Source organism: Bacillus rossius, chromosome 1, assembly GCF_032445375.1.
Source record: "Bacillus rossius redtenbacheri isolate Brsri chromosome 1, Brsri_v3, whole genome shotgun sequence".
Lineage (NCBI taxonomy): Eukaryota > Metazoa > Arthropoda > Insecta > Phasmatodea > Bacillidae > Bacillus > Bacillus rossius.
This window is the reverse complement of record NC_086330.1, coordinates 327247877-327824592: the sequence shown is the minus strand read 5'-3', so window position 1 is coordinate 327824592 and position 576716 is coordinate 327247877. Positions and strand designations below refer to the sequence as shown.

Genomic DNA, 576716 nt, shown 5'->3' with positions numbered 1-576716 from the left:
GGCTCTATGCGGCCGATCCTCCTGTTGCTCCTTGGCACGCTTTACATATTGACATATTTGGGCCTCTTACCCGGTCCAAAAAGGGAAATATCTGTTTACTAGTGGTTCTGGACATTTTTTCGAAATTTGTCATTCTCCTTCCTCTCAAAAACATGAAGGCTGCTACGATCGTTAGGGTTCTTAGAGAACAGGTGTTTAAATTATTTGGTCCCCTTTGTATCATGGTTTCTGACAATGCTCCTTATTTCAGATCTTCTGTTTACAGTGATTTTCTTTTTGAATGGGCTGTGAAACCCATCTATAGCTCTGCTTACTTTCCTCAGGGTAACATGGTCGAACGAGTAAATAAGGTTTTGAAGAGCATCCTTATATCCTTCTATCGTTCTGACCAAACTCTTTGGGATTCCGATTTGGATTATATTAACGTGGGTTTGAACTCTGCTACCCATTCCTCCTCTGGATTTCCTCCCTCTCTTTCCTTCCTTGGGCGTGAGCTCACTCATCCCTTACTTAACCAGTGGGGCCTTCCCCCTCTCGACTCCGCCCTCGATGCCTCGGGCCTTGACAGTGTGCTCGACTCGGTAGCTTGCAATTTACGTAAAGCCCGTCAGGCTGTCGCTGAATCTTATAACAAATCCAGATCCTCTCATGGTTACAAAGTCGGAGACCTTGTTCTCTGTCGCAGCATCACCCTCCCTTCTTTGGCCAGTAAATTAAATGTGAAACTTTTGCCTCCCTATGAAGGACCTTATAGTGTGCATAGGATTTTGGCCGCTAATACCTTGTTACTTAAGTCATGTAAGTTTAAACATAAGTATAAGAAGGCTCATGTGAGTCAAGTCAAGGCCTTTGTGAGTTAAAGTATTTTGCTATTGTTACTTGAGAGTGTTTATTAGGCTTGCGTTTAGATAACTGTTTTATTATTAAGTTTCAGTGTTGTTTGTTTGTTGTGTTTGCTGTTGCGGCTCTCCTTTTTTTTCCCTTTTTAGTTTGGCGCGCCATCCTCTTCTCCCCTGCCCTCGCTCTGCTGGCCCCGCATCTCTACGATCTTCGCCAGCCTGCTTCTTCGCCTCGAGGAGAGACGTCTTTTCGGGGCGTCGTCGTCGTCTTCGCCTCCCCCCGCCGGGACGTGTCCCCCTGAGAGCAATCTTCGCTTCGACATCTTGCCTGATGGCATGGCTCCTTCGCGGCGCCCGAATGCAGGCCCCCTGTTGAGGTGCCCTGTTGAGCGCCGGCAGTCTCCAGTTTGAACGCCTTCGCGCTCCTGTGAGCGCTCGGATGCTCCAGAGCCCATCAGAGGTGATCCCTCATCTACGATGATTGCCGCTCTGGATTGCCTGCCTCGGCACTTCGGTCTACGGCGGGTTCCGCTGGAGTCCCACCTAGGCCTGGGTGGTTGAGACTCGCGGATTCCCTGCACCAAGCGACACTGATGGCGTCTTCTGCCCCGCTTCTGGACTCGTCAACGTTTCGGCTCGAGCTGCGAGCCGCTAAAGATTTCTTCATGCTGGCGTTCCAGCATCCATGTTTTTGCAGCTTGCGTGGCTTCGCATTGTTCTTCGACTTCGTGATCTTATGCTCTCAGGGTAGGGCCACTTAAGGGGGGGGGGGGTTGCAGCAGTTGCCGCCTCCCGGGCTAGCAGAGCGCTCCCTTCCCCTCCCTCCTTTCCCCCTCTCCACCTTGCCCCAGCCTTCCCCTCCGCACTTCCCCTCCTTTCCCGAGGCTTCCCGTCTTCCCTTCTCCTCGTTTCTCGAACCTTCCCCTCCGCCGCTTTTCTCTATTGTTCTCGAAAGACAGTTCGCCTGTATATAAGGCCGCGAGTTTGCTTAGGCCGGCACTGTCTTCAGTCACTCTCGCTCGTAGGCAGTCCGCTGGGAGGAGGCCGCGCTACTTATACTCATGGTTGATTAGTTATGTTAGAAGCTTCGCTTTAAATCCACTATGGATCTCTGCCTTGTAATTTCCGCGTGCATTAATGGTCTGTTTACTTCTTTCTTACGAGCCTTCTGCTCTTGATTGAGTGGTCTAGATGGGTCTTGTACCTAATTTTGTTGGATGTTCCATTTATCTCCGACCTTAATTTACATGAGTGTTTGCTTGATTATTTGTTTTGCGCATTGGGCTTCCTCCCTGTCGTAATATTTTTGTCTTTTAGCTGGGGTTCGCGATTCCCATTTAAATTTGCCATGAAAGCTTATGTTGCAAGTAAACTTAATGCATAATTTAAAGCCTTAATATTTATACTTAATTGTTTGATAACGTTTGATAGCGTGAGACTTTTATATGACTTTTGTCTGCCTGCTAAGGTCTTTTTAATGTACATTAATTAAGAGAACTTTCCTTATGCACAGTACTTATATACGTGTTACTTCAGGCGCATTTTCATTGCGCAAACTGTTCATGATGCTTTCTTTTCAAGCATCTGTTTATACTCATGTTTGTAAAAACCATAACGATTAATGGGTGTGGCCTGCACATTTGTTATATCTATTTGTACCTTAATATATTATCATTTTTGTTTAATGAATAAAATATATTTTTTCCTACTTTCATTTATTTTCTAATATAACAACATTTTTACAACTGCTGTTGTATCATACTGGAATGGTACACCATTGGTTCCCATTTAACTAGTTGAAGTTACTTCGATCCCACTTCCACCTAGCTTCAACGTCTGCGCTACTCTGCTTCGGCAGTTGTTACTTTGTTGTTTGTTCTCTGTTACCATGAGCCGTCCTGGAGTCACATGGATCTATCAGCTGCACCGGGATGAACTTGTCCGGTACTGTGAAGAAAATCAACTGCCTGCCGAGTCGGGCGACACTGTCACGACCTTGCGTGCCCGACTCGTTCGGTTTATGCGTGACAGCAGTGACGTCACACCTGTAAGGGGCGAGGTGGAAGCCTCACTGGAAGTAAGTCCTACTCCCACTCATTCCTTTTCTCAAAAGCTGTTCTTTTCCTCTTTGAAGTGTATGCCCGCTCTTGACAGCAGTGAGCCTAAGCGTGTTCTTGAATTTTTTCATGAGGCTGAGCACCTCATTAAGCTGGACCTGGTTCCTTCTAAAGGCGTTTATGAAGGCGCTCTTAACTAAGTGTTCTGGTATATTTGTGAATAGGCTAACTGAGGCTATTGTGCAAAAGTCGGATTTTCACACATTTAAGTTATCCGTGCTGAGGGGAGTTTGCCCCCCCCCCCCCCCCCCCCCGGGTGTTGGACGCCTGCAAGAGAGACTTAGTCTTTCGCTTTCAGCGCCCCGATGAGTCGGTGACTCAGTACATTGATTCGGTACTTTTGTACGCGGATGTGTTGGAACTTGATACCCCCGAGGCGGAATTAGTTCAGCTTGTCTTAGGTAACTTTGCCCCTCGTGTTCTCAGTTTTGCTAGCATGTTAACTCCTCCTTCCACCCTTGATTCTTTACGAGCCTGGGGTAGTGAAATAGAGGCCCGTTTGTTAGCCGTCTCTAAATACGAGACGGAATTTCCATCGCGTCGTGACACTGATAGTAAGTGGCAACCTCGCGACTGTAAGTGCGAGGTTCGCTCGTTACCCACATTTCGCTCAGAGGCAAATGATAAGGCATGTCATTCTTATCGCCCCTCAAATCCTAGTCGGGGTGCATTCCGGCAACACACTCAGTCACACAACACTGAACGCATTAGCGCGCCGGCAGCGGGCGCATTCTCTTCGCCTCGTGTAAGTGCTCCCGCCCACCTTGCTGCCGCCTCCGCTCTTAAAGCCACAGGTCATGTACAGTGCGATCAAAGAAATGTACGCACTCGCTGTGCAAACTGTTGCATATTTGGACATATTTCTAAAGACTGCGGTCAGCCATTCATACCGCACAATGACCGGAAATGTTTTTCCTGTAAGGGAACAGGGCATTACCGGGCTAAGTGTCCGGGAAACTCCGTCTGACGGGACGTAAGAGAGGTCGTTTCTGTCGGTTTATTAAAAAATCCTCTGTGCCAGTCTATTTGCATTTTCTTCCAATTCATATTCAGGAGCATTCTTTTCCGGCTCTAGTTGACACTGGCGCCACCCATTCGGTTATTAGCGAAGGTTTTTTGCAGAATTTAATTAAAATGTTTCCTAGTATTGCTTCACATGTGTATTTCAATGATCCAGTTAATATTTGTGTTGCAAATGGTGAATGCATTCGATCTAACAAGTCAGTCACCTTACATTTAAAGATTAAACATTTTTCCTGGAACTGGAAATTCGCTGTCATTTCTGATTTACACCCTGAATTTATTTTGGGTTTAGATTTTTTGGGCAAGACTAAAGCAGTTTTAAATTTTGGTCTTCATGAGCTTTCTTTTGGATTCGCACCTACTGTCAAAATCCCTTTAACTTTCGACTCTTCTAAGCCTGTCATTTTTGAATGTCGTGATAGTAACGACTCTCTACAGAAGCAAGCCGTTGCCAACCTTGTGCATAGATTTTCCGATGTCATTTCTCCTAAAATCGGACGCTGCGACATTTTGCCCTACAAGTTTTACTTGAAGGATGAATCTCCGGTTCGCAGTAAATATCACAAGGTTTCCCCTCCTAAACTTCAGGCCATGCATGATATCGTAGATAAGCTCTTGTCTGCTGGCGTTATTTCTCCTTCCACTTCTGATTTTAGCACTCCCACCTTCCTAGTGCGTAAGAAGGACGGGGTTAATTGGCGAATGGTTCACAACTACATTCCCTTGAATCGTAAAATAGCCATGGAGGATGTTTATCCCCTCCCTACTGTAGAAAGTGCCTTGCAGCACTTAGGCAAGGCCAAGGTGTTTTCAATTATTGATTTAAATCAAAGCTTCCATCAATGCCTCCTGGATCCTTCTTGTCGTAAATATACCGCCTTTTCCACCCCGTTTGGCCATTTTGAATTTAATCGCATACCCATGGGGGTTAATTTTGGCAGTCAGGCCATGAGTCGTGTTTTGGACTATGTACTAAAGGACCTTAAGTATAAATTTGTGTTTAATTATGTCGATGATATTATTGTGTATAGCGATACTCTTGACGATCACATTGCCCACTTAACAGAAGTTCTTACTCGTTTACGAGCTGCTCATCTGACTGTTAAGTCTAATAAGGTCATTTTGGCAAAGACGTCAGTAAAATTCCTTGGCTATGTCATTTCTCAGGGAACCCTCCTCATGGATCCAGATAAAATTGCACCCATTGTACAGTTTCCTAAGCCTATCAACATTAAGGGAGTTCAGCGTTTTTTAGGCATGCTGGGTTACTTTTCCAGATTTATTCATAATTTTGCTTCTCTAAGTGCTCCTTTAAATCACCTTCGAAAAAAGAATGTAGCTTTTGAGTGGGGTCCTGAACAAGAAAAATATTTCCAGGCCTTGAAGACTTGTATGGCCTCTCCTCCAGTTCTTATTTTACCCGATTTCAGTAGACGCTTCGCAGTTCAGGTTGACGCCTCTTCTATCGCCCTTGGAGCAGTTTTAGGTCATTTGGAAGAGGGTAAGATCAGACCCATCGCCTTTGCAAGCCGTTCTCTTTCGGAATCCGAGCAGTGCCTGGGTGTGTACGAGAAGGAGGCCCTTGGGTGCCTCTTTGCTCTTGAAAAATTCGAAAATTATTTGGATGCTAACGAGTTTGACCTATTTACCGACAACCAAGCCCTTAGTTGGCTATTTAACCACCCACACCAGCTGGGTAAGTTGGGTCGCTGGATCCTTCGGTTGTCGCGGTTCCGATTTTCCATTCATCACATACCAGGTAGAGAAAACATTATTGCTGATTCTCTTTCCCGTATGTTTTGTACTGATGAGTTTGAGCCTGTTGATGAGGACTATTCTGAGAGAACTGAATTCCTCTCTGTTTGTAAAATTTTTCCAGAGTCATACTTAAATATTAGAGAATGTCAGAGCAATGACCCTTTTTGCCAGGAGATTCGTAGAGATCTTCATCACAAAAGGCCTGTGCCTTATATTGAAGAACAGGGTTTACTTTACTTTACTGGAACTTCAGGTAGAGCTCGCAAGGCAGTCGTTCCAGCCGCCTTAAGGGCCATGGTATTGGCTTATTTTCATTCTTCACTTCTCGGTGGCCATTTGGGTATTGAGAAAACCCAGCGCAGGATTTCCGCGCATTTATTCTGGCCCGAGTTACTGAGCGATGTTCGTAGCTATGTTCGCTCTTGTGTAGACTGTCAAGTATCAAAGCCCCCTCACAACTCCAAGGTAGGGCTCTATGCGGCCGATCCTCCTGTTGCTCCTTGGCACGCTTTACATATTGACATATTTGGGCCTCTTACCCGGTCCAAAAAGGGAAATATCTGTTTACTAGTGGTTCTGGACATTTTTTCGAAATTTGTCATTCTCCTTCCTCTCAAAAACATGAAGGCTGCTACGATCGTTAGGGTTCTTAGAGAACAGGTGTTTAAATTATTTGGTCCCCTTTGTATCATGGTTTCTGACAATGCTCCTTATTTCAGATCTTCTGTTTACAGTGATTTTCTTTTTGAATGGGCTGTGAAACCCATCTATAGCTCTGCTTACTTTCCTCAGGGTAACATGGTCGAACGAGTAAATAAGGTTTTGAAGAGCATCCTTATATCCTTCTATCGTTCTGACCAAACTCTTTGGGATTCCGATTTGGATTATATTAACGTGGGTTTGAACTCTGCTACCCATTCCTCCTCTGGATTTCCTCCCTCTCTTTCCTTCCTTGGGCGTGAGCTCACTCATCCCTTACTTAACCAGTGGGGCCTTCCCCCTCTCGACTCCGCCCTCGATGCCTCGGGCCTTGACAGTGTGCTCGACTCGGTAGCTTGCAATTTACGTAAAGCCCGTCAGGCTGTCGCTGAATCTTATAACAAATCCAGATCCTCTCATGGTTACAAAGTCGGAGACCTTGTTCTCTGTCGCAGCATCACCCTCCCTTCTTTGGCCAGTAAATTAAATGTGAAACTTTTGCCTCCCTATGAAGGACCTTATAGTGTGCATAGGATTTTGGCCGCTAATACCTTGTTACTTAAGTCATGTAAGTTTAAACATAAGTATAAGAAGGCTCATGTGAGTCAAGTCAAGGCCTTTGTGAGTTAAAGTATTTTGCTATTGTTACTTGAGAGTGTTTATTAGGCTTGCGTTTAGATAACTGTTTTATTATTAAGTTTCAGTGTTGTTTGTTTGTTGTGTTTGCTGTTGCGGCTCTCCTTTTTTTTCCCTTTTTAGTTTGGCGCGCCATCCTCTTCTCCCCTGCCCTCGCTCTGCTGGCCCCGCATCTCTACGATCTTCGCCAGCCTGCTTCTTCGCCTCGAGGAGAGACGTCTTTTCGGGGCGTCGTCGTCGTCTTCGCCTCCCCCCGCCGGGACGTGTCCCCCTGAGAGCAATCTTCGCTTCGACATCTTGCCTGATGGCATGGCTCCTTCGCGGCGCCCGAATGCAGGCCCCCTGTTGAGGTGCCCTGTTGAGCGCCGGCAGTCTCCAGTTTGAACGCCTTCGCGCTCCTGTGAGCGCTCGGATGCTCCAGAGCCCATCAGAGGTGATCCCTCATCTACGATGATTGCCGCTCTGGATTGCCTGCCTCGGCACTTCGGTCTACGGCGGGTTCCGCTGGAGTCCCACCTAGGCCTGGGTGGTTGAGACTCGCGGATTCCCTGCACCAAGCGACACTGATGGCGTCTTCTGCCCCGCTTCTGGACTCGTCAACGTTTCGGCTCGAGCTGCGAGCCGCTAAAGATTTCTTCATGCTGGCGTTCCAGCATCCATGTTTTTGCAGCTTGCGTGGCTTCGCATTGTTCTTCGACTTCGTGATCTTATGCTCTCAGGGTAGGGCCACTTAAGGGGGGGGGGGGGGGGTTGCAGCAGTTGCCGCCTCCCGGGCTAGCAGAGCGCTCCCTTCCCCTCCCTCCTTTCCCCCTCTCCACCTTGCCCCAGCCTTCCCCTCCGCACTTCCCCTCCTTTCCCGAGGCTTCCCGTCTTCCCTTCTCCTCGTTTCTCGAACCTTCCCCTCCGCCGCTTTTCTCTATTGTTCTCGAAAGACAGTTCGCCTGTATATAAGGCCGCGAGTTTGCTTAGGCCGGCACTGTCTTCAGTCACTCTCGCTCGTAGGCAGTCCGCTGAGAGGAGGCCGCGCTACTTATACTCATGGTTGATTAGTTATGTTAGAAGCTTCGCTTTAAATCCACTATGGATCTCTGCCTTGTAATTTCCGCGTGCATTAATGGTCTGTTTACTTCTTTCTTACGAGCCTTCTGCTCTTGATTGAGTGGTCTAGATGGGTCTTGTACCTAATTTTGTTGGATGTTCCATTTATCACCGACCTTAATTTACATGAGTGTTTGCTTGATTATTTGTTTTGCGCATTGGGCTTCCTCCCTGTCGTAATATTTTTGTCTTTTAGCTGGGGTTCGCGATTCCCATTTAAATTTGCCATGAAAGCTTATGTTGCAAGTAAACTTAATGCATAATTTAAAGCCTTAATATTTATACTTAATTGTTTGATAACGTTTGATAGCGTGAGACTTTTATATGACTTTTGTCTGCCTGCTAAGGTCTTTTAAATGTACATTAATTAAGAGAACTTTCCTTATGCGCAGTACTTATATACGTGTTACTTCAGGCGCATTTTCATTGCGCAAACTGTTCATGATGCTTTCTTTTCAAGCATCTGTTTATACTCATGTTTGTAAAAACCATAACGATTAATGGGTGTGGCCTGCACATTTGTTATATCTATTTGTACCTTAATATATTATCATTTTTGTTTAATGAATAAAATATATTTTTTCCTACTTTCATTTATTTTCTAATATAACAACATTTTTACAACTGCTGTTGTATCATACTGGAATGGTACACCATTGGTTCCCATTTAACTAGTTGAAGTTACTTCGATCCCACTTCCACCTAGCTTCAAACTTATTGTTATCTGACAGGCTTGATTGTGAAAAACAAACAAAAAATAATACAATGTATTTATATTCCATTAAATTAAATAATATTTTATTAAACAAGTGACATTTGTAAATTGAACAAATTAATTGCGTAGGTTAGCAAATACTAAGGAGAACTATTTTACAATCAGCTATGGCAATATACCGTTATCATTGGTATTACATATTTTCTCTTATATGGAATTCGTTAAAAATATATTAAAACACATTCTTATGTCGGTGTACAGAATAAATTAAAAAAAACTCATGTGTACATTATTGGAAGTGGCCAAACAATAACTGTCAAATGGAAGTTAATGCAGGTAACTCGGTAAACATAATTGGGTAGTTTTGGCATTATTACAGAATAAATTATTATTTTTAAATATTATTTATAAAATGTTAAAATTTTAAAATTTAAATAAATAAAAGTCTCTTTAAATTATTTTCATTCAATTATTTATTGGTATTTTATAGTGAACATGCTGCATGTGAAACTGCAGAACTGTACAAATTGCAGTTTTGGCTCTCCTAGGAAGCCACACGTTCCTGTGCAGCTCTCGCCCCATTTCCAACTCGCCGAGTTCTGTGCTTCACCCGACGCAGTACCAACTCGCCGAGTGATGCCACCCATTCTTCTGCAGCACCCGACGCTGGCCCCGCTGGTGATGACTGCACTCCAGTGACGCTGGTTACACCTGTGGTCATATTAATCAAAATGATAAACTTCCTAAAATACTTTTAATTCTTTACATTCAGGACTAAATTTTGCTAGTTGGTGTTACATTAATAAATGCTATGAAATATGTTCCAAAAGTTTACTTAATTAACTAAGATAAATATTAAATCTTCTTAAACACTGTGAGTTATAAGTTTCATATTTGATTAAATCACAATTTTGGAACGTATTGTTTTTTAATTAATTGTGTCCGCAAATTTAAGCAAAATGATATGGTTTCTACCTTATCCAAAGAATCTGAAATTTGTAAAGACCTATTTTTTTAGAAAATATAATTAAGTAAGCGTAATGTGTTCAAAGTCTTCAAAATGTTTCAAACACGTACTACGTGCAGTGAAACTTTACAGGGAGTTTTAACAAACCACAGTGTGTGACATATAGCATTCATGTTGATGATAAGCCTGATTTCATTGTTAGTGAAATAACTCGCTCACTGATATGACACTGGAATAAAATTTCGTTGAACCTCGAGATTACACCCAGCAGACAATCTTGTTTTTCGTTTCCTTTTCCCTAAATCACTCGAGGACTTAATATCACTTTAACTTTTCGTTATTAGGTTCCGAACTAAGTTGAAGTTAACACTATCTGCCGGCTCTATCCGACCGCTTGGAACAAATAGCTTAGAAAAACAACAGCCTATGTCATTACACGCAACTTTGGCAGTTCCCACCCGAGTTTTAATTTTTTTTTAAATTACTTAACGATGGTTATCCAATATAAGAATTACTTAGCATGCTTCATACATGTGTGTACTATCGATAAAAATTAAATTGATAGTGCGAGCCATCGCCCTACCTCCTCCTCGTCGCTGGAGTAGTCGGGCAGCACGTGGATGGTCGGCGCCACGACGGCGACCCTCGCGGGCCCGCGCACCGCCGCCAGCCAGTACTTGTTGACGAGTACCGGCTTGCCGGCGCGCGGGCGGTCGCAGGTCGGGCCCTGGGCCTCCGTCACCAGCGGCACCACCGGGTCCCGCTGCCACCGGGCCCAGGCGCGCAGCTCGGCCGATCTGTCCACCGCGGCGGCCAGCGGCCTGGCTCGCTCCCAGCCGGCTTCCCCGTCCCGCCGCTTGGCTGGCTCCTGCTGTCCCGGGCCGCTGGCCTTCCTCTTCCGCCCGGAGACAGGCAGCTGGCCCGCGCTGCGACACAACCCACACTCCTGACTCCTGTCGCACAGCACTGCACCTGTGCTCTGTTTGTGTTTGATAGGCTTCTGTATTTCTTTATGATGATTTACATTTAGTTTGATCTTACAAAGTATATATAATTATTTAATGATTTCCTGTATCAGTTTTCACCAGTAAGTGTAATTTTTTTGACGTGACGTATAATAAATCGATGAACGCCAGCTGCACGCACAAAAAAGTGTCCCGTTACGCACATTGTTCCGTTACGCTGTGTCCTCTTACGCTCATTGTTCCGTTACGCTGTGTCCCGTTACGCTCATTGTTCCGTTATGCTGTGTTCCGATGCGCTGTCGGAAAGTGCAGTAATAATAGGTTATGTTACAATTGACTAAAAAATTATGGTTATTCATATAATTGATGATAGATATTTGATCACATTTTATTTATATGAAAACTTGTTCATTATTGTATTAAAACTTTTCAGCTAAAAGCCAGTTTTTAAAATTAATTACAAGTCATCTACACGTGAACTGTTTCGTCGACTGTTTATAAAGTGAAGTGAAAAGTTAATGTGGTTTTCATTGCTTATTACAGCAACAATTTCGGCAATAAAGGTTAATTATTCATGCTTTTTTATAATCTGATTACTAGAATAATTTAAAGTATTTATTCTTTTATTATTAAAATAAAAATGATTCAAGTTTATTCATAAAAGTATGCATTCATTTCATCAATGTTATGTTATGACGTCATGTTAAACTATCGTCCGTAAACTGACTTTACAGACAACCATTTTTTTTTTACCTTATACAAGTGCAGACTGTCCTGATTCTGGCTCCAGGGTCACTGAGTTGGAACCAGAGTAGTTCGTAAGGACTATGACTCGGGAGTTTCTTTAGCAAATGGATAAAATGTATTTTTATAACAATGAGGCATTTGGCTATTGTAAATACTTTTCCAACTTTGTGTCCTGCTAGGTTTACATTCAATTTATTAAACAGATTTTTCATAGAAGATGTGAATAAAATGTGTAATTATTTATTTATTTGTGCTAAACAACGACTTTTTTCGTAAATAAAAAAAAGATAGTGATTATGTACTGGCGTAAAGAAGATTTTATTTTACACTAATAAAGTTAATGTGAATTTAAAATAGGAAAATGTAATACCCTTAAAAAATTATCATATGCGTGTTACATTTACGTTGTTGTAATTTCCCCAGCATGAGAATAAAAATTTTTTAACTTTATGTTGCCTTTCCAAAACTAAAGTGTTCGAGTTGTCAGATCACTCGCCTGCTACCGACACGATACATGGTGTATGAGACCGGACGAAGAAAAATGATACTCCTTTCATCAATCCATCTGTAGAGACCTGAAAAATTCGCGGGTTCATTTCGTAATAGGCTAGAATCCAAATGCATTTGCCTTCCCTGCTGCTTCAGCGATTGGGCCACAGTTTAACTGAATGACTCTGGACCAATGGAAAACATACGACAGAAGAAGTATCGAATCACAAGCTTCCCAGTTAACACATGTCACGAGTTAGTAGCCAATCAGCAGGTGTAATCTGCACAAGTACATAGAGGATCATGGAGTCTATCCTAGAGGTCATTGAAAACGCGAATTTTTCCGGTCCCTATCCATCTGGCAATACTTCAATTGCTTTCCATCACATCGCAGTGTCTCTAAGGAACTATATATTACGAGACATTACTGCTTGTGGAGTGTAAGTAAATGGTTATCATAAAATTGCTGGTTTAGTTGATGTCCCAAGTTACATACTTGTAGTCACTGTACACTATCAGGACACAAGTTATTATATTAGGACAAGTCAACATACACAGCGTTGTCCTCGTCCTTGCTGGGGCGTCCTTCCGTCCTGGCGGCGTCATCAGTTCCACCTCTTTGGCCAGACTTCCGCCCCGGGCCTCTCCTCTTCATGCCCATGCCTGGAAGTAAATGCATATAGGTTTGTTTAGTTTTCAGGTTCACGGTTCCTTTCTATACGTGCATAACTCATAATTTAAATAGCAGTTAATTAAAAAAAAAACACTATGAAATTTGTGTTTTTGCCATAGAATGGACTCGGGTTTGATCTACTGTACATCTGTAAAGTCGCAATGAAACTAGGTTCTTCGTAGTTCCAGTTTAACTGTATGTACATAGGAACTACCGCGGATTCCTAGTTCCTGTTTCTGTGCTGTAATAGACGCGTGGTAGTCATTCACGTGGAAGAAATATAGGGCGTTTTAACTATAGACTTAATATTTCAAACAAGTTTAATGTATAGAACTTTAAAATCAAAACTATAAACTGTTTTTAAGTTCCAAATAAGTACATTTGTAAATCTACAAAGATCCCTGTTTTCTGTAAATAGTTTACTTTGTAATTATTTATGAAATATTAACAGTGTAGTGGCCTAATTACAGTCATGAATAACTTCAAGTTCTTTTCGGGCAAAATACCTAAATATAAATAATACTTAGAAACTATTTTAAGGTTTAAATATCTTTAAGATATCTCTATAGGTGACTTTCATCTTTATGTTAAAAAACTTGTTAAATATGTTTAACATTATAGCTATGTCTAACTGTGCATATAAAGAACGAATTTAAGCATTGAAAGTTACTTGAAGAAAATATTTTGTGACAGAACATACCTTCAGGTTTTGAACGACTCGTGGGGTTTTATCTGACCTAAAATTAACTGAATTCTTCCTCAAACCTAAGAAAAAACTCACTTTGTCAACTCAATCACCTTATAACACTCGTTAAACTTAATTATCGCTCGTAATAACACACAAAATTGCAATCCGCTTCTATTCTCCCAAAAACATTTCATCAAGTATCCCTAGAAACCAAAAACCATTATTGTTTCGCAAAGAGCCCTACCCTTTACATTGTTTAAATAACGGCAAAGATTATAAATGCTTTTTGACGGTAAAACAATGTACGATATTATTTAGTTAAATTTTAAGCAAGTAATGAAATATTAACAGTTAAACTCTATCACAATTCATGTCACATCACAGCTTTTGGATTCAAAATTTATAAGTTAGCTGTGAACATATATACAATTGTAGGTTGGTATTTAAAAAATGTGGAAATTTAACTGAATTTATCAATAAAATATTATTTATATTTATTTATGTAAAACTTTATAAAGTGTTTTAAGTTATTGGTATGGGAATTAGTGGTTCAGAATACTATATTTTAATTTGATATACCAAATTAAAATGTATGATAAATAATGCATATTGTACTTTTTAACAGATAAATTGACTGTGTGTTTAACAATATTAAGACCGTCCGTGTCGGAAGAGTTAAAGTCCAACTGTTACAGACATATACGTTCTGAAAAACACACATGCGCAATATTTAAAGAATTTACATTTTGAAGTCACAAATTTATAGCATGAATCAGCTTAATTATATATAAGTATGTCATTTAATTATTCTTCACTTGTATTTATTTTTAATATATCAATATTTCGGTTTTTTTCTTTAAAGTATAATTATAGTTTGTGGAACTACCAATTTCTCAACCCGAAAGCGTTGCACTGTATTATTTTGATTTTCGGAGAAAGGTTTTAAATAAAATAAAAAATTACAGTAATTTCATGGTTTTAATTATAATAAAAGTTACGAAGTAGTAAGAGATGTTTATGTATATAGATTAAAATTGGGTTTGAGTGCGTGAGGATTTGGGTTGTGAAGATTTTGTATGCCATATGTGGTTCTTAAATAACTTTATGCATAATCTTAATCGTTTTCGCAGTGGTGATGAAAATATGTTTATTGTAGACTCTACGGTACTTGGAGGGCGTAATAGTTATCAAAGTAGTAATCATGTGGCGAGGAGCATGTATTCGATCCCAGTCAAATCTTAAACTTAAGAGCTCCGAGTTACTAATTAAATGTTTGCAGGCCATTTTAGTCTTGGGGCTCAAATAATTTTAAATTTTTTTAGATGAATTTTGCAAAATAAATATGCCTCTTTATGTACTTAAATACGTGGGGCCTCTCACACAATAATATAATGTACCTATATAGTTTAATGATTGGTGGATAATTGTAATCCGATTTTTCTGTTAAGACTTTTTTGTGCTATCAGGAATCAGGAGAGATGTTTACTGCGAAAGGAGCTTACTGATACACCTATTATCAAATTCTGAACTATTATAAATCCAGCCCAATTAATACTGTATTCATATTGGCCACCTTACAGCAGCAATATTATTTAATATCATCACCCATACATAAACTGCTGTACAAACCATTGCATTAGATTATACTGTGACAGCAATACCAAGTAGTTTTCATTTCTTCGTGTGATTTCAATTTTCTAATACATAAATTGTTTGACTGACGATGGTATGACAAAAATGTAGATATTGGATTAATGGCGGCATCTGTCGCAGACATTATGTCTAGCCTACACTATATTTGAGCTATGTGTGCTCTTTTCATTACACAGCAAGACTTAGGAATCTTATTGCTTGATAAGTCTAACTTGGAACAAACAAAAGCAAAGACTGAGTGGCTCTCTGGCTGAAACTGTTAAGTAATATTTCCAGTATCATTGAATCATTATGATGGGGCCATTATCACTATATTGAAAACGCTTACGGCACAGATAAAGGTCTTTTTTTTCTTTTTTTTTCACATTATTAAAATCAGTTAACTCAACTTTTGTATGTTTTATTAAAGAGCATGTATATATATATATATATATATGTATGTGTGTGTGTGTGTGTGTGTGTGTGAGGAGTAAATACAATTACTACTATCAAATAATTGTTTGCAAATTGAGTCATTATAAACGAGATTTCCAAATGTGCACGATAATTTAAAAAATTAAATAAATATTTTGTTATTAGGAGAAACTAGTTTTCTGGCTTTGAGAAAACACGACTATGTTGTGCTTTATGAGGTAATAAGTAATAAGTACCAAGGAGTGTTACAGTTGGTACTCTCGACTCCAAGCTCTCCACAGTTGTGCAACTGTAATGATGTGGATGTGTCAGCCATCACAAAACTGCAGTTTGCTGAGGAGATGTGTTTTGATGATTTGCAAGAAATTAAAATGGGAAACTTGATCAATCTGAATGAAGATTTATATATTGCCAAATTGTAAATAAATTAAGAAATAGTTGATACTATATTTTCTGTTTCTTGAAAGTTATACTTTCATGAAGATTTGTGTTTGTTTCGGGTCATTTTGAGCTATAAACTAGCTTAAATCCCCTGCTATTTTTTTAATTTATCTCGACTTTTATTTATTATTACTTATTATTATATAATAATACACATATATATAATTCAGTAAGAAATCATTTTTACTCTTATTTTTCAGAAAATTAATTTATGAATTAGATATTTCTATATAAACAGCGATTTAATACATATTTCTGTAAATTTTTAATTTTTTTATAATACTTTACTTTTATTTATCACCATAAGTAAAAAACTAATACTCTTTTTATATTTTATGACTACAAAACATATAGAAATAAGATATGTCACACTATTTGTAGCCTTTTTGTTAAAAATAGATAGAATGCGAGTAATTTTTGCTCGGGGCTCCTAACAAGGAGTAGTAGCTCTACCATATAATGACAAATTAGATAAGTATTTAATGATTTCAATCATTTATTTCTGCAAAATAATGGGATTAATTTCTGCGTAAAATTATTTGCATTTAATTTTAAAAGTAAACAAAGTTACATGTAAAATAGGCCTATATATGTAACTATAACGTCATTGGTAGATAAATTTAAATACTTGAAATATTATTATAATAATATTAAAAAAATTATAATTTATATTCCTTGCTTTGGTCATAAAATTATAGGTTGTAGGCCGTAGCGTCATTTAAAAAATGTGATCATTTTGTTACTTGATCGCAATTATATCACTTCTTATTTACAGGAAAATCACAGTCATGTACTGTAATTATCTTTGAAAGTTTTGTGCAATGTGAGTGCGTGACTTGATGTAAGCTTTAGGACATACACCATTGCTTAGCACATGTATGTCTGTAGAAGAAAACTACAAAAAACACAAGTCTCACCTGTGTTTCCGTACCATGTGCGTCTCTGCCTGAGGACGGGACCAGATAGCAGTTCCCGAAACGTCGCTTGTTTCTGTTTTAGAAAACTGTTGTGTTTGTTTCGTCTTTTCGTTTGGTCGTGTTTTTGTCTCGTTTTGACTGTTGCGCTGAATTTTTTTGGGATCAATATTTTTGTTCTGTCATCATTTGTGGTTTTTTTTTAGTTACTTTTTTTTGTTTTTGGAAAACTATTGTGTTTTGTATCGTATTTTCGTTTTGCTTTGTTTTTGTCTCGTTTCAACTGTTGTACTGAATTTTTTGGGTTCGGTATTTTTGTGCTGTCATCATTTGTGGGGGTATTTTCGTTCTTTTAGTCCATTTTCTATTGTTTTTCTTTGTTTGTTGACCATATTCCTGTTGTGGAGTATTGTGTGGCGTTAAATCCTGACAACAGAAATTTTTTGCTTAATTTGTGTTTTTTGTCATTTGTGCGTTTTTTTTTAGTTTTTTTCTACAGACATACATGTGCTAAGCAATGGCGTATCTCCAAAAGCTTACATCAAGTCAGTAATGTACTGTGATTTACTTAACCTTATTTGTTCAGTAAGTTAATCGAGGCATTGCCAACTTTTGCCAATAATAACTGAAATTATTTTTGTATAATATAAGCTACATATACTAATATAAAATTACTATTGAAGGTGAAATATAAATTCAGTAAAATGTAATGAAGTCTATCTTATACTTTAAGGGCTCCGCCTACCCGGGCGCACATACAGTCCGAAGAGCTTCAGGAAAAACAACGCGATTTCAAAATTACTCGAGACATCCGGGTGGTTTCTGCTTACGAAAAGCATTTAAGAGTTCACTGAGGGCCGAAAAGTACTTTTGATTTCGGATTAAGTTTTTAAACTGTATTTTTAGAAGAGTTAAAATGGCCTAAACGCATGTTTTCAGAGTAATTTTTAGGCGTAAAACAACCGGTAAAGATTCTTGAAAGCACTTAAGGGATTTGCATTACACCATTATCTTCCTTTCTCCGCCGTAGAATGTTACACTCACCGCTTAAATTTAACAGCTATCCTGTGACGACGAGCAGACTGCACGACAGTTCAGAGACTTGCGCTTAGAGGCGATACGGCGCTGGAAATACCAGCGAGCGTCGCGCTTATCATCCCTCCTCACTAACACACATGCACCCCTGACGAGGCGGGCCCCTTAAGGCGGGACCACACACACTATGTTGAATATTCTGTGTATTAATTTTTTATGTATAACTTAATTCGAAATCTGACTGTAGAAGTACAGTTACCTGTATTACTCAGCTGCATAAAATTAATAATATGAACTGATAGTAACAGACCATGTCAAAACAAGTGAAACGGAAAGATTTTTTTTATAATTACTTGCCTGATTTTATATTTACTGATATTTTGTCGGTATGTGTCTAAGGACGGAAACATATCTCAGTTTCCGAAACGCCACAACTGTTTTAATAAGAAGTCTACTGTTATGTCCCGAATCTATGTTTGTCACATATCTAAGTTGCCTGTGCGTCTTTTTGTAGTCATTGTTTTCCACTTTTGTCTTTGTTTTTTTCCAAAGTCTTGTTTGTTTTTAATTACGGATCTTGTTGCAACTGTGTTATCGTTGTTAGCTCACTTCGTCCGTCACCGGCAGAGTTTATTTTTCTTTTTTTCTGTGTTTTTGCAAATTCGTGATATTTTATTTATACATTATTGAGGTTTCTAATGACGCAAGGTGTAACCAGCATTGGCGTATGCTCAAAAGAACCTCAATTAATCTTTCACATTGCAAGTCATTCAAAGAATGTTATATGTTATTATAGTCACCCATTGGTAGGAATCGATATGAAAATTATTTTTTTTTACGAAAACATCATAGCTCGATGAGTACAAGCTCTAAGAAATTGTTTCCGTTTAAACCAATAAAAAATTGTAACATAAATTTGCATTTTCATAACAGGTGCTTGAATGAAAAATTTAGGAAAGTTTTTCATAGTTATAACATAATGCTGTGTAATCCGTCAATGAATAGTGGACTTTCCTAATGGTTGCCAATCGTTATAATGCTTTCGTCTCCAATTACTCTGTAGTTAACTAAGGTTAAAGTCATATTTACTTATTATCAAGGAACAGTCAGCGTGTAAGAAGTAAAAAAACTACTTTAACTTCGGTATGAAGCCAACAAAATATATATTTTATAATATCCCGAAACTTCAGAAAAACATTAATTGAAGAAAGAAAAAATGATACAAATTTACCCCTTGTATAAGTGTATTATTGTTGCGTGTATTGATAATTTCAAGAAAACTATATAAATATATAAGTCAATAATGTAATACGAAAGTATGCTTGTGAAAAAGGCTTAATGTCGCTTCCTGAAGAAAGTTGTCTGGGCCACAAGTAAGTCGTTAAGTTAAAAATATCACAAATATTTTCAAAATGAATAAGATTAAGAGGCATGCAAGAACAGTGTTTAACAAACAATCCTTTTTGGAAAGTTAGAAGTGTTCTGAACTATTATCATTTCTTATTATTGTGAACTTTTCAAATAGTTAATAATGTAATCTGTAGATTGAGTTTATGAAAAATAATGTGATATAATTGCAATGAGCATTATGTATTGTCTACATTTATATTTTAAGAGGCCTATGTTAAAAAAAATTCTGCATCAGCTTAATGATATTTCAAGAAAAATTGTCAATAAAGGAGATTTAAGTAATGTTGTTTAACGTTTATATTTAACAGTTGTTGTATACTATACAGTTGTTGGCTAATAATTCAGCATGTCTCTTATGCTACCCAATATAAGCAAATCAGTTTTTATACTTGCTGATAGTGATTTTCCTGCATCACCCCCGATGTTTTCCTCGTGGCAATCCAATGATGCAGCGCACGTAAACACGCATAACACCTACTGTCGGGATCCAGAGGAGGCGAGACTGAAACTGCAAAATACCGATAATATGCCTGAAACTTACCACTCCGTTAATGTAAGTTTAAAAGATTTATAAATAAATTGCTCTACAAGTTAAAGTTTAACCAAAATAATTATACCTGAAAAGTGAAATCAATGTATTAAATGCCTCATTTCTTTATATTCTGCTAACAAGCTATCAATTCCATCCACAGAGTGTGCTGAATAGTAACCGATGATAGGTTTATGTTTGGCATCAATGTACCTTATTCATATTTTGCACGAATTGGTTTCCATGACGTCTAACTTAATTTTTTTCTTAATTTTTACTTCAGAGTTCTTTTAACCAATCCAATGTTGAAAAGTAACTAAAATTGTTTTTTAGTATTAATTTATTTAAATTAATTAAGGTAAATTTTTTAACTATCAATGTAAAATAAAGTATTGATACACAGTAAAACTAAGATATGACTTAGCTTTAGACCAAATATGTACAATTGCATTATCTTAACTTTAATGCCATTAAAGTAGATATTTTCCATAAGTTTAACTGTATAATCAATGGATATTAGGTCATAGTGAACATGATTTATATATTTATATATGGTAGTTATTGTTTGTGTTTCTTCAGCTTGTAAATTCGCACAATTGAATTTCTACGAGTCAATTTTATTAATGTTTTCATAAGTTGTCCTAAATATGCGAAAAGTTAAAATTGAAAAATGGACATTAAAACCTGGCTTAAAATATTGATAAAGAGACTTTGAAGCAAAGACTTACATTAAATTAAAATATTGTTTTAAGATAATCTGTAATATTTTTCGAAATAAAAAATTAATTTTTATTTTCTGGTTTGTGAAAAACTAAGTAATATTTTGTTAAGTTTATCTGATTTTTACTTTTGGTGTATAGTTTCCCCCAAAGAGACAATGATTTAAAATTATTTTAAAGGCCAACAAGCAAGCAGAATAACACTTAGGTTTGCAACGGTATTATTAAAATAAAAACGCTTTTTAATTCCTTATATTTGTTTATTATATTTTTTTATATTTTATGCAAACAAAATATCCATATTCGCTCTTTTTTAAATGGAAGCTATTGTTCTTATTTTATTAATGGGAATTACACTGTAACAATAATCTATTTTACACATGTACTTATACTAGCTGTAATTCACACGCTTCGTTGAAGAAATGGAAGTGTCAATTGTTTTCAGACTATTCAACTGTAATAAGCACTATATTGCATTATTTAATACAACATGCGGGTCGATTTAACGGTTCTTGGCGTTACCCCAGAAACACCACTCCAATCTTAATTGAATTAATTTCACAGAATAATTTATCACTTCAATACTCTCTAATTGAAATACATTCCTAATACTGCATCTGTAAAGTTTTGTTTAAATGTGCCTTAAAAATAAAATATTTTATTTAACTAATCATATTTGTAGTATCAGAATTAAATATTCACAATATGCGGATTTAATTCTGTGTCAATAACGACATAAACACACACGTTGTGTTTCTCACAATTATTAATAATATTCATCCAATGTCCGAATTTTTTATATGTGCATTTGATTTTTTTTTTTACTAAATCATACTGAACTTGCACAATGTAATTAATGCCTACACGTTAGTGCTTTCAATCGCGGAATAAATGAAATAGCCATCTGCCGTTAGATCGAGTGGTTGGATAGCTTTATCTGTGCTGTAAATTGTCAGTGATTATATCAGTTAGACAGGTTGCCCTTTCACGGCAGTACCTCGATAATACTATACCAAAATAGATCAAGTATAAAAATCTTACACTAAGTTAATCAAAACATTATATTATTTTGATAAACGTAAGGTTTGCTGTGCCAGTCTCGCAGCGTAGAGCTGGTCTCTGTAGAGCGTCCAGGTGGCGTGAATCCAATAGCGTCTCACTCGTCTCCTTGCGGCCATATACGTCTTCCTCGACCCAGTCGCATTCTGCAAGACGAGAGATTGTAAAGGCGATGAGTTTAGTACACATCCAACAATTGTCTCGTATTATATCTTAAATGCATGTGGATTCCACATTAACTCAATACAACCATTTATTGCGTGTAAACGCCTCATTAAGGTGATGACAGAGAATTGTTACGATTGGCCAGGAGAGATGAACAAACGGAGGGATAAATTGTCTCTAGAGTGAGATGTGAAGGGTCAGTGGAGCAAGTAACGAGAGGTTTGGGAAAGGTAATTAAAGCAGGTATGCCATTGGTGTTTTCTATGAAAGCTGGATATGATAGAACAATATTTACGTACTTGTGAGTCCAAAAAACATTTGGACGTGTAACAAAAGGAAAAAAATGTAATGAAGAAGCACTGGTTATATGATATTACAACAGTCTTGCTTATCAGCAGTTCAAAACATAAAACGCATAAACAGCTATATGTTGTATTTTTTCCTAAAAAATATCTTTCTCGCTCTGTCCCCATCCCCCACTTTCTCAATCTTAATATGTATATTTCATTATGTTCGACTTCATTGAAAGTTTGCAAATGCTCGTCACTGCAGATGAGCGAAAATCGACATATGAATAAATAAATGTTTATTTATTATATCTACTATAAATAAATCGGTAAAAATTATTTGATACATGAACGTTACACAACAGAAGGCAAGCTTAATATAGAGAAGTTTATAAATTTAAACAAATATCATTCAATACATATTTTCAGTAATTACTATAACAAATACATTTGACTTCCTGTTCTACTGACATTACAAAAAAATTTTGACTAAATAAGTTAATATTTTTATTTAAATAAATAAACATCCGAAGAAATAATTCTTAAAAATATATCAACATAATGAGCAGGGAAATGTTTTTTACGTAAAATAGTTAACACACATCACCACCAACGCTAGTAAAATACAAGCAAGAGCACCCGAAGTTACTGTTTGCACTTTTGTATATCAATATTAGATATAATTTGAACTAAAAAGGGGCTAGCACATTAGTCATACTGAATAATAAATATCCAAAATAAATGTATAAAATTATATAAACAGAGCAGGAAAAATGAATCACTGGAAAATTAAGTGCAATAAATTTTAATAAATAAAATTGAAATAGATAATTTATAACAGTATTAACTTAATAAAACCAGAAATTTGAACCGTGAAAATAACACAATAATAAAATAGATTATCATAACTAAGTTTAAAGTTAAAACTATTAAAAATTTCTTAAAATGCGTGTTATCCTCACTCGTACAGCGCCATGCAGAGCAGGAAGTAGCCGCGATGGTCGCTGCTGTGTAGGAGGTCCTGGTCTGGAGGCGGGCAGCAGGATGTCCTTGGCCGCCGGTCCTGTGAGGGGCGTCCTGCAGTCTCCTAGCAGACAGACGTCCATGCCTACGTGCAGGCACGCGGCTCTCGTACAGAGGAATGTGGCGAACACGTGCCTGTGACATAGGAGAGACTTTGCACAACATCATTTGACGTAGGTAAAATATTTTGTAACATAAACGTAAAACTTTATGTGTTGTCTAGTGTGGGTGATAAATACGTGTAAAATTGTATTCTGTCTACTCTTCCGTGTAATTGAAGCCTTCAAATTTCTTTCGAATCTGAGAGCATGTGCACACGATTATTGTTTTATAATTTTGTGTAAGTTTTATTATATTTTATAGGCTACGTATATCAAAACAGTATCTTTTGATTGCCTCTTAGAATATTTTTTTTGAGTTCACAAAACATGACCTCTTTTGTTCTTTTTTATTACTTTAATATCCAGTCTTGTTCTAAATAAAACTAAAAGTAAAAAAAAAAATAATGTTTGAATACTTGGTTTTAAAGACTTGTAAATCCTTGTAATATAGCTGATATAAAAAACATTAGATACGAAACAGATGAAGAAACTAAAATTGAGCATTGACTGAAAGAGTAGAGGGACACGGCAGTATCTTGAGATATCACACCGGGTCTCAGCCCCGCACCCATATTTCCCACCTGCCAAAATCATGGTTTTATCACGCCGGGTCTCCTTCTTGACCTTGAATGTTAATTGTATTAATATCTTCATTTTATATGCTGGCTGTTTTAGGTCCCACTTTAGTAACATAAAGCTTAATACCGTGAGCTATATTTATATCTCACATTATTGTATTATTTTATTCACAAAACCCCCTAAACTTTTCATTGGTTGTCATTTATCACGTCTCCTTGAAATAGTAGACGTGTGTTTGGGCAGCCTGCCTAAGGAAACCGAAATGACGACGAAGGTGGAAAATAACTTGGTGGCTCTAACAACTGAAGTATCACTTTCACGTGGCGACGTTCATGGATTATGTAGAGATTTAACCTTTGTTTGTGTAGTCAGCACTGGAAGTTGTTGGTTTTGTTGTAGCAACGAGTCAAGGAAATGGCGGATATAAATGTGGTTATATTGTGATACTAGGATGTTTTATTTAACCATTAATAATAAGTTTAACAGGTTATGGGCCCAGTAAATCAGTGAAACAGATAAACAGTCAGCCTTTTAATGTTGAAGTCGTGGCCGGTATTGTAAGCCGTAGTTGAGAAACAGTTTCGAGTGTGTACGAGCCTGAAAGCATGGCAACTAATATCAGTACAACTTCATATCCACAGTTAACAGACACAAATTTTAAAAACTGGAAATACCGTGTTCTGTGCCTATTGGACGAAAAGGGAATAAAGTGGATTGTGAATCAAGAAGGGGATAGATGTACGGCTGATTCGACCAAGAAAGAAGAGGCTGAAGCTGTAAACAGGCGAGCTAAGAATATCATTATAAACTGTGTGAGTGATCGTCATATTGATTATGTTCGGGACTGTGAAACTGCCCGGGGTATGTTGACCGCCCTCAGTAACGTCTTCGAAAGAAAAAGCACTATTTCAAAGTTGCTTGTGCGGAAAAAGTTGTTAAGCCTAAAATGTACGACTTCTCTTCAGGATCATTTTAATATGTTTGACAACTTAGTCAGGGACCTGGAAGGGATGGGCTCAAAGCTCGAGCAAGATGATATTGTGTGCCATTTGTTATTAACATTACCTGAGAAATATGAGAAAGTAATTACGGTTCTGGAAACGATAGACACAGATTTGACTTTGGATTTTGTGAAATCGAGGTTGTTGGATGCTGAATTGAAATTGAACCATATGCAGACAAGTGAGGTAGGTGAGAGCTCATTTATTACACGATTTAACAATAGGTCTAAACCTAAGAGGTGTTTTGAGTGTGGTGAAACAGGACACTTTATAGCAGATTGTCCAAGACGCTATAAGGTTAATTATAAATCATCTGGGGGAAATCTTAACATCTCGCGGGACCGAGGTTATGGAAGACACCCGAGTCGTGGGCATGAAAATAGAGATGGCTACGCAAGTAGAAGTAACTATCTATGCTACGATGATGGAGAAGGTCAAACCAAAGAAGTTTCGTTTGTGGCAACTAGTGAAGAGACTGTGTTGTGTAGTGAAGAAACGCACGAAATTCAGTTTGTTCTAGACTTGGGATGTACAGATCATCTTGTTGGTATGCACGTGAAAAATCATATGTCTAAGGTTAAGGAACTCAAGCAGCCGGTAAATATCAGAGTTGCAAATGGCGAAGAGTTGATGGCGACACAGGTAGGAACCCTTGGGCTTCACAAGAATGGGTTAGTCATAAAAATAGAAGCACTTATTGTCCCTAACCTGACAATGAATCTACTATCTGTTGTGAAGATTGTAAAGTCTGTAAAAAGGGTGATCTTTCATGAAAATGTGGCAGAAATAATAGATGATAGTGATCTGAAAATTCCTTGTGAGTTGGCTGGGAAACTGTATGTCATAAGTTTCTCACTTAGGGAAGCTGAAAAGTGTACCCTGGCAGAAGTAGAGGACCTGTGGCACCGGAGGCTCGGACATTTAAACCGCAAGAGCTTGACGTCAATGGGCCTGCCAACTTCAAACAAAGTGTGTGACTCATGTCGCCAAGGAAAAGCGGAGAGACAACCATTTCCTCACGTCAAGGTACCAAGGTCTCAGAGAATTTGAGAACTTCTGCATACTGATGTGGGGGGGCCAGTAAATCCTCCAACAAAGGACGGCGAGAGGTACTATCAAACTATTATTGACGATTATTCACATTTTGTTGTTGTGTACTTGCTTGCAAACAAATCGGAGGCAGGAGAAAATTTGATAAAGTATATCAACCAGTTGAATTCTCAGCTTGGGAGAGGTTCTGTCAGTCGTGTGCGATGTGACAATGGGGGTGAGTTCACATCCAATGAACTAAAATCCTTTTGTTCAGACAAAGGTGTGAGATTAGAGTACACTGCCTCGTATAGTCCACAGAGCAATGGAGTAAGTGAGAGGATGAACAAGACTCTACTTAACAAAGTTAGAAGCATGTTCGTCGAGACTAACTTGCCAAAATTTCTGTGGGGCGAAGCAATCAGAACAGCTGCATACCAGATTAATCGGTCACCTACAACAGTGCTGAGTGGGGGGATTCCAGCTGGTGTGTATTATGGAAGGATTGATCTGTCTAAGTTAAGAATTTTTGGTGCAAAGGCCTGGGCTGTCAAGTTGCCACAGACAGGAAAATTGGAATCAAGAGCAACACCTGTGAGGATGGTCGGATATAGTCCAAATGGATTCCGGCTGTGGGACCCAGTAACAAATTGTGTAGGAGTGTCACGAGATGTTACATTTGATGAGACAGATGTGGTTTTTCAGGAAGTAACTGTCGATCCTAACCTAATAGTTAGTATGGAAGAAACTGATGGATGTGAGGAAAATGTGGACCTGGATGAAAATGAAGATTTTAGAGGTTTTGACAACAATTCACAGAGAACGACTATGAGCAACCTACCAGAAAGACAAAGGAGGACCACGTCACTACCAAGAAGACTGGGTGAATATGGTTTGTATAGTGCGTATTGCTTGATGACTGGTGACCCAACTACATTCTCTGAAGCAGTTGAAACAGGAAATGGCTGGTAAAAAGCAGTAGAAGTCGAGCTTGATGCTCACAATAAATTCCATACCTGGGAACCTGCCAAGTTACCAGAGGGAGTTAAACCTATTGACACAAAATGGATATTCCAGACAAAACAAAATGGACTCAAAAAGGCAAGATTGGTGGCACGTGGTTTTCAAGAAAATTGTGACTACGATGTGTATTCTCCAGTAGCAAAGATGACAACGATCAGGGCATTGTTATCATTTGCACTGCAAAAGAACTTTGAACTGAGGCAATTGGATATTCCCACTGCCTTCCTCAATGGAGAACTAAATCAAGACATTTACATTAAGAAACCAGAAGGGGTTGTATGTGATGCTGAAGTATTAAAACTGAAGAGAGCACTGTATGGTCTTAAAGGATCTCCAAGATGTTGGAATCAGAGGTTTCACATATTTGCGACTAAGTCAGGATTGGAATGTTCTGCTAGTGATGCCTGTTTTTATCTCAAGAAAGACTTGCATTTAATTGTGTTTGTAGATGATATTTTACTTGTTGGTACCATTGAAGAAATAGAGAAATCTGTATGTCACCTGAAAGATGAATTTAATGCCAAAGATTTGGGAAAATTACATTCATTTTTGGGCATGGAAATTGTAAATGATGGGACAAAAATCACGATATCTCAAAGACATCTGATTGCAAATATACTTCAGAAATTCAACATGGAAAAATGCAAGGGGATGCAAACACCAATGTCACATGATGCAATCCCACGCCCAATGGGAGAGAATGTGAATGTACCCTACAGGCAGCTTATTGGATGTTTAATGTATGTGTGTATAGTGAGTAGGCCGGATATTATGTTTGCAGCATCATTTCTAAGCAGATTTCTTGACAGACCAACCAACTGTATATGGAACGCAGCGAAGCGAATACTACGGTACCTGAGTATCACCAAAGACTATGGTTTAGTGTTTAAGAGAAATCAGCACGAGAATCTGGTGGCATACACGGATGCTGATTGGGCAGGAGATAAGCAAGACCGAAAGAGTACCAGTGGATCAGCAGTGTTCTTCGCAGGAAACCTCGTGTCTTGGCAGTCTACAAAACAGCAGACTGTAGCACTGTCGACCGCAGAGGCAGAGTATGTTGCAGCAGCTCAGACAACATGTGAAATTCTTCATCTTGATGGTCTACTGAAAAACATCTCATCTAGTGACTCTGTGCCTGTGTTATATTGTGATAATCAAAGTGCTATACATATGATAAACAATCATGAAAACTCAAAAAGGTCGAAACACATTGACATTAGAGTAAATTTTATTAAAGATGTTGTGTCAAAGAATCAACTTGTTTTGGAGTATGTGAGATCGGAGGATAATGTCGCAGATATGCTCACAAAGGCATTGTCTGTTCAAAAATTCATAATGTTTAGAAATATGCTATCTGTTGTGCCCATTGATTGAAAGTTGTACTGTACTTCCTTCCTGTTTACTTAGGGGCAATTTAAAGTTATCTAAAATGTAAAAACAAAATAACTTAAAATTGAAGGGGGATGTAGAGATTTAACCTTTGTTTGTGTAGTCAGCACTGGAAGTTGTTGGTTTTGTTGTAGCAACGAGTCAAGGAAATGGCGGATATAAATGTGGTTATATTGTGATACTAGGATGTTTTATTTAACCATTAATAATAAGTTTAACAGATTATAACCTGAATCCCACCGCATGGCTTGAATTTATATGCACTGAGACCTTACTAGAGTGGTCATATTTGGAGGTCTGTTGGACATATGCCTCTTTTTATATCTGTGTGGTGTAAAATACAATGATTTATTTACCTTAAGAAATTCTTGCTTAAATACAGGGGCGCTACAACAGGGGAGGGGGCAAGGGTACTTTGCCCCCCCCCCCCCTCTGAAACCTTGAAGTGGGGGCAAACGGGGGCAAAGAAAGTGCTGTGTTATCAATTTTTATATAATAAAACTGCTTAAATAGCACCATTTTCCACCTTGAAATACAAATAGTCCCGGGGGAGGACTATCGGACCCCCCGCTCCAATAGAGGGGATCGGTGATTCTTTATAAAAAGGTATATTGCCCCACCTTTGGAAATGTAGTTGTTGCGCCCCTGCCTAAATACATTACAGTATTAAAAATTATCCATAGTTTTCTATTTATAATATTTTTAGCATTATGGCATGACAAACTAAATGGTCTAATTTTAACACTTGCTATGTCAATATTCATAAGCTAGTGTAAATTTATGGTCATCTGCAGTCGTCTTCCACAAGAGAGATATCGTTTATTTTCTTGAAGACAACATGTACAAGACTTTTAATAATAACTACGCCATAATAAGAAAAATTCACTTACAATCATCATTATTTATGTATTATCAGTCTAATATTTTGGGTACATGGTTTAAAATAGAAAGTATAGCAAACTTTTTATAGTATAGCAGGTGCGGTGTAAAAGATATTGTTACAAAAAAATGAAATTAAATATATAATAAAATATTCTTCTTAGCATTCAACTCAAGTTATATCATGCAACGGCAGTAAATTAAAAATAATTTATTTAAACATAAAATTTAGCATATCACAATATCTTACTAATATTCTCACTAAGATTACCTGTTCAAGGTACCACTACAGTAGCAAATATAAGACTTTATAATAGATTTCATGTCTTAGTTATTTTATTACTATTATCAATCGGTTATGCAAAGCATTGTTCCCTCCATCTTTGCCTCTAAACAAAATTTTCCATAGGAAAAATAATTATATTTTATATAATAGCCTTCACTGAGCTTCTTTAAAAATGCACAGAGGAAGTTTATACTCTGTGGCATAGATAAATTTAAAAAAGAATGAAAATAATAGCTTAGTAAGAAAGAAACGTTAATACGTATATGCTTAACTATTACGATGAAACCCTATATGTAGACATAAAAAACTGAATCTCGGCTAGACTCTTGTAATTGTTGGAGTACGTCGTTTTCATACTCTGCTTCGGAGAATATTTTCTGTGCAAAATGTTGCATACAGTCTTCCTACAAACCATCAACGAGTATAATTATATTTTACCTGTGCAAGAGTACAAGTGATGTTACCTTTAAAAGGACCACATCATGGTGTGATAAAAAGAAACTCCTCAGTCTCCAAATACCCAACAAATCCTAATGCGGATATAAGACAAATTTTACAGAAGTTAATTATGAGTGATTCCATTTCGTTTATTTTGCTCTGATTTCATTAAGGAGAAAAAAACTCAAGCAAACCCCCCCCCCCCCCCCCCCAAAAAAAAAAATCCAACAGAACAAAGGACGTCGTGGTGAAGCAGTTGTCCGGGTATTCTTATTGGTCCTTTGCGCCTGGGCTTAAAACACAGCAACTGATTTTTGTTTTTGCTTCAATCAATTGAATGTTTCCCAAAATCGAAATACCAAAAGGAATATAATTTATGTTGCTAAATTCACAGTAAATTTTAAGGTGATTAACAATAATAATACACGTGTTAAAACACAAGTAATGAATTTACATATTATGTAATTTCAGCAATGCATGTTTTAGTGGTAATTAAAAAGAATAAAATGACTATAACTTATATACAGATTTTTGAAAAGTCTATTTTTAAAAAAATTATAATGAAAATGTTTGCAAATGAATTATCACCTCAGTTCTTGATTTTGGCGGTTAGAACACTATTGCTTATCGCTGTCAAATTTTCTGTTCCCTAAAAACTAAATTTTATAAACGTTATGATTGAAACAGTAAACGTATTTATACATCACAAGGAATTTAAACATCCTGGTTAGCCTTCATACAACAGCGTTGCAGGTAGCAAGGACTACACAAGGATAATCTAGAAACATTCTCATACTGTGAAGCAATCTCGCCGGAAACTTACGAGTGTGCTATTTTATTGTAGCTGCAGATAAAACAAAATAGACTGTGCCTTAAATTTTCCATGTACCTAAGTAAAAACTTTTATTAAGATATACAGCCAACATTTTTTTTGCATCAAAATTGCAAATCATTACCGTACTTTGAATTTTAACACTGATTCCCATTGTTATGTATTGCAATATTTTTGTTTATCTATATTAGTTTCATGATGATACATTCACAATGCTTGCAAAAGAATATCTTAAATGTTATTAAACAGCTTATAGCATTTTTCCTTATACAGCTACCAATTGTTTTGCAAACCAATTGCTAACATGGCTGATAGAACTTACCCTTGGGCAGAGAGTTGGGAAGGGGGGAGTATACATCCAGGGTCGGCTTCCATGGTATCTTGGAGTATTTTTGTTTATTTCAGGGTTTATAAATAAATATGTCTGAAGTGTGACTGAAATACTGAAGTAGTGTGTATTACTCGAATGTGAAAATCCTTACGAGTTTTTTTTTACATTAAGTAACTATGATTGTTTTAGCCAAAATTTCTGTATGAATACTTTTATGACTTGTATGAAATGTATCGTGAATATATAAAAGCGCAAAAATTAAAAACAAAATACTGTGTCATGTTTGTATAGAGAAACATACGTGGTTAATGCAGATATAGTTTTAAACCATAATATACTGCGAATAAATTTGTCGCAAAGTTTCTTTGACGTGCCTAATTGTGCATGTTCCTACTCCTCTGTCGGGGCATGATCAGAGACGACACCGGCACCCAACAGCCATTTTGGGGGAAACATATACGCCATTTCATGTGCTTGGTAATCATCTATGCGATATGCTGAAGGAAACCAACCCATAATCGACATAATCAGTCTCCCCCTCCCTTTTTCCCACATATTCTCTTAGCTAACCTACAGGTGGCTTTAGTGATACCCCAAACCTGGACACTTTATTGGCGCTTACCGAAATTTTTCATTCTCACCCTCGGACCCCTCAACCACCCGGAATACTCGTGATCAGAAGAGGACCTACCATCCTCTGGTGGCTGTCCCGGCTAGTATCCGAGCTGTTGCCTTGTTTACCGCGTTCCCTTTCGTAGGGTTGGTGGTCCCTTAGACCGTTCACCCTGAGAGAGTGCCTGTATATGCTTAACACTCGTGCGTAAACATTACGAAACCCAATATCTTTGCATAACCGATTCCGATTTAAAAAAATCTAATTCCCGTGAAATTTTTTTCCAAGAATGCAGATAATATACTCAGACTAAAATGATGTTTAAAAAACAGTCTTTAACATTATAGTTAAAAAAATACTTGAACGAGACAAAATGTTCATTACATACCTGAACTTATAAAAAAATTACTTGTCTCCTGCAGTTTATTATATTAAAAAAGGAGACGTATGTTAAGCAAATTTAAAAATTGAATTTTTTAATTGCATAATTTATTTTAAATTACACATTTACTACAGTAAACCCTGACATTTATACAACGACTACATTTACCAGTCCATTCTACATAAATTTATCTTTTTAAAAAGTTTTTGTGTGTTTGTTTTTATAATGAAAAGATATAAGTAATTCATTCAGATCAAGATAAAACCGTTCAGGAAATTTACATCTCAGCCCTAAGGTGCTGATGTTAGAACCCTAACTTAACAAATTTTATAATGTTTTTTCAAGTAAAATTTAAGTGTAAACTGTTCAAAGCAATTTTCACACAGAAATTTTACATGATGAAAATTGTTTCTACAGATATGATTTTCATGGGTTCGTGTACTTCATTGACATTCACACACACACCTACACACACACACACACCAGCCAATCAGCTCTAGTGACTCGCCTCACCAGGGTGAACCTCCGCGGGTGATTGGACGGTTCCTATCACTAGGACTGCGATCGGCAACCGCTAGCTTCCGTACGAGTGCAAGCATCATCTGCGTCCCGCCACCATTCACTGATGACGTGCACACAGCGAGTATTGACTTTTGCCCACGAGATTAACTTTGGCTCGCTTCCTGCCAGTGTGTGTTTCGAGCTAATCTGATGTAAACAATGATGTTTAAATTCCTACATTAATAGTGCACGGATGCATATGTTTTGTTTTGAGTTATTTTACTCAAATTCTTATTTAACGCTGAACATAACTAAATGTTCAGGTTATAAAATATTAATATATTACTACATTGAAAATTTACCAAACCAAGTGCTTTGAAAGTTTATAAAATCAAAAACGTGCCAATTTCCGCCATGAGAAATTTTTACATATTTTTTAACCATTGTGTAAATATAGAGAAACATCACATGCATAGCTGTGCTAGACAACGTTTTCTGACCAAAATCTAGCTTGCCTTCGAACACTTCATGTTCGCATTTAAATATGTATGTCGAAAAAGATTGGCTACACTTTAGCTTTTTACTAAATCTCTCTTAAAATTTAATAGTTATTTTTTTTTCTTGCATTGCCAGAATATATATCTATGACCTCCCGACAATAAATATAAACTAGTTTCACAAACAAAGGAAACACCTTAATATCTCATACATATACTCGGAATTCGCTGCCAGATTTGTTCGTATTCCCTGAACAGTGCAAATGTTTTTTTTTTCTGTGCACTGTTCACCCATACAAGCTCAGTATATATTCTACATATGTACGGTTTTGAATGTTGTATTGGTAATGAGCTGTTCTAGGTTATTACCGCAAATTTTACACAACGCAGCTTGTTCACGCAATTCTTATCAATCTTTAGGCTTGTGATTGCGATTGGAAATCCAGACAGCTATAGAGGCGATACTAGGTAGTGTGGAACAAGAAGCGTCGCCCTTGATCGCTCCGTTGGATCACGTGCCTCTTGTGGACGGTTGAGCACCCTGTTCTGGAGATGACGCTGCTGTTCGCCCGCGCGCAGGGCTTGTCTGCTGCTGTTCTGGTCTCGCGCGGGCCTCGTTGTTCGACTGGCTGGGCCGGCTTCAGGCAGCGCGCGCGGTGAAGTGCTGCTTGCAACTCTTCTGCACTCCTCGTCCAAGCTGCTTTCACCCACACAATCGGTTCCCCGACCTCAGCTGAGTTTATTCCCCAGGCCACACTCGCCAAGGACTGGGGTCGCCTGACTCCAGTTCTGCCAGTAGCTAGTACATTTAAGTGTCAGTCTGGCGCAGTCATTCTTTAAACAGTTTTAAAAAAAACTCCAAACATTTCTCCCTATATTTACCAACACATTTTATTGAACATTTTGTAAAACCATATAGGAAGGATATAGAATGGATTGCGAATATAGTCATGTTAACATTCAGGTTATCGAATACATTGATGAGTTATTACATAAAAATTTGAGAAGTAAAGGGGGAAAAAAAAACTAGGTGGGAATGCAGAAGCACTCCGAGAAAACCCTCCGGACGCACAGCAACTTCAGCCTCGTTTCCCGTTTGCAAAATTATTCCACCCAGTACAGATCTGACTCGGGTCGCCTTGGTGGTAGTTGAGTGTACTGATTTTACAAATATCGTGGTCCCGTGGAAGAGATAGTCCATCGGGCAAAAATTTCAATGAATTATCAGCATTACAAATTAAAAATTCCACGTTCTTCTATAAAAAAAGCATAATTCTGTCTTGTAGCATTTGTTTACTGTTGCAAGTATGTTAATAATGAAAATGTAAAATTATATTTTCCCAACAACTAACACCTAGAACTTTAAACAACTACACTACAAATTCGCCACACTCATGTAATTCATTTTAAAATTAGGCACTACATACAAAAACGACTCGTTCTATATTTTAGTATTTTATACTAAAATTTTCTCCAAATTAATCATATAAATTAATTACTAAAAAAATACTTTAATGAAAGTACAAATTCCAACATATATAAATATATATATATATATATATATATATATATAAATTAGTCTGATTTACTATTGCCGGTTTGGCACACTTAACTATAATTCGTACACAAATCTATTCTAGTTAGTGGTAAGCGATGTAGCGCAAATCCAAACATTGTTCCAACATTATTATGAACCTAGTTTCTAATTGCTTGGTCAGAAGTCCTGATTTAGGTTTTATATAGCTCCTTACAACAGACCATGACCAAGTCCTTTTTTAAGTCCCTTTCTTTTTTTTTTGTATAATAACATCTCTGATGACCTTTGCTTTCAACGCAAAGTAATATATTAAAATGATTGAGGAAAAAAAAGTAAACGAATCTTTCAGTACTCGCCAGATATCTTGTTGGAAATAGGATTATAAAACAAAACTCGGACACAAAATGTAAAGCATATTTTTTTAAATAAATGACGAAAGTGATAAATATACGCAGATTGTGTTTTCAACAATATTTCTGGACGCTAATCACACATAGTATTCGCAACTGCCACCAGAATTCGAAGCCAGAACATTTATGTGAACTATTGAATTATTCGATTTGCACAGCGAAATTGTAACTATATAATGACACGACTCTGATAAATACGAAAATGTCTTGGAAAAATACTTAACCCCGGCTTTTCACCTGGTGTTTGACAGTAAATTTCTTTCAAATATTACCTATCTTTTCAATTCACTAACAGTTAATATTAAATCGTACTTTGTCTGTGTGAACTTTGTTTCGCTCAATCCTTCACATAAGACAGTACAGTGATTACATATTTCCGTTCCATTCACGAAATTATTCCTACTAAATGCCGTATACAGAGATAAATGGTGCACATCAAAAAATTGAAAAGGTGGTTCTGATTATGGTTGGATCTTTCTTATTCGGAAGTTGCTTGGATTCTGGTTTGTAGCCGTTTCCAAGGCTTCAAACTGACGTTTTGGTTGACGTTGCAGTCGCCATCATCAGGGTAGAGTGCAACTTCAGACAACGACCACGAAAGCCTAAGATCTTTATCTTTATTATTCACCAACGAATCATAAACCAATTTCATTCCGCTTACTCTTGTTTACTCCAATCATGATTGAACATCCACCTCTCTCTTGCTCTCTATCTTTCTCTCTCTCTCTCGCATCTCGTAACACACGCTACTCATCAAGATGCTAACTTTACATCGTCTGCTTCAATTCATATACATACTCTGAAATTTTTCCAGAATAAATTTAATATATAAGTGGGTGGAAAAAGCGAATGTATCCCTTCCTTTGCTTTCGATGTATTTTTAGCTACACTGTGGTAGTAAAAGTTATGTAATTTAGTGAAAGTGAAGGTGGATTTCTGGGGTGTTAATTCAAAGTTACCAACCATGATTCAACAGAAAGATATCAGGCATTGTAAAACGTCAATTTAATTTCATACAGCAGTGTAACAGCTGTCACACGATCGTTGTCTCCGGAGACGTATCATGCAGTTCATTTCCCTGGCGGGTGTTGGAGCGCCTGCAAACCGAGGAGATACTGGCCTCTGATCCTGTTGAGCACTCCAGTACTGCGGGTTACCGGTAAGAATCTTCAGGGGCACCCACAATGAGAGTGACCTACCAGAGCACACACTTATTTCACCATTACATGCAAAATACCCCTGCCTTCTTTTTATTTCATATGTACGTCTAATAATGATACAGCTACTGACCTGGACATTCAATAATGTTGCGGTAGAAACTAAGTGTTGTATTAAGCTTATGTGATTTTTAATGTCATCATTGATTTTTGAAGTACTGTTTATGTTACGATATAGATATTAAAATAGCTGTTATAACAAAAATATAACATAATTAATGACTGCATTTTATAAGAAAAGAAGAAACATTTTGGTGTTCACTCATTAGAAATGAATGTATTTGATTCTGTTTTTTACCTAATGAATGTGCCCAAAATAAATATTCAGCCTTAAATGCATGTCTTATTACAAACACAAAGCCGTTATATCAGTTATGTTGTAAGCCATGCAGTTGTGATTTTTAAGCCATCTTGCTGCATAGAACATATTGAAAGTGTGACATGGTTAAGGATCCGTTTTTGATATTATTTTAACGTAATTAATATTTTTTTCCTGTACTTGGTTCACAAACTACGTGCACCTTTTCTTAATGTTATTTATTCCAGAGCTGAAATGAAATACATTTCAACGGAAAAATATTTTTTTTTCTGTGAGCACCTATTAATAATAGACAAGCACTGGCTCAGGAACGTACAGTATGAAAAATTAATGCTTTATGAGATGGTGTTTTACTATACTGATGACAAAACATGCCAGGAATAATATCAAAAATGTTATACATCTACCTTTGAAATATAAAAAACAGAGTTATAGGCCGATATCCATCCCAGTGGTATAAATATTGCAAACTATAATACAGCGCAGTAATTCATACGTTACTATTAGAAGAGTGTATATTATTTTTCTCACCTGAGATCTACAAAACAAACTTTCTTCATTAAAGGTTTTTATCATCTGATTAGAATTTCTAAATACTCGCCAGTCCTTCTTTTATTAATAAAATTTCGGCATGCCAAGGCTTCAAGTCTCAATATTTTGTAACATACATAATTTAATATCTTTCTCGTGTTTCTCTCTTCCAAGCCACTGATGGCCTTTCATGAACCAACCGAGACGACTGGCGTTTTTAATACCACGTTAGAAACAACGGAGCGAATCGTTGAAGGAGGATAACGTCTTCAAACAATTTCGAAGGAATAAATTATGCGACACTAATATATTTTTAACTAATAATTTCTTATTTACAATTACAGAGCACTCATTTCATTTTATTCATATAGGAACAAAAAATCGAAATAATTATAAAAAACCATAAATAAATATTTACTGTCTAACCTTAAAGTAATAGCGTTAAGAACATTTTATATTTAATACCTACATTACTAATTTTTTTAAGAATAAAGAAAGTCCCATAGTAAAACACTTTCAGTCTAGATGAACTTTCTAAAAAAAATTCACGTTATTACTTTTCACTATTCAAATTAGCAATCAAAATTAATCTGTTTTTGTATGGACAAGACATATTGAAACTAAACCGGTGTGCATTGGTGAATCTATCTCTTTCTCTGTCTTACAATTTGTGACGTCACTTTGGAGTTAGTTTGTTTATTTGGTACAAGTAAATGTACGTAAAACTGTGTTTACATATTTTGAAACGGCGATTATCAACAAAAGTTGAAGTTTATGGCAGCAATATTCCCTTTAACCTAATTTAGAAGAGACATTTGATACCAGTTATTAGTTTAATAGTTCCATTTATGTTTAATTAAGTTTGCTCAAATAAAGCTATACATTTGTAGCATAGACTCCATGACGACCATGACGAGTGCCTACCTATGATGAATACAGACGTAAAAATCGTTTATATAAATACAAAATCTGTCTATAGTAAGAAACAATTGCGCGTAAAAATAGAGTGGTAATTTTAAATGCTGGACAAAAATTATTTCGTTGCTTGGTTTGCCATCTTCCGAAAAAGCCACTTCCTTCAAAAGCCAAGGTCAAAAATAAATACTGTGTCATCCTCACTATATAAAACCTTAAAATTATGTTTCTTTTTTATTTATAATTTCACAAATCTTAAATATTTATTTTTTAAATCATTCAAAAATTCTGCCATTTTCTTTTTCTGCAGTTTTAACTGCAAATTTGATCGACCCCCGCCCCCAGCATCGCTGAACTTACTTGACACACCTTAAACATCTTTCCTGTAGCTTGTTTCCCTATTAAAAATTATGTATTGTCCTGAGAGAAGATGCTCCGTTAAAAAAAAAATAATCCAAAAAATAAATTTTTGTAGTACTACGCGTTGTGATTAACCTAACCTACCTAACCTTTACATCAATTGATTGTCATTTTAGTGCAGAGAGCATAAAATAACCAAACGTTAACAACATTTTACAGTGTTTTAAATAAATATCGCCTAATCCAACCAGCCATTTATAAGATCTAACATTATTATAAATGCAGCTAACCAAACCAACCTAACCATTCAAATGATTTTACAGTATTGTAGCTAAGCTAATGTTACCCAAAATCTAATTAAATGGTAACTAACGATAATTACTTGAATTATCTACACGCCAAATTATAAATTTAATTCACGAAAAGAACTAAAAAAAAAATATTTTTAGATCTTTGTTTTAATATTTCAAAAAATTACCATAGTTAATTATTTAAACAATAAAGTAAAACCTACTCTGAAGCATGAAGAAAAGCATTACAATATAATTATGTACCAATATTTTTTGTAATTGCTATCAATAGAACATCACAGAAACTTATAAAATTGCTTTGTATTTTAGCATATCGTTGACCTAATTACTTTTTAATAATTTAGTAACCTTTGTTTTTGTTTCATCGAATTTTAAATTTGATGGAATTGTTTCGTCTCATTGATGGCCAGTTTCAGCCGTTTATGTGACGTGCGTAGCTGAATTTTGAGATCAAACGAAGTTTTTTTCTTCTGGGTGCTTGATGAATTGTGGCATCATAATGGTTGCGATGTTACAGATGATTTAATAATGGCTTAGCGTGTTTTAGACAAATGAGTCACTGAGATTATGGTGAGGTATGATGAGTATTAAAGGAGAGTTGGCAATGCAAGTGACTCAAGAACTGCACCTATTCACGACAACATGAGTTGCATATCGCGCAATCCAGGTTCTTCCTCGCTTAGACTCGAACCAGTGTCTCCTAACCGGGGCGAGTGATACTACAACTTTGCTTTCGTGGCCTTTCGCCGTACTGTTGGAGAATTTGAAATCCAAATCATATGTATGTATTTCTTAAAGAATAGTCAGTTGGATGCCCACAAATTTCCCCTTCTTGTCATTTAATACGTTTCCAAAGAAACAAATGTTTTGTTAGAAATAACATAGATATTTGCGATATTATCTTCAAGATCCGTTTATTACATATTTAAAGATCTATCTAGAATTTAAGTATTAAAGACAAAGTCTAAATTTGAAAAATTCCTTAAACTCTTGTCAGTTGAAAATGCGTTTATTAATCTCCATCATTTCAAACCAATTTTCAGTCACAGTGGTTAAGATACGACCAGTTAAAACTTGAAAGTCATTCTCTTGGGATCAAGGCTGCTATAGTGTGGCAAACACATGGACCAGTTGCTCGCCATCGTTAATCTATGATGACAACTTTTCTTAGTTCCAGCCCATTAATTTGGAACGCAACAATAATATTTTTCGTTACTAGTGACACAGTTCGTTTTCACCTGTAAATTTGGTTTGTGTGAACATTTATCCCCCATTTTTGTCATGTATATGTTTAAAGGATGCCATATGTGTAAAAGTACATTTCTTTTTAAAACATTTTTTTGGTCACAATAACTTAAATAGAAAAGAACAATGGTGTTTCCAAAAAAAGGAAATCACATTTTATAAACTTTAGCATAAAAACAACTTTTGGTTTGGATTAATCTATATTTAAAATGGTAAATAAGAGGTTAAAGTATAAAAAATAACTTCGTTTGAAACATTTTTTTTTCAAATAAAAACAGTCAAAAAAACTGGCCTGAAACATTTCTAAATATTTACGGTAGAGGATGACCAAAATGATTATGAAAGAAAAATGTTCTGACATTATTAATAGACGAAAATTCTACTTTTTCAAAAAACTACGAATTATTATGTTAGAAAGTCATTTTTACTATAAGACTTTTGTAGTAATTGAAAACCATATAAAGTGAGACATTAAATTTTATTTGGCTTATATTAATTTGGTAAATAGTTAGTAGAATTTTCATTGGTGTGTTCTAACAACACAACACAGACCAGGCCAATGTCATTCTCACGCCATGTCATTCTCGCCCAAAATATATATTTTATTCCTGCAAAAGTTCTTAGAAGCAACGATTTGAAAACTTTCAAATTATTTTGTCTAAACGAATTATGCAAAGTATTTGATTACTCTTTCTTCTAATATTCTAAACAATTTTTGGTGCTCAGTAAATACTTTTTTTAATAATTAAAATATTTCTAATATAGGAAAATGTTTCGTCAAGTTTTAAACGAAACATGAAATTACGTAGTTAAGCTTTAATTAAGTACGTTATTTCAATTATTTTTATTAAAAAACCTTAAATACTCTTCCTATTGGCATACATAATTTACTTTTGTCACCACCAGTCTTGATGATTGAATGCTTAGGGTTGAGAATGTTCGTATCCAGAGTGGTTCCAGGATGAGAAAGGTAGGAAACCCCAACTGCCTGGCTACGCTTTCCATGCTCACTTTCTAAATTATCTGAATAACATCCTTTATAATGTATGATGACAAACATCTAAAACGTAGTCATAAAGCTATATTCTGTAAGGAAGTATAAGATTAAATAGTAGCGTTGATGTGGCTAATTTTATCAATAAGCAAGCAACTGAGTGAGCTGCAAAGTATACAAATTTGTGCAAATATTATTTTGTTAAGAATAACAATTAGAGTATAGAAATCCCTAAAGTATCTCTGAAAACATTGAGAAATTAAATGTGAGAATGTGTTCACCGTAGATTTTAAATAAATACATTTTACCTTTATTATGATTGATTAATTCTTTGGCAATGATGTCGTTCCGTAAATAATGCCGAAGGTTTTTATTTGCATTTCTAATTATGAATGTTTTTAAGTGAGTATAATATGTAGTATTATCATTATAATGTGAATGACGGCAATTATAACAAAAAATATGTATATGAATACTAGGCAGCTAATTAATATTTAACATGATTTAACTTTGATTTTGAGTGATTGTTAAGGTTTTAACAATTTCACCCTAAACATGAAAAAAACTAAAATATTTTATCTTAGTTTTATTATTTTGTCTTATAAGTTTTAGTTCTAAATATTAAATGTTTACATAAACTTTAATTCATTACATTATATTATTTCTTAAAAATAGTACCTACTATTAAACCTGTAAACATAATGATGCATTCAATTTATATTTGATTTAAAAATATACTTTAATAATTTTAAAGCTAAATTCGTTTACACAAATAGAAGTTCTTCGTAGAATGAGGTAATCATAAATAGGCTAGATGTTGTAATTAATCTAAATTAAATAAAAGTATAAAATGTGCTACAATACAAAATTATATAAAATAATTAGTTTTTTTAATTATTAAATTATCTTCCAAAATTGTGATTAAAGTTATTTTTTTATAACGTGCATACTAATGTAGTCTAGTCAGTATTAAAAAATACATTCGTTCTTGCCTAGAGTGGATCAGAAAAACACACACTCTGGAAAGCTTAACGCAAAATCTGTTAAAACACTACAAGGTTAGCAATATAAATATACATTGAATTTCAAGTACAAATTATTCATAATATAACATAAGGAGCGACAGTTTTGAAAGCAAATACACTTTGTAATATAAAAATAGGTTTGAAAAATAAATTGTTTGATAGAGTTTGGTTAAATTTTATGAATGTAGATATTAAATTACAATATCTTAATTACTTAGAACAAGTTAAACTTATATGTAAACATTATGAATGCAAAAAGTGTTCAATAAATACAAGTTCCTTATTCCATTGTAGTTTTGAATCAATATTGTTTTTAACTGTATAATATTAAACTCAGTAAAACACCCACGGCCATATATTTAATATATATATGTGAATTGGACAAAATAATAAAATAATTAAAGTGATTACCTTTTTGTGACCCAAATTATGCTTTTTTTATGTTAGGAACATTTATATTGCTGTATGGTTGGATGCAAGATGGTCTCCGGGAAAGGTATTCAAGGTTAGAGTAGTACTATGTAGGATATTTTTTACATTCATAATTTCTATATACTTTTTTACAACACTTTCCACGTGCAAAAAAACTGTCAGAACGAAAATAAGCTTTGTCAAAAATTAGTTATTGGTAAACTGGTTAGCTCGTTGGTAAAGAAAACTAAATAACAAACTAAGTATTCTGTTAAACATTAAAAAAAAGAATAAAAGACAGAATTTCAATCATTAAGTCTTTGGTTTACTACGTCACCAGTAATATCTATGGAATGACAGGTTTCCTTGGCCTTCATTAGTAATATAAAAAAAATTAAAACTTATTGTTATCTGACATTCTTGATGTGAAAAAGAAAATAAAAAAACATTATATCTGCTTATATTTTATTTAAATAAAAAAAATATATATTTACTTAACAACTGACAGTTCTAAAGAAAACAAATTGATTCCGTATGTTTGAAATACTATGAATAAAAATTCCAAAATCAGCTATGGCAAATTACCATCATGATTAGTATTACATATTTTCTCTCATATATAAATTATGTTAAACATGCATTAAAAACATACCTATGTACGTTTACAAAATAAATTAAAAAACTTTTAAGTGAATATTTGGAAGTGACATTATTACAACTATTTAAACTGGAAATAAACAGTGCAGGTAATTGAGTAAACATAATTGTGTAGTTCTCGCATAATAACTGGAAAATTACATTACTTTTAAATATTAGTTACACATTGTGAAGTATGAAAAATTTAATTAAATAAAGTTTTCTTAAATTATATTCATCCAATAGTTTATTGGTATTTCTGATCACATGCTACATGAAACTGCAGCACTGCAGATTGCAGTTCCGGCTCGCCTAGGAAGCCACACTTTCATCTGCAGCACCCGACGCAGGCTCCACTGTTGACGACTGCACTCCAGTGACTGGTTACACCTGTGGTCATAAAATTTAAAATGATAAACTTCTAGAACAAAAAAAACTTATGGTTTTACATTCAGCACTAAAATTTGCTAGTTGTTGCATTTAGCAATGCTATAAAATTTGTTATATTTACGTAATTAAATATGAAAAATATTACATCTTCGTAAACATTTTGGGTAAAATTCTTAATTGATTAAATCGCCATTTTGAATTTTTTTTAAATAACTGTGATAGCAAACTGAAACACAATCATATGGCTTAAACCATAACCAAAGAACCTGACAATTGGTAAAAACCTATTGTTTCTAGAAAATATAGTTAAGAAAACTTAATGTGTTCAAAGTTTTCAAAATACGTGTAGTGAAACTTTACAGGGAAGTTTTAACAAATCAGAGTGTGAGACATATAGCATTAATGTTGATAATAAGCCTGTTTTCATTGCTATTGCAATAATTAGCTTAGTGATAGGACACTGAAATAACATTCCGTTGAACTTAGATTTGACACCCAGCAGACAATCTTGTTTTACGTTACTTATCCCTAAATCACTCGAGGACTCAATATCACTTAATGTCTTCGATATGAGGTTCCGAACTGAGCTGCAGTTAGCACTATCTGCCGGCTCTATCACGCCACCCAAAAAAAACTTGGAACAACAACAGCCTAAGTCATTACACGCAAATACAGCAATTTACAACCAAGTTTTTATATTTAAACCCACTTTACGTACTTTATCCAATAAAGCAGGTACATAAAATCCTTCAAAATTGTGTGTACAATAAATAAAAATTAAATTGATAGTGCGAGCCATCGCCCTACCTCCTCCTCGTCGCTGGAGTAGTCGGGCAGCACGTGGATGGTCGGCGCCACGACGGCGACCCTCGCGGGCCCGCGCACCGCCGCCAGCCAGTACTTGTTGAAGAGTACCGGCTTGCCGGCGCGCGGGCGGTCGCAGGTCGGGCCCTGGGCCTCCGTCACCAGCGGCACCACCGGGTCCCGCTGCCACCGGGCCCAGGCGCGCAGCTCGGCCGATCTGTCCACCGCGGCGGCCAGCGGCCTGGCTCGCTCCCAGCCGGCTTCCCCGTCCCGCCGCTTGGCTGGCTCCTGCTGTCCCGGGCCGCTGGCCTTCCTCTTCCGCCCGGAGACAGGCAGCTGGCCCGCGCTGCGACACAACCCACACTCTCCTCACTCCCTGTCGCACCACACTGCACCTGTGCTCTGTTTGTGTTTGATAGACTTCTGTATTTCTTTATGATGATTTGCATTTAGTTTGATCAGTTCTTTAACAAAGTGTATTCATATTATTAATGATTTCCTCTTTCATTTTTCACTGGTAAGTGTATTTTTTTTACCTCATACAAGTGCAGACTGTCCTGATTATTAATTTGATTATTCATAGAAGATGTGAATAAAATGTGTAATTATTTAGTTGTTTGTGCTAAACGACGACTTTTTTCGTAAATAAAATAGTGTACTGGCGTAAAGACGATTTTATTTTACACTAATTAAATTAATGTGAATTTAAAATAGGAGAACGTAATACCATTACAAAATTAACATATGCGTGTTACATTTACGTTGTTGTAATTTCCCCAGCATGATAATTAAAAGAAAATTTTAACCTTATACACGGATACTGCTGTTGTGACTTCAAGTAGATAAATGGCGTTATTGTGAAACAACTTATTCATACAAAATTTTTTGTTAAGTTTTTTACTACAGCTGTTATATAAAAAATTGACTTATGCTACGGATTGTATAACAAAATGACACCAACCAACAATAACTCATGGTTTCTTACAACTTCCATTTAATAGTAAGACATATTTTAATTTTCTCCCTCTATTAATTTTGGAAATCCAAAACTAATTCTGGTGTATTCTTGTTGTCTTTCCAAAACTAATGTGTTTGAGTTGTCAGATCACTCGCCTGCTACCGACACGATACGTGGTGTATGAGACCGGACGAAGCAAGATTTACACCTTTCATCAATCCATCTGGCAATACTCCAATTGCTTTCCATTACGTCACAGTGTCTCTAAGGACCTATATATTACGAGACATTACTGCTTGTGCAGTGTAAGTAAATGGTTATCATAAAATTGCTGGTTAAGTTGATGTCCCCAAGTTAGATACGTGTAGTCACTGTACACTATCAGGACACAAGTTATTATATTAGGACAAGTCAACATACACAGCGTTGTCCTCGTCCTTGCTGGGGCGTCCTTCCGTCCTGGCGGCGCCATCAGTTCCACCGCTTTGGCCAGACTTCCGCCCCGGGCCTCTCCTCTTCCTGCCCATGCCTGGAAGTAAATGCATAGATATAGTTGTGTTTAGTTTGCTGGTTCACGGTTCCTTTCTACACGTGCGTAACTCATAATTAAAAGAGCAGTAACTTAAAAAAAACACGTTGAAATTGGTGTTTTTGCCATGCAAAGGACTCGGGTTTGACCTCCTGTACATCTGTGAGGTCGCAATAGACCTAGGTTCTTCGTAGTTCCAGTTTAACTGTATGTACATAGGAACTATCGCGGATTCCTATTTCCTGTTTCTGTGTTGAAATAGAAGCGTGTTAGTCATGCACGTGGAATAAATAAAGGATGTTTTAACTGTAGACTTAATATTCCAAGAAGTTTAATGTATAGCATTTTAAAATCAAAACTATATACGGTTTTTAAGTTCCAAATATGTACTTATGTAAATCTACAAAGATCCCTGTGTTCTGTAGCTATTTTAATTTGTATTTTTTTTATGAAATATTAACAATGTAGTGACCTAATTACAGTCATGAATAACTTCCAGTTATTTTCGGGCAAAATATAAATATATAAATAATACTTAGAAACTATACTATGCTTTAAATATCTTCTAAGATATCTCTTTAGGTAACTTTAATCTTTACGTTAAAAAACTTGTTAAATATGTTTTACATTATAGCTATGTCTAACTATGCATATAAAGAACGAATTTAAGCATTGAAAGTTACTTGAAGAAAATATTTTTGACAGAACATACCTTCAGGTGTTAACCGACTCGTGGGGTTTTTATCTGACCCAAAATTAACTGAATTATTCCTCAAACCTAAGAAAAACTCACTTTGTCAACACAATCACCTTATAACACTCGTTAAACTTAATTATCGCTCGTAATAGCACACAAAATTGCAATCCGCTTCTATTCTCCCAAAAACATTCGATAAAGTATCCCTAGAAACCAAAAACCATTATTGTTTAGCATAGAGCCCTACTCTTTTCATTGTTTAAATGACGGCAAAGATTATTAATGCTTCTTGACTGTAAAACTATGTACGATATTATTGAGTTAAATTTTAAGCAAGTAATTAAATATTAACAGCTAAACTCTATTACAATTCATGTCACATCACAGCTTTTTGATTCAAAATTTATAAGTTAGCTGTAAACATTGTTACAATCTGTAGGTTGTTTCATTAAAAAATGTAGAAATTTAACCGATTTTCTCAATAAAATAATATTAATTTTTATTTTTGCAAAAATTTATATAGCGTTTTAATTTCTTGGTATGGGAATTAGTTGTTCAGAATACTATATTTTTATTCGATATAGCAAATTTAAAAATTATGATAATAAATGTCAACTTTACACTTTAACAGTCAATTTGACAGTGTATTTAACAATCTTAAGACATTCAGAGTCGGAAGAGTGTAAGTCCAAATGTTACAGACATATACGTTCAGAAAAACACACATGCGCAACATTTAAAGTATTTGCGTTTTCAATTCACAAATTAATAGCATATGTCAGCTTAATTATATATAAGAATGTCAATTAATTATTCATTACTTGTATTTATTTTTAAAATATCAATATTTCGCTTAATTTTTTTTTCGTTTAATTATAATTATAGTTTGTGGATCTACAAACTTATCTACCTAAAAAGTTGCACTGTAATATTTTTTAATTTGGAGAAAGGTATTAAATAAAATAAAAAAAACAGTAGGATAATGGTTTTCAATATAATAAAAGTTACGAAGCAGTAAGAGATGTTTATGTACATAGATTAAAATTCGGTTTGAGTACGTGAGGATTTGGGTTGTGTAGATTCTGTATGTCAATATGTGGTTCTTAAATAATTTTACACATAATCTTAATCGTTTTAGCAGTTGTGATAAAAATAAATTTATTGTAGAATCTACGGTACTCAGAGGGCGTAATAGTTAGCAAAGTAGTGATCATGTGGCGAGGATCGTGTATTCTATCCCAGTCATGAATTAAACTTAAGAGCTCCGAGTCACTACTTAAATGTTTGAAGGCCATTTTAGTCTGGTGTCAAATCATTTTAAAATGTTTTAGACGACTTTGGCAAAATAACTATGCCTATATATGTACTTAAATAAGTAGGGCCTCTCACACAATGTTATAATGTAATATATACCTAGTTTAAGGATTGGTGGATACTTGGAATCCGATTTTTCCTTTAAGAATTTTTTGTGCTATCAGGATACAGGAGATACGTTTACTTCAATAGGAGCTTATTGATGCACATATTCTCAAGATCTCAGCTATAAGAAATTTAGCCCAATTAATTGTGTATATTGGCCACCTTAAAGCTGCAATGTTATTTAATATAATTACCCATACATAAACTGCTGTACAAACTGTTGCTTTAGATTATACTGTGACAGCAATGCCAAACAGTTTTCATTTCTTTGTGTAATTTCTTGTTCCTAATACATCAATTGTTTAACTGACGATGGCTTGACTAAAATGTGGATATTGTTTTAATGACGGCATCTGTCAAAAGATATGTCTGGCCTATTCTATATTTTAATTATGTGTGGTCTTTTTATTACACAGCAAGACTTAGGAATCTTATTGCTTGATAAGTCTAACTTGGAACAAACATAAGCAAAGACTGAGTGGCTATCTGGCTGGAACTGTTAAATAATTTTTCCAGTATCATTAAATCATTATGATGGGGCCATTATCACTTTATTGAAAACACTTACGGCACAGATAATTTTTTTTCTTCACATTTTTGAAATCAGTTAACTCATATTTTGTATGTTTTATTAAAGAGCGTGGGTACATATATATTTGTAAAGAGTAAATACAATTACTACTTACAAATATTTTTTTGCAAATTGAGTTATTATAAACGAGATTCCCAAATGTGCCCAATAATTTTAAAAAATAAATAAGTATTTTGTTATTAGGAGAAACTAGTTTTCTGGTTTTGAGAAAACACGAGTATGTAGTACTTAATGAGGTAATAGGTACCAAGGATTGGTACAGTTGGTACTCTCGACTCCAAGCTCTCCACAGTTGTCCAACTGTAATGATGTGAAAGTGTCAGCCATCACAACACTGCAGTTTGCTGAGGAGATGTGTTTTGGTGATTTGCAAGAAATTAAAATGGGTAACTTGAGCAATCTGAATGAAGATTTATCTATTGCCAACTTGTAAATAAACCAAGAATTAGTTGATTCAAGCACACACGAGCAGGTGATCACGCCCTCTAAGGGCCAGCAGGCAAAGAGGTAGGTCTCTTGTCGTCTACCATCTCCACAAAAACCCATCTCCTCTCCAGCGCACTCGTCGACAACCTCGTCACAGCTTCTGATATCAATGAACATTGAACAGTTGTTAGAAGCGATAGTATTCTTTCTCTCGTCCACGTTATCACCAGCAGAATGGAGGATGACAGAGGGTTCGTCGCTGGCGGCGATGGTTTAGGGAAGAGGGTGACGAGTGAATGGGGACGATTAGGGTAGTGATGGCGATCTGAACGGGTCTGATGTCTGCAATAGCAAATGGTTACAATGTGGGTGGTCTACCTCCTGGATTTCGTCAACGAGGAAATCACAACCACACGTTGCTGCTGGTCCGAGTACCGTGGCACCGAGGACCTGGACCGGCTCAGGCTGGACATGCTGGAGTGTCGGCGGTGCTCTGGAGCTGGAAGATGGACCCCGGCAGTGCTCGGTCTGCCCGCCAGGAGCAGCAGTTGCTCGTGAGTCACAGCGGCTGCGACACGAACCAAGCAGCTGTGAGTCACGTCTCTCGCCGAGCTGACCAACCACACAGCACTCTATAGTGTATACATATGTACTCCTAGTTTTGTCATGTATATAACTAGATAACACACATTTTTCGATATTTATTTCTCATCCCAGAAATAATAGATGTCACACCTTCTGTGCAGTTAACAGAAAATCTGGTAGTGAATTTTGTATCTCATAATCATATTTTTTCTAATGATGTTTAATCTGTAAATTCAAAAAAGAAATTAAACACTATGATGTGGTATATATATTCAGCGTGAAATAAATTGAGAACTAAACTCTAGATGTTAACTAGCCATTTTTAAATTTCTCAATATTTGTTTAATTAAGGTGGTAAGAATACATACTATAAATGCTTTTTTTAGCTTATTCTATAAAAAGGTTTTTTTGCGCTTATAATTAGACTGCTTAATAATAAGTCGATACCCTTTCATTATATTTGGCTAAGACCCATTTCATTAAACAAACGTACAAGCTGTAGGAACTGTTTACTGTTTATGTTTTAATAGATACAATTATTTAGAATTTATTTAAGCCTTAAGAACGTAATTTATGTTCATTTTCTTTCTTAAATTACAAACGCACCTTGGTTACAGCCTATAAATTTAATATATGTGTAAATAAAATGTCCAGTTCTAGTGACATAATTACGGGTTTATATTATTTTTTTATTTCATGTATGAGTTTTGCTAAACAAGCAGACTTCTTCGAACTAAATTATACTTTTTTAATAGTGAAAACTTTAATTTCTGTCACAAAGTGTAATCTCCAGCAAAAACCACTGTTAAAATTAACAGAAATCAGCAAGTGATTGCAATTATCAGTGCACATTCTTTGGCTATGATGTAGTTCCATAAATAATATAGAAGGATTATTTTATATGCATTTCCTAATTGTGAATATTTTTAATTGCGTGTAATATCTCGTATTATCATTAGAATGTGAAATAGGGTAACTATAACAAAAATTTGTTTATGAATACTAGACAGTTAACTATTATTTAACATTTTAAAGCTTTGATTTTATGTTATTGTTGAGGTTTTAACATTTTCACGTTTAACCTGAAAACAATTATAATATTTAATCATATTTTTATAATAAGTTCTTATAAATTATATTTATAATGTTTCTTAAAAAAAATTAATTACTAACAAACCTGTAAACATAATAATGCATTCAATTTATATTTGGTTAGATATACTTTAATTATTTGAAAACTAAATTAATTTATTAAAATAGAAGTTATTCGTAAAATGAGGTAATCATAAATCGGCTATATGTTATAATTCTTTATATTAAAAAAAATTAAAAATTATATAAAATAGTTATATTTTTAGCAATAATTGCAATTTTATTTCTTATCTAAATATTCTAATAAAGTGATTAAAATTTATTTTTATATCGTACAAACTAATGTAGTTTTGTTAGTATTAAAAGAAAAAATCCTTCCTGCCTACAGTGGAACGGGAAAGCACACTCTCTGGAAAGCAGGGGAAAGCTTAAGGCAAAATCTGTTAATACACTACAAGGTTAGCAGTATAAAAATAAGTAAAATTTTAAATATAAATTTTTCGTAATTTGAAATATATAGCGAAATTTTTTAAAACAAATTTATTTTGTAATATAAAACATAGGTTTGGAAAATAATTTGTATTGGTAGATTTTGGTTTAAAATTTTTAATGAATGTAGATATTAAATTACAATAGCTTAATTTCTTAGAACAAGTTAAAATTATATGTAAAATTATGCATGTAAAAAGTGTTCAATAAAATCAAGTTCATTAATTCATAGTAGTTTTGAATCACTATTGATATTTTTAACTTTATAATATCTGGCTTAGTAAATCACCAATTGCCGTGTATTTGAAAAACACATATGTACATTGGCCAAAAATCCAATAAAAAAGATTAACATGCTTACATTTTGTGTGACCTTAATTGTACTAATTATTTATAGAAACATTTAAATGGCTGTAAGGATTGGATGCAAGCTGGTCTCCGGACAAAGATATTCTTAGTTAGAGTACTGTGTAGGATATAATTTATTCTCAACTTTATAAATACTTTTTCAACACATTCCACATGCAATAAATCTGTCAAAATGCAAATAAACTTTGTCAATAATTAGTTATTGGTAAACTGGTTAGCTCGTTGATAATAGAAGCTATAAAAACTAACTAATTATTCTGTTTAACATTTTGTAAATGTTTAAGAGCAGATGTCAGAATGGCAATCATTAAGTCGTTGGTTTACTACTTCACCAGTTATATCTATGGAATGAGAGGTTTTCTTAGCCTTCAGTAACAATATAAAAAAAAGTTAAACCTGACTATTGTTTATTGTGAAAAACAAAAATATAATACAATGTAAATAAATACATATTGCCTGTTAAATGCCTCTTAAATTAAATAAATATTTAATAAACAAAAAGCAGTTGTAAATATAACAAATTAATTGCGTAGGTTAGAAGTACTATGGAGACTAATTCCGCAATCAGCTATGGCAAATTACCATCATCATTTGTATTTCATATTTTCTCTCATATATAATTTATTAAAACCCACACCTATGTGCGTGTAAAAAAAAAAACCTTATATGTCATTTTTCGGAAGAGATATTCCAATAACTGTCTGAACTAGAAGAAAACATAGTATGTAATTGAATAAACATAATTGTGTAGTTCTCGCATAATTACAGGAAAATTTTGATTATTTTTAAACATAAGTAATAATTTGTAATAATTCGAAAATTTAAAAAAATTTAAGTCTCAATAGAATATTTCATTTGTTTACTGGTATTATATGCTGTACATGCTACATGTAAAACTGCAGCACTGTGCCAAGAGCAGTTCCGGCTCGCCTAGGAAGCCACCTGTTCCTCCGCAGCACCGACGCAGGCTCCGCTGGTGACGACTGCGCTCCAGTGACTGGTTACACCTGCGGTCATAAAAGTCAAAATGATAAATTTCTTAAACAAAATACATTTTTTTTTACATTCGCTACTTAATTTTGCTAGTTGGTGTAGCATTAATTATTTGTTACTAATTTTTACGTAATTAACTGAGATAAATACTACATTATCTTAAACATTGTGAGTGATGTTAATTTTCATATTTGACTTAAACACCTTTTTGAAGGAATTGTTTATTTAATTAATTGAGATAGCAAATTGAAACACCATAATTTGGCTTCAACCATATCCAAAAAACCTGACAATTTGTAAAAACCTATTGTTTCTAGAAAATATAGTTAAGTAAGCTTAATGTGTTCAAAGTTTTCAAAATACGTGTAGTGAAACTTTACAGGGGAGTTTTAACAAATCATAGTGTGAGACATATAGCATTCATGTTGATATTAAGCCTGTTTTCATTGCTATTGAAATATTTAGCTCAGTGATAGGACACTGAAATAACATTCCGTTGAACTTAGGTTTGACTCCCAGCAGTCAATCTTGTTTTTCGTTTCCTTTTCCCTAAATTACTCGAGGACTCAATAACTTATCACTTTAACTTTTCGTTATGAGGTTCCTAACTGAGCTGAAGTTAGCACTATCCGCCGGCTCTATCCGGACGCCAGGAACAGAGAGCTTACAACAATAACAGCCCAAGTCATTACACGCAACTACGGTAAATTTACCCGATTTTTTTTTTCAAACCCAATCAACGATGTTTCTCCAATATAAAATGTACATAGCATCATTCATGCAAGTGTGTACTATCGATAAAAATTAAACTGATAGTGCGAGCCATCGCACAGGTGTAACTAGTCGTCGCCCTACCTCCTCCTCGTCGCTGGAGTAGTCGGGCAGCACGTGGATGGTCGGCGCCACGACGGCGACCCTCGCGGGCCCGCGCACCGCCGCCAGCCAGTACTTGTTGAAGAGTACCGGCTTGCCGGCGCGCGGGCGGTCGCAGGTCGGGCCCTGGGCCTCCGTCACCAGCGGCACCACCGGGTCCCGCTGCCACCGGGCCCAGGCGCGCAGCTCGGCCGATCTGTCCACCGCGGCGGCCAGCGGCCTGGCTCGCTCCCAGCCGGCTTCCCCGTCCCGCCGCTTGGCTGGCTCCTGCTGTCCCGGGCCGCTGGCCTTCCTCTTCCGCCCGGAGACAGGCAGCTGGCCCGCGCTGCGACACAAGCCACACTCCTGACTCCTGTCGCACAGCACTGCACCTGTGCTCTGTTTGTGTTTGATAGGCTTCTGTATTTCCTTATGATGATTTGCATTTACTTTGATCAAATCCTTAAAAAAGTATATTCAAATTATTATTTTATGATTTCCTCTTACAGTTTTCACCAGTAAGTGTAATTGTTTTACAACATAAAAGTGCCGGACTGTCCTGATTCTGTCTCCAGGGTCACTGAGTTGGAACCATAGTAGTTCGTAAGAACTATGAATCGGGATATTGTTTAGCAAATGGGATAAATGTATTTTTATAACATTGAGGCCTTTGGCTATTGTAAAAACTTTTCCAATTTTGTGTCCTGCTTAGTTTACATTCAATTTATTAATTTAATTTTTCATAGAGGATGTGAATCAAATGTGTAATTTTTTAGTTGTTTGTTCTAAATGACGACTTATTTCGTAAATAAAATAAAATAAAGTGATATGTACTGGCGTGAAGAAGATTATACACTAACAAAATTAATGTGAATTTAAAATAGGAGAATGTAATGCCCTTACAAAATTAACATAATTATGCGTTATACACTAATAAAATAATGTGAATTTAAAATAGGAGAATGTAATACCTTACAAAATTAACATATACGTGTTACATTTACGTTGTTGTAATTTCCCCAGCATGACAATTAAAAGAAAAATTTAACTTTATACACGGATACTGCTGGTGTGACTTGAAGTAGATAATTGGTGTTATTGTGAAACAACTTAATCATATAATATTTTTTATGTTTTTATTACAGCTGTTATATAAGGAATTGACTTACGCTACGCATTGTATAACCTAATAACACCAACCAACACGAACTCATGGTTTCTAACAACTTCTATTTAATAGTATGACCCATTTAAAATATTAGCCCTCTATTAATTTTGGAAATCCAAAACTATTTCTGGTGTATTCTTGTTGCCTTTCCAAAACTAATATGTTTGCGTTGTCAGATCACTCGCCTGCTACCGACACGATACGTGGTGTATGGGACCAGACGAATCAATATGTTACTCTTTTCATCAATCCATCTGGCAATACTCCAATTGCTTTCCATCACATTGAAGTGTCTCTAAGGACCTATATATTACGAGACATTACTGCTTGTGCAGTGTAAGTAAACGGTTATCATAAAATTGCTGGATTAGTTTATGTCCCAAGTTAGATACGTGTAGTTAATGTCCACTATCAGGATACAAGTTATTATATTAGGACAAGTCAACATACACAGCGTTGTCATCGTCCTTGCTGGGGCGTCCTTGCGTCCTGGCGGCGTCATCACTTCCACCGCTTTGGCCAGACTTCCGCCCCGGGCCATTCCTCTTCCTGCCCATGCCTGGAAGTAAATGCAAATAGTTTTGTTTAGTTTGCAGGTTCACGGTTCCTTTCTACAAGTGCGTAATTCATAATTAAAATAGCAGTTAACTTTTAAATACACGTTGAAATTGGTGTTTTTGCCATACAATGGACTCGGGTTTGACTTTCTGTACATCTGTGAGTTCGCAATGAACCTAGGTTCTTCATAGTTCCAGTTTAACTGTATGTACATAGGAACTACCGCGGATTCCTAGTTCCTGTTTCTGTGTTGAAATAGAAGCGTGGTAGCCATGCACGTGGAAGAAATAAAGGGTGTTTTAACTGTAGACTTAATATTCCAACAAGTTTAATTTATAGCATTTTAAAATTAAAACTATAAACGGTTTTTAAGTTCCATATATGTACATTTGTAAATCTTAAAAGATCCATGTATGCTTTAGCTAGTTTAATTTGTATTTTTTATGATATATTAACAGTGTAGTGGCCTAATTACAATCATGAATAACTTCCAGTTCTTTTCGGGCAAAATATCTAAATATAAATAATACTTAAAAACTATTTTAAGCTTTAAATAACTTCTAAGATATCTCTTTAGGTGACTCTCATCTTTACGTAAATAAACTTGTCAAATATGTTTCACATTATAGCTAAGTCGAACTATGCATATAAAGAACGAATTTAAGCATTGAAATTTACTTGAAGGAAAATGTTTTGTGACAGAACATACCTTCAGGAGTTGACCGACTCGTGGGGTTTTTATCTGACCAAAAATTAACTGAATTCTTCCTCAAAACTAAGAAAAAACTCACTTTGTCAACTCAATCAACTTATAACACTCGTTAAACTTAACTATCGCTCGTAATAACACACAAAATTGCAATCCGCTTCTATTCTCCCAAAAACATTCCATAAAGTATCCCTAGAAACCAAAAACCATTATTGTTTTGCAAAGAGCCCTACTCTTTACATTGTTTAAATGACGGCAAAGATTATTAATGCTTTTTGACTATAAAACTATGCACGATATTATTGAGTTAAATTTTAAGCAAGTAATGAAATATTAGCAGTTAAACTCTATCAAAATTCATTTCACATCACAGCTTTTGGATTCAAAATATATATGTTAGCTGTGAACATTGATACAATTTGTAGGTTTTTTCATTAAAAAATGTGGAAATTCAACCAAATTTCTGAATAAAATATTATTAATTGTTATTTATGTAAAACTTTATAAAGTGTTTTAAGTTATTGGTATGGGAATTAGTGGTTCAGAATACTACATTTTTATTCGATTTAGCTAATTAAAAACTTTCATAAATAATGTTAATTGTACTGTTTAACAGTCAATTTGACTGTGTATTTAACAATCTTAAGACATTTAGAGTCGGATGAGTGAAAGTCCAAATGTTACAGATATATACGTTCTGAAAAACACACATGCGCAACATTTAAAGTATTTAAGATTTCAATTCACAAATTTATAGCATGTATCAGATTAATTATTTATAAGTATGTCAATTAATTATTCTTAACTTGTATTTATTTTTTAAATATCAAAATTTGGTTCAATATTTTTTAAGTATAATAATAGTTTGTGGATATACAAATTTCTCTACCTGAAAGCGTTGCACTGTAATATTTTTTTACAGTAGGATCATGGTTTTAATTATAATAAAAGTTACGAAGTAGTAAGAGATGTTTATGTATATAGATTAAAATCTGGTATGAGTGCGTGAGGATTTGGGTTGTGAAGATTCTGTATGCCAATATGTGGTTCTTAAATAACATTACACATAATCTTAATCGTTTAAGCAGTGGTGATAAAAATAAATTTATTGTAGACTCTACAGTACTCGGAGGGCGTAATAGTTAGCCAAGAAGTGATAATGTCGCGAGGAGCGTGTGTTCTATCCCAGTCATGTCTTAAACTTAAGAGCTCCGGGTCTCTACTTAAATGTTTGAAGGCCATTTTAGTCTTGGGGGTCAAATTATTTTTAATTTTTGTAGATGACTTTGGCAAAATAAATATGCCTCTTTATGTACTTAAATAGATGGGGCCTCTCACACAATGTTATAATGTAATATATAGTTGAAGTAATGGTGCATATTTGGAATCCGATTTTTCCGTTAAGAATTTTTTGTGCTATCAGGAATCAGGAGAGATGTTTACTGCGATATGAGCTTATTGATGCACCTATTCTCAAATTCTGAACTATAAGAAATCTAGCCAAATTAATACTGTATTTATACTGACCCCTTAAAGCAGCAATGTTATTTCATATAATTACCTATACATAAACTGCTGTACAAACCGTTGCTTTAGATTATACTGTGACAGCAATATCAAATATCCCTCATTTCTTCGTGTGATTTCTAGTTTCTTATACATAAATTGTTTGACTGACGATGGCTTGACAAAAATGTGAATATTGGATTAATGACGGCATCTGTCGCAGACTTTATGTCTGGCCTGCTCTATATTTGAGTTTGTGTGATCTTTTCATTACACAGCAAGACTTAGGAATCTTATTGCTTGATAAGTCTAACTTGGAACAAACATAAGCAAAGACTGAGTGGCACTCTGGCTGGAACTGTTAAATAATATTTCCAGTATCATTGATTCATTATGATGGGGACATTATCACTTTATTGAAAACGCTTACGGCACAGATATTTTTTTTTTGTTTCACATTTTTGAAATCATTTAACTCAGCTTTTGTATGTTTTATAAAAGAGCGTGTGAACAATATATATTTGTAAAGAGTAAATACAATTACTACTTACAAATATTTTTTTGCAAATTGAGACATTACAAACGAGATTCCCAAATGTGCACAAAAATTTCAAAAAATAAATAAATATTTTTTTATAGGAGAAAGAAGTTTTCTGGCTGTCAGAAAACACGACTATGTAGTACTTTATGAGGTAATAAGTACCAAAGAGTGGTAGTGTTAGTACTCTCGACTCCAAGCTCTCCACAGTTGTGCAACTGTAATGATGTGAATGTGTCAGGCAACACAACACTGCAGTTTGCTGAGGAGATGTGTTTTGATGATTTGCAAGAAATTAAAATGGGTAACTTGAGAATTCTGAATGAAGAAATATTTATTGCCAACTTGTAAATAAACCAAGAAATAGTTGATACTATATTTTCTGCTTCTAGAAAATTATTTTTTTCATGAAGATTTGTGTTTGTTTCGGGTCATGTTTGAGCTAGAAACTAGCTTCAATCCCTAGCCTTTTTTTTTTCAACTTATCTCGGCTTTTATTTATTACTTTTTATTATATAATAAAATACATATATATAATGCAGTTTCAAATCATTTATACTGTTTTTGTTTAGAAAAATAATTTATGAATTTGATATTTCTATATAAAGAGCTATTTAATATATACTGCTGTACATTTTTAAATTATACTTTTATAATATTTTACTTTTATTTACCACCATGAGTAAATAACTAACACTCTTTTTATATTTTATGACTAAAAAAATAAATAATAAAGATATGTCACAACATTTTGAAGACTTTTTTAAAAAATAGATAGAATGCGAGTAATTTTTGCTCGGGACCCTTACAAGGTATAGTAGCTCTACCATATAATGACAAATTAGATAAGTATTAAATAATATCAATAATTTATTTATTCAAAATAATGGGATTAATTTCTGCGCAAAATAAATTGCATGTAATTTAAAAGTAAACAAAGTTACTTGTAAAATATATATGTAACTATAAAGTCATTGGTAGATAAATTTAAAAACTTTAAATATTATTAATATTATATTTTAAAAATATATAATTTATATTGCTTGCTCTTGGTCATAAAATCATAGGTTGTAGGCCGTAGCATCATTTAAAAAATATGATCATTATGTTACTTTCTCGCAATTATATCACATCTTATTTACAGGAACATTACAGTCATGTACTGTGATATAGGTACTTAACATTATTTGTTCAGTAAGTTAATCGAGGCATTGCCAACTTCTGCCAGTAATAACTGAAATTATAATTTTATAAAATAAGCTACATATAGTAAAATAAAATTATTATTGAATGTTAAATTTAAATTCAGTAAAATGTAATGAAGTCTATCTGACACTTTAAGGAGGGATCACACACACTATGTTGAATATTCTGTATATTAATTTTTTATGTAAATCATAATTCTATATCTAGACTGTAGAAGTACAGTTACCTGCATTACTCAGCTGCATAAAATTAATATTATGAACTGATAGCAACAGACCATGACAAAACAAGTGAAACGGAAAGATTTTTTATCATTATTACTAGCCTGATTTTATACTTGCTGATTTTTTGTCGGTTTGTGTCTAAGGACGGAAACATATCTCAGTTCCCGAAACGCCACAACTGTTTAAATAATATGTCTACTGTTATGTCCCAAATGTATGTTTATCACATATCTAGGTTGCCTGTGCGTCTTTGTGTAGTCAATATGTTTCCACGTTTCTCTTTGTTTTTTTCCAAAGTCTTGTTTGTCTTTAATTACGGATCTTGTTGCAACTGTCTTATCGATGTTAGCTCACTGCGTCCGTCACTGGCAAAGTTTTTTTTCTGTATTTCTGTGTTTTTGCAAATTCGTGATCTTTTATTTATACATTATTGAGGTTTCTAATGAAACAAGGTGTAACCAGCAGTGGCGTATGCTCAAAATATCCTCAATTATCTTTCCCATCGCAAGTCATTCAAAGAACGTTAAATGATGCTATAGTCAACCATTGGTAGGAATCTATCTGAAAATTATTATTTTTTTTTACGAAAATATTATAGCTCGAAGAGTACAAGCTTTAAGAAATTGTTTCCGTCAAAACCAATACAAAAATTGCAACAGAAATTAGCAGTTTCATAAAAGGTGCGTGAATGAAAAATTTAGGAAAGTTTTTCATAGTGTTATAACATAATGCTGTATAATCCGTAAATGAATAATGGATTTTCCTAACGTTAAATTCATATTGACATATTATCAAGGAACAGTCAGCGTGTATGAAGTAAAAAACTGTTTAATCTTCGTTATGAAGCCAATAAAATATATATATTTTATAATATCCCGAAACTTCAGAAAAACATTAAATGAACAAAGTGAAAAAATGAAACAAATCTACTCCTTCTATAAGTGTATTATAGTAGCGTGTGTTGATGATTTCAAGAAAACTATATAAATATATAAGTCAAGAATGTAAAACGAAAGTTTTCCTGTGAAAAAACCTTAATGTCGCTTCCTGAAGAAAGTTGTCTGGGCCACAAGTAAGTCGTTAATCTACAAAATATCACAAATATTTGCAAAATGAATAAGATTAAGAGACATGTAAGAAGAGTATTTAACAAACAATCATTGTTGGAAAGTTAGAACTGTTCTAAGCTATTATCATTTTTTATTATTGTGGATTTTTCAAATGGTTAATAATGTAATCTGTAGATTGATTTTATGAAAACTAATCTGATCTAATTGCAATGAACATTATGTATTGTCGACATTTCTATTTTAAGATGCTTATGATAAAAAAAATGTCTGCATCTGCTTTATGTTATTTCAGGAGAAATTGTCAATAAATGATACGTTAGTGAGGTTGTTTATCCTTTATATCTAACATGTAAAGTGACTGGCTAATATTTCAGGCAAGTCTGTTACGCAGCCAACAAATCAGTTTTGATACTTGCTGATAGTGATGCATGTGAAGCTGTTGGATGTTCCGGCATCAATACCCGATGTTTTCTTCGTGGCAATCCAGTGATGCGGCGCACGTAACCAAGCATCACACCAACTGTCGGGATCCAGAAGAGGCGAGACTGAAACTGCAAAATACTAATAGTGGGCCTGAATCTCACCACTACGTTCATGTAAGTTTACAAGATTTATAAATAAATTGCTCTACAAGTTAAAGTTTAACCAAAATAATTATACCTGAAAACTTAAATCATTGCATTAAATGCATAATTTCTTTCTATTCTGCTAACAAGCTATCAATTCCATCCACATAGTGTGCTTTATAGTAACCTATGAAAGGTTTATGTTTGGTATCAATGTACCTTACTCATATTTAGCACGAATTTGGTTCCATGACGTCTTACTTAATTTTTTTCTTAATTTTTACTTCAGAGGTGTTTCACACCAAGCCAATGCTGAAAATAAACTAAAATTGTCAGTTTTCCTAGTAGTAACTTATTTCAAAGTAATTATCGTAAATTTTTAACTTTCAATGGAAATTGATTTTTTAATAACTAATTTATGACTTATCTTTAGACCAAATTTGTACAAGTGCTTTATCATAACTTCAATGGCACTTAAAGAGATATTTTCCATAAGTTTCACTGTATCATCAATGGATATTAGGTCAATGTGAACATGATTTATATATTTATGTATAGCAGTTAATGTTTGTGTTTCTACAGCTTGTAAATTCGTACAACTGAACTTCACGAGTAAATTTAAAAATATTTTCATAAATTGTCGTAAATATGCGAAAAGCTAAAATTAAAAACGGAGGATAAAACCTGGCTTAAAATATTGATAAAGAGACTTTGAAGCAAAGACCTACATTAAATAAAAACATTGTTTGAAGATAATCTATAATTTTTTTGAAAAAAAATTAATATCTTGCTTGTGCAAAAATTAAGTAATATTTATGTTAAGTTTATCTGCTTTTTGCTTTTGTTTGTATAGTTTCTCAAAAGATACAATTATTAAAAATGGTATTGAACGTCCAACAAGCAAGCATAATAACAAATTGGTTTACAATGGTACTATTAAAATATAAACACTTTTAATTATTTATAATTTTATATCATATTTTTTATATATATTATGCAAAAACTATCTGTTTTCACTCTTTTTTTACGGAACTTAATGTTCTTATTTTATTAATGAGATTTACACTGCAACAATGTATTTATACTAGCTGTAATTCATACGCTTCGTTGAAGAAGTGGAAGTGTCAAGTGTTTTCAGACTATTCAACTGCAATAAGCACTATATTGCATTATTTTATACAATAGCGGGTCTATTTAACGGTTATTGTCATTACCCCAGAAACACCACGATGTGTTGACCGCAATCCATTCTTAATTGATTTTATTTCACAGAATAATTGATCACTTGCATACTCGCTCATTGAAATACATTTTTAATACTGCATCTGTAAAGTTTTGCTAAAATGTGCCTTGAAAATAAAATATTTCAATTAACCAAAACAAATTTATAATATCAGAATTAAATATTCACCATATGCGAATAAAAATTCTGTGTCACATTGACGACATAGACACACACGTTGTGTTTCTCACAATTATTAATAATATCCATCCAATGTACGAATATTTTTTTAAAATATGAATTTTTTTTACTAAAACATAATGAACTATCGCAATGTAATTAATGCCTACACGTTAGTGCTTCCAACCGCGGAAGAAAGGAAATGGCCATCTGCCGTTAGATCGAGTGGTTGGATAGCTTTATCTGTGCTGTTATTTGACAATGATTATTTCAGTTAGACAGGTTGCCCTTTCACGGTTTTACCTCGATAATACTATCTCGAAATAGATCTAGTACAAAAATCTTACACTAAGATAATCAAAACATTATATTATTTGGATAAACGTAAGGTTTGCTATAAACCAGTTGCAGGAAATGACTAAGAAACTATTAATATATAAAAATTAATATATTTAATTATATATATTTATGCACAAAATGACTGTGATTAAAAAGGAGTTCTTATGGTTCCATTGCTCGTGCGGTGAACAAATGTGGCAGGTGTTTCTGGCACGGAGCAGAGGCTGTGCCAGTCTCGCAGCGTAGAGCTGGTCTCTGTAGAGCGTCCAGGTGGCGTGAATCCAATAGCGTCTCACTCGTCTCCTTGCGGCCATATACGTCTTCTTCGACCCAGTCGCATTCTGCAAGACGAGAGATTTATAAGGCGAGGAGTCAAGTACACATCCATCTATTGTCTCGAATTATATCTTAAATCCATGTGGATTTCACATTAACTCAATACAACCATTTATTGCGTTTAAACGCCCCATTAAGGTGATGACAGAGAAGTGATATGATTGGCCAGGAGAGGTAAAAGAACGGGAGGGATAAATCGTCTTCGGAGTGAGATGTGAAGGGTCAGTGGAGCAGGTGACGAGAGGTTTGGGAAAGGTAATTATAGCAGGTATGCCATTGGTGTTTTCTATAAATGCTGGATATGATAGACAAAATTTACCTACTTGTGAATCCAAAAAACAATAGGACGTGTAACACAAGGTAAAAAAAAGGAATTAAAAAGCACTGATAGTATAAAATTACAACCGGCTTGCTTATCAGAAGTTTAAACACATAAGACAGCTATATGTTTTATTTTTTCCTAAAAAATTTCTTTTTCGCTCTGTCCCCATCTCCCCCTTTCTCAATCTTAAAATGTGTGTTTCAGTATGTTAGACTTCATTAAAAGATTGCAAATGCTCGTCACTGCAGATGAGTGAAAATCGACATGTAAACAAATTAATGTTCATTTATAATATATACTATAAATAAATCTGTAAACGTTATTAAATAAATTAACGTGACAACACAGAAGGCAACCTAAATACAGAGAAATTTATAAATTTTAACAAATATGATTGAATACATATTTTCAGTAATTACTATCACAAAAGCATTTGACTTCCCATACTACTGACCATACAAAAAAAATTGACTATATACTCAATATTTTTTATTTAAAAAATAAACACCCTTAGAAATAATTCTTAAAAATTTATCAAAATAATGAGCATGGAAATGGTTTTTACGTAAAATAGTTAACACACATCCCCACCAACGCCAGTAAAATACAAGCAAGAGCACCCGAAGTTGCTGTTTGCACTTTTGTATAACAATATATAGATATAAGTTGAACTAAAAAGGGGCTAGCACCATAGTCATACTGAATATTAAATATCCATGATTAATGTATAAAATTATATAAACAGAGCAGGTAAAATGAATTACTGGAAAATTTAGTGCAATAAATATTATTTAATAAAATTGAAATAAAAAATTTATAACAATACTAAATTAAATAAACCAGAAATTTTAACCGAGAAAATAACACAATAATAATATAAATTTTCATTATTAAGCTACAAGTAAACACTTTTTAAAATTTCTTTAAATGCGGGTTATCCTCACACGTACAGCGCCGTGCAGAGCAGGAAGTACCCGCGACGGTCGCTGCTGTGGAGGAGGTCCTGGTCTGGAGGCGGGCAGCAGGATGTCCTTGGCCGCCGGTCCTGCGAGGGGCGTCCTGCAGTCTCCTAGCAGACAGACGTCCATGCCTCCGTGCAGGCACGCGGCTCTCGTACAGCGCCGTGCAGAGCAGGAAGTAGCCGCGATGGTCGCTGCTGTGGAGGAGGTCCTGGTCTGGAGGCGGGCAGCAGGATGTCCTTGGCCGCCGGTCCTGTGAGGGGCGTCCTGCTGTCTCCTAGCAGACAGACGTCCATGCCTCCGTGCAGGCACGCGGCTCTCACACAGCTCCATGCAGAGCAGGAAGTAGCCGCGATGGTCGCTGCTGTGGAGGAGGTCCTGGTCTGGAGGCGGGCAGCAGGATGTCCTTGGCCGCCGGTCCTGCGAGGGGCGTCCTGCAGTCTCCTAGCAGACAGACGTCCATGCCTCCGTGCAGGCACGCGGCTCTCGTACAGCGCCGTGCAGAGCAGGAAGTAGCCGCGATGGTTGCTGCTGTGGAGAAGGTCCTTGTCTGGAGGCGGGCAGCAGGATGTCCTTGGCCGCCGGTCCTGTGAGGGGCGTCCTGCAGTCTCCTAGCAGACAGACGTCCATGCCTCCGTGCAGGCACGCGGCTCTCGTACAGCGCCGTGCAGAGCAGGAAGTAGCCGCGATGGTCGCTGCTGTGGAGGAGGTCCTGGTCTGGAGGCGGGCAGCAGGATGTCCTTGGCCGCCGGTCCTGTGAGGGGCGTCCTGCTGTCTCCTAGCAGACAGACGTCCATGCCTCCGTGCAGGCACGCGGCTCTCACACAGCTCCATGCAGAGCAGGAAGTAGCCGCGATGGTCGCTGCTGTGGAGGAGGTCCTGGTCTGGAGGCGGGCAGCAGGATGTCCTTGGCCGCCGGTCCTGCGAGGGGCGTCCTGCAGTCTCCTAGCAGACAGACGTCCATGCCTCCGTGCAGGCACGCGGCTCTCGTACAGCGCCGTGCAGAGCAGGAAGTAGCCGCGATGGTCGCTGCTGTGGAGGAGGTCCTGGTCTGGAGGCGGGCAGCAGGATGTCCTTGGCCGCCGGTCCTGTGAGGGGCGTCCTGCTGTCTCCTAGCAAACAGACGTCCATGCCTCCGTGCAGGCACGCGGCTTTCGTACAGCTTCGTGCAGAGCAGGAAGTAGCCGAGATGGTCGCTGCTGTGGAGGAGGTCCTGGTCTGGAGGCGGGCAGCAGGATGTCCTTGGCCGCCGCTCCTGTGAGGGGCGTCCTGCTGTCTCCTAGCAGACAGACGTCCATGCCCCCGTGCAGGCACGCGGCTCTCGTGCAGCGCCGTGCAGAGCAGGAAGTAGCCGCGACGGTCGCTGCTGTGGAGAAGATCCTGGTCTGGAGGCGGGCAGCAGGATGTCCTTGGCCGCCGCTCCTGTGAGGGGCATCCTGCTGTCTCCTAGCAGACAGACGTCCATGCCTCCGTGCAGGCACGCGGCTCTCACACAGCTCCATGCAGAGCAGGAAGTAGCCGCGATGGTCGCTGCTATGGAGGAGGTCCTGGTCTGGAGGCGGGCAGCAGGATGTCCTTGGCCGCCGGTCCTGTGAGGGGCGTCCTGCAGTCTCCTAGCAGACAGACGTCCATGCCTCCGTGCAGGCACGCGGCGCTCGTACAGCGCCGTGCAGAGCAGGAAGTAGCTGCGATGGTCGCTGCTGTGGAGGAGGTCCTGGTCTGTAGGCGGGCAGCAGGATGTCCTTGGCCGCCGGTCCTGTGAGGGGCGTCCTGCAGTCTCCTAGCAGACAGACGTCCATGCCTCCGTGCAGGCACGTGGCTCTCGTACAGCGCCGTGCAGAGCAGGAAGTAGCCGAGATGGTCGCTGCTGTGGAGGAGGTCGTGGTCTGGAGGCGGGCAGCAGGATGTCCTTGGCCGCCGGTCCTGTGAGGGGCGTCCCGCAGTCTCCTAGCAGACAGACGTCCATGCCTCCGTGCAGGCACGCGGCTCTCGTGCAGAGGAATGTGGCGGACACGTGCCTGTGACATAGCAGAGACTTTACACAACATCAATTGACGTAGGTAACATGTTTTGTAACATATACTTAAAACTTTATGTGTTATCTAGTGTGAGTGATAAATACGGGAAAATTGTATTCTGTCTACTCTTCCATGTAATTCAAGCTTTAAAATTCCTTTCGAATAAGAGAGCATGTGCACACGACAATTGTTCTAAATTTTGTGTAAGTTTTATTATATGTTATAGGGTTATAGCCTACGTATAACAAAACAGTATCATTTAATTGCCTCTTGGAATATTTTTTTTTCAGTTCAGTAAACTTGACTTATGTTTATCTTTTTTATTATTATTTTAATAGCCAGTCTAGTCCTAAATAAAACTAAAAGTAAAAAAAATTAATGTATGAATACTTGGACTTAAAAGACTTGGAAATCCCTGTCGTAATATAACTGATATCACAAACATTATACACGAAACAGATGAAAAATCTAAAATGAAGTGTTGACTGAAAGAGTAGAGGGACACGCTAGTATCTTGAGACATCACACCGGGTCACAGCACCGCACCCACATTTCCCACCTGCCAAAATCATGGTTTTATCACGCCGGGTCTCCTTCTTGACCTTGAATGTTAATTTTATTATTATCTACATTTTATATGCTGGCTGTTTTAGGTCCCACTTTAGTAACATAAAGATTGATACCGTGAGCTATATTTATGTCTCACATTATTGTATTATTTTACTCACAAAACCCTCCAATATTTTCATTGGTTGTCATTTATCACGTCTCCTTGAAATGGTAAACGTGTGTTTGGGCAGCCTGCCTAAGAAAACTGAAATGGCGACGAAGGTGGAAAATGACTTGGTGGCTCTAACAACTGAAGTATCACTTTCAAGTGGCGACGTTCATGGATTAAAACCTGACTCCCTCAGCATGGCTTGAATTTATATGCACTGACACCTTACTAGAGTGGTCATATTTGGAGGTATGTTGGCCATATGCCTCTTTTTATATCTGTGTGGTGTAAAATACTATGATTTATTTACCTTAAGAAATTCTTGCTTAAATACATTACAGTATTAAAATATTATCCATAGTGTTCTATTTATAACATTTTTAGAATTATGGCATGACAAACTAAATGATCTAATTTTAACACTTGCTATGTCAATATTCATAAGCTAGTGTAACTCTATGGTCATCTGCAGTCGTCTTCCACATGAGAGATATCGTTTATTTTCTTGAAGACAACATGTACAAGATTTTTAATAATAGCTACGTCATAATAAGGAAAATTCACTTACAATCATCATTATAAATGTATTATCGGTCTAATATTTTGGGTCCATTGTTTAAAATAGAAAGTATAGCAAACTTTTTATAGTATAGCAGGTGCGGTGTAAAATATATTGTTGCAAAAAAAATAAAATTAAATTTATAATAAAATTTTCTTCTTAGCATTCAACTCAAGTTATATCATGCAACGGCAGTTATATAAAAATAATTTATTTAGACATAAATTTAGCATGTCACAATATCTAACTAATATTCTCTCTAAGATTACCTGTTCAAGGTACCACTACAGTAGCAAATATAACACTTTATAATAGATTTCATGTCTTAGTTATTTTATTACTATTATCAACCGGTAATGCAAAGCATTGTTTCCTCCATCTTTGCCTCTAGTCAAAATTTTCCATAGGAACATTATTATATTGTATAGAATAGCCTTCACTGAGCTTCTTTAAAAATGCACAGAGGAAGTTTATACTCTGTGGCCTAGATAAATTTCAAAAAGAATGAAAATAATATCTGTGTAAGAAAGAAACATTAATACGTATATATGCTTAACTATTAAGATAAAACCTTATATGTAGACATAAAAAACTGGAATCTCGGCTAGACTCTTGTAATTGTTGGAGTGCGTCGTTTTCATACTCTGCTTCGGAGAATTTTTTCTGTGCAAAATTTTGCATACAGTCTTCCTACAAACCATCAACGAGTATAATAATATTTTACCTGTACAAGTGATGTTACCTTTAAAAGGACCACATCATGGTGTGATAAAAAGAAACTCCTCAGTCCCCAAATACCCAACATATCCTCATGCGGAGATAGACAAATTTTACACATGTTAATTATGAGTGATTCCATTTCGTTTATTTTGCTCTGATTTCATTAAGGAGCAAAACACTCAATCTCATTCCCCCCCCCCCCCCCCCCTAATCCTACAGAACAAAGGACGGCGTGGTGAAGCAGTTGTCCGGGTATTCTTACTGGTCCCTTGCGCCTGGGCTTAAAACATAGCAATTGATTTTTATTTTTGCTTCAATCAATTGAATGTTTTCAAAATCGAAATACCACAAAGAATATAAGTTATGTTGCTCAAATTCACAGCAAATTTTAAAGCGATTAACAATAATAATACATGTGTTAAAACACAAGTATTGCATTTATATCTTTATGTAATTTCAGCAATGCGTGGTTTAGTGGTAACTAAAAAGAATAAAAAGACTATAACATACAGATTTTTGAAAAGATTATTTTTAAAAAAAATTATAATGAATGTGTTGCAATTTAATTATCACCTCAGTTCTTGATTTCGGCGGTTGGAACACTATTGGTTATTGCTGTCAAATTTTCTGTTCCCTAAAAACGAAATTTTATCAAACGTTATGATTGAAACAGTAAACGTATTTATACATTACAAGGAATTTAAACATCCTGGTTAGTCTTCATACAACAGCGTCGCAGGTAGCATGGACTACACAAGGATAATCTAGAAACATTCTCATATTGTGAAGCAATCTCGCCGGAACTTCACGAGTGTGCTATTTTATTGTAGCTGCAGATCAAGAAAATAGACTGTGCAATAAATTTTCCATGTAATTAAAAAATTTTAATTGAGATATACAGCCAAATTACCGTACTATGAATTTTAACACTGATTCCCATTATTATGTATTGTTAATATTTTTGTTTATCTATATTAGTTTTATGATGACACTTTCACAATGCTTCTAAGAGAATTCCTTAAATGTTATTAAACAGCTTCTAGCATTTTTTTTTATGCAGCTACCAATTGTTTTGCAAACGAATTTCTAACATGGCTGATAGAAGTTCCCCTTTTCATGGGAGGAGGGAAGGGGGAGTATACATCCAGGGTCGGCTTCCATGGTATCTTGGATTATTTTGGTTTATTTCAGGTTTTTATAAATAAGTATGTCTGAAGTGTGACTGAAATACTGAAGTAGTGTGCATTACTTGGATGTGAAAACCCTTACGAATTTTTTTTTATTAAGTAACTATTATTGTTTTAGCCAAAATTTCAGTATTAATACATGTATGACTTGTATGACATTTATCGTGTAAATATAAAAGCGCAAAAATAAAAAACAAAATACTGTATCATGTTTGTATAGAGAAGCATACGTGGTTATTGCAGATATAGTTTTAAACCATAATACCTACTGCGAATTAACTTGTCGCAAAGTTTCTTTGACGTGCCTAATTGCGCATGTACTCCTTTGTCGGGGCATGATCAGAGACGACACCGGCACCCAAGAGCCATTTTGGGGGGAACAGATACGGAATTTCAGTCGGTTGGTAATCAGCTATGCCGATATGCAGAGGGAACCCGTCTGAGAATCGATATTATCAGTCTCTCCCTCCCTTTTTCCCACTACTTATCCTCTTAGCTAACCTACAGGTGGCTTTGGTGATACCCAAAAACCTGAATATTTTATTGCCGCTTACCGAAATTTTTCATTCTCACCCTCGGACCCCTCAACCACCCGGACTACCCGTGATCAGAAGAGGACCTACCATCCTCTGGTGGCTGTCCCGGCTAGTACCCGATCTGCTTCCTTGCTCAACGCGTCCTGTCTTCGTAGGGTTGGTGGTCCCTCAGACCGTTCACACAGAGATAGTGCCTGTGCGAGCACTTTACCAGCTTCATCACACACTCACACAGAGCATATGCTTAACACTCATGCGTAAACAATAATTTTTTTTTTGTGTACCTGTACACAGCTAATTTCACACAGTAATTTTACATGGTCAAGATTGTATCTACAGACATGATTTTCATGCGTTCATGAACTTCGTCGTAGTTCACAAACACGCACACACACAACACATACACACACGCACTGAAAGCACAACCTGTTAGGAGTCTTGAATGCCGTTTTTGGCCAGTCTTCTGGTTTTACTGATATTTTTCATTACCCTGCTCTCAAATCAAAGGGGTTACACACCCTGGCGAATTCTAACCCTGTCAGAGCATCAATAATGATGAACGTGGAGAGAGGATGGGTGCGGAAAATCTTGACATCATTTATGGGTTAAAAGTATGTAGAACCGATATGAGCCACCTCTTTCCAAGCGATGACGATGCGTAATTCTAAAAGACTCTGGTGCAGATCTATGATGCCATTCCTCAACATTTATGGAACTTGCTCCCGGATTTCCTGCTTGTATCAGTGTCGGAATCCAAGAGGTGTCTCATACAACAGTAGGAATCGCATGCTCAGCCATGGTGATATAATGAAACTTATATGCCACTGCAAAATCCAGTGGTTCTTGCTGCAACACTGCCTTTATCCATGCCTGCTCCTTTAGTGGGACATCATGTTTGATCTGGGACAATGACACTCTGATTTCGGGTACTGGTGGTTGTGGAGATCCCAGGTAGTACTCTGTGCACCATCCATTAGTGCCTAGGTACACTTTTCCTCCTCGAACTTCGAACATGGCATCTTTCTGGATAAGCTATGGCAGTCAGATTATCAGGTCGTCAGACAGCAAAAGAACAACAAGGGCAGTGGTACTACTTACTACATCCCTAATTTGGATTGTGAGGTCCACAGAAAATCAGTGTGGTGCTGAATTCGTCCCTTGGTGGCAGCTGACGAATGAGTGGCTGGCTGCTGTGTCAATTAACACAGCCCTCCGAGCAGCAGTATAATAAGGATCAGGTTCTCCGACTCGGGACTCATGCGACAGAGGCTCACAAAAAAGGGCTCAGTGGCTGCCACCCAACCAGGGTTCAATGTGGGATGTGGAGCTGCCACCACAGACAGCCATCCTGGATTGTCGTTGGCTGTCCCGATGCTTCCCGGGCACCAGGTAGCAATCTGCTTTCTTCTTCTGCAGGTTCCTGGTAAATCGTAGTATTTTAACTCAATGAAAAATGTCACTAATGTTTCACATGTTACCCTCGAATTAGGCATATAAATATTTGTCTTTTATTTTGAGAAACTACTCGATGCCCTCCTTGTGTGCTTGTCTGCGACAGTACAACTGAGTGTGTCATTGAATCCGCGAATTTAATCATATTTCTGCATTAAACTGTGAGCAAAGGTTTCCAGTCCATATCTGTTAACTATCAAAAGTTATCTATATTAAGTTTACCTTTAAACTTTAAGCACTCATCCTAGGTTCTTTGTGCACTACCCTAAAACCTTAACCAGTAGTCATTACAAACATATGTGTTTCCTAACAAAGCATCGAATTACACATTTTCTGAAAACTTAATTTTATTACTTATTTTACACTTGGCCTCCATGGCAGAGTTAACCTTAACAAATTAACAGTTCGAGGCAGTGGCTACATGGCCTGGATGCCTGAAGTCGTGTGTGTGTGCATTGAGAGAGAGGTATATTGGCACCTGCTCCTCATCGTCTATGAAGTTAGATGGCTACCCATCTGACGTCACAGCACTCGAGGATGTCCAGTCTTGTTGAAAAATGTTCAACGGTAAGGTAACACACTTAGCCGACCTTCTTTCCCCCTTGCTCAGGCATGATGTCACTAATACATTAAAAAAAAGAGTTGTAAGCCTCTCCCTGTCTCTAAATCACGCATGGCTGCATTCAGACGATGGGAAGATAGGCGAAGGGGAAAGTGTATCAGATATGACCAAACGGCTCTACATATAGTGTCATCATAAAACGGCGAAGGCTGCAAGATGAGCTCGAACCTCACGGTGTTGTATTATGGCCGTACCTATCTCGTCGTTTAATTATATCTTAGCTGCCGTGCCGCGCAGACACTCTTAATGGGATACTCGTGTATGGAACCTGAGTTGTTTCATCCGCACGTCAAGCCAGCCTGTCGAACAATTAATTATAAAAGTGTATGTGCTTCCTGCAATCTCCCTATCACTGTAGCATCTGAAAAATTCTGTAATATTCTGCAGACCTGTTAGGCCCACTTTGTGTGCTTTAAAACGATGCCCCATTTTGGGTGCCATATTATAAAGTTCAACCATTTTGGAAAGAAGGAAGTTATTTTTGGTATGAGGGTTAAAGGTGGGTTGAGCACCAGACAAAGTAATAAAACATTTTACTAACTGTTCACAGACTCACGGGTGTAAGAGTTTGAGAATTCTCAGGGTGAAAACAAGTCTCACCTACGATGCTGTAATGATGTATTGTATACTTAGCAATAACAGACCTAACCTCGGCTGTAGACCTGAAAGATGTCTCTCATTGAATAATAAGTCCTTCCGAAACTTAGCACTTGTGTTATTCAAAAACCAAGTACTCAACCTGCACCTCGATACTGTCCATCGTGATCGCAAATGCTACTGAACATTTATATTAAGTGTGTTACTTTATTTTATTTTTTAAAGTTCCTAAAGCTAAGTTAATATTTACAGGACAGCAGCTGGACAATAATATACAACTGACTGTGCTCCAGTACACGGTTGGGACACGAAACTACTCAGGGTCAGTGGTTCGACACCTAAAGCCAAGTTAGAGTGTTCAGAAGGTACGATGCACGATGGGTTAACTCCGGCTGTTCTGGCCATCGGAATGCCACACTGACAATTAACACACACGCAGAGACTCTGAAACACTTATATTACTACCGATCTCACTATCAAAATTACAACTATTTGTAAGAGTACCAAGTGACTGCCCGTTCTTAACATTGCTACTTCAGTTCAAATGTCTGCATCTGAAAACAGGTTAGCTACACTGTAGAGCTGAAGTCCAACCCAATTCGCAACCTCACCACTCCAGTGTCGAGCTCCAATCACAGGGCACCAAGGTCAGCTGTCGACTGCCTCGTCACCACTACTCTGCTCCTCTACACCATGCCACCACCGATCGCGCACGAATGATGCCGATACCTACCTCGGGCAGTGCACTCTCTCTGTATACAATACAACTAATCTTCATAATAAAAATGAATTTATAAATGTACAGACACCCTTATGAACGTACAAATATACAGTCACACTTTTAAATACTATAGTCTGTGTTCCTTTTATCCTATTACAAAAATATACATTGGGTGGCGATGCTACATGGGATCTCAAATGTGAGGAGGGTAACAGCATCATAAATAATATAACTCCCCCCCCCCCTCCCCCCCAACCCGAAGACCACTATGGAGCATCTACCACCCAAAAATACCAGTTGACAGTTATTGAGGGCCTGTATTTCACCACACTCACGTGCTGCTGAGAGTTCCAATGTCTGGACCACGCTGTTAAGTTAGTTGCAGTGGGATGTAAACTGAGGAACCATGCTAAACCTCAAGCAGGTCAATGAAGTGCTGCAGTGTTTATAATGGTTTTCAGGCCCTCGCCCAAATCCGAGAGCAGGGAATTTTCTCTTTCGGTAGCTCTGCCACCCACCTTCTTTCGGGAAATGTATGCCATGACGTGGCCCAAAACATAGTCCTCTAGCCTCTTCGGTAGGCGTCTTGTATGGCTCTGCCTCGCTGGTGAGGGGTTTATATCCCCTCCTGTCTCCAGGTGAGTTCGAGTTCTCTACCTGTCGGGCGGGATGACTATATATTGACCCCCATCAAGTGTGTCGTCACTCGGATCGGGAACCTGGACTACACTGTCAATCTTTTCACAACAGAAACGGACTGAAATACGCCTTCTGTTGCACCAGTGACAGAGAGGAAGACTTCATTTTCCGCTTTATTTTACTCTACACTGTCACTGACCTAGGGTTCCTCTTAATATTAGAATTCGAAATGAGAACATCCCCCATCCCTATTTCCTATTTGCATAGTAAAACAGTTTTTGGTTATAGTGAATCTTGCAGATATGTTGGTATTATGTTTGTTTAGCAATAATCACTACATGATGGTATCTTTACGATTCTTTCTAGCGATTTATTTTTAATCTATTAAGAAAGTTATAGCATTTTAGTATTTATACATCTTCGATTTGTTGTGCTATCCAATTGCTAATCAGTTGATTTTATCAATATAGTACAATATTGCCTAAACTTTAGATACCCAATTCATAGACTAACTCCTCCATGATTTAAGATTCTTTGAAGGTGAAACTCGTTTACCTGCTGCCTTCTGCCACTGGTAGCTTTCCAACTAGCGATTAATGCGAGTTCTGTGTGATAGTTACAGGTAGAGCATGAACACATTCAGGGTGTGACATCGCCACGTGGCCGGCAAACAGCGGGTGTTACCCGACAGAAATACCCTCCCATTAAGAATTCTATGCAAATTGTGGACTAGTTAGTTTCGGAATTAGAATATTGTCGTTCTGATAATACTGTCTTTATTATGCATTCTTTCCGCGTACATGAGCTACTCAATACTTGGCCTGGTACTGCAGGAGTTGTAACTTGACATGGTACACTTGGTATGGTCACTAGCTTGAGACTACATGTGCTGGTTTATGCATTCAGTGGTGACTTTTTATCTACTGGCCATTTCTGGCTCTTGGACAAAAGTTATTGGGACAGGCATCATCGATGTACTACCTTGAATTAAAATAGGCATGCTTGTATATTTGGTGCATTTCTGATAGGCTGATTAAACATGACAAAATAACGAATACAAGTAGCGACCATCCCCCAATGTAAGCAAAAAATAACTACAAAACACTAAAATACTAATTATAATACCTAATAACCTTTTGACACATTGCTGATTATTAAATATTAAGATTAGTTGACTAACATAACACAAGGCATGCAGGTACCCAAAGTTCTCGGGCCATATTAAATTAAAAGACTTGTTGGCATGTTTCGCTGAACCGGCGGCTCTGCACGGGCGATGCAGGGCATGTCTTGTCGACTAGATTGTAATAAATGAGGTCTGGGCTGCGACTCGCACAGTAGTGTGCAAATGTATTTACTGGCCCTGGCTTCTGGCTGTGGAGCCGAGAGCCGAGCCACATCTTGGATTGTGACATCACGGCGGCCATATTGGATTAAGTAACGAGACACAGCGTAATGGGACAAGTAGATCACGTCGGCCATCTTGGATGACCGTGACCTTGACCTTGTCCTTAACCTTTGAACTTGACCTTGACCCCGGCAGCCATATTGGAACCGACATATTAGATCTGTCATCTTGATAACGAATGCCCCACTCATTATGATGAAATTTTCGTCTCTGTCGCCATATTGATTTTTCTTTTCCACTGGAGGCTGCCATCTTGAATACCGACGACTTTGTTTCTGCTGTTTGTTCCTAGAAGAGTGCCAGCTTCGCTCTTGATTTTTTTCTGTTCCACTGGAGGCCGCCATCTTGGATACCGTCGACTTTGTTTCTGTTGTTTGTTCCTAGATAGCACCAGCGTCGCTCTTGAATATTTTCCGTTCCACTGGAGGCCGCCATCTTGGATACCATCAACTTTGTTTCCGCTATTTGTTCCTAGAGAGCACCAGTATCGCTCAAGATTTTTTTCTGTTCCAATGGAGGCCGCCATCTTGGATACCGTCGACTTTGTTTCTGTTGTTTGTTCCTAGAGTGTGACAGCGTCGCTCAGTCTCATCACATCAGGCCGATGTTCCATTACCTACCATAGTTATTATGGTTCTAATCGACATATTACATTTAATTTTTATGCAAAATACATTGGATGCACTGTGATTCGAACCATCGCAGCTCTGATCTCTAGGTTGGAAAACATAAGCCTATAACCGCACGGCCATCGAGACTGAGAATTAAATAAGGTATATATAAAGATAACATGCATATTCGGACATGTAATTTTTTTATAATTTTTAAGTAGTAATGGCACTACCTGTTCTAGACAGAACCACCATCTTGTATTAAGACATAACTGTTGCAATTTCCGATACGGTTACCTTCTTGTAAATCCGTAATTGTTATGTTAGAAATTCGGGAAATTTTAAAAATCATTAAAAAATCATTTAATCGAATTAATCAATAAAATATTACTTAAAAACCACTGTTTCATTTATCGTTACGGACGCCATCTTGGATTATATCAATGTTGCATGTTTCGATACGTCCCGCCATCTTGGTTGAGTACTATGTCATCGCTACACTTTTCGTTACGACCGCCATATTGGATCCTATTAATGTTGCATGTTTCGTTACATCCGCTATTTTTAAAATCTTTATTTATTATCAGATTTTAATAAAAAAAATTCAAAATTCATTAAAAATTAACTTATTAGAGTTCTGTTTTATTATATCGATTTCCGTCCTTGGTTCAAATCCGCTAAGAGCAAAAAAAATCAACAGATCCTTCCTCCACAGAAGCCACGTATAGACTGACTTACCACCAATACCAAAGTATATACGAGTATAATGTCAACTGATATGACGTCATGTCGACCATCTTGTCTTCGTCCGCTGGAGGCCACCAATATTTTTCGCCTGCTAGAGTGTGTTGTTAGTATATTTTTCTGTTCACCATACCTGTAACCTCAAATTTTGACATTGAACTTTGACCTTATATTGAACTTTGACCTTGACCTTGAAATTTGACCTTGACCTTGATCTTTGACTTTGACCTTGACGACCACAATGGATCCGACTTTTTATGTTCAGTACATGCTACCAGGAGCTACCGCCTGATAGTGGTCATTGCCACCATCTATTTTCGTCTGCTGGAGGACACCATCTTGTGTGTACTTGTCTTGCCATCATGCTAGTTTTATTCTAACCTGCTACAGTGCAGTTATCATCATTACTGAGGTGCCAGCCATCTTGAAATTTGGGCACCATCTTGATATCATGTAATTATTTAGCTATAAATGCGGGAAAATTCCAAAATTCACCGATAAAATCAATTATTAATATACAAATTTAATCGATGCATTCCTGTCCTCGGTTCGATTCTTAACCAGTAACAGGTGTAACTTAAAATTAAATAAATTTTAAATTCTGTTTTCCATTACCTTTCGCAGAGTTATTTAAGCATTCACTCTACGAAAAACAAATCAAGACAATATACCTGACCAACGAATTAGATACAGTGCCGCTATGCCTTACATGAAAGTCTAATTTTTCAATAATTTGAATAACCTATCAGCCGTTCATGTACAAATCCATCCATACATATAGACCAATTGTCTCCGGACCATGAGACCGAGTCATGTCAATATCAGACTTATAGGGTAGTCATTACAGGACCGCATGACCTTCTTCGCCGTTAGCTTATTACATTTAATTAGTCCATCGTGACATTTCTTTCCTCATAATAAAGGACCAAGTGACCTTGTAAAATATTTAAGTAACACCAAAAGGTTTTGAACTAGGAAAAAAACAGTCACTACATTTTGTACTACGCGCAATCAACAAAAAGAAAGCACCGTCAACGAAAAGACTGCACATTTGGAAGCACCGTCAAGAAATAGGGAACACAATTTGGAAGAACCGTCCACGAAAAGGCAACACATTTGGAACCACCACCATCGAAAAGGCAGCTCATTTAGAAGTACCATCAACGAAAAGGGATCATATTTTGGAAGCACGATCAAAAAAGGGCAGCAAGTTTTGGAAGCACAATCAAAAAAAGACAGCACATTATGGAAGCACAATCAAAAAAGGCATCACATTTTGGAAGCACCATCAACAAAAAGGAAGCACATTCGGAGGGACCATCAACGAAAAGGCAGCACATATGGAAGCACCATCAACAAAAGGCAGCACATTTTAGAAATACCATCAACAAAAATGATGCACATTCGGAAGAACCATCAACGAAAAGGCAGCACATTTTGGAAGCACAATCAAAAAAGGCAGCACATTTTGGAAGCACAATTAAAAAAGGGCAGCACATTTTAGAAGCACAATCAAAAAAGGCAGCACATTTTGGAAGCACCATCAACAAAATAGAAGCACATTTTGGAAGCACCATCAACGAAAAGGCAGCACATTTGGAATTACAATAAAAAAGGCTATACATTTTGGAAGCACCTGCAACAAAAAGGAAGCACATTAGGAAGTACCATCAACGAAAAGGCAGCAAAATATCGAAGCACAATCAAAAAAGGCAGCACATTTTGGAATGACCATCAACAAAATGGAAGCACATTTTGGAAGCACCATCAACGAAAATACAGCACATTTTGGAAACACAATCAAAAAAGGCAGCACATTTTGGAAGCACCATCAACAAAAAGGAAGCACATTCGGAAGCACCATTTACGAAAATTCAGCACATTTGGAAGCACAATAAAAAAGGCTACACATTTTGGAAGCACCATCAACAAAAAGGAAGCACATTCGGAAGTACCATCAACGAAAAGGCAGCAAAATATGGAAGCACAAAAAAAGGCAGCACATTTTGGAAGCACCATCAACAAAAAGGAAGCACATTCGGAAGCACCATCTACGAAAAGGCAGCACATTAAGGAAGCACAATCATAAAAGGCAGCACATTTTGGAAGCACCATCAACAAAAAGGAAGCACATTCGGAAGCACCATAAATGAAAAGGCATCACATTTGGAAGTACCATCAACGAAAAGGCAGCACATTTGGAAGCACCATCAACAAAAAGGAATCATATTTTGGAAGCATCATCAACGAAAAGGCAGAACATTTGGAAGCACAATACTAAAAGGCAGCACATTTGAAAGCACCATCAACAAAAAGGACGCACATTCGGAAGCACCATCAACGAAAAGGCAGCACATTTGGAAGCACCATCAACGAAAAGGCAGTACATTTGGAAGCTCCATCAACTAAAAGGCAGCACATTTTGGAAGCTCCATCAACGAAAAGGCATCACATTTGGAAGCACCATCAACTAAAAGGCAGCACATTTTGGAAGCAACATCAAAAAAAGGCAGCACATTTGGAAGCACCATCAACAAAAAGGTCGCACATTTTGAAGCAAAAGTTACGAGAACTAAGTCTTAGTTAAAAATCAGAATACAAGAAAGAAAAAAAACATTAAATTTTTTCTTAAATATTTAATTTATTTCTCATCATTATACTAATGCAAGTATAACAAGCCATATTGTATGTAGCCAGCTTTCCTCAGTTCTTTGAGTATAAAGGATATTTCTTTAATGCACGTATAGTTTTCTGCACAAAGCGAGCCAATTAGAAGTCTTAGCCGGTCAACCAATATGTTTGAATCTTTCCGTGAGGTGTAATCAATCTCTTCTACCACCATCTTACTTGCTTGTTCATTATAAATATTTTTAATATCACATTCTTCCCAGTGATCAGAATAAGCTTTATCTGATTTATATATTATAACACATCGTTTCCATCGTTTCGTTCTCAGGAAACTACCACATCCTTCGATCTTGTCAGCTTTAGGTGCTTCATCACAGACTTTTGCCTTTGTCATCAGCCTCAGAGTCACTGTAGCAATCACCATAGAAGGCTTCGTCTTCACCCAGATTACCGTCGGAATTCGATATCGATGATGTCGAAGTGTCTTCATCGTCTTCATGCTTCCTTTTTAGGAGTCCATCTTTTTTACAAAGTAGGAAAGATCTACTTGAATTCGGCTGGAATGTATTCTCACTTTTCACGTTAAGGATTCTTCCATTGTCTTTATTCTTCCATAAATCATCAACGTCCTTCAATTGAAGTTCTTTGTCGAGATCGGAAGAGCCACGAACATAATCTCTCCCAAGACAAGGAAAAATATTGTCGTAATGCAGATCACTCTTCCATGGCGTTACTAGTTCTGTCATGCCTTTTTAAACTCTCTCTCCGCGTATACGACTTGCTACATCGATCACAACTTATCATATTGCGTAGTGGATTTTTAACACAGTCATTCTTCTCGTGTTGTCTTCCATTCTTTATTAAGATAAATTCTTTGCTACAATACTTACACCTGTGTCCTTTCGATACATCAGACTCCGAATCAGGATTTATCTTAGTTACTGAGACATAATGCCAGATGCAAAACTGAGTGTTTTCAATTAGATCCGTTACTTAAATAGATTTTTTTTTAATATTTCATCAGCGAGAATTAAGTTACCTCATATAAAATAACTTGTTTCAAGTAGTTCCGATTATTAGCACGAGATGTCGCCACGTGTTGTATTGAGTCATTATTTATTTAGTTCTTTTATGTGGAATGCGAAATGCTCACTAACGATCGTAAAAGAAGGGTGGCTTTGCTAGACACCAAGGAGAAGGAATTTCATCTTGTACATTAAAGCTTCACAGAAGTCTCATGGTATATTATTTGACCGAGTAATAATTTTTTTTTATTTAAACCTGATAAAATCCTTCATGCACAGATAAATTTCTCATCTGTCTGTGATGAAGCACCTAAAGCTGACAAGATTGAAGGATGTGGTAGTTTCCTGAGAACGAAACGATGGAACGACGTGTTATAATATATAAATCAGATAAAGCTTATTCTGCTCACTGGGACGAATGTGATATTAAAAGTATTTATAATAAACCAACAAGTAAGATGGTGGTAGAAGAGATTGATTACACCTCACGGAAAGATTCAAACATATTGGTTGACCGGCTAAGACTTCTAATTGGCTCGCTTTGTGCAGAAAACTATTCGTGCATTAAAGAAATATCCTTCATACTCAAAGAACTGAGGAAAGCTGGCTACATGCAATAATGGCTTGTTTTACTTGCATTTGTATAATGATGAGAAATAAATTAAACATTGAAAGTAAAAATTTAATGTTTTTTTTTTTCTTGTATTCTGATTTCTAACTAAGACTTAGTTCTCGTAACTTGAGCTTCCAAATGTGTGGCCTTTTAGTTGATGGTGCTTCCAAAATGTGCTGCTTTTTCGTTGTTGGTGCTTCCGTATGTGCTTCCATTTTGTTGATGGGACTTCCAAAATGTTCTGCTTTTTTGTTGTTGGTGCTTCCGTATGTGCTTCCATTTTGTTGATGGGACTTCCAAAATGTGTAGCCTTTTTTTATTGTGCTTCCAAATGTGCTGCCTTTTCGTTGATGGTGCTTCCAAATGTGCTGCCTATTCGTTGATGGAGCTTCCGAATGTGCTTCCTTTTTGTTGATGGTGCTTCCAAAATGTGCTGCCTTTTCGTTGATGGTGCTTCCAAATGTGCAGCCTTTTTGTTCAAGGTGCTTTCTTTTTGTTGATTGTGCGTAGCTAGTACAAAATGTAGTGACTGAATATTTACTAGTTCAAAACCTCTTGGTGTTACTTAAATATTTTACAAGGTCACTTGGTTCTTTAGTATGAATAAAAAATGTCACCATGGACTAATTTAATATAATTAGCTAACGACTAAGAAGGTAATGCGGTCCTGAAATGACTACCCTATAAGTCTGATATTGACATGACTCGGTCTCATGGTCCGGAGACACTTAGTCTATATGTATGGATGGATTTGTACATGAACGGCTTATAAGTTATTTAGATTATTGAAAAATTAGACTTTCATGTAAGGCATAGCGGCACTGTATCTAATTCGTTGGTCAGGTATATTGTCTTGATTTGATTTTCGTAGAGTGAATGCTTAATTAACTCCGCCAAAGGTAATGGAAAACAGAATCTAAACTTTATTTAATATTTAGTTACACCTGTCACTGGTTAAGAATCGAACCGAGGACAGGAATGCATTGATTCATTTTGTATATTAATAATTGATTTTTTCAGAGACTTTTGGAATTTTCCCGCATTTCTAGCTAAATAATTACATGATATCAAGATGGAGCCCAAATTTCAAGATTGCTGGCACCTCAATAATGATGATAACTGCACTCTAGAAGGTTAGAATAAAACTAGCATGATGGTAAGACGAGTACACACAAGATGGTGTCCTCCAGCAGACGAAAATTAATGGTGGCAATGACCACTATCAGGCGGTAGCTCCTGGTAGCATGTACTGAACATAAAATGTCGGATCCATTATGGTCGTCAAGGTCAAAGTCAAAGATCAAGGTCTAGGTCAAATTACAAGGTCAAGGTCAATGTTCAAGGTCAATGTCAAAGTTTAATGTCAAAATTTGAGGTTACAGGTATGGTGAACAGAAAATTATACTAATAACGCACCAGCACACTCTAGCAGGCGAAAACAATTGGTGGCCTCCAGCGGACGAAGACAAGATAGTGGATATGACATCATACCAGTTGATGTTATATATACTTTGGTATTGGTGGTAGGTCAGTCTGTAGGTGGCTTATGTGGAGGAAGGATCTGTTGATTTTTTTTGCACTTAGAGGATTCGAACCAAGGACATAAATTTATCTAATAAAACAGATTTCTAATAAGTTAATTTTTTGATGGATTTTGGAATTTTTTTCATTAAAATCTGTAAATAAATAAAAAATTTAAAGATGGCGGACATAACGAAACATGCAACATTAATAGGATCCAATATGGCGGTCGTAACGAAAAGTGTAACGATGACATAGTACTCAACCAAGATGGCGGGACGTTTCGAAACATGCAATATTGATATAATCCAAGATGACGACCGTAACACTAAATACAACAGTGGTTTTTAAGTAATATTTTATTAATCAATTCGTTTAAATGATATTTTTAATGATTTTTAAATTTTTTCCCTTTTTCTAACATAAAAATTACGGATTTACAAGATGGGGACCGTATCGGAAATTACAACAGTTATGCCTTAATACAAGATGGCGGTTGTGTCTCAAACCTGTAGTGCTATTATTACTTAAAATTATAAAAATTTACATGTCCGAATATGCATGTTATTTTTATATATACCTTATTTAATATTCAGTCTCAATGGCCGTGTGGTTATAGGCTTATGTTTTCCAACCTAGAGATCAGAGCTGCGATAGTTCGAATCACAGTGCATCCAATGTATTTTGCATAAAAATTAAATGTAATATGTCGATTAGAACAATAATAGCTATGTTAGGTAATGGAACATCGGCCTTATGTGATGAGACAGAGCGACGCTGTCACTCTCTAGGAACAAACAGCAGAAACAAAGTTGACGGTATCCAAGATGGAGGCCTCCAGTGGAACAGAAAAAAATCAAGAGCGATGCTGGCGTTATCTAGGAACAAACAACAGAAACAAAGTCGACGGTATCCAAGATGGCGACCTCCAGTGGGACAGAAAAAAATCAAGAGCGATGCTGGTTATATCTAGGAACAAACAACGGAAACAAAGTCGATGGTATCCAAGATGGCGGCCTCCAGTGGAACAGAAAAAAATCAAGAGCGAAGCTGGCACTCTCTAGGAACAAACAGCAGAAACAAAGTCGACGGTTTCCAAGATGGTGGCCTCCAGTGGAATAGAAAAATCAATATGGCTACAGAAACGAAAATTTCATCATAATGAGTGGGATGTGCAATATCAAGATGACGGATCCAATATGTCGGTTCCAATATGGCTGCCGGGGTCAAGGACAAGTTCAAAGGTCAAGGACAAAGGTCAAGGTCACTGTGTTCCAAGATGGCTGTTGTGATCTACCTGTCCTGTTATGCTGTGTCCATTACATTCATCCAAGATGGCCGCCGTGATGTCACAATCCAAGATGTGGCATGGGTCTCGGCTCCACAGCCAGAAGCCAGGGCCAATAAATACATTTGCACACTACTTCGCACTCAGACTAAAAACATGAACTTATGTGTAATATATGAACGTCCCATCTGTGAACACTTATATTTAAATAACACAACCAGAGAATTCAATTCGACCACACGGACTATCCATCAAACCTGAAGCAGATTTCGGTAACTTTGGCTATTGTAGTAATGAATTCGATCAAAGTTAACAAATTCCGTGGGCAATACACACCTGGTCTGCTTGACGAACTGGCCGAGGCAGCGGGGTTCATGCGAAAGTGTGCATGGTAAAAAAGAATAATGCAAGCCATTGATATCCCTCGGCCTATGGTCCCTAATTTCCTGTTTGCGAAAATGTCCTATTTTGCCCATGTAGCTCTCGTCGGTGAGGAAGTGAGTTCAGGCCAACGTGGCCGGGACCGGAAAATACGGGACCTGGAGGGAACGTTACGTAGGTAGGAGGAACGGTAGGTAGTTCAAAGGATAATGCGATGATGTCCGTTTTCACGAGCCCCATTTTATTTCTGTATAGCAATCCTGCCGCAGCCTGGCCGACATGTCGTGGAACGAGCGTCCTCCCCGCCGCGACCCTGACTCCCGGAAATAAGTCTCGTCCTTAGGATGCGACCCGAAACGAACAGAGAAGGTAACCCCGTAGCTAATTGTACCAGTTACGAAAGTTCCGTATAGATACACAGCGTGTACGCGGCCCGTCATGTGAGCGGACAGGGTCCAGTAAATACTCGTACTGATTGAGAAGTTCGGCGGTTCGAAGAGGCACTTACACGGCCTGTGACGTATGCAGTTAAAGTCCCGATAGACACGTAAAGCTGAGAAAGTCCAGCGGAATAACGAATGCTAAAGAAGAACAGCTCGGCTGCAGAGACAGTCCCGTGACGTTTCACTGACTACAAACTCAGAGCTAAGAAAACGCGTCTCTCGAGCGGAGCGGAGCGCACGACTGCTCGCTCTCGCGTCTGGTTCACCACTGCACTCCTCCGCCCGCTGGCAGGCCGAGGCCCGCGGGCCGCGGAGGAGGAGAGGGGAAATCGGCCGGCGTGGGAGAGGCCCACCTCGTGGTGTGCCAGGCTGCAGTTACATGGCTGACATAACACTTGTATGAAATCTTAGAACTATTATAACGATATAAAAAGTAGTCAGTTAATAAAATATAAACACAAATGACTCAGTTAATAAATTACAGAATAAAGATGAAGTATTTACATAACTTTCACATACACTAATCCAGACGTAAGTTATATATTTGCGGAGGCTTGTGGTTATTTAAATGCATTAATAGAACATAGTTATTTACAACACTCCTGGCGTATCAGGGCCCACGCGGGTGCGTCCCTGCTCGCCGCACTTCACAGTCGGTGCACTGGGGGGAAACATATCTTCCTTAGGTCCACGTCGGTGGACAGGTACGGCCTCTGCATCTGGGAGGGTACGACGACTGTCGTCACCATGTATTAAGCCAAGTCGTGCTAAGATACAATTTGTTATCTAGTAATTATAGTCTTTTCCTGTAAAAAAATGTTTAGTAATTACTTCATTAAAATTTTAACAGTATTAATGAGGGGCAACAAAACTGTCACCCAAGTAACAATCCATATGCTGGTGGGGGCTAGCTATCGAGCATTGCCTTCGCTGGCTCTGCTCTGCACTGGTGCGTGTTCTGTTCGCACATTTTCTGATCGCACATGATCGGGCGAGGCGGTAGTAGTGACCTATGCGAATTGGAATAGCACCGATGGTTGGAAACAAACTGCTTAGACAATACCTTATATCATGCCATGAATGATGACAGCCTAATCAAATTATGTTTGCCATCACTCAGGTTTTTGTGGTCGCAACCCGGGGAGGACCTAGTTTTTAGTGAGTTATTTCTATGCCGAATTTACCAGGTGGGAGCCAGGCTAGCCCGTGTGTCTAGCCGTTGTTGAAGACATGGGGTGGTAGAGCAGGGTGTGGTTCGTTAGCCCCAGCGTGTTAACTAGGTCCGTAGGCTTTGAGTTGGCTTGCAACACACCATATGCGGAGGGTCGGTTGAGGTGATTACTGGTTTGAGTGAAATAATTGACGGCAAGGTTCGATTGGTGGATTTTATTATGCTCTGTGCGCTTCACTTAACACTGTTTACAAAGTACACAATTATATTCGACACGTTGCACTAACACTTTACACTGACACGTTAATTCAAACAAAGTACAAGGCAGAGCACCTACTCTGCTTACGCTAATTGCTCACGTTCCCTAGTGGCAGTTATACGTTGTGTCTCGGCTGGAGTCGGCCAGCCCCGTAAATTATAATTAAGTTGACACTTCACATGTTTGCTAATTACTAAATTTTGTGACCGGCAGGCGTTTGCGCGGTTGTCTTAGCAAAGGTTCTGTGGTCTGGAGTCGGCCAGGTCCGTTATGCTGTTACTCGCGTGGCGACATGAACGCATCACGGGAGTTAAATGAAAAGCGGCTGGGTGAAGCCCTGCACCGTACTTGGTCTAGGGACTCGCAGAGGGTGACTAAAAAGGGTTTTGAAGAATTAAATAAATACCAGTATGACGATCAGTGAGACAAAGGTGATGACACTCCGCGGGACGAACACATCCGCCCTAGGCCGCGAGCCGCGAAGAACTGCCGGGAGAACTGGCGCCGGGGAGGGAGTCATTGTTCCCTCGCGCCAAAATCTCGAATTTACCATTATACAATATAAACTGGAAAACTTACGTGCTAATTACATGTCACTCTTGTTTTAATTATATTTAAGGCTACTCTCAACTGGTTCTGTGTCTATTGAATTTGTGGCCACACAATTAGCCGATAAAACATTCAAAAGTGGGGCTCAAGTTCGCAACTGTTCGCTTATTATTCAAACACTCCCATCGCTGCACATTTTATAATTAATTACGACTATGATGCACTTAAGCGGTTTTCCGCTTTAATTAAGGCCCCAGGCCACACAGGAAAGAATTTGCGTTAGCGAATTGGGATGCCCTTAGGGCCATCACACACACACTGAGACACACCATTCTCGGCACTTAACTTTGGGTAATTATACCTGATGAGTTTAATGGGGCTTAATTTTCTAGCGTCCTTGCTAGGGGAGTATGTTTGATTAAGTTACAGGGCGCTAGGGCTACTTGCTAGAGGGTGCTTCCTTTGACTCGTGTTGGCTTGGCAAAGGATGCGTTCCACCAGCAGGGGCCAATACTGGTGGGTGGAGGCCGGGCTTTGTGACCTTCGGTAGTACGACGTCATGTTGTATGTGTTTTAACATATGGTCGTCAATATTAATATACTCCACATAATTTGTATTAAAAACATTTTAACAAAATACATTGTTCAACATATCATGGGATATTAATATAGGTACAAGGTTTTCTTTACTCAAAGTCTCATTTTGACCTTTTAAATTTTGGGGCATCCTTCAGCATTTTACTTGCTAGAAATAGTACAGTTGATGGCCGTTTTACTCGAGAGAGCAATATGCTTTCAGGTCTCTCAGGCCATGCCCTCTTATGCTCCTCTCGAGAAAGAGTTGCGAGGGGAAGTCTTCTGTTGGTTATTTCAATGCGATCGTTTACTTCTGTGCTATTCGTAATGTTCAGTGTATTGTGATTTTTAAGGAACATAATTTAATTATGTATGATGTTACAAATGACAATGATGTTTACATATTTATATATCATGATATTTTGATTAAAGTATTTTTTAACATGTTTTTATTTCGCTCTCATCATTTGTGACACAATAGTAGGTATTGCCTAAAAAATTTCATTTTCAGAGGTATTTTGGTTCGCAATTATATTTTTCAAAATGACTTCTATTGTGCCATGTAACAAATAAATGAACCCCAAGTCGTTCTCTTCGCATATATGAGAGTTACAAACTCTTTTTGACCTATGTTCATTTTCTCCCAACTCTAACAAGTCCTAGGGAACAAAAGAGATGGCGAGTAAAACTAACCTACCATCAGTGTAATTTTTAACATAATATATCAGTTATTCATTCTCTATAAAATCCAAATATAATGACCATTACAAACAACACAGAAGTAGATAATCGCGCTGAAACAATCAGAAAACGTCATTCCCTCTCAACTCTTCCCCAAGTGGAGAAGCATCGGGGGCATGACCTGAGTGACCTGTAGCTTTCTTGCTCCCTAAAGTAAAACGACTGTTTGCCATACTGATTTGGCAAGTAAAACGTGCAAAGGTTCCCCGAGAGTTAAAAGGTCAAAAAGAGGCTTCGCCTAAAACAAACCTTCTGTCTTCTGATTTGCTGATCAGCACTGGCTTTTCTGAACAAAAACTATTTTTGTCAGTTAATTCGCTGTAGCATTTTTCAAGAGTCTGCTTTTGTGCCAAGTAAAAAATAATAATAACAACAATAAGCATCATCATCACCACCACCACCCTCTAATCGTTCTCTTCGCCTACACGAGAGTGACTTCAGTTTAACTGCTAAGGAGCAAAGAGATGGAGAGTAAAACGAACGAAGACCGTTGGTCGCTCTGTGGATGCTTGTATGCTCGTTGCTCTGTTGGTTGCTTAGTGATGTGCATTGTTTTTGTTTACAAATTTTGGGTAGTTTCTTGCGAAAGAATTATGAGTAAAAATATTAAAGAAGATGAAATTCCTCTTACATTTTCATCGCCTGCTCTTAGCGAAACGAAAGCTAAATTCGATTCTCTTCTACGGGTTGCGATAGAAAAGTATCCTAAAGAAAAGAAAAAGTCTAAGGTACTTAGAACGTAAATTTTGTGAAATTTAGGAATGTTTAATAAGTACTGGAGATTAGCGACTTTAAAAATTTAATACTATTTAGTTAATTAGCCAAAGTAGACGTTCATACGAAAATAAATAAAATTATGAAAATATTTTTTTTTCTCATTCTTGATGATTCTGGGAAACGGCATTGCGGTATTTCAAGTAGTCGACTGTCAACGTGCCGACATCTGTAGCGTAGTCGGATGTACACCGGCGTATGGTGAGAGGGGCCCTGGGTTCGAGTCCCAGGTATAACACAAACGTGCTGATATTTATGATGTGATAACAATGTTTTAACGGGCTGCTGGCGTAAGCTGTAGACCACATTGCAAAAAAAAATATGTTTTAGCTGTCAGTTATGGTAACTTCATTTAATTTACTGTGTAATAGTTTGAATTGCTGGTTAGGTTAGCTACATATAAAATACTCTAGAAAATATCTAGAATAGCGGCTTTACCGTAAAATAAAAAATTATATAAAATACAGAAAATGGTGAGTTATTGGTACAATGTCCAAGAACTTTTGTAGTACTTAATTAAAACAGCAAGCATCATGTACCAAGTGTCACGGGTATCACTAAAGGAACAGGAAACCCTGACAAGGCAGGAAAGAACGGATGTGAGTTTGTCAGAAAATTAGGTGCCCAGTAGAATTCATAAATACAACAATTTATTAACAGGAATATTATCACAAACAAATATCTCATCTCATTCTCGAACTGACATTGATTGTTATGAAGCTGTACCCCTTGCATGGTGGGGTTGAACACTCGTTACGGGTCAACTATAACAAAAATACAAAAAATTAACAATCTAATAAAAATATCAATGCAGCACCCTTAATCAAGTTTGTGCCAGCCTCAGCTCAACCTACTGTGTATACACTGTCAATCACAACTGTGGTTGGCCATAAATTTACTGGGTGACTTTTACAAAAAATATAAACACTTAAACAAATTCTCAATGAACTATTTGCAACCCAGTACTTACATATATAGAATTTACCTAAAAGGGATATAAAAATATATTTATACAATCAATAACAAGTACTGCCTGTGGTTAAAATTAATTACTACCAAAATAAATACAAAATAAAATTGACTGAAATGGTATCTGTAGAAGTTGGCTAAAGTTTCTATTATGTCGACAAAAATGTCTCGCTGTCAGCCAAATCACTTGTATTCCAGTAGTTATTCTTATGCACATTGTGCCGTGTGTTAATACTGAAAATAGCTGCGGCGAATTCTCTTGTGAGCGTGGTGTTACGTTTGTGAGTGCTCGTTATGTACGGTGTGGGCAGTCAACGTCAGTATTTGCCTTCATGTATAGGTAGTGTTCTGTTCATGTTTTCTGAAGCCCCACTCTCTCACCCTCATGGAAGTTGCCTTATGCTCGCCAATTATGACTTCTTATTAGAGCTTGAATTCAGTTTCTAACTGCTTTCAGAGTTTTATGCTTGTAAAGTGACACAATCTTCTTTAACTTGTCTCTATCAACGTTTATGACATGAAATAGTCTCACCAAAACAAAGTTTTACAGCGTAGGGCGGCGAGCGGTGTCGGAGCAGGGAGGAGGCCTGCCTCGGTGAAGTCCCAGCTGATCTGCTCCCTGTTGACTCGAAGCATTGCCCTTTTATAGGTACTCGCAGAACTCCTTACCAGGCTAGAACAGAATGGTCTCGTACGTTTGGGGGATTAAGGGCCGGCTTCCTTTTCCGGCGAATTGGCGCGCAACCGATGACGCCCGACCGCTTCCGAAGAAGCCTGACCACCAGCCACAGCGTTCAAATTCCCCGCGCTCTTGTGTTGCGCAGGCGTCATCCACAGACATGTTAATGGCAATGACGATTCTGAGTGTGTACGAAGGTACAAACGTTACACAAGAATCAATATATTCAGAATCATTCCATCAGGATCAAAGTATTGACTTGGATACAGGATAAGGATTTATTACAGAGGTTAAAAATTAATAAAAAATATTTAGGATTTTTATTGTGCTCTTTGGGGATGATAAGTTGTACCATCAGCACCCACAAACCACAAGTTTATGAACTTGAAAAAAATTTCCAGAATAATTGTTTTAATTACTTTAGAGGTAATTCTACATCATGGATAATGATGTAGAAGTATAAACTTAAAATTATATTTTATCCCAAAACATTTTTTTTTCTCTCATTAACTTATAGACATATGTTCAAACTGTGCAGTAAAACATTTGTAGCTCCAACTTTGAACTGTGTTTAATCAATAGAACTGTAAAAAAAATTTTTATAGCACATTCAGTTTGCATTTTGTTGTGGTTATTAATATTGTTATAGCATAGCACTTTGTGATTCAAATCATCAATTATACTCATAAAGTCGTCATGATTTAAGTGCATAACATTAAAAGTTGTTTTTTGAAAAATGTAATTTTTAACACGATATTGATTTGATGATGAATTATTCAAATTTCTTTATAAACAATTACTTTATAAGTTGTGTCGTCAACTCCCGTGCATCTCACACCATAGACCAATTTAAGGGATCTTCAAGCATACAGTGAGAGCTACCAGAATTGAGTTTGAAGTGTGTAAGCGGGCTATTTTTTTTTTCATTATGATGGCTTTCAATGATATAATTAACTTTCATAATTTAACTATGTTAAGAATATCCTTTCTGTGTTTTTCTTTGAAAGTTAAGCAGTAGATTAATTAGTCCTGTCAATGAATGTTAAAAAATGGGGTATAGAGGGAAATGGAAAAAACACATTTTTTGACTTTAGGACTTTGTTTGGACTTGTTAGGAGGTAAACATACTGAAAGACCTCACTCCTAGAAAGTGAGCAGGGGGCAGGGTGGCACAGAAAAGGTCCCTTTTATTGGTTTTTAGCTTTTATCTTGAAAAATATGCATCCTAGTGAAAATACCATTCTATACAAAATTAAAGCTGACAAAATGTTCCATAACATTTGTTCTATTCGCTTTATGACTATCTCACATAGTGTCCGTGATATCTGTGCTCGAAAGACACTAATTTTGAAAAAAATATATATTATTCGCTAGGATGCATAGTTTTCAAGATAAAAGCTAAAAACCGATAAAAGGGACTTCCTCTGTGCCCCTGCTCCCCGCTCACCTTCTAGGAGTGATGACTTTCAGTATGTTTACCTCCTAACAAGTCCAAACAAAGTCCCAAAGTCAAAAATTGTGTTTATTCTATTTCCCTCTAATCCTTTCGTTGACTGGACTGTTAAACCCATAAATTAAAAATATTAAACATATCATTAAATAATTATTTCAACTGATAGTTCATATTAATAATATGTAACATTTACTTTTATTTTTTTGGTTTTTTTACAGTTTAAATTGTATGTACTTTACTCTGCTTTAGTAACTTTTAATTCTCGAATTTCGTTTAACTTGCTGCCGGAAATGATACAATGAATACATGCTTATGTGTATTTCAGGGGGTTGAAGAGAGAAGGAAACCCAAGCAAAAGCCCAAAATAGTGCACAGCTCATTACCCAAACCTGAGGCATCCGAGGGTTACTCTCTAACTTACGGTTCGTCATCCCAATTGCTACCACACGATGCTGAGTTCTCAAGCAGTAGAGAAGAAGAAGAAGCAGTGGAGAATCCCTCGAAGGCAAACAGACATTCACAAAACCAGAATGTGGACGTTTCTGAGTTGATTGCAATGCCAGAGAACCACAAGCAGAGAAATAACGAAGGCGGTGCTGACGGGAGGACAGACGTAAGGAAGTGGAGCAGCGATGCGTCACCGCGTCATAAGAAGCGCGATGCAGATGTACCGGAGGAAAGTTTCGAGGGCGAGAACAGCAGTGGTTCGGTCGATAATAGAAGTTCAATCAAGAGGCCCGTGCCTCTGCCGAGAACCAGAACCAGAGTGTGCGCTGGAGCACTCGTTAGCAACAGTGTTACTAGTTACAAGTCAGAGGATGAGTCTGGTACCGACACTCACAAGTCCTTGGTCGTGGAAGCGCTAGTGAGCGCGGCCGATGGCGCGCCGCTCTTCACCACCGACCGCGGGTCGCCGGGGACACGGAACGCAGGCGGGAGACTAGAGCCGCAAAGTTACGAGGAGATCCAGATGGCAGAATTGAACTCACCGAAAGAGAAACCACCCGGACACAAAGTTTCACACAAGATCAGCAAGAAGGGAAAAAGAACTAGAAAAAAACATTACGATTCTGAAGAGGAAGAAATTGTAACGGATGATGTAGCACGTGTCTGTGACCCAATCATAGATTCACTACAGATGGAAAATACTGATGAACCTTCAGAGTGTACAGGTACGAGGAATGAACCTGCCCCTTCAACGTACAGTTATGAAAAAATTGTTGGTGTGTTCGTACACAACAGTGATTGCTTGCAGCCAGACCTGCTGGTTCGACACCCTCTCGTAAAAGTGCACTTGATCTGCGCTGATACGGGGCAGTACCTCAAGAAGAGCAGCGTGGACCGCTCGGTTTCTTTCTTCTACGAGAACGAGACTGTCGACTACATCTTGCCACTGATGACTGAAAGTTATGACTTTCGTCAGAGAAGGTAACAAAGCCATTGAGTTTTTTTTTTTTTTTGTCTTTTAAAAGTAGCAGCTTTTGACTAGATTTGATTTGTTGTTGCTCTGAGAAAAGTACAGAAGTAAACGACCATTGATAAGCTTTTTGTATTGACTCTTGAATTAATAACTCATACCATCTTCATTTATTTATACAGTATTTAACTGACAACTATACTGTCAGTTTTTCTACTATTTTTCTACATTGCTTTAGATAATTTGTTTACTTATAAATATTTAAAGAAATGTATGGTAAAATTGATCAGCAAACCATGAACTCTATATTGAGTCAAACTGATTTGTTCATGGTCAGATAGAAAGTGAGGGCCTGTGGGAAATAATTTTTCCGTGCTACCTTCCCTTTATTTAATGTACCAATTTTCAAAACCCATAATTTAAAAAAAATCTAAAGACAAACCTAATCAGTCTTAACTGTAAGTGCAATTTGCACGTATGGTATAACTTTTGAGGTTTCCATTGAATTCTGTTAGCAATAGACTTGTAAGTTTAATCGTATCAGTGTACACTACAGCATAAAAAAGTCTCGAAACTCAACTGGGCCTCCTAGTGCCTGGGCCCTGGGTATGTTGCCCCTTTTGTCCAGCCCTCTCATTGGCCCTTACCGTAGTACCCAAGTGACTGTCACTCCTCAGTTGTGCAATAATTTTGAGTAATTTTACTAAAATTTAACTATCGGTAGGCCTGGTACGGTAGTTTTTCTCTAACATCTAAGTGTGTTGGTCAGAAAGGCAAATTACTACTCATCCTGCCAAACACATCCCCTTTAACTTCTTTGTCCAACTAAGAAGATCACAGAGAGAATAATGTTACTTACCCTTCCTATCTAATACAAAGCTAAATTACATATTGTCTTATCACACAATTCTACAATGAGTTTTCAGTATAAATGATGGGGGAACAAAATGATAAAGTCTCTTGTTGTTGGTGTTTACGATGACCAACTCTGTTTTCTCTGCCTTGTGACGGAGGTTACTGGATCAAGTTGTGTTAACGACTTAGTTTCGAAACTTTGTTACAATTCTGAAACTTCAGAGGTTCACGAACGAGAAAAAAAGTTTAAATGTTGCATCTTTTAAAATTCAAGAATAGATAGTTGAATTTTAAGGGAATATTTGAAGAAATTAATTTTCAACACCTATATTGTATTCAAAACCATAAGTTAACAATCAGTTTTCATTTTTGTCACAAATGAGAAACCTTTTATTACGTACATATTTTTGTCAGCTGATTGATTTTATTTTGGCTCTGCATTCTGTAATCAATATTTTCTATGATCTCAACAAATAAATAAACAACTTCTACATGAAGTACTTTTATATTTGTTTAAGTTGTATCCTGATCTTATGTGTTTATGTTCTGCTTTACTCAATTTACCCTACAATCATGGAGGGCTAAACTTGAGGTGATGGAGTAAAGAATCAAGTGAATCGAATCCAGATTGGGAATGTAAGTAAATTACACAGTGTTAAACTTTTAAATTCTGATAAGAGTTAACCTGGTAAGGTTTGTTCGTAAGCGCCTCTTTGTTCCTGTTGTGACAGAATGAAGATTGGTTCACAATAATTAATAAGTTGCCTTTCTAAAATTATAGAGCTAAGTAAATTTTTGATTAATAAATGCTTTAGTCTCCCTTTGATATTCATATTTCTAGGAGACTTTATTACAAAGTTAACAGGGTATGAACATATTTTTAATAATTTCAGGTATACTATTTAGCAAGGTAAGAAACTTGTAATGCTTATTTTAGTTGCGTAAATATTTTTGTTGTTCAGTATGTTCTATGTACTGAAGTTAAATAATTTATGTTTATTTTTGTTTGTGTTGTAGCTAAGTATGTTAATATTTTCAGTTGTTTGTCAGTAATGTAGAACATTTAATATCATTTCAGGTCCATCTTACCATCTTGGGAAGAACTACTTGTGTTCAATGAAGATATTGAATACATTTTAAACCCTGACCTGTCAGTGGTCATCATGTTTGAGATTTTGGACTTTGTAAGCTTCTCTTTAGCAAGTGCTAGATACAAGAAACTAGGTAGTATATTGTGGTAATATTCAGTTGTGTGTTTTTTCTCAACCTCAGACTAATCATGTCTACTAGAGATGTGAGAGGGGAAATTTTCCATGGAAAGTTTTTATTTGGTCTATTATCTGGAAAAATGTAACCACATAATTTTCTGTAAAATAATTTTTTCCATTACTCACATTGATTAACATAATTTAAGGTAGTTTTATAAACATTATACAATATTTTTTTTCTTCTGAAAATGAAAGCTACTTACTGTTTGAAAATTTTTTTTTTTGTTTGAGCTGGTATAGATTGTCTCACTCTTAGATTGCAGTACATGGCATATGGTGCGCGCTGTTGCCAAATCTCTAACACATTACGAATATCAGGAGATGTGTTTCTTTGTAATTTTGCGCAAGAAGCAGTTAAACAACTCATATTGTTATCTATAATATTTTATACTATCACGCTTATAAATTTATAAGCATGATAGTATAAAAGCTCTTTAATCTGGCATGTTAAAACCATGGCTGGCTGGATTGGCTTACAACAAGAAACCGTTCACATACTCAAGAATCATATGATGCAAGATACAAATAGTCCCAAGTCATGGAATGCCCTCATTTAGTTCCTATGCCAGACTAATTCACTCATTTTGTGCAAGTAGGAAATTTTTGTTAGCAAGTTTCTCTTTGCAGGGATGGCTTCACCAAAATATGATCCATCCAAAAGCAGTCGACCTAGTGTTGCTGCTGGTGTTTTGTAATTTTTTTGAGTCCAATTGTCTAAAATTTTCACACTGCACGTGCATTGAAAACTACTTTTAATATGCACTTTAAGAGTTTCACCAGCTGTCTAGTTTCAGTAGGGTTCTCGCTTCTAACAGGACCGTTGAGAAGGTAGAGCGGTAGAGGAAGGTTGGAGGGGGGGGGGGGGGGGAATCTTTGGTGCCTGGGCACCAGTTTCAATATTTTTTTTTTTAATTTTGGGTCTACCCAAGTGCTTTGTTTATAGAACTCATTGGGAATTTTTGAATTGCGAGGTACATACAGCTTACATTTGCAGTTATGGCCATATAGAGTTAACATAGGGTGGAGACCCACAAAATTCTCTCGATAGCCCTGGCTTCAAAACTGAATACTGTATACATTCTACCATTATGTTGGGTAGTCACATGGCCGAGATAGGAGTACCAATAGGATCACTTGTTCTTTTCAAGAGATGTGGCTTTGCAGTAAACTATGGCACGTGTCCTATCACCTCAGAATCTCTCTTGAGAGCTTTCGTGAGCATTTGGCAGTCTTCAAATTGCATTGTTTTATTTATGCATTATAGCAATTCTGCAATTTTTGTTCATAGTGCAGTGAGCGGCAATAATTAATATGTTATTGGAATTCACATCCGTTTCCAGTTTGATTTTCGGTGTGTAATATCTAATAAAATTTATTGTCCATAAATAATGACATTCCTTGAATTTCAAACATTAAAAGATTACTTTGAATAAAGTTTTGGTTAAATGTTACTTAATTTTATGATATAACTTCCTTTTCAGTGCTATATGGTGTATTAATTTGCATTTGAGTTTTATACTGTGTTTTGACATACTTTTCGGTGTTATCGCAATCCACCGTATAATCTTGTCCCTATACAATAGTTAATTTATCTTTATTTTGAACTGTCCAACTAAGACAGTACAAATTCTGGGTGCAGGTTGCAATGACGCCTAACTTTTTCCTGCTGGCAACAGAATACTGCCAAGATATCAAAATATAACTATTACAGTTGTTTAGAAACATCAGCCAATGTTGTTGTTACAAAATCTTGTTTTACAGAAATGACTGGTCCAGAGAAACTGGAATAGTATTTAAATTGCAATAATAACTCTAATTACTGGTATAATACCAAGTTGCTATACATGTACCGTTTAGTTACTTTAATGTTAAATAAAATCTAAAAGTAGAACTGCTCACGAAAATATGTATTTTTATCGCTGACTCCTAGATTTTGTACCTGGCTCCTAAACTTTCTGAGATTTTGTAGAGGCCTGCTGTAGGTGTGTGTGTAAATATATATATATATATTTATATAAATATAAATATATATATATTTATATAAATATAAATATATATATTTATATAAATATAAATATATATATATATAATTTTTCTTTTCTGCTGAACACACAATCGACAGTGAGATCAGAAGACACAGATTATCAGGGTTAAAAAAACCAATTTTTTTTGAAAAATCCCAACCCATGAGTTTTTTTATTGAATCTCTTGTTTTTATTTTGACATTACCTGTTTTATTTGTCTTACAAATGTCTGCATTAAATTGGGTTTTCTGAAAATATTTTTTTAATCAGTAAACTGGTTAATATAAAGCTCATCGAAAACCTTCTGTTAAGTTGTCTCCTTTTTTAGGTTTTCTAAATGAAATATTATTTATCTATTACTTATGTGAATTTCTATGTGGTCAGTGTTAGGAAGCTGAATTAACCTTGTGTTTTGTACTTTTGTGGGTATATGTAAATTGTGTTCTTGCTTTGAATGTGTTATTTACGTTAAATTGTAATAAAACAAGATCAATTTTATTAATACATATTAGTATTCTAAAGGAACACAAGTGGGTCATTGACTGGCTTTCTTCAACTAGGTTTTATTAAAAAAACCTAACCGAAAACCCATGGGTTGGGTACATAGCTGCCAACCTTGAAGATTATACACAACAATGTAGTTCAAGGAAGTTGAGAAAGACATTGTACACGACCGATTGCAAGTAACTATCTCTGCATTTGCCTGAGTGGTTCCAGGAAGCCATGGGAATCCTGTATCAAGGGTATGGTCTAACCGGGATTCCAACCCAGGTCTAGTGGTGTGTTGAGTACACTGCCTTGCCACTGCACCACATTGTTCCACCTGCATGTATATGTAGGCTATGTACACACAGGGACGTAACTAGACTAGTTTCCACCCGGGGTAAGAACACATCTTGGTGCCCCCCCCCCCCCCCCCCCCTCCTTCTCTTTATTGTTCATACAAACCAAACCATAATCTTTCCCTACAATACCTGATACTTTTTTGTGTGTTCTAACACTCCAATATTCAAATAAATGTCTACAGTAAAAATTAGTCTGCCAGTTAACTTCCCCCCCCCCCCCTTCCCCTCCAGGCAAATGCGGGACCCGGGACACAAGTCCGCCTCCCTCTGGTTACATCCTTTAGTACAAACACTCCCTAGTGATGTGGACACTGCCCCTTCCCTTCCTCCCCTTAAGGCTCTGTGTTATTTAATGTGTACCTTAATTTCTTAAAACCAGTCTGTATTTCAATCAAAAATTTAAGTGTTGTTGGGAACCCATTTTTTTTTTTAAATGTTAATAAACTTAAAAGAAACAATCAATGAATCAACTGAGTATTGATATAACGTTTTGAGGCATGATCAAATGTCTTTAGTAGTTCACATGGTCCCAATCAGTAATTTAATTTTTAAAAGTTTTTCTCAAATATGCAGACTGGTCTCATTGGTTGTAAGCATTGATGGAAATGATACCAGTGCAAATTTTGAATAATACAGTAAAATATTTTTTGGTCAGTTTGATATGTTATTTATATTTTAAATGTTAAAAATATTTATTTTAATCTCATGTCTGTTCTCAGGCTCATTCCATTTTTGGGCTTCTTCCGTTACCCCACTGTCAATCCTACAGTGGTGCGACCGTTAGCTGAGTTTTAAATTTCCTGGCGTTGTTCCCACTTTTTTCCCTGGGCTGTACTGTGCTCTAGTTACAGTAAAGTTTTAGTCTCAGATAAGCTTATATCAAGGATCTGTGTTCTGACTTAGTACTAATCTTTGGATTCATATTTTTTTTAACAGTAAACATCTGTGCAAGCATTTGTTACTAGGCAAGTATTCGAAATGTGGAATTTGAAATTTATGTTTGATATGTAATGTATGTATGTATTTGTTGTTTTTTCTAGGCACCGAGGGTGGGTGGTATAAAATAGCGTGGGCTTTCCTTAAGCCAGTTGGAAAGAACGGGGTCCTCAACATTGATAAGAAACTACGCCTGCAGCTGTACAAGCCACAGTCCAGCCAGTCTTTCTCTTGCGACGCCTGCGAGGTGAGTTGTGATTGCAGACTTCGGTATTGAAGTTTGTCTGCTGTAACTGGGTATAGTTACGGGGTTTATCTACATGCTGTCAAATAAGTACACCATATATAGTTACTAAAACATTTTGTCAAGATATTATGTAATTATTCAACATGTAAATGTTCACAAAATATCTTTCAGATCAATATTATTTTATTTCTTCTCTTCTGAAGAAATAGAACATAAAAAATCTGAGTTATTTTTGGTGTTTTTTACATCTTTGTTTTTTTTAGTCTCTAAATTAATTATCTGCTTCTGCTGACATCCATAAAATTATGTGTACCGTATATAATTTTATAATCATCAATGTAATGCAAAAAAGATCCCTTTTGACACAGCTTACAGGCATAGGTAGATTTCGAAGTACATATTTATTCTGAAAATATTTGGCAACTTCTATAAACTTCTGAAAAATTAAAGAATTTAATGTACATAATATATTTATGTTCACCAATTTTACAAAATGATCTATTAAATATTTGCTTATTTTATGCAGCGAAAATATTATGAATATTTTTAACTCAGTGTATTTAGCATTAGAACAAATTTCATATTAGTTGCCAAATAAGGTAATTATTTAATTATTTTGACCTTCAAACACTATTTTTCATCCCTTGCACTAATAACGTGGTCATATAATACAGCAAATTTTCTGTTTTTCAAAAAAAACTTTCCCATTTCTACCAGTTTGGTCCAATATTGCCCATTAACGAACTCGACCAAGATTTACCATGTTTATATTTTATGTATCAGTTTGGAAGTGTTTTATGAAAAATTACGGCAGTTTTTGTGTCCACAAAATTGTGATTGATATATCTTATATCTTTAAACGAGCAATTCTTGTATGTATAAATATATATAATCTGAATCTCGGAAACGGTTCAAACGATTTTCATGAAATTTAGTATGCAGGGGGTTTCGGGGGCAATAAATCGATCTAGCAAGGATTCATTTTTAGAAAATGTCATTTTATCCATGTTTTCAATAATCAACTTTATCAATAATCAACTTAAACATAAATGACTCTTCCTGACATCTATTGGTGAGTAATAATACAATTTTTTTTTAAATTGGGAGCAACTAACTGCTTACATACCTGGATGATCAAGCTTTGCTCGGTATTTTTTTTTTGTAAATTGTGTTTTTTAGAAATTATATTTAAATACGAATTACATACTGATGAAATGATGAAATATGAATAATATTTTTCAATTTTACCGACATAATAATAAAAAAAAATGAACTGGTTATTTAAAAAAAATTACGAGTGTAATTAGTTTAATTCATTTGAAAATTTTGGTTGCGCCATTAAAATTCATCCATGCAAACAACATTCACCAAAAGAATTTCTATTTAATTATACGATTAGAAATGCGTTCCTCAGGGAAATGCAATGCACCACAATGGATATGGATACACAAAATTTAAAATGGTCCTAAGGCGTGACTGCAGTAACGGCACATTTATAAGTCGGTAAATAATTATTAAGTTCTAAAGCCCTACGACGTCTTCCGTTTCGACATCTTTGTTCTTCTAATCGGTATTCTCGTTCGTCATTTTCATTAGCTACACGTTGTGCCGCATGCTGCCACAAATCTTGCAGACGTTGCTCTCGTTGTTCATCATTTTCAGCGGCCACACGTTGTGACGCAATTTCAAAATTGAAACAGTGATGACAAATATATATATACTTACGTAGTTTATTGATAAACTGTAAAAAATTAAGTATTTGTTTCTAATAAAATATTAAACTAATTGCACTTGTGATTTTTTATTTAAATAACTTATATATATATATGTGTGTGTGTATATGTATGTATATATGTATATATAAACTTTTGAGTTGATGATGGTTTTGGGGTCTATGAACCATAAAAGGAAAAACTATATGTATAAACATTTTTTGGAAGTCGCACCATGGTAACGGCTATAATAGGTAGTATTTCTTGTCCTGTGATAAATGATTTTATGTGTTTTTAATTTCCTGTCTACCACAATACTTACCTGTTATAATCAGGTTCATAGATTATTTTGTTTCATGGTGGTACTGATGGTAAAATTATGCCAATATAGCATTGCTTTTGCTGCTTGTTTAATGGCCTCCATTGTCTGCATTTCTGTCAGTAGCAAGAAAATTGTATTGCGGCACCATGTTTTTAACCCGTTGAACTTCTATTTTGAACCAGGTTTGCCTACTTATTTTTTTTACAGTTGTAGCTATCCAATTTCTTGAATCATGTGACTTTGTTCTATGCAATGTGATTCAAAGGGACTGGAGAGCCATATTCACATGGGATTGGAACAAGAAATTAAGTATGGCGAACCTGGCTTGACAAAGGTGTTCAATGCAGCCAGCCAATGAGATTTGTGTTCTCTAAAGCTCAGAATTTGGCTTTGGCACACCAAATTTTCCAAATTGTTTTATCTGTACCTTTTGCCATTAACTAAGAAAGCATGTAGGTTGGCTAAGGGTGGCTTTGTGGTTATTATTTGCATAAAGAATCAGCCCATCATAAAAAAATTAACACAAGATGGGCTTTCTCATGCTATATTTATAGTACTTCATGTGCGATGTGCATGTGGGTTGATTGGGTAGAGCACTTGCCTCCCAACCAGGCCTTGCAGGGTTGATTCTAGGTGGGGTTGTGTCGGGTGTTTTCCCTGATTGCACCCGGTTACTAATACTAACCCGGTCCTTCCTCAGTGCTCCATTTTCATCTCATCACCCCTCATAGTCTGTCATTACCTTGATGTTGACGAGATAAAGGCCCCATCTACCTGGGTACACATACGGTGGGTAGAGATTCAGAAAAAAAAATGCAATTTAAAAACTGTTCAAATAACCAAGTGGAGTCTCTTTATTGAAAAAAAAATTAAGAATGCGCAGAGTGTGGATCAGTAGTTCGGTTTCCGTTTAGCATTTCTAAACCGTATTTTTATAAGATTGAAAATGGCTAAAATGCCTATTTTTTAGAATTATTTTTTGACTTGGAACAGATTCTTGAACGCACTCAAGGGACTTGCATTATACCTTTACCTTAATTTCTCTGCCATGTAATGTTATGGCTACCGCTCAAATCTCATAGATGCCCAGCGTGTCCACAGTCTGGAAATTCAGGGAATTTACTTTAAAACCTGGAAAACTCTTAGAAATTCCTCAGAAAATTACAAAATAGAAAAATTATTTCAAAAAATTTGTCAGGGAAATTTTTAAATTCAGTTGTGGCAAAGCAAGGTAAAATTTTTCTACAGATTTGTGTGGACACCCTTGTTGCCATATGCACGACAAGAAGACTGTGCACCATTTCAGAATCTTGCACATAGAGGTGATACCGTGCCAGAAGCACCAACGAGCATCAACCTAATCATCCCACCTCGCTAAAACAATACACCCCTGACTAGGCGGGCCCCTTAAGAGGCCACTCCAGTGTTTCAGGGGCACTACGCAACCCGCATTAACCGCATAAGATTCAATGCTATTTTCATTTTGCTTGTAACTTATTAACTAATATAGATTTCGAAATGATGCTTGCTTGATATGTAAGACAACGATGCTCTTATCAAAGCCCCTTTCTTCAAAAACGTGCATAAATTATGGTTTTATACTAATCTTTACTAATATGCATAAGTGTATTGTCTAGGTTTGAACCATAATTTATGCACGTTTTTGAAGAAAGGGGCTTTGATAAGAGCATTGTTGTCTTACATATCAAGCAAGCATCATTTCGAAATCTATATTAGTTAATAAGTTACAAGCAAAATGAAAATAGCATTGAATCTTATGAGGTTAACGCAGGTTGCGTAGTGCCCCTGAAACACTGGAGTGGCCTCTTAAGCTGTACTTATAAATTTTTTTTTTACATGTGAGTGTGGATCTGCTGTTCCGTCGGCAGCCGTACCTGTGGTGGAGCTCGGGCCAGTGGAGCCGCTACCCGGGCAGCCTGTACGTGACGGTGAAGGGGATCCACCCGCCGGGCGACCTTCCACCCGCGTTGCGCTCGCGCAGTGCCCTGCAGGGCGAGCGCGGCTCGTGTCGCATCGTCATCGAGCCAGACGGAGACGGGCTCGAGCAGACGTCCTCGCCTGCAGCGACCCCGTCGGCCGCCGTGAGTCCGCCCGAGGGCTGTGGGAACATTCTCAACATCGTCAGAGCGATGCAGAACTCTGCCACAAATATGGGATATCTGTGTGATCTTTTGGGTTGTTTATTTTGTACATCGCGTGGTTGCACACAGCCTTAGAGCTCTGTCTCACATGCTATGTTGGATTTTTTTTTTTTTTTTGTTTTCTCTCCATTCTTTTTTGCTTTTAGGGTTTTTTTAAAATGTTAATTGAATACCTCCCTTGCATTTGTTCTGCCACATATATTTTCAACAGATATTCACGTCGTGTAACATCATGGGTGTAAAAAGGTGTGCAATAAATAACTTGCAAGTCTTAATACAATTATGATATTACGTTAAGTGAATATCTGTCGAAAATATTTGTGGCAGAAAAGCAAACGCAAAAAAGGTATCAAGTTTTAATTTATAAAACAACCCTTGAATATAACTGCTAACGAAAAAAACCAAGAAAAATAATCAACATTATGTGTGAGACTGAGCCTTAGGCGACACTTCGAACCACTTGGGTACTGACTCAGTGCTCATGAAATTAAGTTATTCTCATTATGGTTTGTTGGGATCCAACTCACGACCCTTGTTACATGAGTGTGATGCAGTAGTGATCACCACCATCAAGGACACATGGTGTTTTGGGTGTTGGATGCACCACTCTCAGCTTGGCTGTTGTGTGCAAAAATTGGTGTGTTTTTCTTTTTTAATTTTTATTTAAGTTTTATTAAATTTTTTCTGCCCAATTTGCATACATATTTGGGTTGGAATGGCAGCTGTCAGTTTTAAGTAGAGTTTTACAGTGAAACCGCATTAATCAAAACCCTGTTAATACAAAACACTTATTAATACAAAGATATTTTCACAGTCCCTAGAAATTATATAGGATTTAATACAAAATCACAAAAATTTTGTTATTATGTAATACAAATGGTTATTGTGCCAAGGAACAAAGTAAAAGATTGTTAATACAAATATCCCAGAATAATGTAAAAAAAAGAAAAATGAAGTTCAACTAAAACAATACTGATTCCATTGCATTGGTTCAGTGTAGGTAGCAGAAGAAAAACTTACATATTCATATTCCTTCAAATTATGGCATCTTATGTTCACTTTCTAATAAACAGATATGGGATATACAAGGATTTGATGTGCCACAAACAAACAAACAAATTTTTAGCTTTCATTAAACATATGGAATACTCGTGCGTTGTGAACTTGCTTCACTAAACTGATGACTTCACAATGTCGTCCTTCACTATTCATCAGTAGTGAACACAAAATTTGGGCATGAACAATATGCATTAAAAAGGTCTACGACACCTATACAATAGACACACTTTATAAAACACTTAACTGTGGGGCTTAAATTTCCTACTTGGCATTTCAGTACATGCTTTAGTGCAAATTAAGTTTTATCAATATGTTGCCGTAATCAATTAAAATATTGATGGCAAGCACAACGTTACTCTCTAGTAAAATGTATGAAACTGACTATTTACGACTCAGCATAAAAAAAAGTTCAGAAACCTTCTTGAAATAACTGGTATTTAAATTATTGACCACTGTCTTTATTCTTTAACTCAGATGCTACAGTAAACACCACAGAGTATGTGGTCACTGTTGCTGTTGCTACTGGCCTCGTTTCGTGATAGTACGCCAGCTCGGTGGCACATATGACTTTTCCAAGGGGCAAGGAACTTGCTCTCGTCGCTCGACACAGTTCCAAGGAGAGGTGTAGTCGCTGATCTCCACATCTCGTTAGCACCAGAAAGACTCATCGTCTTCCTCCCAGCCGAATGGCCTCAGTTAGTTGCACTGCGACTTGAACCAGCCGTAAATTCGGATCACGTTGGCGTCGCTGATGTATTACACTTGCTGCTCCCAGGGCGAGTGAGTGTCATTAGCTGTTGGCACGCTGTAACATCTTGCCCTCTGTCCTCAGCCCCTTTGCCGACTTGTCTGCTTGCTCCTACTCGTTGGGTTAATTGTACTCGTGGGGTGAGTGTGGCTTGCTCGTCTGTGTACCCAAACCAGTCACATAAGTCATCAGATGTTTCTCCTGTCTGGTAGTCCATTCGTCTGCTGGGTACTGCTTGTTTGACTCTAGGCCCTTGCAGAACGAGTGTACCTCATTCGTGTGGGACTTAAGCCAGGCACTTAAATCCTCCTGCCACGCCCCTGCCACCACTTTATTCTAGCTCGTTGTTTACCAGTTCTTTCAATGTTTATTTACTCGTTACTCATCAAGCGAGTCTACTCTTGGCCTTAGGATTTGAGCAAAGGAGCCTCGGTTCTGGTGATGTCAGCCTCAGTTGTGGTTCCTAGTGACAGGGCTTACCCCAAAGAGTGTTCTTCGGTCGGCGTGGCGGGTGGGCAGAGCTTCACTTGGTCTCTCGTAGTGGCGATGTGGTATCTTGGAGCGTCAGTGCTATCTTTCTTTTCGCTAAAAAATCTGGGGTTTATGCATCCCTCCAGGTGTATCAGTCATTATGAATCAGAATATTCTTTAATCCACTCGCCAAAGCTGTGCAGAAAGCATAAGCACCAGAAGGAACCTCCAATGCCACATAACAGTCAAATGTACAAGAAACTTTGTATTTAACCTCGCTCAAGCTTCGCAGTTTGCCTAACCCACAGACAAGCTGAGTTGCCCTCACACTGGGAAGTGAAGTGGGTTGCATCCTTTCAGGGATGCGACGAAACACACCTCGTACGTCGCTGTGAAAAAGTGTAACAGGTTGAAAGATAACATCCTTCACAGTCTTTTTGTAGGTAATTTCTAAAACTTTTCTTTTTTTTTCTGCCTTAAATCCTTTAAAAAGTAGTACAATAAAAATATTTGTTTTGAGCCACTAGTGTAGTCATCCTAAAATTAAATTATACAATCCCTTATAAAAAGTGTATGTGGTGCTGTTTAATATTGTGTGTGAGTTTTCTTGAAGCATATAATATTTTTTTTAGGTTTATTATGCATGTACTACATGAAAAAAAATATTTGTAACATTATTTGAATTTCATTTAGAAATTATATAAATGTTAAGATTATATTTAGTAATGGTTTGGTTAATACAAACTTTGATATTGCAAAATAACGAAATTAAGGTCCCTTCAGGTTTGTATTATTGATGTTTTACTGAACTCTGTAACATGAAAAAGAAAAATAATTGTCCAATCACCTTTCTACGAATAAATGAAACTACTTACAATAAGTTAGTAAGTAACTTTCCAGCTACTCTGAACTTTTTGGAACCAGATTCTGAGTCACTCCTGTCAGAAACTATACAATAATAGCATATCATGTCTTTTCCTACTCCAACTGAAATTTATTGGTTAATTAATATATTTATTTATTCATTTATTTATTGATGTATTCATTTATTGAATTATTCAATTGTTTTAATCATTCATTCATTCATTTGTATTTGTATTATGAACACCAACAGTTTATGCAACTTTAGTGGTGTGCATATAACAATTATTTTTATAGTTAAAGGGGCAGAGATAGGAACTAAATGAGGAGTTTCAAATATTTTTATGCCATAACCCATTTTTATGTTTTATTATTAAAATTTTGCCTTCGCTAAGGCAGATGTCACACATTAAAAGATTTAAAGAGACTATAAACTGGGGTTTATAGACAGTATCATTACAGTTGTAGTTAGAGTCATGCGAGTATAGGCTTTTTAGGTTGAGTCGAGTTCGAGCGAGTATTCAAGAAATGTTTCGATTTCGAGTTAAATTCGAGTCGAGTAGTAAAATCCATAAATATCCATTATTTATGTAGGCTATAACTGTCATGTTTAAAGACCAGCAAATATCAAGGCCCTATACAAATCTCGGGTGTGAGGATTCTCATTGCTGCAAATATTTTCATGGTCTTTAATAATTTTGTTTCTTTTGAAAATGCAGAGTATTATTAAAATTTACTTGTTAACCAAAAAAAAAAGTATAAAGGCATTTTTTAATCACCGACACAGAGCAAAATTTTATTCAAAACCATAGCATAAGTGCAAAAGTATTTGTCAACATTCTTACCAGTCACCTAGCTGCAGGGTATATTAAGGATTTCCACTATTTAAGGAAATTTTTGTAGCTATACAATGAATATCAACTTTTTTTTAGAATAGTTATACTGTATATATTTTAATATACATGCCTAAGCCTGAACATAACTCAATATTTAAAAAAAAAAGAAAAAAAGACAGCAATATTTTACGATAGAAATGATCATAATCAACATTTTTGTAAAAGTCTTTCATGGAGAAACACCAGCTGTTCAATGTGCTCTGGAGCAAGGTTTTCTCGGCGTGTGGATACAGTAGAATCTCGTTATAAAGTACATCAATAAAGCCTCATTTTTATACTTAGTAATGAAAGTACTTTATTCTGAAAGTTACCTTTAATACGTAGTATTTTTGAATTTTTAAAAATAAAGTAGTAGGGGATCAAATGTTACATTAGCTTGGAAGCAAATATTTGTAAAATGTAAAACAACAAGTATTTTAAAAAAAATTACTGAACTTAATACAGTAGACTAAATTCTAAGCCTACATATACAAAATTTATTTCTGTCGAACACAAAATGACAAATGGTTTAAACTATTTTGCAGATATGTACATTTATTGGGATAGAATTCCCTCATCATCTTCTAGGCGAAGTCTCTGGTGACCAGCAGATAAAGATGACTGCTCATACAGTTTAATAATTTTTTCGCGATCTTTTATTATTGTTGACAGTGTAGTGGGCACCAAACCAAACAACCGTTCCACATCTGCATTTTTCCTGCCTTTTTCAACATCTTTTAAAATTTCCACTTTTTCCTTCAAAGTAAACTACTTGCGTTTCTTTTTATCTTTTTGGCCATCCATCCTGATTAAAATATTCATATTCAATCAACAATATTGTTTGCCTCGTGCCACGTCCAACGTAAACCTCTCATCTGTAGATAACCATAGCTCCGCACTAGTAGCGCGCGTCGCGAGCATGGCTGTGCCAGGCAACATTCCGACCTTCATGGCAAAACAATTAAAGCGTGTCGGCCATGTTGTGACACCTAGCAGTTCAAAAATTAACCTGCATAAATTAACATTTTTGGATTTTCTATTTTGTATATAAGTTAAAATATAATTTTTATTTAACGTTTGTATCTGCGGTAATTGAAACTTTTAAAACGTGCTCTATAAATAACCAAAAGATGGCGCAGCTAAAACAATTGTCTTGAAGAGGGGCAAGAGAGCAATCGATTGTTTAGATCGTCTCGTGCACTAAAGTGTGTGTTCCATGGAGGAGGACGAATGGCACGTTATACTGTGTTTGTTTACGTTTTATACTTGTTAAAAATTCTTGAAAATGATAAAAATTAATTATAATGTACATTTATATTAAAGAACCCCTGCGCAAACACAGTAACTATTATGTAAAATTTCCCTGATAGCTGGAAAGGAATGGTCGTTGTATTGGGTTTCTTTTATTTACAAGCGCAAACAAGGTTAGTTAACATGTAATTTTAAGTATTTTTATACTTAGGCCTAACCAAAAAAGTCTGAAAAGACATCATTAAACTCGAACTTGACTCGTGAGTCATGAACGTCCGTGCCGAGTCCGAGCACTAATTAAAAATTCAACCCGAACTCGAAATTCGAGTACTCGCAGGTCTTTAGTTGTAGTTATTCCCAAAAATGAATGCATTACTAAACGCCAAATACTTCACAGAAGAAACTATTTGTAGCTGTAAACTTCAAGAATTCCTCTATGATGTAAGCCATATTTTGAAAAACAAATGATAGAAAATTGTTGTGGCATAAACTCTGTCAAAACCAATATTTTTCCTTTAATCTCTTAAAACCATCTTGACCAAATGAATTTGGAATGAGTGAATTCAAAAGTTTTAACTATAGCTGGAACGCACTACGTATGTATGAAATTAATTTTAAGTGCCACTAATTTTAAAATCCTAAAAAATTTGTATTGAATGAATGTTGTGTTTTAAATGTATCTCATACAAAATTCTTCTGTAAACAGGATGTCTTCATGTCGAGAAACTCATGAAAAAGTAACAGAGCTAGGATCGGTCACAAAAGTGACCAAAAAGTCACAAAATAAACAGTACCGTGTTTTATCACATAATCGTCGCACATTTTATACTAAAATCAAGTTTCAATAGTAGGGGTGCCACGTTTATGTGAGAAAGGCATTTTTTGTTAGGTAAAATTATTCATTAAAACAAAACCTATTCAGAATAAGTATGTTCATTTAAAAAGTAGAGTATACAAAAGCACGCCAAACAATTTAAATTAATAAGTCATGCAACAAAAACATTTTGTGCAACTTTAAATAGAAAAAAAAACTGTGACGCGAACGTGAGTCGGAGTGTATAACTATCGTCATAGTACAGGCCATGAGAAAGCGTGGCCTATCAAATGTAGTTAACTCGACACTAGACAGAGCGCGCGCTGCATGCAATCAATGAGCTATCTGTATCAATATTCGACTACTCTATATGGGAATCAACATAACAACCAAACATGAATGATGCCAACTAGCGCTGGCTACATTTTTGTAAGCTGTACACAGCGGCGATGAAGACAAAAACATAAAGGTTATAAGTTATAACGTTTGAAAATGTCTTTAAAAAAAAATTTACACATCAGACAACTTCGTATTTCTTTTAATTAAATAATTAAGCGTTAATATCCTAATGAATATTAGTTTTCAACTGTAAAATACATTGTTTATACGGGAAAACTACCTACACAAAGCGCTCAGAATCTAAATAATCATGCGACATTTATGCAATATAAATTTTTCTCCAAATTTTGATTTCCTAAAAAATGGTGCGACGATTATGCGCGTACGACGATTATGCGATAAAACACGGTAACTGTGCTGGAAGTTACTAAATTTTAGTTCCGAGCAGCCTTTTGCTAGCTTGAAATTTTTTTTTTTTTTTACACCTTGTAGTTGCATATTGAGACCGCCCACTAAAATCAAATGTAAATTCTCTGAAAACATTTTGGCTTTGTTACAAAAATCTAGCCTTTTTTGTGAATAGTAGATCTTTTTCATAAAATGTTGTTTAATATTGCTTATTATAAATAAAACTGACCCTGTGATATAAAGAAGATGTAGAAAAGGTTTTTAATAAAAGGTCCTGAAATAGTCCTAAAATGGGTTCACCAAGCATTTATAGACACCTTGTGAAAGCTCCTGAAATATTTGTGAAATTGGTTCACCAGTTATTTTTTACAGGTTGTCTACATTCTGGAATCATGGAACAGTTAGGGGAGCTGGGATTAGTCAGAGAGTTAGGGAATTTACTTGAAATCACAGAAAAGTCGTGAAAAATTTTAGAGGTAGTAATTTGAGGTAAAAATTTTACCGTCCATTCTGCCAACTCAGACTGTGAAAGCATTTGGTTTCAGATGATGTTTAGTGCGGTCATACACACTATAAAATGGCATATGCTAGGTTCTGTGTGAATTATTTTGTTATATAATTCTGTGCCAGATCTGTGGGAGGCTGTATTTTATTTCTTTCTTTCAGGAGATTGTAACATAAATAAATTATATTAAAAAAAATTATGAGATTTGAAATTTTAGTTATGGAAAGTCAGGAATATTTTATTGCAGACTAGTTAATGCCTCATAAAAAGCATCTCTCCCTAATTCTTTCTCAATATCACTATCTCTCTCTATATCTCTATATCTATATACATACATACCCCTCAGTATATATCTCTCTCCTATGTATACCTAAGTATATATCTCTATATATGTCATACTCTAGCAATGAAAATATAAAAAAAAAATATATGTTTTCACCTATCTATATTTTTATCTATCTTTTTACTTAACACAGGTGTGACATAGGTATATAAAATATATATGTACTCAATTGCAACTATGTGTCAAAAATTCCAAAGCAAACGCGGAAGAACTTTCATGGTTTTAAGATTTTGAACGAACGAACATTTACATTTTTGTTTAGTAGGCTGTATAGATTTGTGTGTTGATCCAGTGTATAACTGAAAGCACCTGTGCTTCACAGGACGCCGTGCCAGACTCGCTGCGCCCGAACTGGTCCAGGCTGCCCTCCCAGTCGTGCAGGGTCCCAAACAGACGGGCCCTCACCTTGGACACGCCCCCGCGGGGGTGCTTCGCAGTCAGTTTCAGTTCCTCTGGCCTCTTCTTGGCGTGTGCCCTCGCGTCGCAGGACACCTTCGCCATTGCTGTCTACACGGTGAGTCCCGAGTGTGAGATGAGCAGGACACAGCTCACCTGTGGTCGGAATCTTAACATAATCATTCCATAGAGTGAACAAATTATAGATTTTCATCTTTCATTTTTCTATTTGAAAACTTTTTTATTGTAAATTTAGTTTAAGTTTTTATTTTTGTCCACACAAAATTATGAACTGACACTTTGGTAAGAAATTTTTTAAAAATCATTTTCATTAATATTTTTATCATTTTATGTAGTTATGGCGATGTGCAGATCCAAAATTTAGTGGGTTTATAAAAAAAAATAATTTTTTTCATTAAAAAAATGCAATTTCACCTTTATTGTCATAAAAAATCAAAACACGTGTAATACCCTCTTTTATCGCATAATCGTCGCACCCATATTTTAGGGCGTCAACATTTGGATAAAAAAGCTCTTGCATAAAGACGCATGATGTTTTTGGTCCTGCTATTAGATTCCGAGCACTTTGTGTAGGCATCCTTTTTGTATAAAACAATGTATTTTAAAGTAGAAATCTAATATTTATTCGGACATTACCACTTATTTAAATAACGGAAATACTAAGTTGTCTGGCGTGTAAATTTTCTTTTAAAGACTTTTTAAAAGTTATAACCTTTATCTGTTCGTCTGTGTCACAGCGGTGTACTGCTTATAAAATAGTAGCCAGCGCTGGTTGGCATTATCCATGTTTGGTTATGTTAGTTCACGTATAGAGTGCGCACAAGTAGTCGAATATCGATATCTCGTCGATTCATGCAACGCGCGCTCTTTGTCAAGTGCCGAGTTAACTACATTTGATAGCCCGTACTCTTTCGTGGGAAGTGTGTACTACGATGATAGTTAAGCATTAGTTCACGTCACAGATTCAAGTGGCTTGCGTTCGGGTCACAGATTTTGTTTTTCTATTTAAATTTGAATAAAGGTTTTTTGTTGCATGACTTATTATTATAAATTGTTTGGCGTGCTCTTGTACACTCCACTTTTTTTTAATAAACGTACTTTCTATGAACGGGTTTTGTTTTTATGAATAACTTTACCTAACAAAAAAATTTTTTTTCTGCATAAACGTTGTACCCCTACTTTTCAAACTTAATTTTAGTATAAAATGTGCGATTATGCGAGAAACACGGTAATAAATACTTCAATCAATTGACTCAATATTTGGTAGTAAGACACTTAAAATGTGTTCATAAACAATTCTACACATATGGATTGGAGTAAGTTATTTATAGATACAAAAATTAAAAGTATAGCTTAACATTTTGTTTGAATGTATTGTGATATTTACAGCCATATTTTTATGGTTTGGTATTTTGACAAGTTTTTTTTATATGGGTTTCTGTTTTAAAGTATTGTGTAATCAGTAATACGTATGTAAAATCACTCAAATATCAAAACAAGAAATGGCATTAGTGGAACTAGTTAACCTACATAACTTTTTTAAACGTTGATAATAATATTTGAATGATTGTATGGTTTAAGTTTATTTCTGGGGCGAACATACCGTAATCACTCGGTAATGTCCGCAGTAATTTGACCACTTTTTTGGCCAAAAAAATGGGGTGCGGACATTATGCGAGGAAAAACAAAAATACAAAATTTTGTGTCATAATTATTATTAAAAAGACACAAAACGTATCTAAAATCAATTTGGATTTAACTAGCTACGTATTTTAAAAGAATATTTCTGCGGGATCGCTTGCAAACAACCCGGCTTAGACCATGTTTACTTTGCTGTAATTGCCACCGGTAACTGTCTCGCACCCGCCGGAACATTAAAAAAAAATTACGCGCTACACTGAAATAATTGTGGTTACGTGTGCCTTATTAATGTGATTTATATGTGATGGATTAAAACAGCTATTAACGGCACGGCTGCAATATTTTAGCCGTACCATATCTTTACGTGCGGCGCGTAGGGAACCAGCGAGCTGGCAACAGCGCAGTGACTCACCAGTTCCACATCTGCTGTGCACTGTACTCCCCCCTCTCCCGGCAACTGATGGCCTTCGTGACGTAGAGGAAGGGAAAGGAAACATTTAGAGCGTGAGAATGGCCAAGGGAGGGATTCCAACCAAATGTAAACAAAGAGGGGTTCTGTTCTGTTCTGACACGTAAAACAGGGTACACACTAATTAAAGTTGACATTTCTTTTACGCTGCGCTGCGTGTCTTACCTCAACAGAAAACAAGACTGATCCATGTCAGCAAATGTGATGTTAATTTTTTTTCCCGCGCCTTTACTTGAACTATTTCATTCGAAACAGCACAGGCATTACTTCTTAATTCACGTATATAGTCTAAAACTTTAACTTCAAGTTCTGGGAACTTCCCAGCCTTGGGTCCGCGAAACGCACGCCGTGTTGCATTTGTTGACTGCAACTGTTCTTTTATTTTCCGCCACTGACGAACACTTTTTTCGTGCACTTCAAACTCCCTTTTAGCAGCCCTGTTCCCATGCTCTTCAGCATAACGAACAACTCTTAATTTAAACCGCGCAGTGAAGGATTTATATTTACCCATTCTGTACTCTACACTACAAAACTCGACGCGAAACTCATGCCTTGAACTTGCATGCGTGATGGTCAGCTGTGTTTACCGTTACCGTGCTTTGTTCAGTTCAACGAATTTCCCCACCCTTTCAGGACAGGAGAGAAAGGACAGCTGAAGGTCACGGCTTTGTTTACAGAGCCGTCAACTTTCCATTCGTACTACGTCCTTTAGGGGTGGCCAAAGTTGTGTTGCCCGCCGTAGACGACTGGTGCGGACATTATGCGAATTTTTAATATTTTCTTTTAAGGATATATAAATAAAGGGTGCGGACATTATGCGAGGGCGGACATTACGCGAGTGAATACGGTAATATCAAATTTAAATTTTTGTATTAATGTTGTATAAATTTAGTTTTATTAATATGAATCAAAAAATTAGTGTACAATGTTTTTTCCCATAATCATTATACTTGTACATTTTCTTGTGATGTTTCTCTGTAGGCCTTAAGCCATGTCTGTATGGTATCAGCTATAAACTGCTTTTATCTGCTTCAGTTTGAAAATCTTACATTGAAGCTAAATTAGTTTTTTACTTATTTCATAAAATTTTAGTGTATAAACAAAAGCCTAAAGCAAAGATTTAAGAAATCAAATTTATATTTTAATTTAAAAAAATTATATTGAAGGTAATTTTGCTGCATTTTGTTGTTTTGCTGGCATTTCAATGTTATGCGTGTATTCACTTACATTTCTGTGTTTGACAGTGTATTAACTTCAGTTTTGTTTTTGTTTCAGTTTTATTACCATTTATCATATTAGTTTGCAGTAGTTCAAACTACTATACTGTAACTTTCAGCTCTTCTTCAAAACAAACTTCTAACTCGGGCCGTACACACTATTAAAGGCCAACGCTTTGCCTTCAAAGTTCTTGTAGAGTAGCCCTTGGCACGCCCTGCGTGCCAGACGTAAATGCATCGCCTTGATGCCTTCCTTCCGTGCCGTGGGCACTTCCGTGTCGCCTGTCCATCCTCGGGTTGCAAAGTTCCGCGCACTGACGTAGTGACTCGTGGGCACGTGACCGGCCTCAATGACAGTCGGCGACGCAGCCCTCGCTTCGGCCGCTGTGGGTCGTGTGACGTCAGACTGGTGATCCTGGTGCCCCAGTAGCCAGCCAACGTAGAACACAATCAATTCGGCGAGGATTTATTAAATAAAAGTTTAAGTATAAACTAACTAAAATAAAATTTACAAAAATTAGTAACAAATGAACATAAAAATATGCAAACAGTTAATGCAAAATGTTTCTAAACAGATTTTAAAAATTACCAAAATCTTTAAAGTAAAAAGCTATTCTGACACTCAAGAGTCACCAACTATTGAGTTACTAATGTGGCCAAGTGACATGTGTTAAATGTGAGACATGTTACGTGAGACAGACTGTATATTTTTGGAATTAAAATTTTAGTTTTTTTACACCAAATTAATATAAAATTAATTGTGTTATTGTTGTGAATACACAGTTATCTCTGAAAGATACCTTGATGATGGATGATTATTAATTATTATTTATCTTACTTCAAGAATAACACTTTAATGTTATTTTTTTCCAATATGAGGAAATGCTAGTGAGGTACGTAATATATGTTTGTATGTTAAATAACTGTTGATAATAAATACAGACCACAAACAAGCATGCACAAAACACAATAAAAACAACATAAACACTCAAATTTTCAGAGACATTGTTACTCATAACTCAAAACATGTTTATGTTGCATTATTACAGTGCAATATAGCCAATATGAACACTGAATACTTGCAAAGTGTTTTATTCAGTCATTAGGGCATCAAACCATCAAACTACTTGTTATATGTAGGTATGTTGCCAGTTACAGATGTAAGACTGGATAAAATTAAGTTTAATTTTGGAGATAATGGCAGGAATGGCTGTCAGATATTGATTACAAAATATTCATTTGAGCTGTAATGTGTTCTTATATGTATTTATTTACTTTATTGTACCATTTGGTCTTCACTTCTTTGAGTGCTCTTTCAAACCCACTGTATTGGTTATTTCATTTTATTTTTGTTACTATTATTGCAAATTTTTTGCTGTAAATTTACTGTGCTTACCTAATATGTTTTGTTCTCAAATCTCAAATCTAATAGCAGGAAAATGTGAACACAAATGTTCATTATCACTATCACTTACGTGACCCTTTATAGCTCAAAATTAATGCTTTGTACCCAAATATCTAGAGAAAATTTATGATACAACAAAAAATGCACGCGAGCTATCAGAATAAATTGACAGGAAAATTCCTAAATAAGAGTAATATAAAAATTATAGAGCCATAAATTTTTGTTTCATATTGTTTAATACCTTTTGTTAAAGTACGTGTGTTACGTAAAAATATTAGTGTCTGCAGACAAAGGCTCAGATTTCTCTAACATGTACAAATCATTGAGTATAAATAAGCTCTGTTTTTTTTTTCTTTCCAAAAAATTAATTTATATCATTGTGAAAGTTGGCCATGTGCAGAGACTGGGGAAAAGAGAGGCTGCCTAGGAAATATGGACTTGCACAGAAAGAAGAACCCAAGAATGACCAAGGAGGAGGGCGGGAATAGCAGATAGTTAAAGGAGTGCAGGAGAGAGGAGAAGACTGGAACAGGGTGAAGGATGAGGAATGGTGGAGTGACAAGAGGGAGATTGAGGCAGTATTTATCGTTGCTGACCCGGCCGCGGGCTGGAAGCAGTCGAGGGTGGTGGTGATCAGTGGCGTAGCCAGGATTTGTGTATGGGGGGTGTTAAGAAGTATGCCCCCGCCCCCCCCCTCCGTATTAAAGCAGGGGGTCCGGGGGTCCTCCCCCGGGAAAATTAGGTTTTTAAGGTGTAAAATAGTGCTATTTTAGCAGTTTTCGGTACTTAAATTTAAATATTGTAATGGTAAATTTTTTTTTAAATTTTAATATGAAATTTGTTTGAGTGATGAATAAGAAATTAATTAAAGATTTGGTGCTAAGGGGGGGGGGGTTAACCCCTAAACCCCCAAACCCCCCTCCCCCTGGCTACGCCCCTGGTGGTGATTGTCGTGGCGTGCCTAGATCCCGGAGGGCATGGAGTACGTAAGGCTGCCCGCCCACCAGGGGCTGGTGTACGACCTGCGTTGGTCCCACGACGATGCAGCGCTGCTGAGTGCGTCGGCCGACTGCACTGCTTGCGTCTGGGACGTGCCCGGCAAGAGGAGGCAGCCCTCGCACGTGAGCACCTCCGTCGGCCACCGGGGGGGGGGGGGGGGGGGGGGGAGGTTTCAGCCGGTCGCTAAATGCAGTAAAACCCCACTAATACAAAACCCTGTTAGTACAGAACTCTCATTAAAGTATATAGTGTGTTTTTCACAGTCCCTACAAATTACATAAAGAGTTATGGTGCTAAGTAATTTGTTTAATACAAAAGTATGGTTATTATGGAGTACAAAGTGTTTTTGTTCCAAGGGTAAGTTAAATTATAGTAGTGAAGGATGGTTAATATAAATATCTAGGCCTGTGCTATAATTTGAATTTTCGAATACGAATATAAACTATTAATATTTGATTCAACCTCTAATACTAACACTTCGCGAATATTTGTTTGCTTACGAATACTTGACATAGCATGTCTCGTGAGTTTGTCATTTTTATTTGCTACTGTCTTGTCAAACATTAATGGAAAAAATCACAGTTCAAAACATGGCATATTTGTCATTTAAAACCTGAAAACTAAATATAATTTGTATTCTTTTCGTCACACGTGCCAGAAGTTACAAAGAAAATTTGACGCGTGCCCGCCCTCCCTATATTAAATATCACGTTACGTTACGTGATAATTAAATCCAAAACAAGTTTTAATAAGTTCAGAAGCAATTCAGGGAAAAATATTTCGGCAATAGGCCTACTCACGTAATATGCGGCGACGAATCTGTGCGACGTCGTAGGTTATAAACAAAGCGACAAACAATAGAATAATTCATTAAAGCAACCAACCATCTTTGCCCTTTATTTTTTTACATCGCTATAACCACACATATTAATGCACTGCAGTATATAATAGTAAATATGGACGAGTTGTGTAAACAAATGTATATTTTTCTCTTGCCACAGCTAAACATGTACATTGTGACGCCATCTTGTGAACGGCGATCTACCAACTGTATTTATATTTTATAAAAGTATAAATTTAACTAATTAAGTTGTGAAAGAAAGTTTAAATACTTTTTAATACATAGGATTGAATATTAATGTAGGTACATATAATTATTTATGCCACGTTTATCTTTTCATTTTAATTATTAATATCTAGTTTATACTTCCACCACCAGGGCAGGGAAATTTCAGCGAGATTCATGCGCGCGCATCTCATCCCTTCCAAAGAGGAGTTAGTTCGCCCCTCCCTTCATTTCTTCGTTCCCGCGCATTTCTCCCTATATAAAGGCGAGGTCATCCACCTGAAAGTCAGTTGATCGGCCCGACGGCCAGTGAGGCTGGATTCCGCCCACTGGCCATAGGACGATCATAGGGGGAGCAGCAGAACAACTGGCTATCCGTCTTCTGCTGCTCGCACCCCTCCTTCGCGAGTTAGGCCATCCGAGGACCTATCTCGGCCTAGGGAATTTGTCTCCCTTCCCCCCCCCCCCCCCCCCCTTTCTGGACGATAGGGTGTACCGTGTGTTTCAATTCAGTGTATGTTGTAAAAGCCGATGCAGGCAACAAATTGAACTGTTTTCGACAATTCAGGTCAATAAAGTTCCGTGAAAATACCGACATTATTTTCAATCAATAGTTTAGTCCCTATCTCTCACCCCACTAGCTATTCGCCTGCATACCAGCCGAGTGTGAAACCTGCCGCAAGACCAGCAGCTTGGACCTTCTCTCACCCAAGAGAGACATCGGTGAAAGAAGAGAAAGGAGACGGAACATCATCTCCGTCATCACCACAAAAGTTTGGCGCCCAACGTGGGGCCAGACCAGCAGCTTGGACCTCCTCCACCCCTGCTGGCTCTCTGTCAAGAGGGTTCGGTGCGAGAGGGGTGCAAGAAGAGAGGAGACATCAGCACATCATCAAGTTTGGCGCCCAACGTGGGGCCAGACCAGCAGCTTGGACCTCCTCCACCCCTGCTGGCTCTCTGTCAAGAGGGTTCGGTGCGAGAGGGGTGCAAGAAGAGAGGAGACATCAGCACATCATCAAGTTTGGCGCACCAACGCGGGGCCCGTTGATTGTTCTACAATACCCGTGAAGACCCATTGCAAGCTCTACCAGACGGACTAGTCAGCAACCACCATGGCCCACACCGGGAACTGCAGCAAGCAGTCAAGTGCTCCTGACCTTCCTACCACCAGGGATTCCCGAGAAGTGGACCCAGACATCGGAGGGGAACAGCCTCCCCTCCTGGCGCCCAACAGCTGTCCTACCTGTACATACCCAACGACGGCGGACGCAGTCCATCAACTCTGCGCTGTAGAAGACTGCCCTGGAACCGGAATCCACCAGATCAGCTGTGCTCACTGTGGACTCCTGTTCCATCACTCTTGTCTGGGATGGCCAGACGAGCCCCGAGATCATGCCGGACTGGAGTATCGATGCCCCGCATGCCAGCAGAGACAATCCTGCTGCAGCCTGGACCAATGCCCTGGGCAAGGCCGCTACCGAATTCAGTGTGATTACTGCCAACGGCTGTTCCACAACTTATGTTTGGGGTGGCCAGACACCATCCACAGCCTGGAAGGTATGACCTATCGCTGCCCTCCATGCCGAATGGTCCACGCAGCCTCTCGCCAGGATCACAGACCCCCAGAACCATCACGGGCACAATGGGGTGGACCTGAACATCTCGCACTTCCGGAGTTTCATGGGAAACCGCATGAAGATCCACAAATATTCCTGGCCGAATGTGAGAACGAATTTCAAGCAAATCACTTACCACCAGGACACTGGACACAGAAAGCTCGGCGACAACTCCATGGACCAGCCAGCCAATGGTGGGACAAGTATGGAGAATTCATCACTACCTGGCAGCAATTCAGGACACGACTTCAGAGGCAGTTCTCTGGACCTGATGTGGTAACCCAGCTTACCCAGGACCTATACAGTATCCGCCAGACCCCAGACATAGATGTCGAAACATTCATCAGAAGGAAGGCTCAAATATACAAAAGAGTGTTTCCACATGGGACGGAAGAAGCCTGTATCAGCACTATCCTAGGACTTATGGATGCCCCAATACGATCATTCCTTCGGATACCCAAGGCACAGAACCTAGAGGAGCTCATCGAAAGAGCTAAGGAGATCGAAAACGATCACAAGGCTACCCATCGCAACCATGGCAATCGAGGACCCTGTTATACAGAAGGCAAACCCAGGGAATCTAAGCCAGCAATCCCACCCAATAAAACTGAACTGCCCCAATGCTGGTACTGCCCCAAACGCCACCTACATCGAGACTGCCCTATTTATCACCAGAGAATCAACGCCAAGACAGCGCCACAACAATGGCCGCGACCAGAAACCACCGAGTTTGCTAAACTACAGGGAAACAGGAGCGACGGGAAGTTCAACGGGCCGCCACCCCCGGCACAAAACCTCAGGCCCTCAGTTTAAAGGAAGAACAGGTAGAAAACCTAGCCTACTATCCACCACGAATATTAGTTCAAGTAGGAACCCACGAAGCTATGGCCACATTGGATACAGCTGCGACAGCAAATTTCATCAACCCAACCTTACTACCAACTGATATTCAGCAGATCTACTCACCACCACAAGGACGGGTAGGCCTAGCACGAAAAGGCACATATCTACCAATCCAAGGAGTAGTCCAGATACCACTTACCACAGCAGCTGGGACCAGTGAAGTGAAATTCTTCCTAGCCAGAGACCTTGAAGAACCCATCATCCTAGGACAACCCTGGCTACTGGAACAACATTGCATCCTGGACTATCTTGAAAGGAGAATCTACCTTGGGAACACAAAGAGATATGCCATCAACTGGGAAACACCGCAAGACCCAGCACCCCTCCAACCCCTGACAGAGGGCGAAGTAACACACCAGTTAAAACCAGACCAAGTACCTCAACTCTTGAGTCTCATCAACACTCACATTAAGGTATTCAAAGTCAGAGAGCGGCTCCAGCAAACAACCTCAACAGAACATCAGATTCACCTCAACAGCCCAACACCAGTTTATGATCGGCCAAGCCTACCATCGGTACAGAAACAGCAAATCATACGAGAGCAAGTCGAGGAGATGAAGAGGCAAGGAATAATTGAACCCACCAACTCTGCCTACAACTCTCGAATCGTGCTGGTTCCTAAGAAAGGCGGGGAGCTGCGATTTTGTGTAGACTACTCTCGCCTCAATAAAATCACCCAGATGGTCGCGCCTCCAACCATTCACGTCCAGCATACCCTTAAAGATCTAGGACAAGCAAAAATCTTCTCTACCCTCGACATGCAAAGCGGTTACTGGCAGATTCCAGTTCATGAAGACGCCAGGCACCTCACCGCCTTCACCACGCCTGACGGAGAACAGTTGCAATTTCGTGTCATGCCCTTTGGGTTGAAAAATGCACCGGCAACCTACCAAAGAATGATGAACACCACTATCCTTGCTGGATACATAGGTAAATTCTGCATAGCCTACCTCGATGATATCATCATATACTCTCGCGATTGGGAAGAACACCAAAGGCACCTACATCTGGTACTGGAACGCCTGGCAATCCATAGACTTACCGCCCGCTTACCGAAATGTCGCTTTGGGCAAGAAACTATCGAGTACCTGGGACACCTTATCACACCTCAGGGAAATCAAGCACGACCAGAACAAATCCAGGCAATTCAAGAAGCACCCGTACCTGGAAACCGGAAGCAGCTTCGACGCTTCCTAGGCCTATGCAACTGGTATAGGGAATACATCCCCAATGTAGCTCCCAACATGGGAACTCTGACCACTCTGCTCTCCAAAAACCAGCGCTGGAAGTGGACGCCCCAACACCAGGAGGCATTCCAGCAGCTGAAATTAAAGTTCAAGCAACCAACCCAGCTACACCGGCCAACACCGGAAACACCTCTAATACTTCAAACAGATGCCAGCCAGAGGGGACTTGGAGCAGTCCTTTACCAAGAAGGACCCCAGAAACAAAAAAGAATCATCAGTTAGTCCAGTACCTTGATGACCAAAGCTGAACAGAAATATAACATCTATGAGCAAGAATGCTTGGGAATTGTTTGGGCTGTACGCAAATACAGGTACTACTTGGAAGACCGCCCTTTTGTACTGAGGACAGACAACCAAGCCCTTACCTGGTTAAACTCTGCCAAGGACAAGAAAACCAAACTGTCCCGATGGGCGCTACTACTGCAAGAGTTCCAATTCACTATAGAGCATTGTCCGGGACGAGAAAATGATCTACCCGATGCACTGTCCCGACAACCCGCTCATAAATATGAGACAGTCCCACTGCACAATTGGGAGGAGACTTTGCCTCCATCACCTTCACCACTGCGCCGACCACCTCACCACCATCTCCAAATTATCAAGCATGATAATAGTTTGGAGAGACTAATGGCTGAGCAACAGAAGGACCCCGAGGTTCATCAATTAATAGAATCTTGCCCATCCACCTGGAAAGAGGACCAAGGGATAATATGGTACCACCCCAACCAAAACACCGAATGGAAAATATGGGTACCACGATCCCTACGAATATCCATCTGCCAACATTTCCATGATCACCCATTGGCAGGACACCCTGGCACCCACGAAACGATTCGAGAAATCCAGAGAAGATACTCCTGGAGAGGAATGACCCGGGACATACGAGAACATGTCCGCCAATGCCACATGTGTGCAGCAACCAAAGCAAGTGCTACAAAACACCCTACAGGAACACCGAGGTGCCCAACAACACCATGGAACCAATTAGCCCTAGACCTGATGGGACCTTACCCCAGAAGCACGACTGGTAAGTGCTTCCTTCTCGTCGTCACAGACCTTTTCTCACGATGGGTCGAAGCCTTTCCCCTCGCTAAAGCTGATTCATCTTCTATCTTAAAGAAACTCCAAGATGAAGTGTTCCCTCGATGGGGATACCCCAAAAGCATACTTACGGACAATGGGGTGCAATTCACTAGCAAACTATGGGCCAACACTTGCGCCAAATGGGAGATAGAAACCTGGGCCACTCCAGTTTACCATCCCCAGGCAAACCCTACTGAGCGCCGTAATCAGGAACTGAAGAAAGGGCTCAGGTTGCGTACCGCGGGCAATCATCGCCACTGGGATCGCTACCTGGGAGAAATCCTCTTCACACTGCGGCGTAGACACAATGAAGCAATCGGAACCAGCCCCAGCGAATTAAACTTGGGACAACAGATCCAGCGACCTGGAGAATGGAAATGGAGTTCCAACCCCACATACCGCCCTTCAGCCGAAGAGATCCGTCTACGAGCTGCCACCAGAGTAGATGCCGCCCGAAAGGCTCAACTAGGGTACCTAGCCCGCAAGTATCCTACACCGAAGAATCCGCCCAACCACCAGATTGCTGAAGGACAAATGGTACTAGCCAAGACCCATCCACTCAGCAATAAACCTAACCACTTCTGCGCCGGATTCGCACCAAAGTGGGAAGGACCCTACCAAGTCCTCCAGCGACAAGGAAATGCCTACTGGATAGAGGACCCACATGGGAAAATACGGAAAATATCTCGTGACCAGCTCAAGCCAGCACCATCAACTACTATACCGAGAGAGGCTCCCAGTCCTCCTCCCACACAAGTAAGAAGAAGAGGCATCCTCACCCCAGCAATGGAAAATCAGGAAGATGAAGGTTGTCCGAGCTCAGTAGCTGACAATAGAAACCGGCAAGTCACCACGGGAAAAGCAAGTAATCAACCCATCATCTTGCCCTCTGTAACCAAGGGAACTTATCCTCCCAGGGCTTTCCAGCCAGAAGGTGCGATGCCAACCACGAACCCATGGAAAGCACAAGAGACCCCGACCAGAATCCCGCTCCCAACCACTCCAAAGGAGGTTCAACCAACCCAGTTCCAGGATAACCAGGGCTGGACCAACCACTCCAAGGGCAAGGATCCAGAACATCTTCCAGGGAAAAGACAACCAACCGCTCCAGAGCAACCGTGTGCCTCAAGGCAGCCCCTGAACTCCGAGCAATTCAACACAGGTCAACACCCAAAACCAACGGAGCTCATACAGCAGAGGCCAGTCAAACCCCAACTAGGTCTCTACCAGCCTCCACAGCGTCGCCAGATGCCATGGCGGAGCTGCAAAGGAGACCCCAAGGACCTACCAGGACGCTACCGAGAGACAGTTTGGCGGCCACCAAACCAACGGCCTTACCAATGGCCGAATCCTACAACCACCGGCAGCAGTCCCAATAGGCGTTCCCAGGAGACCACCGGCAGCTGTCCCAATAGGCGTTCCCAGGAGACCACCGGCAGCTGTCCCCAATCAGGACTTCCAGAAAGCTGAAGAAGTAATATCCGAAGTGATAACCCAGAGACTCGTACACTACAGAGACTGACAGTTATCTATGTGTAAAGTGTTCCTCCAAGATGTCCTAGCTTCTTCTGCCGTAAAGTAACGCTCGCCACTAGGGGGGAAATTGACGCGTGCCCGCCCTCCCTATATTAAATATCACGTTACTTTACGTGATAATTAAATCCAAAACAAGTTTTAATAAGTTCAGAAGCAATTCAGGGAAAAATGTTTCGGCAATAGGCCTACTCACGTAATATGCGGCGACGAATCTGTGCGACGTCGTAGGTTATAAACAAAGCGACAAACAATAGAATAATTCATTAAAGCAACCAACCATCTTTGCCCTTTATTTTTTTACATCGCTATAACCACACATATTAATGCACTGCAGTATATAATAGTAAATATGGACGAGTTGTGTAAACAAATGTATATTTTTCTCTTGCCACAGCTAAACATGTACATTGTGACGCCATCTTGTGAACGGCGATCTACCAACTGTATTTATATTTTATAAAAGTATAAATTTAACTAATTAAGTTGTGAAAGAAAGTTTAAATACTTTTTAATACATAGGATTGAATATTAATGTAGGTACATATAATTATTTATGCCACGTTTATCTTTTCATTTTAATTATTAATATCTAGTTTATACTTCCACCACCAGGGCAGGGAAATTTCAGCGAGATTCATGCGCGCGCATCTCATCCCTTCCAAAGAGGAGTTAGTTCGCCCCTCCCTTCATTTCTTCGTTCCCGTGCATTTCTCCCTATATAAAGGCGAGGTCATCCACCTGAAAGTCAGTTGATCGGCCCGACGGCCAGTGAGGCTGGATTCCGCCCACTGGCCATAGGACGATCATAGGGGGAGCAGCAGAACAACTGGCTATCCGTCTTCTGCTGCTCGCACCCCTCCTTCGCGAGTTAGGCCATCCGAGGACCTATCTCGGCCTAGGGAATTTGTCTCCCTTCCCCCCCCCCTTTCTGGACGATAGGGTGTACCGTGTGTTTCAATTCAGTGTATGTTGTAAAAGCCGATGCAGGCAACAAATTGAACTGTTTTCGACAATTCAGGTCAATAAAGTTCCGTGAAAATACCGACATTATTTTCAATCAATAGTTTAGTCCCTATCTCTCACCCCACTAGCTATTCGCCTGCATACCAGCCGAGTGTGAAACCTGCCGCAAGACCAGCAGCTTGGACCTTCTCTCACCCAAGAGAGACATCGGTGAAAGAAGAGAAAGGAGACGGAACATCATCTCCGTCATCACCACAAAAGTTTGGCGCCCAACGTGGGGCCAGACCAGCAGCTTGGACCTCCTCCACCCCTGCTGGCTCTCTGTCAAGAGGGTTCGGTGCGAGAGGGGTGCAAGAAGAGAGGAGACATCAGCACATCATCAATTTTTTTTAATTAAGTCAACATCCATGGACTACAACACTACAAAACACAAACACTCCATTGGGATGGACATTAAAAGAAGTAATTGACATAGTTTCAGTGGTGTGTAAGTGGTTAGTCACAATCGCTCTAACACCATGTGATAAAGTAGTAGCATAATTGCTGTATACTTCTATGACGAAACAGATGTTTTGACTCAAAAATATATTTAAAAAAACATTAATAATGGTTTAGGATTCCAGATGAAATTAGCAAAAATTTAATTTTTATAATATTGCTGAACTAAAAGTAAATTTACCTGGCTAAAATCAACAACGAAAAATCACGAATAAGGTTTAAATATGTAAATATGAGCTCATTCAATCATTAATTGGGAATACAGCATTTGAAAAAAGATTAATGTTTTTCGTAAAATAGATTGCAATGGATTTCACAGTATTTTGCGGATTCACAAATATTTTCTGGATCATTATGTGGAGTAGGTTCTGGATAATAAGGTGAATATGAACTGAAATGAAAGATTGGTTGGTTAGGTTATGTAAAGTTAAGTAAGGTTAGCTGCATAATTAAAAAAAAAAAAAATTATTTCATAATTAAAATATTTCAACGAACATTTTCCATATAAATTTGTTGTAGCTGACTTAACCTAACCAACCTTTCACTTTAGTATTATTTGTCTAGTTTTCTAGAAGTTGTTATATGACATGAAAAAAATTTTTAGTGGGATTCTAACTCTCACTCTTACTTTTCAAGTTCAATAATCGTATTCGCGAATAATTTAATATTCATATTCATATATGATTCAAACTAAAACATTGATATTCGCATAGGCCTACAAATATCCCATAATAATGTAAAGAATCAATGTGAACTATCAACTAAAATAATACTGATTCCATTGTTTGATTCAGTGTAGGTTGGTGGGAAAAGCTGATAATTTGCATATTCTTCCAATGTATGGTATGTCTTTTTGTATACCCACTATTAAATCTGTTCTTATTTATTGTAAAACCTTACAAGTATTATCTGGAACTTTCATATGAAATATTTTTTACACCCAACCATAATTGCAAGGGGTTTTAGAAACAGGGGGTGGAGGGTCAAAAGAATTCATAACTTTCTTATTGGGCACACTATTAAATCCCTTCAAATTGTTTGTAAACCTTATAATTTTATTATTTTATAAGACTTTTGTCTGAAACAATTTTTGATACAATCAATTGTTTCAGATGCTTCCCCACCCCTCGTTCGTGTACTGTGCTCAGTTCCACCCAACCAACAGCTCGAGTCTCGTCACCGGCTGCTGCGACTCGGTGGCGCGTGTGTGGACCAGGTCTAGGAGAAGCAGACAGTACGAGGCAGGTACCATTCTCAGTGTTTTGTCTCTGGAAGTTTAGATTCAATATAGATTCTAATATTCAACAGATAATGTGCTTTTACAATGGTTAACTGAATGCAGTAAAACCATTACATGACATTACTGAAAGAACTGAATATTTTGTAGTAAAGTAGAACCGAATTCTTAGGACCCCTCATAGAGGAGGGGTCGTTATAAACATTTTTGGCCGATTTACCCACCAAAAAATGCTGTATGTCAAAATTGACAAGTTTTCAAAATTGGGTATGAATTAATTTTATTAGCAGACGTGTTCTGAAAAGAAAATATACCCAAGAAAAGGAATCATTTTTTTTTAATCACTGGATTCAACATGTAGAATTTCTGAGTCAAGTTCACCACAGAAACTGCAGGGAATTTGTTATTGGAAGCAGTTCCTAAAATTATGATATTTTAAACAATTTTCCATTCGTGTTTTAGACCTACTAAATTTCCTAATCATGAAAATGTGTTAGCAACCAGAGACAGTTGTTGAAAAAAATGTTTGTACTAAGAAAGTTAAGAAAACTAAACTTCAAAAAAATTTTTTATTTGAGAATTAAAGCAGAGATGTACATCTGTAACCAAAAAACCTTGAAGAATGATAAAGTTATGTACTGGTAATATATTTTGCCAATGTTAGTCACCCATATATCTATGTTTGTGGCACAATTTTTTGCATTTTTTTCAAATATGTTTTGTGAATATTGGGATTAAAAAAGTTCTCATTTCTTTTGTTTTTTGAATATTTAAAACAGGGCTGTACAATAATCATATTTTGGTTAAAGTTCAAAGTAAATTAAATTTGTACAATATTTGGGGACATAAAATTATTGGTGTAAATATTTTAGAACTTAGATTATATACTTTTATAAATCTAATTACATGACTGGTCCAACTGTGTCCACTTACCATATTGATTGATGAAGGCTGTTATTTCATTGAGAATTGTGAGATTATTATACAATTTTATTTGTTTCTTTAACCAGCTTATCTTGATTAATATTTGTACATGACAAAATAAAATGTACATATTTGGTGTTTGGGTGGCCTTGTAAGCTCTCTTTAATTTTTTTTCCTTTAGGAAATTATATTTGGCGGAATTGATGCAACAAATTGGGTTTTTATTAAAGATTGACTAGTCAGATCCTCATGTAGCATGAAATCTTTAATATTTGAAAGAGAAAAACCATTAGAAGAAATATATTTAAGGAAATGTGGTACATACATTAAAAACTTACAATTGACAACTCTGAAGTCATATTACTATTCCCCAATACAGTTAAATTTTGTTAAGAAGTTTCTCAAGGTACTTATAAATTTATACTTATTATATGTCACAGGAAAACTTATTAAAAGAAAAAAAAGTGTATTTATTTCTGTCTGTATTTAGTCTGTATTTGCAGGAAATTTTCTTGAGTGGGATTTCCTTGAAAGAGTTTTACTTTATATTTGTTACTTTGAGTATATAATTATAAATTTGTTGATCAAAGTCATGTTCAAATCACACAAATTCCGGAGGACCACACGCAAGTACAATCGCTACGTGTTGGCCATCTTGATACACTGATCATACAATACATATTGTATGTAACTTTATATTTGTTTGAGACTTTTTGAGTTTTTGTTTATGGTAGGGATTTTTGTTACAAACAAAAAAAATGTGTGTGGTCATATCAGCCGGAAGTAGGAAACAATTATTGTTAATTATTGTTTCCTACTTCCGGCTGATGTGACCACACACATTGTTTTTGTTTGTAACAAAAATCCCCACCATAAACATAAACTAAAAAAGTCTCAAACAAATATAAAGTTACTTACAATATGTATTGTTTCTAACAACAAACATTTAAAAGGTTGAATATTTCAACACCATTGTTAATATCTTTTATGTTGTGTACATTGTTGTTATTTTAGATCCTTGATGATTGAGATTTGTATTTAATGGTTAGTGTCCATGTACTCTTTGTGGTTTGAATTCAAGATTTTAATTTGAGAAAATTGGTCTGTGACCCATTACCAGTTTTTATAAATGCACTGTTGGGGTTATCAGAAACATCACAGCAACATTATAGCACCACCTATCTGTGCACTGTGTTTAAAGAAACATTAGAAGTTATTGCATGCCGTCGTGCTGTCAACTCTGTTCTTGTGTTGCAGCTATCGCAGGAGCTGGAAAGACACGTTGGGTTCGTAAACACCCTGTGTTTCGACAGGCACTGCAGGCTGTTCACGGGTGACAGCGAGGGGAAGATATGTGTGTGGCATGCTGCCCAAACAAGACAGAAGCATCGCCCGCCAGACTGGGAGCTAGAAAGGTGTGATGTGTTATTGCTAATCAAGTAACTTATCACACACTGGTGGATCCAGAGTTGGGCCATAGCGGTATAGCCCCTTCCCTTTCCCCCTGAACTCTGAATAATATTCATAATTTGTCCTAATTCCTTGTCATAGTTTACCAAACTTACTAAAGAGTTATTTAGGCATGTGTGAGTTTTCAGATTTTCAGATACGAATACGAATAATAAGCTATTCATATTTGATTCAACTTCAAATACTAACTATTAAAAATAATGAATATTCATTTCCTAATGAATATTAGACATTGCATACCTCGTGAATTTGTCTTATACCAATGTTCACTGTTGAGGTTAAGTAATTTTTGCAATAATTTCCTTTTTTGATGTTTAGTGGGACTTCATAATCAAAAACATGAACAATAAGTGACATTTTTTTAATGTAAAACAGGTATTCAAAGTTTTTTCTTCACAACTGTCTTGCTAAACAGTAATGGAAAATTGTGTGGAATTTTAACACATGGCACATTTGACATTTCAAACTTGAAAACAAAATATTACTTGTAGTTATTCATTTTGTCACAGAACCAGAAATGGGGAAAAAATAAACATACAGCGAAACCCCTTATTTACGTTAAGGCCGGGATACATTGGCAATAGCACGCAAACAGCACACAGATAGCACACACGCACAGAGATAGCACAGAGCTTGATGCTACATTCACGCACAACACAACACAAAATAATACCGGAAGCATTCAAAAAAGTTTTTTAAACGTAAAACTCCCGTTCACAATTTTGGTCACTGAAGTTGGCATACGTGACGTTTGTTTAGATTCGTGTGTTGTTATTGTGGTACGGTTTTCGTTAAACCCAGAAATATTTTAAATATTTCAAAGTTTACGTACAAAACACAATGAGCATTCAAAAATATATATCACTGTTTATTTCAAATCCGGCTTCTTTAACACATTCAGACACAGACTTCCAAGCATTTAATTTAGCTTCTTCATTTTTGTATCCTGCGGATCCCCTGTCATACAAAATATTTTTACTTTCTATTACAGCTATCAAAAAGCTATCAAATGTGCCTTCCATTTTTATGTTATCGCGTGTTTGAAAACAATAACAAACTACTCAAGTCAAGAGCACCAATACTTTCGTGACAATTGTTCTTTTAAAAGCCCACTCGAGTAGTACTTAAACTGTTTGCTGATTGGCTACCACCATGGTCGAGCACAGAAAATAACCTAAAAGTTAAAAGTTAATGAACTTTCTGTGCGCCGATTCTGTGCTATTTTTCTGTGCGCGTGCTATTTGCCAATGTGGCAGCTCATATCTAATAGTGTATGTTGAACTTCTGTGCGTCTGTGCTATTTGCGTGCTATTGCGAATGTAGCCCGGGCTTTACCGTTATTTACGTTTTCCCGTTATTTGCACTATATTCTTCAGGTCCCGTTTGGTTCCCATATAGTCCAATACAATACTTTCCCGCGAATTACGTCTCAAAAATCGAATCAATCCCGCTATTTACGTCACGAACAACCATAAACAACCAGAAAATACCGTGGAGCTAGTAGGCAATGAACATTTTAAATAGCAAAATATACATATTTTATAACATGAAAAGTTGCTTTTATTTCTAAACATGTAATAATTTAAGCCTAGGCGTGTAAAAGTACGAGTAATTATAGCAGGAGACAATCTAAAATGCACGAGGGAAAAACGTAAACTCATGAATGTACAAACATGGCTGCTTGTAAGTTCTGATACTGTATTTATGTCACAACTTAGCCGAAATACTGGTACGAGACATAAACTTCACAAGATAAAATGAGCGATTTTTTAATTTTTATTCCTAACCTAACTAAAAACTAAGTGTGTTTGGGAGGGGTCCGGGTTAGGAGGGACTTAAGTGCGTCTCAGGCCGAAGCCTATACGCTCTACTCATGCAGGGAGTACCATGCAGACAAGGGAGCATGCATATTGTGCTAAGGAGGGGATTGGCCAGCCATGGCTGCGATTGGCGCCATGACTAACTCCCCTCACTTGACTATTCTAGACTAATACTAGAGATAAGTTGGGCCCAGGTAAAACCTCCATAGACAGAGGGAAAACCCTGGGCACTCACATGCGGGATGCAAATTTCATGCATTAATAGCAAGCAGGTTGGCTACGGGAACAGAGGGATGGTTCAGGAAGAAGAGTTGGACAGAGTAGAAAGTCACTACTTAGCAAGTTTGGGAGGGAACTTGGACTTTTTGTCCGCATTATGCTTTATTTGGTTGGGTACTGGTCTTTAGGGGGCGACTTCGTCGTTTCCCACCTGGCTGCCAGCTAGCTTGGTGTTTGAGAAGGGGAAAAATTTGTGTTATGTATATATATATATATATACACGCTCAGGCATATATACATACATATACACAAACATACATATGGTTGGTATGCATGTTGTGTGTGTGCGATGTCACACTAGTTGCAATGGTAGCTGGTATTCAAAATCTCATGCCATCAGAAACACGACCGGCACTGGAGGTGAGGCCTGCCAGGCGAGCCATGCCCATCAGGCATAAAGAGTCAGCCCTAACAACACAGGCAGTGAACCCTGAAGCAGGTTAGAACATACACCTGCGTGCTTCGGACCATTTTGAATAAGCATCATGTTTGGTTATCACATGTATTACAGCCATCTGTGTGTTTATTTAGGTGTAATTCAAAATCTCATGCCATCAGAAACACGACCGGCGCTGGAGGTGAGGCCTGCCAGGCGGGCCATGCCCATCAGGCATAAAGAGTCAGCCCTAACAACGCAGGCAGTGAACCCTGAAGCAGGTTAGAACATACACCTGCGTGCTTCGGACCATTTTGAATTATTATAATCATGTTTGGTTATTACATAATCACATAATTAATTGTCATGTATGATAATTAGGGCGCAAATGTTCTTAATTTACTTAACTTATACTAAGGGGGTGAAACCTTAAATTTATATTAATTTAACGTTTACTTATTATTTAAGAGCTGCCAGCACACATGTGTATTGTGCGCGAGTGTAAAACTGCGCGATTCTTAAGCAGAATTTTCTCGCCAGTCCGCAACCACAGAGTTGGGGTCGGGCCTCGGCTGAGCGCAGGTGCGCTGTGATTGGCCGGAGCCTCCAGCCAATCACGGGCCACTACGGTGGTCGATGCGCCAGGATGGATTTCGGGCGTTTGTATTTTTGTGTTTCGTCGGGATCATAATTTCCGAGTGAGGAAATATGCGGATTTAAACTATTTACGCATTTATCGTAAAAAGTTTGTGTTGTACGAGTGTAAAAGTCTTGCAAAGTCTCTGACTCGGTTTCACGATGCAATGCTTCTACAGGGCAGTATCGTGGGGCGTCTGTGGCGATTCGAATGCACCTATTCTGAATCCTCTGCAGTTTTATTAGGTGTGAGGGGGCAGCTGTTGCCCAGACTGAGGCTGCATATGTAATTATTGGCCGTATTAGAGCATTGTACAGCAGTAGGCCGGTTTTAACCTTGCTGCCGCATCGTCTACTCATTACTGGGTATAGTGCACTGATCCTAGCCTGCGCTTGCGCTCGCCTAGTGTCAATGTGATTGCGCCAGAGTAATTTTCTATCCATGTGAACACCTAGATATTTCACTACCTCCTTATGCGGTATTTGTTCGTCAAACAAACGTATTTGCGGCCTGCGTTCTACAGGCGGGAGATTTTTACGAGTAAATACAATGGCCTCTGATTTCGTTGTATTTACTTTTATACGCCAAGTCGTGCACCATTGTTCGAACTCAGTGAGCGCGACTTGCAGTCTGTTGGTAGCTAGCTGGAGGTTGTGGGACCTGCTATACAGCACTGTGTCATCTGCATAGCAGCCCAGCTTTACTAGTCGGTGTGCGGGGCGTGGCATGTCACTGACATATATATTAAAGAGTACAGGGCCTAAGATGCTTCCCTGTGGTACACCTGCTCTTATTTGTTTTATGTCTGACAGAGCTCCTTCAGTAGATACTCTAAAGGTTCTGTCTGCTAAATAGGACGCGACTAGTTTAATATAACAGTCTGGAAATCCTGTTTGGTATAGTTTGTAGATTAGCCCCGCATGAAATACTCTGTCGAAGGCTTTCTCTACATCTATAAACGTAGCGACTACATAATCCTGTACATTAAATGCGCTTGTGATTTCTTCTGTCAGGCGCACGAGCTGATGTACTGTCGAGTGCGTACTGCGAAAGCCGAACTGTTCATCCGGCAGTATGTTATTCTCGTGTATGTGTACATTAAGTCTGTGTAGTATAATACTCTCCACGACTTTAGACACAGTACTTAGCAGACTGATAGGTCTGTAATTCTGTGGCAGTGTTTTATTTTTACCTGGCTTGTGAAAGACTATAACTCTAGCCTCTTTCCACTGTGAGGGGAAAATATTTAACCGAAACATTGCATTTATGCACTCAGCTAGATATTCGAGTGTTTCGTTCGGGAGTTGTTTGAGGACAACAGCCTGTATGCCGTCATTCCCGGGAGCTTTTCGCGGCTTCATTTTCTTGATAGCACGCTTTATTTCTTGCGCCTGTGTAAGTAAAGGCTCAGAGGTTGTGGGCAGTCGCAATTTAACACGTAGTTCGCGGTAAATTTGCGCCGTGAATATCCTATCGCAGGGCTGCATGTTGGGCTGGAAAGCTGCTTCTAGTGTGTCAGCGAAAGCTTGTGCCTTATCACAGGGCTGAAAAACTACACCATTGTTTGTTTCAAGGGGCGGGATTTTTTCCGATTTATTTAAAATCCGCTTCGTCATTGTCCAGGCACTTCCGTCCTGGGTGTCGAGTCGCGCGATTTTAGTTTCCCACTGGCTGCCTCGCCAGAGTGAGATTTCGTCTGAAATGATTGTTTGTAGTTCATTTATTCGGCGTTTCGTCTCTTGTGTACGACGCCGTGTGTATTCACGCCGCAGTCGATTTTTTTGTGAAATCAAGCTGCGGATGTATGCTGGCAGCTCGTCGTGTGCTAACCTAACCTCCTTTTCTGGAATGCACTGGCTAATACCATCCTGGATTTTTTCTGTTAGGTCTAATATCGCGGAATTTAAATTGTCGCTGTTTTCAATAGTTATTTCGGCCGCGTCGATAAAATGAGCGGTGTCTTGGTAACTGTTTTATACGTCTTTTATAATTTGGGAAGTATTGTACAGTTGACGCCATATTTTTTAAACTAACCATTTATTTCTGGGGATCGTAAATAATTAATTATTGGTATCAAGACATCATGATAAACGTAAACTTGAACATGTCACGGCAGCGAGAAAACTGGTGCGTATACCAATAAACTGGTATTAGAACTGGATAAAATTGGTACACGGGAGGTGGAGCTTATATTTTTTTCCGCTAAGCTCGCATCTATTGGTTGGCGGCTGATGGCGTCATGAGTCTGGGCGGAGCATAGAGTGCGCATGCGCCGCCGCGTCGTTACAGCAGCTGACCGAGTACAATGACCTTTCTCCGCGTTTGGCGCGCTATTGACGGTAAATATTCATCAATTTGCGGCCTTTTCTTAAAAAATTTTTTACTGTGAGCAATGTGTATGTAGCCCGTATTTGTTATAAACCCTGCCGGTTGCAACTGTATTTATAATTTGGAGAGGCAAATAATCTCCTTGAACAGCCAAAAAAGCAAGCAGAAGAAAATTTCAAATTTATTTTTTAGGAAGTAATCAGAAAAACATTTTGGCTTTCATTCTTTTTTTATTTTTGTCAAATGTGGTAAATTAATAATTGATTAAATACTAAAGTAAAATTTGTTGTTAGTGTGTTTGTACCTGCATTGTAGTATGTGCTATTAAACAAAAGGAAAAAAATTCTAAATAAGGTAAACTGTACTCCTTTTTATACTTTTCCCTTTATTTACACTTTCCCGCTTTTTACACTTTTTTACTTTGTCCCCATGAAAAGTGCAAATAAGGGGTTTTGCTGTATGTCAACAACCATGGGCTACAACATCACAAAACATGGACACCCCATTGAGGTGGAGAGGATTATGAAGAGAATGGAAGAAAGGTTCAGAAAAAAAAGAGATAAAGACCATGCTATTTGCTGATGATTTGAAAAAAAAGGGAGGGGGGGGGGGGGTAAAAGGAAGGTGTGATGCAAGAGCAACTAACGGCATGGACTGAGAAAATGTGGTATGAGATTCAGCTCTAAAAAGAGTGAAGTGATGGTCAAAACAAGGAACAAAAATGGAGTAAGGAAATGCTTGAATTAGATGGTGTTGAGTTGAAACAGATAGAAACCTTCAAGTATCTAGGTAGTATATAAGAGGGAGGGGGCTAAACAAGGACATCACTGGCGATTACGATTACATACCAATTACTGAAAGACTTGCTTACATTTTTTTATGTGGCCTGACTTTTAAGGTAGAGTTTGTATAGTGTTATGAAATTAGTATTTGCTTAACTTTTTGCGTATTCATGATTTGAAAAGGCTTTGACAGGTTTCAGATCCATATTTTGAGTTTCAATACGTAAAAATTCTTGATTGCCTATTACATATTTTCCTCAATATAAATACCTTTATTATAAAATAAACCCTGCATTTACATCTTTGGCCTACAAGCTAGGTAAATCATAGGCCTGTAAAATTACTCAAAATTGCAAACATCAAAGCACAATAATATATAATTTTTATTGGATTTACTTTAAGTACTTACTCTTTGAAATAACATTCAATAATATTCAAAGTATAGTGAAACTGTTTTTTATCACCTCATTTGGTAATCAAAATTATGATTAAGAGTCATTGTTGTACAAGATAAGTGTGCACATCCCAGTTTAAATACAGTTAATCCCTGTTAAGAAGTTTCTCAAGGTACTTAAATAATTTATACCAAGGTCATGAAAAAGTCATAAATAATTATTAATGATGGTGGAAGTTACAAAACATTTTGCAATTCTGCTTTTGTTTTTTGATACTTACTTCTCTTCTGTTTATAATGGCACATTAAATGTAAAGAATTGGAGACTGTCACTTAAATCATATGAAAATTAATTTTGAAAACATTTGAGCTTTCTAACCTAAAAATCTGCATGTTCCTGCAAATTATAGTTCAATTTTGACAACATTACTCCAATCTATATAAATAATACTAAAAAATCACCAAGTGATGAAAAACTTTTGTAAAGGGTTAATTTAAACGTCCTGAAATAGTATTGAATGTGGTTCACCAGATATTTGTAGACAACCTATTATCCTATTAACAGTGATAACTGTGTGATGTAAAACTCTTAACCTTAGTTTATCAGTTAATGATTGGTAGAGACATTTTTTAGGTCAGTTTAGTTTTCAAAACACAAGTTTTCTGTGCTTTAGTTTTTATTTGAAATTTTTAGACATTGTCTTTATTCATAAATATATGTATTATTTAACAAATAATATGGAACTAAAACTTTTATTAATACTTACTTTTTAAAATAGTCTCTTTTAGACTAATGCATGATAAATATTTACAGTAAAATAATTTGAAATAAGCAATTTTTGGGCAGAACTACTTAGAAAAAAATAATAGATCATTAGATGAGTAATTTTTTGTGATTGAAAAATGTACCAAACATTCTAATAAAAGATACAAGATCAGATCAGACATATCAAAATGTATTTTCTATAATTTATTTAATTCATAAAATTGGTACAAACTTCATGCAAAATAAATTAAATTTTTGAATTTACTATAGTAAAAAAAAAGTTGCTTTTTACTAATTTGAGTTATGTTTAGTCAACATGCTGGTTAATTTATTGATTTTAGTTCCATATTGATGTTATATGGTGTATAGACATGCTTTGTGGTGTTATTGTGTTTTTATTGCAATTCGCCATAAAATCTTGTCCCAAATAATTAGGGATAAGATTTAATGGTTTTATTTTTTAAGTCAATTTCATTTTTAAAACAGGATATTATGGTGTTATTCTTTTTTTTATATAGATTATGTTTATTCATAAAAATTGTGTATTATTAAACAAATAATAAACAAAAATAATTTGTAATAAGCATGTCTCAAAAAGAAATACTCAGAAAAATAAAAATAAATTGTCATATTTTTGATTGTTTGAAAAATGTACCATTGTGTTTAATGAAAAATATTTTACTTATAAGAGATGCAAGATCAAGCAACAATATATTAATTAATTTTCTCTGATTTATTTAGTTTTCTACTTTTTGGATCAAATTTATGCTAAACAATTACATTTAATAAATTTACAATAATAAAATATGGCATTAGTGTAGTGTGAGTTAAGTTTTGTCAAATTGCTGGTTGATTTCCTTTTTTTCAGTTACACATTGGTGCTGAAAGGTGTATTAAATTGCATTTTGGTGTTACGTGTTGCGTTGAAATGCTCTGCGGTGTTATTTTGGTTTTGTCGCACTTCATCATATCTTGTCCCTACTAATAATTGGTCTTTGAAGCTAACTAACATTGGAAATGTTTTGCACTACAAACAATATCGATGGTGTTGAACTGCAACTTCGTATGTCAAAAATGTTAATTTTACAGGGCAGTCAAAAAACACTTTTAAATTACTATATTTACTAAACATTGACTGTTCATACATGTTTAAAATCAAAGTAATCTCTTTAAAATTATGTAACCATAATTTTTCATTCAATCCATTTTTCTCAAAGTGACATACAAGTATGCTGTATGTAAATATTGGTGGAATGTTGACATACGAGGTTGCAGTTTATTCTACCTTCAGCGTTGACAGGCGAGCGATTATGAATGATTCCACTCTATGCCGAGAGGTTAGCGAGACGCGGCTCGTGTGAACGCTGGTTTCGATGTTCAGGGAGATCTGCGTCTGGGAGCTGAGGGGCACCGTGATCAACAAGCTCGTCGCTCACCCGGGGGGCCAGCGCCTGCTGGTCCACGCCCGGGACAGCCTCCTGAGGATGCTGGACGTCGGCACCGGCAGCGTGGTGCAGTGGTTCAGCGGAGCCCTCAACCACAGGTTCGCTTGTGGTCCGTCACCTAGTCCTGTCGATGTCTCTTAGCTGTCTAGCTGATGCCTGGCATGAATTGCTATGCCTCTTTCAGTTTTTTTTTTTTTATAATTTTTTGAAGCAGGTACACGTATACAAAGCATCTCTCTCTATCTCTCTATATATGTCACTCTTTAAATCTCACTATATTTCTCTATACATAAAAAACTGTCAATATCTCTATTCATATCTCTCCATATCATTTTATCTCTCTATATTTTTAAGTATAAATGTTTATATCTATATATTAATCTATCTCCCTATCTATAGCCCTGTATATCTTTATTACTCTATACATACACTACAGTCCCGTTATAGCGAGGTGTCACGGTTCCGGGTTTGATCCTCGCTATAACCGTGTTCTCGTTATAACCGAATTGGACAGATTTTGGCCCCCAAAAAATAAAAATTAACCGAAAATAGCATGAAAATTGTGTTTGAACCTGTATAATTGGAAAATAACAGGTTTTATTAACGAAATCTAAATTTCTGTGAGCAGATGTGTGATACCCCACAAGTACGGATGCGATCACCGGTTTCGTCAAAATAACCAGAATACCCTACCACGCCACGTAAGTATAGCATCTCATCCCGCAATTGATTACTCGGCTTTGCCCGCGGCCGACGCAGCATTGTCCTGGGGGATTATTCTAAGTTTCCAGCGTTTTCTATCGGAACATTTTGATATCGATTCCGACATATAGCTCTTTGGCCGATCGGCAACACACGGTTACGAACTATCGTAATCGAAAGGTACTGAAATTGCTATTCTAAACACGGTATCGTTACGAGGACTAACTATCTCGGCAAAGTTCGGGTTACGATTTCCCCCTCTACAATTTTTCTGGCAGTGAAGATGAGATTTGAAAACTGCAACATAACAACAAAAAACACTTCATATTTCTAACAAATTTATAAATAAAAACACAGAGTTTATAAGACAATATACTTTCCAGATGTTTCAATGTTGATAAAAGTATTTATAAAAATCTTAAGTAATTTTAAAAGTGCTCGAGCAAGCGAAAACATGTTTATTTCTTAAATTATTTGTACGGGATATTTGGTGTGAAATGTTTAGAGTTGTTTGCACGTGGTCGGTCATTGTATTATTGAAATAATGGCTGCTCGGCGATCTCGTGTGAGTGAGAGGCAAATTAAAATGTTGGTTTATTTTATGGAGGAGCACCCCGAATTCTTGCAGAGAAAATTTTCATAGAATTTCACGACTGCAACAAAATACACACGCTGAGTTATTGTTGAAACTTTTGATATCTGAAACAGGCGAATAAATTATGAATATGCATTTTGGAAGTTGGGTTATTTTTCAGTTTACTTGCATAAAATCTTCGTTATAATATTGTTATTATAGAAAGAACATCTTTACATTCCTACTTAGTTATTATGTATCTGGAGCACTACTTACATTACGTAATTATTGTAACTTAAAGCGGTAACCATGGTAAGGACTCATCCGAAAAAAGGCAAAACTAAAAAAAACGGAATGCATTTCTTTTACTTATATACATCATATCAAATCATTCTATAAAACGGCATTGTGATATGTATTTATATGGTTAGAAGTAGCTTCCATATGAAGAAATACTTTCGTGACTTTGGGGCGTATTCAAGTAGTTAGCCTAACAGTTACTAGATGGCAGGGATTGCGGAAGTGCGAGGCAGTAGCGCGCAGCGGCCGTTAGGACTACTGCAACACTTTATCGGAATTAAGTTTCGCGTCCATTACCGTTTCCTGAGTGGTAACAGTAATTACTGAAGATATTTGTACATGTATTATGGATCAATATTTTATACATAATAAATGTACAAATATCTTCAGTAATTACTATTACCACTTGGGAAACGGTAATGGACGCGAAACTTATTTCCGATTAAGTGTTTTAGTAGTCCTATTCGCCGCAGCGCGCGCTACTGCCTCACACACCCGCAAGCCCTGCTGCCCTCTCGTGACTGTTAGGTCAACTACTTGAATAGGACCCCAAAAACATACATGTTCAATGCTACTGGGAAAAAATTTCCTTTTACAAAATATTAAACACAATTGACTCCTACGCAAAATATCGTAAATATAGATCACGCCCAAAAATGTACTATTTTCGACCATGTATAACTATTTGTGTACACATAAATCGTGCATCCGCCATGATTTCAACTGGCTGCTAATTCCCGATCGGCAAAGGCTTTTCGACAGCAATTGTATACTCGAAACATACCGATCGTTGGCTTCCGAGAATCGAAAGGTTCCGAGTTGATGAAAGTAACTTAGAATACCATATTGTAGAAAGCTTCCGATAATCGTGGAATCACGATCGGGAACGCTTTTCCGAGAAACTTAGAATAAACCCCCTGCTATCTATTGTCGATGTGGGCTGTCTGCGGCCATGTTGGTTCGGGATGTTGCTAACAGGTGGCGCTAGTGTAGCGCGACGATTTAATTCCTTACAAAAAAGCAGGAGTGCGGCAACGCACGTACGCCTCAAACGAAATAGTCGCTGGAAAACTATACTTTTTTCATTTAAAGAAACCTGTAAACTTTTTTTGAAAATAAATTTGGGATTAAACTCAAACCATCACTACCCCCTTCCCGGACAGATACCCCAACAACTGACCGAAACAAAAGTTACAAGAAAACTGTCCTAGCGATTTGGAAATAAATACGGTAGTGCCTACTATTTGTCAGATAGTAAATTAAATAACGTGACGTGTTTGTAAACGTGTCACGACAAATAATTCCAAACAAGTTTATAAATATTTATGTATTATTAACGCGATCAATTAGCAACAAGTATAAAGACGGCTCTGACTTTTCTGCTCTAACATCGTTATAAACAATGTTATTTTTCGTTAATGAAAATGTCCCAACAAATTAATTAAGAGCATTTATATTTTTAAAAAAAAGTGCGCATTGTTATGTTTAATGGCGGGATTTTCTAAATAATAAGAAATGCGTACAAGTATATGTATATTCAAAGGCTTGGTTTATTCGAGTCGAGCATACCTTGGCCTTGAAGCCAAGCGGAAGTTTGATAAAAGAAAGAAAGGAAGGGATTCTATTTTTAAAGCCACGCACTTAGGTGGCGACTACAAGGCTGAAGAATGTGACAGGTGTCAACGGCAAGATGTCTAGTGGCGAGCGAGAGGGGTGAAGATATAGCAGACAAATAACCAAGGCGAACTTCGCGCGATCATGCCGTAAATTCCTCAAAAAGACCTTGTTATAGCCGTGTTCTCACTATTACCGTGCTCGCTATAACGGGATTCTCCTGTACTTCTCTAACTCTCTATGTTTGTATCTTCCTTTATATATCTTTAGCATTTAATTTTAAAGTATAACATGTATTAAGCAAAGAAATTTTATTTACATTTGAATTTGTTTTCTGCAACATAGTTCATAAATAAGTTTATATGTTTTATTGTTTCTAACAAATGATCTCTGATAATGATAAAAAAATTACTAAAATACTCTAATTTTATGTAAGTAAGCACTTATATTAACTAAAATGTTTTCTAATTAAAAATTGTATTATTAGTTGGTAAAATATGTTTTCAGGTATTTAATTTTCATTTTACACCACACTATTATGGTTTCATATAAATGTAAGATTTTTCCAGTACATATGTATCTTTCTTTTATTTTACTGTGCTTTGCATCAATTTTTTTTTGGACTCCTTAAATGTGCAAAAAAAAATTTTGGATTGAATTTTAACATTTTATTCAAAATATATTAATTATTCATGAATAATTTGATATTCAATTCAATAGAAAAGAATGCTTTTATATAGTAACTGGAAAAAATGTTTATAACTTTATATGAATTTTCTTTAAAAATTACATAAAATTTGCTATTTAACGAATTTTTGCAATAGTTTGGTTAATACAAACACTATTAGCTATTACAAAATTCCAAATTTATTGTCCCTTCAGAACTGTATTACCTAATTAATAAGATTTGGCTGTATCGGGAATGGAATCACCTGTACCCACTAGCGTAACTGTCCTGCGGTTCAGCATAACTTTTGCTCCTTCACTCTCATTTGTGCACAGCTGAAATGCTGACTGGCATATACGACAATTCCTGTTACCAGCTTCCTACGAGCCAACAAGGTTGCTGTTACCGTCGAAACTAGGCGTCTGCGAGCAGAAGATTTTCACTTCGAGTCTAGCTCGAGCGAGTTTGCTATAATACTCGCGAGTATCGAGTCGAGTTCGAGTTTTTTTTTTTTTAAGTTTATTGCACATAAATTTACTGTGATGGAGTAATAAAATGTGAGAACTTTTGAGAAAAATATGGAAATAAAAAAAGAAACCATTATCATTGTTTGCCTACTAAATAGATAGACCTACATTAGAGGTCTGCGAGCCTAAGAATTTTACTTTGAGCCAAGCTCGAGCGAGCCTACTTGAAAGTTCTCGAAGCTTGAGCTTTTGTGATACAGTTACACTTTTGGGAAATTATTTTTACCTTAAACTTAGTAGGTATAATGTTTGAATAAAGTATTAAAATGAAGTGGGCTTATTAATTTTGGGTAACTATTTACAGAGTGCTTTTATAATTTGCACTGCTAGGAAAAAAAACATGTTTTCCATTGAATCTAACCTGTTTCCATTGGTTCATTAGTAACTGATATCATCCAACTAACATAACCACAGTTTACAAGTATGTATATGTTTGTGTAAATGTAACATATACATATTTGGAATAATTTCATCCTTGTCAATTTTTCTGGAGTCCTTACTGAGCTTCAACTAACTGAGCACCAAAAATCATGTTGTTTGAAAAGTACATTCACATTGTTTCAACATTTCCACTTTTCGGCACAAAAATTCTGAGAGAGATTGTCATAGAGTATTAAATTCTGTTCTTCAATCTATCATGCAGAAAAATAATTTGTTCTGCACGTTCAGGAGTTAAATTAGCTCTACGATTGGAGATGGTGTTTACAGCAGAAGAGAAGCGTCTCTCGCTGGCAACCTGTGTGGCTGGAATTCTTTAGTAAAATTCTTGGTAAATATGTAGAGTCGCGGTATAAGCGGAAAAAAAATGCTAAAATTCCAAAAATACTTTTATTCTATGCTCTTTCACTTCCTCTTTTCAAATCAACCGGCGGAGATAAGAAATTCCAAATACTTTAGGAATATCGAACTTTTAAATTTTCATCACAATACCTGGGTATTCATGCGGCAATCAACATTGTTTCTGGTTTACGAGTATCTATTATGTTTCTTATTGGACAATTTTGTCACGTGACAGTTCCGTGATTGGCCAGTATTCAAATGAACCAATACGTGATTATTTATTTATTTATTAATGTTCCGTCGGAGGTATCGCGACGTAGGTGAACGACTACATCATTTCCTTCTAATGGCAAAGGAAATGTACCCGCCTCCAACTTAGGTGGGTTTTTAACGTTTCTAATTTTAAAGTCTTATTTATTTGGATATTGTTGCGCAAGTAATAAGTAACAAAAATATTTTACGTGAGTTGTTAATGTTAATCATTTGTCCGGGTTTGTTAGGTCAGGTCAGTTACATTATAAATACTTTAAAACTAAAGAACCATTGAAATTAATTCACATTATTTTTTATGTCCGCTTAGTTTGAAAGTATTAATAATGTAACTGACCTGACCTAATCGACCATTTTATTTATTACACATTCACGAACACACAGCAAAATAACAAAAATGGCGTCGGTCTAATGGTTGTACAGGTGTTGTATTGCAAAATTAAAAAATTCTATAGCTCCTAAAGTATTTCGAATTTCTTATCTCCGCCGGTTTTAATGAAAAGAGGAAGTGAAAGAGCATATAATAAAAGTAATTTCGGATTTTTAGAATTTTTTTTTCGCAAATACCGCTACTCTACATGTTCAAAATTAAAAAATTGTATATCTCCTAAAGTATTTGGAATTTCTTATCTCCGCCGGTTGATTTGAAAATAGGAAGTGAAAGAGCATAGAATAAAAGTATTTTCGGATTTTTAGCATTTTTTTCCGCATATACCGTTACTCTACATATTTACCAAATTGTTTAACCTCAAAATTAGTGTCAAATATCTGTAACTTGTCATTAAGTTTAATCAATTTAAAGTAATAAAAATAGAAGCATTTTACTTAATTCAATTTACACATGCAAAAAAAAACTTACGCACAATAAACCTACATGGAAATTAAAGTCTTTTTCAATGTCCTGTAGTCTGAAATATGTTTACTCATGTCATCAAATGTAGAGCTGTACTGAAGAAGCCGATTTTGCCAATATTTAGTTGAATCAGCATTTCTGCCAACTTCCAATACTCTTGTTAATTTTCGGCCGATATTACTGAAAAACGAAAGAGACTGCCATAACCTAAAAATCCACGAGTACCCTTTTCACTTTTCGTAGTAGTACTGCATTCTTTCAGATCACATTATTTCTTAGCAACATGTGCCAACCGTACATATCAATATTTAACATCCTTTTTTTTTTCAATAATGTTCTGACGCCGTCCCCGCTACCTCTGAGTATTTAGACGTGATTTTGTTCAGTTCGTGATCTCAGGGAAGGTTCGGCCTTGTGGCTAGAGGTAGGGGTCAACGCAGTAGGGCCCCCCGAGCTGTTGAGGCCACTCGGGACGCCTGAATAATAACACAAAACCTCTTCAGATAGTTGGTGAATTTAATACAGCACAGCCCAATACATGGTGCTGCCCGTTCTGGCCGTAACGGTTTGCCCGACGCGACTAGTCACACGCGCAGCTCACTTCCTCAGTGGCGGCTCACGATTCTTATGCGCGTGAGGGGCAGACTCGTATACGTGACGCGAAAGTTACAAAAGACACTCTGACATGGCACACGATATTTTGAAGCACAATACACTACACTAATACCTAGCTCTGGATAAACTGGGCTAGCAACACGTAGGCCCGTGTCTCCGGCGACTCTACGTGGTGTCTAGGTGTGTCCCAGGGACTGAATCGTTATTAAGTTGGATGGCACGTGTCGCCTGCTGGCTGCCCCGTGCGGGCCAAAACTAAGTAGCCTGTAGGCTAGGTTGGGCGTGAAGCGCCGACGTAAAAACACATACTCTCCCCACAGTATTTACGTATGACGTAAACACTCATCTCGGAGCACTGATTGAATTAAGTTAAGTACCTCATGGTAAATTTAGGCCGACCGCGGAACTGTACAAAAGGTTGAAAAGAAATTACACTATGGAAAACTACATGTCGGTGAATGCAAAGGTTGAAGGTTCCGCGTTGCGCGCAGGCTGCCGGTCTGGTTGAGCTCTCGAAGGACACTCGCGGTGTCGCCGCGCGCGACCCCCCTCCCCCGCCAGCCCTCCCGCGGAAACGTGTGAATTTCGCGGGAAACTGAACCGGCCAGGTTCGGGACAAATCGCACATTGAAACATGATTTTGCAAAGACTTAATTATTAATTAATAAAAAATAATGTTTAATAAAATCCTGTGGAAAAACATAATTATAACAATTTGTTGTAGTGCGGCGGAAGGATATGCCACACCCGGCCGGATCCTTGCGCCGGTGTAGCACTCGTTGTATGGCGTTCGCCTCGTCGCACGAACTGCACTTTGCTGCGCGCACGGGCGCGTTCGGTGCACACGCTTTTGCGAGACGTTGATGAGGCATAGCGGTCTATGCGACAGAGGAGCATTGGCGGTCGGCGTCAAATGCCCCCCCTTCTCTGAGACCGCTATGTGCATCAACGCCTCGCTTCACACGCTGAGCACTTCACTGACGTTCGCCGCACTGCGAGCCCTACACTACGCGGCGGAGTGGTGGTGTGTTGTGATGTAAACATTCTGCCCTGAATACCTCTCCCACTCAATGAATGATAAGGGGTTACGCCCTGACCCGTGTCCTTTCCCCCCCTGGGACTGGGCAGCGACGTGCGCCTCTTCTAGCTCAATATGGTGACAAGTGGGTGGGGGGGTCAGTGTGGTCGGGGTGTGGCAGGGTGGTGGAATGGATGACGTGGGCGGGGGAAATGATAGGGGTCCGGCCACGAGTGTTGGCACACCTGGATCGCCCCTTACGGGCCGCGCCCGGGTGGAGTAGCTCGACGGGGACCTGGACCACTCGTAATCCGCCAGGTAGGCCGGGGGTCGGCGGGCCCTCTGTGGTCGTGTGGTGGGGACTGTGCTGGTAGGGGTCTCCACTGTGCAGAGTGTGGTAGGTCCCCTCGTGTCCGGTTGGGTGGTCGGGCAGCTCGCCTCCACGGCGGGGACAGGAGCGAACTCTACCGGCTCGCTGTCGTCCGCGCAGTACGTCCTGACCGGGGCCCGACGTCTGCGGGTGGGGCGCCTATCCCTACTGTCCGGCTCCTCCTCCCCCTCCTCGGGCTCGTCCACGGATACCCGGAACGTGGCGTCCGCCAGGCTGAGGTCCAGCGGCCACAGTGGCTCGACGTCCTCCTCCTCACAGACCTCCTCCCCCTCCTCGTCAGGAAACCAGACCAACGGATTCCCCACCTCCTCGGGGACGTGCGGAACTGTGGCCAGCGGCACCGGGGACCTGCTCGGGGTGTCCCGGAGGTCGGGTTGGTTGCACTCATGTGCCTGATCAGGGCTACCCACGTCTGTGTCGCCCGTGTGCATGTCCCCCCGGGTGGTGGGTTCAGGTGCTGCTCCTTCCCGCGGCGTATCTGTGGCTTCCTGGAGTGTGGGGGATGGTGAAGAGGGGGTCGTTGGGCCAACTCTGACCCCGTGCGCGACTACGCGCAGGTCGTCCCGGTGCACTTTAGCGGGCCGTCCCCTTGGCGTCCGGACCGCATAGGATGAGGGGCCCGTCCTCCACAGGACCTCCCGCGGCTCCGACCATCGAGGCGCCAACCCCGCACAAAAGTTACGCGCCCCGGACGACAAGTGGTGCTGCCTGACATATACCAGCTGACCTGGCTGGATGGGGGGTGGGGGGTGACTAGTCATGGGCGTGTGGGCCGCCAGGAATTGGGCCTGCCGTTGTCTGGCGTGCTCCCTCCCCTCCTCATGATTGGGGCGCGCCACCGTGCCCATGGCAACATCGGCCACCCTGCTTTCCCCGGGCAAAGCCAAGTTCTTCCCGTACAGAAGCTCGGCAGGGGAATGACCGGTGACAGCGTTGGTGCGGCTCCGGAGGCAATACAACAGCTTCGGCAGGTGGACGTCCCATTTGGAGTGGTCGTCCCCCAACCTCAGCCGCAGCTGCGCCTTGACCTCCTGGTTCCGCCTCTCAGTGGGGTTGGCCTGGGGATGGTAAATAGGGGTGGTGTGGTGGTCGAGACCCCAACGGCGACAGTCAGCTCTCCAGCGCCTCCCGCTGAACTGACAGCCGTTGTCCGTCAACAGCACGCGCGCGAAACCATACCGCGGGAATATCTCGTGGTCCAGCAGGGCGGCTATGGTTCCGGCGCGCACGTTGGACACCGGGAAGGCCTCGACCCACCGGGTGAAAATGTCTGTGATGACGACCAAGAACCTCCTTCCCCGGGTGGTCCGCGGGTAGGGCCCCATTATGTCCAGGGCCAGGGTGTGAAACGGGTCGCGGGGCCGTCGGGGGCGCTGCTGCTCCACCCCGTCAGACCGCCTCGTCTTCCTCTGCTGGCACTGCTGGCAGCGCCGCACCAGGTCCCGTACGTCCCGCGTCACCCCCGGCCAATGGAAGGTCTTACGGATGTCTAACTGGGTTTGGTGCGCACCTGGGTGTCCCGCCAGCTCGTGCGTGTGGTGGAAGCCCATGACCTGCTCGCGGGCACCGAGCGGCACATGAAGGCGCCAGGCGTCCATGTCCCCTGGTACCCGGGTCTCCAACACCCCGTCCACGCACCTGTGGTAGGGGTGAACCTGCTCCCCACATGACCGCACCTCGGCCTGTGTGGGGTCGTCTGTCCGCTGGGCCTGTTTCACGAATTCCACTAATCCGCTCAGGGTCTCCACAGGCAAGACGGCGGGATAATCGGGGGCCCTTGGGATGTGGAATAAAGTTGCGGGCGCCTCCCCTGGAGTGACCGGCGGCGCGACTCCCCCTGGCGGCAACAGCCCCTCCCAGTCCTGGTCATCCTGAAACGTGTTGTGTGGGTCGGGATGGCGCGACAACTCGTCGGCGAACTGGTTGTCCCGTCCAGGGACGTGCTCGACCGCGAAGTCGAAGTTCTGGAGCATCAACGCCCACCTCGTGAACTTCGACTTGCGGCCCTGGGCGGAGTCCAGCCAGCGGAGACACTGGCTGTCCGTCCGCAGCGTGAACCGGCGGCCCTCCAGGTGGTGGCGGTAGCGGCGCATAGCCCAAACGACGGCCATGCACTCCTGCTCGTTCACATGGTACCGCCGTTCGGGCTGGCCGAACTTGGCGCTGGCGTACTCCACCACCCGGCGCACGCCTTTGTCCCCCACCTGGTATAGGACGGCCCCCATCCCCTCCTGACTGGCGTCTGTCTGAAGGAACAGGGGAAGGTCAGGCTGCAGACGGGCGAGCTGGTGGCACTCGCGGAACTGCCGTTTCACCGCATCCAGGGCGGCGTCCGCTTCGCTGGTCCACTGAAACCGGAGCTTGGGTGACAGCAAGTCCGTCATCGGGGCGGTGACGCTGGCAAAATGCGGAATGAACGAGCACAGCCAGTTGAGAAGGCCCATCAACTTCTGCAGCTGCTTGCGGGTTCGAGGGGCGGGTTTGGACTCAATAAGGTTCAGGTGCTTTGGCAGAGGGCGGCAACCCTCCGCGTCCACCATGTGCCCTAGGTACTCCAGTTCAGCCGCGCCCACGTGGCATTTCTGGGGGGCACACGTGAGGCCGTGTCTGGCCAGCCGCTCAAGGACCAGGCCGAGGTGCCGGGCGTAGTCCTCCCACGACCGTGACCAGATGATGACGTCATCCAGGTACGCGGCGGCGAACTCGCCCGCGTACCCGTCTAACACACGCACCATCATGGCCTGGAAGGTCGCGGGGGCGTCCATCAGCCCGAACGGCATGGCACAGAACTGGAAACGCCGGCCGTCAGGGGCAGTGAACGCGGTCTTCGGGCGGTCCTCTGGACGTACCGGCACCTGCCAGTACCCGGACTTGAGGTCCAGGGACGTGAAGATGCGGGCGTCGCCCAGCCCCGCCAAAGCGTCTGTTATGTTGATGAGCGGTGGTGGGGCGGGTATGGTTACTGAATTGACTGGTTTGAAATTCACACAAAAACGCATGGAGCCATCTTTCTTGTTCGCCATGACAATCTGGCAGTTGTATGGCGACTCACTGGGTTCGATGACTCCATCGCGTAACATTTCCGTGATCTGGGTCTGGATGACGTGCCTTTCAGTGGGTCCGAACCCGTATGGTTTTACGAACTGGGGTTGGTGAGGTCGGGTGGGGATGGTGTGTTCCGTGGTTGTGGTACGGCGGAGCATATCTGTGGCCGCAAACACCTGTGGCTGTTGAGACAAGACATTGTTTATGAGCTCTACATGGGCAGCGGGCACACCGTTCCTCAAGTCCGCGAGCGTGATGGGTGTCCCCTGCTCGGCGGGTGGCCGATAGCCCAGGCTGTAAACTGTGCGCCGCTCGTGGTGGCCAACGTGCAACCTCCCCTCCCTGACTTCCACAGTGGCGTCCTCCTGCGCCAGCCAAGGCAGACCTAGGATCAGCATCTCCCGTAGTCCCTCTACTACTAGTGCTGTTGTGTGACTAACATGGTCCCTGATGGAGAGGGTGATGTTCGAGCGGCCAACAATACGCGCTGTCGCCCCCTGCGTCGCTAACTGTACCTCCTCCACATCTGAGACAATGTCCCGTACGCTCGAGCATTGAGCCGACACATACGTGTGGCTGGCGGCCGTGTCGACAAGAGCATGCACCGGCTGTCCATCCATCCTGACGGGAATCCGGAGTAAATGCCCCGCCCCAGGTCCCAACTGCCCTAATTGGAACGACTCACCACACTGCTCCCGGGGCGCTGCCGCTGCCGTCAGGCGGTCCGCAGGTGCTGCCGGTGTCGCCGGGGTCACCTGGTGTCCGGTACTGCTCGCCGACGACCCGGTGCAGGCCGCTGACGAGTCGGGTGCGCCGCGCCCGTCCGTCCTGACGGGGCGTGCCGGTGTGTCAGCGGACACCGCAGGTGCTGCCGGTGTCGCCGGGGCCACCTGGTGTCCGGTGCGGCTCGCCGACGACCCGGTGCAGGCCGCTGACGAGTCGGGTGCGCCGCGCCCGTCCGTCCTGACGGGGCGTGCCGGTGTGTCAGCGGACACCGCAGGTGCTGCCGGTGTCGCCGGGGCCACCTGGTGTCCGGTGCGGCTCGCCGACGACCCGGTGCAGGCCGCTGACGAGTCGGGTGCGCCGCGCCCGTCCGTCCTGACGGGGCGTGCCGGTGTGTCAGCGGACACCGCAGGTGCTGCCGGTGTCGCCGGGGCCACCGGGTGTCCGGTGCGGCTCGCCGACGACCTGGTGCAGGCCGCTGACGAGTCGGGTGCGCCGCGCCCGTCCGTCCTGACGGGGCGTGCCGGTGTGTCAGCGGACACCGCAGGTGCTGCCGGTGTCGCCGGGGCCACCTGGTGTCCGGTGCGGCTCGCCGACGACCCGGTGCAGGCCGCTGACGAGTCGGGTGCGCCGCGCCCGTCCGTCCTGACGGGGCGTGCCGGTGTGTCAGCGGACACCGCAGGTGCTGCCGGTGTCGCCGGGGCCACCTGGTGTCCGGTGCGGCTCGCCGACGACCCGGTGCAGGCCGCTGACGAGTCGGGTGCGCCGCGCCCGTCCGTCCTGACGGGGCGTGCCGGTGTGTCAGCGGACACCGCAGGTGCTGCCGGTGTCGCCGGGGCCACCTGGTGTCCGGTGCGGCTCGCCGACGACCCGGTGCAGGCCGCTGACGAGTCGGGTGCGCCGCGCCCGTCCGTCCTGACGGGGCGTGCCGGTGTGTCAGCGGACACCGCAGGTGCTGCCGGTGTCGCCGGGGCCACCTGGTGTCCGGTGCGGCTCGCCGACGACCTGGTGCAGGCCGCTGACGAGTCGGGTGCGCCGCGCCCGTCCGTCCTGACGGGGCGTGCCGGTGTGTCAGCGGACACCGCAGGTGCTGCCGGTGTCGCCGGGGCCACCTGGTGTCCGGTGCGGCTCGCCGACGACCCGGTGCAGGCCGCTGACGAGTCGGGTGCACCGCGCCCGTCCGTCCTGACGGGGCGTGCCGGTGTGTCAGCGGACACCGCAGGTGCTGCCGGTGTCGCCGGGGCCACCTGGTGTCCGGTGCGGCTCGCCGACGACCCGGTGCAGGCCGCTGACGAGTCGGGTGCGCCGCGCCCGTCCGTCCTGACGGGGCGTGCCGGTGTGTCCGCGGACACCGCAGGTGCTGCCGGTGTCGCCGGGGCCACCTGGTGTCCGTTGCGGCTCGCCGACGACCCGGTGCAGGCCGCTGACGAGTCGAGTGCGCCGCGCCCGTCCGTCCTGACGGGGCGCGCCGGGGTGACAGTGGAGGCCGGGCTAGGGTTCCAGGGACAGTGGCCAGCCATGGCACTACCCCCTAGCGGGCGTTTCCCGACGTAAGGCCGCCCGCCCCACGGGCTTGCCAGACAGCTGCCCGCGTGGGACAGACGTCGTGCCAGTGGTACCGCTCCTCACGGCAGTACTTGCAGCGCGGAGCCCCCTGGTTTGGTGCCCCGGTGTTCTCCCTGGGTGCGGTACGTCGGGACGGCTGCTCCCCCTGTTGCCTCGGCACTGGCTCCACGTACGGTACCAGAGCCCTGGAGACCTCGGGGGCCGCCAACATCGGTGGCGACGCACCTGGCCGTCGGGTGGGCGGCTCGCGGCTGCGACGGACAGCTTGCACGTCGCGCTCCACCTCGTTCGCCAACCGCACGAACGTCTCCAGTCCCTTGTCGGTGGCGGCCCTAAGGAATGGCCGCAGTTCGGGCAGCATCAGCTGGACGACTACCCCTAGCATGCTGCTGTCGTCCTCCCCTTCCGCCAGCCGTCGGTGGAGCCGCGCCTTAGACCTGATGAAGGCCTCCGCGCTCTCCCCCGCCTCCTGAGGCCGGCAGAACAGTGACTGTTGACACCGGGCCCGGGCACGGGCGTCGTTGAAACGCTCCTCCAGTCCGTTGGCGAAGTCACCCCACTCCATGCCGTATTCTCCGGCTGTGGTCCACCAGTCAAGGGCACACCCCCTCAGCTGATCGCACGCCTTCTCCGTCCACTCATCTGTAGGCACCGCGTATCGTGCCAGCCTGTCTCGGCATGTCCGCAGGAACTTTGCGGGGTCCTCGTGCTCCTGCCCTCCGAACTCCGGCAGCTTGAGGGTGCCGCCGGGGCGCGGTGCGACAGGGGCCGCCGGCGTCGCTGACGGTCTGTCCAGCGCGAGCTCGCACGCGCGGCACATGAATAGCCCATTCCGGAAGTTAAGGAACTCCCGGGCCTCGGTGCACGAGCGGTGCCTCACGGTGCCGCACTGGTGGCAGAACGCCACCTCATCGGGCCGCCGATGACATCCCCTCGCGCCGCACTGAATTGTAGACGTCGGCCCTGATTTTCTGTCGTCAAAGTCTGTTTTGTGCTTCCTATCTGTGTCGCAGGTACAGGTGGCGAAAACCCCTGCCGCGGCATGATTTATTGGCAACCCTGGCAGAAGGCATGCGTGGCATACCCCTTCCATGTCTATCTTTACCGCTCCGTCACGGCTCATGTTCGTGCTCCTGTTCGGCGCGTAGCAGCTGCGCAGCTGCGCCACCTGATCCGTGTGCGAGGCGCGCGGACTTCCGCTCCCACAGCCGTTATCTCGCCTGACGCGTAACTTGATGCGCGTCTGGCGTGTAACTTGACGCGCGCCTATCGCCAGGTGCCCGCTCCTTTGGCTGTCTGCGCGTCGCGTCCGTTTCCGCGCGATTCCCGACTTCCTACGCGAGCCCTTACTGGTACACTAATTTGAAGTATAAAATTTGAAAAATTTGAGAAAAAATTTGAAAAATTTGAAACAAAATTTGGAAATTAATTTTTAGAAAATTAAAGCCACACTAGTCGGGCGCCAATTTGACGCCGTCCCCGCTACCTCTGAGTATTTAGACGTGATTTTGTTCAGTTCGTGATCTCAGGGAAGGTTCGGCCTTGTGGCTAGAGGTAGGGGTCAACGCAGTAGGGCCCCCCGAGCTGTTGAGGCCACTCGGGACGCCTGAATAATAACACAAAACCTCTTCAGATAGTTGGTGAATTTAATACAGCACAGCCCAATACATGGTGCTGCCCGTTCTGGCCGTAACGGTTTGCCCGACGCGACTAGTCACACGCGCAGCTCACTTCCTCAGTGGCGGCTCACGATTCTTATGCGCGTGAGGGGCAGACTCGTATACGTGACGCGAAAGTTACAAAAGACACTCTGACATGGCACACGATATTTTGAAGCACAATACACTACACTAATACCTAGCTCTGGATAAACTGGGCTAGCAACACGTAGGCCCGTGTCTCCGGCGACTCTACGTGGTGACTAGGTGTGTCCCAGGGACTGAATCGTTATTAAGTTGGATGGCACGTGTCGCCTGCTGGCTGCCCCGTGCGGGCCAAAACTAAGTAGCCTGTAGGCTAGGTTGGGCGTGAAGCGCCGACGTAAAAACACATACTCTCCCCACAGTATTTACGTATGACGTAAACACTCATCTCGGAGCACTGATTGAATTAAGTTAAGTACCTCATGGTAAATTTAGGCCGACCGCGGAACTGTACAAAAGGTTGAAAAGAAATTACACTATGGAAAACTACATGTCGGTGAATGCAAAGGTTGAAGGTTCCGCGTTGCGCGCAGGCTGCCGGCCTGGTTGAGCTCTCGAAGGACACTCGCGGTGTCGCCGCGCGCGACCCCCCTCCCCCGCCAGCCCTCCCGCGGAAACGTGTGAATTTCGCGGGAAACTGAACCGGCCAGGTTCGGGACAAATCGCACATTGAAACATGATTTTGCAAAGACTTAATTATTAATTAATAAAAAATAATGTTTAATAAAATCCTGTGGAAAAACATAATTATAACAATTTGTTGTAGTGCGGCGGAAGGATATGCCACACCCGGCCGGATCCTTGCGCCGGTGTAGCACTCGTTGTATGGCGTTCGCCTCGTCGCACGAACTGCACTTTGCTGCGCGCACGGGCGCGTTCGGTGCACACGCTTTTGCGAGACGTTGATGAGGCATAGCGGTCTATGCGACAGAGGAGCATTGGCGGTCGGCGTCAGTTCTTTAATTTTAATATGTCCTAAATAAATACATTACCATCACGGTAAATACACATCTCGGTTATTACGGCAACTATAGTGCAAATGTGGTAACTATCATGCTTCTGCAGTAGTTATGGTATCTACAAAGAATCTTTAGTTCTTTTTATGGTAATTATCTTAAGATAACTATTGGAATTGTACTGTAGTTATGGTACATCATCCATATTTCTTCGTAAGTTGTTGTTCATTTGTCTTTTCTTCATATTTATATTTACGTGCGCAATTACTGGCAGGAACTTTCATAAAAATTTTAAACGGGACTTTATATCACACATTTAATGGCGTAAATGATGAGACCCCGGACAATTTAAACGCTTTTTACAGTAAAATGCGGGAAATGTTTCCGCATAAAGCGGGAAATACTTCCGCATAAAGCAGTAAAGTGATACATTAATGCTATGCGGAAAATTAAAGAAGTAAAAAAAATTAATCACGGAAATTCGTAAATCCCGGGTACGTAAAAATGATGTGTTCATGTAAATGGTCGATCATGTTACATTATAAAGTAAAGGATAATAGTGTTGTAAGACTTTTATTCCGATATAATGAGAGTTTTTTTTTTATAGGCACAGTGCAAGAAAAGCTCGCTCGAATTTCGAGTTGTTGAAAAGACACGAGCTCGAGTTCGAGTATTACTAAAAAACTCGACTCGAAACTCGAATTTCGAGTACTCGCAGGTGTCTAGTCGAAACCCATGATAGCTGAGTGAACAAGTCTGTCAACTTACACATCAATCTAACAAAACTAATTTAAACCTCGAAAAATCACTTTGTAACAGAATTATGTTCAATAAATAACTATTAAAAAATTTCTCAATGTACCTAAAGGGAAAACTTATTAAAAGGGTGAAATTGTATATATTAATAGGTTGAGTGCAAAATATTTAAACCTGCTAAACAGGAAAATTTATTAAGTAGGATTTTCCTAAGAGGGTTTTCCTATTTTAAATTTTCTATAAAAATTAAAACTGAGTTAAGTACGAGGTATGCAATGTTGTTAAAACCAGTAGTAAGGTTGGAGTTGACGAGTTATGATATTGTGACTTTCTTTTTAAGTTTGTCGTTAGAGTGTTAAGAGGCTTGTGAGTTAGAGTAACGAATATGTGTGTGTGTGTGTGTGTTGCTCAAGGCTGCAAACCTCTGCGTGCGTGACACCGTGCGGGAGCCTGGTGTGGGCAGCCAGTGAGGATGGCACCGTGTGGGCCTGGCACGCAGACACGGGTGAGCGGGCGGCCACGTACACCGCCCTCGGCTTCCACTCGGCGTGCACCGGCGTCGACTATCACCCCCGGGAGCACATGGTCGCGTTCTGCTCGCACGGAAGCGCGGGCCCCGTGGTCGTCTGCGACTACGACAGGGGATCCTCCGGTCGGGAGCTGGGGCTGCGGGCTCGCGACGACGGCCGGCCGGAACGGCCTGCTCTCCCGCCACTGGCTCGGCCTCCTCCGAGGAGAAGCCACGGGAGTGGCGACCCCAACTCCACGCCGCTCTCCGCTCCGCCGAGCGAGAGTGCCGATTCGGAGAGGTTTGCCTCAGGTGCTGAAAGCTTCAGAAGTGAGAAAAGACTGGCCACCATCCTCGAGAAAATAGACGAGGTTCTGTCGTTGCCATCTGCTCGCTGTGCACCAGCAGTTAATAGTGGCAGTTTGGTGGCAAAGTAGCAATAAGCTGTGCTATTTATTTATTTATTTATTTATTTATTTATTTTTTGCAGAGAGTCCGTTTTCATACATACAACTACCTCAATGCCAATTTTTATTTTTTTTTCTGCAATATGAATTGATATCAAGACAAAAAAAATTTTAATAGGTGATGTGTAATTGAAGCCTTAAAACTCCATGCTACTGTCTCAAGCCAAATTCATAAACTGTCAAATAAGTGAAAAATGTGTTGAAGTCAACAAGTGTGTGATGCTTGTCTTTCTTTTGTATTGTTTTCAATGAGGAAAATAAATAGTACAAAGTATGCTAGTTGGTCATCATTTATACATAGTCTTTTAAATGAGTTAACACACCTTAAGATTCAAACATGTTTCCTTTTTTACTTACATGAAATATTTCTGGATTAGGGTTCATTCAGCATCCAAACAGATGTGACAGTGTGTACTGAGAGGGTGCCGAAAGTAGTCAGGAGGCCCATTTACATCTTGCAAGTCCCACCCTGTACACCTTTCTTTTAATACCTTCTTAAGATGAATCTGCACATTTTTTTTTACTCAGTAACTTGCTTAGGTTTATCTTCGCCATGTGTTGTGGAGATTGTGCATTTTTTAAGTCATTTTCCTCACAAGGAACCTATCCAAAGAGTTTCAGATTACTTTAGTGGTATTTTGCATACACATCAAGGTTACAAGCGAACACTTTTTTTAAATGTAATAAAACACTTGTATGTTCAAAAATTTATTTAATGAACCATATATTTTCAGCAACATTCAACAAATAACAGTTTTTACGTTACAATTAAGCGAGACAAACCATTTAAAATGGAGTTTCAACTGCTTTAAATGTACAATATTTTTATGAACATGAATATATCAGTAACAGCAGAGTTTTTTTTTATACATTTTCCTTGTAGTTTTAAACAAGCAATTTCTTTTATATTAAACATTAAAATTTTTAAATTGAAAAACAGTTTATATTTATTATTTCTATGATATACTTTTTTTTACATTGTTTTTTTTTTTCATCATATTTTTAAAGTCTTATGAACATTTTCCAACATTTTATCATTTGGCAGGATCTGTTGGCATGTACAAACAACTCAACTATTTCTATAAAGAATAAGTAGCATTAAGTTAAAGATACAGTTTATTCAGAACCAAGCAAGTGCTGAATGATTTTTGTTAACACTTGCTAGTCTGTAATACTTTGTACGTACATATATTTCTTTGTAAATGTGTATTGTCTCATAAAATACATGCATGTAAGGATTTGAACGTCAAGTTTCTGAAAAACTAACTTAGAATTACCAAATTAATGCTTTACTTCTGTTTTACGGTTCTGAAGAATCTTTACACTGATTTTAAAACAGACACTAAATAAACAATGAGTGTATCAAGGCATTTTTTAATACTGTTTTGCTAAGAGAAACAATTTTTTTTTTACACTATTTTTTTTTGTAGATGTACGTAAACACAACATAATGAATGTACTGAAAATGTGGTCTCACTGCAGACCAAGTACTAATTCATTTGCTTCCATTCCTGCATCATACCTCGCAAACTGTTTCCTCAGCGAAACTCATCTATGCACTGTGCATCTGTTTTTTTCCTGCATATAAAGTGATCACAGACATGCTTAATACAAGTATTTTGAAGAGAATTGTGAAGTAGATTGGTAGCCACATTAAAATAACTTAATATTTCACTAGAATCACTGCTATAACAACAAACAACTCTACATTTTTTGTGCTTTAAGTAAGTTTTCGTAGTAAATTTTTTTCGATAAGTCCATTCAAAATATAAATATAGTCTACCATTAATTTGTGCATCAACATGGGTTTTAATGGTAATAGTTAAATTAAAGTGTAAAATATTTAAATAAAATATATTAATTTTATAGTTAGGAAGTAACAAATTGAAGGGTCAACATACTATGTAACTATTTTTTTATATGAAAATAATGAAATCTAACTGTATGGTTTATAAATTTTTGTTACATTTACTGATATATTTGTACAACATGAATAAGAGGGGGTCTCAAGTAATCAATATTTATGAAGCAGCATAAATGTAATCAATTTATAAATCCATCAATTTAATAATTATAGCTGTGTTTTTTTTTTGTATTTTTAGTGTATACTATACCACATTCCTGTACAATACAATTTGACATTATCAATTTATATACATACAGTACCTGCAAACTACTTTTTTTTTGTAAGTACTTAATATTCTAAAATATTTAATATTTCCCTTTCAATTTAGTAGGTAAACGTAATAATATAGCTTGTGAATAATTTTTTTGTTGTATAACATACAAAGTACAATGTTTCAGTATTATAATTTAGTTTTATAAAACATTTCCATTGAAATGTTAAATTATAAAGTACAAACAGTTGTGAAGAAATAATTTAAGGGCCAAAGCAACTAATTTACCTAATTATTAATTTTAACCATATGTATATACATAGTTGTGTGGTTTTTATTTGTAATGTGTAATTAGTTCCAAATATTAAATAATCATTATTTAATTATCATTATTTTTTTTATTGGTTCTAAATGCAGATTACATCCATAACAATGTAAAAATATTTTAGAAATTGATATTTGATTTACTTGGCTGTGCTTACTACCTTAATTTAAAATTATGATTCAGTAAATGATGTATCAAATGTATAGTATTTTGTATTCATACTTCTTTATAATTTCACATTTCCAATTTTCATGTTTTCTAATGAAGTTGAAATCCTACACATGTATATTATTATCAAAAACAATGTAATCAGAATACTCTCTTACATTTTTTTACAGATACATTTAAGTTCTTCAAATTTGCAGTAAGTTATATGAATATTCAGGATCATTATCATTTTTGTAATAACTGGAGCATTCATTTTTATTCCAATAAGAAATTATGTTTTCAAATGTCATAATTAAATTAATATTAGACATATATTTTTGAGTGCCAAACTAAAGAGCATTCAGTTTTTAAATGGTTATAAATAAAAACCATTCTTATCGAATATTTAGAATTGAAGCAATAACATTTTAAAATATTAATTAAAATTTTTAAATGTTGTATTTATTCAAAACTGTAACTAAAGGTGTGTTTTTATTATTTTTTTAGTTTTGTATTCTAAAATAACAAGAAACTTTTTCATAGTGTTGTAACATTTTTTTGTTAAAAAAAATGTCCCATATTGAAGAATTTTCATTCTTTTTTATTCCTACAAAAATTGAATGATTATTGTTTCATATTTGTTCCTTTAAGAAATGACACATCCAACATCCCTTATGCTCCACTTGTTCACTTTCTTGTGTAAGCACAGCCAGTGACTCCTGATCAGTTTACTTTGCTGAGTTGTAACTGTACCTGCTGTGATGATTTTCTTTCGTGACGAACTTTACCACACTCTTTGGCACTTTCTTTTGAATCCATTTACTCTTTTGATTGTATTTTGTTTGCATGGAAAATATTATTTTTGAAACAAACATGTTTTTCTGCATAACTATTTCTGGTGTGTTTATTTTATTTGAATTTATGTTATTTAAACAAGTTATTTGGGAGGGCATGTACCCTGCAGATCTCCATAACATATTCAATTTCTTATGACTGTATTCTACTTTAGTTTTGCAGACAAATCTAGCTAAGCAGTATTTCTTTCTTTATGGGTTGCTATTAGAGTTAATGTAATAATCTAAGTTTATTATTATTATCTTTATTGTTTATAGTAGATATGTACATGTTACAATACCTTTTTTTATTTTTTTACAGAACATTTGGAGTTATAGGAGAAGTTATTCATGCATAAAGTTTAGTATTTTTAATCTTGACTTATTTTAAAAGTAGCTGGAGATTTAAGTATTTTCATATTACTAAGTAAATTAATTTGTGCAGTTACCATTATTTGAAGCAGAAACAGCAAAGTGGTTACCTATTTCTGCTAAGATTTCAGTTTTCCATTTTGTTATACAGTACACTCCCAATAATCAAAACTATTCAAGATGAAAACATATTTGGGCAGTAAAAAATATTCTAGATCCATTATAGTCCTATGTGGGTTCATACAAAACATATTGCAATTGTTTTACAATTTATATTTTATAGATGAACTAATCAAAGAAGCGGAAATCTGAAATTCAAACACTGCCTGTATGTTTTTCAAGGACTACATTATTATCTCTATCAAAGAAGCTTTCAAAGAAATTTTTGTTTTTGCCACTAGCTTCATCGCTCTCAAAATATGTATGGCAAAAATTTAACTGTTTATATCCTTAACAGGTATTTATGTTTTTTTTTTTATTATTTTAGAGAAGAAATTTAATGTTTTAAATGATTTTCAAAACATAAATTTGTGTGTTTTGCTCCTTCTTTATTTTATTCATTACTCTTTGAGATCTATATTTATTTGGATTTGAGTCTCCCTTTAAATAATCAAATTCAGGACTTGGATTTGAGAAAAAAGTTAATTCCACCTATCTCTAATTTTTTTTTTTTATTATTACAAATCCATGTTTCTTCCACACAAGAAGTAGTTAATGTATACTTTGTGGCTTATAATTAATAATAGTAATACATGAAATAATGTGTACCTTTTAAAATCTAATATCTTAATTAGTGAATGATTGAACTTTCTATAATCTGAATATTGAATTTTAATCCCAAATATTATTTGACTCTACCCCTTGAATCAAAATGTAGGTGTGAATGGTAAATAAAATAATGTCCAAAAATAAAATACATTAATTATTAACTATAGTGTTGAATCAGTTAATCTTCTAAAGGTCACAAATTTTTTATAATCAATCCATATTGCATTTTATTTATATAAATACATATCAAATGTAAAATATTTGTGGGAGTGGTAGTAGGATAGAAATGAAGAAGATTAAGAAGAAGAAGAAGAAGAAGAAGAACTAGAACTAGTAACCTTCAGACTTGTCAGTGATTAAATTTTTGATCTACTCCATTTTACCCAGTTTTTTCCTTAAATTATTTTTCCTAAAATCTGAAATCTTTCAAATACTATGGATTCGAGGGTCCGAGGATTTTACCAGGTATACCCCTAATACGTACATACAAATTCGGGATTTTAAGCAATTTCTTTGTGTGTCAAAAATGTTCCTTGAAGTGCTAAACAAACATCCTCAGAACATTGTAACTGGTGGTAGACAACCATTTCTTTGAAAATCTTTCTGAAATATTCTTGGAATTTTTTCCCCTCGAATATTGAATATTTTAAATAGTGAGGATTTCATTATCTGATTGGCCAGTCCACAATCTTAATACATTCCTACATTTCTTCAGCAATTGCTGACACTAAAGAATGTTCTAGGTTTTCTAAACACACTGAACACTCACACAATTCTACTTAAACCAAACCTTGCCTGCACCAGCTACAGTTGATAACTTATATGTGACAAGTTATTTTTTTTAATATTTTTACCCCCTCACTTGATCAAAAGTGGTATTTAAGAGTGCTCCAATTTTCTTGAATTCTCCATAGTTCCTTCTATTATATGCTGCTGTAAGGCAACAGTCTGGCAAATGATAACGTGGCCATGTTTACATAATTTAAGAAGTTTTTTTATTTTTGTTTTAATAATATTTTTCTTTCAATATATTAGTACAAAAATAACTAACTGCATGTAAATTTTGCAAAAAAATTTTAAAATGTGTGTTTAAAAGATGGGGAAAGATGTTGCGTTTTTTCCCATAATGGAATTAAATATTAAACATTTATTGTAAGAAGAAAACCATTTAAGTTCTCATAGTTAGTCCATAGTACAGTATACTTCTGATAATCAGGAATCCAATGGTCCGGAAAGCCTGATGGTCCAGCACCAACCTAGGAATATCCTGACTTAATACAACTTGGTGAACTTTAGGTAAAAACCTATAATTATTTTAGCTAAGGTCTAAAACCTCTTTTTTTTTTAAAAATTATGGAGTGATTTCATTGTGATTCCCAGTTACATGTATGCTGTTCCACAGTTAGGTCTAATACATTTTTATTGGCGGCAAATAATTTTTATTAGTGGCAAATTACAATTTGAGTAGTATTCAGAAATAAAAGTCTATCTAATATGTATTTTATTCTTAATTTGGCTGAAAAACATACCTATGTATTTGTATTGCATACTTGCATCACATATCAAATTCAGAATCCAACTACTACTATATCATGTGTACGTTTACTATCAACAATCATTTTCATTAAGTAAAATTTTTTTTTTATTTACACTAATTGAGTATGTTGGTGTATGTAACTCATTTTATAAATTAGCACCATTTTTTTGTGTAAAATTGCAGCAATAACCTGTTAGCTTTTAGTGTATACTAACAATGAACATTGCAGTTTAAATTTTGTCTAATATTTGAAGACCAGCAATGTCTATACCAAGAAAGTACATAAATTGATTCTCATAAAATGAAAGTACACTTGTGCAGTTCTCAGTTTTTTAAAATAAGTCTGTCATTACTTGTAAAAAAAAATTTGCAGTTACACTGTAGACACCATAGAAACAAGAACTTATGTATTTTATGTGCAGCATGACACTTTTAAGGTAGAATTAAAGCATAAATGTAACAGTGATTACTGATTATTCTTATCATTAAGTACATGTTTTAATATCACACTGTACAATTTTAGGATTGGTCTGCCTGGAGCACCAAAATCTATGCGTAATTCTCTTCCAAGATGCAACTATGTATACAATGTACAATATTTTATGGAAAGTATGTCGTCAGAGCAAGTCAGCCATGCAGTGTAAAATATAGGATGCAATGTTAATTTCAATTTTTGCAAAAATGTGTTTTAAATTATTGTGGTTTAGATAGTTAAGATTACTGGGAGTATATTATATATACATTTTATTTTACAAAAAGTTATACTAAAATATTTTTTTACCCTAAAACTTTTTTTTTAAATTGCTATAGTAAATAGTTAATAAATTACAATAAAATTTGAATTCTTTTCTTTAAATATTTGTTAACATTTAATAAATTTAAAGTATTTATATATATGAGAAATGGGTTAAATATTAAAAATATTAAAAATATTCATAGATTTGGTAAACTAAAATTTCCTTCTTTACTATCTATATCAAATACTAGCTAGATGATATAAGTCTGGAAATAGTTAAGTTAAGCATCAATACGTTGTACAAAAATTTAACAAAGATAAAGTGCATTTCATGTTAAGTATTCATTTTTATTTACAACCATTTAACCAACAAGTAGTATGCAAAAATTTAAACAGGTAAATTATCCCAATTTCAAAAGTATTGTGTTGCTTGTATGTTAGGTTGGGAATAAGTAAAAAAAAACATTTTGTCAAGTATTTAAATTCAGACTTTGTAACCTTGATAATAATTACATTTCTGGTGTCATTTGAATTAAATTTAAATAAAATAAACTAATATAATTTATTCTAAAACATATAAATATGACAAAACTGAAAGTAAATAATTCAGCGGAGTATGTTTAAATGGTGTTTATGTGAAATGTGTGTATGTATATTTTAAATTTTTTAACTGGAAAAGTGACCATTGGCAAGAGAAAGGAAGGTAGGAACATTCTCAGGCAGGACTCATACCTGTTCACAAATTTTTGGCTTAACTGTAGTGGAGTAAATGCACAACACTTGTAAATTAATATTACATGCAATACACTACCTGCAAAATATTATAATCCTAAACCTATTGTAATGAATAGTTGGTGTAGCACACTTAGATACAGCTCAATGAATTAGGCATAAGAGTTGAAATATTTGCAGACATAGCAAGTTTGTAAAGTTCATGGCTTTAAATAGCAATGAGAAGTGTGCACAACATTTTATTATCAATTTGCAACCAAAATACTATTTAGAATTTTAGTTCAAGTTAGGTACGATATATATGTCATATACAAATAATTGTTAGCTGCTGGCATTTAACTACATTTTATGTAAAATTAGGTTTTTTAAAGATCACTTTGAATGATTTAGTTAATTTGGATGCCTAAATTAATTATTCATCGTGCCAAATGAGCCATGGTGTAGAATGTTCTCCACAAATCAACTACAACACTATGGCAGTGTAAAGTTTATTTATACGAATAAAAATTTTTAAACATATATATATATATATATATATATATATATATATATATATATATATATATATATATATATATATATATAATGTTGAAAATTTTGTGAATAAATTTTTTTATTCACTTATCTTTGCTAGTATGTACCTAGTATCACAAAGCAAGATCTTTTGTGGGATAATTATAAGTCAGCATTAAACTCGACATTGCTTAGGTCTGGTGTGGTGTTGGTGAAGTCGAGAGGCACACCAATTTATTTTACAAACATTGATTTTATTGATAAGTTACCTGTGGCTAAAGAAGACAGATGTTGTTGGTATTTCTTTTGGGCACGATGGAAAAGTAAGAATTTACATGAAATGCACTTTGCAGTACAAAACAAAATTTTCAAGGTAAAGCACAAAAACAATTTTTTTTAATTAGGCCAGCTGTAGAGCATATACGTAATACTTTTCATTTATGTACTACATGACTATGAATACTACATTTTCAAACTTAGGGAAAGGACACTCTTTTTAAATTAAAGTTTTGGTGTTTATGTTTACACAATCATTATTTTGACATAAAATGGTAATCATCTTGTACCTCTAATGTCTTGTAGATTAATTTTGATATAATTTTCTTATATCAAGCAAGTTATGCAGCATATGATTAAAGTAGTAAGAATTAAATACAGTATCATAAATATTTTCAAAGACGTTTGCTTCTGGGAGCAAATTTTATCATGCACATAATTCAGAGCATTACTCTTGGTAGTTAATACAATTCTATGGATTTTTACAGCCAGCCAGTTTGGCAAAATGTGTGCTTATGTAATATTCATGCAAAGCTAAATATGTAAAATAAAAAAATATTTATATAATCTTAGTTGATGCACTGAGAAAGCAAGTAATTATAAATCCTTTTTACTTTGCAAATTTTATATGAAACATTTTGCTTTTAGTAACGTAGACTGATAAAATTAAAACCTGTTAACAGGTAAATGTAGCATGTATTGCAACAGAGCTTTTGAAAACCAATTTTATTAACGTTATATTGACAAAATTTAGCAAGTATTTGACAATGTTTTAAGATGATGTTTTGAGTATATTACGTTTGTTTTAATACAGTAAAAATGTCCAATGCTAGTACAACATATTGAAGCAAGATAAATGCATTGTCAATTAATCATTTAATACACTGAAGCATTTTCAGTGTATCTGTAAAAAGTGACATCTATAAAGTACATTTCAGTGTGTTCATTTATTTTTCTACTTTAACACACATAAAGTTAATCATCAGTCACTTGGGATCAGCACGTACACAGTGAACGGTAACTTGACGCTAGTTTGGGACCTGGAGTCTCTCTATGGAACGATTATTCACAGTAATCTCAAATACACAAATTTTAGAAATGTGGATTAATACTGCTTCGTTAAACTGTGTTACTGGTTGGAATTGTATGGAAGAAATGTTTTCAAAAGTAATTAGCAGATTTCGTTCACCCTCTTCGCTCGAAGTGTGAAATAGCAACACTTGAAATTTTCTCTGATAAAAATAACTGCCACTAATGATATTGTGAAAGTCTTAAGTGCTCGATGCTTCTTCTTCTTGATTGTGTTTTGCGAGTGCCAAGAGGATCATGGTGAGTTCTTTCTTGTTTATCTTGCCATCCTGATTGTAATCCACTCCTCTGAGTATAGTTTCTTCAAATTCCTGGAGATCCTGTGCATCATAGTCCTAAAAATTCACAGAACACACAGGTGTTATTTTTCTAATAACATTCCCCACCCAGTTATCGGAAAACTGTTAGGAGTAATTACTGCTCTCAGTATTTGCTTTGCATTTAACAAACACTGGCTGGTAGGGTCATGAATCAATTTTTAAATAATTCCATAATCTCAATTTTTTTTTTACTTACCTCAATTGATTGCTTTTGAAGGAAGCAGTTATTTAATGTAAAAAAAAATATATTGTTTTTGAAAATTTTTATTAGAATTTTGCATCTCTGAGAACATAGATCTCATACTAAACAAAACTCAAATCAGTGTCTTAAGATCATACAAGTTAGTATGTTAAATGAACACATTTGTGTTAACAGTAGTCTGCCAATATAACAAAAAATATATATAATATTGAATCATTTTCCACTGATTTCTGGTTACACAAGTATTCTTCCCAACAAAATTATTACAAATTAATGCACGTTACACATTAAAATAATCGTTAATAGTTTTTATAAAAAAAATGGCAACTATTGTTTAGAATAAATATCTTGGGGCAGTGCAAAAATACAAATTTATAAAACTAAATTAATACAAATTTTAAAAAAAACTATCCGACATGTGGTGTGTGTTGATATTGTTGGGAAGTTAACTAAGAATGAAAGTAGACAGAGTGAAGTCATCAAGTGAAAACAAACAAAACTGATCGGAAGTTGGGCACTTCAGAATGAATTCTGAACAAGGAGTGAAATATAATGACCTCGGGAATTGGCAAATTGCTGTAGGCCAACTTATTTCACCTCACCCGCTTTGCTTATCAGAGTTCTAAATTAAACACTTATTAAAGTGGTACATGATATTGATATTCCTTAGTAAAATTGTGTAAAAAAAAATTGAGATTTATTGGCAAAATATATGTATATTCTAGAAACCATTAGGTTTTTTTTTACTTCTGAGTTCTGACTTTTAATTGACAATCTTACTAATGGGCATATGAAATAATTAGCATAGGAAATTAATTTGAAATTTTTATTATCTTCAAGAGAGTAATATAAAAATTATAAAACTTAAGAAAACCTCAAATTTAACACAAGCTGGGATCTCTTTATGTATGATTGATGTTCAGTTAATAAACAGCAGAAATTACCTCTAACCTTTTGATAAAATAAAGTTCTAATAAGAATTTCCTCCACAATATTAAACCCTCCGAAAATAATTTGTGAAGAGATTTTGTGATTTAAAACAAGCAGAAATACAAATTGCATTTTGTGAATTTTGCCTTAGTTGTGGAAAATATTTAGACGAAAACATTGCGGTGCATGTCTTTACTGTTATGTGAAATATGAAATAAGGTGTTTGTTCAGTTGCAAAACAGAATTTGTAAATGATAACAAAATTTTTAGGATATGCAAAAGAAAAAATAATTACTAATAAATGGTTGCTGCTGTTGTGGCATCTCATCATCAGGAGCTTTTTTTTATTTTCATAAAAAAATATTGAGCTTGTTTTGTTGCAACGTTTGCACAAAGTTGATAGTACATAATTATTAAGTTTTGCAGTTGTAGTTCCTGAAAGTTAATCTTCTACACAGTGGATAAAATTATTTAAAATTTCACACATTTTCAAGATAAACATTAATTATCAAAAGAAGCCAACGGAATAAATTTGTTTTTGACTGTTTTATAATTTCTTGTTGTAGAGTTTGTAATGTGTTTTGACTTTTGTGCTTTATAAACGACAGTGATTTTTGTGTGTTGGTTGCATTGTACATCATTGAGTTCCTTGCATGGTTTATAAACCCTGCCTTAAGGTTCTGACCGGCTTGTTAATGTTAAGGCTGTCATCTGGCTGGAGTTTGTGTGTGTGTATATAAATCTAATGAAACAATGACATACCATGACAAAAGTATTTCTGTATTTTTCTGAGAATAGAATAATCTCATAACACTATCTGCAGACAACTTATTCTACCTCATATATGCAAACATAGATGTCTAATACAAAACAGTTTATTTGATAATTTTTGTTGGTTGAATGATTTGTTGGCCGAACATTACAAAACAATGTTACAGGCCGGATGCGGCTCGCGAGCAACCAGTTGGTCTTCACCACTCTAAACAGTCATGATTTTGAAACCAAAAAACCAAACGGAAACACAGTCCAGTAAGTCAGATTGGCTTTAATCCTAGAGGGGTCAAATTGGAAATTTTCAGTAGTGGGAAGTTTATTGGATGTTGCTTTGAGCTGGTGGGTTTTAATTGGGAAAATCCTGTTTGTCCCATCCATTCATTCCATCACTCCTCCTTTCTCATCTCATCACATCTCACCGTCCCTAGTGACCCTGATGTTAGTGGGATGTCAAGCTCTGGTCCAGTCATTCATTCATTCATTGAAACATGTTGTGATAAAACTAGCATTTAGACATGAAATGCTCATTGAGTGCCTTTCTTAAAACAACGCAGGTCTGAGATTCAGATAGTTAACTGATGGTAAGTGGTCCTCAGAAGCTCTGCCCGCTCTTTGGCCGTATAAGCAGCTCCGAATAACTCCTCCAACTGTGTCGTGTGCAGAGAGGTGACAGAGCATTAAAGGGATGTGCTCAGTGTCAGATACAGGAATTCATTTCATTCGGGAATTTAAAAAATTAAATAAATAAATATATAAAGAGTTAAAATAACATTTGTATTAAAAAAAATTAACGTCATTAATAAGGGGCTTAGACAGTAACATTATCATTCTCATCACGCATCACTTAATGTGTGGTTTGTGGTTCCAGGTGTTGTATCAGCTCACCTTGCATCACACAAAAATAACCTACTTCCTTCACTGAGATCTTATATAATTTTTTTTTTTTTTTTTTTCATTACTTCAGAGGCTTTACATCCTATTACCCATCCTCCAGTGGCAGATAAAGAATTTTTTTTTTCGAGGAAGTTCAGTTGGGGGTGGGGATTGGAGAATTTTGAAATAAAAATTTAAAAAAAAAACTTACCTATATTACTATTGACAATAACACACTGACAAAGTGGCTTCTCACACACTACCATACTGTCTTCACTGATATTTTAAAATTTTTCATAACTTCAGGAAGGGGGATATATCCCCTTATTCCCACCTCCTCCCCTCAGTGACCAGCACTGAATTTGCTGGTTTTATCTCTGGCCAGGGCCGTCGAGAGGGAATGGCAAAAAAAGGGGAGGATACATGGGGCCCGGTTACATTTCAAGACTTTTTAATGCATGGATTCACCTTAACAGCAGGATAAAAGTTACAAATCTGGAAACCTAAGTTACGCGATATGCTCATATGACGTTTACAGTCCTAGCCATGGTAACTTTGTGTAAGAAAATCGGCCTTGAAGAAAGTCATAACAGACTACAAGGATAGACAAAATATATCTATAAGATATTCTGTTTCATTTTAGATGAGGAGGTTTGGTCATGGGTGAAAATCTGTATGATTCCAGGGGTAGGGGAGGGGGGATAACATTTATCATTTATGTTTCACAGTTACGATTTTGTAAGTGCAAGCGGGCACCCTCAAATAAGGGCTTTTTGATTGCAAGGGGGGCTCGGGCACCTTTGGTCACCTCGAGATCTACATCCATGGGCTTGGTTATCGCTTGGCGGCAGAATGTTAAAAAACCTGATAAAGCGATGGAAAATCTGCCAGCCATGACAGGTGGATGTTGCTTAAGGAAGATGTTATTTCGAGAGCAGGATAGCTTCTGCAGCAAATAACTCATCTATTTACGCTCCTTGATTTGTCTACCGTCTTCATTCCGTTTTAGTGTGATAGAATGGGCACAGCACACACATACAGTAGTAGGTGAAGCATAATCATGTTCTATATGTTTGTGTGTATTTTTTCTCTCGATCCAGTTGTCTCCAGTTTGCTTTGAATGTTAATAAAATGGTTATTACTAAGATCCAAAATATCTCTAAGAAATAGTGGTGTGTATCGCTGAGAATGAAGATAATAAAAAGGGTAGCTTAAAAAAATATTTGTTTGATGACATTCTAAATATACATTGAGTCTAATTTCGTTCGTAGCTAGACATACGAGAGCAGCTTTCTTAAACTCATCGATATGTGCCATATTTTAATTTTTTTTATTTATTAAAAAATTTATTTCTGAATGTGTGTGTTGCGTGCACATATTCTGCTTACTTTCTGTTTCTGTTGCTCAAGCAGGAAGATCTTTCAGTGTGCTTAGCACTGTTAAAAATTGCCTGAGGTCAACAATAGGTCAAAAAATTCTTACTGATATAGGAACTTTATGCTTTGAATCAAGACATACACAGATATTAAATATTTTTTCTATTATTGAAACATTCACTACCTACGTAATATGAAAGCATGAAATACTAGTTTTATTGATTATTGACTTTCATTTTATTAGTTTTAAAGTATATAATATTTTAAGTTATTTAGTATTACATTAATTAAGTTTTAAAAAAAGATTGTAATATTTTTTAATTGGTATAAAAGAATGAAAATTATGTTTTATAAAGAAAACAATTGAAAAGTTTTCTTAAAATGCTTTTAAAAATCACTTAATGTTGTCAATTAGCACACACTGTGAATACATATTAAACTAATAATATCTCAAGCTAAAAAAAAATATTTACCTCTCTCTATATATATATATATATATATATATATATATATATATATATATATATATATATATATATATATATATATATATATATATATATATATATATATATATATATATATATATATATATATATATATATATATATATATATATATATATATATATATATATATATATATATATATATATATATATATATATATATATATATATATATATATATATATATATATATATATATATATATATATATATAAAAATAGGATGTTGGTATGTATGTATGAAATTGATAAACTCAAACACTGTTTGACCGGCTGTCATGAAAGTTGGCACATAAAAGTTTTTTTTTTTTTATGGAGAAGATTTTTATGATACCCATTTTTTGTAACTGGGTTAAATGGCGCTGCAGCGCATCAACTTCTCAACCGTTCACTGATTGCCATGATACCATACGGAGAAAATTTTCACATTATCAGTTTTGCTATAACTCGTCAGTGGATGGTGCTGCATTGCAACTTCTTAACCATTCAATCGATCAACAGAAATTCATAGGTCATAGTCTTAGGAACAGCAACTGTGTGTCATTTATTTATGGCATTGTCATTATAGTGCTATCCAATTTGTTTCAACTCACGGATAATATAATATATTATATCACACTGTGTTCAGCCCGGGCAGCGCCGGAATATATAATTAGGTAAAAAGTTCACTTACCCGACGGGATTTGAACTTACAGAAATGATATTAACTCAAATCTTCCTAACACACATCCCATTGATCTAATGTGAACTCAGAGTGTAAGAATATTTATATTGGAATATATATCCAATCATTTTTTTTATATACGCATTATTGTTTTATTACAGAAAATAAATAAAATGTTTGAACTATAACGCTAGCGTATTGTGAAAATTTGCAGTCGATACCTTTTAAAGTTCTTTTCAGTTAAATCCAAAACTCATAGTTATGCAACTGTCGATTAGTAGGCAACGGTCGATCTCAACAAGTAACTCCATCTAATTTCTAAAATTTATACTAGGTCGTGGGTATGAAAAGAAGTTGCAAAAAATTATAGGTAGCGCTGTTGTTACTGTGCTTCAGTCAGAGGGGCTTTTTCGATTATGTTATTAGCTTACGCAGGGCGCGAAGTCGTACATTTATTTACTAATATGTTTACAGTGATATGTTGGGCCATCGTTTTAATCAGCTCGTGTTTCTGATACTTTCACGAACTTCAGTATGAATTTTAAATGAATAATCTACAGGAACTTTTATTCTGATTTGACTATTAGAACGCAGGATAAATTTGCCATGTTCAAAAGCAATAATGTGTTAATTATAATAAGACGATTTCTAAAAATTTTGTTTTATGCAACCTACCTAATTTTAAAATTTCACATAAGTATCCGACGGGATTTGAACATACAAATACCGGTAACTAAGGTAAAAAGCTTTGGATTGTCAAACCCATTTTTTTATTTATTTTATTTATTTATTACATTTAGTTAGATGTAATGCATACAAAACAAATGTAAAAATAAAGTTAACTGCATGTTTGTCTTCATTATACAACATGCTTTTCCTGTGTTCAAAAAAAATAATGATTGTTGAAACAAGTTAAAAACAAATACATCAAAAATTTAAATACTTTCAGACCTATAATTTATACAAAGTCTAAAAAAAAAAATTAATGGCAATTCATCTGAGTTCCTTATTAAAAAATTAAATATAAAAAAGTGAAATAGATTCACAGAAATATATAAATCCTCTTTTATTTTTCAGTTCAAAATGTAGTCAAGCCAGATATAACTGTGTCGTTTCAAAACGAAAATAAGAATGTTCCAAACCATGTTCGGAGCGTGCCCCGGCGGGCCATGTTCCATCGCTTCTGTCGCAGGGCTTGCATTTAAGTCTCGCAGAGTCACCGGCACCGTGACGTCCTTCAGGAAGTGGACAGCTTGCAGGATGAACCAAGCCGCTGCTCTTCTCTTTACTGACGGGAACACGAAGAAGTCGTAGTGTATTAGACACTCGTCGCTGATGTCACCTTGACCATCGTTGATTAGTCGTTGCACTCATGTGCGACACCAGTGCCATATCGGCACCGCATACCAGCAGTCACTTATTCTGTGCAAGGCTGTATCAATACTACCACATAGCACACATGTAGGGTCTCCTGTTAGATGAATTCTGTACTTTCGCATTGCAGTAGCTGTGAGATTATTGTAGAAACTGTACGCTACCGATCATAAATCTGTAGAAATATTGATGTCCGCAATAATTCTCCAAGTCCGCATTCAGTGGATACTTGATGTACGACTTACTAAAGCTGGCACTGCCGCTCGGGATTGTACAGTTCCGAGGTACAGATTTTTGACAGGCAGTTGAATCTTCAGGCATGGCTTACACAACAGTAGCGAGCGCCGCTTGGGCTCTTCGATATATATGGGCGGTAGTCGCCCTGTTTCCGCCCAGACTGTTTTTTGGAGATACGCTTACATGTCCGTCTGTCGTAATACAGTGGCGATAGCTGTTTGGTGATAAATTGCTTCGCTTGTTGCGTCATGATCAACAAGTCCCAGTCCCCCATGGTTTGTAGGTAGGTAGAGTTGTGGCCTGGATAATTTAAAGATATACGATTTACACAGAAGATGCCCGATGTACGATAGAACACGGGCATGATATTCTCTTGGTAGAGGAAAAATATGTGATACATACCACATCGTTGCAAGTAAAAAAGTATTTATTAGCGACACCCTTTGCAGTATGTTCGTACGGCGATAGCTCATGCTTATTTTACTAGTGCGCAATTTATTTGTGACTACGTCCCAGTTATGTTGCACAGTACGAGCTATATCTGCCTGAAAATACACACCTAGTATTTTAATCTTATCCATGGACCGAAAAGGGCGTACATCTTCAAAATTTTCATCTGTGCCACCCAGCTGCAACGCCATCGTTTTTGTAGAATTTACCCTCAAATATGATACACGACGACAAAGTTCTAGACAATTCGCATCTGTTTTGATTTCATCTTCTGATCTAATGATGCATGCGATATCGTTGGCATATACATTTAGTTTAAACGTCATGTGGTTTATAGGAAAGCCTTGTAATTGGGTTTCTAACTTTCGACATAAAGGTTCGATAGCAATTGTAAATAAAACCAAATACAACCTTGTCTTACAGAGGCACTCAATTGGTATAGGGTGCGTAAGAAATCCATTTACAATCAGCCGAGAGGATATTCCGGTGCATACTATTTTTACCCAAGTTATTGTAGTGTCTGGGAATCCAAAGTGGGTCATTATGTGAAATAAATAATTGTCGTCAACCCGGTCGAAAGCCTTCTCCATGTCGATGCTTAACAATGCAGTTGTATTCTGATCTAAGGATGAAAGTAGTAGCACATCATGCAATGCAAGTACTCCCTGTATAATGGATCTTCCTGGAACCGTACATGTCTGGCGAGGACCAATTACATCACTCAGCCCTAACTTTAAACAGTGTGCGCATATCCGTGTTATTATTTTATAGTTCGTACAAAGAAGTGTTATTGGCCTATAGTCTGTTGACTTCACTGCATGTTGCTTTTTCTTTATGGGACTTGCAGAGCTCCCCTCGTGCAAGAATGACACGCACGACCTCACTGAAGTCGGGGCCAATAATCTCTCACAGGACCATTTAGAACTTATAGGGTATCCCATCAATGCCTGGCGACCTTTTTGTTGGAAATTGCTGTATTATTTTAATAATTTCCGCGTCCAAACATGTAGCTTCCATTACTTCCTTAACATCATCACTGACTTTATTTTCACACTCCCGCAGCACTTCCGGAATCAAATCTGGTTCTGTCTCTTGTTTCTTGTACAGCTGTGAAAAGTATTGTCTTAGTACACTCATTATCTCGGGTTGGTCGTGCATTGTTATACCATCGTCGTTCAGGATTCTACTAATGGCTTTATGACGTACTTGCTGTTGCTCTTTAATCATGGAAAATAATCTGATCTTTTCATCGTCAAAAAGGCTCCTATTTTGCAATAGAATGTGGTGTTTTTGCATTTTTTGAGTGTATAAACATAACAGTTTTTGTTTGGTGGCTCATATATTGTTCATTACATTTTCCCCTCTGTTTACGTGTTGCTGTAATTTGTGTAGCATGGTTTCGTAAAAGTTGTAAGTCCCCCGTCGTTCCTCTGCCAGGCGATATGCATGCCGTTTGAAAAGCCTCATGACGTTCGGTTTTACAAACTGCTCCCACCAAATGGCTACCGATGGAAACTGCTGTTTCCATCCTCGCCATCGTTGCCATTGTTCTGTGAAGTCAGTCGTCACTTCTGAATTTTGTAACAGTTCCGTGTAGGACGCCACGTGCTCGCCCATATCGTGTAACTTCAGCAAATTTTTCATACATGAATATCACTGCACAATGGTCACTGATTGCTACTGGTAGTACCTAGTATTGATGAACTTTATTTAAATGCTATGTTTGGATGTAAAATCGGTCAACCCGTGATTGGGCATGAGACGTAAAAAACGTAAATTGTCTGTTTATCCTGCCGGCAGTTATAGCGCTCATTTCCAGGTGAATTATCAATGTTGAGAGAGCTGCGTTTGATTTAGTTTTTCAGCAACTATTTGCTGAAGCAGCAGATCTTGCACGAGAGTTGGATGTGGAACTGAAAACACCACGTATTGTTTCACGGCAGATATGTCGTGAGAATTATTTTTCTCAACCAAATGTAGCTCAATCCCCTGAGGAATACTATCGAAGAGTAGTTTATATTCCCTTGTTGGACAATATCATAATTGATTTGAAGAAGAGGCTCAGTCCTGATGTCATGGATATCTTCAGTCTGGGAATACTCTTGCCTCGCACAACCTACACTGAGGAAGATCTGGAAGTTGTGCGAAAAGTAGCAGAGATGTTTAAGCAGCTCCTAAATGTGCCTGTCTCCACAGTCCTGGAGGAGTTCAAACTTTGGGTCGCCAAATGGAAGCGCGAATCTGGGGGTGTTATTGAAATTCCAAGTGCTCTACCTCATATCATTGACTTGTGCGACACAGTAATGTACCCTTCTATCAACAAACTTCTTAAAATCCTAGCTATGCTACCTGTTTCTGTAGCAACAGCAGAGCTTTCATTCTCAACCCTTCGTCGCCTCAAAACATGGCTCAGATCAACAATGGGGGAAGAAAGACTTACTGGTCTCGCATTGCTGCACATCCACAAAGACATTCAGCTAGACATTGAAGCAATAATTACAAAATTTGCAAAGAACAGCAAAAGGCGTCTTGAGTTTATCCTGTAAATATATACATATCAAACCAACATGGCAATCATGTCATAATTATTTATTTACAACCAAATGTTCCAAACTAATTCAGATTGACATCACAACACAACTGTAGTGCAGTGTGCTGTGTCCTGTGTAGTTGGTTTCATTATGCATGCTGGACAATTCGTTCTTTGGACATAAGAAACCTTGATAGATATCATTGGTAGTGAATATCAACTTAAAGAATGTTAATATTTCTACCAGCAGTTTATTCAATGTTAAGATACGAAAGCTTCTTAAATTGCACCATTTTGCTCCTTCAAATCCACTTTTTTCCGGGGAAGGACCCCCGGACGAGCGCTTCAGTTTTGGGGTTTGGTGATAAATTAGACGGTGGTGACCCCCCCCCCCCCCCCCCAAAAAAAAAAAAAAAGTCTAGATCCGCCCCTGGTCGTCAGGGGTACCACAAGAAAGTGTCCTGGAATTGCTGTTATTTGTTATGATGATGATTGACGTAGGGGGTGATTATGCGCATGAATGTGTGCTGTGCGAATAAATAACAGCATAGAAAAATATTTCTATACTTTTACAAAAAAAAAAAATCTTTGAAATCAGTGTGAGGATACACAGCTATTAGGGTGTGTAAAAATGGCCCCACGTTGGGCGCCAGATAAATATGTGAGGATACACACCAGTTAGTGTGTGTATAAATGGCCCCACTTTGGGTTAGATAGTTTTATATGTAGGGATACCTCCTAGCTCCTACCTAGACTTTCTCTATGTAAAAGTTTTGTTTAGATAACATCAATTTGAGTACTGAGTATTGTTATTACTACTAGGCCACAGTTAGGAAGTTGCTTGAAATACATAGGTATGGATACAGCTGTGATGGGTAAATTATAATAACATAGGAAACACACTAGTAACTTCAATTATTTATTAATGAAAATATCTCAGGTTTATTTTAATAATCATGAAACTATTTATTACTTTCATAATTTCCTAACCATTTGTTGGTACTGCAGAACACACATAAATATTAAATGACTGGAGTGACGATGCGCACATTCCTTTACTAAACAAATGTCTCTTGGGTTCGGGTTGGAAAATCTCTCACACAGGAACAGTTTATACTTAGGGTTCAATATAAGTTTTTACCTCGGATAGATAAAATGACTTAGGTCGGTAGAGCTCTGATGCTCTCTCTCATCAGACCACTGGGTGATGACAGTTGTGTGTAAAATTAAACTATCAAATTATAATCTCGTCGTTAAAATTTACAATATTTCAGTTCATTAATGTTTATTTTGGTAACCGCAAAAATAACGATGTGTAGATGAAGTACGTGATTTCTAGCGAAATGGAGTAACTGAATCTAACATTTCTTACTCACGTATACATTTCACTCCTATTAGCTTTATCTTTTTAGATAAAGCCCTATTAATACTTACTTACGTCCTGACAATACAATTCTATCATCCTTTAGTGCGGATGCCTGGCTTTTCTAGCTATATTTCAGGATTTATATTCGTCGACGTCTTGTAGGAGTTCATTCATAAGCAGGCCATTTCATTCTCTCTAATCCTTCTTAAATTAAGTCATCTTAACAATGCGTGACAGATTTTAAACTACGGCTCCTGATTGGCCGAGAATTAAAGACAGTTACATTAATTAAAGTCAAACACATTAAATCCGCGCGCAACAATAGCGCGGAACACAAAATCTTTCACTAAATTCAAATAAATAATTATCAGAATTACATTTTTCATTAAATAAAAACGGCGTCAAACTAACCATCTACCGTTAAAAGTCAATAGCTCCTTAGAGGGGTCTTTGCAATTGTTCGTTTCAAACGTTCATTTATGTCCATAGAGTACCAATTACATAGATATAAACATTAAAAATAAACAGTTTTTAAGTAATAAAATTAATTACATAGAGTAAACACATGTCAATTAAAATAAATAATTACTTAATCTGGGCGGGAAACATATAATGTTACAGTACATCAGTTTTCAAAAAATAGTTTCAAGAAGTATATTTTAACTTTGTAAAGCACAGGGCTATGGTTATTTTTGCGTACATGAAACCTGTTTTTCGAAACAAACTGCGTATCTCTTACGAAAATTGGTGCATAATTTTATATTGTAATTAATGTTTCATTCAGGCATAACGTTTCTTAAACCATAGAAAAGATAATCAGATATTCAAATACTAGACTTGAATTTTGTTTTATTATACTTATTAATTTGCGCAGTTAATACTGGAAAGGTATTAAGCGAACGTTTACAAATAAATTTAACTGTGGGAGGTACAGGATCAATTTCCGGGTAAGAATCCGAACCACGTATTTCTGTGAAGGCTATTTTGTAGCGATATAGTTGTTTTCATGTAAATGTACAAACATACAGTTATCTGTAATTTTACATGAAGTGAGTAGTGGGCAAGGTAGTGAAAAAAGGAAGCAATGGCATTGGGTTTGTTGAGGAGGGCGCTAGAGTGTGTGGGCGGGGTGTAAAAGCCAAGACTTGTAACACAAAGATCAGCCGATACTGGAACATGATACTGCGACTTCAGACCCCTTCTGGCGGGAGTGCAACTGGGGATTGTGAGATGGGCGCACATCGCTTGTTCTTGAAGTTAAAACTCAGCATTGTGCACGCAATTGTGTGATAATAAATTAAGTGATTTCATAGGGTTTTTTTTCAAATGAGGAAAACAATATTAAATGTGTCTAAATGACAATAGCATTTTTTGTAGGTACGTCTTTCAAGGATTTGTTACCACAACGTCAAATTGCGACTTCTAAAGTTCATCCGAATTTTCGTCTTGAGTTTTTCGTTTCTGGCAGAGGACCCAAATGTAAGTAAGTGCCTTTATTGTAAAACCTTTGAAAATTCTGAGAATTTATGAGATTTAGTAAATACTTAGTAAACAACTGATGACGTACCTTCTTAACCAGTTCCAGCAAATCTTTAAGGAATCCTCGTAGTTCTTCATTTTCTATTGTGCCATTATTGTCCTGAAAAATAATGAAGATTTTAATCAGGCCATATTTTAGAGTTAGAAAATTAAGAATACCTGTATAAAAAAAAGCATACTTTTACGTTTGTTAATGAGTGTGGCTAACAATTTACACGTTTGAACTTTCTGTGAACAAAGTGACCTTCTATGTTTGTATAAAAAAATCCAGTGTTGGACACGTTCACATGCAATTCTTTAAAAAAAAAAAATTCATTACTATTAGGCTAGGCCATCAGTAATGATTGTGTATTTTGTATGTATCGAATGAATGACAGAAAACTTATAAATTGCCGATAATTCAACATTTTTTTATAACCCATTTGTCGCTGGATGATATAAACTATTTCTTGAGAAAATGTTAATGATCAACATGATTTGTATGTGTATGGACAGTTACAGCATTACTACATTTGACAGATAGACAAAAAAACTCCTTTAAATACCCATGAAATAGCTTAAATTTTTAAAATTATATTATTGCATGTTATTAAAAATCATAAATTACCCTATAACTGTTTAATCATTGATAGATAGATACTTACCCTGTCATAAAGTGAAAATACCCTCTCTATGTCATCCTTTGTCAGTTTTGTGGCTCCCTATAAACATAAATTAGTTATTAGAAGGTGCCATTGCATAGTTAAGTACAGGAAGTTTAAAAAAAAAACAGTATTTTAGGTGGTTCACAAAGAATACTGATGTTGACAATTGCAAATGCAACAATCTACTCCAACAGTAAGTAGAAGATCAAGGTCATGGTTCATGCAATTCTTCTATCCTAATATGCATGCTTGAACTATACTACTTTTATATTTATGAGAAATAATGTGTTTCACTTTTTTTACTTCAAACAAAATCAGACCAATCGTTTGTAACCTGATTTTCCTTACATTTAATCTAAAATTCGAACACGATAAAAAATTCTTCTACTCCATATTATACATTATCTTAAATACTTTACGCGACATAACATCTACCAGAAATTATGAGAAAATTATTTGAATGGATTTCAACTAAAGCTCTGTAAATCACCGTTATGCAGATTCTTTGATCATGTAGCCTGTAAACAACCCCCCCTCCGCCCGGGCTAAGAACACTCCTTGACTATATTTACAGCAATTCAGCATGTTTGATTCTCATTTGCAAGTGCACATAGTTTTTTTCCCAGCATTACTTTCTCAACACTGTAACTGCTGACGGTGAAGTCATCTTCTTACTTGCTTCCACATAATATTTCATCCTATTAGCTGCCGATACTGAAGTTATCTTCTTTCATGCTTCCACAGAGTTTCTTCATCTCTGTAGCTGCTAATAGTTAAGTAATAATTTTTCATGTTACTATAGACCTTATTTATCCTGGTTAGCTGCCGATACTGAAGTTATAAGTATTCGTGCATGCTTATTATGCTTATTATGCTTATTATCTGCCGAAAGTAAATTCATATTCTTGCATGCTTCCAAAGACTTTTCGGTTCAGGTTTTTTTCTTAATGATAGCAGTTTACGATGAACTACAAGGCGATGTTTGCGTACAGAAGTTCAAATTTTGCGTCATAATTTGGCAAACTTTTGACATTTCATTTATCTTTCTTACTGGATCACGAGTTATTTGAAATACCATGATGCACGAAAGCCAATTAAAATGTTACAGACAACGCAGTAGCTACTCGTGCTACTAGAACAAAATGTTTAATATGGCAGCATCCACACAGCGAATGAAACCGTCCCGATTACATACACAGATGTGGAGTCTAGCCTGGAGCGAATTTCGCAAGACTACAGTGTTCACTAATTGGCCTGTAAAATTTGCGAGAGTAGTATTTGGTTCGCTGGAGTGAACAAAACTTTTAGAATGTTCGCTGTTCATGTTTGTTGTTAATAAATATTACACTCTTAATGCAAAACAATTTAACTTATCCTAAACAAAATCTTGAAAATAAACTTAACATATAAAAGGTGCAGTACAGTAGCCTAAATAATAACTGGGACTGTGTCAAGGGTAAAGTTGCGAGATGACATTGGAAAAAAATGTTTGATGCTGCATGGTTACTTACTCTGTAACGGACGCAAATATTTCCCTCCGTATGTTAGTCTGACACGTATCACAAGAACATTGCTGGGAAACACGTACATGTAGGTTTCATGGCCCAATCCATGGATAAACTTAAGATAATCACACTTCAGAATGCTACGTTTCTTTAATAAACTGTAATAAAAACAAAATGATGATATGAACAAAAATAAAGTTTATGGAATTTTTTGTGGGCTGGAATAAAATTTTCTCCTCATACATTCTACGAACGAACTTGAAATAATTTAAAATAGAAGTAATTTTTTTTTAAATTCAGTGAGGGTTTCCTCTTTTATACACAAATAGTTGTGGTGTTCACCTTTTGATTAAATATTTTTGGAAGCCTCGCTTTAAATGTTCTCTTAGTATCTTCGCCAAATGGCTAATCAAACACGGTCATTGGTCCTTGTTTGTATGCCCCATCATGTAAAAACTGTCAAATTTTCACTAATATTAATACGTTACTTTCCCCAAAATCTTACTTCAATATTCGTTCATGGAAATAAACATACTTCATTGGCCAGTTATGTTAATGATGTACTTTCCACAAGATATTTAGTCGTAGAATTACATTTTTCTTACTGTTAGGCCTATACTATTCTTTTAAACTGCATTTACTGACTGTATTTAGCATTTATACCCAAGGCGACATGTTTTAATGCAAAATAGGAATTATTTATAAAACAAAACATGCAATATTTTCTCGTGAGTTCTCATTATTATTTAATTAAGCTATTTTCCATTACAAATATGACGTAATTTTTTTTTCAAAGTTTACCAATAAAGTGTGCTGCGATACCTACAGTACTATGAAAAGGAAGCCATGATAATACAATTCCACCCTCAACCAGAATATATTAACATACTATTTTATACTAATGCTCCAATGACATTGTCAGACAACAAAAACGTTTGTGTGATTTTTACTTTAACGTGTGTGTCTACCAAAGGATTGGGAAGCATTACTTCTTAATGAAATCAAGTTCATTGTACGAATTCAAATTATTCTCATTCTTCTGGGCGACTTGACGAATAAACTGGATGGAACGTTAGCAAATACAGACATTGGAAATGAAAGAAGATAGTAACAGATATTGTCACTGTAAAGTTTTATACAAATGTGAGTTAAGAAGAATTATTTCTAAACATTACAGTGCAACATAAATTTAAATAGCCACTTTAGTTAACGTGTCATTTATGCAAGTATTTTGATTATTTGGCAGACTTTGTCAGAAATTATATAATCAAAAACGTTTTTCAAAACAAAGATCGAATAAAGTTTCCTTTATGAAGCAAAAATATGTTTAATTGAGAGTAAAAAATACAAATTTCACAAAAAGTGGTTTAAGGTCAAGTATGAATCATGATTCTACAATAAGCTTTGTAATATAATCGGAAATTTTATTTTTAACATCATTAATGATAACCCATTTATTTTTTACGTTCAAATTTCAAGCCTCAATGTGATAGCATTTCCAAAGCGAATTAAAAACAGAGTTTAGAACTAATCTAATATTTAGTCAATATTGTCTTTTTCTCTTGGAAAAATATAAGTTAGCTATGCAAAATATAACTTAAATATTTAAATTTAAAATAAAAACCTAGCAACAAATATTGGTATCCATAGTTATATCAACAAAGCTACTCCATTCGTGTGCATTTCATTCCATAAATGTTGTAGCAGTCTATTGACTTTGCTGAACTAATGCTTTTTTATGTACATCCCATAGGTAAAGTATTCATGCTGGTTTTATCATGCGGTGGAAATTGGCATTAGTAACAAACATGACTTATGTAGGAATCACAGCTTTACAAACATTCAGGGGAATTACAACGCCGTTTGTACACAATAGTGCAGAGTAAACGGAAAGGCTTTACGTGGTTACTGATATAAAAATTAATGTTCGATAAAAAAGGCACTGAATTCTGCAATATATTTGTTAGTAGGAAGTAAATAAAACGAAGAGAAAACATTAAAAAATATTTTCATTAAATTTAGTTGTTTTTACATCCCAAGAAAATTTTTAAATACTGCTATATTATTAAATAATGTTTCTGTGACAATGTACGCAGCGCGTAGCTTATTCAAAGGAAAACCTATATATAGTATATCAACTTCAATTAGGCTATGTATTAAATATTTGGCATGAGTGATTTATGTGCTTAATTCTTTCAAAAATTATTAAAATATAGGTGTGTTAGATTTTTAAAACATCATCCACAGCTCGAAGTACATATTAATAAATTTTTAATGGGTAATTGAAACAAAGGATTTCGATGCTTGTTGAAGTTAACATTAATTAGCATTATAGTTTGACTATTAGCTCAGTCTGGATGTAAAAAAAAAAAACAAAGGCCTGAATGTACACAAACTCCCCTCTATTTAAAATTCTTTTAAACCATTAGGGGTGCCAGTGATATTGTAAATTCAAAATGGCGAACATATTCTGCCTTTGCATTGAATTTAGGGAGAATGATTTTTGTTCAATAACTCTGTGATTTTCAACTTTTGAATGAAAATGATAATGTATAAAGATGTAAGAAATATAATTCTCTAGAACTTTAGTCATATCAGTATTTACTCTAAAATCGATATTTTTTTTAATTAAACCTGAAAAAAAAAGCGGCTTAGTAAATAGTTGCATCATATATTTTACTGTTAACTTTAGGGCATAAACGAACGTAAATAAATTTGTAAGGGATTAAGATATTGACAATTGTGGTTCTAACCTTTTAACGTGGGAAAGAACCGATAACTACCACCGCTGCTCGAGACGATTTCCTGCAAATGTTAAACAACTTGCAGAAAAATGTGCGGATGTCATAAAACAGGACTGAAATGTTCTGTCGTATGCCAAAACTGCGTCAGAGAAACCTGCGAGGATGTTACAGAAATTCGTGAGCTATTATTTTATGATGACGGTGATATGGACAATTTTGCACAATCAAGAAATAACACTGACATTCCTGAAAACGAACATTTCGATGTTTGCGAATATGAAACTGACGATGTTGATTTGGCAGGACAAACACCGGAAAAAAAAATGAAAGTCAAATAGTTTTGATTCTAATATCACGCAACAAAATAATTCTGATTTCAAAACCTTTTAAGACAGAAAACGGGAGAAAAAATAAAAATAATAAGTCACTTAGATTCTAAACACTTGCAAGAAAAAAAAACAGGATTGAAATTCTAAAATCTTTTGCGGAAGAAAACGTCAGCAAACGAAACGAACTTGTAAGTAGTGATACGTGGCTTAACCACACCTAGAAAAAAAACGCACGTGTGGGTGAGGAAAAACATTCTTTTTTAAATAAAAAAATAGTTAGAACATCATTTCTCACAAAGACATGCATTTCTAGAATTGTTAGTGAAATAAAATCACCTAACTTCACTTTTCCTCCATCACAGATTAATATTGATTTTAGGTAAAAAAAGGTGGAAATCAAAATTGTCAAGATTTAATACCCTAAAGGTTTGTTTGGGTTCGTTTGCGCAACCACAGAAAACGAGATAATCCAATAATTATTATACTTCACACATTTTTTTCAGGATTAATTCGAAAAAATATCAGTCGTAGATTATAAACACCGTTATGACCAAAGTCGTAGATGATTAATTTTCTACTTTTTTTGCCATTAGCATTTTTGGCCACAAGTTGAAAAAGACTGAGTTATTTAACGAAAACTATTCCCCCTTATATTATCAAACGTAAAAATAGAATACAGTCGCCATTTTGCATTTATATTACCACTGGCATCCCCTAAAGGTTAATAAATATACATAAAAAAAGTGGAACTGGGATTTTGTACATTGAAAGTACGTCCGGACTGTTCTACATTACGTTATTTGCAGGCGCCACGGAATAAATGATCAGTTATATACGCCTGAAGGCTACATGCTGGATGTTGTTACTTAATACCAGACAATAACAACGTAGAACAAGCTAGAAAATATATTACTAATGTCTTTTCATGCTAAATGTCTAGATGAATAATTAATTATAGAAATACCAGAGAAAATGTTGTATCCCAAAATAGCAAGGACAAATTCCCCCTACATATCTCAATGTCGCACATACAATATAAATAAAACCATAACTTCGATGTTTGTAGCCTTTATTTACTTTCCATCATGGATATTCTTCTTATGCATTTATTTGAAGTAAGCCTTTGCAGTAAATATTAATTCATGATTTTTTTTCCATTATGATGAATTTTACTATGTTCAACATAACATAATATGAAAACACCAATATTATAATTGCGAGAACTCATAAATTAAATAGATTAACCAGAAATATATAAAATCTATTTTAGAGAGGGCTTTTACCAATGTAAAGATTATGGCATGTTTTTTTTTAAATATTCTGTGCCATGATATCAATTCAATTAAGCTTACAATTTACTAAAGTTTTTTTAGTGTATTTTAAAAATCCTTTCATAGGCTACTAGCATAATTGATTAGAATGCTGAATACATAAAATAAAATTCTGTAAAAAATTTAAAAAACTTGTTTAATGATATTTTTATCTTTGCGTACTTCATTTACTCCTGAATCTATCATAAATTGAGCACGTATAGGTGCAAATCATACTTTTTGATACAAATTAAATTCCTTCTTTACGTATCGTTACATGCGGTTTTTAAAATTTTCCCACGGAAGTATTCCAAGTGTGATTTACGAATTTTGCAACCAGAATTTAGATTTCGCTTAGTTAGTCATGTGCTACAAAAGCTTGCTTGCTTACTATTTAAGGCTTTAAACAGCCACTAAACTGAGCATTTTGACAGCCATAGTACCAATGCAAAAATGTAAACATTGCCTCAAGTATTGCTGCTTCACTAGGGAATTTTTCACATTACAATACACTTTAAACAAAACAAAATTTAAAAAATACAAGAAAAACAATACTAAAGAGACATGAAGAATTTGCTTTTATAGAAAATATGAGAAATAAATAACATTAGTTAATATTAGTTACTTGCATATGATTTATCATATGTTTTTGAAAATTAATAAGTAAATTTTGGCTTTTACATGATTTGTTCTTTGAATGGTTCTTGCAATGAGAAAAATTGTCTTAAAATATTTTTGGACATACACCATATTTGGTTATACTTTATGTCATAATAAACCTCAATAACGACAAAAAATATGAAAATTCAAACACAGAAAACTAGCCAAAATCAACAGACGTCAAAAATTAATTTAAAATATAGACAGCACAGAAAATTCTGTGGAAGTAATTAATCAAAAAATATTACAGCACAGACAGACAAAATGGGCTAAGAAGACGAGAAATTAGCTACGAGAACAGCAAATAGAAATACAAAAATGACCCTTAAGAACACACCGACAGATAACAGTTATTTGTACTTGTCTTAGGAAACCTACTGTGTTCGTTTGTGCTGTCGTCTTGCGGTGTTCAGGATATTTGTTTTTTTACATCGCTGTGTGTCTCTATGTTGCCGATGTGTTGTGCACATTATCTGTTTAGTATCATCGTTGATTTATTTTTTATCGCGTGTTGCCAAGATTTTTTTTTTTGTTCTTGTTGCTAATAATGCGTCGTTTTTGGCCTACTGTGTCCGTTAAAGCTGTAATATTTTTTTGACTAAGTCCTTCCACGGAATTTTCTGTGCTGTCTTTATTTTAAATTATTATATTTTGAATTCGACTGATTTAGGCTGGTTTTCTGTGTATTTGCATTGTTACTTTTTTTTAAATCCTTTATTAGGTTTCTTATGACACACAGTGTAACCAACAATTATGTATGTCTAAAAATTCATAAATCAATTTACACGATTTGATTTACTGTCAGCTCGTTGATAAGTAATTCAATTACGAAACTTTTAAAATGTGGACTGAAAAGAACCATTTTGGCTAAATGTACGTGAGGCAATGCCATATGCTCCTCCACCCGAGTTTGCAAAGTTGCCACCTTGCTGAACATGCCATTCACATATCACTGGAGAACATTCAAAGTCCACACAACACACATGGTACTTACTTCGATACCTTCCTGCAGAACATGTGGGGTGTAAACAAGTGTAAGAAGAGTGAGTGAGTTAGAGAAGAGATGTAATTTGTTAATGCCAGTTGAATTAAGACAATATTTTTAGCTTAAGGTTCAAATAGCTGTCATCGTCTTTCACTCCACACAAAAACAATGTTCATTGCTTCGAATACCATAGGTATTAGAGGTAGAAAAATTTACAAGAACTTAACGAAATGTAACATATTATTATGCAATTACTGAAAAATAAACACTTTAAGATATTTAATGAAAATATTTCGTAAATTAAAACACAATAAATTGATATTGTTCAATTAATGATTTATTACGTCTAAAGAAAAAGTGCTGATTTTCTTAGAATATTTAGCAATTCAATTTTATAAGCTTTTATAAGAATAAGATTAAGAAATGGACATAATTTAAATTTTATTAAAGGTTAGGGTGAGATAGTAAATTTTTTAATACGTAAAATTATTCTGATCCCAATTGCCATGTTTACGAGGAGGCCGAAACAGTATTAATAATTTCTCAGGGGCTAAAATATTTGAATAAGACACGATGACGTTTTTATCGTGACTGTCTCTTGTATCATTGCAACTGAAGATTTATCTGTGTATTTACAAACAGCAGATGTGATGAAGTTTGATAACACGGAATTAAAAAAAAAAATCATACATATGAGATTTGCTATTTGATATTAAAGCACCAGGAAAATGTTTCTCGGATACATTCTCAAAACCTTCACCGAGATTCCCTAATTTTACGTTAGTTTTCACCTCTTATTCTTTTCATAAGCACGCATGCCTACATTTCAATCGCAATATAGCCTAGTTGGACTAAGAAACAAAATTCTTTCTTCTGTGGGTTTGCAACAGTTGGCACAAGCACACTCAAGGTAACAGAAGGTATGGAGAGCACCACTTGTTAACGCGCCGTTTAAGACCCACTCGAGATTTATTAAACGTGTCTGATCACGAATTACATTTAAGAGCCACTGCATGCTTCTATGCAAATTTTTTTCTTTGGTTTCCGCGTATAACCTGTAGTTTTTAGACACTGAAAAATGATAAAAAAAGGTATGTACACGAGCATATTTTGTTAAAAAAATTCACGCATAGAATTGTAAGTGGTATAGGGACGTGTAGAGGGCCATTATCTTTAACATTCTATCATAAAATGATTAGGGTCACCGCTGCAAGTCCCATAGAGGCGTGTTAACGGTGCGAAGACTGCATATCAGTTCTGTGCCTGGTGACGTAGAGGCTATGAGGCGTGTATTGCGAGAGCCAGTGTCGCCCTTAGTGCCCCCGCACTTTTAGAGCTCGTGTGCCTGACCAGGCGGCCACCTTAAACGTGTTAAGTATGGTAGAATGAAACATCGATTAAAATTTTAAATTATGCGCCAATTTTCGTAATAAATACTCAATATTAGGTATCCAGAAAAAAAAAACGTATTTCATATATGCAAAAATGATCATAGCCATGTGTCGTACAAAGTTACAATATCTGTCTTGTAGCATTAAAAACTATTTTTTGGCAACTGGTATCCAAAGGAGACTTTTGTAAATTTACAAAACATTTTTCCTGCACTACGTGCAAATGCTGGGATGGTTTCTTGCCAGGATGCAAAAGGTCTTTTATTCCCAGTGGCGGATGAAGAAATATTTTCAGGGAGGATTTAAAATAATAATTGTAAAAAAATTAAGATCGGTGTATTAAAAAAAACTTACTTGAACAAAAGTGGGATTTGAACAGTTTCATTGTCTGTTTCAACATGAGTCACTTCCCGTGTAGCTTGTTGTTCCATCTTGTTGTTCACAGAAAATAACAAACCGCCTCTACTGAAATATCACCAACTAATTTTTCATAACTCCCGTGTCAATGTGGTCATATCTTACAAATCCCCCTCCCCAGCATGCATGAACAACTGATTACGTCCCTAATTAACTTGAAGTGCATTGCTGTTTGCATCTCCTTCGAATGATCATATTGTTGTAGACTATATACGCAAAAAAACAAAAAAAGAATCATTCTCAATAGGTATACGATGACGTCGAGGTTATAAACAAGCTCCTGAGAAGGCGTTTTGGGTTCGATTCTCTGCAAGTCCTCTCCGAAGCTGTTGCAAATGGAGAACTTGGTAGACCTGCCAGTATGTTTTCTCGTTTTCAAATAAATACAACGTAATGTTTTTTGTAAATTTACCAGTGTAATAAGTAGAAACTTTAGTTGCCAACGATATCACTAATAAATTGCATGACATTTCAGTTTTACAAGTTATATAGTTGGCAATTGAGTTACCAAGGATTTTCCTTGTTGAAAGTACTAAAAAAAATTTACAGTTTACATTCCGCTTCTAGTTTTATATACATTTGTTACCGCTTCGAGCAGGGAATGCAACTTAAATGATATCAAGTACTTTTGAGGCAGTACATGTTTATTATTTTGAATAAAACTAAACACGAAAGTTCATTCACTTCTTTGTTTATTCTGAACTAACACCTGTTGGGACTATCATTCGAAAGTTTATTTATTTAATTAAGGCATTAAAGTGATTATTTTTTGTAAAGCTGACACTGTGAGCAAGATTTGGCCACCTTAAAAAAGTTCTGACTCAACCGTTCCGCGAGTTCAATGTTTGTTCAAAAATAAAATGGTAAAATGAATAATTGTGATAATTATATAAGAGATAAAAATAAAATCATATTTTTAAAACCTTAAATTGATCTAGTAGGTGTTGAAATAATTCTCCTAAGAAAATTTAACTTATACTATACTTCAAATTCCAATTTTAAACTTGCATATTCCAAGAAAATCAGTTATGGACTCCCTACAAATGCTAGCTGACTTTAGAGTATACAATAATAAAAAGACTATAACAGCATTTGAAATGATTAAAACATTTTAAGTAAACACGATGTTATTGATCAACTTAATTCTCGTCTTATAGATTTTTACTCAATATTATGACTGTTTTAGCAAAACAAATTTGAAAATAATAAAATTTATTGTAGTTAAATAGCATTGTTACCATATTAAAATATTAAAAGTGGTTTTTAAATGAGTGTTAGGTAATGTGGCATATATTGATAAGTTAAAGTTACATTGAAAATTCAGTAAAACTGCATATTTTAAAAATTTTGGGTTGTTAAATGGCTTGATAAAATTACTTGATTGAACACCTTGAAATTTTAAATATATTGTTATAAAATAATAGATTTAAAGTAATTGAAATTCTACCATATTATAACTGGTGAAATCTAGGGTATAAGATTTGTTGGTTACGAAAAAATTTCAAACTCGTTTTGGATGTAACTTGATCTTCTTATTAATTACTATTAATAATTTCATGGAAGCCTTTAACAAAACTGTGCATTTCGGTGAGTAATGTGCAAATTTTGTTATAATACTTAGTGAAAATTCCACTGTTTTGATAGGTGAGAGAGAGGAAGTTGTGATGTTAGGTGAGGCAAGTGCCAGTTTTTATTCAAGAGTGTACCGGATACAAAGTTTGTGCATCAAGGAGAACTACACGAATATTTACTATGCACTTTATGCAACAGAGTCAGTAAATTTACTAGGCCATTACAGTACGATAAGTGATGGGAAAGTGTCATTTATTGGAGAAAAAAGCATACACGTTAAAAAGTAGAGGTGCTTAACGAAATAATGGTAATTTACTAGTGTTAATTATTGGACTCTGTACAACGTTCGGTAAGTGATATATTAACGAAATTTAAGTAATACAGGTACATATTATTCTACGAAATAAGATTTACATAGTATTCGTTTGCTTTAGATTTAATACACCTGAAAACATCTAGTTGGACACATCTTATTTGAGTATTCTCTTTAACAGAGTTGTCAGTATGAAAGTACCTATAATTTAAATTTTCAATTGTAGCTGTGTTGATATACATAACTCTTTTTAAATTACTCAACCATTTTTACTGGATTACTCAAGTTTATAATAAAACAACTAATTTTAGCAATAGTTATGTCTAACTGACTTATTTTCAGATTAGGCAACATTCATCAATGCGTCAATCATCACATTATAGCAGTAGTTAAGTTTAGAGTATGAAAGAACTCGAAAATAATAAAAATTAAATAATATTTCGTAAATTAAAATCAAGTATTTCGGTAAAATAGTAAAAAAAAGGAAATTGCATTGGTTAAATAGATTGGACAGCTAAAAATCAGTGAAGTTAAGTTGCGCCAACCACTAGAGAAAAAAATATTTATTAATCGTTATTGATATAGTGGTTTAAAAAATATTTTAAATATTTATAACTTTAAGTTTGAAAAAGAAAAGTGGTGAAAGACACTTATTTCATCAAAGATGAGAATGACAATGAACAAAGTCCAATAAACAAGAGGTGTGTTGAAGAGCCGATAGTGTTTTGTTTGACGGACACCGTACGGAAAATAACACCGTAGTTGGATTTACGCGCATTACCTCACTTACCTTGAAGATCTGCCGACACAAGAAATTTTCCCGTACTGGCAGGAGTCTGAGAACACATCAGATGTGCAGTGAGACTTAAAAACTTAAGCGCTAAGCACATGGCATCATATTGTTTCTTTCTATCATTAAGGTTTTAAATCTATATCATCACGAAAAAAAATTCTCTTTTATTATTAATTAAAAAATGATGACTTTGAATTTGCACTGTTTGATATCTTAATTACTTCTTGTGGTGGTTTTATTAGAATTGACTTACAACTAAGTATTATTTAAAAAAAATATATAAAAAGATTTGTTTGGTTGAAATTGCAAAATCGTGTTTTTATTCACTAAACATTTACTTTTGCCAACAAAACCCACAATGTTAAGTGATTAGCTCTGAATTCATAACAAATGAAATTATATTATAAACATTATTTTTTTAAGAAACTGGAGACACTCACAGTTTGCACCATTCGTAAGTTCGGTACAGGCGTTGAAACAAGGCTGTAAGTAAACTATCCAACACTCCATGCAATCTTTATAAAACAGTTTTATAAAACTGAGTTTTTTTCAAGTTGCTAGCTATACGGCCCTTGAAGTGCAAGCAATGCGAAGTGAGAACTACATTACGAACAAGAATACTGTGCACTACGCTTTGCATAACTTCATAAATAAATCTTACGCGAAATTGTATTTAGTTCGGCGTGAGTATAAAATATAAAGAATTACCGATGACATGAAGAGTAATATGTAAAAGATAAATGTAGGAAATTTATAACACTTTTTGCTATAAAGATGACAGTCAAAATTAAAATATAAAAAATAATAATGGAAACATACTTTGCCATCTCTGACAGCTGTAGCCTGCCGTCTTTGTTTGCATCGAACACTTGCAGCTGTGGAAGAAAACACGAATTTCATTATTAGTGTAACTATGAATATAATACATAAATAAAATACCCATAATCAACACATTTGAATACACACATACGTATTTATTGGTAGAGTAACTTATAATAAATGAAAACTAGAGCTTATTTCACAAAATCAAAGGACAATTTTGAAAATAAATACAAGCTATTTAGTCTTGTGGATAATAGACACACCTAGAAAAATGGCTCCAAGGTACCACGTCTTTTCCCAGCCAGGTCAAGGGATCGCGTAACTACGTGAAGTTATCGGTACAGGCTCAAGACCACCATTTTGTTATTTCCGTCCCCCCTTCCGGGTACCTTACGCTCTAAATATTCTGCTTAAACCAACTCTGGAGCACCGCAAGCAGTTACTCTACTCCGTGCTGCGTAAACCCTACAGTACCCTTTTTCCCCCCTCTGAACATCATATGGTTTTACTCAAACACGTATGAGCAGAACCCAGATTTATATGAGTTTATATTTTTTACCAATTTATTTGTGAAAAAAAAAAAAATAAGATTTCGTTGTTTTCTAGGTTATTTGAATGAACATGAATATTGCACATTATGTCACTAGTATCACGCACAAACAAAAAACTAAAGTCGTGGCAAATATAGCATTTTACGCATCAAAACAAGTACTCATGGGGTTGGAATTACTTTATTACCAAAATAATATTATTGTGAATAAAAGTATTAAAGTTTGACGATTGTTTTGATAGCTATGATATCTTAAGAAATGTTGATATTATTTCGTGATAAATTATCTTTGGGTCAGTTTCATAAATGCTTACGATCCAATCCCGGTGGAATCGCGGAATTATACGTAGCAGTAAAAATTGGTTTAATACGAAATCATAAATTGAAATTTTAATTGACCACCATTTTAATTTATATGCTAATAAGATTCCAGTTTTCCTTTTCCCTCACGAATGTCCATATTTTAAAAACAGCACTAGACAAACAAGTAAAATAGAAATGAAAAAATACGACGCAGGGCCCCGGGCGATTATCCTGTTTGCCCCCCCCCCCCCCCTCCACTCTCCCCACGACCCAGCTCCCTGGAGTTGGCCCAGACGGTACGTATGTGGGCGTCCATAAATAACGTGAGGCGTTTAGGGGGAGGGAGGGGTTCGAACTGAATCTCACCCGATCTTACATCCTGTAAATATTTTCCCGCAAGAAACAGTGTAAAATTGAGAGCAAACATGATTAAATCAGGTAAAACATGTTTTCCCACTAAAATATGGCTAAATCCTACACAACAATATCTATCGCGGTTATGCTAACGCCACTAAGTCACTCTTGAGACCGCACATGAGTCCCCGTGGACTGAGTTAGAATTAATATTCTTTTACGAATTCTCAGTAGTTCCTATTTAAGTATTTTATTGCTCGATTTTCTCACTGTGATTATAGACTACGTTCTGTCTTAAATACTAATCTTAAGTAGTCTTAAATAGAAAGAATTAAGCAAATTATTTTTTTTAAAGATAAATCTAACGCAATCAAGCACAGATTAACGTATTACCACTAAAATACGCATTTTGAAAAATCTCCCGACACGGCGACACCTCAACAAGTGGTGAAGGGAGGGGGGGGGGAGGGGGTAAAAAAATCGCCTCACGTAATTAATAGACGCCCCTATCGAGTCCCCAATATCCAAGACGACAAACACATTTCTCTCGCACGACGAGGTCGTGTCATCGACCCTAAAGTCTCGGAATGCTTGGAATTTATTAGCATCGATTCAATATCCTAGTGGTTTACAGCCCACTCTAATAATAAATATCCAGTTACCTGAAGCTTTGATGCATAACCGTGCGATGTAATACAGTATAATATAAAATCAAATCAGAGGTATTATAATAAGCTTAATTACGTGGTATAAAGTATTGAACATTTAAATAATGTATTTAGTGAATTCGCTAAGTTCAAATTGTATACGATAGTTTTATTTTAATTTACTACTCTAGGCATGATAAAATGTACTACATTACCAACCATGCAGGTTCGAGCAATGTTTGATTGTGGGTAGGTAAAAGATAATCAATAAATGGGAACGAAAGAATAGTCATCAACAGTGTAATTTTTTTTATGAAACAAAAATATTCATGTAAAATTACAGATGTTTGTAAATTTGTACATTTACATAAAAAAAATATCTGTCTCTACAAAATAGTATTCGCAGTAATTCTGGGTTCAGATTCTTACACGGGCATATATGCTTTGTGCTGTTCAAGTACTACAATAGATAAAGTTATTTGTAAACCTGTTCCCTGAATAACTTTCCAGCATTTACTACACATAAAAAAACAAAATAAAGTTAAATGATCTTTTTCATAGTTTAAAAGAATTATACTCGAATGAAAAATAAATTTAAAATTTAAAAAATGCACCAATTTTCGTAAGAAATATTCAGTACTATCACGAAAAACGTGTTTCACATACGCAAAAATAACCTTAGTAATGTTTTGTACAAATTTACAATTTCTTTAAATTAGCTTGGCTTCTGGGTTGTAACGCGTCCTTGGTGAATAATTCACCGAAGTTTCGGTCGACATTGCAGTCGCCATCATCAGGGAGCAGTTAGTAGTGTAGGTAATTGCTCCCTGACGATGGCGACTGCAATGTCGACCGAAATGTCGGTGAATTATTCGCCAAGGACGCGGCTACAACCCAGAATCCAAGCTACTTCAGACAATGGCCGTGAAAGCCTATACGAACATTATTACAATATATTTGTTGGCAACTGATTTCGAAAAGGAATCTTTTGTAATAGCACAGAAAAAAATGTTTTCTGTGGACGATATCGTTCCAGTTTTAAAGTTAACAAGGACGAACGGAAACAGCGTGGACGTGAAAACGTATCATTCTCCTCACCATGGTGTCCGTGTACTCGATCAGCTTGTCCTCCGACACGTCGTTGATCTTCTTGGCCTCCTTCAGCAGATCCCTGAGGAAGTTCTGGGGGAGAGCGACATCACACATTACTACCACTCCAACGGCTGTTTAGAAAATTAAAAGACTAAGGATATTTACAAAAAAAAAACGAGATTTATCAGTTGAAATACATTAAAACGTAATATTAGTTGAAAATATTTCACATAAAGTTATTTGGAAGAATACCAGAGAAAAGGTATCTAATGAATGGACCTTTAGCCACACGCAAGTAAGTAAGTAGTTTATTGACACAGAAAACATACATAAAACGGCGCCTAGTATGTGAGGCTACCCTTAATACTATGTGAATCATCACAAGTTCCAACCTTACCGGCTCTTTCATGTAACACATAAGAAAATGAGACTGTTAAAAAAATAAGAAAAATAACTCGCTTATTATGAAAATAATCATGGGTCGACTGCAAATGAGAAGAGGCCTATCACTGAAGGAATTGAAATGACTTGGTGGCTGGGTCACAACAGCCTAGCATTTGCGCGCATCTCCAAGCAGAAAGGTGTCTTCGAGAAAGGTTTTACTACGAATTGGAGTCCGTAACTTTTCCTTGCAAAACCAATTTCGTGAATCGGAGCCGAAGGCCTACTACTTCGAAGATTTGGACCACGGAAGTAAGAGGGTAGGGGGAGGAACTATTTCAAGGTCACCGCCACCAGGGTGAGTGAGACGGTGACAACACAGCAACAATAAAGCTCTTTACGTTCTCTGTTTCAGCAAGTGCGAGTCAACGTAATTTCCGTCGACGTTATAACAGTCAACTTCCTGTACCACTTTTAGCAGTTTGAAGGGACTGGTTGTTTTGTGAAGAATAATTGAAAAAAAACTTTGTATTGTTCTATGTATGTTAAAATTCACCCGAAGCTTATGTATTTACTCATGTCAATATTAAGATGACGATGAGTAGTTTCAGCCATCACCGGGTGTCGCGAGCACACAGGCGACGTCACGGTGACAACAGCCGCGATGTCAAGACAGGGTGATACCACGGCAGTTCACCATTGCCTTCCGCGGGATGAAGGCGACAGGAACTTCATAAACACCCGGTCCTGAGCCCCGGGGAGAAGGTTTGAACAATCTCCCTCCTCGGCACCCCGCCACACACGCTAGCCACTAGACAAAGTGGGCTTTTTAAATAGGATTTATAATTTTGAAACACCTTATATTAAATGCAGCGCACAGTCAAATGTACTTTCCATCAGCATCAATACCTTTTTGCTTTCAAACTTCTTCGGGTAAAGAGTGCTATTAGAATTTCATAATATGAAAAATGTTCTCTGTAAATACTCCGTGTCACATCATGGCTTTGCAAGTGGTGGTAGAAAAAAAAAAAGGGCGAACGGGTCTTTTATTACTCGTCAGAGATGTGTAATATCTAACCTCGGTAAGGAGAAAATTCATGTGTCGTAATGTTGCAAATACACTTATAATACGAAACTCGGACACGAAATTTAACGTAGGCTATAGTTCTTCAAAACAATGGCGAGCGTAACAAATATACGCAAATGGCGTGTTCAACTACATTCTTGACGCGAATCCCAAGTAGTTTCCGCATCCACCAATAGAGTTAGCTGCCAGAGCAGCTACGTCTACTAATGAATCACTTGATTAGCAGGCCAAAATTTTTAAACTACATATATAATGAAAAAGGCTTTGATTAAAGCGAACAAGACTAAAGAAAATACTAAGCCCCAGCTTTAAACCTGATTTTCGACAACGGATTTTCTTTATTAAAATACTGCTTAGCTTGATAAAATTCATCAAACACATAATACCTACTATAAAGTCTTCCTTTGGCTTCGTGAACTTTAGTTCGTGCCATCCACTTGAAATGGAAGCACCGTGGTCACACATTTTCCGTTCCATGCGACTTTCGACGCATTAACGAAATTACTCCTACCAAACTTCACGTACCGAGAGCTGAGATGTTACACATAAAAAAAAAATAAAAAAATCCCGGTCAGTGATGGGACAGAAAAGTATTTTACTGTGCAGTTAACCCGCGCCATTTACTCAGCTCCCCGTTTATGGTCTCCATCGATGCGCTGGCACAAACAACAGAACAGTGATTCACACCCAGCGCGTGTGTCTAGGTTCGGAAGGGGAGAGCGGAGTGGCATAAAGGACGCAGATAGATAAACTCCCCCCCCCCCCCTCGCCGACAGTAATTTACCTCGACACTCCGACCGGGGGCAGACGCACACGTACCACTTCGGACCGCGGCCATAGATCGCAGAGAGACACGTCCCGAAACTCGGGAAGCCATCAAGTTGTCGCGCGCGGTCGATTTCAGGTTGTGAACACATCGGAGGTTCCAGTTCAATCGCATCCATAGCGATAGCCACCATTATTTCGTGGATTAATTTTTTTATTACACGTCTGGCTGGACTCAACTAGCATACACACAATCAAGCCATTTTTTTTAGAGAGGTCATTGGTAGATAGCAAGTTGACATTCTTTGGTGGGTTACATGTGATTGGGTCTGGTCTCCGTGTTTCTTCTCCTTGTTTATAATTGGTTCAGGATCGTCAGGGGCGTGTCAAGAGCACTGTAGCCGAATCATCAGCTTGAAGCAGATATGTGCTTGAAGTATGCTTTGCTGCCTAGTGAATCTGCGAAATTCTCGCGCCCCTCACTTAGTGGATTAAAGATAATCTGAACTTTTTGTTGATAACTTCGGACAGTCATTCTCTTCAACAAACAACATTTTGCTTAAACGTAGGCTGTCTTAAACCTGTCTTGAAACCGACAAGACATAGGGGCAGGTGATTTCATGGCTTATCGCTTTCTCCACAAAAAAAATTACACTTAAAAATACTTCAAAAGTTTTAGGATTAGTTCAAAATCCCTGCACGTTGCTTCGATAAAAAAAAAGAAATAAACACGGTGCAGTCAATGTGAACTGATTTGATATAATACGGCATGTTTCAAATAAAAAATGCAGTGACTGACAGTATACTATTGTCTTCATGCCATATGTTCGCATGCACACGTGCATAGAGACACACAGGACCGTAGAGAGTTTTTTAAGTGGGAAGGTGGTTCCACACTGTTAGACATCACAGTAAATCTACGGGCTTTTTAACTAAGAACTTACCTGAAATAAAGGAATAGTTCTTCGTAATCTTATAAAACCGGATGTTCGGATATACTACGACTGTTTCCGACTTTCGAGTTTAATGTTTCATTGTAAACAAGGTAAACACAAGGCGAGGAAGAAAAAAAAAGGTTTTTCGCCGTATATCCAACAAGATTTTTAATGTATTGTTAATATAATAAGTTTATAATTTTGATTTATATTCAAAATAAGTTAACTAGGTACCGTACGTTTTGGGAAATAAATTGCGATTTCGCGAAGATCCCTGAAAAATATGTAACCAGCATTTTCGTAAATTTAAAGTGAAAATGTTTACCTTTGCATGGGGAGAGAGCTACATTCGTTGGAAGGGGGAGGGGCGGTAGTGTTTCGAGGGTTATTGTTCCTAATTGCGTGTACAATTGTATTTTAACAACTATATATTAAAATAGAGAAAGGAATTGGTCGTGTTTGTGATACAGCGCTGTAGAATTACCAGAATATATTTAATTAAAAAAAGTATAAAATTTTGAGGAACATTGTTTCCGAGAGTAAATGTTGTGTGTAACATATCCAATTGTATTTTAACGTAAGATATTCTAACACAGTAGGCAGTTGAATGTGTTGGTGATTTAAAACTGTGCAATTACCAACATATTTTTAATTTTGGAGGTATACATACGTATTAAAACTTTTATATAAACTGTATATGCGATCGCGAACATTGTCCTCGGTAGGAGTTGTTCCGTGAAACGTATCCAATTGAATTTTAACTTAAAATATTTAAAAAAAAGTAAGCAGTTGAATGTGTTTGTGATGAAAAACTGAACTTTAACACACACACACATATTTGAAAATATCAACATTAAAACTATGATACAAATTGGATACGAAATAAGGAAAACTTACCGTTCAGAGATTTAATTTTTAATGCGTGAATTGACCCTGATTGCAGGACGACATTGACACGTCCATTGCTATCGGAATTTATTAGAAACCTTGGATACAAGTTATGCGATTCGTGCGGATAGAATTTACAGTTGTAACTGGTAACATTTGCAGTCTTTAGATTTGTTTTTAAATGGTGGGATTTTGCAAAGATGTACATGTTGTAACACCCCTCGTGCCTCAAAATAGAATTATTTGGAATTAATTAAAAAAGAGCCTTGGAAACATGCTGGATAAAAAAAATAAGTTAAATAAATTGATTTACCAGAGGCGACACGAGGTGGGGAACAAACAAAATTTAGGAACTTCCTGTAACAAGCAAGGAGGAAGTTGGGGGATCGTTAAAATCAATAAATAAAAACTACACGATTAATTTGATCTATAGTTTCCCTGTTTTATTTGCCCTGATGAATTATCTTGTTTCCATTATTTTACATACAAAAGGTTTTAACAATTTTCAAAGATTAACAAAAAGAAAAACGAAAATGGGCCGGCCCGCGCTTACTTAAAGCAATTTACATTCTTAGTTTGAAATATAAACATTTGCATTATGAGTTTCACACCCAAAGTTGGATGGATCCGATGATTACATTGATAATTAGTTCTATTCGTTCTACATTTTCTTGAGAAAAACACTGGTCGCTGGTGGGTTGGTCATCCGCTTAAGATAGTTCGTAGCTAGGTAAGGGGGAAATGTTGAATTTACATTACCACCCGGGGTCTTCAAAACGATCACGTCGGGTAGTAGAAATGTTTCTTCTAATGTGACCTACGGAACAGGAAAGGGGGGGGGGCCACGAGATGGGAGCATCAGTCTCTCCCTGTCATCGACCCTGTCTGCAACAGTCCAAATCAAACCTGATTAGAACTTGTATACAGGCAGTCTATGGGGCAGAAAATGCCCAAAAAAAAATTTAAAGGAAAAAAAAAGGGGGGGTCGCGAATTATCACTCACCAAAACAGGGGAGTTGCCCAGCACGCTGCAGTCGTGGAGTCAGCCAGGATCTGGAGCTCGCGAATTGCGCGGCAGGACGCGGATGATTTCTTCATAATAACAATTAAAAGAGAAAAAAAAAATTTTGAAGGCAAATAATTAAACTATGCAGACAGACTAATCTACAAGGATTGACTTGAGGGATAGCATCCCTTATACAAAGCGACTACATAGTCGTTAGCGGTCGGATGAAGTCTTGCCGATTCGCCGATACTCGATGGAGATCTGTCTGCAGACGCGACGCGAGTAGATCTGTGTCGCGGCAAACCGCGTCTCGTAATTAAAAGTGCCCGCCGGCTCTTACAGGGGGAGGGAGGTCTGGGCCGCCGAAAGATTCCGAACTTGCCCGAATGCGGGCGAGAAAAAAACTTTAGCAGGAGTCTTGAAGTTGGCATCACTGGGCGACAGTAGAGAACTCTGTCGGAGGGGTCTGAGTTGAAAACAATCGACTCGCGCCTGGCGTCCATATAACTCAAGGGAAAGCAGGTGCTGCTCTCTGGCGCCCTAGAGGGTAGGTTAGCGGAGAAGTTCGCGACTTGGTCGCTAGGTAGTGCTTGTGATCAGTTTTGGCACACTCGCTTTTGCGAGAAGACCTTGAGAACGGTCACTGTTGCCCAGGGGGTTACGACCGGTCATTGGTCTTACTTGGAACTGAGAAGGGGGGGGGGGGGTAAAATGCAACGCTGATGGGAATCTACGTCCCGTCGTGGCTGCAGAGGAGCGAACATAACACTAACACGTGATGAAAAAAGCCAATCTCAGCTCGTCTCTGCGAACTGGTCGCCTGCAAGCTACAGGCTTGCCTATGCAGTTAGGGTCACGAAGAGAAATGATATTACAGGCTTGAGGCGTGACTGAAGGCGGGGGAAATGGTAAGCTGTCTGCCAGTCAGGGATTAGGCCAGCAAAATATTCGATACGCCGATGGGAAAGGGGCTTCAGAGCACTGAGACAAAGTTTAACTCAGAGGAGTACACCAGACTAACAAATAAAAATCACACTCTAGTAGAGCAAATAAAATTTCCCACACAAAAAAAATTTAAAATCATAGTACAAAAATTTAAAAAAGATGACGAAATGCCTAATTTCCGGCACAATGTACAAAAGGGGGAGGGGTAGAAAAAAAGGGGAGGAGGGAAAAAGGAGGGGGGAGGGCTCGACAAAATCATTTGGCTCCGGTCTTTAGTTTCCCTTGAAGGCCCTGTGCTCGCACATAAGTGACATTGACTGACGAGAGGTCTTTGAAGCTGGTCGTTGTTGCTCGAGAATGCACGGGCCCGATACTCGCTGTTTGCGTGAGTGCTGGTGGTGAACTGGCGCGTCGCTGCCTGCAGCCGCCTCTGTCTGTGTTCACTGCCGTGGTCGCAGGGTACAGGGTGGGAAAGAAATAGTGGATCAACCTGCAGATTCTGATAATCTGCCACAATAATCAAGATGAACGTAGGTGCCAACACGTTATCTCGAATATTATAAACTTACTGGCATTATTAAACTGGAGGTACAAATTATTTGTTTAGAATAAACTAAAAAAAAACTTTTCAGATAATTGTCTATTTGGGTTATAATGGTAAGGGAAGTGTGTGTGTCAACTTTGCCACTTTAATAATTGAAGTCAAAAAGAGAACGACCCCCACTCTTTTTCCCATCTGAAAAGCAACAGGATTTTTTTTTGTGTTATAATAAAGTTTAATTTTAATTCCTCGCTTATGCACATCTTTGTTCAACAGTACACAATTTACGATGGTTTCTTCCCCCTTGATTTTTAGAATTATTCCAAATGAGTTATTTCCAAGCAATTAAACAAACTTCTTGAATGAGCTTTGTACAGCTACGGTTTGTTCTGCCAACCGATTGCTGAAAAGAAACCCACTCCATGAATTAATAATTTCATGGATGATTTAACCTCTGTATTATGTTTACTTTCATTTAGAAACAATCTTTGAGATCAACCCAACTATGTAATAGCTTCTAACCGCTCAGTTTGATCTGTATATGCGTTTCAAAGAAAGATTTTATTACGATTTCATGAATGATTATTCACCTTTTTTTACAGTTGTGACAGAAATGTGTTTGGGTGAAGCACTCAGCATAATATGTATTTTGACTGCATATTGCATACAATTACGTAAAGCAAAAAAAAAAAGTAAGATTTATTAAGAATAGTTGGGATAACGCAAGAGGAAGAAGACAGAATATTATATATATAAATAAATATATATAGGCCTATATAAATAATTTGACAAAGCGAAACAAACCTGAGCTTGTTTGGCTTATGGGTTCTACGCTGTTAGAAATTACGGTAAAATTTACGGATTTTTCAACGAAGAAACACCTCAAACAAGCGAAGAGTTATTCTCAATTTGAAGCAAACAAACCTTTGAAAAAACAAAGGGGGATTTCTATTTTCCAAGAACGCGCTGAGAAAAAAAAAATCAGTTCATAAATGACAAGAAGTTCTATTCTTACCGTTCCTTAAAATGATTCTTTTAGTGGGAAGTTTGATTCAAGACAATTTCATGGGCACACGTTATCACTGGTTTGCACTGGCTGTTATAAAAAAAATCGAATGTGGAAAAAATAGATGAAAACGTAAACACGAGGAGAAAAAGCCAAAATCAACTGTGTCAAATGTTACGTGCCTGGAAAGCACAAAGAATTGGAAGTCAGGTCTATCGTCATTGTGTTGTTTATATTAACTGTTAAATGTAATTGCAAACAAGGTAAACAGACACGTGAAATAATGAGGATGGTTTTTGCTGAAGACTTAACAAATTTTGAAACAATTTTTTAATATATATATATTTTTTAAAAGAATTATGTCTAAAGAAAATTGATTCAGTACCCGCAAATGTACGACGATACCTTGATAATTTATTTGCAGCGTTTTTCGTAAATGTAAAATGAACAATTTTAACACTGTAGACGCTACCAACGTTTCGCTGGACATCGCAGTCACCGCATTCAGGAATAGACGCAGCTGGAAATCACAAACTAGGCAATGATGGACAATGTCCGCGAAAGCTTGCAATTCTTATGAGTAAAAAAAAATAATTTGGTTTATTTTTAAGGGCACGGAGAGTTGGGTGAGCGACGCTTCTAGCGTTGACCTTTGACGTGAATACTTCACCGGGTGAATCGCGCTAATGGTCAGTGCTTGCAGATGAATGTCGAGTCCGGAGAACAAGGGTGGAATAATTTACACTTCTTCCTCTAACCCTGTTAGGGCACATCGAGGAGGGTTGTCGACGTTTTAAGTGATGGAGTCGTGCGGGGGAGGACGATTGCAGGAAATAGCTGCCCAATTTCCAACTATTGTTCACAGAGCGCAACTGTTCGCCTAACTAGAGTCATTATAATTGTGATTAGGACAGATGTTCAGAGGTGCTAAGGGATACGTGCACCCACACATCAAGTGACATAATCGCCTCTACGCACACGGCAGCGAGCAGGCTTGCAGTCTTCTCGTCGCCCTGTGTGGAAAGTTATTGACAAAGTTCAAAGATAATCTTTGAGATATTTCCGTAGATGTTCGGTTGGGAAGTCTCAAAATACAGCAGTTTAGAAATTCCATGCCAATATTTTCCTGTGTTAAAGGCTTTCGAATGAAAGACACAAAACTTATTGAATCTAGGCATACGACAAAGCCAGAAGTTACTTTTCTTTTATTTCGATAATACGTTGTGAATACTTAAAGGAATTCATGTAAAACCCAGTGTGTCCACGTTTCTGTGTCAGGAAGGCACATTGCTTGTTCCTTGACGGATATTGACGCAAATACCTGGTCTTCGTAGCCTCAAGCCTCACAAGACGATATTCCGCTTGAACTAGCCACAAGACACTGACTAAATCTGCGAGTAAAGAATGGATATATGTTTATATTACTGTCAAAAAAATGGTAACAAACATAATTAGGTACAAATATTTTTCCGTTAACATAGAGACAAATCTGTACTTGACAAATTAGTAATGTTTGAAACGCCTATGAGAAATATGTTCTGCCTGACTTCTCCTAGGCTCAGGTACAACAAAACACAAGATTTCGCGAAACCGAACTTAATTAACTTCACGAAATAACTCCACGACATGGTCACAACATTGTACGGCTTGCTGCCCAATTCGACTGTTAAAAACACGAGTGTCACATCGGAAGTAGTAGTCGAATTGTTAATGTTATAAAATATCGTAGTCGTATTCTTCAGAGTTTCAAATGCTGCGAGTGCTTAGTATCTCTTATCAGCAAGGAATTAGCTCTTAACTTCATTATAAGAAGAAAAAGAAATGTGAACGAGTCTTTCAGTACTTGCCAGAGATGTGTAACAGCTAACCGCGGGAACAAATAAATTGATGTGTTCTTATGTTGCAAACACACTTATAATATGAAATTGTATACGAAATTTATAGTAAAATTATTTAAAATAAAGTCAAATGTGATAAAGATACGCAAATTGTGTTTCAAAATACATTTTCACAAACGCCGGTAGAATTCGCTGCCGGAGCAACTACGTCGACTATTTATTCATTTGATTATTATACATAAATTTTAAACTATATAACGAAACGACTTCGATAAAAGCGAGAAAGACTAGAAAAAATACTGAAACCCGGCTTTGGACCTGATTATCGACAAGGAATTTTATTGAATTACTGCCAATCTTGTTAAAAATCACTAAACAGTCAATATTATAAAGTTTTCCTTTGGCTCTGTGAACACTGGTTCGCGCCATCCGCCACGGGTGGCACCCCTGTGGTTACTCATTTTCGTTCCCTGCGACTTCCGTTCCACTCACGACATTACTCCTACCAAATGCCGTACACCGAGAGCTAAGATCAAGACGTTCTGCTATGCTGGTTTGGAAAGGGGAAAAAAAAAGGGGGGGGGGGGGGCATGGCCGAGGGTCGTTCTCATTTTGACTTTAATTATTAACATGGAAAAATTAATCACACCCAGTTTTTAACTTCTTACGTCCACACTCATCACAGCTATTGATGCTTAAGTTTCTTTCGTATCAGGTGGCATTTTACTTATCTGTGTGACGGTCTTAATGACCACAAAACTTTAATGCACCTTCCTGTTGTGATAGCTTCTTGCCAGTGAGCATATTTGGCAGGGACGCGGGCTTGGGACGATCCAGTATTGACGGGGGTAAGACTGCTAAAGGCATGACAGAAACAGTGTTTGCCAAGGAATGACTATTACTGGTTTTTTTTCTTTCGAATCCGAGTTTTTTTCCGTACTCGTTAACATGAACAATCAAGGCTCGACTCAATTTAGTTCTCAAAGCTCCCATTTCAGCTGACTTGAAGGTCCAATAAAAACATCCTTTGTCATGCTATCTGTTGCATATCAGTGTGTCCAAGTAAACATTTCTTCCATGTATCGATTCAAAAAGTGAATAGCCTAGTTAGTAATGCAAATGTGTACATTTTTATTACCACTAAGACACAAATATAAACTTTGCTACTTTTTGTTTTAAAATTCTTATATCCACAGCATACTAAATTTGCGTTGAAGCAGGGTAGAAGTGGGTTCACCGATTGTTTTTGGCGATAAAGAAGCATGGAAATGAATGTCATCACTTCAGCTACGCAGTCAAACACTGAGAACTGACTTGGAGTTAGATGTAACAAGGCTTATAATGTCAAGAGACAATTTTGGCTAGTTCATTTGGCTCTATAGAGTCCAGATCACCGGACAATGATGAATTGGTGTGTTGCAACATTAATCTGACTATGGTAGTAACAGGCTAAGAACATTGGTTAAACCATATCTTTGTAATTTAAAAAATATTTCCTAAACTTTATGCATATTGACAGAGTTATATCCGGGAAAGAGATCTATCTAATATTTAAGTATGGTTTTCTTTATTCTGGTAGCATACGTACATACTTTTTTATTTGATCGTGTTTTTAAATTCGATTTTTTTTTGAATCAGTGAAATACTATATTTATAACCCGAGGATTATTATTTATTTAGAAAAAAATTGTATTCAAATAATAAAAGTTTTTATGTTATTGTTTGGTGTTTGCATTTCTTGTGTGTTTTTATTTTTTTTGTAATTTTTATTTTTTATCATATGGATAACGTAGTTCAAAATACATCATGTAGCATGAAGATACTATTAGTACTCATGTAAAAATAACCTGCTTTTGTGATTTTAAAATTTCCTGTAACCTTAGTGCTATTGTGTAATTATATATATATGTTTCAAGTGAATCATTTAAGAGATTCTTGAGAAAACTCAAGTTCCAGGGCAGTTCAGTTCGTAGTTAAGATATATTTTTGACCATGTATATTAGTTAACACTGTAGTACCACATGGAAATATTTAATTTATTAAGTTTATTAGAAGTTCTAAGAAAATATTCCATCGTTACTTGTAAATGTTGCACGGTATAATGCAGTAATTTTTATTTTACAATACATAGTAAGAGTTAGTGATGACACAATTGATTATGCTCTGCTGGTTAAGATATGAAGCAATCAGAGATATAGTTGTCTGTATCAGGGTGTCCACCTAAATCTGTTAATAGAAATTTCCCTGAGATTTCACGACCAAAGTGCAAATTTCCCAGACGTTAAATAACTTCCCTTTATTGATATTTTCTGATATATATAAATATATACATATATATATATAGTGTTAGGAAGTGAGCGGAGATGTTCGAGGAGGTTGGCTCGAAAGGGCGCGCAGACAAGCGCAGCCCCCCGGCTGCCGCCTGCTCTCACCTTGAGCTCGTCCGCCTCGATGTAGCCGCTTCCGTCCAGGTCGTACTCCCGCCAGATCTGCAACAGCGAAGCGCGACCGTCGCAGTCGGCGAAACCCCTCGCCCGGCGGAGACCTCCTTCCTGCCCGTTGCTAATGCCCAGGGGCGTTACTTTTTCCGCGAAAAAGATTTCGAGATAAGCTGAGAGTACTAACACTGCACCATCGTCTGTTTATCGTTATTGGTAGAGACCCGCAAAATTCGCGGGTTCATTTCGTGTTATGCTAAAATTCAAATGATTATACCTTAGTGCTACTTCTGCCATTGGTTCACTGTTAATCTGGAGGACTGAGGGCCAATTAGAGACCCTCACTCATAGAAGTGTCGAATCACAGGCCACCCAGTCGGGACGACTCACAAGTCAGCAGCCAATGAACAGTTGGCATTTGCCCGAGTGTGTAGAGGATATTGGAGTCTATCCTGGAGGTCATTAAAACGCGCGAATTTTCCGGGTCTCTAGTTATTGGTAGGGACCGGAAAAATTCGCGGGTTCAACGACCTCCAGGATGAACTCCATAGTTCTACGTACACCCGGTCAAATGCCACCCACTCATTGGCTGTTGTCTTGTGAAAAGTCCCAACGTAGCAGCCTGTGATTCGATAAAGCTTCGGTTGGGTGTTTCTCTCATTGGCCCAGAGTCATCCAGGTGAGTTGTGAGTCAATAACAGAGGCCGCACTGAGGTATAACTATTTGTATTTTAGCCTATCGCGAAATGAATTCGCGAATTTTTCCGGTCTCTAGTTATTTGGTGAATTTATTTCAGGTACATGTGTACTGTCAGAACACCAGTCACAGTCAGTAACTCAGTGCGGAAGCAAACGCATCCTGACTGGCGGCTCGGTCAAATAAGGCAACGTCTTCTCTTGCAGACGGTCGCCAATTTAAAGGCGCAGGCATATCATTTTGCAGTCAAACGGGTGTTCAAATCTTTTCGCGAACAATGCCTGACCCTACTAATGTCGCTCCAAACCCCGAGCCATCGTTACAAGCGAGCGTGCTACTTCGGCAAATAACCTAGCGGCAGATACCGGAAATAAAAACACTCGCACATTAATTTCACGATGGGCTTAAAATTCAAATGGTTGTACCCCAATACTGCTTTTAACTTTGGCTCGCAGCTAATGAGAAAAAAAACTAATTCTGTAGCGAATCACACGCCAATTACGTTGGAACATCTTGACAAGACAGCAACCAATGAGTATATGACATATGCTACAGTATACGTAGAACAGTGGAGTCCATCCTAGCGGTCACTGAAACGCAAATTTTTTCGGTCCCTAATCTGGCAAAAAAATGTGACACTACAGTATATCTTTTCTCTCTAAAAAAACTAGTTAACAGTTAAATAACACATTTCGTTATCTGGCGACAACCATTTTTCCACAAATAAATTCACTCATTGCGTAGGAACAGGCATTTTTCGCAAAAAAAAAAAATTCTGAGCGCCCATTAGACTGCAATAGGTTTTGCCTGCAAAAACAGTAACTCCTTTTTGATTGGCGGCCATCTGCAAGAGAAGCCATCGCCTTATTTGACCGAGACACCTAGTAGGCGCAGAATTACAGTGATTGGTATTCTGAAAGAAGACGTGTACCTGCAAGAAACTCACCCAATCACTTAACACAGACCAAACTACAGTGTTTTAACTCCCAGCTTGTCTCGAAATTTTATTTCGCAAAAATTACACGCCATGGTTATATGTTCTCGGTTCACCTTACACAGTTCGGATTCTTACCAGGGGATTTATGCTTTGTGTTATTCCAGTACTTCCGATTGTTAAACAGTCCCCTTTATAGTTTTCTTGTATAACTGCGCACATTAATAAGCATTATACAAGAAAATAAAGTCCCAATTCTTTATATTCTCATATCTTTTCCACAGTTAAAAAATATATATACTTGAATGAAACAAGAATTAAAATATGAATTATGCACCAATTTTCGTAAGAAGTACTCAGTATTATCCACAAAAAAAATATTTAAAATATGCAAAGTAACCATATCCATGTGTTGTACAAAGTCACAATATCTTTCTTGCAGTATTACAAACTATTTCTTGGCAACTGGTTTCCAAACGAATCTATTGTAGAACTACAGAAAGTACACTACTTACCTCGCCACCACCACATAGCAAAATCCCAAAACATTGCAGAAATTGTGCTTGACCACGCCCGATGTCACATTAAAATTTGCGGCGCTTTGATGAAATACGGTACGTATTTCGGAACTGTTAACTCCACGAGGTGAAACACCGCACTTCACTCGGCAAGTGTGCTGCAAGCACGGCGTATGACCATCGGCTGGAGGAAAAGCGGCTCCTCGCGGTGTCCATGCAGTAATGCTTGCTTTGGCCATCCCTTGAACTGGCCGGCACCTGCACTCGATAAGGCCAGCGCGACGAAGCAAGCCCACGACTGGACCAATCACCTCGAGTTCCGGCGGCGTTGTGCGATCCCAGGACCACTTGGAAGATCTGCGCGCGGTGTCGCGAGGCGCGTACCCACGAATAGCCCCTCTCGTTAGTGAGGCGGGATTATAAGCACGACGCTTGCTGGTATTTGTAGCGCGGTATCGCCTCTAAGCGCAAGGTTCTGAATTGGCACGCAGTCTTCTCTTCTTCACAGGGTACCTGTAACGTTTAAGCGGTGACCGTAACTATTTATGGCCGAGAAATGAGGGTAAAGGTGTATTAAAAGTCCCTTAAGTGCTTTCAAGAATCTTAACTGTTTTTTTATGCACAAAAATTACTCTGAAAACATGCGTTTTAGCAATTTTAATTCTTCTAAAAATACACAAAAGTACTTCTTGGCCCTCAGCGAACTCTTAAACGCTTTTCGTAAGCAGACCCCACTCGGATATCTTGAGTGGTTTTGAAATCGCGCAGTTTTTCCTGAAGCTATGCACACCGCATGTGTGTCCGAATACGCGAAGCCCTTAACGCACAAACGCCGCCGGAACTCGAGGTCATTGGTCCAGTCGTGGGCTTGCTTCGTCGCGCTGGCCTTATCGAGTGCAGGTGCCGGTCAGTTCAAGGGCTGGCCAAAGCAAGCATTACTGCATGGACACCGCGAGGAGCCGCTTTTCCTACAGCCGATGGTCATACGCCGTGCTTGCGGCACACTTGCCGAGTGAAGTGCGGTGTTTCACCTCGTGGAGTAAACAGTTCCGAAATACGTACCGTATTTCAGGTAGCTAGCACTCGGGGCAGAGAGTCTTTATCCACCCCCCTTCCTTTCCCAGTTCACAAATCCAAGGATTTTTTATCACCAGTTTTAAAACAGCACATTATGAAACTAAATTCTAAGTATTTTTTTCAAAGACATAAGCTGTTTGTCTTTTTCTTATTTAAATTTTAGTGAATGGTAGTTGCAGTTTTATATAGATTTTCTAACTACTACCTTAATAAAGGATGCTGTATATTGTTAAACAAGTTTTAAATATTTTTCTAAAGTATTTGGTTTAAGGCTTACATATTTTAAACGCTCTGCAATAGTTAGTATAAATTAACATTTCCCCCTGACTCTGTCCATGGCAGTACTCCTATGGCAAGAAATTACATTTTTTTTGCAGACACTGCAAGTAAAACATGAATGTTGATTTGAATCAAATTTGAGATTTGTTAAGAGTTATAAAGAGTTATTCGCGAAAATCTGCAAGTTATCACTGAAAATATTTCAGGACCATTTAAGACCCTGAAACGTCATTTGGGAAACCGTACATGAAACAGCAATCCTTTACTTTTACAAAACCGATTATTTTTTTTAATTTCTTTAACTTATTTTTCCAGTCCTTCAAATGTTTGTGTAGGTACTCAAATTGTCCCGCCGACCAAGAACTGGCGCTCCGGGCAAAGTGCCCGGCTATGGCCCTGTTGTGCGCGGGGCAGCGAACTGACCTTCATGAACTCGACGCTGGACTCCAGAGGGTTGTCGAACCGGAACAGCAGCAGGAAGTTCTCCTCCATGGGCAGCAGCTGGGCTAGCTGCAACAGGACGCCTCTGTCTGTCTCCCGCGCGCACACGGGAACAAAACCACCACATTTCCTTTTCTTGACTTCCGTCGCATTCAAGAAAATTATTCCCACCAAATGCCGTATACCGAGAGCAAAGACGTTACATTTCAATATAAAATTGCTTTTACGTAAAATATCCTGACCATCACTTAACGCACAAAATATACGAAAGTCACAAATGTTTAGAGATATTCTTCTTTCTAATCGAAATGTCCGAGGGAAATACATTTAATTCCAAATTAACAATCAAAAAATCGTTAAGGCTAAACACATTTCAAGAAATTTCAAAAAAAATTTTTTGTAAAGAAACCCTTTAAAAAAATACGCGAATTATAGTGATAGTTTTAATAATGCACCAGTATCGTCTCTTTTGAAAACAATATTTTGACCCTCAGTCCAACAACCTCACCCGCGCAACGCAAAGAGGAAACCCTTCCACCCCTCCTAACCGTTAATTCTGTCACGCTCACGAATTTTGTCGCGTTGACGTCACATACCGTATATGCCAGATGTGATAGGTCGTCGCGCCCATTGCGGTATTGAAATCGTGCAAACTGCTCCCAAACAGACGAATGAATGAATGAATGAAATGTGGCGTGACGTCTCTGGACATCGCGGGGTTACTAGAGAGACAATGCGGAGGCGATGGGATGAAAGTGGAGGCATTGACGGAATGCACGATTGAAGGGAACAGGAGCACAAAGAGAAAACTTCCACCAGGCCATGGCAACGTCCGCCACGTTTCCCTAATTCTCGAACCTGGACTGCCAGGGTGGGAGGACGTTTTACGCAACGACTCAACCCATGTTGCCCCATGATTCAGAGAAATTTGATTGCAAATAAGTTGAAACTGCTCATTCAGTGAACTGTCACTAATTATTTCAATGCAATGTTCGAAAAATTAAAAGTATAAAACTTGGGTAGGTGTTGGCTAAACATTCTCCAGAAACTACCGTAGAACAAAATAAAATTTTTCATGATTTCGCGAAACTTTCAATTTATATATATATATATATATATATATATATATATATATATATATATAGTGATTTAGAAAATAGAATTTCGAAAAAAAGTTTTTTTTTTTCGTGAAATGGAATTTTTTAAAAATAACTGAGATTAAATGTTTTGAAGTTGTTCGTAATCTAAATGTAACCAGAAATTTACCGGTCGATTATTCTGATTATTACCTACCCACCGAATCTCGTGTTGACCCGAGTAATAAAGGAAAAGGATGTTTTTTTTTTTTGGGGGGGGGGGGGGGAAGGGCGAATGTCGCAAAGAACTCAAGAAAAGCTTAAATTTTGTAATTTTTAGAACAATGTCAGAAATGTAGCACATTCTCGCAAACGTCTGTGCCTCTATACACATGCCCCCCACCCCCCCCCCCCGGCCATCCCACACATACTCTTAAACTTGGTGATTGCAGCATCTATCTTAAGCTGTTTCCTTAAGTAACATTCCTAGAGAGATAAACTTGGTAATTGCAGCACCTATCTTCAACTGTATTTCCGTATATAACCTTCCTGGAGAGATAAATAAAAAGTCAAAGATTTTTTTTACCAGATAATTTAAACGAATGTGTTGTTTAAAATTTTCACAACATCAATAGTTTGGCCATAATTCTGGGAAATAAGTGCAAAACATGTGTTATTGTGTGCCTTTGAATGATTTTCGATCCGTAGTCTCAAGGAAAGTAATCCCGCAGTGATATTGCTCAAGAAAAGGGTTCAGTATGCTTCAAAGTCTTTACAATGATACCCATTTTTTCATCAGTCGACCAATAAATTTTCTGTCCAAATGACAGTAGAGAAGGACGGGCGAACCTACGTGAATGAATTATGCACTGCGGTAGACTGCCGCAAATGAATTTTTCATGTCGAGATGAATTTTGAAAAGACTGAGTTTTACTCAGTCGTTAGACCACTGTTAGAGGATTATAAAGTTATCGACCTTCTACTCTGTGCCTCTCCCTCCACCCCCTTAATTTCGAGAACTGTAGCATCTCCTATTTTAAGCTGTATCTCTGCAACTTACGCAGATTAACACTTTTGTATCGTGTTGATTATAAAACCCTTGAAAAAAATGTTATCTTCATTTTCGATAACGCTAATTTTTAGGCCACCATTCAAACAAATCAGTGCAAAACTGTGGTTATTTTTGAGTATTATAAAGGTTTTCTATCTGTAGTTTTGAGGAACCATCTTGATTCAGTGATAAATTTAAGATAAAAGAGGTAATTGGTTGTAATATATTTAAAAAAGTATTAATTTTTTTAATTCCTCAACCGTTGACTCACTGGCCAGGCGGTAAAGAGATGTACAACAAACATGATTGAACTCTTTATTACATACACTTCTAAGCGCAATAGACCAAGAACTAAAAACCCTACGACGTCAGCATGTATGCAGCAAGTGAAGTTTCAACTTGTTTCTTGTGTCTAAATTTTATAAATTTTATTGCTCCAAACAGATAAAAAATATTTCATAATTATACTTTTAAAGCGGTTTATAACCTATGTTTTATGACCTATAAATTTTCTTGATAGTGGTGATCTTTTAAATGTTTAGTTTCACTCACGTAAGAAATCATTGTGATTAATTGACATGGGGAAATAAACACTGTAGCTGCAGCAGCATAATCAATTCACCAATTTTTCTGGTGAACCCGTCTCTTCATCGTCTGGATTTGTAGCTGAAGACTAGGTTAACTGTGATCAAACCTTTGAAAAATTGGCTGTAGCAATGGAAAAAAAGGAAAATAATAAATTTGGAGGAGGTTAAACTACATATGCAAAACACATAAACACATATCATGTTAAAAAAAAAAAAAATTCGTTCCAAGTTGGTTTCTATAAACTCTTCAATACGTTCTTCAGTTTTTAACTGCATAGTATGTTTAAGCTGCAGCTTAAAAAACTAAAATCGTACTGGAATATAAATTCACTTCTCATCCTCCGTATTTGAAGCAGTTTCTTTTCAGAAAGGAACACAATCTTATTTCATAAACATTTTTGAGGATGTTATTGAAGATAAACCTAAACCTAAAGGATGCTACAGTTATCTTGGATGGAGTATTTGTGCTAGATATGCCAATAAACTGTTCGTATGTAGACATTATCCAGAGTTATGTCACATAAATACTCACAAAGTACGGGGAAAATACGACCATTATATTTTATGATTTTATGGCTACCCTGAAACATGCCAGATGAAATATAAAAGAGCATTTTCTGATTTCATTGGTATAGAAACACTTTGGGTGCCTTCAGCAATGTTCGCCCATCAACTGCCGAAGCGATAAGTTCCGTATCTTAGATTACGGAGATTAGATCTGGTTTCGTACACTGCAAACCAGGTTTCCCATGAATTCACGGCAATTTGTCGTAAATTTACGGGAATTCATAACTGCGTTACATAAATGCACTGTAAAGTTGTTTGCTATGATTTTGACATTGAGTTTTACTGATATTGTAATTAATTTCACAAATGAAATTACTGATTTAACTGATTTGTCATTCAGAATATCCTTACCAACCGATCTTTAGATGAAATGCATTTCACAGTATGAAATCAATTATTCTTACTAAGATTGTAAAGAACTATTTGCACTCTAGAAAATAATCTTTGGGGCATAGTTTCCCAAACATGTTTTGCAACACTTCAAATGATCAGAGTGGTTATACACAATGTTACTGTTAAATATTCAAACCTAAATCATAATGCATAATCTGAGCAAGAATGTAATATTGTTTTTGTATTTATAACTAAAAACAATTTGCAATACAGTATGTATCTTTTACTAATGGGATAGTTTGCACAGAACTGTGTAAAAAACTTACAACAATTTTTTTATGTGATGCTGCTATAATCATGTAGACATAATTCGTAGTTAATTAAATACATCAATCTTTTAACCTCTATAAAATATCTACTTTGGCGGTCAAAATCTACTGGCGTCTAATACATGCTACAGCAAATATATGCACATAAATTTTTTATGCAAAGACAAAACCTGTAAAAGTAAGGAGAGATAACAGGTATGTACTTAAGTTGTTTCGGAAAACACCTCGAGATTTTTTATAAATGCCTTTAAAACAGTTTCAAAGATGTATGATGATATGATAAGTGACAGTAAACATTCGCAGGCGTGTTTAATACACCAGGAAAAATGATTTGATTAAGTTATTCATTTACTCGAATGTCTCCCATAATGTATGTGATATAATATTAATATTATTAGCTTGTTGAACATTTTAATTAACTGGGAGTAAACATTAAATCTGTAGGTGGTAGCAGAATTGTTCAATGTGTAGAAGTATTTGGTCGGATCAACTTCATTAAGCGCGTGTTCGTTTTCGAGTAAAGCTGGAGTCACAAAGCCACGACCAACACGACACGACAAATCCGATTGGGCGTCGTACATCGCTCCAGCACGACAGAGTTAATACCATAGGATCGCAATACCATGACGAACTCTAATATGGCTGTGGGAAAATCATTCCAAACCAAATGAGTCCATTAAATGCAGTATATAATGCGCCATAGGCCCTATGTGAATCTGTAGTGTGCTTCCATGTATCATAAATGAAAATTATCTCAATTTATGCAATAGACGACTAAATGTTATATTGTTATGCACTTAAGCCATTAGGTTCATTTTTTTTATACAAGGAAACAAGGTACAGATATGAAGATAAAGGACAGAAATTAATTCTGCTCTTATCTATGCTAAAAATTAAAAATAAACGCAATAAACAGTTGAAGTCACACTACAATAATATGAAAGCGTATCCAAAAGGAAAACGAAATTTGGTTTTTAAACGTAAAGATTAACCAATTGGGTAAATATTTTTTAAATTTAGTTCTGCAAGGTTTCCGATTTGCTTTCCGTCGTGCGGCACGACACAACGAAATAATAAATATTAAATTTTACTTCTTGCGGGCCGTCGGGGCGCGTATTTTGTCATGCTGACGTCACGGTGACCTTGTGTTTCATTGGCTGCTGAGCGTGTCGGGATTGTCATGTCGTGCCCGTCGTGACATTGTTACTCCAACTTGACTGTTTATTCATCACTAAATTTTCTGACGTTTGGAACTCACCTCCCTAATGTCTATCTTTCCGTCTTGATTATCGTCGTAGGCTTCCATGAAGCATTGCTTCAGCTCCACTAACATGGAGTCCGACACCGCCTGCAACAAACACACCCGCTCTCAACTCTCCGAGGGCGATTCCCGCCCACGGCATGAGCGCAGGAACTCTTGTTCTCTTCGAGCAGCTGTTTTCCTTTGTCGCAAATACCTCTGCTGGCATTGCATTAGATTGCCAACTGTTCTGAGGCGTACTTTATGATGTATGACTGAAAGGGAGAATGCTGGCAGTTACCAGGCGAGACAGGATCATGAAGGAGAGGGTGCAAGCAAGAGCAGGTGAACAGAACTTGAATGAGATTATCGGGAAAAGTAAGGATGAGATGACATGGCCATGCGCAGAGAATGGGGAAAGAGAGACCGCCTAGGAAAATTATGGAGTTGAAGGACACAGGAAGAAGATCTCACGGAAGACGAAGGAAGAGGTGGGATGAGCAGGTAGTTAAAGGAGTACAGGGGAGAGGAGAACACGGGAATAAAGTGAAGGATGAGGAATGGTGGAGGGAAAAAGGATGATGGAGGCATTTTACTTAGATAATCCCCGCCATAGGCTAGAAGCAGTTAATGATGATTGAAAATAAAATAAAAAATTATAAATGTAACAATGTAAAGTACTAATAAAAAATAAAAACAAATTGACAAAAAATGAAATGAGAAAAATGCAAGGTAAAATTTTTAATCTGGCACGCTGAACACCGCATAATTTACTAGTCTCAGCGTGATAAAATTGATAGACAAGTATTTTTTAGCATTTTTTTTAAAAAAGGTAGTTAAGGATAAAGTGGTTTATTTAAACATCACATATTGTTTAAATCGTTTGACACCTAGCAGCTTAAAATTTAATCAAATATATTGCTATAATTGTAAACTTTTTAGTAATTGCATCTTGATGATATTTAAACATCTAAATCAGTCGTATATTGATTGTACGACTTACTGTCAAATACCCATATTTAAATTTTGACTGTAAATATATAACAAAATCAAAACATCAAAATTGAAAGTTGATACTTTTAGTTACTTCGTGACGTGATTTAAATTTCTGTAACATAAGATCTTATAACTTTATTTTGGGGTTAAATTCTTGAAACATTTGAGACTATTGACACCTCAATATAGGTGGATAAATTTGTGTGTGATAAGTAAAAAATACGTTATTGAATACTGTAAAAATTTAAATCTGCAGTCCGGTTTTTTATTAAAAAAAACTTTAAATATAAGGTTTTCATAGCTTATTACGCGAAAGGATGTTTTAAAATGAAATATTATTTCAAGAAAATATTGCCTCTCAAAAAACTTACAAGTGGATAAATGTTTTACTTAAATGTTGAATAATAAGCTAGCTGCTAGGAGCTCTAGTCTGAAATCCACCGCAGCCGAAACTGGTTGAATAAATTCTCTTTATGTGATTATATTTAGTAAAATTATATAAGGATAGAGGATTATAGACAGAAAGAGCAAAATCATGGCCCAAGGATAACAACAGGAAGAATAAGTTTAATTCCAAGTATTCCATAGTAATTCTGTTTTGGTTTTAAAGATTTAATTTTAATTATTAATATGATATTTTTGACATTGAAAAATTAAAATTTATTTGAACTTAATTGTACAAATCAAAACAGCATATTAAATTTACAGAAACAGACAAAACGTAAACAAAATATCTTTTATTTGTTCATTCATGACCGGAGAAATAATTTCACGAGCTTGTTTGAAAGGCGGTTATCAAAAGTTGGTACGTGTGTTGTAAGAAAGAACGTATGTTATTTACAGCCGAGTATCCCAATGGAAATATTCAAATACTCACGACGCAGTATACACATCAGGCACTCGTCTGCATAGTTTTATTTAGAGACACCAGCAAGGTACGATACGGGCAACACCAGAACGCACATAACGTGACTTATCGCCTCTATACACAAAAACTGAATTAAGCACACCGGTTTTCAGTCATTGGTGGAAAGTCTGTCCCATAGCCTTTTTACGACTCTGCAGTGCAATTGAAGCAACAGTCAAGTGAGAATTATAAAAGCATCAGTCGTGTTTAGTCTCCTTTTTTTAATTATTCATATCTTAATGTCACATTGATAAATTAAAAAAAGTTACATATCTACATGGTTTAACCCATATTACCCTCTGTGGTCGCCTGAGTAGACAGCAACTTAACTTTCTTCATTTTTCACCTCTGCTCCAGTTCCCGTTTGTTCGCGAAGAGAAAGAAAGCAGCTGACTTGCATCCCTGGAGTGATCAATAGCCCCGCGTTGGAACTCAAACTGCCGGTGTCGGGTAAAGAAAGAGGAAGATCACTCGTTACACTGTAGAAAGCGCCTAAAAACCATCCCGACTATAGATAAAAAGAGGGTCAGGTTTGTTTTGACTAATGAAAAGCAAACGACAACACTGCAGCAGCCAATTGGGAAGAGAATAAAATCAACAGTATTCGTGCTGTAATCAGCTTGGGGCACTTTGACAATTAAATTACATTTAAAATTTACTTTCACTGAAACTTAATTAGGCCTACTAACAGCAATGAAGGTGCTTCGTCACGATTGTAGGCAATGTTGCGGTGATTAAAAATGTTGCGTCCCAGATTTTTAAGACTGAATTAGTTTTGGGAACTTGTGTCACATTTCATGAACCCTCAAAGAATATATTTGCGCACCAAATGATTATTTAGAATTTAAACTGAGAATTAACATCCAATCTTACTGGTCTGACATTGTTAAAATTTTCGCCTCTAAATATCGAAGAACAATGGTTACAAATTATCCAGGGAACTTCGTAAATTTACGGACCCAGAGTTTACTTACTTTGAACATGAATCCGAAAGAATATTCTTGGTATACTAGAAAAACTTTCAAAAACTGGTTAAGTCTACATTAGGAACACTCTTATTTTGTCCACGTGCGTGTTTAACTTTGTTAAGAACGAAAAATTCAACTGGAAGTCAAAATTTGGTAGTAGTTTCGACGAAGATTCAGTTATTTCAAATTAAGATCTCTTGGTTGGAGTAAAATCTTCGTTGAAGAGTCCGTAGATTTCTAACAGTGTGATTCAAGGGGGAAAGTCATTATGGTTAACGTTTATGAAAAAATCTTATAAAATAAACGTAGGTTTATAGGCCTACCAACGTAAATTAACGTCTATTTCTGGACAGGACGACTGCCATAAATGTTTTTACCCTGAATGGACACGTTGGAGCGAAAGTGGCCCCACTGTTGGGTTTGTTCACTAAGACTAATGTGGAGATGGACAAAAAAACATTTCTGTAATAATGCAAACAACAGAATGATTCTTTTACTCAAAATTATAAGTATTAGTTTGCAAGAGCTTCATGTGTTGCGGGAATAGTTATATGGTACCTAAAACCAAGTTTATGGTTTCCTTTATATTTGGGGAAAGAACTTTGGTCATTAAACCCATATAGTGTGATCAGTGTGTAACATCAGTTAAATAAGTATTTTCGTAAACCAGAAACGTCGGCGTCAGAGAGTCACAAAAGTACGTATGCAGCACTAGCGCAGACAAGCACAAATATTGCCTACTTTTCTCACTGACGTTACGAAGAAAGCAGGAACCACAACCCACCCAGGGAATGATGTTAAATTGTAATGCGCTGGACGCGTCTGCTGTGTCAGTAGCCATCATTTTGGGTGAGAGGCGAATGGCTTCCCTCATCACAGGGCTCTGAGGCCAGTTGTTTATCTACGGTATAAGACACAAGAGCACGATAGTTAAACTATATCGCCTTTAGTCGTGCGTTTGTTGAGATCTTTGTGAGCCTTGTATAGACTTATTAGATGATATAGAAAAAATTCGTGATTCCATTTCGCGAGAGGATAAAATTAAAATAGTTATACCCCAAATATGATTTTGATATTGGCTCACAACTCCTCTGGAGAATTCTGGGCCAGTGAGATAAACAGAACCAAATCTGTAACGAATCACATGATACTACGTTGGGACGTCTCTCAAGACAGCATCCAGTGAGTGTATGCCATCCTAGCGGTCACTGAACCCGCAAATTTTGCTGGTCCCTACATATTAGAGGTTATATCAGAAGATACTATCTAAGAACATGAGTTAAAAGTAAAATCTTTCCGAAAACACTCTCACTTTCATACATTTTGGTAATGTTCCTAAACATGAAATATAAGTTATTAGACTATAAAATACATGGGAAATTTGCCATGCAATAAGTTAAATTTCCTATAGATTTGATTTTTCACATAAATAAGTTAAATTTTTTTATGCACTTGGCATTTTTCCAAACTAATTTAGGAGATATACGATGGATTCATGGAACACTTCCCCCCCCCCCCCCCCCAATTTTTTTAGTTTTGTAACTTACATTAAATGGTTAGCAAAGTGACCAAAGTTCTTTCAAAGTGTAAAGCATAAAATTTTCTCGCTAAGCCACGATAATTTAAGTCTACGTTTAGCAGTTCCCTTCGTTAACATTTACGTGGATTTTCATGGTAGGTCATATTGCCTGCATTTATGCTATTTTTATCAATGTTTTTAAGAACTTTTAGGAATTATTTATTTTATTTGTTAAAGAGTACGGCTAGAAACCTGAAAGATTTTTCCGGTCTTGAGATATCACGTAAAAAGCAAAGCTACACCAACAAACACATTGTTTTCGCTGATGCAACACGCAAACTTTTTTTCCTAGGTAACAGAGTTAAAAACGAGATTTGTCTTTTTGACTTGTGTGCTGACTACTAACAAAAATTTGAGAGGGAAGTTAAGAATACATTTTTCCCTGGAATGACTTTATAATATTTGCTTTTACGGAGTTTAGTATTAAATTGTATTTAATTAATTCAAGCCCTGGGGTTAGTTTGACTGCAACCAGAAGCGACCTGTGGAAACATACCGATCCCGGAAATCTGATGTAAATAATTGCGTTTGAATAAGTAATGTTCATCTCATGCAGGAGATCCCTGTAGTTGCCTTGAGATGGCTTTCAGAGCTACTGTGTTCCCCCAAGTTGAGTTAATAGAAGACTATGGAAGTTACCTGAGAAATTCTAAGTTACGCGTTATTTGTATGATTTAATTTAAACCGTACTACATTGTGAACAGAGTTTCCTTAAAAAGATTTAAAAAATAAAAAATTTCCTTTACCAGCCTTCTCAGGACCTTTCTGTAAAGGGAGATTTGCTGTAGGTGGCACATCCCAGTATTGTCTTATAAAAATAAGGTTTATTTTTTGGCCAAGCGAATGCAATTAATATTATACCCTTTCTACAGATGCTGTGTTAGTCTGAGTTAACTCGTTGTTCCCCCAAGTTTATAGAAAGCTGATAAAATTATTGAAGACTACCTTATTGACAATTGAATTTAGTTATATTTCCCCTCCGTTACTTATTTGAGATTTTTATTACATACTTAATTTACAACTATATGAGACCACGCGTTGTGTAATGTTATTACATTACACATGACAAAAAATTCTGTATTTTCGCAAAATTTTAAATTGGAAACCAGTTGACAATATATAGTTTGTAATACTACAAGAAAGATATTACGTAATTTGTACAACACATGGCTATGGTTATTTTTGCGTGTATGATATACGTTTTACGAGATAATACTGGGTATTTCTTACAAAAATTGGTCACATAATTTTATATTTTATTGATCTTTCATTCAAGCATAATATTTTTAAACCATGGAAAAGATAATAGAATATTTAATAATGTGACTTAATTTTTTGTTATGCTCATTAATGTGTACAGTTAATACTGTAAACGTTTTCAAGGAACGATTTACAAATAACTTTAACTACTGGAGGTACTTGGACAACACAAAGCATAAATGCCCGGATAAGAATACAAACCCATTATTTCTCAGAACACCTTTTTTTTTAGTAATACGGTTGTTTTCGTGTTAATAATGTATAAATTTACAAATATCTTTAATTCTTCAAGAAAATTGATGACTCATTTACGAAAAAAATTATAGTGAATCCAACTAGGTGCTACAATTGCAATTCATACCAGGAGTTGTGAACAAGATTATTCGGTTTGGAAACCCAGTCCGGTAATTATGATTTTGGTTTTTTCGTAATGTTCTGAAATTACTGAAAGAAATTCTATTTCCAGCCTAATGATGTAAATTTTCTGAATGAATAATCAAATATATATATATATATATATATATATATATATATATATATACTAGCTGCCCGACCCGGCTTCGCACGGCTATACTAATGGAAATAATTAAGCCACATCTCCCATTTACAGTAATGGTAAATAAAAAAAAAATTCCCGACTCGTGCACGCAACGTACAACTGATGTACCCGTACTTCGCTACGGCAGTCTACAGGCAGATCACTCTTGCGCCGCTCATTATACATGCCCCTCCTTGTGGGTACGCCACTGCCGCGCGATACCCGTTGCCATGGAGACGCAGAAGGCATGAACTGTTGCCTGGTTTTAACCACCCATGGGATCTAATTTTCGGAAAATGTCATCCTGCGTAACATAAGGAACATTACTGTGAAGTTTCAAGTCTGTAAAATATATATACTTGAAAAAAAAGGGCAATTTTTGATATTTAAAGTACCCGCAAAATTTCAACGGTGATGAGGACTGCACTATCAATGAAATAGTCGTTGCCATAGAAACGAATGAAGCATCAACAAAGCAACAGCCGTTGCCATGGTGATTTCCTACCAAAAATAGAAATTAAAAATTTTGTCTAAAAAATAAAAAAAAAATTTAGTGCAACATTTAGGGGGATGAAAAATAGATGTTGGCCGATTCTCATAGATACCGGATAAGCACAAAAAATTTCATCAAAATCGGTCAAGCCGTTTCGGAGGAGTATGGCAACGAAAACTGTGACACGAGAATTTTATATATAAGATATATATATATGGGTCATTCATATGAAATTTTAAAACCGAAAAACACTTGAATTTATTAATTTTTACCTTTATGTAAATATATTTTTAAAAAGCATATTTTAAATAATAAGACATCTCAATTATTTTTTTTTTCAATTATTTTTATCCTGACAAATTATTTAACGTGATTTTATTAGAAGAGCATTTTTTTACGTGCAAGTAGAAGTATTAAGTTTCTGGAACCTGGTTCAAGGCTAAAGCACTATTAACTATCGGTCGCTCCAACATGGTAGTTTCAATACCCGCATGATTAAAACCAAGGTTAAAAATCAAATTAATTAAATAATGCATCAATTTTGGCATGTGTTTTCTGAAACGGTGAGGTAACCACAAGTTTGTGATTACGCGACTCATGCCGTTTTTGCTGTGATCCACAGGCACTAGTGAAATATATCTCCGAAAATACTTCTTTTCAGAAACATTTTCAATCGCCCAGTCATGTCCTACCCCCCCCCCCTCCACCCCCGTTAACGATTGAAATCCGTCGTTCCCTGGCCTCCCCTCTTACACAATATACCCCCTTCCTTTTATGGAAGCCGAATCCCCAGAGCCCCTCCTCAGCCGCAGAGAACACCTCATCGACAGCCAATCAGGCTCCCTGGATCAACAGCTCAGCGGGGCGGCGACCAATCAGGTCGTGCCTCCCAGCCACATACACACACACACACACACCCACGGGAAGGATGTGTCTTCAGAGATCAAGGAAAACAGAAATTTTTTTTGGTACTTTTTCAAAAGTTTCCTTCGGAAACCAGTTGCCAAGAAACAAATTATAAAACTGGAATTTAAAAAAAAATTAATTTTGTACAACACACTGCTATGGTTATTTTTGCATTTATGTATAAGCACAAGAAATTTTTTGCATCATTTTAAATTTTGATTTATGTTTTGTACAAACATTATTATTTTTTAATCGTGAAAATGATGATACATTTTAAACAATTAGCCTTTATTTGGTTTTATCATTTTCACTATGTGCGTAGCCGGAAAGCTATTCAGAGACTAGTTCAGATATAACTTGAACTAACAAGGAACTGGGACAACATAAAACATAAAATTCCCAGGCAAGACTTGTAGCAAGAACTACTATTACAGCGAACAATTTTTTGTATAACTCTTTGTTACTTTCATTTAAATGTACAAATATCTGTAATTTTACATTATTATTTCAGTTCTTTCTCTCTCTCTCTCACTCTATATATATATATATATATGTATGAGCATTGTGTTTTTTTTTGTTTTGTAGCATTTTGTCGTCAGCTATATGCTACATGTTATTCAATATTTGGACATTTGTATGTATATATATATATATATATATATATATATATATATTTATATATATATATATATATATATATATATATATATATCTTCGCTGCCGACAAGACGTAAAAACAAATATATATAACGAAGCTATAACACAGAACTTAACTCACACCAGGCATATTGCGTAAGAAATCAGTGATAACCGACGGCAAGGAAGCAACTTATATTGTAATATTTTTTTTTTGTAAATGGAACATAAATATAAATTTACATATATTTGTTAATTTGTACATTTACTTGAAAACAACTGTATCAATACAAAATAGTGTTCGTAGTCATACTGGGTTAGTATTATTTACCTGGGCATTAATACTTCGTGTTATCCCAGTACCTTCAATAGTTAAAACCGTTTCCTGAATAGCTTTCCAATATTAACTGCGCATTTAAATGAGCACGGTTAAACAAAATAAAGTATACTAGCTAAATATTCGATTATCTTTTTCATAGTTTAACAAATATTGTTATTGAATTTAACATCAACTAAAATTATGCCTCAATATTCGTAAGAAATATTCAATATTACCTCGAAATTTTTTTTATACATGCAAAAATAACCACAGCGACGTGTCGTAAAAAATAACAATATCTTTAAGGTTTTAGAAACAATTTTGGCAATTTTTTTGTAAAGGTATCTTTTGTAAAAGTACAGAAAATATTTTTTTGTGTATTATTCACCTACATAATAATTACAAGTGCCCGCCGCATAACGTAGTCAAAACTACATACTTCAAGGAAATTAAAATTTTCAATGCAAAATTTCATTTTGTTTACGGCTGTGTCGAATGCGTACCGACATTGTATCGTTTTAAGTATCTTGATCTCACTGTTTTTAGTTGATCCGTTCACTTTACGTTCCTGGGTGCGGTGACACTTGCTTGACCCTAATTTCACACCACAGACGCCTAGTTATCTCATACCTTCGGCGCTGTAACCCTCCAAGTGTACTACCGAATACCAACCGATAATATTCATGTTATGTTTCAAGAACGATTTGTGTCTCAATGAATTTAACAAAATTTCTACCAACTTACGTCGAGCCTGCCGGGTTCTAACTGGGTCTCGACAGTCGATAGGTCGAGAGTTCTCAACTTTATCTCAACGAGGCGAACGTGTAGCGGTCGATAAGGAGCAAGTCGAACCGCGAAGGCACGCGACTGAAGTTTCCAAACGCGCAAAGGCCTCCGAGGCTCAAGACCTCAAGGATGGTGCCGTGTCAATAGCGAGAAATCGACAAGATCGATGGCAGGACTCGGACAACCTGAAGTATCGGATGTAACGGGGTTAAGGACAGTCACGCGATGACAATTCGTGGAGGAGGGCTCATGAGAGGAAAGGCCAATGAACAGCTCGTGAAATATGAACGCTAAATGCTGCCCGCGGTGTTCCACCCAGCGAAGAATTTACGTACATTTTACAAACAAACTGTATGAAAAGTAGTTACCATGTATTTGTAACTAGCTAATGCCCGGCATGCGTTGCTATCCCTCTTTCATGTTTCTGTAATTTGTTTGTTCTATCTCTATCTCTAAATCTCTTTATACTTATATGTCTTTCTATAAATCTCACTATATTTATATATAAAATATCTCTACATCTCTCTATACTGATCTATACATCTCTATTCATATCTCTCAATATCACTTTATCTATATATCTTTATGTATCGATATCAATATATCTTCCTATATATATCTACATTAATATATATAGCTCTATCTCTCTATATCTCTCTATATCTGTAAATTTCCCTCTCTTTCTCTCTCTATGTCAATATCTTCCTACCTATATCATTATCTTTACAAAACAGTAGATGAACACACATTCATATATACATTTTTACCTATCTAAATTTTTATTTTTATTTTTACCTGTCACACGTATAACACAAGTATACAAAACACGCACATGTTGAAATGAAATAATGTGTCAAAATTTAAATCAATTGGTGAAGAACTTCCGGAGATTTAAGATTTTGAACGAACGAACATTAAATTTGTTATTTATATAGATGCTAAAAGCAAAATATTGGAATTTTTTTTAAATACTATGCTGAAATTTACTAAACATTTACAGTTGTAATTAACAATGGCTAATTTACCGTCCGAAATTCGTACACACATTTCTTATTTTAATTTTCCCTAAACAAATTTTGGAGGGATACCACTGATTTACGTTAAATTTCCCACAGAATTGTATAGTGTATTTCAAATACATGTTTTGTAAAATTCATACTGTTTTAATAGTAGCGCTGTCAAATATTTTCAAATATTTTTCTAAATAATGCATTTTATGTTTTACAATGTCATGGCTCTTGGTTTGAAATGTCTAGTGGTATGAAGGTTGGCATGATTAAAACGCTGGAGGTAAAATTAAGGTTTTGCATTACACAGCTACAGGATTACTGGGTAGCGAGAAATAAAGTTGGCTCCAAACTTTGCGTACACCCGGTGCTCATAAGACCCGATCCACAATGACACGAAAACGAAGACGGATCACATAAACGGAGACGGATCTCACATGAAACGGACTCGTACGGATTAAGTCGGCAATGCCCAGCTCTTCCGTTCACACTGCTCCGTGCAACCAATAATAGAAGTCGAGTATTTAGTCGCAGTGGCAGCTATGTTTGTTTACCTTACGTTCAAAACTTTTTCAGGGACAATAGCTTATAGTGTTCTAACATTTCATTATGGTTATTTCTATTATATATGAGAATGCCGACGGTTTTATTTTCTTGCTTTGCAAAATTGTTTAAATTAGTTTTTCGTAAACTGTATGTACTGTCTTGGTTGCCATTTAATACATTCCCGTGCTCTGTGGAAGCGGAAGGTGGATAGTGAAACGTAAATATCTCGCGGCTCCGTGAACCATTTCCGTTTAAACAGCCCATAAGTCCCCGCGTCATTGAGGGATTTGAATACAGAGTGGGAATAGTGACTGAACCACCAGGACTCGCCTCGTCACATGGAAATAGCCTACGGTTCACAGGGCTGAAAGCAAACAACCACAACACAGTTCCGAAGTTTACCTAAGTAAAATGTTAGGTTAGGTTTGGGTAAAGGAATAAAAAATAATATTTTTTTTCCGGGACGATAGGTTACGTAACTAAAAGGAAAGGTTGGTTATTTAAGGTTGTTTTTTCACGAGCGATCATCAAACTTTGGAGAACTTCAGAACTGTTTGGGAGTGTCTCTGATCCCTGTGAAGTGTAGACTTCCCTGCCACATGGAAGTGCCACAGACACCGAGGTCACCAGAGAGAATCAGTGTTACAAATATCAAGTGAAGTTCGACTTCACACTGTAAGTAGTATTGCATTTTCAATTATTTTTTTCCTGTAAAAATTTTCACGATTGTTTTGTTGTATTTGCAGCACAAATGACTATTTGTAGTTGATTTTTGCGTTAAGATATATTTCACACGATGTGTAATATGTGTATAAGGTCAGACAAATAGTCATAAATAATATATTGCCTGACTAATTGTCTTGTGGTCACTCACTACAGGTAAATTTTCTGTGTTTCTACAACTGATTAATGCAAACAATTACAATTTTCAATGCCATTTTCTAAATATAACTACATAAATATCTGTAAAGGATAAAAACCAAAAAAACACACATTTACGTGTGAGACCAACATGTTCAAAACTATGTCGGCACAAGACTAGGTCTCAAGATGGGCCTCACAAATCGAAACATCGAAAAGTATTATTTTAATCATTATTTTAGACTTAACACCATTACTAGTGTACACTGTGAGTCATAAAGTAAACTTGAAGAACGGACAAAGACGAATACACAAGCACTCGTGAGAACAAGCCAAAACCAGCTGATGTCAAATATCTGTGCATAGACAGCACAGCACATCTGACATGGCTGAAACTGACTTTTAGATGTGTAACATCTCATCTCTTGGATTACTGCATTTGGTAGGAGTAATTTCGGAATGGAACGGAAGTCACATGAAATGGAAATGTATAACCACGGTGTTGCCATCTGTGGCTGATGGCAAGAATCAAAGTTCACAAAGCCATAAAAAAGTGTATAGTATTAATTGCTTGAAAAACATTTACTAGAGGGACAGTATTTTAATAAAATTACTTGTTGAAAATCATGTTCAAAGTCGGGTTTTCGTATTTTTTTTTTTTTTTTAAGTTTTGTTTTCGCTTTTTTAGGAGCCGTTTCATTGTATACATAGTATAAAATTTCGGTCTGCAAATGGAATGATTCAACAGTCGACATAGCTGTTCCCGTATCGAATTCTAGCGGCGGATGTGGAAACTTCTTGTGATTTGCATGCAGAAATGTAGTTGTTAACACAATTTGCGTATATTTATGACGCTTGACATTTTTTAAAAAGACTTCTTCGGTAAATTTAGTGTCCGAGTTTCGTATTGTAGGTGTATTTGCTACATGAGAACACATGAATTTGCCTGTTACCGAGGTTAGATGTTACACATCACTGGCGAGTACTAAAAGACTCGCTCACATCTTTTTTTTTCTGTATGTTTATGAATTCATCTTAGTTTTTTTTTATTTTTAAGGTTTTCTCTAATACACACAGTGTAAAATAGCGATTTCATGAGTCAAAAATAATGCTTTCAATCAATCTTCCCCAATGCAATAAAAATTCAAAGAACGTCAATGTAGTGTTATTTTAAGATAGAATTCTGAGTAGAAGTCATAAATAATAGATTTGGAAAAAATCAAGGAAATATATCGACTTGAATAAACAAATTCTACTAAGACAATGTGAACTTTTTCGGTACTTACAAAATCAATTTTTTCGTATTAGTATCACCTAGTAATTATTTATTAGTCCCACAAAATTACCTAAAAGTTTTCAGCTCTCACATCTCGAATTATGAGTTCCATATTAATTTCAGTGAACCTGACATGGTTTTAGACCTGAAACACCCACCCGCCTCATTCTGAAGATTAAATAACCTTTCACCTTTTTTTTTTTTGAAACATGGTAGGAGTCTTTCAACTCCCTCTCTAAAAATTGAGAACGTCTCTTTGAACGGGGGCGACTAGCAGCGAGGCTGAAGCCATTCTTCCAGCTCGCCTATTTCCGTCGTTATGTGCGCCACGGGCGAAAAAAAAAAGTCGTAGAGGCCTTCAAAAGGGACCATATAAAGCAGAGCTCGAAAAACTGCGATGGTAGATGAGAAGATGTGAAGGCTGCTGCGACGCTATTCATAGCGACACAAAGAGGATCAAGCTGGTTGAACTGGAGTTGTGAAACGCAACGAATTTCTGGTGCGCGTCTCCGAGTCGTTATGTTCGCATGGCGTAACAGATTTCTTTTACACAATTTCATTCAAGATTCAACACATCCTTCTCTTGTAGCAAGTTCACGTGACACAACTAGGTTAGTTCTAGTTAGTATTTTTTATAAGTATATAGCCATGTTAATAAACTTTTACTGGACTGAGAAAAAAACGTTATTGTTAGGCTAATCGCGAATCGATTGTTTTTATCTTAAATCGATTGCAATGTTTATGTTTACGTTTTGGTTTGAACTAGAGGCTGGATATTTAACTGTATGTTTAAGCTATCATAGCCAAAATTATTCAGTACTGCCATTCGCTTGGACAAAATTAATCGGTAAGTAAACTTTATTTACCTGTTGAGTTGCTTGCTGCTACTATACTCGCTTTCGGACATCCTATTAGCCATGTCAGTCACAAACAAGCGTAGAATATACTTGTGTTGTTCAGACAAATACTGCTTAGTGTGAAAAATGAATAAACCCGATCGAAACACGTTCAGAATGCATGCAACTAGTTGCTTAGTTAAACATTTTCCAACGAAGTCGTTAAAAGTGCTGTGAATAACCATCATGTATTTTGAATTCTGAAACTTTTAGCTATTTGGCTCGAAGAAATGCACATTATTCCCGATAAAACTTACGTTTGCACTTTTATAGTCATATGTTGTCATGTTTTGTTTGAATGTACACGATTGTTCTTGCTGTTCTCCTTTAATAGTGACTGTGTGATAAATTTTGTGTTTTTATTTCTAGATGACAATGGACAATAATATTTTATACATCAGCTTGCACTAACATTTGCAGCTTAACCGACGATTTTGAGGAAACGGAGATGTCAATCAATTTTGACAAAAATATTTGCTAAGTTCATTTGGCTGATGACTATTCCGCACTGTAGGTTATTTCATTTTCTTGCAATTATCTTTAATTAATTATGTTTCCTATAGATTAGATCTAGACACATTTATTTCATTTGGTGTATGGTCAAACATTTATTCACCAGAACTTTACTAAAGATATTTTCGAAATGTAATAGGTCACACAATCGATCGTAATTATGATATGCTAATTTATAATATTTAGTATGTATCTTAGTGCGAATAGTCGCAAGGTGATTTATTTTTTCTTTAAAACCACAAGTTATAAAATGCTTCAAAGCCATATAAGCGTTTCAAAAATTCTTGTGATCGTCAGACAGTGTTTTAATTTCTTTCGCGAAAAAAAACAACCTTTAATGTACAATTTTTAGGATTTCCCAAACTGTATTTCACTAGTCATTGAAATATATCTAGAAAATAGCTTTTTGTTTTGTGACGACAGCCAGAGGAATTACTCTTCATATATATATATATTTAATTTTGAGTTGTATTGAACTATTTAACATGTTTTATTGATAATTATTTTACAAAAAATATTAACATACGTAATTTAAGAAAATGCAGCGTATTATCTCTTTTCACACGTGTGTAATGAATGCAGAACAATTATAATTATAGAAGTTTAACATAAATTATAAATTATTCACGTTATTCACGTTAATTTTGTAAGTGAAGACGTTAGATAGTGATTACTTTTCAAACAGAATTTATTTAGGAGAATTATTTAATTGAAAGTAATTCCTGCTCTACTTATTATACTTTGTGTCGTTTAACATTGGAACAAAAATCCAGATGACATCTTTCGTGAACTGTTTTATAACAATGTTCGTACAGATGTGTGCCACGCGCTGGAATAACATGGTGAGGCGTCATCCTGCTGTTTCATGTAGGAAAAAAAGTTTATCATCAATCGTGAACTAGTTATTGATTGTGAGAGAATAAATAAATTAGATCGTGCACGAGGTAAATAGCAGTATTGGTAGAAGTGGACGCTGGTATAAATGAGAGCTCGCCTTATATTGGTTGCACTTGTTTGTAAAAAATATTTGGTTTTATTATTTTCTTTCCGGCTTTCGTCATAGTATTGAGATAAAAATTTACCCGTTTTTAATTATAAATAAAAGCTTTTAAACAAAAAAAGTTTAATCAAAATCTGTCCAGTAGTTTTTGCGCGATACTCGAACAAACAAATACACAAACACACAAATATTAATTAATAATATGGAAATTCAATAAAAATATAATTCAATAATAAAATTTTTCAAAATATTTTATACTCAATAATAAAAAGCTGATCTATATAATTATACCAAATTTATATGTATTAAAAGTGTAGTTTTTGCTAAAAATAAATAAATAAATACCTTTGAGTTCTTACTGTATTAATATATATGTGATGATGATTTAGTAAATATCTTTTGAGAACATTTGAGAAAAAACATGATAAATTTATCTATCGTAATAAATTTACAGGCAAATATTTCAAATAAAATACGGAGCATCAAAGATTGGATTACTTTCAGTGACGTTTCAAAATCACCCAAGGATGAAACCGCAAAATAATATTTCGGCAGCAGGAACAAATTAAATGCTTGACAAATGACCAATTTTTCCCTTGACAGGTAAGAGATGAATTGAGTGACGGGGCACTAGAAATATGCAAGAGGTTGATTATTCATTACTGTTAGTGTGTAAGACATCGGAAAGATTGCCTTTAAAAACCGAAAAAAAAAAAGATATAAATAGAAAATCCCCCCCCCCCCTTTTCTTTGTTGATACCAAATTGAACTGAACATGTCCAAGGAAATGGAAAATAAAGTATTTTTTGGGAGTAAATGAAAATTTAAAAAAAGCTTGAGTTCATTCGATCTGTGATCTGAGTAGGCTACTGAATACCTTGCAGAAATTTCTCAAGGTAATTCGTCCGCACCTCAGTTACAATTATGCAAATATATATCTTGGTATGTAAACGTTTCTTCAGATATGAGATAACTACTGTATAGAAAACACGTTTTATTTGTGAGTATGGCTGCCGAAAGAACATCATGATGAAATTTAATTTTTTTCGAAAAAGGTTTAAATAAACAGGTTGGTCATCAATTATTATTTTCTCCTTGCTTACAGGGCTGCGCTACTGTTAAATTGTGATTTATTCATGAATTGCTACAAACTTTTGAAATAGAAGGAAAATTACCAGTTTATTTATAATTTTAGTACGTGTACATAATATATTTTTTATATAATAACCTCTCCTCGGTTGGTTTATGATCAGCTTGTTCTGAGTGTTTCAGTGAGCCGACAGTGTTTATGAACTGCTTTTTTAAGCGACGCAAAATCTTTGCACCACAAGTATGAGTAATTCGTCTCCGATATATATATATATAAATATATATATTTATATAAAGTATTTGTTGGGTAATCATGAGATGCGATTAGTCCAAATATGGCGTTGACTTCAAGAAAATACATGGCTAATGAAAATAGCGAAGTGTTTGTGGAGTCCTTGGCAGAGTGATCAGGCGGTGTCTTTTATTTGTTGTTACTCTAAACAGCATGATGGTGAAAGTATCACCAGTCCTTAAGTCTTGAAAGTAAATTTACCACTCATGAAAAATATTTTATCTATTATCTAATTTGATGTTAAAATACTATACCTTCGGTCTACCAGCCTGGTATCCCTACTACCCTGTTTAGTAGACATGTTGAGTTGGATATTAAGGCATCGTGGTTAAGCAGGGTTTAACTTCAAAACAATAAAACCAAATAAATTCGATAAATATGATTTTAAACAAAATCTTTATGTTACTATAGTTGATTGGTTGCACAAGGTTTTATTGACTGAAAAATTATTTATTTGGTAATTTTTGAAATCTTAAATGATTATTTATATTTAAATCTGCGTAAAACTCTTTAAATATAAGCCATTTATAAATGATAAAAATATATTTTCCCCCAATAATTGAAAAATTGAATTTTTCAGCATTTTCGGAAAACCAAAAATGTATTGTTGTTGATATGAAATCCTAAACAATAAATATAGTTTAAAAAACTAAAGAAACATGCTTTTAAAGATTATCAAACTAAAAAGTAAAAAATAATTTTAAAATTTAATTTATGACAATAGTATATAAGCAATACTAGTATAAATGAGAAAAAAAACTTGAGGCGCTTTGTGCCATATTTTTTGTATATTAAGCGCCCCATGCTTTTTTCTCATTTATACTAGTATTGCTTATATACTATTGTCATAAATTAAATTTTAAAATTATTTTTTACTTTTTAGTTTGATAATCTTTAAAAGCATGTTTCTTTAGTTTTTTAAACTATATTTATTTTTAACTTTTTAGTTTGATATTCTTTAAAAGCATGTTTTTTTTAGTTTTTTTAAACTATATTTATTTTTAACTTTTTAGTTTGATATTCTTTAAAAGCATGTTTTTTTTTAGTTTTTTAAACTATATTTATGTATAATTATCATAGGGAAATGAGTTACCGACACTACCTATTACCATCTGAGATAACTATTTGGAGTTGCAACGTCACAAAGAAATGGTAAAGTCTCTCCGAATCATTTACAGTTAGATATATGGATATAATCTTATAATTTACCGGGAAAACAAAATTTATTCGGCGTGGCCGGGAGCAGAACCCACTACCGCTGAATCCGAAAGCTTACGTCATTGAAGTCGCGCGCCTTAGACCGCCCGGCTAACGAACGTAATGTAATTGGTGGGACATTTTACAGTGATAAGCCACTCACTCTTAGTCGAAAGAGTTACAGACGGACAACAAAACATACAGGTGAAGCTAATATAAAGCATGTAATAATAAAAATAGTTAAGCAAGCTGAAAGGCTAGCACAGAGGAAGGAACAATTGAAACTGGTAAAAGTATGTGCTTTGCAAGAAAAGAAAACTTAGTCGAAAGAGTTACAGACGGACAGACAGAGTTACAGACGGCGGACAAACATACAGGTGAAGCTAATATAAAGCATGTAAAAATGAGTTTTGTTGACAAAGATTACATATTAACAGTTAATTCAAAACTGTATACACCACGACAACTTGTTGATGGTTCATTCTACGCTATAAATGTAAATTGGTATTTAGTTTATAGAACATATTAAAACACGTTTATTTATCAATAAACGTTTCATAAATAATAAAATATGGTTATTTATCTTGTCGTTACGGCAAGATATGGACCACATTAATCCAACTGTTTCTTTCCTCGGGCTTTAACATTTGCTCAGTACTACCGCGTTTATTCTCTATGCTATTGCTTCCTTTCTTGAGTCAATGTCTGGCCTGTTTCAAGCTTAGGCTTTTTTTTTTTTTTTTTTTTTTTTTGGAAACTCAGGTACGATTTAAGTTCCATTTTAAAGGGTTCACGCTCTCGAATATCATCACGTGCGATCCCCACTTCTTGTAAATCTCTTTCCACCTCAGTGAATCAGGTCCCCTTGGTTTACTTTTCTAGAAAATATGGTAAAGATCCTATTTGTCAATCTCGTTGGGCCCATTCATGCTACGTGATCATAAAATACAATCCCACTCCTCCTCATCATAGTATCAATTATTTTTTCCACGAGTGTGTAGCGTTTATGGTGGCCTTTTGTACTCGCCGTTTTCTTTCACCGAGCAGCGTATAAGGCCTCCGGTAGGAAGATTGCGTAGTAGTGTCTCAGCTAGGCATTTAGAGATACTGATCTATTGTTGTAGATGCACTTAATTATCTCATATGCCATTTACATTTTTCTGATCTGTAGGGACCGTAAAAATCCACATATTCATTTAGCGATATGCAAAAATTCAAATTCCTGTACCTTTGGGCTGATTCGGCTACTGGCTCACAATTTAACTAGAGGACTCTAGGCCAATGAGAGTCCATTAACCAAAGAAACATCGAATCACAAGGCAACCCAGTTGGGACGTATCACAAGTCAGTAGCCAATGAACATGTAGTGTTTGCCCGAGTAAGAAGAGAACTACGGAAGATAACCTAGATATAATTGAACCCGTGAATTTTTACATGTCTGGAGTTGGTTGATCTGCTTTGTTGTTGTATTTAGGGAATCTGAAAAAAAAAATAATGGAGAGACCATCTGCAAACTCTAAACATTCAACTGTCAGTTTCATGTTTTTAAAGCATAATCTGACCCCGTTTTCGACACATTAGTTGCTCATTTCTTTGCGCCATTCACGGATGACTTTCTCAAGTGCATCCATCTCCCTGCCTTACCCGGTCTTGACTTAAATGCATCTGAAATCTCTCTCCTGAATTTCACTTTGGAGGTAGTGTTGATTAGGGTCTGATGAATTATTTCTCTTGTTTTTGTTGCCCAAACCCAGTTATTTCAGGATTTTGATTCGGTTGAATCAAATCGAGTAGTATTCCTTCTTGTTTCTAAGCTTGAGTTATGAAAGGGTGGATTTAAGATTCATAATTTGTTCGGCACATGAGCGTCCTTTCCTGCACCCTACTTGGCATTCTCCCAATGGTAAATACAGTTATTGTTGCTGTTCTGCTCTAGCTTGAGGAGCTTCCAACAGGATCTTGTTGGTTACTATGAAGCGAGGGATGCCACGGTAGTTGTACACATCTCTTCTGTCGCCTTTCTTATAAAGAGGGTGAGCAAAAACAAGAAATTATAAAAGCGAAATTATTTTAGATACTACTCCCTTGATGGAACACACAGCACTCAGAAGTAAACTTGGCACTGTAGAAAATACAATGTTATTAATTTATAAAAATTGTAATTTATTTTTGATATTAGATCATAACATCTAAATTCATTAATTTTGCTGTCTAAAATTCTTGAATAATTGAAACCGTAGCAAATTCATATAAATTTTTTTTCAAAAAATGTAAGTAAAAACTGTAGGTCCGAATAGTAAAGAAAAAATGCTTGACAGAAATCCAAACGCGACCAAAAATTGACTACAAAAGTAATCCGGAAAATGGGTATATTCGGACGCTACAAATTTCATTGATCACAGCATGATTTCACTATGAGACGTGATATTGTACGAAATTTACTTTGAGATTCAGAAAATTGAAAATTAGTTTTATAAACGTAAATAGAACTTAACAAATTTTAAGTCATCTAGTGAAGGATTTTTCCTGAAAATAAAAACATTTTCAAAATATTTTTTTTGAATAGTTTGATAGTAATTTTGCGCCACTTTCAATATCATAATTGCATACTATTATTTCACTGACCGTGGAAATCATGAGATTTGAAAAGATTTAACTCAGTGTCTTGACTCATTTTTTAAACCATCAAACATTATGTACCAGTATGAATAGTAATTATTATTTAAACAATTCTTTTCTTAACAATAACATAAGATATATAAATGATTTTGATTTATATACGTCCTATTTTTAATATTAATTGGAGGAATAATAGCATGATTCCATTCTATACCAATATTTTCATAAAAATATAATACTTAATTCATCAATAGGAAGACCACTTGTAATACTAACTACGATTGTTAATATCGTATTTATAATCACAATGGAAATTATATTTATTAATGAATCTATGAATCAATCCATGAATTGACAGTAAAAATTATATTTATCCTTTTTGAATGACAGTACAATAATTTTGTCTATATCTCACCTCTGGACTGACGTCAGTAGCATTCGCACTGGCGACGAACTCTCTCAGGAAGCCATCCAGCTCCGTGCCTTCTATGTACCCATTGCCTGCAAAAAACGACACAGATGATGTATCATTATAAGTTGTAAGAATGAGCAGGTTTATTTTTAACGTGTAGAGACAGAAAACGAAATGCATCATAGTAGTATATATTGGTATTTCCTGCGGCAGGGTTCAGGGTGTAGTGACGGTGGAGTATGCCGCCATCTTGGATTGTGACGTCACGGCGGCCATCGTGGTGTCAAATTTCCTCAAAATTCCTTATAAATGACTCAAAAGTCCTAAAAATTTCCCTAGTTTGGGAGGAAAATTCCCGTTTTTTAGGGGAAGTTTCCCATTTTTTTCTCAAAAAAAATTCGGAGACGTACTTTTCCTCAGAGTGGGCAGTTCTTCTGAGTGGGGAAATTTTTCTCAAAAGCCCCAGCAGAGAATGTGACCTTAACCTTGACCGTAAATTTGAAAATCTTTAATTTTCCACTAACAAATTCCGAAAAAAACTAAAAAAAAATATATAAAAAATTGCTTACTTTAAATGTTTAGTTACTTAATCTATTTCGGTCCTCATTTAGATTCCCGGCGAGAATAAACATGTCATTTATTAATAAAAAATCTTAATTAAAATTGAAATAAAATTTTAATGAAAAATCTTGCTTACTTCACACTGCCATCTGAAATTCTAGAAACGTTGCACTTTTCGTTACCTGTGCCATCTTTAAAATGCGTAAATATTAAGCTAGAAAATCGGTAAAATGTTTAAAATCAATAAAAATAATTTACCTAATAAAATTTTAATAAAAAGAACTTCTAGGATTTAAAAAATGGACCGCCATCTAAATAATCCATAATTTCCATGCTATAAAATTGGGAAAAAATTACAAAATTAATAAAAAGTTAATTAATAACATTTTTTATAAAAAAACTAACTTGCAAAATTGAGTCTTCGGTTCGAACCCCGGTGAGGTCAATTGTTTAAAAATGGTGACAAACCATTCCTCTATGGAAGCAACCGGCATACTGACATCTCACCACTAGTTCCAAGGAATATATTACGTCAGCCAGTATGATGTAATGACGGCCATATTGTTTTCGTCTGCTGGAGGCTGCAAATTTGGATCCGAAATATTGTTTTAGTCTGCAAGAGGATGCTGCCTTCATATCAGTTTATTTTTTTACCCGCTATAGTACAAAACTATTTATTAATAGGCAATGAACGGATTCTGACCCGGGCATTTATGCTTTGTGTTGTCCCAGTAACTCCAATAGTTAAAGTTATTTGTAAACCGTTCCCTGAATAGCGTTCCAGTTATTAATAAGCAAGGTGAAACAAAATAAAGCCAAATTTTTTAATATTCTATTATTTTTGTTATAGGTTAAAAATGTTATCCTAAAAAGAAAAATCAATTTATATATAAAATGTTAGGCCAATTTTCGTCAGAAATACTAAGTATCATCTTGTTAATCGTATTTAATATTTGCAAAAATAAACTAACCCAAGTGTTGCACAAAGTAACAATATATTTCTTGTAGTATTACCAACTATTTATTGGCAATTGGTTTCCAAAGGAATCTTTTGTAAAAAATACAAAGATTTTCTTTTCTGTGTAAGGGCTTTTTTTTTCAAAAAAAAAGAGAATAGTTGAAAGTTAAAACATTGGTTGTATTAGTTGCTTTCAGGTACCTACATGCCTACTTTTAGAACACCCATCAAAGAATTCTTTGAAATCCAATGGCCAAGAAATACTATGCAATTTTATAAGAAAGACGTATGAAATACGTTTTTCAAGATGAAACTGATTTTTTTTACGAAAATTGGCGTACAATTTTTTACAATTTAACTGATATTTAATTGAAGCAAAACCATTTTAACTTAAAAGAAAAGACAATCGAATATTCGAAAATTTTACAATTTTTCTGTGTTACATTATGCTTATTAATGAGCGCGTCAATACTTGGGAAGCTATTAAGGGAATGGTTTACAAATAACTTTATCATAGCACGAATGCCCGTGAAAGAATCAACGCGAACACCATTTTTCTAATGATGCTATTTTTTTTATGTAAGTGTGGCAAATTTACAAATAACCGTGATTTTTTGATGAATAAGTCTGTTCCATTTACAAAAAGGAAAAAAAAAAAAAATCGGAGACGTAGCGGTAGGCCGTGACGGTAGGTACTGACCGCGCGCAACGGCCCTGGCTCGATACGGCTCGCGGGGGATCGCGTCACGCCAAGCTCTGCACGGAGGAGACTCGTGAATATTTGACGCCGGCCGCGGCCTTAGCTGCGGCACACGGGGAGCGCCTGCTGTGTCCCGCCCGGCCGGGAGACCGCGCGCCCTGATTCCACCCGAGGCGCTCGCCCGCGTCGGCGGCGACAGCTCTGTTGAGGGGTGGAAGGGGGGGGGGGAGCCGAGACCTGATCACTAGAGACCCGGAAAATTCGCGGGTTCAATGACCTCCAGGATACACTCCAACATTCTCTACAGACTCGGGCAAATGCCAACTGTTCATTGGCTGCTGACTTGTTGAGTAGTCTCGACTGGGTGGCCTGTGATTCGACACTTCTATGAGTGAGGATCTCTAATTGGCCCTCAGTCCTCCAGATTAACAGTGAAGCAATGACAGAAGCAGCACTAAGGTATAATTATTTGAATTTTAACATAACACGAAATGAACCAGCGAATTTTCCGGGTCTCTACTGATCACGCGGACGGAGACGGACCAGTGCCGATCAGCTCGGGAATGCACGTCGCTCCGAGCGACCAATAGGAGCCCGAGTACTTAGCTGCGGTGGTAGCCATGTATGTTTTTATTGATACGACCTATGTGGGAAGAACTGGGTTCCAAAGGGATTGCACAATTCAGTTTCCCAATTACGTTTTATTAATTACTAATATTTACATTACTAATAAATACTTGTAATTAAAAAAAAATATGTCCGATCACCAATCAACTGGCACTTAAAAAATGTTTATTCGCAAGTAACTCAGTGTCTGTCAAGTTGCACGGTTCGCACTCCTCGCTGGAGCTAGGCTCGACAGTGGTTCGCCCCTTACCCTTGCGCCCGTTCACTCACACACAGCCTCGCGCCACTCAGTCGCACTCTCTCGATCTCGTCACTCCGCGTCGCGCCACTCTCGAGGAGGGTCGCACTTTACTTCACTCGCGGAACTCGCCCGGAACTTCTTCCGCGAAGGCCAGCGTCGCCCTTTTATACTAGTGGGTCGTCTTGCCAGAACTGACGAGAGCGACTGTGACGAGTCGTGTTATCCCGGGTCCACCCGACGCCCTAAAAGTCCAGAAGGGTTGGCGCCCATTAGCGCCACTTCACGTGGTGGCCCTCTGAATTACCCAAGGCCGCTCAGCGATAGATAACATCGCCGATGGAGAACGTTTAGTGGGGAGCGCAGATGGAGGGGGTAATATGGCCAGGCACGCGTGGCATGCCTTATGACACGGCGCGTGTCTCCAGTGGCCGTGCAAGGCCGCCAGCCAGATCAGAACCTGGCGAGTGTCGCGGCCCTGTCTTAGTTCGTAACACTATTACAAATATATTAAGAACTTATTAAAAAGTTATAGTTAAAAAACTAAAAAAAAACTTTTATCTTAGAATAAACCAAAAATTAAAACAAAAATTATATTAAAATTGAAGTTTTTTGTCCAGCAGCCAAATAATTAACCATAACTCAGTACAACTAAAAGTGTGGGGTGCTCTCTTCTTTCATTTTCGTTATGACTGTATCATAAAATTAGTGATAGAAAATTTAAATCATATTTAGTACTTCATTACTAATTTTAAGTTGATTATTGTTATTAGGTTAATATTGTTATTTTCGTAATGACTATATCCTAAAAGTTTCGTTAATGTTTATATCCTAAAATTAGTAACAGAAAAGTTAACACAAATTATATCGAGTACCCCATTACTTTTTTTAAGTTCATACACTTTATTACGCCGATAGAGTGGCCAGATAATTTCAGATATAGTACCTATATTGGTATTAACGAACCCTGGGCACATTTTCCCCCATAACCCGACCTTATGGATCGAAACACTCCAAATCGAAAAAGCATTGATTTTAAAATTTTCATATTTTGGGTCTTTAACAACCCCCCCCCCCCCCCCCCCCCAGGGGCCACAGTCGACCTCGGGGAAAATTTCCACCATGCCCCGAACTCACGGATACAAAAAAAAAACATGTTTATAACCCACAGCTCGAATTACGTGGTTTTGACCCCTGAGCTCTCTCACTCCCCCTTAACTCTAAGGTCTTAAGTTATCAAAATATTATATTATCAGAGGTTCTTTATATGTATGCAAAATTTCAACACACTTGGACTTCTAAAAGGGGGTAAAAATGGAATGAAAAGATTTTATTACATAGTACATTCACATATAAAAGTCAAGCTAACAAAAGCTTGGTAAAACCAACAATACCTAGTGTTCCATTATTACTTTGAAGCTTATTTTTATTATGCATGTAAATTCTGCCAGTTCTATAATCTCGAAGCATAGTATTTTTTTTAAATTTAAATTCATATTTATTAACCTTGAAATGTATTCTCATTGGCTGCAATTTGCTGTTTCCGTGCCATTGTAGAACGGGCCTAAGGGCCATGCTGAGAAACAGCGGGCTGTCTTCTCGTCGTGCGCAAGGCAACTATGAAATTAGATGGCGGAGAAATGGAGATAAAGGTGTGATGCAATCCCTGTAGCGTTTTCAAGAAACTGTACCAGAAGCTTCATGCCTAAAAAAAAAAAAAAATTATGATAACACGTGTTTTAGCCATTTTCACTCATCTAAATATACAGTTCAGAAAAAACAGAACTACTCATCCGCCCTCAGCCTATGGTTAAATGATTTTCTAAAACGGACAAAATTCAGATATTTTAAATAGCTTTAAAATCACGTGGTATTTTTCAGAAGCTCTGCAAACCGTATGTGGGCCCAGATGAACGGAGCACTTAAATACTTATGGTGTGTTTACACGGAACGCCGAACTTCTTCAGGTGAACCGGTAAACATGTTTACAAAAAGCGAAAGTTTATGGTTACAATGCAGTTGGTATTAAGTGTGTTCAACCCCAAAACAGATTGTCTATTGTCATCGAATGAATGTGTTGTGTATCCCTTTTAATTTTGTATCTAGAAAAACCTGTATTGGTTGTACGGTAATGTAAGCAGAGATGGGGGAAAATCTGCATTTTAAATTTTAATTATATTAGTAACTTGGCAAGGCAGAAACAACTGACGAATTAGTTAACAAGACGTCGTCAGCAAAATAAGGGGTAAAATACTACACGAACTTGAGCCAGAAACTTTATCCATCTTGAATTTTGTCAAACAACTATTTACGCTCTCAACACTCAAAAGCCAATCAGAGGCCCATGCAGAAGAAATGTCGTTTGGAACTACTTTGCCAACCTGTTAGGGTTGAATAAGGAGTCGCACTGAACGAAACATGTCCAGACTGTGAGTAACCGCACGCAATAGTTGAACATGTTTTCCTGAAGCAATTCAGAGTCACGTGTAGCAAGAAGAACTCTTTTAGTTTATTTGCATTAAACACGTGGCTCTGCTCCAACTTGGGAATGAATCACTTTATATCGTAAATCGTATTACGTGTTTTCAATCTTTTTTTTTTTTTTTTTTTTTTGTGATTAAACCTGCAGCCGACGTTCCTCGGATGAATTACAGACGAAACCGGGTTTTATTTGAATGAAAAGCGTATAGCAGATTTTGTTCAGCAGTAAAAAAACAACGCAACACGGAGAACGCATCTGGCACGCGGAAACCACACATGCTATCCGTATCGGGTGTTTCTTCTAAGGGATGCGTCACAGGTGTGAAAAGTTTTTTTTTCCTTCCACGCGCAGCCGACGCGCGCATGAAAACGCAATTTCCGGATGTCGCTCTTGAAACGAGATCGGAACGAGTTCCAATTTATTACGGACCTGCTGCATGGGAAAGAAGGAGATAAAAAAAAAATATATAAGTATATATATCGACATCTGTACAGGACTCGCTTCCAAGTTGCTACATACGTCTTGGTTGCGGAAAAGTATCACAAATTCTATTCCGGTATCGTTTGGCACCTCAGTCTAAACACACTCTATCTCGCTATGTTACTTGCGTACTTCAGTCATTGAACACTAACTCTAATGTATATTGATTGGTACAGACCGAACGCATTAGAAACTGATCTGATTGTCCTGCACAGGTTTCATACACTGTAATCTGTTTTGTAAATGTAACAGAAACATTCATGTAAAATTACAGATATTTGTAAATTTGTACATTTATGTACACGAAAATAATTGTATCACTACTAAATAGTGTTCGCAGTAATACTGGGTTCAGATTCTTACCCGGGAATTTATGCTTTGTGTTGTCCCAGTACCTCCAATTGTTAAAGTTATTAGTAAACTGTTGTCTTAATATTTTTCCAGCAAATATTTCGCTCATTAATAAGCATAACAAAACCAAATAATCTTCAATTATTAATATTCTTTTATCTTTTCCAGGGGATAAAATATTATGAATGAATAAAAAATTGATTAAATTAGAAAATTATATGCCTATTTTTATAATAAATACTTAGTATTATTTTGAAAAACTAATTTCATATTTTCAAAAATAACCATTGCCATGTGTTGTACAAAGTTTCTTGTAGTACAGAATGTACATAAAATAATTTTATAGTTTCAATGGTAGATTATAACAGTTTAATTTAGAATATTTATAACAAATCATACATCAAATTTTAAATAAACTAATCTAGTTTTTCTTACAAATGTTCAATATGTGCACCCTTAGCTATACGGCACACATACAACCTAAAGTCTTATTCTTTCCACAATTTGGTTAACAAGTCCGGAGTAATGGAAGCAATAAAATGATCAATTCTGTTTCTTAGATCTGGAAAATCACTAGGCAAAGAAAACTAATTTGCATGGCGTTATATCAGGTGAACTTGGAGGCACGCGAAAAAACCTCTGTGGTGTCGGCCATTACGACCAATCCTACAGTCAGGGACTTAGACGTTCGACCGCTCTCCTATAAAGAGATTCCAATGGGGAGACCTGAAATTACAGATTCACTCTTAGCAAATTGCAGACACAAAATGCTTAACGCTCAGGAGTCGCCATTTTACGTAGGCGGGACTGCAATGCGATAAAACAACAAAGCTGTACTCGCGCATGCATTTATCTAAACCTGTTTGAGTTTCTCTTTAATTGTGACATTGAACCAAAACTCTACGATGCTTACAATTGATACTATTAAAATTTATGACTGGGACAAATTTTTTATTAAAAACTTTTGCTGGGCAACTGGTTTCTAAATTAATCGTTTGTAAAAGTACAGAACAATTTTTTTTCTGTATTATACATAGCGGATGAAAAAGCACTGAGTGAAGGTTAGCCACACATATTTTTTATTTAATTAAAAAAGATTTTTTTGAAGTCCGTAATTTAAAGTTTTCAAATCATGAACTGCTTCTTAGTTTCAGGATCGCGATCTCATTAGTGTATATGATGATGTGTCGACATGCTTTGTTACAGCTTTCTTCAAGGGCGATAAACTACATTGCAAATAAATTTGTTGTTACCATAATCATAAACTAAGCTGACTCATTCATGGACTCCAATCATGGACACCCACAACGACCAATCACAGCTAAGCTGTGAATGACCTAAAATAAATTTTAAAAATTCGACAGAACACCAAGAGGCAGTTGACAACTGTAACTTGACAGTAAAATGAAAGATTGTCGGGTTAAGTACTGGGTTCAAACCTTGACTTACATTACAAGCAACAAATTTTGAGAGCCAACAGCCAATGTGATTGCCTTATTTGTGTCACCTTCGTAGAATTTCATTGGCCAGTGTTCGTGATAGGTTTAAGCTGCTGCTGCTGGAGTCATTCCTTCATTTAAATAAATTGAAAATATTCCTTCGATTTTTCACTCCTTAAAAAAAAGTTGTACGTCTCAGCTACTTGCACCCTGAGTGAATGGCTAAAAGCAAACTTGGAACATTTATTACGAAATATGAAATGTAAACTTATGACACCCCGAAACCTAAACCCGAGAAAAAGAAAAGAATAAAGTGTTTGCATGCTCTTGTTTGACAAGCTTTTGTAGAAATTTTTGTTTAAAACCTTTACTTGCAACCTTTCAATATTGCCTTATTATGTAATAAACTCAGAAAAACTTGTTTTATGAAATTAGAACCTGCTAAGATAAAAATAAATTTTTTTTCTCAAGAAAAAAAATTACACATTTATTAGACACGTTAACTGAAATATAAAGACGGAGAGATTAAATTACGATTTTGCATAACAAAGCCTACACTTCAACACAAATATATATCTGCACCCGTATGTAATAAATTTTTGGAATATAATTAAAACTTTATGTCAATGAATGCAGTGCAGTTCATTCCTTTTGTTGTCCATTGAGGTAAGTCTAACTTCCAGAGTTGAGAGTGATGACAAATTTACCTTTTCCGAAAAACATACCTTACTGTATTCTGAAATGTTATCACAAAAAACCAATTTGTTTTAGTAACGTCTTAGAATTTCTTCACTTAAAAATACCATTTTTCACTCCTAACTATCTTTGTCGCATTTAGTTATGTAAGTCCGAAAAAAAAAAACACTATGACCTTCACTGTTCACTTCTTTGTCAATAATTTCTAATTTTACAATGTCAGAGCTTTCTGAAATTATCTTTTCTATGTCTATTTCAGAACCAGCAGCAGTACTCATCGCACGCCCTCGCCTGTATGTTAAAAACTATTTTTTTTTCAAGCCGACATTGCAATAGTGCCCTAACGCCACGTCATGACGGAGACTTTCTTTCCTTCCACCCCCCCCCCCCCCCCCCAGATAAATCAACAGCATTTCCAAGGCCACGACACCCTCCTCCTACACGGTCACCCGAGCCGCCACCCCCCCTCCTCCTCGACCAGTTGAGCCGCGACCAATCCCAGCGCACTTCGAGGGCGCGTCGGCGAGTCGATCTAGGGAAATGAAATGCGCAACCCGGGCACACACTAGAGGTGGGTTGTTACAGCAATTTTCGGTATCTGTTCCAACCTGAAACTGATACAGTAATGTACCTAGTTACAAGTATCTGATACTTTTGTATCAGAACAGTAGCGGTCCCATGAAGCGACAAGGTATCAGCATTCTCATTACAGGGTACACATCCTCCGTGCCGTCATCACCAGCGTAAAAAGGTATCGGTGTCTCTGATACATTATTTATCACGCCCGGTATTTCTCTACCTCTGTTACTCTCATGCCCGCCTGATACAGCCAATATCAATCAGTTAAACATTCACTGCAGTTCGTCCTGACCGTGTATTAATTACCACCATGTACATTGTTGCGGGCTGTCATGCTTTGTAGTTAGTATCTTTATAGTGAAATAAGGAATGGATAAGTGCAGGAAAAAGACTTCATTTGTGTGGAATTTTTTTTACGGAAAATAATGAGTTTGCTAATTGTAATTTGTGTAAACAAAAACTGAGTTATAAATCATCATCGACTAATCTGAAGATACATTTGAAACGTAAACATTGATATAGTATGCTCACTAATGTACGTATCTTTTTTATTTTTTATTTTTGATAAAATCGTAATCTTTTAATGTATGAAAACACTAGTAACGAATTGTTTTCGAAAAAAAAGTCCTAATGTTGATTACATCTGTTATTAGTGTCAACTGAGAATTTATTTGCATTTTCATAGCTGTTAGGTGCACAAATATAAATATTATACCTTGTATTAATGTACTTTTTAATATTAAAATTTAATTAGTTTTATTATTGAACGAGACAGTGCACGCACTGCGCACTGAGCGTACTATGATGTGGGACAATAACCAAACGACTCGTAACAATTTCGCTTTGCGCCTCTCCTTCAACGCCTTCCCCTGCGCTTCCTCCCCTACATTATTTCCCTTCTTTATCCCTTATTCGTCGTTCATGCTCCCTCCCCTTTCACAAGCTCCGCCCAAGTGACCGTCATCTGCGATCGGGTTCTGCGCACATTGGCCGTGGTGTTGTTCCAGGCGAATTATGAACTGATACTAAAGTACTTGATACGTTTCAAGTGTACTCGTTTGCCGTTCCTGATACAGGCGCGTATCAGTGCCTAAGTATCAGGTTGATACTTTTCGACCCACCTCTAGCACACACACGGTGAGCAGAGCTTCAGAAGAAACCACGCAATTCGAAAACTACTCGAGATATCAGAGTAGTGTGTGTTTACAGAAAAAAAAAACATTTAAGAATTCGTTGAGGGTGGATAAATAGTTTTGTTTTAGAATTAAGTTTCAAAAAACTGTATTTTTTTAGGAGAGTGAAACGCGTGTTTTCAGAATAATATTTAGACATGAAACTCCCGGTGAAGATTCTGGAAAGCACCTTAGAGCCTTGTATTACAACTTTATCTTTTATTTCTCTGTCATATAATGTTACGGTTAATGATAAAAATTTGTGTGGGCTTTACGCACGACGAGAAGACTGCGCGCCAGTTCAGAGCCTTAAGTTTAGAGGCGACACTGCGCTATAAGCACCAGCGAGCGTCGCGCTTATCACCCCGTCTCGCTAACACACACACACCCCTGACTTGGGCGGGCGCCTTGAAGTTACGGAGGGATGAAGGACCGCTGAGCAAGTAGGGGCAGAACCACCGTCGGAAATCCCGCGCGCCGCGACACCTCGCAGACTAATTGGCCAGGCGCAGGCGTCGCAATTACTGCCGCCACGCGCCGGGCGGCAATAATGAGCCTTCTAATTAGTCCGGCGCGAGCCAACTGACCCCGTGCCGCCGCCGATGGACTAACGACCAGGCACCAGCGAGATTCGCGTCATTAAGTGGCGACGGTCTGGGATGCAAATGTTTGTACACGCTTGAGTGACGACTCGTCGTTTTAATCGCGGTATACTTGTGCAAGCCCAGAACGACTAGGAGCCAACAAGATAATTGATTCCTCTTCGCATATCAAGTTTATTAAATTTTTTTTCACGTTAAATTACGATTGTTATACTTTTCACTGAACAATTTCTCCTTGGGCCAATGTTCTTTATCGCGTATCCAGTTCATATAAAAGCTATAAAATGCAAACATTCAAAATTAAAATATATATATATATATATATATATATATATATTGGTAATTGTAGAATACAGTTTAAAATCACAAACAAATTCAACCACATAATTTGTTTCAATTTGTTTACCTTAAAATACAACACGAACTGTTACATTAAACAATTGTCCCTGGAAGAATGTTCCGCAAAATTTTAGACATATTTTTCCAATAAAATATATTTTGGTAATTCTACAAATTTGGATTACAAACATGACATTACAAAAAAAAATACGCTTGGATCAAACTTGATCTAATCTCTTTTAAAACACTCTCCTTGGCTAGCGATGCACACTAAACCCAAAGTTGGTTCCATGATTGGAGGCATTTCGATTAGAGATACGGAAATTTCGCGCATACATTAAGTAGCAAGTTATGCAAACTTTCACACTCTCGAACTGTGTTCATGATTGGACCGCAGTTATTTGGACACGCCCTTCAACGACCGTGAGGCAATGATGTCCACTTATGAGAGAAGTAAGCAAATCACTAAATTTTTAAACCATGGAAATGATTATTGAATATTCAACAATTTGAATTTATTTTGTTGTATCAGTTAATACTGCAAAGCTATTTAGTGAACGGTTTACAAATAACTTTAACTATTGGAAGTACTGGGACAAGGCAAGGCTTAGATGAACGGGTAAGAATCTGAAACCAGTATAACTGCAAACACTATTTAAATGTACAAATTTACAAATGTCTGTAATTTTATATGACTATTTATGTTCCATTTACAAGTTAAAAAAAATAGCTCACACATATAAGAGCTACACTAAGATCAGAAGTTAATTTAGTGATATGATATACTTAATAGACTGGATAGTTAAAGTCCAAATGTACTAGAAATATTTTTTCTTTGAAAGATTTGTGCAATGGGAGTGCATGACTTGATGTAAGCTTTTGGACATACGACATTACTAAGCACATGTATGTCTGTAGAAGAAAACTACAAAAAACACAAAAGACAAAAACGCAAATTAAGCAAAAAATTTCTTTTATCAACAGGATATAAACACCACATAATATCCCCTAACAGGAATATGGCCAACAAACAAAGAATAACAAAGAAAAATGTATTAACAGAATTAAAAAAAAAACACGAATGATGACAGTACAAAAATATTGAACCCAAAATAATCCATCCCAAGAGTTAAAACGAGACAAAAACACGACAAAACGAAAAGACGAAAAAAACACAATAGTTTTCTAAAACAGAAACAAGCGACGTTTCGGGAACTGCTCTCTGCTCCCGTCCTCAGGCAGAGACGCACATCGTACGAAAACACAGGTGAAACACATAGTTTCACCAAATACTTGTGTATATAATCACATTTATGGTTAGTTCAATATGAAATTATGAAATTATGAAATATTGTTCAATTATAAAATATTTTATAAGCTTCTACTAATATTCATATTTATATAGCATTTATCAAACGTTTAAATAAAAAGGGAAAGAATATAAATTGTTGTGAGATATGCTGGTCCCTCTTACTAGAATTATACGAGTGCTATTTGTAGAATAAGCTCCGTTTGTTCATTAAAATGAATTAACTCGCGAGAAAAAGATTTTAATAACAGTTTTAGTTTAATTCAGGCCTACTTTACATTTTAACTTAAGCACCATTTAGTACAAAGCACTTTTCACAATTCTGCACCAGATTCTTTAATCTGTCTCTTTCTTTAATCTAGCGTGGGAATTAAACATCACAATTTTGTACATTTTGCCTTAACTGTTGACACATGAGTAGTATATAATAGTTCCTCCTGCGGCAGGATTCAGGTTGTGGAGCCTGTGGAGCCGACCGCCATCTTGGATTGTGACGTCACGGCGGCCATCTTTGACTCAAAATTCCTCAAAATTCCTCAAAATTGACTCAAAATGACTCAAAATTTCCCGTTTTCGAGGGAAAATTTCCCGTTTTCGAGGGAAAAATTCCCGTTTCGAGGGAAAATTAGGATTTCGAAAAACCACAAAAGTCGTTTTGCATTAAAAACCACGAAATTCCTGATAGAGGCTTAAGCATCCTTAACTCAAGCCTCAGTTAAGCCTCTTTTAGGATTATGACGTCACCATTGCTATTTTCGTTACGCCCGCCAATTCAAAAAAGGAAAAAAATTACCAAAATACATAAATAGATTCTGCTAGCTTGTGAACTTCTCATTGTGTAACAAAGATAGAGTTCTAGTACAAGCCAGAATTTTATGTATTTTGGTAATTTTTTCCTTTTTTGATTATTTTTAATTTATTTTTAAAAAAAATTTTCCCTGTAATTTTATGATATTAAAGAAAACGTGTGGTGGTTTTCTCCGAGTGCATCTGATTATCCATGTCAATATTATGATGGTTTTCTCCGTGTGCTCCTGATTATTCCTGCTTTCAATTTAATTTTTTTCAATTTAAATTTTTTTATTAATTTATTTTATCATTAAATATTTTTTCTGTATTTATATGATAACAAAGAAACGTGAGATGGTTTTCTCCGTGTGCTCTCTATTATTTTTGTCAATATTATGATGGATTTCTCCATGTACTCCTGATTATTCCTGTGGTTTCTTCAAGTGCTTCTGTCTATTATGAGAAACCGCTCTCTGCATGACGGATTTTTTACCTAATGAGTCATGACGTGTTATTTAGAGTTACATTTAAATCGAGAATATCTGTTACTAAATCAGCACTTGTAATTTTTTTTTACCAGGTGGAAATAAAAATAAAGCAACCATTACTCAGTCAAATAATATGTCATGAGACATCCGTGGAGCACTAACATATAAGACGAACTTCCTTCTCCTTGATGTCTAGCGAAGCTAACCTTGTTTTGCGATCGTTAGTGAGCTTCCCACATACCACATAAAACAACTAAATAAATTATGACTCAACACAACACGTGGCGACATCACATGCTAATAATCGAGACCACATGTAACAATTTCTTTTGTATGATGTAACTTAATTCTTGCAGATGAAATATTAAAAATTATATTTAAGTAATGTATCTAATTTAATTAATTCAGTTTGCATCTGACCATAGTCTCAGTAACTAATATGAATCCTGATTCGGTGACTGTTGCTGTAACGAAAGGACACAGGTGTAAGTTTTGCAGTAAAGAATTTATCTTGAGAAAGAATGGAAGACAACACGAGAAGAATGACTGTGATAAAAATCCACTACGTAATATGATAAGTTGTGTTCGATGTAGCAAGTCGTTTACGCGGAGAGAGAGCTTAAAAAGACATGACAGAACTTGTAACGCCAAGCCTGTGTACAAGCTAGAGGACAACGATGGCTCTACTAGACTAAGGAAGAGTGATCTGCATTACGACAATAATTTTCCTTGTCTTGAGAGAGATTATGATCGCGGTTCTTCCGATCTCGACAAAGAACTTAAATTGAAGGACGATTATGATTTATGGAAGAATGAAGACAATGGAAGAATCTTTAACGTAAAAAGTGAGAATACATTCCAGCCGAATTCAAGTAGATCTTTCCTACTTTGTAAAAATGATGGACTCCTAAAAAGGAAGCATGAAGACGATGAAGACGCTTCGACATCATCGACATCGAATTCTTACGGTAATCTGGGTGAAGATGATGCCTTCTACGGTGATTGCTACAGCGACTCTGCGGCTGTTGACAAAGGTATAGACTGTGATGAAGCAACTAAAGCAGGCAAGATCGAAGACTGTGGTGGTATCCTGAGACCGAAACGATGGAAACATCGTGATATATTAAATAAATCGGATCAAGCTTGTGATGATCATTGTCTCGATAATGAAAGTTACCCTGAGGATGGTGTTAAAACGGAAGACACCAGAGAAAATAATATTTATAATAAACAAGCAAGTAAGATGGTGGTAGAAGAGATTGATTACACATCATGGAAAGATCCAAACATATTGGTTGACCGGCTAAGACTTCTACATGACTCGCTTTGTGCAGGAAACTATTCGTGCATCAAAGAAATATCCTTCATACTCAAAGAACTGAGGAAAGCTGGCTACATATAATAATGGCTTGTTTTACTTGTATTTGTATAATGTAAAGAAATAAATAATTGCAATTATAAAAATTTAATGTTTTTTTTCTTGTATTCAGATTTCTAACTAAGACTAAGTTCTCGTAACTTGTGCTTCCAAATGTGCTTCCTTTTCGTTGATGGTGCGGCCTTTTCGTTGATGGTGCTTCCTTTTCGATGTCGGTGCTTCCAAATGTGCTGCATTTTCGTTGACGGTGCTGCCTTTTCTTTGTCGGTGCTTTCAAATGTGCTGCCTTTTCGTTGTCGGTGCTTCCAAATGAGGTGCCTTTTTCGATGCTGGTGCTGCCTTTTCGTTGGCGGTGCTGCCTTTTCGTTGGCGGTGCTTCCAAATGTGCTGTCTTTTCGTCGGCGGTGCTGCCTTTTCGTTGTCGGTGCTTCCAAATGTGCTTCCTTTTCGATGCCGGTGCTGCCTTTTCGTTGTCAGTGCTTCCAAATGTGCTGCCTTTTCGTTGTCGGTGCTGCAATTTCTTTGACGGTGCTTCCAAATGTGCTTCCTTTTCGTTGGCGGTGCTGTCTTTTCTTTTTCGGTGCTTCCAAATGTGCTTCCTTTTCGTTGGCGGTGCTGCTTTTTTGATGATGGTGCTTCCAAATGTTCTGTCATTTTGTTGGCGGTGCTGTCTTTTCGTTGGCGGTGCTGCCTTTTCGTTGTCGGTGCTTCCAAATGAGATGCCTTTTCGTTGGCGGTGCTGCCTTTTCTTTGTCGGTGCTTCCTTTTTTGTTGATTGTGCGTAGTACAAAATGTAGTGATTGAATATTTACTAGTTTAAAACCTCTTGGTGTTACTAAAATATTTTTCAAGGTCACTTGGTCCTTTAGTAAGTATAAAAAATGACACGACGGATTAATTGAATATAATTAGCTAACGAAGAAGGTCATGCGGACCTGAAATGTCTAGCCTATACGTCTGATAATGGCATGACTCGGTCTCATGGACTGAAGGCAATTAATTGGTCTATACCTATGTGTGGTTTTGTACATGAACGGCTTATAGGTTATTCAGATTATTGAAAAATTAGACTTTCATAATAGACAAATCGGTAATGTATTAATTCGTTGGTCAGGTATATTGACTTGAGTTTTTTTTTTCGTAGAGTGAATGATTAATTAACTCCGCGAAAGGTAATGGAAAACAGAATCTAAAATTTATTTAATAATTAGTTACAACTGTCACTGGTCAGGAATCGAACCGTGGATAGGAATCCTTCGATTCAATTTGAAAATTAATAATTGATTTTTTCGGTTACTTTTGGAATTTTCCCCGCATTTCTAACTAAATAATTACATGATTTCAAGATGGCGGCCGAATTTCAAGATGTCGGGCACCTCAGTAATAAATGATTACTGCACTGTAGCAGGTTATAATAAAACTAGCATGATGGTAAGACGAGTACACACAAGATGGTGTCCTCCAGCAGATGAAAACATGATGTTGGTAATGATCGCTAGCATGTGGTAGCTCCTGGTAGCATGTACTGAACATACAATGACGGATCCATGATGTTCATGAAGGTTAAAAGTCAAAGATCAAGGTCACGGTAAAATTTTAAGGTCAAGGTCAAATTTCAAGGTCAAAGTTCAAGGACAGTTCAAAGTTCAAGGTCAAGGTCAAATTTCAGGGTCAAGGTCAAAGTTTAAGGTCAAAGTTCAAGGTCAAGGTCAAAGTTCAGGGTCAATGACAAAGTTTAATGCTAACAGTTGAGGACAATGGTATGGTGCCCAGAAAATTATACTAACATGGTATCGGCACACTCTAACGGACGAAAACAGGTTGGTGGTCTCCAGCGGATGAAGACAAGATGACGGACATGACGTCATACCAGCTGATGGTAAATACCTTGTTATTGGTGGAGGTAGGTCAGTCTGTAGGTGGCTTCTGTGTTTTTTTTGTTTTTTTGCTCTTAGCAGTTTCGAACCAAGGATGAGAATCGATATAATCAGAATTCTATTAAGTTAATTTTTTGATGAATTTTGAACTTTTTTTCATTAAAATCAGATAATAAATAAAGATTTCCACGAATGCATCTAAATTTCAAGATGGCGACCATAACGATAATTGCAACATTAATAGGATCCAATATGGTGGTCGTAACGTAAAGTGTAAGAATGACATGGTACTCAACCAAGATGGTAAGTGTAACGAAATATGCAACATTTAAATAATCCAAGATGGCGACCGTAACGATAACTGCAACAGTGGTTTTTAAGATTTTTATTATTTATTCGATTAAATAATTTTTTTAATGATTTTTAACATTTTTCCCGATTTTCTAACATAAAAATTGCAGATTTTCAAGATGGCGGGCGTAACGAAAATTGCAACATTTATATAATCCAAGATGGCGTCCGTAACGATAAGTCCAACAGTGGTTTTTAAGATTTTTATTTAATTCGATTATTTAATTTTTTAATGATTTTTTAAATTTTCCCGATTTTCTAACATAAAAATTGCGGATTTTCAAGATGGCGGGCGTAACGAAAATAGCAATGGTGACGTCATAATCCTAAAAGAGGCTTAACTGAGGCTTGAGTTAAGGATGCTTAAGCCTCTATCAGGAATTTCGTGGTTTTTAATGCAAAACGACTTTTGTGGTTTTTCGAAATCCTAATTTTCCCTCGAAACGGGAATTCTTCCCTCGAAAACGGGAAATTTTCCCTCGAAAACGGGAAATTTTGAGTCATTTTGAGTCAATTTTGAGGAATTTTGAGGAATTTTGAGTCAAAGATGGCCGCCGTGACGTCACAATCCAAGATGGCGGTCGGCTCCACAGGCTCCACAACCTGAATCCTGCCGCAGGAGGAACTATTATATACTACTCACATGATTCATTAAATCAACGAAAATGACGACCTTTTCGTCAAAAAAAAAAAATAGTTGCCATTATTTTTCGATTCGAGTACGGAGATTGCTTAAATGTTTCCCGGAGATGTTTACTTAGTGATTGTACTTAGGCTACACGCATTGCGATTTCGAAGTGGCCAACGCTACCGTTCAATTCCCAGGCGGCGAACTTTTATGCAGAGTGGTTACAGTAACTAGTACAGCTTTACGAAAAGTGCTTGGAACTGAATGACGATTATTTGAAAAAATGAAGCAGATATATGGTAAACTAAAACTGTCAATGAAAACTTCCTCTCGTGAGTTTTATTTAATGACCAAACGGAGCTTTCTTGACGAATAGTCCTCGTATCAAAACTGCGGATGTACCTGCACAGTGCCAAGATGGGTTCTTTAAAAATGGTCCTATTATAGTTATCATAATCGCAACAAATCCATTTAGATTGATTACTAAACATTTTATGTGTCGTTAAAAAAATAATTTTAATCTAATTTTCAAACTAAATTTAAAAATCAAACATTGATAATGCCTTGCAGCTAACCAAAATATCGGACACTAATGTTTCTTATAATGGTGGTAAATGTCATTATTTAATAAAGGGGGGTATACTTTTTTGCATGTACATTTTTAAATATATAAAATAAAATTTTACTAATAAAGAGTTATAATGTTATGGACTATTTATTCACAGGTGTAAGATCTCTGTTATAAGAAACATTATTTGCAGATTTTTCGCATAGCTGCAAGTAGTTTCTAATATTAAGAAAACGTTATTAAATTAAAATTCTTATGGCGCATGGTAACTAATTCAAGGTAAAATTCGTTACTATGCTTTAATCTTATTTAATTCTTGTAATAACCTCTTTTTTTTTTTTACCTGCCGGTCTTTCTCGGTATTGTTCAGAAGCATCGTGTGTGTATAAGTGTACATATGCATACGTACAAATATGAAGCAGTGTAAAGCAAGGGAACCGAGCGTAAGCTTCAGGCTGTCGTGAATAGAGCGGTTCAATGGCCAGCGGCCATTTAGGATTTCTGTGACCTCACCTCGACCGTCGATACACACCTAGAACTTTAACCTTAAAATACAAAAACTTCACCTGAAATAGGACTCTTCGAGTGAAATATGATAAACCGGTTATGTTTAAAAAAAACACGGAGGAATTATATCTATAAAAAAAACGTGAGTTAGTCTTTCAGGACGCGCAAGTGATATCCAACATCTAACCTCGATAAAAAAAAATGCGAATATGTTCTCATGTTGAAAATACATTGATACCAAACTCGGAACTCGGACACAAAATTTAACGCAGAATTCTTTACAATAATGCTGAGCATGATAAATATACGAAAACTGTGTTTTTAACTATATTTCTGGACGCGAATCACAAGTAGTTTCTGGACCCACCACTAGAATTAGCTGCCGTATCAGCTACATCGACTATCGAATCATTATATTTCCACAGCGACATTTTAAACTCTATAATGAAACGGCTCCGATAAAAGTGAAAAGCTCTTGAAAAAAATACTAAACACCTGTTTGGAACATGATTTTTGACAAGGAATTTTATTAAAATATTGCTTATCTGTTTAAAATTCACTAAACCGTTAATACTGTTACGAACGTGAGCAGGGCCGCGGCGCGTGCAGGTTCGGAGCTGGCTGGCGGCCTCGCACGGCCACTGACGTCACGTGGCCGCCGCAACGTGAGGCGTTCCGCGCGCGCCTGGTAGATTACAAGGGTCGTCGCTTCACCCCCCCCCCCCTCCTTCCCATAGGCTCCGCTAGCGACGCTCTGCCTTTGACATGTTAACCTGACAACTGACACCTGGCAGCTGGGGAGTTCCGCGCGCCGCCATGCGAGTTGCCGATGCCTTTCTAGAGAATTCAGCCGCCGGGTCGGAGCGGAATGACGCGACAGGCCCCAGCCGCGCTCGTCACTTCTAGGAGTGGCGCCTGGGCCTATATAAACCCGGGACGCCGGCCTCCGAGGGAGTTCAGTTCCGGGGCGAGTGTCTGGGCAATAGTGCCGCGGGTGCGGCGGAGTTCCTCGGCGAGTGAGTTTCTCGGCGATAGTTGGGTGGCGAGAGTGCCGCGGGTACGGCGAGAGTTCCGAGCGAAGCGTCGAGCGGATCCTCGGCGAAGGGATGTGCGACGGCGGCGGCGGAGTGCGGCGACGGAGTCCCGCGGCGGAGGTCCACGAGGGGTGCTGCGGCGAGAGTTGAGCCAGAGGTGCGGCCCAGCGAGGTGTGCGGTGTGTAAAAACCGAGTGACTGAGGATTAAACATTTTTAAGTGTAATTGATTATTAGTAGAGTCCTGGAAATTTCGCGGATTCCTCTGGCCTCAGGATAGAATTCAAAGTTATAGGTGTGCTCGACCCATGTTTACTTTCCCATTGGTTGATTTCTTAGCGAGAACATTTTTATCCTTGTTATTTGGCACTACCTGATTCGCTTACTTCTCTCCTAGCTGGACATCGTTGGCTCACGGTCGTAGAGGGGCGTGTACAGATAACTGCGGTCCAATCATGAACACAGTGCGACAGTGTGGAGGTTTGCATTCTAGCTTGCGACTAAATGAATCCGCGAAAATTCTGTGGCGAAAATTATTAGGCATTTTTAGAATATTATTTGTTAGTGATGTAAATATTGGCATCCAATAAAACTGTGTAGTAAAATCTTTAATTGGGCTATCCGTTTATGAAACCCAGTAGTTTTATTATGACGGTTATTGTTTTAATAATCGTAATAATACTATAAGGTTTCCATTATTTTTGTGATCTCGGTTCACGCCATCCGCCACAGATGGCAGCACCGTGCTTGTTACACATTTCCGTTCCTTGACTCTGTCGCATTCACAAAATTACTCCCACCAAATACAGCTGTTATATTACACATACAAAAATATGCGAGTAAAGTTTCAACACTGGAGGGAGGAAGAGGGGGGTCAGGTCTTCCTTCGACCCCGGTAAGTAAACTTAATCCTATTAAAATTTTTTTCAAAAATATCAAAACTTTTAAACCCCCCAAATAAAATCATAATATTTATACTTATATGACATTAATACAATATTAACCCGAAAAAAATAAATTTATAACACTAAAAATAAGTATATGTTTGTATATTTGTATTTGCTTAAACTACGGAAACCAGTCTGTAAATACTTACTACAAACAAACCTTAACCTTACTGAGCTCATTCAACATGTAAGCTTTAACAGTAAAAATTCATAAAAAAATTATTTTAATTTTAATGGCGTAGAATATTATATGTAGGCTAACAGTTTGTTGTATCTTTACAGTATGATTAACGCTAACTATTCTAGATTTCAATGTTAACTAAGGGTTTTTTAAAATTGTAATGCCAGGTTTCTGACGTATTTTTAAGTACTCATTTCTTTACATGACTATAAATTTAACATAAAGTATTAAATATTAATTGTACTATTATAAAAATTTACTTAAAAATTTATTGTAAATTCTCGATGTTGAAGAAAGTAAACACACACATACATACATACACGGAAGAAACACGTGGGTCCGCCATATTTTAAAATTTTTGAGACTTTCTGATATGGCACCCACATATTTCAGTTCCAATCGACTTGCATTCAATTCACGAAATCACTCATACAAAATGCCATATAAGTACCGAGAGCTGGGATGTTACTCATGAAAAAAAAAAAAAAAATTCAAAAGTAAAACTGTCGTCCACTGTTCGTGTCTCAAACCAAATTAAACATTTTCTTTTTTCAAAAATAAAAATTGGGGAAAAATCTATTTGTTTATCTTTTTCAAACAACGTTAGGAAACTACGAGGGAACCGTTGGTTTATTCGTGATTCGTCCAGGGTACGAAAGTTCGTAATTTTGCTGTATTTTCCAGCAGCGTTCACACATTTCCCAGTTGGAGGGAGGGATTCGGCCCTCGAGCGTCCAGCGCGGTTAATAACCCCAGGGCTGCCAACTGCCAACCTGTTACGCATAAAACACGGGATTACGCGTCTCGGACAGCGCCCGAACACTTTTAAGCCCCGTGCCTCGGTTTTTGCCTCATCGCTCGCGCTCATGAAATATTCATGGACCCCGCGTGCAGGGCAGTGCTCAACTCGTTCACCCCCACCCCCTGGCACTCATACCATCAGTGTAGTTAAGAACGCACTTGATAGCCTGGGAGGTAACGGGAATAAACTGTGCTCTCACACACGCGATCGTTTTTAAAAGGATAATGGATGTAACCTAAAAATATTTAAAATTTTACAAAAATTCTTAATGACCTAATTTGAAATCTCCATCAAAGAAGACTTATTATTTTTCACCCTTAAATATTAAAGGAAATACTCAAGTAATTGACGTTTCACATTAACTTTTGTTGGGCGATCAAAAACATACGCATAAATTCATATTAAAGAAATAACTTTTAGAAATACAGTACAACCTTGATTATCCGTGACCCGATTAACAGGGCATTTTGTTAACCGAGTTCTCAGTCAAAAATTACAATTTTAGTTTTTTTTAGGGGGGGGGGGGGGAAGGAAGGGGAAACCAAGCCCTCGAAATGTCATTCATTAGGGAATTGACAAGAAAGGAGTAAACCTAAAATTTAATTACTTAAAATTATAAACGAACAAATAATTTGATTCATACATATTTAAAATAAATAATTAGTGTCAGTAATACTTGTACATTTATTTTGTATAAATCACTTACGAAATTTTGCTGTATTGTATAACCTAAATAAATTTGAATTCGATTATCTGTGCTGACCTTCCCCCCATTATTCCGGTTAGTAAAGGTTCTACTGTATAACTAACTATTCGCATGCATGTCTGCTTGTAATGGTTTATTTTACATTCTATATAGAAAATGTGAGGATAGTTTTGGCAAACAATTCCGAACACATATAGGTAACTACAAGTAGAACTACTCCAAAACCTTGCAATCGTTTGGACTAAAAACTTTAAATAAATTTAACGCTTATAGAAATAAATATAAAAAATAACGTTTGCAGAAATAACATTTTTCTGTTCTTTCACAAAAAATTCCTTTGAAAACCATTTGCCAAGAAATAATTTGTAAAACAACAAGAAAAATATTGTAACTTTGTACAACACATGGCTAAGGTTATTTTTGCATATATATGAAATACGTTTTTCGAGATAACACTGAGTATTTCTTACAGAAATGGTCGTATAAGTAAATATTTAAATAAATATTTTATTCAAGCATAATTTGTTTAACCATGGAAAATAAATCTAAATTCATAAATTTGACGTTATTTGGTTTTATTATGCTTATTAATGTGAGCAGTTAATACTGGTAAGCTACTCAGGAAACGGTTTACAAATAACTTTTATTAATGTCCGGGTGAGAATCCGAACCCAGTTTTACTGCGAACACTATTTTGTAGTGATACCTACACTTGTTTTCACGTTAATGTACAAGTTACAAATATCTGTTAGTTAACGTGAATATTTATATTCCATATACAAAAAGAATTACAGTGTTCAAAAAAGATACTCAAGTTACTGAAATTTTCGAGAAATATCAATGGCTTCCCAGGAAAACCAACATGCAACTAGGCACTATGTATACTGGTCCGAGGACAGGGCTTTGTTCTCGGACTTTATCTATTCTCCTTGCACATAAATTAACCACTTAATTCGGTTAAACATACTCAATACCACCTTTTTCCTATGATATCTTAATTATATTCCTCGTTCTCTTTTTCAAACAGTATATCCAATTCGATAAATTCGTTACTTCATTCCGTCCCCACATAATTCCTGGAAATAATTTTAGATAATGTATAAATAAAATTTAAGCGAATGAATAACATAGTTAATCCTACCCTTTAAACAGCACATTGAACATGATCGAGTTTTTGTCAAATATAAACAAAAAAATAAGAATACTCTTATGCGTTTCAAAAATTTACTTTCTAGGAGTATTTGGTGCACATTTTTCTATGTTTGGATCACTGTAACCTTACTAATTAACAAGCAAACAAAATGCAGATAATTTTTATTTATATTTTCAGAACACGAGACTACGTTTCTCCTTATTGCGAACAACTTTCATGGCTAAAGCTAGAGGAAAGACGAAAACTACATAGCCTCCCTACTTCGGTTACAAAATATAATTGTTTGAAAATACCAATAATAGTTGGCAAAAATATGTAACTCCCTAAATTTAAATCACGACATATATACTGACGTGTGGCCTTTCAAAGACTGAAATCATCCTATTTAAAAAAAAAAAATTGGTTTTCTGTAAAGTCAGTTTACGGACGATAGTTTAACGTGACGTCATAACAAAACATTGATGAAATGATTGATCCAGAAGAAAAGGAAATATCATATTCGGCCTGAGACTGAGCCGTAATAGGTTTTTGCAACCAAACCATTTAGGCATTAAAAATATTATATTCTTTGAGGAAGAATTTTTTTTTTTAATCTTTCTATCTTTTGTATGATAAAATCTACCTCTGCATACTTTTATGAATAAAATTAAATAATTTTTATTGAATTATCACTATTTTGTATGGATACAAAGGAGTGAAATGAAATGTACAATTTAATTAATAAATTTACTTTTATTTGCATTCATTAATTCAAATATATTTATTACTTTTTGAAATGTCGCGTGAGCCGTATTTATTTTTACAAGTACAAAAATTTTTTTCGCAGCGGCCGGGATTCGAACCGTCAACCATTGGATTGGAAGGTAGCGATGCTAACCGCACGGCCACGAGACCATACTTGATAGATATATGTTTCAGAGGTTGTATATATATATTAATAAAAATTTTGTTCACGGTACGGGAATAATATTATTTCGTTTTTATAACACGATTTTATAACAAATACGCATCCCAAATACACCAAACTTATTTATAATGTGTTACAATATTTTTTAAAACATTGTGCAAAAGATCCCGGGTGTAATATGAATTATTATGTGTAACTGTAAAATACCATTGTTGGTTCAAAACGTATTTGAATATTCAACATTACTTTTAAATAACCGTATCGATTGTGCTGAAAATCGGTGGACGATCGTTAAATTACATAATATTAATAATTTAAACGACGAAAATATGATTGAAAAGTAAAATCGATGGTTGTTCCAATCGAGTGGAAGAGAGATGCCACGCATGCGTACAATGAGCATGAAGAGAGATGCCACGCATGCGTACAATGAGCAAACAGGACACATCCGTAGTGGGACATCCGTAGTGGGACACTTTTTCGTGCGTGCAGCCGGCGTTCATCGATTTATTAGACGTTGTCACGTCAAAAAAACAATATAAGATTTATTTTCATTAATTCAAGTGTTTTGCAAGCAAGCGCTGCAACTACAGAGAATGATTTCGGATAAGCGCTCGAACGATATTAGTATAGATTATATATTTTCCTGTTCAAAAATTAGATACCTTTGCAAAGTCTTACTTAAATGTCAGTCCCCGGTCTGCAAGAAATTATTTAACTCAAAAAATTCTGATTTTTATAACTTGTAACACACATAGATAGTAACCCCAGGATTATTAAGTCTTTATTTTGTTGTAATATTTTAACGTTTGCGCTGACGAGATTATATTTGTATTCCGATATATTTATTTTATCAGAGCATTATAACGCGGAATTATGGCTGTACTGAATTTTTTTTAATATGTGTGTATGTTCAGAAATATAGATATATTAGTCTTTGTACCTCAATTCTAACAAAAGCAAAATTATATAAAAGAGCTGGTGATCCTAAAATAGATAAACAGATTTTTATCAGTCAGAGATAAGAATTAAAGAATCTAAAAATTTAAAAGAATTAAAAAATAATAATCATAATCTTGATTAAACCAGCCTTCAAATAATGACAAAAACCAGATTGAAATCGGTTCATCCGTTGGGGAGCTACGACTCCACAGAAAGACAGGTTTAAAACTTATAACACCCTTCTTTTTATGTCGGGAATAAAAAGGCAAGGATAAAATAATAATTTTTCTCATTTTAAAAACCTAATGCACAAAAGTCAAGTCGGGTACTAAACTGTTGTGTTTTTCTCATTCGAGAAAAATACTCAAGGGGAAGTTTGCACAAGTATCTTTAAAAATAAAAAGATAAATTAATATTAATTCCTATGCTTTATAGATGAACACATTAAGATTAATTGAACCATTAATGCCTAATGATCTTAAATATATTTTTAAGATTGTTAATTTTATTTTTAACTTGACAAAGTTATGGATTTCAGTAAAAAATAAAAATAAAAACATTTTATTCCCACAGAAAGTAACAATTTTTTTTCCTCCAGTGAAACCTAGAAGCACTAACGGCCAATGGGTTGGACGAAGAATTTATTATCATCATCTTAAAGTTTTAATGTCAATGAATACTTTTCTTAAGGGAGTTTCAAAGTGTTTTTATAAATTCCATCAAGAGAGGTTGAATTATTGATACTTTAATCTTCTTCCTTAAGTAAATATTAACAAGCAACATTCCAAGCAACGTGGGATGTCTTTACAGACTTCTGCATTTATCATTAAATATTTACAAGACCACCACAATAAAACACAGGTATAGTACGTTCAGGGTGGATGGAAAATTACAGGTCACCTTTAATAATAGGACTATTAACGCCATGACTCCCGTAACAGAAGTTGAACAAAAAATTCACCATAACGCGTCACCAACGACAGGATAGTTGATGAAAGAACTATCGCAAGTGCGATGAACGGTTAACGAGACTCCGGCTGGTTCTGAACACTTTTGATGGTTGAATTGACAACGATTAGTGATTATGTGTGCAGTGGTTTGACGTCAAATATAATTAGGGAAAATAGTATAAGTGGTTTGGCGATAAAACAGAACTAACACAGAAATGCACGTTATTACACAATATTGCACCAAAATATAATTTTTAACCACGAAATTAAGCAATATTTAAACAAATATCTAATGAAATAAAAGAACAGTGTTTTAGTATACAAATTCAAAGAATACAATTATTTTAGAAATTAAATTTGTGCGAAAGGCACAAACCAAATGGATTAGAAACATTAATTTTACTTTTGTGTTTGTGAGACTATGATAAATGATTTTCTTCTGTTACTGATGTTTGTAAATTTTTAAATGTAAGTATATTATCAATCTTTTTAATGCGAATATGTTCTAGATATACTTATTAACAATAATTTCATTCTAATAATGTAGAAAGCATGGGTCAGAATTTCGCTATGGTGATGAAATACGTAAAAAAAAAAAAAAAAAATACCGCTCTTCCTATTAAAAAAAATTAACTCTCCATCAATAAACAAAACTAAAAATAAAATATATACAACTTAAAAAACAAAATAAAAAACCACCGATCTCCTGTGTTACTTTAATCCGGTCGACCATATGCTTGGTTTCTTCGGCCTTGTTGAGTTTTGAAATTGAATGTAATATAATATGTTTTAAAAAAATTCTTTGAGTTTTATAATGTTGTTACCGTAATAAAACACCAGATGCTGGCTGTCTACTGGGCGTGTGAGAGACGTGACGTCATAGACGTTCGCTTGGCCGCGCGCCGCGCAGCGCCGGCTGTCTTTGAGGTCTCCTCCTGTCTCTGGCGATACCTCCCGCCAGCCCCCGCTAGCTTCCGCCAGCCCCCGCCAGCCCCCGCCAGCCCCCGCTAACTCCCGCCAGCCTCCGCCAGCCCCCGCCAGCCCCCGCTAGCTCCCGCCAGCCCCCGCTAGCCCCCGCTAGCCCCCGCCAGCCCCCGCCAGCCTCCGCCAGCACCCGCTAGCTCTCACCAGCCCCCGCCAGCCCCCGCTAGCTCCCGACAGCCCCCGCCAGCCCCCGCTAGCTCCCGCCAGCCCCCGCTAGCCACCGCCAGTCCCCGCTAGCTCCCGCCAGCCCCCGCCAGCCCCCGCCAGCCCCCGCCAGCCCCCGCCAGCCCCCGCTAGCTCCCGCCAGCCCCCGCCAGCCCCCGCCAGCCCCCGCCAGCTCCCGCCAGCCCCCGCCAGCCCCCGCTAGATCCCACCAGCCCCCGCCAGCCACGGCCAGCTCCCGCCAGCCCCCGCCAGCCCCCGCTAGCTCTCGCCAGCCACCGCCAGACCCCGCCAGCCCCCGCCAGCCTCCGCCAGCCCCCGCTAGCTCCCACAAGCCCCCGCCAGCCCCCGCTAGCTCCCGCCAGCCCCCGCCAGCCCCCGCTAGCTCCCGCCAGCCCCCGTTAGCTCCCGCCAGCCCCCGCCAGCCCCCGCCAGCCCCCGCTAGCTCCCGCCAGCCTTTGCCAGCCCCCGCTAGACCCCGCCAGCCCCCGCCAGCCCCCGTGTCCAGACCTCACATCTCGGGGTTCAACAACTAGAGAGAGCAATTATCGAGTCGTGCTGCAGGGACATGCACACACAGCGGAATAACGTCACTCAGCTAACAACACCGCGAAATCAACATTTCACAAACTTTACATGAGATTTTTTAAAAAAAACTGCATATATTATAGTGCGTATAGTATATATTCAATCTAATATTATTTCATTTTAAAACAACAATTTATAAACTTTTTTAAAATATAAATCAAGGGTAACCGACCTACTAAACTCGTCCTTTTATGTCAACATGAAGCTTACTGCAGTTATTAAATGTGCTTTGTGTATTAAGGCAGTTACAGTTTTTGTGCCATGGTACTGCTTAGGTACGTATAGTATATATTCAATGTAATGCTATTTTTATTTTAAAACAACAATTTATAAAACTTTTTAAAAATATGAAGCAAGGGTAACCAACCTACTAAACTCCTCCTATTACCTGAACCTGAAGCATACTACAGTTAGTAAATGTGCTTTGAGTATTAAGGCAGTTCCATTTTTTGTGCCATGGTGCTGCTATATCTAGAATTTTTTCCGTAAAAATGTATCGGTTGATGCGAAACGTCCGCTAGGATTTTTCTAAAACTGTCAGGCGGTATTTTATGTATCAGGTTAGCATTCCAATTTTGAGTCGAGATAAAATAAGTAGTTGAGCAAGGTAGCAAAGAAGTCTTGTGTAAATATTAGTGAATTAATATACGTAGATTAAAAACAACCTCTTTCGGCACAGCCTACAGGCGTAGGTAGATTTCTAAGAACCTAGTTCTTGTGGAAATGTTCTGAAATCTTCTATAAACTTCTGAAACATTTTAAAAACTTAATGTATATGACATACTGTATGTTCTCCAATATTCCAAGATGATCGATAACATTGTCTCATATTCCATGCAGCGAAAATTTTTCGAATGTGTATAAATCAAAGCATTCATAATTGAATAGTTTGGAACTAATTTCTTATTATGTCTACTTAGGTAGTTATGAATTTTTTGACATTCAATTACTATTTTCATCTCTTGCGCTTAATAATAACCGTATAAAAATTCGCCTTACATCAAATATTAAAAAAAATTGTAAGAACACACACACACCTTTTAACATACTGTTGATGAAATGTTTTTGCATGTTATCTGATATTTGTGAATTCATGTAATCATTCATGAAAAATTGTTTGGCTAACTACGTATAGTTACAGAATTAAAATTAATTTGACACGTTACCACAAATCAGTAATGCATTCCTATGATCTTCTATAATGATTATTTGGAAATATTTCTTTGAACAAAGCTAAAGTAATCAAAGGACGAGAAAAAAGACCAACATAGCGTATAAGACCAAGACCTTAGTTTTTCTGCACATATAGTACTACAATACATTTCGCTCAGGAATCTTGAAGAGTAGCAACTGGAACAGTCCGAGAACAAAAGCGAGGGGCTTCATTGTAAATTTTCTTGTACATGGAACAGAAATATTCATGTAAAATTACACATATTTGTAAATTTATACATTTAAAAGAAAACAACGATATCACTGCAAAATATTGTTCGCAGTAATATTGGTTTCGGATTCTTACCCAGGCATTTAAGCTTTGTGTTGTCTCAGTACCTCCAATAGTTAAAGTTACTTGTAAACCGATCTATGAATAAATTTCCAGGATTAACTGCACACGTAATAATCATGATAAAACAAAACATGTTCGAAAAATTTAATATAGGATTATATTTTCCATTGTTGAAAACATTATGCTTGAATAAAACGTCATTTAAAATATACAAACATTTGCCAATTTTAGTAAGAAAAACTTATTTCATAAATGCAGATATAACCATAGAAATGTGTTGAAAAAATTTACTAGATTGTTGTTATATTATTGCAAACCATTTCTTGATAACAGGTTTCTAAAGGAATCTGTTGTAAAAGAGCTTAAGAATTTTTTTCTGTGTAGATTTTGTTTCTAAAATTACCCATTTTTAAATGTTTGAAATGTTTTCCAAGCAGCAATTGTCTTTATTTGCTTACGTTCAAATAAACTGTTTTAGTTACACCGTCATCTCAGTGTGACCGAGTGAGGTGGAGCAGTGTGAACGAGTGAAGCGAATCAGTGTGAACGAGTGAGGTTGAGCTGTGTGAACTAGTTATGTGGAACAGTGTGACCGAGTGAGGTGGCTCAGTGGGAATAAAATGACATTGGATTCGCACCGGAAGTATCCGGATTAAACTTCGGTTCGGTAATCCTAATTTAAGTTTACAACGGTTTCTACACACAATGCCAAGAAAATAATGGGATAATTGTTTACCTCATACCTGAAAAATAAGTGTTATTATTTTGAGACAGTCTAAAATAGTTTCAATTGTTCATTCGAAAATCATATTATTAATCATGGGTACTCAAAGTGCCCTGTAAACCGAGAACCAATAAAAAAAAAAAAACTAAATTCCATATGATCCAACCACATGCAATACGGAAGAAGCTTGGATGTGGCAACAACCAATGAATGGATTACATTTATTTTTTTATGTGTAACATCTTAGTTCTCAGTATACAGCATTTGGTAGCCTTGATTTCGTGCACGGGAAAGAATTCGCGTGGAACGGAAATGTCTAACCACGGTGCGGCCATTTATGGTGGTTGGCGCAAACCAAAGTTCACAAAGTCAAATGGAATCTTGATAGTATTAACTGTTTGATGAATTTGGATAGTATGGGCAGTATTTTAATAAAATTTCTTGTACAAAATCAGGTGCAAATCCAGGGTTTAGTATTTTATTAAGTATTTTTCGCTTTTATCGGAGTCGTTTCATTATATACTTTAAAATTTCGCTCTGCAAATAGAATGATTCGATATTCGATGTAGCTGCTCCGGCAGTGAATTCGAGCGGCAGGTGCAGAAATTACGTGTAATTCGCGTCAAAATGTAATTGAAAACACAATTTGCGTATATATTTATTACGCTCAGCATTATTTTAAGTAATTTACGTTGAATTTCGAGCCTGAGTTTCGTATCGCAAGAGTATTTACAACATCATAACACATGAGTTTGTTAATTACTGAGGTTGATAGTACTCGGAGACTTTCTCACATTTTTTTGTTCAATTTCCTCGTATTTAGTTCTGTCTCTAACAATTTCGATGTTTACGAAACGTAAAAAATAAAAGTCAACTATTTCACCATTTGAAATGATAAACTCCATCGTGCATCGGTAACGACCACTACGTTCGCCCAGACGCAATAATGCGGCCGCAGTGGAAGGCAACCTAGGGCGATAATCCCCTTTTCAGAGCTGCGACGCATCCCGCTCTGCGGTTTTGCGGTTCAGGTAGTCTACGTAGACAGGGGCGATACTCTCACAAAGGACCCGTATGCTTCGAATTACTTTTAGAGCCACAATTATCTAATGAATACATTTCAGCCCTTGCTCGATTCAACAAGCCTATTAAGAGTGTTCGTGTGTCGATATCAGGGTCAAATGTTTTAACGGTTACACGTAATTGCATGGGTATGCATTATTCGCGAAAAAATATATTTATGATCACTCGTTAGTCTGCAATAAGATGCCCGCTCTAGCGATTTTTCCCCTTGTGTTTGGCGGCCTTCTGAAAGAGATGCCATTGTCCTAATATGTCGGGCCATTCGGAACTCGCTTGCTTCCGTACTAGGTTGCTAAGATCGGCGTGCTGATAGTAGACTTGTGCCTGGAATAAACCCAGCCGAACACAAAACACAGGGAAAGTTGCAAATTCGTGGAAGCCATCGAAAAAGAGCTCTGTCGTCTCGACCCTTACGACCAATCCAACGGTCAGAGAGTTCGACGTCCAACCACCCTCGTGCAAAGAGAATCCAATGAAGTGTGGCTCCATACTGTTGCCGAATAAAGTATACAGGTTCACCCTCTACTAGTTACGCTCAGAAGTCACCATTTTGCGTAGGTGGCGCTGCAAGTGAGAAAACAACAACAAAGCAGTACTCGCGCATGAGCTTATCTAAAACTGTTTGAGTTACTCTTTATTGTGATTCTGAAATCTACTACGCTTACAGTCTATACTGTTAAAATTTATAACTGGGACATTCATTTATGGACATGCTGTATTTGTAGCAGTCCGTCATATTAATAACAAGGCATTCGATAAAACTATGTGCTTTTCTCAAAATAACAGAAAATTTTTATTTTAATTTACATAAAAAATAAAATAAAAATATTTGAAAGCATGTTGGCGTCTTTTTTTTATTACCATGATGCTCTTAATGAAAAACAACAGAGAAACGAATTTCCGAAATTCCCATTCCAAATTTTACTTAACAAAATACTTTGTTTCAAAAAAATTTTTAAAAATTTTCATTGTATTAATTTTTTTGTCTAAAACGTTTTTCATCAATGGTGTATGTAGATTTGGCAACAGACCACAACGAAAAAAAGACAGAGCGCTAATTGAAGAAATTGGTCATTAGAAAGAGAAAGTAAATGGACATTTAAATGCACAATGCAATCTAAGGGTGAGATGCACTATAGGGGAAATCATTTGTCACGAAAAAATAATCGAACGCACATTAGACTGCAAAAGTGAATGTCTGCACCTATGGTTTTTCCTTTGCAATTGGCGGCCGTCTTCAAGAGAAAGCCACATCACCTTATTTGAGTGAACCACTCAGGACGCTTCCGTTTAATTCTGCTTTGCACTACTATGATTGGCGTTATAACAAGATGCGTTTACGGAAAAGAAACTCAATTTCTAAACGCAGACGATGATACAGTGTTTTAACTCTTAGCGTTATCGAAATGGTTTCAAGAAATATATTTGCCCCTAATGATCACTCAACTATTTACCCGTTATAATTTTACAATAGAGGATTTATATCAAAACACAAAAACTTCAATCTTATCGAAAGTAAATTAATCGACATTATCTGAAGCTTGCTTCATTTTTGTTGTGGAAGAAGATTTCAAAAACATTCAGTTTTTTAATATAAGAACAGGAATTTCAGAAGCTGGTGTTCAATTTCATGGCCGTTTTACAAAAACTCTTAGCAGATTTTTTCAATGTCATGTAAAATAATCAATTTAACATTTTAAAGCAATTAAACTCAAACATTATGTTGGATGATTTTTTTATTTATTTTTTGTTTTATAATACTGTCAAGATTAAACAGTTATATACATATATATATTTAGATGTATTAATATAAGTGTTTCTACACACCATTATTGTTTTTTTTTTTTTTTTTTTTTAAATGACTACCCTGTCAGACAATTTCGATCAAAATTATGAAAAATGTATATTCTGCTCTTTAATGCTTCGCAAAGCATGGGTATGAACATCAAAACTTCAAGATAAAACGGTGCTTGCGTGGTAGCTGGTTTGACGATCTCAATATTTTAAAATGAGTTGACATAGATTGTTTAAAATACTTAGTTCGATATACGAGCCTCTTTTAACCTTAGGGGAGCTTCCCGAACTGAGTGCGACGGTAAATTAAGACACAGCGTGCCCACGTAGTTCTTCCGAACGTCTTTTCCCGAACGATCCGCGGAGGAGTAACTGTCCACTTACCGCGGGTCGCGTTTCGGGAAAAAAATAAAGAAACTAAAGGAATTACATCGGTTCTCTGGCGGCAGGAAGTTTGGGAGGATCCGATAACTCGATTCACCGTCCTGACCCGTACAATCGGAGGTGGCGGTACAAAAAAAAATGGTCTGAAGAAGGAATTTATCTCCGACGTCGCGGAAAGAACAGGAAGGCTTCTGGGGAATGGTGGTTGTGGTGGTGGTATCTCTCAGGCGCGGGTTTCTATAACCGCGTACTTGTCCCGCTGTGTTAGTGCGTAAGAGGGCACGATATGAAGGTGGGAGGCAGTGCAGCGACTCCAAAGAAGAGATCACGAACAAGGCCCGGAACAGGAATGCAATTCCTCCGCATGATTTTAAGAGATTTTCCAGAGGACTCTGCATTCTTCAGAGACCCCACTTGCACTGGTGTCACAAGAATTTACAAACTAAATGGCTTTATTTTTTTTTAGAAAAGGTAATTTAACCGATGGGACTCCGCCTCTCTTTGTTGCCAGGAAAATGAGTTTCTTCGTCTCCGGAGTCCATCGTACCGTCTCCCTTCCTCCTAATCTTTTCTCCTCAGGATGATATTACGAGAAATAGAGAGAGGGAGAGAGAGAGAGAGAGCAGAGTAATTACTTACTTCGATGGATTTTCTTTTTTTTGCGAAACCTGTAAAAGTTTTTATCGAAAGGATAATCCTTTTGGTGAGGCAAGTTAGAGGAGATACTCGAAAATTAAAATAGTGGAATGGATTATGAAACACACGATGAGTTTTGAGAAAACAAATTAGCGCAGGTAATGGTTTTTCAGATCGAAGATATTTGTTTTCAAACAATTTAATCTATACTTCGACTTTGATCAACCGAAATTCGCCTGAAGGTGGTTAAAACTACCAATGTAATAAACAGTGCGGTTATGAAGTTATTTTTAATGTTTTGAATGGTTACTTACTGTAACAAAATTATTTTATAAGATCAAATTCATAAAAAAAAGATCCATCGTCTAAAAATGGGCTACATAAAAAATTGTTCCTTTAATGGTAATTAATTATTTTACTCGCTAGACTACACATGCTTTTAGATATAATGGTGTAAGAAACTGGACTGTGTAATAGTAAGATGAAACTTGTCTTTAAATAAAGGTGCTAATTGAGTAAAAATGCATCCACAGCACATTTTAAATCCCATCTTTGTTTTAGTTGCTTCGATGTATTCATCTAGTTGCCATTTTGTAATTGCATTAATTTTGTAATAACTTTTTATCATATATGTATGAACATTTTCAGTTGGTAATTCACAGGACACTGATAAATAGATTTTCGTGGAATGTTACAAAAGCACGGTTGATTACAGTCATGATAGTACTTAAAAGTGTGTGTTATAACCATGATATTTTAAACGAGAGCTATTTACAGCAGATAAAAACTATTTCAATCCAGAATTTTATAATGTAACATACAATTGCAAAATGAAGATAAAATTTAATAGTTAATTATAAAAAAATTGCTGAATAAAATGTTGAACATAAGAAGGTGTACATTGTTTACAAAACTTCTACTTAAAGTGTACGAACCTAACTTATTATGCTTCTATGTGAATTCATGATTTTGCTCATGATTTAAAAAAAAGTGATTGAAAGAATAAAACTGTAATTGGTAGTGGTTAAATAAAGGTTTTATAAATTAGGCACGTGTTTATATATTTGTTCCGATAAAATTAACCACCAAATTTTTATTTCAATACTAGCATAAAAAAGGAACTATACCTAATCGTATTGAATAGAAGTTTTATTTAAACGTTTGTTTGTGGCCTTTTTTCGTTAACATCTTATTTTGAGGATAGAAGTCGTAAATAAACAAAGATTTGGTTTTCCAAAAAGCCGTACGCTCAACTTGTGCGAAGACTAAAATGTGAACTGGCCTTTAAGGTTCACTAAAAAATTGAACAACATAATTTTTGTTTTAAAAGTTTTTTTATATTGTTTGATTTTCAAAACTTTGGCTCGTCAAAGCATAGTATCTATATAATTAAAAATAAATCAGTGAATTTAAAAGTGAAGTCATTGGCGTTTAGTAATTAATTAAATTTGGTTATGACAACTGTAAAGTAACGGTAAATGGACAACAGGTTGTGGTTTTTATAATCAGAGTGTGATATATGCTTTAAGGAAGGCAAGTTTTGAAATAATATCGATGTGGAAGATTTTAACGGTATGGAAACTGTTGAAACCAACATGGACGTGTTTCGATGTGATGGCCGGCGTCACCAGCTTGCCAGCCCGCTCACAGGTCTGCCGTCGGCAGAGTGCTCGAACCTTGCGCGAGTAAGCCCCACTACACAGCCTCGTCTCCCGCACCGGGGAGAGCGCGGCGGCTATCGACCACCCCCGGGTGACGTCCTTTTGTCGCTCGAGTGCCCCGTTCGACGAGGCCCTCGGAGACCCCCCCCCCCCCCTTCCATCACGGGCCCGCGCGTGCTCTCCTGACGGGCCGTCGTCCTCGGGAGGATGGCTCCTTCCCGCGATCGGGACTTCTTCCGAGGAGAAAGGTTTCTTCCTAGGAGAAAGACTTCTTCCGAGGAGAAATACTTCTTCCGAGGAGAAAGGCTTCTTCCGAGGAGAAACACTTCTTACGAGGATAAAGACTTCTTCCAAGGAGAAACACTTCTTACGAGGAGAGATAGCCTACTCCACACCTTTGGATCTAGCATGCAAGGAAGAGACGGAATAAATTGAAGCAGTAAAATGGTGTGGGAGGGGGGGGGGGGGTGAAGAACGTGAGCGAGTCTTTCAGTAGTGTCCAGTGATTTGCAAACATCTAACCTCGGTACAGACGAGCGAATACAAACACAATACGAAACTCGGACACGAAATTCAACGTAGAATTCTTTAAAAATAATGCCGATCGCAAATTTTGTTTTAAAATACATTCCTCAGCGCGAAATATACGTATTTTCTGCACTCACCACTAGAATTATATGACGGAGCTGCATATCGAAATTTCAAACTATGTATATAATGAAACGGCTCCAATAAAAACAAACAAAAAAAATATTACACCGCGGCCTTGGAATTGATTTTTGACAAGGAATTTTATTAAAATAATACCCATCATGTGAAAATTCATTCAATAGTTAAAACTATAAAGTTTCCCTTTGGATTTGTGAACTTTGGTTCGCACCGTCCGCCATATATAGCAAGCACAGTTCGTTACAAATTTCCGTCCCTGTACTTCCGTCGCATTCACGAAATTACTCCAACCAAAGGCCATCTACTGAGAGATAAGATGTTACACATCAAAAACCCGTAATCAGAGAGGAACGATAACTAGATGGGAAAGCGAACCATCCTACCGTGAAACGGATACTCAAGTAGTACCGACAATTATGAAAAAATAAAATAAAATTCTTACATTCTAAACGACCGGTCTCAATAACCATACAGAGTCTTCACTTATGATACTAAATTTTTTACGAAGTAATATTTTAAAACTGTTATAATAGTTTATTTTTGAAAAATGGACATATGGACATGTGGACATGTGGACATGTGGAATTTAAGCAATCCACTGACATAATGTGTGAGTTTTATTTATTCCACTGATATAATTCTAGTGATAGTTAAGGTTTCTTGTTTTGAGACAAAAAATGAGATTTTTGTCTTGCTCTCATAATCCACGTAATTTACAATTTCAATGGAATTATATATTTCTTAAAAAAAAAGTAAGAAGTACCATTGTGCACTATCTTGATAGTACGTACTGTTTTCAACCTCACTTTTCAGACTGGGTGTTTGAGAAGTCGGCCAAGACCGCCTTACTCCGGTGATGAGGTCTTTTACTGGTAGACACTAGGAAGGCACATCGAGGACTGATGTGCTAACATTTTCAAGATTTCTTTCGGGGAGGTGAAATTCAATTTTACTTTATTCAAGGAAAGAAAATTTTTTTGAAGTGAAAATTCTCTGGGAACAACGGGAATAAAATTTCACGGCCGAAATTTAATACGTTTTCGTGAAACATTGTGAAACGATTTCTGACACTAATAGGTTGCGAACGGTGCAAAAAAAACTTGTCGAACCCTGTTCTCTTGAGCGGGCTCCATGTGGCGGCGTGCGGCTCAGGTTGAAACCTGCCATGCTGCAGGAATAGGCGGGTTGCGGTGGTAGGGACCCGCCTGCGCCTGACACCACCCCGACTTGCTGGCATCTAGTAAAGGAGTATTTGGGCAGAGGGCAACACAGCGGAGTTTGAGCTTATTGTTGTGCACCGCGCCACGGACCATATTCGAAAGAAAATGGTGTTCTTTCAAGTACGTATTATTTTAATTACTTGTGTAAATAAATATTGTTAAACAGTGTAATATGAGTATTGTTTTAGCTGTGTGACTAAATATATTTTTTGCTGGTATAATGCTTTTCACGCTTTAGTTTGAAAGGGTAATTATTTGTCACGTATTAATATTTGATTAACTATATCACACACCGTATTATAATTATGAGCCCACGAGCGTGTAAATATGTTAAGCCCAACTAAGAATGTGCTAGTTAAAAATTAAGTTCAAATAAATCCCGTGCGTGGAATATTAATTGTTTTAATTTTAACATTGGGCAAATATGGTTATACTGTAAAGAATTACCGTGAGATAGGTCCGTGCCGTTTATTTTTCGCGTCGCGGAGCGACTAAATATTCATTTATTCGACGGCAGAACATTATCAATGCCTATGAATGCATTGCAGTATGTCTTTGAAGACTATTGGAAAAATGTGTTCACTTTAACTCAATAATAAAATAATATTTGCAGAACTACGAAATCAGTCTAGAAAAATGCTCTATCACATCTAATCTAAACATAATATAAAATTAAATTAAAAAACCATTTATTATAATCTATCCTTGCTTTGATATTTACTAAAAATTTATTTTATGGTTTGAGTATTTCAACAGTGAGAAAAATTTATTGTTAATTAATCAATATTGATTGATAAATAATTATTGATATCCTAACCTGTTATTTTGAAGTGAGTAATAATTTTGTAATTCATGTTCATTTATTTTTTTATATTTGAAACAAATTAAAAATAATTATAAATACGTTAGGGTTCTTAAATGCTTGAAAAATAAAATAAATCCAAAATTCCTGCACTGTTATTTTGTCATTAAATTGTATAAATGATTTGCTGAGTAATACTAAGTAATATTATAAATGTGGTTGATAATAAAATTAATCGAAGTTGATTTACTTTTTAAAACGTGTATAAATTGTAGTTAGTATTGTTTTCATGCTATAGTTAGGGTCCTGAAATTCTTTCTATATCGTTTTAAGGTGTGGTTATTTTTAAGTGAGTAATAATTTTGTTACTTCATGATTATTTAGAAAATCTTCTTTTTTTTCTCTCTTTCAATCTCTGCCGTTTTACCCTTTACGATATACTTACGAGTCGAGGTTTATATTCGAGCTTTTTTTTCTTCTTCTAAGTCTCTTGAATTTGCTGATGTGCTTAGTTTAACATCTTTCTAGTCTTTCTAGTTCTGCAAAAACCCTAAACACTAAACGCTAGTTTATCATAATCGTCAGACTATATAAAATGGGACAGAGATGAGCGTCGGCTGAATTTCGGTAATTACATATAATGTTTGGAAAAAAAAAATATTGCAGCTTTCTTGAATAAGCGTATGTTTTGGCAACGAATCTGCGAAAAATCAAGCACAAACTAAGAATTACTTGACGTATGGGCAGGATACAAAAATCATGATGTCAGGCTAATTGGTTTCTGAATTTCTTAATAATTACAAGTTTACTTTCTTTATAGCAGTCAAAATATAACTATTTAGCTTACGTATGGGGTTTGCTTTACTGAGTAGTTTTCATTAGTGGGCCAAATCACAATTTTTTCGAATTCGATTCCAAAAAAGGATCTAGAATATACCCATCTAATCCGAATATAGTTCTCAAGGGTCCAAAATAATATAATTCAAATGAAATAAAAATTTTCTTGAAATATCCAACCCTCTAAATACTTGTTTCAAAAACAATGTCTCCATAATCAAAACATATTAAAATTTTATTTATATTATTTCATGTTAAAATACAATATTTTGGGAAATGGTAACAGATTTAGATGAATAAACAAATTTACCTAGTAAACTTGAGAGGTAAACAGTGTGGAATTTTTCAATTTACTTTATTTCCTGTAATATTTTTCTTCGAATCTTTTCCCTCGAATACTGAGGTTTTATGGTTTTTGAGGTTTCGATTGGCCCACCCTTAGTTTTTATGCTTATCTTTGAATTAATTAAGATGTGATTTCCTGTAGGGATTGCCATTGAAAGAATATTTTTCCCAGCAGTGCTAGCCAAGGGTTGGTTCTCAGTATATATATATATTTTTTTTTTGCAGGAACCCTTACGTTATTTTATCATTCGTTTTTCCGCCTTCATCAGAACTAAGTAACTCCTTAGCGTGGAGCGACGCGAGAAGACGACGGTGGTTTAATAAAGCCGAAGAGCTCGGTAGAGAACCGCAGGGTCAGACGGCTGATCCAATCTGTCTCCGATCTGGTTCTGCCGATAAGCGACAAAAAAAAATGTGAGCCAGTCTTTCAGTACTCGCCAGAGATGTGTAATATCTAACCTCGGTAACAGGCAAATTCATGGGTTCTCATGTTGCAAATATACTTATAATACGAAACTTGGATCAAAATTTAACGTATAAATGTTTAAAATAACGACGAGCGTGATAAATACACGCAAATTGTGTTTTCGACTACATTTTTTACGTGAATCACACGTAGTTTCCTTACCTGACGATATAATTTTCTGCTGGATAAACTACATCGACTATTTTTCAGAGAAAAAGGTTAAACTATATAATGAAACAGCTACAAAATAATAAGAAAAAAAACATGAAAAAAATACTAAACCCCGTCTTTGGACCTGATTTTCAACATGTAATTTTGACTGAATTACTGTCCATCTTATTAAAATTAATTAAAGAGTTAATACTACAAAGTTTCCCTTTGTATTCGTGAACTTTGGTTCACGCCATCCGTCACAGATGGCAGCACTATGTTTGTTACACATTTCCGTTCCATGCGACTTCCATTACATTCACGAAATTACTCCTACCAAATGCTGTTTACAGAAAGCTGAGATGTTAAAACGTCAAAACTATCATTAGACCTGAATGTTGAGGGTCGTTAATCTACAAAGCTTGGTGACCGAATTTTTGTTATCCAACGCACTCGAAGCGGGGCAACGATTCCTTCAGAAACGCGTGGCCATTATTAGACCCAATGTGTGTTCCTTTAGATTTATTTACTAGCTGTAGTTAATGTCGTCTAGTTAGATGAGTTAGATGTTCGTAGTGTTAGATAGTTGTGTTCATCACTGAGTCAAGATGTGTTTATTTTTATTGTTGTCTCTTAGAAAAATAAACGATAACCGGCAGAAGGACATTTCTGTTTAAAATGAGATAAAGCTTAGTTTTTCTAATTTTCTTTATGTTTAACGTCTCGTCTAAAGTCAGGAATTCAGAGAAGGTGAGACTCGAAGACATGACCAGGAAGATGGGGGAAGAAATTTTAAATGGGGACCTAGAGAAAAAAAAATATTTTAACATTTCCCTAGTGTAATTCTGGGAATAAAATGCGTCTGGAGTTCGTAATTGTCGTAAGGGTTCACTTTTGCATACTAAGGTGTACATTGGCAATGCTATAAAGTTGGCATGCAGGTTTTTTTCTTCCCACCAAGATTCCTGCAGATTTTAAACTTCAAGCGGCGACCCTGTAATTGTTTGGAAAGCACGAGTCTTGTTCGATTATGTAAATGTCTTTATTATGTAACTTGTCAAAACAATTTTTAGTTTTCAAAATTAGTAAAATTTTACCGTATCATTCAGCTGCTGTTTTTCCGTATTCTGAGTTCGTGAACAACTTCATGTGCTTTGCTAGCGATCGTTGGGAAATAGTTACCGCTTACCAAACTTTTGAAAACTGTTAAATTTTAAACAAGTTAGAGATGTATACAGATATTGTAAACATTAATTTTGCATAACTAAATGTATCAACGTGAAAAATGGATATATATATAAATAATTATATACATGAGCTATTTCAGGTTATTGAAAAAGTTTACCAAATGCAAAATTTCTTGAATGCTTTTTCTCCGAATTATATGAAGTTTGCATTATTTTCGTGGGGAAAACAGTGTAAATTCGTTTAGACGTATAGAGTAAAAAGCATGCATTGCCAACTCACCAAAATCATACATTGCCAACACACTAAAAACATGCATTGCCAACACACTAAAAACATGCATTGCCAAAACCAAAATCACACATTGTCAACACACTAAAAACATACATTGCCAACACACCAAAAGCATACATTGCCAACACACTAAAAGCGTACATAGCCAACACACCAAAAGCATGCATTGCCAACACACCAAAAGCATGTATTGCCAACACACCAAACACGTACATTGCCAACACACCAAAAGCATGCATTGCCAACACACCAAAAACATGTATTGCCAACACACCAAAAGCATGCATTGCCAACACACAAAAAAAATGGGAGCGCCCTTTGAGCTCGTTCAAAAAACGCTGTGTTTCTGTGGCGCTCATTACTCGCACCTCACGTAGGCTTGCGGGGATTGCGAGAGAGCTCAAACGGTGCTCAGAACTCGTTGCCAAGGCAACGCCTCGGGAGCTTGTTTTGCCCTCGAGAAGGAAGACGCAAGGGGAATTGTAATTTCGCACCCGTCAGCCTTACCGTTCCGAAACGCCTCGGATTGGATTTGCATGAATTCGAAGCATCTCAGAATTTGTGCGCTTGAATTACGATTTAAATCCTGAATCGTCATCTAGACAGACTCGAAAGATTCTATCCGTTGAGTGGTTCACTCTAAATATCTTACTAAGCACTTTAAAAATCTGAATTTCTCTAAGCTAGGTATAGTGAAATGGTAATAACATTTCTGGGCGTTAAAAATAATATAGCTCTATCTATGGCAGCTTATTAAAATGTAACAACGATTGGCTATCTCAAAATTATTTAAATTGTTGCAAGCATAGCACAAAAATTCTGTAAGTTGTGTCAAACACTCTTCTTGTTCTAAGGAAATTTCTGTAATAAACTTAAGGGATCTGTTTTGGCCTTTCTTGAATGTAAAATGCTAATATAAATGAATGGATGAACTAATGTGTACATTGCTTAATCAAGTCAGTTAAAGTTGTATGAGTTCTTAACGCATTAAAAAAGTAACGTTGTTTGAAAACGCTACAAATAATAATTGAAAGGTCAGAATCCGTGACCATTAATGTCAGTTATTTAAACTAAATACATTCGATTGAGAATTTTTTCCTTAGTCTCAAATTTTTAGGACCGATGCGTAGGTGCAGGTAATCAGGTTCATTATGTTATTTATTTTTAATAGGTTCAACTTAGGGCTTAAATAGCGACCGTTAAAGTGCTAAGTTAAACGAAAACCAACTACAGAATTTAGTCTAAAAATAATAATTCATTCAGTGTATTTTTACTTATTTTTACTTATTATTATTTCTGGAGCTCGTTCACTCCTCATTTGTAACTGCGAAAAAACTACCTAAAATTAATTAAATTTGACTGTGAACGTCAAAGCACACACACACATATATATATATATATATATATATATATATATATATACAAACACGTCAAAGAAAACTATAAATATCTCCTTTTATACAATTGAAAATGTAAATCAAACATCGCACTCTCGCTAAGTAGAAGTGCGAGTCTTGATTTAAGTTTGTTTCACATGTGGTATACATAATTTTTTTTCTATTTAGAACTCAAATCTATGAGCCCTAATGGTTTACAATAATAAGTATGTATAAAAAGCCTATGTATTATAATAAACTGAAAATGGTTACACAAAAGTAATTTTCATGCCAAATTAGAAAAAAGTGTAAATGATTACAAAAATATATATTTTTACTCATTTTATGAGAGTCAGAAAATATTTTGAATCATATTTACTCCTTGTATAGTAGTTAATGTGAACAAACCGCAAATTTTCATTAATGAAAGCTACGGTTATGATTATTTTTTTGTTCCACACGAATTCAACGATGTTCGTGAGTTTGAAGAACGTGAAATGTGTAGAGCCAGTAAGCTAAGTTTGTTGTTTTGATGTGTTGACGTAGCTGCTAACCGATCTTCAGCATTTCTTACAATCTCAGTGCCCCGAAACATTAATACAGATAAAGTTTTTCGCAGCTCAGCATATTCTACACGTCTCGCAGAACCTATGCTGTAGAAAACATGATTGTAAGTTTTACAATATTTTTTTTGTGCCGAATTATGTTACTGGTGTGCTGCAAGTAAAATAATTTAAATTTCGTAACAAATTTCTATGGATATTACAAAATTAATCTGTAACTCTATGTTTTCCAAAATTTGGGAAACTACAATACTTACCTATTTAGATACATGTATTTTTCACATGAATGTATTATGCAATTTACACTGTTTTACCTGTAGGCTTAAAAGATAGCAATTTGAAAATTAATTTCCAAAACCTTTTTAGATAAAAAAAAACAAACAAATGTGAGCGAGTATCTCAGTACTCTTAATGATGTGTAACATCTAACCTTGGTAACGAGCAAATTCATGTGTTCTCATGTTGCAAATACATTTATAATAAGTACAAAACTCGGACACGACAATTAACGTAAAATTCTTTTAAAGAATCCCGAGCGTGATAAACATACGGAAATTGTGTTTTAAATAAATTTCTAGACGTGAATTACCGGTAGTTTCCGCACCCGCCACCAGGATTCGCTGATGGAGCAGCTACATCGACTATCAAATCATTCGATTTGCAGAGCGAAAGATTAAAACTAAATAATATAACTTCTCCAATAAAAGCGGAAAACATTGGGGAAAAAAATACTAAAACCGAACTTTGGTACTGATTTTTGACAAGCAATTTTATGGAAGTACTGTCTATCTCGCTAAAATTCACTAAATGGTTAATACCATAAAATTTCCATTAGGCTTTGTGAACTTTGGTTCGCGTCATCAGCAATAGATTGCAGAGACTTCTGTTGCAATCACGAAATTTCTTCTATTAAATGCCGTATACCAAAAGCTAAAATGTTTCATTAAAAAAAAAATACATTTTAACCTTCCTAGGGATCCCCGGTGGCGGTAATCTCTACGCGTCGCTCTCTTGTAGTGAGGGTCGTGGGTTCGATATCAAAATAACGGCATGTATCGAATTTATGAGAACTGAGTAGGTGTCTAAGTAGTTCGGGACCAACTACAGTTTTGGATGTCCCACCACCTTAAGACTCTGAAAAGAAAAAAAAAGTATTGAAAAGTGTTATAGGCATTGTTCAAACGTGTTAAAACTCCCACTGAGCACGAAATTATAAATTATTGAGACAACAATTTTTTTATGCAATCACTGACAACCCGAATATTGATAAAAAATTAAAATAATTAATGGTAAAAAAAGATATTTTTGTGAAAAATATTTTTTTTTTAGCAATTTATGTGACAAAAGTATTTAATCGGGAAACTTTTAACTATTCATGCTACACAATTTCTTTTCTATGCTAGCTAAAATAGTTAGTTGCTTGAATGAGCCATATTTTAAAATGACTTGCTAAGTATGCATAGTATTTTTTCTACAGTATGAACAGTCAAAGTTACCCAATTAAAAACTTTTGGCTCATAAGTCGTTCAAATAATGTTTTTTTCCTCAAAAGTATAGTATGTTAAATATTATTTTGGAAAGTTATCAATGGTGGCTTATTAATGATTGCATTACCAAAATAGTAGTCACAGATTTGGACAATTTGTTGCAGGTAGATGATTTTAAAACTTTTTGAAATATTCCTAAAAATGAAAAACTATGACACTAGTTAAATTTTGGTTTCTAAAATTCAGAACTGTAATTAATTGGCCTACCGACTGTTCTCGGCTTTACAAGATAGAGCATTAAAACTGTCCTTCATAAACTGGTTTTGTGACGTGAAAAACCTATTAAAAACAAGCTTAGCCTTCTGCGAAGACAAGCACAGCTCTATCCGTCGTCAAGGTAATTAGAGGGTGGGCATGCGAGTGCGTTGCTTACCAAAGGGGAACAGGAGATGTAAAATATGGCCCAGCACGCCAAACTAACCACATCACATCCCCTTCAAGTCGTAGGCTAAGGAAGATGAAAGCATTGCGCGAACAAGCTAATTGCAGCCTGCTCGCAGCAATTAGACCTCATGCACGAAGCCAGAGACGTTGTTCAACGAGACTAATTACTTTATTTTAAATTTTCACGTTGTTGGGCGTGAGGCGAAACCTGCTAGCTCTCAAACAGTGGCGAAAACACCATGATGCGCAGTCAGTGCGTCATACGAAGGAAACCTGTTCAGAAATTGTACTGATGTAATGAAAACATTCAAGATGTTATTTTGGACATACGCCATTGCTGGTTAAACTGTATGCTAAAAGAAACCTCAAATATATTGTCAAAAAGTATAAATATAAAGAATATAAAATCATCATAATTCACAAAATTAAAAAAAAAAAACAACACAGAAAATTCCGGGGAAAGAAATTAGAAAAAAAATCATTACAGCACAGACAGAGATAATGGTGTTAAAACTACGAGACAGTTGTAGCAACGAGGACAGTATATAAAGACAAAAAACTTCCTTGGATAGCAGCGACAAACAGACACACCCAACGAAGATAGTAAACAGATAATGTGGAAAACCCTTCGACAACACAGAGACGCACAGACAGACCAAGCGATGTGACAAAACAGATGTTCTGGACTCCACAACGACGACAGCAAAGACGAACACAGCAGATGTCCTAAGACAACAGTTTTTACTGTTACATTTTTTTTTGTAATAGGAAGCGGCAGTGGCAAGCAAACAACCTAGCCATCGAGCCACTAAGCCAACATTTATCCGAGAACCCGTCTCTGATAGCTTTATTTCTTCTGTAGATTATTGTAGTGTGTTTTTTACGCTGGTCCTTCGAATACAGCTAAATTAGCTTCACTGCCGTGCTCGGGCGTGATTTCGCTCCACAACACGAGTTTCGCGCGTGAAACCAAAACTTTTATACAATGGCGTGTTAACAAAAGTTCATTTACAGAAACCCTACATTAACGGTTTATGGTCCCAAACATAAAAGCGATACGGAGAAACGGCGACATTTTTACGGTGATCGTAAAAAAATAGCTGTGATGAAACCTGCAGCAAAATCGCCAATAACTGTTCTGCGTTAAAAAAAATTAATTACTCTGCCAACAGACTTTGATTGTGGATTGTCCTAAACCATCGCGCGCAGAGCAAACTCACGCTTCAAGGGCTGTTCTGAAACTGCACAGTTATTTCGCCACGAACGGTCTCGGAGAGAAACATTTACACACGTTGAGGGAGGTGGAAAACACATAGAAAACAGCAATATCGACCGAAAATATGAATGAAAATAAGAGAAATTTTATTAAGTTCCAAGAAAACACCATTTTCATCCATCCAAATAAAACAGTAAACGTTATGAACTATTTAATGAATGTTTTTGACGCAACATTACATAACTTGCGTTCAATTTCACTTGTTTGTATTTCGAAAGGTTGTGGTTGTCACTTTTTTTGTTTGTTTCTGTTTCAATAAATTCGTTTAACCAGCAGTTCACACCAAATTAAAACCATAATTTTTATTTATAAAAGGTATGGTAGTGTAATTATGAAGCAAAATGATTAAATACAGGGCTTTTATTATGTTCAGTTCCAAAATCAAATTTACTTCAGGGCCCTATTTCACTAAGGTACAAGTCTTGTTACAAAGAATTGAAAAAAAAAAGTACTTGTAATCTCAAGTTGTTAAGAACAGGCGTTTCACATTTTTTTTTTCAAATGTTGCCACTTACAAGTAAAAGTTTCAGTTTTGTGTGGCAGAAGTGTAATTGACACACTTGTTACAAACAAGATTTTTAAAATAACCACACTAATGTAACCAAAAAAATTTGGCAACATAACCACCCTTGAAACCAACAATATTAGTTGAAGCAATCACACTTTGAAGTAATAAAATTTCGCAACAAATCTTTGTCTCATAACTGTACGGGTAAAATTTATTATTGTTTTCTTGCAGCATACATTTTTTAAAGATTTAAACTTTGAGAAGTGTGAAATAAGTGTCAGCTGCAAGTCTGTAAGCCACAATTGTCAATAAATGGAGTTTGTTTTTTATTAAAGCTACAAGTAATTCAATTTTAAACTCGTAAGTATTCAGTTGTTGTTACACGATTACAGGAGTGCTTTCGTGGGAACACATGTAATCGGATATTTTTCAAAAAAACTTGTAAAATTTTGTTAGTTATTAACAAATAATTGTTCTTTGTGAAATGAGCTTCGGCTTCACTCAGAGTTTACTCTGCATTTCTTCACCATTACCTTACACTTACAGGGGCCGCGGTGGGGGAGACGTCAGATCGTTCGCCTTCCACCACGGCTGTTCGGGTTCAACTCTAGTCTGTGGGGGGAGGAGGGGGGGACATTCCGTGAGCCAGCGCGGTTTCCTTCGGGTACTCCCGACCACTTACTGTGTTGACCTCACCGTAAACAATTTTTTTTTGTCAATGGAACAAAAAAAAATTTCACGTAAAATTACAGATATTTTAAATTTGTACATTAACCTGAAAACAGTTGTTTTACAACAAAATGGTGTTCGCAGTAATACTAGGTTTGGTTTCTTACCTGGGAATGTATGCTTTGTGTTGTCCCAGTGCCGCCAATTGATAAAGTTATTTGTAAACCGTTCTCTTAATAGCTTTCCAGTACTAACTGCGCACATAATAAACTTGATACAACATTAATTCGAATTCATTAAATATTTTCTTATGTTTTCCATGGTAAAAAAAATAGGCTTGAATGAAATATCAATTAAAATATAAAATTATAAGTCAATTAAAAAAAACTCAGAATTATCTCGAAAAACGTGTTTTATATGTGCAAAAATAATCATATGCATATGTTGTACAAATTTAAATTAAATTTCTTATACTATTACAAATTATTTTTGGCAACTGGTTTCCAAAGGAATTTTTTGAAGAAGTACAGAATTTTTTTTTTCTGTACAAGTTAGAATTTCCTCCTGTATCTCGATCCTTATATCGATGTTCGGAGACGAAGCCCGGGTGGTTTCCGAGCGAGAGCAGAACTCCAATGGCGTTCCCTCGCGGTACACGCCGTGTCACCACGTGCCACGTGATGGCGCCCTGGGCCTTGTGGTTTTAATTACGTTTTCCCCATTAATTAACGGTGACTCTGCGGCGAGCAAGCAGCCCCCTTCCCACAATCCCCGCCTGGCAAGCTCGCGCGGAGCACGAAGGCCGCCATCTTGATTACAATCCTGCCACAGCGAACCAATCGCCCTGAGTATCGCACGATCCGTGTTCGTGCATCTTCGTTCTTTTCCCGCCGTCGTCATGCCGACTATGAAATGGTTCATGCCAATACGTGATTAAAATACGTGTAATGCTTGTCCAGAGTAATTTATGATGTTTAACGTTTTTGCTCTCGGTATACAGCATTTGGTAGGAGTAATTTTGTGAATGCGATGAAAATCGTATGGAACGGAAATGTGTAACCTCTGTGATGGCATCTATGGCAGGTGGCGCGAAAAAAAAATCACAAAGCCAAAGGGAAACATTGTAGTATTAACCGTTTAAAAGTTCCTAGTCGAAAATAATTTCCAAAGCCCAGGTTTGGTAATTTTTTTTCAATTATTTTGACGTGACAACGTCTAATAAATCAATGAATGCCGGTTGGAAGCACGAAAAAGTGTCCCTTTACGCACATTGTCCCGTTACGCTGTGTCCCGTTACGCTAATTGTACGTTGCACCGCATCTATCTCTCTTCCACTCGATTGGAACCACCATCGATTTGTCTTTTTCGAGGCACATTAAACTTGAAACACTCCCATTCCTTTTCCTACTTTTCCTATCATCATCCTATCCTTAACAGAATAACACAGATTGGAAGAAGTTAAAAAGCAAACACGTATAAAAGTTATAGTTAAAATAATCTCTTCGTTAAAGTAATACCTAAACATATTTGAATTAATGAGTGCAAATAAAAGTAAATTTATCAATTAAATTGTAGATTTTATTTTACTCCTTCTTTGAATCCATACAAAATAGTGATAATTCAATAAAAATGATTCAATTTTATTCATAAAAGTATGTAACCATTTCATCAATGTTTTTTATGACGTCACGTTAAACTATCGTCCGTAAACAGACTTTACAGACAACCAATTTTTTTTGTGATCTTCAAAAGTTACTCGCAGTTGGTGTAACATAGGGATTTTTTCAGTACTACACACACACACACACACACACACCTACACACACACACACACACACACACACAAATATAGCGTTTAATATGCGGCCCAGCTTTGTACATTTGATCAAATGTTTCTACTGTAAAATAACGAGCAACTCCAGTTACTCCGATTTAAGTAATAATGAAGCGAAATGTGCGAATGAATCAGGTTCAAGTCCTGTCATCATTGAGCCCGTTAGGAACGGGTGAGAGACGACACTATGCGAATGGGACAACGGAATGCAACGTTCGCCACGTTTGCTACCCGTGAATAATTCGGGCTTGATTCCATTGGGAATTAGAATCCGGATCGGCAACATTATAAATATTTTGAAATTGACCGTTAAAGTGCTTCCCAAGGTTATCTTTGAATATGGGGCTAAATAAATATTTTTTTTTGCTTCCTTAGCATAGTTCATTTCTGAGTCCTGTTCTTCAAGTCCTTGGTCTGTGCCTCACTGAGTTTTACAATAGCCTCTTCTCCGACGAAACATTAAGTTCGTAAAAAAAAATCACCATTGTCCTTGCCAACGGTTGCCTGCACTCTTGTCTGCTACATTTTCTGTCCGATAAAAGTTTGTGTTCCTCCCCCTCTCCCCTTACCAAAACCCAGATGTGGTGCGAAATGACTGTGACGTCAGTAGAGCACTTAACCTCTCCCGAGCCATTAATGTTGCACCTAACAAGTCCTGCGGGTAAGTGGCTCCGGAAGCTGCTTCCCGCTAGTTTTGTTTTGTTTCTTTCGGCGTCACGTCTTTTCTAGTGTGGCGTCGTCAAGAGACGGTGATCGCACAGAACAAAACAACTCAGGGACACTGCGACAGCGGTCCGTGGCGACGCACTGTTACAGAATTTGCCCAGTTGTGGTTCCGAGAAACGAGAGGCGAATCGAAATCCGAATGGCTGGGTTAGGAATCGAACACGGGTAACATTCCATTGTCCGGTCACTGAGCCACCTTTCTCGGTCCAGAAGTTGCAGTGATCTGGTAATCGTAGATAACATTGCCAAAGTTTTTGCACCTTGTATTTACGAACAACTCTGGCCGCAGATAACCCGGTAATTTACGTTATGTACGGAAGTCTACGAAAAATTTGCGAGTTTTTTTTTATCAAACTACTCTACGTTTATAAATTTTATTGCCTCCAAATTCGAGAGGTTAAACAGACTTTTGCGCACCGAGATGTGGCGTCAGTTCACGGCTTAAAAATTTAAAAGTGGTTTGATGTCATGCCTAAACCAATAAGGAAATACAGGTTTCACTGCGAATTGGAGTCTGACTTTTCCATGTGACCCATGATCGCGAATTAGAGCCTAGAACCTACTACCTTATGGATTCGGACCACATTCCGACTAGCGGTGACTTCTACGTCGAATAAATTCAGCCCACGTTGTACGACAACACTTATAGAAGATTCTTAAACGAATAAATGGATGATCCTACGTAAAGTAAAGATGCGGAAATCGAGAAATGCTAGAAGACTTTAATGATTTGCTTGTTTGTATTTGTAGTAGTGTAGAATTTATGTAATAAATTATATTTATAAAATGTGTTGTTGTATTTATTTAACTCATACTAAAAAGTTAAATTGAGATTATATTTTATTAAATGAAAATTTGAAAGCAAATATAACCTTAAATTTGCCTCGAAAAAGGATCGAATCAAGGGCAGAAATCATTCGAATATTATTATATTAATAGGTAACTTTTAAAATAATTTTTTGATTTTTTTCTGAATTTTTGGTTAATAATGAGAGATTTTCAATATGGTGGCTAAAATGCGCGAAAATATGGTGGTTGCTAAGAAAGCTGACAATCTGGAAATTTACACTACTGCACTCTACCGGGTAAATACTAAACCAATAAGGTGGATCCAAGAGGACAATAATTGTGTCAAACAAATGACGTCATATGGTATGGGGGGTGGGGTGATTCTGGTGTTAGCCTCCATGGAGGAAGGACCCTTAACCATTTTTGTTGTTTAGAGATAAGAACCGAGAACTCAAAGATAAATAAGTATGTGCTTTCTTTATTAAAATTTTATTAAAGTGGTTTTGAAATAATTTTTTTAATTTTATTTCTTTTTATTTTTCTTATAATAATCATACAATCTCAATATGCCGTGGAAATGAAGTTTTATTTCAAAATAGCGGAATCCGAAATGTCGAAATGTTCTAAAAAAATGGCGGATGTGACAACATAATTCAAAATGGTGGAAAGAACTAGAAAACAAAATGACAGAACGTTCTTAAATCCATGATGGCAGGAACAAAAAGGCGGAAAATTCTCGAAAAATGGCGGATGTGACATCATAATTCAAAATGGCGCATTCAAAGATGGCAGCGGTCAAGGGTAAAGGTTAAGGTCATCCAAGATGGTGGCCACGATGTATCAATCCAAGATGGTGGACTCCGGTTGTCAGCTCCACATACGGATCCCGGGGCTCGGACTGGCCAACCTTTATTAGATTTTTTATCTTTTTTTAAATTCTTTATTGATGTTTCTTATTATATACAGTATAACCAGCAATGTCATATTTATAAAAAAAAATCTTAGTTCTATCTTCCCTGTTGCAAAGGTGAATTATATATTTTTTGAATGATCAAAGAGAGTCATTGAACTTCAAGACACCAAGCCTGACTTCAATCCCACGCCATCTGCCATTTTTCCGGTTTTCAATCCTGACAGCTCAATATCAAAAACCACTTCAAACTGCAACGGGTCCAAACACCAACATCACTCAAATTTTTAAGTTCAAACATCTCAGCTAACGAAAAAATAACCTTGAATTAAAAGGTGATAGGGGTTCAATGAAGGAAACTACTAAAAGACATGACATTCCAACAGCCAATTCTTGGGCCTACAGTTTGACGAAATTTGGAGAGGAAGTCAGCCGCAACTCGTGTGAGGCTTGTTCGGTAAAAGCCTCTTCGTCTAAACCAGGATGAAATGCTGGCTACCTGCATCGCAGTAATGTTAAACGCGCAGCATACCCTGCCAGTCCAAGGCGCACACAAACACAGGGATCTTCTCTTGCACCATCCATCCCTGGAGTCGCACTTGTGAGGGAAAAAAATGTGTGCGTGACGTCCATGCGCAACAGAAGTGAAACTTCTTGCTTAGTACATTATTAGGTATAATGAATATAATTCTCTTTGGATGAGGTCCTAGATAAAAAATATAAGTATGCAAATGTAAAGTGTGCAAGTTTGCAAGTATGCAAGTCTACAAGAATGCAAGTGTGCAACCATACAATTGTGAAAATCTGCAAGTTTGCCAGTATGCAATTGTGCCAATGTGAAAGTATGCAAGTATGTGAGAATGTAAGTGCGCAAATATTTGAGTGTGCAATTATACTGCGTCATTTATACCTCTCCCTGCCGTCTCCGCCTGTAACGGTTCCCCCACCACGTACCTAACTATTCCCCTCATGCGATCGGAATTTTAGTAACGCTCGAAAATTGTTGCCCCCTCAGCAAAGAAGTTTCACTTCATTATTGGCACCTATATGAAAGTTACATTTAAAATATACATACTGTTTCAAAATTGGTCGTGCATAAGTTAGGGGAGTGATGAACGCAACTAACAGTCACAAGTCACCAAAAAATGTATGCTCTAAACTTAACCGGTGAAGCGCTAGAGGGCGGTTACCAGTGAACGATATGAACTGTCATTAAGGGCCAATGCCACAACCATCAACACGAGAAGCTAACATGTACATTAGGTTCACACCTCAAATAATCATCGATACTCCCCCAGGCCTGTAATCCCGCTAGGGCGTGGTCCTGGTTAGGAGAAAGATGGGTCTTTTACATGCCAGAAACTGTTACCAGTGTCTAACATGGGTTCCAAGAACCGGGAAATAGATTCGCCATTTACAATTGCGGCATGTTACTGGAGAGCGCACGGCTAGGTCGAGAGGTTCAGGAGACACGAGGAGCTAACAGTAAGAGCCACGCAAAAGTGTCTGTCGCAAGAGCAGCCGGCGACGGGGAACCAGGTGACGACGGGTGCTACCATCCCTGGACGTCGAGACGAGGAGCGGCGAGCCTCGCCGACGCCCGGGCGCCTAGAGCGTCGGGACGCTGGGCGCCGCCGAGCGCCGAGCCCTGGCCGAGACGTGTCTTCGCCGCAGCTGTCCACGACGGTGTGTGTTGGGCGGGACTCAACGAGGTTCACATGATACTTACAAATCCTTGCTGCTTCCTCTCTGTTATTATATATACATATATAAAATAGGATGTTGGTATGTGTGACGTTGATAAACTCCGACACCGTTTGACAGATCGCCATGAAAGTTGGCACATCCAAGTGTTTTTTTTTTCATGGAGAAGGTTTTTATGATATAGATATTTTTTTCTGTAACTCGCCGCTGGGTGGCGCTGCAGGGCATCAACTTCTAAACCGTTCAACCGATCGCCATGGGTAAACAGAACATAATGGATCATATACATAAATAACAGCAATTGTGTGCCATTTCTCTATGTCCATCACACTGTCATGTAGCGCTGTCCATTTTGCTTTAACTCGCGGACGCCGGGTACTGCAGCTAGTATATATATATATACATATATATCGTAAAATATATTGTGATGATACGCACAAAGGAAGGCCGAAATGTCTCACACACACGGGCTTACTGACGAAAATGCGAGGGAAGCACAGAGATGTACCGAGAACGTTTCCCAAAAAGATGCGTGTGAAGCCTGCGTCACTGTTGGTGGCAGCAAATTTCGAGCAGTTGTTGAGACATGCGATATGTGTAGTTGGAATTTTTTTTAAAAAAAGTCAATTTCTATTAAATTTAATATCATTCCGTCTATTTCTGTCTTTTTTTTAATCATTCCATAACACAGCACGTACCACTCTCTAGCGCTCTAGGTCAGAGCATATATTGTGTAAAGATTTGTACTTTTCTACTTATATTCAACCATGCTGTATAATGTTAAGCTTCGTTAGCATAGTGGTTCCAACCAATAAGTTCCACACAAATAAATCCAAAATTGGTTTACGTTGTTTGACATGTAAGCACAGTTGTTGAGCAGGTAAGAAATATTTATGTAAGGTAACAAACATTTCCACACAAACACCCTTTCAGACATAAAACCCTTCGTTTTTTATCGACTATAGACTGGCTACGGCTGTAGCAGCAGGCCGAGAAGAACTAAGGTATAAGACTTCTGCTGCAAGAACGCCCCAATCATTAATGCACCGGGGTTCAGGGGGTGCTTCGTTCTCGACGCTCTCGCAGGACTTGTCCCTTAAAGCAGTCTTGAACTCTTGAAATATTCACCAGGGGCACTCGGCTGGCGTTATTTACCGTGCTGGAATAAAGTGCGCGCGACACACTTGCCACCCACCGGGCCTTGATCTAGATACCCTTTCTTCCACAAGAGGCCCCGTCACTGGTGGATCAGCGTTCGTGACATGAGCCACCACGCTAACTGCGGGATGACTTACCAATAATTAAGTCAGAACAGAACTCCCATCGAGAGTTTTGCCTTTTTCAAGTGCAATGTAAATACATACGTGGAATGTTTGTAAAGTAAGCTCCGTTTGGTCATTAAAAAAAATAAACGACTATAAAAGGTTTTTATGGACAGTTGTAGTTTACTAAATATACATATTCTTCACATCCTCACATGATCACCAATCAGTTTCAAACAATTTTTTCGTAACGATGTACCAGTTTCTTTAACCCCTATGCACAGAAGTTCACCGCCTGGGAAAGGAACGGACGCCTATGCCATAGGCATCACGGACTTCAAATACGCAATGCGTGTAGCTTACGTACAGGCGATCAGTAAACTTATCCGGAAAACATTTAAGCGATGGCCGTACTCCAGTCGAAAAATGATGGTCACCGTTTATGTATTTGCGACTAAAAGGGCGTGATTTTGGTTCAAATAATCAAATTTGGGTCAACAATTACAGCAAAAATTACAATATTACGATTGTCAACTGGTTCAGGCGGCGAACTTCTATGGATAAGGGTTTAAAAAAACTGATGCAGCTTCACGAAAAGTGCTTGGAACTGAATGGAAACTATACGAAAATGAAAATATTACTTCTTTAGCAAACTAAAATTGTAAATAGAAACTTTCTGCATGAGTTTATTATTTGAAATGACGAAATTGTGCTTACTATACTAAAAGCCATCGTAAAATATAGGTTAACCATGGACATGTAATTGTTATTATAATTATTTTCTTTTTTTTTTTTTTAAATTACGTATAAGTTCAATTATAACAATAGAAAATTTTATATGTAGGTGTTTCCAATACACGTATTTGTTGAAATTGGGACTTTGGCCGAACTGTACATGAATAATAAATAAATAAATAATAAAAAATCTATATATCTGCTCCTCAGAGCAAAAAAAGTCTAAATCTTGATTTTAATTTATTGTAGACTATCTCTTGTCAGTTAGTTTTATATCGCTTCACAAAATAGTAACACATTCAAAAATATTTCTAAAGCATTTAATGAGTGTCGTCAGAGCTCAACATCAAAGATTTAGTTAGGACAAACGGAAGGGCAGTTACAATGTTAGATGCCTAAGTTTCTTATTGTCAGCCACACTCCAATATTAAGGTTGATGAACAACACAGTATCATGGAAGGTGTTTTTTTTTCTTCCTGTAAAATTTTCCATTGTAATTTACATCAACGGTCATATCTGTATCTCATATCAAAGAAGCCTTGAGCAGTAGGGCGTGAGCTAGCGTTCAAGGAATTGAAATTAAAATGAAAGGGAAAACTTACACAGTATAAACAACTTTTTTAAACGGAGTCTACCCCCCCCCCCCCCCCAAAAAAAAAAAATCAGCACACAAAAATACTTTTTTTTTTTCCCGTGGTAACGTTTCATAGGGAAATTTTCTCTTGACTTGTAACCATCCACGCCCTCTTTTTTCCTCAGTACATTATTAACGTGCATGTTAAAACCAACCAACAGCAAGAATAAAACAAAGTTTACTAAAATATTAACTATCGACCCTGACTGCAAGAAGATATACTGTTAAAATAAAATCACAATTTAAAACTTTGTGTAAAAATGAATTTTTCTTCACTTTGAGATTTCTGACTTGATTTCTTCTTATGAAGGTAACGTTTTCACCGAAAAATAAATATAAATACAAGTGAAAAAATGTGAAATTGTAAAAAAGTAATACTAAGGACTTTCCAAAAGTAAGTTTTTATTTTTTATTGTTACAAGGAAGCTTTATTGCAAAGATAAAAAAAATTAATGTCATAAAAAATAAAATTTTCAACATTGATACATTTTTCGTATCGTGAAAACCATCTCAAGAAATGATTTTAAAACAAAAACAACATTGCCCACAAACCCCTTCTTCCTGTTGGCTCTAGTGCCTGTAGTTTTTTTTCCTAACCTAATTAAAACAAATTCATTTGTAGGAGAGCCCCGAGTTTAGGAGGAAAATTTACGGTTTTTCCAAAGAAAATTTCACCTGAAATAAACGAATAGTTCTTAGTGATTTCAGATTAGTGGATTTTCGTAGAAACTACGGGCGTTTTTCGACAATAAATATATATGGTTTTCGTTACAAACAGGGTAAACACATACGTGGAAGATATAACAGTGTTTCTGGAGTAGTTAAAAAAAAACTTGGTTGTCTGTAAAGTCAGTTTACGGACGATAGTATAACGTGAAAACGTCATAACAAAACATTGATGAAATTATTGCATACTTTTATGAATATAATTGAATCATTTTTATTTTAATAAAAAAAGAATAAATACTTGAAATTATACTAGTAATCAGATTTTTAAAATGCAAGAATAATTAAACTTTATTGCCAAAATCGTTGTTGTAATAAGCAATGAAAACCACATTAACTTTTCACTTCACTTTATAAACAGTCGACGAAACATTTCACGTGTAGATGACTTGTAATTAATTTTAAAAACTGGCGTTTAGCTATAAAGTTTAAACATAATTATAAACAAGTTTTCATATAAATAAACTGAAATCAAATATCCTTCATCAATTAAATGAATCACCGTAATTTTTTAGTCAATTTTAACATACCTATTATTACTGCACTCGCCGACAGATGCTATTTTTTTTAATAATAAAAGAATAAATACTTGAAATTATACTAGTAATCAGATTTTTAAAATGCAAGAAAAATTAACCTTTATTGCCCAAATTGTTGTTGTAATAAGCAATGAAAACCACATTAACTTTTCGTTTAAATATAATTATGAACAAGTTTTCATATAAATAAACTGTAATAAAATATCTAACATAACCTATTATTACTGCACTCGCCGACAGATGCTACTTTTATTAATAATAAAAGAATAAATACAGAGTAACGGGACAATGTGCGTAACGGGACACTTTTTCGTGCGTAAAGCCGGTGTTCATCGATTTATTAGACGTTGTCACGTCAAAAAAGTTTTTGAATGCTTTGATTCTACACCAAGTTTATTCTCGTGTATTCATGTTCAAAATAAGTGAATTAAGAACCCGTAAATTTACGAAAATGAATATGTATTTATGAATATCCCTAGATATTTTGTAACCAGAGTTCTTCCCACTAATTAAATGTGAAAATATTTAACATTGTAGGCGCATCTCAGGTCGAAGCCTATACGCCTAGTCATGCAGGGATCAGCCGTGCACAGAGAGAGAGAGAGAGAGAGAGAGAGAGAGAGAGAGAGAGTGTGTGTGTGGTATGCATTGTGTGCTTTGTTCGGGGATTGGCCAGCCATGGCAGCGATTGGCGCCATTACTAACGCCCCCAACTTAAAAAAAAAACAACAGCTCAAAACTATGTTTAGTTGAGCCAAGGGGAAATCTGCCGATTGACAAAGGGAAAATCCTGGGCTTAGTCGTGAGAGGTGCAAGGGAAATATCGTAGGAGAATCCAGGGTACAGAGGATGGTCTGGATGAAGAGTTGGACAGAGTAGAAAAGATTACCATGCGGGAGGAGGTCTTGGACGCTAAATCCGCTTTCATATATTTTTAAAACCATTTCTGGAATTTTTTAGACAGGCACTCAAACACCCCTGGTGATGAGTGCCACTCAAACCACCCACTCAGCTGCCAGTCAGCGCTCTAGTGCCAGCCAATCAGAGGAGTGGCTCTTCAGGCATTGACTGTCGATACGAGGGCACAATTGGTTTGCCGATATCCTCTCCAAGCTCTCGGTTCATTATACCGCTCCACTTAGGCTGGGCAGCTAGATATATATTTATAAGCATAACACTAAAGAGAAATAATGTAGCAACATGCCTTAAAAACCATCTAATTGTAAACATATGACAAAAACATGTCAGAAGTATTGAAAGAAATTATAAGCATAATTACATCTAAGAATATAGTATTAATTATACCGCACTTATAATTATTATAATGATTAATGTAATAGCGAACAACTAGGGAAGAACATTGTGCGTGTTAGCCTCAAAACTGGAAAACTTGGAAAAAATCAAGTAGTCTATTTAGAAACTATTCAAGAAAACCTGCAGTCGTAATGAAGCTTCTAAAATTGCTCGAAGTGTTTTGAAGGTTCGTAATTTTATAACGTATAACTATCAGTTATATATGTACCAACCAATAAACTTAAAAAAAAAATGGTGGTCTGTAAAGTTGGTTTACGGACGAAAGTTTAACGTGACAACGTCATAACAAAACATTAATGAAATGATAGCATACTTTTATTGAATTATCACTATTTTGTATGGATACAAAGAAAGAGTGAAATGAAATCTACAATTTAATTGATAAATTTACTTTTATTTGCGCTCATTAATTCAAATATGTTTATTACTTTAACGAAGAGATTATTTTAACTATAACTTTTATACATGTTTGCTATTCAAATTCTTCCAATCTGTGTTATTCTGTTAAGGATAGGACGATGATAGGAAATGTAGGAAACTAATGGGAGTGTTTCAAGTTTAATGTGCCTCAAAAAAGTCAAATCGATGGTTGTTCCAATCGAGTGTAAGAGAAATATATGCGGCGCAAGCGTACAATGAGCGTAACGGGACACAGCGTAACGGGACAATGTGCGTAACGGGGCACTTTTTCGTGCGTGCCGGCGTTCATCGATTTATTAGACGTTGTCACGTCAAAAATTGGTTGTCTGTAAAGTCTGTTTACGGACGACAGTTAACGTGACAACGTCATAACAAAACATTGATGAAATGACTGCATAATTTTATGAATAAAATTGAATAATTTTAATTGAATTATCACTATTTTGTATGGATACAAAGAAGGAGTGAAATGAAATCTATAATTTAATTGATAAATTTACTTTTATTTGCACTCATTAATTCAAATATGTTTATTACTTTAACGAAGAGATTATTTTAACTAAAACTTTTATACATGTTTGCTATTTAACTTATTCCAATCTGTGTTATTCTGTTAAGGATAGGACGATGATAGGAAATGTAGGAAACTAATGGGAGTGTTTCAAGTTTATTGTGCCTCGAAAAAGTCAAATCGATGGTTGTTCCAATCGAGTGTAAGAGAGATAGATGCGGCGCAAGCGTACAATGAGCGTTACGGGACATAGTGTAACGGAACAATGTGCGTAACGGGACACTTTTTCGTCGTAGAGCCAGCGTTCATCGATTTATTAGACGTTGTCATGTCACAAACTTTTTTCTTCAATAAAACACTCTTAGATGTTTTGCTCTCAACTTAAGCTGGGCAAATGGAGAATATACGTTCAAGCATTGTAAATAGCTGTATGCGTAGGAGCTTTTATAGATATAGCTTCCTTAGACTGCGTCAAGTGTCTCGCTCAAATGACCAACAGATTAAAATCCCCGAAATGTCCTTGCGCCGCATCTATTTCTCTTCCACTCGATTGGAACAACCATCGATTTGACTTTTTTGAGGCACATTAAACTTGAAACACTCCCATTAGTTTCCTACATTTCCTAGCATCGTCCTATCCTTAACAGAATAACACAGATTGGAAGAATTTGAATAGCAAACATGTATAAAAGTTATAGTTAAAATAATCTCTTCGTTAAAGTAATAAACATATTTGAATTAATGAGCGCAAATAAAAGTAAATTCATCAATTAAATTGTAGATTTCATTTCACTCTTTCTTTGTATCCATACAAAATAGTGATAATTCAATAAAAGTATGCTATCATTTCATTAATGTTTTGTTATGACGTTGTCACGTTAAACTATCGTTCGTAAACCGACTTTACAAACAACGAATGTTTTTTTAATATGTAGCTATCCAGGGCTAGGAAACCGTTTACATGATTTTACAGTATCTTTAATGTAGCTATCCTAACCAAATCAACCGTCCACAATGTTTTAAAGTATTTATAATGTAGCTAACCTAAACTGTTTCAATGAACAAAAAAAAACCGAATATGCACTATTGGGCGTTTGGCTCTCTCGTCTGTGAAAAGAAGGCTTCCCGTTGGTGGAAGGGGGTGTACAGCGTAGCGTTGCCTGATGTACTTGTGGCATGAATGTTCAGCCGCGCGCTGCGAGGGCTAGGCAGTAGAGGTGTAAAAGTAACGAAAACAAAGCACACCCGTATGTATTCGGTACTATAATAATTAGTACTCGTTACTATCGTATCGTTACGTTACTCGTTACTTCTGATACCTCATAAAATGCTGTGTTATGTTAGAGGCACGAATCGAGTCGTATTGCATACGCGTACAGTATGTCTTCGCGGCGTCGCAACATTCGTAATTTGTTGAAAACATACTTAGTATACATTACATACCAAACTGTGTAAGGTGAATTTTTTTTGTATATGTTCTTGACTCATTCCTCCTCCTCCATGACAACCCTTTTCAGAGTCTGCTTTTTTTTGGGTTGGAGTTACCTTTGAAGATGGCTGAAACAAGGCACACCGAAACGTCGGGAAAACCATCAATTATGCGGAAGTGGCCTCGACCCAGGAGCCATGAAGCGGGTAGCGACGCTTAATACGCTAGCCTACAACACTTTCAGAGTGTTCGTTGGCCGAGATACCTAATGAACCTCGATTATTTAGCGAGAGAGCAGGTCCGGTGATTGCTCTGACATGCTTCCGTCATGACTGTTTAATTACGAGCACCCCTTTGAAAGCGATGCAGGCTTTAGTAGCCATTTTCTGATAATCTACATTAATTTTTGAGGTTGAGCCGCGTCGTAGAGTGGCAGTGTAAACGGACGTTCTGCTCTGCACTTCAGTAGACATCTCTAGAAGACGTGTCAGAGCAATCACCGTACCGGCTCTCCCGCTAAATAATCGAGATTCATTAGGGAACTCGTCAAACAAACATTCTGAAAGGGTCTGACATGAACGGGACAGGATCTTATACAAAAAAAAACTACTGGCATCCTAAGTTGGATTAAAATTTTGAGTTGACTGTTTTATCTGGGGGCCTAAAATCTGTTTGCTTATTCGGGCGAGACACTTGATGTAGTATAAGGAAGATATATCTATAAAAGCTCCTACGCATACAGCTATTAACAATGCTTATAAGTATGTTTGTCCATATGCCCAGCCTTCGTTAAGCGCAATAACTCTTGGAGTTATTTATTGAAAAGAAGTATTATTTTTAAGTTGATGGGTTGGTACATATAAAACTGATAGCTATACGTTATAAAATTACGAACCTTCAAAACACTTCTGGAAATTTTAGAAGTTATATTATCACTGCAGGTTTTCTTGAAAAGTTTTTAAATATGCTACGTGATTTTTTCCAAGTTTTCCAGTTTTGAGGCTACCACGCACAATGTTCTTCCCCAGTTGTTCGCTATTACATTAATCATTATAATAATCATTAGTGCGGTATAAAAAAATACTATATTCTTAGATTTTATTATGCTTATAATTCCTTTTCAATACTTCTGACATGTTTTTTTTATATGTCATTACGTGTTTGTTTACAAATAGACGGTTATTAAGGCATGCTGCAACATGACGGCGCTATAATGTTAGAAATTACAGTAAATTTACGGACTTTTGGATGGCAAATTTCACTCAAATAGATCAGTTCTTCGTTATTTAAAATAATTGAATCTTCGCAGAAACGACGGCGTATTTCAACTTCCAAGAAGTACGTTTCGTTCTGAACAAAGGTGAGCAAATGCTTGGACAAAGTAAAAGTTTTATTACTGCAGACATAACACTTTTTTTTTATGTTTTGTTGATAAACCAAGAATATTCTTTTGTATTCACGCTCAAGGAAAGTGAACTCAGTGTCCGTAAATTCACGAAGATTCTATGGGAAATTCGTAACCAGCGTTACTCGCAAAGTAAAGGAGTGACCGTTTACAACCGCGTAACACGCTTGGGGCATGTACAACCCAGCGCAAAAGAACTAGGGTTCTTCCAGGTGTGAAATTAGAAGGTTACCCGGGACCGACACCCCAAAGACGTGATTTAGCTCCTCCTTTGTGCTGTCGGGAACGAGGGCAAAAGGCTGTGTGCTGCGGTTCGCTCGCCGCTCAGAACCATTACGATAACCCACCGCGCGAAAGCACGTCCGTTGGCAGGCCGCGGCTAAGATGGTTAAACACACCGCCGGACCCTCAAAGGGAAAAACCAACAAAGCTCTGACCGCAACTTGGTTTTACTGACGCCTTTCCTGCAGTCTTCGAAATTTCGTTTTCTACCGAAGTCAAACAACATACGTGAACCTGATGCACGAGACGTACTGAGAGTTTATTTATTTTATTTGCTTATTCGTCTTATTTTTACACGTGGCGAAGTTAAGGCGTGGACACAGCCTTTTCTTACACTTACCACAGATTAAAAATAAATATATTACTTTTACATATAAAAATAAACATAATGTATTTGAACAAAGAAGTTATTTCTTTTTAAAAAAATGATTAACCTGAGAAAATAGCTCATAATCAAGCCACGGTAAAAAATAAGTATTCTTAATGATATTTTTTAATACGTGCTCTTAAATGGTTGGCTCATTTCTTACAAAGAAAAAATTCTCAATACAAATATAAAATTTTTAAAAAAAGATAGAGAAAAAAACTTTAATTTACAAACTTTCCACAATTCTTAACGACATAACGTAACTTAAAATAATGAGAAGCTCTTCAACCTGACAACCTGTGCGTCAAAAAAATAAAGTTTACCATATAATCTTCACGAAAAGATGTTTGAGGGAGTGATTGGAAGCGAATTACTTCATATTGGTTTCCATATATATTTAAAAAATTAATTCGTTTAGTTTTCCATTTTTTAAACCTACTATATAATCAGTGGAATATCTAATATAAATAACGACTGGCTATACTAAACGTTTTCTTATGAAAACTCTGGCACGCATAAAAAACTTTTATCTTTGGTAATCGATTCAGATTTTATTGTCTTTGAAAATGTTTTAATACAAGAGCTTTGATTTAATGAAGACACATTTTTACGAATAAACGTTAAATTTTTGTTATGGCATAGAAGCCGTTGAAATCAATATTGCGTATTTCGTTTCCTATCTCTCGCTCTAAAACAATACTTTAATGTTAAAATGAGAAGAGTTAGCTTACGTAATATCTGATTCAAAAGTAAAATTTGAAATTACTTCTTTCTTAGTTTACCTGAGTTTGTAATAAGTAATCATCTTGTCTGAAGGCAGCGCCTTAAATATCGCGATAGCAATGATCACTATTTTTATTGCACATAAAAATAAATTCAACCGACTATCACAGATAACCAACTTCTAATACAGAAAATTAACAGTTTTGCTCAATGTGTCTACAGTAAAGAGTCCTGGTACAAAATAACGGGTTTTGAGAATACTTAATATTATGTTGCCTACTTTTGATATCTTTAAAATGTTTTTTTTTGTAAACTTGCTTATTCGAAAGGCATGTTCAATGAAATCGTCGATCTTTCGATATTCTCCAAAGACAATATGAGTTTATTTATAGATGTGCCTTATTTAGACAAATGTATCTTACAGAAACACATTTAACGGTTTCAAAGAAATTAAGTTAACTTAAATAATTTGAATTGTTTAACTTCTATAAGGACTATTACCTAATTAACAAATATGAATAAAGCAACTCGTGTTCATTAATCATTAAGATATATGTTTCACAGCACAATATCAGTTGAGCAGAACAATAAACACAACTCTACTCTAGGGTTTCAGGTCGTTTACATAACCTAGGAACAGTCAACCGACTCCAACTTTTCAGTTGTTATTGTGTATGATAGTAAAATAAAGTTCCACAAAATTTATTAAAAGTAAAGTGAATTAATACAATTAAAAAAAAATTAAATCGACTACAACGAGAATTTTTGTCATGATTGACTTTAAATTCAAAAGCTATAATGTAACAGAAATGAATATAATATAAAACAATAATATGTTATAAAACAAGTTAAACTTACATTAATGGTTTCACATAAAAATATTTTTAAGATCTTTGTTTCGTTTTTTAAATTTGTTTACAACAATGGATCACCAAGAAAATAAAGTTCGGAAAACCGTTAATGAAACAAAGGCTTATGATTCTTGAAATAATGGAAATAAGCAAGAATTATTCATGTCTCTTACTATGTTCTCAATGTTTATCAAAACACATCTTTAAGATTAGATGAGTGCCAAATAATTCATCGTGATCCCAAAATAATTGTTTGAATAAAAATTATTTGAAAATTTAATCAGGGCTTTACCAGTTTAAGAATTGGCATAGTAAAAATTCATATTTTAAATAATTTTATAAAATAATGATTGTGTTTATGAGTCAGTGAATTTAATTTGACCTAATTTATTTGAACTCAAAAAAATAATTAACACTTTTAATTTAAAGACCTGCGTATGTTTTTCGTATTTGATTTATTATCACGGTGTTGGATGGCAGTGATTTATGAGGTACCACTGAAAAATCTATCTGGCTGGCCAACATAATTAATGGTCTGATAAGCCACATAACATATTACCACACCAGTACAAATGATTTAGTGTTTAGTCACAGCTGTACAGGAAGAATAGCTAAAGCACAGAATAAAAAAGTGGAAGTTGTATGCTTGTATAGCCAATAAATACTATAATTTTGACTTTTCGGATTTGAGAAAATGAACGGTTTGTGATCGACCGAGCAAACAAACAATCAGCTGACACAGAAAGAAGCAGAATCGAACGTGAATAAAATGCAATAAAGAATGCTACGTCGTTATCCAACGATACTTAATTTTTTTATTGAGGTAGAACACAAGTTTAACTTAAAAGTTGTCCTATTGAAAGTATTTTTTTTTCTCACGCAGGTATCATTGATAACCTAAACGTCACAGCTCACAGGTTTTGAGAAACTTGTTTGCGTTATAGAAAATTCATCATACTGAGCACAGATGATTCAACGAAATAAATTATACAAACACACATATATGGTGTTACACAGATACTAGAGGCGAAGCAACGAGGCAGGCCAGTCAGCCGGCGCGTCAGCCAGCGCAGCCGTGTTGGGGGGGGGGGGGGGGGGTGGTCAAAGGAAGACCCCACCGCCCGTACAGGTAGCTCCCGTCACTCTGCGGTAATCCCATTAGGCCTCCCCCCTGTCTCTAGAGTGTTCGGCCTGTTCCAAGAGTCCTTTAAGAGTGGCGTAACTAGTACGCCATTTTTCTCGAAGCTTCGGGTGTTAAATCGGGGATTCTGATGACACCACGTTTCGGAGGGCTACGAGGCCTTTCCAGGCCGGCACTTGGCCGAGGCCGGCATGCGGCGAGTGGTGCGGGAGTGACAGAGGCTGGTGGCGACACACGGCGAGAGTCAGAGACTGGCGAATGCTCGGAGCGATGGCGCCAGTGAAGTGCAGGGGGCGAGTGACTCCTTGGTGAGCGATAGCGGACGACGAGCGACTGGCTTGGTGTGCGAAGATTGGTGCATCGGGGACTGAAGAGCGTGGTAAGAGACGAGCAGTACAGAGAACCGTCGAGCCTACGGAGGTGTGATCAATCTATTGACGAACATAATTTTTTTTATAATTTAACTAATAATTTAGTTATTATTTAGTAAATAAAAAACTAAATTTAATTAATTTGGTTATCCTTTTGTACCTGTGTTTTCCCACTCGTAACAAGATCATTGCCAGTTATCAGTTTAAAAAAATGCACGTAATATAATGAACTGTATTTTAAAATATTAGATTGCTTCTTGCATTAAAAATCTATTTTATTTTATTTTTGTGCCTTACTATCCCATAAAAAACATTTTATAATTAAAGCTATAAAAAGAACCACAAATATCTCGCAGATCCATTGATAAGCAAAGTAGACTTAAAAATCATACATACCTGCTTGACCTAGCTGTGAGGACTACTGTGCTCTTGACACAGCCTTGACGACCTTGAGTCAGTAATAAAGAAGATACGGTGGTTATTCAATCACATTGGTTGCTTAATCACACAAAATCCACCAAAGCACATGCTTTTGTTATCGACCAATGATCACTCGCTCGTAATTAAATAAATTCGTTAAGTCTATAAAATTCACAAGGATTTTTTTTTTTAGGTCTGCTGAGTAGTCACAGCAAAATACACTGATTCCCGGAGTGTTTTCTTTGAAAACCTTAGAAAAATTCCAGTTTTCTCACGGAACCTACTGAAGGATATCCATCCTGTTCGCCCCATGTTCGCTCAAAAATTTTTTTGGAGGAATCTAAAAAAACTTCCTCGCTTTCGCAATTCCCGGCATGTATAGGACCCCTTCCTTCCCGGCGAAGAGAGCTCGCATCCTCGAACACTGATCGAATTTAAGCAATGCCGCTGCTAGGCCGAAAAAAAAAGATGCCCTGCCTCCTCGTGGAATTGCTTTGCATGATTTGGTACAGGAGCAGGCAGGACAGCCATGCTGTAGGAGTAACGGAAGTAAGAAAGTGAAATTATGGACTGCATAAATAAAAGCAAATGTCCAGAAAACTGGACCTTCGTAGAAAATACGTCGTATTCCATCTTATCTTATGAGTTCTGTTTTCCGTTGTAGACAGATAAAACAGGTACGTTGAAGAGGAATAACAAAGCACGAGAGTGGATTTTACAATAAACGTATCAAGTTTATGAAACCTTAGTTTTTTCAGGGGTTTGGGCGAGACCCAATTTTTATTGATTTATGAATGATATACTAAAAACGATGAGACGAAGGATTCAGAAGGTTTAATCCAAAATATTTTAACACCATGCTTTCAGTACATGCTAGGACAGACATAAATATTTGCGTTTACGTACGTAAAATTAAATTTTTTTGGACTTGTACAGTAGAAAAGCCGTTTAAAAACAATTAAATGTGGTTGCATTATGAATTAATTAAAAATAACATGCAAACACACGAAGCATTAAAACAAATAATTTTACATACCATCATCTTAAAGGCATGACTTGCCTTCCAGCTTATCCAATTGCGTACGCAGATCAGCTGAATTAAACACATTTTTTCATCAATGAATTTTGTGCATTTTGGAAACGGCAACCATTTGCGACCCCATGACATCAGCAGTGAGATACCGAGGGCAAAGTTTTCCTTTCACGGGTCACAAGGCCGGGGAAGGAGGGCGGGAGGTGAAAAAAATGTAGTATCATTATTAATTCACTAGGATGGCGTCCCATCGGTACCTCTCCTGTGGATTACAGTATAATTTAAACTCTCTAATGTGCTTCTGCGCTGTGACTAGGGCACTGTGAAGAACCTTAAAATGGCTTTCCACCCCCTCCACCCCCGGGCCAATATTTGAATAGACGTAGTAAGTACGCGCAAAAAAAAATAGTTCGGAAAATTTATGAAAATCTCTGACATTTGAATGTAAATAATTTCATTTGTAACTAATTATGCCATGAGTTATGTATGTCAATCCTGTATTAAATTTTTTTTCAACTTCAAAGAAAGGTATACCTAAAGAAAAGATATGTAAATAACATACTGCCCTCTGTTGGATATACACCAAGACCTACGAGGCACAGTTGTTGTTAACGTCAACTAGCCTCTGTGTGACGGGTTCTGGGTTGGAATCCTGATCTAGACATACATGTCAATTGCGTGTTTAAGAAGTTATTCGAGATTGGTCTATATCACAAGCTGCAAAGGTAATTTAGAGTATGCTTATTGCCATCAGACTGATAACAAGTTAGATTATTAGATATTTTTCTCTAATATTTTCATCTCCTTCTAACTAGTTTATTTTATATCATCTGTTATATACTTCAAAAATATAGGTTGCGTTTATCTCTAAATTACTTACCATAGACTAAATATACAAGTAGAGCGTGTTTACGCTTCTGTTTTATCGCCCACAGACGTACGTAAGGAACAAGGGGTGACTACGTCTGCATGATTACATGGTATGTTAAGCCTTTTCCCCCCTTCTCTTAATTGTTGCGTCATATTGGTTTGACACTTCAGACATTGTGTTAAGTATAGTGTTGGCATCGCAAAAACATTTTTAAACAACTTTTCTTTATGAAAGTGACTTTTTAACAACGGAGATTCAAATTCACACTTACTAACCATCATATGAAATTATCAAGCACCATTTACGTAATATTTTTGGCCGAACAATATGAAGACGATGAGGTAAAAAACGTTATTTCAACTACGCGTCACAGCATGCCGTATCCTGACAATGTTTAACACCATGGTAAGGAATCAAGGGAGTTTACCCAAATTCTAATATCCGATAGGAAATTAAGTCTCTCTACGGTCATAGCTCATACGTTGGATGTTTAAATGCAGGCTTTATTTGAAACTAGCCGTTCTCGCGACTTCGTGCACGGGGACAGAATATATAGGAAACATTTTCTTTTTTATAAACATATATACCTACTGAACCGTTTAGCTATCACAATAAAATAAACTTAACTAATTCTGGCGTTACTATTTTGAACATGTTTGAAATTGAAGTCAACAGCACCAGCAGTGACAGAATTAGCTGATTTCTTACCGACAAACAAAAACCATTTTTACGTAAGATTTTGTTAAGTTATCTAATTTTATAAGAAAACATTATTTTTTAGTAAATTATTTTAAAATCACACACAGACACTTAGATATAATCTGTTTGCTTTGACACGATTATAAGATGAAATTATGAATTATGAAGAAATTTAAGTGTATAAGAATCGCCTCCGAGAATATTTCGGGTGTGTTAACGGACTGTTCGTATAGAGTAAGCGAGGATAAATATTGTATTTTATTAATGTAATTTCCCTACCCTTGCAACCATAACTTCCACTCTAACCATTTTGTACTTGTTTTCCTTGTAGACGTCAACTGACCGTGTCTAGCCATCAACGCAATGTGTCTGACCATCAACTGATCGTGTTAGCCTGACCAAAAACTGGATGCGCCTAGCCATCTACTAGACATGCGTTCCTGGCCACTGAATAGACGTGCTTGGTAAACAAATAGGCGTAACATGCCACCAACTGGATGAGATAGCCTGACCAACTAACTGGACATGCGTGACTTGCCCCCCGACTTACGTTCATGATCACCAACGTAACATGAATAGCTTAACGTCAAGACGTGATTGGCTACAGATTGGACGTGTCTAACCACCAAATGGACGTTTCCAGCCAATAACTTAATGAGTCTGACCATGAACTGGATGTGCCTGACCACCAACTGGACGTGTTAACGTGACCACAAACTGAAAGTGCCTAACTACCAACTGGTCGTGTCTGGTTAATCGGCTGTCATGTATAACTGGCCTGAAGTCACGTGTCAAGGTACGCAAAGGACTCGCTTCGCCTTCTAAAACGACTGTAGAAATCGAGAAACACTATTAATTTCCTTTTTCTTGTGGTAGAGTAGAAATTATGTAATAACTTTTTTATTTGTAATTATTTTTTTTTCTCTAACCTGTCATATTTTTGTAATTTTTAGTTAAATTATCATTTTGCATCAGTCAAGGATCGAATCAAGGATGAAAATAGACCGAGTAACTAATTATTTCTATAGAGATGTTTATAATTATTCTTAGATTTTTCCCGAATTTCTAGGTTAATTATTACGGATTTCCAATACGGTGACCATTTTGTCATCATCAGCTGTTCGATGAAAAAAATAAGCAGCTGTTAGGATTTTTATCATATTAAATTGAATAGTTTTTTTTACCTAAAATTAACTTTTTGCATCAGTCAAGGATCGAACCAAGGACAGGATTAAATCGAATCAGTCAGTAAATTATTAAGCAAATTTGTATTAATTTAGAATGATTTCCGAATTTCTAGGTTAACTATTACGAATTTTATTTAATTTTTTTTTTTTTAATGATGGAAACGTCCGCGCCTCCCGCGTTTTCGCAAGCTTCAGATCCGGACTTGCTACGCTTCACATCCTAGAAGCCAACTGCCCTGTCTGGTGAGTTACGATCAGCTTTATTCCCCGACCTCCCCTTATTTTTTTGCGGGCATTTTCTGCCTTGTTTGCTAACTGTCTGTGTACCAGTTCTGATCATGTTTGATTCGGACTGTTCACAGACAGGGTCCAAGAGCCGGATGAGGACTTAGCCGCATTTTCACACACTTCCTCTTCAACAAACAGGCACCCTGGCACCATGTTGACTGCTGACCTCCGGCCAGAAAACATCCGACCTCCGGTGCTACCGTACTTATGAACCCTTTTGAAACAACCTTTAAATTACTACTTTCGAAGAAATAAGAATTATATAAAACTTACATTCTGGACTTTAAGAATATACCTACTTTGGGATAGTTTGAGCATCTTTGTATTTTTTATTAGTTTATTTATTTTTAATGAAACCTTTTATAATCTAATTTGGGGCCGGCCCATATTATTTTTAACATATCCGAGAGCTCTTTTAATTATGTAATTGAAATTTTATTTTAACACATTTTAATATCTGTTATAAGTTTCCTTAAATAAATATGGAGTAATTATATTCAGACGGAATCACACCTTGTTTCTGTTCATTCCTCATATCCTTGTGAAACTAAACGATCTACCGTTACACCAGTGTATAATGTTAATGGTGTTATTTATGTACTTAATCTGATTTACCTATACTGCCTCAATGTAACAAAAATGGTAATCAGAGCGCAGTGCTGTTACAAAAAAAAAATTGTAGCATTGAGCATGATTAACTTTCTATTTGCTTTGGTTTGGATTAATGAACAAGGCTGTAACTTAGTTTTTTTTTGATAGTGAATTATTAGTTAACAATTTTAAATATAGTTGTGTGTATTTCCTACAGTAAATTAATATTATTAGAAGTTTTTACGTTTTTGTATTAAAATTGTACAAAAATGAGGAAAATTCTCTTGTTTTAAAATGTTATTATTTCGAACAAAATGTACTCGTGTCAGAAAGAGTTACTAGCTCTACTGGAATCTTTCAAAATTAATTGAAACTTTTTGGATTCGTCAGAAAAAAAAACAATTAAAAAATACAATTTAAAATAAATTATTGTTTAAAAAATCCCTTCTTTTGCATTATCTAACGTTTAACAAATGTTGAGTGAGTAGTATAACTTATCTTCATGTTGAATTATTTTAAATTTTTTTTAATCTTTTGTAAGAATAGGTACCTCTAGAGAATCGTTTCATTTTATCCCTATTTTTTCGTACTTCAGATTAAGAAAGATCCATTAAAGATAATTTATAGAGCTGTAGCAAACCGTATGTATTCGGTACTGAGTAACGGGTGCGCCGTCTAGTAACGAGTAACGAAACGTTACACACGGCTGCATTTCGTATGTTTTACGCATGCGCGCGCATATTCAATGAATTTACGTTACAAGAACGATGTTTGTTTATTAAGTAAAGTATAATTTGGAAATTCGTCGTCCAAGTTTTTTACTGTTTATTAAAGATATTGTGTGTGTACACAAAGTTTGAGATTGGAACAGAAACAACGTAAGAAAGTATTTTTTACAAATTATACATATGTATGATATTGTTTTTTTTATTATCGCGTATTTTCACTTTTTTTTTGTTCTTATCTTAAAAGATATATTATAATAAAGCCACTCTAATGAGATTTAAATGTTTCTTGGTTAACAAAAACTGTTAATTATCAAATATTTTTAATTGTTTATATTCGATTTATTATTATTTACGCGACGTCATACTGTACGCGTACGCAATACGACTCGATTCGTTGCTGTAACATAACATAGCATGTTATGCAGTATCAGAAGTAACGATACGAAAGTGACGAGTACTGATTGTTATAGTAACGAATACATACGGGTACACCTTTCTCGTTACTTTTACACCCTATCATAATTTATTATTTAGAATGCAAAGCATAGGTTACAAACCCCTTTCAGGTGAAAATAATATTTTAACTATGCATTTTGTTACCAAACACATTATTAAAATTCTAAAACTCTTTAAAAATATATTTTTATGTTTATTTTTAAACTCTTTGAAATTTTGTCGCGAGGGCAAAAAAAAAGCGATCCATGAAGACATTAGAATAAAAACTGTCCAAACTTAATTACAAAATTGATCTATTCGAATACTAGGCATGTTTAAAACGGCGGCCCTTGCTTTATAAGAGTGACATTTTAGCGATAATGTCAACATTGGTCCAATAACTTGGTTGAGCATAGTTAATTATAAAATAAAATAATTATTTTAATTGAAAGACATTTTTACCGAACCAAATTATAATTCAACAGTCAAACAAGAAACCGTCTCCATGCCAAGACATTAAATACATCGTTAAATTATAATCGAAGTTATTTTAATTTCATTTCATGTCAAGCAAAAGGACTTTTAATAGAATAATAATGGAAAAGCTAGTTAAAAAATAAAATAAGTTACAGAATCATGTGTGTAAATGCAACCAAGACTGCAAAAGCCAGGTTTGTTTGTTGGATAATAATAAGCTTAGCATATTTATATGTTATGCATTTGTATTGACGGGAAGGCGCGGACTGTATTACCGGGGAGATAGATTACGTCCCGGATCAGTAGTGCCGGCGTGAAGGATGGCGGGGAAAAAGAGAGAACAGGACACGGACAATCCGATCAGCTTCGAGACAGAGATGGGCGAAGGGGAGGACTCTGGGAAAAGTGACGTTAAAAACGTAGTGTGTTGGATGAGTGGAGCAGCCGGGAGCGCAGACGACATGGACAGCACAGACAACAGCGGAAAGCGGGAACAGAGTGACGGGCCCGCGGACTTTGAGGGGTCGGTCGTGCGATACGTCAATGCGCCGTTTGTATTGCCAGTGTTCTCGGGGGGTGACAATGAGGACCTGCGGGAGAGTCTGCGGGAGTGCGAGCATCTTCTGAAGTTGTACGAAGTGCGACGGGCAGAGTGGGCGTCGTGAGTGACTGGACAGCTCCGTGGTGATGCGATGAACTGGTGGTCAATGGCCGGGAGTTTCGATACTGATTGGGGACACATTGTACGTCAAGTCGAGGCTAAATTCGACAACGATAAAGCACGTGCGATGTGTCTGCGGACTTTCTATTGCCGGACTCAAGACGAGGACGAGAGCGCGGAACAGTTTATCTACGAAAAGCTGCGCATGTTCAGACAGATGGGAACAGGTGGGAACATAAGTGCGGCGTTACCGACCATCGTCGAACAGCTGTTACCAGAGTTTCACCCCTTCATGAGGACAGCCGCCGGATAAGGCACAGAAGAGTTCGTGGCCCTCGCGCGCGTAATTGAGCGCGACCTGTTGCAGTGCAGAACGGCACCCAGGGGCGCGCAGGTTTACCAGGTCCGCTCAGGATCGAGGGGGGTGACTCTCACGGAAGTCACGGACAATGACATGGCCGTGGTGAGGTTCACTGACGGCGCGGGACCTCGGAAGGCGATTGATCGAGGCGGCACCAGGGGACATCCAGAGCGGTTTTCAGCAGAAGGGGGACGTCACAGAAGAATGGAAACCAGGCCGACAGGAACACAGTAAGGAGTCAAGGACGAGCGCCCACCACGGTGCCGGTTTTGCCCGGAGGCATACCACTGGCGTCGCCTGTGCCCCACCAGAGCCGCGTGGGAAGAAGCGCGCGAAGGCGGCGCATCGCAGACGGGAAACGCGGGGCCGGGGGCGGAAAGACAACTGGGCGCCGCTCCTCCACCCGCCAACCACCAGCAGACCCAGTAACCAGGAGTACTCGTCAACCACCGCCCGCACCGAGAACACCGACCTCACGTTCGCCGTCGGGGGATGGTGGGAAACGAATATGCTAACAGCCAGCTGTTTACATGCTGGAGCGACCACAGAAACAACAGTGTGTCACCACGACTACAGAGGCCCCGACAGAGGTTTTCCCGGGACCGGACCAACCGCCTCACCGGCCTGCCGCCGGCGAGGTGGGCGACCAGAGCATCGGCGCGTCAACTCCAGGGCGAGCCGGTGACATCTCCGTGAGTTCCGGAGGCCGGGGACGTTGGGGAACAGACAACTGCCCAGCTGGGACGGGTCGGCCCCGAGGAGCAGGAGCTTCTGCGGGTAACCATCCGCGCTAACGGACGGGAGATGCTGGCCCTGGTGGACACCGCCGCCAGCCGATCCTACATCGCAGCCCACCTGGTGGCGGCGGAGGCGGTGACCCCGAGGAAGGAGCTGGTGCAGCTGGCCACCAGAGATGCCGTGGCCACAGCAGGGGGCACCACTCAGGTATCATTGAGCATCGTTGGTCACGTTAGCCACATCGAGGCCTGGATGGTCCCCGAGCTCCGCGAGGGGCTGATCCTGGGAGTCCCATGGCTGTACAAGGTCGACGCAACCGTAGAGGTACAAGCTGGGCGGATGCACTTCGGCACCCGGGGGCGCTGGACGGTGTACGGCGTGCACCAGGCTCCTCCTAGTCCTCCTCGGTCAGTCATCCGCCTAGAGGATCACCAACACGGGGTCCCAGCAGAACACGTCGACGCCATCAACAGTGTCCTCGCCTCCCAATCACAGTTATTTGTGCGGCCGCGGACCGGCTACGACGTACGACTGTGACAGAACACCGGATACCGATGGTACCGCACCGCCCTCCCTTCGAGAAGGTATACGGGTTAGGGCCCCGAGAGCGAGAGGCCATTCAGACACAGATTGACGAAATGCTACGTGATGGAGTGGTAGAGCCCAGCACCTCCCCATACAACTCGAGGGTGGTGCTGGCCACTAAGAAGGATGGAAGTTAATGCTTTTGCGTGAACTTCAGGCAGTGAACAAACTGACTATTACCGCACTGCCCCCACAAATCAACACCACTGACGCTCTAGCCGGACTGGGGGATGCGACCATTTTCACGACTCTTGACTTGAAATCAGGATACTAGCAGGTGCCAGTATGCCCTGAAGACCGCCCGAAAACGGCATTCACAGCACCAGATGGCTGGCGATATCAGTTCTGCGCCATGCCTTTTGGTCTCATGGATGCCCCTGCCACGTTCCAGGCCCTGATGGTACGTGTTCTGGACGGGTACATTGGTGAATTCACCAGTGCCTATCTGGACGACGTCATCATCTAGTCCAGTACGTGGGAGGAACACGCGCACCACCTGGCACTGGTGCTGGAATGTATGGCCAGACACGGACTGACCTGTGTCCCAAAGAAATGTCACATTGGGGCAACTGATATCGAATTCCTGGAGACATAGTGACGGCGGAGGGGTGCCAACCCCGACCCGAGCAGTTGGAGCTGATCGAGGGGAAGGGGGCACCGAGGAGCAGGAAGCAGCTCCAGAAATTGCTGGGGCTGCTCAACTGGCTGTGGTCCTTTGTCCCCGACTTCGCCACGATCACGGCCCCGATGACAGACCTACTGTCGGCCAAAGACCAAGTTCTGGTGGACACCCGCCGCGGACGAGGCCTTGCGGCAGGTTAAGTACTGGTTCAGGAACTGTCACACGCTCTCACATCTGGTTTCCAACTGCCCATCTTCATCCAGACAGATGCGAGTCAGGAGGGGATGGGTGCGGTGCTGTACCAAGTGGATGACAACTGAGTGAGGCGTGTGATCGAGTACGCCAGCCCAACGTTTGGGCAGGCTGAACGGAGGTATCACGTGAATGAGCAGGAGTGTCTTGCAGTGGTCTGGGCCCTGCAGTGCTACCATCACCACGTCGAGGGGTTCTCATTCACGCTGAGAACCGACAGCCAGTGCCTCCGCTGGCTAGACTCCGCTCAGGGCCGGAAGTCTAAGTTCACTCGGTGGGCCATTCTGATTCAGGAATTCTCGTTCACGGTTGAACACGTCCCTGGACGAGAGAATCAGCTGGCCGACGAGTTTTCCTGGAATCCGGATCCTGAGAGCAAGTTACGTGACGACCAGGGCTGGGAGGAGGTGCTCCTCCCTGAGCGCAAACACGGGGTAAGGACTCGGTGCCGTGGCCGTGCGCGTTGTACGCACTGTCCAGCTCGCACCGTCAGCCGTCCTCTGCTGCTCGGTCGTCGGTGCCCACATCTGCCACCGATTCTGCCGCTGCATCACCGCCATCAAGACCAAAGAAGCCCCCTCTCATTGTTTGTCGTGGGGGACTGACACCATCGGCTATTCGTGATCTGTCTGCCCTTCGCAAGAAGTTTTACTCTGAGTTTGTGGCGAGGCACTACTCTACCTCATCAACGTACCAGATGGCCAATCGTGGGGACCATCTGAAGATGTTGGAGCTGCTGCACGCGAAAGGGGTGCGTCACCACTCTTGGACATGCCCTGAAGACCGTAATGCGCGGGTGGTTCTGCGCAATCTCCATATTGACACCCCGGTGGAGGGTATTTCAGAGAGTCTTACGGCGGCCGGCATCCGCCACTTCTGGATGCTGCGCATGGGGTCTGGCGGGCACTCCCCCGAGCCGTATCCGCTGTTTATGGTCATCCTCGATGGTGTCGACCAGCTCCACCAGGTGCTTAAGCTGAATCAGCTTGGTCATGTGGGTTGTCAAGTAGAGTTGTACAGGGGCAACCGTCGGGCCGTCCAATGCTTTCATTGCCAAGGCATTCGGCACACCTCCCACAATTGTTTTGAAGATCTGGTCTGTGTGCGCTGTGGTGAGGGGCATGCGTCAGTTGATTGTCCTCGCCCTCCCTCCGAGAAGCCCACCTGCTGCTTCTGCAAGGGGGACCATACAGCCAACTATTCGGGCTGCCCAGAGAGGGAGAAGTTGATCCATGCCAAGGAGTTGCGTCGAAAAGAGCGGGTGGATAAGTTGCAGGCCCAGCATGCTGCCCAGCCGCGCCCGGCGGTGGATTCGGCTTGGCGTCAGCCCGGTCGGTCTTTCTCCTCTGCAGTTTCTGTTTGTTCTGCTGCCGCGCATCCGTCGTCCTCCCGTGATGCTGCTCCTTCCGATTTCGGTCCAAACTTTGGACTCCCTTCGGGACTTTGTTGGCATGCTCCACCGTCTCGACTTCTGTTCTTGGCTGTCGCGTCTTCGGCAGGCCTTTGGCGGTCTTCGCAGTGCTGGCAACCTGGTTGACAAGTGTGAGGCTCTCCTTTCGGGTCTGGGTGTCGTCCTTTAGGCGCTGGATGCTTTCTCTGTGGTGTTTTTTGCTGCTTCTTCAGCGACTGATGAGTGACTCTCTTCTTCTTTGGAATTGCCGTTCCCTGGCTCCTCGCCTGCCCGAGTTCCTGGCGTTGCTGGACAGGTTTCGCCCGCTGCTGGTATGCCTGTCGGAGACGTGGCTCAAGCTTCATTCCCGTCTTCACATTCCTGGTTATGTCGTGCATCGTTCTGACCGCGCCAATGCTCCGCATGGTGAAGTGGCTCTTCTGGTTCGGGATGGTGTGCGCCATTATCGTCGCAATCTCCCGCCAGGCCTGGCCCTTGAGGCTCTGGCAGTTCGGGTCACTGGTTTTCACCGCCCTTTCACGCTTTTGTCTCTTTACTTGCTGCCCCACCGTGCATTTCCTTCTGGCGATCTCGACTTGCTGTGCTGGCTCGATTCTCTCCTCATCATGGCGGGGGATTTTAATTGCAAACATGTGGCTTGGGGCTGTGCCATCACGGACTTCTGGGACCGGGGTCTGTCTCGATTTGCTGCTGCCCATGATTTCCACATGTTCATGCGTGTGTGCACTAGAATTAATCAGTTTTGGACCTGGTGGTGACTATTCCTGGCTTTGCTGTTTCCCACATTTGGTCATACATGGGGTTCGATTCGGACCACTTACCAGTGATTAGCAGCATTCAGGTCGGACTCGCGCGCGGCCCTGCGGAGTCTCGGTGGGACTTTGGCAGGGCGGATTGGCCGCGCTATCAGCAGGAACTGGACTCTCGGCTCGATCTTACTGCTGTGCCTCGGACCATGCTATCGCTGGAGGCAGCTGTGCAAAACTTCACCTCTGCCATTCTTGGGACTGCAGCTGCTGCCATTCCTCGTTGCCAGCCTGCACACCTGGGCACCCCCTTCCTGGCGGACATCAAACACCTGATCCGTCTGCGTGACTGGTCTCTTTCTCGGTGGCAGCGTTCTCATCTGCAGGGGGATTTGAACCTATTCCACTCTTACCGCCGTCGCGCCCAATGGGCGATCTCTGTGTGGCGAGCGAATCTTCATCTGCAGAAGCTTCGGGGTCTGGAAATTTGCACGCCGCATGTGCGCTACTCCACGTGATATTCCCCCGCTGTCCTCGCCGGGGGGGCATGCTGGAGGATCCGGCAGCCAAGGCGTCTGCGCTGTCCGAATTTTTTTGTGCTTGTTTCGTCCGGTGGAAGCGCCTCCTGGGGCACCTGGTGCCGATTTGCGCTCACTTCGCTTCCAGCCAGCGACTTAGCCCGAGCTTCCCAAATGGATGCTTGCCACTCCGCGGGAGGTGTCCTGAGTTCTGGGGCGCCTGAAGTGCGGCAAAGCTGTCGGTGCTGACCTGTTGCCTGCTCGGTTGCTTAGGTCTCTCTCCCGCAAGAGGGTTGTTTACCGTACGCAGCTTGTTAACTGTATCTTTCTGGTCATGTCCTTTCCTCACTTGTGGAAGTTGGCGGTTGTTGTTCCTGTGCTCAAGCGCGATGCTCCTCCTACACAGCTGACATCTTACTGGCCGATATCATTGCTGTCGGTTTTGTCGAAGGTTGCTGAGCGCATTTTGCTGTCCCGGCTGATGTTGTACACCGACCTGCTAAATGTATTGCCGGACATGCCATTCGGCTTCCGCCGGCGTCATTCTGCCCTACATGCTGTTGCTTTTGTTGTTGACTCTGTCACCGACGGGTTTTGTGCGCGTCATCATTCTGCGCCTTCGATTCCATCCCTCATGATGCTCTGCTCTGCAAACTCCGCCATTTTCAGTTCCCCGAGCATTTCATTTCCATTCTCCATAGTTTTCTCTCCCAAAGAGTTTTCCAGGTGCGCGACTCTGGCGTCCTGTCTCCGCCTTTGCCGGTAGCGGCGGGGTTACCTCAGGGTTCGCTGTTGAGCCCCCTCCTGTTCGCCATTTATGTGGCTGACTTACCTTTGCTGCCCACTGCTCGTACCTTACAGTACGCGGATGATACGGCCATTCTTTTCAGTGGTGAAACTGCTCTCCTGCTGCAAGCGTGTGTTCAGTGCTCGCTTAGGTCTGTCAGCACTTACTTTCAGCGCTGGGGTGTCCGCCCGAATCCTGAAAAGACCGCAATAATGTTTCTCACCAGGCGCCGGAAGCGACCTCCCGCACCGCCGGTCCTGTTGGGCCGCCCCCTCTTCTGGGTGTCGGTTGTGCAGTACTTGGGTGTCCTTATCGACTTCACATTGACTTGGCACCCCCATATTCGATCCATGTCCGCCAAGGCTCTGACTGCGCTGCATTCTGTCCGTCCTGTTCTGATCCTGGCTTGTACTCTGGCGGAGGCCCTGCGTGTTCAACTGTGGCAGGCTCTTGTACTCCCCATCCTTTTTTTATGGGGCTGCACTATGGGCCTATGCCCCTGCCTCCTGTCACCGGCCCATTCTGTCGGGCTATCACCGTGGGCTTCGCATTATCCTGGGCATGTCGCTGAACACCACCGTTACGCTGTTGTATCGTCTTGCTGGTGTCCCGTCTCCATCGGAGCTGATCCCCTGCATCGCCTCAAGATTCTTCCTTCGGGCCGCCCACCATCACAACCCCGTCATCTCCAGCATCGGCAGTTGCGACATGTTGGCGCCGCATGTGCATCGTCGCATCAAAGACTTCGTTCTCGAAGACCCCCCATAATGAAGTGGTTCATCTTGTGCTGTGTTTCATGCCCGTGCATGATTGTGTGGTGTGCCATGCCCATGCATTGTTGTGTCGTATGTCATGCCCGTGCATGGTTGTGTAGTTTATTATGCCCGTGCATGGTTCTTATGTACTTTTATGGTGTTATTTATTGTTGTTTTGTTTATGCCTTGTGTCTGTTAAGTGCTATGTTCGTGTTTTGAATTAAACGCCTTGTTTATTGTTCCTCCCTATAGCGGCCCCGATTGGCTGCCTCCCTCACTGTGTTTTCTTTTACCTTGTGTTAATTATTCTTCTGTACTCTCTAGCATGTAAGTATTTTAGGGCTCATTTTTAACTACTTGTATTTACCTTATTCTTACCTTTTCACTTTCCTTGCAGGTATTACTTACCTGTTGTTGTGGGCCTATTAGTCCTTCGCTTTCATAATTTTTTATTTTTTTTTTCTAATATTTAGTTTCTACCCTTTGTAAGCTGCTATTTTGGCCCCCAGAGTCAATTTTTAAATTATCACATCTGAAAGCAAGTTGGCGAACTACCTTTTAATTTGGTTCTTCCGACCCTCCATCTTTCTTTCATTACTTCGGATCGTTTTTTTTTTTTTTTTTACTTCATTACTGTTCACTATTTACTTGCTGTGCTTTGGTTCTTTTTATACTTTTTCCTGGAATTTATAATGATGATATTTATTGTACTTTTGTGTTATTTTACTTTTATCATGTATTTATTTTTAAGCACGAAAGAACTGAGTCAGCTGGAGCCTGCTATTTTCTTTGCTGTTGTGTTCTTTGTAACTGTGTATTTTATTGCTGAAATAAATGAATTTAAAACTAAAACTAAAACTGATTACTAATCGATAGGTTGACGGTTCAAATCCCGGCAGCCGAAATTTTTTTTTGTACTTGTAAAAATAAATACGGCGCGCACGACACTTCAAAGGTAATATATCTATTTGAATTAATGAATACAAATTTAAGTAAATTTATTAATTAAATTGTAGATTTCATTTCACTCCTTTCTATTCATACAAAATAGGGATAATTCAATAAAAATGATTCAATTTTATTCATAAAAATATGCAGAGGTAGATTTTATAATACAAAAGATAGAAAATTTAAAAAAAATTCTTCCCCAAAGAATATAATATTTTTAATGCCTAAATGGTTTGGTTGCAAAAACCTATTACGGCTCAGTCTCAGGCCGAATATGATATTTCATTTTCTTCTGGATGAATAATTTCATCAATATTTTGTTATGACGTCACATTTAACTATCGTCCGTAAACCGACTTTACAGACAACCAATTTGTTTTATTGGTTTATGTATTTTTTTTAATGAAACCTTTTTTATAATCTAATTTAGGGCCGGCCCATATTTTTTTTCTTCTGAATATACCTGAGAGCTCTTTAAGTACGTAATTGATATTGTATGTTAATATCGTTTAATATCTGTTATAAGTTTCCTACGTATGGAGTGATTATATTCAGACGGAATCACACCTTGTTTCTGTTCATTTCTCATATCCTTGTGAAACCTTAAAGATCCCCAGCACAAGATGGCCACCGTGAATTCAGATGACTGTCGGTCACCGACTCCCTCCTCAATCCTTGTGACTGAACCTGTCCACGGAGCTACTATTCATTAAACACTTATCACATCATTAAATTACCATTAATAAATTAGTTTTGTGTGTGGATGCCGTTACGATGCTGGCACAGACGTAATGCGTAGCGACGGCCCTTCTCGCCCGGGCATGAAGCTCACCGTCCTTGTCGTAGTGGCTCCACACCTCCATGAACTGGTTGGCGGACAGCTTCTTGAGCTCGCGGCTCTGCGGATCGCGGTACTGCCGCATGAAGTTGGTCGCCTTCTCCAGGTTCAGCTTCTTGGCGCGCGCGGCTTCCTGCGACACGCAGCTCGCCGACATCTGCCGACAACCAGCGACCCCCCACACGTCACAAACAAAACAATAAACGTGTATGGGTCAGAGGTGGTCCTATCTCTATATCTCTCTCTCTCTCTCTCCGTCCCCCCCCCCCCCCCCCCCACCACTCAACCAACCAAAACTCACTTCCCCGATAAACAAACTCTCGAATCAAACAATATTTTATGGGTCTTTGTTGAGGGGCCCAAAATTTTCTAGCGTTACGAAAATTCCGATCGCACGAGCGGAATGGTTAGGTACATGGTGGGGGAACCGTGAGAGTAGGAGACGGCAGGAGAGAGAGAGAGAAATTACGCAGCATACTTAACACACTTGCACACTTGCATACTTTCACACTTGCATTCTTTCGCAATAGCATAATTTAGCGCCCGCATACTTGCACATATGTATATATATTTTTTGATCTGTGACGTCAGACAAATAGAATTATGTTTCATATACCTAAAAATATAATAAACAAGTTTCACTTCTGTCGCGCGTGGGTTACATATACACATTTCACATATTATTTTAAAAAATTTTTAGTGCTTCTCTACAAGTGTATAATTTTTTAACTATAATACTCTGAAATCCGGTTTAGCAGCATAGTTTTGGTTATTACATTTCAATATATCAGGAATGCGTCGAAAATTTCGGACTCTACATTTAACTGGGAAGTTTTCCATACAACCTAAAACTTTTACATTATTTTTATAAGCGGGATCCACCACTGGTGTGGGTTGTGGCAAAGAACCTGGAAAAGTTCAGATGGAGCACGTGCTAGGGAAAGTTGTGGGAAGCCTAAGGTTCAAATCTGTCCTTTCAAAGACCCAGATAAGTTACGAACTTCACCGAAGTTCGCCGCTCACTCGTGCTATGTATTATAGGGGAAAAAAAAATACGCGGCAAAGATTTCGAGACCGTCTTTCATAGACTTAGTGATGGAAAAATTAGAGAATTAATAAGCTACATTCATACCTATATAAAAGCTACAAATACTTTAAAATAATGTGAACGGTTGGTTAGGTTAGATTAGCCAAATTAAGAATAATGTGAAATCGTTTGAACGTTATTTTAGTTTAGGTTACCTATAAAAAATACTGTAAAATAAAAAGGACACTTGATTACGTTAAGTTAGCTGCATTATAAATTCCTAATCAACCATTTAAATTACTTTAAAGTAACCTAACAAAGCATGTTTTTTTAAAAGTATTTTTAATGTAGCTTACTTAACCTAACCATCTGTCCACAATTCTAAAAGTATTTTTAATGTGGTTAACCTAACATTACCACTTTGTAAAACGGTAAAGTACTAAAATTTTGGTATTTTATTTTTTCTTTTCCAGAGAAGGCGCTCTTCTTCAGAATTACCAACGTTTGAAATAATCAACATAAAACTTAAAACGAAGAACCACACAATATTTTATCTGAAAATGTTAAATTGCGAAAAATTGTAGGACAATTTTTGTGGAATACATTATCTTCTAAGATAATTTCATATGCTAAAAATGGAATTCGCAATTCAAATACTCGGCTTATCGATTTCGTGTAAACAATGAGAGAAGAAAAAAAAAAGACCAAGGAGAAAAATAAACCGAACGTTTACGAACGCAGCCTCGGGATGGACGGTTGTGAATCTTCGGCTCCTCGCGAAAATGAGACCAAACAAAACGGACAGTTATAGGCAACGACCGGAGAATTTATCATGCCAGGAGTGTGGTCATAATATTCACTCAATAAATTCTCATGGAAAAATTCCAGAAAACGGGTGCTGTCAGCTAAGTCACCCTCTCCTGTTGACTTCACCTCATTCGTCTGTAACCTAGCTTCGTGTGTTGTGGGTGCGTACCACACAACTGTCCCTGGAATAAGCATGACCTATTAATTATGTTATAGAACGTAATACATAATGTATTTTTTTTTTAAATTTAACACAGCAGTATTCATGTAAAATTACAGTTATTTGTAAATTTGTACATTTACATGAAAACAACTATATCATTACAAAATAGTGTTCGCAATAATACGGGGTTCAGATTCTTGCCCGGGAATTTATGCATTTAAAGTTACTTGTAAATCGTTCCCTGAATTGCTTTCCGCTATTAACTGCACACTCAATAAGCATGAAAAAAAATCTAAATTAAAATTTTTGATTATTCGATTATCTTTTACATGGTTTAAAAATATTATGCTGGAATGAAACGTAATTTAAAAGATAAAACTGTTCACCAGTTTTCGTGAGAAATACCGAGTATAATATCGAAAAACGTATGTCATATATGCAAAAATACAAAGTTACAATATCTTTCTTGTAGTATTACAAATTATTTCCAGGAAAATTTGTAAAAGTATAGAAATGCATTTTCTCTGTGTATTGAAGTTTGGTAAATGCTGCCTTGTTGGCCTTCATTTTTTCTCGTTTACAAGTAATCCCCAAATTTTCGGGAAAAAAATGTCTGAATCGTTTACTAACACATGTTAACATAAAAAGTGGTGTAAGCACAGTGAATTACAGTTGATCCGAAACTTTTGGCATCGACGTCTGGCGGTAATGACCGCCAGCAACTGCCCCAAACACTGTTCATAAATGTCATGTGTGAGGGACGCATGTTGACGTGGAATCAGGAACTGTCACAGGAAGGGCAGCTCAGTTTGTGCGACAAGTTTGGGAGGGCAACACCACTAGCTGAGCCACATGCCAGAGCAGGGCAGGGTTTTACTGCAGTACTGTGCAACACGAGCCTTACCAATCACTGGTGGACGTCACACATCAACTGTGTCACATGTTTCTCTTCATATGCATCTCAGTTTGTGTTACTTGATTTATGGTTCACAGATTGCACTGCGGAAGATTCTCTTGTAAGGAAAAAAAATTAAACGCCCAAGTGTTTCTCATCTTAACTCTCGGTAATGCAGCATTCATAAAAAAGTAATTTCGTGATAGGAATGGAAGTCTATTGGAAAAGAAATGTTTTGAACTGGTGCTGCTATCTTTTGAAATCTCAGAAATCTCTAAAAGATGGCGGACTTACGTGAATCATCCGTTTTCGAACATCGAGGAATGTACTAAGCGTATTAGTGTGCTAAACTAAACTTCATTACAGTAAAAATATATTTAATACCTTATGTTATAGTACATAATAGTAAATAGAAAAAAATTACAGCTTAAAAATACGCATTATAATTATGACAATCCTTAGGTAACATAAAAATTTAAATATAGCGCAGCGTTCGTCATTCTAAAGAGACACGAGAAATTGTTAGCCTAGGTACATATATTCGACGCCAGTTGAATAAAATCATTTCTTGATGAAATATTGATGTTAAATTTTGAATATTTAATTAGCTCCGGAAGGTTGTTTGATTAGTAGAAAGTATTTAAGAATAAATTACTGTCGTTTTAACAAAAACAATTTATACATTCATACACTTAGTGACATATGTGTATTCAAATGTATGTTTCAGGTCAATTTTATTTTGATGTATTTAGTGAACTAAATTCTTGTTTAATGCCATGATTGTTTTTACACAATTTATATGGCTAATAATTTAAAGGTATATTTTAAGTTGCGATTATAACTTGTTATGATTATTAAAGTATAGAAAATGTATCCAAGGATAGTTTCAGTTTAATTTGGCACACCAATACGCTTAGTAAATATCTCCCACCCCCTTCCCAAGTTCAAGGAAACATCCACAGGTGCATGTTGCCACACGTGGTTCCGCCATTTTGTCGACTTCGGCTAGCGGCTATAGCAGTTTCTGCATGCGTGCGCATTGGAACTTCAACCTGTCAAATGTTTGTTTTGCGTTTCGTAATGCGCGCTTATTTAATTGATTTTCTTGTGATTCCTAAAATTTCACCCTCAACTCCCCTAAAGAAGTACAACCTCAAAAACTCGCTCAATGATGATTCCGGTCTAGGGGGAAATGTTAATTGTTCAGCGTTGAGGCATTTATATGCGACGCGTTCGGTACTCCTGTTGTTCGGCTAGCTCTGAGAAATCAATAGTATCTTCTTGTTAAACAGAATTAAAGATAGTTTTTAAAAATGGGGGAATAATTTTTTTTACCGGGTTTCCTTTAAAATAAATACGTTTCGTAAATTTGCCACGATATGAATTATTTGAAAGAATTGTACTTACGAAAAAATTTGGTGTCCGAGTTTCGTATTATAAATTAATCTGCAGCATGACAACACACGAATTTGCTCGTTTTACCAAGGTTGGATGTTTACACATCACTGACGATTCCTGAAAGACTCACTAAAAATTTTTTCAAGTATTCGCTTTTCCACGGCTTTACCTTCTTTGAATTCTGAAGGAATAATGATTTTATTGATAAATCGTCATCCGAATCTTACTCAGAGTTCAAATATAGACAGTGAACCAATGCGCCTGGCCTTATTTGGGTTTGCGTACTAACAACGAGATCAACTGGTGACGGTAATATATATAAAAAAAACTTCATCAGGAAAATGTCGGGGAAAGATCTGCCGATGGCCTGAACTAATGGTCCATCACAGCATTTCCCCGCGCATGTCACAAAATCCAAACTGTTAACCACGCGCATAGTTGGGTGTTTTCGTGATTTTTAAAAAAATTAGCATTACGGTAGTGAAAACAATGCAACGGTAGTTAAAAAGAACAATATTTTTTTACCCGTGTGATGAAAAGAAACTTGGCAACTGCCCCGTTTTTTATTTGGCCTCACCTCAGAGGTTAAAGGTCAAACACTCCACAATTCCCTCAGTAGGTGTGCTATCAATCCCCTATAACTACTATCAATCTTTCAAATATTATTTTAAAAATCCTGTCTATAACACTTTACATACAATCCGCATTCCTGCAAGCAGTGATATTTAGTGGTATAATGACTAAAATACACTAATTACTCAGTACGCAGTATAAATTTTGTTCTTAAATTAATAAAAGGTTTATTATTATATTAAATGAAAAGAAAACCATTTATATCCAACAAACCATTACTGCAATTGTTAGAATAATTATTAGTGAAGGATAAAAAAGTGAACGAGTCTTTCTGTACTCGGCAGTGATGCGTAAACATTTTACATATCGTAACACGAACTATGTGTTACACACCACGTATTTCATCACAACACATAAATATTATTGAATTTATATAATACATTATTATTTCGTAACGTATTTATAATAAATTATAAAAGCCACATGATGGTAATACTTCGCTATGTTCAAGACAACTGTTAGAGAAACGAACGGTAAACAGCTGTGTCTTCTTCCTCTTTCTCTCTTTCTCTTCTCTTTTCAAACGCCATGGAAACGTTTACTCTCGCTGACTCGCTCCAGCACAAGCGCCGACTGTAGACCGCACCGAACAACTGAATGGCGTGCGCTTCACCCTATTTCCTGTTACACATTTCCGCTGCATTCACGAAATTACTCTCACCAAATGCCGTACACCGAGAGCTTAGATGCTATACATAGAAAATAACACTAATACTACAATTAAACACCAAGACGCTTTTACATTCTAAACGTGCAAAGTCGTGCTCCTTACTTAGGGGTATTAAATCCTTAAGTTGATATACATACACTATTACACATATTTGTTATATATAATCATAAATATTTATATTACACTATTATTGTACCTATATATATCGAACCTATTCCAAACACCAACCAACCTTTAAGTGGTCTTATTATCTACAATATTTGTTTAAGGGAAAAACTGAGAAAATATTTTTCACTGTTTAAAACCGAACTTTATTTCTGTTTAACAGGATACTACTATTGGTTGTTAAAAAAAAAAATACAAATAACCTTTTTTTCTTGGTACACTTTAGAGGAGTTAATTGAAAATCTGAAAATGGCTATAACTTTTTAAGTATTCATTTTAGGAAAAAAAAAAGATTATTTTTTTAATATTTTTTTTTTAAACCTATTCATAGTTCTGTCTAACAAGAATGATGGTAGCTACTATTGATTTCTCGAAACAAAATCAAATTACGCGCGCCTCTCCCTGCTTCCTGTTACACATTTCCGTTCCTTGACTACCGTTCCATTTACGAAATTACTCCCACCAAACGCATTTATACGAAGAGCCAAGATTTTGGATATCAAATAAAAGGGGGAAAAAAAAATAATCAACTTCGATATTTGTGATGCAGTGTGCCTTAATTAAAAAAAAAAAAAAGTGTGTATGGATCTAGGGGGGTAAGTGAGGGTGTTTTGTCCGCCGGGGAAGGGAACGCGGGACGGTGGCCACAGTCCGCGAGGGGCGTGGTCCCGGAATGTGTGGTCCCCGTGGCCGAGCGACGCCGGGCGCCGGGTTGTTTGCGCCCCGGACCACGCCCTCTGGCGACACGGCCCGCTCGCCTGCCTCCCGCGTGATTAAAGTGCAGCGGAGACCGGCCTCACAGGCAGCGACGGACCCACCATGCGAGAAAAAAAAAATTACGGCTACACCGTAAATTAATTTTTTTTTTGCAAGAGGAACAAAAATATCATTGTAAGAAACAATGCGTCCCCTTCTGTATGACGGATTGATGTCAACTGACATCAATTAAGCACGTAAGAGACCGTTGTGTGAACACGGTCGTAGAGCGAGTTTTGGACGATCGTCATTTGCAGCAGGCGACGAAAGCTACTTACTCGGAAAGAAAAAAAAAAGATGTGTGTGTATTGTTTGCTCAGAATAATTCATCATGTTAAATTAACGTCATAGATGAAGGGTTTTACTTTAGCATATCCGGGATTAGGATGGGGAGATAAGTCACTGACAATACATTGCATGTTTGCGGCAGAGCTCTTTCATTGGTGACAGTGAATTAACAGTTTAAAAAAATAGGAATTAGGGTAAAATACACTTAAATATAAAAGGTACTTTTGATACATTTAGACTCCAGCAACAATAATTCTAATATGCCACCCATGCTGCAAAGCAATACTTTTAGAAGGGAAAAATTGCAATTTTATTTCAAGACAGCAAAAATTCAAACTTTTATATGATTCTTTCCAGTTCATGTGGATAACACGATGAAAATAATAAAAAAATTCAAATAAAGAGGTAACGAATCACGAAATACCCAGTCCAGACGCCTAACAAAGTTATTTACCATTTTCTCATGGGTACTATTTCAACGTTCATCCTACAACTCATTAAACCCGCAAATCTTTTCAGTCGATAGCCTTGCTTTTTAATATAGGTATTCATTGGGAAAAATACCGTCATTAAGAATGTTTGAATAATTAATAATTAGTATTTGGGAATACCAATGCATATTATTACCCTTATAAGCTATTAGTAATATTGTTACGAGTATACTGGAGACGGGGCTGCAAAGCAGGACAGTGGAACTACTGGCGGACAGCAGGCCCGTTGGCGGTCCACTTAGCGGGACGCATTCTTTGTCGGTTTAGCGGTGGTCCTCGTAACCCTCCCCCCTTTCCAACCGCTTCGCCCTTCCTTGGCGCTCTGTCACTGGACCCTCGTCGATCTCTCTGGAGGATTCTGCGGGTTCTCTGGAGGCCACAGAGTGAAGTGGCGTAACCATGAAGCCATTGTTCTGGGAGCTTCGGGGGTCAAGTCGACCTTGATGGTACGACACTTAAAAGGAGGTGCGAGATCATTCCAGAAGAGGGCCGATGGGAATATAAACAGCGACGCCAGGCTACGAGGCAGTGAAGCGAAGATGGCGTGTGACCTGCTGGTGAGTGAACGCGGACGATAAGCTACGGGCTTCGTGTGCGGAGACTGGTGCTGTGTGTTACGGGACAGAGGTGCGGGTTGAGAGACGAGCAGTAGGGAGATCCACTGTCGAGTAGAGCACCAGTGGGGAGAGTGAACTGTGAACTAAATGAAAGAGTGATTAATTCGTGGACATTTAGGGAATTATAATTTAATTAATAATTAAATAGTGGTTATAAATAAAACTTTATTAATTAATTGGGCAATCTATTTCGAACCTGTTTTCCCACTCATAACGATATGTCACCAAGCTTTTTCACTTTTTTATCGTCTGGTATTATTTAATAGGTTGCGGCATGCAGCTACTGGGAAATAATAACTTATAATTTTACGTGAGTAACTTCGGTTGAAATAATATACACAATAGGTCACATCTGTTTACTGCGACAAGAGTTCGTAGCTTGCTCCTGTGGTTTGGCAAGTTATAACATTAATAATTTGCTTAAAATTAAAGCTGTAGCCAATTAAAAAAATTGTAATAGTGAGTTATGTTTCCTTCAACTTCGTCTAAGAGAATACTTGTGAAAACGATCCACGAAGTTCAGGATACCACAAAATGAAACTGGAATGTTGATTCAATAAACGTCGCTGTTCACCATAAAATACTCCCTTCTGTGTAAACTCTGGGTCAGGTCTACAAGATATATTTTAATTTCACAAGCCTCTGAACTGCGAATTTCGAATCGTTATTTGTGTTTGCAACGCGTTTCAGCTTAAAATGTAGAACATTATCCGACCTCCCGTTACTGACGCTGGCTCGTGGTTTAATGAACGCTGCTGAAATTCGTGATCGGAATTCTTGCTTCTGCTCTTCATGCAATCTCTCGTCGCATGTCATATTGAACATTGCTGACAGACTGGGAGCTCGTACCAATATGCAGATAATGTGAAGTTCTGAAATCGTTAAAAATGCTATTAGGTTACACTAAAATCGCGATTATGGAAGTTATATTATACTTCACTCTAAAAAATGTTTTGTATCTTTAGAAGGATAGTCCTTGGAAACGCTGTTGCCAACGATATCACTTGTAAAATTGCAAAGCAAGGCTTTGCACTATATGCAATTTTACAAAGCTCTGCCTTGTAGTTATACAAGTGATATAGTTGGCAACAAGGTTTTCAAGGATTTTCCTAGTAAAAAGTACAAATTTTCTTTTAGTTTTCTCATGCGTTTGAACAGAAAATATGTATGGTTAAACACAGATGGTTGACAGTTCTTAATTATTATTTTTTAAGAAAGGATACTTGTAATTTCGTTCACCGTTGGGGATTGAAAAATTTGCTTTTCTTTAAGCAGTAATGTTGGCATAACTTCATAGATATCGTTTACTTTACATGTTACTATTTTCCATCCGAATCGAGAGAAATATAGTAGTATAGGTTTTTAAAACTTTTGTAATTTGGTATGTTTTTAAATAAATAAACGTGCTAAAATATATCAGGCAGTGCACGAAATAATTATCATATTAGTACACAAAATTAACATTTCAAACTTAAAACAACTGTTTGAATTTATTTTGTTTTCTCTACACAATTATTTGCAATAATACTTGTGTGTTTTGCAAAACAATTATTTAATGTAAAGTTTGACTTTCACAAAGTTGAAAACAAAAACCTACTTTCGTTATCCAGAAATGCGTATTAAATTGAAAAAAAGTTATATTACTCATAATTAGGATACAATTTAACCAAATTTTCCATAAATTGTAAACAGGATTAGACTGAGTGTCATGTAGAACGAAAAATAAATAGACGTCATTCTTATTTAAGTACGACTAAACTAAATAATATTTTTTTAAAAACAATTAATGATTATTGAAAATTATTAGAAACATTTTTAATACATCACAAATTTAGTTCTTATCGTACCGTGGTGAAAAGACTTATTTTTATAATAATTTAAATAATAATAATTTTAAAAGTAGACTTAACTATAACAGTTAGAAACTATCAGTTTCTTATTACAAATATCTCGATGGACTGGTAAAATCATACGCTCAAACCCACACATTACGTTAAATCTGTCCTTTACATGCTGGAAACAAAAAGAGTGCTAATTGTGTTCACCGATAACTAAATTTGGTTTGCCTAGTGTGGCGTCGGACCAACAGCATACAAATAATAATTGATTTTACTGTGACATGATTCGCGCGTTTTTGCTGGGAACCGTCGTGAAAGGGAGGGGGGGTTAGGGTCTGAAATACTGAATTCATGGAAGAGACATTGTGCCATTTAAATGGCAGTTTAATTTTCACTTTGAAGTAAAATTTTAATTATAATTTAGTTTTGCGTTCATGTGACAGTTAATTTTCGTCGATGAGTTAAAATGAAAGAATGGTAGGAATAAATAAATAACATTTTCATTTTGATTTTATTTTTTCTTGGAAACAGCACGTCCGCTTTCAAGTTAAATTATCGACGCTGGTAAACTAACAAAGCCATGGGCACGAAGGTCTGAGCATTATTAAAAAAAAATTTAATTTTAATCGAATCTACCTTCATATTGACAAATGTAATAAAAACTCAAGATTTTCTTAAGTGTTCACACAGGCTTAGTTAGCAAGCAATTATTAATATTATATAATTACGTACGCAGTCAATAGAGAAAAAAATTACGTTATTAACATCAGAATCTCAGTCACTTGTCAATCAGCTGAGGGTCACATTTGTTTACGTGTCTGAAGATAACGCGGAGGTTATTAAACATGAATAGTTTTGGATAAAGAAGTAGAAGATACAACATATAGATTAATGTTTCCGATGTCTAACGTAGAGTGAAAATAAATTAGTCACCCTTTGATAAGAACCTGCAAAATTCATGCGATTTTCTGTCATAAAGGGTACGATTTATTTATGCATACCTAATCAAGACCGTACCACTTATATATTGGCAGATTCCACATAATACTAGGAGCGGGTGATTTTTTGCGAAGAAAAATTTAGACCATACGCCAGAGAATTTTTCCTAGTAATTGCCTTATTTGGCCAGGTCATTAAAAACTCGATTGGCTCTGGACAACATTCATGTGATTTCTGTGTCAACTGTACACATGTACGTAAACACACATAATGATAAGACAAACTGTAAATCTTTCCACGAAAAATAAATGCCACTACATAATTTTACCTTTCATCCTGGGTTGCATATGATTCGAGTACACAAAAAAAAATTCTGATCTTTTACAAAAGATTTTTTCGGAAACCAGTTACCATGAAATAGTTTGTAATACTACAAAAATGCATTGTAGCTTCGTAAAACACATGGCTATGGTTATTTTTGCACATATGAAATACGCTTTTGGAGATAATACTGAGTATTTCTTACGAAAATTGGTGTGTAATTTTTATGTATTAATTGATGTTGCATTCAAACACAATTTTTTAAACCAAGGAAAATATAATTGAATTTAATATACTTAATTGGACTTTATTTAGTTTTACTATGCTTATTAATGTGTGCAGTTTATACTGTAAAGCTATTCAAGCAACAGTTTACGAATGACTAACTGTTTTAGGTAATGGGACAACACAACGCATAAATGCCCAGGTAAAAATCCGAATCCACTATTACTGCAAACACTATTTTGAAGTGATAACAATTGTTTTCATGTAATGTATAAATTTACAAATATCTGTAATTATACATTACTATTTTTGTTCCATTTATGGAAAAAAAAATTATTGTGTATGCTTTTTCCGTTAGCTTGTTATTGGCTTATGGTCACTCGGCGAGTGTTAAACAACCCGTGAACTAAACCACGTAAGTCACACGAAACTAAAATTGTATGCAGTCTTACTAATTTATTTGAAACCGAATTTAACAAATTGTTTTTAGGACCTCGAGAACAGCTTCGCAAATAGCACTTATATCAAATCTGTTTTCGATGAATACGCCAACCAAAACTCGCTGCTTTGGGTCCCCATATGTCACCACGGGAAATTTAGAATTGTTAATTAAAAAAAAACGAGCATTCTGCTTGTAGTTTCGGTGTATTGTATACGCCCAAAGTGACATTTATTTCGATTGGAAGGTTTTAGGAAACGAATGACTTTACAGTCATGCCCAGTGCTGTACCCCGAGAGAGGCAACACTGACTAGTTTATAATAACGAGCGAGAGAAGTGCTATGTGTAAATATAATTTTTTTTTCAAACTAAATTTGAAAATAACATAAAAATCCACATGTTCTCTGGTTCATACACCTGGTCTCATAGTACAGTTAAACTCATGAACGACTGACTTTCTGTGAACCAAAATAACACGTAATTTCACACCTGCAAACAAAAGATTTAACGCAAATTATTTAAAAGGCTTTTGCTTTAAATATTACTTGTACAAGACATTTTCCGAAAACTTAATTAAGGCAGTACAACATTATATTACAGTTCAACTGAACTTTTATTTAGACTGAACTTAACTAAGTACATTGGCTGTCATAAATATATGCACACAACAAACGAGTTAGTAACAGCGCGAAATTATCGCAATAGTGCGTTTAAACTAAAAGTCACTGGTCTTCTATTCCGGCATCAGAGTTGCGGCGCTGCGCAGGTAAGTCCTCACAGCGAGTGGACACTCGCTGGCTGCCTGTACTCGCTCAGCGACGTCCTGGCTGCCTTGATCCCGTTCGTGCTGCGCCTCGGCTGCAGACTCGCTCGGCGAGTAGAACCTTCAGCTGCGCAGTCTCCAACTAATCCACGTGAATTACCTCGTGCCTGACGCTCGTGTTCCGTACAGCAGCGAACACAACTCTTTGTGTATCGACCCTGTTCGTTCGTCACTTGTCCCGCGTGTCACTCTTTTCATACTTAAATACTGTAGCTGCCTGCACCTTACGCCTACCAACCTTGTTTAAAAAACTGTACTTTCAATGTGAAACGTTAATCTTTTCGAACAGAGCCTTGTAGCAACAAACTGCAACACTCTTCACTCGCTTACAAACTCCGTCACCGTTTCCTTTTGGCTGACTTGTTACCAAGTTCCCGAATTCATGTCACACTGCGCATGTCCCTTGCAGACTAAGCTACTATTAACTTGCGTTTACTCGTCATCTCTTCGCTACCGACGCACTCTTTCCAGGTTCTGCACTCGTTCTCGGCGAAGATAGGCTGAGTCCAGCTGAGTCTTCGACGCCTAGCGCCTTCTCCGATACTTACTTAATTTACCCATTTTCAAACCCTAAATTTAAAAAAAAAAATTATTCTTTCAGTACTCATCAGAGATGTGTAACATTTATCATCCGTAGCAGGCAAATGCATGTGTTCTCATGTTAAAAATACATTTATGATACGAAACTCGGACACTAAATTTAATGTAGAAGTCTTTAAAATAATGCCGAGCGTGATAAATATACGAAAATTGTGTTTTAAACTATGTTTCTTGACGCAAATCACACGCAGTTTCCGCACCCGCTGCTAGAATTAGTTACCGGAGCAGCTACGACGACTATCGAATCTTTTGGTTAGCAGACCTAAATTTTAAATGACATACTGAAACAACTCCGATAAAAGTGAACAAGACTTGAAATAATACAAAAAAAACCCTCTTTGGACCTGATTATCGACACATTTAATTAAAAATATTGCGAATCTTTTGAAAATTCATTAAACAGTTAATAATATAAAGTTTCCCTGTGTCCTTGTGAACTTCAGTTTGCGCCATTCGCCACAGATGGCAGCAAAGTGATTGTTACATATTTCCGACCTTGACTTCCGTCGCATTCATGAAATCATTCCCCATTTATGTTACACGTCAATAAATCGAAAGAAAACTCTACTGGTACCATAAAAGGAAACGTGATCCGCAGTATCACATAACTTGTAGGGCTTCCAAAAGATTTTATTAGTAGGAGACTTGTAATTTTTGTCCTACAATATGGGTAAAACACGCATTTAAAATCAACCGTCTCCCTTCCTTGCAACCCACTTCATCTACGGCCCTACGTGTACGTAAAGGCTACTTCAAATGTAAGCATTAAGTTTAACTCGCATTTGGAAGGATCTTGTGGTTTTCATCCCGCTCCGGCAATCCTGTTTTCGGTCTACCATGGATTCCCATAATCCTGCTATACATTTTTCCAGCTGTGTCCTACCATTGAATATAGCCTATTCCATCCCCAGTTTTCTTGAACTATAATACTGAAAGAATTATTCTCTAATGAGCAAATTGTGGACGAGATGATAAACCAAAATGTAAGGACACTCAACCACAACAACTTATAATCACTTTGTATTTTTTAATGGGGAACTGATATCCAATATATCAGTGATAATGTGCTAATAGTTTTGTGATACCAACACATCGATCTGACAGCAGACAGTTTTCTAGCTTATACGAGTTGAATGTAAAACTTAAGAATCATTACAGATATCGTATAAAATAATAAGTAAAATAAACTTATCTCTAAAAGGGTGGAATATTTTTTCTCAAAATTATGCATCTGCGTCAATGTATCAAAATATTAAAATTGTAATGTTGGGACAGTTTATAAGTATGATTCCTAAGGTATCTAATAATTACCAACAACAGTAAACAAAATGATAGATTGTCTTAAATAATTTTTTTTTGGCGTGTAGAAAATTTAAACAAAAATTATTAGTTATAAATCATTTAAATGGATAGCTCTAATTAAAGGAATTAACTATTATACATTATGAATTTAATATTTATGATTTATGCTTATTTATTTAGGGTACTTTAATGTTTGATTATTAATATAATTTCATGTACAGTAGAACCTTGATTATTCTGGGTAATTGGGGGAAAGGTCAGCACGGATAAGCGTAAATCACGGATAATCGAATTCAAATAAATGTATATAGGTTATACAATACAGCAAAATTTAGTAAGTAATTTATACACTGGCAATTCTAGTCCGTTTCTTCGTCCGTTCGTTTCTACTTCTAATACGTAGTTTTTAATTTTACTCTTTTCTTGTCCCTTCCTAAATTAATTTCACTTCTTGGGCTTGATTGACTCTTCCGCCCCCCCCCCCCCCCCTAAAAATTAAGTTTAATAATACTTAATTGAGAACCTGGTTAACCGAACACCCTGTTAAACGGCTCGCTGATAATAGAGGTTCTACTATATCGTTTTTTTCAGTCAATAGCATTTTTTATAAATAGGTAGCTCCAATATATTGCTTACCATAATATTTTAATTTCCCAGCTGAATAATCGACATCGATTGATCTCCAATCAGAAATTAATCATCGTCGATGGGACAAGGTAATGGCCCAAGAGGTCAAAACAAATATCAGCCTGCATTTCCCCAAGGTCTTCTATTCGTTGGTTGAGGAGGGAAGGGTTAGGGTACTATTGGATGCTGGGAACTGTTTTGTCGCACCACGCGCAGGCAAACACGAGCGTGCGCCGTTGGCGTTCCGTTAATTGCCAATGGATGTTCGTGTGAGCGAGACCGACACACTGTGTGAATGAATGTTTGCGGGTTTTGAAGCGACGAAAGCGAGGAATACCCAACACGCTTTCGAATAAAAAACAACACAAAATAATTGATGTAAATTCGTTCAGTGATTTTTTTTTTTTTGCAATGTAAGCGACGTAGTTTAAATAGCAACGGTCAACTGTGTTTATTTTGCGTGGAAAAAAAAACCAGCGTGAATTCTATTTACAACTTGTGCTAATTACTTTTGTTTCTTTTGTAAAGATAGATATTCTTGTATAAAATGTGAAACTGAATCCTAAAAAAAAATATTACTCGTTTACTTAAAAATGTAAGAGATTACTCAAGCACAACGCACAACTCATTAAAATTACTGATATGCTTTGAGACTCAATATGTATTTTGTTTTTTATGTAACGCTACACAAAATATTAATTCATGTTACTTTTCAAGCTTGCAAGAGGATCTAACCGTTTATATAAAGATAGAGATTATATATATTTTTTCCCTTTTGACACACTGATTTTCAGTTCAGAAAACTAAACGATTCAAAAACCACTCAAATTATATAGTTCACTAGCATTTGCATTGTTACCCGTTGCTGCTTTTAGCGGAAAGCGCTAGAATAAAAAAATAATAATTTCGTGGTTTCTACAAATTTATGACCTCTGATATGTTCAGGCTGTGACACAGCTTTGTATGTGAGAGTTTTAGGTTTCATTACATGGTGAAATTATAATGCTTTGATGTGTTCACCTTATTTGAATTCTGGTCATAAACATAGGGCCAGGCGGAATGAACTGTTCGTGCGTGATGAATCGTCATCGGAGAGCTAGATGCTTTGAAGTCAAGTTTTTATAGTTATCCTCAATGACCAGGAAATATAATATGTAATATATAACGCGTTAGCACAATTTTGTACAGCTCTTCAGCTCATAGTTCGTATTGTCGCAATCGCCCTCGGTCTCCGTCAAGATCAACACAAATGTCACTCAAAATAAACATTAGGAGGGGGGGGGGGTGGTAGCAGTAGAGCTGGTACAGGGATTGTCTAACCTCCTTAGGACAGGGGGTGTAGGGTGTTGACTGAAAGAAAAAAAAGTATTATTTATCCCACATCGTTTCAGGTTTTATTTCCGGTAAACTATGACCAACACATAAGTAAATAATTAACTAATTAAATAAATAAATAAAGTCAATGATGTCAACATACTCTGGTAACAAACAAAAAAAATAAATACTCCTTTGAAATAAATAAATAATTCATCTTCTTCTTAGAACGAGTATTACTTTTTTTTTTTTAAATAACATGATTATTCTTAACGCACACCTCGACCCATCCTTAAGCTAAAATTAACGAAAGAAATTTTACATTACTGGATACCACAAACTGCCTGCACTCCTGGAAAGAATCAAAACGTTAAGTCATTCTAACCCAATTTTAAAATACGCCCACAGATGTTACAAGAGGTGAAGGAAAATTACGAGTTCGCCATTACTTACAAACACCTTCGAAAGGCAGCACGCAGCTACCCGCCAGGCCGGGGCTCCGACAGACCTCCAGCACCTCACCGAGAAGAACCACACCGGGCGCCCCCAGGGTGGCCCCCTTTATTAAATCCACTTCACATCGTCATCACGACGAGAACACCCCACGCGAAAACAAAAATCCCGGCCGCGATTCCACAACACAACGCCATTCCGCCAACCGACGCTATCCCCCCCTCCACCGGTCATGCTAGACTCGCACTTCTGCCACCTGGTGGCGACACAAACACCAGCACGTCACGCGCACGAACAACAACGCAGCGTAACCAACCAGGGCGGCCAACACTCCCGGAGATTCCAGGACAGGATGACGCAACCGCCCGCGCAGCTGGCCAGGCTCTCGGGCGGCGAATCACGTCACCGCCCCAGAAAAACAGAGAGCGTTAGCAATCTACCGCGCCAGGAAAACAAATCAAAGCCCGAGTGTCGCAAACAAGTGTCAGGAACTCACGCGGGCTCACAAAGCACTACAAGCACAAAGCCAAGTTCAAAAAAAAACTCTACACGTAAAATTTTACCGCGTGACATCACTCCGGACGACGAGGGCTTGTGCCCCACAAGCCAAGAACCACAACTTTAAATTTACAAAGGATTAAAAGAAAATTTCACAATGTTAACTATTAAGATTACAAAAGAAGCCTGAGAGGCACGAGCCAATTCCTAAAAGTCATAGCAAGACCGGCCAGAGGAGAATCAATAACATAACAAACAGAGCTAAACTTAAAGACGGGTTCGAGGTATCCAAAAATTGATCCGATTGCTTACAACTTAAAATTACAATTTAATATCTCCCATTATGAGTATACATTGTTGTATTGAGCTAAATAAAGTAATCTTGAGGTTTTCATTTCAACTGTGTACAAGCACATGTAAGCCTATCTTGACTGGCCTACAGCCGAGAGAGGCGGAGTATGGTGACAGAACAGCTCGAAGGGGCGGCGGGAACCATGGTCCCGGAGGACGATCTGCAGCTCGTCCCCAAGTCCAGGGCTCCACCTTTTGGAGTAGCACCCCTCAGCTCCAGCCATCTCTGCTGCATGTTGCCAGCAGTGCCATCCGTCAATACTGTGAATTTTTCATACCCAGCATCAGATTCATCAACAAAATAAACAATAACAACAAAAAAATAATCTTAGGTGATTCAAAAACAAAAACTTTCATAGGGGTAGCAACATACTTCAACAATAGAAAAGGACATACTCATAAATTTAACCTTTCATTAATGTCATTTAACAACAGTGTCTAACATAGGCAAATCTCAAACAAGGTAGGTATGGGAATCCAAAAACGCCTAACCATTGATGAACCCAGGTGCCTGTTTACCCCGCAGATTCAATAATTAGGATACAAAACTTACATCCTACGAATAAAGGTTATTCCGAGCAAAACAAGAAATCTGCAACAAAATATCCTTCCCCTTTTAAAAGGACCGAGGGCACAAGAGGATACGCTTCTAGGTAGGAACCAGAAGGTAGTTCAAAAGTTTCAAAAGTTAGTTGAAGTCGAAAATCTTCACAGAGTCGTAATGGCAGCAACCAGCTGCGGGATAGAACGTTCATCAAACTCATTAGTACAGAAATGTAGCACTGGCTTCTCAACGTAGCAATGCCATGATAGCGGCGAACCCCACTGCGACCAAGCAGTCTCGTCTCTTCTCTTCTAGAAACTGAGAGTCCACACATACATGTCGCAATCAACTGGGGTCATCCGACGAATGCACTTCCACAGGAGTCACACACAGCCCACAACAATTCCTGGATGGGATAACAGTTACTTTTTCCCACCACCAGGTACAGGCTGTATAGTCCCAGATCCTCGGTAATGAGGATGGACACGATGATTGATGCTATAACAGTTCATCTTCTACACTTGCACCACATGTCGAGTTTAAAGTTGGTCCTGGCTCTCCGAGTCCATGGAAATCTGGTTCAAACGCACAGTACATGACACTGGAAGGAGTATGGAAGGGAGGTAAAGGAGATAAGGAACTCTTTCTTGGCTTAACTCCCAATCCAGCATAACCTATCAAAATAGCAGACACCTAGGGTCATCTCTGGTTAACAAACAAAATCTAAATCTTTATAAACAATGCACCAATGTGCCCAAATAATTAGTCGTAACTTACTTTGTTTTAAAAAAACATAGCTAATTCTTCATTAAACAACAAATACCATTTTGAAATAATTACAAACCGCGATAACAGTAAACAATTAGGATGAGTCCATCAATCAAAGAAAATTTACCTCATGGTTCGATAAGTGTGATGTTTACAAGAAATTCATCACCAGTGTTACTGGACAATTTGGCCTTTATTACATTTTCATTACGTAATCGTTCTCGTAAGTCCATAGCCTCTCCACTCGTGGAGGCCTCAACAGGCGTGACTGGGGACGATATCTTCAAATTTTTCTGTGCACTTCGTTTAAGTTGAATACACTTCCAGATAAGAAAAGCCAACATACCAATTACAATTCCCAATATAAAAACCATAACAGTAAGTTCAGCATTTAACATAGTGGTCTCATCCAGTGCAGCTACACGTGGGAATGTTCCAATACCCACAAGGTATGGATTTCTAATAATAATCAAAAATAGGGTACCCCCTATCACAAATAATGCAATACTTTGAACATGTCTGACCATGAAACTCAATACTTCAACCGGTTTATTCAAAGAAATGGGGTCCAATCTAGTGAACCGAGAAACCGTGAAATTCAAATGAGGAATGGCAGAGGGCCAGTCCTCATCTAAACAATCCTCCAATGAGGGGAAAACTGTGTGGCTGGAAGCAGTCCGTGGAAAAATCTTTAATTTCTTTAACCTGGTCCAGGCTGCTGGGATCACATGAAGTAGTTGAAACTTAGACTTAGCTCTATAGTCACAAGGGTACAATTCAGTAATTTTCAATTCACTATTCAAATACAATCGACAGTCACATAGAACTTCTATGTCCACAGCACCTGGTCGTTCTTCATCATCTATAATCAAAGTTTGGTTAGGATTCTTGGCACACTGTAACTCCACCTTGCCCCTAAGGTGAGTCAAAAAATAGCGTTCCGGCCCAGCCTGCGTGATCATGAGGTGAGTTCCGGAACGGCATTGAAAAGTACAAAGTTCTGCAAGTCTTTCGATTGTAACCCCCTGAAACAAAGCTTTGGGGCACAATGCACTTCCCATGGTGTCTCCTGAAAATCTAGGCACAAAACACAAATTCTCCTCCAAAGGCCGGCAGTCCAACAAATTACGTCCTTGGATCGTCACTAGGTGGTTACCATCCACCGCTAAAAAGTTTGGTTCATGTTCTAGGTGACATGTATTATTCTTCCAATGAAAAGGTATACCAACAAACTGAAACAACTTCCAATTAGAGCTATAGCGTACAATAGGGATTTTAACTGACACATACAGACTTTCTTTAAACGCATTACATCTACAAATAGGCAAATGGAAATAAGCCTGAACTTGGGTACTACTAATTGCTAATTTATAACCATCTTTAACAAGGATAGTTTCCAAATCCTGCAATTTTTCCTGCAAAAGTGCCGGCGTAATCAAAACAGAAGGAATCTTATGTGAGCGGCATTGATCCAAAACTTCAATACGAGTTAGAGTGTGAGCTTGCTTAGCTAACTGAGCCGCTAATAATAATTGTAACTGAAAAGAGTGACCTATTTCTTTTACCATCCCGGAAAAACGAACTGTCATTGCTTCTCTAAAAGTTCTCAGGTAATCAGTAAGGTTAGTGAATTTCGTTTGAACTCTTTTCAAAACACTCGTCATGGCTTCATTAACAACACTAATAGAATTACTCAAATTGGCAAGCGCCACATGGTCATCTATGATTTGTGCTTCCATCTGATCAATATGCAGAGCAATCTGTTGCTGATTTAGAAATAAACTATCTACTTGACTGTTCACCGCCACATCACAACACCATCTTACAAAATCGCCAATAAAAGATAAGCCTCGCTTTTCTCTATTAACCACACTGTCATACTCCAAATTCTCACCAGCTGCATCATTTAGTTTATTCAACAGCATATCAGAATAAAACATAACCTGTTTTAATTCCCGGAAAACTGAACACCAGTCAGAGGATGCATTAGAGGGGCAAGAACTCAAAAGTGTTATACCGTCTTGTATTTCTGATAATTGTAATGGCCAGGGGACCTTAAAATTTAAAGGTACCGATGAGGTATACAACATCACCTTTGGTAGAGGTTCGAAATGGGCACCAGCAATGACCCCCACTGTCTCAGGTTGGAACGGCGAAAGAGGCGCGTCATCCCCTCGAGACAGCACCAGCATACCCATCAGTAGCCACCAGCAAGTTGTCTTCATTATGAGGGCCCGAGTGGCTTTGAGGGTACCTGAAACACTCTTACGAGCGACTTAAAAAAAACAAATCTTAAATTGACAAGTCACTATTAAACAAAATTACCCAGGACCGAAATGAAATGTATCACAGGTTACAATACACAACAAACGAACACCAAAAACAAATACTTGATGGCCTTACAAAGAATCTAGACACAATACAAACAGGGCTCACTATTGACATCACCATAAAAAAAATAAATAAATAAAACTCAGACAGCAAAGAATGGTTTCATTCTTTCCACATTAGTTACCTCATAGCTAACTTTACCACGTTGACACTTTTTTAACCGATACAGATTATCAGATATTTTTTTCTCAACAACAAAAGGACCAAACCAGCGATGCAACAACTTCTCCGAAAGCCCCTTTTTCCGGATCGGAGTAAACACTAACACTTCCTGCCCCACCTTATAACTCACCGCTCGTCTTCGTTTGTCGTACCTGCGTTGGTCTACTCTATCTGGCTTGGGATTGTTATAGCAAAACACATCATTAAGCAAAGAAACATTTTTGGTCCATCTACGTAATTTTGTCTTAGGTCCTGAAGGCATTAACCTGGGGTCAGACTGTTGCTTCTTAGTCAAATCAGCATCTTTCACAACAAAAACTGGTAATTTTAATGTTTTCTCTTTGCCCCTTAGGGTTCTACTACCGACTTCCTCTGCTAAATCATTACCTGCAAAACACACTGGGATTCGTTGATGCATCCTAGCCTCTTGTGTAAATGCTCTTTTATCCTGACACAACCTAACCTCAAAGTAGGTTCTGATTCAATTTTGTTTACTTTAGGAGGATCATCTTGGGTTCCTGACTTCTGACCTTGGTTATCACAAGGGGGTGCGTTAATTTTATCATGTTTTCTGTGTCTGTCCTTAAACTCCCTCACCTCTGCTCCTTGTACTGGAATGCTCGCAGTGGGATGGTTTATTGTAAATAAAGTATTTCTGTTTCCCTTACATGAAATTACTGCCTCAAACTTAGTAAGAAAATCACATCCTAAAATAAGACCACGGATTGGTGTCTCTACCAGTCCTACTGGGTGATGATAAAAAAATTGGCCTAATTTAAAACCCAACATAACCATGTGATTCAAGTGGTGGGTTTGTGCAGACACCCCTGCTACAACTCTGTTTTCTGCTGGTTTCCAAAAACGTTTAGGAATTAACTTACTATCCACTAAAGATACAGCAGCGCCGCTATCTATAAAAACGGGGATCTCTGACCCAAAAATCTTATTTTTTAGACTGAACACCCCATCGCACTTAAAAAGGGACATTGTGTTTTTACAGAATGCATTCCTAGTCTGTGCATAACTTTTCCTGCCTAGTTTCCCTGTTTTCTGCATATTTGGCTGTGAGCGACAGTTCCACTGAATGTGTCCCGGCTTGTTGCATTTAAAACAGATGGGTCTCCCATCAAAGGTCCTCTGGGGTCTAGCAAAGGTTCTAGAACTGGGCTCTTGGGTTGTGTCTCTAGGTGTACTGTTGTGTTTCTGTTGGTTAGGTTGTTGGAAGTGTTTATTAAACTTATTTCTATTTTCTCCACTAGGTCTGAAGTTTTGTAAGTGTATGGGCTGAACTCTTAAAATTTCCATTTCTTCACGCAGTTACTTTAACTGTTTCCCCAACTCCATTAGTCTATTTTCTATTTTTGAATCCATTGTGTCTGCCTCCCTGATATTTCGAACAGGAACTTGTTCTGGTTTTACAGCCCCACTTCCCTTTAATCTATCATGACTCTTCGCATAGTATAGACCTGCCTCAATGTTTCTTAAATTTCCTAGCAACTGGTCTACTGTGTTGTTAGGAAACAGCATAACTTTCTCCACAATATCCGGTCGTAAGCCTCTTAATAAATATCTCACTTTATTGGCTTCTGGCATTTTGGGGTCAAGCCGATTACAAAGGTGAAGAACGTCGTAAATAAAAGATTCAAATGGTTCCTCCCCACCCTGTACTCTTGATTGAAGTCTTATTTCCAGGTCTTCTACCTGACCTACACGAACAAAAGCAGCCTTTAAAGCAGTGGCTAATTCATCAAACGTTTTCACATTTTCCAATGTTGACTCATAACTGTCATACCAGCGGCTAGCTGGTCCCCTGAGAAATGTGGGTAAATACGCAATACATTTTTGGTCATTCCAGCCATTGACCTTGGCTGCTCTCCTAAACTGTTTTATAAACTCATCGACATCTTCTATTTGTCTCCCCCAAAAACAGCTAGGTTCCACAAAAAATTTTCCTGCCTCCATTGTGTCGTGGTGGTCTTCTCTAGGTGCTGAGTTTAACAAATGCAATTTTTCTTGTATCTTTACCAGGGGCTCCTCATCTGAACTAATATTTCCACAAATATCAGGTATCCCTGTCTTGTCGTCAGTACATAGGCTAAGAGTGTATTGATAAGACATGCCCAAACATAAAAAAAATAAACAGAATACTCAGTGTGTGGACATACTTAAACTAAAAAAAATAATCATGCTCCTGATAAACATTCAGCCTCCTACCTAACCTGGCTTAAAAAAAAAAAAATCTTAAATCAACTGCTTATAATTACACACACACAATACCAAAAAAAAACCAATTGAAATACTAAAGTGCAATTTTTAAAAAAAAATTACTTAACTTAATGAAAATTTAAAATACTTAACTCTATAACAAGACCATTTCATTTTTACACTTATTCAGAGAACATGTAAGTAGGCATTCTGTCTCCACTCCTATAATTAAAACCTGAAAATGGAAGGTATGCAAATTAAAACTCCTGAATATGTTGTTCCTTGCTGATAAACATAAACACTTATCTCAAACACTGGCTGCAAAAAAAAGAAAATGATTACCATTACAGAATAGGTCAAATTTTTAAAAAAAAATTAATAATACTTTCTCATGCTTAAAACATTTATAAATAACCTGGCTGTATCTCGTGACCCCTGAAACAGATATGGTTAAAACCAAACATCACCATTACACCAAACAAATTAAAAAAAATATCACACACCCTACAATTAGACATACCCGGCGCCTCCACCATTTTGTCGCAATCGCCCTCGGTCTCCGTCAAGATCAACACAAATGTCACTCAAAATAAACATTAGGGGGGGGGGGGTGGTAGCAGTAGAGCTGGTACAGGGATTGTCTAACCTCCTTAGGACAGGGGGTGTAGGGTGTTGACTGAAAGAAAAAAAAGTATTATTTATCCCACATCGTTTCAGGTTTTATTTCCGGTAAACTATGACCAACACATAAGTAAATAATTAACTAATTAAATAAATAAATAAAGTCAATAATGTCAACATACTCTGGTAACAAACAAAAAAAATAAATACTCCTTTGAAATAAATAAATAATTCATCTTCTTCTTAGAACGAGTATTACTTTTTTTTAAAATAACATGATTATTCTTAACGCACAACTCGACCCATCCTTAAGCTAAAATTAACGAAAGAAATTTTACATTACTGGATACCACAAACTGCCTGCACTCCTGGAAAGAATCAAAACGTTAAGTCATTCTAACCCAATTTTAAAATACGCCCACAGATGTTACAAGAGGTGAAGGAAAATTACGAGTTCGCCATTACTTACAAACACCTTCGAAAGGCAGCACGCAGCTACCCGCCAGGCCGGGGCTCCGACAGACCTCCAGCACCTCACCGAGAAGAACCACACCGGGCGCCCCCAGGGTGGCCCCCTTTATTAAATCCACTTCACATCGTCATCACGACGAGAACACCCCACGCGAAAACAAAAATCCCGGCCGCGATTCCACAACACAACGCCATTCCGCCAACCGACGCTATCCCCCCCTCCACCGGTCATGCTAGACTCGCACTTCTGCCACCTGGTGGCGACACAAACACCAGCACGTCACGCGCACGAACAACAACGCAGCGTAACCAACCAGGGCGGCCAACACTCCCGGAGATTCCAGGACAGGATGACGCAACCGCCCGCGCAGCTGGCCAGGCTCTCGGGCGGCGAATCACGTCACCGCCCCAGAAAAACAGAGAGCGTTAGCAATCTACCGCGCCAGGAAAACAAATGTCAAAGCCCGAGTGTCGCAAACAAGTGTCAGGAACTCACGCGGGCTCACAAAGCACTACAAGCACAAAGCCAAGTTAAAAAAAAAACTCTACACGTAAAATTTTACCGCGTGACAGTATTTGTAACCTCAATAATACTAATACTTTTTCCTCTACAATATTATTATTTTCTGCGTTTGAGTATTTGTTTATTTTAATTTAAGTCAAACGGTCGTTGATATTGAAGTGGTTTGCTTACCTATCCCCGTTATTCTATAAATGAGTTATTCATATTTTTTTTAACAATCTGTTTTAAGTTTAGTGTGTTCGTTTCATTTATTTGTATTTTAACAGAAAAAATAATAAATCATATTTGTTTTATATTTGTAATTATATTTTAATGAATTTATATCTGTTTATTTAATGTAATGTGACTTATAATTTGTAACTCATACAACAAACTATTAATTCCGTGGCTATCATTGGACTTATTTCATAAATATATTTTACAATTATCTGGAATATTTAATAATTATTTTGGAATTTTTTATTTCTTATTAGTTTTTATGTTACTTATTACTTTTCCAGGATAAGTAATTTATATTTTAACTTATATCTCGTTAAATAATACTAACCTTAAGAGTCCAAGGTACATAAGTAATCTTCCAGTATATATATATATACATGTATATAATAACTATCTTAAAATTCTATATTTTAAGTTTGCATCAAAGATTTGAATATTTGTGATAGAAAAATTAATTCTAAAAACAAGAAACACATATATTACAAACATTAATATAACAACAATATTTTACACATTATTCAAATGATTCATGCAATTGGGAATTTAGACTTAATACATTTCCATGGACATATGCCATTGCAGTTATTGGACTTTTCCCATGACAAAGAGTGTAAACGTGGCAATGGCGTATGTACACGAAATTTTGTTAAATATTTACTTGTTTTGTTGCACTATGAAACAAATTAATTAGACCATTTGCAAGTAATTTTGCTGCAAATAATAATTTAGTTAGAGGTGTATATAATTATTCTCACAAACTTCGGCCGTACATACATCACGAAAAATTTGTTGAATATATATTAACGACTTCCAAAGCTGATATCGTCGGCTTACTTCTAAAACCTCGTAAGTCCAGATATTCCCAGTTTTATATTCCGGATGTGTTTGGTGTTTTTTTTTCATAGTGCATATGCTGATAAAACCTTGTAAGTCAACTCTACTTAGTCTCTTTTCTATTCACAGATCATAAAAACTCGTATATTTGTCAGTCGAAACCGTGCTTCAAAAGCTCATAAGTTCTCCTGTAAAATTGACTGAAATGTAGTTACGAGGTTTTAGAAGTAAGCCGACGATATGCGATTTTGAAGGTTGGAGCTGAAAAAATAGTTCAAAGCAAATCAAAATGAAAGTATTTAATATGTTATGCTTAATGGGTCACTCGATGTTGTTAAAAAATGTATTATAATTTTTGGGGTGATAATTATTATTCATTTAGTTTTTGCGTTCGTTAAATAATAAATATAATAATTTTTAAAACAAGTAGTATGTAAATGACGGAACTGGCACTGGGTCCTGGGTGTGGTGCCTGTGGTGCCGACCGCCATCTTGGATTTGTGACGTCACGGCGGCAAAAATTCCTCAAAATTCCTTAAAAATGACTCAAAATGACTCAAAATTTCCCGTTTTAAGAAAAAATTTCCCGTTTTCGAGGGAAAAATTCCCGTTTCGAGGGAAAATTTCCCGTTTTAGTCCTTAAAAATCCCAGCGGCTAGAAATGTCCTGATAGAGGCTTAAGCATCCTTAACTCAAGCCTCAGTTAAGCCTCTATCAGGATGTGACCTTGACCTTTGACCTTGACCCCGACAGCCATCTTGGATCCACCATCTTGGATGACGCCATTTCGTTTTCTCGAACATTCCGGCATTGTGTTATCCGCCATTTTGAATTATGACGTCACCATTGCAATTTCCGTTACGGCCGCCATCTTTAAATTTATTATCCGATTTTAACGAAATTTTTTTTTAAATTTATAAAAAAATTAAATAATAAAATTTTAATAAATTATTAATAAAAAATTACATTAACGACACGGAGCTCGGAGTCCTCGGTTCAAACCCGACGAGTGCAAAAAAAATAAAAATGGCGACCGATCCTTCCCCCCGCGGTGGCTGCAGTCATACTGACTCCCTCCACTTTTTTTTCAAAGCATATATATATATCGTCAGGTAGTATGACGTCATGTCCGCCATCTTGCCCTCGTCTGCTGGAAGCCATCATCAGTGTATCGTCGGCGAGAGTGCGCTGACGCCATGTTAGTTTAATTCTTATCCGCTAGAGTGCAGTAATCATTTATTATTGCTGTGACACCCGACATCTTGTCATTTGGCCGCCATCTTGAAAATCCATAATTATTTAGCTAGAAATTCGGGAAAAATTCCAAAATTCATTAAATAAATTTGTATTCTATATACTGATCGATTAGGTCGACTAAGGTCCTTGGTACGATCTAGGATGATGCAAAAAAATTAAATATAACATCAATTTAACATAATAGTAACAGGTTCGAGGAATTAAACACCACAAGTTCTTTTACAAACATAATATTTATTACATAATTTCTATTCTACTACAGGATCATTTGCGAAAGCCAGCAATCTTATAATCATTTAGTTCCGCAGCGGTGTGAAATGACTAATTCTTAGCTCCAATCGGTTTATACTAGACAGAGTCCAGCCAGAACCTTTACAGACATAGTCCACCTCTTCTTGACAGAGTTTCTGGATACCGTTTTTAACAGTTTGCTTCACATCGTTAGAACTGTAAATTACTGCAGCCGATGTCTTGAATGCACACTTCTTCACTTTGTCATCGAACGGATATGGCTTTCGATATATACAGTCCAACCACAAGTTATATTTCAAAGGTCCGTTTGTTGCTACATCGTCAGTAAGCTGATTGATTATGTCCTCTCTGATATCATCAAGAAAATTACAAATGTCTTTCGACTCACCTAACGTATTTAAATAATAGTAGTCCTTCAATGTTCCACGAAATGCAGACTGCGCCAAGTAGAAGCCATTATCGTTCACTTGTAATGTGCCGAACACAGTCTTAGGTTTATTTTCCTGTTCAGACGTCATACCAATCGGTTGCTGCACATCGGTTTTCTTGCTTGTACGCTCACGAGCCTTCAACCTAAACCGAGGAGTCGAAATTTCTGCAGGTAGTTCAGCAGTAGGCACACGGACTTCACCTTTACAGTTTTTCGCATGTCGTCGCAAATTATCAATTCTAGTAAACCATTCATGACACTCATCACATCGAAACTTCATGCGAGATGGATTCTTCGTGCATTTGCTCCGCTCATGTCTTCGTGCATCATGGGAAAATGCGAACGACGTATCACAGTAGCTGCAAGGATACCGTGGTGATGAAGACGATCCTTTCAGACCCGATCCAGATACAGACATTGCAACAGTAGTACCATTTCCAGGCATTCTCTTATGCACATCGATGCATCGTTGTTGCGCCGAAACCTTTACTTTCTGCCGCACAGCAGGACCTTTGCATGCCTTAATGTGCGTTTTCATATTATCTTTTCTGGCAAACTGCTTATAAAATTTCTCACAAACAAACATTTTACGATATAGGTTCTTGGCACATTCGCTCTGTCGCCGGGCATTGCTGTTGTTTGAGAAAATCTTGTCGCAGTAACAGCACCGATGTTCGCTAGTTGTCAAATCAGCATCCATTGAAGTCTCCATCGAGGTCGTATCGTCGATCGTCGTGGTTTCCTGCACATCCAGCTCAGTAGTCATTAAGCTATCTTCTGCTGGTGGTATCACATCTGTTGAAATCTCCTCCAATGTCGACGTCGTCGTCGTTGCTAACGGGATTTGCTCCACCATTGTCGTCGCTGTCGTCAAGGTTCTCATAGACGATGGTACAACGTCCATCGAGTTCGGCGTTAAAGTCGGTAAAGATGCCATCGAGTTCTCAAGAACAGGTAATTACACGACTTATGCACCAGATGAAATAATCTAGGTGATCCTTACACCGTCGACGACAGTAACAAACTGAGCGACCTGCTGTCTAGGACTCGCTTATATACATGCACCGGATGGAATAATACGCAAGTCAAATCAAGAACCATTTACTATAATACTAGAGTCAAAACAACATTAAAAATAGAAGTACCATCAACGAAAAGGCAGCACATTTGGAAGCACCGACAACGAAAAGGCAGCACATTTGGAAGCACCGACTACGAAAAGGCAGCACATTTGGAAGCACCGACTACGAAAAGGCAGCACATTTGGAAGCACTGACTAAGAAAAGGCAGCACATTTGGAAGCACCGACAACGACAAGGCAGCACATTTGGAAGCACCGACAACGAAAAGGCAGCACATTTGGAAGCACCGACAACGAAAAGGCAGCACATTTGGAAGCACCGACAACGAAAAGGCAGCACATTTGGAAGCTCCATCAACAAAAAAAAAAAAGGCAAAAAGGAAGCACAAGTTACGAGATCTATGTCTCAGTTAGAAATCAGAATACAAGAAATAAAAACATTAAATTCTTATAATTTAAATTATTTATTTTATTGCTTTACACTATACAAATGCAAGTAAAACAAGCCATTATTGTATGTAGCCAGCATTCCTCAGTTCCTTGAGTATGAAGGATATTTCTTTGATGCACGAATAGTTTCCTGCACAAAGCGAACCATGTAGAAGTCTTAGCCGGTCAACCAATATGTTTGGATCTTTCCATGATGTGTAATCATTCTCTTCTACCACCATCTTCCTTGCACCTTTATAATTATTATGATCTCTGGTGTCTTCCGTTTTACCACCAACCGCAGGGTAACTTTCATGTTTGAGACGGTGATTATCACAAGCTTGATCAGATTTATTTAATATATCACGTCGTTTCCATCGTTTCGGTCTCAGGACACCGCCACATTCTCCGATCTTGGCAGCTTTAGGTGCTTCATCATAGTCTATGTCTTTGTAAACAGCCTCAGAGTCACTGTAACAATCACCGTAGAAGGAATCGTCTTCACCCAATTTACCGTAATAATTCGATGTTGATGATGTTGAAGTGTCTTCATCGTCTTCATGCTTCCTTTTTAGGAGTCCATCATTATTTACAAAGTAGGAAAGATCTACTTGAATTCGGCTGGAATATATTCTCACTTTTCACGTTAAGGATTCTTCCATTGTCTTCATTCTTCCGTAAATCATCAACCTCCTTCAATTTAAGTTCGTTGTCGAGATCGGAAGAGCCAAGAAAATTATTGGCGTAATGCAGATCACTCTTCCTTAGGCTAGTAGATTCATCGTTGTCCTCTAGCCTGTACGCAGGCTTGGCGCTACAAGTTCTGCCATGTCTTTTTAGGCTCTCTCTCCGCGTAAACGACTTGCTACATCTAACACAACTTATCATATTGCGCAGTGGATTTTTAACACAGTCATTCTTCTCGTGTTGTCTTTTATTCTTTCTCAAGATAAACTCTTTACTGCAAAACTTACACCTATGTTCTTTCGATACAGCGTCAGATCCCAGATGACAAAGTGAAGAAGTGTGCATTAAAGACATCGGCTGCAGTAATTTACAGTTCTAACGATGTGAAGCAAACTGTTAAAAACGGTATCCAGAAACTCTGTCAAGAAGAGGTGGACTATGTCTGTAAAGGTTCTGGCTGGACTCTGTCTAGTATAAACCGATTGGAGCTAAGAATTAGTCATTTCACACCGCTGCGGAACTAAATGATTATAAGATTGCTGGCTTTCGCAAATGATCCTGTAGTAGAATAGAAATTATGTAATAAATATTATGTTTGTAAAAGAACTTGTGGTGTTTAATTCCTCGAACCTGTTACTATTATGTTAAATTGATGTTATATTTAATTTTTTTGCATCGTCCTAGATCGTACCAAGGACCTTAGTCGAACTAATCGATCAGTATATAGAATACAAATTTATTTAATGAATTTTGGAATTTTTTCCGAATTTCTAGCTAAATAATTATGGATTTTCAAGATGGCGGCCAAATGACAAGATGTCGGGTGTCACAGCAATAATAAATGATTACTGCACTCTAGCGGATAAGAATTAAACTAACATGGCGTCAGCGCACTCTCGCCGACGATACACTGATGATGGCTTCCAGCAGACGAGGGCAAGATGGCGGACATGACGTCATACTACCTGACGATATATATATGCTTTGGAAAAAAAGTGGAGGGAGTCAGTATGTCTACAGCCACCGCGGGGGGAAGGATCGGTCGCCATTTTTATTTTTTTTTGCACTCGTCGGGTTTGAACCGAGGACTCCGAGCTCCGTGTCGTTAATGTAATTTTTTTATTAATAATTTATTAAAATTTTATTATTTAATTTTTTTATAAATTTAAAAAAAAATTTCGTTAAAATCGGATAATAAATTTAAAGATGGCGGCCGTAACGGAAATTGCAACGGTGACGTCATAATTCAAAATGGCGGATAACACAATGCCGGAATGTTCGAGAAAACGAAATGACGTCATCCAAGATGGTGGATCCAAGATGGCTGTCGGGGTCAAGGTCAAAGGTCAAGGTCACATCCTGATAGAGGCTTAACTGAGGCTTGAGTTAAGGATGCTTAAGCCTCTATCAGGACATTTCTAGCCGCTGGGATTTTTAAGGACTAAAACGGGAAATTTTCCCTCGAAACGGGAATTTTTCCCTCGAAAACGGGAAATTTTTTCTTAAAACGGGAAATTTTGAGTCATTTTGAGTCATTTTTAAGGAATTTTGAGGAATTTTTGCCGCCGTGACGTCACAAATCCAAGATGGCGGTCGGCACCACAGGCACCACACCCAGGACCCAGTGCCAGTTCCGTCATTTACATACTACTTCTTTTAAAAATTATTATATTTATTATTTAACGAACACAAAAACTAAATGAACATAATTATCACCCCAAAAATTATAATACATTTTTTAACAACATCGAGTGACCCATTAAGCATTACATATTAAATACTTTCATTTTGATTTGCTTTGAACTATTTTTTCAGCTCCAACCTTCAAAATCGCATATCGTCGGCTTACTTCTAAAACCTCGTAACTACATTTCAGTCAATTTTACAGGAGAACTTATGAGCTTTTGAAGCACGGTTTCGACTGACAAATATACGAGTTTTTATGATCTGTGAATAGAAAAGAGACTAAGTAGAGTTGACTTACAAGGTTTTATCAGCATATGCACTATGAAAAAAAAACACCAAACACATCCGGAATATAAAACTGGGAATATCTGGACTTACGAGGTTTTAGAAGTAAGCCGACGATATCAGCTTTGGAAGTCGTTAATATATATTCAACAAATTTTTCGTGATGTATGTACGGCCGAAGTTTGTGAGAATAATTATATACACCTCTAACTAAATTATTATTTGCAGCAAAATTACTTGCAAATGGTCTAATTAATTTGTTTCATAGTGCAACAAAACAAGTAAATATTTAACAAAATTTCGTGTACATACGCCATTGCCACGTTTACACTCTTTGTCATGGGAAAAGTCCAATAACTGCAATGGCATATGTCCATGGAAATGTATTAAGTCTAAATTCCCAATTGCATGAATCATTTGAATAATGTGTAAAATATTGTTGTTATATTAATGTTTGTAATATATGTGTTTCTTGTTTTTAGAATTAATTTTTCTATCACAAATATTCAAATCTTTGATGCAAACTTAAAATATAGAATTTTAAGACAGTTATTATATACATGTATATATATATATATACTGGAAGATTACTTATGTACCTTGGACTCTTAAGGTTAGTATTATTTAACGAGATATAAGTTAAAATATAAATTACTTATCCTGGAAAAGTAATAAGTAACATAAAAACTAATAAGAAATAAAGAATTCCAAAATAATTATTAAATATTCCAGATAATTGTAAAATATATTTATGAAATAAGTCCAATGATAGCCACGGAATTAATAGTTTGTTGTATGAGTTACAAATTATAAGTCACATTACATTAAATAAACAGATATAAATTCATTAAAATATAATTACAAATATAAAACAAATATGATTTATTATTTTTTCTGTTAAAATACAAATAAATGAAACGAACACACTAAACTTAAAACAGATTGTTAAAAAAAATATGAATAACTCATTTATAGAATAACGGGGATAGGTAAGCAAACCACTTCAATATCAACGACCGTTTGACTTAAATTAAAATAAACAAATACTCAAACGCAGAAAATAATAATATTGTAGAGGAAAAAGTATTAGTATTATTGAGGTTACAAATACTGTCACGCGGTAAAATTTTACGTGTAGAGTTTTTTTTTTAACTTGGCTTTGTGCTTGTAGTGCTTTGTGAGCCCGCGTGAGTTCCTGACACTTGTTTGCGACACTCGGGCTTTGACATTTGTTTTCCTGGCGCGGTAGATTGCTAACGCTCTCTGTTTTTCTGGGGCGGTGACGTGATTCGCCGCCCGAGAGCCTGGCCAGCTGCGCGGGCGGTTGCGTCATCCTGTCCTGGAATCTCCGGGAGTGTTGGCCGCCCTGGTTGGTTACGCTGCGTTGTTGTTCGTGCGCGTGACGTGCTGGTGTTTGTGTCGCCACCAGGTGGCAGAAGTGCGAGTCTAGCATGACCGGTGGAGGGGGGGATAGCGTCGGTTGGCGGAATGGCGTTGTGTTGTGGAATCGCGGCCGGGATTTTTGTTTTCGCGTGGGGTGTTCTCGTCGTGATGACGATGTGAAGTGGATTTAATAAAGGGGGCCACCCTGGGGGCGCCCGGTGTGGTTCTTCTCGGTGAGGTGCTGGAGGTCTGTCGGAGCCCCGGCCTGGCGGGTAGCTGCGTGCTGCCTTTCGAAGGTGTTTGTAAGTAATGGCGAACTCGTAATTTTCCTTCACCTCTTGTAACATCTGTGGGCGTATTTTAAAATTGGGTTAGAATGACTTAACGTTTTGATTCTTTCCAGGAGTGCAGGCAGTTTGTGGTATCCAGTAATGTAAAATTTCTTTCGTTAATTTTAGCTTAAGGATGGGTCGAGTTGTGCGTTAAGAATAATCATGTTATTTTAAAAAAAAGTAATACTCGTTCTAAGAAGAAGATGAATTATTTATTTATTTCAAAGGAGTATTTATTTTTTTTGTTTGTTACCAGAGTATGTTGACATTATTGACTTTATTTATTTATTTAATTAGTTAATTATTTACTTATGTGTTGGTCATAGTTTACCGGAAATAAAACCTGAAACGATGTGGGATAAATAATACTTTTTTTTCTTTCAGTCAACACCCTACACCCCCTGTCCTAAGGAGGTTAGACAATCCCTGTACCAGCTCTACTGCTACCACCCCCCCCCCCTAATGTTTATTTTGTGTGACATTTGTGTTGATCTTGACGGAGACCGAGGGCGATTGCGACAAAATGGTGGAGGCGCCGGGTATGTCTAATTGTAGGGTGTGTGATATTTTTTTTAATTTGTTTGGTGTAATGGTGATGTTTGGTTTTAACCATATCTGTTTCAGGGGTCACGAGGTACAGCCAGGTTATTTATAAATGTTTTAAGCATGAGAAAGTATTATTAATTTTTTTTTAAAAATTTGACCTATTCTGTAATGGTAATCATTTTCTTTTTTTTGCAGCCAGTGTTTGAGATAAGTGTTTATGTTTATCAGCAAGGAACAACATATTCAGGAGTTTTAATTTGCATACCTTCCATTTTCAGGTTTTAATTATAGGAGTGGAGACAGAATGCCTACTTACATGTTCTCTGAATAAGTGTAAAAATGAAATGGTCTTGTTATAGAGTTAAGTATTTTAAATTTTCATTAAGTTAAGTAATTTTTTTTAAAAATTGCACTTTAGTATTTCAATTGGTTTTTTTTGGTATTGTGTGTGTGTAATTATAAGCAGTTGATTTAAGATTTTTTTTTTTTAAGCCAGGTTAGGTAGGAGGCTGAATGTTTATCAGGAGCATGATTATTTTTTTTAGTTTAAGTATGTCCACACACTGAGTATTCTGTTTATTTTTTTTATGTTTGGGCATGTCTTATCAATACACTCTTAGCCTATGTACTGACGACAAGACAGGGATACCTGATATTTGTGGAAATAGTAGTTCAGATGAGGAGCCCCTGGTAAAGATACAAGAAAAATTGCATTTGTTAAACTCAGCACCTAGAGAAGACCACCACGACACAATGGAGGCAGGAAAATTTTTTGTGGAACCTAGCTGTTTTTGGGGGAGACAAATAGAAGATGTCGATGAGTTTATAAAACAGTTTAGGAGAGCAGCCAAGGTCAATGGCTGGAATGACCAAAAATGTATTGCGTATTTACCCACATTTCTCAGGGGACCAGCTAGCCGCTGGTATGACAGTTATGAGTCAACATTGGAAAATGTGAAAACGTTTGATGAATTAGCCACTGCTTTAAAGGCTGCTTTTGTTCGTGTAGGTCAGGTAGAAGACCTGGAAATAAGACTTCAATCAAGAGTACAGGGTGGGGAGGAACCATTTGAATCTTTTATTTACGACGTTCTTCACCTTTGTAATCGGCTTGACCCCAAAATGCCAGAAGCCAATAAAGTGAGATATTTATTAAGAGGCTTACGACCGGATATTGTGGAGAAAGTTATGCTGTTTCCTAACAACACAGTAGACCAGTTGCTAGGAAATTTAAGAAACATTGAGGCAGGTCTATACTATGCGAAGAGTCATGATAGATTAAAGGGAAGTGGGGCTGTAAAACCAGAACAAGTTCCTGTTCGAAATATCAGGGAGGCAGACACAATGGATTCAAAAATAGAAAATAGACTAATGGAGTTGGGGAAACAGTTAAAGTAACTGCGTGAAGAAATGGAAATTTTAAGAGTTCAGCCCATACACTTACAAAACTTCAGACCTAGTGGAGAAAATAGAAATAAGTTTAATAAACACTTCCAACAACCTAACCAACAGAAACACAACAGTACACCTAGAGACACAACCCAAGAGCCCAGTTCTAGAACCTTTGCTAGACCCCAGAGGACCTTTGATGGGAGACCCATCTGTTTTAAATGCAACAAGCCGGGACACATTCAGTGGAACTGTCGCTCACAGCCAAATATGCAGAAAACAGGGAAACTAGGCAGGAAAAGTTATGCACAGACTAGGAATGCATTCTGTAAAAACACAATGTCCCTTTTTAAGTGCGATGGGGTGTTCAGTCTAAAAAATAAGATTTTTGGGTCAGAGATCCCCGTTTTTATAGATAGCGGCGCTGCTGTATCTTTAGTGGATAGTAAGTTAATTCCTAAACGTTTTTGGAAACCAGCAGAAAACAGAGTTGTAGCAGGGGTGTCTGCACAAACCCACCACTTGAATCACATGGTTATGTTGGGTTTTAAATTAGGCCAATTTTTTTATCATCACCCAGTAGGACTGGTAGAGACACCAATCCGTGGTCTTATTTTAGGATGTGATTTTCTTACTAAGTTTGAGGCAGTAATTTCATGTAAGGGAAACAGAAATACTTTATTTACAATAAACCATCCCACTGCGAGCATTCCAGTACAAGGAGCAGAGGTGAGGGAGGCTAAGGACAGACACAGAATACATGATAAAATTAACGCACCCCCTTGTGATAACCAAGGTCAGAAGTCAGGAACCCAAGATGATCCTCCTAAAGTAAACAAAATTGAATCAGAACCTACTTTGAGGTTAGGTTGTGTCAGGATAAAAGAGCATTCACACAACGAGGCTAGGATGCATCAACGAATCCCAGTGTGTTTTGCAGGTAATGATTTAGCAGAGGAAGTCGGTAGTAGAACCCTAAGGGGCAAAGAGAAAACATTAAAATTACCAGTTTTTGTTGTGAAAGATGCTGATTTGACTAAGAAGCAACAGTCTGACCCCAGGTTAATGCCTTCAGGACCTAAGACAAAATTACGTAGATGGACCAAAAATGTTTCTTTGCTTAATGATGTGTTTTGCTATAACAATCCCAAGCCAGATAGAGTAGACCAACGCAGGTACGACAAACGAAGACGAGCGGTGAGTTATAAGGTGGGGCAGGAAGTGTTAGTGTTTACTCCGATCCGGAAAAAGGGGCTTTCGGAGAAGTTGTTGCATCGCTGGTTTGGTCCTTTTGTTGTTGAGAAAAAAATATCTGATAATCTGTATCGGTTAAAAAAGTGTCAACGTGGTAAAGTTAGCTATGAGGTAACTAATGTGGAAAGAATGAAACCATTCTTTGCTGTCTGAGTTTTATTTATTTTTTTTTTTTTATGGTGATGTCAATAGTGAGCCCTGTTTGTATTGTGTCTAGATTCTTTGTAAGGCCATCAAGTATTGGTTTTTGGTGTTCGTTTGTTGTGTATTGTAACCTGTGATACATTTCATTTCGGTCCTGGGTAATTTTGTTTAATAGTGACTTGTCAATTTAAGATTTGTTTTTTTTAAGTCGCTCGTAAGAGTGTTTCAGGTACCCTCAAAGCCACTCGGGCCCTCATAATGAAGACAACTTGCTGGTGGCTACTGATGGGTATGCTGGTGCTGTCTCGAGGGGATGACGCGCCTCTTTCGCCGTTCCAACCTGAGACAGTGGGGGTCATTGCTGGTGCCCATTTCGAACCTCTACCAAAGGTGATGTTGTATACCTCATCGGTACCTTTAAATTTTAAGGTCCCCTGGCCATTACAATTATCAGAAATACAAGACGGTATAACACTTTTGAGTTCTTGCCCCTCTAATGCATCCTCTGACTGGTGTTCAGTTTTCCGGGAATTAAAACAGGTTATGTTTTATTCTGATATGCTGTTGAATAAACTAAATGATGCAGCTGGTGAGAATTTGGAGTATGACAGTGTGGTTAATAGAGAAAAGCGAGGCTTATCTTTTATTGGCGATTTTGTAAGATGGTGTTGTGATGTGGCGGTGAACAGTCAAGTAGATAGTTTATTTCTAAATCAGCAACAGATTGCTCTGCATATTGATCAGATGGAAGCACAAATCATAGATGACCATGTGGCGCTTGCCAATTTGAGTAATTCTATTAGTGTTTTGAATGAAGCCATGACGAGTGTTTTGAAAAGAGTTCAAACGAAATTCACTAACCTTACTGATTACCTGAGAACTTTTAGAGAAGCAATGACAGTTCGTTTTTCCGGGATGGTAAAAGAAATAGGTCACTCTTTTCAGTTACAATTATTATTAGCGGCTCAGTTAGCTAAGCAAGCTCACACTCTAACTCGTATTGAAGTTTTGGATCAATGCCGCTCACATAAGATTCCTTCTGTTTTGATTACGCCGGCACTTTTGCAGGAAAAATTGCAGGATTTGGAAACTATCCTTGTTAAAGATGGTTATAAATTAGCAATTAGTAGTACCCAAGTTCAGGCTTATTTCCATTTGCCTATTTGTAGATGTAATGCGTTTAAAGAAAGTCTGTATGTGTCAGTTAAAATCCCTATTGTACGCTATAGCTCTAATTGGAAGTTGTTTCAGTTTGTTGGTATACCTTTTCATTGGAAGAATAATACATGTCACCTAGAACATGAACCAAACTTTTTAGCGGTGGATGGTAACCACCTAGTGACGATCCAAGGACGTAATTTGTTGGACTGCCGGCCTTTGGAGGAGAATTTGTGTTTTGTGCCTAGATTTTCAGGAGACACCATGGGAAGTGCATTGTGCCCCAAAGCTTTGTTTCAGGGGGTTACAATCGAAAGACTTGCAGAACTTTGTACTTTTCAATGCCGTTCCGGAACTCACCTCATGATCACGCAGGCTGGGCCGGAACGTTATTTTTTGACTCACCTTAGGGGCAAGGTGGAGTTACAGTGTGCCAAGAATCCTAACCAAACTTTGATTATAGATGATGAAGAACGACCAGGTGCTGTGGACATAGAAGTTCTATGTGACTGTCGATTGTATTTGAATAGTGAATTGAAAATTACTGAATTGTACCCTTGTGACTATAGAGCTAAGTCTAAGTTTCAACTACTTCATGTGATCCCAGCAGCCTGGACCAGGTTAAAGAAATTAAAGATTTTTCCACGGACTGCTTCCAGCCACACAGTTTTCCCCTCATTGGAGGATTGTTTAGATGAGGACTGGCCCTCTGCCATTCCTCATTTGAATTTCACGGTTTCTCGGTTCACTAGATTGGACCCCATTTCTTTGAATAAACCGGTTGAAGTATTGAGTTTCATGGTCAGACATGTTCAAAGTATTGCATTATTTGTGATAGGGGGTACCCTATTTTTGATTATTATTAGAAATCCATACCTTGTGGGTATTGGAACATTCCCACGTGTAGCTGCACTGGATGAGACCACTATGTTAAATGCTGAACTTACTGTTATGGTTTTTATATTGGGAATTGTAATTGGTATGTTGGCTTTTCTTATCTGGAAGTGTATTCAACTTAAACGAAGTGCACAGAAAAATTTGAAGATATCGTCCCCAGTCACGCCTGTTGAGGCCTCCACGAGTGGAGAGGCTATGGACTTACGAGAACGATTACGTAATGAAAATGTAATAAAGGCCAAATTGTCCAGTAACACTGGTGATGAATTTCTTGTAAACATCACACTTATCGAACCATGAGGTAAATTTTCTTTGATTGATGGACTCATCCTAATTGTTTACTGTTATCGCGGTTTGTAATTATTTCAAAATGGTATTTGTTGTTTAATGAAGAATTAGCTATGTTTTTTTAAAACAAAGTAAGTTACGACTAATTATTTGGGCACATTGGTGTATTGTTTATAAAGATTTAGATTTTGTTTGTTAACCAGAGATGACCCTAGGTGTCTGCTATTTTGATAGGTTATGCTGGATTGGGAGTTAAGCCAAGAAAGAGTTCCTTATCTCCTTTACCTCCCTTCCATACTCCTTCCAGTGTCATGTACTGTGCGTTTGAACCAGATTTCCATGGACTCGGAGAGCCAGGACCAACTTTAAACTCGACATGTGGTGCTAGTGTAGAAGATGAACTGTTATAGCATCAATCATCGTGTCCATCCTCATTACCGAGGATCTGGGACTATACAGCCTGTACCTGGTGGTGGGAAAAAGTAACTGTTATCCCATCCAGGAATTGTTGTGGGCTGTGTGTGACTCCTGTGGAAGTGCATTCGTCGGATGACCCCAGTTGATTGCGACATGTATGTGTGGACTCTCAGTTTCTAGAAGAGAAGAGACGAGACTGCTTGGTCGCAGTGGGGTTCGCCGCTATCATGGCATTGCTACGTTGAGAAGCCAGTGCTACATTTCTGTACTAATGAGTTTGATGAACGTTCTATCCCGCAGCTGGTTGCTGCCATTACGACTCTGTGAAGATTTTGGACTTCAACTAACTTTTGAAACTTTTGAACTACCTTCTGGTTCCTACCTAGAAGCGTGTCCTCTTGTGCCCTCGGTCCTTTTAAAAGGGGAAGGATATTTTGTTGCAGATTTCTTGTTTTGCTCGGGATAACCTTTATTCGTAGGATGTAAGTTTTGTATCCTAATTATTGAATCTGCGGGGTAAACAGGCACCTGGGTTCATCAATGGTTAGGCGTTTTTGGATTCCCATACCTACCTTGTTTGAGATTTGCCTATGTTAGACACTGTTGTTAAATGACATTAATGAAAGGTTAAATTTATGAGTATGTCCTTTTCTATTGTTGAAGTATGTTGCTACCCCTATGTAAGTTTTTGTTTTTGAATCACCTAAGATTATTTTTTTGTTGTTATTGTTTATTTTGTTGATGAATCTGATGCTGGGTATGAAAAATTCACAGTATTGACGGATGGCACTGCTGGCAACATGCAGCAGAGATGGCTGGAGCTGAGGGGTGCTACTCCAAAAGGTGGAGCCCTGGACTTGGGGACGAGCTGCAGATCGTCCTCCGGGACCATGGTTCCCGCCGCCCCTTCGAGCTGTTCTGTCACCATACTCCGCCTCTCTCGGCTGTAGGCCAGTCAAGATAGGCTTACATGTGCTTGTACACAGTTGAAATGAAAACCTCAAGATTACTTTATTTAGCTCAATACAACAATGTATACTCATAATGGAAGATATTAAATTGTAATTTTAAGTTGTAAGCAATCGGATCAATTTTTGGATACCTCGAACCCGTCTTTAAGTTTAGCTCTGTTTGTTATGTTATTGATTCTCCTCTGGCCGGTCTTGCTATGACTTTTAGGAATTGGCTCGTCCCTCTCAGGCTTCTTTTGTAATCTTAATAGTTAACATTGTGAAATTTTCTTTTAATCCTTTGTAAATTTAAAGTTGTGGTTCTTGGCTTGTGGGGCACAAGCCCTCGTCGTCCGGAGTGATGTCACGCGGTAAAATTTTACGTGTAGAGTTTTTTTTTTAACTTGGCTTTGTGCTTGTAGTGCTTTGTGAGCCCGCGTGAGTTCCTGACACTTGTTTGCGACACTCGGGCTTTGATTTGTTTTCCTGGCGCGGTAGATTGCTAACGCTCTCTGTTTTTCTGGGGCGGTGACGTGATTCGCCGCCCGAGAGCCTGGCCAGCTGCGCGGGCGGTTGCGTCATCCTGTCCTGGAATCTCCGGGAGTGTTGGCCGCCCTGGTTGGTTACGCTGCGTTGTTGTTCGTGCGCGTGACGTGCTGGTGTTTGTGTCGCCACCAGGTGGCAGAAGTGCGAGTCTAGCATGACCGGTGGAGGGGGGGATAGCGTCGGTTGGCGGAATGGCGTTGTGTTGTGGAATCGCGGCCGGGATTTTTGTTTTCGCGTGGGGTGTTCTCGTCGTGATGACGATGTGAAGTGGATTTAATAAAGGGGGCCACCCTGGGGGCGCCCGGTGTGGTTCTTCTCGGTGAGGTGCTGGAGGTCTGTCGGAGCCCCGGCCTGGCGGGTAGCTGCGTGCTGCCTTTCGAAGGTGTTTGTAAGTAATGGCGAACTCGTAATTTTCCTTCACCTCTTGTAACATCTGTGGGCGTATTTTAAAATTGGGTTAGAATGACTTAACGTTTTGATTCTTTCCAGGAGTGCAGGCAGTTTGTGGTATCCAGTAATGTAAAATTTCTTTCGTTAATTTTAGCTTAAGGATGGGTCGAGGTGTGCGTTAAGAATAATCATGTTATTTAAAAAAAAAAAGTAATACTCGTTCTAAGAAGAAGATGAATTATTTATTTATTTCAAAGGAGTATTTATTTTTTTTGTTTGTTACCAGAGTATGTTGACATCATTGACTTTATTTATTTATTTAATTAGTTAATTATTTACTTATGTGTTGGTCATAGTTTACCGGAAATAAAACCTGAAACGATGTGGGATAAATAATACTTTTTTTTCTTTCAGTCAACACCCTACACCCCCTGTCCTAAGGAGGTTAGACAATCCCTGTACCAGCTCTACTGCTACCACCCCCCCCCCCCCTAATGTTTATTTTGAGTGACATTTGTGTTGATCTTGACGGAGACCGAGGGCGATTGCGACAATACGAACTATGAGCTGAAGAGCTGTACAAAATTGTGCTAACGCGTTATATATTACATATTATATTTCCTGGTCATTGAGGATAACTATAAAAACTTGACTTCAAAGCATCTAGCTCTCCGATGACGATTCATCACGCACGAACAGTTCATTCCGCCTGGCCCTATGTTTATGACCAGAATTCAAATAAGGTGAACACATCAAAGCATTATAATTTCACCATGTAATGAAACCTAAAACTCTCACATACAAAGCTGTGTCACAGCCTGAACATAACAGAGGTCATAAATTTGTAGAAACCACGAAATTATTATTTTTTTATTCTAGCGCTTTCCGCTAAAAGCAGCAACGGGTAACAATGCAAATGCTAGTGAACTATATAATTTGAGTGGTTTTTGAATCGTTTAGTTTTCTGAACTGAAAATCAGTGTGTCAAAAGGGAAAAAATATATATAATCTCTATCTTTATATAAACGGTTAGATCCTCTTGCAAGCTTGAAAAGTAACATGAATTAATATTTTGTGTAGCGTTACATAAAAAACAAAATACATATTGAGTCTCAAAGCATATCAGTAATTTTAATGAGTTGTGCGTTGTGCTTGAGTAATCTCTTACATTTTTAAGTAAACGAGTAATATTTTTTTTTTAGGATTCAGTTTCACATTTTATACAAGAATATCTATCTTTACAAAAGAAACAAAAGTAATTAGCACAAGTTGTAAATAGAATTCACGCTGGTTTTTTTTTTCCACGCAAAATAAACACAGTTGACCGTTGCTATTTAAACTACGTCGCTTACATTGCAAAAAAAAAAATCACTGAACGAATTTACATCAATTATTTTGTGTTGTTTTTTATTCGAAAGCGTGTTGGGTATTCCTCGCTTTCGTCGCTTCAAAACCCGCAAACATTCATTCACACAGTGTGTCGGTCTCGCTCACACGAACATCCATTGGCAATTAACGGAACGCCAACGGCGCACGCTCATGTTTGCCTGCGCGTGGTGCGACAAAACAGTTCCCAGCATCCAATAGTACCCTAACCCTTCCCTCCTCAACCAACGAATAGAAGACCTTGGGGAAATGCAGGCTGATTTTTGTTTTGACCTCTTGGGCCATTACCTTGTCCCATCGACGATGATTAATTTCTGATTGGAGATCAATCGATGTCGATTATTCAGCTGGGAAATTAAAATATTATGGTAAGCAATATATTGGAGCTACCTATTTATAAAAAATGCTATTGACTGAAAAAAAACGATATAGTAGAACCTCTATTATCAGCGTGCCGTTTAACAGGGTGTTCGGTTAACCAGGTTCTCAATTAAGTATTATTAAACTTAATTTTTAGGGGGGGGGGGGGGGGGCGGAAGAGTCAATCAAGCCCAAGAAGTGAAATTAATTTAGGAAGGGACAAGAAAAGAGTAAAATTAAAAACTACGTATTAGAAGTAGAAACGAACGGACGAAGAAACGGACTAGAATTGCCAGTGTATAAATTACTTACTAAATTTTGCTGTATTGTATAACCTATATACATTTATTTGAATTCGATTATCCGTGATTTACGCTTATCCGTGCTGACCTTTCCCCCAATTACCCAGAATAATCAAGGTTCTACTGTACATGAAATTATATTAATAATCAAACATTAAAGTACCCTAAATAAATAAGCATAAATCATAAATATTAAATTCATAATGTATAATAGTTAATTCCTTTAATTAGAGCTATCCATTTAAATGATTTATAACTAATAATTTTTGTTTAAATTTTCTACACGCCAAAAAAAAATTATTTAAGACAATCTATCATTTTGTTTACTGTTGTTGGTAATTATTAGATACCTTAGGAATCATACTTATAAACTGTCCCAACATTACAATTTTAATATTTTGATACATTGACGCAGATGCATAATTTTGAGAAAAAATATTCCACCCTTTTAGAGATAAGTTTATTTTACTTATTATTTTATACGATATCTGTAATGATTCTTAAGTTTTACATTCAACTCGTATAAGCTAGAAAACTGTCTGCTGTCAGATCGATGTGTTGGTATCACAAAACTATTAGCACATTATCACTGATATATTGGATATCAGTTCCCCATTAAAAAATACAAAGTGATTATAAGTTGTTGTGGTTGAGTGTCCTTACATTTTGGTTTATCATCTCGTCCACAATTTGCTCATTAGAGAATAATTCTTTCAGTATTATAGTTCAAGAAAACTGGGGATGGAATAGGCTATATTCAATGGTAGGACACAGCTGGAAAAATGTATAGCAGGATTATGGGAATCCATGGTAGACCGAAAACAGGATTGCCGGAGCGGGATGAAAACCACAAGATCCTTCCAAATGCGAGTTAAACTTAATGCTTACATTTGAAGTAGCCTTTACGTACACGTAGGGCCGTAGATGAAGTGGGTTGCAAGGAAGGGAGACGGTTGATTTTAAATGCGTGTTTTACCCATATTGTAGGACAAAAATTACAAGTCTCCTACTAATAAAATCTTTTGGAAGCCCTACAAGTTATGTGATACTGCGGATCACGTTTCCTTTTATGGTACCAGTAGAGTTTTCTTTCGATTTATTGACGTGTAACATAAATGGGGAATGATTTCATGAATGCGACGGAAGTCAAGGTCGGAAATATGTAACAATCACTTTGCTGCCATCTGTGGCGAATGGCGCAAACTGAAGTTCACAAGGACACAGGGAAACTTTATATTATTAACTGTTTAATGAATTTTCAAAAGATTCGCAATATTTTTAATTAAATGTGTCGATAATCAGGTCCAAAGAGGGTTTTTTTTGTATTATTTCAAGTCTTGTTCACTTTTATCGGAGTTGTTTCAGTATGTCATTTAAAATTTAGGTCTGCTAACCAAAAGATTCGATAGTCGTCGTAGCTGCTCCGGTAACTAATTCTAGCAGCGGGTGCGGAAACTGCGTGTGATTTGCGTCAAGAAACATAGTTTAAAACACAATTTTCGTATATTTATCACGCTCGGCATTATTTTAAAGACTTCTACATTAAATTTAGTGTCCGAGTTTCGTATCATAAATGTATTTTTAACATGAGAACACATGCATTTGCCTGCTACGGATGATAAATGTTACACATCTCTGATGAGTACTGAAAGAATAATTTTTTTTTTTTAATTTAGGGTTTGAAAATGGGTAAATTAAGTAAGTATCGGAGAAGGCGCTTGACAAAATTATTTTGCCCCGAATCTTTAGCCTCTATAGACGACCTTGCATACAAGATGAATTAATGCAGGAGCATACACGACTAAATCTTCAGCTGTATACAAATAAAATTCTTCGGGCAGCATGCGATGTTGCCAGACCGTCAGTGTACATAGTTTCATAAGATTTGTCTGTGAGTGAGCATTATGCTACGTGCAGGTATTCAGAAAACGTCATTGGATCTAAAACACTATTCTCATGTCGTTAAAAAACTTCTTTTTGGGTAACAATTGTTATTATGATTGTAAGCAAACTTAGGGGCACAAGCCGAGGGAAGAAGGTATCAAAGCTTTTATATGAAAACGATATACAGAACTAAGTCAGTAAACCAGAAAGGCGACAAAAACATACAAAATGAAATGTTAAATACACGATTAATATAGGTACCTAGATAGTACTTCAAAAGGTGGTTACTTACATACTGCACGTAAAATGAGAATGCAGTTCAACAGTATGTGTCACATAACTTGTCTCACATCGACAGAGTAGTGCTCAGTGATACTCATTTCGCTACTGTCACTCGCAAAGCAACATCTTTTCCATGGTTTGAAAAAAAAATTGTTTGAATGAAACATTGATTAAAATCTAAAATTATGCGTCAATTCCCGTAAGAAATACTCAGTATTATTTCGAAAAACGTATTTCATATATGTAAAAATAACCATAGCCATGTGTTGTACAAAGTAAAAATACCTTTTTTTGTGGCATTACAAAATGTTTATTGACAATTTGTTTTCAAGGAATCATTTGTAAGATTACAGAAAAATTCTTTTCTGCATATCTGGCCAATCGTTAGTAGTTGTTAAAAAATACTTAACGAAACCTGGTTTAGCTTCACTAAGAAACTTTTATCTAGTTTTTAGACTGGGCAATAACCAGAGATAAATCCTTCTCTCGCTGTGAACTGAACATCCCCTGTGGCTGGAAGCTGTGTGCGTAGCGTAGCACGGGGCTGCAGCACCCGGACGAGAACGCAATATCGACCAATCGATATCGCGGCGGACGGCGACTTGACACTTCCTGCGTCCGTAATACACGGGATCCACCCTCCACCTCCCTTACCTAACCGGCAGTCTACCCAGCGCCAATAAGGGCAGCCGAGCAGGAGCCGGGATGCCTGTCCGTCGTCCTGATTCAGGCACTGCCACGCGCATGCGCCGTCTACGACCCACCCGTCCGTTTTAACAAGCAGAGGCTGAGAATTCAACGAAGTTTAAAGCACCAAAGCCATCTCGACCGCTTTTAATTTTACTTTACACCTCGAACCATACCTCGGTCGTTTTAACTTTCTAGAGTAATAACTTTTTAAACCTCTAAATTTTTTTGGTCAAGTATTTTTCATCGGGGCAGTGATGTTACACACAAAACGAATGACATGAATTGCGTAACTGTTTTGATAAAATAATTTTTTTAAAAATTATAAGTGAATTGCCGACCCCCATTTGTAAATAACTAAGTGATATACATGCATTTATGTAAGCTTAGATTAAGTATAAGTCGTGGCTAACACCCCATTTTATTTTATTAAATAAAATCATGATTTCAAATTTTCAACCAGATGAAATGAAACGAAAGTTCGTCATTTAAAAAAATATATATTATTGGAACTTGTACCAGGCAAGAGTTTCATTAAGGTCTATTAAATGAAGAGTAAATTAAAAAATAATTATATCAGGTTGAATATATTAACTTTTACTGTGCCAAAATAATTAAAAAATACGTGTAATTGGTTTCATTAGCCGATGGAAAAGTTTTTTTTTTTTTTTACGAAAACTCATAAATTGGTAGCCTCGACTATAAAATAAATGGTTCTTCAAGGTGTTGGGATTATCGCGGAAGCAGAGTTGCGGAGAGATAACAAGCTGGTCTAGCAAACTGCTTGTTTGATTGAACGTACCTCGCGCTGGTGGACAGGAACAATCTTAACACAGTTGCAGACAGGCGCATAGCAGCCTAGGAAACTGAATCTATCTGCAGTCAAACAAATAAGAGATTGTATGCGTAAGAAAATACTTTTGTGAATATATATCCTAATATATACTTTCGTTAATAAAGAAATCTACTAATTAATTATGCCAGTATATATCCTGCCAAATAATTTTGCCAATATAGATCATACCAAATACTGTAGTCAATATAAATACTACGAAACAGTTTCGTCAATATATATTCTAAGAAAATCTTTTTTTCAATATAGATACTACCAAAAAAGGTTTGTCAATCTATATACTACCAAATACTATTTTTTTCCAATTTAGATACCTATCACCAAAACACTTTTGTCACTATAGATTCTACCAAATACTTTTGCTAACATAGATATTACCTAAAAAATTTGTCAGTGTAGATCCTATTAAGTACTTTAGTAAAAATATATCTTACAAAATATAGATCCTTGAAAATTATTGTTACCATAAGAAAAATATTTTGTAGACTTGGCATTATCTTGCTGTTCAATGGTATATTATAACAGTTATATTGAGACTATTTACGACAAATAAAACATATAATTGAAGGTAAACTAACCAAGTTTTTCTTAAAATGTATAATATGTACACATTTAGTTATACGGCACACATCAAACCTAAATAAAACATCTGCTCACACTTTGGTAAACAATTCCGGATTAAAGTAAGCAATAAATCCTGTGTCTCAACCATGGCAAATCATTAGATAGCGGCGGAACGTAGACCCATTTTTTATAAAGTTCCAAAGGAAAAAAACTCACATTGCGTTATGTCAAGTGAACGTGGAGGCCAGTGAAAAAGAACTCTCTCGACTCGACCATTACAACCAATCAAACGGTCAGGGACTTTTGACGTTCAACCACTCTCGTACAAAGAGAATCCAACGAGGAGGGGCTCCATACTGTTGCCAAAAAAAGTATACACGTTCACCCTCTACTAATGACGCTCAGAAGTCGCCATTTTGCGTAGGTGGCGCTGCAAGAGAGAGAAAAAAAAAACAAAGCAGCACTCGGGCATGCGCTTATCTAAAACTATTTGAGTTACTCTTTAATTGTGATCTTGAACCAACACTCGAAAACGCTTGCGGTTGATACTATTAAATTTTATAACTGGGACATTATTTTATGGACATACGCTACATTGGCGTCGTAAACGCTAATCTGCGTTAACGTCTTCCCTCTAGCGGCCAAGGCCACCCTCAGTGACTAGTATTATTGCCAGCGCGCGTGGAAGCTAGCTCGTACTTCCGCCCAGTGAGGCTGCGCTTGGTAACTGGATTACGTCCGCCACCGGCTTGATCGGGGCGATGCGCGCGCTACCTCGACGTCTCTGAGCCGCCGCTACCACCAGCCTGGAACCTGGACCGCACGGCTTACAGCCAGTCCCTCCCTTGTCCCCCCAAGCTTCAGGGATCACCACGCCGAGCGCGGAGATTGCTTCAACCTCAGAAACTCCATCTGGAAGCTCACGACCAAACACCTCCCGAAGTTAAATTGCTTTGCGTCCGTTTGGAATACGAAACATTTCGATGCCTGCGAACCCGAATGTAATTTATATATATTTTTTGAAATGTAACTGAAATTATCACGTAAAATTGTAAATTTACATAAAAAAAAACCTGCACCGCCACGAAAAAACAAACATTTTTAGCATTACAATTGTGTTTGAAATCTTGCCCGGCCATTAATACTTTGTGTTCTCTTATTTCCTTAGTTAATTAAAGTTATTTTTAAACCGTTCCCTGAATAGCTTTCAAGCGTTAACTGTGCACATTAATAAGTGCAATAAAAAAAATAAAGGGCAATTGTTGTATATTCGATTATCTTTGCCATGGTTAAAAATAGTATGATTTAACTAACGTTAATTAGTATTTTGTTACATTTTCGTAAGCGCGATTATATGCAACCAGGATTGATTTCAAATACATATTTTACACATGCAAAAATAACCATAGCAATGTGTTGTAATAAGTTACAATATCTTTCTTGTAGTATTACAAACTTTTTCTTGACAAATGGTTTCCAAAGGAATCTATTGTTAAAGTGCAAAAAATGTTTTCTTTGCAGATTTCTTATTGTAATTTCGTGGCAGGATACGTATATTTCTTAAGACAATGTATGCGTTTGATTTAAAACAAATTAATGGACTAATGCCATTGCTGTTTTACACCGGATATCATAGAGAAACCTAGAGATGGAAAAATTTGATGAATACATAAACGCAAAGAGTAGAAGCTAAAATCAGGTCGTGTCAAATGTTAAATGCCAAGGCGGAAGTGTCTGGGCTGTCTAGATATTTAACATTTGAAATCAATTGACATTGGATATTTTTCGTGTGTTTTGTATTAAATTTTGCTCTCCATTATTGAGGTTTTTCTATGACATCCAGTGTAAACAACTAAAGATGGTGTTGAATTGCAACCTCGTATGTCAAAAATTTTAATTTTACAGGGCAGTCAAAAAACACTTTTAAATTACTATATTTACTAAATATTAAACATTGACTGTTCATACATGTTTACAATCAAAGTAATCTCTTTAAAATTATGTAACCATAAATTTTCATTCAGTACATTTTTCTCAAAGTGACCTACAAGTATGTTGTATGTAAATATTGGTGGAATGTTGACATACGAGGTTGCAGTTCAACACCATCGTAATGGCTTATGTCCATGAAATTAATTAAATTAATCTTTCCTACAGAAGTAATAATAATAATGAAAAAATTAATGTCTATCTCGACCATGACATGATAAGTTCTCAGTTAAGAGGCTCGCCTAGTAAAGGATGTATTTGTGTTAGTGAGGCGAGATAATAAGTGCGGTGGTCGATAGTGTTGTTAGCATGGTATATCCTCTAAAAGCAAGGCTCTTAACTAGCGCGCAGTGTTCTAATAGTGCATAAGAAAACTATGATATTTGAGCGATAAACATAGCATCAATATGGCCAAGAAATGAAGATAAATGTGTAATGCAAGTAGCTTGAGTGCTTTCAAGAATATCTATCGGGAATTTTCATGCCTAAATATAACTCTGAAAACACTAGTTTTAGGAATTCTCACTCTTATAAAAATAAAGTTTAGTAACTAAAGTCTGCAGCAGAACTATTTATCCGCCCTCAGCAAATTAATAATTTCTTTTTCTTTTAAAAAGACCACACTTGAATATTTTGTACAGTTTTTAATAATGTGATAAAAATTTTCCTTTATTTTTTTTTTAAATTTTAATTGATTTAATTATAATTTATGGTCATACGCATTCTAGATAAAATAATTTCTTGCCAAAAAATGTTTTTATTTTTTTTACGTTTGGGCTGCTTAACTTTCACATATTTTTTGTTATTAAGCTAATAAAATGGTAGTTTATGAACTAAATTCAACCTTAACATCAGTTAATTGCATCCCTACATCTATGCCTTACCACAATCACTCGAACCTAAGTAACTATTAAGCTAACTGCATCACGGGTGCATCTGCTATGTATATATGTTCTTCGTGTTTGTTTTTCTAAACATTCTGTATTCCCATATAGAGTGAGAATAACATTATGGTCTTTATAAAGGTATGGCTAATATAAAGGTATTTTTTCGCGCAAGTAAATTTAGTATTCTGTGAACTATCGGTTTGTTTCATAAGAGTGATAATAATATTTTAAAAAAATACGTAAAACCTGAAATTGGGTCATGATTTTCAGTTACTTGGAAAATAATTTCTTGAAAACTAAACCATTGCAATCTAGAGATTATTTTCCCAAACAATACCATTTTAAATGCGGTATGGTCACCACATTAAATTCTGTAATGCTTACAGAAAACTAGTGAAACACAGGAAGAAAAAAAAATAACTTACGGAATTTTTTTTTTGCGAACAGAGAACCTTAAAGACTAGGTTTTACGAATCTTCAAGATCCAAATAATTATGAGATTTTTTTTGCTGATAACCAGTTTTTATAGTTTTGTTAATCTTCCAATATAATCCTTAGGACTTAATTTTTAATATTAAAATATAAGATCTTATTTTTACTTCATAGTCTATAATTTATTAAGATCCCGGGAAAAATTGGTAACCAGTGTTCTGTGAAATGTAAAGGAGAATAATATTTCTAAATGTATAACCTTCACACAAAACTCCGTGCAACCGCAATGTGTTGTAGTTGGAGATTAAAAATGTTTTTTATAGACCTACACTGTTGCTGGTTTACACCAGATGTCATAGAAAAACGTCTAGAACGGACGTCAAAGAAGAATAAACAAACAATAGTATGTAAATGGCGGAGCTGGGACTCGAACTGGAGCGTGGTGTGTGGTGGGGTCAGTGACCGACTGAATTCAGACGTCACGACAGCCATTTTTGATGTCAAATTTTATCAAAATCTTCAACAATAACTCAAAATGACTGGCAATTCCGAAAAATTTCCATATTTCGTAGGAAAAATTCCTCTTTTTTTTTTATGGGAGCTTTCCCGTTTTTATTCCAGAAAAATTAAAAGATTCGAAATGTCCCCATTGAGGCTTAACTTACCCATGGGCAAGCCTCGAATAAGCCACTGGTGGGAAGTTTTGCCCTGGACCTTGACTTCGACTGCCATCGTGGCACTTTTCGTCACGGCCGCCATATTAAAATTCTGTAATTATTATCCGATTTTAACGGGAAAAAAATTTAAAATAAAAAAAATATCAATAAAATTTATTGAAAAATCAATCCGACATCTTGGATTATAATGCCACGGCCGCCATATTGGTTTCTAGAAATGTTGGATTTTTCGTTACGCCCGAAATCTTGGATTCTAGAGCTCTACACTTTTCGTTATGGTTACCATCTTTTATATGTATGACGACATCGTCGCGATTTGTGTAAAGCCCGTCATCTTGAAAGTAAGTAATTATTATCCAATTTTAATGGGAAAATGTTTAAAATTAATAAAAAATTAAATCAATCATATTTTATTATAAAAATTTCGCCATTTCGAAAACTGGCCGACATCTTGAAAATCCGTAATTATTATCCGATTTTAACAGGAAAAAAATTTAAATTAATATAAAAATTAATTTGATTAAATATTAATAAAAAACTGGTTGTCTGTAAAGTCGGTTACGAACGATAGTTTAACGTGACAAGGTCATAACAAAACATTGATGAAATTATTGCATAATTTTATGAATAAAATTGAATCATTTTTATTTTAATAATTAAAGAATAAATACTTGAAATTATACTAGTAATCAGATTTTTAAAATGCAAGAATAGTTAACCTTTATTGCCGACATTTTTGTTGTAATAAGCAATGAAAACCACATTAACTTTTCGTTTAAATATAATTATGAACAAGTTTTCATATAAATAAACTGTAATCAAATATCTAACATAACCTATTATTACTGCACTCGCCGACAGATGCTACTTTTTTTAATAATAAAAGAATAAATACTTGAAATTATACTAGTAATCAGATTTTTAAAATGCAAGAATAATTAACCTTTATTGCCGAAATTGTTGTTGTAATAAGCAATGAAAACCACATTAACTTTTCACTTCACTTTATAAACAGTCGACGAAACAGTTCACGTGTAGATGTAAGTTGTGTGCTGCCACTGGCTTTCTTCTCCTCCGACGCATAGGCCAATCTAGTGGAAGAGAAATATATGCGGCGCAAGCGTATAATGAGCGTAGCGGGACACATCGTAAAGGAAACATGTGCGTAACGGGACACTTTTTCGTGCGTGCAGCCGGCGTTCATCGATTTATTAGACGTTTTCACGTCAAAAATCGTACTTGCGTCATGGTACCCTTGGTTCAAAACCGGCGAGGGTTCGATTAAAAATTACGACGGATGGTTTTTTTTTTTTAAATTATTAGTAATTATTTTTTATAAATTTTAAATTTTTTCTCGTTCAAATCGTATAATAACTACGGATTTTCAATATAGTGGCCGTAACGAAAAGTCCCATGATAGCGGTCGAGGTCAAAATAAAGGTCAAAGGTACCAGAGGCTTAGTGGAGGCTTGGACATGGGGAATTGAAGCCTCATTCGGGACCGTTCGAATTTTTGAATTTTTCTGGAATAAAAACAGGAAATTTACCCAAAAACAGGAATTTTTAACTCGATGACGACTGAGGTCAAATGTCAAGGTCCAAATTCAAGGTCACGGCTTAAAGTAAAAGTTATAGGTCAAATGTCAAATATCAAGGTCAAGGCCAGTAAATTCTCTCGGAATACGTATTTGGTAGCAGTAATTTCGTGAATGGAACGGAAGTTGCATGAAACGGAAATGTGTATCCACGTTGCTGCAATCTATGGCGGAAAGTACGATCCAAAGTTCACAAAGTCTTAGTTAGTATTAACTGTTTAGAAAATTTTAACTAGATGGGCAGTATTTTAATAATAGTCCTTGTCTTAATCAGGTTCAAAGCCGGGGTTTAGTATTTCTTTAAGTCTTTTTTTATTTAATCATTACATAGTTTAAATTTTCGGTTGCTAATCAAATGATTATATAATCGACGTAGCTACTCCAACAATGAATTATAGCGACGGGTGTGGAAACTATGTATAATTCGCGCCATGAAATTAGTTTAAAACGCAATTTGTGTGTATATATTATCACAATCGGCATTTTTAAACGATTTCTTTTTTAAATTTCGTTTGCAATCTTCATTTTATAATTGAATATGCGATATGAGAACAATGAATTTTCTCGTTACCGAGGTTAGATGTTACACATCTCTGGCGATTACTTAAAGACTTACTCAAAAATTCAGCCAGTACGTGTATGGCGCGTGTGGTCGGGCGCTAGCCAACAACAGCTACGTTGCATCGGAGTGAAACTCTCGCGGTTGCAATGCGGATATTTGTTTTTATTTTGCAGCATGTGCTGTTTCTGCCTCACAAAGTCGGGACCACACGCCGTGAACGAAGCAGTTTTCACACCGCACCGAGTTGCATCAGCGCACGTTCCGTTACTTACACACCGGCTCTGCTCCGCAGAAAGTTCAGGCAGCATTCAGCATTTCACCGGCACGTTTAATTCAGAGGTATAGTCTAACTCGAACAACATAAAGTTTAGTTCGTGGGAATACATTTTTTTTTAAATTTAATTTATTTTCCCCACAGTTCGGACAAACAGTAGGTTCAAATAACTTATTCTTTTTGTTTTCATTCACGGTAGATATATATGTTTTGCTTAAAATCTCTCGTTTCCACAGACCCCATGCAGTGCACCTTAAATCTAAAACAAATGTATTTTTTAAATTAAATTAAATTCATTTGGACTTACTTGGTTTTCCACACGAAAGGAGATTATAATCGAAAATAAATAATTTGTTTCGATGTAAAAATTATATTGTTACTAAAGAACACAGTTAAGTTCAATTAAACTGAAGTAATTGGTTATAAAAATGACAATTGTTTATAAACCGTTGGTTTAGTTTACAAAAAATTACGATAACTTTAATGCCAAAATATAATATTATTATTTATTATTAAATGTTTCATTGCAAATCTACACATTCTGTGGACCAATGGCTTACATGTAAAAGTAAGTAATTTAGTCTTCCAAATTGTGAGAAACATAAAGTGACATCATTTTGTGTATACCACAGCCGTGTGTTTTAAAAACACAGTGTTTAACTTATAGCATTTTAAAAAAATCTTCCACCAGTTTCCAAAGTATTTACTAATCATTAATATTTTTATCATGTTGACCAATTGATCCGGTCGCCCCCAATGCCATAACACTGCCTTGTAACTGAGCCTCAATCCTTTATCTTCCAAAGATCAGTGAAGTGTTGAAACTTAAAATACTATCTTGCCTGAAACGCATACGTTTGTAATATAAATTCAAAGTATGCTTTTAAATATTTGTCTTCACAAAATAAAACGTGACATGAAAATACGTCGAAGACTGTTACCGTAAGTAGTTTTCATTTTGAATATGTTATAGCTAAATTTATTTTATCATATGAAAGTAAAAAAAAGAATTTGTACATTTATAATGTTGAAATTCATGAAAGTTATTTTCCAACCATTTACCAAATGTGTTTATTTGTTGAAACACCAGTAAATATGTTCTTAATGCATGAGATGGATAAGCTAATTTCAAAATATAGCTCAAAACAAAACTGGCACCCTGTGCAGCGAGTACTTACTCATTCAATGAATGGGGAGCCACTTGTGTAGGGATGCTAAGTAAAAGTTTTATACAAAGTTTTGTCAATACCAGGCAGCCAGCCGATGTGGTTCAAGTGTCCCGATGAAAAAAAAGGGTCTATTGCAAGAAACAAAAGATTTCAAGTAAATTAAAAGAAAATTAGCGCAATATAGAAAACACTGGACACTAAATGACGTACGTAATATTATACCAATATGTTATGTAATAATTTTATATTATTACATTAAGTGTTGTAACACCAGATTAGATGTGAACACTTAAGTATTATTGCACGAATATCAAAATTTACCTAACATATTTAGCAAAATGATTGGGTAAATATAATATCTGGAAGAATTTACAACGCTTTTCAAAAATAATCCCATATGCTTTGATGTTTAGGGTTGGCAGTCTCCTTGAATATGAGAATTGGTTGTTTGGGGTGATATCACACGATATGTGGAGGTATCAGACAGCGATATTTGCGGTTATGTTAACCTGAAAACAGGCTGAATTGCATTATTGTTGTCCAGCAATAGCAGAAAAATTTCATTGTATTTTCAAAATTATTTATATCGAACCTATGTGCTCCGGGAGTTTCTGTTTGAAATTCTTGTAACTATAAACAAACTTACGCACAGCATCCACAGGCTTCAACGAATGGAGTTCAGGCCACAACTGGACAGCTCTGATACCTATAGCGAGGAAAAGGTAAACCATGAACTGTGTTTTTTTTCCATGGCTGCCCAACATTCCCCTGTACGCACGGCTGTCATACACACGAAATAATTTACTTTTGTCATAAGTTCATTGTTTTCACTTATTTTATTCAATCCTGTCACATAACTGTCTACGTTGTTGGACAAAAGATTGGCCACACTTCATTTCTTGTAATAGATACTTATATACTTTAAGATTATGCTTCAATATAATTGTATATTTATGCTTGATGTGAAAATCATAATCCTTCTCGGTTGCAGTACGTAGCACTTATAATTAATAAAAAATGTAACATTACATACATTCCTTGATAAAATTCTAAGTTTAACTAAAAAAAATTACTGAAAACAATTTACAGAAGTGTGCAATTATGTGTCAGTGAAATCGTGCCTTTTTGATGGATAAAAATTTTATTTTGGATAGCAGAAATGTTTCTAATGTGGTTAAGACTGAGAGTGTTACACTAAAAATATAGTTTAAAAAACTAAAGAAACATGCTTTTAAAGATTATCAAACTAAAAAGTTAATAATAATTTTAAAATTTAATTTATGACAATAGTATATAAGCAATACTAGTATAAACGAGAAAAAAGCTTGAGGCGCTTTGTGCCATATTTTTTGTATATTAAGCGCCCCATGCTTTTTTCTCGTTTATACTAGTATTGCTTATATACTATTGTCATAAATTAAATTTTAAAATTATTTTTAACTTTTTAGTTTGATAATCTTTAAAAGCATGTTTCTTTAGTTTTTTAAACTATATTTATTTTTAACTTTTTAGTTTGATATTCTTTAAAAGCATGGTTTTTTAGTTTTTTAAACTATATTTATTTTTAACTTTTTAGTTTGATATTCTTTAAAAGCATGTTTTTTAGTTTTTTAAACTATATTTATGTATAATTATCATAGGGAAATGAGTTACCGACACTACCTATTACCATCTGAGATAACTATTTGGAGTTGCAACGTCATAAAGAAATGGTAAAGTCTCTCCGAATCATTTACAGTTAGATGTATAGATATAATCTTAGAATTTACCGGAAAAAAAAATAGTTCTTTTTTCGGCGTAGCCGGAAATAGAACCCACGATCGCTGAATCTGAACGCTGACGCTACAGAAGTCGCGCGCCGTAGACCACTCGGCTAACGAACGTAATGAAATGGGTGAGCCATTTAACAGTGATGATCCACTCACTCTTAGTCGAAAGAGTTACAGACGGACAGACAGAGTTACAGACGGACAGACAAACATACAGGTGAAGCTAATATAAAGCATGTAAAATACACAGCGCTCGATTCGAATACAACTAAAACTGATTGCGTTAGAAAAACTGACTTATCACGTTGACACGAGTCTTTAATGGCAGTGATCGTGAGGATCATGATCAAGAAGTGAAGGTCATGCGATGTCCAGCCCAACCCTTCAGCAAGACTCCCTTCATGAGCACCGAGTCAGTGATCAGATGATTCGAAACTTACTATAATCCCTGCACGACAGTTACATTAAGCTTCTGTGTCTTTACTTACGATTTTATTACCATTTAAGTATATCAACCGTAGATCTGCCTTAATATACAAAAAAATTAATAGGTTTATTTATCACGAACTGTATTGAAATACCCTATTATCACAGTGACATAAAGAAAAAAATATTAGCTAGTCTATCAGTACTTGCCAGAGATGTGTAACATCTAACCTTGGTAATGAGAAAATCCACGTGTTCTCATGTTGCAAATACACGGACACGAAATTTAACGTAAAATTTAAAAGAAAAAAAAAACAAGAATTGTGTACTTAGGCACATGTTGGAAGTTATACTTCTATGGCATTATTTCTATGTCAATTCGTGTTAACAACCTGCTACACCGATTACAGCTTAAAAAGACATGGTATATCATGTGAAGCCAAGCCCACTTACGGGATAGAGGACAACGATGGATCTACTAGTCTAAAGAAGAGTCTGCTGGTTGATGTAAATAATATTATTTGTCCTGAGCGTGATGGTATTAGCTCACCCGATCGTGTTGAAGAACACATATTGAAGGATGCTGATGGCTTCAGGAAGAGTGAAATTAATGGATGTATCAACACCATGAAAAGTGAGAATACATTCAAGCCCATATACAGTAGATCCTCCATACTTTGGAATAATGATGGACACTTAAAAAGGATGATTTTAAACGTTAAAGAAGCTCCAACATCATCAACGATTTCGAGTTATGACAGTAATTCGGATGAAGATGCTGACTTCTGTGGTGATGTCAATACTGACTCTGAAGCTGGTGACGTGATCGAAGACTGTGCTGAAGTACCTAAAGCTCGCAAAATCGAAAGCTGTGTTGAAGCCTTGAGACCGAAACGATGGAAACGACGTGTTATAATAAATAAATCTGATAAAGCTTATTATGATCACTGGGACGATAGTGATATTAAAATTATTTATAATAAGCAAACAAGGATGATAGTAACAGAAGAGATTGATTACACATCATTGGAAGATCCAAACATATTGGTTGACCGGCTAAGACTTCTACATGCCTCTCTTTGTGCAGGAAACTATTCTTGCATCAAATAAATATCCTTCATACTCAAAGAACTGAAGGAGGCTGGCTACATGCAATAATGACTTGTTTTACCTGCATTTGTATAATGTTGAGGAATAAAATAAATAATTTGAATTACAAAAATTAAATATTTTATTTATTCTATTCTGATTTCTAACTAAGCCTGTGTTCTCGCTACTGTGTGTGCTGTGTGTTAGTTCCCGTTCCGATTACTGTGTGTACTGTGTGTTCATTTCGTTTCCTGTGTGTTCATTACGTTTGCTGTGTGTACTGTATGTTCGGTGTATTATTTTGTTGAATGTGTGACGTTTCGTTGAATACACGTATTCAAATATGTAGTATCTCGGAATATTTACTAGTTCAAAACCTCTTTGTCTTGATAAATAATTTTTTAGGGATTCTTGGTCTTTTTGTAAGCATAAGACATGTTACGTTGGTTTGATTGAATATAATTAGCTTATATCGAGGAAGGTCATGAGGTTCGAATAAGACTGGTCTATATGTCTGCCATCGTTTATGACCCTTTCTCGCGGTCCGAAGATGCTTGGTCTATATGTATGGATGGCTATGTACATGAACGGTTTAGAGGTTATTTTAAGTATTGATAAACAAGACTTACATGATAGGTAATGCGACAACGTATTTTATTCGTCGGACAGGTATATTGTCTTAAGTTGTTTTTCGTAGAGTGAATGATTAACAAATTCCACGAATGGTAATGGAAAACAGAATATTAAATATATTTAATATTTAGTTACACATGTCACTGGTAAAGAATCGAACCGAAGGCAGGAATCCATCGATTCAATATGTAAATTAATGAATGAATTTTTCGGTAACTTTTGGAATTTTTCCCGAATTTATAGGTTCAAGAAATACAAACTTTAAAAGTTATCGGTCATAATGGCTTACTGGAGGCTGGTAGTAGAGGATTTTAAGCCTCTTTTAGGATTTTGAACATGATTTATTGAAATTATTAATTTTTACATAAAATTAAACATTATTGCATCTATCAGGTATCGAACCCATGACAGCAATCGAATCAAATCAATGAGTATATTAATTAAATTTTTATTTAATGAATTTTGGAATTTTTCCCGAATTTCTAGCTGAATAATTCCACAATTCCAAGATAGCGCCCAAATTGCAAGATTTCAGGCGCCTCAGTAATAATAAATGATTACTGCACTCTAGCGGGTAACTAAACAAATATGATGGTAATGCACTCTATCAGACAAGTACTCACATAAGATGGTGACCTCCAGCAGATAAAAACAAGATGGTGGTTATGTCCTCTAGCAGGTGATATATGTTAACTATCGTTCCTGGTAGCGAGTAATAAACACAAAATGGCGGATCTCAGATGGTCGTCAAGGTCAAATTTCAAGGTAAAGGTCAAATTTCAAGGTTAAAGTTGAAGGTCAAGGTCAAAGTTCTACGTTAACTGTCGAGGTCAAAGGTATGGTGAACAAAACATTACACTAACATGGTGTCAACACACTCTAGCAGACGAAAACAAGATGGTGGCCTCCAGCAGACGAAGACAATATAGAGGACATGACGTCATACTAGTTGACGATATATATACCTTGACATAAGTGGTGGGAGGTCAGTCTGTGGAGGAAGGATCGGTCATCATTTTTATTTTTTTGTCCTCACCGGGTACGAACCGAGGACTCCGAGCTCCATGAAGTAAGTGTACATTTAATTTTTAAAAATATTTTTTTATTTATTTTATATTATTTAATTTGATTACTATTTTTATGAATTTTTAAATTTTCCCCGATTTTTTAACATATAAAATACGGATTTTCAAGATGGCGGCCGTAACAGAAATTTCGACAGTGAAGTCATCATTCAAAATGGCGGTCACAATCCTAGATGACGTCAGAGGCTTATCAGAGGCTTTATACATGGAAGCTTAAGCCTCTTTTAGGACATTGTGTTCTTTCTAAGGCAAAAAGTATTTTGAGGTTTTCGAAATCCTAATTTTTGAACTGTGGAATTTTTTGAAAATTTTTGGCGGAATTTTTTTTCCAAAAAAAATTGAAATTTTGGCAAATTTTGAGGAATTTTAGGCCAATTGGAGCAAATTTAGGCAAATTTGAAGGTCAAAGGTCAAGGTCATCCAAGATGGCTGCCGTGACGACATTAAAGATGTAGGTTCCAAGGCAGTAGAAGCCGCCGCACAAAAAAACACTGTACATACAGCTCCACACCCTGAACCCTGTGCCCGCATGCCCATTTGTATACTACTATGGTTGTAGTATTAAAAAGTTTTATTTTTAATACATATGCTCAATGTAAATTCTGCGATGTTCATGAAAGCATTACATAAGAATTAATTACGTGGGCCCACCATCAATTCGAGGTTTCTGCGACTTCCACAGATGACAGCACCGCGTTTACACATTTCCGTTCCAGTCGACTTCCGTTCCATTCACGAAATTATTCCTAACAAATGCCGTGTACCAAGGGCTAAGCTGATACACACACACACAAAAAAAAAGATCTAGTGAAAGTTTAACCCACATATTTTCTCAGTAACAATAAAATGTCTAGAACGCTTCGCTCAAATCTGGCGAAGAATTAAAAAGTTTAAACTTTTAAACTTATATAACATTCCAGAAACGTAATTAAGCTTTTAAAAAGTTTTGTGTAACGAGGCTGCTACATCTCCTCAAGGAACAGCTAGAAGTTTTGAAACAGCGGGTCTTAGAGTGCAGAGAGCACAACAGGAGTTTCGCCTCAGACGAGATCAGAATTAGCACCTCAGCTGTTTCCTTGTTTCCTCGCACAGTCGTAACGGGAATGTTGTTCTAATTGTACTTCCGAAACTTCTCACGTTGTTTGAAAGATGACTTGAGGAGGGTTTTCCTCAGAATAACAAGCGGAATTTGGCAAACTTTGATTACACTGCACTGCAGCCTTTTAAATTTCTAACTCTGAGATGCCACGTTATTCAAGGCTACAGTGTAGCCGTACTTTTTCAATGAGTTAATGAAATGTTGTTTAAGGAACTTTGAACTTAGGACAAATTCATTGGAATATGTTTAACTTTAGTTTTCAGTAAAACGAAACAGGTTTCGCCAGAAAATGAGAATGGCAAAACTCTTATGCTTGCTTGTGATTGGCTAGTTTTACATCAACCAAACACAGCTAGGAAGATGGCCGAACGCGAGACGTGGAGCTGCAGAAAAGTCAACAGGTAATTACATGAGCTGATTTGTTTATACTAAATAGGTGAAAATACAGAATGAATGTGAGGTACGATAGCTTAAAGCATGGCATTAAAAACATCCCAACAAACACCGAAACAAAAAAAATAACATTGAAATCGATTAAAGCTGGAAACAATCGATTCCAGTGTAACTGTTTAAGCAATTTTATTCTCAATCAAGTAAATGTATTCGAATATGAGCTCCTAAACATATTCACTTAAACTACTATGTAATTTAACGATCATCCACCGATTTTCAGCACAATCGGTACGGTTATTAAAAAGTAATGTTGAATATTCAAATACGTTTTAAAACTTCCACAACACAAAAGCAAAATTTTTATATATATAACATCTGAAAAACCATTTTAATATGGTCTCGTGGCCGTGCGATTAGCATCACTGACTGCAAATGTGTAACAAAGCAAAATAAAAACTTTTGAATTTGATTTGAACCAATCCAAAGATTCACGGATTGAAGCTCGGCTGCTGCAATATATTTTTTGTACTTGTAAAAATAAATACGGCGCGCGCGACACTTCAAAATTAATAAATATATTTGAATTAATGAATGCAAATAAAAGTAAATGTATTAATTAAATTGTAGATTTCATTTCACTCCTTCTTTGTATCCATACAAAATAGTGATAATTCTATAAAAATGATTCAATTTTATTAATAAAAGTATGCAGAGGTAGATTTTATCATACAAAAGAGAGAAAAATTAAAATAAAAATTTCTTCCTCAAAGAATATAATATTTTTAATGCCTAAATGGTTTGGTTGCAAAAACCTATTACGGCTCATCTCAGGCCGAATATGATATTTCATTTTCTTCTGGATAAATCATTTCATCAATGTTTTGTTATGACGTTGTCACGTTAAACTATCGTCCGTAAACCGACTTTACAGACAACCAATTTTTTAAATTGAATTATCACTATTTTGTATGGATACAAAGGAGTGAAATTAAATCTACAATTTAATTGACAAATATACTTTTATTTGCACTCATTAATTCAAATATGTTTATTACTTTAATGAAGATATTATTTAAACTATAACTTTTATACATGTTTTCTATTTAACTTCTTCCAATCTGTGTTATTATGTTAAGGATAGGACGATGATAGGAAAAGTAGGAAACGATTGGGAGTGTTTCAGGTTAAATGTGCCTCAAAAAGGCAAATCGATTGTTGTTTTAATCGAGTGGAAGAGAGATATATGTGGCGCAAGCGTACAATGAGCGTAACGGGACTATGTGCGTAACGGGACAATGTGCGTAACGGGACAATGTGCGTAACGGGACAATGAGTCATCCTTTTTTGTGCGTGCAGCCAGCGTTCATCGATTTATTACACGTTGTCACGTCAAAACTGGCTTTTAGCTATAAATTTTAAATATAATTATGAACAAGTTTTCATATAAATAAACTGTAATCGAATGTCTATCATAAATTATATGAATCACCATAATTCTTTAGTCAATTGTAACATAACCGGTTATTACTGCACTCGCCGACAGATGCTACTTTTTTTAATAATAAAAGAATAATTACTTTAAATTATATTAGTAATCAGATTTTGAAAATGCAAGAATAATTAACCTTTATTGCCAAAATTGTTGTTGTAGTAAGCAATGGAAACCATATTAACTTTTCGTTTAAATATAATTATGAACAAGTTTTCATATAAATAAACTGTACTCGCCGACAGATGCTACTTTTTTACATAATAAAAGATTAAATACTTGAAATTATACTAGTAATTAGATTTTTAAAATGCAAAAATAATTTACCTTTATTGCCGAAATTGTTGTTTTAATAAGCAATGAAAACCAGAGATTTAAATCCGTCGAGAATATTTTTGTTTCCAGTGCTCAAAATGATATGCAATTGTGGCCCCGGCCACGAACATTTATTTATAATTTATTAATAATAACGCCCCTCGCGATAAACAAAGGAAAATATGTATTAAGGAGTGCCTGGTTCCCGCGATAGCGGATAGATATCGCGATTCATTCGGTTCGCGTCCGTCACCGTGGATGAGAGCACAGTAGGGGAATAATATTATTTCGTTTTTATAACACAATTTTATAACAAATACGCATCCCAAAAACACTAAACTTATTTATAATGTGTTCCAATATTTTTTAAAACATTGTGCAAAAGATCCCGGGTGTAATTTGAATTATTATGTGTAACTTTAAAACACCATTGTTCGTTTGAAACGTATTTGAATATTCAACATTACTTTTAAATAACCGTACCGATTGTGCTGAAAATCGGTGGACGATCGTTAAATTACATAATATTAATAATTCAAACGACGAAAATATGATTAAAAAGTCAAATCGATGGTTGTTCCAATCGAGTGGAAGAGAGATGCCACGCATGCGTACAATGAGCATAACAAGACACATCCGTAGTGGGACATCCGTAGTGGGACAATGTGCGTTACGGGACACTTTTTAGTGCGTGCAGCCGGCGTTCATCGATTTATTAGACGTTGTCACGTCAATAGTAAAGAAAGACCTACCTCAATGCAGATTTATGGGATTTACTGTTATTCTTTTATTTCTAGGTATATTGCTTGAATGCTATGTACAAAACACAGTTCATCAGATTTAAAAAAAGGCTAATTTGAAACACTTTATACACAAAAGAAATTTCGCATTTATGTGCTACTATTGTAACAAATGCTGCTGAGTTTAAGGTGGTAACACAGTGAAGCTGCAGGGCTTGAAATATATACCCTGTGACATCCAGTTATATACGAGACTAGCTGCAGTACCCGGCGTTGCCAGCCCTGAATTCAGGGTGATATATTTTCCGCGATAAAGCAAAACGGATAGCGCTATACGACAGTCATAGATAAATTACACATAATAACTGTTTGTATGTCCATGGTTTATGATTTTCTGTTTACCCATGGTGATCGGTTGTAAGCTTTAGAAGCTGATGTGCTGCAGCGCCGTTTAGCGGCGAGTTACATAAAAACATTCTCCATGAAAAAACACTACGATGTGCCAACTTTCATGGCGATCGGTTAAACGATGTCGGCATTTATCGACGTCATACATACCAACATCCCTCTAGAAACAGCACTTATTTCTTTGTCCGTTGACTTTAATCCCCTGTTACATCTACAAAGCACTTAACGACACTTACAGAAGATGCTTTTCACTAGCTGCGTATACATCATCTTTCGAGAAACATGGCGCTGGTATACGATCACAGCAACGCAACAAGTGAAAAGCAGCTTCTGCAAGTGCTCGATAGGTGCGTTGTAGATGTTACAGGGGATTAAAGTCAACGAACAAAGAAATAAGTGCTGTTTATAGAGGGATTGGTTTATTATTCAAAAATGTTACACTTGTTATTAAAGGATATTGGCTTGAATAAATCGATACGGCTTTCCATGTTGGGTGCTATACAATTTCGTGGTTGGCATTAATGCTTGTACTCAAATGGGATGAGGTAGTGAGCAGCCATTTACCACGATGCTAAAGTAATCAAATGGCAATGGTTGAATTACAATCACTAACTTGGATGGTATTGATTACGAAACATTAAGGCACCACCTTAGTGGTCCTAAACAGCCATCTCAGAGGTGCCGTCGCCTTAATGCTGAACTTTCGCAACAACAGCGTGACGAATATGACAAGACGCAAAAAAAAATGCAAATAAAAATTTTACTATCCAATAATTTAGGACACATATGTGACTTCAGTGCGGCAAAATTCATGGGCAGTGACACACGTGTATTTAATACATGTTGGACATTTTATTCCTGATGGAGGGAATGTTACAACTTAAGCGGACTATGCAATTTTTTTTTGATTTCGTAATATTGTTTTCACTTTTTCATTGGTATCTCTTGTTGTGTCTAATTGTTAAAACTTTGTTATAAAATACGCACACATAATTTATTATAGACTGCCGAAGCCTGCATTTATAACTTCACAATGACTTATAGAATGAAAGTCCATCCGAAATGATCAAGAAGTTGTTCTACAACAGTTATATTGTTTCGTTTGAACCCTCTTTATTAATATTTTTGCATCCAAGGTTTTAACTTACTTTTCTTAAATGGCTTACTATTTTTTTCACTTACTTATATATGAATGTATATATGAATATCAGTAGGCCTATTTGAAAACTCATTAATAGTTTTAGAAGTGCACTTGTAGTTGTGTTAAAGCTGTGGTCAAGTTTTTCTACTTCCATAGCTTCGCGGGAATATAACTGCTGATATGCCTGTCAGAATTTTTTTTCCAATTGAAGATAGACTGGTACATTATTATAACATTTTTATAACGTTAAGTTTAATTAATTAATCTGTAAAACCTTTGAATGTGTTTACTCATATCACTTTTTTTCTAACAAACGTTAAATTTGGACTGAACTCGTACATCCAAGAATTGCTGATTAAAATAACTCGTAAGCAATAAAAACTGTCGTGTGTGCGGTGCATATGTAATGGCCATAAATATTAAAATGTTAATTATTGTGTGTCACGCGGGTGAATAACGCGATGTTTGCTGTCGCATCTCGTTGTTCTCGTTGCGTTCCGTCGCAACATAGTAGATTTCAGCTAATTGTACGTTAACGCGCTACGTAAATCCCTGTAACTATTTTCAAACCGAAGCAATTCCTTTTGAAAACTAATTATTTAGACCTAGAAGATTTCAGAGATTAAATTTATTAAGACCGTTGTCACGTAACGCGGTTGAAACGGAGCGGTTTCCAGTATCTACTCCACGATTGCTTTTAGATCGATTTTGATTTATTTAATAATTGCATTATTGAGAGACATGATTTATTGTACTCTAAGAAAAGTGGTGGAAATTACATTCAGATAAAACATGCTTTAAAACTTTTAACCGTTGCGGAAGAAAGCACAGAGTGGACACAGGACATAGAAGATCGGATTTATTCACGTTTCCAATCGCATGGCATACTTTTAACTAGTGATGAGTCAGTTCCCAGTTTTATCGAATTCGAATCTTGAATTTTAATCCCCAAGAGTACCTCGAATATACCTCTCGAATCCGAATGTAAGTGACTGTCAAAGGTCAAAAAATAAATTAATTTTCACGAAATTAAAAAAAAATTACTATGTGGTTGAAACATTCAAACCTGTAAATGATCTTTTCACAAACTAAGTTTGCAGAATCAATATATTTTGTAATTTTATTTACATGCTACGTGTTACATGTTTACATGTTAAAATTATGATATATTGGAGAATGGTAACAGGATAGGTATGAAGAAAAATGTTTGACTAGTAAACTTCAGTAGTTATCAGTGTTGAATATTTCAATTACTTAATTTCCTCTAATATTTATCTTCGGATATTTTTCCCTTAAATATCGATTTTTTCGAATACTAAGGATCTGATGGTATTCGAGGATTTTATTGGTCCATCCCTATTTTAAATTTGTTGTTTGAGTAAGGCATTCGGGTAACGGGGGCCGAGCGGTGACTACCCGCCCATGAAACACGTTTCTGACGTTGCCATGACAACCATGAACCACATTCATCCCCCCCCCCCAATATGCAAATAAAGCGCATTTCGAGGTTGATGCAACAACGCCTCATCGCTAAGGCTGGGAGGAACCGAGGGCAGTAGAGAGGCTAGTCTGTTCCGGCTTCAGTGAGAACTCGCGAGGCAGTTGAACGTGCGCTGACAGGCGCCGGGGGGGAAAGCACACACGGAGGAAAGCAGCAAACACGCGGAGAGTTACCGAACATCTCACTTCACTCTGTGCCGCGCGCCGGTTTCCGCTCGCGTGCATCAGCTCACGCTACGTCAGCGACACGGAGACACGGCGTATTTATTTGCCATCATTCAGGTAGTTGTGATATATATTCAAATGGGTACTGAATGTAAATAAAGTTCTTATATATTCACAAAGAGAACCCGGAACAAACAAAAAATAAAACCAGAAAACATCAGTCAGTTTAATCCAAGTCACACGTAGAAAATATCGAACCGCGAAGGATTCTAGGCTCATGAAAAACTGGGTATACGCTCAGGAAACCTATGTCAATTTAAACTATTGGGAAACTTAAAGGAAAACTATTGCAGTTTCTAATCATTCATATTCGTTAAAACACAAAACGGCGAAATCAAACAATAAAGAACAGATTCGTGTAGTATTAGCAGACATAAATAATGCGCTTTAAACTAAAAAGAAGAAAAAATTCAAAGGAAGAAAATGAAAATGAAAAAAAAAAGTTGTAACTTTTTTAACCGCTGAACTGTGTGCTAACGTAGCTTTGAATACCGTGCCGTGCGTGTGAAACTGTGCCGTTTACATGCTGCTTACGAGTCATCGCGATTGTAGCCTGGGTTTGAAGCCCCATTTCACCTCTGACGACCCTGCTAGAAACGTGAAACGAAAAGCGAATATACCAATTTTTTCTAGAAATATGTGAATTACTATTCTGAGTTCAGACGAAAGTGGTGTGAAGGAGACGCCCTGAGCGCCGATTTAAGACCCCCTCACCTAGTCATCGCTGCACCTGTGTTAGAGAGGCGGGATGAAAAGTGCGAGGGCTCGCGGGTGCTTATAGCACGGTACCGCCTCCTAGCGGAAGGCTCATAACTGGCGCGCATAGGCCAACCAAGAAATTTGAGAGGTGAACATTATATGGCGGATTACTTTCAAGAATCTGTACCAGGCGTTTCATGTGCAAGGGCGTCGCCAGCCGATGGCCAGCCGATGACCTAGGGAGGGGGGGGGGGGGCAAGTTGTGGGAGAAATATGTATTTTTTGCATTTGGCTACATTTTTTTGAATCTCTAGGGCTCTAGGGGGGGGGGCTAACTGCCCCCCCTCCACCTACCACCCCCCTAGCGACGCCCTTGTTCATGTGTACACGTTATTCTGAAATCATCCGCTACGGTCCTTTTCACTCTCCTAAAAATACAGTTTAGAAAAGACGGAAACGTAACTACTCATCCGCCTCTAAGCTCATTGTTAAGTTATTTTCGTTAACAGACGCCACTCGGACGGCCGGAGCAGTTTCCGAATTGCGTGGTCTTCTCTGGAGTTCTGCACGCCGTGTGTGTGCCCAGTCAGGCGGGGGCCCCAGGGGTCGATCTTCCACCTCGACGGGAATGGCAAGCCTTCCGCGTACTGTCGGAGGTGGAGCTGGCGGCGGAGATTCCTTGGCGGGTGGGCTGGACCAGAGACGCTGATTGGCAGATGGTGAAAGGTGGAGCTGGGGGTGACAGGTGAAAGTGCCAAACGTCCGTTCCTACAGGGGGGGGGGGGGGGACCTATTCCTGTCGCCTCACTCTTCCGGGTGTATTATTACGGCTTCGCATCCACCTTCCCCCCCTTTCTCCCCGCAAATTTCGCCCCTCCTCATATGACCTGGTCACGGGTCAAAGGTCACTACTCTTCCTCCCTGCCACCCTCCACCCCTCCACCGAGGGCGAGCGCTGCGACTGTCAGCTGTTTCCACAAAGGACCCTCCAAAACAACAGGAACCTCTCCATCGCACATGCGAAGGACCCTCGTGGCTTTTTTTTTTTATTTCAACCGCGACATTTTCCGTTCTCAAGGACCTAGCCGCGGGCTGCGATGGTTACATTCCCTTTACAAGCGCAGCTGCGCGCAACCGTTCTCCACATTCATTTCATAATTAATTGTTTTCCATGTCTGAAAACACAATTATTTTGAATTCTCTGATTATAACCAACTACAAGGCGTGGATCTGCGCTGCACGTTGTTTTAATAAAACACGTTATTAAAAGATACTACTGGACATAAATTATAAATCCGTTAAAAAAATTAAACTAAGCAGGCTGTCTCTTTCAACGCATATAGTGTATGGAAAATATCAGGAGAATACTTTTCTAAGTCCTTTGTCAGAAAGAAAGAAATATTAAAAAGTATTAAAAATTATCCATGTCTAAGTATCCGGTTATTTCTATTCATACTGATAAACCAAGTGAAGTTATTTGTATTTTAAATTAATTATTTAGTTTTATTAGAGAACCTTACGTTATTTATTGGAATTCGTCTGAATATTATTGCCACATTTGTTATGAAAAATTCGAATGATCAAGGAGTTACAACTAATATGTCGAATACTGTGTTAAATTATTATTAAAAAATTAGAAAGGAAGTGTCCTATCGGCAGATATGAAACAATGGCACATTCAGAAGGAAATGAGATGCCAGAGCACGTAGCAATTTGTGTATTTGAGACACCCTGCTGTTTAGCGGGAAATTACTTGTTATGCCTCTATTCAACATTGTAAACACAATTTTGGAAAATATAAATGACATTTGGGAAAATTATTACCACTTAATGCACTCATACAATCAGGGTGTGTTTGTGTCAGTGAAGCGGGGTTATAAGTGTGACGCTCTCTGGTGCTTCTAGCGTGTTGTGGCCTCTAAGCTTAAGGGTTATCATTGTGCATAGAGCAACTATGAGATTTAAACCGTAACTGTGACATTAAACGGCTGTGAGATAAAGATAACGGTGTAATGAAAGTCTGTCGAGTGCTTTTAAGAACCAGTATCGGTTGTTTAATGCCTAAACGTTATTATGAAAACACGCGTTTTAGCCATTTTATTTCTTATAAAATTACAGTTTAAAAACTAAAAACGGAAACAGAACTACTCATCCACCCTCAGCGAATTTCCAAAATGCTTTTCATAAATAAACCCCACCTGGTTATCTTGAGCAGTTCCCAAAACACTAGGTTTTTTCTTCTGAAGCTCTTCGCACCGTGTGTGTGTGCTCAGGTAGGCACGGCTCTAAATAATTTATTAGACTGAGTAGTTTTTAGTTAATTGTAAAAGTCGATCGCTTTAGTTTTTTTTTAATTTTAAAGAAAACACATTAACTGCATATCAAACACTGAAAGTTGAACATATGATTAGTAATTGCACGTTATATTTTTTAATTACAATGAGAAATAGAAAGTAATGTAATATTCGAGCTTGGTTTGATTTTAGGTGCTCGTGAGTTATTTCTAACAGTGAAATGATTCAAGCGTGTCTTATATTATATTGAGGTAATAACTTCCCATCAAAATCGTTTCGGTTTAGGAAGTAACATATTGTTTTTTTGTTCATTATATAGCCATAAACTTGCAAATTAATTCAGAAAACATCACATGGAAATTATATAAAAAATTGGTTGTCTTTAAAGTCGGTTTACGGACGATAGTTTAACGTGACAATGTCATAACAAAACATTGATGAAAGGATTGCTTTTTTTATGAATAAAATTAAAATCATTTTTATTTTAATAATAAAAGAATACTTGAAATTATACTAGTCATCAGATTTTTAAAATGCAAGAATAATTAACCTTTAATGCCGAAATTGTTGTTGTAATAAGCAATTAACACCACATTAACTTTTCACTTCACTTTATAAACAGTCGAGTGGAAGAGAGATAGATGCGGCGCAAGCGTACAATGAGCGAAACGGGACACAGCGTAACGGAACAATGTGCGTAACGGGACACTTTTTCATGCGTGCAGCCGGCGTTCATCGATTTATTAGACGTCACGTCAAAATGTTTGTTGTTTGCATATGGTTTTAATTATAATTTGTATAAACTGAACAATGTTTGTATACAAATAAATGAGATGAAAAGAAATCTAATATGTTGCAAATCGCATGTGTAATAGTTCAAGGTCACGAACGCCACAGGATAAGATTGTGTAGAATATTAGGTTCCAATGTAAATAGTAATCCCAATATTTATCGGAAGGTCAATTCTGTATATTTTCATTTCTCTCTTTTTGCACATAAACCCATATGCAATTACAATTGTGTTTACATATACTATACATATAGGTATAAGTGAATCAGAACTTGGTCGAAAATTTTTGGCAGTGTGTTTATGACAGAAATGATGAGAACATATATTTCAACTTAAATGCATTAAAAAAAGGTATGGCGAACAAAATGTGCCACTCCAAATTATTTAAATGAAGTAAATTTACGGCAGAAACAATTTTTCGGTGGTCGTATAACTGTAATTAAATATTATCTATACGCATCTAAAATAATGTATATATAATAAGCCATAAACCAGTTGTTAAAGTTTCATCTTCAAAAGAGTATGACAGACTTAGAAAGCACGTAAGGACTTATGCTGTGTATGTAATTACAACATAATTTTACCTAGCTTTTATTATCTTGACATGTATGCATGAATGAATGGTGAACTACGTACTGAATATTTTCTGCTCATTTTTTACCCACTTTTCGACGTCCGAATGAATTGAAATTTGGTATACCTACATATAAAGAACCTCTGACAATACAATATTTTTATAATTTAAGACCTTTGTGTTACGGGGGATTAGGGATGAGGGGAGTCCAGAGGGTCAAATAACCACTAATTTCAAGCCATGGGTAAAAAATATGGTTATTTTTTGTGTAGCCCCGAGGTCGGGGCATGGTGAGAATTTGCCCCATTGTTGTCGACTGTGTCCCTTGGAAAGGGGGGGGGGGGAGGTGTGTTAAAAACTCAAAATATAGAAAATTTTAAAACTCAAGGCTTTTTGAAGTGTTTCCGATCTGAAAGGTTGGGTCATGGTGAAAAATGTGTCCGGGGTTTAGCTTTATACCCCTCGGAAAGGGAGAGGGGCGTAATGCGCCTAAATTTCGAAAATTTCAAATATATATTCTTTTCTATTTAGAGTGATTCCAAGGTCGGGTTATGGTGGAAATGTGCCCGAGATTCGTTAAGGCAATATGGATACTATACCGGAAATTATCTGGCCACTCTTCCGGCGTGATAAAGCTTATGTATGATACGGACATTCCATCAGTCCGTGTTGATTTTGGCACAGATAATGAACATATAATTAAACCAATAGCCCTTCATTTTCCAGCGAAATACAGCTATAGTACTGCTGACAGGCGATCGTGCATAATATGCAAGGCTGCACTGTAGTTTATGTAGCTATTCATTTGGGATCGCGTCTCTTTGCTGCCGGACAGGCTTATGTAGCTCTTAGTCGCGTAAAGTCACTGGATGGTCTCAAAGTAGACGAACTTGATTGCTCTAAGAAAACAAGAAAAGTTCTATGTAAAATGTTGGAGCATTAGCTGAAATGACTAGATAACGTGAACATTAATGACTAATTTTAAGTTAATTGTAACAAATTAATACTTCAATCATTCATATTTAGTATTTTTAATTGGAATCAATTACTCATATTCAAATATTTTATTTTAATTTGAGACTAAAGTAAATAAAATAAACTTATAAATTAAAAACTATAAATACCCCGTTTGTATCGTTGAATGAACTAAAATTAAAAAAAAAAATTTAATATTTTTTGTCCAACAGTCTAATAATGCACCTTAACTCTGTATAACTATAAGCTTGGTGTGCTCTCTTCTTTCATTTTCTTAATAATTGTATTTAAAATTAGTGATAAAAAATTTGAGACAAACGATATCAAGCATCCCACGTTTTTAGTTATACGGCGTTGTGGTGAATTATTTTACTATTTGATAACAAAATTTGATTAGTTAATTTTTAATTTTTATTTCCATATAAGAATAAAGCGGAGTTTTATTTTCGCTTTTTTAAAACTATAAGTTAATTTTTTGACGTGACAACGTCTAATAAATCGATGAACGTCGCCTGCACGCACGAAAAAGTATCCCGTAACGCAATTTTGTCCCACTACGATGTGTTCCGTTACGCTCATTGTACGCTTGCACCGCATCTCTCTTCCACTCGATTGGAACAACCATCGTTTTGACTTTTCAATCATGTTTTCGTCGTTTGAATTATTATTATATAATTTAACAATCGTCCACCGATTTTCAGCACAATCGGTACGGTTATTTAAAAGTAATGTTGAATTTAAAAAAATATTGTAACACATTATAAATAAGTTTAGTGTATTTGGGATGCGTATTTGTTATAAAATCGTATTATAAAAACGAAATAGTATTATTCCCCTACGGTGCTGTAATCTACGGTGAACGAATCGCGCTATCATCTTCCACGGCAACCAGGCACTCGTTAATACATATTTTCCTTTGTTTATCGCGAGGGGCGTTATTATTTATGAATTATAAATAAAATTTCGTGTCCAGGGCCACAATTGCATATCATTTTGAGCACTGGAAGACATAAAAACGTAAAATATTCTCGACGAATTTTAATCTTGGCCCCAGCGCACCACGAGCGTCTGGGTTGGAGATTAAAGCCGAAATTCTTTCTTAAACATACTAATACTTTATTATGAAATGCAAGGGCATTTTTATTAAATTCTACGTTTAATTTAATGACGAACAAACTTCGTCGTTAAATGTGTAATTGCGAAAAAGCGTAAAACATTCTCGACGATATTGAAGTTAAATAGCATACATGTAAAAAAGTTATAGTTAAAATAATCTGTTCGTAAAAGTAATAAACATATTTTAATTAATGCGTGCAAATAAAAGTAAATTTATCAATTAAATTGAAAATTTCATTTCACTCCTTCTTTGTATCCATACAAAATAGTGATAATTCAATAAAAATAAATCAATTTTATTCATAAAAGTATGCAATCATTTCATCAATGTTTTGTTATGACGTTGTCACGTTAAACTATCTTCCGGTAACAGAATTTACAGACAACCAATTTTTTAGTGATGAAATTGCAGCCAAAATTTAGTCGGTCGAATTCTGACTCATCCTACTGTGCACGTAATTACATGTTCAATTACACTTTTTACATTGGGGGCTCAGGGTAAATAAAATGTTGCTTCATCGTCATGGGGACAGGGTGTTTTTTTTTTTTTTTTTTTGAGTTGGTGGACAGTCCCTGCCACGCATTCAGCACAATTTTCGAGCACCGCCAACAGTTTGCGAGCCGCGGCGTGGAAGCGATGAAGGGTTTCCCAGCGTGCTCGTGTTTTTCAAAAGACGAGTAATGAAAGCGCCTCATTAACAGCGGACGACTCTATACACAGCTCCTGCCCCAGAATGTTTGCGTTCGCGTGCGCGACTGTGTTCACAAACTCAGCGAGCAGTTTTGTTCCCCCCCCCCCCCCCTCGGAAAAGTTAAAAAATGCGTTTTATTTACGAGAATTTTCTTGGTCGACGATTTAGGACACTCCGTTATGGTAAACAATATGTTTAATTTTCCTGACACTAAACAAGTTTCCAGATTGCAAACCATTGAAAATTATGAAAATTTCTGCTAACTAACACATTATTCCACAGAATTATTATACATTTACATGTTCGAAAATTAAAATTTTTGATGCTTAAGTTATACATATCATTAATATTACGAGTACTATAAATGAACGTGGCAGAAAATTTTCATGAATAGTCGAATAAGAAAATATAATGTTGTAACATTGAAATTTCTGTATCGATTATATACTATTAATCGTAAGGTAATAACTATTTGAAAATATATTTAAAATCTAATTTCTTTCTAATATTTTTCTATAAAAATTGTTTTAAAAGTCGACCAGTAAAAAAAAAAAAACAAATATATGTTGTCGTATATATCTTGGCAACTAGGATACCGAATGCAGTTTTAAAATATAAAAAAATTAACCACATACACAATAACAATTTTATGGTAAAAATTAAAAAAAATCAATAGTTTTTGATACCCAATCATTACGTAAATGCTTTGCAACATTGTTTTTAAGGATACTATAGTTTAAATTTTATGTAAAATCAATATGTTTTTAATCATTTAACTATGTGTGGAGAATTAATTTTCTTTTCTCTTCCTACTAGGCCTAATAAAGGATGAGCGATTAGTTGAACCTGCAGCCCAAAAACTAATTTCTGTACCTTTACAATATATTCACTTGGAAACCAGTAGCCGAGAAATAGTTTGTAATACTAAAATATAGATATTATAACTTTGTACAACACATGGCTATGGTTATTTCTGGATATACTAAAACCGTTTTTCGAGATTATACTTTGTTTTTCTTACGAAAATGGGCATATAAACTTAAATTTTAATCGATGTTTTATTCCAAGAATATTTTTTTTAAATAGCGGAAAAATATAATCAAATATCATACAATTGTATTTATGTCGATATACCATGTTTATTAATAATATGCGCAGTTAATATTGGAAAGCTATTCAGGGAACATTTTACAAATAACTTTCATTATTGGATGCACTGGGGCAACACAAAGTAAAAATTCTCGGGTAAAAATTCGAACTCAGTATTACAGCGAACATTTTTTTGTAGCGATATAGAGGTTTTCATATAAATGTAAGAATTTACAAAATCTGTAATTTTAAATGTATATTTCTTTTCAATTTACAAAAAAAAATGTGTACACTCTTATCTATGGGCTCTTAAAATTATTGTTTCTTTGGCTGCATTTTTAACGTATTTCATTAAATTTCCAGTGATATTTGCCCGCCAGTAAACCATTTAAATTGTTTTCAAATTAAGTTCCTACTAACATTTCACTGATTCTAATAAGAGCCAGAGTTAGTGTGTGAAAATCTTACCAGGCCTTTTAATTTGATTAGAGTGTGCTTATACATTACAGGCATGGGAAAATTTTTCACATATTTAACTGCAGATGATGTAATCGTTGCCTACACCTGGCCACGTAATCAAGTGCAACAAGTAATCTTAAGCTGTGCGTTGTCTTACCAAAGAGTGAAATAATGTTTCTACACCACAATAAAAGGCTGAGATTTAAAATCGCAGGTAACTGAGGTCAATTCATGTTATGATTCTGTTCTTAGCTGTGCGATTTAAACTAACTTTATATAAAATAAGATATTTTTTACACGGTTTCAATTAAAATTCTAGGTTAAAATGGAATAATAGAGCAATGGCTTGCGTTCAAAAGATTTTTATTTAGTTAATAACTCAAGGATTATATATGTGTTTTATTTATATTTTATATTGTGTGTTTCTGTTTTTATAAAGTATAGACTAATAATGAGACAAAAATTTTAACTTAACTAATCTCGATGTAAACGATCAAGAAAGTGAAAATAATTAAAAAAAAACTACATACAGCACGATACGAATGAAATAAACAGATTGCTAACAAGTAGAAAAGAAATTATTTTCTATATAATAATATTAACTGTTATTTAACATAAATGGAAAACAGAATTGAGGAAAAATTTTATAGTTTGAAGTTATATTAAAATAATAATGTAGAAAACAATTTAAACTCTACATAATATTATTATCTTCACTTAAGAAGATAGGAAAAGTCGCATAGTGCATGGAAGCCAAGAATATAAAATCAATAATACAATATGAACGACTCGACAGAATTCGATGGGGTGGGTTTTGTCGGCTAGATATTTTATTACGAGGACCCGAATGTATAGAAATCGTTAAAACAGTGTATAGTTAAAAATAGATATAAAACGATTTTTTCATAAAATAAGGGCCTCCTGAAACAAATATATATATATATATATATATATATAAATAAATGTTAGCTGTAAAATAATTAAAATCACATAAGAAAAAACTCTATACCAACCAAATCTTAAAACTAAATATATTTAAATTATTTTCTTTTACAATTGGATTATAAAATATTTTTAAAAGTTTAAATTAGCTTAAAGTTTTAATAAATTTTTCGTATTAAGATTTGTTTACTGTAGACGTTTTCCTTAATTTTAATTTTTAATAATTTTACAGCCAACATATTTTTATTTTTGGGAAGGGGGGGGGGGTTACAATCCCTTTTATGAAAAACAATTTGCATTTCTTAAAAACTATTTCTGTAAATTCAGGTCTACGTAATGAAAATATCTAACCGACAAAGCTAACCCCATCGAACTCTGTCAATTTTTGATTCTACTATAGTTTTTACACCATCGTCATTCCCGGAATATGCGAATTTTCCAATCCTCTTAAATAAAACAATTTTTTTCATAGAAAATGCAATAAAAATTAGCACAGATATATGTACCCTTTTCTACTCAAATAAAAAAGTTAAGACAGCTTGATCCATAACATCAGCTAGGAAATAACTGACGGAGACGAGTTCAGAAGGAAAACAATAATGACGTATTGGGAGTGATGTGAACGAGTCGAAAGAGCCCAGAGCCGGCGTGTCGGATGCAGTTCGCGCGCAGACGAGTCAGCGGAGCTGGATCCGACAAACGAGTTGCAACACGACCCTCATTAGTCAAGCTTTGCGAGATTGGGCGAGTTTTGTACGCGTCACTAGATTGCTCTTAATCATCGCTACGACGAATAGGAGGCACCTCTGACCACGTGACAGCAAGCTGCACTTCACCTAATGACACTGGTTTAATCACAAAGGTGATGTAACAACGAAAATCCCTCCGTTAATAATACAAAGAAAATTCGACTTTACCTACCCACTCTATTATTCGTTGCACGATGCAGTAGAAAAATCACTGTGTCGCATTACCTTATATCCTGAGGAGTGTGAGTTATAACTGTAATTTTTGCAGCATCATTACTTATTTCGGTAAAAAAGTTACAATGAGAGGTCTCTTCTTTGAGCTAAGGAATAAAATGAATTACATATTACGTAGTATAACGAAATTAAGTTTGCCGATTTTGAATGCAATTTGTTTTAGTTGTGACACTTAAAAATATTTATAGAAAATCGATATAACTTAGACCAAATTTTTAACGATAAATATTATTTTGTAAACATATATAGGTGTACCATCTCTTTATTTGTTTTTAATACTGTATTAATTTTATAACGATTCAGTTTTTGATAGTATGCTAATGAAGAAGATGTTTATAAACTGCATTATACTTAAACGCACATTTAAAAACATTGCATGCAACCGTGACTTTTTCCACGCAAAAAGCTAACTGTATTAAACAACCGACTCCAAGACACTTTTTCACGCTGGTTATAGACGTTATATAAAACCCATGAAGTTTCAATATTTCCTGAGGTCATATAAAACTCACTTAGATTATTTCCTGGCTAAAAGCATTTAAATGTTATGACGTGACATGAAACAGCGTATCTAACTCATCTTTATTACAGTGTTTGATGACTTCACAACTGAGACCAACACAGTCGTAAAATTTACCTTTAAGAACGCCTTTAATCAAACAGGGCAAATACAGGTCCATTATCAACGTCATAAATTTTTAATTAGCTTGGTTACGTACTCATTTAAAGCTGTCATTAATGACGTAATGTTTGTTAATGTCTTGGATGAGTATTTTATCACTTTATCTAGTTTGTTTATTAGAATAGCTAAATTTATTATTGTAATTATTATGATATTGAAATCAGAGGAGTCTTCGCTGGCATTAAGAAACTTAATTTTAAAAACCACGTCTTCCCCCCCCCCCCTTGTCATGCGGAGAGATGGGAAAGTTTCGGCTGGTTTGCTTATCGCGGTCAACCTAACCTGTCTCACGGTGTCCTCCTCCGTGGTCCTGCGTCTTGGAGTCTTTGAGTCGATTTAGTTGAGTCGCACATAATTTCGGGATGACACCCTTCATTCGTACCAAACTTAAAATACGTTTTCGTGGCAAAAACATAATTTTTAATTAGCAGTAAATTGGTAGTTGACTGGTGAGTTGTGGTGGGATCCAACTCGATTTTGGGTACCATTCCTTCTTACAGATTTAAAATATTAGCAGGCACCGTCGAGAAGTAAGAGCCAAAAGTATGCTTCGGCAGATTGTAGCTGTCACTCGGCGAGTGCTTGTTTGGCGTCGCGGTGTCACGGCAGTGGGCCGGAAGTCGTTTAACAGACAGGCACTAGACCAACAGGCACTAGACTGAAAGTCGTACAATCGACAAGTACTAGACTAACAGTCGTTATATACAGGCACTAGACCGAAAGTCATTTAACTGACAGGCACTAGACTGAAAGTAATCTAACAGACTGGCACTAGATCTAAAAACCATTTAAGAGACAGACACTAGACCAAAAGTCATTTAAACGACAGGCACTAGACCGAAAGTCATTTGCAGATAGGTTCTAGACCTAAAGTCATTAAACTAGTAGGCACAACCGACAGGCACTATACCTAAATTCATTTAACAGACAAGAACTAGATTGAAAGTCATTTAAAAGACAGGCACTAGACCGATATTCATTTAACAATCAGGAACTAAAACTAAATACATTTATCAGACAGTAATTATAACTGAAGTCATTTGAGCGACATGTACTAGACCGAAAGGTACTGGACCGAAATTTCGGTCAAATGACTTTCGGTCTGCTGACTGCTACCCGGCATCATCGCCTGCAGTCGGACACTCGGAGCAATTATCTGGCGCGCGCCGTTCTCAAATTGCGGTCGTTAAGCCTGTGCTCGGCAGGGGCCGCGCCAGACTATCCTCGCGCGGAGATGCATGGGCACTTCGTGGCCACTTGTGGGTATTGCATTATGAAGGGGGGGAGGGGTGGTGTTGGAACGCGGCCAGGCGGCTCGACCTAATGGGCGTCACGCCAAGTTGCAGCTCGTTGCCCCCGAATATGCCCGCGATAAATTCCAGTTTCGGGGAGCAACACCGTCCTCGCATTGTGCCCTTTCCTGTGGACAGAGAGATAGCTGGAGCCCAAGAATGGAACGTTTATCGCTTTACGCACGAATGGCTCATCGAGTACATAAATCCACGTCATTGCAATTCACGTTATTGTACACGATTTCTGGCTATGTGAATTTATGAAACGTAATTTTCCTTTGGGAACACTACGTTTACGGGAAAAAAATTGACGTTTTGACTAAAAGCTTTCACAGCTAAATTATTCAGTTTTTTTTTTGTTTTAGACTTATTATTTTTCAATAGATATAGATACGAAAACCGATAGATTTAATGGGAATGTTTCTGACACGGAAGAGCGTAAATGAGAATCTCAGAACTCAAGCGTGTAATTACTGGGAAAAGTCCGTGAGTCTAGTTTCTTGAAATCTGGTGTTTTAAAATATCTAAAATAAACCAAAACTGTTTCTGTGGTTGGAAAAAAAAAGTCAGGAGTAGTATTATTCCATTGGTGTTTAAGACCATAATTAATTTGAAAGTAGCCTACAGCTTTGTCTCATTTGTCACGGAAAAATACTTGTCTGTTTATGTTTGTTACCAACGTTTACAGTATAAAACAATGTATCCTTTAAAATAAAATGACAAGACTACTTCCGAGACTGTGTTAACCTCGACTCATTTGATTCAATATGAGAATTGACATAAAACATAGTATTTCTTGCGGTGTATGTGGGGCAGCCCGCAGCGTTCATAATCTGCTTGTCCCAGGGCCCTACTATAAACTATGGCAGCAATATATTTCTCCATAAAAGCTTCTTCAGTCTTGTGGCTTGTAAGTTGACCGATCCGAACGAATTTTTCTCTCTTGTATTTTACCCCGAAGTCATGATTTCTCCTTGTGAAATCCAGTGAAGTGTCACAAAAGGAAAATAACCAACTTTACAATAATAACCCATAGGTTAAAACATTTAATGTATAAAATATTCATTACATCCCACGATCCTAATTTTTTAAACAGATTCTATTTTGAACTATAAGTACAAAATTGTGGCATTACATAACATCAAGAAGCCCACCTATTCAGGGGTTTAATTGTGTTGGTGAGGCGGAATGATAAGTGAAATGCTCGCTGGTGCTTCTATCGCAGTATCGCCTCTAAGCGCAAGGTTCTGAACTGGCACGAAATATTCTTAACGTGCATAGAGCAACTAAGAAATTTAAGCAGTAAAGATAATAGCATTTAACGAAGAAGGTGTAATGCAATGTTCTTGAATGTTTCCAAGAATCTTATTCTGAAAACACACAGTTTAGCCATTTTCACTCCCCTAAAAATACAGTTCAAAACTGAATCGGAAACAGATCATCTCATCTGCCTTTAGTGTATTCTTGAAAGCTTTTCGTAAACAGACACCAATCGTATATCTTGAGCAGTTTTCAAATGGCGTAGTTTATTATGAAGCTCTGCGCACCGTATGTGTAGGTAGGCGGGGCCCTTAAGGATAACAAGGTCCTGAATGTAATCGCTAGGACGATGTAAAATTATATTACGCACGGGAATACAATTGTCGTACTAAATACCCTAGTCCACAAATGTTGACTAAAAATAGTTTCCAAGCTAGGTGCTATGACATATTTACTACTGTTTAATATTGCTGTACAACTGAAGCATGTTTTCTTTTGTGACAGTAATATCTTACGTTATCGTTAAAATATAAACCAGAAGGGGGAAAATTTAATGTACTAATTTTATTTTCTAACGTTTGTATTAATGCAATATTTTTGTTTTTTTTTTTCTATTTTTTTCTACTTCTTAAAGAATATTTAACATAGAAAGGCAATCATGCTCTGATATTAATTATTCTTGTTTGACTATTGTGCAGTAACTTCACTCCTCATTGAATGTATAGAGTGAGTCATAATCCGACCGAAAAACCTAAGCTGAAGATTCGTCACAAAAAAACTTGACATTCATACAACAGGGCTAGTATACGCCTTTGAATTTTGAATTGAACAAATTTTTTAAGTAAACTGTAAAAAAGTTCTTTAATGGGACACTTAGTAAGTGTATAATATTTAATTTTTCCAATTCATTCAATCATCGCCAAAAAATGTCCCTTTGTAAAATGATCACATTGAAATAATAGCATTATTTTCTATTTCTTTTTTCTGATCAATTATTTCCCAAGTAATAAATCTACAGTAGCAAGTTTCCCGATAGTTGTGAAACGTGGTTCGATTATATTTCATACAAAAGTTTAGTGTTCCCTCAAAAATAGTTTCTCTATTATCTATAGAAATAAAAATGTAAATGTTCGTTCAAAAAATTAAATCTCAGAAATTTTTCACTGACTACTCTGAAATTTAGCACTACGTTGCATTCGAATACGCGCGTTTTTTATATACATGTGTCACACCTGTGACAGTTAAAAAATAGATAATAATATAGATAGTTAAAAACCTAAATGTTTAATATTTTCATTACTATAGAGTGACATATAGAGAGATACAGGCAAGTATAGAAGAGAGATAGTGATATAGAGGAAGATAAAGAAAATATATAGATATAGAGAGAGATAAAGATAGAGAGAGGTTAGATATATATGTAGATAGAGATAAAGAGAAAGAGAAATTTATGGAGAAAGATAGCGAGATAGATAGAAAATTAGATAGAGAAATGCTTTGTATCTGTATGTGTACCTACTTCAAACAGATTACAAAAAAAAAATGATTGAGGCAATGCAACACATGCCGAGCATTAGCTAGTTTGCAATAAAAAAAAGTTGTTGTTAAGTTCATATTTCAAATGTGTACACAAATTTGGGGAAGTACTTTGCACGATAAGTCATACAACAAGTCTAAAGCTTATTTTGTCGTGATGAACCAACAGCCTAAGTTTCTCGGTCAAATTCCGATTCATGCTGTGTAGGCCTGTGCATGCGCCACTATCTGCGCGCTTGTCGTTCCGCTGCGAAAATGGCGCCTGTTTAGCAATAAAGCACCGGGGCGCGTCCATTGTCGTTTTATGGGCTCCGCATGCAGGTGATTGCCCAATCAATAGCTAACGATGTGGCTTGGTTCCTGTCTCCAGGAAGCATACACGTTTTTGAGGTCAACTGTGGCGATATGTCATCTGAAAGCTTCGCGCACAATTCAGTAAGAGTGTTGGCAGTTTTACAAATAAATTAAAGGAAGTATGTAAAAGGAAATTACTCCTTTTTTTTTATTTTTGCCATAATTTATATTTCAAAATATGTTTTTTTTTGCTTTGCATGACACAAACAAATAACATTATAGTGAAATAAAATAAATAAATGAGTTAACTATATATTTATTATAATATAATAATATTTAACTGATTAATAGCAAAATATTATAATGCAAAGAATAATCGATTAAAGTTAATTTTTAAGAAAAAATAATGGATTAAGGTTTGAAACAGCAAAATGTTTAGTGTCCAACAACAAATCTGAAAAATATAATGTATTTCAATTATTTTATTGTAAATAAAATCGCCTACAAATCTATGTTTTACGTCATTATAAAAAGTTATGTGTAGCAATAGCTGCAGTGATAATAAAAAAAACATAGTCTATATGTTTTTTTAAATATACGTTATATAATTAGTAGTAGCCTTGAAAACGTGACTATGAAATAACAGCATAAAATTGAAAAAAGAGGTTTAAGGTTTTTAATTGTGTGTGTGATACTCTCAGTAAAACCGACTATTCGACTTTTGTCTCGTTACCTCCCCATTTAAGTAGACTAGTTTAAAATAAAGGCGTTGTTTGAAGCCGCCATAGAGGCCATGAGACGTAAATTTAGTGAAAATCAAACAAAATTTTGTCAACTATTTTTATGAGTTTCATATTTTCTGGAATTTATTATTTACTGTTTTATATAAATAAAGAAATCAAAATACTTTCTAAGCTGAAATAAAATTTCATTAATGTGAAAAGCTATAAAATTTAAAAGTTGCTTTAGAAGTTGAATAAAGCTCAATTTCCCCCTATTTTTTCATTCTATAAAATAGTATTTATTTTAGCAAGATAAATTAAAAAAGGCTCGTAATATGAAAAAAAAAAAAAAAAAGCATTTTATTTTTACGGTGAAGTTTATTTTCCAATAGTATTAATTTTTCTTACTTATACGACCTAAAATTATTATACAGTGAAAAATAATACCTTATTTTTCTATTACTTGACTGACTATCTTTATATTATAATATCATTCTTTAAATTTCTGTACCAAAGCTGTTTGTAACTGTGTCTTGATAACTTGTAAACCATATATGGTTATGATAACACCCCTAAATAATCGTTTTTGATGACTGCAGAGTATCGAGCATACAAGCTAGAAACACTGCTTTTCTACACTTTAAAAAGGAGCAACTTAATACGTCAATTGTGCCTTGTAATGACTCATTTCTAATAAATAGAAAATTTTGGTAACTCAATATCTATCTCAGGTCCTTTAAACCAATTACATTTAAATCTAAAACTGAAATAATTTGTTTCTGGCAGAAGAATCTGTTTAACTATCTTATAAACTCTGACTGGGCTAATGAATTTCACTGAAAAATGAGTGAACATTAAGTTAAAACCAGAAGAAGTCACTAATTTGATGGCAAAATTTTCCAATTGGATAAATCAGCAGTATTTACTGGTTTTTGTAGAACAGGTTAAAATTATTATTTTAAGCAATTCACATTGTTTTAATTTTGCGAGTCTAAAACATTCTTTCACGTGTAATATAATGGTATTTTTGCAAACAAAATCATTTTAACTTGTAAAGAACGAAAAAAAGACGTGTATAGGTTGTGAAAAAGAAGTTTCGGCCTATCACAAAATTTGTAAAAAAAAATTTAAAAATCCTCTTTGTCATTGTATGAAAATTTTAAATAAAGTTTCAATGAAATAACTTTTCTTCTGCCATGATAAACGTTACGAAAATAAAACCTTCGAGTGCACCATTCATATTGCTATATTGCCTTTATTGCTATCACCTCAAGAAATTAATAAAATATTTTAAGGTCGTATACGTTTTACTAATAGGACGAAAATTGGGGTTTAAAGTGATATTCGGGTTAACATTTTTTATTTCTTAAACTGTATGCAAATAAATGGAAACTTTTGCAGCGTGAGGTGATATTTCATGTCATCCAGTGCTGCATGTTATATTAATCCTTTAATATTAGAACGCATCGCGCGTAACTTCAGAAGGAGCAGCTGTGACGATGAAAGGATTTATTAAAACCGTCCTTGCATGCTCAGTAATGGAAAGTAGCAAATGTCATCACACAGGAAAACGATATGATTTTTTTTTAACCTGAATGCATAAAATGTCAGGCATATGACAGTCTGAAACCAAACCCTCTAAAATTAAAAAAAATTCTTGAGTAGTTGTATTGTATAATTTATTAATAGCCTGATTAACCACGATATTATAATATAAAATACGTTTATTAAAAACAACAATTACGTTTAGAAAAACTGTAAGAGACCTGTGAAAACTTCACAGAAAATAATTCTCTATACGATTAAAAAATATTCCTTGGGAAACAAGCTGCTATTAAAGATATTGTAACTTTGTGCTACACACGGCTATGGTTATTTTTTGCATATATAAAGCACGTTTTTCGAGATAAAACTAAATATATATTTCTAAAATAGGCAATAATTTTATATTTTAATTGACGTTTCATTCAAACGTAATTTGTAAACCATGGTAAAACATAATCGAATACTCATTATCTAGACCTTATTTCGTTTTATAATGCTCATAAATGTGTGCAGTTAATACTGGAAAGCTATTCAGGGAACATTTTAATAATAACTTTAACTATTAGAAGTTCTGGGACAAAATATAAAAATTCGAACTCAGTAGTTTTTTCATGTAAATGTACAAATTTACTAATATCTCTCATTTTAAATGAATATTTATGTTCTATTTACAAAAAAAAGCAAAATATATAGTTTGAGTACAGTTAGAAAAAACTTTGGAAAATGTAACCTCGTACACATAGGAAACATTACCTCGTGCGGTAACGTTTCCTATAACTTTAATTCCCAAACACCGTTGCCTTAAGTATTGATTCAGAATGTTCAATTTTACTCTATGAAGATAAACTATGACGTAATAAATAATCCGAGCATTAAACATAAAAAAATATTTCACAATGTTTGAGTTTTAAGGTCCTTTCAGTTAATTAACTTCAATTATTGTATGAGAAACCACCATGCCCTTTGCTCTAGCTGGCTTTAAAACTTTAAATCTACATACTGTAACGATGCGGGAAGTGGTCTGCTCTAAAGCACCCATTGATGTATTATTGCTGAACCAGGAAATGTTTTAGAAGACTTTCGGCCACCAGTTAGACTGCAAACATCTATTACTTAGCATTGCTTTGATGATAGGTTCACAACTGTTCCGCCACTCCCGTCTACGACTGTGGGCCAGTCAAATACCAGCCAGCAGGAGAGAGACCGAATCACATCGACCCACGCAAAATAGGGTAGGTCCTACATCAGAAACCAGCCAATAGGGAAGATTTTGAGGGAGCATTTCTCACAGGACTGTGTACTTTAAACTGACACCAAATTAATCCACGAAATTTCCGGGTCTCTAATGAATGCCTGCATCATCTCCCACCGTCGGTACTGTACAATTCCTACCATCTCCATGTTTACTCTTAAGTAGCACTGTTCCTGATATTATTTACAAAGAATTAATTATTGTTAAACCACTTAAACAGCATGGCTCAGATAAAACGACCAAAAAACTTCAACTGCTTCCCAATGCTGATATACGCCTTCGGTGTTAGGGCTGTGCAGAATTTGCATTGCAAATAACAAAGAAAGAAAAACTGAGCTCTTGGATAACGTGTATAAAATGAGAGACTATTAGGCTATAACCACCGAAAAACTTTCTGCTCTAGTAACATTATTTATTTGAAATAATTGAACATGCATGAAAAGTAAAGGTGTCACTAATTACTACATATATTCAGATATAAATTTATTTTTTTTCTTCAAAATTGCATGGGAGAAGTTATATATATTATCAGATAGTTCATCAAAAATATATTACACTGCATGGTGTAAAAAAATCTTTAAGCCTGCCATACAATCCTTAGTTCTTGGGGAACTTTACTGCGCGCAGAGCGAAGGGTGTCTACGTTCACTTATCCGCTGCAACGTGCAGGATGTTTTTTCTTTCTAAGTTTTAAGCTAAAATAGTAGATATTCTCATGGATGCGTTGCGCAGGCACAGGTCGAGAAACTGGTGTTCGTAGTTGCGACTTCACGCCTCGCCACGAAAGCTCCATCGTGACTATATTGTCCACTCTTGGCTTTCCCGAATGACTTTCCCGTAAGGACCGCTTATCATTGGTCACGACCCTCCTTTTCTTTCAAGGCCCGATTGAACACCTGGAAGGCTGACCCTTATTCTCCCTCCGGGAGGGGGGAAGGGAAGAAAATACTATTTAGAAACTTCGTGTACCCCAGGGGAGAAAGAACTCTGTTCGAAATCACAGCAAATTCGTGGTAAGAATTTCTCAAAGTTCCAGATAGCTGAATCTTTTTACATACCACGCTGGAATGCGACTTGCAAGTTCTTTACTCATTTTTAAACAGAGTAAACATTTTCTGTGAACTCATGGCTAAGGAATGGGAACAAAAATTATGCGGTTTCAATTAACTCTGGGATGTATTTCATGTTCCTCAACTATACTCCGACGAAAATCATCTGCTCATTGGTTAATGATTCATGTCACCTGTTAACCGGGCTGTCAGCTATCGAAAACTTTTTTTTGCTAAGGCGTTTTTCCACGGCTCAAAGTCGGTCATGTTAACTGTGGTCCCATCAATGAAACAGCACAAAGGTGAACGATTATGCATTATAGCGTATCGCGAAATGAATCTCAGAAATTTTCCGGTCTCTTCATGTGGCTTGGCTTCGCCCGCCATGCGAGAATTATTAGGTATTTACTTTCATTATTTCGGATCTTTGCGAAGAAATATTTCATAAGGAAGACTACCAGCTGCGGAAAAAAAATTAACTTATGATTAGGACCGTGTATATTTTGCTAAAAAATTTCAGACCAGCTGTGTGTTAAAACTTGGTAGGATTTTCTGTGTTTTTTGGCTGGCTAGGTTTATTTCAGGCACATGTCTACAGTCGGCACACAAATAATAGCCATCCAAAGTGGAAGCAAACGTGACCTGAATGGCCCAGCCAAAAAAGGAAAACAGCTTGTCTTGCGGACGGCCGCCAATCACAGTCTAGTGAACAATTAGGTTTTTTGTTGCGAAAAATACATGCTCTTAGTTACGATAAATGTCCGCGACGCAATAAATCCGGTTGAATATTTAAACATAAATATTTTCTTGAATATCGGCAGATAACATATGAAGTGACTACTTTATCCTGTTCACAAAAATCAAACAAAATCAAAAGTAATTTAATATGGAAATAAAATACATATTTTATTAGAAATTTGAGATAACAATAACCCAGCGTGCAGGGTAAAGCTGAATTTTAACAGGGTCTTGAAAGTTTTTTTATTTATTTCTCGAATGACGCAGATTCATACACGATTCATGTAACCGGCGCTCCTCGCGAATTACGGACTACATTTTTAATGTGTAACGTCTCAGCTCTCGGCACACGGCCTTTTGTGAGAGTATTTTCATAAATGTGACGGAAGTCAACGAACGGAAATGTGTAACAACCATGGTGCTAACATCTGTGGCGTATGGCGCGAACCAATGTTCACAAAACACAAAGCGAAACTTAACGGTATTAACTGTTTAGTGGGTTTTAACAAGATGGGGAGCATTTTAATAAAATCCTAAAATCCCTTATCGAAAATCAGGTCCGTAGCCGGGTAAAACATAATTTTTTGCAAGTAATTTTTTTTTGCTTTTATCGGAGCCGTTGCATTATCTTTTTTTAAAACCTCGTTCCAGAAATGGAATGGTTTGATAGTCAACGTAGTTGCTCCGGCAGCGAATTCTAGCGGCGGGCGCGGCAATAACGTGTGATTCGCGTCCGGAAACGTAGTTCACAACACAACTCTCGTATATTTTTCTATTTTTCACGCTCGGCGTTGTTTAAAAGAATTCTACGTTGAATTTCGTGTCCTAGTTTCGTACAGTTAGTGTGTTTGCACAAACGAGAACACGTGAAATTCGCTCGCTAACCGGGGGTTTGATGTTGCAGGTCTCTGGCGACACTGAAAGACTCGCTCACGTGTTCCTCCTTCCCTCCCCCCCCCCCCCCCCCCCCACAATCAAACACGGCGGTGTGACAGACTGACGTTGTCTCCTCCAACCCCTTAGCGCTCTCTCACGGGGTGCTTTCGGCCTTCATGCGCATATGTCTCCGCGCACGGGGTCGCCAGCGAGGTCTGCCGTCGGCAGGCGGACTCCCGAACCCGCGAAGGAAGGCGCTGACAAACATTTTTCATCCTTCGCACAACGAAGAACACTGGAAAATAAATAAAAAAATTATCCCCAGTGACCTTAGTTAGTTTACGGACATATTCGTAGACATTCAGGGGGACGACTACGTTCTCTTCCTTATAAAGAAAAGAAAAACATTTTCTACAGTCTTAGCAAAAGATTCTTAAGGGAACTATTTGCCAATAAATATATTGTAATACTACAAGAAAGATTTTGTATTTTTTTTTACAAAACATGGCTAAGGTTGTTCTCGTTTATATGCTATACGTTTTTCAAAATAATACTGAGTAGGCCTATATTATTTTGTACGAAAATTGGCACGTAATTTTATATTTTAATCAATGTTTCATTCAAAAATATTTTTTCAAACCATTTCAAATATAATAACATATTCAATAACTGGACTTTGTTTTATTATGCTCATTAATGTGCGCATTTAACGATGGAAAGTTATTCACGGAACGGTTAACAAATAACTTTAACTATTGGAGGTACTGGGACGACACAAATAATAAATGTCAAGGGGTAAGAAACCGAACCCAGTATCACTGGGAAAATTTTGTGTAGCCATACAGTCACTTTCGTGTAAATGTATAAATGTGGTCTTATCTGTAATTTTGCATGATAGATGAATGAACAGCTTGGCTGCGGTCGGGGACCCGAACCAGCGCTGTGCTGAGGGCGAACTCGGAAACAACGCGAGGGGAAAACAAACGAAAGAGATTCGGGAACATGGGTTCGAATCAATCCCAGTGGAGAGGCCCAAGAGGGATCCCGGGCTGAAGAAGTGTGAGGCGACACGTCTCCTGTGCTATCACGGAGAGCCAGGAAGGGTTGGATAAGGGCCACCTCCCATCCCACTCCCTCCCCCCCCCCTACCCGCGGTCAACGACACTCTGAGTGACTGACAAGTCCCAGGGTGATGTGATTGGTTCAGACGAACGCCAACCGGTGTTCAGGCGCGGGGATTCGATTCCAAGTCGGATACACTGTTAAAAAGGTTCACCTAAAATTAAAAAAAAACGCTATTTACAAATTTCCCAGAATCTTCATAAATTTTCCGTTATCTTTGTAAAATTTAGGGCGCTTATTTCCTTTTCTTTGAGCATTAATCCACACTAATAATCATGGTATATCAGCAAATCTTCAAAACTTATAAAGACTTAGTTCTTTAAATGTTTCATGCAATGGGGAATTTTTATTTAATATAATCTCTTAGACAAACGCCACTGCAGTTTTTAACTACTTGTCATGAAAACAATTGAAGAACGCAAATTAAGAAAAAATAACGAAAACATAAACCAATAGAAAACAAGCCTAAATAAGCTGATGTCAAACAGATAAACCCAAGGATGAATGAACCTTAACCGGTATTACGGACAACACAACGATAACAGCACAGACGAACATATTCGAAATTAAGTAACAGACAGCACAATTCCGTGGAAGGTATTTAGCCATGAAAAAATACTAACAGCGCAGACGAACGTTTTCTTTCGATTGGCCATCTTAGTAGAGCCACGATTATATTTCAGATTCGTTGGATATCAAAGCAGAGTTAAAGCACACGTGTATCTGTTTCACGCTGATGATTGGACGACAGTCCTCTTGAAACTGCCTTGACGACCCTGAGCCAGTTATAAACAAGACGTGGTTACCCAATCACGTTTACCCGCTTAAGGATGTGACCGTGCTACAGACCAATCAGCACTCTTGAAATGTTTACTTGTAAGCAGTTTAAGTCTATTCTGGAGTGAATTTCATTTGCGAGATAGCCGTAGTTCTACCAACTGTTTCTGGATGATTACAATGATCTAACCTTTAATTACTCTGTTTATCTCCGCTTTCTATGGAAATGTCAAAATCATAGATTAAGGAACAAATTTAAGTAACATTTTTTAATCAAAAGATTATCATCTTACCAAGAGAAGATTTTCCTTTTTTAGTTTACTGGAAGAACGGTCTGAAGTAATTGGTATCTGTGTTCGTTAAAAGTGTTAAATAAAATACAAGACAATTTTTTTCCGCACTGCCCTGTTTTTTAATATATCTACAAACCATTTCAGAATTTGTGCCGCCGTTCTTTTATTGAACACACGTAAATCATTCTTTTATGTTTAAGGCAAAACATAAAAAATACTGCTATCAATGAAAACTGATTCATATTAGTATTGAATTCTGAAAATAACGGCTAGATAATTATTCAAAAAAGCGTTGAAATGTGTAAAAATACTAATATATAATTGTAAACATGTTTCTTCAGTACTCTTGCATGGGCATTATTTCTATTTATAACATCGAGTAAATGGAGGATCTTTCTCTTTTAATTTCAATGAAACGTTGTAATTAGTACATCAGGTACAAGGTTGCAGCTGTGTCAGAGGTTTTTGGCACTATAACTAAACGCTATACGTTTTAGGAACCTTACTAATCCCTTTTGCAAAAGTCATAAAAAACACAATTAACAGTAAATAAGTTTGGTTTGTTTCTTCTATAATAATTTACTGTAAGTATAAGATATTGACGTCATGTATTTTATATATTTTTGGGAATAAATAATGCTTTTATTTCATAGAATAAAGAGTTCATTTGTTAAAGAAACGTTTTGACCGTACGTACTACCACGATTATTACGCGGATTATTTCACTCCAGGCTAGACTACTTGTCTATATTTAATGAAGCACGATAATGTTATCTTTGGTTGATGACGAGGTCGCATGCTTTCACAGGTTACACCAGATTGGGTAAACCCTCATTCGCGTTGTTTATAACTGTCTTTGGGTCGTGAAGGGCGTGTCAAGAGCTCTGGAGTCCAATCACCAACGTATATGTGCTTCGAGTATACTTTGCTACCCAGTTAATCTGTGAAATCCTCGTGCATCTGGTAATTTGTATAAGCAAGGACTGGAAAAATTCGCAAACTCCAGGATCTCCACGATTCTCTGCATACTTGGGCAAACTTCACCTGTCAATTGGCTGCAGAATTGTGACGCGCCTCAACTGGGTCACTTGTTTATTCGATACTTATTTGATTGTGATCCACTTATTGGCCCAGAAACCATCTAGATTTACAGATAACCAATAAACTAATAGCAGAAGCAGCACAAAGGTATATTTGTTTGAATTTTAGGCTATCACGTATCGAACCCGCAAATTTTTCTGGCCTCTAAGTATAAGTAGAGACCTGCAAAATTCGCGGATTCATTCGGTGAAAGGCTAGAATTCAAACACATTTACCTCTAAGATAATTTTGCTATTGGCTTACTGTTCATCTGAACGAATCTCAACCAGTAATAAACCCTCAACCAAAGAAGGATCGAATCACAGACAAACCAGCTCAGGTGACTTATAAGTCGGCAGCCAATGAACTTGCGTTATTTGCCCGAGTGTACAGGGGTATGTGCAGTCTATACTGAAGGCCATCGAAACCGCGAATTTTGCAGGTCTCTACGTATAAGTAGGGACCGGAAAAATTAGCGGGTTCAATGACCTCCAGGATGAACTCCATAGTTCTACGTACACTCGGTCAAATGCCACCCACTCATTAGCTGCTGTCTTGTGAGACGTCCCAACGTAGCAGCCTGTGATTCGATAAAGATTTGGTTGGGTGTTTCTCATTGGCCCAAATTCATCCAGGTGAGTTGTCAGCCAATAACAGATGCAGCACTGAGGTATAACTATTTGTATTTTAGCCTATCGCGAAATGAATTCGCGAATTTTTCCGTTCTCTACGTATAAGCAATGGCCAGCAGAGTGTGCAGGTAATGAGACCGGCCCCACCGGAAAAACACGCCATTCAATGCAAGCTTGCACTCTGGTTACCAAGTTTATGCACACAATTCCAAAGTAAACAAGATATACCCATATGGGGCCTAACCTGCATGTTAAAATAAAAATCAAAGGAAAAAATAACATAAGGCGTAGTTCTTTACAAGGTGACAAAAGGCAACATCAAGAAGTAGGTTAACTATATTGGTTTTATTATACTCTTCAAAAAGCAAAACATTAATGACAGTAAATAGATGATTAATCATAATTATCAGGTTTGAAAACCACACAATCCGAAATATAGCGAAATTATTATAAGCCAATTAGGCAAAAACATTGATGGCTGTATATCTAAACATAATTATACTTGCCAAAATACATTAATAAATATAATTTAACTTAACACAGGTGATTGGAGAGCAAATGAAAAGATAACTATTAATTCAACAAACTATTTAACACTTTAATTGTAACCAGAAAAAAAACATCGCAAGAAAAACAAACTAAGGCTAAAAAATACCACATCAAAGTTACAACTACTATTTGAACATTAAGTTCAACAACAACAACATTTAGAATTTTACTGCTGGCCATTACAAATACTTAACTCTCCAAACACCCATTCGAACTCGCTCCCTCTCTCTCGGCGTGTATTATTATTCATCCATGGTGGGCTGATAGTCCTGCTGCTCCATCACTAACTGCCCAAAACACGAGTGTGAGTATATATATATATATAAAATTTGCCTCCCTCCTCCGAAATTGCCACTGAATTCTCCAGGAGAATATCGAGTTTTAGAGAATGCTACCGAAAGTTCTGGAATGATCTTCACTACAGTCAAAACAATCGATACACAGACAAGTCTTGGTTATTTCTTCTTCTTCCTAAGAACTCGGTTGGTACTCCTGAGGTTTGAGCTGTTTCGGAAGGAACCCTGATGTTTGTTTTTGCTTGATTTGCACGGTAATTACTAGTACACAGCAGAACCTTATCTATTTATTGTGATGGTCATATGATGTAATACCCTCAGAAATGTAAACAGGTAAGGTTAATAGTTTCTCTCGTGTCCTTAAATGATTTTAAATGCAGAAAACAAAACACCAAACGTTTTGTGACCAAATACACACGGTCACAAAGTGTTAAGAAATGATATCCAGATTGAAGTGCAGTAAAACATGTTACTGAAGCTTGATATTACTGAAGTTTTATACACGACTCTGTGTTAAGCTTTATCCATATATGAATATTTCATTGCTTTCCAAACAGAAGTCATGCTTGATTTTTAAAAAGGAGAACATAAAAAAGTAGCAGCCTAGGCGTGTCTAGAATCCATGTTTACTAATGAAATAAAAAAACGGAATATTTTGTCATGAAAAACATTTTCTTTCCTGCTCTTAAAATATTTTAGGTAGCGCTGGGAGCAATAACAAATTATACTTTATATACGAGATACGTACATACCCAACCCACCCTGCTACATCCTCATACATATTAACATTTCTCCCGTCAAAGTTCAGAAACCCGATAAAAGAGAGCTTTGCAGACGATGTGCGCGTTATCTTTCTAGTTTGTATTATGCTCTGTCATTTCCACTAAGTCTAAAATTCAGTGGTGGGATTTGGCGTACGGAAATTCTTGCGCGTCTGAAAATTTCAGTAACATGCGGGTATTTTGTTGCTGTATGAATGCAAACAAAAGGAAAAATGTGTAAAACAATTGATTTTGTTAGACTAGCCATACATATATTTTAAATTTAATACACTATTTTTGGTTTATTACAAGTAGAGACCAGCTAAAATCACGTTATTTTAAGGTATCAGGCTAAACTCCACACAGTTGTATCTAAATATGCCAAGGTCTATTCTTCATTGGCTGTTGATACATTTTATCTTCCGTACTGATGGATGAGTAGGTTATATGTAGACACCGGACGAATTCGCGGATTCATTTCTCAATAGGCTATAATTGGATCCATTTAATTTTTTTGGAGTTTTTGTTATTGATTGACAATTTTGAGGAAGGAATCCAGGCCAATGAGAAACCCTCAACCTAATAAATGTCAGATCATAGACTACCAAACTGAGACGTCTCATAAATCAGCAGCTAATGAACACGTGACATTTTCCCGAGTATGTATATGATTGTAGAGTCTATCTTATAGTTCACTGAAAATGCTTATTTTTCAGGTGTATAGTTAGTTATAAGTTTCTTGTAATTTTGTTATTGGTTTTCTGCCCTTCAATGCGATTCGAACTGGCGATTATCCATTCAAAATGCCACGATGGTATACATTCTAACCTGCCTCCAAACAACAAGGCAAATTTCGCTTAAGGATAAAAATAAGTCATGCATAGGCAAAGAAAAAATTCACGGTTCCAATGATCTCTACGATAGACTGCACAATCCCCTAAATACTCGGGAAAATGCCAACTGCTCATTGGCTATTGACTCTTGAGACCGGTCAACTAACATGCTTGCGATTCGATAATACTTTAGTTCAAGGTTTTTAATTGGTTCAGAGACCTTTAGATAAACTGTGAGCCAGTCACAGAAACAATATAATGGTACATGCGTTTGGATTCTAGAATAACACATAATGAATCCAAGAACTTTTCCTGCCTCCAATCATGAAAGTATTATACTAAAAGTTTATTTATTACTAGCCTGTGCCTGATGGGAAAGTATTTGATCCTCGTGTTTTGATGGATTACCTGGATGGCTTATACAACTGGCTTTTATTTATAAACAAAAGCCTGAACACCAATTTCCATACTTCTAACTTCAAAAATGATAAAATTCCCTATAAACTTTCATCCCAATTTTTACCCCTTTGGGTATGAATGATCAAAAATCCTTTCTTAGTGCTATTTTACGCTATATAAGGAACTCCTATGCAAAATTTCATGCTTCTAGATCCAGCGGTCAAATCTGAGCGTTGTCTGTCAGTCAGTGTTTCAGTTTTTTTTAAGTAGGGTATATTTAGTCGAAGATGAATTCTTCAAAATGACTAAATATATAATACTCACTATAGTTCATAATGTTTATTTTTATTATAATTATTTTGGTTAAGTTTCCATATTATGAGGTATTTGTAAGGCCAATTATTCATTGCGAAAAAAATCGGAATGTTCATTAGACTGCAATAAGGTATGCCTGCACCATCGGTTTCTTAATTGTAAAAGGCAACTGTCTGCAAGAGAAGCAATTGCCTTATTTGACCAGGACATTCAGTACAGGTTTGCTTCCGCACTGAATAGCTGTGATTTGTGTACCGAACATTAAACATTTAGCCAAGAGAAACTCACCTAATCATGAAACACAGACGATGCTACAGTGTTTCAACTCTCAACTACTCTCGAAATATTTTTTACGAAAAATACAAGAACCTAGGTATTTCTAAACATAATTGAGAATTTAAACGAGACTTTCATTAGTAAAAGTTTTGAATTTTGTACCAAATATAACATCGTTGCAACTCACGATACTACGTTGAAGACAAAAAACTGATACATAAAATTTATCAGTGGAAAATCTCGGTCAATTTCGTTCGTTAATGGGCAATATCCGACCAAAGGAGTATAAAAGGGGAAGGTTTTTTAAAAAAACAGAAAAGTCGTTCTAACTCACGTAAAATGGAAAATATCACGTCCATTTGAACGTTTTATAACTCGCGGAAGTAATGCCAAAATCGTTTGTCTGAATAAGTTTTTGATTCGACCAATCATAACTGCTAGAGGGTTAAAAAAACAAGGTATGGCAGACAAAATAATGATAACTCTGTTCGCAGGTATAACATCGAATTTGTACAAATTGTGTATTTATTTTATAGTTTTTATCTAAACTTTTGTCTGAAAAAATAAGGGTTTAAATGTAAATAATCTAGACTCCCTTTGTAACTACATTATCAATACTGTTAAAATTGCTTGTAAATATTACAATTTTAATCAAAAACTTTTGTCTGAAACAATTTTTGATACGACAAACCGTTGTTACAAGGGGTTGAAAAATAAAGCGTAGTGGAAAAACATTTTTCATAATTTACGTTACTTATACACACTTAAATCCATTCTGTTTTACTGTAAAAACTTAAATTATTAACTAAAACTTTTGTCTGAATATTTTATACGACAACCATAACTGCAAGGGGTTGAAAAAACAAGGGTTGGCGAACAAAAAAAAATCATAACTCCCTTCGTAGGCAAAAAAAGAACTCGTACGAATTGTGTATTAATATTATAATTTGTATCTAAAGCTTTCATCTGAAACAATTTTTGATTATACGACCATTGAGACAAGATGTTGAAAAAATATGGCATATAATTAAAAAAAAAATCTTAACTCACTATCAAATCCATTCAAACTGTTTGTAAATCTTATAATTTTTATTTGAAACTTTTCTTGAGCAATTTTTGATGAAACGAACCATTGTTGCAGGGGTTTGAAAAATTAAAGGGGTAGAATTAAAAAAAATATATATAATTTTGTGTCATGACAACGGTTAAATCTATTCTGTTGTACTGTAAAATCTTAAATTATTTTCTACAACTTTCGTCAGAATGATTTTTTATACGACCAACCATTACTGCGAAAGGTAGAAAAAACAAGGGTTGGATAACAAAAATATCATAAATCCCTTGGAAGGCACAACATTTAATTCGTATGGATAGTGAATTAATCTTATAATCAATATCTAACACTTTTTTCTGAAACAACTTTTGGTTAGACGAACTATTGCTGCAAAGTATTAAAAAATGGGGGGAAGGGGGGTTGAATAGCTCCCTTATCTATTTTGGCTGGAACAATATATGATGAAATGAACTATTACCGTCAAAACAGAGGTTGAAATTAAAAAATATATATTTTTTTAGTATCAAATTCGTCGGAATTACTTTAAACGTTTGTCAAAAAAATATCCGACCACGTATTAGTGCTTGCGATGAAAAATAGTGTTTGAAGAAAATAATAATTATTGCATGATTACCTTACTAGGCATTTTATGAAATTCGTTAATACATTCAATGCTGGATGCATTAAGTTAAGAAAAATTTAAAATATTTTCGCTACTTGGAATATGAAAAAAGTTACCTATATCTATCTTTTTTGAACACTCACGAACATATAAAATGTTATGTTGGCTACATTAAGTTCTTAATATTATTCCAGGAGTTTATAGACGTTTCAAAATATTTCCAAAGGAATATACCTATACTTCAAAATCTACCTACGCCTGTAGGCTGTGCCGAAAGGGATTTTTATGAAATGTGCTTCCAAATGAGCTTCCTTTTTTGATTTTGCTTCCAATTGTACTTCCTTATCGCTGATATTGTTTCATTTGTTCTTTTTTTTGTGCTTTCGGTTGTGCTTCCTTTTTTCTACTGTGCATTCGGTTGTCCTTAATTTTATTGTGTTTTCTTTTTTTGAAAGAGCTTCCGATTATGCTTCCTTTTTTATTACACTTTTATATGTGCTTCTAATTGTGCTGCCTTTTTTTATTGTGTATCCGATTGTGCTTCCTTTTCGCTGATTGTGCTTCAATTTGTGTTACTTTTTTTGATTGTGTTTCAGATTGTGCTTCATTTTTTATTGTGCTTCCAATTGAGCTTCCTTTTCGTTTATTAGACTTCCTAATGTGCTTCATTTTCGTTGATCGTGCTTCCGACTCTGCCTCCCTTTTAAATGTGCTCCCTTTTCGTTGTTTGTGCTTCGAAGTGTGCTTCTTTTTCATTGATTGAGGATTATTATGTCTGTACTCAGGACGTGTTTAGCCTCGTAGTTGGGAGATGCTTGATCTAAACGCCTGACATTGGACATGGCTTGTTAAAAATGTTTGACGAGTATCATCGAAAAATACCTCTTGGTTCGGAGATGCTTGGCCTATACGCCTAACATTGTACAAGACCTGGTTGGAAGGTATTCAAAGTATCGAAAAATTCGACTTCCATGGTAGGCACAGTGACAACGTATTCATTTCGTAGGACAGGTATCTTGTATAGTCTTTTTCGTAGAGAGAATGATTAATAAAAACAATGAAAAATAATAGTAAACAAAATTTTATTTTATTTTATGCTTTAGTTACTCTTATCACTGGTCCTACCAAATACGCAAATCTATCCAGCCAATCTTACATTAATAGAATTTTTTTTGATGATTTTTAGAATTTTTTCCCCAGAAATTATAGTTCAATAAATAAGAAGTTCTCAAGATGGTAGCCATATCGGTTGATTTTAGGATTTTTCGCCATATTTTATTGAATACATATTTTTTACCTATTTTTTTTTTTTGCTTCTACAAAGGATCGAACCAGGGACGGATATCGATCGAAACAATTAATATTTTACAAGTGATTTTATTGGATGATTTTTGGAATAAATTTTCCTGATTTCTGGATAAATAATTAGATAATTTCTTAATGGTGCCCAAATGTCAAGATGGTGGACGCCACAGTAATAAATAATTCCTGCACTCTAGCGGGCAATAATTAAAAAAATATAATGGCAATGTACTCTAGCATATGGCGTGTGTACTACATGACACTAGCGCTCTTTTTATCAATTACTGCAAACAAGATGGTGGGAGCACTCTCTAGCAGGTGATATGTGTTAACTAGCACTCCTGGTAGCAAGTATTGAAAATAAAGATAGCGTCCACGTTCTTTAGCAGGTGATTCTATTAGTCCTTCAAAACAAAAAAAGTGCGAATATGTGTTTCAAAATATAAATTTTATTTAATTCTTGGTCTGGTAGATGCCTTGATGACCGTGCGATGTATGTAAGACGTATATTTTCCAACCCAGAAGTTCGAGCTGTCATGGTTCGAAACACACAGTGCTTCCACTGTATTTTGCATAGAAAATTGAATTTATTTTGTCGATAAGGACCACAACAACATTAGCAGGTAATGGAACATCGATGTTATCTGCATGATACAGCGCGATGCTGGTGCTCTCTAGGAACAAAGAACAAAAACAAAATTAATGGAATCCAAGCTGGCGGCCTCCAGCAGAACAGAAAAAAATGGCGGCTGTGTCGTCATAATCTAAAAATGTACTTAACATCAGATCCAAAATGGCTGACGTAACGAAAATTTCAACATTTGGGGATTGGGATGCTCGATGACAAGATGGCGGAATCCAAGATGGCGATTTAGGTTGAATATCAAGGTCAAAGTTCAAGGCCAAATGTAAAGGTAAAAGTCAAGGTCAAGTTAAATGGTAAAGCTAATAGGTCAAGGTCATTGATCAAGGTCATTGATCAAGGTAATAGGTAAAAGTCAAGGTCAAATATCAAGATCAAAGTTTAATGTCAAAGGTAAATGTCAAGGTACAAAGTAAATGGCAATGGAAAAATTTTAAGGTCAAAGGTCAAGGTCATCCAAGATGGATTCCGTGACATTAGGTCAGTCGGTCATTGACCCCATCCATATCCACAGCCTGTAACCTGGCGCAGGAAATAAATTCCGGTATTTCTCTTGGCCACAATTTAACATCTAACTCATCTATTATCCCAAAGAATTCAATTTAAAACAGATACTTTGCCCAATTTTTATTTGGGTTGGAAAGATTATTCATGATAAATAATAGTCAACGGGGGAATAATTGTCCGAAAGGTATAATTAAAAAAATTAAAACAAAAATTTTTTATCAATAGTTTAGGTGAGAATTTTTTTTTTAAAATTGTAACCACATCATATGGTTGGTATTTATTTACGATTTTTAATGTTTTCTAAGGCAAATTAACAGTAGTCGAACCTCTCAAACACCGACTCGGAGTTAGTAAACTAGTCATGTCTCCGATCGATATCGATACCCTGCTAATTAGCGCGCGTGTCCATGGAGGATCCGTGGAGCAGCGAATGGATTCGCGCACTGTGATGTTGGTCCACACTTACCACGCAACCGGGCTCCAACTTTGCCCGAAACTAAGAAAAACTAACAAACTTACAAACTAGGTACTGTATTAGTACACGTCACACATGTGTACGCCCTGCATAGACCACATACTCGTTTCGGAGTCCGTTTGGACTACTGTTTACATTTTTTTCATGGATGTGTAATATCTAACATTTGCAAATACACTTATGATACAAAATGCGGACACAAAAGTTAACGTAGAATAATTTTTAAAAAAAATATGAGCCAATGTGATAAATATACGAAAATTGTGTTTTCAACTATATGTCTGGATGCGAATCACACGTAGTCTCCGCACCCACAGATAAAATTCGTTGCCGGAGAAGCAACGTGGTATATTGAATCATTTTATAAGCAAATCAAAACGGCCCCAATAAAAGGGAACAAGTCTTGAAAGAAAAAAAAAATTCTGTGCCCCGGTTTTGGGCCTGCTCTTCGACGAATAATTTTACTTAAATTCTTCCCAACTCGTTAAAATTAATTTCGGAGTTAAAACCATAGAATTTGCTTTTGGCTTTGTAGAACTTTTGTTCGCACCATCTGCCACACATGGCAGCACCGTGGTTAGACTTTTCCGATTCCATGCGACGTGTCATTCACGTAATTAATCCCACCAAATGCTGTATACCGAGAGCTTAGACGTTACTAGAGACCGGCAAAATTCGCGGGTTAAACGACCTCCAGGATGAACTCCATAGTTCTACGTACGCTCGGTCAAATGTCACCCACCCATTGGCTGCTGTCTTGTGAGACGTCCCAACGTAGCCGCCTGTGATTCGTATAAAGCTTTGGTCGGGTGTTTTTCATTTGCCCAAAGTCCTACAGGTGAGTTGTGAGCCAATATCAGAGGCAGCACTGAGGTATAACAGTTTATATTTTAGCCTATCGCGAAATTAATCCGCGAATTTTTCCGGTCTCTAGACGTTACACATAAAAATCCCTTAGCTACACGGAGGCGAGTGTTTGGGCGTGCACTAGAGGACGTGTGAGTCGTTGGCTTCCCCGCGAAGGTCGCCGGCTGCGCAGCGCGGAAGGTCACGGACGTGCGTGCCGCCTTGCGATTGGTCGAACGACGAGCGTGTGACCGAAACCCTCTTATCGCGCGCCGGGACTTGGCGCGAACTCACGCAGTGCTACGCTAGATTTTTTTTTATTTCAAGTTATGCACCTCTTTAGGCGCGTTGAGGGTGGCGTTTCATTATGCAGATAAACGCGCACCTACCGTGGAACGAAAATTTTTACAGGTTCAAGCCGAATGCGCACGCACGGTTTCAAGATGATGGCCAAACCCGTGTGTGGCAAAATTCACCCGTTTTTGGGAGGAGTTCCGGTGTATACCATTGTGCCAAATGAAACTATAATAAGATCGGGAGATCGTATTATTTGTCGTAAATTTTTCGGCGGTTCAATAGCTTTCAGATTGAGTAAAACTGTAACTAGCATGTAGGAGTCTACGAGACGTAGGCAAAGAGCGGCGTGGCGATAGGAAACGAACATGGCAAGTATTTAATTATTCTGGTGTTCGTGGCAGACGGTGGCTCTGCGTAACCATGCGTGATTTCATACACGTGTTCATATTAATATTGAACACTGATATTATATTTAATTTTTTATTTGATTTATTTATAGTTTAACCAACCGTATATTTAAAATATCACTCCAGTCATTTTATTATAATATTTATATTGATTATTTATTTCAAAATAAAAGTTTGTTTTTTATTACGCCTAGTAAGTATAACTTATAATGGGCGTATGTAAGTACACGCACCAATTTTTTATTTATTTATATTCCAATTTCACTTTATATTTGCTCTTGACTACACTCGAAGCCAATATGAGGATTCAACTTTAAAACGCTCTTGGTACGTCTGTGCCCACTCCACTTTCGTAGTGTATTTACTCAAAATAAATGTACTCCAAATATAAATTACACTATTAACGTAAACTGTTCAAGGTTTTCACTTAAAATTACCGTTAAACATTTGTTAGAATTTATTCAGGAAGATTTTCGAAATTAACGGATATCTTCGTAAATTTTCACTTGCTAAAATGACAAATTTTAAAAATTAACTCAGGTTTCTAAGAACTAACGAAATATTCAAACAATTGTTAGTATTGCACCAAAATAATATAATTCCGTCCACTATCATTATAACCTATTACAACAGAGCTCAGCACTAGAAATTCAGAATGTGGAGTGCTTTATACTAATATTCAATCATCTGGAACTTCGAAAAAAGCTTCATTTAGTTGAGGTGCAATTTTTCGTCACAAAGTTTGTAAATTTACTGTAGATATTTAGCGCAGTCATCGATTATTTACCAAATAAGCCCAGGCTTTCAACGCACACTGTAAAATAGTTTGTACTTTTTACAGGAATTTTTTTTTGGGCAGCTTGATGTAAAGCATAGTGTATTATCTCATTTCCTTGGGACTTCAAAAATGTGTACTGAAAATCCATGTTTACTGCAATTCGAGGGACAAAAAGCACGTATTTTTCATACAAACCGTACGTGTTGTACAGGTTTTTTTTTTTAAAAATCTGTGGGGCATAAAGTTAAACAAACCTTTAAAAAAAAAAAAAAAAAAAAAAAAAAAGCAAACCTGTTAAAATGTTTCACCGTATATTTACAAAGAATATCGGTTAAAATATATCCAGAGACCTTTGTAAATGTAAGTACATCTTCATAAATCAATGGGTATAAATTTAACTTACTTTGAACATAGATTCACAAGAATATACTTTGGAAAACGAACGAAATATTAAAAAAAATTGAATTTATAACAAAAAAAAATGCTATTCTTTCTTCCACGAAACTCGAAAGCCAAAATCCATCGTAGTTTCTACGAAGATACAGTTATCTGAGAGTTCGAAGAACATGACGTGGTTTATTTTGGTGTATTGTTCGTCGAAAAATACGCAAATTAACTGAAATTTCTGACAGTGTACATTGTAATTTATTTAATGGATCAGAAATATTCATGTAAAATTACAGATAATTGTATATTCATACATTTAAATAAAAAACTGTATAACTACAAACTGGGTCTGGATTCTTACCCGGGCATTTATGCTTTGTGTTGTCCTAATACCTCCAATAGTTAAATTTATTTGTAAACCGTTCCTGGAAAAGGTTTCTAGCATTAAATGTGCACATTATTAGGCATTACAAAAAATGGGAAATTCGATAATTTTTAACATGGTATAAAAAACTATATTGAATGAAACATCAATTAAGATATGAAATTACGCGCAAATTTTCGTAAGATATACTCAGTATTATCTCTAATTACGTATTTCATATATGCAAAAAATATCCATAGCATGTGTTGTAAAATGTTACAGTATCTTCCGTGTGATAAAACAAAATTATTATTTGGCATCTGGTTTCCACAGGAGTATTCCGCAAAAGTACAGAATTTCATTTCCTATGTCCTGAGAGTAGTTCTCGCTGTTTCTAGGTGCATAGCTAGCGCGGGCTAGCGGCACCAACGCGCTAAGCTTAGTGGTTTACCACAAGATCCTCGCGGGTCCGCTTTGCGACAACTTACGACCGCCGCCGCCGGGAAATCCTACCCCTCCCCCTACCCCCCTTCTAGGACTATCAGATCGCGGCGAGCAAAGCTCCCTTGTCGTTCGAACTCGACCGAGCTGGGCACAAACGCGCGTGACTTCGGCAATCGGCTCGTTCTGCCGTCGGGAGGTGTGTTTGTGCTAATGAGGCGGGGACGATAAGTTCGAAGCTCGCTGGTGCTTCTAGCTCGGTAGCGCCTCCAAACGCCGCGGGCTGTGGACTTAGCGCGCAGTCCTTCTCGTCGTGAATGTGGTAACTGCGAGATTTGAGCGGTAACTAAACCACTATGCCTGGTATTTAAAGACACAACGAATACGTATAAGGGCTTGAATACGCCACACCTGCACACCCTAGTGCACGATAGCACACGGCCGATTCCGTATTTTTAAGCAACAAATTTTTGTGTCCTATCCGTTGCCAATCTGTTGCCCAAATTCCGCGCATGCGCAAATCTCGCTTTTTTTTTTGTTGATTTCATCCAGATTGTGTACCTAAGACTTACGCCATTAACTCGCATACAGTAACTTTTGTCGTCATCGGGGAACGTACCAAGCACATTGATGTGCCAAATAAAATGTTTATGGAAGGAAACTATCCTAGAATACATTTTGTACACTTTGATTGTAAGTTAAAGAAATAATCTCCTCTTAACAATTACTTTAGAAAATTATAAAGGCGCTGCTGCTATACATAGTAGTATCACGTGACTAAATACGCGCGCACCGTGAAACAGAAATTGTGCAAGACGAAAATCCAATACGCATGAGCGTTTTGTTCGGTTGTTGTTCAAACTTAAAATATACAAATTAGCACGCGGCTATTTTTAAAACGAAAAAAATTAGTTAATGAAACAAATTAGTGGAAAACTAAGGGCTCATATACATTTAAACATTGAATTAATAGCTACAACTTCAAGTGCGTATTTTTAAAGTGGAATATTGTTTTGGAACCTACATGGCGTCGCTGGTCTTGACATTTTTAAAATTCTCTTTGTGATGAAAGCTGCGCTAGCTTTTTCTTTTTGAGGTTAATTGTATGTTTTAGTTTGTTTGTATAACAAAAGATTACAGTCCAAAGGTTATACTTACTGTGATACCTCTGGCTAGTTATTTGTAAAATAATATATATATATTAATAGAAGCTTAATAATATATTACTTTAATCCTTTTATCGTTATTCATATATAAACTTTTCATATATAAACTTTAAGGACCAGTATTTTTAATCATGCCAACAAAATTATAATTCCAACGCCCGTATGAAAGTACACGCCCCTTTTTTTAAAGTTTGGGTTTACTATCACGAAACAATTTTCAACCCGTGCATCAGATCTTTCTTGATATTAAAAGCCAAACAAGTTAAATTAAAAAAGTTATAAACAAAAATTAATTGAGAGTTTCTGTTAACACTTTCTTATAGGATTCAGCTCAAGTCCCCAGCAAGCATGGAGCTGGTATTTTTCAAAGTAGACTGTACAATTGAACATGATTTTGTAGGGCCAAGTTTGAGTTAAGGCACTTTCAAACCCTTGCTTCCAGAAACTTCCAACAAAGTTGGTAAAATAATGGCGACACCAAAAACGTCTTGAGCGCGGCAATGTTTGTTTGCCAGTTTAAATGACTTGAGCTCCAATCAAATATTTTGTTCTTAGGACTGTTTGCAAATTTTGTATGCTTGACGGAAACAGCCAATCAGAGGCTTGGCTCACGAAAACGTAAATGAGGTAAGTTTCAGTCATAACGAATCCTTAAAAAGATGAAAGACATGTGGGAGAGATTAGAGGTTATAAAGTTAAAAAAATTAATGTCGTATGGAAAGAAAATTATAAGGATTAAACATATGAAACGTCTATAGTTTTTCTCAATCGTATACCATGAATATTACTGTGCAATGAAAACTAATGTTATTTAAATTTACAGTCTTTTAAATATAATATATGCCTGAAAATAACAAGAAGTTCAAAATTATCATCCAAAATCACTGTAATGCACTATTTTTATTATAATATAACTTTAATATTGACGCGTATTAAGTATCTCACTCCAATAATCTTCAATAAATTGTAGGCACATAGTTTTATCACTATAAGCATTAATTCATAAAGAATTTATTGGTGTATAATCAAAAACGTATTAGGTTTACAGGATAAAAAATATTCTTCTTATTTCACATGCCTGTTTATATGTTAACATTGAAACACAGATATAGAATGTCTAAATCTGTGTAGTGCGTAGAGAAATCTTAATATCTGGATGCACAAAAATTACTTTTTTATTTTATGTGCATTTTTAAGTGAAATATCGTACAGTTACTGTCTTCTCTTAAAGTGTTTGATGGTATAGACGGTGGTCCAATATATTTTTTAGTTAGATGCTGATGAGGTATAATTTATAGTTTAATTTAAGGAATTTAGTTAAAAATATTTCCATACCTATAAATCTCTCAAATTGCTGGTGTCCAAGCAACGAACGTTTTGAGTGGGACATTGGACCAGCCAGACTGGATTTTATTGGAAACATTCGTTCCGTCGCGACAGAATGTAAAATTTTATAAAATTTCGAACGCTACGCTTGCTGCTGAATTAATTAACTTTACAGTTGAAAAAAAAACAATAGACTGAACAAAGAATTTTATGGACAAGTAAATTCAGGAATTCAATAATCCGTGTGGGCTGTGTTATCATTTTCTAGATGACTCATCAAGCCTGCCTTCGTGCTGCCGGTAAAAAAAAAAACACAGGAAATACTTTTTCTATCTTTCTGAAGGCACTAATTCGATACGAGGTGTGTTCGAAATTTAGCAGGAATTTTGTAATTTCGCGGGATGAGGCCTAACACTTTGATAGCGACTTCCCACTGCACGATGGCGTTTTGCAGGTAGCCGTACTTGCAGTCGCGTGACCTGCGTTTGCTTTTCAGACTTGCTGAGCCCTCGTTTGAATCTGAGTGTTACAGTAGCATGAAACAATATTCAACATTTCTAAAACATTGCTACATATTTCTCCATTACTATAACAACATTTAATGCTAATTATCTGATTCATTTTCTTAAACAAATAAACAAATAACAAATCGCCGATGGGACCAAACAAATTTAACCTCTTTCAGAGCTGACAGCAAACTAAAAATTCAATATAGCTAAATACTTTACAGACATTTTGACCAACACAACAACAAAAATATTTCTCGAATCGGACTAATACAACCTGGAAAAATTACAAAATGTTGGATACGTTTTGAACACAACTAGTAAACTATTAAGTTTGAAACGCCCTTGTCCAATTTACGAAATACATGAAATAATATGGTTCTATAACGAGATCGTTGAAAAGAAAATAACAATCAGCGTTTGGGTAGTCAATAGATGAAATTACAAGCTTTTATTTAAGTAACATTCGTCTATCAATCAGGGCTTCGTTGAATCACTGAATATAAATAAAGAATTCACTCGAAACAAACAAGAAATGCGAAAAAACCATTAGTGACTTTAACTGAACATGAGTAACCACTTAGGTAACTGTTGGGTTTCATGTGAAAAATGTTAATTAGGTATTTTTTTTATTATATGTGTCTATGATTTGCAACGGAAATGCTGATTCGTACTTAGAAACCATCATAAGGCGTGGTCGAGCACTATTTCCACAATGTTTTGCGTGTTCCGATATGGTGATGGTGGGGTAGCAAGTGACTTAAAATACTTTTACAGCATGGCGTCAACTGACAATTCCTAACCCCATGTTATGAGCACGCACAAAGGGCTGACCCGAAGAGTAATAACTATGCTAAAGAGATAAAGTGGGAACAGACGGGGAGAGAAACCCCTGAGTAAACTTCTCAATTAAATTTGACAGCCCTTATTTTACTAGCGGTACTTAAATGCAAATGGCCACAAAACGTTAAACAAATGACACTAAACCGGGCTACAAAATTTTACAAAAAAACCGTAAGAGCATTCTTACGTCCACCAGAAAATGTGAGGAGCATCACAACCATATTATCGTTTGTTGTTTGTCCACATTTATATATATCTCAGTGCCGTACTAAAAGTTTTTCGTTCCTCTTAAACGACTTTTTTTATTCATAATAGACAGACTCAAAATAAGGCTATGCTAAAGATTCACGGAAGTTCAAACAGAGCAGGGAATGCAGACATAGATTTATAACTTCGCCGAGTTAAGTTAAATGATTCAAAACCCAGAAAGGTTTCTAGATGTTTTAAGAAATGTTTTTAGAACTCAAATGGTTACAAAATTTTATATAGTTTAACAATTTAAAACAGCCAAAGTGCAAACAAATTGTATATTGTAATTGCTTTAAGAAGGAGCACCTAAGCAATCTGTTTCAAATAGATTGGCAGGGAAATTTTAAATTGCAAAATAAATTTTCGGCTTAAAAATTAAATAAAACAAAAACTAAACATTTGATTATTTCGTAAAGCCACTCAATATAAATATTGTTTATTTTAATGAAAATAAAATTTTAATAAGTAAGTAATTGAATTGGCGTTTGGGCTGGTTAGATAGAAGACAATCACTTAAAAAAATCGTACGTTTGATGACACTGAAAAGCTATACGTTTTCTGGTTAAATGTGTTCTTTTAACTGTCCAGATAAAGAAAAAAATAAATATGGTTTGGAAAACAAAAAAAAATGTAGTGCTTAAGCATTGCTACAGCATAATTGCCACATATTTATACAGCATTTTACAAATTACCAAAAGGTTATAAATCTATTTTTAATCTCTATAGTTTAAAAATAATTTTTATTTAAATTTTTACAATCATTTTTATTAAATACAAAATCTAAAAATGTAAGTTGCTTTAGTTACTGTTCATTTACCTTTGTAATAATTTTTTATTGTTAGATTATGAGTGAAATGTTTAAGGAAAATGATGTTAGAAATTAAATATGGCTGTTCACATCAAGAAACAACATAACGTTTCAAACATTTCTGATTGAAATACGGGTATCAATTATTAAAATTGAGAATCTAAAAAGTAATTTATGAACATGTTGGGTCTAAACAGACTAGGCTATGAGTCAGATTCAACTTTTATTTTACGTCAACGCTTAAATCTCATTCATTTACTTTAAGTTAAACAATTTTTTACATTGTTTCACAAAAGTACACTATTTTTTTTTTGGAAATGAAGCATACACATACATGTAAAATTAAAGATATTTGTAAATTTGTACTTTTACATGAAACCAACCATATCACTACAAAAAAGTAATCGCAGTAATACTAGTGTCAGGTGCTTACCCAGACAGTTATAGTTTGTGCTGTCCCAGTACTCCAATAGTTAAAGTTAATTATAAACAGTTCCCTGAATAGAACACAAAATAAGCATAATACCAAATTAATACAAATTGTTCAGTTTTCGATCAAATTTTCCTTGGTTTTAAAATAATGCTCTAATGAAACATTTATAAAAAATATAAAATTATGGCGACAATTTTCTCAAGAAATACTCAGTATTTTATAAATAAACGTATTTCAAATATGCAAAAACAACCACAGCCTTGTGTTCAACACATTTACAGTATCTTTCTTTCAGTATTACAAAACTTTTCCGGAGAAACTGGTTTCCAAAATTATCTTTTTGTAAAAGTAGAGAATATATATATTATTTTCAGTCACGTTAGTTAATACTGCTTGCAGTCAACTACTCACAAGTGGCTGGTGCTGCAATACTTGCTCTTTGGTCTATTGGGGTCTCGGCTTTGCTGCCGCATCCATCACCAAAACATAACTTTGGAGCTTACAATAACATCGTCTGCGAAGATATACCTAGCCTCTGGCGAGTGGTTGTCTACAGCTTGGCTCTCCGGCTCCAAACAGATGATCGTTCCACGATGACGCCGTAAAGTGCGTATACCAGCTCACCTGTTTCCCACTAGTCATCGTTTCTCCCACCTTAAGGTTTGCTTATTTACATGGTTAAAGACCAAACCAACAGTTTAAGATCAAAGCCAACACTTAAAATAAATATAATATTAAGAGAGAGAGAGAAAATACACCGAAAGACACCATATTGGTTTCAAGAGAATTTTTTTGTCCTAATATTTTTCTGTCGTTTTAAATGACAAATATGACTTCGGTAAAGCAGGGATCACACATGCAGTCATTAAGAGACACACAAATACCATAACTTACTATCTATTTACAGCATTATTACCAGGGGGTGGCCATGCCCGCATGATAATATGGTGTGTGTGAAGCCGTTTTTTTCTCCCCTTCATTTATTTGTACCACCACGTTGGTTAGATGCCCAAAATATTGGATGAAAGTGTCGTGTCTGCAGTGTAGAAACAGTGAACTGTTATGAATGTGAACTGTTTTAAACAACGGAGATACTGATTCATACTTACTTACCATCATCAAACCCTTAAAGCACCATTTCAACAACGTTTTAGGCGGAGCATTATAGCGATTTTGAGGTTAAAAAAGTGACTTCACCTAAGTCCCAGCATCCTGCCTCCTGACAATTCCTAACTTCATGAATTTTACAGTTGTAGTAATATACAACAATTAATTCAATAAAACTTTACAGAGCACAGATGAAGTTGACCTTAATAAAATGCTAGGTTTTAACGCTGACCTTAAGTGCGACATGTTTCTTTTTTTTAATTTCAATCTAGTGTAAAGTGAAGATAGGTACGCCATTCTAAAGAAAAAAATTGGACCATCTTTATTTTTGTAATCTATAAATGTAACTTTAAATGGGTTTAGTAATTCGGTAAGAAATTATGGACTATCGGCCTACATAACAATTGTCCGTCTGCTGTGTTTCCTGGTAACGTAACTATTTTGTCATATGATTCCTTCTGTGTTACCTATGCTGCCTTCGTCATTCAGAGTTGTTTCCAGTTGTCAAGTATCACGTAACTGCTTCTTGTTTCGAACACATTAAATATTGTATTGGTCAACTTAGCGTTTCTGCAAACGTGTGTGTTCACAATTTCTTTCTGCAAAACGTAAGGCCTCTAACTAAGTAAATTGAAAGAATTTGATATGCAAACAAAAAACAACCTGTTCGCGTTTAAATGCCCATTTTTGAGAACTCTGCTGTATATATTTTTACGACGAAACATTTGCAAAGCACAAAAAAATCCCTTAGGCCTAAGACAATCGTGACTTCTATCCGTGGTTCTAACACGAGAAACTGGACAGTTTTTTCAAACACGAATAGGTATAGGCCTATATAATTGCTACACGAATATTGCTTCGTATAGAAAAAAACAAGAAACAGCCAATTTTTGTGGACCAATAATTAAAACATAACTCTTTTAATTAAAGTGAATTTGCAAATTAAATTTTTGCTTTAAATCATTTTTATAAGTTTACATTATTACATTTAATTGGATAGCATACATCCAAACTAATATGTCATAACCGTAGACATCTTGTGGTTCAAGGATTTAATGTTACGATTCCATCAAAGATTTTTGTTTCGGACATGTTATATTTTTGAATGAATTTTTTCATCAAATATGTTTAATGACCTTTTTTACATCCGTGCCAATGTAATGTGTCTTGATTACGCTATATATGTTCCCTAGTAATATTCAGTAAAATGTATGAGGAAATGGCGACTTAAAAATACTATACTTCAAAACATTAGTACAATTCACTGGTTAAGATGCCGATTCGTTGCAGTTTTTAGCTCGAAGAGTTGAAAAAACCAAATTAAATAAATTTAAGAAATAAAATAAATGTCAATGCATAAAAAACATATTTACCGAAATATTGCGTAACATTCCTCTCAATGAATCCTTTTAATTTTTACATAGTACAATATTTGAATTATGAGTAGTGTTCAAATGCCCTTTAATTCAAAAGATTCACGTTTAACTTACTATTTTTGATTATAACTACTTCGTTGACAACACTTATACATCCAGTGTGTTCACATTCGGGAAATTCAGGGGCAAAAACAACGAAATTTTACTTGAAATCTTGGAAAAGTCATGGAAATTTCCCAATGACCGTATGTAATTTAAGGAGAAAATAATCCATAGTTATAAATTGCATAAAGGGACCTGCCTAGTCAGACATGTATTTGCAGTTGTGAGGTGGAATGACAAGTGCGACGCTCGCTGGTTCTTCTAGCGCGGTATCGCCTCTAAGCGCAAGGCTCTGAACTGGCGCGCAGTCTTCTCGTCGTGCACGAATTTATCTGGCGGGGAAATGGAGATAAGGGTGTAATGAAAGTTTTTTTGCGTGGTTTCAAGAATCTGTGCCTGGTGTTTCATGGCTAAAAATTATTCTGAAAACACGCATTGCAGTCATTTTTATTCTTCTAAATTTAAATTTAAAAAAAAAATTATACGGTAACTGAACTATTCATCCGCCCTTAGCGTATTCGCTGATGATTTTCGTGAACATAACTCCACTCAGATATCTTGAGAAGTTTCCAAATCGCGTGGTTATTTCTGTAGCTCTGCACACCGCACGTGTGACCAGGTAGTCGGGACCATTAAGGCACCATATGCGGGGGATACATTCCTCAGACCAGTGCCACCTCAAGAGAGGTTCATTCCTCCAGTCACGGAGGCGTGAGCTGGTATCCTCCGCGCGTTCATCTCGACCGCGTGTTGAGATCAGCGGCGACGCACTGCAACGGACGTGCAGATTTGCAAATTATGGGAATGAAACGCCTTTGCATCGACTGAAGTTTCGCAGGGTCGGCGGGAGGGAAGCGGCTGCCGGCAGAACGCAGGTGTGGCTAACGAGCGGAACAGTGGCCTTGCTGGAGAGTGGGGCAGCCTTCATTAGGAGGGCGACTCTGGAATAATTTAGAACTCCTTGATATTAGGCCTCGCCCTCTTGCAATTTAAAATATTTCAATACCACCTTCGATAAAACTTTTGTGCTAAAATATTTTTAATATTATTTTATACGGCGCAGGACTTAGCTTTGGCTACTTGAAGTCGACACTTGTGATCTGGGGTGATTTTCATGATAGTTGTGGTCGCCAGTGTGATAATAATAATAATAATAATAAGTTATTTCCTCGCAGCGCTCATAGACTAGAGCCCGTTTTAAAATATGTGGTTGCGACAAGGTATATAGTTTCTAAAATATACTATTTATGCCTTAACATGCCACAAATACGGGTGAATAACAGAACATTAAAATTATAGGAAAAATTTTGAAAAATCTAATTTGATGGAGACAAATTCCCCTTAATGCTATTGAAGCGTTATTCATCATAAGCAAAATTTGTAAGCACTAAACAGTAAGATAGGTAATTTTATCACAAAACTTTCCAAGTACTAAGTTCAAAAATAATAATAAATAATTCTGTACACTTCAATTATGTAATTAATAAATAAATTATTGATAAAACATCCACTCAATAGTTAATTATATTTTCGTTACATTTCTGAGAATTTTTTTGGTTTTTGAGTCCTTGATGTTTGTTTGGAATTAGTTTATACCCAAAAACCTAATAAAATAAGTGACTTAAATACTGGACATGAAAGCTAGAAGAATCGTATGGTGATGGCAAACACACCGGGTAAAAAAAAGGCTTTTAATCTTATCAGCAAACATCGAACCCTCGTAGTACCTTACACCAGTATCTGGTGTCATCTCATAGCTTAACTATTTGGCATGGTCAGGAGAGAAAAAGGAGAAGCAAGTTATTGATTAGCACATAAGAAAATTACAATTTTTAAACACAAAAACTGGTTTGGATTTATCAGTGAGGCAAAAAAAAAAATTGTAACAAGTAAACTACACAAGTGCAGTAAGGTAGTATTGAACCAGATATATTTACACACATATTTTATAAGTAAAGAATTAAATTTTTGGTAGGAGGTAGATTTACGAAAAGGTGAAACACTGAAGGAGAAAAAAAGAGCGGAGCATCATTATTTATTTATACGTATTTCGTTTTACGTCTAAAACACCGAACATGTAATACTCGAAACTTTTGAGTTATGGTGCATCGTATCAGAGGCTGACAATTTTCAACCAATGAACAAATTTTTTCGTAACTGATTAATGTACTAACATTTTGTTATTGGCTGATAAAACAGTGACGGGGTGATTTTTTAAAAATTTCACGTTTTATAAGTTATATAAAATTAAGAGGAAAATAATCGTCTATGTCCGATTTAAAAAATATTATCCCGCCCGCATGTATACATGAGATTTCTAAAAACCACCCATAGTTCCTCTTAAAACCCCTAAAGCAGAATTATGGTACTTCTTTATGAACTTTTGCAAACTTGGCGTTCAGGTTGAGATAAAATTAAGGTCCACATTTAATTAAAATTCACCCCATCAAATTAGCTTCATGAGATTTCGAAAAATTACGTCTGTCTCCCCTTCCCATCACAAGTATAATACGGGTATGACTTGATAACATCTTGCACACTTGAAGGACCCCTTAAAGCAAATTTTTGGGTCTCCTTGTAAAATTTTGCAAATTTAACGTGCAAGAAAAGGGGAAATTTATCGTCAGCACCCAATTTACGACGAAGTTCACTGAAAACATGAGATTACGAAAAAAAACCCTTTTTCCCTTTCCTAACACTTAAAGCAGTATTTTGGCCCTCATGAATCAAATTTTGCACACTTTACGTAAAAAATGAAAACACCAATATCTACATTTGATTTTAACAAAAAGGTTAATCGAATAAATGAAATTTTTAAACAATAATTTCCTACCGCATCCCCCTCCACCAACACACTCTTCCAAATCACCCTTTTCTACCCTTAAATCAGATTTTGGGTAACTCTTGATGAAATTTTGCATACTTCACATTCAAATTAAAAAGACAATTGCTGTTTTCATCCGATTTCAAAAACAAAAATCCCCTTCACCCTGTGTTTATACCGGCAACGCCCGGTACTTCAGCCAGTAACTGATAAAATCATCAGCTAATACATTTTATTGAAACAAAAAAGGCGATTATAGTACTTATATGTTTTAACAAAAACTTTTTTGCATTAAACAAAGTGATTAGAAACAGTAATACCTTTTTTTGTTCGTTACCAACTAAACTATCACTAAGTGAATATTTTTTCTTCATGGAATGATCTTAAAAAGGGTTGGCTACACAAAATTCTGTATATGACTAATCCATAGAAAATGTTAATCTTTTTATTATTTAATTTTATGTGATTACTTTTCTTTGCGAAGATGTTGATATTACTCACATCGGCATGGTTGAAAATTTACGTCATTAAAAAGTAATTATTTTTAAGAGCGCAAGTGACTAATGGAATAATGTTTTTAGTAATGCTAATTCCCATGCAAAAGCAGCGCACTTTCGCCTTCATCGCCGCGCCGCGAGACGATAGCATCGCCCCCCGTGCGGCCAGGGCGTGTCGCCGACGGACAACTCTCGCACGCTAGTCCCGGGGCGCTGCGCGTAGGGGTGACGAGGAGTGTGACGGGCGCGCCAAAGTGGACCTTCGCGCCTCCCGCGCCACCACTTCTGGAAACACGCCAAACACTGCCCAGGTGCGCTGGTTTCTACGAAGTGCGTTCACAAAGTAGATTACGTAATTTTTGTACCTCTCAGGTAAGCTTTATTACAATCAGAAAAAAATTCAATGTAATAAATAGATGAAAAAAAAGCTTCTGTTTCCTTTCGAAACCACTTGCCATGAAATAGTTTGTTTTAATACAAGAAAGATGTAAATTTGTACAACACGTGGCTAGATATGGTTATTTTTGTATTTATGAAATGCGTTTTTCGAGATAACACTGAGTAAATCTTAAGAAAATTAGCGCATAATTTTATATTTTAATTGATGATTAATTTCAAGAATTAAATTTTTAAACCAATAAACAAATATTCGAAAATTTGACTTTAATTTTTTTATATGCTTATTAATGTGCGCAGTTAAAGCTGTTAAGCTATTCAAGGAACGGTTTACGTACAGATGACTTTAACTATTGAAGGTGCTGGGTCAACACAAAGCATAATTGCCTGGTTAATAATCCGAGCCCAGTAATACTGCGAACACTATTTTGTGGTGATATAGTTTTTTTTTTTTTTCATGTAAATGTACAAATTTACAAAAGCGTGTAAGTTAACATAAACATTTCTGTTTCGTTTCCAAAAAAAAATTACATTGTAAGTGTTGCGTTGTTCCCTTCAGCTACGCACTGCGAAAGGCAGTGTGAACCATTGTCGGATCACCCTGCCTGGGAACCAGAGATGCGTCCGCGGCTACTATCACCGCGGCGATATCTGGGGTGAAGGCGCTCAGAGATTATCTCTCGGCACTTTTGATAAGAGTAACCAGCACTTCCTTTTTATCATCCCTACTTTCCGGTTTCATGCGAAATGCGTACAGAATCTCGCTTAAGGTTTTAGTATCCTAAATTATTTCACTTCTAATATTTAATGTTTTGGCGCATGGTTTTTTTAATAGGTATATGTATAGCATAAACAGATTTAATTATTTTTAAAAGTTGTCTTGTACTAAACAAGCCATTATTTAATGATCTTTAAGACCTTAAAAAACAATTTTTTTTGTCATTTTGTCAATCTATGCGTCTACTTACTAACAGATAAAATCGTGTGGTTTACAATTCGTACGTAGACTTCATCTTCAAATACTTAATTTTTAGCATCCTATTTGTGAATCATTAAAAAATAGGTTTTTCCAAAACCATAGAAACCTGTTTTTCCCAATTTTTATTGATTAATGAATAATGTACTAAAAATAAAAGGGGTTTAAGGTTAAAGGTTCATACAAATGGTTAACTAAAAACTGTATTCCACATGATTTTATTCTTTCTGTACATGCTAGGACTGACATAAAAAGTTGCCTTTTTCTTCATTAAAAAAATACTTTTTAAATGGAAAAAATCTTTTATAATGAATGAAATATGGTTTTATTGTAAATTTATTTAAAATCTTGTGCAAAAATACAAAATACTACAAGAAAAATAATAAACGTATGGCGAAAAATTAGGAACTGAATGTCCAAATGTCGCTATGTTGGTTTCAACAGTTTTCGTTCCAGAACATTATTTTAATTTTTTTTTAACACAATAAAACTTGTTGTCTTATTGTGTGGCCGACCTTCAACTAAATTATATATATATTATTAATACTTTTTGCATAGTTACCTGGCACGATTTTATTTTCAAAATTGATGTGCTGTATGGATAAGGAGAAACTAAATGGAATCCTTAACTAAAATTTTTGAATTAAAAGTCAATGCTGATTGCTACTGTGTGGTGTGGTTTAAAATATATGAGGTAAAATTAATAATTTCACTTTTTAAAATCATCAGAATTCTGAGAATTTTAAAATGGCCAGGTAAAAATATTTTTTTCTGAAAGAAATGAAAAATTATCACACAGCAGCCAGTAAAATTGACTTTCCATCCAAAAAAGTTCCATTTTTATTTTTTTATTTCATTTCCCTTATCGATACTGTAAGAAAACGTTAAAAATGCAACTTTGCCTGCTCGTTATTTAAAAAGTATGCGATATATATATTTTTAATTTTGTAAAAGTTTAGCCACTCCAAAAGTCGTCAAGTCTAACTATGGAACGTACATGATAATTAATGCCCTGGAATGGGACATTAACCCTTAATATTGAAAATTGGCCTTCGTTGAGCCAGAGATCACGAATCGAGAGATGCTCTGAGACCCCAACATATTGCCTTCTTAGATTACTTATTGATTCAGTTGATGTCATTCCCAAAAAAGAGGTATATACTAAATGCCAATGACAATACACGAAAAAATATTTGTGGCAGGCAGACATTATCAAGTCCCGGCATCCTAGTTTCTTACGCACCATGATTTTACGAAAACCAATTTCGAAAAACAATTAATCAAAAAATTTTTAAACTATGATTACATATTACGGCTCCTATCTCCTCCATAAAATGTTTAATTTTCCAAAATAAATTTTGCTATGATGGGTCTTTATTTTATATTAATTATTTAATTTCCCTTGTTTAGTTCCTTGTTTATAAATTCTTGGTGACAAAATTATAGCTTTATCATGGTAGTACTAAGGATTAAGAAGGATAACTTAATTATCTTATAGAAGTTGGTTTTAGTTAACAAAATGAATGAAATCTTATAAAAAAAACCAAATATTTAGTAAGAAAATGCTGCAGAAAAATACAGAAAAAGTAAAATCGCCCAAGCTCCTTCCGTTCATCACTTATTTGGATTTTTTTTATTTTATGTGAATGCAAAACTATAAAAATTATTCCATTAAGAATTAAGTATCAATATCAAAGTAAATGAGAGAACGATTTGATTGGACTCCCGATTAAGTACTTAATCCTGGTATGTAAATTGATATAAGAAAATAGGCATACAGAAATGAGAGTCTGACATTTAGTTAAACGATTTCAAATACGAAATATATTACAAACAAAGGTTTCCAAAGTTAGTCGTTAAAAACTAACCAAAAGTTCAGTTTAATTTCACAAACAGCTGTGTGTTGTGGTCTATCACCAGCAATAAATCTGAAACATTCTCTCTTGAATGGTGTTTATTACTTCACCATTACAGCCACAAGGATAATAAAACATTCGAACTACTTCGCGGTTCACGTATCATGTAAATTAATCTACCAATGATAGTAATGGTTTTTGTTCGGCTACTAATCGGTTTACAGCTTTTCATCCACACATTAAAAAAAATATGTTGGATGTAAAGTTTCCGCAATCAATATGTGGTCATGCGTTCTCGATTGAATGTAATGGGTAATGTTTTAGTTGTTAGATAAAATATCATCATTTACATCATCGTGGTCAGTTTTTTTACCATGGCAGGGAACAAAGGAATTTAGCAGAATCACCAACTTCAGTATTAGGGGTTATGGGTTTGAAACCCTGGTTTTGGCACAAATAAGTGTAGTGTTAAAAAGTGTCAAAATAAATTAAGCAGAAAAATAGTAGGCCTATCGATAAAACAAATTGTGAAATGGTTGTTAGCGAAAAGTTCTTTACCGTTAGTAAATTAATAGACAAAACATTTTAAAAAAGTGTATAGGGTAAAATAATTGTAACTAATAAAAGCGTTAACCTCATTCGCCTCCCATCAAGACAATCCGAGCTAAATTATCGGCACTACCGAATTTTTTTGCATGTGGTGAACGTAACAAATAATGTTGCCATGAGTGTTTCAATTGGTTCGCGGTAAACCGTTTACACACTCACTATCATTCATGGCCTCCTATCGTCTTATTTCACTTCATCGTCTCAAGATACTTAATATAATTTCAACTCGGTGCCAAAGGAATTTTAAACTCATTTTCATTAAATTAATCATTCACATTGCAGAGAATGACAAGGTTTGGCCAAAAAATGCTTCACTTCCAACCGATAAAGTTCGCAAATTACAGGAGTAGCACATTTATCGCAAAATAATATGTATCGCAATATGTAAAGTATTTTACCTGGGGTATATATATGTTCACGATTTACTAGTACACACACACACACACACACACACATATATATATGTGTGTGTGTGTGTGTGTGTGTGTGTGTGGTGTAAATATATGAACATAAATAAGATTCTTGCAAAAATATAGTTCTCTTTTTCCGCAGGCACCTAAAAAGAAACAGCTGGTTGTGTTGTATTAGCTACATGCATAAAACGTAAAAATCTTTGTTAAAGTATTAGAACTCTCGAAAACATTACTTCATAAAATTTTTTCTAGAAGGGTGGTGTTTCGCACATCTAGGTGATCCGAACAAAAATGAACGGTAGGTTAGATTAGGGACATTTTAAGTACTAGTAAATCGTGAACAATAATGAACTATCACAACATGTTTATTCATTTTATTATAGCTGCGGAGCTGCGCGTTTTCACACATGTATAATATACGTACGTTAATAAACGCATGAATCAGATTTGTTAAGTGATTAAATAGCAAAATAAAAGGCGAAGACGATTTCTGTTGCTCCTTTCCATCAGTTGCAAGACAGTTAGGCGTCGTTCATACTAAGGCGATATAAGAAAGAGATATATTGTGAACGATATACGATACGCGACGCGCACATCCAAAGGGAGGCGATAAAAAAGGTTCACAGCCGCACGATTGCACAACACATCGCAAGTGACATATCTCCCGATGTACCACTTTCCGGTCGCTTCAGCGGTTAGTATCGTACGATGTTTAGAGGGGAAGAAGAGAAGACCGTTCGGTAATTCCGTTCGTTAATTAAGTGAAAACTCATCAGTTCGTCTGGAACTATTCCGTTGCCGCATACAGTAAGAAAGATGTACGAGTGCCGCATGGAAGAAAAATTCATAAGAAATCAAACACACTGTTATAAACATTGTTTATTTATTTATTATCTGACAAGAAAGTGATCAACTTGTATAATTAACACATCGTGTAAACATTTCTAAACTCTGACACACGAAATATGTAACTCAATTATAATTCGGAGAATAATTGTAATTCAGTTTGACAGAATTTAAATTTTCAAAAATGTAGCTTCCATGTTATTTTTCATTAACATGATAAAATTAAGCATTTAAAATTATTTCAAGTTAAAAAATGGTGGTCTATAACGAAATACACCCTACAGTTTTATTTTAAATATTCGTAATTATTTTTCTTGTAATTTCAAGTATGTACAGGTATATAAAGAATTTGTTCTACTAAATCTCTGGTTCATGTAAAACGACAAATCTCCATTGTGTAGGGATTTAACCAGTCGGTTTTAGAAATAATTCACCTAGTTTATTTCTTAAGCGGTTTTTCTGCGTTCAAATTGTTGTTTTCACTGATCGTACTGTTATCTGATAATGCTGGTACCACAGAACTCTTATTAAATTGTTCTTAGTACTTAAGGTTAACCTTCTTGCCTGCGTACAAAATTATGAAGCACGCATGCTATGTTAATAGTCTGCACAGCATTACTTCTGCTGGTATAAATTGGTTGGTCAAATAGACGAAATTTTGACGTTAGTATTCCAAAACTGCATTCCAAACTTTTCTTCCTGTTGAAAGTCGAAAATTGAATTTTCTTCTGGCATCATTTGATGTATATTTTGGAAAGGGTCACATTATATTATGCTGGAGAGGGAATTATTCCTCTGCCACAAAATAGAATGAAAAGGATTGTCATTTGACTCACCTGACAAGGAAGTGCTTTATGTGTTTTCAATTTATTATCCTGCAATAATTTGCCGACTGTTGATTTGCGAAACACAACACCGTCACTATTCCATCCATAGTCTCCAACATCTATTGCGATGAACATTCCATCTGCGTCAGACCAAGCCATTAGAAATATTGAAAAAGAATCCTTTATAATTATAATCTGTAGACCCTTTATTAGGGGAACACTGAATGCGGAAATGTTTGCCGTCAAGAGAATCAGTACAGTTAAGATAAATTCCATAATTCATAATAACGTTTTTATATTTGCTTCCAAGTTTCCTCCGTTGGTTGTGGCATATAGAGCGGTTGTAAGTGGAACTATATAGCAGCACAAGTCGAATGAACAATGTAACTGATAGTTTATTCACCTCTGTAAAATTGCAAGAAAAATCTTGAAAAATGCTTCCAGTAACTAGATACCCGAAAAAATAATACATGAAATTAAATGAGGATTTTAAATCGTAAATAGTTGGATAATACATGTGTTTTAATTTTAATAAACAATATATTTAAATAAATTATATTATTATCTACTTTTTTTAATTTTTTTTTCCGAAAAGAACTGTAGAAAGCGATGGAAGAACAGCAATCGTTGAAAGCACCAAAGTCTGGGACTAGCCAGAAATAAAAAAAAAATTATTATTTGACTGAGCATTTAGCTTTTCTGCAACCATATTTGAAAGGAGGCAATACGTCCAGCAATCTTCACGTTGAAGATACTGCAGTAGCGAAGTTCAATACTAATCAAAATGACGGAAGTGAGAAATTTGTTAAAGAGGAATTCCTGATGTAGTTCTTCCAAGCATTTAATTGAAAATCCTGCTCGTAAAAGTTCAAGTCAAACACATAAAAAAATGAAAGGGACCAAGTCGACGGTGCTTTTATAGAATGGACGAAAATGAAAAAAAAAATCTTAATAAAAGTGGCCAAGATGCTGAACATTATTTCTTTTTTTCTCTTTTACCTGGTTTGAAAAACCTTGGCTGGCGTCGTAAGAGGACTTTCAAAATACAAACAATGCCTCTCTTACAAAGTTGTTAGAGAGAGACGAACGAGAGAATGTGGAATCCAGTATTTCAGTAGCTTCCAGCCCTTCTGTATGGAGTTCGTCATCCCAGCATGACGCCTTACAAACTCAGTCTCACATGAGCAATATTGCAACGACTTCGGAATTAAATTCGATAACCCCACTGTCGCACGAAATTGGAACTGATTAGTACAATTTGTAAAAAAAATTATCAAAATAAAACTGCTAAATTTCATTACTACTATTGTTTATATTAATATCTACTTACATTATAAAAATCAGAAGTTTTTCATTTCGAGAAATTGCCTTCATGAAGTATCTTCTTTTTTTAAAGCTTCATGACACTAGGCTTTTTCAGAAAATGAAACTTTTCAGGATTCATTCGATAAAATTACCTGAATTTTGGTTCAAGTTGGAGACATCTCTCGAGAAACAACTGCCAAGCTGTGGTGCACGTTGGTAGGATTGTAGGGATGTACTCAGTTTTTTTTTTTTAAATTTTTCTTCACTATTACGTCTTCCTCACTTGAGCTCATATTTGTAATTGAATTAGTGAGAATTGTGTTCCCACCACACTTTTATCGCCCAGGTCGCGCCGATTTATCGTCCTAGCAATATATCGTCGCAATATATTCCGTACTGTATATCTAGAGACCGGAAAAATTCGCGAATTCATTTCGCGATAGTCTAAAATACAAATAGTTATACCGCAGTGCTTTCTCTGCTATTGGCTCAAAACTCACCTGGATGACTCTGGGCCAATGAGAAATACCCGACCAAAGCTTTATCGAATCACAGGCTACTACGTTGGGATGTCTCACAAGACAGCAGCCAATGAGTGGGTGACATGTGACCTAGTGTACGTAGAACTATGGAGTTCATCCTGCAGGTCATTGAACCCGCGAATTTTTCCGGTCCCTATGTATATCGCTTTTCTAATATCGCTTTAGTATGAAAGGCACCTTAAAGATAACAAAAACAATTATCAAAACATTTTCCCCGAAAGTTTTCCAACACGCAGTTACGATTTGCGATGGTATGATGTACCTAATGAATGGTAAACTGAAATATATTACAAAGAAATAAACACAAAAGCTACCATAGGATAGAGGGGTAAGGGAGATGGTTGAACTCAGCGGGTAAGCCATCCGTGCCGCCTGCTAACGAAGGAAAAAGAGCGCGAAGAAAAGAAAGAACAGAAGACAGCCCGAAGCGTTTTTCTCTACAAGCGGATGCTAACAAGTCAGACGCTCCTTGCAGAGTTTCGCCCAATCAGTCGTGACTTTAAAAAAGTACAATAGATTTTATATGGCCGCTGAGAATTCAGGTTATTGCTAAGATTCATTGTCTTAAACTTTGATTCACGTATAACCTCATAATTTAATACTTACCTACTTGAAGTACAGTTCAACTTGTAAACACTTACGTAATGATTAAATAATTAATATAAAAATAATATTCATATTTATTTGCATAATGAATTATAAAAATTTTATTTTAATCTTTCTATTTTAAAATAAATAATTAATGCTGTTACTTATTTTTTAAAAATAATTTTATGTAACACTTTTGGAATGAAAAAAATTCCAAAATTGGAAGTAATTTAAAATTAAAATAAATGTATGGTTATAATGTTCGTGTAGCAATATTTACTACATGAAGGCACCCTTACGATTCTTCCTAGTGAGTTATTTTCAAGCTGTTAAATAAATTTATAGCATATTAGCCTTTATAAAACTGCGATTTGTTTTTCTATCCAGTTGACTTCAATTTCAGAACAGATACCCATTCCATAGACTAATGTCACCATGGGTGCAACGAATTGGACATGATAACACACAACTTAACAGATCAAAAATATTGGGGGAAGAAAACATCCATCAAATTGGTCTGAATTTTTTCCCCCCAAATTCATGTTGAACAGATATGGTTTCGAAACCGGGTCCCCTGGATGGAAGACAAAAAAAAAGATCCTGTTGATTTTTTTAAAGTGTGTAAGGTCTGCCTAGAAGTGACATTGTACCTTAAAATGTCCATAAGTTAAAACTTGGAAGGTAGGAATAATAACTTCCTTGTTGAGAAATAACAGTAGGCGGTGTTAGGTCACTTGAGGGGCTTTCTCGGTTTGGACTGCATCTGCTTCGTGACTTTCACAGAAACTGGTGGGGGAAAAAAATTATATAAATTTCGGAGAGAGCTTTTTTTCTTTTCTGGGTTGACCTCGGGCTGAAATTCACCGTAAGAGTCTTCCTCCTACAAGAATTTCAAAGTCTCTGGGGAAAAAAGTTCTTGCCTGACGCAGAGAAATATATATATTTTTTTCATCCCCTTCAAAAACTTGGTTATTACCAGGCGACCGCGCCATCTCTGTCCCTCTCTCTACTTCTGTAACTGTTTTGTCCTCTCGGAGACGGTGCTTCCTCCTTGGTGGCTCTCTCGTTATTACGTGGGTCCTGATGTCCCTTCACTCCCCTCCGCCTTCATACGCCCTCCTTCGCTGTACGTCTCTCCGGTGTCTACTGTCGCGGCGAACTGTCTGCCTCGAGGCCAGACTGTCGCTCGTCGAAGAAAATAAAATGAAATAGAAATGTCCGCAGACGAGAAATCCGCAATGCGTACGCGAAGACAGGGATCATCGTAAAAAGGCCCCCGTTACCCTGGCAATATTTTGACTTACCTACGTATAAACTGTTTGACGGTAAACAATTCAGGCGATATATTTGACGAAATACTATTCTTTCCGTCAATTACAATTCAGATAAAAACCTGAACGTATTTTTCAGTACTGTTTATTATTTCACTGAGTTAGCTCAATTTTTTTCCGCTACTTTAATTGGTTGATGGCAAGGCCACATCATTTGGCAAGTTAGTGTAATTGGTTTATAACTTGTCTCATGGTCGCCAAGGGCGTGTGTGTAATCCAACCATCAACGTGAATCAGATGTATATGTGCTTTAAGTCTATTGTGCTACTTAAAGAACCCGCGATATAGTCCAGGATCTGATTATCCGTCACAGTACGTCATCCTCACCAATTCTCTGGAACTATAAGAAATACAGGCTTTAAATTGAGCTAGTATGTTCCGTTTGATACACGGGCATCCGCTAAGAATGGATTTTATGAAAATCGTCACCCAAGGAGTGTTGCAAGGTCGTTAAAAATCAAAATTTCACGTTTTTCAACAAGTATGGGCATGCATTTTTCGCGAAAAAATTTCGAGGCAAGCTTAAAGTTAAATTATTATAGTTTCTTTCACATTGTGCGTTTATTTCGGGTACATATCTACTGTTATAACACCAATCACCGTAATTCAGCGCGGGAGCAAACGCGTCCTGAGTGGCTCGTTAAAATATGGAAGTGGCCTCTCTCGCACACGGCCAAAAATCACACGGAAGAAACCGCTGGCGCAGTCTAATGGGCGTGTAGAATTTGTTTTTGCAAAAAATTGCTTGCCCCTTACAACAAGGTCTACAAAATTTAATGTCAATGCTTTCCTTTGTCTACAGGTCAACGGCTATTGCATTGATGTATTTGTAAATCTTTATTAAAATAAGCTTCTTCACGATGTGTTTAGCCCAGGAAACGCCAGGAAAGAGCCAGTATTGTATGTTTTCACGTCGTTGTCATATCGGTTATATTTGTTTGAACCACCCGATTGAGGTCTAAACCAATTAAAAACCTAAAGAAAAGTGAACACTTTCCGCATTTCTAATTAAGAATGTACTGTTTCAATGAGAACAGAAAATAAAACAATAACAAATAAAAGGCTTGATAAAATGTGCCACCATTAATTATTCTTGTCTGGTGGTCGTGTCTACTTATTACTGAAGGAAATATTTTTAACGTGGTACCTTTAATGTTTTTCAGCGCAGCAGCTTCGTTCCCATTGGTCCAGGGAAGTACGGAATGGACTCCCAACGTCGTTTTCAGCCAGTAGGAAAAAATAAATGCAGCATACATGAACAGCGTGCATTGAAGTCTAGGGTACGTAAAATATTTCCCGGCGATAAAGCACTATCAATAGCAAACATCCTTTACGAACAATTTTTTTTTTGACGTTAGAGCCACAATCATCCCTCCGCGTAATGGATTACACACATTCGGTGCCCGCAGTGCACCGTATTTCCCTCCAAACGGCCACCAGAATGCGCCGTCACGTCTGGCGCTGGCATCTGCGGACCCGCGCGCTCGTTATCGGATTAACGGCCGTGTAATGAGTTTACACGAGGCATTCGACCCGGCTGTCGCAGTTCCTCACCGGGGAATGGCGAAGTTCAGGAGGAAGGAGGGGGGGGGGGAGGTTTTGGACATTCCTGCTGTCAGTGACCTCCGAGTGGTCCTCCGTAATTGCCAGCATGGTTGCTGGGTAGCTGCGCGTGCTAGGGCGTCACGGTTATGTACACTCCACACAGAAAAAAATAATTGTTCTGTACTTTTAAAAAAGACTCCTTTGGAAACTAGTTGCAATGAAATAGTTTGCTGTATTTCAATTCAGATATTGTAACATTATACAACACACGGCTATGGTAATTTTTTGGATATATGCCATTTTGAGATAATGCTCAGCATTTCTTACGAAAATTAGCGCATGACTTTATATTTTAATTATTGTTTCATTCAACAATAACATTTTTCTAAAAAAAGCATCGAATTTATAAAAGAATATTAAATAATTGGACTTTATTTTGTTTTATTATGCTTATTAATGGTTACAACTGTTACTGGATAGCTATTAAGGGAACGGTTTACAAATAAGTTTATGATACAGCTCTTTTAATGTAAAATATTACACATTTTTTAATATCTGTAATTTTTAATTTTTACAAAAAATATATACCTATACACTGTAGCTGTGCGCACTAGGGCGTCAAATTTATGAACACTCTATACGTTATTTGGACGATTATTTCAATGGTAAAAATTGAATTAAAAATAATATTAATGAATATAAACAATTTTTGGATTACTCTGGTTGTCTTAGAAAGAAACCCTTAAGGGGCCCGCCTCGTCAGGGGTGTATGTGTGTTAGTGAGGCGGGATGATAAGCGCGACGCTCGCTTGCTTCCAGCGCGGTATAGCCTCTAAGCGCAAGTCTCTGAACTGGCGCGCATTCGTCTCGTCGTCACAGGATAACTGTGAAATTTGAGCGGTGACCGAATATTATATGGCGGAGAAATGAAGATAAAGGTGTTATGCAAGCCCCTTAAGTGCTTTCAAGAATCTGTACTGATTGTTTTATGCCTAAAAATTACTCTGAAAACACGCATTTTAGGCATTTTAACGCTTCTAAAAATACAGTTTAAAAACTTAATCCGAAATTAAAAGTACTTTTCGGTCCTCAGCGAACTCTTAAACGTTATTCGTAAATAGGCCCCACTCGGATATCTTGAGTAGTTTTGAAATCGCGTTGTTTTTCCTGAAGCTCTGCACACCGTATGTGTGCCCAGGTAGGCGGGCCCCTTAAGGAATGAGCCAGAAAGGTATATACATAAACACACGAAAACAAACCAATATGAGCTGGTGTGAAATGTAACTTGCCTAGTCAGCACACCAGGATAAATGACCACACAGACTTTCACTACGGACTGTGATGTCATAATTTTCATTTCTGACTTAAATCACTACACGGTATTTTGCGCGTGGTTCAAGCATAGAAAATTTTATATCAGCTGATATTGTCTTGCTCTCCACGAGTTTATGCAGTATTTTTGTTGTTCATCCCTCAATTGTTTTCAATGACGACAAGAGAAAAACTACTGGTAAGGACGTATGCCTGAAATGCTGTTTTTAATATTGTGCACTCTATTCAATTTCAGAAGAGACCTTCGTCTGGCGGTTGCCACAGGGAACAATTATATGCTGGCAGCCAAATGTTGCGGGGCAAGAAACAAGTTAAACAAAACCAATTTCAATGTAACACTGGACAAGCTAATAATGTACTAATAAAAATTCTGACGACTAAATGTAGCGGAATAAGAAGCAAATCAAACAAAACCAAGCTTGGCATGACTTAAACAACAATAAAAATACAGGCTCAATAATCAGTTATGAATTCTCTATATGGAAGTAAATAATTTTTTTTTTCAATCGAACAAAAATAAACATCTTACCGAAGTCACACTCAGAAAGTTCTATTTATTAAAAATATTCAATGAATGCGTTTTGTAATAAAAATTAGTCTCTACTGTGGTTGGCACGAAAATGTTTTCTCGAACCTCTTTCGCGCTTTATTTGAATGCCAAAACGGCGTAGGTAATTTCAAACTCGTGACGTCATGAAACGCTGTTACACGTACAAGGTTGTAAACAAATTAACTTTTTCTCATCTGCCTTAACTAAACAATTTTTTATCCCTCGTAGCAACGATAATGCTATGGGAAACTCACACAGCTGCAAGACCAGAACAGAGAGGAATGAAACGGGATATTTTTTCGTTGTAACATAAAATTATAACAGATATTAACTAAAATCTCGTAGGTTTAATTACTGCTTTACTCCACGCTTAGTGAGAGACGATGTATTAATAAGGACTGGAAAAATTCTAGGGTTCTTTGACCTCCAGGATAGCTTCCACTATCCTCTACTTACTCGAGAAAATGCCGCGTGTTTATTGGCTACTGACTTGTGAGGCGTCTCGACTGGGTTAATTAATGAATAATGATTCGATTCTTCTTTCGTAATGGTCTCCCAATGGCCCAAATTCATTCAGATAAACTGGCATCCAATAAAATAATCAGTCCAATATACAGGTATTTAAATTTTAGCCTATAGTGAAATGAATCCGCGAATTTTTCTTGTCACCGTATATGATTAGGGGTATGCATTTTTCGCGAAAGGTTTTCGAGACTAGCTGAGAGGCAAAACACTGTAGCACTGTGTTTCCTTACTGCTAGAGTTTTTTTTCAGGTACATGTCTACTGTCCACACCAATCAAGTAATTCAGTGCGGAGACGGCTGCCAATTACAAGAAAGTAACCGCTGGTGCGAGCTTACCGTGTTGCAGTACAATGTTGAGAGATTTTTTTTCACGAAAAGTGCCTACCATTACATATTATTGGATTGTATGTATTAAGGAATGTTGTTGGTGGTTTCTTCACCTTCAGAGATATTCGAACTACCAATGATAATATGAGAACGACATTCAAATAAACATTGGAGTGAATTATATCTAGCCTGTGCCCTAATAAAGATGCAACTATGCAGTTCAACAACTGTAGCATATCAAAAATCCAATCCCTTAAGTTTTTCTTCATTACAAGGCAGATCTAGCTGTTTGTTGTATATCATAATAAAGGACGTTGGTAATTTTTTCTTTCACTATTTAACTAGTAAATCACTGAGACATGTTTAGTTAAATTGTTACATTTTAGTGGTAAAATGATAAAGCGACTGCTGAGTTTAAATTACAATAAGCGAGAATTATCGGATTTTTTTTTTAAATTTTGCTACTACGCTTATTCCCGGAAATTGTAGTCAAATGTTTGGTTATTATAATGATTTAATTTTTCTGTGCAATTTTTCCTTCAGTGCCACCCGATTATTCAAAAGTGAGGGAAACTTAATATGTTAAAAAAAAAATTAACTTCAAAGTAAATACATTAGAATCTATGATTAATATAAAATATATAAATACAACTAATAATTCAAGTAGTTTTATAGAATTTTGCTGAGAAGGAAAATATCTAGTGAATCTTTGTTAAAGATAAATGCGACGCACGATAGACAAAGAAAGGGAAACACGCTGTTTTTTTTACGATCTCACGAGGGCAGGTCGTAAAACACCGGCGCCCTCATCAAGGCAGTGTGCTGGGAGCGCCCGTAACTGTTGACAGTGGTTCGATTAGTCCCGTAAGGCGCGGGCGGGAGTGGGGGAGGAAGACTATTCGTCAACGATGTCCAGTTGTTTGCTCGTTTCTCGTCGCATCCACAGATCGCAGACATCCTTGTTCGTAGCCTTTCAAACACACGCTGCCTTGTGTGAAAGTTGTTCTTCATCCCCCACCCCCATGTACATAAAGGTGTTTCTCTAGAAAAGATTACTTACAGAGCAAATAATTTTGAGCCAACATAGCCCAGCAAAACACCGTACTTAAATCTTGTTTGAAAAAAAAATTGAATGGACGTAGTCATTTTTCGACGAACCACGGATGTACCGTGATAAGATAAGTAGACAACGGAAAAAATTCGGGGATTCACTTCGTGATAGACTACAATCTAAATACGTTTACTTTTTTTTCTGCTTCAGTACTTGGGCCACAGTTTATCTGAGAGCACTCTGATCCAATGAGAGACTTAAATGAAAGGAATATGCAATCGAAAGCATCCCAATTAAGAGGTGTCACGAGTCAGTAGCCAATGAATAGGTAGATCGTGGAGTCTATCCTGGAGGTTACTTAAACCTCAAATTTTTCGTCATTACTGATAAGGGACCCGAAAATTTCGCGGGTTCAATGACCTTCAGGATGGATTACAAAGTCATCTACGATTGGAAAATACCACATATTCATTGGCTGTTCACTTGAGACATAACTCAAATGTTTTCCCCATGGTTCAATGGTTCTGTGTTAAAGGGTCAAGGATTTACCCAATGGTTCAGATTTCACCACATAAACTGTGCACCAATCGAGCATGCAGTAATGTATATGCATTTGAAGGTTTATCTGATCGAAAAAAATCTAACCCTGAATTTTCAAAATATCTTTCTGTAACTCAAGAATTGCGTTTTCATTGGCCCATTAAATAACCACGCAAGCTTCTTTCGTAACATTTATTCCAATAAAAAAAATTTTGTTTTGATCACTCTGATATTTTATCTTCCAAATAAATTAAACTTTTTTAATATACATCCAAACTTTAAATGTAAAGATAAATGTAGCAATTTTGTTCATCCGATAAAATGCGTGATTTTGTGAGATTCATTATTTGGCTATGTATAAAATACAAAATTGTGTAATGAGTCATTATTTTTAACAAAAACCAGGTCGTGTTTATATTTGCCAACCGATCTCGCCAATTTAAACATGGCGTCGAGAATTCTGAGCACTGAGGTAAAAGCTGGACTAAGGACTACTAAAGTGGTTTGTTATTTTTTAAAAAAGTCGTAAATACAATTTATTACGAGCAACATACTAATCCATGTACATAACACTCTAAACAATGTGTCGGGAGAGATCCCAACACTTTTACATCTACTGTTCTCGGTAATAATATAGTCGTTTTGGTGATATGAGCATGGTAATTTAAAAAAATTGATTGCCATACTTGCTATCACCATATTATTTTTCAAACAAACCATTTACTGTATACAGTTAATTGCAGTAGCATAACTAAAGCAAAAAAAAATTATTAGTTGCTAAGGATATCTGAACGAGGATTCCAAATATTAGTTGGGTATCAAAGTAGATTTGAAACACGTTTACACCTGCTTCGTTGTTGATTGGACTAAAGTGCAATTTACCTGCCCTTGATAACCTTTGGAGAGTTATAAACCGAAATAACAAATATAGTTATACAGTTACGTGTCACCCGCCAAAGATGTGACTTTGTCATTAACTCAAAAAAGTCTTTATGAGTAGGCTAGTTGTATTTAGCCTGGAGTAAATAGATCGTGGCTCTATTAATTACATAATAAATAAGTAGACCTTTATAATAAACCCTAAATTTTAATTCATAAATAATTATAGTTACTTCGTTTTTTCATAACATTTGGGAAGGTTATCCAAGATCACAGGGTCCATCCAAGTCTATAGGTATGCTGAATACGGAACCGTATTTTTAAAACAGTTCTCAGTGTTGCAAAAATTTCCACATGGAACCTCAAATATAGTTCGTTGTTTATTTGGTGTTTACATTGTTTTTGTTTAAAAATTTGTTTGGTCTAACACCTCGGTAACCGCAAGGTCATTTAAGACGGAAATACACAAACCCGAAAAATGGATTCCTGGGATAGAACTTACCCATGGCATGAAGCAACACAAAAAAAAATCCTTTTACTTTCACAAGCAATATCCTCGGAAACTCAGTTGCCCACTATATCACTTGTAGAACTGAAAGGCAAAGCGTTGTACCAAATAAAATTGTTCACAGTTCTGCCTTGCGGTTTTACAAGTGATTTCGTCGGCAGCTGAGTTACCGAGGATATTCCAGGTAAATTTACAGGAAATTTTTTTGATGGAAGAAAGATACAAAAATTGTCCCCGGAGCGATTTACGGGAGACCGCGAAGAAACCGAAATGAGGGTTTCCGGAGTGAAACTCAAACCCGTGCTCTCTGACACGAGAGTTTAAACACAGAAAAAAAAAAAATACATTTTCTGTACTTTTACAAAATATTACTTTGGAAACCAGTAGCTAAGAAATAGTTTATAATATTGTAAGAAAGATACTGTAACTTCGTGCAACACATGGCTTTGGTTATTTTTGCAAATGTGACATAAGTTTTTCGATATAATATTATTGTCACGTTTCAGAATTGTTCGGTACAGCCGCCTGGCTGGCGCAGGCTGGTTGGGTGTCGCCACTCGGAGACGGGAGCACTCGGCGAGCGCTGTGGTTGTGCTGGAGCCGCACACACAACTGTACCACTGTACCACTGTACCACTGTGTGGCATCAGCTCGGCCGAGCGTCCGGCGCTGTCTCGTGCCGACGTCTCTGGGTCGCTTTGTGTCACTCTGTCCCTCGGAGCGCGAGTGACCTGGGTCCCACTCGACGAGTCTGTGCCCTGATTGCGACATTTGGGGGCGACGGGCCGAAACCTTCTGGAAGGCGGAGCTAGGCTCGTAATGACGAGTGAGTGGGATCACTCCGGCGGTGGTTGGGGGTTCGAGGTGTAGCTGTGGCCCGTGGTGAAGAATTAGAAGACTTGGAAGAGAACGGGAATCGTAGATACATGGGACTCCCCTTGTCGAAGTAAGCCTCTCTAGTTTAAGACTATGGATGTAGGTAACGTGTCCGTTTAAGCTAACTTTAATGCTACTAAAAGGTTTCCGGCGAGTAAAGGTTTTGATACACTCTCTCGTTCATTGGTCGTAAAGATAAGTGTAGCTGGGTTAATGATGAAGAGATTTTAGGTCCCATAATTTTAACTTTTGTTTTTGTAAAGACTGACTGGAAACATTTTATAATTATGTTTTGTTATTTTTTAATAAATTTTTGTTGTTTGAAACCCAGTGTTGATTATTATTTTTATGTACAACCCTAGGCTCTCATCTCACTCCAGATATCCTGTATGGGGTGTATAAAATAGATCTTTAGAGCCGGGTAGTAAATGTATTTAGTTTATTAAGATCGTTTATAATGAGCAGATACCTCTTGCCAAGCGAGGGCAGAAACAAATAAGGAAAGTTTAACGAACCCCACCACCTACCTTAAAATACGCACGTGTCAATATTGAGTATTTATTACGGAAATTGGCGCATAATTTTATATTTTATTTGATGTTTTCATTCATGCGTGATTTTTTTTAAACCTTGGAAAAGATAATTGAACATTCACTTTTAATATATTTTGTTTTATTATGCATATTAATGTGAGCAGTTAGTACTGGAAAGCTACTGAAGGAACGGTTTACAAATTATTTCGACTATTTCAGCTACTGTACAAAGAATCTTAATTGAGTATTACTGCGAAATATTTGTTTATTGTAGTGATACAATTGTTTGTTATAAATGTACAAGTTTACAAATATCCGTACAAAGGTATCTGTTCCATTTACAAAAAAAAAACTTATAGTGTGCGCTAACCAGTCTCGAATAGTTCTGGTCACAAAACATTGATTCCGAAAAAGAAAAAAAAAGTGATTCTATGTTTACTTAGTGTGATTTGCAGCGAAGCCCTCCCCCCCCCCCCCCTCCCACACTTGACCAGACGAGCGACGAGGCTGCTACCAGCCAGCCACCAGTCCGCCTGACCTCGATCGATACCAGCCGGGAGTTCCTCTTCGACGGCCGACGAATCCAATTAGTCGTCGGTTCTGGACTAGCTTCCCGGGACGCGCTCGGGCGAGGGAGATTTCGCATGCGGGGAGGAAATTGCACTTTTAAAATGCTTGTTTTTACGCTTGCAAAACAAAACCAACTACTGTTCGTCCAGATCCTACGCTGTAAATATCTCTTTTTTTTTTTGTAAATTCATTTGAAAATCACAGACATTTGTAAATTCGCACATTGAAATGAAAAAAAAAAAACATCATCACTAAAAGGAAGTGCTCGAAGTTAAACCGGGTTCGGTTTTTTCTTTGTGTTATCCCAGTGCCTCCAATAGTTAAAGTTATTTGTAAAATGCTCCCTGAAAAGCTTTCCAGTAGCTATTAAAGTGTACACAACAATACGCATAATAAAAGAAAACATAGTCAAGTTACTAAATATTCGATTTTCTTTTCCGTGATTAAAAAAAAATGCTTGAATGAAATATCAACTAAAATATAAAATTATGCATCAATTTTCGTACGAAATGCTCAGTATTATCTCGAAAAAACTATTTCATATATATGTATTAAAAATTAACCGTAGCCATGTGTTGTACAAAGTTACAATATCTTTCTTGTAGTGTTTATTGACAACTGTTTTCCATGGGAGTCTTTTGTAAAAGTACAGATAATTTTCTTATGTTGTAATCTTTCGCGGCCGGAGTCACTAATAACTAATAAGTTATTTGAAGGATTCTTGAAATGAGGAATTTTGATTTGAAATAAATCCTTGGCTCTGCACCGTTTTTGGTTTACACTGGTTGTCTTAGGAAAACTCTCAAGAATGAACAGAGTCGTCAGTCTGTTTTTGCCTGGATGACGGACGAAGATGTCAGTCGAAGCATCGCATTTGTGCTGTCGGTAGGAAGCCTACTGCGTACGTTTAAGCTTTCGTCATTGTGTGGTCCAAAATATATCTGTTAATCGACACGCTTAGTCAGGTGTGTGTGTGTGTGTGTGTGTGTGTGTGTGTTAGTGAGGCGGGAGGACAAGTGTGACGCTCGCTGGTGCTTCTGGCGCGATGTCTCCACTGGAAGCAGTCTTATCGTCGTGCACAGGACAACTAAGATATTTTAGCGATGAGCATCACATGGCCAATAAATAACGGTGAAATTGCAATGCGAAGAAATTTGAGTACTTTTAAAAAAGATGTACCGGATGTTTCATGTGAAAACATTATTCTGAAAGAGAAAAAAAAACCGTTTTAGCCCTTCTTAATTTCTTAGAAAAAAACATTGTTTCACCTATCTCATCGTTTTCAGCCTCTTAATTTCGTGTCTGCTGTAATTGTTTCTGACTACTTTCCTTCCACTGAATTTTCTGTACTGTCTAGGCATTTGACATTTGACATCAGCTGATATTTGGCTTTTTCTCCGTGTGTTCATACCATTTTATAGGTTTTCTATGGCAGACAGTGTAAACCGAGGGAAAAAAAAAACATTATGGCATACCTCATGTTTTTGGCATGGCTCGTTACAACCATATTCGAGGTGATTTACTCGTGTTTATCTCCTTTGAAGAATGCGTGCCAAAACGTCATGCAAACAATAGCTTCCACGGACAAAGTCTCAACCTAGTTACACAGAAGTAATTTCAAATTACTATTTGTTTTAGTAAAGTAGAAACAAAAATAATACAACCATAAAGGATATTATTTCTCAGCTACCTTGGCTGGACCACCGTCAAAAAACACGAAATATAATGCCCAGATAACTTACATGTATTGCAAGGATCTCGGTATCCTTTAGCTGAATTACACTTGGAGCAACTGAAAGCCACCACAAACACTCCTTCTGGAAATAAAACACAGTCGCAGAATACTCACGCATTCAGAAGCAAATCGGTAGAGACCGAAAAAATTTGCGAATTCATGTCCCAATACGCTAAAATTGAATTACTGCTTTCGTTATTGGCTCACTGTACTTATGGAGGGGTCCGGTCCGGGCCAATAAGAAACCCTTAAAGAAAGGAGGATTCTATCATAGACAACCCAGTTGAGTCGGTTCTCAAGTCAGCAGCCATAGAACTGGCGTTATTTGTCCGAATATACAGCGGACTATGAAGTATACCCTGGAGGTCAATGAACCCGTGAATTTTTTAAGTCCTTACGAATAGGAGGGGCGGATACTTCAGTGGAGGCGCACTCGTTCATCCGTTGGCTGATAATGCGTATTGTTGGTCGACATGTTTCCAGCTAGAAGTTGAATAAATAATTTGAATTATAAACCAAAGAAAAATAAATTTTACTAGATCCAATATTGCGGCAGTGTCTAGGACTACCTTCAGAAGTACAGCATTTTTGGAGACTATAATAACTTGTATGAGAAACATGGGTAGCAATTAAATAAATAACTTGATTTGTTAATGTGGTCCGTAAACTATGGTTGAAGTGGGTTTGTGCAGGCACTAAGGAAAACTTTAAACGGGCCCCGTGGTTGCCTTATACATTTACTACACCAATACACTTTTAAATGAAGTAACTTTATGATACTCAAGAAATAAATCTGTTTCTAATTTTTGTTTGCATGTTTATAACAGCATATAAGGAAAATAAAATTAATTAAAAAGGTAAAACATTATTATTTTTTAAATAAAATTATTGCTATGTTTTTATGTGTTGGACTTCTCAAAGTAATAAAATCATTTTGAAAAAATAACCATATTAGTGAACTTCGTATTCGCTGTGTTGGGGATTTAGTATTTATCAATCCATAAGTAGCTTAACGTAAAATTGGACCAAGTAACGCAATTGGTTAAAATTGGCGAGCATACTTTGAGACAATTTTTTGTCATTATAATATTTTTGAAAACAATGAAAATTTAATAGCTTCAGGTGATTTTATTACTCTTAAATTGAATGACAAGTAATTGCATTATTTTCAGTTTTATTCTTGATGTAAAATGTGTCATTTTCATAAAGGTAAAATGAAAAATTCATGCAAGAAACAGCAGACTAATTTATGCCTCTAATTTATTAACTAAGTACCCAGGATCTCCAAAAATTAAGGGCTATAATTTAGTCAATTGGTAGGTTTGAGAGCTGAATACCAATTTCATACAATTTTTTTTTACCAGTGTTTGCCACCAAAGTTTTCGAGCTATTTAAATGCCAATAGCTTTCAAATTCTCCCGTTTCTGTAGAGAAAAACAAATTATAAAACAAAAATTTATTTTTTCCTTTATAAGATTTTTTTCCAAAAAGAAATGCATCCCAGTGGATACGTCAGAAATACTAGGGAACATAAGTAGTAAAATTAATGAGTTTTCAAACTCCTACTCTACCAAGTGGGAAAGTCAGCAAGAACTTTAAAGCAATCACAGGAATTTCATATTATTTACGTAGTAAAAAAGTTAGTACAAAAGTAGAAAATCTCTTATTTTATAGCTAAAGTAATATTCCGGTAAGAGTCCAGATAATCGGATTAAGTGAGGTATTTTTAATATTTACTTTGAATCCAGTAAAAGCTTCACCCGGATAAGCTCGGTCCAAAAGCTGAAACGCTAAGTTGGCTATAAGTGTTATTGCCACTTCACAGCTGCATTTGGTTATCTCATTCCATCTGTTAAGGTAGTTTGCATATTCATGAAGTCTTTAATTATGAGAAATACGTGGGAAAAGTCCCGTCGCTTTTAATGAACACGGAAACAAAATTTGTTCAACATTCCCATGCACGATAGTAGTATACCACAGCCGGAACCGACTTTGAATGACGTCACCACCGCGCCGTTGCCATGGTCATTTCGACGTCACGGATGCAATCCGGGATCCCACCATATTTGGCTTGGGCCGCGAAGTCCACCATATTGAGTCGACCATGATGGAGTTCATTAAAAGTATTACTAAACTTTTCTTCTTATTCGTGCTTACGAACCATAGGTTCGATTACCGTTATACGTATTTATAAAATAAATGGTTACGATTTACTGCGGGTTCGTAAAGGATAGCCCAATTAAAGATTTTTATCACTCAGTTTTATTTATTGCCACTACTTATGACACTTACAAAAATCTTCTAAAATGGCAAATAATTAATTAAACTTAAAGAAAGGTCTATTCCCCAGTCACTCGTTCCACACACCTCGCTGGGCCGCACCTCTGGCGCAACTCTCGCCGCAGCACCCCTCGTGGGTCTCCGCCGCGGGACTCCATCGCCACACTCCGCCGCCGCCGCCGCACTTCCCCTTCACCGAGGCTACGCTCGACGCCTCGCTCGCAACTTCGCTCGGGACTCCGTCGCGCCCGCGACTCTATCGCCCGGAAACTCCGCCGCGGGAAAACTCCTGATTCCACTGAACTCACTCACTCACTCCCTGCCCTGGAACCTTCGTCCAAGGACTTCGCCACTCTGCCGCACCCGCGGCACTATCGCCCGGAAACTCCGCCGCGGGAGAACTCCCGACTGAACACTCCGAACTGTCTCCCTTCCCTAAATACTCGGGCATATATATAGGCCCCGGCGCAATTCCAGAACTCACAAGAGCGGCCGGGGCCATTCGCGTCATCGCGAGCCGTCCCGATGGCAGAAATCTCTCGAAAACACGTGTCGGCGGCTTGCGTAACTCCGCAGCTGGCAGGTTTCGGATGTAAAACTAACAGTGCCGCGCGGGGGGAGCGGAGGGCTGGAAGGAGATAAAGCGGTGACCCAGGTGCGCACGTCACATCTCATGTTACGGCAGCTGCCAGCTGAGCTAGCTCTGCACCTGCGCGTGGCGTGGCCTTGCTAACGTTCGTAACAACACTAAACATTTTTTTGAAAAAAAAAATTAATACAAATTTAACATAATGGAATAAGAATTTTCTTTGTTACACACAGTCGTTGCCGAGAAATAGTTTGTAATAGTACAATAAATATATTCATTATATTGGTACAACACAGGCCTTTGGTTATTTATGCATATATGAAATAAGTCTTTCGAGATAATACTGAGTATTAATTACAATAATTGGTGCATAAATTTATATTTTATTATATTCAAGCATTTTTTCAAACCATGGAAAAGATAATCGAATGTACAAGAATTTGAATTAATTTTGTTTTAACCGTGTTTATTAATATGCGCAGTGAATACTGGCAAGCTATTCAGAGAACGGCTTACAAATTACTTTAACTACTGGAGGTACTGGAACAACAGCATAAATACTTGGGTAAGAATCCAAACCCAGAATTACTGCGAACACTTTATGGTTATTTTCATGTAAATGTAAAAAGTTTCAAATATCTGTAAGTTTACATTAATATTTATGTTACATTTACAAAACAAAATTACAGTGAACTGAAAGACTGTGATTCGATGCTTCTTTAATTGATGGTCTCTCACTAGGAACTGGAAAAATTCGCGGTTTCAATACCCTCTAGGATAGACTCCACAATCACTTACACACTCTGCTCATTGGCTACTGACTTGTGAGACCTGTCAACTGGGATGCTTCCGATTCGATACGTCTTTGACTAAAGGTTTTTTGGTTTTTTTTTTGCTGGCTCAGTTTCTTTCAGATAATGTGTGAGCCAATCACAGAATAAATATAAAGGTACTTGTGTTTGGATTCTAGCATAACGCGAAATGAATATGAGAACTTTTCTGGTCTTAACTCATGGTTAGAGACCTGTAAAATTCGCGGATTCATTTCGCGATAGGATACAGTCCCAATACTTTTGACATTATTTTGCTTCAGTGATTGGGCCACAGTTTATCTGAAGGACTCTGTGCCAATGAAAAATCTTTAACAGAAGAATTAGCGAATCACGATCATTCCAGTCGACAGGTGTTACGAGTCGGTAACCAATCATCAGCAGATGTAATTTGCTCGAGTGCATGGAGGATCATGGAGTCTATCCTTTTGGGATTTGAAATCGCGAATTTTACAGGTCTCTACTCATGGTCAATTCTCGCAGGGGCCTTCTCTCTTCGTCGACGGACAACGCTAGCAAAGGGGCCGGGAGGAAAGGAGGAATGTCGGATAAGAAACGGGGGATCTCAGCGCAGTTTATGGCGCAAATATTCTCGAGTTTTCCCCTCCCTCGGGTGGCACGCGAGGCAAGTTCCCTCTGCTTCCCTCCCGCGTTCCGGAGGGAAAATACGGCGGGACGCCGGAGTTTCTTGCATTCTCGCCGCTCGAGATGTTTGCGCTGCTGCTTGCACGAGCGCATACTTGAGAGCCTACAGACTGGCGAAGAATTCTCAGCGCGCCATTGTCCAGAGCCTTGCCCTTTCGACAAATTTTCTTGCACTCTCAATTCTTAAATAAAGAAAGACCGTGCTCAGACTATATAGTTGTGTACGTATATATGTATGTATATATATATATCCATATGTACCTACTAATATAAATGCGAAAGTGTTTTTGTTGGTTTGTTGTATTCTTCGCGCAGCAAAGTATCGACGAATCGACATGATTTTTCTGTATATTTCATGAGCTGGTGAGTGACATAGGCTAAACCCGGAAAAATGCATGAAATAAACGGATTTTTCTATTGAATTGTTAATACTTTACATTTTGCCATGGTAACGGCCTTTCGCATTGTTTGTACCTTCTGCTTCTCCGTGGAAACGGTCATTGCATGGTTGCTTGCAGTTGGGGTTGGATTTGTCTATTAGTTAAATATCTCTACTTTTTTTTTACTTTGTTTTGTTTTCGCTTGCTCAGATGCAGGACACGCGTGACGAACATGTAGATAGTCAAGCTGCCGTAGTATAGCAATGGAAGTAGCTTCTTATTAAAAATATATTTATGTACCCAGCTAAATATGAAATTTCATCCGTAGCAAGTATATTAGGCATGTATTTTTTTTAAGATAGTACCTTTTTAAAATAAAAATTATCAGAATTTTCTTAAAATTTTTTTAGGTTTTACATAAAAACCTGTATCTTAATCTACTTTTGTAGATAATTTCCTCCAGAATTACAGAACTTATCGTATCGTACAAACTGCTCTTGAATTCCATCTTCATAGAAGTGTACCGCCTGGTTTCACAACCACTGCACCAAATCTTCAGTGATGACAGATGATCACCCAATTAGTTCCTCATCATGAACATTCGTGCGGCCATCTTTAAAAGCAGCGGTAGAAATCCACCCCCTCCCCCCAAGCTTCTACCAGCTTTTCAACTTCTCCTTTGTTGAGAAGGGATAAAGTTCTAGCACAAGGCAAAAATTTTGATTTTTTTTTTTAAATTTTTTTATTTTAATTTTAATTTTATATTATTTATATTATTATTATTTAAAATCCTGATTTAGTAAAACGTGTGATGGTTTTCCACATGTGCTCCTGATTATTTTTATTTATTATTTATTTATTTATTTATTTATTTGTATTTGTGACATGCCCACCGACAGCTGAAACACTTTTATGGTGTTGGTTTCTCCAAGTTCTTCTGGTCATTCATGTTGACGCTTCTGTTGGTTTTTCTCCGTGTGCTCCTGGTTATTCCTGACGAGACCTCTTCTGAAGTCCTCCGAGTGCTTCTGGTTATATCTCAGAAATCAATCTCTGCATGAAAATAGTTTTTATTTAATGAGGCATGCACTTTTATTCAGAGAATCGTATGCATTGCTGATTTCCTTTTACTAAAATCAGCCCTTACGATATTTAAATCAGGTGGAATTAAAACAAATATTAACTACTCAGTAGAATACTATGCATTTAAAAAGCTGAGAAGTTTTATAACGCAAGACGAATATTCTTATCCTTGATTAGCGAAGCCCTCCTTTTCTGGCGATCGAGAGAGAGCATTCCGCATCCCACATAAAAAAATAATAGTACTGTATGTCCATTGCGTGTACTGTGTGTGTGTACTAGGTGTGTTCATTGTGTGTGCACTATGTGTTCAATGCATGTCCAGTGTGTGTATTGTGTGTCTATTGCGTGTCCTGTGTGTGTACTGTGTGTGTACCGTATATCCAGTGTGTGTACTGTGTGTCCAGTGTGTGTAATTTGTGTCCTGTGTATGCACTGTATGTGTACTTTGTGTGTACTGTATGTGTACTGTGTTTACTGTATATTGGCAAAATCTTATTCCTGTGACGAGATTGTATCACACTACATCGAATTTTTGTCCAAATATGCTTCCTTTTTATCAAATACGCGTCCTGTTTGAGTATTTAATGTTCGTTGCATATACTGTGTGTGCGAGTGTGTGTGTGTATTGTGTGTCCACACTGTGTGTGTACTATGTGTTCAGTGTGTGTACTATGTGTTCAGTGTGTGTACTGTTGTGTGTCAATTGTGTGTATTCTGTGTTCTTTTCTTGTTGGATGTGTGCCATTTTGTTGAATGTTCGTAGTCAAATCTGTAGTAGCTCTGAATATTAACTGGTTTAAAACCTCCTGTTCTTGATAAAATATTTTTCAGGATTATTTGTCTTTCAGTAAGCATAAAACATGTTCCGTTGGTGTAATTGCAAGTAATTGATTTTATTTATACTTTAGGTCTGACAGTTGGAAGACTTTGTCTTGACTGCATGAAATATTTTATATTAGCTATCAACAAATGAAGGTCTTGTGTTTAGGAAACGTATGGCCTATATGTCTGACATTGTACATGACCGGGTATTGCGGTCCGAAAACACCTGGCCCAGACGTAAAGTATTGTACATGAACTGTTTGGAATGTATTTCATGTATCGAAAAAATGGACTTCCGTGTTCGGCAGTGCGAAAACATATTTAATTCGTTGGACAGGTATCTTGTTTAGAGTTTTTTTCTCTCCGTAGAGTGAATGATTAATAAATTTCACGAAAGGTAATGGGAAACAGAATTAAAAATTTATTTTAATCTTTAGTTAATCTTAACATGGGCCGAAAATCAAACCAAGGACGGAAATCTATGAGGTGATTAATTTTTTAATAAGTATATTTTGATTAATTTTGGAAATTTTTTCCGATTTAATTGTTCAATAAATTCAATTTTCTAAATATATTTTCTCAAGATAGCGGTCATATTGGCATATTGGAGGCTGGTATATGAGAAACTTAAGCAGCTTTTAGGATTTTGAACATTATATATTAAAAAAGTATTTTTTATCTGAAATATATTTTTCACACTAACTAATAATCTAACCAAAGACGGATATCGATCAAATCAGTCATTTTACTAATTAGTAATTTTTTTTATGAATTTTGGAATTTTTCCCGAATTTATATTTAAATAATTACGAATTGTTCCTATGGCAGTCAAATGCCATCATCGACTCACTGGAGGCTGGTTGGTAGTAGAGGAATTAAAGCTTATTTTGGGAATTTTCTCCATATTTATTGAATTAATATATTTAACATAAAACTATTTTTTTTTTGCATCGATCAAGTATCAAACAAAGGATAGGAATAGTTCGAATCAATCAGTATATTAAATGTATACATTTGAAATGAATTTTGGAATTATTCCCGAATTTATAGCTGAATAAATACAGATTTCCAAGATGGCGTCCAAATTTAAAAATGGTGTCCACCCTGGCACTAAATAATTACTGCAATATCAGGTTAAAAATAAAACTAATATGGCAGCATAGCCCCCTAGCAGACAAAATCAATATGTTGGCAGCGACCTCCACCAGATAACAACAAGATGGCGGACCCAAGATGGCTGTCATGTCATACTAGTTGATGTAATATCAGCCTTGGCATTTGTGTTGGGAGGTCAGTCTGCAGGTGGCTTCCAAAGAGGAAGTATCCATCGCCATTTTAAATTTAATGGCTGTGCTAGGGTTTGAACGAGGACCTTTTCATAATTTTTTATTCAACTTTTATGATTTAATTTAATAATGATTTTTAAATGTTTTCCTATTAAAATTGTATAATAATTGCGGATTTTCAATATGGCGGCCGTAATGGAAATTGCAACATTAGGGGTTTGGAGCACTCGATTACAAGATGGTTAAATTAAAAATGGCATCTGAGATTAGAGTTCAAGGTCATGGTTGAGGTCAAAGGTAAAGGTAAAGGTAAAATGTCAAGGTTTAAGTTCACTCGTCAAGCTAACAAAATCATGTTTAAATAATTTTACTATATATTTAAATATTTCCCATTAAAATCAAATAATAATTATAGATATTCAAGATGGCAAACGAACTTCAAAATGGTGGAAGATCATTTTATTTAAATTTAATTAATTTTTCGATAACTTCTAAAAATTTCCTGTTAAAATCGGATAAAAATTATGGATTTTCAAGATGGCGACCGTAATTAAAAATGCAACATTGGAGATTGGGGAGTTAGATGGCAGAAAGTTTTTTAATTCAAAATGGTGGAATGTTCTAGAAATCAAAATGGTGGAATAACCAAATGGCTGATCCAAAATAGCCTCCGGGTATCAAGGTCAAGGTCAAGGTTATTCAAGATGGCCACCTTGACGTCAGAAACCAAGATGTCAGCCAAATCACAGACACCACTGTGCTCGGAAATACATTCATGTACTACTGGGAAATATGTTAATACTAGGCTATAGCATCTGCACCTCAAAGTTAAGTTAAATATGAGCTTAATTATATAAAATGTGTCATTTATTTAGTCAGTATAAATTTCTTCGTAATTATGCGAATAAATAAGGTGATTTAACTACATATATAATTACATTTTCAACCACGATAAAATTTATTTCCTGTGGAATGTAAAAAATAAAAAAAATAATAATGGCCGTGTTGAATTGTAACAGTGAATGATTGAATACATGCTTCCTTCATGCTTAATAAATAATAAAGTTAACCATCTAAATAGTCATTTATTCAATCTGAACCTAACTGCTTTAACTGGTATTGGAAAGTAACCATTTCGCTCATCCCTAGCTGCTATCTGCGTTTAATGGTGGCAAGCAACGTTTAGCAATCAGGCAGCGAATTATAGCGGCTGGCGCAGAAATGTGAATGATTCGCATCCAGGACTTTTGGTATTTGGGAAGCGAATATTTTATTTATCAGTTTATTTATCACGCTCGGCATTATTTTAAAGAATTCTGAGTTAAATTTCGTGTTCAAGTTTCGTATTATATGTGTATTTGCAACTTAAGCAATATGATTACACATGAGTTAGTTCGTTACCGAGGTTAGATGATTACCTACATATCACTGGTGAGTACTGAAAGTCTCGCTCACATTTATTTCTCTGTGTGTGTTCGTTTTATCTTTCTTCCATTGTTGTGGCTTTTCTATGACATTCTGATAAAAGCGGCAATGGCGCATGTTCACGAAATGAGACAAGTTAAGTGTATCTTGGAGTGAAATGAAGCCGCGGTGTAGTCGAGGATCCAGAGATCGAACATGTGGACTGCTTCCACTCACTCACTCGGGCGGCTTTAAGCCCTTCGCGTCTCGGTGACAAAGCTGCTTCAAGTGTTTTTCCAAAGAGGAGGGAAGTGAGGAGAGAGAGCATGCGTCAACCTGCCGGGAGCCAATATCCTGCAGCCAATTTCCTCCCTTTTCATCACACCCCAGAACCTCTCTGCAGTGTCGTGTGAAAGGGGAAAAAAAGAACATTTCCTCCGAAAGATTAAGATACCGTGCGTCCCCTTCTCACACTTGAGACTTTACAGAAAAAATAAAAGCAGGAAGAAAAACATTTTCTTTCAACCAGTCTTACCTTTTCTGCAATAAATTCTATCTTATCTAAATTGATGAATATTACGTGACAAAGCCTTGCTTCCAAAAAATTCTAAACGAAACTTATTTAAGATTTTATCTGAGTTTTTTTTTACAAGATACCAATGTTCTATCTGCTATGTACATTTCCTCAACGGAAAGTGGATTTTGCGCCGTTTCTTTCGATTACTTGCCTCTACATCTCGTGGCAGAGCAGGGTCGAGTGTCCTACAAAGTGAAGAAAAAGCCTTGGGATCCAGTCCCCGTGGTGGAAAAATATTTTCATAATCTGATTCCTTCTAGACTGGCTAGGTTGAGTTTATTAGGTGTGTTTGCATGACGTAAGATGTCTTTCTATTTGATTAGTACTCACCAACGAGAATAGTTTTAAACTTGCTTTGGTTTAAATTTTCAGTTACGTGCCTTAATTTTCTTGCATGACATAGCAAAACTAATATTTTACTATGGTGTTGTATTCAATTGCTGTTCCATTCAAGTATAATTTTTTTTAAAACCATGGAAATGATAATCTAATATTCAATGATTGAACTTTATTTTGTTTTATTATGCTTAATAACGTGCGCAGTTAATACTGGAAAGCTATTCAGGGAACGTTTTACAAATTACTTTAACTATTGGACGTATGTACTGGGAAAAACACAAAGCGTAAATGCCCGCGTGAGAATCAGAGCCCAGTGTAACTGCGAAAACTGTTCTGTGGTGATACAGCTGTTCTCATGTGAATGTACAAATTTACAAATACCTGTTATTTCACATGAATGTTTCTGTTCCATTTACCAAAACTTAAAAAAAATAATTTTAATTTTGAAGGTAATCAGTATCACGGCCTGACGGCGCTCCACGTTAAACTCGTTATCGTGTGCTCAGGTTTCCGCAGAGAACCGAACGATGCTTCGTCTACCGTGAGTCGAGATCTGAGAAGCAAGTGGACCCCCACCTGCGTCCGGCGCGACGGATCCCCCGCATCCGAGACCCGGGCGAGGCGTGGGTGCGCCCTCGTGCCATCTGGAGCTTGTCCGTGCACGAACTCCAAAAAGGCCCGAACAAACGAACAAAGGTTTTATGAACGCACGTCAAGACACAGCGGTCACCGTCGCCTGCGCCACCCGGCCGCCTCTCGCTTGTCGCTGCGACCGTCAGACAGCAGAACACTCATTGGCTGGTGTCGACCAATCAACTCGCCCCGGAGTCCCGATCTGTTCAGACTTTTGTCGTCGCGTAACTCGCTCTCGTGGCCAGCGAGTGTTGTTCTGTCCATCCTCAGTTGCCAACTGTCCGAAGTTAAATTTTTTTTTTTTTACGTTTTAAAATCTTATCTCTCGGTGTACGTCGTTTGGTAGGAGTCAATTCGTGAAAAAAATTGGAACTGGAGTAGATTAACGGAAATGTGACATAATATGGGAATTCACGTGTAGCTAAATAAGTCACTTTCGTAAAACTTAGGGGATGTACCAAACGTATTGGTGTACCAATAGTGAAACTAATGTGGAATATATGTGGTAAACTAGTTAAACTAGCCATAGTAAAAAGTAATCAAAAGTTTTATCTCTGTAATAAGACATCCAATTCAAGGAATGCGCTAAATTAATAGGTTTTTTTTAAATAAGAAAAGTTTGGAAATAAAAAGAAATTAGTAGAAATTTTAAACACTTTTATTTTTACATGAAAGCTTGTACATTCGTCTACTACTAATACTAAAACCCCAATATTAAGGGACTTATAGTATCCCATCTCATCCCCTGAGATGTCCGTCGCTGTAGATAACGATGAAATTGAAAAACGACTGTTCTCCTTCACTTTTTCGTCAGTAATAACAGTAGGTGTATTATTCGTTCCTCATCATGAAAATACTTTAAAAGCTCCAACCCATTTCCGTACCATTCCGTCGGTCATACTGTTTTTTCCATACATTTCACTGATCTGACGATGAATTTCAGCGGCTTTCACGCCTTCAGCACTGGGAAAACTAATCACATGGCGTTTTTCACAGTCGGCGAGATTCTCAATCGTCGGAATCATTTTGAATACTCACAAAAAATACTTAAACACGTTCGAATGTTTCCGTAATGGCGTCTGTGGCTTGCTAACATATGTAGGTACACAGCCCGCACGCGCAGAATGCAGACCGCAGCGCTGCAGTAGCAGAATTTCGAAACGGTACTTACTTAAAAATAAAACACCCTTCGTATTACTACCTATCTCCTTGAAAGCAGAGAACATCGGAATACTTTTATTGCGCCTCATGCCATTTTTGCGTAACCTTATGCTGCATGAACTACCTCACAGGAGACGGAGAGTTGCTGGCGAAAAATTCCAATATACAACGTGTCACGGAAAATGTTTAAAAAAAAAGAAGGAAAATAAACCGGAGGTGTCACGCCAGTGTACCAGAAGACGGATAGAGGAAATATGAAGGGCTGCGCCGAACTCTAAAGCTCCATCTAGCATCTTTGCTGTTCAGGAGTTTTTTTTTTAGAAGAATTTTGAATCAACGTCGGAATTTCCGTGCCCAAGTAGAGAAACTTGCAAAGAAACAGCGATAAGAGTGCAGAGGGAAAGTAAAAAAAATGTTAAAACGCCCACGAGTCAACTTGTTGAAAACACCCGATGGAATTTTGAAAGTATTGAATGTTGAAATGTTTCAGTAGCCTAAGAAATATTTTATAAAGCAAGTGCTATCTCGCAATGATGATCCAAGCCTTTTCAGACATTTTTATTTCTGTCACGGTGTAAAATTATACGGCAGATAAATCATAATAAAGGGGTTGTGCAAGACCAAAATCATACCCTAATGGAGAACTATACCCCGATAAAAGAACACGGAAAGGCGCCATTTTAGTTCCAACAGTTTTAAGGTCATAAAAATTGTCTATCTTTTGATTTTCGAAATTTATCTTTATATACCACAACGTAGGTATAATCTAGGGGATGGCTGAATTTAAGAGTGACTGGCGTTATAAATAGTTTCTTCTGTGAAATCATTTGCGTTTAAATTATTTTGGGAACGACTACAGGTGTAATATTAATGCTAACACTATGTAATGTGTTTGTAAATCTTTTAATGAGTGATCTATGCTTTTTTGAAAGCCAATTTCTAGTATTAAAACGCAAGAATTTTGTTTCACTGTAAAGTTATTTATTTATAAATGGTATATAAATAGTCAAATATAAAATTACAGCCATTTGTAAAGACATTTACATGAAAATAACTGTATCCCTACAAAATATGGTTTGGAGTTAATACTGGTTTCGGATTTTTACCCAGGCATTTATGCTTTTTGCTGTCCCAGCACCTCCAATAATTAGAAGTTATTTATAAATAGTTTCCGGAATATCTTTCCAGCAGTAACTGCGCATTTCAATAAGCATTATAAAACATAATAAAATTCAATTATTGAATATTAGATTAAGTTTTCCTTGTTTTTAAAAATTATGTTTCAATGAAACATAAATTTTAAAAAAATAATGTGGCAATTTTTGTAAGAAATAATTAGTATTGTCTCAGAAAACGTATATGGAAAGATAACCATAGCCGTATGTTGTACACAGTTACAATATATTGTTTTTGTTGTATTTCAATCTAGGTATTTGTTGGCAACTGTTTTGCAAAGAAATATTTTGTAAAAGTAAGGAAAGTTTTTTTGTGTGTATGAAATGAAAAGTATTGTAACCAATATTGCGTCTTTCGGTACTTATCTGTTCCTCTTAAAGTGTAAGGGTGACTTGGCGTGTCAGCCAGTGCCTTTGGTATAAGCTTCACGAAATACCCTATGGATAGGGCCACGTATTTTTTCGCGAAACAACCTGATCGCTCATTAAGGTGTGCCCGTGCTAGCGACTGTTTCCTTGTGACTGGTGGCCACTCACGTCTCGTTTGCTTGCGCACTGTATGGCGCTGGTTGGTGTGCTGGCAGTAAACACGCACCTGGAATGAACCCAGCCAAACCACGAAACACAGACAACGCTACAAAGTTGTATCACACACATGGTCTAGAACTCTTTACGCGAAAAGAAACGGCCCTACTACAGACTAATACCGGACAGCTCCAAGAGTTTTGTGAGAAAACCTGGGGTTGTTGTCACGCCAGTCCGATAGATGGCAGGCGGTATGCCCAGTATGATCAATGTATCTGTTTAACACAATAATGTGGTACCAACACTAAAACAACGAATATAATTTTTTTTCTCATATAATTTTTTTAAACTTTTTATAGATTTATAGGGGAAAATAAACACAATATATTCAAATTTATTAAAAATTATTTCGTGAATGTGACGTAAGTTGCATGGAACGGAAATGTGTAACCACGATGTTGCAATCTAAGGCGGATGGCGTGATCTAAAGTCCACAAACCGTGGATTAACTGTTTAATGAATTTTGACAAGATGGACAGTATTTTAATAAAAATTCTTGTCAAAAATCTGGTCAAAAGCCATTTTATTATATAGTTTGAATATTCAGTCTGCTTATCAAATGATTCAACAGTCGACGTAGCTGTTCAGGCAGCGAATTCTAGCGGCGGATGTTGAAACTACGTGTGATTCGCGCCAAGAAATATAGTTGAAAACACAATTTGCGTGTATTTATCACGCTCGGCATTATTTTAAAGAATTTTAAGTTAAATTTCGCGTCCGAGCTAACTATTATAAGTGTAACTGTAACGTGAGAACACACGAATTTGCTCGTTACCCCTAAGAATATAGAAATATTTTCGCGAAAAAAATAATTGCCCTATCCATCAGCAGTGAGAGTGCAATTGAAAGTTATGTTGGCGCTGGTGATTATTTACGAGCGACCACGGGAAACCATTTAAAAAAAAAAAACAGGAAGAGAAGCAATTTGAAGAAGTTAACCGCTTCTGGGACGTAATCCAGGTCAGAAAAAACATTTCCAGACTCGTCGCGGCTTCGGTCGTTCCTCTGGAAAGTCGTGACCCTGGAAGGAGCGCTTCTGCAGAGGTTGCTGAAGTTCGCGCCGTGTTGTCACCAAGTGTACTTTCTCTCTCTCTCTCTCTCTCTCTCTCTCTCTATATATATATATATATATATATATATATATATATATATATATCTGCCGCATACGCCCAGCTTATAGCGGGCCGTGGAACTCGACCGAGGACGCCAGGGAAACTTCGGACAGACGTCAACGGGCGCCCGAAATGCTGACGCGGATGCCTCCAGACTCCGGAAAGAAAGCATACAGGACGAGAGGTTTCGCGTGTACACGCTCCGATACGTCCCAAAGATACGTTCTTATCATGCACCCTACAAATAGTTTGTAAAGGCTAAATAAACTAAACATTATTCGTAATTTTTACGGAATTAAAAAATATATACAATCATTCATACATACGTTAAAGATATTTTCGGGCAGGGAATTTTTTTAACGGAATAAAATATTTGTACGAAGATAAACTAAATTTAATTTGAAAACATTTTGTAATTACCGTTTTTTCCCCTCCAGTATTGCATCACTGGAAAACAATCAAATATTAAATTATATTTAATTTATATTTAATTTATTTATTTTAACGTTTAAGCCAAACAAACTATAAATGGCCGATTGTAGAATTGTATGTTACATAAAAATTTTTTTACGAAAATCATTCAAATCGTCAAGTTCTATTAAACAATTTATATTTAATTGTACGTAGTGTGTTCTCATATATAGACTTTTGTTTGAAAAAATTAAATAAATGTATTTTTCAACTCAAACAACTAACCTTAAATAATAATGTCAAAAAAAAAATCAAAAGAAATCGGTGGTAAAAATAAATGGTAGCAAAATTTAGCACAATAAATAGTTACAGTAGCTAAAATTAGAGATAATTAAAATATTAACATTAAAATAAACTTGTTTATGCAACCAACTACTAGGTAAAACAGAACACCAACCAAGATTTAACTTACCAAATACGTATTAGATAAATGATACTCGTACTAACCTGCAGAAAAAAATTAAGTTTATCATTAATCACTCCTTACAATGTTACAATAAATATTTATTTATGCCGATCTTGAACGCGTTCGAGTGATAAAAGTACAAATAAACATCTGATAATGGTAAAATAACCAATTCAAGCACGAAATATGGCTGTCAAGTGCAGTTGTTTAACTATAAAAATTATTATTACAGTTTTTCCGATACGTGTGAGTAATAAAAAATTACATAAATGAAGCACACAAAATAAATTGTGCCGATAAAATCTACAGAAGTAGATTAATAGCAATCGTATTTTTGTTAAATGCGATATTGCCAAAGGCAAGCTTGAAAATCTACTGGACACCAACAAGGGTTCGGCAGTTTTTGTTTTCTGTCACCGATACCTTTTAGCGCTTTTTGGTGTGAATGTTCTCCTCTCGAGTACAATCTCCCCACCACATACACACCAACAGAAACAAACACCTATATATAATTATATACAGGCAAAACTATTCATAAACACATAACTTCCTATATATCACATTCTTATTTCATATATAGAATTATACATATCCATTAACTATATATAAATATACGTTTAATCACAATACTAACAAAGTAAAAGAATTCTATGTTTCACTCTTCTTTAACGGACGACTAAATTTACTGACTGAGTCCGAGTTGGGCAGAAAAGGTTCGGCTCCAGGTTTATCACGAAAAATTTAATTTGAAAACATATTACGTCTTATGGCATGGAGTGATTTCGAAACCTGGTATACGGCTTTTGCTTACTGCTTATAACACAGAACATTTTAAAAGAAGGGACTCTTAGCTTCTGGATAGGGGTAGAAAGAACAATGTTCTATCACTATCACGGAACCTGTCGTTGTCGTAAAATAATATAACTTAAATAAATGATCTAATTACTTGAGAAACGGCGTGGAATGGCGTCCATGAACCTGTTGTCAGAGCCAGAGCACCTGGGCTTTCTGACCTGTAGACGTCTAACCCGAAAAGTAAACAAATTAAGTAAACCTATGCAAAAGCACTTCAAAGAATGTACATCTTAAAGGCACAGGCGTCGGGAGAGGTTACGGGATCTTATCGAGGCCCTCTCGCGTTTGGTAACGATTTAACGGCAGCCCTGGACACCACCGAAATTATGGTGGTAGTACGGGATGATCCTTGTGGGAATAGATATTGCCGCTGAGGTCTCCTCTGTCGGCCCAGGATCACGATGGGTAAGTTTCGTACATGATGGTGGTGCTCCGATCCTTTGGAGCAGATGAGTCGACGCGGTGAGCGGCGATACAGCTCCGGTTACTAGCTTGGACAGCTAGCAGAGGTTGGATAGGCCTCCACCGGACCACGGGTTCCCTGGGTGACTGAGGGGTTCGAGTGTGATGTGGGTAGGCAACAGCAGTGCTGACAAAGTCTACAGGGCTAAGGGCACAGCTAAATGTCTGGTTAGCTGAGCGGGGAATGGAGCTGAGATGGTGATCAAGCTGGGAAGATAGCCTCAGTCTCTGTTCTTTCCCGATTGCGTATACGGCGTATTCCGTATTCACGCCTGTGGGGGCCCCGGAGCGGCAGAGTCTCAAGGCTTGTTACCTCAGAACGTTCGACTGGGTAAACCGATTTTGATGATTCTTTTTTTATTTGAAAGCTGGTGCTTCCCGTGTGGTCAAATTTCCAGTTCTAACAATGGCATAAATTAGAAAACCATATAAGTCTTAAATTTTCATAAAGTATGTGCGCGACAAATGGACAAATAAATCAATATCACGCCAACCGATTTCGATGATTCTTTTTTTATTGTAAAGGATGTACTTCAAGGGTAGTTTTGTGAGAGTTTGGTTAGGTTCTGATTATGGGATCCATGACAAAGTAACGGAACTCGGCCGAATCTTTTATAGGCTATCCGGATATTTTTGTCCCCTACCGTAACGTGGATCAAGCTGAGACGGTTTGCACGTTGCTCTTCTGTCTCCTTGGATAGACGTTCGTGTATCACGCTGAGTCGGTGGGCACATTGCTCCTTCGTCTCATTCGATAGACGATTGTTGATCAAGCCGAGATGGTGACTACTTTTGTCGATATTTTCCCTGTTCAAAACATTTTCATGTAATGCCGCATTTTCGAAAGTCTATTTTTGCGTTCTTCGCAAGTCTCTTTTGAAATTTTCCTCTAGGTAGATTTCCTCTGTTGAGATAGGAGTTTCTCCCTGACTTCGTTTGTTTTATTTAAACGGCGCTGTCTCATATGAGCAGCACGTTTAGTGGTTCTACACATATTCAGACAAATTAGTTTAGTGTACTTCAGATTCACTAAAAATAAAAAAATAAACACAAATTTTAACAAAAAAAACCGACTTAAAAAAACTAATTCAAAACAAATTAATATGCACTCAAAAATTAAAAAAAAAAATTGCGTATTCTTCTACAACTTAATAATCAACTTACTTTTTCTAATCATCAATATGTAGGTACGATCTATGTGTTTGCCACGAAAGAAGGTAGGTATAATCTAGTTACATATATATAGTCAATACGAAAATTTTAAAATAAAGTTATTTCGAAAATTTTAGTATATAGTCATTAGGAAAATGAATATATGAACTTATTAACTATAATGAACTTAAAATTAATAATTGATTCAGGGACGCAAATCTGTAGGATTCGCACGTGGGGCCTACTGAAATTTGCTGGAAAGGTTGGGTGGGTGGGGGTGGGGGGGGGGGGGGGGAGGGGGCAGAGTGTCCCGAAAATTTTGAACGTAAGGTTTACTGACAAGTCATATCTGGATGCGGTGCCCGTATGCTGTACACTGCCCATATTTTAGCCTGCATGCACACAATAAGAGGAAAACATAAAAATATACAGAAATTTTTGACGTGAAAACGTCTAATAAATCGATGAACGCCGGCTGCACGCACGAAAAAGTGTCCCGTTACGCACATTGTCCCGTTACGCTGTGTCCCGTTACGCTCATTGTACGCTTGCGCCGCATATATCTCTCTTCCACTCGATTGGAACAACCATCGATTTGACTTTTTCGAGGGACATTAAACTTGAAACACTCCCATTCGTTTCCTACTTTTCTTTTCATCGTCCTATCCTTAACAGAATAACACAGATTGGAAAAAGTTAAATAGCAAACATGTATAAAAGTTATACTTAGTTAAAATAATCTGTTCGTTTAAGTAATAAACATATTTGAATTAATGAGTGCAAATAAAAGTAAATTTATCAATTAAATTGTAGATATCATTTCACTCCTTCTTTTTATCCATAAAAATAGTGATATTTCAGTAAAATTGATTCAATTTTATTCATAAAAGTATGCAATCATTTCATCAATGTTTTGTTATGACGTCACGTTAAACTATCGTCCGTAAACCGACTTTACAGACTACCAATTTTTCCTTAAGACATTGTTTTGAAATCAAACACGTGCCATAGTCACGCTTTTGCAAGTGCAGACAGGCTTCTAAATTCCAGGGGGTCCCGGGCCCCCTGGTTTCCCCCCTCCCCCCTCAACAAGCCTGTCCGGCAGCAAAGGGCCGCGAGCTCAAATAAACAACTCCATAACCTACAGTGTAGCCTTGAATTTTACGCACGGTAGATACCCAACTCAGTATTAATGGCACCATTCGCCTTTCAGCAGTACCATAGCTGTATGTCACTGAAAAATGAAGGGATAGTCGTTTAATTATATGTACACAATCTGTGCCAAAATCAACACGGACTGATGGAATATCTGTATCATACACTTGATCACGCCGGTAGAGTGGCCAGATAATTTCAAATATAGAACCCATATTGCTACAAATGTTCTCTGTGCACATTTTCCACCATAACCCAATATTGGAAACACTATAAATCAAATCAAAAAGTATGTATTTTTGAAATTTTCATAATTAAGAGGATTTAAGCTTCCGCCCCTCTCCCTAATCAACAAATTTTCTACCATAACCCGCCCTTTTGATTTGGAAACTCTCCAAATAGAACAAGCAATAATATTCGAAATTTTGGGTCTTTAACCCCTCCCCCACTTAGGGTAATAGTCGATACCAGGGCTAATTCCTACCATGCCCCGACCTCGTAGATATACTAAAACCTAGTTATTACCCATAGCTCGAAATTAGTGGTTTTTAACCCTCTGACCCCCACACTCCCCCTTAACACAAAGGGCTTAAGTTATCAAAATATTGTATTGTCAGAGGTTCTTTATATCTATACAAAATTTCAACTCATTCAGACGTCGAAAAGTGGGTAAAAATTGAATCGGAAGATTTTATTTGATAGTCCAGTGATACATACATACAGGTGAAGCTAATAAAAGCGTGGTAAAAAGAGAACCGTGTAATTGACAGCCAAAGCGTATTAAAGTCTCGCAACATGTCAAAGAGAAAATAATTGAATTTATTTTTTAATTTTTGATACATTTTTTTATGTAATCAATAATATGCTAAGGTATTTGGAAGAAAAATCAACAAATAGTCAAATGAATAAACATTAAATGAAACAATGTGCCACTGGCAGAGGACTAACTTAGTATTTAGCGAAATGTTAAAGTAAGGATGATGATTTCAAACACTTACTTTTATTTAATCCAGTTTTTACATTTTAAATTGAATTTTCAGCATCATTTTTTAAAATTATTTATAAGTATCTCTCATAAAAACAAATATATAATTTTTGCCAAAAATTAGGATTTTATATAAAAATAAGTGTGAAAACTTAATTTTTCACTGATTAATTTCACTCCAGGCTAGACTCAACTTAATTATATATAATGAAGTATATTTAGACCTACTGAATTGTCGGCAACAAGATAATATCATTCGAAGGGCAACGCGTGACTGGGAAACCTCTTCTATTTGTTCGTAAGTGTCGCCGAGGACGAGTTCAGAGAACTGTAGTCCAATCGTCACCGTGATGCAGACGTATACATGCTTCATATTTACTTTGCTACCTAGTGAATTTGAAAATCTTCGTGCCCCTACGCTGTAATACTGTTTTTTTTGTGAATGGAACATAAATATTTAAGTAAAAGTGAAAAGTACTGTATCAAAACAAAAAAAGTGTTCGCTGTAATACTGGTTTCCAATTATTACCCGAGCATATATGATTTGGGGTAGTCCCAGTACCTCCAATAGTTAGGATAATTGTAAACCGTTCCCTGAATAGTTTTCCGGTATTAATTGCGCACATATTATTTAGCATAGTATGACAAAATAAATTAAAATTATTAAATAATAAAAATATCCTTTGCATAGTTTAAAATATGTAATATATTATTAAATGAAACATCAATTGAAATATAAAATTTTGCACCAATTTCCGTAAGAAATACTAAGTATCATTTTTTAAAAAAAAATGTATTACAAAAATGCAAAAAATAACCATAGCCATGTGTTGCCCGAAGTTACATTATCTTTCTTGCCGTATTACAAACTATTTCCTGGCAACAGGTTTGCAAAGGAATCTGTTGTAAACGCACAGTGATTGTACGCCTTAGAAAGAGGGAGGGAGGGTGGGAAGTTTGGATTATTTCCTGTCTTGAAATCCTAAAAAAAAAAAAATATATTTATATTATTTTCACCAACCAGTGTTAAGAATTTGAAAGCAAACAGCAGGAACGGTGGTTCTTTACTGCAAATATCTCTCTCTCTCCCGAAGTTAAATTCTACGAACTCTACTGCCTCCTGTGTTTGTTTTTCTCGACAGATATTTCCGAACAGTGGCTCAAGGACAGATTTCAGTGGCGCGACGGCCCCACAAGGCAGATATCGCCGCCTTGCGGCTGTAATGTCGGGAACTTTGTAGACGTCTGTATGTTTACGAGGAGCGGACCTTTTACGACCCAAGGCCGATCTCAGCTGCCCTGTGCGCGAGAAACGGGTTGAGGTTCAACCCACGCAAGCTAGGGGCGTGGTTATAAATCCTGTTATGACTCGCAGCGACGCGCCAGAAACACCATGGGCTTGTCTGGAACTCCACCCCTGATGACGTGCGTGCGCTGACCGGGCTAATTACGTAGCCCTTGGCACGAGGCGCTGACTCGGTGCAAAGCTACCGTGTGCCGTTCGCAGAGACACGACCATTATTTCCAGGAATATTCCAGTGCAAAGTAGGCTCGATGATTTAACTACAGTGCTCTCGACTCGTCCTCCACTGGCCAGTTGTGAACAAGGAGGATTACCCAATCACGTGAACCCTTTTTCTAAACCAATGAGTAGAGACCTGCAAATTTCGCGGATTCATTGACCTCTAGGATAGACTCCCCAGTCCTTTAAATACTCGCGGAAATGACACCTGTTCATTGGCTACTGACGCGTGAGACGTCTCAACTAGGCTGTCCGTAATTCGGCACTTTCTTGGTTTAATGTTCCCCATTGGCTCACAGTTCCCCGGATAAAATGTGGGCCAATCGCAGAAGCGGTACGAAGGTATAGTTGTTTTGATGCTAGCCTATCGCGAAATGAATCCGCGAATTTTGCATGTCTCTACCAATGAGTACTATAAAAAAACACTTAAAGTATATGCAAGTTGAGTCCAGCCTAGAGCGAAATTAATATGTGAAATATTCGTATATTTGTTTAAAATACCAAAATTTCACACCGGGATTCGTCTGTAATTTAATAAATTTTACTGACGTCTTTGTTTTAGAAAGTGGAATTAGGTCGAAAGATTAACTATGTATATGTGTGTTTATATATATAAAGCAGAGTTTCCGTTTTAATTTTTGTTTTTTATAAAACATTTATAGTTCTAGTGATCTCGCTGAAATTTTTCCAACTTGACCATTGAAACACGATGGATGGTCATTGTCTACGTGAGATTTCTATAAAACCATCCCTTAAATTTGAAATTCGATAATTATAAATAAAATTTTGCCATTGCATCGTTGATGCTTTTATTCGTCTCCGCGGTAATGGGCTTTTGCATCGTTGACGGCTTCTGAGTATAAATGGCAAAGGCTTTACACCGTTTGATTTTTTTCTTTTCATTCGAGGCTCAGCAGTGGCGTGCCCATGAGGAAGGGCGTGTGAAATGAGCTGCACGAGAATATTCTTGCTGTGGACTACCGCAGCGGAACATGAGTACTTCAGCCTTTGATAAAAAAAAAGAACCACGAAATTAAATACATAATTTTCTTTAAGAAATTATAATCATAACACGAATAAGTCACCACTAACTTAAATCACTCAATTTTTATATCCATTAAGTACTTCTCCGTATAGGTAGATCTATAAAATGTTACAAATGTTATTTTAAATTATAAATACAGGCTGAAAAAAAAATGTGAGCGGGTCTTTCAGTTATAGCCAGAGATTTGTTACATCTATACTCGGTAACAAGCGAATGCGTGGGTTTTCATGTTGCAAATACACTTATAATACGAAACTTTAACACGAAATTTAACGTAGAATTCTCTCGAGTAATGCGGAGCGTGATAAATATATACACATTTAGTATTTTAAACTACTTTTCTTGCCGCTAAACACACGTAGTTTTCGCACCCGCCGCTATAAGTCGCTGCCGGAGCAGCTGTGTCAACAATTGAATAATTTGATTAGCAGACCGATATTTAAAAACCTATAAAATCTATAAAAACGAAAAATACTTGAAAAGAATAGTAAACCACGGCATTGGACATGATTTTCGACAAGGAATTTTATTGAAATACTGCCCAAATTGTTAAAATTCATTAAGCAGCTGATACTTTAAATTTTTTCTTTGGCTTGTGAACTATAGGTTCGCGACATACGCCATGAATAGCAGCACCGACTGTTACACATTTCCTTTACATTCACAAAATTACCCCACCAGTTCCTGTGTAACGAGAGCTAAGATGTTACACATCAAAAAACCTGAAGCGGTTTTATTTCAATGCAATAAACGTTATGACGCGTGATAAGTGTAGAAATTGAGTAGTGTCTTAAGCAGACAGCTGATATATTTTCCAATGGGGGTGCGATTGGTATAATTTAAGTTGTAAATTTGTAAAAGTTTAGTTTGGAATCCCAATTATCCTGATCTTCCTAATGTAACGGCAGAATAGCGAATGTGGTATTAAGCCAATTTAAATAAAAAAATTATAAATATCAGAATATTTAAATGACGAGGTGGAAGAAGCAGAGAAAGTTTCTAGCAGGGCTACCAAAATGTTCATCGTGAAAACGGCGGACACCTGGACACCCGAACAGTCCCGAAAACATCCGTAGTTCATCGTTCCCTCATGCAACTTCGTGGTTGAAATAAATATAATAATAAAGTTCTATTTTGCAAGAATTCGTACATTTACACGATTTTAGAGTGTCTTTAATGTGGCTGACCCAACCTAAAAAGCCTTACACATTAGTTCACTATCACCTAGAAATGAGAAAACCTGTTCTCATTGGGAAATGAAATATTTTTTTGCAACAGTTTTATTAATGTAACTAACCTAACATAACAAAAATTTTCCTTCAAGAACAACAACAACAAAAAAACAACAAAGACGCATGAACGCGAATTAATCTGTTGTCTGACTATGGGTGAGTGAATAGTATGTTTTCTGGTTACTGCGCAACGAAGCTCCACGTCCCAATGTATTGACGAAGCACCAAGCCTCCTTGTGTGTGGTGAGGGGGTGGTGCGGGCAGCAGTGCTTGCTAATGCACGCCTCCTGTCGGCTGTCCCACGGTGACAGTAGCTGTCCAGCTGTCCAACTTGGCTCTGGAGAGATTATCCCGTGCGGTGTACGCTCCAGCCAACATACGGTAAATTTACTGAATTTCCAAAGAAGAACGGACAACTAATAAACGAAGAGATTTTTTTGTAATTTCAGGTAACTGAGTATTCGTAAAATAAAACACGCTGATTTTCGGATTCCAAGGTTTTGTGTTTTGTCGTAAACAAGATAAATTCACACTTTGAAAAAATATTTTTTTTTGTCGGAGACTCAACAAGTTTTTGAATATTTTGATTTTATACCAAGATTATTCTTTTTGGGTTCGAGTTCAAAGAAAGTAAACGAAGCACCCGTAATTTACGGAAGAACCCAGGAAATCTTGCAACCAGCGTTCTCCGTAAATTCAGGGCGATTTTTTTTTTTTAACAGAGTGAAGTCTGATGCTGGAAATTTGTTTAATGTTTGAAAAGAATTTGCTTAGAAGAATCATAAAATATATAATCATGGTGTGAGTAGGGCCTATGATTAGGCAAGGATGTTAGCAACACATCAGCAGAGAACGTTCAACTTCATCATTCTTAAAAAGGTTGTTCTCCAAACTTCAAATATTAACATTGAAAATATTGCATACGTCTACTCTCTAATGCCATATCTCCACGACCACAAATGCATTTCTAAAAATCACCATGGAAAAAAGAAAAAAATAACATTAACAGCAAAGGGAAAGGGGCTTAAATCTATAGGAAGTGGGAAACAGAACAAATATATTACCGCTGAGTTTATAATTGTCGTATGAATGATACCAAAAAAATTAACACTGCAATAATAGAAGTGATTGAAAATGTAGGAAAAAACTAAAATGTTTAATCGAATTTACTATAAAGGTTTCAAAGTAAAACATAAGACAATAAAGAAGTATATGATACTATTTATAAAAGGACACTTACTATTTCTGACATGTCTGTATAACTTTTCACAACTACAAATTAACTAAAATGAATTTTTAAAGAAACGTATCTTTATCGTTTCCAACGTAACGTATAATGCCTCACTTACAGCGTCATTTCACTAACGCTTGTCCAAGAGTGAGAATTAGGGCTCTTCTCTCCACAATCGATCGCCCCACTCGCGAGAGTTGCACTTTTCGTTACTCTCTGATGATACACCGCCTCAACACATTCTACCAACTGTAAAGAATTTTAACTTCAGAAATTCCACTGCACTATAATTGTTTTTTTTTTTGTATACGGAACAGATATATTCATGTAAAATTACAGATGTTTTTAACTTTGTATATTTACATTAAAACAGCTGTATCGCAACAAAATAGTGTTCGCAGTATTATTGGTCCGGATTCTTACCCGGGCAGTTATGGATTGTGTTTTCCCAGTACCTATTTGTAAGCCGTTCTTTCGATAGCTTTCCGGTATTAACTGCGCACATTAATAAGCGTAATAAAATAAAATATTCTATTATCGTTTTTATGGTTTAAAAAATATGCTTGAATAACATCAATTAAAATATAACATTTAAGTACGATAATACTTAGCATTATCTCGAAAAAAGGGGGCAGTAATTGGAAATTTAATTTAAATAAATCTTTCAAACATAATCACGAACAATTAGTTAAAAAGCCCGCCTTAACCTGTTTGATATTATAGAAGATTTTCTCGCACGGCGGTTCGCCGGTTCTTGCACGCTCGGCTCAGGCGGAACGTGACAATTTTTCGTTCGTGCAGCCGGCGTTCATCGATTTATACGACTTTATCACGTCAAAAAGTATTTCAATAATGTAAAATTAACCATAGCCATGCGTTGTATAAAGTCACAACATCTTTCCTATGGTATTACAAAACATTTGGCAATTGTTTTCTAAAGGAATCTTCAGTTAAAGTACAAAAAAAATTTATGTGTGGAAAATGGTCAATTTTAGGAAAAGAGTCAAAATGCTGCATCCAGATAATTAATGGTTGCTCCAGAACTGTTACCACTCAATGTTTGTTTGATGTTCCGTATGCCTATCATTCTGTTGCTGGCAACGAATGTGGAACTGCTGCTTTGTAAATGAGTGGATGACGATGATTGGCTACTGCGAGAAAAGCCGCTTTTTGCGGACAATAAAGTGTAGTTTAAAAAGGACTCTATGAAAATTACTGTGTCTAACGAAGGAAGTTGTAGTTTCAGGGCCGACGTCGATAGAAAGATTTGTAACGAGGGTTTCCGCAGAATCTTCAGCAAATGCCGCAGGAAATTAGAGAAAAAAGGAATGGGTGGCCGGGAATGTTGATGTGCGGAGACGCAGGCCGTCCGCAGCCGTTGCTGGGAGGCGCTAACGAGGCCCGCGGTTGGCCCGCCGCCAGCCAATGGCGAGCCGGGTTACGGCGCGCACCGGCTGTCCCATAAACAGTCGTTAAGCCGCCGCGAGAGAATTCCCCGCCGAAAGGGAAGGAAAAGCGCAGCGCTGACCTAGCTTCGGACGCCACAAGGGGGTTGCTTCGGTCAGAAGGACAGCCGCAGAGAGTGAAATAAGCATTGGCTGGCGGGGAGCGGGGAAGTAAAACAGAACCAATTGTTAATATTTTACTAAGCACGGATTTAGTAAATGCCAAGAGATTGGAATACTGTGACGTAGTTGAAGTCGCCATCGCCACATCGGAATATACTGTAAAAAAATAATATAAATAGGACTGCAATGGTATTGTAAGATTACAGTTTTTTTAAATCTTCTACAGTTACATGAAAGTCATTATATTGCTACAAAAAATAAGTGTTCGCAGTAATACTGGTTATTGGAAGGGCATTTATGCTTTGTGTAGTCCCAGTGCCTAAATTTGTTAAAGATATTTGCAAACCATTCCCTGAATAGCTTTCCAGTATTAACTTCACACATAAATAAGCACGATAAAATCTAAAAAAAAAATTGTAAAATCGTTAAATATTTTATTATCTTTTCCATTGTCAAAAAGTGTATACATTTATAAAATATTATTCAGTATTTAAAATTATGCATAAATTTTCGTAAGCGCAACAATAAATATTCAGTGTCTATTGTTTCCAAAAAGTATTTCATATATCCAAAAATAACAACAGGTACGTGTTGTTAATTTTGAATATTTTTCGTGTAGTATTAAAAACTAATTTTTTGGCACCTGTTTTCCAAAAGAATCTTTTTTAAAAGTACGGGGAAAAAAATCTGTGTACCCAAAAATATAGCGGAAACGTTGCTTAACCACGCCTGGTGAGTTAAACCTTCCATCGTTGATCACGGGAACTTCTGTAAAGTAGAGGTATTTAAAATTGTTTCCACAATACACACAGTGTTAGTTTTAGGCGCACGCCATCTGTCGAACAATCAGACTTTTCGCAGTAGCCAATCATGCCATCATGGTCATCCCCTATTGAAAAGGTAGCAATTACCAACCTTCATTGTAAGAAACAGAATGATTTGTAGAAGAGAACAGAAAAAGACCAGTTGTACAGTAACAGTTATATAGCGTATAAGTTTCGTAGCACCTAACACAGATTTCTTTCTCCCTGTACTAACAGAATGGAAGAAAGTGGATGCAGAATTTTGATTCCTTTAGTCAAGTATTTCTTTTCAATGCAATTGAGTGCGTGGAGAGTTCCTTGCTGTCTGCCATGACTGGTAAATTTCACTGTTTCCTTGGTTTGTGTCGCGTGTCTTATTGTCTTGTGATTTCACTTTCGGTATGGTACACACACGAACCTTTTGACTCAAAAGCCAATACAATCATCTTTAGGGCACGTCGTTTGAGGCATTCAAAGAAAGCGAAGTTCAAGGAAAATAACCTTAGAGAAAATGCTTTCAAAATAAACGAAGTTATTTATCACCTCTAGGGGAAATTACGTTCCAAGCAAACACTCTAAGGGAAATGATGTCTTTAGAGAAACCACCGTTCTCCTCTGTCGGCGAAACGTCAAGCCATTAACGATATATATATGTTTATATATATATACACACACACATGAGCAAGTATCAGTACTCACCAGCGATGTGTATCATCTAATGAAACAGCTCCAATAAAAGCGAAATTACTTTTAAAAATATAAATCCCAGCTTTGTACCTAATTTTCGGCAGAGAATTTTATTAGAGTACCACTCATATTTTTGGAATTTACTAAACAAGTAATACTATAAAGTTTCCCTTTGGCTATGTGAACTTTGGTTTGCGCCATCCGCCACAGATGGCAGCACCGTGGTTACACATTTCCGTTCGATGCAACTTTCGTCGCATTCACGAAATTACATACTCCCACCTAATTCCTTATACCGAGAGCTTCGATGTTGTACATAAAAAAAACTTTCGGGAATTATTTTGCGTACAAGATCATTAATAAGGGATTCTCCATAGTTTCATTTCTACAAAGTAAAATCGTTATGTTTTACAAAGTATTTGTGTGACAACTAGTTGTCAGAATATTTTACTGGAGTGCTAAAAGACAAAATACTGTACATTTTATTACCCGATTATGTATACCGTAAGCTATTCCTGAAATGGGACACTAACTACTTGTTGCTAACTTGTATAGGGTCATATCCGTGAAAAGAGCGGTCTGCCCGATGATATGGCGAATCTTGTTGCGGCGTTATAACTGAAAGCCTAGAGCTCTGCCAAAGTGCTAACAGAGGGCTATTCACAAGCGAGGCATGATCTGTCCCTGTGGGTGGTAATTTTTGGCAGGATATACGGTTAATCGATATTCTTCTGCTTAGTAGATGCAGCAGCTTTGAATGTGACTAATTCATGGATGGTGACCGTTCGTCATTACGAACGGACACCAGAACACCAGGCCTTCAGATGTTAGTCGCCCCTGAAGAAGTCTTCAACAAGTCATGATGAAACGTGGGTTATCACCATAATGTCCACGTATGGGGCCTCAACCCAGAAGTCACAAGTAGTTGACAATCCTGTAGGACAAACAAAATTTTGCTGTAAAATCCATGTTGATAATTATTGAGGAGACAAAAATATATATTTTTTTAAAACTAAGTATTAGTTTAATACTTAACTAGCTGGAGTACCTGTGCAGTATACAGGCAGAACACACTTGCAACTGTACATGCCACTCCTCATGGGTACGCCACTAAGGTTGCAAAAGCCCTTTTCCATGGAAATGAAGAAAGCATTAACAATGAAATAGCGGAATTTCAGCCATTTTAATCATATCTGTTTCATTTCATTGATGGGTTCACCTATGAGTCACTTTTATTCTTCTTCGGTGTGTTGACCCGTTGATATGTTTGGTATCATCGTTGGGTTCCTGTGTCTGTCACGGTTTCTTTTTTTCCAAGGCTGCTGTTTACCTGTATTTATTATTGTCTGTTTTCTTCTGTGCTGTGATACTGTTCTGATTCCATCCACGGAAGTCTCTGTACTATCTGTGCATTTAACGTTCGGAATCGGCTGTTTTTTTTTTTGCTTCGTTTTTCTGCGTATTTGTGTATTCATCTTTCTTTGACCGTTCTTCGGTAATTCTCTACGACATACAGTGCAATTAATTATTTAAATGTTAGTTTTTAAGTATTGTATGGGTAGGGGCATGCAGATTTCACGAAAAGATTTCGAGACTAGCTGGAAGTTAAAACACTGTAGCATCGTCTGTGTTTTCGTGATTGGGTGAGTTTCTTTCAGGTACGCGTGTTTCGTAAACAACACCAATCACGATAATCCAGTGCGGAAGCAAACGCGTCCTGAGTGGCTCGGTCAAATGAGGCAACGACTTCTCTCGCAGACGCGCCGCCAATCACAAGGAAGAAACCACCAGGTGCGGGTGCACCTTGTTGCAGTCTAATAAGTGTTCAGATCTTTTCGCGAAAAATGCATGCCCCTATGTATGGGTGTACTAGATGTGTATTTTCCGTAAACGTCTGTGCGGAATGCCAGACAGGACAAAGCTCATAGTGTCGCCCTGCTCCCGGCGGCCGCGGGACTCGTCGAGAGCTCGACGTGTCCATCAGCACTAGAGCGGCCGGCAGCTCTCGAGGGCGAGGTGATTAATGGCGCGTTATCAGGCGAAACCCACCCGCTCTCCCCCTGCCACTGCCCTCCGTCGCCAGGAGCCGCTTCCCACCGGGCCGCCAATCAAACCAACGACCGGAAAACTGCAACCCGTTCTTGTCGGTGCCTCACTTCCCGAAGGGGAGGGAGGCAGTCATCTGAGCATCCAGACACGCGCGCGGTGTCTCTCCTAGTCGCTGTCTGCGAGCCCGTAGTTCACGCCACCCTTCTTGACGTAGCTGCAGTGTAACATTTTAATTTTTTGTAAACTGTACTGAAGTAATCATGTAAAATCACAGGTTATTGTTAAACAACTGTATCACTACAAAATAGTGTTTGCGATGTTACGGGGTACAGATTCTTACCCGGGTATTTATGGTTTGTGTTGTCCCAGTGCCTCCAATTTAAAAAATATATATATTTTTTGTCAAACGTAAAATCAATTAGAATATAAAATTGTGCGCCAATTTTTGTAAGAAATGCTCAGTATTATCAATAGAAACGTACTTCATTATTGTAAAAATAACCATTGCTTTATGTTGTTGACAGTTTTTTGTAGCATCAAAAACATTTCTTGGCGGCTGGTTTCCAAAGGAATATTTTATAGAAGTGCAGATTTTTTTTTTCTGTTTATGAAAGGTAGAACCATCCGTGATACACCAGAAGTCATTTGGGAGTGTACTCAAATCATGTCTTCGCGTGAGGAATTATAATGCGATTTATTTACCCTTATGTGGAGGATCACAAAGTAATTTTTTTTTATAAATATAAATTTGCTTCAATGAAATTTCTTTTCAGGACTCCATTACTAATTTTTTAAAAAAGTGAAACATAATCTTAAGACACGTGAACATAGAAAATAGACAACTGAGCTTGGAGACTCGCAAGCAGAAAGAAAACAAAGAAACTGCACACGGCGCTGTCTCGGGTTCACATGCATTTTGGGTTTTGATATGTAACATCTTAGCTCTTGTTATGCGGCATTTGGTAGGAGAAACTTCGTGAATGAAACGGAAGTCGCATGGAACGGAAATGGGTAGCCACGGTGGTGCCATCTGTGGTGGATGGTGCTAACCAAAGTTCACAAAGCAAAAGAGAAACTTTAAAGTATGAACTCTTCAACTGAATTTTAACAAGATGTGAAGTATTTTAATAAAATTACTTGTTGAAAATCAGGTCCAAAGATGGGGTTTAGTATTTTTCCAAGTTTTTTTTCTTTTCGCTTCTAATGGAGACGTTTTGTTATATATTTTAAATCTTCGCTTGGTAAATAAAATTATGATGATCATTTCTGACGTAGCTGCTCCGGCAACGAATTCTAACGGTGGGTGTGGAAACTTCGTGTTATTCACCTCATGAAATGTAGTTGAAAACACAATTTGGGTATAAATTTATCACGCTCGGAATTCTTTCATATTTTAAAAGCATTTGTAGCGTGAGAACACATTAATTTGCTTATTACCGACATTAGATGTTACGCATCACTGGTGAGTACTGAAATCTAGCACACCTTTTTTTCTCATTTACGTAATAGCTATCACGTTAGTTCTCTTGCAATGTATGTTTTCCTTTCAATATTTTTCAAACAGACATCTGTTTGGTTTTTATCTAATAGAGGCAAAGAAATTGCCCACGTGTTGATGACTATTATTCGTGACGTGACTTTTAGCAGATAGTAAAATAACTTTATGTAAACATCTGGTGAGAAAATTTGTGAACTAACAACAAACGCAAGAGAAATATCGAAATAAATTTACATGAAAATCATTTAACTAACAGTAAAATTAACAAAAGAATTTTAATAATAATCGTGACTCTGTACGGGATGCACTGAATAAAACTTTGTCAAGTTTCTGAAATGTTTCGTAAATATGTATCTGTGTGCTGTGTGGGTATCCAAACAACCCAAATTATTAATTCTTGTGGTGGATGACATATTTGTTTTTTCAGAATGACCAAATTTATTCTATATAGAAAAATCCTTATGTAGGCGAATGAATAGACAAGCTTCAATAGTGCACTCTACCCTCAAATAATTAGCTACATCGTAGTCTACTAACAGTGAAGGCCAGAATAAACAATATATTTTCATGATGCTACAAAAAGTGAAACACAGTTTCAGCTATCGATAAAAAATAACTAATTGCAACGTTGGTTTGGTTTTCACCCTACCAAAGAGGCAATTAATTGTCTGTGACAATTATAATTTTATAATTTTAAGTATGAAATAAAAAAGCAAAGCGACAGAATGATACTATTTCCTTATATTGTGCAGTTTAATTGGTTGTGCCTTGTTCATGACTTTTACATTTATCTATAGCCTAATTAAAATATATTACTTTGGAATTAAAGGAATTACTCAGAAATCAATTTTACAAACACTTCTTCCAAAACTTGTGTTAGGGTAAGTCCGGGGTAGATGGCCATAGTTTTTTTAAATGCCCAAATTAAATAAATATATTAGGTAAAATTCCTGATTTAATTGGTAAAGCATTCATTGTATACTAAATTTATGAAGTAATATTTTTATGATAGTCCCAATTGTATAGTTTAGAAGAAAGTTCATTAAAATATTTTTAGACAACCTGGGCCATCTCACCCATAGTACCGGTAGAGATGGCCATATGCTTCAGGGACAGATGGCCAACCAAAGAGTCTGCCGAAATAATCTGTAAAGAACAATACATACACATGTTTAAAGACATAAATCAAGTGGAACCCTTTTGCTAAGTTATGAAATGAAGTGTGCTGATTGGTAACATAAAACATGGACGAAAATTAAACTTAAAAAACACCTACAGGTTCATTACACAAAATAAGACGAAACTAGTCTTTCACTGCTTTGTTATAGCTTTTCCACAGTTGTTGCACACATCAGTAAAGTTAGTACAGTTTTCGTGTAACCAACGACGACAGCGAACACATTTTATCCAGTCACATGTCAGTACTGTAAGGTTGTAGTCTTCACCACAACCGATGCACTCCTCGTCTTCTTGATCAAGATCGTCACTAGATTCGTCCTGCAATGTTACTTCCGATTCTGAACTGCTACTTGACGAAGTATTTCTTCTGGGTCGAAGTACTTTCCTCTGCTTTGATTTTGTGTTATATGCCTGCATAGGCATAGCCTTCTTTTGCTTCCCTAGAAATATTTTGTCCATCTTCTTTCTTTTCGTTTTCAATTGTGCAATATTTTCAGGAGATGTTAGAAGAGTAGCTTTCTGTTTTTTACGTTTCGGCGTCTGTTTTGATGTTTTTGGAATGGGCAAAATCTCAGTCAGGACTTTGGTAGGCGAGATAGCATCGGCACCACAAGTAGACGGTGAAGTAACGTTTGTAGTCATGATGCTATCTACAGTTGTGCTAAATAAGCATTTGTCTGCATTCTGACATGATGTACCGGGATCTTCAATGGCTGGGTAAGTGTCAATCTGTTCTATCTCCATGTTACTTACACCGGAAGGCGAATTTTCCTCGGTATCTTCGTTGGGAACACCAGAAGAATTTCTGGAACAGCCAGGTTCTTCTAAATTAGTTTCAAGCAAACTATGTGTTGCATGTTCACGATTTTCATTGTCTCTAGACCTGGAGTTTACAACAAAAGCATAGTCTGGAATAGCATCCACGTTGAAAGGGTAGATTCCAGTGGCTCTGAAACCTGCTATCGCATTTTCAGGTGTTGCTGCTTTTCCCCAAGTTTCACTCAGAAGCTCACCAAACTGTATCCTAGTTATCTTTCGGTTCGGATGGTTTGTTAGCCACTTAGAACAAGCAGTGTAGAAGTGATGTTTCAGAGATTTAAATACAGCACGGTCTAGTGGCTGTAAATAATGTGTTGTATGGCTAGGGAGACACAGTAATATGATATCATTCTCGTCTGCGAATTCAAGAACTTCCACAGAATTGCAGTGAGAAGAATGGCCATCTATAATCAACAGTACTTTCCCTGCAGGTTTGCGAGGAAAAAAATGGTTTTTAAGCCAATTAAAAAAAATAACTGTGTTAACATAGGCAGATTTTTCAGACATCATTACAATGCTGCCTGGTGGCATGTTATCCTCCCATTCTGGTTTTTTGTTTTTCCCCTTCATTACCGAAACTGGAGGGAGGAACACGCCCTCTGCATTACAGCATGCTATGACTGTTATTGTCTCTCCTTTTTCTCCTGAAGTAATAGTGTGAACTACTTTGGAACCTCTCTCAGCTATAACTTCACCAGGGCGGTTATTCAGCTGCAAGCCTGTTTCGTCCATATTGAATATCGCTGATGGCTTATTAATAAGTTGGTTTTCCTCCAAGATAATTTTCAAAAAGAGAAAAATATTCTGCCACTTCATTACGGTCCATACCTTGAACTCTAGCAAGTGAAACACCCTCAGACTTGCGCACAGATATATCTGGATGTCTCGAAAGAAATAGTTGCAACCAGTCATATCCGGCCTTCTCGTTTTCATTATTGAATCTATGATGGATTCCTAACTGAGTAGCAAAATTGTATGCTAAACTACGAACATCGTCTCTAGTCAGAGGGAAGCCACTCATTTGCATTTTTTTTATGTGACGCACAAGTCTTTCTTCATTGTCTTTGCCGAAACAAGAACTCGGTCCCATTGACCCTTTTGTTATATTTCCTTGTTTTATTCTTCTTTCAAGAGTTTTTCTGGGTATATTAAACATTGCAGATGCTTTGCGGACAGATGTACCACTTTCGACGGCTTCGAAAGCGTGTTTTAAATCCTCTGCTTTCCATCTACCACGAGTACTCCCCACCTTAGGAGTGTATTTATATGGCATCTAGAAAGAAAGAACAAAAATAAATTGCAATAATTACACGACCCTTCCTTGTTTACCAGAGTATACTCGGCCACTACCGACTTGGTGGAATATAACTACCCAAGTTATTTCGCGTGAAATATTTTTCTGTTACATACTTTTTTAGCAGAGCTAAATCGTTCTTTTAAAGTAGTTCAGTATTTCCACGACAGATTGGGCTGCAAGACAGTACCACGGCGCAGTTTGCCTTTATATTCTACACTACATCATAGATAGCACCACGTTCAAAGATGACGAGTGAGCAATCACATAGACTACATCTCGACTAGGTATCTCGGTGGCAAGAGTAACGAATTTCGTTGCTTTTAAGTATGTAGGTAGATTTGTTACACCCTACTCTATCTGTAAACTATTTACAGCATTTTGTGTTTTAAAAAATGTTTCTTTGGTGAAAATATTTTAAGTGATGATGTGCGTGCACGGATTTTCAAATAGCCTATATTATAAGCGAGAAAATTCTTTTAAGAAATAACATATTTTCATTATTATAATTGTTAAAATTTGTATTGTTTTTCCTTACATTTTAAATTTTTTGTTAAACAGTTTTTAACATCAACAAAAGTATTTTTACACAAAATTAATAAATTAATATAATAAAACAATAATTGTATTAAAATATATGGGTGGCCAAGTATACTTTGGTAAGAAAACCATTTCAGTAAAATAAAGATTTCATAAATTTTAAAAATGTAAGTTTTTCGTTATTCCATTAGACAGATTAAAAATTTATTTTCATAATAGAAAACGCAAGAGGTTAATGGGTGGCCAACTATCCCGAATAAAACATGGCCATCTATCCCGATTGTACGGGTGAGAGGGCGAAGGAGCATAAAAATAATGGCGAATGATGCTTGGAACCTTCAATGATTACATATGTCCGGGAAGGTATAAAAAGACCTACAAACAAGTTTATCCCTTTTTTTTACTTATTATCTTTAATTTTCAGGCCAAAATGGTGACTAGGAGAATTATTTTAGACAGAAAGTAAAAAGAAAAAGGCAAAAATACTCACAATTATAGCGCTTTTCCGATGCGTAAACAACACCTTCCACGTAACTCATCACCAACTCAACACACAGTGAATTGGGATGCATTCTAGCGCCCGGTTGCCGAACTATGACGATTGGCCATCTCTACCGTATGGCCATCTACCCCGGACTTACCCTACAAATACTAAATAAAAATAAATAAAATCGTTTCACTGATGAAACTGCAACTTGATTAGAGTATAAAAGTATATTTTAGTTTTGTTAGTAAGCGATTCTTCTTTCTCTGTAGCTAGAAGTCACAGAAAGAATATTTATATATTACTTTCCATTAAGGAATTGTACTAAACTTCTCTTTTAAATCAAATAGGGTTGTTGTGGGTGCTTTAAAAGCTAAATTACACCTTGGAAACACCATACACATCCATTTTAGGGATTCGAGCAAGTAATTCTTGGAATTGAGTCGGTAATTGAGGAACAGCTTTGTAAAATTGCAAATTGTACAATACTCTGCCTTGTAATTTTACAAGTGATATCGTTAGCAACTGAGTTTCCAAGGACTATCTTTGTAAAAGTACAAACAAAAATTGTTTACAATGTAGCTTCCTCCCTCGTCACGCTACAAAATGCGTTGAGAGCAAATAAACTGTCTTAGCCTCCGTTCGATTCGTACGAATATATTTTTCTGAGAATGCAAAGGCAACTGCGCTGTTGCGGACTTGTAAATTAAAATGTATGTGATGTTCCTCATAGTTCCAGATAACCATATCGGCGTAGACACTAACTCTGCATTACAAATTTTGAACCGTGTTTTCCGTTGTGAATAAGGTCGAATGCACCTGGAAGCAAGGAATTTGTTCCTGCCATTGACTTGACAGGTTTTAAAATTTGTATAAATGCGTCAAGATGATTACCCTACCTTCATGTAAACATACAGTTATCTCAGCATTCGTCCATTTACGAAGATATCAGTTAATTTCCGAAAATTTCTTGATGATCCTTAAGCAGTTATCTTCATGAATTTAAAAGATGAAAATTTTTTAACCTTTTCGGGGCAATATATCTTTTTTGATGGTACCAAATTACGGTTAGTTTGCAAACCTGGCTCTCAAATGGAAACATTAGTGGTTAGCTTCCAGGTCTTCGTGTCCGGTTCACGTGAGGCGGCGAGACGGAAATAACCTCGGGATCAAGAAATGACATAACGCAGTCTTCCTCCAATGGAGAGCAGGTACCAGGACGGAAATACCTCTGGGTTTATTTGTACGTCGCACGCAGCTATCATCGTGCAGAAGCGCGCCGCTGTCTTGCCCTCATAATTCACGGGCACATTAAACAACTGTCAGAAACCAGGGCAGCAAGAAATGAAAGTCCAACTCGTGTTACCCTTGACGGACTGGACAGCGATGGAGACTGATGCGAGGGTCGACTGCTGTAGGGGTTCGTTTTAATCAGATAAAACTGTTATCATTGATCGCGTGATTATCGGGGCAACTAAACCCTTTATGATGTAGTGGTTACTTGCACGTGCACTGGTAGAAAGTTTTTTTAAAGAATTTTATTGTACTAATGAAAGGAAGTAAAATGAAATAAATAAATAATATTTTTCGTTATAATCTATTGTACCGATAATTTTTAACCATATTTGTACTGTAAAATTTACTGTAAAATATATAGGTTAGTAAGTTTTAAAACATGCTTAGGAACATCATCAATTTTTTAAAGATTTTATGGTTATTACTCTAAGAAAATAATTTTCATAGAGCCATTGTGGTCATAGAACACGTAAATGTGATAATTATTAGGGCGAGGAAATTAAATGACACTATTTGTCAAGTGGTTTTCTTTAAAAAGTTACTTTAAAAAGCTAGAAAATAACAGAAAAAAAATACATTAAAGATATTTTGACGCGCTTATTGGAAATATTTGACAGTTACGTATTAATACTTTTCCTCTGGTTATCCCATGATTGACGAATGTAGTGAGATTAATGTGACGTGACGATAAAGAAATTGGAGTATGCGGTGCCAATAGACGTTTATCGCATAATATTAAGCAAAAATATTTTAACTTTTTAATACCATTAGTTGTGTATTTTGGCATTGCATTTAAACATGAACACGAACAGCAGATTTTTAAATAATAAAATTAGTGAATAAATAATAAACTAGTATTTAGAGTAAAAATTTTTTCGCTCGATAAATAGACATTCAAAAGCTTATTTGGGAAATGTGACAGGCATTCAATGGAATAATACAAAACAATGAAAAAAACTGGGTCAATTAAATATTTTTTTTCACTAAAGATGTCATGAAATAAACTGTTCTGCAGTGGGGAAAAAAATTGTGAAGAAAAAAATTGTTTGTAATGTAACTATTGTTGAATTTATCAATTTAAATCAATTGAGGAAACCGCTTATTCAACGCAAATAAATTTAGCATGGCCTTTAGTTTTAACGATTTTTTTCCTTATATTATGACTATGGTATTAACCATTTTAACCCTTTCACTCCATTCGTCCACTGAAATGGACAAAATATATCTCAATGATACTTGGAGTTTATCAGAACTTATATGTGCGAGTTAAGGTTTACCTACATTCTACTGGCCATCATATTTTATGGCTATGAAAAAATTATACGGTTATAACATTATAATAGAGTTTAAGAAATTTACTGAAAAAATACCCCCCAAAAAATAGTGTGCATTGAAAACGAAAACATATTGAAATTATATCTTAGAAATCGACCAAGTGTGACTTAAAGGGTTGAGAACTTTTCAAAGCTTAAGGTAATGGCAGTTCCGCCTTCCGGCTTAACAGGGAAGAGGAGTTATGATTTTACTGTCGACGCGATCTCGCAAAACTTCACGAACCTTCCGAGAAGTCGCGTCGGGAAGCGACGCGACGTGGCTCGTGTTCGGCAGGCATCGGGCGACACTTCCAACTAAATCACCCGCGTGCGCAGAAACAACCCTCCCGCTTGTGTATTTTCAAGCACGTTGACGTTATTTTAGGAGGAGCTGACGGCCGGAGAGCAGGGCTTCCTGTTATCGCAGCGCCGGCAAACTTGTCGCAGCTCCACGCGCCACGTCGCACGAGAAGTTCAAGATCGGCGCCGAAACACAGTGCAGTCCAGCCCAGCTGAACACTTCCAAGCACTCACTTTCTCAGCGTTCTCTTTCAAGCAGTTGATGATTTTTGTTTTTAATTGGTGATGGGTAGAAACCTGTAAAATTCGCGGATTCATTTCGCGATGGGATAGAGTCCAAATACTTTTGACATTATTTTGCTTCAGTGATTGGGCCACAGTTTATCTGAAGGACTCTGGGCCAATGAAAAATCTTTAACAGAAGAATTAGCGGATCGCAATCATTCCAGTCAACAGGTGTTACGAATCGCTAACCAATCAGCAGATGTAATTTGCACGAGTGCATAGAGGATCATGGAGTCTATCCTTTAGGGATTTGAAATCTCGAATTTTACAGGTCTCAAGTGATGGGTCGAATACCGATTTCCTCATATCCAAACCTCGAATTCGAATTGCAAGAACGGACCTCGTATCTATACTTCGAATCCCAAATTATCATCATCATTAATAGTTTCATCTACGGTTTTCAACCTGCGAACTGGTAAGCAAATTAAAATGCCTCCATCTTCCTTTATCACTCTATCATTCCTCCTACTTCACTTTGTCCCATTATTCTCCTCTCTCTTGTATCCCTTTAACTATATGCTTTTTCCCACCTCTTCCATGGGGCCTTCGAATCCAAATCAATGGTCGAAAATAAAGTAATCTTCAAGAAATATGATGCTGAAATTTGTAATATTTAAAATAGTTTAAATATTCGTTTTAAAAATGAAACCTATCGTAATTTCGTTTATATAACTACATAATTAAAATTAAGATTTCTAGGGTAACTGTAAAAGTCCACGTGCGAAAAAATACGAATAATTCTAATAAACTTCGGAGTTGTCAGTGCTGGATGTTTTAGGTCACTACATTTCTTCCTTTTCAATCTTTTTCCTCTAATCTAAAATATTTCAAATGCTAGATATTCGATGGTATTTAAATGTTAGAGGATTTTACTGAACCTATTATTAGTTAAAATAACCTTCCTAGTTTTTTTTGGTGAAAATTTGTCCGGTTTTAAACAGGGATAACTTTCAAAATTTTATTTTAAGTTTTTAATTAAGCTGGAATGTAATGTTGGCTTAGACTTGAAAAATATATTTACAATTATTAAACAAAAAATGCTTTAGTTTTGAATTTTACGGTCCAATGGGTTGTTTCAAATGGTTGAACAAAATTAATACATTTTACAAAACAATTTAAAACGAGCTTTGCTTAAAATTAATACGTAAAACATTTTGTAAGCCAAATTGCAGTTATTACATTTTTGCAAAACATACGAAATGATCAACAAATCTTCATATAAATCATTGACATGGATACAAAATTACTTGATTTAATGTACGTTTATACATATTACAAAATATTCTATTTTACATGGAGTTTTTTTGTAAACTTTGGCAAATAATATTTAAAGTAAACTTTTTTCCTGTGGTAAGTGGCAAAATATAGCATATTTGATCAAATTCCAAATTTCAGTATTGTTTTAAAATTATTATAAAATCTACGGAGGATTGTTTGCTCGGACCAACAGAAAGAAGTCTTACCAGGAATAACCAGAAGCACACTTGTAACATTTTTTTTACGTACAAACGTTTTCATTGAAATTTTATAAGAAAAAAAATTATCTCTTGCAATTTATGTCAATAAAGTGCAATTTAGAACAGTTTATGACCAATTCATAGATAGAACAAAATATATTTGTATTGGAAACCATTACATTTAATTTAAGTAATTATTTTAACGAATTTATTTCATCCGTATTATTTGTACTTTGTGTTTTTCCAGAAGATCAAAGGAAATCATTAATATAATTTTTGTATCCACGTGACGTTTATTCTGTTTCTACCTCTCTTAAATGAATCGGTTCATAAAATTATTCGTCTAGAAACACAGACCAGTATTTTTTTTTTGCGCCTATGTTTAACAATCACGCTTTGTAATACAAGAAGGCTGCAAACATACAAAATAATACTGTTACGTTTTTAAAGGTTCTAGATCATAGATCGCTGTAATAATAAATAAAGCTTTGGAAAAATTGCGGATAAACAATTTCGAAGAAAACGCGATTCCAGAACGTCGTAAAATATCATGGACCGGAAGAAAAAAAAAGGCCGAGAGCACAGACATAAATGTTAGCTCGTAAACACCTTCTGAAATGTTACCATAATGTTGGAGTTTATGAACCATTTACCTTTTGACAAGGGTTAGTCTATTCCTGTGCAAACTGCATTCTAAATCACTAATTTCTGATGTCATGCTAATTTTATAGCTAAACAAAAACATTGTTTTGGAAGATCTGTTTTACCTTGGAATCTATTTTAAGTTTAAAAAATAAAAAGAAACATGCCATCTCAGACTCAACCATATGATGAGAATTAAAATTTCTCTGTCGTTCAAGTTAAGTTATATTTATAATTTACTGGAATAACTGATATTGATAATAGTTGGTTATACAAAGTGTTATCACTGTTCAGTCATTTATTTTTGGAAATATGTATACAACTGTAATATCATTAGTGACCTTGTTATGAATATATATTAATTTCATAACATAAATTAATTTAAATTATTAAAAAGTTAAAAAAAATTGATAAAAACTGTTGAAATCATTAATGCGTTTTTACGTTACTATAATTCTGCCTCAAAATTATATCATAGTATAGACTTTAAAGTCACAATTACTAGTAACATAATGAATTTACAGCCGAACAGTTTATCTACAGGCTGTAAATAAATAATGTATATACAAAAAATTTATAGGAATATAAATGTTATTTAAATATTAATGTAAGGGTTTTTTAAAACTAAATAAGTTATTTTTATGTAAGTAAAATGTTACTCATGTTTTAGCCGTTCTTAGTAAAAAAATTATCTATGAATGATTTCATCAAAGCATTTTAAACCTAATTGTAAGTAAATTTTAAAAAGGTTTTGTAGTTTATATTAATGATAAATTGTTTAGGTTAAATTATATTATAATTTTATTATTATAACTTGTTTTAATAGGATTACATGTTTTTATATGTAATAAATTAAAATATTATTTGCACATTTGTTTCCATACATATATAAAATGAGACAAGCGTTAGTATCATTACTTTTTGTATTTGAAATCGATGAAATCGTAATTTCAATTTTGAACGGGTAGCATGATACTGTAGTGATAGCATGATTAAACATTAAATTGTGTAAAAATAGGCTTGCTCCACTCGTGGGGCCGTAGCCTCCAAACTGCCAGTGGGATTTGACAAACAGGGGAGCGTTTACAAAAATAACTACAGCAAAGTTGTAGATAACAACACGCAAAGGTTAAAGGTAATACCAAACCCACATTTAAGAAAAAAATATCAAAGCAATAAGTAGCAAAATAATCTTCAATTTACATCGTTATTGCTCTAGGACATCTTTCATACCCGAAACCACATCTCCAGCACTTTACTTGATACCCCAAGGCAATTTTTAAAATTCATTTTATCGTACGTGTTGATGAGATAAAGAAAAAAATAAAATTTTGCACCGTTATAGCTTTACGCGTGTAACTAACGGGGGGGGGGGGGGGGGAACTTGGGATAGTAGACAGATTTTTATCTCCGAAAACAAAATCATTTTTATGGAACCAACTTTCAAGTTAAGTGCAAACCATTGATTGAAGTTTTATTGTAGCTAAAAAACATAAATATTCACATTTATATACTTTATATTAACATTTGTTTCATAAATATTGTTAATATAACGGAAATTTGATGTAAGTTTTTGGACATACGCCATTGCTAAGAACTTTTTCTGTTGAAGAAAAACTAATAAATAAAATAAATAAATAAAAATAAAAATAAAAATACTCAAAAAAAGATACAAAAAACGCACAAAATTAAGCAAACAATTGCTGTTGTCAACAAGGATATGAACACCACAAAATATTCCGAAACAGGAATATGGTCAGCAAACAAAGAAAAAACAAAGAAAAATGTACTAAGAGAACGAAAAAATCCCCACAAATGATGACAACACAAAAATATTGAAACCCAAAATAATTCAGCACAACAGTTGAAGCGAGACAAAAAACATGACAAAACGAAAAAACAAACAAATACAATAGTTTTACCTAAACAGAAACAAGCGACGTTTCGGGAACTGCTATCTGCTCCCGTCCTCAGGCAGAGACGCACATGGTATGGAAACACAGGTGTTGTTTGCTTAATTTTGTGCGTTTTTTGTATCTTTTTTTGAGTATTTTTATTTTTATTTTTATTTATTTATTTTATTTATTAGTTTTTCTTCAACAGAAAAAGTTCTTAGCAATGGCGTATGTCCAAAAACTTACATCAAGTCATGCACTCCCATTGCACAAATCTTTTAAAGATAACATAACGGAAATTATTAAAATAAATCATATTTTATTTTAACTTTATTTAAATCTGCACGATTCTAAATACCACAGTAATTTTCGGGTAGTTCAAGCAAACTAGCAGTTTCGTATTTTAAATAATTTATCAGTCTGTAATGTTGTTACCTAATAAAACATGGATTAGGAAATAAAATATACCAAATTTTTGCGTGATAATTAACTTGAAGCCCACTGTAACATACAAACACGTTGGCTGTATGAAAAATAAAATAGAACTTTATATCCAAATATTTGTATTAACATAAAGGAAGTTATTTTTTAAGTTATCTTAAAATCTCTAAAAAGTATTACGACAATTATTTTATTATTTTTTATATTATATAAAAGGTCATTCGCTGGATTAGATGATAAAAAATCACAGGTAAACGACAATTGTAAACATTTAGATTTGTTTGTAAAAATTTTTACAAAACAAAATAAATACTATGTTTAAAGCTGAAAAAGAAATTTCGTAATAATGTATTTTTTCGTTATATTTACAATCATTTTGATTAGTATCTATTTAATTAAAATGTTACATTTTGTCTTCGTAACAATATTCATTTAAATAATTTAACTCCAGAGTTTTTAAAAATGAATAATATAAGAATAATTTTGAGTTAAATACTTTTACCGAAAAATTTGAAATGTATTTACTCTGCATATTATAACAATTAGAATTTATATCCATTAAAAAATTAACTATGTAACTGTAAGAAATGTACTATAAGTGTCTCAATTATTTTTAAAATATCTAAAACTACTTAAACCTTATAGCTATATACTGCTTAGTGCGTTAGGTCGTTTGATAACGAAAAATAACTCTGCAGTGCCGAAAACTGCAGCTAAAACATAATCAAATTTAAATTATATTTTGCATTAAACTTTTTATAAAGAGATTATGTACAGTATGGTAAGTGATTAATTTATTTCATGCCAAGGAATAAAATGCCAATTTAAACTTACTTTAAAAAGGTTAGGAGAATGAAAAAAATAGAACATAACTCTAATTTAAAAAATGTACGCACCGCACTCAAAATAATATCAAAATTCTAAATGAAAATGATCTGTTTCCTTATGACACACTCATTAACACTGTAGGAAATTTCCACATTTTCTCATACGCAAGTGGCACATAGTCACAAGAATACTAAATGTTGTTTGGCTTTTTGTCACAGTGAATTTTTTAAATATGTAACGAGTAAAAACACGATATTTCTTTCATAGTTTAGCCGGGAAATAAGCGCCAACAGTAATGAAGTCGCATAAATGACACAAAATATTTATATTTACTAATTTAAGCGCAGGTTAGTTGACAAATACTGTGGAAAATTCATAAATTCGATTTGGCCAATTTTTTCAACAAATAAATATATTGTTATGACATAACTTTGTAATTCCCGTTCGGCAAAAGAAACAGAAATTGTCTTCTTGATTGAAAATAATCAATCAATTTATTATTCATATGTATAACAAGTTAATGACCGTTTGTACATAAAGATACTCTAAAATTCAGTTATTAGAGGAAAAAAAAATGTTAAATAGCAAATCTTAGCTATCCATTAAATTTTAAAGCAGAGCCGAGGTGATGAAAGTGATAAAACATTACCAGTTTGTCATCACCCAAGGGAGGTCGCGCGCCAAAAGCGTCAGGAAACATCACAGTCGAGACAGAGCAATGTTGAAACATGTCACAGCGGAAATGGAACACAGTGCGGAAGGGATTCACCAGTCTGAGTCGGGACACTGACGTCAGCGCCATGATTCAGGCACGCCTTCAGACACGTGGCCTGCTCATATTCCTCGCGTCCTGTTTCGGAAATTAGCAGTGCTTTGGAAGGTGCAAGTGCGTGAGTGATTAGGAGGTAAATATTAATCTAGTGCAGGTGGCGGAAAAATTATCACTTATAAACGATTTACTCCCTAGCGGGTCACTTGAAAAATAATACAGTAGTCTTACCAAATTTACGCACAACAATTTTTATTGCCCTACTAAGTTTATAATTAAGTATCCTTCTTTCATTTGTAGGTTTACTTGCAGGCTATGTTTTTGATTAAGGAAACGCTTTTTTCACATAAAAAAAATTTAATATAAGTAGTGCACTTTCGACATCAAATCCTTATTTTTCGTTTTGCTTTTACCAAGTGCAGAAGTCCGAAAAACAATAACATCACTATTTCGTCCGATATCTGAAACTTGAATAGAGATTAAATGACCATTCGCGTCAAATGAAGCTAACGAAAAAATATAAAAATATCAATTGCAAATTACAACTTTTATTGCAACTTTTACTGCGACACTAAATACGAGCATGCTTGGGGCTTTTGGTAGACGGCCTGCCGATAAAAACTGTTTGAGCGGCCACTTACTTGTACTCTGTGATTTTTTTGTAAACTAAACAGATATATTCATGTAAAATTATAGATATTTGTACATTTGTAAATTTACATGTAAACCACTATATTACTGCTAGACAGTTTTCAAATTTATGTTAGTTGCAGATTCTTACCCGGGCATTTATATTTTATGTGGTCCAAGTACCTCCAATAATTAAAATTTATTTGTTAACCGTTCCCTGAATAGCTTTCCAGTGTTAACTGTGCACATAAATAAACATGGTTAAACCAAATATAGTAAGATTTTTAAATATTCGATTAGCTTATCTTTGATTTAAACAAATTATGCTTGAATGAAACATAAATTATAATACAAAATCATGCACCAATTTTAGTACGAAATACCCGCAAAACGTATTTCATACGTGAAAAAAAAATAATAGCCATGTGTTGTACAAAGAAGTTTTGGAGCACTACTATTTCTTGGCAACTCGTTTCCAAAGTAATAATTTGTAAAATTACAACAATTATTTTTTCCGTGAAAAATCAACGCATTCGTGTTTTATTTGTGTTGAAGTTGTGTTATTTTCATAAATTTCATAAAATTATGTAACTAATTTAGTCATACAAAATTAGTTCATGAGAAGAATCTGTTTTCCTAAAGTTGTTACCATTTTTTTTTTCATATAGGCAGTGAAATCAAAAATAATTGGTAATTTGACTTCATTAAACAATACATCTGGATGTCATTTCTTTTAGCAGAGATATCGTTGTGAAACAAGATTTGGGCAAAAAATAACTGTAAAAATCAGAGTAGGCTATGGATATACTGTTGATGGGTTTTACATTACTCTTCATGGCCAATATAGGTAGAGCTGAAAATTGGATTACTTTTTCGCATGTTCAACAAAACAATCAGAAGTAGATTACTTATCTAAGTTATCTTAGTTTTTTTCTTTACAGTACCGAATACCGAGAAGTATAAAATTCCATACAAAAAAAATTACTGTACGTAAGGTATAATTCAAATTCTCAGATTAATAGAATAAATAGCTTCGTAGCTATCGGCATTAACGGATTTTATGCCAATGTCTCCGAGTTGCCAGTTTATGTAGTACATAAATACATTTTAATATTTAGTTTCATAGTACTTTTTGATAACTTATTTTAAAAAATTGTTTTACAGAAGGATTGTAAAAAACAGTTAGAAAACAATTCTCAATCACTTAATAAACGCAAGACAAGTATTCTTCTTGAATTGATACTTTTTTTCTTAATATGCATTAAATATTCCAGTCATTTATTCACAGGCGAAGAAAGCTACATTACTATTAAAGTTTCCGTTTGTCTACAAATTGCACGGTCGGATCATATATTACAAATCATACAATATATAAAATATCCTAACATAAGAACACTTAATTTGGGTATAAACTTTAAATACTGACGTAAGCAACGCTTACCAAAACGGTAAAATACCAAAAAGGCAAATTTCTCTTTATTCATGATGTTATAAGTGGTGGTATTTCTACGCTTTTTGTTCTGGATCAAAGTCACATGAAAATCTTTTGTATGGTTAAAAAAAAACTTTTTTAGGTTTCTCCCTAGCACTATATTAACAAACGCCGGGGTTTGTCGATGAAGTTGTGACGCGCTTCAGCAATACAGCAGTTTCGCATTACCAGATTACGCCTTGGCGCATGAAATGACGCAACGAGCAATACACTGCCACTGTTTTGGTTGCCATTGTTCGCAGGAAACTTTGCAAAACCAGCCGCAGCATTACTGCTCTCAATTCTCGCGTGAAGATGACAGGGAAACAATGAATCTTGTTAGAAGAGATATATACTTCCTAGTATGTTCGGTACATTAATCTATCCCGGATTCAAAGTCTGTTTTGGTATATTTAAAAAAAAGTTGACATTTTCCTAATTGTAAAAATTTTAAAAGCGTGTCACAATTATATACTCCCAGTAGTGCTTTAATACCTTTTAGTAATGTTATTTTATTAATTTTTATTTAAGATAAGCATAAAACATACTTTCAGATTAAAGTAATAATAATATATTAATAATATAATATATTAAACCAGAATGGCAATTTTTTTTACAAAAATCGTCTGATACATGCAGAATATTTACATAAAAAATACTTTTATATTTAACTTTACATAAAACACATTTCATTTACTAAATTAAAAACCTACAAACCGAATATACATCGGGTTATTTGTTTCATACAAGCATTTCACTTTTAATTAGACACATTAACGCAAAAACTTAAATAATATATATTCATATGGGACATAAATTTTTTTTTTGTTTTTTATTTATGCTCATTCAGGTAATACAAAGTAAAAATTAATAGAACTAGGGATTGGTTAAATTTTATAATGTTTAATTGAAACATTCTTTGTAGCACACATATAAAACATTTATATATTAGAGCTTAGACTTTAAAGCTAGCACATATAGATTTTCTTTGAAACAAAGATCACTTAGAGCCAACAGAATGTGTAAAAATATAGAACGCCCACCGACAAAAATTGATCAATTGTTAGTACAGTGAAGCTCCGAAAATCCTAAATGATTAGGAACATATTTTTGGAATAAAGTTTAATTCGGATTAAGTGAAATCATTCTTAGAATTACATAATAACGTGTGATTACATAAACATGTATTATTACGTTTATTTTATAATGTCCATTTTTCTGAGATGCTACCTTGGTTTGGCTTCAAAGGAGAGGTATTCTTCTCTTCGACAAAATAATTTTACAGATATTTTGAATCCCATGTAGTTCAATAATAATTATTTCCGTACATTGTCTAACTTTGAATTTTCTTGTAATTTTCATAAATGTACATTTAATGAAGGCCTATTATTTAGTATGACTATGATTTTATTGTCACCTTAGTTATTTTTGATTTTCGGATTCGGATTAAACGGACTTTTGCATTACTGAAGTTCGGATTATCAGTACCCCCACTGTCTTATCTTTATTATCTTACATTATTTTATAAAGATATTTTTTAAAAAATCTGTTCACTTGCAACCAGCCTTCCCATTATAAATATGAGAAATTATGATTATTAACTTTTTTATTAAAAATTTTTTGCTCGTGTTAATGGAGTAATTTGACAGTACAATTATTTCTTAGCTATGTAGTCGTAAGTTCGTTTTGACTTCTTTGAATAACATTCTTTTAATGGCATGCAAAATAATATTTATTTGCTGTGATATAAATTATTTATTTCCACAGATATTTTATGAGTACAAGTATCTTAAAAGTGAATTTAATAGTGAATTCCTTTGTGTTCATTTTTTAGTAGTATTATGAGTTGTGTATGATTGCTTGGAAATTCACGTTTACACTTCACATTTGATTTTTTTTCTTTTTGTTTCTCTGTTTTCCTTTTTTCGTGTTTCCATGTTTATGCTGTTTGTATTTGTATTTGTTTTATATTTGAATAGTGCCAACCTATGTGACTACGTCTGTTGGCCAGTGATTAGTAAATTTATAACTAACTAAATATAATTAATTTGTAATTATTATTATATTATTAATAATGAAATATTAATTATTAACTAATTAATTTACGAGAAGGAAGGTTTTAATTCATCTTACTCATGGCCCCAGTGTCATAACGTTTTGATGACATGTTATAGCTGGTCGTTTGGAATAATTTTTAAAAGAATTCACAGCTCCGTGAGATCTAGGCATGTATACAAGTTACCAGGCCCAGCACAATGTCTGTTTCAGTACTCGGCATAGACTATGCACAACGGACGAAAAAATTTACAGCGGCGCTGTAGGAAAAGAACAGTTAATTAAGGGGTAGTTAATATAATTATTTTGCTTTTATACTATAAAATATTCCCAGTGATGTAAATTGAATCAATAATATAACTTTATGACATGGTTTGTAAATGGTTTTATATTTTAAATATATATATTTTAATTTAATTGTTTTAAGAACTTTGATGGCCAATTGACATTTCAATCCTCGAAAGGAATAAAAGCATTAAATCATGTGTTAAGCCTACATAATTTTGAATCAACCGCTTAGCCTTTGCCGTAAAACTCTTTACTTTTAGTATATTGTTCACAAGGCAATAAAAATATGATTTTCCTAAAACCCAAACCAAAGGTATCGTTTATAAATTATAGCAAATAATTAAGGAACCTTAAATAAAAGCTTTTATCGAACAATAAATCCAAACCATTTTCCCACGCGATAAAGTTCTGCTCTAATTTTATTTTAGCTCTTAAATAAAAATATTACTTTAAGTTTCATGTATAATAATATAAACATTTAATGTACGTACATAAAAAAGTAATATAATTAAATTATTTATCTTAAATGATGTATAAAATGAAATTATACAAAAACGTTTAGGATAATACACGCATGGGGGTCCATTACGCAAGACTCGATGATCAGCTACTCGCCGGAAAGTAAAGACCAGTTTGAAAATCGTTGAGCTAGTGCCGATCACAGAGAACTTGTGACGTGAAGTTCGCTTTGTGAAGTAACGAGATCGTTATATACGTATTCACGCTTCGTTGGGTGAGGGAGGGGTGAGGTAGAAGGAACAGACCATTGCCTGTTGAATGGGACCACCCCAGCAACTGCCAGCGGGTGGTTTCAGAGAAGCCATTGCAACACAGTAAAGCGGAGTGGATGCACCAGGATTCAGACACTGGTACTGCGCGAATGTGAGTCGGTGGTTAGACACCGTGTCGTGGCTTTTTATGATTGCTTTATCGTGGAATCAAGTTAGGAAACATCGGCGCCCAACGAATAACAGGGATTTAGGGTTCGCTCCCACACGCCATGTTGATTTTTTATGTCAGTTTTTCTTCGTTACTTTGATTAAAGAGTTATTTATGGAATTTTAACTCGGTACCTCCCTCACATTTATTTTTCAGCCACAAATATTTCCAACAGATATTCACTTAATGAAATATCACGGGTGTGAAAATACGCGCAAGTGAAGATAATTACGAAGGCTTGTGCAAAGTTTTACACCCATTACATTACACTAAGTGAATATCTGTAGAAAATATAAATGATAGAATAATACACGCAAGGGAGGTATCGAGTTAAAATTTTAGAAATATTCCTGAAATAAGTGTAATGACTAAAATACGAAAACAAAAATAATCATTATAGAGACCGAGATGAAACTAGTAAAATATATTCATTAAATTTGCTATCGCGTGATTTACGAGTAAAATAACAAAGCGTTTCCATAATGAGTGAGTTTAATGGACGTTAGGGAATAAGTAACTTATTAAAGAAATTTAACTATTGAATTTTTTATTCCGGTTGGTAAGACGCTTTGAATGTATGAAAGCGTTGTCATTTGGAGAAGCGTAAGTCAGTTATGTGAAGTGAAAAAAAAAAAAATCTGATCACAATTTTTTTTTTCTCAGTTTAACTGGAACGCGCTAATAGTTATTGATATCATTCATACAAAAAATAATCTACCGAAATTTCACGCCGAGCACGTTCCAAGTGATTAAACATAATATCGAGGACGTGCGCCACTGGAGGTCCTGATCATAGAAAAGATAAAAACCAGGAATGGCTAGTGTGCAAGATACTTCCCCCGCCGCGCGGATGGTCGAGGGAACGTACCTCGTGAGCGCTGGGGGTTGTCTCTCCTGTCTCCGGAGGCGGCGGGCGTGCGGGCTGCTCGGCTGCGCGGGACAGACTGGGCCTGCCCCGCCGGTCCCGGCCGCCCTCTTGGTCCCACTGCGCAGCCCGCCCCGCGCAGCGCATGCGCGCAGGGCGCTGCCGACCGCCGCCTCCGTCAACCATTCAACCCTTTCATGGGGGATATCCCTGGCGTTCACAGACCCGTGGCTGGCGTTCCTGTTACTATGGTTCGGTGAATACATGACAAAATTACCACCGTTATTATCTATTTCTCTAATTCCCAGCATGCGCTGAAATGCAATATTAAATGTTTTTTTGTTGTAATTTTTTGAATTAAGTACACCCATACAATGCACCTATCGAACTCTTTATAATTCTCTATGCATTTCCCTGTATCTCTCTATCTCTATATATAGATTTAAATATACATATGCCTCTCTCTATCTCTCTTTATCTCTATCCCTATATATATATATATCTTTCTCTATAACTCTCATTCTGGCTTGTGCTAGAACTCTATCCTTGCACAACAAAGGAGAAGTTTACAAGCTGGCAGAACCTGATTTGTAATGCGTTTGTCTTCTCCGTATGCTCCTTATTATTTCTGTTAAGACTTCTGCTGAAGTTCTCCGAGTACTGGATATTTCTGAGAAATCAGTTTCTGCACGAAAAAAAAAATAATTAATATGCCATGTAATTTTATTCAGAGTCTCGTATAAATGGCTGAATTCCTTTTACAAAATCTGCACTTATGATATTTAAATCAGGTGGAATTTAAACAAAAATAAATTATTCAGTCAAATAATAAGCTTTGAGACAGCTGAGAAGCACTATCGTGTAAAACAAACTTCGTTCTTCTTGATGTCTAGCGAAGCCTTTCTTCTCTTGCGACCGTGAGTGAGCATCCTGAATCCCGCATAAAAAATAATATTTATCTCAACATAACGCGTGATTCTATCTGTTGGCGGGAATAGGAACTACTTGCAAAAAGGTTTCTTGTATGAGATAAATTAACTCTCACTGATGAAATATCAAAAAAAAATTTATTTAAGTAATGGCTCCAATTTAAAAATCGTAGTTAACATCTGCTATTAGTCTCAGTAACTAACATGGAACCCTGTTCGATATCTGCCGCTGTATCGAAAGGACACAAGTGTTAAGTTTTTCAGCAAGGAATTTTATCTTGAGAAAGAATGATAGACACTACGAGAAGGATGGCTGTGTTAAAAATACGCTACGCAAATTGATAAGTTGCGTTCGTTGTAGCAAGTCTTTTACGCCAAGAGAGAGCTCACCAAGACACGTCAGAACTTGTAACGCTAAGCCTGCTTAGAAGATAGGGGACACCGATGGAGCTACTTATTTTAAGAAGAGTGTTCTGCTTTACGTCAATAATATTCCTTGTCTTGAACGAGATTATGTTCATAGATCTTCCAATCTCTACAAAAAAAAACTTAAATTGAAGGACGTTGATGATTTATGAAGCAATCCTTAACATGAAAAGTGAGAATACATTCAAGTCGAATTCAAGTAGATCCTCCGTACTATGTAAAAATTATGGACTCTTAAAAAGGAAACTTTAACACGATGAAAAATATTCGACGTCAACGATTTCGAACTCTTACAGTAATCTGGGTGAAGACGATGACTTCTACGATGATGGCGATAGTGACTGAGGACGGTGACAAAAGCAAAAACTGTGATGAAGCACCTAAAGCTGACAAGATCGAAAGCTGGGATGAATCCCTGAGACCGAAACGATGGAAACAGTGTGATAAAATAAATAATTCTGATCCGGCTTATGATGAACTCTGGGACGAAAGTGATTTTAAAAATATTAATAACATACATTCCAGAAAAATGCGATAGCAGAATAAATTGATTATATGTCATGGGAAGATCCTAACATATTGGGGGATCGCCTGAAACTGTGGGTGGCATAGGTTCGTAGAGGAAACTACTCGCAGATCGAAGAAGTAACCTCCATACTTAAAGAATTGAGGGAAGCTAGCTACATACAATAATCACTCATGGGCGTCGCAACCGGGGGGGACGGGGGGGCACGCCCCCCCTCCAATAACAACAGTCTTCAATTTCGTCCCCTCCAATAATATATTTAGTTTCGTAGTTATATTAAAATATGATTTCTGTGATACAACCCATATGTTGCGCACGATGCATTTAGTCCAATCGTGGTAATGTGAGCACTTTTTTATTCGATCTTCGTGTAAAATCAAAATCAGGTCCGATACCGAGGAGAGATACTATAATAATAGTGAATATAATCACTTTATTACTTATGTTTGTGTACTATGCCGTTTCTAGGTATGGCACTCGTGATTTTATGAGTAGGTAATTAATTTATTTACATTTATTTTTTTTATCATTCATGTTAAATACATTTTAATATTTTATGCAAAGATTGTATTTAATATTTATTTATCTTTACATATTTCATTATCTTAATGTTAAAGTTTTGTGCAGTTATTTAATTAATAATGTCTTAAATGTGTTTGTTTCTATTATAATCAAATGTGTAATGCAAACTGAAGAGCTGCTTAATTTTTTATTATTTATATTTACTATTATATTTGTTATATTCAATAAATCAATATAACAATATAATAAAATAATAACGTAATATAATTATAGTGGATTGTTTGTAATCTTTTACTTTATTTAATATGCAATATATAATGTATTTCTGAACTTACAATATTGTAATGAAATATCAAAAGCTAATTATTTAATGTATTTCTTTGTAAGGCATTATGCCATAGGTATTTTGGAACTCACCTTTTGTTGGCACTGTTCTATACAGTGGTGACTGGTCACGGCTAAATTCCTAGCAATTTGCTGTCTCTGCCTTCTTCATCTCGTGGCAGCCATCAAAACATGATTTAGTTGTATCTTCTGGTGTATCGTAGTATTATGGAGTAACTTAAGACCATCTACCCGCCTGAAGGGGTGAGTTATTTCACGATTCCTTTGAGGATCGTGTTTAATGTATTATTTTCTTTATCCATTTATTATTTTTGGAATTGCCATCTGTTGTTTAGCGGTGGGCGTCCTGGTGTGACGAGCCGTATCCAAAATGAAATGAATACCTGATTTTCAACTAGGAGTGGATTTCCCTCCTCTCTTCGACGGCCTCAGGATGTGCTCCAGATAAGAGTTACTCTTCTGTTCTCCGCATGTAGCATGAATTCATCGGAAAATTAAATTTCTCTTTTGGACACATTAACCTGCTAAAGTAAAATCAAATTCAGATATAACAAAATGTTTAAATGTATTGTAACCTATTATTATTTTTTTTTTGATGTAAACTAGTTGGGGCCCCAGAGATAAATTTAATATCAATTGCAAGATTTAATAATACTCATAAGGTCACTTGTTTTTTTTAAGAGTTTATATTTATAATTGTAATTTGTTTTTTTTTTGTAATTCATAATATTTATATATATTTATAAAAAAAGAAAGTAAAGTGTGATATGGCTGCCCTCTGATATATGTCTAATTAATTTTTAGTTCATATTTTCTAACCCTCAAAATTTCTTGACAGCATAAAGTTTGTTTGATCTTTAATATATATACTTTAATAAGCACCAATCTGATATATGTGTGTTATTTTGTTTCCCAGTTGTTTACTTCAATAGGTATGTCTTAATTATTTTTAACATAGTATGTTTGGTTATAAATGGCAATATGTTCTTATTTCTCTATAGTAAATTATACTATTCTTTAGTTAATACATAATAACATAGTACAGTAAATGTAAACGATCCGACATATCTGAAACTTTCATGTGTTATAGTGTCCTTGGGTAACTTCCAATGCCACACATTGAGGTTATGTAGGATGCTATAGCAGATGAATACCTTTCAGTCAAAACAATATGTCACAGTACATGTGCGAAATAATCTTAATAATTGCTGCGGCATTTAAGTGTAACATTCAGGTCCCTCCTGATGTTTAAATTAATGATTTTGTGTGGATATAGCACCAGTAGATAATGTTAACTGTGTTTTTACATATTTGTTCTCTGAAAATATTTTTTTTAAAAAAATAAATTATATATTGCAAGCAACATTAGATAAAATATTTAGGAAAAAAAAATGCCTAAAAACCACCTTTTTGCACCTTCAAACCCCAATTTTTTCCGGGGGAGGACCCCGGATCCACCGCTTTTTTTTTTTTTTTTTTCCCAGGGGATAGATATTCCTCAACAACTGAATCAATTGAAGTCCCCCCCAAAAAATATATCCTTGCGACGCCCATGAATCATATGTTTAACTTGCATGTGTATGATATTGCAAAATAAATAAATAAATTAAATATCAAAAATTTAATGTTTTATTTTTTCTAATCTGATTTCTAACTAAGACTGAGTTCTCGTATTAAAACTACCTTTTTTTGTTGTGCTTATAAAAAATACGATTCTTTTTTTATTGTGCTTCCTCTTCATTGATTGTACATCCAATTGTGCTTCCTTATCGTTGATTGTGCTTCCAAATATACATCCTTTTCTATAATTTTACTTCCAATTGTGCTTCCGTTTTGTTGATTGTGCTTCCAATAGTGCTTCCTTTTCTATGATGTTGCTTACAATTTATTGTGCTTCCTTTTCTTGATTGTGCTTCCTCTTCGTTGATTGTGCTTCCTCTTTGACGAATGTGCTTCCGATTGTGCTTCCTTTTCTATGATTGTGCTTCCAATTGTGCTTCCTTTTCGTTGATTGTGCTTTCAATTGTGTGTCCTTTTCGTTGATTGTGCTTTCAATTGTGTGTCCTTTTCGTTGATTGTGCTTCCTCTTTGTCGAATGTGCTTCCGATTGTGTTTCCATTTCGTTGATTGTGTTTTCAGTTGTACGTCCTTTTCGTTGAATGTGTGTTCCTATGTGTCCATTGTGTGTACTCTGTGTTCATTGCGTGTACTGTGTGTGTGTGTACTGTGTCAATTACCAGTGTGTAATGTGTGTTCATTGCGTATTCTGTGTGTAGTGTGTGTCCTGTGTGTGCTGTGTGTGAATTATGTGACCGGTGTGTCAATTGTGTGTGTCCAGTGTGTGTTTCGTGTGTTCATTGCGTGTCTTGTGGGTGTACTGTTTGTACATTGCGTGTACTGTGTGTACTGCGTTACCAGTGTGTGAACTGTGTGTCCAATGTGTGCACTGAGTGTCCAGTGTGTGTACTGTGTTTTTTTTTTTGAATGTGTGTCGTTTCGTTAAATGTGCGTAATAAAATCTGTAGTAACTATGAATATTAATTGGTTCAAAACCTCTTGGTCTTGATAATACATTTTTCAAGAATTCTTGGCCCTTAGTAAGCGTAAAACATGTTCTGTTGGTAAAATTTCTTGTAATTTATTTTTATTTTTATTTATCTTGACTACTTAAAATATATGTTTTATTAGCTATCGGCGAAGAAGGTCTTGAGGTTTGGAAATGTCTGGTGAATACGTCTGACAATGTTCATGACCTGATCTCGTGGTGCGAAGACACTTGGCCAATATGTATAGCATTGTACATGAACTTGTTGGAGTATATTTCTCGTAAAGATAAAAAAAAAAGAGACTTCTGTGTTAGACACCGTGACAGCATATTTAATTCGTCAGACGGTTTCTTGTCTCGTGTATTTTTTCGTAGAGTGAATGTTTAATAAACTCAACGAAATGTAACGGGAAACAGAATTTAAAATTAATTTTAGGCTTAAGTTATTCTTATCACTGGCCCAGAATAAAACCATAGATGGAAATCTATCGTGTTAATCATTATTTTAATAAATTATTAGGTATTATTTTGGTAAATTATTAGAGATTTCCAAGATGGCTGTTAGATCGGCTTTCTGGGGGCTGTATCATGTGGAACTTAAACCGGTTTTAGGATTTTGAACATGTTATATTAAATTACTATTTTTTGTCAATAATAATTTTTTTTTGCATTGACCAAGGATCAAAGCAAGGACAGTAATCCATCGGTTCTATCAGTATATTAATGAGTTATTAGTGATGAATTTTGGAATATATTATAAATTTCTACGAGTATGGAAAATAATATGGATTTCCAAGATGACGGTCATATCAGCTTACTAGAGGCTGGTAGATGAGTAATTTAATCTTCCTTTAGGATTTCCCACCATATTTATTGAACTTATTACTTTAGCATACTATTAATTTTTTGCCTCGATCAAGTAACGAACAAATGTCAGGAATCGATCGAATCAATCGTTATATTAATTGCAGAGTTTTTTTATGTGTTATGGAATTTTTCCTGAATTTCTAGCTAAATAATTATCGATTTCCATGAAGGCATCCAAATGTCAAGATAGCGGGCACCAAAGTAATAAAAAATGATTACTGCACCCTAGTGGGTCAAATTTAAACTGATATGGTAGTAGCGTACTTTAGCAGCCGAAAACAAGATGACGGCCTGCAGCAAACGAAAACTAGATGGCGGACATGACTACATACTAGCTGGTTATATAAATATATACTTTCGTATTAGTGGTGGGAGGCAGTCTGTCGGCGGCTTCAGTGGAAGAAGGATTCGTCGTCGTTTTTTTATTTTATTTTTGCATTTACTGGGATGGAACCGATAACATAAATGTTTTTTTTTTTCAAATGATAATTTATTAAAATTTTATTAATTAATGTTTTATAAAATTAACATCTTTTCCCATTAAAATCTGATAATAATTACGGATTTTTAAGATGGCGGTCATAATGAAAATTGCAACATTATGGAGTGGGGCATTATATTACAAGATGGGGAAGTTCTAGAAAACAAAATGGTGGAATTCACAATGGAAAAAGGTTCTAGAAAATAAATGGCAGATCCAAGATGGTAGATCCAAGATTGCTGATCCAAGATGACCGCCGGGGTCAAAGTTCAAGGTCATCTAAGATTGCCACCGTGACGTCAGTGGTCTGTCGGCATCTCGCACCTCAGCCAGAAGCCATTCCCTCGATTCCCTATTATATACTACTATGGTCACTCGTAAACATTAGGGTATACACCGAACGTATTGGTGTACCAAATGAAACTATATGATAGTGAAACTACTCAGGAATATATTTGATAATCTAAACTAATCATAATAAAAAGTAATCTCAATTTATAAAATACCTAATAAATGTGGCATTACAATGATTATAATACATATTCTCTTCGTATGATTTCAACTGGCTTAGTAGCCCAGTGGTAGAGCTTGAAGGTCTGTGGCCCAAATATCGTCACTGGAATATTTCTCTTTGTTTAGTAACATAATATAATGATATTATATAATAACAATGGTGAATTAGCTCATAAGGTTAAAGTAAATTTTGTACCAAGTATTTACAGACTGATTTGAGTCGTTTAAGCAAAAACAAATATACAAACATATAATTAGTGTTATAAATTGTTTTTTAATATATTTCAGGTTAATATTTCAGTAAAGCCAAAGAAGTATAACTCCCACCGTGTGCAGAAACTTTAAAGTATTAATTGTTCAATGATTTTTAACAATAAGGGCAGTATTTTAATAAAATTCATTGTTGAACATTAAGTCTAAAGCATGGATCTAGCGGACCGCCAACTTTTGGTTTTATAAATACATTAAATACAGTGCAACATTCGTAAAGCATTAGAGGAGCCACAAAATGGTAAATATTTTTGACTTCATGTCCGTCCCAACACAATTTTTTTCTAATAAATTGTAGGTATTTTTTAAGTTGCCTTTATATTTTCTTATGACTATTCAAATTTACAAAATGTATTCCAGGATAGTTTTACTACCATAATGTTAACTTCGGGATGCCAATACGTTTAGCTCATCCCCCGATATTCACGAAACATGCACGGTTGCATGTTGCCGCAAGTGGTTCCTCCATTTTGACGAATTCGTCTCGTGAGTATAGCAATTTTTTTCCGTGCATGCACATTTGACATTAAACCTGTTAAATCTAGGTTGTGTAATGCGCGATTATTTCATTGCATTACTGCTGCATACTGAAATTTCAACCTAACTTCCTTAAAGAAGTGCAACATGAAAATCTCAGGCAATGATAGATCCAATCTATACTAATATTATAAAGCTGAATAGTTTGTTGGTTTGTTTGTTTGAATGCGCTAATCTCAGAAACCACTGGTCCAATTTGAAATATTCTTTCAGTGTTGGATAGTACATTTATCGAGGAAGGCTATAGGCTATATTATATTATCAATAACATTAGTGATCCTTACTAAAAGTCCAATTTAGAATCAAATGCGTTGGAGGGGGTTAGATACAACATGCAGTACACGTACGAAGTGTGTGTTGACAATGCCGCAGGCGCTAGAAGTTTATTTCCTATTGCCTATTAACATTGTTGCCATGCATTAGATGCCTTATCATTCTTAATTTTCCCATAAAAGTAAAAAACACCCCTGTGATATTAACAACGAAGCAATCAGTACCCTCATAAGAGTTTAAACTATTATTTAAATACTTTTTATCACTTTAAATCGCAAACCTAAATTATTGTTTTTTTCCTCTCTCTGTGTTTAATTTGTTTCTTTATTGCCCTTTTTTCAAGTATATATATTTTACAGACTTGAAACTTCACAGTAATGTTCCTTATGTTACGCAGGATGACATTTTCCGAAAATTAGATCCCATGGGTGGTTAAAATCAGGCAACAGTGGGTACTTTGTCTGCATGAGAACAGGATTTTGCATTGTTCATGCTTTCTGCGTCTCCATGGCAACGGGCATCGCGCGGCAGTGGCGCACCCACAAGGAGGGGCATGTATAATGAGCGGCGCAAGAGTGATCTGCCTGCAGACTTCCGTAGCGAAGTACGGGTACATCAGTTGTACGTTGCGTGCACGAGTCGGGAAACCATCGGTGCTATTCATTTTCTCTCCGGTACATTATACAGAATTGTAATAAATTTTCACTGAATTTTTTTTATTTGCCATTACTGTAAATGGGAGATTTGGCTTAATTTTTTTCCATTAGTATAGCCGTGCGAAGCCGGGTCGGGCAGCTAGTAATTCATATTCAGCGTTGAGGTATTTGCATGCTACGCGTACGGTACTCCAGTTGTTCGGCTAGCCCTGAGAAATCACTATTAACCATCTTGTCAAACAGAAATGTTGTTGGGTTTTAGAAAGTGAAAACCATTTTACAGTTTTTTTCCCTAAAATGAATTCTTTTCGTATATTTATCACCTTCGGCGTTATTTTTTTAGGAATTCTGCATGAAATGTTGTGTCAGAGTTTCGTGTTTTAAGTTTATTTGCTCGTTACCGAGGCTAGATGTTGACGCATCACCGACGAGTACCGAAAGACTCACTCACGTTTATTTTTACGTGCTACTTCTTATGAACTTCCTCGTGTTACAAGCCTCGCTTGTTTGCTACAAGCTGTTCGGTTGGTTGAGCGCTCTACCGCTTGGTGCGCTAAACGCAGTTGCAGTTTCAATGAGTACGGAGGAGGCACCGTAACGGCGGATACTTAAAGCTCATAAACACGCCCCCAATGATACACAAAACATTGACGATGTCACTTATTTGTGTAGTAAATAGTGTACCGTAAATACAGGTATGTTATTGTTATTCAAATACGTAAATCAGCCTATTTACGTGGTGTGATTTAGCTTTTACATATTAAATGTTAAAATATATTGTAATTATATTTAAAACCCACATAATTTCTAAGGTTTGTGACGAATCTGAACCAGCTTATTGACCGCACATTTCAAGTATTCGTGATCTCGGTAGTTTGTTTTTTACCTCAGTTATACATTTTTACGGGTTTCCTTTGTATGAATCTTTAAATAGGCAATGGATACGAGAGGTTTGGAGGGAAAACTGAGAAAACATCAGATAGCAGATTTTTTAGCTACATTTTTAACCTGAAGTGATTGAAAGATGTATGAAGCAAGTCATATTAAAGGAGAACGCAGTTCCTGTAGTTTTCCCTGCGTTTCCATGGCACTTACAGCCTAGAGTTTTTTTTTTTTCAGAAAAATATTACTGAAGCCTAGTGTGGCCTATATTTAAACTGGCAAGCACATTGTTCAAAAGAGTCACTTGAGAGATAGATGATACCATTTTATATGTAGTCGATAAACTACTCAATGCATGTTTTTTCACTCCTTAATGTAAGTATAAATATTACATCTGCGAAATTGTTTTCTTAAAAATCAAGCAATTCATTGCATTGGATCAAATCCTGTTATAAATCTCTACTTTGCTAATTATGGGGTATAGGGACACAGTGAAAATAAAAAAGATAAAAATGTGAACATTTTGTGTTACTTCTTTAATATTTAATGATCATTCGGCAAAACGGCATTGTGATATTTCTGGTTGTTTTCATATTATTAATTTTAACGAGTCCATAGTTTAGGTAAGCTAAATTTAAAATAGTGATAAATCGGGTGAAATGTTGGTTAGGTTAGCTACATTAAAAATACTACCCATTTGGATTTAAAGTAGTAGTTAAAGTAAAGTTAAGGTTTTGCTTCAAGCTTTTTGACTTTGAATACATTTGCATTATAGCAGTAAGCATAAGTAATTTTGAAAGAAACCCGAAAATTAAACCTTTTGCTATCTAAGTTTAATTACCGAGTGTAATTTTTGTTTAAAATTTTAATTTTGCGAAATCACGAAGACATATATTAACACTAAAAATAAATAGCTAATGCTACTGAGGAATGCTTTGAAAAATTCACTAACTACTTTGATGTACAATACGTGGCTTTATTTTGAGTATACAGCACAATGTTAAGCTTGGTGTAGTATTATAACCCAGCGAAACATTTTTTGGATACACATTTGTAAAAAGTACAGTAACCCTAATTTTAGCAACGTTTTCCTATATTCCATCCCAGCTCAGTAACCAGAACGACACACAATCGTATGATTATTGGGGTTTTAAAACTTCATTATGCCGATACCGAGTTAACATTAATAATCCTCAAAAAAACACACAATTTAAGTTTTCAAGTTTCAAATTATTGCATCTTTTAACAAAACACTTTATTCAATATTGTTAAAAGTGTAAAAAAAATACTTCCTACTGTTAAAAAAAAGGCGAATACTACCACCACACATTGCGCTCCAGGATACATTGTACATCAGTAAAATGAAATAAATAAATAAATAAACCACGGGAACATTTAAAGAGTCTTTATTAAAGTGCAAATGAATTGATTTGCACAAAATATTACAGCCTATACAAGTATGTGTATTCCAGTCAATCATGGACATCCTCTGATTCTCGAGCGAACCGCCTGTGTCTCTATGCAATCCGACCCTCCACTTTACATAATGGTAGTTGAACCAGTTTCATCTTCAGTACATGCACCAATGATTATTCCCACCCCCCCCCCCCCCCCCCCCCCCACGCCTAAGCAATACATGTATCATCACGCCGGGGTCCAAAACTGAAAAGAAAAATATATTCTGTAGAAAGATATTGTAACTTTGAACAAGACATGGCTGCGGATATTTTTGCATTTATGAAATACGTTTTTTTTTTATTATTCTGAGTATTTCTTACGAATAACTTTAAATATCAAATTATGTTTCATTGAAAAATAATATTTTTATATCATGTAAAAATAATCTAATATTCAATTACTGAACATTATTTGGTTTTATTGTGTTTGTTGATTTGCGCAGCTAATACCGGAAGGAACGGTTTACAAGTATCTTAAACTATTGTAGGTACTGGGACAATTCCCGGGTAAGAATCCGAACCCAGTATTACTGGGAACACTATTTTGTAGTGATACTTTTTTTCATGTAAACATACAAATGTACTGTGTCGCCAATTAGCATATTTCGGCACAATAGAAAATTTGAATTTTTTAATTAATATTTTATCAGTAATTTTTTAGCTAAAGTTTAAACTCTTTCCACTCACTGCACACTCCCACCTAATCTTTGTCAGGCTAGTTCCCCAATTCGTTCCCAGCGACGTATCTGATTTTCCAACCATCTCACGAGCCAGCATTCAGGCTCGTATTATCCTCGCTTTGGCGCACGCCCGTCGCCTGTAATTCTCCCTGCAGACCATCTTTAGTATAAAACATTATCCTCGACCAGCTAGTTTCCACCATCATACCTCCAAATTCTACGCGATGCCTACAGCGTTCCAGTTAGGCTACTACTTCGACGATCCTGAGATATCGAAAATTATATAACTACAGGACTTCAACTATGCTAAGTGCTAAGAATTAAAATTCTCGGAATGTTTATTTTTTACTATGGCGAAGAAAACATATTAATATTATTTGGATTAGGGCCGGCCTATATAGCAAATATTTTGGTATGCATATATTAGTTCAATAATGTATTTGAAGTTATCAACATCTTTACCAAACCCAGGTATTGTTATTAAGATAATGTTTTGTTTACTCATGTTACATCATTTATAAAAGGAAAATAAATAGAGGTACAGATATAGACGAAACTGCACTTGTTATTTATACATTTGAAACATAATGACCCACAGTCTCCCAAAATGTTCCCAGGGAGTGTAACAGTACAAATAGTTGTAATTTTACATGAAAATTTCTGTTCCACTTACAAAGAAAATTTCCAGTGAAGGACCACTTTCCGCCCACCAGGCAAATTTATTTACGAACAAAGTTTCAGAGAGCATTTTATTTTTAACTTGCATCTTTTACAAGTACGATGCGAACTACGGCAGCACTTTCGTGACTGCTCGCCATCTAGTGACATAATTTTGTAACTGATGAAAGAATTAATACCTGCGATCGTTTCATTCAAGATTACGATTAAATTCAAGCACATGAAAAATATCCAAAAGGCAATTTTTCTCGAAAAAAGTTTGACCTTCCTAAACATAAATAGCATTGTCAAAATAACAAAAATAATTATATGGCATTTTTTGTTTTGGTCTCATTTTGCTACACATCATAGCGCCATGAATTTATAGAAAAGAAATATTTTTTAAAATTACTTGTGGTGAGATGCAATATGTCCACAAAGCGCGTCGTAATAAAATATACATGCGACCCACACACCGAAGTTGAGGAAACAATCTGTCATAGATTAAAAACTTTTGAAGATCGTTTTCTTATAGTCAATATACGTTTAGTCAGCAAGTCATCTACCTTTTTGTAATATTTTATACTTTTAACAATCCTTTCTATTCGTTTTATTAATAGATTAAATGTTCAGAGATATCGAATTTTTACCGTGATTAGGCAAACATATTTGTTCCCAGGCTTTAGTCCTTATTTTTTCATATTAATTTTTTATTTTTTCATAAAACTATTAAGTACATAAAATTAAGTTACTTTGCTTAAGCTAAAGTAGAAGACCTCATATTTATGCAAAGCCATCAATGTTGACACAACAAATGTTTGGCCATTAAGTAATGTTATAAATCTGTACTTCAAGATGTGGCCACTATTTAAAAAAATTATGAAGACGGGAGACAAGAATAAAAGATAAATTTATTCATTAGGCAGAACAAAATCATATAGCCTACCACAGAATAGTCAATAGTAACAGGAGATGATGGCTTTAAATATAGTAATAAATATACGTAAAGTTCTGTTAAGCTTTAAAGATTTAATGCACATAATTTTTGGTTATGGTGGCTGAATATTGAAAAAAAATTATAATATTGTTCATAAGTCCCCGTTTAGTTAATTCAAAATTTCATAGAAACACCTTAATATTCTGTAACTGCAAATTATATGTTTTTTGTATCTAAGAAGTAAACTCAAAAACTAATGGAATGGTTGGAAAATTTAGTTAAATGTTTCCTATGATAAAAAGTAAGTTTCCGTAATATAAAGTAATATTTTACCCTGAAACTGTAGAAAAACGTCCAAAATAACGACTTAATTGGCTTACACTGAAAAAAGTTACATTAATATCTATTAAGCGGTTTGAAGCCGATTCCCAGTTACATCTGTCAATAAATTTATATTTATTTAATGACATATTAATGGTTTTATGCCCGTCTTGCATTCAGAAAAGCGCATACTTTGTTAGTACATGACGCACCCCTGATAGCAGAGGACTCTACGGAGCAAGGTGCTAACAGCTAGCATATTCCCGAGATGGTCAGGCGCTGGGTGTGGCTTTAGGCTCGGTCTCGATAAGATTGCTCGATTCGTAGTGTGTGTGTGTATGTAGGTGTGTGAGAGAGAGAGAGAAAGAGATGGAGAACGTAAGGGAGGCTGTCTAACTGGGAGATTTATACTTCACTTCCAAGTTTCGACATGAAAAAATTAACTCGTTAATGTGTGTAGCCAATGTATTTCTCATGTAGATGTAGTAGCTCAGGAAGTTGTTTAAAGTATTACACGTGGGAGACTCAGTAGCTTTTAGCGCATACATGAAACCACTTAGAACCTTGATTTTAGGGACTCAAACAATTCTCATATCAAAACGCTCATAGTAATTTTAGAGTAATTTTTATGTGTAACAAATGAGCTCTCAGTATACGGCATTTGGTGGAAGTAATTTCGTGAATGTGACGGAATTCAAGTAACGGAAATGTGTAATGACCATGGTGCTGACATTTGTAGCTGATGGTGTGAACAAAAGTTCGCAAAGACAAAGGGAAACTTTATAGTATTAACCGTTTAAAGAATTTTAACGAAATGGATACGATTTTTATATAAAATATCTTTGTCTTAAAATTATACCCAAAACAGCAAGTTTATTTTCGCTTTTATTGGAGCAGTTTCACTACATAGTTGAAAATCTGGCGCATATGCTTCAGCAGCATCTGCGAAGAACTTGCGAGTGATTCGTGTCCATACATGTATTTGAAAACACAACATGCCTATAGTAACACGCTCTGCATTATTTAAAAGAATTCTGCTTCAAAATTCGTATTATAGTTTTGTTTTATAAGTATATTTGTAACATGGAAACACATCATTGGTTGCATCACAGGTGAGTACTGAATTACTTGCTGACATTATTTTTCGTGTGGTGCAGTACTTACTTCAATTCCACGCTGTATATGGACTACGTGTTTTCATTCAACCAAACCAACTATATTAAGCCAAACATGATATTATTTTTCTTTATCGACAGGAAGTCTTGAAATTATATTGTCTCAGAATAAAGATTGGCTAATGTTTTATTTCCAGTTGTAAACAATTTTTTTGTTAACCAATCGAGGTATTCTAAACTTGTAGACTTAGTTTTATGAGTCTAATGCGTGACTTGAAACAACGCACAGGTAGTTTTACGAAACTACTATACACATTATGAATACACTTGTGTATTGTTCGTGCAAGTTTTAATTTCATATCATTAACGATGGCCAAGAGTTTTAATCCCGTTTGACCTTTTTTTTTAATTTTTTCCACGTGATTAATGAGCAGCAATGCAAATTATTCGGCCAACATATATTTTCCGTCACCGTGAACTTAGCTAGGTCAAGGTTTATGACCTCACTCGACAAGCCAGCTCTAGTAAACCGTGTCACGTATTTTATTTCCTTTTTTAAATGGTGATAAAGCTGAAGGGTGCTTGCGTAATGAAATTTTTTTCCGTGGACAGACGAAGTGGCCCAGTGCTTAGTGGAGTTTTTTTTTTATGTGCTCTTTATTTCCCCGCCAAACCTAGGGGGCGTTTGTTTTCATACCACTGCAGCTATGTCAAAAAGGGAAAAAAAACCAGCTGGCTTTCAACGCTGTCTCCTAGCCACCCGTATTAGCAGCCAGTACCTCGTCCATTCGCTGAGGAGGATTTACAGCTTTAAATCCTCTGGGCGCCTACAACTCAATTCACTCGAGCTAGTGTGAAAACAAAGAGAGAAAGAGAGAGAGAGAGAGAAAATTACAACCCTTCTGTACTTCGCCTGCATAATCTGAGGCATTACGCCCAATGCAATTCCATCCGCCGAAAGAATTATTTTCAAGTTTTCTTTCCCCTACTTCTTCTTATTCCTCTGCTTTTTAATGTACCTTATCCCTGCATTCCCTCTCAGAACGTTGTTCAACTGAGTCCCCCATTCTCGCTTAGTAAAAAATTTATTAATTTTTTTTTCTCATGGGTAAAACATGAATTTTCTTCTCCTTACAAAATTCTAACCATAATGGTTAATACAAGAGAGGACGTTGAAACACAAAAGACTTTAATATGTTTTGCTTACAAATATGATTCCACAAAATGAGACATTGAGTAAGGCTACGTACTATAAATTTGTATACTTTAAAATTAAGAACTTATTGGTATTGTGGATCAAATTTATCACACCGAAGTCAACGTTAATATACAATCTTAATTAAACTATGGACATAGTAAAATGGACAAATGTAACTTTTTAATGCGTGTTAAGTTGGCCACCTGCTCAAGCCAGGGAAATAGTGTGATAATATTCAGTATCTTCAGCATTTGGGTGAAAATAATGCTCAAGTAATCAGCATAGTCGCAGTTTAAAAATATATTTGTTTACTATAAATCGACTTGAACGTGTAGTTTTGCGATGTTTGTTACGTTTTAGAATTTATTATTATAGATTTTAAAATAGAATTGTGCAAAAAATTGTGAAACTTTATACTTATTTTAACGACAGTAAATTGTGTGGCTACCGAAAAAATCCACAATACTAAATGCGCTTAAAATGGAATATAGTTTTGGAGTTAGCACACAATAGCACCAACACAGATAATAGATGAGTATGCACATATGTTAATAGCATTTAAAGTACAATCAATGATTTTTATATTTTATATATATTTTATAACAATTACCAATTAAATATTTTTTCGTTAGCTATATAGATGCCTAAACGATATCAAATGGGACTGCATTTCATAACTTTGCGGTAAAACCAAAATAATACCGCAAAGCATGTCAATTAATAAAGTTAAAACACCATTTAGTAATTAAATGTAACTACTATTCACACGAAATGAATTAGCAAATTGACATAAAAATAAATCAAATTACAAAAATGTAATATTTTTTCTGTATATATATATATATAGAATGTAGTTCATTAAGCATGAATTTTGTACCAAAATTTATGAACATTGTGTACATGAATTTAAAAAAAATTAATATTTAGAAGTTTAATCTCATTTCTTTTTAATTACATGTTTTTACACTGACGGTCTTCGCACAATATTCAATCACACAAAAATTTTCCAATTTATTTTTATTTTTATGAGTAGATCTGCTCTAGACATGCTTATATTTCTAATTATTTTATTTTATAAGTGCATCAAGTGTCAGTCAAAATAAAAATATGTTGATGAAATAATTGTTAAGAAATGGTAAAGTTACATTTTTTAAATAACTCTTTATTTTAAATACAAAGAAATTGTATAAAAAACCCAAAATATCCTACTTTAAAAACGAAGTTGACAAAAAAATATAACCATAAAATCTTGTCACTAGTAATCTACTCTTAGTATTATATTTCAAGAACGTTTGATTCATCTTTAAAAGTGTAGTTGTGTCGTTCATTCAGTGATTATGTTTCTTATTATCATAGAAAACTCTAGTAGTTATTGCAATATCACAATTATCGTAGTTATAGAAAAAACAAAATAATAAGTCTAAGACTACAATAATAATATTACAATTTCCTTAATTCTTACATTTATTGTTATATTGAAACTGTTACATAAATAATATTGATGTTGAAATTATAGAGAGTTTATTGAAACTACGGTATTTTTTAAGTTTTCTCTTTACAAAACACACGTTAAACACGTACAACCGTTTCCCGACACAGCCTACTCCAATTTTTATATTTATTGTACAGTGTATGAGCTATTTAACGCATTAATCTTAATCACAAGGGGATCTTTTTCCAAATTAGGCATTTAATTGAGTAAATATTGTTTCAGATATGGAAAGCTATAAGTTGCATGTTTTAGAGTAAGTGATTCCACTAAATTTTCTTTACTTGTTTCTTAACTTAAATTGAAAAAAAAAATCTTTACTGACCCGCTTTAATTTAACTTTAAATTTGGTTAATACATTGATAATAATTATTTCCCATCTTTTCTGTCGAATTCGCCTATGTAAACTAATTTTTTCCACGCAAACGATGTGTTGGGCACAGCTGGTAGTCAAAAATATTCCCAATTCAGAATCATTTATAATGACGTGTTGATGTAAAATGAAAATATCACCGGAAAACCTATAAGATGTCTTTCGAACTATAGAAAAAATATTGGAAGTTCTGAAGTAAAATGTGTTTATAAAAGCCACACACTGGTAACGTTTATTTTTATTCCTTAACATAAATTTTAACCCACTTTTATTTAATAAACAACAATCATTACCCCCTTACCCTTTCTTCTATCACCGTGTAATACTTTTAAGTTTTTATCGAATGTATTTTCCCAGCTATACAAACTCTATTCAGACATTTTGACCGGATCAAATCACTTCCAGTTCCTTTCAGTTGGAAAGTGATTATACTGAAATGTTCTTAGGACGAAATTTCCATAGGGATAGCTACTTTGAATCTGGATGGTTGAAAGTTTACTCCAAACTCAGTTATATACCGTAAGCAAGTCCGTTGCCTCAGACGTAGAGACGAATAAATTAAATGATGCGGAGACAAAAACACACACATGGAGTTTATCGGAAACGCAAATGCAATAACACGAGGGGTGGTTAGTTTATAAAGTAAACGAGGCCATTTAAAGTCTTGAATATCTATTAGAGTTGATTTTGTCCATAGGTATATATATATAGACTTCATAATATGTTTTATATGCAATACTTTGGAAACTAATTGAAACTTCCGTAGGATTACAGGGATAGTCTTTATTTTACGAAATTCTTCACCTTACTGGAAAAAAAAATTACGTGAACCTTATTAACTTCGTCAAAGGTGTCACAATTAAGATTTTTTTTTAATTTATACCTATCTGCGATACTTCAGTTCATTTTATTTTAGAAGAGATTGAATTTTATGGAAAAGTAAGGTATACTTTCCAGTTTGAAGAAATGTGAATATGGTGAAGGAAGGTTTAATTCATTATTGATTCACAAAATACTTTTATAAGCAAATAAAAATAAAAATATTTAAGTATATGACTATTTAGGATATTCTTGATTTTCTGAGCAGCCATCATTTTGACTTCACCGCTAGGGTACAGCATTTTAAATGGGCATTTTTGGCGCTTAGGAGATTGGCCATTTTTGTGGACTACGGAATTTTAACAAATAGAAAATAAACTCTTTATAAATAATTACATGCATTTAATTTCTCGTGTTCTCCAAAGCAATGGATGAGGCACGAAAAGTGTAGAAAATTACCAGCAAATTTTGTGTTAAGAATCATATTCGCACAGTAATAAAATAATTAATTTAAAAATACTCTTGATGTAATAAACTTTCTATAAAAAACCATTAAACGAATTTCAGCTGGAACATAAATTCGTATAATATTCATATAGTGCATAAATCCACCTTCAGTAACGGGTGAGATAATTCGTTTTTTTACGGACCCTGAGAGTGATGACACAGCTATTAGATCAATGGGGTGGAAATGAAAGGCTGCAAGGAGAACTGAAGTGCTGTAGAAGACGAAGTCGGTGAGCACTTGTGTTAGATCTTCAGTTACTTCATCGATTATATTTTAAAAAAATGTTACGAGATGAAATTTTGTGCTTTAAGTTTATAGTACAAAAAGAGACACCTACTTAATATAAGACCTTTTAAAATTTTGATCACAGAAAATTTTTAAAAAGGGTAATTAAAAAAAGTATTCAAAGTTAAACACACTTTGATGAAACTGCGATTACATTTTTCTTACAGATAATAATTTAATTTATTTTCTTCCAAAAAAGTAAAAAAAAAAAAATCCCTTTTGGGCACACCCTAAAGGCGTAGATAGATTTCGGAGAACCCATTTCTTTGGAAATATTTTGGAAACTTCTGTACTCCTGCAACATTTAAGAACTTAATGTAGCTGACATAACATCCTATATGTTCGTCAATTTAAAAAAAGATGGATTTAATATTTTCTCATGCATCAAAAATATTTAAAATGTTTTTTAACTTAATGGATCCAGCTTTGAATGTCTGAACTAATTTCATAATGTGCACAGTAAGGTAGTCATACAATTATTTTTTTTATTTTAAAACACAATTTTTTTATCCCTTTCACTAATACGTGGTCGTATAAGTTTTTTGGACAAACGTTTAATGTAATATTAAGAATATGATACCAAATAGTTTTTTTTTATTTCAACCCCACTTTTACTGTAATAGTTATTTTCATCGAAAATGTTTCCAACCAAAGGAATTAAAGTTTTTATAATGGAAATGAAAGTAAATATATTAAAAAAAAGTAATGAAATGTTGTTTTACACCCTTGTTATTTCCACCCCTTGCAGGAATGGTTTGTATTATCGAAAATTGATTAAGACAAAAGTTTTAGGTAAAAATTATAAAATTTACAAACAATTTGAAAGTATATGGTAGGGTACCTACAAAGGGAGTTATAATTTTTTTTTTAAATTCTACACCTCATTTTTACAATACCTCTCAGCAATAGTTCTCCTAATCAAAAATTGTTTCAGACAAAAGGTTTAGATAAAAATTATAAGATTAATACATAATTTCTACAAATTCGATGTTGTGCCTTCGAAGGGTGTTAAATTTTTTTTGTCCTTCAATTCCTGTTTATTCTACCCCTTACAATAATGGTTGGTCGTATAAAACATTATTTTATACGAAAGTTGTAGATAATAATTTAGGATTTTATAGTGAAACAGAATGGATTTAACAATTGTCATGGTGCAAAATTATGATTTTTTTTTTTAATTCTACCCCTTAATTTTTCAACCCCCTTGAACAATGATTCGTCTTATAAAAAATTGTTTCAAACAAAAGTTTTATATAGATATTATAAGATTAATACATCATTTGTACAAATTCGGTTTTATACCTACGAACAGATTTTTATTTATTTTTTTGTCCGCTAACCCTTGTTTTTTAAACCCCTTGCAGTTGGTCGTATCAATATCTTATTCAGACAAAAGATTTTAGCATTAATCCTACGATTTATTAAATGTTTAAACGGATGTGATATTTTTTATATTACTGGAGTTAGAATAATTATTCTTTTTTAAATATATCTAATTTATTTCTGCCCCTTTGGTCGGATATTGATCATTAACAAATTCGACCGAGATTTTCCACTAATATATTTTATGTATCAGTTTGGAAGTGATTTTGGAAAAATGGTGAATGTTATTGTGTCTACAATTTGACTCCAATTTGTTTTTCCCGAGGTGAAGACTGGACACACCAACTCATTCCAATTCATTACCTCCGTTGTAAACAACTGCGTAACTGTTGATACTTGTTTTACCTACGTGTTTTAGGAACAGTTATTTGTATATAACGCTTGTGTTGCGGGAAAATTGAAAAGTTTCTTACACTTCTTTAAAATAGTTCTCACAATTTTTAATTTTCAAAATTTAAGCCACAAAAAGGTTCTTTTTTTTTAATTAAACAGAAATATTCATTTGAAATTAAAAAAAATATTGTAAATTTGTACCTTTACTTGAAAACAACTGTATCACTAAAAATAATTGTGTTCGCTGTAATACTGGGTTCAAATTCTTACCCGGGCATTAATGCCTTATGTTGTCCCAGTACCTACAATAGTTTAAGTTATTTGTAAACCGCTTTCCAGTATTAACTGATAGAACAAAAAAAAATTAGGGTGTTGAATATTCAATTACTATTCACACGATTTTGACAAATTATGCTTGAATAAACATCAATTAAATTATAAAATTATGCGCCAATTTTCGTAAAAAAATATTCAGTACTATCTCGAAAAACGTATTTAATATATGCAAACATAACCATAGCCATATGTTGAACAAAGTTTCAATGTATTTCTTGTATTATTGCAATTTATTTCTTAGCAACTGGTTTCCAATAGAATCTTTTGTAAAAGTATAGATTTTTTTTTTCTTTCTCTGAGGCTTGGAGTTTGTCAAATGCATCGCATTTCATGGTTCAATAGGACATAGATGTAACTTTGCAAATTTTTTGAAGTCAACATTTACGGCCTGGTGATAATGAGACCTGTAAAATAATAAGTAATTTCCTCGCATCGGTTACAAACTGGATTGTGTCAAAGTTTATACGCTTAGGAAGAGACAATTTTCTCAAATGACACACTGTGAATACTAATAAATACATCAAGATTTAAAAACACTGTAACAAATATAAAAAATCCAATCTTACGTGGTCTTATCCACCTTTGACGTTAATCTTGAAATAGTGATAACAAATTCGCTATCGGCGTCTGTTCGTTTGTTGATCTACTTCTTCTAAACTACACAATGAATTTCACTATCATTTTTAAAACGTCTTCCGAAAGGTTTATGTGAAGAAAAACATTTTTTTTGTATTAAATTTAAAGAGAGTAACGCAATTTCAATGTTTTGTAATTATGTCGTTAAAAGACATTCTAGGGCACTTAAATAGCTTACGATGACTTATACATGACTGATACGTCAAATTATTGAACCAAAAATTTTTGGTCTTAAAAAGGCATACAGAAATGTCCGCGTTAAGGACGACTTAGGGTAACCATATTCAAAATAATGAGTTATTTGTGAAGCTATTTTTAACGATACAGTATTAATCTTTATTCAATCAAGTATGTTAGTTAACTTAGGTACTTAATTTAAATAAAAATTCACCTTTACACCATATCAAATGCAACCTATCATATCGTGCTTTTTAGTGCGAATTTATTTAATAGGTACCTATGTAATTGTATTAGTGGGTATGTCATTTTTGAAAACACCGGACACTTACAACAGCTTGATACTTAGTAAGTACATACTTATCCAATCTAAATGACGTCACATTAGTAGATAGCATCCGTGCGAATCAGGGGCGGGTCGCTAGTTCATAATGAAAGCATCCGCTCCAATTAAATCTTGCATGTATTCAGGAGATACGAACACATTTTGCGTTTTGTGACAAGGGGAAAAAATTAAAAACGGATTGCCCCTTTTTTTAACTAGGGATTTATGATATGGTAATTTATAAGTTTTTGAATTTAAAAAAACACATTTTAAACCTCTTAGTGCGGCCGATCATGCCCATTAACGATCTCGACCAAGATTTTCAATTGCGCAAAATTATGGCAGTTATAATGTATATGTACTAACGTTACCAAACTTTTGATTTGAAGTTAGTTTTGTAATATAGGGGCCGTGAAAAGAAAAAAAAAACTATGTTCAACATTTTCATTAGTCGCACTATGGTTACGACTGGTATATGTAATGTTTCTTTAAAAATAACTATATTTTACGTTAGCTTTGGTAGGTCTAAAGCAGAAATGTGGAATATTTGAGGTGTGGGCGTGCGAAGACGTGATAGCGGTTTTGCAGGCGTCGATATTCCTTCACGCGTAGGCGGGTCTCACAGTCGTCTAAAGGGTCTGGAAGGAAAGAGGGGGGGGAGGGAAAGAGATCAGAGGAGGGGATGGTGGTGCAGCTCGTGATCCACTCCCCTCCCTTTTCCCTCTGCTATCCCCCCCCCCTCTTCTTTTCACGTGATTACTCGGGAGCCGGGTGCTCCCCGCAGATCGATCCAGCCTCCCGCAGGAGCCGGTCCGCTCGGCCCAACGCCTCGTTCTCCCGTCGCATCCCGTCTTCACTGCCCATTACCCCCCGCCTCCTTCACCCTTCCCCACCTCTCCAATCATCATCCGCAAATACATTCCTCCTCGGATATCCTTAAGAGGCCCGACTTGTCACGGGTGCGTTTGTGTTAGCGAGGCGGGATGATAAGTGCGACGCTCGCTGCTGCTTCTAGCGAGGTATCGCCTCTAAGCGCAAGGCTGTGGACTGGTGCACAGAGCAACTGTGAGATTAGAGCGGGGACCATAACATTATGTGGCGGAGAAATCATGACAAATGCGTAATGCTTTCAAGTGTCTGTACCAGATGTTTCATGACTAAAAAATTATTCTCAATACACGTTTTGGCCACTTCCACTCTCTTGAAAATACAGTTAAAAATCTAATAAAGTAAATATAACTGCTCATCCGCCCTCAGAGTAAAATGAACAGACACCACTTGAGCAGTTTTCAAATCTCGTGGTTTCTTCTAAGCTCTGCGCGCCTTGTGTGTGCCCGGGTAGGCAGGGGCCTTAAAACTCTGTCTCGCATGCCATGTCCACTATCCCATTTTTTATTTCCTATTTTGTTTAACATTATGACAATAATTCGCTAAATTAAACAGGATTAGCACTCACAAAAGCATCTGTGTGAGTGCATCTAGTCACTTTAATCTAAGTGTGGTATTTTGACTAATGTAAGAATTTTAAGAATTGAAACAATTGACCAATAAAAAAATTAAGAAATATAACATTAGATTTTATATATTTAAATGTTAAAAACTGTAATTTATTTAAATACATGTTAAAGTATTACATTGTTTAAAATATCCAAACAAAAAAAACTTTTTAAAGGACAAGTATATGTAGGTACGTAAGTTAAAAGAGTACATAAAAACATTAAAATGAAGTCAAATCATCCAGCCAGAGATGGGCAAATTATTTTATTTTAAAATAATTTTACTGTCATTACTGTTATTTTTGGAGAGATTTTACACTACGTTTATCACGATAGACTCTTATTTATTTTCCAACAATACTTGCTCAAAAATTATCTAATAGCGGTAAAAAATCATGTAAATTTTTATATTTATGATAATTTGCGCGAGTTTGACAGATGGAAAACAACGTTTTGTAATCCGGTGAAAAAATTTGTCACCCAAAAACAAATGCAAGCGAGCTGTCTTAATGAATTTACAAGGAAAATCCCTTAAATAATAATAATAATTATGATGAGAAGATACAACTGGGTCTATTTAGATGAAAATTTTAAGTTAAGTTATATTTTTAGTTTAGTCATACATGTAATTTTTGTTAACCAAAAATATATATATCATATTTTTTTATCTAACAATATAAACGGAATATCTCTCACTCTTAACTAGCACATGAAATTATTTTATATGATTATGTTTGCCGTTATTAAATTTATATTTTAATACTTCATATAAAAACAATTTACGAAATTATTTAATAATGTCCTAGATATAAAGTGATGTCACCGTGCATAACCACACAAAACAAACTTTACTTCTTTTTCAAGGCAGCAAGTTGCTTTCCTTTGCCGCAAACATTAAGGATGTTTGTCCCGTTCCAGGTCATTATTTTATATTTAAGTTCCACCCGATTAAACTTGCCGATCTTTTGAGTGGCTAAACGTTTACAAAATGAAAAAAAAATACATAATATATATTTTTTCATGATTAGCTGGTCAAGATTCATTTTTAACCTTTTTTTGCAGCATGGGTAAGGAGAATGAAATGGAATATAGAACCGGATATTTGTAGTTTTAAAGTAAATTTAAATGGCTGCTATGTGATATGGTTTATTTCTTTCAGAAAGAAATTAACTTTTTTCTCGCCTTTTAAAATTTTAAGAAAGTTTATGAATTTAAAAAGCTAAATAAAATAACATAAATTATTATGAAAAAACATACACAGTAACCACTAACATTGCCTTAAAACCCAAAAGTTTTAAGTTTCATTACTTCATTTGGCTCTTAACAAAACCGGACAAAAATGTAAAAAATTCAACTTTGCCAACTAATATTCTAATATTGCAAAATGTATGAACTATATATATATATATGTGGAGGATCAGCCACTCAAAATGTCCACAAGTTTAACAGTGTTAAAAGAAAAAAGAATAATGACCTGGAATGGGACATCAAACCCTTAAGAACCCCAACTTCCCTTCTTTCGCCGTGATACTTTCGCTCAAAAGAGACTTACATCTCGTTTCGCATTCGCACTAGTGCAGACGTTTTAAAAACATGCCCCTAAAAATTTTCCAAGTAAAAAACTTTGACTTACTGTCAGTTTCTTGGTTTCTGGAATGGGGCATGTCTATGTCGAATTATTAACATAATTGTTTGGCAGCTCTGCATTTGACATTGCCTGCGCCAAGAAGTCTGTACGTTACGAGTGTTTTAAAATCAACACAGTCGTGTACTCAGATCCAAAAGCCGAGGAACTAACAAGTCACTAGCCATAAAACATAATGAAAAATTTTTTAAATATAGCTAGTTGTTAAAAAAAACACACTATATGGATTTTTCTAAGTTATGCCTGTAATAAGTTACATGGTTCTTAATTGTGTTGGTTCCAAGTTACGTGTTCATAACGTCTGCTTGTTTTAAGTTGTGTGTGTCTAAGATATTGTGGATATAAATTGTACGTTACTAAGTGAGGCTAGTTCTGAGTTATGGTATTTTTTTAGTTATTACATTTCTAAATTGCATGGTTCGGTGTTATGTGTTTCTAATTAATGTGTTTATATATTATTATTGCTGGATGAAGTGTATTTTTACTTATGAGTTCTTGCTTTGTGGATTTTTTTTTAAAGGATACTGTAATTCTAACAGATCTAAGTCATGTACAATAATTTCAAGAAATTAAATTTGACTGTTCCCTGATAATACGTATACTGTATAACATGTTTTTACACTTCTTCTATTATTTTTCTTATTGTGACTTTTTAAGTTATGTGTGGACCTCAGACCCAGAGTAGGGTTATACTTCGTGCCATGAAGAAGTAATTAATAGGAGAACTTTCTGTCACATAGAACGCTGTTTAGTTTCATTGGATATAAATGACTGAAATTAATGCTACAATATTGATTGATAACATCCGCTGAATATTTGCGAGCAACGAGCGCCGTGATGTCGTTTTTGTCTTCTTATAAGACGTTTACCGAGCAAAAAAAAAAGTAAGCGAATTTTCAGTACTTGCCAGTGATGTGTAAACATAAAACCTCGGTAACGAGAAAATTCATATGTTATCATGTTGTTTTGCTGCAAATAAACCTATAATACAAATTTAGGACATGAAATTTAAAATAGAATAATTTTAATAATGCTGAGCGTCATAAATATAGAGATAAATATAGATATAAAATATATAGATAAATATAGATATGAATATAGAGATAAATATGGAGATAAAATAGATGTCAAGCTAGATTCTACAATTACTCTATACTAACTATTCTCAAGAATTCTAATGATATAGGAATCGGAAGCTTGAATAGTGGAAGCACGAAAAACCACTTACTACCGAAATATACCCCAATTGTTTTTTGTGGAATGGTTTTGTGCAATTTTATACGAATGTGACTAATAAACTTTTTTTTTGTTATTATTTTCAATTTTGCTTAAAGTAGACTGGAAACAGCCCTAAAACATTTTTAAATATTCATATTTTTTAAATTTAGTAACAATTAATATGTATCTACATTAATATAAAATGTTTTTATGGAATCACCATTTTAGAACAAAAATGCTTTTCAGATAAAAGCATTTAATATTGTATTTTATATCATGAATATTCCTTGAATGTCAATGTAATATTACATATCATTTAAGTAATCCCAATTTATGTATCGACATTGTAATCAAGAATCTAAAAAGGTGGTATGGTTTAGTAGTTATTACTAAAAACTAAACTCATACTTTTTTTTTGTAAAAAAATTCGAATAACATTTAAACACACGTTGCTTTAAACACACACTGGTGCTAAAGGGTTAGTTGAATGCACACCTGTTAGAACAGAAACATTACAACACATAATTATTTAAAATCAATGAGGAACGCCCAGAAATAACACTCTTCGATTCTCCAGCAGCTTAGTAAACTTTCATGGAGGATAATTACAAATTCTAGCCTCAAAGTGGCGTTAGCAATCTCTTCACATATACAACATCCAAAATGGTTCCCCATGTAGTGTTCTCGCGCAATAAGACCATGGACGGCCACAGGCGAGGTAATTGCTGACGTAACATTAGCTCGGGAGAATCAAGTTCTCCGCTGAAGAGGATTAAATGCTCTCGCGTTGCCAGAAACCCTCACACCGACGTTAAGCCTCCTTGATGAGCGTTGTTGCTCTTGAATTATTACGTAGGGATGAACTGCAACAGAACTCGAGTTTTGTTGCTTCTCGAGTTCTCTGATTCTCTGACACGTGAAGCTCAGAGGCCGCAACGTGGCAGCTTCAGTTTGTTTGAGTACGGTCAACTTTCAGTGAGTGCGTGTGCGCCGCGCGTGTGCTTTTAGAGAGTGTAGCTCAGCCTTAACAGGACCGCGTCATTTCTTAAGCAAGTCCATATTCACAGTGCATTCGGGACCTGACTGAAAATTAATGTGGTGCAGGTGGGAGGTTCTTTAAATGATTCACGTAATGGAGAATTTTTGATTTAATGTAATTTCTTGGACATACGCCATTGAAGTTTTGCACTGTTTGCTACGGGGGGGAAAAATCAAGAATGCAAACTAAGAAATAATAATGAAAACATAAACCCACAGAGAACAAGACTAGATCAGCTGAAGTCAAACAGTTAAACCCAATGATGTACCTAAACAGGTATTATGGAAAACATAACGATGACACCACAGACGAACACATTCAAACTTAAATAACAGACTGCATAAGAATTACGTTGAACAACACAGACAACCATGGTGGGATAGCAACGACGAAAGAGTTTAAACAATGTCATTAAATGCAGGTAGAGAACGAAACCCTGAACAATAGAGCAGGCTTGTTGTCTGCCTGAATTTACTGTTATTGATGAAACTGTCTCATCGTTGTTAGACCACTGTGTTTGTCCGTGCTGTTAATAGTAGTATAGGAATGTATTTTCTGGGACAGGCTTCAGGCTGTGGTGTCTGTGGTGTTTTCCGCCATCTTGGATTTGTGACGTCACGGCGGCAAAAATTCCTCAAAATTCCTCAAAATTGACTCAAAATGACTCAAAAATTCCCGTTTTAAGAAAAAATTTACCGTTTTCGAGGGAAAAATTCCCGTTTCGAGGGAAAATTTCCCGTTTTATTCCTTAAAAATCCTAGCGGCTAGAAATGTCCTGATAGAGGCTTAAGCATCCTTAACTCAAGCCTCAGTTAAGCCTCTATCAGGATGTGACCTTAACCTTTGACCTTGACCCCGACAGCCATCTTGGATCCACCATCTTGGATGACGTCATTTCGTTTTCTCGAACATTCCGGCATTGTGTTATCAGCCATTTTGAATTATGACGTCACTGTTGCAATTTCCGTTACGGCCGCCATCTTTAAATTTATTATCCGATTTTAATGAAAAAAATTTTAAAATTATAAAAAAAAATTAAATAATAAAATTTTTAATAAAATATTTAAAAAACAAACATTTACGACACGGAGCTCGGAGTCCTCGGTTCAAACCTGACGAGTGCAAAAAAAATAAAAATGGCGACCGATCCTCCCCCCCCCCTTCCCTAGGTGGCTGCAGGCATACTGACTCCCTCCACTTTTTTTTTCAAAGCATATATATATATCGTCAGGTAGTATGACGTCATGTCCGCCATCTTGTCCTCGTCTGCTGGAAGCCATCATCAGTGTATCGTCGGCGAGAGTGCACTGACGCCATGTTAGTTTAATTCTTATCCGCTAGAGTGCAGTAATCATTTATTATTGCTGTGACACCCGACATCTTGTCATTTGGCCGCCATCTTGAAAATCCATAAATATTTAGCTAGAAATTCGGGAAAAATTCCAAAATTCATTAAATAAATTTGTAATCTATATACTGATCGATTAGGTCGACTAAGGTCCTTGGTACGATCTAGGACGATGCAAAAAAAATTAAATATAACATCAATTTAACATAATAGTAACAGGTTCGAGGAATTAAACACCACAAGTTCTTTTACAAACATAATATTTATTACATAATTTCTATTCTACAACAGGATCATTTGCGAAAGCCAGCAATCTTATAATCATTTAGTTCCGCAGCGGTGTGAAATGACTAATTCTTAGCTCCAATCGGTTTATACTAGACAGAGTCCAGCCAGAACCTTTACAGACATAGTCCACCTCTTCTTGACAGAGTTTCTGAATACCGTTTTTAACAGTTTGCTTCACATCGTTAGAACTGTAAATTACTGCAGCCGATGTCTTGAATGCACACTTCTTCACTTTGTCATCGAACGGATATGGCTTTCCATATATACAGTCCAACCACAAGTTATATTTCAAAGGTCCGTTTGTTGCTACATCATCAGTAAGCTGATTGATTATGTCCTCTCTGATATCATCAAGAAAATTACAAATGTCTTTCGACTCACCTAACGTATTTAAATAATAGTAGTCCTTCAATGTTCCACGAAATGCAGACTGCGCCAAGTAGAAGCCATTATCGTTCACTTGTAATGCGCCGAACACAGTCTTAGGTTTATTTTCCTGTTCAGACGTCATACCAATCGGTTGCTGCACATCGGTTTTCTTGCTTGTACGCTCACGAGCCTTCAACCTAAACCGAGGAGTCGAAATTTCTGCAGGTAGTTCAGCAGTAGGCACACGGACTTCACCTTTACAGTTTTTCGCATGTCGTCGCAAATTATCAATTCTAGTAAACCATTCATGACACTCATCGAATCAAAACTTCATGCGAGATGGATTCTTCGTGCATTTGCTCCGCTCATGTCTTCGTGCATCATGAGCAAATGCGAACGACGTATCACAGTAGCTGCAAGGATACCGTGGTGATGAAGACGAACCTTTCAGACCCGATCCAGATACTGACGTTGCCGCAGTTGCACCATCTCCAGGCATACTCTTATGAACATCAATGCATCGTTGTTGCGCCGAAACCTTTACTTTCTGCCGAACAGCAGGACCTTTGCATGCCTTCATGTGCGTTTTCATATTATCTTTTCTGGCAAACTGCTTATGACATTTCTCACAAACAAACATTTTACGATATAGGTTCTTGGCACATTCTCTATTCTCATGTCGTCGAGCATTGCTGTTGTTTGAGAAAATCTTGTCGCAGTAACAGCACCGATGTTCGTTAGTTGTTGTCGATTCGGCATCCATTGAAGTCTCCATTGATGGCGAACCAGCGTTCGTCGAGTTTCCCTGTGCAGCCAGCACTAGCGGCATTAAAGCCTCTTCTGCTGGTGATACCACGTCTGTTGAAGTCTCCTCCAGTGTTGACATCGACGTTGCCAACGGGATCTGCTCCACCATCGTCGACGCTGACGTCAAGGTTCCCGCAGTCGATGGTACAACCTCCATCGAGTTCGTCGTTAAAGTCGGTAAAGATGCCATCGAGTTCGCAAGAACCGGTAATTACGTGATTAATGCACCAGAAGAAACAAACTAGGTGATCCTTACACCGACGACGCCAGAAACAAACTGAGCGACCTGCTGTCTAGGACTCACTTATATACATGCACCGTATGGAATAATACGCTAGTCAAATCAAGAACCATTTACAATAATACTCGAGTCAAAAAAAACATTAAAAATAGAAGGACCATCAACGAAAAGGCAGCACATTTAGAAGCACCGACAACGAAAAGGCAGCACATTTGGAAGCACCGACAACGAAAAGGCATAACATTTGGAAGCACCGACAACGAAAAGGCAGCACATTTGGAAGCACCGACAACGAAAAGGCAGCACATTTGGAAGCACCGACAACGAAAAGGCAGCACATTTTGGATGCACCATCGAATAAGGAAGCACCGACAACGAAAAGGCAGCACATTTGGAAGCACCGACAACGAAAAGGCAGCACATTTGGAAGCACCGACAACGAAAAGGCAGCACATTTGGAAGCACCGACAACGTAAAGGTAGCACATTTGGAAGCACCGACAACGTAAAGGCAGCACATTTGGAAGCACCGACAACGTAAAGGCAGCACATTTGGAAGCACCGACAACGTAAAGGCAGCACATTTGGAAGCACCGACAACGTAAAGGCAGCACATTTGGAAGCACCGACAACGAAAAGGCAGCACATTTGGAAGCACCGACAACGAAAAGGCAGCACATTTGGAAGCACCGACAACGAAAAGGCAGCACATTTGGAAGCACCGACAACGAAAAGGCAGCACATTTGGAAGCACCGACAACGAAAAGGCAGCACATTTGGAAGCACCGACAACGAAAAGGCAGCACATTTGGAAGCACCGACAACGAAAAGGCAGCACATTTTGGATGCACCATCGAATAAGGAAGCACCGATAACTTAAAAGCCAGCACATTTGGAAGCACCGACAACGTAAAGGCAGCACATTTGGAAGCACCGACAACGTAAAGGCAGCACATTTGGAAGCACCGACAACGTAAAGGCAGCACATTTGGAAGCACCGACAACGTAAAGGCAGCACATTTGGAAGCACCGACAACGTAAAGGCAGTACATTTGGAAGCACCGACAACAAAAAGGCAGCACATTTGGAAGCACCGACAACGTAAAGGCAGCACATTTGGAAGCACCGACAACGTAAAGGCAGCACATTTGGAAGCACCGACAACGTAAAGGCAGCACATTTGGAAGCACCGACAACGAAAAGGCAGCACATTTGGAAGCACCGACAACGAAAAGGCAGCACATTTGGAAGCACCGACAACGAAAAGGCAGCACATTTGGAAGCACCGACAACGAAAAGGCAGCACATTTGGAAGCACCGACAACGAAAAGGCAGCACATTTGGAAGCACCGACAACGAAAAGGCAGCACATTTGGAAGCACCAACAACGAAAAGGCAGCACATTTTGGATGCACCATCGAATAAGGAAGCACCGACAACGAAAAGGCAGCACATTTGGAAGCACCGACAACGAAAAGGCAGCACATTTGGAAGCACCGACAACGAAAAGGCAGCACATTTTGGATGCACCATCGAATAAGGAAGCACCGACAACGAAAAGGCAGCACATTTGGAAGCACCGACAACGAAAAGGCAGCACATTTGGAAGCACCGACAACGAAAAGGCAGCACATTTGGAAGCACCGACAACGTAAAGGTAGCACATTTGGAAGCACCGACAACGTAAAGGCAGCACATTTGGAAGCACCGACAATGTAAAGGCAGCACATTTGGAAGCACCGACAACGTAAAGGCAGCACATTTGGAAGCACCGACAACGTAAAGGCAGCACATTTGGAAGCACCGACAACGAAAAGGCAGCACATTTGGAAGCACCGACAACGAAAAGGCAGCACATTTGGAAGCACCGACAACGAAAAGGCAGCACATTTGGAAGCACCGACAACGAAAAGGCAGCACATTTGGAAGCACCGACAACGAAAAGGCAGCACATTTGGAAGCACCGACAACGATAAGGCAGCACATTTGGAAGCACCGACAACGAAAAGGCAGCACATTTTGGATGCACCATCGAATAAGGAAGCACCGATAACGTAAAGGCAGCACATTTGGAAGCACCAACAACGTAAAGTCAGCACATTTGGAAGCACCGACAACGTAAAGGCAGCACATTTGGAAGCACCGACAACGTAAAGGCAGCACATTTGGAAGCACCGACAACGTAAAGGCAGTACATTTGGAAGCACCGACAACGAAAAGGCAGCACATTTGGAAGCACCGACAACGAAAAGGCAGCACATTTGGAAGCACCGAAAACGAAAAGGCAGCACATTTGGAAGCACCGACAACGTAAAGGCAGCACATTTGGAAGCACCGAAAACGAAAAGGCAGCACATTTGGAAGCACCGCCAACGAAAAGGCAGCACATTTTGGATGCATCATCGAATAAGGAAGCACATTTGGAAGCTCCATCAACTAAAAAAGGCAAAAAGGAAGCACAAGTTACGAGATCTAAGTCTTAGTAAGAAATCATAATACAAGAAATAAAAACATTACATTCTTATAATTTAAATTATTTATTTTATTGTTTTACATTATACAAATGCAAGTAAAACAAGTCATAATTGTATGTAGCCAGCATTCCTCAGTTCCTTGAGTATGAAGGATATTTCTTTGATTCCCTAATAGTTTCCTGCACAAAGCGAAATGATTACTCGGATGACAGATGTGTAATATGCGATTCAATTTTCTGTTCTCAATATCCATGAGTAGTATATATTTAACGTTTCAAGCACTGGAGCCAGAGCGTGGAGCGGATCCAAAATGGCCACCGGGGTCAAGGTCAAGGTTAATGTTATCCAAGATGGCGGACATTGGCTCCGCTCCACGCTCTGGCTCCAGTGCTTGAAACGTTAAATATATACTACTCATGGAATTTGAGAACAGAAAATTGAATCGCATATTACACATCTGTCATCCGATTAATCATTTCGCTTTGTGCAGGAAACTATTCGTGCATCAAAGAAATATCCTTCATACTCAAGGAACTGAGGAATGCTGGCTACATACAATTATGACTTGTTTTACTTGCATTTGTATAATGTAAAACAATAAAATAAATAATTTAAATTATAAGAATGTAATGTTTTTATTTCTTGTATTATGATTTCTTACTAAGACTTAGATCTCGTAACTTGTGCTTCCTTTTTGCCTTTTTTAGTTGATGGAGCTTCCAAATGTGCTTCCTTATTCGATGATGCATCCAAAATGTGCTGCCTTTTCGTTGGCGGTGCTTCCAAATGTGCTGCCTTTTCGTTTTCGGTGCTTCCAAATGTGCTGCCTTTACGTTGTCGGTGCTTCCAAATGTGCTGCCTTTTCGTTTTCGGTGCTTCCAAATGTGCTGCCTTTTCGTTGTCGGTGCTTCCAAATGTGCTGCCTTTTCGTTGTCGGTGCTTCCAAATGTACTGCCTTTACGTTGTCGGTGCTTCCAAATGTGCTGCCTTTACGTTGTCGGTGCTTCCAAATGTGCTGCCTTTACGTTGTCGGTGCTTCCAAATGTGCTGCCTTTACGTTGTTGGTGCTTCCAAATGTGCTGCCTTTACGTTATCGGTGCTTCCTTATTCGATGGTGCATCCAAAATGTGCTGCCTTTTCGTTGTCGGTGCTTCCAAATGTGCTGCCTTTTCGTTGTCGGTGCTTCCAAATGTGCTGCCTTTTCGTTGTCGGTGCTTCCAAATGTGCTGCCTTTTCGTTGTCGGTGCTTCCAAATGTGCTGCCTTTTCGTTGTCGGTGCTTCCAAATGTGCTGCCTTTACGTTGTCGGTGCTTCCAAATGTGCTGCCTTTACGTTGTCGGTGCTTCCAAATGTGCTGCCTTTACATTGTCGGTGCTTCCAAATGTGCTGCCTTTACGTTGTCGGTGCTTCCAAATGTGCTACCTTTACGTTGTCGGTGCTTCCAAATGTGCTGCCTTTTCGTTGTCGGTGCTTCCAAATGTGCTGCCTTTTCGTTGTCGGTGCTTCCAAATGTGCTGCCTTTTCGTTGTCGGTGCTTCCTTATTCGATGGTGCATCCAAAATGTGCTGCCTTTTCGTTGTCGGTGCTTCCAAATGTGCTGCCTTTTCGTTGTCGGTGCTTCCAAATGTGCTGCCTTTTCGTTGTCGGTGCTTCCTTATTCGATGGTGCATCCAAAATGTGCTGCCTTTTCGTTGTTGGTGCTTCCAAATGTGCTGCCTTTTCGTTGTCGGTGCTTCCAAATGTGCTGCCTTTTCGTTGTCGGTGCTTCCAAATGTGCTGCCTTTTCGTTGTCGGTGCTTCCAAATGTGCTGCCTTTTCGTTGTCGGTGCTTCCAAATGTGCTGCCTTTTCGTTGTCGGTGCTTCCAAATGTGCTGCCTTTTCGTTGTCGGTGCTTCCAAATGTGCTGCCTTTACGTTGTCGGTGCTTCCAAATGTGCTGCCTTTACGTTGTCGGTGCTTCCAAATGTGCTGCCTTTACGTTGTCGGTGCTTCCAAATGTGCTGCCTTTACGTTGTCGGTGCTTCCAAATGTGCTACCTTTACGTTGTCGGTGCTTCCAAATGTGCTGCCTTTTCGTTGTCGGTGCTTCTAAATGTGCTGCCTTTTCGTTGTCGGTGCTTCCAAATGTGCTGCCTTTTCGTTGTCGGTGCTTCCTTATTCGATGGTGCATCCAAAATGTGCTGCCTTTACGTTGTCGGTGCTTCCAAATGTGCTGCCTTTTCGTTGTCGGTGCTTCCAAATGTGCTGCCTTTTCGTTGTCGGTGCTTCCAAATGTTATGCCTTTTCGTTGTCGGTGCTTCCAAATGTGCTGCCTTTTCGTTGTCGGTGCTTCTAAATGTGCTGCCTTTTCGTTGATGGTCCTTCTATTTTTAATGTTTTTTTTGACTCGAGTATTATTGTAAATGGTTCTTGATTTGACTAGCGTATTATTCCATACAGTGCATGTATATAAGTGAGTCCTAGACAGCAGGTCGCTCAGTTTGTTTCTGGCGTCGTCGGTGTAAGGATCACCTAGTTTGTTTCTTCTGGTGCATTAATCACGTAATTACCTGTTCTTGCGAACTCGATGGCATCTTTACCGACTTTAACGACGAACTCGATGGAGGTTGTACCATCGACTGCGGGAACCTTGACGTCAGCGTCGACGATGGTGGAGCAGATCCCGTTGGCAACGTCGATGTCAACACTGGAGGAGACTTCAACAGACGTGGTATCGCCAGCAGAAGAGGCTTTAATGCCGCTAGTGCTGGCTGCACAGGGAAACTCGACGAACGCTGGTTCGCCATCAATGGAGACTTCAATGGATGCCGAATCGACAACAACTAACGAACATCGGTGCTGTTACTGCGACAAGATTTTCTCAAACAACAGCAATGCTCGACGACATGAGAATAGAGAATGTGCCAAGAACCTATATCGTAAAATGTTTGTTTGTGAGATATGTCATAAGCAGTTTGCCAGAAAAGATAATATGAAAACGCACATGAAGGCATGCAAAGGTCCTGCTGTTCGGCAGAAAGTAAAGGTTTCGGCGCAACAACGATGCATTGATGTTCATAAGAGTATGCCTGGAGATGGTGCAACTGCGGCAACGTCAGTATCTGGATCGGGTCTGAAAGGTTCGTCTTCATCACCACGGTATCCTTGCAGCTACTGTGATACGTCGTTCGCATTTGCTCATGATGCACGAAGACATGAGCGGAGCAAATGCACGAAGAATCCATCTCGCATGAAGTTTTGATTTGATGAGTGTCATGAATGGTTTACTAGAATTGATAATTTGCGACGACATGCGAAAAACTGTAAAGTTGAAGTCCGTGTGCCTACTGCTGAACTACCTGCAGAAATTTCGACTCCTCGGTTTAGGTTGAAGGCTCGTGAGCGTACAAGCAAGAAAACCGATGTGCAGCAACCGATTGGTATGACGTCTGAACAGGAAAATAAACCTAAGACTGTGTTCGGCGCATTACAAGTGAACGATAATGGCTTCTACTTGGCGCAGTCTGCATTTCGTGGAACATTGAAGGACTACTATTATTTAAATACGTTAGGTGAGTCGAAAGACATTTGTAATTTTCTTGATGATATCAGAGAGGACATAATCAATCAGCTTACTGATGATGTAGCAACAAACGGACCTTTGAAATATAACTTGTGGTTGGACTGTATATATGGAAAGCCATATCCGTTCGATGACAAAGTGAAGAAGTGTGCATTCAAGACATCGGCTGCAGTAATTTACAGTTCTAACGATGTGAAGCAAACTGTTAAAAACGGTATTCAGAAACTCTGTCAAGAAGAGGTGGACTATGTCTGTAAAGGTTCTGGCTGGACTCTGTCTAGTATAAACCGATTGGAGCTAAGAATTAGTCATTTCACACCGCTGCGGAACTAAATGATTATAAGATTGCTGGCTTTCGCAAATGATCCTGTAGTAGAATATAAATTATGTAATAAATATTATGTTTGTAAAAGAACTTGTGGTGTTTAATTCCTCGAACCTGTTACTATTATGTTAAATTGATGTTATATTTAATTTTTTTTGCATCGTCCTAGATCGTACCAAGGACCTTAGTCGACCTAATCGATCAGTATATAGATTACAAATTTATTTAATGAATTTTGGAATTTTTCCCGAATTTCTAGCTAAATAATTATGGTTTTTTAAGATGGCGGCCAAATGACAAGATGTCGGGTGTCACAGCAATAATAAATGATTACTGCACTCTAGCGGATAAGAATTAAACTAACATGGCGTCAGCGCACTCTCGCCGACGATACACTGATGATGGCTTCCAGCAGACGAGGACAAGATGGCGGACATGACGTCATACTACCTGACGATATATATATGCTTTGAAAAAAAAGTGGAATGAGTCAGTATGCCTGCAGCCACCTAGGGTAGGGGGGGGGAGGATCGGTCGCCATTTTTATTTTTTTTGCACTCGTCGGGTTTGAACCGAGGACTCCGAGCTCCGTGTCGTAAATGTTTGTTTTTTAAATATTTTATTAAACATTTTATTATTTAATTTTTTTATAATTTTAAATTTTTTTTCATTAAAATCGGATAATAAATTTAAAGATGGCGGCCGTAACGGAAATTGCAACGGTGACGTCATAATTCAAAATGGCGGATAACACAATGCCGGAATGTTCGAGAAAACGAAATGACGTCATCCAAGATGGTGGATCCAAGATGGCTGTCGGGGTCAAGGTCAAAGGTCAAGGTCACATCCTGATAGAGGCTTAACTGAGGCTTGAGTTAAGGATGCTTAAGCCTCTATCAGGACATTTCTAGCCGCTAGGATTTTTAAGGAATAAAACGGGAAATTTTCCCTCGAAACGGGAATTTTTCCCTCGAAAACGGTAAATTTTTTCTTTAAACGGGAATTTTTGAGTCATTTTGAGTCAATTTTGAGGAATTTTGAGGAATTTTTGCCGCCGTGACGTCACAAATCCAAGATGGCGGAAAACACCACAGACACCACAGCCTGAAGCCTGTCCCAGAAAATACATTCCTATACTACTCTTAATATTTGTTTCATGGCTAAATACCTTCCACGGAATTGTTTGAGCTGTCAGATGTTTATGTTTGAATGTGTTCGTCTGTGCTCTCATCGTTGTGTTGTCCATAATACCTGTTTAGGTACATCATTGGGTTTAACTGTTTGACTTCAGCTGATCTAGTCTTGTTCTCTGTGGGTTTATGTTTTCATATTTATTTCTTAATTTGCGTTTTTGAATTTTTTTTTCAAGAAAAACTTTTCAAAACTACAATGGCGTATGTCCAAGACATTGTATTAAAGCAAATGTGAGTTCCAATGCGTTTAGGGAAATAAAATTACTGTCGCGGATTGGTCGGAAAATAGTATTTTATATTTGCTTATTTATCAAGGCTTAGTGCAACGGTAAGAGCTCGGATGTTTAATGTGAATGTCGCGGGTTCAAGTTCTCCCTTGGAAACTGATTTTTTTCTTAGGCTTATTTAAAATTTTTACGGTACTTGCACCACAAATGAACCGAAATGTTGGATAATGTACTGTATTTATTTACATTTCCACAAAAGGCGTTTTTCGCCATTACTGAAATAACTAGAAATAAGAAAAAAATAAATCACAGTTTGGCTTCAAATCAGACTAATATCAGACCAAACAAACTGTCGTTTTGCTTATGTAATTGGCTCGCAGTTCACGGAGAAGATTCTCAGTGCCAGTAAAAATAAACAAGGAACGATGAAACACATTCAATAGCTAGATTATTATGTGCGTCACTGTATTGTCGGTGTGTATGTAAAAAATAAACAAGGAACGAAGAAACACATTCAATAGCTGGATTATTCTGTGCGTCACTGTATTGTCGGTGTGTATGTATGTTTAGTATCAACGTTAGTTTCCTGTTTATCACTGTGTTGTCTGTTCATGTTGGCTGTTTACCTGTAATTACTATTCTTGTTGCAACTGTCTCGTAACTGTCAGCCTCCTGTTTTTCTCTGTACGGTGATATTGTTTTGACTAATTGATTCTACGGAATTTTCTTGGATATCTGTAAATTTAACATTTAATATCTGCTGATTTTGGCCTTTTTTCTGTGTGTTCGCGTATTCATCTTTCTTTGTTTGTTCTTAAGGTTTTATTCATATAAACTATAAATATTGTATGTCCAAACTAATTTTTTTAATCCACCTTATAGATGCAAGGATTATTCAAATAATGAACAAACCACTTAAATATTTTCATTACGAAAATAATCCAAAAAAAGAACAACTCACTAGCTACCTAGGCTTGACGGTTCACAAAGTCAGTAGCTATGGGAAAATGGCTTGGACCTTAGTTTTCACAGCATTTCAGAGTTCGTCCAATACGTAACTGAACCTCAGTGAAAATTAGGCAGGTCTTCGTAGACACAAAAATAAGGGTTTAGTTTCCCCAACCATATTCCTATTGCACGATAGAAAACGTTCAGTCCCTTATTTTTAGTCAACGAATTTCGATGCCCTATCAATGACATATCTGATGCCCAAATTCCGTGCATGCGCAGAGATCACTTTTTGATTGATTTCGTCTAGATGGTAGATACACATCTGACGCCATTAACTCGCATGTATTCAATTTTGCGAACTTCGGGGGACGTACCAAACTTATTGGTGTGCCAAATGGAATTTATGGTGGCACAATTATCCTGGAATACATTTTCTACACTTTAATGGTCAAAAAAAGAAATAATCGGAACTTAAAATGCAATTGAGAAAATTAGAATAGCACCAATGAATTATTGCAGATGTGCTGTTATCTCTAGGATTTTTGCCTTAAAAATTGTATCAATGGTTGCCAAACGTTCATTAGAATGCGTTGTAGCCATTTTCTAGCCTTGCGCAGGGCACCGTTTATTAAAACTGTTGCCAATTTTATTCTTTACTGGGATTTGGTATTGACACTTTCTGGAATATCGCCCGCGATTTAGGTTACGGTTGAACCTCAACAAGGCAGTGTTTATTCGCTACTTTACCCAAACGTCTTGGGATACCGCCCTTAGTCCGTGTCGTCCTTTAAAAAGTTTAAAATTTTATATTTCTCAAAAACGTAGCATTAATGGCATGCTTTTCCCTCTAATACGTGTGGTCTATCAACAGTGCTTGTAATAAACTTTAAACGAATATCAGTGTTCCAAGCAAAATAATTGATATTGTTTGGAAGTGACAGCTGAAAATTTTTCTGAGAAGCGACATATTTAATAGACGTGGATTGTCACAGACTTTAACATGGCTTGACTCTCAAATATTGTCACAGGGACTGACATACCCTGACAATGAGACGCGTACCGTTATACTTAGTATACAGGTAGTGTAAGACACCAGGTAACCGTGACAATAAGATGCGTGCCGTTATACTTAGTATACAGGTAGTGTAAGACACCAGGTAACCGTGACAATAAGATGCGTGCCGTTATACTTAGTATACAGGTAGTGTAAGACACCAGGTAACCGTGACAATAAGATGCGTGGCGTTATACTTAGTATACAGGTAGTGTAAGACACCAGGTAACCGTGACAATAAGATGCGTGCCGTTATACTTAGTATACAGGAAGTGTAAGACACCAGGTAACCGTGACAATAAGATGCGTGCCGTTATACTTAGTATACAGGTAGTGTAAGACACCAGGTAACCGTGACAATAAGATGCGTGCCGTTATACTTAGTATACAGGAAGTGTAAGACACCAGGTAACCGTGACAATAAGATGCGTGCCGTTATACTTAGTATACAGGTAGTGTAAGACACCAGGTAACCGTGACAATAAGATGCGTGCCGTTATACTTAGTATACAGGTAGTGTAAGACACCAGGTAACCGTGACAATAAGATGCGTGCCGTAATACTTAGTACCTACAGTGTGAGACACCAGGTGACTCGTATTAACTACGCCCCCGAAAGAAATTGCTGTGAATCAACCAGATAATTTTAATAGCGAGCAAGGAAATCCATCCATTTCGTGTCTGAAGTAAAGTACGACATTACCGTATGCTGAATGCTGATAAATCCTCAATGTCCCGTTGAATGATAAGCTTAGTTCGAGCTATGCAGTGCTGCCAAGCATTACGGACTTTTAGCAATTATTACTGATTAGATGGTCAGTTACGGAAACTTTTAACATTATTTATGTATTACGGAAACAAATGAACTTTTGGTTGCGTATGAATATCAGAATATATTTTTTATACAATCCCGTTTGGTTTGATCCAGTTCAGCTTATTGGGTATGCTACGAAAATAAACAATAGGACAATAAAGAAACAAAGCATGCAGAGGTTGCAGTATCAAAAATGTAAATCGTGGTAATTATTTTATAGTTTTAAAAAATTAATTTGCTTTTATACCTTTGCATTTTAGAACTTTTTATTGGATTGTTTAGCTCATTACTAAATAAGCATGTTATTTTTTCTTGGTGAAAATTTTTTTTTCAAGTTTGCTTTACGTGTGTTTTATTGCGTGCATAACTGTGATCACTGATGGGCGTGCCTGGAAGTTGGCGGCGCTGGTTATGGAACATCCGAGATCCACTTCCTCCCCGAATCCCTCGTAAAACAAACGCCCGGCCGCATATATTCCCGAACTAAATCAGTTTTGCCTTTGAGTCCAAATGGCGTGGTGTTGGAGAGAGCGCGAAACTCCGAAGCAAATGCAGGAAGAATCTGGAAGCGGCCCAGCAAAGTCGCGAACAATTGGAGGCCGCCACCACCATCACCCAAATACCTCAGAGGGGAAAGTCGGGAGTTCAACTCCCTCTCGGAGTTTGCTGTGCGAACTATCGGAGGGACATTTGGAGTGAGTTTAACCTCCTTCACGCCTCACTTGTGTAGACCAGCACAGGTGAGCTGGAAGACGCTAAGTTATTAGGTGGCTACTGTATCTCTATATCCCCACACTGTTGGACCTTACAGTGAATTCACGGATTTGCTTTCCAATAGAAGAATGCACCTCATATAAATCAATATGTTAATTGAAGTTACAAATATAGTCTATGCAATTTTTTTTTAAGTTGTTTAGATTGCCGGTGTTTGTGAACAACTTAACAAGGCTCTGGTTCGTAAAATTTCACGTGTTACTTTGCAAATGACAGCCGTGAACTGGGAACAGCTGATATTACTTTGGAGAACTATCAAATTTTTGACATCTCTCATGATAAAAAAACTTTAACTGGATTCGTTGAAACAATGTTGGGTTCAAAATTAAAATATCTGTGTTCCGTTTTAAACATGATTACAAACGAACGTGGGAGAAACAAGTTTTGAAGTATCTAAATTGTTTTCTTAATATATCAAAGCCGATCCTTGCACGTTCATGTTTAGGTAAATTTAACTGTATCCGTATATTTACCAAGGTATCTAATATTTAACTATATTTTTAGTATAGTTCGTAACGAGTGATTTTCATAAATTAAGGGTAAATATCTATAAGGTGAAAGATTATTTTCTTTTTGTTTGCCTGAAAAATATTACATTGTTTTTAAATATTATTTTTGGCACACAACCTACAAAAATCGTAGGAATGTTTCTGTACCAAAATGAGTCCTAGCTTTTTTGATAGACAGAAAAACTATTTCTCTGCAAACCAGTTGCAAATAAATAGTTTTTTATGCTACAAGAAAGATATTGTAAAATTGTACAACACATGGCTATGGTTATTTATCCATGTATAAATACGTTTTTAGAGATAATACTGAGTATTTCTTACGAAAAGCGGCGCAAAATTTTATATTTTAATAAATTTTTTATTCAAGCATAATTTTTAAACCATGAAAAATAAAATGAAATATTCTATATATTCACATTGTTTGGATTTATTATGCCTATTAATGTGTACAGTTAATACTCATAAGCTATTTAGATAGTGTGTAGGGTTTAAGAAGATTATCATTTGCTAGGTTCCCGAATTATGGATGTTGTTATCTTCCTTCATTTTCTGTGGGGAGTTGTGTCAATATTGTTCGCTAACTAACTTAACCAAGAGATTTATTGAAGCTGCTATCCATTAATCGAGTAATTATCGGAAAATAGAGGAGGACAGAAAATAGCCATAGCTAACAAAGTAAATGAGTACTTAACGGACCCTCTGGTCTTGTATACAGCACATTTTAAGTGAGTATCAGTTTCTACCAACGATTTTATCATGGAATACAAAATACAACACACATTCAATGCGGGTATATATCACTGAAGTGGAGTTTTCACTTCACGTGAAACTATCTATATAGGAAATGTTCTCATGAAAGAAGTTAAACATTAATGAGATTTTTTAATGTAGTTGTTAAAAATGGTATTGCATGTCATTATTTAATTAATACAGTTACAAATATTTTAACTAACAATATAAATAATAATTTTGTGATAAATAATATTTACATTTTTTTTCTCAAGTACTGGAAGGACCTCGCAAACAATTGAAACAAAAAAATTTTTCACTGAAACATTTTATTTACTTTCTGAAGACTTTTAAAGTAAACCGTAGTGAGCTGTTATATTGTCCTTGTGTCGTGTTAATATCAGTTCAAAGTTTGAACTAGACGATCAAATCTCTGGTCCTTAAGGGGCCTCCCTAGTAAAAATGTTTAGCGCGGTGGGCCACTGGCCACGTGCTACGGCCAGTGGTTGGGCGGGGCGATATACCTGAGACTGTCGCCTGCGCCGAGGTGGAGGGGGGAGAGGGTGTTTCAGCGAGGGGGGGGCGGAATAATGGGAGGGTTGTCATTGTGTGGAGTCCATTTGCTACTTATACCTGCGTTATCTGCGAACAAGATCGTGGCAAGAAAGATGACTGTTTTTCCCTTTCGCTACATTCAACCAAAAGATAATGTTCTCATATTGCCTTGCTTGCTTCCTGACAGTGTTTATTAACTTGAAACATTAAATTAGTGTGGCGATCCAGTCCATATCCATGAAATGCAAACAATCGTCAATTCTGTTTAAAACAGGTATTTTTATTTTAATTAACGTTCTACATAATTAAGAGATTTACATACATTACAAAAAATGCTGTCACCAACAATCGATGTGTTAGCTTGTGTTTTCAGGGGGGAAAAAATGTAAAAATTATATCATTAAAAAAATTTCCAACATTATACTTTCGAACTGACATTTGTGTGATGAATGGTTTTGCACGAACAGTTATGCTTTCATTCATAAAAGTATTCCGCACCGCGACGAGAAATCACGTCCTACTAATAATTGAGTAATAAAACTGGGAATAAAATGATGAAAATAATATTAATTATTTTTAATCTTAGACACAAATCAACTTTTTAAATCGCAATAACGACAAATAAATTTTTAACTTACTTCCTGAATAAAAAGTGCATGTCAAACTTACTTTTAAATTCTGTAAAGAAAAAAAATGTCAGGAACAAACAAGTGTTCCCACCAACGACACATCGTCAACTTTGTATTCTAGGGTTCACGTCGTATTTAGTTACACTAAATATTACTGCATATTATTATTTTCTGGCTCTTATTACACGTTTAGCATTTTATTTTATTTTTGCATATTTTTTTAATGACTTTAACGTTGCATAATATGATGAATAAGTATACACGAATGAACTGGAATCACGTTTCGAGTTACATACAGACTGTTCACTACGAGCAGTGTTAATTTCTTAGCTGTTGCAACAGCGGCCTACAGGTGGATTCAGACTGCAGGCTTAGTCAGTCACGCTGAATCCACCTGAGTTCAGATTTTATCGAAGACAAGTGCGGGTGGTATGGAAGAACTCAGTGTGCACTGACTGTTGTGCTCAAGGTGTCAGTGAAATGTATAGCTGGAATCACGGGCGAAAATTTGTAGGATTCCCATGAGGCCCACGGGATAACGTGAAGATTTTGCAAATGCAAGCGGGGCCCCCTCAGACGGACTTTTTTATTTCAGGGAGGTTCGGGCCACCCTGAGATTCTCCCCTCCTCCCGGAATCTACGCATGCAGCTGGAATTAATTTTTAGCCAAGTACGTCATTTGGTGCTGTATTTAGGCTGTCAAAGAAGATACGAAATATGGCTGCTTTGATAATTGACGATAACTCCTTTTTATTGTGGAATAGTACTTACCCATCTACAAATAAATCCCTAAATATACCACCACTACTGTTGGGGATTTTCTATACAAACTATCAAAATAATTTTGGTTTCGTCACTGTCACTAGCTATTATTGTATCATACGAAAACATGTATGTTTTGTGTATTAATTTACGGTATTCATCTCTGTCAAAAAAATATATTTTTCGATAATAGAGTGTAAGCAAGGTAGAATACAATGGCTAATTTTAAAATAAAAATGGAATAAAGTATTTTTTGCTTGCAGAAGTTCAAATTTTTGAATTAATTTAGTTGTTTGTTTAAAAAACCCTTCTAAAATCAAAGAAACTACCTACTTCCTTAACCCTTTCGCTAGTATTAACGTTAATAAACGTGCGTATTTTAACTGTGCCCGATAGAGTATTCACGTAAATAAACGTTTCTAGCTTTGTACAAACTAGTATGCTCGTCAATGAACGGAGATGCGCATCCGGCTTTGTTGTAGTTGTTGTGCTATCTAGTGAGCCTTATAGTAACTAGCTGACAGTGTTTTCTGGTGCCGCATAGATAGCAGCTCTAATTCCAATTTGCTGTGGTCTGGAATATCACTGTTTGTTTTATCTCTTGCTAGATTCCATGGTTGTGACTTTCGCTTCGCGCGCATTTTCTAGCAAGATACTTTCGCGAGTATTTTTTGATAGTTTATTTATTGTTGTTAGTGTCGTAATGTTTAGAAATGGCATCGTCACGTAAACGAAAAGCGCTTTCGGAAAAAGAACTTTCAGAAATAATCACGAATTGGGAGTCGGCAAGTGACATCAGTTCGGTAAGTGAAAGTGAAACTGATACTGAAATAGAAATTGATTTTGCAGATAACGAAACAGTATATATACAATCAAATCCAGATGTTACCGCGTGTGTTCACGACTTATTTATGTGGGGAAAAAACGATAATTTTATGCCACGTGACTTACCATTTGACAACACACGTTCGGGACTTACAGGAGAATTAGTGCTACCCGAAAACCCAAGTGAATCGGACGTGTTCAAATTTATGTTTGACAGTGATCTTGTTGAACATATTGCGACAGAATCTGACAAATATCACTCGTACGTAACTCACAGATCTGAGGTGAAAAAAAAATCCAAACTGAACCTATGGACAAAACCAACAGTTTCTGAGCTGTATACTTTCCTAGCTGTAATACTATTGATGCCTCACACTGCAAAAAACCGCATAAATGATTACTGGTCCACCGATCCCATTTTGGCTACACCCATATTTAGCAAATTATTTTCACAAGACAGATTTTTGCTTTTGCTCCGTCTTCTACATTTTTGTGATCCTTACAGCCAGTTAGCAGGAGACCGACTATGCAAAATCAGCTCCATCCTGGAAACAATAAGGATGAAATTCAAATCTGTGTTCCAGCCGAAACAAAACTTATGCATTGATGAATCTATATTGGTATGGAAGGGCCGCTTGAAATTCAAGCAGTATATCCCATCCAAGCGCCACAGATTTGGTGTCAAGCTATTCATTTTGTGTGATTGTGCAACAGGGTTTATTCTTGATTTCCTCATCTACACCGGTGCACAGACCAACATTGAAATTATTGATGACCTTGGTATTTCTGGATCTGTTGTTACAACATTGTTAGAGCCATATCTTCATTTAGGGCATGTAGTGTTTACCGATAACTGGTATTCTAGCCCTAAGCTATTTGAATACCTGCTTGCAAAACAAACTGGTGCATGTGGTACGGTGCGGCCAAACAGAAAAAAAAATGCCTAAATTCCCTCAAAAACTGAAGAAAGGGGAAAGTGCAGTTTTTCACACTAACAACATTCTCGCAGAAAAATGGCATGATAAAAGAGACGTATGCATGCTAAGCACAGTTCACGAACATAAATGGGTTGAAACTGGAAAAAAGGACAGAACTACTGGCGAAGATGTCAAAAAGCCCCTGTCTGTCATTGAATACAACAAAAATATGGGCCTCGTAGACAAAGCCGATATGCAGATAAGTTTCCTTGACAGCACCAGAAAGTCTATCAAGTGGTACAAGAAACTTTTTTTTCACATTATAGATATGGCAGTCTTGAATGCACACATTCTATATAATGTGCACACTGGCAAGAAAATTACACTGCTTCAGTTTCGGCTGAACCTTGTACGGCAGTTGTTAGAGGAGTTCAGCCCTACTCGCAACCCCTCGAAAGGAGGACGACGCTCTGCAGACGTTACTCCATCTCCTCTTCGGCTGTCAGCAAGACATTTCCCATCTCCTGTGCCATCAACCGCAGCTAAGGTCAAACCGCAGAGGCAATGCTACGTTTGTAAACATACCACCAAAGGACAGAATCGGCAAAAAGATTCTAAGTGGATGTGTGCTGAATGTGATGTGGGTCTTTGCATTTTTCCATGTTTCACTGCATTTCATACAGTCAAGAATTTTTAGTCCTTTATAACATCGCTTTTTTTGAGTTCATAAACATGATGAAGTAATTTGTTTATAATTATGTGTATCTGTATATACAGTATTTTCAACGATATTGTAAGTGAATATGTTCAGTGACATATTTTTTCAAAAATGTAGAAAAAAAAAATGTTGGTTATTTGTATATACAAGTTGATTGTAATGGTAAAGGCTTTTTTTTTACCAGTGAATTTTATTCATTTATATTTTTCATGAACATTTTGTAGTGTTTTCGTTGACTTGTAATTGCACAAAATTTGCCAACTTGTATAAGTGTGTTTATATACGGTGGAATCAATGACATTGACAGTGAATACATTCAGTTACACAACTGATCAAAAGTAAAATGTAAAACAAATGGATTTGGAAATGTATTACTTTGTGCATTTTCTACCAGTGCAGTTTATGTTCCAATTTATTTTATAAATATTTGTAGTTTTAGAGTTTTTTTATTATGATTGTAATGCATTTCTTGAAATGAATGGTATAAACAATACAGTATTTAAAAATTGCAAGAGATAAAATTGTTGATAGTGTAGCAATGATGTGAGAGTGTGTCTCGTATTTCTTCAAAATAAAAAAAAAATTTATGAATATAATTTCATAGACTACTGATAGTAGAAAACTGATGTTTATAAAAATTACACAAAATAATTTTTTTGCAGTGTAGCATTGAAATGTGTGTGTGTCTTCATATTTCTTCAACTAAAAATTTAAACTTTGGTTAATTTCTCTACGTAATTTTGATTATGATACTAGGAAATAAAACATATTTTTAAAATTTTCAGAAAAATTACCATTTTTTGCAGTGTAGCAATGCTGTGAGATGTGCCCTAAAATTCTTCAATACAAAAAAAGAAAATGTATAAGTTTATTTGCAAGTATAATTTTGTAATTGATGGTTCGAAATAATAGAACATTTAATATAAAAATTGCAAAGTGTTATCGATTTTTTACAGTGTAACATCAAAAACCAAAATGATACGACAAAATAATATGTGATAAATAGCTCATCCATATTTTTATTTTATTTTAGAATAATAAGGCTATGTGCAACAAGCATTGATATATATACACATATGTATATATATGTGAGTGTGTAAATTTATGCACACATACATAACTTATACATGAATGTATATTTCTCTAAATAACTCACTGAAAAAAATTCCAACAAAAAATTTGCATACTACAATACATATCACTACTTTAAAAATTAATTTTAAAAAAAAATTTTTTTGTAAAAAAAACTTCACTCCACAGGGTTAGAGAATCCATTATTAACCTCCCTGGCCAAAGGGTTAATAGATAAATAGTGCTTTAAGATCACACGCTTTCATAAATATTTAAACGCCAACATTTAAAATGTAGATTTCACATAATGATAAAATCTTATCTATTTTCATGGTCACGCCTAATGGAAATAATACACAACAATTCGTCATATATGTTTTTTATGCTTTTAATAACTACTCTACACATGAGCAAATTTCAATATACATAAAACTGAGGAACTCTGCATTACATTTTTAATCTGTGTACGACACTAACAGAAATTGAAGCATAAAACAACATTTTAATTTTTTAATTAATAAGTATTTCATCAACGTGAGCTTTGCTTTCATCTCAATGAAGCCACTCTACATAGAGGAAGTGCACATGTATTCAGTCTTAACATTAGACCCTCCGGATCACAGAGTAAACGAATGAATGGAATTCATAACATTACGCAGGGTTTTATGACATATTTTCCCTTCTACTCAATCGCAACATCTCACTTAGCGCGTAAAATGGTTTCAGTAAACATAACATAAAAAATATTCCCCCCATGTACAGTAGAGGAAACTAAAATGTTTGGAACACTGTAAACTAATTGTATTGTCATTTCTGTAGTCGCTCGAAGTGGCAAACTATGTATCTTTGTTCAATAAAACGAAATATTAAAACAAACAAACAATAACATTACGTTCAGACAATTCGTTACGTGAAGTGAATGTAATAAAATACACAAGACAGTTACACACACCATTACCAAAACACAATCCCATAAAAATCAAAATATTACATGTCGACTTAAAATTATTATTATTCACCATGATAATTTCTTGCGGGTAGCCAGTAACAAAGGGACACAATTTTTATTCATTTAATTAACTTTGACAAAACTTGTAAAACCTGGCATGAGCAAAGTAAGCTGATTCACAATTTTATTTTGCGTCAAAATATTAAACATCAACTAGTAATGAATTAAGAGTATGCTTCGCTTGGTAGAACACCGAATATAGTCATCTCCAGGTATTAAACTGAATTTTGAAAGAGGGACTCAAGTTTCTGAAGAAGTTGTTAACTTTCCTGATGATCCATCGACAGTTCGTAAACGGTCTCATCGTCGGGATGTCGAGCTTGGGACCTTTTTCCTCACCATAGTCCCGTGGTCTGTTCTACCATTCGCACAGCTATCCCAACCTATACAAATAGCCGAGTGATACTACTCCCGTTGCTTCTATCATGGAGCTCGCCCGCAGTCGTACTTCCCTATCCAGCCTGCGTAATACACGCGTCCTACCTGCTAGCCGCCAAGAACGCGTCCATTTGTGAAAAAGCCTCACCCGCCAACAATACTAACTCATTAATTATAATATGCAAAACATAAAAACATTACATATGCGATAAAACAAAATTTGCTGCTGTCATAAGCCGAAGAAAAAGAATCAATTTGAAATATAACACAGACAGATAAATCTAAAATGGAGTTATCGATAGTAATGTTTTAATAAACAGAATAATATATGTCGTATTACACTAAATACGTGTTCTTACTGACAACCGAATTTAAAAATAAATTAAATTACTTTTTTTGTTTTTAAACCATAACCGCATAGAAGAAACAATACTTTTGATACAATTTTTTGCATAACTATACGACAGGACTAAAAGTACATTGTACGTAATAAGTATTTGCTTATAGGAATTAATGCTGCAGAATATACGAATAGATTCAAATGCATAGAATTTAATATATTGTCAAATTTATTTGGAAATATGCATGTAACAAAAGATTGAATTTGAAATGAATTATCTGTTTTTAACTACAAATATAATTTTATCATATCTCACTTTCATTCAAACTTAAGAGTGTCATTTTCAACAACAAAATAGCCACAACTACACTTAAAAATATTTTAACTTGATACTTATATTGTATAACTTTTGATGAAATTAAATGTTAAGAGGTTCATTTAAGTTTGTAAGGAAACATAAATACAACGTTCAAAATAAATAACAAAAATTTTGTGTAGTTAGGAGCTCCGCGTCATGCAAATAAAGGAAAGTTTAACTTTTCAGTATACGGCTGCAATAATTATAGAGGAAAATGTTATTTATTCTTTACTTTTAATTCCCGTTTGGAGAAAATAAATCGAAAAGTACTATACCGAAAGTATAAAGTTGAAGTTCAATATCGCTTGTCAAGTAAGTTCAAGAACAAAATTAAAAAAAAGAAAATTTGTTTTCTTGAATCTACTTTTTTCAGAAAAGTATACATACATACAATATTATTATATTATAAAAATAAATTTTTTTAGTCCTTAAGTATAAATTACTGAAATATTTTTTAGTTAATTAATTTTTTCATGCGAAGAAATATTTAATTGTTAAAATCACGAGAACATAATTTATTATATTTATGTATTCCAAAAGCTTATGTTAAAGATCGACTATATGCTATTCAATTTGCCCAAAATTTTACTGAAATAGGAGAGCATTACAAAAACACAATTTAACTAATGTAGGTATTATAACAATAAGTTATGTTCATAAACTATATTAATGGGAAACAAATATTTATCATTTAATTATATGCAACTATTTTCCTTTGAGGTAAAAATTGAGGTATATTTAATGTAATAAGTAAATCATCTCATAAAATTTACTGAAACTAATATTCTTCATTGTCCGTCATATTATGATTCCAAACAGTTTAAATCAACTGAAACATGAAATAAAATAGTAAGGTTAACCATGAGGTGTGGAAGAAATTAGAGATTACTTTGTAAAATGTTTTAAAAATTTCTCATGAAATATTGTGATTATTATGTTCGTACATAATGTAAAAAAAAATTCAATACATGAAATTCAACACATACTTTGTATTGCAAGTTATTAAACATATATTTTAAAAACACATGTGCGTATCTAAGTCGAATTGTTATGTAATACATGAACATTACCGATACAACTTCCCTTACAAATAACTTTCACCCAAAGATAAGGCCGCGGACAAATTAGGTATACACACTGGTCGCACGAGGAGCTGAAATAAGTAATATAAGAAAGCAGGCCGGAGTAATTCTTTTCAAGCCAAAGCTAAAAGTAATGGATGTTGTTTGTCTAAAGCAGGCAGTGAAATGACATACAAGTTTACAGAATAGCCATATAAGATCTTTGACGCTTCTAATCCCGTCAGTGGACTGTACGCGAAGAACCAACTGCATCATGGCCCGCCGCCAGTTTTATACTTACGTATGAATACACTTGTAAACGTTGGTTTGTATACTTATGTATGTTGCCGACATCGATAGGTATTCTTTGGCAGCTCCATGTGGATTCATTCGAACACGTTTGCGCTAAACACGGCATATTTTTACATGAGAGTGACATCGCGCACTGAAAAAAGTTGCAGGTCTGTAACGCAACAGTGATACAAATATTACATAGTTCGAACATTTTCTGGAGCACGACATTCACTTTGGGTAATGCTAAGCTACTTGATAGGTACCCTTTACCCGCTTTAAAAGTGATAACTTAAAAAAAAAGTGTACATGAAAGCAGACTCAGCCATATGTTTATTGCTGTTGTATTTGTCATAAACCTACCCTACGTTCAATACGGCCTGTAAGTAAAACCATGTTTTTTTTACTTGTGTACAAGCTGTGGTTGTAAAGCGAATTTATATTCTTAGTTAACTAACGTCTATATTTGGAATAAGGCTACCTTAATTTTTTTCTAGATTGCTATATTGTTATATATATAAGTATTACTTAAACGGAAATATCTGGTAATAAAAATAAATGAAAAAAGCATGAAAGGTTAAGGATTATTTTTTTTCAACAAATAATTTATGGTTTAACTGCTTTGTGTACTATATAAAAACATAACAAGCTTTCAAAATTTCAAAATTTCTTTGATTATCCGTTATAGTTATGTTTGGTTTTAACTCATAAATATTTAAGTTGATTGCCAACGTCACGAATGTACAATAATTTATTTCACACCGCTCCGGGTTGCAGGTAAAGTAACAGGCGTGCAATTTGATCAGAAACGCGTTCTACTTATTCAGGCCCTTTAATTGGGCGTGACGGACCATGTGCCAAATATGTAACAATTATAAGTAGGTGAAGTATAAAAAAATAAAGAACTTGAATGCAAAATAATGCATATAACAAAAATAATTTGCAAGGTTCTTTCGTGGATGTTGTAATGTGTGGGCAATATTTACTTAATTTTGGTTTTTGGATAAATTAATTGTGGTTTAAATTTTTTTAATAATTTTGTATAATTGCTGTAAAAAATTTATTTCCTGCCCTTATTAATTAATTGAGCTGTAGAAATAAGTTTATCTGAAAATTTACGTCATCTTTATTAAACATTGCCACTAATTATACTTTTTAACTTCAAAATGGTTTTTGAATTTTGTAATTAATAACGTACCATCCATAACTACATATGTGAGCGATCGGTCACTGACCTCATCTTCAATCCTCCTCGTGATTCCTGCGCCAGGAGGAACATTTACATAATTCTGACTAGCTTATTTAATATAGAACTTCCCTAGTTTTTATTTTTTTATATATCATCCCATGAACATTTTTAAAACAGTGCAGGCAATCAGATATCTATCTAACCATAAAGCATAGCAAAATGACATTTAGTTTTCAAAATATGATTTTTCTTTTAATTTAAAATACATTTTATATAAAACCTACATTTTTAAGTATCAAAACTTTTGTAAATAATTAATTTGGTTAATACCAGTATAAAATTTTTCCCCGGCATTGTAAGATGTGTAAAATTATTTTGGAAAACTAAAATAATTTAAAAAAATATTGGGTGGTATAATAATTGTTTCTTGAATTTTTATTAAAAATAAAAGGAAAAACAATGAAGTGTATTTTCATGTTAAAAATTAAATATAAATTTTGTCGAATTAGCTAGCGAGACTGTAAAGCCACCAATAAATAGTTTGTAGGACAACTTTCAATGTGTTGATTGATTAGTTTCAATACTTTATTTCGTAATACATGATCTAGTATGGTAAGCTTTAGGATATTTGTAGTTTAAACAAAAGCAATGTTTTAGAGATACACGAATATAGTCACAGAGTAAGTCGAGCACATGGTACTGTGGCGAGGCACATTAAAAGCAATTCTGAGAATTTCTTTCGGTCACGGGATTATCTTTTACCGGTGCCGGTTGTGGGTTGTCTCCCTCTCACGCACGCACGCACACACAGATAGCCTGCCTCCCCTCCGGCCACGTGTTCCTCCACCCGGCTACCTGAGCTGTGTGGCCTGCGAGCTGGCTTCGCCGAGCGGCAGCACGAGACGGTGGAAAACTTTCAGGATTTGCGGAAATTGTGGAAAAGATATCTCGGAATTCAAAGCGATGACTATATGTTTTAAATACATGAATTTCTTCAGAAAAAAATTATCTTTTTTTCTAGACTTGTACTTTTTTTCTGTCATTCTCCTAAGCAGTATAAAATGGCCCCAAAGTTGGACAAGTTGGTGATTTTTTATTTCATATTTTGATAGAAAAAAACAAAAATGTAAAATTATACAGACAATTCGTGTATTATCTTCTCGTGGGTGAAAAATTTTCAGATTCGTAGTGTCGATTAATAAAGTCCCATCATTATTTTAAAAACATAGTGTTCCGCTAACTTCTGATGCTACTAGGGAGGCCCCTTAAGGCCCCCGCCTACCCGGGCGCACATGCGGTGTGAAGATCTCCAGAGGACACCACACGATTTGAAAACTGCTCAAGATATCCGAGTGGCGTCTGATTACGCTTTTTCTTCGTGGTTTATGTTTTATTTATTTTTTATTTAGCATTCTTGAAGTTTATTATTGACAGTACAAAACTGTGATGGCGTATTTCCAACTCTGCAAACTATGCATTAACGTTTTAATTCTCTCAAGAACATATTGTGTCCTTTATTAGTTCAAGCTCATTTGCATCTTATTTTGTGAATTCTCGAAAGTGTCTGTACATCGGGCGACGAGGATTCAGGTCTTCAACTCGAGTAGGTTGCGGAGGCCATTTCTTATTTTCAGCCGTAGGTTAAGGTTTATTTTTGTTCGTAAGCGTCTTCCTTGCTCCAAGGCTAGAAAGAAGAAGAAGGAAAAAAATAAAACTTTATTTAAACAAACCTTATTTTTCAAGTGTTTACATTTCACTGGCTACCGCTACTTATTCGTGCAACATATTTTTTTTTTATTATTTACGGCGCACGAATATCGCCCGAATTTGTTTACCGCGCATTCCCTCGCGAGGGACCGAGAAGCGCGTATTTTTGGCGTCTGGTTATCCGCGCCGCGCGTCGACCAGCGTCCCGCCCATTCCGTCGTTCCGCTTTTCCAGAGCGCGCGCGCTCTTGGCCGTGAACGCGCGTGCCGCCTCCTGGAAGTGGTGCCGGAACGGACCGCGAACACTGTTCATTGACCTCGAGTCAGATGCCCGGACAACCAGCTTGCGCGCATCTCCGGATTCATCACATTATCCGCTGTTCCACTGATTTAGTGAATGGAAAGAAAATCGCATGGAACGGAAATGTGTAACCACGGTGGTGCTGCCATCTGTGGCGGAGTTTTAGTATAAACTGTTTAATGAATTTCAACAAGATGGTATTTTTATAAAACTACTTGTCAAGAATCAGGTCCAATAACAGTTTTTTTTTTTTTCGTTTTTATCGGCGGCGTTTCATTGAATAAATTTTAAATTTCGTTCTCCTAATAAAATGATTCAATATTCGACGTAGAAGCTGCGACAGCAAATTCTAGCGCCAGGTGCAGGAACTACGTGTGTATCGCGTCCAGAAATCTATTTTAAAAGAGAATTTGCGTGAATTTATCACACTCGGGATTTTTTTAAAGAATTCTACGTTAAATTTCGGGTCAGAATTTTGTATTTTAAGCGAATTGGCGACATTAGAACACATGACTTTTCTCTAATGAGGTTAGATGTTAACACATCTCTGGCGAATACTGAACAATATTTTTTTTTTTTGCGTAGTGAGTTTGGCGTTCGGTCAACAGCGACGTTATTATATTCGCAACTGTTGTTTCACGAAATGCCCACTTAGTCCAACCGCGCTGTCGTCGTTGTGCTGGCCGGAATATCTGTTTAGTTTCATCGTCTCTTCGTCGTCGTGTTGAGGAATATCTTTTTTTCCCTGTCTTAATTGTAATTATTGCAAATGTCTCGTCATTGTCTGCGCATTGGGTTCGTCCCTGCTGTAAATTGTTTTTATTAATATATTTTTTTCCCCCACGGAATAATACGTGCTGTCAAGGCAAAGTAACTTTTGAAATTAGCTGATAATGGATTGTTCACCGTTTGTTCATCTTTGTGATCCACAGGGACGTCGGAACAGGGGGGCAGCAGGGGCGAGTCACCCCCGTGCTGTTATGCATGGGGGGGGGGGGGGGGGCGATAGTAGCATTTCGCCCCCTCCTTTTCCCAGAATAAATGTTTGGTCCTAGTAGTATTTTTCTATTTTTCTCAACCAGTAGTTACAAACGTTGCATTGGTGATCACATTGATTAGAATATCACATTTATGATCGTCAATATACTGTAAAATAATTGCAAATTCTTAGATGGTAATTTATTTAAATTGTACTACATCTACTGTCAGAGTAGTATTTAATACATACTACGTCATCAAATTATTAGAATGGTATATTTAATATTTTGGTTCGGAAACTCATTAAATAGCACAATTTTGCATCTAAAATTCCAAATTTTCCCGGACCCCCCGCTCTAGGACTGAGGTAAGTGTGATACATATTTTCGCCCCCCCACTCATGAAAACGTTCCGACGTCCCTGGTGATCCATAATTCAGGTTCTTTCTATGACGACCAGCAAGGGCGTTGATCCAGGGATAGGAGGGAAAGTGGGCCCGCTGAAATTATGAAGCTTCTCAGTGAGGGGGGTCGCTTACGCTTGCAAAATCATGACTGTAAAACGGGGTTGACAAACGTAAACGTAAAAAAAAAAAATCTATGTCTTATGGAAACCTTTCTATAGGTTTTAAAGTTTTCTGCTTATTGCATGCAAACAGGCCACAAATATGGGAAGTGTAGGACATACGTGCATCGTGTCCGGAGATGATTTTTGTCGGTTAACCCCAGGCACAAAACTCTTGGGCCAAGCCCCCTCCCCGGCTAGTATCTGCTAGCACCCCTTGTGAATCCTACAGATTTGCGCCCCTGACGACCAGTAAACACCAGCAGTGGCGTATGTCTATTGAAATACTCCTGCAAGGAACGTAAGCAAAAGTGGAGCACCCTCACATCGATGATTTTGGGGGAAGAAACCTGCCATGTATTACAATCATTCGTCATTGAAGCATTCATTGTCCTGACTCTCAAGACGTAGGAACCGCAGTGGAGTTGAAACCAGGATGTCTGGGTAACACCGTAAATATATTTTTTTTTTGTGAATGGATATAAATATTCATGTAAATTTACATGTATGTATTCATTTGTACATTTACATGAAATCAATTAAAAATAGTATTCGCAGTAATGCTGGGCTCGAATTCTTACCCGGGTATTTATGTTCTGCGTTGTCTCCGTGCCTCCAATACAATAGTTAGTTATGTAAAGTTATTTGTAAACTGTTCCGTGAATAACTTTCCTGTATTAACTGCGCACATAATACGCATGAAAACAACCAAATAAAATCACATTGTTTAATATCATATTTCCCATGGTTTAAAAATATGTGTTTAACATCGATTAAAATATAAAATAATGCACCATTTTCATAAAAAAAAAGCTCGGTATAACCTCTAAAAACGTATTTCATATATGACAATATAACCAAAACCATGTGTTGTACAAAGTGACAATATATTTTTTGTAGTATTTTAAACTATTTCTTGGAAACTGATTTCCAAAATAAATATCTTGCAACATTATAATGTTTTGGACTTAAAAACCCGACCACTGTAACCGACTCGTTTAATCGGATATGTTCAGGTACCACCAACCTTTGTAGTGCAGCTGACTAAGGCATCAACTTCTGCGCGAGGCATTCTGGGTTCGGATGCTGTATAACGACCTGTTTAAGATTGCGTGGTTAAGAATTGACAGTAAGAACAGTACTTTTTGTCCATACGAGTGTAATGGTTCTTTAAATGATTCGTGAAATTAGGAATTTTAATTTAATCCAATTTTTTTTGACGTACGTTTTTGCAGTTTTGCACTGTTTGTCATGGAAAGAATTCAAGAACGCAAAACAAGAAATAAAGTGAAAAAATAAACCCACAGAGAACAAGCCAAAATCAGATATGTCAAACAGTGGTCGTCGTGTGTTCCATCATATCCGTTTGTCTCCATTGTTGTGTTCGTATATTTCCTCGTTGTCCAGGTTTTGTTGTCTGCCTGCATTAACTGTTATTATTGTAATAGTCTCGTCGTTGTTAGCCCAGTGTGTTCATCTGTGTTGTTATTTTTTTCATGACTAAATTACTTCCATGAAATTCTTGAGCTGTCTGATATTTAAGTTTGCATGTGTTTGTCTGTGCTGTCTTTGTTTTGTCCATAATACCTGTTTTTGTATATCTTTAGCTTTATCTGTTTTACACAGCTGATTTAGACTTGTTGTCTGTGGGTTTATGATTTAATTTTATTTTTTAATTTGCGTTCTTGAATTTTTTCATAATAAAGAGTGAAAAATGTCAATGGAGAATGTCCAAGAAATTAGATTTAATCAGAGTTTAATGATGTATAATTGTCGTTTGACATGATGACCGAGCTTTCAAGTGAACTAACCTTGTTGATTTCTGAAGTCCGTCTGTTGTTTTAAGCATGCTGTGACAGGTTACACAACGAAGGCTATGTCTTACATGCTTACATTTCAAATACGTCGGATAGAACTGCATATTAATTAATTTCAACCTCTGTTAACAGTTTGCACAATATGGCAGAAGTATATATTTAACAGGGTTTTCAAATGTGAACATACTTTAACAAGTCGGATGTTCATTTTAACATCCGGCTAAAGGTTACAAAATCATGTGGAAATATATATCTAACACTGCTTTTAAACGTGAACTCATCTAGAGTGTTTTTATAAGTCTGATTGGACAGTTTACGGTGCATATTACATAACCAAGTGAAAGAGTATTAAAAAACGTGAGTCTCTCAGTACTCGCCAATGATGTGTAAACGTCTAACTTCGGTAACGACCAAATTCACGTGTTCTCATGTTTTTCATGTTGCAAAAAAAATTTTAATAAGAAACTCGGACACGAAATTAAACGTAGTACAGTATTCTTTAAATTATTACCGAGCTTTCTAAATATACTGATAAATAAAATATTCGCTTTTCAAGTACTAAAATTTCAGGGTGTGAATCACAGAGGTATTTTCTGCACCCTCCGCTAGAATTCGCTGTCTGAATCGTAAAAATAGCTTGCCACCATCACGCGCAGATAGCAGCACGAAATAAACGTACCTTTACAATTATTACAAACGGCTTCAATAAAAGTGAAAAAAGCTTGAAAAATCCTAAGCCCCACTTTTGGACCTGATTTTCGACTAGAAAGTTTATTAAAATACTGCCCATCTTGTTAAAATTCATTAAACAGTTATGTTTATTAGGGGTGCGCCCAACTTTCATGATGTACTTTTATAACATTACTAAAATATTAGCCTGAAAAATTTTAAAACATATTACTACACTAAGTACATTTTTTATATTTGTTTTTTTTCTCAAAACACGGAAATTGGTGTCTAAATACTTCCTACAAACAAGCTTTAACCATATAGAACTTATTAAAAGTTATTATTTATTATTAAATATGTATACCAGTAATGAGATTTAAACCACGCCCCTCAAGGCTATCAAGTGCACTCTCTACCTCTATGCTATAAAGCCCCTCGAAAATTTAGAATGATAATATGTATTATATTGAGTGTAATACCAGCGTGCTTAGGTGTAATATAACATAAAATTAGATTTTACTGTTACTATTTTAGTTCACTTAATATATTCCAGAACAATTTCACTATTATAAAGTTTCATTTGGTACTCCAATACGTTTGGTATATCCCCTAATGTTGAAGAAAGTGACTACATACCGGGTTTAATGTTTCCACAAGTGGGACGCCATCTTTGTGACGATTTTCCGTTCGTCGACTTCCCTTCCATTTACACGAAATTACTCCTACCAAAAATGCCGTATACCAAGAGCTGAGATTTGTACACATCAAAACCATGGCTTGCATGCGTCAACTGAACTTAATTCTATTTTTACAGACAGTGGACTATTTGTTCGTCCTTCCCCATGTCCCGGCCATACTTCATCCCCCACCCTTCCTACCATAACCCCTCCCGACGAGAGCTATTTCGCATCGTCACACGTCATTTGCCCTCGCGAAGAAGAGTAATTGGGGGGGGGGGGGGGGTTGAACAGTCCGCGCTAGGCCGTTAAGAACCCGCGCGTGCTCGGAGCGCGATTGCGTCCTCAAGCCACGTGACAGCGCATCTCGTCAACCAGACTCCTCCCCCTCTCCACAAACACCCTCATAGACACGACCGTGGAACGTGCCGGGAAAGGGAACGATAGGATTCGATCGCCCCTAAAAAATTTTCTTGTATAATAATTGGCAATTAAAAAAAAAGTTCCGAAAGAATATTTCAAAGAAAATTTCCTTGAGTATCATTATATATATAAAAAAAAACTACATTTTGCACACTTGACCTTCGAAAAACGAGGAAGGTCACTGTCTGGGTGAGATTTCGATAAAAAACCATCCTTAAAGCAGAATCTAATGTTTCTTGACGAAACTTCACCATTTTTATTGATCATGCTTGCGTCGGTATTTTTGTTCGCTACTAGCTTTTGCATGCATGCATGCAAAAGCCAGTAACAAACAAGAATCAACTATTGAGGTCAAGTTGGTGACCTTGCACATCAGTTGTTTGGCCAGGCACGCGCGTCCAGTCGGTCGGTAAGGCTTACACATCCAGTAGGTGGCAAGATACGCCCCGTTGGTGGTCAAACAAGTGGCCAGGAATGTATGTTTAGTAGGTGGCCAGACACATACAGTTTTTGGAAGGCTAACACGAGGAGTTGGTGGTCAGGCACATCCAGCCAGTGGCAAGATACGTCCAGCATGTCAGATAGGTTGGACAGACATATCTAACAGGTTGGCCAGGCACAACTATGTAGATTGGTCAGACTTGTCCATTTCGTAGTCAAGCACATGCAACCAGTAACCAATAGGTCTAATTACTCGGCGAAAATTTTAAACAGGTCGGGTAAGATTTCAAACGTATAGACCAGGCGTCTCTAAATCACGAGACCAATCATGATCTAAGTATAGACTTGACGATGCACAATCAACGAAAGGACGTACATTTGGAAGCACATTAAAGAAGAAAGCACATTTGGAAGCACATTCGACAAAAAGGAAGCACATTTGGAAGTACATTCGACAAAATGGAAGCATATTTGGAAATACATTTAAAATATAGAAGCTCATTGAAATAGGAAGTACATTTAACGAAAAGGACGCACATTTGTATTAAAATTCAACTTGTTATGATATGATTCCATCAGAGGGATCCGATCTCATCACAGGGATACGCTGGTGGCGTTACGTGGATTGTGGATTGGTTTTCCACAATTCCATATTCGATTGTGACGTCACAGGTACCATCTTCAATGACCATAACTTTGACCTTTGACTTTAGCCTAGACCTTAATGACAATATTGTATGACCTTACGATTGACCTTTGACCTTAATATTGACCTGATGGCATTAACGGATGACATTGGCCTTTGAATTTGATTCCAGCCACCATCTTAGATCCCCCTATTATTTAATGCAAATGTTCCTATTACACTAATAATATTTTAATAAGGTGGAGGTAAAAAAAACTTTATTTCTAAGTCGATTACTATGTCTTAAAAAACTGAGAAACACCTTCATGCAAGACGATTTACCGTCTCAATGTCTAGCAAAGACCTCCTTCTTTGCGACTGTGAGAGAGAATTCCGAATCCCACATAAAAATAGATAAAATTTACTTCCACACTAAATGTGTAAATAATGTGAACTAATAAAGGAAATATATATATATATATATATATATATATATATATATATATATATATAGCTATAAATACACGAGTTTTCAGTGAGTAATTGATTATTTTGTTTCACTACATTGATGTCTATTATTATATTTTAAGTTTCTTTAAATAACAACACGCAATTTAGTAGATGATTTTCAGCTGTGACATAACTATTCGAATTGCTGAGGACATATTTCCTAAACAAAAAAAATTGTCAAAAACGGGTGTGGTCAGAGCCTAAAGTTGGTGAGTGTCGCGCTCAAACCAACTTTCATCTCGAACTCTGTTGATAGAACCATTATTAATTCATGGATTCACATCACTCAAGGCAGGACTTAACTAACATTCTTCCCTATGATAAGCCCTTTTGTAATGCAGATTGGACGATAACCATGTTTCATCCTTTGGCGTGATTGGGTAACATCTACTCGTTTAAACTGGTTCAAGCACTGTGGTCCAATATCCAACTCTAAGTACAGGGGCCACAGGTGCCACCAAAAGTTTTAGAACATTAGCAATATTTAATATAAAAATATTCGGTTATAAATTCTGGCAGAAACTGCTTCTTAACCACAATAGCTTTCTTAAAAAAAACTTCGATTTAACGGCTTTGAACGCTTCGTAAGGAAATGTTATAAAACTCCTCATTAAAAGCGTTTGTAAATTATTTTAAATAATCACTGCTATTCGTTTACGTAACGGTTGTAAAACACATGGTAGTATTCTTGCGAGAGGCGTTTTATTTATTAGGTAGAGGGTAGTTTAAACATAAAAAATAAATTATACAAATTCCAATATTTCAGAAACCTTAGAAAAATTTCTTTTAACAAAGGACTGCTTAAATTCGGAATAATTGACTAGTTATTTGTTAATGTATTTATTGATAATTTAGATTATTTAAATCAACAGATAATTTCTACCATATGTATATAATTGAAATGTCATTATCTTAAATCTACTAATGGCCTTATAAGTATGTGTGTAAGTGCTTCGGGTGTACTCACGGGGTGCAACAGTATAGGCGAAATATGGTCTCTAAAAACTGTGTGATAGAGAAACACAAACATCAAAGATTCATTTTTAAAAATAAGTAAACTATTAAAATGACTTAAACATAATAACATAAAATAAAAAGTAATTTTAAAATCATTATTACCTAATTTTTTGAATGGTGTATGAACGGAGTGGCGTATTAAGTGTAGTGGAAAAATATTATAAACTACCTAGGAATCATTTTTTGTAATTGTCCAATTATTTTGGTAGCAAAGAAATGAGCATGGCTGTTAAATCAAAATCGTTTGTGTATTTGTTAGACACGAAAAACGCGTAAATGATACTTTAAAATGAATATTTTCACTTTTTTTTATTTTAATGCTGTTTCTGTACCATAAATATTAATTCTCTTCAAAAGTAAGGTAAGAAGACGTGTGCTTTTTTCCCCATTAGAAACTGAGGTTATGATTTAATCATTTATACTTTGCGGCCATGCAGTTTTTACTTTTTGAAACAAAAAATAAATCTTTTCAACACAGTGTTTTGCTTGTTCCGTATTACAAAATAAATAATCTTAAACATAATGTGGTTAATATTTCTAGCAATGAACGACCACCAAAAACAAATTTGGTTTCCAACATCTACTTTAGAAGTTTAACGACTTTTTTTTATATTGTTAGGTTGCCTATGAATACCGTACAGTTCCCGGATTCCCAAAGCAAATAAGAACAGGGGCGCAACAACAGGGGGGGGGGAAGAGTATTTCCCCCCCCCCCCCTCAGAAAACTTTAAGTGGGGGCAAACGGGGGCAAAGAAAGGGCTGTGTAATCAATTTTTATATGATAAAACTGCTTAAATAGCACCATTTTCCACCTTGAAATACCCCCCGCTTCAATAAGGGGGATCGATGATTCTTTATAAAAAGGTATATTGCCCCCCCTTTTGGAAATTTAGTTGTTGCGCCCCTGAATAAGAGCGTTATTTAAGCTTCGATTTATGACTCTATCTTCCTTGCATTGTAGGTGTACTCTAATACCCATTTTGATCCGCAAAATGATCTTGGTTCAGTCTGTAGTTCAAGTCGGTTTACCCACACGCGAGCGGGAAGCGTACCTGGCCCAGAGGCGGCGGCTGTTGCTGTGTCCTGGGAAGGATGACGCTTGTAGATCGAATCAAGGAAGTGGGAATGGGGGAGGGGGAGGGAGGGCAAAAACCAGAACTCGCGCGCGGGGGAGTGTAGCCCCTGGCCCGGGGTTGCTAGGGGCTGCCGCTGGCCGGGGGTTGCCTGGGAACGTGGCAGCAAGCCAAAACCACCCCTTCCCAAACCGCCCTCGATTCTGCGTCGCTCTACACGGGAGCTTCCGCAGCGCGCGGCAGTAAATTTTCTTCCCCCCTTCCCACTCGCCAACAAAATTTTCATTACGGGGCCGAATTTTCGGGGCGGCTCTCAACACGTCTTCAGCCAGGTCACGTGAGCAGCATTAAGGCACGTTGCGCCCCCTCCCGGGTCGCTGTTTCGAACCCCGTGTCACCGGGGCCGTGAGTTGAATCCGTCCAGCACCGAAAAGGTTTCCCAGAGGTTAGGAACACGCTGTAATCTATGAGGCTTGTTTATCAATATAAACTCTACATGTTATTACTCATCTCGAACCTTTTATTTAATAATAAAGACAAGTCAGTAACTCTTCGCTTAAGAATGAAACTGGTTAAGACGCCAGTTGACTTCGGTGATTTCTGTTTGAATAAATAAAATAGGTTTAATGCCACTCCCTTCGGAATGTGTATGATTAAAAAAAATGCACGCCTTTTAGCAACTGAAACTAAATTGGTAATTAAAATATTTTATAGCAGAAAAAATTCATTTGATGAGATGAAACATGCTTTAAAGATTATTTTATAACGAAACACTGCTTGCAAAACGTTTCAAGGCTTTTGCTATAGTGAAACAATATTGACGTTTCGAGACCTGGTAGTCACCATAATTGTAAATAATTTAAATTAAATAAAAAAATTCGTAATGATTTACTTAAAGCTGATTTTAACATGTATGCTTTGCTTGCCTTTCTCAAGTGACCTTGATGCAGAAACTATATAGATTGTCAAACTATCCTGATCATTCTCGCAACCATACCCAATGGTGGCTTTTTTTTTCTTAATTAGATCGTTTGTGTGTACTTTTTCCAAGGAATATTGGACAAGTTATGTTACACAAAATACTATAGGCCTAGTTCAAAAATACTACAAGTGATATTTAGACACTTCAACTCAAAATCTAGACCACCAACATAACAACCACGAAAGCCTTAGATCATCCTTGAAAATACTATTTTAGGATTTGGGTCAGTTCTAAAGAAATACAAAATTTCAATAAGTACGTTTAATGTCTTTGGTGATAGAGTATCAGTCCCAAACGTTTCTCCTGAATTTAAAGTTAAACTAGGCTGGAGCAGTGGTTTAATTAGGTTAATTATTTCAAATTAAGATACATTAAAAATATATATACTTACATGTTAACACTTGATGCCCTTTATAGTAAGTTTTTAAAAATATAATCTGTTCTCAACATTTTGTTTGCTAATTCAGTACCAATAAGTAGAGCCATGGCATTTATTCGCCTGGAACCATTACAGGTTTTGGCCTGCTGTACACATAAAGATTAATCGTGAATCCTGTAGATGGGCCAGTCAAATCCTCAAATGCCATAAAACTTCTAGAGTTGGAAATATATAATATTCGAGAGAAAACTTTTAGAACAAGAAATATTGGGAGAAGGAAATTCATAAATCCAAAAACTAACAAATATTGTGGTCAAGGACTACATTATTTAACCTCACAGAAGTTA

At 36.7% G+C, this 576716-nt stretch overlaps 3 protein-coding genes across 7 annotated transcripts; 1 reads left to right on the top strand and 2 right to left on the bottom strand.

Annotated features, from left to right (window-relative positions):
- Window positions 1-21439: 21439 nt before the first annotated feature.
- LOC134530291 (uncharacterized) lies at window positions 21440-29461 on the bottom strand. Its single transcript, XM_063365011.1, has 3 exons — window positions 29339-29461; window positions 23003-23198; window positions 21440-21734 (listed from the first exon to the last, which is right to left on the bottom strand). The coding sequence occupies exons 1-3, from the start codon at window positions 29389-29391 to the stop codon at window positions 21594-21596; spliced, it is 390 nt and encodes a 129-aa protein (XP_063221081.1). The 5' UTR covers window positions 29392-29461; the 3' UTR covers window positions 21440-21593.
- Window positions 29462-88208: 58747 nt separating this feature from the next.
- On the top strand, window positions 88209-156884 carry LOC134528012 (jouberin-like). Of its 5 annotated transcripts, none has more exons than XM_063361170.1 (11): window positions 88209-88411; window positions 91884-92986; window positions 94909-95054; window positions 99008-99150; window positions 103074-103286; window positions 111343-111534; window positions 117135-117290; window positions 127193-127321; window positions 129499-129656; window positions 138475-138636; window positions 156012-156884. In XM_063361170.1, exons 1-11 carry the CDS (start codon window positions 88226-88228, stop codon window positions 156541-156543), a joined length of 3120 nt encoding a protein of 1039 aa, XP_063217240.1. In that variant the 5' UTR covers window positions 88209-88225; the 3' UTR covers window positions 156544-156884. The 5 variants fall into 5 exon arrangements, with proteins under 5 accessions (XP_063217240.1, XP_063217242.1, XP_063217241.1 ...); XM_063361172.1 differs by lacking the exon at window positions 156012-156884 and adding an exon at window positions 132342-132467 and having other exon boundaries at window positions 138475-138561; XM_063361173.1 differs by lacking the exon at window positions 88209-88411 and having other exon boundaries at window positions 92618-92730; window positions 92814-92986; window positions 156012-156882.
- Window positions 156885-160833: 3949 nt separating this feature from the next.
- Window positions 160834-510320, bottom strand: LOC134528011 (calbindin-32). The gene is made up of 12 exons (XM_063361169.1): window positions 510247-510320; window positions 320819-320981; window positions 237650-237735; window positions 216569-216658; window positions 211350-211436; window positions 207416-207472; window positions 195598-195681; window positions 192643-192698; window positions 191821-191866; window positions 179805-179861; window positions 179189-179260; window positions 160834-166353 (listed from the first exon to the last, which is right to left on the bottom strand). Exons 2-12 carry the CDS (start codon window positions 320979-320981, stop codon window positions 166201-166203), a joined length of 951 nt encoding a protein of 316 aa, XP_063217239.1. The 5' UTR covers window positions 510247-510320; the 3' UTR covers window positions 160834-166200.
- Window positions 510321-576716: the final 66396 nt, after the last annotated feature.

Bases quoted from the DNA above. Each gene is read 5' to 3' on its own strand.
- LOC134528011 (XM_063361169.1), bottom strand. From the start codon at position 320,981: ATGTCGGCGAGCTGCGTGTCGCAGGAAGCCGCGCGCGCCAAGAAGCTG. The intron at 237,736-320,818 runs GTGAGCTTCATG...CGTTTTTTGCAG, and splicing joins GAGCCACTACGACAAGGACG to GCAATGGGTACATAGAAGGC. The intron at 216,659-237,649 runs GTGAGATATAGA...TGTTTGTTGCAG, and splicing joins CTACTGACGTCAGTCCAGAG to GCGGTGTCGGACTCCATGTT.
- LOC134528012 (XM_063361170.1), top strand. From the start codon at position 88,226: ATGTGCATTGTTTTTGTTTACAAATTTTGGGTAGTTTCTTGCGAAAGA. The intron at 99,151-103,073 runs GTGAGTTGTGAT...TTCCGTCGGCAG, and splicing joins TCTCTTGCGACGCCTGCGAG to CCGTACCTGTGGTGGAGCTC. The intron at 138,637-156,011 runs GTTCGCTTGTGG...GTGTTGCTCAAG, and splicing joins AGCGGAGCCCTCAACCACAG to GCTGCAAACCTCTGCGTGCG.
- LOC134530291 (XM_063365011.1), bottom strand. From the start codon at position 29,391: ATGAAATCTATTATAAAGTCTTATATTTGCTACTGTAGTGGTACCTTG. The intron at 23,199-29,338 runs GTAATCTTAGTG...CCTATGTCACAG, and splicing joins TGTAGTGGTACCTTGAACAG to GCACGTGTTCGCCACATTCC. The intron at 21,735-23,002 runs GTGAGGATAACA...CTCGTCTTGCAG, and splicing joins CTCTGCATGGCGCTGTACGA to AATGCGACTGGGTCGAGGAA.